The sequence below is a fragment of the Taudactylus pleione genome, unplaced genomic scaffold (assembly GCF_031769625.1).
Source record: "Taudactylus pleione unplaced genomic scaffold, aTauple2 ptg001314l, whole genome shotgun sequence".
Lineage (NCBI taxonomy): Eukaryota > Metazoa > Chordata > Amphibia > Anura > Myobatrachidae > Taudactylus > Taudactylus pleione.
The window spans coordinates 10,154,009-10,670,873 of NW_028285714.1; the positions used below are offsets into that span (position 1 = coordinate 10,154,009).

General features: G+C 42.5%; 1 protein-coding gene and 1 pseudogene across 6 annotated transcripts; one reads left to right on the forward strand and one right to left on the reverse strand.

Annotated features, from left to right (window-relative positions):
- Nucleotides 1-205,336: 205,336 nt before the first annotated feature.
- SH2D4B (SH2 domain containing 4B) lies at nt 205,337-482,534 on the reverse strand. 6 transcript variants are annotated; one of them, XM_088463101.1, is made up of 10 exons: nt 482,434-482,534; nt 480,578-480,690; nt 432,787-433,509; nt 364,977-365,136; nt 362,488-362,635; nt 312,060-312,207; nt 305,208-305,412; nt 301,974-302,101; nt 207,706-207,926; nt 205,337-205,693 (listed from the first exon to the last, which is right to left on the reverse strand). In XM_088463101.1, the coding sequence occupies exons 3-10, from the start codon at nt 432,968-432,970 to the stop codon at nt 205,601-205,603; spliced, it is 1,287 nt and encodes a 428-aa protein (XP_088319227.1). In that variant the 5' UTR covers nt 432,971-433,509; nt 480,578-480,690; nt 482,434-482,534; the 3' UTR covers nt 205,337-205,600. The 6 variants fall into 6 exon arrangements, with proteins under 6 accessions (XP_088319227.1, XP_088319228.1, XP_088319232.1 ...); XM_088463102.1 differs by lacking the exon at nt 480,578-480,690; XM_088463106.1 differs by lacking the exon at nt 432,787-433,509.
- LOC148443243 (5S ribosomal RNA) lies at nt 406,642-406,755 on the forward strand (annotated as a pseudogene).
- Nucleotides 482,535-516,865: the final 34,331 nt, after the last annotated feature.

Here is a 516,865-nt window from a genome sequence, read left to right on the forward strand (position 1 = left end):
TTTGGAGGGCAATGATCGGGGTACTTGCAATTGCATTGCACTTATACTTGTTATTGGGAAGGACCTGCAAATAGTCTACTAGAGATGGCCAGCAGTAGGGTAGGCTGGCGGTAATATCTAGACCGGTCACTAATGGACTGATGTGTTTTATTGGCACCTTCAATTGCCTTACGAGGAGAGGAGTTGTTATAGGCCCAATGGGATACACCTCACAGGGGCAGGTCTAGAATGTTATATTCTAAACATTGCAGTCTTCCTTGGTGTGCGATTATTTCCTGATGGGTGGCGGGGCTCGACTCTTTGAGCCAAGCTTTGGCGGGAAGCAGTGCTCCTAGGCGGCCTATTATAGCGTAAGAATGCCTGGGTAGCATTTGCCTTTTGATAGCGGCAAGTTGGTCATTCCCTTTGGGGGAGGATTGGGTCATCATCTTAGGGAGGGGTCGAGGCTATGCCAATTAAGGGAGAATGGTTCTACCTCAGGCCAGTTTGCGCCCGGCGGGGATCCGCCTCTTTATTTAGTCAAATGTATTTGCCGGGCTGTGGCCTTGGAGCACTACTTTTTACTGCCACCATCTTTCTAATTACAAATTGATCAATATATTTTGGCTGTGTCCTCTTTTAATTCCACATAGGTGTCCGTGTGGTTATTTCTAGTTAGTAGTTAAGTGAGTGAATTAACATAATGTAAGAATCAAACAATGGGTGACTTAATAAAATTATTGATTGTTTTTGAAAATTTAACAAAAATAATAAAAAAAACATTTAATATACAATAAATTCATTTTCTGTGGGATGGTGTGGGATTTAAAAAAAAAAAAAATCAGCATTCCCAATAGAAAGCTGCATAGGCTGATTAATATTAGAAAAATTTGATTATAGCTACTTAGAAATAATTAACCCTGTCCTATATAGTTATTTTCTGTCTCTTTTTTGGAAGATAGCCCTGTTCATTTATCCTCTTCCTACATATTTGAAATGTGGAAAATGTAATATTTATTACAATCTGTACTTTGAAATGATTTTTATAATTGCTTTCTCTTAACCTATCCGATTTAACTATTTGTATCCGCATCTGTCTTGTGAATTTCTGATCAGACAGTCCTAACACAATAGCCCTCCATTGTGAAGGTTCCCTAGAGATAAGACAGCTCATTCTAAAAGATCAAAGGCTGCCTCAATAATAAAAAAGCAAACACTGAGTCATTTAACTGGCTGTCAGTCTTGTTAGATTATTTTATGCATTGCTTGCAGCCTTGCATTACTCTGTTTTAAAATGACATGGCAACTTGTGATTAGATAGTAAATTTACTGTTTGAATAGAACGAGTCTCAAAAAAAGCCATCAACTTCGTAGATCCAATATAGAACAACATGCTTGACTGCCTGTGTGAACATCTCTGAAGACTCTTAAGGTTTCACCTTGCACACAAATGGGCTGATGCAGAGTTGAATGCAAGTCAGTTATGTGGATTAATTTTGTGTGTTTTTGCCCTGCACATTTTTATTATTATTTAATAACAGTTATTTATATAACACACACAATCATAGCAGGGGCACCAAGAAATAGGAGCTGGGTATTGATTACCTGAGCCCGGGCCCAGGCCAACTGCTGAGATGGACAAATGTGCCCCTTTAGCAGTGCTTCTAAGAAGGACAAATGTCCCTTTGTGGAGCCACACATAATATTGTCTTCTTATTTTTTGGATAAGGCATGGCTACACCTCCCATTTGGTCATGCCGCCCAGCACCCGGGCTCCATTAGGCTTTTGGAGGCTCTGTTACTGAGTGCTTTACAGATAATATTTGGCATTCACATCAGTCCCTACCACAATGGAGTTTAAAACCTATATTATCCATACCACAAGTACAGACATACATACTAGGGGGTATATTTACTAAAGTGTGTGTTTATAGAAGTGGAGATGCTGCCCATAGCAGCCAATCAGCTATTATCTTCTAGAAGGTGCTAGATAAATGATATGTAGAATCTGATTGGTTGCTATGGGCAACATCTCCAGTTCTATAAACCAGATCTTTAGTAAATATACCTCTAGGAATAATTTTTTAGTCAGAAGCCAATTAACCAACAGATGTGTCATAAATCATAAATCACTGTGGCTCTAGTCATGGCAAATAGCCCCTATCAGCACCAACTTTTTTTTCACAACTGGGAGCAACAAAACTACATTGCTGGCTTGCACTGATCACATTGATGTGCAACATTTGTATATATGTGTGCAACTGTGTTTGAATCTGTATACGTAGTACTATGATTTCCACTGCTTTTTCTCATGTCAGTTTCCATTGTGCTTCATCTGTGACTTAATACAGGTTTAAAACTAATTTTGTATGGTTAAAGTCACAGCCCAGAGTCTGTAGTACACTGAGTATTGTTTCACTGCTTCTATGATGTAAATAACTTTGTATGGACGGTCAGCCAACTGCCTGTACACATGCTGCATACCTCCCAACATGACCCTCTCCAGGAGGGACACAATGCTCTGGTCCTGGACTTACCTGGTGATTTATGATTGGTGGCAGCTCCAGGGGTGGGGCTGCAGTACAGTCCAAATTTCAAATAGGGGAGTCACACCAACTGCCAGTGAGTCCCAGCCAATGATGTTGGGCAGCGTGTGAAATGACAGTTGGTGTGGCTCTCCTATTTGAATTTTGAATTGCGCTGCAGCCCCACCTCTTACCAGGGAAGTCCAGGACCAGAGCACTGTGTCCATCCTGGAGTGGGTCATCTTGGGAGGTATGATGCTGCAGGGACCCAGTGGAGATTGACAGTTCAGCTGGGCGGACAAATTAAAATGCCCGTCTAGTTGTGATGGTAGCACTGAAAAGTCGAGAGGCCAAATGATAAGTGTATAATCAGTAGCTTACCTTATCGATCGCTCTGTCGGCACAATGGTGGGTTAGCATAAAGATCTGCCTGGTGTACCCACCTTGAGATGCAAAATTTTAAGAATATGATGGTACACTGCACGGTACCTCATGAAGCAGCTCAGTTGCGCTGGGTGTCTTACGCTGTTTGGCATATGGACGCTAGGTGTATGAGGACACATCTGTGCCAGTATATTTTTCAATTATGTGAGGAAACCAGAGTATCAGAAGGTAACCAACGCAAACACAAGGAACCTTGGTGGAAATCAAAACTAATACCTCAGTGCTGTAAAGCAGTAATGCTAACCATTACACCAACTGTGTTTTGTCTACTAGTAACTGATGCAACTGATGGCTATACAGAGTTGAGTGTATGGGAAAATACATCTGTTTTCAGAGGCATATTTTATACCAAGTACAGGGTTGGTGCACACTGATAATAATGATGTTATAAACCAAGGGTATGGGTGGGGTGGTATGGGCCTATAGATGCATGCAGCCCTGAAAAATAGCACCCAAACATGTAAGGCCTTATTCTGAGGTAGGAGTAAAGCAAAAAAGCAAGTAATTGTGTTCTTGGACAAACCATGTTGCAATGTAAGGGGTGCAAATACATTTATTTTTTTTGCATGCACCATAAATACTGGCTAATTTTGCATGTAGCCCACAAATGCTGGACAGCTTTATTTATAGATACACCACTCTGAAATACAATGCTCTCTGTTCCACCTTCATTGCAACATGGTTTTGCCAAGGTGCAAAGTTACTTGCTCTGTTTTGGTTTACTTCCCCCTTTAGAATTAGACTCTTAGTTCTGTGTGTGCAATAGAAGTGCAACAGCAGCCAGCTTGGTATAAACTCTATAATCAGCCCCATAGGGCTTAATTTAGAGCTATGAATAAATCCAGACAAGTGAAATATTTCACTTTAATGTAACTCCTGTATGTTGCACCATAAAAGTTGGGTGGAGGAAAAATAATATATGTGAACAGATCTACATTTATGAAGCAGTCACATACTAGTTGAAATCTAAATCATAATACAAAAATAAAGCTGCCCAATATGCATCTGTTACATGCACAAATACAATAGGCAGGATTTTCACTGCATGTAAAGACAAAAAAAATGTATCGACCCCCCATTGCATCATAACATGGTTTGTCCAAGTTCAAACCTGTACTCTCTGCTACATTTACTCCTAAATGTACTGTAATTTAGATTATAAGGAACGTTACAAATAAACCTCTGAAGGAGGCATTATTATTAGGGGTGAGCGGGTTTGGATTTCTGAAATCCGAACCCCCCCGAGCCCCCCCGATCCGAGTCCGATCCGAATCAGGCTCGACTTTTCCCGCCTGACTCGGATCTGAAATCGAGGCAAAACGTCATCATCTCGCCTTCCGAGTCTCGCGGGTTTTGGATCCTATATAAGGTACCCGCGTCGGCGCCATTTTCTCACTCGGCTGTGGACAGTGAAGAGGGAGGGTGGGAGTTAGGGCTGTGTAGTGTAGTGTAGTGTAGTGCTGCTGTTGTCCACTACTTCAAAGTCCATAGGGGCTGGCTGTGTTGTGCTGTGCTGCTGTTGTTAATAGGGGCTGTGTCCACTACTTCAAAGTCCATAGGGGCTGGCTGGACTGTGTTGTGCAGTCAGTTCTCCATAGTGGCTGTGTCCACTCCATAGTCCTGTGCAGTCTCCCAGTCCTAAATTGGTGCTGTAGTGTTGTCCAGGGTGTGCTCTGTCCATCAGGGGTGCTCCCGCCAAGTGCTAAAAAAATAATATATTTTCTGTGTTTGTGAATTGTGTGCGCAGAAGCCGCGCGTGCATCAACAAAGTAATGCCAAGCGTGCGCCTGTGTCATAAGTAAAGGGCCGGCTGGCTTGACCGTTAAGGGTGCTGTAACCCCCGAAAGTACACTCCAGTCCAAACCAAAAAAAAAATTATTTTCTGTGTTTGTGAATTGTGTGCGCAGTAGCCGCACGTGCATCAACAAAGTAGGGCCAAGCGTGCGCCTGTGTCATAAGTAAAGGGCCGGCTGGCTTGACCGTTAAGGGTGCTGTAACCCCCGAAAGTACACTCCAGTCCAAACCAAGAAAAAAATTATTTTCTGTGTTTGTGAATTGTGTGCGCAGTAGCCGCACGAGCATCAACAAAGTAGTGCCAAGCGTGCGCCTGTGTCATAAGTAAAGGGCCGGCTGGCTTGACCGTTAAGGGTGCTGTAACCCCCGAAAGTACACTCCAGTCCAAACCAAAAAAAAAATGATTTTCTGTGTTTGTGAATTGTGTGCGCAGTAGCAGCACGTGCATCAACAAAGTAGTGCCAAGCGTGCGCCTGTGTCATAAGTAAAGGGCCAGCTGGCTTGACCGTTAAGGGTGCTGTAACCCCCGAAAGTACACTCCAGTCCAAACCAAAAAAAAATTATTTTCTGTGTTTGTGAATTGTGTGCGCAGTAGCCGCATGTGCATCAACAAAGTAGTGCCAAGCGTGCGCCTGTGTCATAAGTAAAGGGCCGGCTGGCTTGACCGTTAAAGGGTGCTGTAACCCCCAAAGTACACTCCAGTCCAAACCAAAAAAAAAATTATTTTCTGTGTTTGTGAATTGTGTGCGCAGTAGCCACACGTGCATCAACAAAGTAGTGCCAAGCGTGCACCTGTGTCATAAGTAAAGGGCCGGCTGGCTTGACCGTTAAAGGGTGCTGTAACCCCCAAAGTACACTCCAGTCCAAACCAAAAAAAAAATTATTTTCTGTGTTTGTGAATTGTGTGCGCAGTAGCCGCACGTGCATCAACAAAGTAGTGCCAAGTGTGCGCCTGTGTCATAAGTAAAGGGCCGGCTGGCTTGACCGTTAAAGGGTGCTGTAACCCCCGAAAGTACAGTCCAGTCCAAACCAAAAAAAAAATTATTTTCTGTGTTTGTGAATTGTGTGCGCAGTAGCCGCACGTGCATCAACAAAGTAGTGCCAAGCGTGCGCCTGTGTCATAAGTAAAGGGCCGGCTGGCTTGACCGTTAAAGGGTGCTGTAACCCCCCAAAGTACACTCCAGTCCAAACCAAAAAAAAAATTATTTTCTGTGTTTGTGAATTGTGTGCGCAGTAGCCGCACGTGCATCAACAAAGTAGTGCCAAGCGTGCGCCTGTGTCATAAGTAAAGGGCCGGCTGGCTAGACCGTTAAAGGGTGCTGTAACCCCCGAAAGTACACTCAAGTCCAAACCAAAAAAAAAATTATTTTATGTGTTTGTGAATTGTGTGCGCAGTAGCCGCACGTGCATCAACAAAGTAGTGCCAAGCGTGCGCCTGTGTCATAAGTAAAGGGCCAGCTGGTATGACCGTTAAAGGGTTCTGTAACCCCCAAAGTACACTCCAAACCAAAATAATATATATTTTCTGTGCTTGTGACTTGTGTGCACTGTGGCTGCACGTGCATCAACAAAGGAGCAGCGCCAAGCGTGCGCCTGTGTCCCATAAGTAAAGAGCCGGCTGGCTCATTTCTTAAACTGTGGTGTAACCCACAAAGTGCACTACTCTCCAGCAAAAATAAAAAAATATTTTCTGTGTTTGTGTGCGCTTTAGCCGCATGTATATATATCAATATAACATAAATGGAGGACCAAACTTTCTCCGATAAAAATAAAATAGGGAAAGATCAAGAACCACTTCCTCCTAGTGCTGTTGCTGCTGCTGGGAGTTGTTCATCATCCCAGAGAGGAAGTAGGAACATCACTACTTTTACTAAACAATTGACCCTCCAACAGTCCCTAGCGATGAGGATGAAGTACGACAGCAGTCATCCTGAAGCAAAACGTATAACTGAGGCCTTGACTGCTATGTTGGTGTTAGACGTGCGTCCGGTATCCGACATTAGTGCAGTGGGATTTAGACAATTGATGGAGGTAGTGTGTCCTCGGTTCCAAATCCCGTCTAGATTCCACCTGCATCCTCAAAGCAGTAGCGACAAGCGTGCGTCTGTCTGTTAAAGGGTGGTGACACCCTCAAAGTGTGCTACACAAACAATTAAAATATTGTTCTTTTTTTTTCTGTCTTTGTGAATTGTGTGGGCTGTAGCCGCACCTGCATCCTTAAAGCAGCAGCGACAAGCGTGCGTCTGTCTGTTAAAGGGTGGTGACACCCTCACAGTGTGCTACACAAACAATTAAAATATTGTTCTTTTTTTTTCGGTCTTTGTGAAATGAGTGGGCTGTAGCCGCACCTGCATCCTTAAAGCAGCAGCGACAAGCGTGCGTCTGTCTGTTAAAGGGTGGTGTAACTCTCAAAGTGCTCCAAAAAATAAAAAACTATTTTTTTAATGTGTTTGTGACTTGTGTGCGATGTAGCCGCACTTGCATGCTCAAAGCAGCAGCGACAAGCGTGCGTCTGTCTGTTAAAGGGTGGTGACACCCTCAAAGTGTGCTACACAAACAATAAAAATATTCTTCTTCTTTTTTCTGTCTTTGTGAATTGTGTGGGCTGTAGCCGCACCTACATGCTTAAAGCAGCAGCGACAAGCGTGCGTCTGTCTGTTAAAGGGTGGTGACACCCTCAAAGTGTGCTACACAAACAATTAAAATATTGTTCTTTTTTCTGTCTTTGTGAATTGTGTGGGCTGTAGCCGCACCTGCATCCTTAAAGCAGCAGCGACAAGCGTGCGTCTGTCTGTTAAAGGGTGGTGACACCCTCACAGTGTGCTACACAAACAATTAAAATATTGTTCTTTTTTTTTCGGTCTTTGTGAAATGTGTGGGCTGTAGCCGCACCTGCATCCTTAAAGCAGCAGCGACAAGCGTGCGTCTGTCTGTTAAAGGGTGGTGTAACTCTCAAAGTGCTCCAAAAAATAAAAAACTATTTTTTTAATGTGTTTGTGACTTGTGTGCGATGTAGCCGCACTTGCATCCTCAAAGCAGCAGCGACAAGCGTGCGTCTGTCTGTTAAAGGGTGGTGACACCCTCAAAGTGTGCTACACAAACAATAAAAATATTCTTCTTCTTTTTTCTGTCTTTGTGAATTGTGTGGGCTGTAGCCGCACCTGCATCCTTAAAGCAGCAGCGACAAGCGTGCATCTGTCTGTTAAAGGGTGGTGACACCCTCAAAGTGTGCTACACAAACAATTAAAATATTGTTCTTTTTTTTTCGGTCTTTGTGAAATGTGTGGGCTGTAGCCGCACTTGCATCCTCAAAGCAGCAGCGACAAGCGTGCGTCTGTCTGTTAAAGGGTGGTGTAACCCTCAAAGTGTGCTCCACAAACAATAAAAATATTCTTTTTTTTTTTCTGTCTTTGTGAATTGTGTGGGCTGTAGCCGCACTTGAATCCTCAAAGCAGCAGCGACAAGCGTGCGTCTGTCTGTTAAAGGATTACATCGGTGACAGCATCCAAGTAGGCATGTCAGACAGTCCGTACCTGTACTGGCAGGAAAAAGAAGCAATTTGGAGGTCCCTGTACAAACTGGCTCTATTTTACCTGAGTTGCCCCCCCTCCAGTGTGTACTCCGAAAGAGTGTTTAGTGCAGCCGGGAACCTTGTCAGCGAAAGGCGTAGGAGGTTGCTTCCACAAAATGTGGAGAAGATGATGTTCATAAAATGAATTATCAACTATTCCAGGGAGACCAGCCTCCAGAACGTACAGAGGGACCTGTGGTTCCAGCAGGGACGAATTAATACTCTGTGAGGATGAGGATGTACACACTGAAGAGGGTGAGGAATCGGTGGATGAGGAGGATGAGGATGACATCTTGCCTCCGTAGAGCCAGTTTGTGCAGGGACAGATTAATTGCCAGCTTGTTTTGTGGGGGCCCAAACGAACCAATCATTTCAGCCACAGTTGTGTGGCAGACCCTGGCGCTGAAATGATTGGTTTGTTAAAGTGTGCATGTCCTGTTTATACAACATAAGGGTGGGTGGAAGGGCCCAAGGACAATTCCATCTTGCACCTCTTTTTTTTCTTTGCATTATGTACAGTTTGGGGCCTAGGTTTTCAATGCCATCCTGTCTGCCACTGCAGTTTCATTCCTAGATGGGTCACGTGTTTGTGCCGCCCACTCGTGTTGCTTAGCATAGTCATCCAGCTACCTCGGTGCAACCTTTTGGACATAAAAACACTATTGTGAGGTGTGAGGTATTCAGAATAGACTGGAAATGAGTGGAAATTAAGGTTATTGAGGTTAATAATAGCATAGGAGCAGAAAAACCTACAAATTCTGTGATTTTTTTTCAAAAAAATACAGATCCAAAACACAAAACCCAGAACCCAAAACACGGAAGGGTGGTTTTGGCAAAACCAATCCAGATCCAAAACACGAAGAAAGATCCAGATCCAAAACCAAAACACAAAACACGAAAAGTGGCCTGTGCACACCCCTAATTATTATGTGAGCTCACAGTTTTTGGGAACATATAATATCAGCATTTCACATTACATGAAACAATACACCAGGGGCATAGTGAGGGTCATTTGGCCAATATATATATTGTGACACAGTAAGGTTAGGGGGTCCCTCTCCTGGGTAGAGGACTCCTTCCTTACACACACACACAGCAGCAGGGAAGCAGCACACCAGTCTGGATGCAAGTACAAGCTGGTCGGCGCCAGTCTTTATTGTACAATGTCAGAAACAAACATAAAGAAAACATAAACATAAATCCTAGCCCTGTCGGGGCACTAACTTCACAGGTAGTTCCCTCACTACCAGAACCTGGCAGGGCCTAATGCCCTCACCAGCAACAAAAGCACAGCACAACACTCACAGTTAGGTATCCAAGTGTCTCTGAGCAAACTCCCTGTCTGCTCTCCCAGGTGAGACAATCAGCCCTAAACACACTAGGCTTATATTGGCCACCCTCAGGTGGGAACCCAATCAAGCCTGTTACCAGGCTGCGAGAACCAAAACCTGGAGTGGCCGTAGGTGGAGCCCTCCCTCTCCTCTCACCCACAACCCCCAGGTCCCAAACCGGCTTTTCAAAAAGCCGAAACTCAAGCCTGCTACACTGCAGACTTTCTCCTGGGGATTTTAAACACATAGGACAGGAATCTGGGATAAATGTCCCTGTCACAGACCACTTTACCAGTGATCCTATCACATATCCCCCCCCTTTGTTTCGACCTATGGGGCGGAACAACTGAAGCCCCCAAACAATGAACGCATGACAACGCGTCTGCTTTAAACAACAGGCCCCCTGGCCTGTGTTCCACCGAAAATGTAAAAGTTTGTAACGCCCACTTTATGGCCAACGCCTCCTTCTCCACTGTGGCACCGGGTAGGCATCGAATTTTGAAACACTGTTCAACTTTCGGAAGTCATTGCAGAAACGCACACTCCCATCTGGCTTTCGAATCAACACAATGGGACCCTTCACTATGTGATACTTCAATAACCCCTAACTCTAGCATATTTTTAATTTCTTTCGACACCAATGCTCTTGGTGCTTCTGGTAACCTATAGGGCTTTAGATTAACTTTAACCCCTGGGTCAGTGATGATGTCATGTTTAACGACCGAGGTTTTCCCAGGTACGTCAGAGAACAACACCCTATTTCTAACCAGAAACTCCTTGACCTCTCGTTGTTGAATTGCCGACAGGGTTTTTGCCACTGTCACTTCGGGAACTAAGGGCCCTGGACTTACTGGAGGGGCTCGGACGGCCGACAGTACCATTCTATCTTTCCAGGGCTTTAACAGATTTATATGGTATATCTGTTCTGGCTTTCTTTTCCCCGGCTGGTAAACTTTGTAATTGACCTGTCCCACTCTGTCTAAGATTTCAAAGGGCCCTTGCCATTTAGCCAAAAGTTTATTTTCTACAGTGGGAACCAACACTAACACTCTGTCCCCAGGAGCAAAGCTGCGTAACCGAGCATTGCGGTTGTATACCCTCTGCTGTGCCTGTTGAGCCTGTTTCAGGTGCTCTCTCACTATCGGCACCTCTATAATAGGCAATGGAACTAGTGGTCCCTTAAAACGTGGTCTGGGAGCATGATACTGACACTCAGGGCAGGATGCGCAAAAGTCAGATACCTCTTTATGAAGCCTGGGCCAGAAAAACCTCTGCATTATTCGCTCAGTGGTTTTCTCTACCCCTTGATGACCTGCCGTTATACGACCATGGGCCAGATCCAACACTGTTCTTCTGTAGGCTTTGGGAACAATTAGTTGTTCCACAACATCTTCCCCCTTCTTAGTCACCTGATATAACCAATCCTGACACATTGCCATGTGGGGATAGGACAAAGGACTATCAGGGTCTATGGGTTTACCATCAATTACTTTTACATTCTCCCTAGCTTTTACCAAAGTAGGGTCATTCAACTGCTCCACGGCAAAGACCTCTCTTCTGACCTCTAAATCAGGCAGATGATCCACTGGCCCAACAACACTTCCCACCTCAATGGGAGGCACATCAGTTGGCGGGCCACCGTCACGCTCCACATTCTCTTGTTCGCCATCCATAGTAGGAAAAGGGAATAACTCTGACTCAGAAGAAACTCCCTCTACCACTATATCGACAACCTTCTCAAGTGGACCGGGGTTGTTCACTTCTGGAACAAAACGGCTTTCCCACAATTTCCAGAAGTGAGCAAAGTCTCTCCCCAATATTGCATCGTACATCAGACCAGGCACCAAACCCACAGAAACTATAGCAGAGCCACATGGTGTCTCAATGTTCACCTCGGCAGTAACATAATATCGATTATCCACATGTATGCAGGTCACACCAACAGATTTCCCCTCACGCCGCAAGGGGTTCACCAGCTCAGCTTTTATAAGTGTCACCAAGCTACCAGAGTCTAACAGTGCCTCTACTCGGTTGCCATCTACAGTGAGTACACACATGTGCTTATCAGTCACAGCCTGCCGGTCAGCCGTACAGGCTGTCTGTGCAAAGAAAGACCCCCTGCGGTAGACATGAGCAGTATCACATTGCATAGGTTCAGTTGTAAGTGAACAATTAGCGGAAATATGGCCGAAGTCACCACACCAGAAACACTGAATCATATTAATGTCTAGTCGTTTACGGGGCAAGAACCTTCCTGGCCTGGCAGGCCTGTCTCCAGGTTCTACACCCTCAGTCTTAGGTACATCCCACCGCCCAGCACCCTTCTCCCCTGGAACAGTCTTACCAGTGTCTGTGGGAGTTCGCCGGTGCGCCATCGGGGCTTGGTGGGGCATACTCCTCAGCTCCTCAGCTGCCACGTACCTCTACACCAGCTCGACCAACTGGTCCACGGACGGGTCTGCATGGCTCACCTACTTTTGCAGAGTCGCAGGTAATGATCGCAGGTACCGGTCCATCACGACCCTTTCCACAATCTGTGGTCCCGTCAGCGTCTCGGGCTGTAGCCATTTTGAGGACAGATGGATGAGGTCATGCATCTGCGAACGTGGATGCTTGTCCATATGGAACTCCCAGCGGTGGACCCGTTGGGCACGAACAAAGGTGGTGACTCCCAAGCGAGTTAGGATCTCCTGTTTTAGTTTTTTATAGTCCTTGGCATCAGCCAGGCATAAGTCGAAATAGGCCTTTTGTGACTCCCCAGACAAAAAAGGTGCCAACAGACTTGCCCACTGCTCCTGGGGCCAACTCTCCCTTTCGGCCGTTCTTTCAAATGCGGCGAGATAGGCCCCCACATCATCGCCCGAAGTCATCTTTTGGAGGAAGTGACTGGCTCGTACGGAGTGAGTGGTGGTGGGAGGACCAGTATTAACATCTCTGGGCCAGGCGACCAGGTGCTGTACCACCTCTCTTATGGCCTGGCTGTTTTCCGCTAAGGCCTGGCGGGTTTCCTCAATGGCGACCTGTTGAAGTCTGTTAGTCTCCTGCTGAGCTCTGGTAGATTCCTGCTGAGCTGCGGTAGCTTGGAGCAAGGCCTTAATAATGTCCTCCATTTTGTCCTGGGGTGTAGGTTGGAAGCTGAACCTTGCCTCTCTGAGCATTGGCTGACGCCTCCTCTATGGGACTCCAAAGACACAGTGTTATATCCACACTCACAAATTGGGTGTCTGTCCCTTTAATTTTTAAACGGAAAGTTTTCCTCTTGCTGCAACTTCAGTGTGTGTGGTTGCCCGCATTCTCCACCATATTGTGACACAGTTAGGTTAGGAGGTCCCTCTCCTGGGTAGAGTACTCCTTCCTTACACACACACACAGCAGCAGGGAAGCAGCACACCAGTCTGGATGCAAGTACAAGCTGGTCGGTGCCAGTCTTTATTGTACAATGTCAGAAACAAACATAAAGAAAACATAAACATAAATCCTAGCCCTGTCGGGGCACTAACTTCACAGGTAGTTCCCTCACTACCAGAACCTGGCAGGGCCTAATGCCCTCACCAGCAACAAAAGCACAGCACAACACTCACAGTTAGGTATCCAAGTTTCTCTGAGCAAACTCCCTGTCTGCTCTCCCAGGTGAGACAATCAGCCCTAAACACACTAGGCTTATATTGGCCACCCTCAGGTGGGAACCCAATCAAGCCTGTTACCAGGCTGCGAGAACCAAAACCTGGAGTGGCCGTGGGTGGAGCCCTCCCTCTCCTCTCACCCACAACCCCCAGGTCCCAAACCGGCTTTTCAAAAAGCCGAAACTCAAGCCTGCTACACTGCAGACTTTCTCCTGGGGATTTTAAACACATAGGACAGGAATCTGGGATAAATGTCCCTGTCACAGACCACTTTACCAGTGATCCTATCACAATATATATATATATATATATATATATATATATTTATATATATATATATATATATATATATACAGTCAGGTCCATAAATATTGGGACATTGACAGAATTTTCAGATTTTGGCCTCTATTCACCACCACAATGGTTTTGAAGTGAAACAAACAAGATGTGCTTTAACTGCAGACTTTCAGATATAATTTGAGGGTAATTACATCCAAATCAGGTGAACGGTGTAGGAATTACAACAGTTTCAATATGTGACTCCCAGTTTTTAAGGGACCAAAAGTAATGGGACTATCAACTCAAAAGCTATTTCATGGACAGGTGTGAGCTATTCCCTCGTTATTTCATTATCAATTAAGCAGGTAAAAGGTCTGGAGTTGATTCTAGCTGTGACATTTGCATTTGGAATCAGATGCTATCAACTCTCAATATGAGATCCAAAGAGCTGTCACTATCAGTGAAGCAAGCCATCATTAGGCTGAAAAATCAAAACAAACCCATCAGAGATATAGCAAAAACATTACGTGTGGCCAAATCAACTGTTTGGAACATTCTTAAAAAGAAAGAACGCACCGGAGAGCTCAGCAACACCAAAAGACCTGGAAGACCATGGAAAACAACTGTTTTGGATGACAAAAGAATTATTACCCTGGTGATGAAAAACCCCATCACAACAGTTGGCCAAATCAAGAACACTCTCCAGGAGGTAGATGTATATGTGTCAAAGTCAACAATCAAGAGAAGACTTCACAAGAGTGAATATAGAGGGTTCACCACAAGATGCAAACCATTGGTGAGCCACAAAAACAGGAAGACCAGATTAGAGTTTGCCAAACAACATCTAAAAAAGCCATTACAGTTCTGGAACAACATCCTATGGACAGATGAGACAAAGATCAACTTGTACCAGAGTGATGGGAAGAGAAGAGAAGGAAAGGAACTGCTCATGATCCAAAACATACCACCTCATCAGTGAAGCATGGTGGTGGTAGTGTCATGGCGTGGGCATGTATGGCTGCCAATGGAACTGGTTCCCTTGTATTTATTGATGATGTGACTGCTGACAAAAGCAGCAGAATGAATTCTGAAGTGTTTCGGGCAATATTATATGCTCATATTCAGTCAAATAATTCAGAACTCATTGGATGGCGCTTCACAGTGCAGATGGACAATGACCCGAAGCATACTGCATAAGCAACCAAGGAGTTTTTTAAGGCTAAAAAGTGGAATGTTATGCAATGGCCATGTCAATCCCCTGACCTGAATCCGATTGAGCATGCATTTCACTTGATGAAGACAAAACTGAAGGGAAAATGCCCCAAGAACAAGCAGGAACTGAAGACATTTGCAGTAAAGGCCTGGCAGAGCATCACCAGGGATGAAACCCAGCGTCTGGTGATGTCTATGCATTCCAGACTTCAGGCTGTAATTGCCTGCAAATGATTTGCAACACAGTATTAAAAAGTGAAAGTTAGATTTAGGATTGTTTCGTTTGTCCCATTACTTTTGACCCCTTAAAAAGTGGGAGGCACATGTAGAAACCGTTGTCATTTCTACACCGTTCACCTGATTTGGATGAAGTTACCCTCAAATTAAATCTGAAAGTCTGCAGTTAAAGCACATCTAGTTTGTTTCATTTCAAAGTCATTGTGGTGGTGAATAGAGGCCAAAATATGAAAATTCTGTCAATGTCCCAATATTTATGGACCTGACTGTATATATGTATATACACATTCCAGTTAAGGACAGGGGGAGAAGAGAGGGAAAATCAACAGCAGGACGTGGGTCACTGTGAAACACTAAGATCAAAGATTGGCAAGAGAGACCCAGGGACGTCAATCTGAAGAAGTCAAGACTGCTATGGGTAAGACTAAGGGAGTTCAGAGAAAGTTGTCATATCCAGATGATCACTCCAAAATTAATTCAAGACTAGGGGACTTATAGTCCTAAATCCGGCCCTGAACCCATGCAAACAGTGGTTACACAAACTATTGGCTATATATACTATTTTGCTTCTCCTCGGCATGATTATTTAATGACTGATGCACTTCTTTAAAGGGTCTTAAACTGTATATTTGAATTTTACATTTGGAAGATTTAAAAGGCAAATGTAAATAAAAAAATCTTGTTATCGCACTTATAGTACGGAAAAACAAAAGAAACATACATCTGCACACATTAAACATATCTAAAAGAAAACCCCATATTAGATAATTGTAATTAGTATTCAAATTGGGGGTGCTGCCATCTAACAAGAATAATACTGAATTGTCAAAAAAATAAAAATAAAAGTTTGTCTTAACATGTGGCGCATATGACAATTTAAATTATTATAAAATATATGAATCTTTATTAGGTATGCATTAAAAAATTGGTGCGAATGACACCAATATCAGCGAAATATCAATTAAAAAAACCAAGTGATATAATGTGAGGATAGTGAAAAAGTGTTCGTGAAAAAAACTTTGTTTTTATTTTTAATAAAAAATGCCCCGCCGTGTGTCTTAATTTATTAATACCTGTTATTATAGTATGTAATAATATTAAATGAAGATATAATCACAGTATAAGTGATTCAGGAATGTCCACGTGTTGCAAGAGATATATTGCCATACCAGTATAGGGATCTCCCTGGATGAAGGGGGTACCCTTCTACCCAATGATATCACATATATTGAGTGTCACAAAAATGCCTATTTATTTGTACGTTATTTTAGTAAATTATATCTATTGATATTAATAACTCATCATTGGATTAGTACACACACATACAATTTCAAATGATTACTAGATCAGATTATATATTTCCCTATAGGGTAGCTATTATGTAATATCTGGAAGCTCTTATTCAGTTTTATATTCATTTATATATTCCCCATATTTTAATGGTATATTATGATGAATAAATCATACATATATGACATCCATTTTAATCCCCACACACAAATGCATAAGGTAATTGTTATAGATAAATTCTGATAATTTGGGGATTATCTGTATTATATTGTCTAATCATTCCCCCAAAAACGCAAATGCATGGGATGGTTATTTATAAAATAGATTTCAGTAGTATAAAAATTCCTCTGTAACTGATATAACATTAGTTACATAAATAACGATACATGTGTGCATAAATTGCAACACTGTTACTGGTTAGACAACTGGTAAATTGGCTAAACTCTCTCACACATACACGTCCTGACACAATGCAAGCTTCTGTGATTAAACCAAGGTACTAGCATATTACATGTGTTCATATTATCATTGCTTATTTTAGACAGGGAGCACACACGGCGGGCGTGCCGACGCGCATTTCGCTGAGTGCTTTTTCAAGGCACTTATATCGCACTTATAGTACCTAGACATACCTTAGTTAGTTTCAATGATGGTGAATTGGTAATTGTACCATGCACCCTTTACAGCAAACTATCCACCAGCCATGACCTCTTCATCTCTAACTCCCTCGCTATCATTTAAAATGGTCTTTCGGCCATTGACACCATCAGTCTAGCTGCCCTTTCCTATGGAGGGCTTTCTACTCCTTTATTCCATGTTCAGATAGCTGTAATGGTAGAAAAAGTCCATCTTTTTCAACACTTTCCATATCAATACCTTCTCCTCTTACAATCTCTTCATAACTTCTCTGCCAGACCCCCTGATTTTATGTTCTCAGACTTGTGAAACTGTAACAACATCCCTCCAACCAACTTTTCTGCTCTTCTTCACTTGGTGCCTCTCAAAACAAAATATCCCCTTCTCATAACAGTGGTTACTCCCTTAACTGCTTCTCTTCTACCCTCTCCACACCCCATTTTCCCAAGACTAATCTCATTAGATGAAGTCTTGATACCCATGACCCTGTAAATTTGACTCATCTTTGAATCTCTCTATCTCTCATCACCAACCTTTCTGGCCATGATACTGCAGTCACCCTCCATGACTGTGCCCTAACCTCTGCCTTAGACAATGCTGCCCTGACTGTACTGTTAGTCTTTGATACTTCTTTACACAACCTTGCATACCACACTGACTCTTCAAAGTACTGCATCCACACCACTTCCCACTCCCACTTTCAGGATTTCTCCATTGCTGCTCCCAACCTCAGACTGGCATCCCTTCTAACAGGTTTTAAATGTGCCTTTAAAACCCACCTATTCATCCAAGCAGGGGTGGATCAAGAGAAGGAAAGGCCCATTTGCAACCTCTGTATAGAACCCCCTCTCTCACAGGTGATTTCCTCAGTAGGCTCTGGTACTGTGCCAAAATATACTGCGCATTCGCCTATCTCTTGGAAAATGTCACAGGCAGCATTTCCCCAGTAATTTCTGTAGTGCACATGTGCAGATCTCTGGAAACATGGTGCTTGTGCCATGTTCCCAGTGATACCTGTGGTGCAGATGGAGACGTGTGTATTGTAAATGGGTGCAGGGTGTGCAGTTTTAGCCCCCCAGACTTTGGGTGTCATTTAGACCCGCTCACAACCACCGATGCACTCGCAAGTGGGTCGATGTAGAGGCCCTGCGCATGTGCAGCGGCCATACTGCACGTGCACAAGCCGCGGAGCGAGAGAGAAACTCTCTTACTTCGGGGCTTACTACAAAAGGGGCAGCTGTCAATGGTGATCGACAGCTCGCAGAGTTTTGTAGGCAGGGGGGTGGCTTGCCAAATGAAGGCATTCCCGACATAATGCCTGCCGTTTAATAGTGGAAATCTCGCTGAGGCTTGCGGTAGATGAGACCCTCCCACAAGGGTCTTGTCACAAGCCCCGATGGTCACGATGGTCTTGACCATCGCGACTATCAACCTGGCCGCTCACTAAAGCTGTGGGTGGTCACCCATAGCCTAGCGAACGACCAGGAGGCCGGTTCGGAAAAATGATGTGGTCGCCCTCATTCAGAGCAAGCGCTCGCAATTTGTGAGTGCCTCTGAATGAGGTCTCTAGTGTGCACTCTACACTTGTACCCATTATAAATATGTCCATGCATACAAGCCAACCACCCTTCCTCAAAAATCTCCAGCCTGCAACAAGCAACTCTGCCATATTTCTTTCATTGGGGCCTCTAAAATATTCATTAGCATGTAGGTTTGTGAATGGGACACTATCCCCTTTGTTCCTGGTTACGTAGTTATATAAATTGCAGACTCTAATTATGTATATATTGTATATAAATTGTAAAATATTTGTAACAGTTTGTACATTGTAATGTGAAGCAATTTCCTATGGCTTTTTAAGGCTCTATGGAACTCTTGTGGCTACATATAAATTAAAAATAAAATAGTAGCTCAGTTTCCAGAGCTCACCATCGGGTATACTTACAATAGTTGCTTTGTCTTCATCATAATCATTTTATCTTCTCAGAAATCTTTGTGGTCAGTCTTACTGAGGTGTGCTAGTTCTCAAATAATAAAATAGTATGGGGCATGAACTGTTTTTGAGATTATTGTGCATAGATGTTCCATCATACAGAGGGTGTCTAGGTTCAAAAAGTTGCTCTTGGTTGACCAAAAGAGTACTTCTTTCCTGAACTGGAAAACCAAGAAGGTATTCAATAGCAAGACAGCCTATTGTATTTTATATTGCTTTTTATTTCAACAAGCTATGTGTCGCAGTCTGAAAAATACATATTTATCAGTTTGCTAGCTGCTTATGAATTAACCTACCATTTTATTTGTCATTAAAATAGGAAGAAACATACAGTAATACAAATCAATTATCCAACACAAAGTCTACAGTATATAAAACACTCTCTCTCTCTCTCTCTCTCTCTCTCTCTCTCTCTCTCTCTCTCTCTCCTCTCTCTCTCTCTCTCTCTCTCTCTCTCCTCTCTATTCTCTCTCTCTCTCTCTCTCTCTCTCTCTCTCTCTCTCTCTCTCTCTCTCTCTCTCTCTCTCTCTCTCTCTCTCTCTCTCTCTCTCTCTCTCCTCTCTCTCTCTCTCTCTCTCTCTCTCTCTCTCTCTCTCTCTCTCTCTATATATATATATATATATATATATATATATATATATATAATCCACAAATGGAGGCACTCACGAGTCTGAAGTTACCAGAGTTTTAAAAGTCCTTTAAACCATGGATTAAAGGACTTTTAAATGGATTTTAGATGGATTAAAGTCTCGTGAGTGCCTCCATTTGTGGATTATTATTTAGCAAACAGCTAAATAATGCAAAACCCAACTCATGTTTCTTTATGAAGAGTGGATTCCAACTTCTATGTGAAAATCACAAAGTAATGGAAAAGTTTCAGAGACAGAGGATGGTCATAGACTTACTTCTGGAAAATACTCTTTTGAACAGACGCAGATAGAAGAACAATTACAATATAATGCATCACTTAGAGTCTGAATCAGAGGTGGATGCATCTGTATGCTAATGTGATACGTACAGAGACACCCACCAGCTGCGTCTCAAATCAGCAGCTTAGCATAATAAAGTTGCACCATCGGATGCACATCTGTCGCACCATCGGACATTTAAGCAGCCTTATGGTTGCTGAGAATGTCTGTCGAAACATGGCTACTGGTAATATTACAACTGTGAAGAAAAACACAGTCACTGGCCACGACATGCCCAAGTCTAGCTAGGCATCCCCACTGCAATTGTCTCTCTCTGCAATGCCCTGGCGGTAACCATCAAGACACTCGCGCAGTGGATGGATCAACTATGAACATCTATGGAAGCTGGCCTCCGGTAAACCATGTTCAGATTAACTTTTCATAATTATAATACCCAATACTATTTAAATTTATTTTGTATATATGTGGAACAGACGAAGCACCGACAGTTTGGTATTTATTTGTTGTAGCAGTGTGACTCTTTGTGGTGGTTGTGCAATTTGTGGGATTTTTTTAAATAGAAAAGAGTACAGTTACAACTTCATGAGAGTTTTTACAAGAGTCTCTACAAGTCACCTGCGTGTTGTAAATGACCCATAAAGATTCCATAACAAGAATACAGCTACATTATTGTAGTTGAATGACATACAAGAACCTACACCTGTGTGTAACAATCTAGATATACAAACACAGAATTTAAGTAAATGGCAGCAAAATAAATACTACTTTAGTTAAAGGTCCATATTTTTGCATGTATTTTGTTTTCATGTAAAAGCACATCAGCTATCTAAACAGTGATTATTAATGAGTCACAAAGAGAAAGTTTAATTTTCTTTAGCATAGGCTAGATTTGCATGTGACCTATGTTTTTAAATTAACAATTTAATAAGCCGAGCAGCTATGGCATTCCAACTTTCTTCTGTAATTGGTTTACCATAGAATAAATATGGCCTGTAGCAACATGCACCTCTGTAACGTAATATTGCAGAGCCTTAAATTGGTGACTTGATTATGTTCTGCAAATCTACTTTCGCTGGAATAGGGATCTTCACAAAATAAATGAGAGCTTGTAAATGTAGTTTTTTTTAGATTTTCAAATAAGAAGATCCTTAGGAAAAGAATTGGTGTAGTGAATGTACAGGCATTAAGGATTCTGTTTTACTTTACAAATTATTCTGTCTGGGTCTCAGTTAATTTGATATTACATTACAAAATGAACCCTACACACCCCATAGCATCACTACTTCAGAGTAGTTTAATTGTTTGCCAAGCTACTTTACAATGAAAAAAGAAATTTGATAGATAGATAGATAGATAGATAGATAGATAGATAGATAGATAAATAGATAGATAGACAGACACACTTATTCTCAAAGTAGTCAAATTGTATCAGCCCAAGGTGTTGCTGGGCTAGAAATGACCAGGATACCAGTATGATGAACACAGGGGATGAGCTTGTCCTTACTACAAGTTAGATCAGGGGTATTCAGCATGTGGCCCTCCAGTTGCTACACATCCCAGCATGCCCTGCTACAGTTTTGCTGGTAGGGCATGGTAAAACCGTGATAGGACATGCTGGGATGTGCAATTCCACAGCAGCGGGAATGTCACATGTTAAATACTCCTGCTTTATGTAAACTGTAGGCAGCAGGGTAAACTGAGATATTTGCACACAAGTGCATACATGCGCATATATATATATATATATATATATATTTGCTCAAGTGTTGTTTTCATCTGAAATATTAGTTAATGAATGGTAATAATTGTGCATTTCTAGGCATCTTGTACCAGTTTATAACTGGAATGTTCTCGAAAAGTATTATACTATAATATATTATTAATTTTTGGGGAAAAACACAACAATTCATATGCTCATACTGCATTATGTAGAGGGTAAATTATGCCATACTTGCCTACTCCACTGGAATGGCCAGGAGGCTCCCGAAAATCAGGTGGCACTTCCGGCTGCTTGGAAAAGCAGACAAGTTTCCCAACCGGCCCTCTACCCCCGAACTCCCTCCCTCCCCCGCAGTGTGAGGGGAGGATGATGAGATTTGCGCTGATGACCATGCCCCATGCTTCACAAGGTCGGTAATCTCAGCATTGTGTAGCAGGGGCAGGGCCACAATTGCATGGTCACACCGAGCTCCACCCCTTGATGTTGGGTAATGACCCCGGCCATGCCCCCCATGCCGCGCCACGCCCCTTCACTATGCTAGCCTCTCAGCCCCATACCGAAGGGGGCAGTTTCAATGTCGGCAACCCTGAATTATAAATGATACCTGTATATACTGTATGATGAAGTGAGCACTTTGTTTTATATACTAAATGTGTCCATGGCAAAATTCCAAGCCTTTATATGGCAAATTAAACTTTTTATATAATATAAATAATGAAACCAACAGACTTATGGTAGGAAAAAGTGTTTTGGTAACCAAAACACAGAAGATTGGAGATACCATTATTTGTTGCTCATCTTAAATTGCATTAAAATGGTGTTCAAATCTGCTTTGGTGCACACAGAATTTTACTGTGCTCAAGGCAACTGTAACCTTTGCCCTTTACCCATTCCTTCTGTAGTCTATAAAGAAGTAACCACATAAAAAAAGCATTTTAATGTAAATTTTTTTTTAAAATACTACTAATAAAAAAACAACTATAATGGTTAACATAGTGGTGCAATTGCTAGCAATGCTACCTCAGAGCGCTAGAGTCCCCACAGTAAAAAAATGTAACACATTGGTCCCCATAGGAAACACACACACACTTGATCGGTCCAGGGTGCTGCACTGCGCTCCCTTTTGGGTTTGGAGCCTTCAAGCTGGCACTATCCCAATGCACCCCGATAACCTGGCTCTGGCACCTGCACAAGGGAGTTACATATGATATCTTCAGCCAATAAAAATCATCCTGATACTTGGCTGTTGCTGTTACAATGATAGCCAACAGTGACCGCTGTGGCTTCAGCTAGCCATGGATTCAGTTCACTGCAGCTGGGCTAGCCAAGAAGAATCACCCTGCTTACTATTGGCTGCTGATGGACACCTGACCGCTAGTAAATACGGCAGCCGCGGTTTTAGCTTTGGCCAATTGCCCATATTTTCACTTCATAAAATCTTGCAAATTTTCTATTTGTTACATGATTGATTTTTTTTACTTTATCCCCAACATTACTAGATCACACATAAGAAGCCATTTCATAGCTGTAGTGCATTCTGAAGCCTAAAGCATTTCTGTGAGTACAATATCAAATGGAGGTTAGGAAAAAGGACATAATGATCCTCTGTATAGTAGAGCAGCTGAACATATTGATAAATATAATTTAAAGTAAACTGATAACTGTTGCTTTTTTAATTAATAAACAAATGTTATTTATACAACCATTAACAGTTCAGTGTTACAATCGAGATCATACAGTAGATATCACTGCATATAATATAATGAAGCCATCACTACCAGTGCTATTAAGACATGTAAACAGTATGTAAATTATTTTGTTAATCTGTGTGAACATGTTAAAAAAAAAACCCTTAAGGATCTGTTGTTGTAAATTATACAAAAAAGAGAATATAACAAAAGAGACAGAGTACATTTTATATCAAGGATAATGAAAGGGAACATTTTGCTCATCTTAACCACATATCTTTTTAGCCTTTGCCACTTTATCGAATATGAATTTCTATACACCTATTCTTCTGTACTGAACCATTTTCCGTTGATCTTTTGCCTCTTTAGTCTATAGAATGTTAAACCGATAAAAAGTGAGAGCAGCGGTAATTCACAAATGACCAAATTGATTTTCTTTTCACGAGGGACTCCAGCTTTCACGCCTCTCTCAGGCTGGAAAAAAACTGCATAATTGCAAAATAGGTTGAATCTGATGATAGGGTTGTGTGCAGAACTCCTTCAGCCCAGTCACGGTCAATGTCTGAATCGCAGGTCAATGACTGAAATACTACAGAAGGTTTTATTATAGTGTATATTATACTGATAAACACTGAAGATTTAGCTCAGACACAAGTTAATATTTTTCTTTTCTTTCTGCTCGTTATTAAATGGTGCAAGGTGAGGACATGATTTGGTCTGAACTCCTGAGATAAAGTGGACATTAGTACTTTAGGCAGAATTTACGTAGCAGAGGCTTCTGTAAGCCGCTGCTTCCCGGCAGGTAGCAGGTGAATATTTTAAACGGCACTCTGAGTCAGTGTAAAGCACGCCAGGCTTAACACTGACTCTGGGTGCTGTTTTAAATATGTACCTGCAACACGCCAGGAAGCAGCGGCTTACAGAAGCTGCTGCTTCAGAAATTCTGCACTTTGACGTCTATCTAGACCAATGTTATTAAGATATCTTACTGTAAAGCCAAGCACAAAATATTTAGGGGCTGATTCTGATCTGAATGGACACTAATGGTGAGTTTTTGCTTACAGCACAAGTGCTTATGCGAATTTAGGCATTTTTACATATGTTGATCCTAGTCAAGTGCAACTTGGTCAGATCTGTCGTTCAGTGAAATAGTGCATATCGGAGCAATAACTGGAAAGTGGCCAAGTGATAGCACAAAGCCTGCCTGATGTGAAAGTGTTGTGGGCATGTATCATAAGTTTATTTTTTATTAACAGTTTCTTATATAATGCAAGATATTCTGTTGCGCTTTACAATTGGAACAACATTAATAGAACAAAACTGGGTAATAACAGACAGACATAAAGGTAAGAGGGCCCTGCTCACAAGCTTACAATCTATAGGGAAATAGGTGATGATACCCAAGGATAGGTTCTACATATTGCAAATTGATACAGCCAGATTGCAGAGATTCTTGGTGGGCTGTATGATCCAATCACACAGGAATGTTGGCCAAAGTTCAGGAGGATATGAAAGTGAAGAAAGAGAAAATATGTGATGTAATGTGTGGACTGTAAGAAGAGATGTAATTATATAGTGAAGCTATGATGGTTATGTTGTGGTTCTGGAATCTGATAGATGTCTGAAGAGGTGAGTTTTCAGGGAACGCTTGAAGGCTTGGAGAACAGCAGAAAGTCTTAATGTGTGTGGGAGGGCATTCCACAGAGTGGGTGCAGCCTGAAAAACTTCCTGTAACCATGAATGGGAGCAAGTAATGCATATGGATGAGAGACACAGATCTTGTGCAGAGCGGAGAGGTCGTGTTGGGAGATATTTTGAGATAAGTGAAGAGATGTTTGGTTAATAGCCTTATGTAAGAGTACAATTATTTTGTATTGATAACAGTAGAAAACCGGTAACCGATGGAGGGACTGACAGACCGGAGCAGCAGACTGTGGGCCTGATTCAGCAGTGCACATTAGTGCACTGCTGATTGCAGATTCCCGATGTGCAGAATGGGTCAGCGAGGCCACATGCAAACTGGCAGCAGACTGTCAGTGATTGAGAGGTGGTGCCATTTGGGGGCGAGGAGGTGGCGACGATGCCCTCCGTTTCCCGAAACGGAGGCATGTTGCCGCCATTGTGGGGGAGGGAAGAAGCCAGAATCTCTGTCGGGTGGCTGAGATTTCCTGGCCTCTTCCTGTAAACTGCGGTGGCCGGCTGCAGGACCCCATGGGTCACTGCAGCTGGCCGATGGTATGCAGATTAACCGATGCTGCATTTTACAACACAGCTCGGTTAAGTAATGCACAGGAGGTATGATGCCTCCTGTGCATTACCATATCTGCAAGGGTCGCAATTGCAAAACTGCCTGCATGCAGCTTTGGAATTATGATCCTTACAGAATCAGACCCCATGAACTTTTGTCGAGGAAGATCAGCATCATACCTGCATTCAAAATTGAGTGTAGTGGTGAGAGCCTTTGTTTGGGAAGACTAGTAAGGAGACTATTGCAATAGTCAATGTGGGATATAATGAGTGCATGGATTACAGTTATTGCAGTGTAAGATATAGTCAAATTTTTTACATGTTTTTTAGATGTATGTAACAGGATTTTGAGACAGACTGAATGTGGGGAACAAAGGACAGCTCAGAGTCAAGGATAACACCTAGGCAGCTTGCTTGTGGGGGTTATCAGCAGTGATAGAGAGATCAGGTTAGTAACTACTATTGGCTCATGAAAATATAATTAATTCTGTTTTGGAAATATTAAGTTTGAGATGCAAGATGACATCCAAGATAAAATGGCAGAAAGACATTCAGTGACACTGGCCAATACAGGTGACAAATCTGGGCAGGATAGGTAGGTTTGAGTATCATCTGCGTACAGATGATACTGAAATCCAAAAGAGCTGTATAGTTTGCCAAGAGAGGTGGTATAAATTGAGAAAAGCAGAGGACCTAAGACTGAGCCTTGTGGTATTCCAACTGATAGAGGTAGTGAATAGGAGGCAGAATCAGAAATACAAACCATGAAAGAGTGATTCAATAGGTAGGTTGGGAACCAATAAAGGGCTGTGTCCTTAAGAGAGTGGTGAACAGTGTTCAAAGTAGCAGAGAGATCTAGAAGAATAAGAAGCGAGTAATGGCCTTTAGACTTTACAGTAACCAGATCTTTCACTACCTTAGTCAGTGCTGTCTCTATGGAGTGTTGGGAATGAAAGCCTTACTGAAGTGGGTCCGATAAGCTGTGTGAGTTAAAGTGTGTGAGGTGAGTGAAGACAAGTTGTCAGGAATCACATCACTGCACTACAGATGTCACCTTTACGCCAATGCACTGGCCTGCACAGGTCATCTATTCAGGCTAGCTCTCCGTATTCAGCTCTGCACTTCTGTAAACAGTGTACCCCATCTTCCCTGGCTGCTGTAACCCCGTTAGCGTGCCCGCCATCTCCGGGCCAGGGAGCCGCCATGACACATGCGGTCAGCTGACAGCTGATTCTCCAGTTCCTGAGCCAGCGGTGATCATGTGACTCTGAGCTCCACTCAGCGTGGTGTGTCCCTCATCCAATTGGACACATCACAATGGACACGTGATCCAGTCAGCCAACCAGCACAGACCACAGGGAGGGACAATATGTCTCACTCCTGTGCTATGTTACTAGGCTTCAGACTTCTCCTCGTTGTTATTGTAGAAGTACTTGTACCATCGGTACCATTCTGATACCAACACCATCGGTTTATCTCTGATACCAGCTCCATCGGTCCATAACCGATTACCAACTTACCAGTTCCACATTCATCAGCTATAAGTAGTACCATCAGTTTCACATTCATCAGCTCTATCCAGAACCATTGGTTTCAATATCATCAGCTGCAACTGGAAACATCAGATCATTAACATTGGCTATTGCTATTCTTTCCAAATGTTTTGTCTGTGGTTCTGGGGGCTTGCCTACTGTTCTAGATTAAGTCCTAGTGAGACCCTACCAGGGGGCCGCAACCTGCACATGAGACACAGCAAAATCCATATCCCATTGCGGGGTTCCCTTGTGAAAACTGGTGGTATGTTTAGACTCCACGCCCTTGGTTAGGGTATTAGTCAACTCCCTAATCTTATCTAGTCCTGGTCATTACCAGGCTCCAGTACCTGAGCTCATTCTTTGAGCCCTATACACATTTACACTGCTGCCTCCTCTCCATCTGCCTCAGTATCTGCACATGCACAGAAACAATATTAAGCCTGCTAATCTCCAGATCCCGAGTTCCACCACTGAGCCACCAGTATCACGGTCAGGAATACAAATCACCACAGTCCTGACACAAGTCTCTCAAGTAGCTTGGAGGGACATGGGAGCTGGAAGATGGGAAGGTAATTTGAGAGACAGTTAGTGTGATTCTGGTGGCTGGCCACACCTCTTAAGCTTGGGCACTTACCCTTGCATTTCCTGGTGGTCCCTTCAGGCCCCAGTCTGACACTGAGCAGGGGGCTGGTGCAAGTGCCAATACTAATGATGACAGCTATGTTGGCTCGTGTAAAACCAATGGGTAGCACCGGTTTCCACTTGCACATGCATGAACCTCAACATTAGTTGAACAGGTACTCGCATTAGCATGAAGTAGTAAATTTGTACTCCATGGCTGCCACTTTGCATGCAATTCAGAATCAGCTCCATAATCTCTCTGTTATATAGTACACATAGGCAAACACAGGAAATCCCCCTTCCCAGCCCACCCCATGACTACAATACAATTTTGCTAGTGCTGCATGTTCGTCTTAGTATTACAAATTAAATAATTAGCACCACCTGCGGATCTATTAACATATCATTCAGTAATGAATACACCTGTTCACCAACTAGGATATCTGGAAAACATGCATTGTTAGTGGTACACTGCTATAGACCACCAATATGGTTAATTATTAATACTATATGATAATAAAATCCAGTACATAATGACACCAATATGTACATAAATGTCAAGGGCAGTGCTAGATTCTTCTACTGCTCACCCAGACTCCTGGACATTCTCCAATGCTCAGACAGGATGGCCCTACGGCAGCATCTAATGGTTTACTGTGATTGCTGGTTCTGTATATGCTGAAATTATGACACACAATGCATTTTGTATGCTGCATATTAAAGATTATAAATGCTAATTATGCCCACTTCAAGGACTGGCCACATTCACTCTAAAATCAAGCATTTGTAAACCCCCCTTTAGATATCCTGCATTTGTCACTGGTACAGGATACAGTGTAACCCTTTGGTAAAAGAACATCTTTTGTTTATGTCAGGCACTGTATATCCAGGTCCATAGAGAACTGGCCCCGGACCCCATTACTGTGATGGCCGAATTGCGGGATGCGTGGCCATGCCCCTTACTAAAAAAAAATTGCGCTGGGGCACTGTGAATCCAAGAGGGGGGCACAATCAGTGTGATACCCCTCCCATAGGCAGAGGAGAGAAGACTGCTGCTGCTCAGGGAGACTGCTGCTATGTGTGCTGGGCTGCAGAATAGTAAGAGGGAGGGGGAGCAGCATCCGACCAGAGCCCCCGCCGGGCCCCTCCAGCGAGCTTGGGTAATTAGTACTGCCCCCCCAGTGTATATCCCCACATAACATTTACCTTTCTAGTCAAACAACAGAACTGATAATACAATACGTGACCAGCAGTGACTGTGAGGTAAATAGCTGGGGAGGCACTGGCTAGTGTCAGAGCCAGATTTACAGATACATATATGAACCATTTTGGGAAGATAAACAGAATCTGCAGGTTAGGGTGGCAAAATACCGGCAATGCGAAATAATGGCAGTTGGTATTACAGCATACTGTATGTTGCAATTTACAAATACTTAAAAAAATATATATATGATGCCTCTCTGTTCAGCATTCAGTATTGGTGGTAGCTTAAAAAAATCTTTATTACAGCAAATCTTGCACATTACATAAAATATAACACATTTTACTATAATATAGGTCAAATGATTACCTTCCCTTGAGTTTGTTTGCCATGCATTTTATACAAGTTATACTGTATGAAGTGATATGAGCATGTTACATTTATTATGTTTTTTGAAGATGGGCACATTACAAGCTTTTAGTAGAGATATCCATTTAGCATTTCTACATTAAAGCATTTGCCCAGGGCTACCAAATCAGCTATTCTAATTTTCTACAATTAAAATTTATTGGTGCTCTGCTCATAACAAAATATTTTTTTAGGCTACATTTGCAGCCATGGGTGAAACTACCATAGGTGCCAGAGGTGAAGCTGCTATGGGGCCCAGAGCTTAGGGGGACCCATCGCACCTTTTTTTCACCATTGGGTGGTACATAGTGGTCCTCACAAACTTTTGCTAAGGGGCCTTCTAGTACCTAGTTACGCCCCTGTTTGCAGCCCATATATATATATATATATATATATATATATATATATATATACGCAAACACACCTGTATGTATATATATATATATATATATATATTTATATATATACGTAGAAATATATATAATCTGTTAAACTCTCTCGCTCTCATATATATATATATATATACATACTGTATTTATACTGTTAGAATATATCTACTGGATGGTGGTTGGACTTAGTAGTATCTTAGGAGCCGTATGAAAAGAGTTGTCCCAGATAGAAATTTTAGCATTTGCAGTTCATGTAGCTATTGTTCACAAAAAAATACTTTTTATAAAGAGGACTGTTTTCAATAGTCAACTTGTTTATGAGGTTAAATAAAGCAGCACATTATAATGCTATGGAAGCAAATTGGTTAGCATAGTAGCCTTAATGCACTAGGACCATGGTTCAATTCCAAACAGCACTCTGTGAAGAGTGTTTATATTTTGCCTAGGTTTACATGAAATCCCTATGTGTGCTCCAGTTTCCTCCCACAGCCTAATTAGTTGCGGACAAAAAATAAATCTTAGTGTATGTTTGTGAGCAAGTGAATTTAGACTGTAAGCTCCAATAGGGCAGGGACTGACCTTCACTGGCAGTGAATAATTAAATATTCTCTGTACAGTGTGCCGTAATATGGTGGTGCTATATAAATAATATATTTACATATGAAGTAGATATTATATGGTGCAGTAAGAGTTTTGTAGAATTTTTTTTAGTTAATGTTTAAAATCCATATGTACAAAAAAACTAAACTTCTTTGAAATTAAAATAAATACATTAAAATAAACAGTGATATCTTGTACCATACCTCTCAAAATTGTTTGAGCAAAATGCGTGTAATATAAACAGCTAAGTTTAATGGAAATGAGAGTGCACTAATAACACAGAATACTGTATATTATTAAAAAAATAACATAAATGAATGTGACACACTTACAAAGATCTCTTCTAGAACATCCATGGCCAATGTTGAACTTTGCCGTAGTTGGTTACGCCTTCCATGTTCAGCAAGAGAATCGACGACAATCATAGATGTAGCCAATATTTCAGTGGTCAAAGGGTAGCTGTGCAGAATAAATTATTTTATACACAACAATTAGTTTTTTTAAAGTACATGTTAAGACTCTGCAGGATATAAAAAAAGTAATAAACATAATTGGTATTCACATCTACCAAAAGGAAATTCAAATAATGTTTACAAAATTATCCAGCATTAACCAAACATACACAGATATATGTATTAGATTAACAATTCTACCATTGGTTCGTTTTTTCTGGAAAATTGCTTATGAGGACTTTACATTATCATTTGAGGAAATGAAAACACACTGTACAAATAAGCCTCTTTTTATTTTTAGAGAAAACTCATTTCACTTTGAGTAATGAAAACTTGAATATTGCCATTTTTTATTTATTTATTTTCATTTTCAATATCCTCCCAAAACCTCATGCCTTAAAGTGACAAAGCAATGTTAAAAAAAAAAAAAATATCTGCATACTGTTGTCAAATCAAATGTGTGCTGTGCTCTAAATAATGTATGAAATTATTTTTTTGTTCTACAGTACCACCTGCTGGACATCTTATTAGCTATTTCTGGTAGCTTTGCAAATCTTTATAAAAGTCAGTATCTTCTCTTGTGTACAGTTCTTTCTATTTTCTAACAGACTTGGCAATGTAATCTTTTTCTTTTGGATGATTATTTTATGTTACAATAAGAGAGAAAATACCCTCTTTCTATTTACAAAGCTCTTATTGTCATACATTTATTTTTCCTGATCTTTCTATTGTATCAACATCTTGTTCACGGTTTAAAGGATTATAAATTGTACAATGCAGAATACAAAAAGGAAACAGACAATAAAAGTTAATATTTTGTTGTTAAATGCTATCTAAAAAAATTATTTAAATAAATATCTGGAATTCTGTACCATCTTACTATATGTGTATTATCAATTTAATAGCAGAATGTTGACTTTTATGAGTGACATGTTTCTATGATGACGTTGCCTGAGCAGGGCATATCATAAACCAAATTAAAGGTAATGGTCAGTAAATTTGCAGAAATAATATTGGCGTAGTATTTGGTTCCTTCATTTCGGAATTTTGTGGCAAAATGTCCACCTGCCATTTACAAAGCATCATCATTGTACTCTGGAAAATATAACAGTTGGTGAAGTCTGCAAACTGTGTTATTTGCAGCCACATATATCAGCGTGTCTTGCGGCTACCTCAATCACTGACTGATGTGCTATATCAATATTCACTTAACCTCACATTGTTTACACCAAACATGCCTAGAAGATGGTCTCGAGGACTTTGACATGTTGGAACCATTACAGGTGGCCCAGAGCGCACACTTCAAATATCTTAAACAACATATAACAAGATCAACTGATATGCTGCTTGCATTTTACATGACATATTCACCACAATATTACTCTTTGGGTCCTATGGACATGCAGTGTATGAAATGTGGTGCCCTACACTTCTTGGTAAACTGCAATTTTTCAGACTTCTGTCACAATGGAAAAGTTTTGTTGCCCAATGTGGTTGTACCACTATATTTAGCAGAACTCTATCTGACAAATACCCTCAAATTATGAAGTAATTATCTCCATACTATACTCAGTAACTAATATCCATAATATCCTCCATAACTAAGGCAGTTACTACCGGGATTCCCTAATTCTTCTTCTTCTTCTTCTCATTATTATTATTATTTATCATAATCATCAACATTTATATTCAAGGTAATGTTAATGCTACTGGCGCATTCTTGTAGAGAATAAAATAATGGGAAAAAGGGAAATAATCAAAAGAAAAAGTAAGAAATGTAGAAATAAAGGGAAGAAAAAAGAGAAAAAAAGAAAACATCTACTATATATGGTGTAAACATTTTTTAATAGATAATAAGAGTTATGGCATAACATACCTTCGTTAACTCTTTTTCTTCGAGGTCCATGGGGTCCACAGCCAATACGTTCAGGTATAAATCCCGGTCACCAAACAGTTAAACAAAACGAGCTCTCTGCTCCCAGGATGCACCGCATCCCCCCTTCATATACCCTGCCTCCGACCTCAGGTAGCCAGTTCATTACCAAGCTCAAGCAGGCGAAGACAAAAAATAGATAAGAAAGAAGAAACCCATACTCACTAGTCCAGACTCTCAAAGAGAAAGGAATTTACAGAGACCCCCAGAACTACAGGCGCCTTAGGGTGGGTGTCCTGTGGACCCCATGGACCTCGAAGAAAGAGAGTTAACAAAAGGTGTGTTATACCATAACTCTTATTTTCTTCTTCGGGGTCCATGGGGTCCACAGCCAATGAATTGGGGATATCCCAAAGCACTAACTCTATGGGCGGGAATGCTCCTGAGTCTCGGAAGAGAAAGAACAGAATCCTACGCCCGAAGGAAGCATCCTGAGAGGCAAAAGTGTTAAAAGCATAAAACTTGACAAAAGTATGGATGGAAGACCATGTGGCTGCCCTGCACAATTGTTCAGCAGAGGCACCCTGACGGCTGCCCACGAAGGCCCTACTGACCATGTAGAATGTGCCATTATGGAGTCCGGCACCCATAGGCCAGTCTGTGTATAAGCTTGTGATATTGACATGTGAATCCACCTGGCCAGCATCTGTTTATTGGCTGGCCAGCCACTCTTATGACAACCATAAAGCACAAAAAGGGAATCAGATTTCCTCCTCTTGCTAGTGCGTTTTGCATAAATTTGCAATGCACGGACAACATCTAGGGAAGCCTCTCCCACCGAGAGACTTGCATCCTGAAAAGCAGGGACCACTATCTCCTCATTTATATGGAACTTATATACCACTTTTGGAAGGTAACCCTCCCTAGTACGCAGTACTGCTCTATCTTGATGAAATACCAAGAAAGGAGCGCAGACGGAAATGCGCAGCCAGATCCGATACTCAACATGCAGATGCAATTGCAAGAAGAAACACTATCTTTGCTGTTAACCACTTGAAGTCTATTGAATTTAAGGGCTCAATCAGGGGTGCCTGTAAGACCCTGAGAACTAGTGTCAAATCCCATGGAACTACCGGGGGAACGAAGGGAGGCTGAATCCTCAACAACACCTGAAAAAACGTCCTTATATCTGGCATCAGGGAAATTTTCTGTTGGAACCAGATTGAAAGGACAGAAACCTGTACCCTCAACAAGGTCAGATGGAGCCCCTTTTCCAGTCCGTTTTGAAGAAAATCAAGCACTCTAGAAAACCGAAATCTTTTCGGGTCATATTTCCTCAGTTCACACCACTGAAAAAATGCATGCCAAATTCTATAGTAAATATGAGCCAAGGACGGTTTACGTGCCTTCAGCATCGTCTGTATCACAGACTCAGAAAACTTTTTCTTCCTCAAGACAGAGGCCTCAAGAGCCATGCTGTCAAAGATAACCGATGAAGATCCGGGTACCAGCAAGGACCCTGTACTAACAGATCCGGTCTCAACAGAAGGGGCTATGGAGTGTCCACGGAGAGAGACTGTAGATCGGTTAACCAATGACGTCTCGGTCATGCTGGAGCTATTAATATCACCGTACTGCCCTCTTGCTTGATCTTTCTGACAATTCTGGGGAGAAGAGCAAACGGCAGGAAACAGATATGCTAGCCTGCAATGCCATTTTACTGCTAGTGCATCTACAAACTCAGCCCTCGGATCCCTGGTCCAGGATCCGTACTTGGGAACCTTCTGGCTCCTTCTTGATGCCAGGTGGTCTATTTCTGGTAGACCCCATCTGTCCACCGGGTTTTGAAAAACCTGTGAATGCAGGGCCCACTTCCCTGCATTTATCTCCCAATTCAGGACTCCCAGAATGAATACAGCAGATATTGTGGGGAGGTGATGTTCTGCCCACACCAGGATCCTTGACACTTCTGTCAAGGCAGCCCAACTCCTTGTGCCTCCCTGATGATTTAGGTAGGCTACCGCGGTGCGATTGTCGGACTGTATTTGCACAGGCCTGCCCTTTAAAATTTCCTGAGCCTGAACTAAAGCTTTGAGTATTGCTCTTTGTTCCAGGATATTTATGGGTAGCTGGCTTTCCACCTCTGTCCACCTTCCCTGAATGGTGTGTGATCCTGTCATCACCCCCCAGCCCCGTAGATTGGCATCAGTCTTGAGCAATGTCCAATCTGACACCCAAAAGGGATGACCCTGTCTGAGATGCCTTGTCTGTAATCACCACGACAGGGATAATCGCACTTCTGGAGATTGATGCAGTAACTGGGACTTGATCGTGCAGTAATCCTTGTTTCAGCACGACAGGATTAACTGCTGCAGTGGTCTGGAGTGAAATTGAGCATATTCCACCATACTGAAGGTGGACACCATTGTCCCTAGCACCTGAATAGCTGACTGGACAGATATTTGTCTGTTGTGAAGCAATTTGCATAATCGCAATTGCAGAGCAAGAATCTTCTCTGGCAGATATATTCTTTGCGCCAAGGAGTCCAATCTTGCCCCTAAGTGACACATCTGTTGTACTGGAAGGGGTGATGACTTCTTCCAGTTTATAATCTAGCCGTGACTGTACAGACAGGACACCATCTGTCCCAAATGATGCTGTAACTGCTGCAGAGACTGACCTAGCAACAGGAGATCGTCCAAGGTAGGCAAAATTCTGACACCCTGGTGTCTGAGGCATGCCATCATTACTGCCATCACCTTTGGTGAACACCCGGGGAGCCGTGGATAGGCCAAATGGTAGGGCATGAAACTGAAACTGTTCTCCCCCTACTGCAAACCGTAGAAATTGTTGATGGGTCCGGGTGATTGGTATGTGGAGGTAAGCATCCTGTGTATCCAAGGACACCATATAATCCCCCTGTTCCATTGCCAACACAATCTACCATAATTTTTCCTATATGGAACCCGGGGGCTTGAATAAACTTGTTGAGCCCTTTCAAATTTAGAATGGGCCGGTATGACCCATTCGGTCTCTGAATCAGGAACAAGTTGGAGTAAAATCCCTCCCGTAATTGATTCCCTGGCACCGGAATAACAACTTTCGATGCTAGTAGACATTGGATAGCTTGTTGAAGGGCCAAGGCCCTTACCGAACCCTCCTTCGGGTTTATGCTAAAAAATCTCTGAGGAGGACGTCTCCAAAATGTCAGGGCGTACCCCCAGGAGACCACACCCCGAACCCAGGCATCCTCTGTTGTGAGATGCCAGGCTTCGGAAACCGGAGAAGTCGGCCCCCTACCCTTGGATCCCCCAGAGGGAGGCCCATCCCATCAGGCCACTGGTTTATCCTGGACTCTGGAAACTGGACACTTGCTTTGCCAGTGTTTCCTAGGTCCTGTATTTTTAGGCAGAAATCTAGCTGAGGGCTGACCTTTGGTCTTGACCTGTGGTCAAAAACCCCAAAAGGACGACCGTCTGGGTTTAGCCAAGGATGCTGAAGGCAGACCCACAGCTTTTGAGGCTGACATGGAGGCCACAATTTTGTCAAATTCTAGACCATAAAGAACTCCTCCTGTGAATGGAAGGGATTCTAGGGCCTTTTTGGACCCTGCATCTGCTTTCCAATCTTTCAACCAGAGAATCCTATGTGCCACCACGGATTCCGCTGAGACCCTGGAAGAAAGAATCCCAGCATCCAAGGCTGCTTCTCCCAGATAGGACGCCCCCTCCTTAGTAAAGAAAATCATGTCCAGCTGTTTCTTGGATGCATCTGGCAAAGATTCTGCCAGAGTTTTCACCCACTCCTCATTGGCCCTTGCAACCCAAGCCGTGGCCATAGCTGGAGTGGCTGTTCCTGATATTGAAAAACTTGATTTAAGGCAACCCTCCAGTCTTCTATCCGTGGCTTCCTTCAATGAGGCCATGGGATCAGAAGCGTCGTACGCTTTATTAGCTGTGCCACATGCGCATCAACATATGGTGGAGTCTCCCATTTATCACATTCTTCTGATGGAAAAGGATATAAAAGTGCCACTCTTTTGGAGGGGTGGTTTTTCTTATGCGGGCAGACCCATGCTTCCCACATAAGTTCTGATAAATATTCTGACTTGGGGAACTCCGCCTTAACCACTTTCTGGCATTGAAATAGGGCTGTCTTCCTTTGTGGAAGATCCCCTTCCTCAATATTTAACAACGATTTGACCGCCCTGATCAAAAAAGGGACATCAGCCACCGGGAAGTGATCTTCACCCTCTTAGGAGCTAAACTCCTGAGAGGAATCTTGTGCATGCTCCTCCTTGGAGGATGTACTGGAATACCCACACATATGGGAGGCCAAACGCCATCTAGATGTTGGCTGTTTTGGTTTGGTGGCCTGTGGTGGCCGAAAAACCCCAGATGATGACACTATACCTCTACCAGCACCAAGGTCCATCCAGGATGGAAACATAGAGGGCATAACCATAGGGGGATGCATCTGCTGAGGAAAACCCCAAACCAGGGGTGCAGGGGCAGCCAAATGCTCCGCCACCTGAGCCATAACCTGGGAAAAGGAAGCTCAGGGGGGCTCAGGTCCTGTAATAGGTAAATTTGACTGATGTGGTGACTGTCTAAAACAGTTCCCACATAGTCCATTTTGTACAAAATCCTGTGAGGATAAACCTGCTCTGCAGGCTATACAGGATATCAGAAAAAGGGCTCCTGCCACCTGACCCTCAGACTCCTTAGACATGCTAACTAGTTATGCCAAGGTTCCGAGAGCACATGTGCTGACCGTCTACACCCAACCTACACACCCGCAGCTGAGGGATGAGGTGAAAATACAGCAGTGATAGGTTAAAGGACTGACAGTTATTTCATAAAAGACAGTACTCAACAAACATCAATCACTTGCAATGCATAAACACTCTGCGAGCAATATGCAATTTGTGCTCTTGCCACTACAAATTAGCCCTAGGCTTAATAGGATAGAGCTCTGTAAAACCTGATCCAGCAGTAGGAGAGGTATACAGGGAGACTGTCCAGCCTCCAGAGCGAGCAGCGTCTGAGAGCCCCTGAAAGTGCATGCTGGCTGCTCATATAGGGGAAGCTGGGAGGAGCAACCCACAACGTTGAGAACAGTGACTGCCTAGCATGTGGATTGGGGGAGGGGCCGCCGGGGAAAGCGAACCTCCCCTATGCTGCTTGGACCTTCCCAGTAAACTGACATGGCCACCACCAAAGAAAACCCCCAGTTTGTCAGGAGCTGTGTCATCTCCCGTTGGTCTAGTGTAGGAGACAAGTTGTTCTGCCCTCCCGACTGCAGCTCACCTCTGGCCAGTCTCCACCACCAAAGGCTGGACCGCCACGTGGTCTCAGCATCAGCAGCCACCAAGACCACCTCTTACCTGTCATCCCCTTGTCCCAGATGCAGTCCAGGGCTTAGAGCCCCTGCCGAAAACACTAGCAGTGTTGCGGCACCGGAGGCGGTAGCTGTAGCAGGTGGCCGGTGCGTCTCCAGTCAGAAGCGAGGCTGCTTCCAGAACAGCTCAGACCACCTGCCCGATGGAGAGTAAAACTCATTCTTTTTAATTATTTATTTTTTTACTCATCTTTGGGACTGCTCCTGCAGTCCCACTGTCTCGGTGGTGAAACCACCAAACAGGAAATAACTGGCTACCTGAGGCCGGAGGTGGGGTATATGAAGGGGGAACCTGGTGCATCCTGGGAGCAGAGAGCTCATTTTGTTTAACTGTTTGGTGTCCGGGATTTATACCCCAATGTATTGGCTGTGGACCCCATGGACCCCGAAGAAGAAAAGGAACAATGTCCTCTGTGTGAGATTATAAATAGCAATGGACACTAAATAATCTCATATAATAACCAGGATGCAAATCATCTTGTCCCACATTTTTAAAATATTACTACAACAATAACAGCCCATAAAAGCACAACAAATTCATAAATTGATGTCTGCTGTAACCCAGCAATCTCAGACAATGGGTTAAAAAGGTCCCACCTAAATGGTGTATATATTATAGTCCAGAGACCTGCTCCTCCTGCCTAAACAGCTGAAATAAAGTTCTCAAATACAACGTAGTGTATACTCCCCAGATGAAAGCACTGGATCCAAAACACATCCACTCAGTGGGTAAAAAACACAAATGTACAATGCGTTTCTGCTGCAATAGATGGTCAAATATTCAGCCAATGTAAACATTTGTTTGGATTCTAAGCTCTGTTTGAGGCACTCACCCTCGTTCTTCCTGGTATGTATAGCACCGCTGTCCCATTTCTCAGCTTCCCTGGTCCGGTATAGAGTGATGGAGATCTGTTCTTGCCGGCGTGACTTTGCTGGCTGGAGTCTCTGCAATCCCCCTTGCTGCTAGAACGCAGCTTGGAGCGCACGACCTAGGAGGAACCTCATACTCAGCTAACTCTGTTGTTCCGGGAACTGGAAGTGGGCGGATGCGGAAACCGGAAGTGTGGTCATGCAACCTATCACATAACGGTGACCTCACCAGGTGAGTCCCTAGCATTAATAATACAGACACATTGGGGTATATTTACTAAAGTGAGAGTTTTTAGAAGTGAAGATGTTGCCCAAAGCAACCAATCAGATTCTACTTAACATTTAACTAGCACCAAATCTAGAAGATTATAGCTAGAATCTGATAGGTTGCTATGGGCAACATCTCCATTTCTAAAAACTATCACTTTAGTAAATTTACCCCATGATATCAATTTATCTAGGACTAACCTACAGTTCATCCGGAAAGTATTCATAACGCTTCAGTTTTTCCACATTTTGTTATGTTACAGCCTTATTCCAGAATGGAATACATTAATTTTTGTCCTGAAAATTCTACACACAATACCCCATAATGACAATGTGTAAAAAGTATTTTTGCGATTTTTGCAAATGTAACAAAAAAAAAAAAACTAAGAAATCACACGTACATAAGTATTCACAACCTTTGCTCAATACTATGTTGGTGCACCTTTGGCAGCAATTACAACCTCAAATATTTTTGAATGTGATGCCACAAGCTTGGCACACCTATCTTTGGGCAGTTTCGTCCATTCCTCTTTGCAGCACCTCTCAAGCTCCATCAGGTTGGATGGGAAGCGTCAGTGCACAGCCATTTTCAGATCTCTCCAGAGAAGTTCAATTGGATTCAAGTCTGGGCTCTGGCTGGACCACGCAAGGATATTCACAGAGTTGTCCTGAAGCCACTCCTTTGATATCTTGGCTGTGTGCTTAGGGTCGTTGTCTTGCTGAAAAATGAACCATCGCCCCAGTCTGAGGTAAAGAGCGCTCTGGAGCAGGTTTTCTTCCAAGATATCTCTGTACATTGCTGCATTCATCTTTCCCTCTATACTGACTATTCTCCCAGTTCCCGCCACTGAAAAACATCCCCACAGCATGATGCTGCCACCAGCATGCTTCACTGTCGGAATGGTATTGGCCTGTTGATGAGCGGTGCCTGGTTAGCTCCAAACATAATGCCTGGAATTCACACCAAAGAGTTCAATCTTTGTCTCTCATCAGACCAGAGAGTTCTTCAGGTGCATTTTGGCAAACTCCACGTGGGCTGCCATGTGTTTTTTTAGTAAGGGGTGGCTTCCGTTTGGCCACTCTAATATACAGGCCTGATTGGTGGATTGCTGCAGAGATGGTTGTCCTTCTGGAAGGTTCTCCTCTCTCCTTAGAGGAATGCTGTAGCTTAGACGGCCGGCCAACTCTAGGAAGAGTCCTTGTGGTTCCAAACTTCTTCCATTTATGGATGATGGAGGCCACTATGCTCATTGAGACTTTCAAAGCAGCAGATATTTTTCTGTACCCTTCCCAAGATTTGTGCCTCGAGACAATCCTGTTTCGGAGGTCTACAGACAATTCCTTGGACTTCATGCTTGGTTTGTTCTCTGACATGCACTGTCAAGTGTGGGACCTTATATATAGACAGGTGTATGCATTTCAAAATCATGTCCAGTCAACTGAATTTACCACAGGTGGACTCTGTAGGAACATCTCATGGAAGATCAGTGGAAACAGGATGCACCTGAGCTCAATTTTAAGATTCATGGCAAAGGCCGTGAATACTTATGTACATGTGATGTCTTAGTGGTTTTTTTTTTATTAAATTTGCAAAAATCTCAAGAAAACTTTTTACACGTTGTTATTATGGGGTATTATGTGTAGAATTTTGAGGACAAAAATACATTTATTCCATTTTGGAATAAGGCTGTAACATAACAAAATGTGGAAAAAGTGAAGCGTAGTGAATACTCTCCGGATGCACTGTATAATAGTGCACATTTCAATGTGTTGTTTTAAAATGCAAGAACTAATTAAAACACCTAAGGGCAGGTGGCAGGAGTGCTAGTTAGGCTGAAGGTTTCTCTACCTTAAAGTATACTTAATATACACAAATACAAAAGATATAGTGGGCTAGACTGCACACCGTAATTTTAAATAGGGATGTGCGCCGACCCCCGTGTTTTCGTTTTGGATCTGTATCTCCTTGAAGGTTTTGGATCTGGATTTGGTTTTGCAAAAATACCCTCAAGTGTTTTGGTTTTGAAATTCCCCCCCCAAAAAAATAGATAAAAAGTTTAAAAACAGCTAAAATAATGTAATTTATGAATTCCAAATTCGAATTCCGAACTGCAAAAAGATCAAAATCGCGACCCGGATTTACAGGGATTAGAACTGTAGTTCAGATTTACCCGGATTGACGAAATTCGGGTGGATTCGGACTTCTGGAGAACCGATCCAAACATCTCTAAGTTTAAACATAGTGAAAGGCGCTACAATGTTGAGACTTGTAGTACAACACAGAAAAAAGAAAATGCATGTACACACTATAAGCACTAAAAATACTGAATCAATGGCAACAGTCATTTTTTTTTATTTGTATGTTTTAAGTCTTGTGAATATCTTTATGCATTAATAAATGCTTTTTTAAATATTTACAAATCTGCAGTCATAATCTTTTTAATTCAAAACCTTTGAGGCAATTTAGCTGACTGCTTCATCTAGAAGTTATTATGCTGAGTAATCATCCAATATCTTTGATATCAGTTTTATTTGGCCTTCTTAGGTAAATCTGTTTCCCTGCTTTATGTTATACTGAGCAACCAATCAGTTTCTGCTTTATCAATTTATGTTTTGCCTTCTGAGATAAATTTATTTCACTGCTAAGATCATACTGTGTGATGAATATTGCATGTGTATGCTAATCTAAGCACACACAAAAGATTAGTGTATTTAAGATGTGTTCATTTGATTTAACATCGAAAATTGTTAACACACATGAAAAAGTGAGCTATAAAGGGAGTGCCCAATTTTTGACACACATCTGATTGATAGAATGAGGTTTATATCCCAGCATATCTGCAAAGAGTCCAGGTAGATGATGAAGAAATCGTTATGGCACCTGAGTTTGATTTCCTGGTAGTGCCATTACAAGCAAACACAGTCAAGTTAACTACAGAACTTGTCAGGACAAAACTACTGCAGTTCCAACAGTATGCAGTCGGGAAGCCGGCGGACGTAATCCCGACGGCCATCTTCTCGACTGCTTTATCCTGGCGAGGGTTAAATGACCGGCATCTACATCTAGACGCCTGTCACTTTATCGATGATAGGAGACCGGTGTCCGGCATCCCGATCGAAGTGATGCCCGGCACCGCTGCGGACAGCCACGGGGAGGTAAGGTTTAGATTTAGGGCTCCCGGGAGGGACTTAGGGTTAGGCATGGAGAAGGGGGGGGTTAGGTATAGGCACATGCAGGGGGAATTAGGGTTAGGCACTGGGGGGAAGGTTAGGGTTTGGCACCCCTAAAGAGGGTTAGGGTTAGGGGGGGGAGGTTACGTTAGTTAATACTTACCTTGGGACGATCGGGATTTTCAGCCATGTTGGCCAGCCGCTGTCGGGGTTTGAACTGCCGGCAGTAATTCATACCGATTCTGTTCCAACAACATGTGCCAGTTTAGTTAAATGCAGAGGATAGTGCATTACACACTAAAAGTGAGATGCCCAGAAAATTCAAATACCAATTGTGGCAGTATCACCAGAGGTGGCACTGGTGAGCAGCAGATTCTGTGTGGGGCAGGAGAGATCCACCCACACAGAGAATAAAAGGAGTGTGGAGAGAGCTCAAGTGTGGGCTGGTGAGGCAGACCAGTCAGAGAGCCCAGTGAAGCTGATCGAGCCATTGGGAGGCCAGGAGGCTGGTGTCCGAATCTTGCAGGAGGCAAGGGGGGACCACAAACTCTCAGACTGTGTTGAGAAGGCAGTGAAGCTGCAGGCTGAGGAAGCCAAGGCCTAACCTGGAGGATACAGGGAAGGCATAGAGACAGACTATGTGTGTGTAGTTGTGTCAGCCAACTAAAGACTAGGCCGGAGCCTGTATTAACCTGCAGGAAGCAGGGCTAAGCTGACTTAGGACTTTTGATTGCAGACTAGCTGCTCCCTTATAGAGAGGGATGAAGAAGTGAGTTAGTAGCCCCAAACAGGGGCTAGGTTTGTTTGTTATTTTCTGTTTCCTGCTTTCATATGCTGGCAGTAAAGCATCACCTTGTTTATTTCACCAGAAATCTGTGTGTGGACCCTCATTAAGCACCTAAACACTGTACCCATTCACCCTCTGCCGAACTAATTAACCCCAAGATATCACATAATACTATATACAAAAAATAGGTCACAAAGCATCTGAATGTAAATTAAAGAATGTAAATGTTATGCAGACTAAGAAATATGAGTGTGGTTTCAGTGTGATACCCCTTTTACACCAGAGCTAAAACCAGGGATATTGCAGGGTAACCTGGGTATCTCCTTGGTGTAAAAGGGGACATGGATGGATTCCCAGGTGGAGAACTCAGGGGAATAAATAGAGGCACCAGGGATAATGGTCTTTAGTCTAGAAAAAGTCCCAGCATTCCATGGGACGAAACACATTGACTTTATTATCCCTTGAACATCTGTGCTGAAGAGACTGTGGGAGTTTGTCTGGAAAGCACTTGAGAGCAGTCGGACATTACTATACAGCAGCCGCACTGAAACTTTATTTAACAGCCGGGACATACAGCCGCGGTGGCTCTGCAGTGCTTCTGGCCCCTTTCCACCTGTGAGGCTCACCAACGCAGCATCTGCACAATGCTGCAGACTTCCCCCACCTTTGAGACATATTCCTGCGGCATCTGCACAGGTACCAGCAGTTCCCCACCTTCAGCCGTTGAATTGAATAGAAGGACACTGAATACCTGGTCCTTGGAAATTTACTAAAGCGTGACCACGCGGTGAAACAGACTCACGGTAATCTAATACTTACTGGCTGATATATGAGTGGGGAATCCACATCTAAGTAGAGACTGCTTGCTTATGGTAATACTGGGACGCCAGTAGTTACCTAAACATTGCAATTTTTAGTGATCAGCGTGTCAGTAATGTGTTTGCTATGCCTTATTAGAACACTGGATTGACATTGGCTGCACAGTTACCACAGGATTTGCAACAAACTGTGGATTTACTTGCAAACAACTTAGTATCTTATTGAGTAGACTGTGATACTGGATATCCAATCACTTAGCATAGTATAAGGGATTTATACCTGTGATTTTTTTTATGTGAAATGGTTCTTTTATATGTGTATATTATACTATATGCCTAAAACCTTATTGGTATATATGTGAACAGATTTTAACCATTAATTTTGTGGTATATATGAAGACTGCTGCTATATATGTGTAGTTTTATTGTTTAATTAATTATTTCCCTAAAGTATAATATATTTGGAAGTTTTGAATAAAACCATTTTTTGTTTAATTGAACAAGCCTCATGTGTATTAATAGAGAGCAAACCTTGATCAATTTATTACATTTGAAAAAGAAAAAAAATTGATTACCAGTGCAGTAACTATTTAGAAGCCTTTCTCTGACCCAGCAATCCAACCCAGGTAACTTGCAGGGTTTTACACGGGAATAACCAGTGACACCCTGCAGTGTAAATGGCGTGATCCAGTTCACGATGATCTGGATCGTGCCGCATGCATGCCAATTGGCCCGGCTTCAGTGGCACTTGGAGATGATGTTATCTCCAAGCATCCACTTCAACGCTGGCACTGACTCGGGAATATCCTAGGTCAGCGCCAATTAAATTCTGGGTCTGATCTGGTTTGGAACCCTGTTCAAACCTCCTGGTCAGACCCAGAATTTAGGTATAAAAACAGTATGACAGTCATCCACAGAATAGATTGCTGGTACAGTATATTGACTCTGGAGCAAATAGGCATTTCAGCTGCAATAAAGAGTGGTTCACTACATTATCCATGTGTGATCCTATAACAATTAAAGATGAATTTGACTATGAATCGGACTCCTTATCCACTAAACCTATTTGCTATGGTGGTGGTGGTGTTAAAGTTATTAGCGAGATAATGAAACCCCTACTCCAGCAGCAAACTGAGAAATTTTCTGTCATTATTAAGGAAATGAAAACTCAATTAGCTCATACTTTCTCTTAGGTGCAAACTCATGAATGCAGATTGGGTGAGGCATTCCAATAAATAGCACACCATAAGCAGCACACCGGGTGGATTACCAAATCCTATCAGCTGCTCTAGAACAGAGTGGATGATCTTCAAAACATTAAAATACAACTTAATCTGCAACAATTTAAGATTGATGGGCTTAACGGAGTCCATTAAATCAGATGATCTATTGAACTTCATCTCTGAGACTCTGCCTACCCTGGTTCCATTTCCTTCTACTGCTGGCCCTTTGGTGACAGAGCATGCCCACCAGTTGGGTCCCACTAGAGATAATCTATACATCTTCCAGGACTTTTTGGCTGAAGTGGTCAAGGCTAGGAAAAAGATTTCTCCTGTTTGTTTATCGCTGGTGAATGCAACAGACGTTTCGCCCTCATATTTCTGGATTATCTCCTATGCTTCCTGGACAAAGGTTTCAAAGAGTTCCTTTTGGTTTAAGAAGCTAAACTCTATTTGCAGGAGGAGGCTCTGGACATGGAGATGCTTGACCCTGCTTCCGTTATGTCTTATCCAGATTTTTCTTTGCTACTCTTGGAATATTTCTGGCCCTTGCATTTATCTTCATGTATATTTTCTTTGACTTTAGTGGTTTGAATAGCCTATTATCCTCTTCTATTTACTCTACCCATGGTCTCAGAACCCTGATCTTGTGTTTTCTAGACTTTTGTTTCTCATCTCCTATATCTGTAATCTATGCACTTAAGCTATTTCATCTTTTACAATTTGATTATTCACACCTCGTAGGTGTTTGGTTGAGATATACATGTTTATACACTTTAATTAGCTTTAAATGTTTATACTAAATATATCTTTCTTAATATATCTTTCTATTTTTTGCTGTCAGGGAGCCTCCTGGGCCCTTAGGGCCTGGTGGGTCACACCATCAAAGTATGGCAACCCAACATCTTCTCCTTCAGCATTGAGGTGTACCACAAGATAGCTTTGGGAATGTTTGCCCAGGGGGTTCTTTTTATCACACTGTTTTGCATTTTTTTTTTTTCTATGTGTCCTTTCTCTGTTACAAATTGTTTGCTTCTTTTGTTTCTTCCCCTCCCTTTCCACCCCTCCAGGTTGGGTGCACTTTATGTCCTGCCCTTGTGACATGGTTTCAACATTATTACAATTGCTTTTGTATCTGAGCTGCTAATGTAAGGCATATACCTACTTTATACTATACTGTTTTTTTGTCAAACTGGTTGGTTTGCTCTCCCCTTCAGCTTTAATGATGATGGGCACAATCTAATCCTTCTCCACCCAAGATATCCTGTATGATGTCTCTAACTGTACACTTAATGTGGGAGGTATCAACTCCCCAGCTAAACATACTAAGATTCTTACGTAAATAAACCGAATGTGGACATAGTTCTACTTAAAGAAACACATCTCACAGATGCCGAACACGTACAGTTGGCTAGACTTCACTACCAAGTCTTGGCTTATTTCTCATTTAAATCTAATTCTAGGGGTATAGCCATTTTACTCAAAAAAACTACAATGCACAGGGTTCATTCCAAGAATAGTGACCTCACTGACTGTTTTACATGTCCCCATTAATTCTCAACATTTTACACTTTGCTCGTTATATGCCCCAAATTACTATGATAAATGCTTTTTGTCAAATGTTTATATGCCTTTTATATACAAATATTATCATAAGCAGGGACTTTAATGCTGAAGCCTCGATTACCGTAGATCGCAGTGGCCTGACTTTTAAATGTACAAATACCTCACAAATTGTATATATGTTACATGTGTGAACAACTACATTTGGTACATCTTTGGAGGGCAAAACATTATTTTGATCTGGACTGGAACCAGAGCTTCTACCAGAATGGGACTGGAGGAAAACAGTAACTTGATCACAGGCTGAAAGAGTGCAGCAGCTTGAATACAGACTGAAAAGGTGCAGACTGGATACTGGTAACAGAGGTATGCTGCAGAGTGGGTGAGACAACCTCATAGTTAGCAGTGAAGCGGCAGCTTGGACTGGATTGAAACCAGGGGAGGAGGAGAGCTGCACTGCGACCTTATGGCGTGAGGTGCATGGTACGAATTTGACTCTCCGTCCTGGGTAGTGCAGCGTACTTTATCCTAAATATTGTGTCCAAGCCACTTACAAAACCACTAACAATGTAACGTGGACACTACTGTGTGTTGCAATTTTTTCGCAAAGGAATTCAGATTTAAATTCATGCATGCAGGTCGTGTTACAAGGTATACAGTTAAAATAGAACACAGTTTGCAATCTGTAAATGAAACAGCATTCATAGGCTTACATTATGGCTTACAGTTTATAACTAATGTAACCCTGGTTAGGGTTACGAAGATATATATAATTCATCTGGTAATTCATATATTGCAACCAAAGGAAATATGTTATTTAAAGTTAATAAATATTATGTATTTTATTGCAGTTCATGTATATTCAATGAAATGTGTGATGTATGTGGACATTGAATTGTGCTATGTACAGTAGTGTTTGTGTACACCTTCAGAGATGGCAGCACAGGTTGCTGATGGAATGTGCCAGAAATGGCACGAGCCTACACTGAGGAAATACCCTAACATAGGCAGAGTGTGTAGGGGTTAGCGTGCTGTGGGAGAGAGTTCTAGAAGCAGCACGAGCATCAGTTGCTCATGCTGCAGGCGGGAAGGAGAGTAAGGGTCGCGTGCCTCTATAGCCAGGGGTATAAATAGAACAACCAGTGGCTCTTCCGGCCAGTCTGCTGATCCCTCCCTCCAGTGCTTGCCCTCCTGTGCTCCGGGCAGCCAGTGAACAGCAATGAGTTGCCAGGCACATGGGGCAGAGCCGGAGAGGGAGCCCAGCTGGAGCTGGGGAAGCAGGTGGGCAGCAGTACTCATCCTTCCCTACTGGTGGAGCGGAAGACGCTTACCGCTGATAAGAGGCAGTGGAGCAGCAGGGGTGGTCCCGGCGGTGGAGCAGAGCAGCAGTTACCAGAGGCATTTTCTGTGGGAGGAGCGAACTGCAAGGGCTCGTCAGTGGCTCCAGCTAGACATCTGATCAGCTGTCAGAAGGAGGTGACAGACATGCAGCACCACTACCTGTGAGGCAATGCTGGCATATAAAGTCAGCTGTACAGAGGGACCAGCTTCATGGAGGTGGTGAGAAATTTTTTAATGGAGCAGACTTACACTTAGCAGCCACATTTACTGTGTAGGTTACCCCACATTAACTAGTCTGTAGAAGGGAAGCAGCAGGCTCCTAGCTGTCTGACATCTGACAGGCTGAGATAAGGAGACTTGCCCTAAGGAGAGAGAGATGACCTGGGCTCAGCCAGTGTGAGGATAATCTATCAGTTTGGAATTCCTGAGGCAGTGTGGAGTATTCTGACAGCAGTGAGTAATTAACCCACTCTGTACCACCACACAATGTACTACCCACTCTGTACCACCACACAATGACTGGCCAGCTACTACAATAAAAGTGAAAACAGGAGGGCACATAGGTTTCTAAGGGATCTGTCTGTTGGGACAGTTATAAAATACCCCCTCAGTACAAAGTACTGTCATCAGGATACAGCTATAATTGAAGCTTGGTGGAGCATGTTCTATATTTTTTGCAGTAACAGGGGAGCTCAATTATTAATAGACACTTCCCATTATTTAAGCTAAATACATGTATACTCCCATCTTGCCTAGCTTGAACTATGACAGTGACAGGTGTTTCCTGATAATCTGTCACTTATCAGACTATTACATTTACAGCAAGAAGCTGAAGTGAAATAAATCTGCAGCTAATTTAATGAGACACTTTTCAGGAGGGGCAAATGCTAAAAAGTAACCTATTTCAGATGCAGCCAGATTGGGATTATTCTATGCTACAGTATGTCAAAGTTTACAGCCTTACACTCTGTCTTTTGCGTGGCTGAACATACAAGGTATCGTTAGCGTTCAGCTCTTAGGCTATTGATCCTTAATGAACTTTTAGCTACATAAGTGGAAACCTATATGAGAGGGATACTTTGAGTGTTCACCTTGGATACTATTCATACAGGAGATACAGCGAATTGATAACTTGGACCAAATGTATTTAAATTGTTAGGAGTGTTATATTCCAGCACAGTTGAAGGCATATTTACCACCATAAAGTATAACAGAAAAAGGACATTTTATTCTTCCAGATTCCAAGCCTAACTTAATTTATGCCGATAAACTGTGCATCTGCTTAAAACTGTACAATTTGTTATAATCCTTTAATGTACAATTTAGAAAGCCACATATATGCTTTAATTGTATTGATTTTACAATTTGCTACAATGTTCAGTTAATATTTATGTATACTTATATGTATATTAAACTGTGTATGATTTTATCTCTGAATGTAAAGGAATGATTTATTGCCATATTATAGTGTTGACACATAAAGATGTTTTAGCTATAATTATAGTGAATTTTATTCCTGGAGGAGTCTGACAGTCCTTGGGTCTAAGTGAACGAAGAACAGGTCATATATATATATATATATATATATATATATATATGTATGTGATGTTAAACTGTAATATTATGTGTCATTTCAATCTTCATACACAAATATCACATTACACTATCGGGACCTTTATTGGTGTTATAGTGTATCACATGGCTTACCCAGGCAAGCCTTATTTAATTAGCTTGGGTGGGGGCACCAGATTAATGATATGAAAGATACACCACAGTTAGTAACCTGGTGATCCTAGATATGGTAAAAGGGGGGTTACACTAAGGAAATATTACAGTATACTGATGTAGTAGTAATATTTAATATACATATGTATTTTGCAAAAAAAAAAGTCATTTCCAATTGTTACTATTACTTTAAATACTTTCATTAAGTGGAAAATACTGTATGTAATTACAGCTGGGAAATCTCCTTTGCTTTTCTAAAGTGTCAAACATGCAATTCATCTCAAAGGACTGCATGATGACAACAAAGTCTCCATTCAGATGCTGTCAAGTAGACCAGAGCATCATGAATATATAAGTAAGGGTTGTGAACATGGGCGAATCTGCAGTGTAAATAGTTTTATATGTTACCAATTGGATGAAAGTCTCAGTGGATGGAATTCTTGTTATTATAAATCCTACTAAAATCAAGAACAGAGTCTTTTGCTGTATCGATATGTGTGATATTTGGCTTTTTGCTGGGAAACATCCTTTGAAGTCTTGTTGAAAAAATAAATAAATAAATGTGATAGATTCTGTTCAGCAGGCATGGTTTGATGAAAGCCAGCTCACTGCTTGATCAAAGCTGCATTTCATGTTTAAAAAAGGAACATTTTCAGGCATCCGTTCTGTCTCTTGGCCCCTACTCAATACACTGTGAAATTAGTTCACTGTACAAGGGAAATTTGGAGCCTCATTCATTACAATAGACCTGACCTTGCTATACTAAATGACTCTCTTTAAAAAAAAAAAAAAATCAGCAAATGCTGATTCAGCAAATGCTTTCCCCCTACAAGATATGAATATTAGTATAATTAGTATTAGTACAGTTTTAATGTACAGACATTATATTATTTACTAACTTGGTATACCTGTTTGTGTGGAATCGGTATGATTTACTGCCGGACGCATGTCCAGTGGTTGGAATTCCGACAGCGGCTGCCCGACATGGGTGAAAATTCCGATCATCCCTAAGGTAAGTATTGACTAACCTAATTCCCTCCCTTAACCCTAACCCTCCCTTAGGGGTACCTAACCCTAACCTTCCCCCCAGTGTCTAAACCTAACCCCCCTTCCACGCTGCCTAAACCTAACCTCCCGGGGGGTGCCTAACCCTAAACCTAACCCTCCCCCCCGCAGCTATCCACACTCGGCGCCCCTTCGATTGGGATGCCGGGCGCCGGTCTCCCGGTGTCGGTAAAATGACAGGCGTCTAGATTTAGATGCCTGTCATTTAACCCTCGCCGGGATTAAGCAGTCGGGAAGCCGGCTGTCGGGATTAGGTCTGCCGGCTTGCCGACTGCATTCAGTTTGTGTTTATACAGCTCATACATTCTAAAATCTTTTCAGGTTAAGCCTCATGTAAAACTATTTAAGGGTAGTGCTTTGAATTACTGTTTAAGAAACTACTTTTATAGCAAAATCACATATAATACCCACAAAACTTCACATATTATCTACCACTCTCTGGTACGTGGGAATCATGTCAGGATCAGAAATAAAATGGAGATACTTTGTGTCTCCACAGTTAGAACAGTGCAAAGTGCAATAACTACTTTGTTTCTCCACAGGCTACACAAGGTCACTGGGACCCTACTGACATATCTCAACAGGCCTCCAAAAGTAACCTCTATAGAAGGTTCAGGTATCTACAAATTATAATATAAAAGCATGACAGAAAGTAAGGAGTCTATTTATGTGCATTGCTAAAGATGCATGAGACACCTTCTACCTAGGCTAGAACCCCTTCCCACCTGTCCCCTATTGGTTTTAAGCAGGGATCTGGCATTTTGACTGCACTTTAGTAAGAGGCACAATCTAGGTAAGTACTAAAAATTTTATACTGTAGTGCAGCTAGGGGTTGATTTTTGCAAAGTGGGTCCCCTCCCTGGATGGCTTTGGTTGGGCGGCTTCAGGGCATAACATTATAAACACATTTTTCCTTTCTTGCACTTTTAGCACCTCTATTGTTTGTATAACATATATGTATTATTTTCACATCTTTATTTTTCACCTTACTCTATGCAGCAGCAACTCTTACCTATCTAACTAACACCTCACTTTTCCTCATTATGGTGATGCTCTGGGGTGGCTTAGCTGGGGCTGTTTGGGGGTGTCCTGCGCTCTGGATTTCAATCCCAGTATGTTAGGAACCTACCCTCAGAGGTTACCTGGGTGCAGTGGATAGGCCCATAACCATGGCCATGATTTTGCCAAAACCTCTATTTATTACAAAATTCTATTGCAAAAATGTATTATATTATATATACTTAGTAATGTTGGAGTTGTGCATTTGTAATTCTTCTTTTTGTGTTCACAAAACAAAAATGTCAATAGAGGACAACAGTAGTACAGTATTACTATAGGTATTATTACACTTTATTGACAGTATCCACTTACTGTGCAGTATGATTCATGGACATTAGACAATGTGTGTATGAGCCGATATCGTGAGCGACAGGCCTGGCATCGATGAACGACGATGGCGGTGAGAGGGGAGGCCATGCTGCATTCGGCAGCATGGCATGGTTAATGATAACCCCAGATTGTCTGCATGTACTGCCCACTGGGGATATGGTTGATGATCTGAGGGAGTGAGAATGCACAAGTACAGAAAGAATTAGCGTGTAAGGAGGAGAGGTTGGAGATGGGTTTGTGGAGTACAGGAAAGAGAGACCCACTGTGAAAAGGAAAAAAAAAGACAATATAGTGTACAGTACTTACAAAGCCTAGAGAGGTGGCTAGGGCCGGCTGCAGCCTCCTGGGCTGGGGGGAGGGGGGGGGAGCCTTTGGGTTGGTGTTACTATGGAAAAAAAAACAGTTAATATATTTTGCCACAAAACAAAAATGTCAATAGAGGACAGCAGTAGGATTAATACAGGTATTATTACATTTTATTGACAGTAGTTACACAGCAAGACAATATTTTTAACTGTTAAATAAAATATATATATATGAAAAAAATCCCATTCCAGATCTTGAACCTGGGACGCCCACTCTGCAAGGCGCTCACCCAAACCTCTAGCCCACACACGCCATCCATACTGAGAGCTGCACCTGTCATGCATGTGATGTCACATATACAAATTATAGCAGACAATGTGTACAATGTCAATAGCGGGCTCAGCATGCGGCGGCATTGAATAGAAGCCAATGATGGTGGGGGATGGTGTTAAAGGGATTTGGGTGGCCATACACACCACACAGAGAGACAACTCTGTAATGTGTGCAATACAATGTCTAATGCATGGTGGTTTAGCATAGAATGTTGCTGGGTGGCATAACGTAGCATAGAAATGCCAGGTGGTGGGAACTTGAGGATTGAGGCCCTGATTCAGAGCCGCTCATAAGCGGCCGCTCGTTCATTCTGACTGATGTTCGCACATCTGTGCATGCGTATGGATTTTAATACGCATGTGCGAACCAGTCAGTGCGGCCAAAAATCGTTTGTTCGCTATATAGCGAAGGCCTGCTATTTTGAGTGACAGAAGGAGGCGTATGTGGGTGGTAACAGGGGAAGGTGCTTGAAAACGGGGGTGTGGAATTAGATCGCAGGCGTGCTTAAATGTCAAAACGGGCGTTTTAAGGGAGTGCATAATTAATACAGCAGCGTCATTGACCACGTCACTTGTTTTTTTTTTACTCCGAACTGCTCGCAAAAAAGCGGTTGAAAAAACCAGCCACAAGAATAGCGAACAGTTCATAAGCTGTTCGATGTACTCGATTAAGCTAATAAATAGCGGACATGACGTATGGTGCGAGCGGCAATGGGGCTCATTTTTCAAAATTACAACCGCAAGTTTTGCTCGCTCGTTCAGACTTAGAGGCGTGAACAGACCGCAATGAGCGAACAGATCATTTGAATAGCCACCCCTTGTTTGTGAAAGAATTATCGCAAATAGCGAGCAGCTCTGAATGAGGGCCTGAGTTCAGTAGGCTTTGATAAGAATGCTGAACTTAAGTTGTTTGGTCTTTATGCAATGCTGGGAGTGTGTCTCTTTGGTCAACAGAGATACCTGTATAAATGATAGAACTCACACACCACCAAGTCCTGTAGTGAAGATTAAAAAAAAAAAAAAAGTCCTTTACCAGGTTTCAAATCTGGGATGCCCACTCTGCAAGGTGCTCACCCAAACCTATAGCCCACACATGCCAGCTATATCAACAGCTGCACCTGTTGTGTACAGCACACAGTGCATCATCCTAGTGCTGATGCACTGTGTCACTCCCAACTGGCTTCACTGGGCATGTGCAGTACTATGAGACTCCATACACCACAGCATAGCAAAACTATCAGGGCGTTATGTGGCATAATGTATGGAGCACCACACACCACTTTCTTGAGCACAGAGTGCATCAGCAATACAATGGCATAAAGTAGTATAGAAATGCCAGGTGGTTTGAAGTTGTGGACAATGAATTGAGTTCGGTGGCATTCAATCGAAGTGAATGATGGTTGGGGAGCATTAGTGAATATTTATCCTGCCTCATTAAAAGCTGTACTTGCATGTGAAATATTTTTATAAAAAAGAACAGGACTCACACACTTAGTGTAATGATTTAAAACTTTATTAGACATTCTTCTACAGCTCTAACTCCATGAGTAAAATGATGTACTATAGTGTGCCGAATCACAGCTTCTGTCAGTCAATCATCAGGTGGTGATACAGAAAATGCATTGGAAATCTGACGCATGCATTGTGTAGTTTCGGAAAAGTGACACCTGGTGGACAAAAAGTTATTACACATTATTACTTTTTTCCAGTTCTATGCTACATTTCATTACAAAACTTTCTGTGTGGCGCGACTCAAGGTGTACCATGTGGCGAGAGATGCATGACGTGCTACATGGCGTATTGAGCAACAAACTAGCTGGGCCCATCTGTAAGTCAGCCTAAGTGATCAAAGCTTCTTTAATGACTAAGGGTTTCAGAGCATATATCTGTGACAGCACACCGGACACAGGCAAGCACCTACCGGGACAGGCAATGCTGGTCAGCAGCAGGGCAGCAAGTGGGAAGTCTTTGTCACCCACCATTCTGTCATCCAGCTTATACCCCGGCATTCAGCATCATAGTGCAGGTAGCCATGGATCCCCTGGGGACACTGGCTCTGACCTATGAGAATTTAAAGGGCCCAACACACCATCAGGTGGCATAACAGGAGGAACCAAAATCAAGCCCTGGGAGCACACCTGTGCCAGAGTATAGGCTTCAAACCTTACTCCAGCATTCCTGTTTGTGATTCTACTGCTCATTCTTGACCATGGCTTTATTCGTGACCTGACTTTGTCTGCTCCCTAGTACTGCACCTGGTGTTCTGGTTTGACCCTTGGCTATTCTCCATGACCTGCTTATGTCTGCTCCCTGGTACTATCTTGTTCATTTGGCTTTTACCCAGCTTATCGACTACACTGTACATCTTCATTGTTCTCTACTCCTGTTCAATGAACACCAGCACCTTTATCAGAGAACCTAGTATGAGGGCTGCAACCTGTGTGTTGGACACAGCTAGGTACAAAACAGAAAAGGAATATGCCCACGCTCGGTTTTACCCATATCATACATGGTACCAGCAGCATGGCAATATTAATGCCATAAATGTATGCAAAACAGAAAAACTTTTGCTATCGGCGCTAACAATAATATACTGCAAATTTATGTGTGTGCAGCAAATAAAACAAAGGGGATTTTGTCATGATTTGATCAAAGTATTTAAGCCTGCAGCCCAGCATCAAGGGACCCCATTTTTCTGCAGGTCCCTAACACTAGTATATATGCCCAGCACATCATTAAAAAGCAAAAGTTTTTCTGTTTTGTATACAACTAGGTACAAACCTCCTTGCGGGGGTCCCCGGTGAATACCGCCAGCACATTAGACTCCATCTTCCATGGTTACGTAAGCACGCTCCCATGTTAGATTGGGAAGAACCCCAAATTCTGTTATGGGGATCTCAATGACGTCAGAGGTGCTTACTGATAATTCGTCCTCCACATTGTATCATCCAAAGTTCGACTAGCTCCCCAGGTAAATCTCTAATAGTCCCATATCAGTCATTTAGGGATGTGTTCAGCAAGAAAGCTGCTGAGACACTGCCTCCTCATCGGGAGTGGGATTGCGCTATAGATCTGCTACCTGGCAAATTGCCAACTCATGGAAGAGTCTTCTCTCTCTCGCTTACAGAAACCCAGGCTGTCACTGAATAAGTCAAAGAGAATTTGGAATGTGGGTTTATAAAAGAATCCAAATAACCCGCAGGAGCTGGCCTTTCCTTTGCTAAAAAGAAGGATGGAGGTCTAAGACCATGTATTGATTACCAGGGCCTTAATACCATCACCATCAAAGACCAGTTACCCGCTACCCCTTATCTCAGAATTCTTTGATCGCATAAACGGGACAAAGACTTTTTCCAAGTTGGAACGTTACGGGGCTTCCAGTCTAATCAGAATCTGGGCAGGGGACGAGTCGAAGACACCCTTCAATACATGTTATGGGCAATATGAATATTTGGTCATGCCTTTTGGATTAAGTAACGCTCCAGCTGTTTTCCAAAGTATATGAATAAAATTTTCCGAGACCTGTTATACAAGTACATGGTGGTATATCTTGATGATATTCTGATATTTTCATGTGTATTTGAAGTGCTATCGTGACACCAGACTAACCAGCTTTTTTGCAAATTAGAGAAATGTTCCTTCGAACAAAAAGAGCTGGCATTCCTGGGATAATTTTGGGTTCTAGCCTCCAGATGGACCCAGAGAAGCTCTCTGCCATTGTCAATTGACCTCATCCAGTGAGGTTGAAGGCAATACTATGTTTTCTGGGCTTTTTTAACTTTTACCAGCAGTACATCAAGAACTATTTGTCTGTTGCAGCTCCCATCACCACTCTCACGAAAAAGGGTCAGGATACCAGGGTATGGCCATCAAAGGCAGAAGAAGCATATGCTTGCTTAAAGCAGTGTTTTATCTAAGTGTCCAAAAAGACAAAGAACAAAAGTGGTACTCTTTTGGCTTCTTTTCTTGAAATTTTCAGCTCCAGAGAAGAAATATGCCATCGGAGATTAGGAACTGATGGCCATCAAACTGGCTCTACAAGAATGGCATTACCTGCTTGAAGGGGCAAACTTCCCTGTGATGTTTTATAATGACCACAAGAATCTAACATACCTCAAGACAGCTCATTGCTTGAATTACCATCAGTCCCGGTGGACGCTATTTTTCACTTCAAGTTGGTGATCACCTTACTCACGGGTAGTAAAAACACCAAAGCTGATGCCTTGTCCAGGGCATTCTGTTCCAACCAGGATGAAGTTCAGGAAGATGAACCTATTCTGGATCCTAGAGGTAAAGATAAATGGAGAGCGCTGGACAGAGGTAAAACATTTATTAGCTGCCAATCATACGCTGCTGTTTGCTATATGGTGTGACTATTTCAGTAAAGGTGTCTCTCATAACAATAGGTCTTGGTTTCATCAATTTATATTGTATTTTATGATTACACTGGAAGTTTTTATATTTATGTCTTTTGCTAGTGACAAATAAATGTATTTCCTTCTGTCCAGCGCTCTCCATTTTTCTTTATCTCTGATTTCATTATTGGGACCCAGCAATCTCATTTTTCTTGGGTTGAGCAGCAAGACAGAGGTAATTCTTTTACTTGTCTTTCACTATTATATGCACATATTTATATATTTTTATGTATGTATGTATATACAGTCAGGTCCAAAAATATTGGGACATTGACAGAATTTTCAGATTTTGGCCTCTATTCACCACCACAATGGTTTTGAAATGAAACAAACAAGATGTGCTTTAACTGCAGACTTTCAGATTTAATTTGAGGGTAATTACATCCAAATCAGGTGAACGATGTAGGAATTACAACCGTTTCTATATGTGCCTCCCACTTTTTAAGGGGCCAAAAGTAATGGGACTATCAACTCAAAAGCTATTTCATGGACAGGTGTGGGCTATTCCCTCATTATTTCATTATAAATTAAGCAGGTAAAAGGTCTGGAGTTGATTCTAGGTGTGACATTTGCATTTGGAATCAGTTGCTGTCGACTCTCAATATGAGATCCAAAGAGCTGTCACTATCAGTGAAGCAAGCCATCATTAGGCTGAAAAATCAAAACAAACCCATCAGAGAGATAGCAAAAACATTAGGTGTGGCCAAATCAACTGTTTGGAACATTCTTAAAAAGAAATAACGCACCGGAGAGCTCAGCAACACCAAAAGACCTGGAAGACCATGAAAAACAACTGTGGTGGATGACAAAAGAATTATTTCTCTGCTGAAGAAAAACCCCTTCACAACAGTAGGCCAAATCAAGAACACTCTCCAGGAGGTAGATGTATATGTGTCAAAGTCAACAATGAAGAGAACAGTTCACAAGAGTGAATATAGAGGGTTCACCACAAGATGCAAACCATTGGTGAGCCACAAAAACAGGAAGACCAGATTAGAGTTTGCCAAAAGTCGAGAGGCCAAATGATAAGTGTACAATCAGTAGCTTACCTTATCGATCGCTCTGTCGGCACAATGGTGGGTTAGCATAAAGATCTGCCTGGTGTACCCACCTTAAGATGCAAAATTTTAAGAATATGATGGTACACTGCACGGTACCTCATGAAGCAGCTCAGTTGCGCTGGGTGTCTTACGCTGTTTGTCATATGGACGCTAGGTGTATGAGGACACATCTGTGCCAGTATATTTTTCAATTATGGGAGGAAACCAGAGTATCAGAAGGTAACCAACGCAAACACAAGGAACCTTGGTGGAAATCAAAACTAATACCTCAGTGCTGTAAAGCAGTAATGCTAACCATTACACCAACTGTGTTTTGTCTACTAGTAACTGATGCAACTGATGGCTATACCGAGTTGTGTATATGGGAAAATACATCTGTTTTCAGAGGCATATTTTATACCAAGTACAGGGTTGGTGCACACTGATAATAATGATGTTATAAACCAAGGGTATGGGTGGGGTGGTATGGGCCTATAGATGCATGCAGCCCTGAAAAATAGCACCCAAACATTTAAGGCCTTATTCTGAGGTAGGAGTAAAGCAAAAAAGCAAGTAATTGTGTTCTTGGACAAACCATGTTGCAATGTAAGGTGTGCAAATACATTTATTTTTTTTGCATGCACCATAAATACTGGCTAATTTTGCATGTAGCCCACAAATGCTGGACAGCTTTATTTATAGATACACCACTCTGAAATACAATGCTCTCTGCACATTTTAAATCTGTTCCACCTTCATTGCAACATGGTTTTGCCAAGGTGCAAAGTTACTTGCTCTGTTTTGGTTTACTTCCCCCTTTAGAATTAGACTCTTAGGCCCTCATTCAGAGCCGTACGCTCTGAGCAGAGCTCACGCTCTGAATGAGGGCCGCCCTCCATAATTATGGAGCGTCCTCCTGGACGCTCGTATAGCTGTGGGTCACCACCCACAGCCTATACGAGCGTGCAGTTTGATGGCCGCGATGGTCTTGACCATCGCGACCATCGCCACTGCGAGCCGGAGCCTGCGGTTGAGTTTTTCAACCGCAAGGCCCGGAGTGATTTTGGCTCTATCAGAGCCAAAATCACTCCCACTGACATCACTAGTGATGTCAGTGGGCCGGCTTCTGACGGTAGGCGTTCCCTTGGGAACGCCCCCATCAGGGAGGCACACCCCCAGCACGCCCACCAAAGGGGGCGTGCTGTCAATCAACATCGACAGCACACCCCCTTTGATCAGACACAACGAGCGAAGGAAAGTCCTTCGCTCGTCGCGTCTGGCGCATGCGCACGACGGAGCTCCCGCCGTCGTGCGCATGCACAGTGCACAACAACGACCCACTTGCGAGCGGACAGCCGCTTGCAAGTGGGTCTGAATCAGGCCCTTAGTTCCGTGTGCGCAATAGAAGTTGAACAGCAGCCAACTAGGTATAAACTCTAAAATCAGCCCCATAGGGCATAATTTAGAGCTATGAATAAATCCAGACAAGTGAAATATTTCACTTTAATGTAACTCCTGTATGTTGCACCATAAAAGTTGGGTGGAGGAAATATAATATATGTGAACAGATCTACATTTATGAAGCAGTCACATACTAGTTGAAATCTAAATCATAATACAAAAATAAAGCTGCCCAATATGCATCTGTTACATGCACAAATACAATAGGCAGGATTTTCACTGCATGCAAAGACAAAAAAAATGTATCGACCCCCCATTGCATCATAACATGGTTTGTCCAAGTTCAAACTTGCACTCTCTGCTACATTTATTCCTAAATGTAGTGCAATTTAGATTATAAGGAACGTTACAAATAAACCTCTGAAGGAGGCATTATTATGTGAGCTCACAGTTTTTGGGAACATATAATATCAGCATTTCAGATTACATGAAACAATACACCAGGGGCATAGTGAGGGTCGTTTGGCCAGGTCCATAAATATTGGGACATTGACAGAATTTTCAGATTTTGGCCTCTATTTACCACCACAATGGTTTTGAAATGAAACAAACAAGATGTGCTTTAACTGCAGACTTTCAGATATAATTTGAGGTTAATTACATCCAAATCGGGTGAACGGTGTAGGAATTACAACAGTTTCAATATGTGCCTCCCACTTTTTAAGGGGCCAAAAGTAATGGGACTATCAACTCAAAAGCTATTTCATGGACAGGTGTGGGCTATTCCCTCGTTATTTCATTATAAATTAAGCAGGTAAAAGGTCTGGAGTTGATTCTAGGTGTGACATTTGCATTTGGAATCAGTTGCTGTCGACTCTCAATATGAGATCCAAAGAGCTGTCACTATCAGTGAAGCAAGCCATCATTAGGCTGAAAAATCAAAACAAACCCATCAGAGAGATAGCAAAAACATTAGGTGTGGCCAAATCAACTGTTTGGAACATTCTTAAAAAGAAAGAACGCACCGGAGAGCTCAGCAACACCAAAAGACCTGGAAGACCATGGAAAACAACTGTGGTGGATGACAAAAGAATTATTTCTCTGCTGAAGAAAAACCCCTTCACAACAGTTGGCCAAATCAAGAATACTCTCCAGGAGGTAGATGTATATGTCTCAAAGTCAACAATGAAGAGAAGAGTTCACAAGAGTGAATATAGAGGGTTCACCACAAGATGCAAACCATTGGTGAGCCACAAAAACAGGAAGACAAGATTAGAGTTTGCCAAACAACATCTAAAAAAGCCATTACAGTTCTGGAACAACATCCTATGGACAGATGAGACAAAGATCAACTTGTACCAGAGTGATGGGAAGAGAAGAGAAGGATAGGAACTGCTCATGATCCAAAACATACCACCTCATCAGTGAAGCATGGTGGTGGTAGTGTCATGGCGTGGGCAAGTATGGCTGCCAATGGAACTGGTTCCCTTGTATTTATTGATGATGTGACTGCTGACAAAAGCAGCAGAATGAATTCTGAAGTGTTTCGGGCAATATTATATGCTCATATCCAATCAAATGCTTCAGAACTCATTGGACGGCGTTTCACAGTGCAGATGGACAATGTCCCGAAGCATACTTCAAAAGCAACCAAAGAGTTTTTTAAGGCTAAAAAGTGGAATGTTATGCAATGGCTAAGTCAATCCCTTGACCTGAATCCGATTGAGCATGCATTTCACTTGATGAAGACAAAACTGAAGGGAAAATGCCCCAAGAACAAGCAGGAACTGAAGACATTTGCAGTAGAGGCCTAGCAGAGCATCACCAGGGATGAAACCCAGCGTCTGGTGATGTCTATGCGTTCCAGACTTCAGGCTGTAATTGCCTGCAAAGGATTTGCAACAAAGTATTAAAAAGTGAATGTTAGATTTAGGATTGTTTAGTTTGTCCCATTACTTTTGGCCCCTTAAAAAGTGGGAGGCACATATAGAAACCGATGTAATTCCTACACCGTTCACCTGATTTGGATGTAATTACCCTCAAATTAAATCTGAAAGTCTGCAGTTAAATAACATCTTGTTTGTTTCATTTCAAAGCCATTGTAGTGGTGAATAGAGGCCAAAATCTGAAAATTCTGTCAATGTCCCAATATTTATGGACCTGACTGAATATATATATATATATATATATATATATATTCTGGGATAGATTGTGAGATATATATACATTTTTTAGAACTGGACACATATTCTTTAGCACTTGGTCAGATAATTGTTTCCTTCTTTTAGCTATTCTGGATCCTACCTGTTTTATAGTGGTGACCAACAAAGTCAAATTCCTCCAGGGAAGCCATTTGTAGCACCTGAACTCCAATGCAAAGTTACATCAAAGGGCACATGGTTCACGCTTCGCTGGCCATGCGGGAGTGATGAAAAACCTGGAGTTAATCCTCAGAAATTATTGGTGGTCCAGTGTCCATCAAGATGTCAAGGATTTTATGGCAGCCTGTACCATCTGTGCTCTACACAAAATCCCAAACCACTCACCCTTATGATGTCTATATCTATTATCAGAACCTGATCATCCTTGGTCACATATTTTCATATACTTTGTTACAGATTTACCGTCCTGACAAGGCTTCAATACCATATAGGTCAGAGTCGACAGATTTCCAAGGGGGCTCATTTTGTCCAGTTAAAAGGTCTACCTTCAACTCCAAAATTGGCTAAAATATTCATAAGGGAAATCTTCAGGTTGTATGGGTTTCCCAAGGATATAATCTTGGACCACGGGGTACAGTTTACATCTAAGTTCTGGAGGTCATTATGTAAATGATTTGGAGTTAAGCTGAGTTTCTCATCAGCTTATCACCCCAAAGTAATGGTCAGAGTGAGTAAACCAGGTTCTGGTTGTCAACTAAACATCTGTGATTAAAGGTGTCCACAACAAAATTTGCTCCCAGGTTCATTGGACCTTTCCAGATTCTCCAAGTGATCAACCTGGTTGCATACCATTTGAGACTCCCTGTCATGCTTAAAATACCAAATTTTTTCCATTTCTCTCCTGAAACTGCTGGTTCTTTATCTGTTTTTGACACCCTGTTATACTCCTTTGGCTACTCCGGTGAACCATCAATAGGAGTATGAGGTGGAACACATTCTGGTCTCCAGAATCTCTTGAGGTGCAGTCCATTTTTTGGTGGACTGGAAAGGATTTGGTCCTAAAGAACGCTGTTGGGTCAAAGGTTCAGATATTCACGCACCTCAACGTCTTCAGAAATTCCACCAGAAGTTCCCTGGCAAGCCATTTGTGGGGTGTTCAGTACCCTCCCCTAGAAGAAGAGGTAATGTCACAGCATGCCAGACACCGGCACACACAGAAATTCTAGAGCAATAAGAATACTGTCCCAGTAACATGCGTACAAATGAAATAAAGATTGATCCTGCACCCACATAATGAAATGTGTAAGGTGTTTAAAAAAGAGAAAATGACAAGAAAAAGTTTTCCAACACCCAGTAACAGTAGAAGTGAGTAGTGTGTAGATATATTTGTGGTCTAATGAAAAATGTGACCCCCAGGACAAAATATTATATAAAAATATTTGTAAATAAAGCATTTGTACATGTTCCAAAGGATAACCGCTCAAAGTGTGATGGTCATCCAAAGGAAGGAATGCTTGTAGGCTACAGTGAATCGCAAAAGGGTTACAGAATTCTGCATAAAAAAACAACAACCAGGTAACAATAAGCAGAAGTGTTGTTATGGATGAAAACTCAGTGTATCAATCATTTCATGAAACTATACAAGCTGAACTGCTTGAGGAAGTTCAAGAACAACCATCAGGGGAAGAGGAAAATTAAATTGAAAACACAATGGATGTTCTTGTTATTGTTGAAGAGGGAAGATCACCTTTAACTTCAGTCAGGAGATGTACTAGGTGAAGCAATAGTATATCAACAAAGTAGGTATCCAGAAACCTGGAAAGAGATGCATAAAGGAGGCAACACCATCCCTTTTCATTTATACAAGCTTTAATAGATGTACTCCTGACTTTGAAGGTAAAGTTTACAGATTTAAAGCAAGATTAACGGCAAAGGGCTATTCTCAAAAATATTGTAGGTTAAGATTATGATTCCACTTTTGCACTAGTTGTTAAACAATGTATTTTCTTTATGACATCAAAACTGCTTTTCTTACTGGTGATATAGAAGAAAAATTGAACATGACAAAGCCTGAATGATATGTCATAAAGGACAAGAATATCTTTTTTGCAAATTACAAAATTTGCTCTATGGTCTTAAGCAATCAGTAAGAGAATAGAATTGTAAAACTATTGAAGCTTTACTGGATCAAGAGTTAACAAGAAGTAAAGTTGATCCATGCTTATACTCAAAGTTTGAAAAAGATAATGCTTGCTCTTATGTGTGCCTGGTCTAACTATTGCCATAAAGAAGAATAAAATCACAAAACTAAGTGAAGTTCTAGAATCATACTTTGATACTGAAGACCTAGGAGAGGTGACATACAACTAGGAAACCACATGCAGCAAGAAGATGATCGAGGTTTTCTACTCAATCTATCTGCTAAAATTAGTAAAATTTTCAATGAAAATGCCAGACGCAAAAGTGTACACCAAAAATACGTAATATTATATCTGAAAGTAGGATATGAAAATCTCTTACCAAATAATTAACTGTACAAACAAGCAGTGGAAGCATGTTTATATGTGTCAATTACTACAAAGTCTGATATTTTAGTAGCTACAGTATTTCTCATCTCTGTAAACTTTGTCTAAGATTGGAAAGCAATTGAGTGATGCAGAACTTTAAACATGCAGAACTTGAACTTGATATTATCAGCAGAAGATAAAATTGAATTGCAAGCATATGTAGGTGCATATTGGGAAGGTAGTTACAGGGATCACAAGTCAACAAGTGGCTACTTGTTCAAACTTAGGAACAGTCCAATGTCATCGTCACGGGACTCGCAGTTTGCAGATCTGTCTCAAGACCCTTGGGAGGAGCTGATGCTGGAGTGTGGGTGAAACTAGGAGACTTGATGAGTTGTCAGCTCTGTCACAAATCACACTTCCCACTGCAGGCTCCATTAACTGCAGATCTGGGCATCTGGCTCTCGGTGCAGGGGTCTCGCTAGGGACTCCTCCTCTTTAACCGTGGTCTCTGCTTCTGCTCCCAGCTCCATTTCCCAGCACAGCACTGCAGAGGTGTGCTCTCCACTCAGCTAGCATACACAGATATCCCAGCCTGGCTGACATGTGCTGCTCCTTCTTCTTCAAAGCAGCAGACCCAGCCTGCACCGGCTCCAGGGCACCGCCACGGAAGCTTATGTCAGGTGACTGTGTATGCAATGTTGTCTACAGCCTAGCTGTAAGCTATTTCTGTGAGCTCCTGCAGATTCCTATTTTGGCTAGACCTTCCAAATTCAATTACCACCTTGCTGCACTACTGGCTCCAGTACTCCATTCCAATCCCCGTGACTCCAGTATTCCGGTTCTATACTGGTAAGTCCAGAATTCCAGTTCCATTCTAGTGACTCCAGTTTTTCTGCTCCATTCTGATGACTCCAGTATTCCAGTTCCATTCTAGTGACTCCGGTATTTCAATTCCATTCTGAAAACTCCAGTATTCCAGTTCCATTCCAGTGATTCCAGTATTCCGCTACCATTCTTGTGTTCTAGCATTCCAATCCCATTCCAGTTATCCAGCATTCCTGTCCCTGTCCAGAGCTACTCCGGGTTCCATGTGATCCAGTGTCCTGCTGGTTCTATGCTGGTTGAAGTACTGAAGCTCTCTATCCTATCCTCCTACACATGTGTGTCTCAAGCATCAATCATTTGGTTTCTATCAAGACTCCGGCTGTCCCACCAGTGCCTTCAGTCACCAGCAGCCATATCATGCCTACCAGTATCACACAAGTGCATCATACACTTTATATCTCTATCCAAGTCCATGAGCAAGTACTATTTAAGGCCTCCCAGCTTTCAGCCTCTTGCTCCAGACTCCACTCCAGCCAACAACTCCAGTCTGGTTCCAAAGACAAATCCAGACAAAACATTGTCATGGAACAGATATGGACTATAACTGATAAGCTCAGACATCTGTGGCAAACCTGAATGCGAACACACAGGGTGGAACTGTGAACTGGAGTCTGCACAAGGATACAGAACTGGAATTCCTGCTAAAAGGGTCAAGAACCATTTGCACAGAACTCAACCACAGCTCCCAACAAAGGAGCTAATGTTTGGAACCCACTAACTGAGAACTCAGACTGACATGACCGGAGAAACTCAGAGGTGCATAGTGCTGAACCTGGAGTCTAAAAACTCAGAACTCAAACCCGTGCCAGAATGAAGAAACTCAGAGAGAACAAACATAATGGTCAAATTGCCCTGGAACCCACATCATGAGTCACAGGCCTGGCACTGGAATCAGAATCCAGAACTCAGAAACTAGAAGTGGAGGCACAGCATCTCGGACTCCCTACTGCACCAGCCAGAACAGCCCCAGTGTAGAAACTCAGCCAGAGGGATGGAGAGAGAGTCCAAATATACTGATGTTATATGTCAGGTGTTTGGGCTGAAATTAATCCTATTGTTAGGATTAATTATCCACCTTTATCTAACCATGGTGCATCCCATTTTTATTCTGGTAGACAGAAGAGATGCATAAGGTATAATTGATCCCTTTGTGAGAATGCACAGACTGTTCCTATAAGTTTCCAGACATGTGGCTGTAAAAAGAAATAAGTGACTAACAAAAGATTAGTGTGCATGGGCGGCACATTTGCTGGGATTTAGTCGGCATCCTGATGCTCCTTATACCGGCTGTGGGATCCTCAAGAGTCAAAATGCATACAACTTCAAATGCTAAGTTCACTGCTGGCATTCTGACCATCAGGTTTCTGACCATCGGGTTGCCGTACCCAACCCTGATGAATCATTATTCTATAGCATGCTCATCTATACCTGAAGCTAAAAGCACAATGATCATGGACATGTGCCCTAACAATATGTATAACACATGGTACATAATAAAGAACTTTTTTAAATTTTACAGACATGATATCTGTAAACATGGTTATTGGTCATTGGACACACTTTGGGCCTAATTAAGAGGTGTTTTCAGTGTCGAGCTGTTATTTTTGGCCTGCACATAAATCTGAGTCGCACTGCACATGTGCCAAGTCACATTACTGATGGCAATCACAGTAAAGACTTGAACGCAGAGTGACTGCCGGTCAGGGAGTGTTTGTGGGAGGTATCGGGGTGGTGGTGACTCAAACTTAGGTGTGTTACAAATATTTTAAAGGCATATCTGTGCCTGCAACTGCGAATTCACACCCAGTGGTTAAGGCTCCGGTAGCAACCTTTCGACATATATTCTGAGTGACCAGAGAGTTGCTCCGAACATCACTTATGTGACCAATGTGCGACAGATGGTGCGTCTTTGTATACAAGTGGCATGCTTGAGATGCTGCTAGTGAGCATGTCAATACAAATCCCAGTGGCTGTGACTCTTGCATATTTTTGCACAATTGCTGTGTACCAGATAGCAGTCACAAGGGGATTTGCATCCATTCCTGAATCAGACCCTTAGCTATTATGGACTTATATAATGTACCATTATTACTAGCTCACTTGGATGAATGATTAATTCTAATCCAACATTCTGCTAGCCCTGCTATGAAAAAATTGGACAATATCTACACAGGATATATAGTATGTGCTCATTCGAGTTCATCACTTGCTCAGAATGCTGCTTGCCTTCCAAAAAGAACAGTAGTAGAACAAAGCTCTACAACATGTCAGATAGCCCTTCCAGCTTTCAAGCAGTTACTAGTAATACATACCTACAAAGGCCCATAGGCAGACAACAGATGAAAAAAATATAGTGGCAATTATACAACACATACAGTATGCTCAAAGGATTAGAAAAGAAGAAGAAAAGCCTACAGCGTGTTCATTTTCAGCTGGCAACTTTTGCTTTCCCCTTGCTCTCCTTGTTAAGTGATAAAAAGTGACAGGCTGCATCTTATCTCATTGGCTGGTGACTTTAAAAACAGAGATATAAAGCAAGCATAGAATAAATAATGAGGACAGAATGGTAAGGATTTGATAGTAAATGGAAACTGACTAAATTAAATTTCTTTCCGGAATATGTCTCTGTCTCTCTCTCCCTTCTTTCCTGTACAGGGGTGCGTCCTTGATGTCTTTATATGCTTATCAGATGCTGCTCACCCCATCACATCTGGCTATATAAAATAGATTCCAGTCATTTCCAGCAGTCACAGAGATGAGAGGTCAACAAGCTTGTTCAGACAATGTAATAGATCAGAAAACAGATAGTGATTTTTAATGTGCATTTTGCAACTGAATGCATTTTTTCTTTTTTTTTTACCATTTTAGAAATAATGTTTTGGATAAAACAAGAAGAATAACCATAATTTATTTCCTCTACATTTGATATCATCATTTGACTTTAAGCTTTACATATTAGAATTTCATTGAATAATGATACATTTTAAAACATAGCTTTTAATACAAAAATAATTAAAATAGTTGCTTCTTAACACCAAATGGGCATTACACATTGGCTAATTAGAACAAAAAACACATTGCATCTATCCATATATTCCATCCCTAACTGGGTTAGATTTCAACAAATAAATATCCGTTTGTATCATCCCTAACTGGGTTAGATTTCAACATATAAACAAAAATAAATTACAATAAATAACAATTACAATACAATACAATTACAATAGCCCCATTACAAATATATTTCCTGAGAAAAATGTTGATGTGTTCAATACTTATTTTACCCACTGTATATACATATATAAAAATGTTCTCCAAGTACTATTGCAGGACTTGGAGATTGTCAATCAGCCATCTGGAAAATTATTTCTCTGTATATGTTTCATCCACCCATTTGGAGAGAATTATCCCATCCGTGAAGGTGTCTTCACCATGTATGAGTGTTTAAATTTTAAATGTGTTTTGATACTCCTGTTAAGTCCACTCTAATTGACAAATCACGTAGGGTTTAAGTACTTCTTCCATTACCGCAAAGGGCCCCTGTCGTGTGAGCTCTCTCCAGAGAGGGTGAAGGCAGGAGTACTTACCATCTCCCTATACAGTGGTATTGGATGTCAACAACATTTTAAGCTGTAAGCACAGTTTTTAGAATTCTTCTGTATAAAGATTTTAATAAAATTTAGAAAATTGTATTATTGATTGGCCTTTGGCTTCTTTGGGTGATTTGGTGTGGGGAATATCTTCCAGATTTCTATTGGTCATATTTGAAGTTTACATATTGGAGTTTCTTCACAACGAAAAATAATTCAGCTGAAGTTTTGAGATAAGAAAAGAAAGACCAAAGGGTAAATTTACTAAGATGGGAGTTCAATTTAAGAAATGATGTTGCCCATAGCAACCAGATTCTACTTCTCATTTATCTAGCACCGTCTAGAAGATAATACCTGGAATCTGACTGGTTGCTATGGGCAACTTCACTTCTTAATAGAAATCCTATCTTAATAAATTTACCCCGAAGTTTTGGACATATGATAGACACAAATAAAAATATACCAGATGGCGCTAGATAAAAATTTTATGGGTAATCTAAACAGTGTTCTCCATCAGAATGTTCTCCTATAAGTAATATTTGGTTCCGGCTAACGGGATCTATTAAGAGGAGCAGCTGAGTATTTTGTAGTGCAAAATAATGCCCATTTTCTGTATATATATATATATATATATATATACACACACACAGATACACATATGTATTACTTATCTTCTTCTGGTGTCAGAGGCACTGTGGCAGAAGCAGAAGTTGGAACAAGACCCAGGTCATTGGCGCGATTTGCAGGTCTTTGAAAAGGGGGTGGAGCCAAATGCAGAGAGGGACGGGTTTAATCACAGCTGTGGCAGGCAGCTCGCCCCATTAAAATAATTTAAAAATTGCTCATCGCGGGGGAAGTGGCTGACACAGGGGCCAGTGTGTGGGGGCCCCCTATGTGTGGGGGCAACCACCCCTGCCGCCCCATCTATAATCCAGCCCTGTATACCAGAGTGCATCTCCTATGTCTCTGCAGTCTCTGCTATGGACTATCAGGTGCACCTTCATAACCAGTCTGCAGTCTCATCTAGTGTCTTCCTAGTGCACATGGTATTAGCCGGCAGTACTTGTTACACTCTATTAGTTTGCCTTCCATTATGCACTATTGACCCTGTGCTTATTATTACTCCAGTTGATAGCAGTGTGCTCTATCTCCAGTCACCCACAGCTATCAGTCCTGTACTAAGTATTTCTCCAGTTACACAAGCAGTGTGCTCCATCAGACCTGCCAACATGACCCGTTCCATTAGGTACAAAATGCTCTGCTCTTGGTCCTCCTTCTTAATTTATGATTGCAGTCACCTGTGTTGAAACGCCTTTCTCATCAATTACCTAGTTCAACACAGGTGACTGCAATCATAAATTAAGTGGGAAGTCCAGGAGAAGAGAATTTTGTACCTGATGGAAGGGGTCATGTCGGGCATTAGGTTCCATCTCCAGTCACCACTGCTTTCAGTCCAGTACCCTTCAACCACACCATTTACACCAGTGTGCTCTCTGCTTCCAGCCTCCATTATCAGCTACTGTTATCAGCTCCCATCTGCTTCTACCATCATGTGCTTTCAAGCTACCAATTGCACTCCAGTTCTAGCCAAACCTACCCTGTGGCCCTAGCCCAGAGCCCAAGACAAATCCAAAACCTGACATATGGATTCTACTAATTGTCCACACAAATCAAAGGGACATACTCTCATGTAAGCATTCCCCATACCATAGCATTGTCTCTGCCAGACTAAATAGTTATTATGAGGCAAGGATCCATGCTTTCATGCTGTTATCTACATATCATTACCTACCATTTGCATTATGTAATTTAAAACATGATTTGTCAGACCACATGACCCATTTCCAATCATATATTGTCCAATTTATGTGTTCCTGAGCAAACTGGATTTGTTTCACCCTGTCTGCAGCAGATAGCAATGGTGTATGGACAAGGGATGCGGCCGCCAGTTTCAATACCAACATCCGATAGGCGTAGAAAAATACAGATGCCGGAAAGCCAAAGGGCACCAGCCTGAATGAGGTAAGTTGGGGATGCCCTTAGTGTTAGCTGCAGGGAGAGGGTTAGCTATAGGGAGTATTGGGGGTTAGGGTTAGGTTTGGGGGGGAGGTTAGGGTTGGGTTATGGTTAGGCACCCCTAGGGAGGAGGGTTAGGCACCCCTGGGGGGGAGGTTAGGGTTAGGCACTAGGAGGGGAGATTAGGGTTAGACACCACTAAGGGAAATAAAAATAAGAATAGGTGAGCATATCCGGAACATTAAAAATGGTTTAGATACCCACACTAATATATCAATACGGGACTCTTGCACCGGGTGGGATTAACAGTGATTTCGAGGTCAAATGTTTTTTTTTAAATTAAATCTCTCATTACTATTTATTTATTATTATATATTTTAGGGTATTTTATTATGTGATTTAATTGCATTCATATGTTTTAGATCGTTTATATCATGGATTTTAACCTATGGGTTTTATATTATTAAGATAACTTGGATTGGGACTGGACTTTTAGAAAATGGCCACTGTTTTTCTCTTTGGAATCGGACTCCATCAAAATGGTCACTGCTCTGCATTACACAGGATACTCAGAAGATCTGAGTTATATGAAAAGCGGAGGAGAAGCCACTTCTGGTGTGATGTCATCAATCCCGGAGCAGGAGGATGACGCTGCAGACGGCAGCATCACTTCCGGTTCGGCAAAGCCGGAAGTAATGGCAGCGAGTGGAACAACACTTCATCCTGGATATGCCCTTGGGATCTAGGGATTTGTATTATGCCTTATGCTGTATACAGTGTTGGGGTTGGACGTGATTCTGATTGGATGATTGTTTCATTGGTTAGGGTATTTAGTGGTGTGTTTCTCCAGTGGTCCTCTACACCTTGAAAAAGATCCCTAATAGGATCGAAATGCGTTGGAGAGGACCTCTGGATCATTTGTATGGACATACCCACAGGGATAAAACAGGACCTTTCATGGCTTTGAGGGATCCCATTTACATCACCTTTGGAATTGAGATTCTGTTTTTTTGCCACCTATTTCCCATGGGTAAGGATTTTATATTGTTGTGTTTTTTATAAACATCCATCTTTTATATCCTTTTGGATATTTCAATAAATGTTCTAATTTTGGATCGCCTTTTTCATCAATAAATACTGTTCTTTGACACGTATTTGAGGAGAATATCATTTATTTGGAGAACTACAACCATTTTCATGTGCCAACATAACCAGCATGGATCTGTGAGTGTTCTGTGTGGGGGCAACCCCATCTGTATTATGGATTTGACACTATTGATATGCCTCATATGAGCACACAGCTATGAGTGGGATATATAGGGGGCAACCCCAATAACTACAGACCATTTATTACTGTTTTTAGTCATTAAACATTTTATATATAATATTGCATCTATATTGATTCCAAACTGTATTACACAATTGGATGTTGTTTTTCTCCCTTCTCTTATGTTTTCCTGAGACACTAATCCATTATATGAGAATCAGGATTCAAGATATTGCATAAAAGGGAAGTATCATTCTGCTAATTTTGTTTTTTCCTAAGCGCCATTATTCTCAATGAGTTTTATATAAGTATACCACTAAGGGAGGGTTAGGGGTGGGAGAGGGGTAGGCACTTCTGCATTTTTCCAACCACTCCCCCATCACCACCGCCAAATGCTCACAGCCTGTCACTCACTCTACGATGGATTCCTCTGTGCGTACATAGTTGCAGCACAAGTGCAGTGCGGCGTATGTGCATGCACAATGGCTAACAATCGCTCAATCTGCGCACATACAGTAGTTGCATTAGCATTCACTGCTGAATCAGGACCATAGCGTACTAGAGACGCTGGGCTGTGACATAACCCACACTCTAATTTGGCTAATACTTTTTACCAAAAAAACCGCCCAGAAATTGTCGGGTTTAGTTGAAATTATCTATTTATAACATCCAACATGAATGTATTAAAAAACAATATATATTTTTTTGAATCACATGACATTAACATTGATTTTAATATTGATAAGTGATATATCGGATTATAGATGATCAGCGACATTGCGGCTTTGCATTTCCCGGCCTCTGAGCATCTACTGTGTGGGAGTTGAAAGCTGCTTCATTTATATGTGATTAGCAGCTGCTGGAAGATTATCTTACAGCAGCCTCCCAGTGGGCGTTTCTAACTGGTCACATTGTCTGCAACCATGTCAGGGAATGCAGAGCCTGGTGTGGTCGGAAACGATTTGACCATGCCAGGCAAGTGGTTGAAGGCTTCCAGAGTTTCTAGAGACAGAATTGTGAGACCTTGCACTCAAACCCCTGTAAATATCAGTGTATACACCACTCTGACAACTGCATAAAATTATAAAGTTTACTGAACTCATATCATGCAATGAACAAATATGCAATCATACTAATAAAACATAAAATTAACTGTACTACCGGAACTCCACAAATAGATATAATATACAATAGACACAGTGACTGGATGACGATATCCACAGTTTCTATGATATGAATAGTTCCCACTCTTTCTCCATTTCCCTCTCACAAAATGTCCTGCTCCTGATTTTCTCTCTTATTTCCCTAAAACCTTAGCTTAAAGTACATGTTTTTAGTTTGTTCATGTTAACAACGTAACTCATACCAACAATGCAAGAATTTGGAAAATCAGCTACAGAGCATTATGTGGAAAGTGAAATAGGCCATGCTGGATTGTCAGCAGTCATAGAAACAGGAATGTACATTGCATTCCCTATAAGCAACAGCAATCATACTGCTAGGAATAATTTAAGGCCCAAAATAGTCAAATGTCAAAATAGTTTACAAATAAACAAAATGTAAACATTGCCCATAGAAAAACAATCTAATAATACTACAGTATATGAAATATCTCAAGGTGTCAGGCGAATCAGATTGGTGTATTTCTAAGATTGTGTTTAATTTATACTCCACTTCTATTTTAAATGTATAACATCTCTAGGGATACTTAGCACTTTACCTAGGTTCAAATTAACTCACTTTTTACATGTTCCACTGATGCAGACTACTAAACATTCCAGTTATTATTGGTACCATGTACTTGAGAGCTAATTTAATGAAATGGCTACAGCCTTAATAACATGTGCAGCATATATCTGACATTTTGCATATTTGGTTGATAGCTGTAAATGGCTGGGGACATTTATCTGTGTGATGGTTCCTACTACAGCTTGCTTTCTGTCCCAGGTAGATAGTAATTTCTTGTTTTGTACGGGTTTTAAAAAATATGCATGTCATGCATACTGTATACTGTACTACTGCCAAGGACTGTGGAATCAAATGGTTGGTAACATGGAGGTTTGCTTGTAAAATCTGTGGTTTGAAATGATTGTAGGAATTCAGGATACAATAATTAGATATAAACATGGTTACTCTTGCATTAGTTGACCAATTAGTTACACAACAGTTAAATATAATATAATAGGTAAGTTGGTATGGTAAGACAACCAATCAATAACCAAATATAAACCTGCTAAGGTAAAGCAAGCATAATAAAGGAGGTCAGACATATACTGTATATTGGATATAAAGTTAAGTAAAAGTGCTTTGTTTAGCTACACACCTAAATTAAATGGCTTCAGCTGTAAATTGTAACAAGATTCAGGTGTAATTAATGTATATCACTCTCTGACTGACATCAGAACAAGAAAAGAAAACCTTCTACAGACATTAAAATGGAAACCTTGGGTAAATTTTTAGAATTCTAGATATTATCTTCTAGAATGTTCTAGTTAAATGTTAAGTAGAATCTGATTGGTTGCTATGGGCAACATCTCCATTTCTAAAAACCTACACTTTAGAAAATATACCCAGGGACGGATTAGAAATTTAAGGTGGCCCTGGAAAAATATCTGAAAGTGGCCCAATATAGGCTAACTCACAGTAGACTTTGGGTACTCTACACCCAAAAAAGGGGGTGTGACATTGTGAGAAGGGATGTGCTAGGTGAAATGCTGTGCCCATGAGCCATTCCCCTTGTTTTTGTCACACTTGGGGCTAGCCAAGAGCTGCTGGGCCTGTCCCCAGTCTCTCTCTCCAGTGAATAGATACCCTGCATATGTGTACAGTAACTATGCATCACTTGTTCTGCTAAGCAGAGCAGTGGATGATAAGCGGCCTCCCAACATTTCCCCTACTGCAAGGGGAGCTCTGTCTCAAAAGACAAGGTTGGTCTCATCTTGCGATGTTAAGAAATCCTCCACAGGTCACTCTGCTTGTTATGACAGGTGCAATGCAAGTATGTCACTACTTGCAGGGATGGGCCTGGACCAAGTAGAGCCCAGGATTAAATGTCCCATTGGTGGTCCACATGAAAAAAAAATATATACTATTTTTTGTGTGTACAAAATGAAAATACACCTTACCTATATTATGGTGTCTCTGCAATGGGGAACCACTGAAGAAATGTATTCTCCTTGGGTAGTGTCTTCAGTTGGTAGTCACTATTCATGTAGGAGATCATATGATCCGGAAGCCGCCTGATTGCCTTGGAATAAAGCCAGCATCCTCTTCATGCAATTGAGGTTCAAGCAGATAATACAAAGTAACAAGTTTTGGGGCAGGGCAAAATGTGAGTTTATCTGATCAAACAAAAATATCAATAATATGTTTTCTAGAATTGGTGTTTTACTGAAGATTACTGTCCCCCAGCCTTTTCTTCTAATCCTACCAGTATGTCCTACTTTTGTGTCTCCAGCAATTCTCATTAGAAAAAACACCTAAGTAAGGGTGCAGAGCAGAAAGCAGATGAATAGGAATGTCAGTGGAGGGTGCTGCCCTAATGATGGGGGAGGAGGGATTAAGTGGTGGCTGCATTGTTCACAGGAATGGAGGACACTGGGCTGGATGGGGGGAGGGGGATTGATATTTGAGAGGGACTCTGGTCTAGATCAGTGGTTCTCAAACTCGGTCCTCAGATGCCTTTAAAATGGAACACAACCATATGGTGGACTTTGTCTGTAGGAATTATGGGCCCGATTCAAAGACGGATGCAGTGTCGATTACATACTCAGATCGAGCGATTGCTTGCCATCGCGCATGCGTATAAGCCACAGTGTGTATGCACAGTGATTGCATTGCGATTATGGATGCACAGAGGATTCCATCACAAAGTGAGTGACCGTCTGTCAGCATTTGAGGGTGGTGAGAAGGGTGGTCTGAAAAACAAAGATGCGCATGTCCATTTAAATGCCATTATATGGGCATGCATAAATTAGCCACTGTGAGTGCATATGCAGCACGAGTGCCCTCTGCATGAGAGGAGAGCTCATGAGTCTGCGGATGGTCAGACCTGCCACAAGGGCAAGATGGCTGCAGATGTCGTCGATGTTAACGATATTTATGCAGGTATACGTTGTCGCATGCAGTCAAGAAGACAGCTGTGGGCGTCTTTATACTCAGGTAAGCTTTGTGACTATTAGCATATTTTCACAGCTCCAGTGTACATAAAAATACAACTGTGTCCATCTCTGAATCAGACCTTATGGCCTTTCAAGGGTACTATATGCTCAGTACTTACCTGATATATGCAGCACACCACCACCTGACTGGGAGGAGGCAGAAAGAGATTACCCACAGAAGCTTCTTTAGGTATTACAAAGCCTACGCTGGCCTAGGTTCTTACACAGGCAGTTAACTATCAATGCAGTGTCTAATGGTAAGGTCATACAGATGTTCCGCCTCAACTGAACCAGCTTAATGAACCTGTATGACCGTTTTAAGGATCAGCTGTAGTCAGACACTGCACGGTCATGTGCTATATCAGGCCTGCACAAGCTTCTGTGTGCTCACATCCAACTTTTACCTACCAGCTCACCCAGGTCATTACAGCCATGAAGACCCTTTCCTATAACTACATCTGCTTCCCAGCCAGGAATCACAATGACATGGACTAGGGGTAGTTTTCTATTGTCTCACAGGTATACCAAAATCCCTGAAAGATATAGATGCACACACATTGGGCTGAGACCTGTTGTGCTCCTCTGCCACCTCTGCCTTCACGTTCAACTTGATGTCAGAGAAGCATTTGCCACTCTCTGACCTGCTCCTCTTGAAATTGCTGACAGCAGTAACAGCCTCCACTGCTGCTGTCCATAGCTGCCTCCTATGCCTGGTAGAAGTGCATGAAGCCTGCCTCTGAAAAAGGGCCCCATAATATGGCACCAATGTGTACAGTAAACCAGGGCTACATTTTCCTTATAAGAAAACTGTACACTATGGCCCTGTTTCAGAGTCGGACGCTCTGACCAGAGCGCTCGCTCTGAATCAGGGCCCTCCTCCATTAATATGGAGCATCCTCCTGGACGCTCGTATAGCTGTGGGTCACCACCCACAGCATATACGAGCGTCCAACAAGATGGTCGCGATGGTCTTGACCATCGCGACCATCGGACTTGCGAGTGAAACCCTGTGGTCGGGTTTCTCAACCACAAGCCATGGAGTGATTTTGGCTCTATCAGAGCCAAAATCACTTCCACTGACATCACTAGTGATGTGAGTAGGGCCGGCTTCAGACAGTAGGCGTTCCCATGGGAACGCCTCCGTCTGGCAGGCACGCCCCCGGCACGCCCACCAAAGGGGGCGTGCTGTCAATCAACATCGACAGCACGCCCCCTTTGGTGCGAGACCCGGAGCGATGGAAAGTCCTTCGCTCGCCTGGTCCCGTGCATGCGTACGACGGAGCTCCCTCCGTCGTGCGCATGCGCAGTGGGGACCATCGACCCACTTGCGAGCGTACTGCCGCTCGCGAGTGGGTCTGAATGACCCCCTATGTCCAGATTTGGTTTTGCCTGATCCCTCTCCTCCTCTAGTTCAGACCCCAGCTTCACCTTCTGCACTATTTCCTCTACCTTACGCTCCCTATTCTCCTCTCCACTCCCCCTCCATCTAAATGAATAATAACTTGCACAAAGAAGTCAGATAAGACAAACAAACACAGAAAAAGATAACCTACACTAAAGCTACACTCCTCACAAACACATCACAGGCACACACAATTAAACACTGACAAGAAAGAAAACAGCACAGCAGACAATCAGACAAATGTTTTACTAACACAAGTCTACACAAAATAATGACAACAAACTTTAAAAAATTGTATAAATCACCAAACCCAGTAACAGTGTCCAACCCATTCAGCTCAGTGCCAACCCTTCTAACCCCCAATCTAACTGCTCTCCCTTCCCATCCAGCCCAGTGCACATTCATATCACTGTCCTTTCATCTAGACCACAGGTTCTCAAATTCGGTCCTCAGGACCCCAAACAGTGAAAATTTTCCAGGTCTCCTCACAGAATCACAAGTGAAATAATTAGCTCCACCTGTGGATATTTTAAAATTTGTCAGTGAGTAATGAGAACACCTGTGCACCTGCTGTGTGACCTGGAAAAGTGACCTGTGTGGGGTCCCGAGCAGGGCCGTCTCTTTCATTGGGCTTTTTGGGCAGTTGCCCAAGGGCCCGAAGATTCAAGGGGCCCTCCAGCCACCCTGCAGCCCCGCCTGTTAGTAAATGTGTTTCTTTTTTTTTTTTTTTAAAGCACTGTGTATGTTGTTTCAACCACCGGGTGATGATTGATACCAACCCCCCCCTTCCCCATTGCCAGCACCCACCCCCGCCAGTGGTTGACAAGTCAAAGTACTCACAAGTCCACATGTAGACGTCACTTCATGCATCATGCGCAAGATGCAGCAGCTCCGCGCAGGCCCAGACCAGCTGCTGCTGGCTCCGCCTCCTAGTGCCACTCAGCCGCTGCCGCCGCATAGTCCGACTCTGACTGTCTCTCTGATGCCGGACTGGTGGTGAGGTCACTGAAGGCTAAAGTCTGGAGCAGGTCGAGGATCCATCCTGGGGTCTTTTCTCAGCTTCCTCTCAGGAGTCAGTACTCAGGTGACAGGTCAGGAGACTCCTCTTAATATGCATGGCATAATGGGGAGGGGTATGGGAATGCAACCTACCAGCTTACTGTGAACCTGTCATGAGTAATGACTAGGACATTTTTGATAATGTAATGTAACATACATTACATTCTAAAAAATGTCCTAATAGTCATAGTCATCATGAGCAGTCAGCCATACTTATGGGTGGGGTCCCCATGCTGGGGTGGTGTGAAATCGCCTTTCACAATACCTGTATGTTTTTTGTATATAATAAATATATATATATATATATATATCAGTGGCGGCTCCAGGTACAGGCAAGCCGGATTGTAGCCGGCGGGCGCAGGAAAAGCTCACCCTTCCTTCCATCACTAGTTGGATAATGTAAGCTCAGGGGAGGGAGCTGACAGGGGGTTTTATCTAGAGGTACAGCTTGTGTGTTTAACATTAGCGCAAGATAAAGGCATTTGGCTTTGATATCAATGTCTAGTAGTGCGGCACACTCCTTCCCCTCAGTCCCCAAACTGTTGCGGTGCCAGCATCAATAATTTATATCATGTTCCAAAAGCAGCACACAATGGACTTATGAATAATGACATCACATCACCTCTAATACAACGTTTCGGGCTTTATTGCCCTTTGTTAGGCTGCATCGCTATGTTGATGCAGCCTGACAAAGGGCAATATAGCCCGAAACGTTGTATTAGAGGTGATGTGATGTCATTATTCATAAGTCCGCTGTGTGCCGCTCTTGGAACATGATATAGATATATATTGCTGTTTTGGTTTGGATTAGTTATCATTGTCCTGAATATAGATATTAGCAGCAATGGTATGGAGTTTTTGTTTGGGTGCTAACAATTCTTTCATCCTTAACAGAAGGTGCGCTGCACTAATCCAGTGGTTCCAAAACTTTTGTGAATCACAGGGCATGATTCTATTCAACGTGAAGTGAATTGCAGCGGGAATCAGCTCCCGGAGCTATTCAATTCATTTGCACTGCTAAGCCCAACTAAGGATGCAAGCAGAAATCCAACATCCTTAAATCCTTAGCGTCGGGAAAACAGCATTGCGCCGGGAAGTTTAGTCAGAGGATGCTCGTTCTCGCACCTAAACACCCTGTTTAAGGTGCGAGAACAAGCCTTCCCCGACCTAACTTCTCGCAGAATTGAATAGCTCCGAGAGCTCATTCCCGGTGCTATTCACTTCGCGTTTAATTGAATCGTGCCCACAGTGTCCTAGAGTACTGTATAAGCATTTTTTTTACACCACCCCTAGGCCAAAAGTTTCTGAGAAACTATGAAAAAAATTAGTAAATTAAGATCAAGTAAATTGTACATATATGTAATTCTTACGTTCGGTGAGTTATGTGATGGTGGATATGGTTGTGCTTCTATTTGTCCACATATTTTATAATTGGCGGCCAGCAGCACTGGTTTAAATCATTTAATTTGGTTCTGAACCATCAACCCATGGCAACCCTGCAAGAGCCCAAAGGTACCCCAGGGTGCCAAGACACTGAGTTTGGGAACAACTGCGTGAAGCAGATAATAGCTGTCATGTTATAATTCTGATGATTTTACACAATGTTGTATTTTGTAAATGCTAAATAATAATCCAGACTACTTTGGATCTCCATAGGTTCACTTTGGTGTTGGGGTTATCTTTGTTTCACTGTGATTGAGCCCAGCCAGCTGCGTCTGTGACGAGCGAGGGAGGTGCACTTTTGTGTGGTGTTTACCTTACTTAATTGTTCATTAATTTTTTGTAACTTGACAAAAGAACATTAATAGATTTGAAACATTGATAATTATACAGGGTTGAACTACATTTATTCAAGTCATCCAGAGTGCCGCCCTTACATCTTTTAGATGATCCTGCTCAGAAGCAAACTGAGGGTTTAATCAGGAGGGCACCAAGAGGCAGTTGTTTGATTCATTGCATTGTAGTGCTGGCTCCACATACTCTATAGATATTGTGGTAGGAACACTGGTAAAGTGGTCAGTGGTAGATACATTTGTCCTAGGTTTTTGACCTATGTGTTCTAAAAAACCCCAGGAGAAAAGTCTGCAGTGAAGCAGATTAGAGTGTCGGCTATTTGAAAAGCCAGTTTGGGACCTGGGGGTGTGGATGTGAGGAGAGGGAGGGCTCCATCCACAGGCCACTCCAGGTTTTGGCCTTTTTGGCCTGTTAGCAGGCTCATTAGGGTCTGCACCTGGAACTGGCTGATATAGGCTGTGTGTGATAGTAAGCTAGTGTCTCATACCTGGGAGAGCAAGCAGACTGGCTGGCACAGAGACACTTGGTGAAAACTACCAGTAAGTCTTGTGCATATGCTTGTGTTGATGGTGGAGGTAGTAGGCCCCACTATTTCTTTAGAGAGACACCTCAAAAAATGTTCTTTCATTTTGGGGGTGAAAAAAAATGGACAAAAACATTTTAGAGAACAAAGGTTTAAACTAGAGAAAATGATTCAGGGGGTGTTCCTATGTATGCGGCAGGTGTTTTCTAGAATGCTGGTGTTGCGGCAGGTGGATTTTTGAAGAATTTAAAAAAATGACTTTAGGGACTTAAAAATATGCATGCACCCATATTCATGCACCCCAAATTTGATGGGAATAGTTATTTTTTCCCAAAAAATTATCTAAGTGCTATTCTTCACCCCTTCTTCTAAATCCGCATTTATGCACCTGCCGTGGCTATTTAAAAACCCTGACTACCTTCACCAGCCCAAATTGGGGGTACCCATAGTGATCCCCCATGTCAGATAATCTTTAGGGGGGTGCCAGGACAAGGCACCTTGACAAAAAATGACAAGGACTTTTCCGATACTTACCTTACGCCAGGTCCCATTTTCGCTGTATCCTAATTGAATACTGGGATAAGCGGGCACGCACCCGATACTTTATCCCAGTAAAAACCTCTGATGATGGCAAAAATGTCTGTATTTTAATGCTATGTGCTCTGGGTGAAGTGACCGGGACTCCAGTGCATGCATGGTCGACTGACAATGCAGGTGGGCTAAATCTTGAGGGTGTTTTTGAGGAATATGCCATAAATATTTAATGCTAAATAGTCCCCTAAAGCTGGTAGAGTAAAAAGAGCATGTTATTTTCCTTCTCTTTACAACAACTAAACTGTAGATTGAATCCAGCTGTACTGCCAGGGAAATTAAGCGTTCTTCTATGAATGGAGCACAAAAGAGGAAATGAGCTGAAGAGGAGAAGCAAAAAATTAGCAAACTTCCAAAGTTAACATCTTGGATAATCCCAGGTGCAACATCAGCTACTAGTACTGCTCCTCTAAATACAGCATTACCATCTACATCCACTTCTGCATCCAGTCATTCAGTTAAATACATACCATTACCTGCTCCTGCTGCTGGGAACACTTCACAAGAAGCAATAGCTACTAGTACTGCTTCTGTAAATAGAGCATCACCATCTACATCTACTCTTGCATCCAATCATCTAGTTCCAGACATACCATTACCTGCTCCTGGGCCATTCCACAAGAAGAAATACACAAATCTATAATAGCAATGGAGTGTACTGAGAGTGTGATTCATGTCACAGATCCTAGACTGTGGGATATTAAGAATACTAGTACAGTGGATTACTGGATTGATAGTGGGCCAACATCATGTCAGAATCATGATTGCAACCTTGCAAATTCATGCAGAGTAAAAATGAGCCAGTGGAGAGATAACTCAGATAAGGTATCTATCAAAGAATGTATTCAAACATGAACTGCAGAATGGCAAATATGTAAAACGTGAAGGGATACTCTATTCACCATCACAAGGTTGTTTGTACTGCTTTGCATGTCACCTATTGTCCAATAAAGAATTTCCATTTGCTACATCAGGATTTAAAGATTGGAAACACAGCAATCTTATTGTAGATCATGAAAATGGAGAAGAAAATCGCAAGTACTTGATCACATATTCAATTCGCAGTAAAGAAACTGGATGCATAGATTCTTTGTTAATCAAACAATATCTCTCAGAGCAGGAGTACTGGTATAAACTATTGACACATGTGGTTTCTGTCATTTGCTTTCTTGCCTAAAGAGGTTTTGCATTTCGTGGAAAGAATCAAACTATTGGGTCATCAAACAATGGAAACTATTTAGGTATTCTGGATTGTTGAGTGAATTTGACCCTTTCCTGGAACAACATATCAAAGTTTATGGAAATACTGGAAAGGGGAACCCATCATATCTATCTGCAAACTTTTGTGAGGAATGTATTGATTTAATGGGACAACATGTTCTTTCTGCCATTCTGGAAGAAATAAAAGAATCAAAGTATTATTCAATAAGTGTGGCTTCCACTCCAGACATCTCACACATTGATCAACTGACATTTACAATCCGGTACATTAGAGGATGTGAGCCAGTAGAGCGTTTCCTCAAGTTCATCCCCATCTTTTCTCATGGAGCAAAGAATCTAGCAGACACTGTTGTAGATTTCCTGAATGAAAACAAAATTCCGCTATCAAACTGCCATAGTCAATCATACGACAATGCCTCAAATATGCCTGGATGCTATACTGGATTGCAAGCCCAGTTTCGGCAACTGAATGAGTTGGCCATCTATGTCCCCTGTGCTGGGCACAGCCTGAACTTGGTGAGAGTGAAAGCGCAGAGTGTTCTCTACAGGACGTCTCCTTCTTTGACTTTGTTCAGCATTTGTATCCTTTTTCACAGCTTCTACACATCGATGGAATGTTCTGTCATCATCTTTAGGAAATGTTGTTGTGGTCAAGCATCTGTCTGTTACGAGATGGTCATCACATTTTGATGCTGCTAATGCTCTGCAGGTTTCGAAGAAATTAAAGATGCACTGGATTCTATATCAGCTGACACTAACCAAGAAGTGAACACAAGGTGAGAGGCAGAAGGATTAAGTGAGAGAATGGAGAACATGGAAACATTCTTAAAAGGTTTAACAAAACAAGTTCCTGCAGTCTAAAGATGTGAATATACTTGTTGCCATGAATCTTCTTGAGTCTATGAAAAGTTATCTTTAGGAAATTAGAGATACATTCAGGCCAGGAGTAGGTCCAGATTTGGATTATAGTGATGTGAAGAAGCGGTAACGAAAGCATAGTGTACATCTTACTAGATATGATGGATCTGGAGAAGAGATAATTATAAACAAAAGTGAAAAATTTAAGGTCGAAAAATTCCTCCCTGTCCTGGACTCTTTGAACTCTGAGCTGACAAAACGTGCAGAAGCATATTCATAGATTGTAAATCTGTTTTCCTTCTTTGGTCAATTGAAAACTATTGGTTCTGATGAGCTAAACATGTCTTTGTCATAATGTGTATGACAAAGACCTTGATTATGCTGCCCTTCTAAATTAATTCAAGTATCTCAAGCACTACATGGATCTTGATGAAAAATGTGAAATTCTCTTTGCATTGTACAGCAAACTAATTTTGGACAACTTGAAATCTGTATTTCCCAATGTTGGAATCGCACTCAGAGTGTTCATGTGCACAATGGTGACCAACTGTACAGGAGAACACTCATTTTCAAGATTGAATCTTATAAAGAATCAGCTTTGCAGTGCAATGGGGCAGCAGCGGTTGAACTGGCTTTCACTCATGTGCATGGAAAATGACATCCTGAAATCCATTGACTTCAAGCCAATTATAAAAAAATTCTCAAAAAGAAATGTTGCAAACATTTGTGTTGATTAATATTAAATAATAATTTCAAACTGTACGGTTTGCCAATTATTTAAAAAAAAAATTATATTTAAACTGATTTTGTTGAAAGTACTATTAAATCTAAAGGTTTAATTTTATTGACCATTTAAATTTTTTCCCATGAATGGGTGGGTAGGGGCCCCAGTGCATTGCTTTGCCCAGGGCCCACAAGACAGCTCTGATCATGATAATGTTTTGTCCAAAAGAATGTTGTTTAAGACTAGGGATGTGCTGGCTCGGAATAGTTCGGATTTACCTGCCAAATTCTGATTTTCCCGCCAAAATTTGGGTCTCAGAAAGAGGCAAAATGTCATCCTTCAATGATAAACATCATCATTCCTAGACAAAAATCCATGAAAGATGATGTTTGTCCATGAAAGATGCCTCTGAGGCCTGATTTTTGGCAGGAAAAATCCAAACTTGGAGGGAAAATCCAAACTTATCCAAGTCTGCACACCCCTATTTAAAACTCAAATACTTGTCAGTTGGTATGCTATTGTTTGGATGGGTTGGTTGTCAGTTTTTGGTCGGTTTGTAACTCGAAGACTTATGGAGCGTACACACGGTCAGATTTGTCAGACTTGTCAGATTTGTCAGATGAACGACTGAACGATTAAACGATTTGAACGATTTTACCAAAGTTTTGAACGATTTGAACGATTTGAACGATTGAACGATTTTTGACTGCATTAAAATGAATGGAATCGTCCAAGTCTGACTGCAAACCCATCAGATGTCAGATATCGTTATCTGACAAACGGGAACGCGCATCGTTGATCGTCCATCGTTCAGGCATGTCAGATATGAACGATTTTCCATCAGATATGAACGACTGAACGATTTTTAAATCGTTATCGTCCATATCTGAAGGAAAAATCTGATCGTGTGTATGCACCATTAGTAAATCTGTGTAAATATTGTATACTTGTTTATGTTAAATGATCAATAGTTGGTCCAATGCTTTAAAGTCAGTCATTTGGTCAGTTTTCCATCAATGTCTGAAAACGAGCGCTTAAATAAAAAAAGTAAAAAAAAAAATTCAGCAATCAGAAAAACTAAAGTTAAGTTTGGTAACAATCAATGAAGGTGGCCGAGCCTACCTAGCCCTGTCTCTCCCTACCTTATACTTTGGCAGTGTGGCTGTTGGTAAGATGTTCCCAGGCTGTTTCCATGTAGCCAGTGGTAAAGTGATTTAGCTTTGTACTGCTAATCTCCAGTACCTTGTAGGTCTTACAATCTATCATACCAAATGTGGTAATTTTACAGTCAGTTTTGATTGTAGCAAATGAGAGGATTACAAAACCAATGGAAAATTTCCCAATAAACCAAAACCAACAGTTAGTAAATTTACCCCAAAGGTTTCAGTTTGTAGAAGCCAATTATCAAAGCAATCAATACAAACACAGAGAAAACACACAATATCTATATAGAAATTATGTTTAAACCGAAAGTGTAAATAAAATTTACTGTCACGGACTGATTGTAAATTAGTACCACTGCAATAATTCTAATTATGCATTAGGATAAATGGAAGGGATTAAAATGCATTCAGCTAATCAGAAGTGACCACTGACCATCATAATAATAATCTGTTTGTATTTTGCACTAGGTTCAAGCACATACAAGTGATCTAGTACAGTATATCTGTCTTGTGATCAGTATGGAATGCATTTTGAATGAACACATGATTGACTACTACTGTAACCATACTTGCATGTTTCCTCCAACCCCCAAATCGTCTCCCTCCTTCAAGGGTTTGTAAGCACAGAATGCTTCTCTATTGCCATGGTGATGAATGAGTAAAAATGTTTGGTGTGTATACACAGTTGAAAAAAAATAAATTTTTGTGCGTGTGTGTGTAAGTGGGGGGGGGGTGACAAATTGTATTTACATCCAACTGTACATGAGCCCAACAGGCTCTACAAGGATTGGTCCTTGATTGGGATAAAACCCATGACCTTAGAACTATGAGGCAGCAATGTTATGTGTCACTGTGCTCATTCATACATGAACTCAGTAGATATTGGGCCTGATTCATTAAGGAATGCTATTGCTAAAGTATACGGGCAATTGTTGTGTACTGCGCATGTGTATGTATTGCAGTGTGTGCAGGAATTACTGCAATCACATTGCTATCACACAGACCACAGAGAGCAATTGCAGAGTGATTGACAGGAACTACGTATTTGGGGGTGGTGATGTGGTAGTGGTCGGAGAAACGCAGGAATGTTTGTCCATTTGAACGCTGTTGCATGGGCTTGAATAAATTAATGAGTGCGATTGCATACACAGCTTGAGTACTTACTGCGTGCTATGAGGTTACCAATTTCTAAGAAAGGTCAGGTCTGCTGTAACACTGCGTGTGGGACCGATGTAACAAGAGATGAGCTGGTTCAGTTTCCTGAGAACCCACCCGAACTTCAGGGCTCCGAGGCAGATCCAAGTCGACTCGGGTTTTCCTGCCTGACTCGGATCTGAAAACGAGGCAAAAATTCATCATCCTGCTGTCAGATTCTTGCATGTTTTAGATTCTATAAAGGTCCCGCAATTGCAGCCATTTTTCATTCTGGCTGTGGAGAGTGAAGAGGGAGTTGGGTCCTGTGCTGTGCTGTTGTTATTAATTGATGCTGTGCATAAGGGTTGGCTGGCTATTGTCTATAGAGGGGCTGGCTGGCTGTTGTCTATAGAGGAGCTGGCTGTTGTCATGTCCATAGGGGCTGGCTGTCATTGTCCTGTCCATAGGGGCTGGCTGTTGTCGTGTCCATAGGGGCTGGCTGTCGTTGTCCTGTCCATTGGGGCTGGCTGTAGTGCTGTGTTGCCCAGGGGGTGCTCTGTCCTTCAAGGGTGCTCTTCACTCACCCCCAGTGTGAAAAAAATTAAAAAAAATTAGTGTTAGCCACAGTCATCAGTGCAGGGGTGCTGTGCTGCTGTCTGTCAAGGGCTGTTGCCCCTAAAAATAAAGCAAACTATTTTTTGCATGCATGTCAGTCACACCTGGCTTTCACTGTCATCAGTATAGCTGCACAGGGGTGCTGTGCTGCTGTCTGTCAAGGGCTGCTGCCCCCCAAAAAATATATTTTATTTGTGTGTGGTTGTGTGTGTAGTGAGTATGGAGGTGGAGGACAGTCACATGACTGGAGAGCAAGATCAACATTCCAGTCTTGAAGCTGCCAGCAGCAGTCATGATGATGATGCAAAGCCGTCATCGTCATCTATGAAGGCCAATGTACCAGGACTAAAGTCAGGCTAAAAAAATAAACTTTTACCATGTTAAAGCAAAAAAAAATTAAAGCTAAGTCAGCTTTAGAGAAACAAAAAATTGCCAATATGCCATTCACTACACAAAATGGCAAGGAAAGGATAAGCCTTGGCCTTTATTATTGACTGATGGTTCTAGTGATGATTTAAGCACCTCTGCTTGTAGGAGAGGTACAAAAAAAATAAAAATTGTTAAGATGAGCAAGACACCGGAACCAACTGTGTGCGCTGAAAAATCACAAATCCCAGAGGAGAGTCCAAGTGTGTCTGCTGTTGCCATGTGTGAGCCTGACCTTTCTAGTAATACTGTACTTGAAGAGGATCCTCCTTCAACCATTTGTGTGCCTTCTTCTGACGTAGAAATCGAGGATGCTTCTGTGGAATTGCACGGGGAGGATGAGGAGGATATTTATATAGTTGGCGATAACAACAATGATGATGAGGATGTTGATGATGATGAGGATGTTGATTTCGAGGATGTTTGTGTAAAAACTGTAAATCAGGCAACAGTTGATGTTGCCCATGTTGGGAAAAAATCCCATTGTTGCCATGCCTGGGCAAAGGGCCAAAAAATTAACTTCTTATGTGTGGAATTATTTCCACCCAAATCTGGACAACTTTTGCCAAGCCATTTGTGACCGTTGCCAAGTAACAGTGAGTAGAGGTAAGGACCTTAACCATCTTGGAACCTCCTCCCTTTTAATTCACTTGCAGCGCATTCATCAAATCGGAAAGGGTATTGAAATTTTGGGGACAAAAAAAGTAAAACAAACAACAATCAGTCCAGTGTCACCAAGCTGCTCCCTTCTATCTGGATCCAAGCACCTGCAATATCCACCACCAACACCTGCATCATCATCAACATCCTCATTCATGATCAGAAGTAGTCCTGCATCCAATATCATAAGGACTGACTCCTCTCCTATCCATTGTTCCTCAGAAGGATCCTTGCATGTTAAGCCTGCTGCTGTTGCTATGACTCGATCTTCAACCCAAAATGGGACTAGGAAAAAGAATACTCTTAGTAGATCAAGTACAACCAAACAATTGACTATCACACAATCCATTGCATTGGCAAACAAGTATAACAGCAAACAACCAGTTGCACAGCGGATTACTGATGCCATAACAGCTATGCTGGCATTAGATGTGCATCCAGTGTCTGCCATTAATGCAGTGGGATTTACCAAGTTAATGGAGGTCCTGGGTCCCCACTACAATGTGCCTTCTATATTCCACTTCTCTAGAATAGCAATTCCCAATCTGTACAAGGACATTAAAAAAACTTATTAATGTCCTCTGAATTGCTTTTGTGACCACTATCCACTTAACTACAGATATGTGGACAAGTGGGACAGGGCAAACTAAGGATTACATGACTGTGACAGCCCACTGGGTAGGTGTATACCCTCCAACAGTGCAAACAGCAGCAGCTAAGAAACACTAGCTCATTCAGAGGCAGGCTACTCTGTGTATCAATGGATTCAGTAAGAGGCATACCACTAAGAACCTCTCAGAGAAACTCAAGGAAATCATTGCAAAATGGCTTACCCCACTTGGACTCTCCTCTGGATTTGTGATTTCGGACAATGCCAGCAATATTGTGCGAGCATTACATGTGGGTAAATTTGATCACATCCCATGTTTTGCTCACACAATTAATCTGGTGATGCAACATTTTTTTTTAAATGACAGGGGCATGCAGGAGATGCTCTCGGTGGCCCGAAAGATTTCTGGACATTTTTGACATTCAGCAACTGCATGTCGAAGATTGCAGCATCAGCAAGAACTGCTGAATTTGCCCTGCCATCAGCTGAAGCAAGAAGTAGTAACTAGGTGGAATTCTACCCTCTATATGCTTCAGCGGATGGAGGAGCAGAAAGAGGCAAACCAAGGCTAACCACGGCCTATGACAGGGAGAAGAGCAGGAATGCACCTTAGTCAAGTGCAATGGAGAATAGTTTCTGTGTTGTGCAAGGTTCTCAAACCCTTTGAACTTGCCACACGTGAAGTTAATTCGGACACTGCCAGCTTGAGTCAGGTCATTCCCCTAATCAGACTTTTTAAAAAGCAACTCGAGAAACTGAAGGAGGAGCTGAAACGGAGTGATTCTGCTAAGTGTGGGACTTGTAGATCAAGCCCTTCATTCGCTTCGACAGGATCCAAGGGTCGTCAATCTCTTGAAATCAGAGCACTATATTTTGGCGACCATACTTGATCCTAGGTTTAAGTCATACCTTGTGTCATTCTTTCTGATGGACATAAATCTGAAAAGATGCAAAGAGCTGGTGGTGAAAAAATTGTCAGCTCAACCATAACGTGACACAGCAGCATCTTCTCCTTCAGCTTCTACAGCTGCCAGGAAAAAACTACATTTTCCTAAGAGACCCACTGCTGATGGTGATGCAGATCAGTCAGCATAATCTAATGATATCTGGTTGGGTCTGAAAGAACTGCCAACAATGAGTGACATATCTACCATGACCTTGTCTGATTTGGTCACCATTCAGAGAATGGTGGATGACTAATTTAGGGATAGCATCCAAAAAGGCATGTCAGACAGTCCATTTCACTACTGGCAGGAAAAAGAGGCAATTTGGAGTCGTTTACACAAACTGGCTTTGCCGTGCCTAAGTTGCGCACTCTCCAGTGTGTACTCTGAAAGAGTTTTCAGTGCAGCCGGGAACCCTGTCAGTGATCGACATCGGAGGTTACTTCCCCAAAATGTGGAAAAGATATGTTGTTTCTCAAAATGAATTACAAATTCCATGAGGCAAACCTTTACGAGCACTTAAGTCCAAACAAGACATTAGTGTCTGACTCTGTAATGATGGATTCCAGCAGGGATGAATTCATATTGTGTGAAGAGGAGGATGCACACACTGATGGGGATGGGGATGGCGATTGTAGAGAAAAAGCGGATTTTGTATCCACATGGGCATAACTGCACATGATTGCATCAGCAGAATCCATAACATTCCCATGTAAATGTATATGTACTGTTTTGTGTAAAAGAAATGACAAACCTTTGAAGATGGACAGAAAGGTTTAACCAGAGGTTATAGGAAGATTGCTTCCCTGCCAGCCATAATTATGTCAACTTGTATATAGCCCATAAGAAGGATGTCCAGGGAAATTACCTGACAGGTGGTCAGATCCTTGATAGCCAGTCTGTAAGAGATCTATGTTCTGTGTATGGTCAGAGATCAAAGAATTGTTGGTTATTCTCACAGTCAGGCTACAGAGGTGTATGTTTAATAACTTAATCTGTGTGTACATTTATTGACCTAAGCCCACTTCTCAAGCTTTAGGAAGGTCTGAAAGGTAATTAAGAACCCCTGTCCAAATGATAGAGAAACCCCATAGTCCAGATAGAGGGACAATACACTCTAGGCTGAGAAGAGTTAACAGCCCCCAGGGGGGTGAGGGGGGAGGAGATGGGCACACATGGATAAAATACAGGCTCACTGGTAAGAGTGTGTGATTCTCTGCTTGAGGTGGTCGACAAGACACAGGGCACCTAACTTCGTCACAGGGGAAGGCCTCATCCCAAAGATTGTTCTATCCGTCATGATCTGAATGGTCTGTTTTCTCCCATTTTATTATTTTCTATGGTTTACTTGAAATTGCGATTAACTGTGTTTTTTTGACTTTTTGTAACATCCTTTGTAATTTTTGTACATAAGCTTTGAAGATATTTCTTGAATTAAACTAAACTAATTCTAGTTCTGGAACTGTGTTTTTATAACCCAGACGCCTCATGTTTGGTATGTTACCTATATTTAACTATTGATAAGTTTTGTGTACAGGTGAGAGCAGAAGCTTGCCTTCCGCTTAGCATTAAATTGGTCTTCTTCTGGTGGCAGTTAGCGGAGTTAATAACCACAAGCGCTGAGATAGTATAAGTCACGGGCGGCGATTCGCAGATTGGCGTATCTGCAGAGATCGGCCGGAGGTCCACGACAATTGGTTTGCAGTGGTGGGATGATAAAAAAGTGTTTTATTTTTATAAAAACTTAAGTGAATAAGGGAGCACTCCGAGGGAGGAACCCAATTTCACCAGACTCCAGAACTCAAAGCTTATATTAGTAAAAAATCACTTAGTGAAAGCAATTTCTGTTCCCCTACCCTGTTATTTTTATTTTGACGAACAATGGCCGCAAAGTACAAAAAGCTCAAGAAGGAAGAGCAGGTAGCGCGGTGTGTGCAGAAAGGTCTGGTCTGGATGGATCATTATAAGAAGAGATTGATCCAGGATCTAATGGACTATGATACAGAGCATCAGAATGTCAGTAAGCCAGTACTGGAAAGGAGTGCATTGGTGGGGGCTACTGCATTAGCCTTGGATGTACCCTGTACTGGGGTTTCACTTACTTCGGGAAGTAATAGCGGAAAGTTGGATTCTGATGTGGACTCTGTTCTTACCCATCCATCTGGTGGAGCTGGCCAGAGCTGAGCGCCAGGCAGAGAGAGGGAGTTCCATGGCAGAGGGGAGTTCTGCAAGACACCAAGCTGAGGGAAAGAATGCATCGGCTGGGGCTACTGCAGTAGTCTGGGATGTACCCTGTACTGGATTGTTACTTACTGTGGAAAGTAATAGAGTAACATCAGAAACAGATGTGGACTCTAATAGCAAACAGGCGAGAGATATGGAATTTATCTCAAAGCTGGATCGATATCTAGACTCTGCTCTTAAGTACGTGGAAGAGCCCGTCCTGGCTATGGTACTGCAGCTTGTGGAATGGTTCCATATTACAGAGGCTGCTAAATACAGAGCTGCCATGGACCAGGAGGTTGCAGAGCGTGACGCAGACTCCAGTTGGAGTTAGCCAAACTCAAGCACCAGTCTGTGACCGGAGACATGAATGCCAACAGACTCCATCCAGAGCATTTCCCTGTGGCGGAATTTGATGGAGAAAGCTCAGCAAATGCTAGCTGTGATTTGGGCAATCAGAGGGCCCCGTACATTACAACAGACACTCGACAGAGATCTGACCTCTCTGTTAGCTCCAGGGAGACTGCAGGATGTGTGGCAGCTAGGGAGGCTGCAAAGAGCCAATCTGTTGCATCACCAGAGGGAACCTTTACCACCATGAGTACAGAGGAACTGACTGATGAATGTCAGCTGCAAGGTCTCTCCTGCAATGACAATACCCGCAGCGGGATGATCAGGCAGCTTGTGTGGGCACAGGACGACATGTGCCATGCCTTTAGCCAGTATCAGCTGGTGATTCTGAATCCAGCTTATAATATGAGTTGTGTGGAATGGCTGGACTACCTTGAGGAATGTTTTGAATTTGCTCAGGAAGAGACAGGTTATTGGGGCCAGTTCGATACCCCATTCTGGCAAGATCAGTGTTGCCGGGTGGATGCTGAAAGGTATCGCCTACAACAACTTCTTTCTCCAGCTGAAGAAGAAATGACACAGCCTACAGGGGCGCCCCACAAGGAAAAGGTAACCCCATCAGAGTCAGTCACTGTGGAATATCATACCGAGTTATCACAGCCCAAAGCGCAGTGCGCTCTGCTGGGACAGGCTGTTAAGGCAAGCAGCCTACTACCTCAGGCTGTGCAGAAATGGCAACTGGAGGAACCCACCTGGAAGGAGCAGCGACCAGGAGGAGCTGTTCCATTGCCTTCTACTGGAACTGCGACTCCTGTTTCAGCACCAGTGACGCGGGTGGAGGGAAAACTGGTTTGGGCCATGGGCCACTGGTGTTGTGTATGTGATGATCCTGGGCACCTCAGTGCAAGTTGTCTGGTAAAGGAGAGGATGACACCCTCTCCTGCAGGGGCCTCACCAACGAAACCCGTGCACGCTGTTTTGGATGCACGAGGGTCCCAGGAGGGTGTCAGCGAGAATCTGCAATCCGTGGTAATAGGAAAGCAGGTAACTGTGGGGGCTATGTGACACAGGGACAGATTTGACTATAGTGCATCCCACATTAGTGGACCCGGAGAACTTTATTCCCGGAAAGACAATGGCCATATGCGAGGTCGGGAAAATCCACTCAGAAGTAGCCATGACCCGGGTAAACCTGGACTGGGAAGTGGGCGGCAATTTCCGGGAGTTGGGTGTTTTGCCCCATGTACCCACCAATGTGTTATTTGGGACTGACCTAAGTCGTTTGAGAGCTATCTATGAATGTGATGTACCCAATGTGATGTTGTCAGCTTTTCCCACTAACCTCATTCCTTCCCCAGTGGCAAGTGAGCCTGATAAAATAGCAATGTCTACGTGTAAGAGTGGGACAATGATGCCATGTAATGATGAACACGCTCGTGTTGATTTACAGGTACCCAAGGAAAATGCACTAGATCAGGTTAAGGTGGTTACTGCTGATTCTGTGGGGAATGATATGTCTGCTGAGGATAGTACATATTCTAATGGAATAGGGATATGTGGAGATGAGAAGCAGATAGGTGACCCCAACAAATATGTGGACTTAGGCAAGGAACCCAATACAGGGTGGAATGATGAAGAAACCTCTAATGGTGATATGTTTAGGGAGAGTACTGTCTGTCACAAGCGTGAAATTTAGGAGCTGTGTTCCCGGACTGGGCCTTGGATCTGTATTACTTGGCGCAGACACTCGCTGGAGGAGACTTGGTTTAATTAAGTTTATCCACATGAGAGGGTGCAGCGAACTGACAGGAGTTTGAGGAATGCGGCAGTAACGTGGTAGCTAGGAAGCTACGTGGAGCAGCTGGACAGCCATGGGTAGATGTGGGTAGCTGAGTGGCTACGTGGAGCAGCTGGATAGCCGTGGGTAGACGTTGGTAGCTGAATGGCTATGTGGAGCGGCTGGATAGCCGTGGGTAGACGTTGGTAGCTGAGTGGCTACGTGGAGCGGCTGGATAGCCATGGGTAGACGTTGGTAGCTGAGTGGCTACGTGGAGCGGCTGGATAGCCGTGGGTAGACGTTGGTAGCTGAGTGGCTACGTGGAGCGGCTGGATAGCCGTGGGTAGACATTGGTAGCTGAGTGGCTACGTGGAGCGGCTGGAGCGCAGTGGGAAGGCTTGCTTAGTTAAACTTAGAAACTAGTTGCACTGGCAACTTGTGTGAGCATAGGAGATCCTTTTGTAGTGGACACTGGGAGCTGACAGGCTGAGAGAGAAGGAGAAGGCTCCTCATTGATGGTAGTGGGGTCACATGGGCAATCCAAGATGGCCGCGCCCATGGACCGGAGGACAGCGCTTCCTGGAGGTAGTCAGTGGGGACCAGCGGTCAGCAGGAGCCGGCGTGGGAGCAGCACAGCAGCGGGACCCTCCAGAGGACAACAGCGGAGACTGCCTTGAGAGATGAAGAAGGAGCATACAGCGCAGGAGCCGGAAGACAGCGCGGGTCCGCGCCCGCACAGGTAAGTGACGGGGTCTGATTCTGGGGTCTCCAGGCTGGCGTGTGACACTGTCACACCTGCTACTGGGTTAGAAAGTAAAATTCTTTTTCCCCTGGTTCGAGAGTATCTGGTCTTGGAAGCAGGGCAAGACATTAGGGAGGAGAGGCATGTGCCTACTAATGTGTTGCCAGGGACAGATCTGGGGAAATCATTGAATGCTCCAGATGAATGTCCTTTTACCATGATGGGTGCTAATGCCACTTCTCCTCAGGTACCCGTGGATGCCTGTCCAGGCATGGGTAATGATACTAAGAGGAATGAAAAGGGGTCCATGTTGAGAAATGGACTATTGAAACCGTTATGCTGTACTGAACTTTCCCCTGAACTGGCAAATAATTCTGTAAATGTCTGTGGTATAGGTAATAATGTGTGTGCTAGTAAAAGTGTATCAGAGACAGGAAGTCAGAGTAAGAGCCAGGACTCAGGTGATGTGATGCTGGGGGAGGTGTCAGAAGTCACACAGCCTCCCAGGTCTTTGGAGGGAGACCTGTGTGACTTTGCAGATTCCCCCCTGACCCCCCTTCTTGCCATCAATTTGCTCACACACACAAAGGGAGATCTCTGCCCACCTCTAGAGCCCTCTATCTGCAGCCCAGCCCAGGGACAGGGAGGACTGGGTGTGAAACAGATGTTGCTGTATGTCCCATGGTATGGGATGATACAGAACCATCTTTCACCATTGAGGCAGGCATCCCTAGAAGCATGAACAGGGATTGGTTAGCAACCACAGGTATCCCAAAATTTGTGGCTGCTGACCCCCTGCAGGTAGTGTCCTTACCCACCAGAGCGGAGCGCATTAGAATGGTTACCATGGGCAATGAGGAGCCGGATGTAGAATCTACTCTTGCAGGTATGGAGATTGCTAGTCTAAAAATAGGGACAGAGGAGTCTGGTCCCCAAGACATAATGGTTAACCCTATGGTGAACAAGCCAAGTTTTCCATATGTGTCTGATGGGGCACGGATGATTCCTGGAGCATCAGGAATAGCAGGTTGGCAAATATTGCCTTGTGCTGAGATGATTCCTGAGGGCAGAGACTTGTCCAGCCCCCTGGAGCTGCTAGAACAGGGCATGAAGATAATGCCAGAGGATAATGCCTTAGATGACACTGCAAAGAAGAAGGGTATGTCAGTGTCTCAGCCTACACTTCTGAAACCCCTATCCTCTGAGCCAGCAACCCAACAGAGTGATGACCGTATTGTCAAAATTATGGTATCTGGGTGTGTTCTCTATCCTAACATAGGTCCAAGGGGAATAGACAGGGGTAATGGTTGTTCTTGGGTGCTAGGTAGGGAAGTGGTGAGCCTCAGTCCTGTGGAGACAGGACAGAGAGACAAAGGCACCAGGTTCTGGCTGGGCTACAGGAGTCTGAGTAAGCCCACAATGGTTGATGCCTACCCCATGCCCAGGATGGAGGAAATGTTAGCTCAGTCCATCCAGGCAGGGTAATGACAGCTACCATTGTACACCATGGGAGACTGTGGCATGAGGTGCCAACTGTTCCCCTGCTGATTTTAAAAAGGGGAGGTTTAGAGAAAAAGTGGATTTTGTGTCCCCATGGGCATAATTGCAAATGATTGCATCATCAGAATCCGCAACTTTCCCTTGTAAATGTATATGTACTGTTTTGTGTAAAGGAAATGACAAACCTTTGAAGATGGACAGAAAGGTTTAACCAGAGGTTATAGGAAGATTGTTTCCCTGCCAGCCATAATTATGTCAACTTGCATATAGCCCATAAGAAGGATGTCCAGGGAAATTACCTGACAGGTGGCCAGATCCTTGATAGCCAGTCTGTAAGAGATATGTGTTCTGTGTATGGTCAGATATCAAAGAATTGTTGGTTATTCTCACAGTCAGGCTACAGAGGTGTATGTTTAATAACTTTATCTGTGTGTACATTTATTGACCTAAGCCCACTTCTCAAGCTTTAGGAAGGTCTGAAAGGTAATTTAGAACCCCTGCCCAAATGATAGAGAAGCCTCATAGTCCAGCTAGAGGAACAATACACTCTGGGCTGAGAAGGGCTAACATCCCCCATGGGGGGGTGAGGGGGGAAGGAGCTGGGTACACATGGATAAAATACAGGCTCACTGTTAAGAGTGAGTGATTCTCTGCTTGAGGTTGTCGACAAGACACAGGGCACCTGACTTTGTCACAGGGGAAGGCCTCATCTCAAAGATTGTTCTATCCGTCATGATCTGAATGGTCTGTTTTCTCCCATTTTATTATTTTTTTTTGTTTACTTGAAATCGCAATTAACTGTGTTTGTGACTTTTTGTAACATCCTTATATCCTTTGTAATTTTTGTACATAAGCTTTGAAGATATTTCTTGAATTAAACTAAACTAATTCTAGTTCTGGAACTGTGTTTTTATAACCCAGACACCTCATGTTTGGCATGTTACCTATATTTAACTATTGATAAGTTGTGTGTACAGGTGAGAGCAGAAGCTTGCCTTATGCTTAAATTGGTCTTCTGCTGGTGGCAGTTAGCGGAGTTAATAACCACAAGCGCTGAGATAACTGGTATAAGTCACGGGCGGCGATTCTCAGCTTGGCGTATCTGCAGAGATCGTCCGGAGGTCTGTGACAGCGATGACGATGATGATATCTAATGTATTGTAAAGACAGTTTGTGTATGGGATCATTGCCACCAATTTCCACTGTGCATTAGCAGCTTGTTTTGTGGGGGGCCCAAACAAACCAATAATTTCAGCCACAAGTCGCAGTCCCTGTCGCTGAAGTTATCAGTTTGTTAAACTGTGAATGTCCTGTTTCATATATACAACATAAGGGTGGGTTGGAGGGCCCAAGGACAATTCCATCTTGCACCTTTTTCCTTTCCATTATGTGCTCTTTGGGGCATTGCTGCCTGACATTTTTAATGTTATGGTTTATGAGTGTCCAGAAATTGTAATGGCCACAGACAGCATCACCTGCATGCCCCTTTCATTTTTTTTATAGAAAATTCTGAACCAATTGCTACTTGTTGTGTCAACCTGATGGCACAAGTCACACAACAGTGACAGTCAGACAAGGATTCTCAGCCCTTATGGCTGCTACACGGCCCAAAGGCTGCATCCTGCTTCACGGCCCAAAGGCCACCTGTCGTCACTCCTCACCAGCCCTCAACGATGTAATGGCCGTAACTTGCCAAGAGTTCTAGGCCTCAAGGCTGTTGCAGGACTAATCATAGCTCTGTATTCCACTACTACTCAGCCTGGAGGCTGCATCAGCATTTAACTATCAACTATCAATTCTTCAGCTAGGGGCTGCACCAATTATCAATTCTTCATCCAGGGGCTGCACCACCAATTATCAATTCAGCCAGGGGCTGCATTAATTATCAATTCTTGAGCCAGGGGCTGCACCACCAATTATCAATTCAGCCAGGGGCTGCACCAATTATCAATTCTTTAGCCAGGGGCTGCACCAATTATCAATTCTTCAGCCAGTGGCTGCACCACTTATCAATTCAGCCAGGAGCTGCACCAATTATCAATTCTTCAGCCAGCCAGGGGCTGTACCAATTATCAAATCTTCAGCCAGGGGCTGCAACAATTATCAATTCTTCTGCCAGGGGCTGCACCAATTATCAAGTATCAACTCTTTTTACTTCAGACAGTGGCTGCACCAATTATCAAGTATCAAATCTTCTTACTTCAGCCAGTGGCAGTGGTGGATCCAGACTTTACTTTTACAGGGGGTTGTTTAAGAATTATCACTGACCACCCCTCTCCATTCATTACTCCTCCCACTTACAGCTCTGCCCCTCCAATTTTCAACAAGTTTTGAAAAATAAGACAAACAGAATATTCATTAACAGCAGTGCCCCTTATACAGTACCCCCAGTAGCACCCCTTATGCAGTGCCCATGTACAGTGTCCCCAGCAGTGCCATTTATACAGTACCCCCAGTAGTGCTCTTATGCAGTGCCCCTTAAACAATACCACCAGGAGCTCCCCTTTTGCAGTGTCCCTTATGCTGTGCCCCCAGTAGTGTCATTATATATGCAGTGCCCCAGTAGTGCCCCTTATACAGTATCCCCAGTAGTGTTTTTATGCAGTGCCCTGAGTAGTGCCCTTTATACAATACCCCCAGGAGCTCCCCTTATGCAGTGCCCAAAACAGTAGTGCCCCTTATGCTGTGCCCCCAGTAGTGCCCTTATACTGTACCCCTTTGCAGTACCAACAGTAATTCCCCTTATGCTGTGCCCCCTCCCCTGGGCATTTCTACTTACTTCTCTTCATGATGTCCAGACTGGCTTGCACTTGGGGTGTCTGGAAGCACACCTTCTTCTTCTTCGTTCTCCCTCCCTGAAACACATGCGGAGCCGGTGTACCGCCTGCGTGATGACGTCACCGTGACCGGCATCCAGAGCAAAACAAAGGCACAGAAAGATGCTCTGTGCCTGTGTGTGGCTCTGGATGCCAGCTGCAGTGAATGAACTGTAATTCCACTGGGGAGGAGACAGGGGATGAGGGTCTGCAAGACACTACGCTGGGCTGGCAGCCCAGCACCAGAGCAGAATCACCGGCAGCAGCGATGTATATATCTCTAGTGCTGCTGGCTTGTGCAGCTTCACTTCCTGTATGGGGACAATTGCCCTTATAGCCCCCCCTGGATCCGCCACTGGCCAGTAGCTGCACCAATTATCAATTCTTCAGCCAGGGGCTGCACCACCAATTATCAATTCTTAAGCCGAGGCTGCACCACCAATTATCCATTCTTCAGCCAGTGGCTGCACCAATTATCAATTCTTCAGCCAGCGAGGAGCTGCACCAATGATCAATTCAGCCAGGGGCTGCACCAATTATCAATTCTTCAGCCAGCCAGAGGCTGCACTGATTAACAATTCAGCCAGTGACTGCACCAATTATCAATTCTTCAGCCAGTGGCTGCACCAATTATCAAGTATTAACTCTTCTTACTTCAGCCAGTGGCTGCACCAACTATCAACTATCAATCCTCAAGGGGTACCCCAACCATCATCTTGGCACAGTCCTCAACTATATTTATCAATCAGTTTTGAGCCAGCTAGCTGGATGCAACCTTTTGGCCCTTTAACTAGATAAAAAAATCAATATTGTGAGCTGTGAGGTGGTCAAAATTGACCGGAAATGAGTGGAAATAAATGTTATTGAGGTTATAAAAACTGTAGGAACAAAAAAAAAAAAAACCGAAAAACAAAACACAGAAGTGAGGTTTTGGCAAAACCAGGGGAGATCCATATCCAAAACACGGCAGGTCAGTGCACATCTCTCGATGTAACTCAAAGTTACTGATGTTAATAGAGGTTTGCAAGGTATTACGGATAAGAGATAGCGATAGTGGGAGGCAGTAGGCGTCTCTATGCTGGCAGTGCGACGGCATTGCGATTGCAATAAGTAGCATATTTTTGCAGCAGACCTGCGTAAGATTACAGAGCAGTGATCGCAATAGCAATCCTTAATGAATCAGTCCCACTGTCTCCAAATTAACAAAAACTGTGAGCTTTAAATGGAGTGGCCCACAGTGTGCTAGCAAACTTTCATGTTAGCCCACTGTAATTATGTAACATACAGACACCCAAAAAGTACATGCTCCTGACATTTTGAAATAGAGAAGGACATAGCAAACATGCTCTATCTATTATAGCAGTACAGCATAGAACAAAATCTATCCATTACATGTTTGGTATGTACATATTTAATACTACTACTACTACTAATAATAATAATAATATAGTGAGTATATGTGATGCAGTTATAGCAATAATATTTTCTGCAGTACTGCAAAAAAAGTAATGATAGTTTGCACATTATGCCCAAAACAATGTGCATATCGGACACAACCGCTTCTCCTTACCACCCATATAGAATTATAATTTAGCCCAGACAGCTTACAACTTGCTGGAAATGTGTGTAAAATTTGGTGATTTAGCAGAGTAGTGTACACACCAACAGATATGTTAATAATCCAGACTACTAGTCCAGTGAATTTTAACCAGGTTGTATGGTTTATTGAAAAGGAAGTTTGTACATTCGTACTCACGTTTACACTGGATATCCAGAGAATGAAGCAGAGCTTGTAATTGAGCAACAGCCACCCTAAACTGTATTGCTCATACACACTGAACAAGTTGGTGCCGCGCATGCAAAGTTATAGCATTAGCGGCCATCTTCATATCCCTTGAGGAGCCATATTGTTGGAGACTGCGTAGTAGAGCACTCCACTTCTAACACGCCGTCTTGCTACAAGCTTCTCTGTATGAAACAAATGTACACATGAAGCTTTTGTGTATCAACCTGTAAAAAATTTAAGGTTAGGCTTATACAAGAACTTCAACATATCAGGTAAGTTTGGTTTGACCTTCTTGACATATAGCTTTTGAATTGCTGTTACGGTCACAAATCTTGATGCTTGTTATGTTCTTGACTTTTTAAAAGTCTCTTTTCCCTCTTCTCCATTCACACCAAATGATCTTTGAATTTGGCTATTGAATTTCTTGAGGTACACTGAATGCAATGTTTGCAAATTCCTCCTCATACCTTCTGGGTGGTTTGCCAATAATTAATCTAGCAGATGATCTTTGTTGTGGTTGAACTTCCACACTGGTAGCTTCTGGTTCAGATTTGGCTCCAGATGCTGGTATGTCCAATGACACATATTTGCTCTGCAAGTCAAGGTCAGGCTTCTCTTCAACTTGTATTGTTTCTTTAAATACAATGTCCCTTCACATGACAAGTTTTCTTATACTTGGATTCCATAAACTGTAAACCTTACATGCAATGCTTGATAACTCAAAGCGATAAAATAAAAACATTTGCTTGAAAATAAAACTTGACAGATTATTTTAAATGGGTAGGGTTTTGTTTATAGGTAAAGGGTGACTGCATTTTGGCCACTTGTCCTTGAATTGGTTCACATCACTACCTGTCTGCAAGTGGGTGGAACTACAAGCTTGAATTTAATTATGCACACCCACATAATTTTTTATGTACTATCGTACGGACACTCAAAGGAATGGTTGCAGGAATAGTTGAAATAATTTTCTATTTAGAAAATTAAACCATACATAAGATGCGATTCCTTTGTAACACAATAGAATCATGATCGAAGGTGCACACTCTAGAAAAATATAAAAAAAACAGATATAAAATCGAAAAATCGATTGTATCTGTGTGTATCTACCTTAATTTTCATTGTACAGGCAACTTCCTGTTGTCCAGAGCCCAGTAATATACCCCAAGGTACAGTACATTGGAGGACATCGTCAGCTGACAACAACCATGCTACCATTGGATGAAGGGTTAGTCAGGTGATGAAGACTGTCATGAATGTGTACATGATGGCAACCTCAATAACCAAGTCATGGAGCAGCACATGGATCTCCAAGTGTACCTAACGCATAATCCTCAGTGCATCACTCGCCATTGCACTTGACCGCACAAGAAGTGAGGGAAAGTCAGCGCTGTGGTGAGTAATGGATGATCCTAGGCTGAATATGACATACTTCCAAATGTTCATAGGTTTTTAACACTTGGCTTTATTTTTTTGCCCTGGTCTCAATTGGTGTTATGTCTTTTACAGCAACTGTTGGAGAACAGTTCTTTAAGTAAACTGCAGTGGAAACGGATTTCACCCAAAAATGTTTCTCTAGTTCTGTATCCTTCAGCATACATCTTGCTTTCTCCACAATTGGGCAGTTTGCTTGTTCACTAACAGTGTTTTGATAAGGACTATAAGCAATGGTCAACTAACGCTCTCTTCCATAATCCATATTTTAGAATTCTTCCACCTCTTTGTTAAAATATTCTCCACTTTTATCAGATGTCAGAATTTAGCACCTGCGGTTTGTTTGGTTTTATACAAGCCTTTTGTAGTCTGTGTTTTTCTTTGCTACTTCAAGATTTCTCCTTTATGAAGTATACGTGTGTCATTCATTTGAAGCCATCTATAGATGTCACAAAGTATCTGTAACCACCAGCAGGCTTTACTTCCATTGCTCCACAAACATCTGAGTGTACTATTTCAAGACAAGGTGACAGTGTTAACCCATCTGGTGACCCCACCTACAGAGGGAATGTAGCATTACTATAACTAGAGTTGTGCGTAGACACCTATGTTTTGGTAAAGTCCTCTTCAAAAGTTATGGTTTTGGCAAAAATCACTTTTCTGCTTTGGAACTCTTTAAAAATTGATTTTTTTAAAAAGCGAAAATCATGTAATTTGGATCTGTTTACATGCAGTGCAAAACCCGACATTGTGGCTTCTTAATGGTCATCCCACTGACACCTACATGCTGCAGCCATTTTAAAGTGCAGTACAAAAATTGTCTCTACTTTAGATGGTAGAACAGATCCTCCATTCCATTAGTTTAACATAATCTACCACAGAATAGGAGCACATATGTTATAAAACCCTGCATCAGGGTAGCCATAAAATCAATTTATCATACTTATAATGTGTCCTTATAGACTGAAATAATTGATTGCAGGATAGATAGTTTATACAAAGATAAGTTAAGACAAAGTGGGTAGTTGTGTTCAAATGACAAATGTAAAAATATTACAGTTAATGTGTCAATGCACCATTATGGCAATTAAATAGCAGGTTTTTACTTAAGTTAGTTAAATAAAATCACTTGGCAAAAAAATAATAATAATAGTCTTACTTAGCGAACATAGCCTGCCAACCCTTGAGCATCTGATAGTTGTGCTTTCTTGTATCTTTCTACTCTAAACCATTTACCATTGATTATTTTTGGTTCAATGCTGCAGTCTGCAGTCTAAACCAGGGCTATAATTCTAATGAACAGCTAAGCTAAGCAATTTCTAATCAATAAAGTATTATACTACTTCCTCTGGCATAAAACTGGTTAAGATTTAAAGGAATAAACAAGTTTTGTACACTCTCTTATAGACATACAGTATATGTGTTTATTCCTATGTACTCACTATAATTATTGAAACTTTAATTGTTTTTAAAGTAGACTTTTTAGAAAAATGTCAGAACTGCATAATCTGTCCCTGTTGGTTTAGGAAGGAAAAAAAAAGAAACGTAGAGCAATTTCCATAATTAGCAAAAGTGATTAATAAGGCAGTTCCATTCAGGCCATTATGTCTATAAATTAGCCTTGACAACACTGCAGTGCGCTGTGAAAAATGCGTTTGGATTTGTGTTGGGCTAAATGCACATACACATCGCTAAGTGATTCTTCTAATTTAGTCAGCATAAATGGAGACGTTGACCAGCCCGGCAATGCAATTTGCAAGAGATAATTTAACATCTTTGTTACATATTCCAGCACTCAGTTTAAATAGGTTGATGCTTTTCCATAGCTGCTCTATGATACTTGGTCATAAGAATTGTGTTTTACTATGTTATGTGGTTACGTTTTATGCATGGGTGAATTTTGAATATGAACTGGAAATGGGTCTTCATAAATATTTACCTATGCAACCTTTCTTTTACTAGCCTTTAGGACAGTGGTTCTATCATTTTGCATGGGAATATACCCTAGGTCTCTTGTAGACACCACAAGTGTTATGTAACTGGATGCACAAGAAACCACAATTTTTTACTCATCGATTTTTTCATATTTTATGTTGTAATACCACCAGTTTCCAGATATATTGTTAAGTATGCTTGCTTGGGTTTGCAACAGGGGTGGATTGGGCCACCGGGAAAGTTCCTGCTGGGCCGGTCCCATGCTCCGCACTAAAAAGGCCGGCCGGGCTGACACTGTCAGCCGGTCTGCATCGATTCATAACTTCACTCTGCAGCAGCCGGGCCACTCCTGCCCAGCTGCCACACTTCTGGGAAGCTGCCTCCCAGCTCCCAGAATTCCCCTCGCTCCTGTGTCCCCTCCCTCATCCTCCGCGGCGCTGCCTGCCTACCCCCTGTGTCTATGGTATTGGTGAAGCCTTCCGTCCATGCCCGGGCCGTCGGAGACTGCTTGTGGAATGTAGAATTGTGCGTGCTGCAGCTTTGTAATTTGAAGAAGTAGCCGGGTGTCAGTGGCACAGAGCTGCCTGTACTACACGGAGGAAGGAACGGCCGCCGGCACACGTGAGCTCTGGGGAGATTACTTTTCAAGGTAAATTCCTTCCAAACCCATTCTTCCTGCTTCCCACCACTACTTATATCCTGCCCCTGCTTCTAACTGCTACTCCAATCCTGCCCCTGCTTCCTAATACTACTCCCATTCTGCCACCCCCTACCATGCCCCTGCTTCCCACTATTACTCCCATCCTGTCCCCAGCTTATAACTACTACTCTCACCCTGCCCCCTGCTTCTAACTACAACTCCCATCCTGCCCATGCTTACCACTACTACTCTCTTCCTGCCCCCTGCTTCCCACTACTTCTCCCATTCTGCCCCCTGATTGTAACTACTACTCCCATCCTGCCACCTGCTTCCCACTACTTCTCCCGTTCTTCCCCCTGCTTCTAAATACTACTCTCATCCTGCCCCCTGCTTCTACTACTCTCATCCTGTCCCCTGCTTCTAAATACTACTCTCATCCTGCCCCCTGCTTCTAACTACTACTCCCATCCTGCCCTGCTTCCCACTACTACTCTCATCCTGCCCCCTGATTCCCACTACTTCTCCCATTCTGCCCCCTGCTTCTAACTACTAATCTCATCCTGCCCCCTGCTTCTAACTACTACTCTCATCCTGCCCCCTGCTTCTAACTACTACTCTCATCCTGCCCCTGCTTCCCACTACTTCTCCCATTCTGCCCCCTGCTTCTAACTACTAATCTCATCCTGCCCCCTGCTTCCCACTACTACTCTCATCCTGCCCCCTGCTTCCCACTACTACTCCCATCCTCCCAGCTGCTTCTCACTAGCGCTCCCATCATGACCTCTAATTCTCATTACTATTCCTACCACTTTGCCCCCTGCTTCCCACTACTATGCCTATTCTACCCCCTGCTTCCCACTAATACTCCCATCCTGCCTCCAGCTTCCCGCTATTACTACTCCCATCCTGCCCCAGTGGCAGAGTGTATGGAGCTTGTACTCCAACTGCTGACTCTGGTGGGTCAGGCGATAGGCTAATTAGTTCCAACTCTATGCAACATACCTGTAACCCGCCCTACCCCTCGGCCTCTAGATATACTGTACCCCCCAGCCCAGGGACATAAACTACCCACTCTACCACCTACCCCTCCCTCCTGCCTCCTCTGGGGACATACACTCACCACCCTGCTTCCAAGCCTCTTAGAAATAGTATCCAGGACAAACACTACCCTCTCTACCACCCCACCCCCTACTTGCCTACCCCAGGGACATACACTCACCTCCCTACTCCCCAGTCACTTAGACATAGTACTCACTGACATACACTATATAATATATACAAACTTATATGTTCATTTTTAGACTGTGGGGCCTTTTCATGATGTTAATTAACGGGATCCTGACGTTCCCCAATAATTAACATTCCGACTCACTGCTGCTGCCAGACTAATTCATTATTGCTCCGGCTCTGTGACAGCTAATGCAAAATCAGCTGTCCCAGCGAGCAGCTTCACTGCTCCTTTCATGATGGAGCAGTGACGGGACTGCGCATGCATGAACTGCAGGTCATGCATGCGCACAACAGCCCCAATGTCCAGTGGAAGGAGCCGGACAGAGGCGGAGGGATCCTAAAGGATCTCTCATTGCAACTCGGACCTCCTTCAATGATGGAGCAGGAGCAGTCACAATCTGAAGATGGCGAATGCTCCCGCAGTCAAGCTCCGAAAATAGACCCCATCACTTCAACAGACTCTGCCCCCATAAATTTCCCCAGCTGGTTTTCCATCCCAATCCGCCCCTGGTTTGCAGTTATACAGAAGTTAGTTTTTAGGGTTGTATTATTGTATGCTTTAGTAGTAGATAAGTTCTTGTGCCCCTATTGTTAAATATACTTCAATCAGGAACTACTAAACCACATGCATTCCCACACTTATCTATGGCTCACCTCTGGAAAGTATTGGTAAGTAAGGGCAGAGTGGAGCAGGATGGAGAAACATTGAAAATATTGAAGGCTGTAGATGCTTATATTCTACTATAGGAATAACTTATGTACTGTATGTGGGTCTACTGTAGACAGGGTCTTATCTATAATGTGTGCACTGCACATTGCTCACACTGCCCCCATTAACTATACTTAATTTGCATCCACTGCTGCAGAAATTACGAGGAATATGGCACCAGTACCATTTTCTCAGAAGTGCTCCACTGTGCATGTACCGGCAGGAGGGGGAAAGCAATCACGGATACTGCACATGGGCCCCCTCCTCTGAGAAAATGCCCCTGACTGTAGAATAGTGTGCTGCCATTTGTCTACTTAACTCAGATGGTCATTAATTACCATAGATAGTGGGTTACTACACTTTTTACATATGTGATTATTGTTACAATTCAGCAGGTAATCTGTACTCTTGTGTCTGTTGGCTAGTATTAGCAGCGGCACTACCAAGTCTCAGAGACATGGAGTCTAACACACTGATGGTTTTCACTAAGAGACTACCGCAAGGAAGTTTTAAATTTGTTTTCCCCAGTACGAATATTATGGCCCACCCGGTACTGGTTTCTAGCATGATAGGCTGATTAACTCTAAGAGAAGTCAGCATGCTGTGATCTTCTACAGATGGGTTCATGGATATGCCAAAAGGAAAGTCAGGAACAAGCATGAGGTCATGCATAGAGAGTTGACGGTTTTGCCACAGGGGTTAAAGAGAGAGATGTCAGCATTAAGCAAAGGATCATACACAGAAGTAGTCTTATATATGCCGCAGGGATAACAGAAGAAGAGTTAAGCTCAAGTAAAGAGTCATATACAGGAGGATAGCAATATATTATAATATATTATAATTCTAGAGCGAGTATGTATGCCCACCAGTCTGGCAGCATGTACTGTAGCAGCCAAGGTGATAATTAAATAGGAAATCCAATTCCAAATGTGCCGCCTGCCTGGTCGTAACTTCAAGACTGACTGAGAACCATGCACTCATCCCTATAGTCATCAGTGAGGAAACCCACCATGAGGAGGAAGCAGATAGAACCATGGGGAAAATGTCATTTAGGATCCCACCCAATGCTGGAAGTAATATTACACAGTGCCTTAATCATAGCCACATGCAAAGCCAATGTTCACGTAGTTCAGCATTTGTTTTGGAACTGTGCATGCTGAAATAAACAAAAAATTCCTACGGCTCATGCGTTACACAAAATGTATACACAAAGGCCCTGTTGCAATTGAGATAAACTGTATAAGAAATGTTGTGGAACGTGATGGGCATTCCTGGGTGGTGACTGGGAGGTGGCTAGAAATGCGTGCACAAATGGTTCTTTCAGTTGGTGTTATGGGAGTTTCACATGAGTGTCAATGCAAGCAGCTGTGTAAACAGATGTGCAGCTGCAGGTATAGGAGGCCATAGTCAGATGGAGAAACTGCACCTGCAATAGGGATCTTGCAAGTTTTGACGATGTAACTGGTGGTAGCAAATAAGGATGTACACATCAGTAATACAGCGTGCACAAACACTATAAGTGGGCATCTCAGTCCTTCCACAACCAGCCACACTGATGTACTGTACACAAGGGAAATAATTTGCATTGGCAATTGCATAAAGTTGCAAACTGGTGACTGCCATTAGACGCTGCTGTGAGCACTTCTGTGTCAAACTCAGGATCAGGCCTTTAATACTGGATTTCCAGATAAGACTCCACTTGGAGAAACAATAAGGCAACTCGCACTAAGCAAACACAATCAATGATGTGTCGGGCACCACTTTAGAGGCAACAGTTATGTGAGACTCGTGGTCAGGCAATCTGGTTCAGGTAGACTACCAGACACATGGGAATCAATAAGGATAAGACAAAGACAAGTCAAATATACAGTACAAGGTTTCTTTCATACACTGCTGGTCAGATTCAAAGCCACATAATAATGCGAGAGACAAGTCCAGGTAAGCGGAGTCAGTTTGGTACACATGCAATGCATAATTAGAATTCCAGAAAACAGAGACAGCTCAGGACACAGATAATTCAAAGTTTAAAGTGGAAGATAGAAGAATAGTCAAAACAGGAGCCTATGAGCCTGATTCAGATGTGGATGGTATTGCTCTGCTGCAAGGAAACGGCTGTGCAAAACCGTCCATCTAAAATGCAAATGCAACAGGACGTAGGACATAGACACATACTGTATGCATCTGTAATCCAAGAGCAGCAACTGTAGACACTACTTCGGACGACCATCACAAACATCAGTTGCAATGGTAACTGCGTTGGCCAGAGTAAGCTGAAGCTTAACCAACCTGACCAGATCCTGGCTATGTTTGTGGGCTGGTTGTGTCTCCCATATACAAATATTCCGAAATACGGAATATTTTTAGCATGACTGAGATAGTGAAACCTTTGCTTTCTTATGGTTCAATGTACACAAACTTTGTTTAAAGCACAACATTATTAAGATACAGTATAAAATAACCTTCAGACTGTGTGTATAAGGTGTATATGAAACATAAATGAATTTCATGTATGTACACAAACTTTTTTGGATGCACAAAATTTTTACAAATATTGTATAAAATGACTTGCAGGCTGTGTGTATAAGGTGTATATAAAACATAAATGTATTATGTGGTTAGACTTGGGTCCCATATCAAAGATATTTCATTATGGTATGCAAATATTCCAAAATACGGAATATTCCGTTATCCAAAATACCCCTGGTCCCAAGCATTTTGGATATGGGAGACTCAACCTGAACTATGATGCAGACCCTGGCCTTGGCACTCCCAGGAAATGAGTTTTGGTTTTGGATCTGTATCTCCTCTGGTTCTGGATCCTTTTTTGGATTATTTTCCTTGGTGTTTTGTTTTTAGGTTTTGGTTTTGGATCTGTATTTTTTCCAAAAAATGATATAAACAGCTAAAACATCTAAAAACAGCTGGCCCCAAATCTTGAGGCTTGGTGAAATTTGGATCAACTCATTGTCCTTTCCTCTTAAGTTTAAACTAACCTTTCCATAAATGTTATATTACTGTTACCCTTGTATCCAGCCCATCTGTGTCACCCCTGTCTGTCTGCCCCCTCCCCTTAGAATGTAAGCTCGCACGAGCAGGACCCTCTTTCTTCATTTGCTTCTCCATCAATTGATTATACTTTAATATACAACAGTACCCCACCCTTGGTTGCCGACACCATGCTGCTTATCTAAGTGTTATGCAGCAATGTATTATTCATGTATCTGTCCTGCATTGTTTGTACTGTTAATAACTGTTTTCTTGTGTGCTCATTTGTTTATGTTCATTGTAAGGCACTGTGGAACCCTTGTGATGCCATATAAATAAAGGATAATAATAATAATAATAATAATAATAATAATAAAACCATATAATTTGGGCCATTTTTTGTTCCTACAGTATTATTATCCTTAATATCAATAATTTTCAGGCATTTCCATGCATTTTTAACCACCTCACAGCTCACAATATTGATTTAGCTATTTTTCACCAACATAGGCCAAAGGCTGCAGCGAGCTGGCAGGCTAAAGTAAGCAACAGAGCAGCGGCACAAATGCACGGCAGTTTGAAATAATATAGGACATCTATGAAACTTTGCCACACAGCAGTGGCAGACAGGATGGCAGTTTAATAAACTATAATAATGTCAGTCGGCAATGCCCCAAATTGTGAAAAATATAAAGAAAAGAGATACTAGATGGAATTGTCCCTCTCACCGACTCTTATGTGGGATATTAAAAAGGACATGCACAGTTTAACAAACCAAGCACTTTACCCACTAGGACTTACACTTTCGTGGCTGAACTCCTTGGTTTGTTTGGGCCCCCACAAAACATTTTTTGTAAAGACTACCTTCAATTATTAAGGAGGAGGTTGATGATGAGTTTGTTGGTGGTGGAGATTGCATGTGCAGGTCCAAACTGCTGGTAGCTGATACTGGACTGCTTGTTATTAATTTACAAATTATTATAATTTGGTTAAACAAATTGCATGAACTCGCTTCAAATTACATAACAGGGAGGAGGGGCCTAGATGGTTAATGTCCCTTCCTCTGCTAACTTTGGCTTTACAAATGGAACAGATGCCTTCTAAACTGTTGTCAGAATTTAGATTAAAATAATTCCACATCCAAGAAGTGGCTGTTCTGGCTTTCTTTTTATCATGAGCAAGAACTGCTGCCACTGGTGGCTGATTTATGCAAACATCATCCTCATCATCAACATCCTCATTAGCGTCAAATAGGACACAAATTTCCCCCTCATCCCTGTTTTGCACTTCCTCCACACTATCATCTTCATTTGCTATTATTTCACCATCTAATACTAGCACAGCCGTCATGGCATCAGTGATCCGCTGTGAAACTGGTTGACAGCTGTAATACTTACTTCCTCTATCAAAGGACCAGTTAATAGTCAATTGGTTTTAAAATTACTACTTCTTGGTCCCTTTCTGGGGTGAAGATCCACCCCCAGCAGCAGCAACAGGCATAGCATTTAAGGATGCTTCTGAGGAACCACAGATTGGAGAGGAGTCATTCTTATGAAATTGGATGCAGGACTACTTCAGTTCACAAATGAGGATGTTGATGATGATGCACGTGTTGGTGGTGAAGATTGCAGGTGCTTGGATTCAGAGAGGAGTGAGAAGTTAGGTAACACTGGACTGATTGTTGTTTGGGTTTTTTGTCCCCAAAGTTTGAGAATTTGAAATACCCTTTCCAATTTGATGAATGCGCTGCAAGTGATGTATCAGGGAGGAGGTTCCTAGATGGTTAAGGTCCATACCTCTTCTCAATGTTACATGGCAACAGTTACAAATGACTTGGCAAAGGTTGTCTGGATTTGGGTGTAAATAATACCACAAATGAGAAGTGGATATTTTGGTCCTTTACCGAGGCATGGCAACAATGGGATCTTTCCAACCATGGGCAACAACTGTTGGCTGATTTACAGTTTTTACACAGACATCCTCCCCATCAACATCCTCATCATCTTTGTTGTTATCGCCAACTACGTAAATATCCTCCTCATGCTCCAGGTGCAATTCCACAGAAGCATCCTCGATTTCTATGTCAGCATGTTGACTTGTGCTGCTCATCCCCACATTTGCAGAGGGCACACAAATGGTGGAAGGAGGATCCTCTTCAAGTACAGTATTAGAAAGGTCAGGCTTACACATGGCAATCATGGACACACTTGGACTCTCCTCTGGGATTTGTGACTTTGCAGAGACAATTAAAAAAAATTTTTGTACCTCTCCTACAAGCAGAAGGGCTTAAATCATCACAACTAGAAACACCAGTCATATATAAAGGCCAAGGCCTTATCCTTTACTTGCCAATTTGTGTAGTGAATGACATATTGCCAATTTTTTTGTTTCTCTAAAGCTGAATAAGCTTTAGATTTCTTTTTCTTTAACAGGGTAAACGTTGATTTTTTTTTACATGGCCTGACTTAAATCCTGGTGCATTGGCCTTCATAGATGATGTTGATGGCCTTGCATCGTCATCATGACTGCTGCCGGCAACTTTATGACTGGTATGTGGATCCTTCTCTCCTGTCACGCGACTGTCCTCCATACTCACTGTGGTCTTACAGCAGTGCCACCAAGCAATTATAGCACAGCTAAGTTGCGGCTAACATCCACAACCACACACAGAAAAAAAAAAAATTCACACTTGGGGGGTAAAACACCCCTGAACAAGGCAGTAGCCCCTTGATAAATGACACAGGCAGCACCCTCGCTTACCTACATTACTGATAAGTGTGGCTAACAAGCACACACAGAATGCTTTTTTTTTCCATACTGGGGGTAAAGAGCACCCCTGATGGAGAGAGCACCCCCTGGACAACACAGCAGCATAGCTAGCCAGCCCCTAGGACAACATCCAGCCCCTATGGACAGGACAACAGCCAGCCCCTATATGGACAACAGCCAGCCAGCCCCTATGGAAAACAGGCAGCCAGCCCCCATAATGGGCAACAGCCAACCCCACCCCCTATGGACATTAAGCAGCCAGCCCCTGAGTGACAACAGTAGCCAGACCCTATGCACAGTGTCAGCAACAGCACAGCACAGTGATCACATTCACATCCCCCTCCCTCTTCACTCTCTACAGCCAGAAAGAAAAATGGCGCCGATCGCGGGACCTTTTATACAATTCAAAAACCACGAGAATTCGACAGCGGGATGATGATTGTTTTGCCTCATTTTGAGATCAGAGTCAGGCAGGAAAACCCGGGCTGACTCTAATCTGCCTCGTATCTCCTAAGTTCCGGTGGGTTTGGATCTCTGAAATCCAAACCCACTCATCTCTAATTTTAACCATATGAAGTTTTGGTCTGACTGTGTATCGCTGTGTATTGGAGTATGAAGTCAAGTTTCACCTACTATTTGCCATCGATTTCACTGGGTTATCACAGAAAATACCAAATTTAGCCCTAAGGTGTCTTAAGACCTTGTAGGCAGCCCACTGTTTGGGCAAAAAAAAACACATTAATTGACACAACTTGTCCCTTTCCAGACCCTGCCGCAATGGAGTAGCCTCCATTCAGAAATTGGTGCACATTCAGTATTTAAATTGTCACAAGTGCATTTTTATGGAGAATCTATAGGGAAAATTTTGCACATCATTGCAGATATTGGGTCTGATTCATCACGGATTACAACTGTAACAGCGTATGCAGATTGGATGATGATGCACATCAAGTGCTTATGCATGATTTAGCATTGCGATTGCACTGTGATCACTCAAGCAGAAAGAAAGCCATTGCAGTGTGAGTGACGGAAGGTCAGCGATTGGGGGTGGTGATCACGTTGGAGTGGACAGAGAAATGCAGGCACATCTGACCATTTTAACGCCATTGCATGGTGTGCATAAATAGAGATGTGCGCCGACCCCCGTGTTTTGGTTTTGATCTGGGTCTCCCCTGGTTTTGGATCTGGAATTTTTCTTAAAAAATAAAAAACAGCTAAAATCACATAAAATGGGCCTTTTTTTGTTCCTACAGTATTAATAACCTCAATAACATTTATTTCCACTCGTTTCCAGTCAATTTTGACCACCTCATAGCTCACAATATTGATTTTTTTTATTAGTTAAAATGGCCAAAAGATTGCATCCAGCTTGCTGGCTCAAAACTGATTGATAGAGTTGAGGACTATGTAAAGATGATGGTTTGGATACCCTTGAGGATTGAAGAATTGATAGTTGATAGTTGGTTCAGCCCCTGGCTGTAAAATTTTATAATAAATTTAAAAACAATTCATTAGTGCAGCCCCTGGCTGTAAAATTGATAATAAATTAATTAAAAAACAATTCATTGGGTGCAGTCCCTGACTGAATAATTAATAAAAAGAAATTAATTGGTGCAGCCCCTGGCTGTAAAATTGATAAATTAATTAAAAAACAATTCATTGGGTGCAGCCCCTGGCTGAATAATTAATAATAAAAATAAATTAATTGGTGCAGCCCCTGGCTGTAAAATTGATAATTTATTAATTGAAAAATAAATAATTGGTTCCTAAACCAACCTTAACATTAATTTGATATGTCAGGCAGCAATGCCCCAACCAGCACATAATGGAAAGGAAAAAGGTGCAAGATAGAATAGTCATTGTTCAAATTTATCTGCTTATGTATAGGCCCCTTTAGTCACAGTAGAAGACATGTCACTAGTAGGCCCAACCATATGTAATTTTTTGGTGAACGATCTGCATTACCAGCAGGCATGCTGTGAAGAAAATTGAGTTTTTTCTTGGCAGCTGCAGAAACTGAAGGAGTAGATGATGGCGTTTCACATGCAGCTGCAAAATTTTTAACAACAGCTCTTTGCACAGTTTTAGTTTTCAGTCCATTGGAAAAAAACTCACAAGGTAGGACTTAACCTAGGATCCAAAATGGTCACCAAAATATATGTTTCAAATTTCAATAGATTGGCAACGCATGGATCCTGGTTAAGTGAAAGAAGGGCTTGGTCCACCAGTCCAAGATACTTTGTGCACTTGCTCCATTTCACCTCCTCCTTCAGTTTTTCTGGCTGTTTTGCAAAAGTCTCATGAGGGGAATGACCTGACTCAAGCTGGCAGTGTCTGAACTAACTTCACGTGTGGCAAGTTCAAAGGGTTTGAGAACCTTGCACAACATGGAAATTATTCTCCAATGCACTTGAGTAAGCTGCATTCCCCCTCCACAGCTTATGTCATAGTCCGATGTATAGCCCTGGATGGCCATTTGCTGTTCCTCCATCGGCTGAAGCCTATAGAGGATAGAATTCCACCAAGTTACTACCTCTTGCTTCAGCTGATGGCAGGGCCAATTTAGCAGTACCTGCTGGTCATGCAATCTTCGACAAGCGGTCGCCGAATGTCTAAAATGTCTGGATATTTTGCGGGCCACCGAGAGCATCTCCTGCATGAGCATGTCAGATTTTAAAAAACGTTGCACCACCAAATTAATTGTGTGAGCAAATCATGGTAAGTGTTCGAATTGGCTCACATGTAATGCTCTCAAAATACTGTTGGCATTGTCCGAAATCACAAATCCAGAGGAGGGTCCAAGTGGGGTAAGCCATTTAGCAATGATTTCCCTGAGTTTTTCTAAGAGGTTCTCAGCAGTATGCCTCTTAGTGAAACCAGTTATACAAAGAGTAGCCTGCCTCTGTACCAGCTGTCTTTTGGTAGATGTTGCTGCTACTGTTGCAGGCAATACACCTGCCCAGTAGGCTGTCACAGTCATGTAATCCTTAGTTTGTCCTGTTCCACTTGTCCACATATCAGTGGTCAAGTGGACAGTGGGTACAACAGCATTTCTGAGGACATTAAATAAGGTGTTTTTTTATGTCCTTGTACAGACTTGGAATTGCTGTTCTAGCGAAGTGGAATCTAGAAGGGAGCTGGTAGCGAGGACACAGGATCTGAATTAACTGTTGAAAACCCACTGCAGTAATGGTGGATACTGGACAAGTAGTCTTCCTCCTGGTCCCCTTCTGGGATGAAGATCCAGTCACAGCATCATCATCAGCAACTAGTGTAGTCAACAAGGATCCTTCTGAGGAATCTCAGATAGGAGAGGAGTCAATCATGCTTTTAATACCAACATTGGATGCAGCAGGACTACTCCCAATGACTAATGAGGATGTTGATGATGCAGGTGTTTGTGTTGGAGATCGAAGGCGCTTGGATCTCACAGAGAGTGAGCAGGCAGGTGCTACAGGACTTGTTACTTTTTGAGTTTTGGAACTTGGCGCCAAACACTGAAATTTGATGAATGTGCTCCAAGTGACTCACTCTTGCTTGGCAAAGGGGACCTATGGCTTGACAACTGCTGTCCGGATCGGGGTGGAAATAATTCCACACGTGAGATGTGGATTTTTTTCTCTTTTGTCCCAGCATGACACTAATGGGCTTTGGCTTTTTCAATCCATGGGCAACAGCTGGTGCCTTACTTACACAAAGGACATCTTCATCATCAGCATCCAAATCACCAATATCTTCATCATCAACATCCTCATCATCCATAGCACCTTCAACTACCAAAATATCCTCCTCCTTCATATGCAATTCCACAGAAGCATCCTCGATGACTACGTCTGCAAGATGTTGACTGCCCTTCCCCTCATTTACAGAGGGCACACAAATGTTGGAACTTGGAAGATCCTCCAGTACACTAGTATTTAGGTCTTACTCACACATGGCAACCGCAGACACACTTGCACTCTCCTCTGGGATTTGTGATTTCGATTTCTCAGGGCACACAGTTGTTTTTTCCGAAGGGCTATCAGAATCAGCAGTCTCCCTATAGAAAGGCCATGGCCTTATCCTTTCCTTGCCACTTTGTATAGTGAATGGCATATTTCCAATTTTTTGTTTATTTTTGGTTTATCTAATGGCAAATTTCCTTTAAAGTTTTTTTTTCTTATCTTCAGTAGTAGCTTTACCATATCGATGGCGTGACTTAAGCCATGGGCCATGGGCCTTCATAGAGGGCGAGGAAGTTGATGGGCTGGCACTGCTGGCGGCATCTACAACACGTGGTTCTTGGCCCTGCTCTCCTATCATGTGACAGCCCTCCATATTTTCTGTGTTCTCAAAGCAGTTGCGTTGCCGACTTGATAGATCTTGTGCGGCTAAGCCTAACACGCACAGACACACAGACAATTATTTGAAAAAAAGACAATATGTTTTTTATTTTTTGCAGCTCCAGAACTTGGGCCCAGAGCACAGATTGATGATGACTGGAGTCTGGCAGCACTAGGTTGCATTGCCGACTTGCTAGATCTTGTGTGGTTAAGCCTAACACGCACACAGACAAATGTATATTACACAAAAAAAATTATTAAAATTTTTTGGGGGAGTCCAGAACTTGGGCCCAGATGGACGCAGCAGACAGCACAGCAGACAGCACCAGCCCAGATGGACACAGCAGACAGCACAGTGACAGCAGTAGCACCAGCCCAGATGGATCAGCAACAGCCCAAATGGACACAGCAGACAGCACAACAACACCAGCCAAGAATGGATCAGCATCAGCCCAGGACACAGCAGACAGAACAGGACACAGCAGACAGAACAGCATATCACCTCTCCCTAGCCCTACACTACCCACCCTCCCTGTTCAGTCTCCACAGCCGGAGTGAAATGGAGCCCGCCGCGTCCCTTATATATAGAGACGAAAGCTCGCGAGCCACAAGATTTTGTCTCTATGGTTTTGCCTTGATATCAGAGATTCGAGTAAGGAGGGAACATCCGAGCCGGCTTGGATCCGACTCGGATCTACAAAATTCGGGTGGTTTTGGATCTCTGAAAACCGAACCCGCTCATCCATAATAAATTAGCCACTGCAACGACATACGCATCTTGAGTGCTCACTGCGTACAATGCAGATAGCAATTTCTAATTAAGGTCAGACCTGTTGTCATTCTGCATGAGGAGATGATGTTACTCATTGTTACTGATGTACATGCTGGACTGCAAGGTATTACGTATGTGAGATAGCGGTAGTGGGTGTCTCTATGCTGGCTGTGTGACAGCTTTGTGATAGCATTCATCAGCATATTTTCGCAGCTGAGTGCGTAATAGCAGATGCGATTGCAATAGCGATCAGTAGTGAATCGGGCCCATTGTCACAAACAAATCACATTTACTGTATTGAGCCACTGTAGAGAATTGGGCTTGTATGTACAGAAAATGTTGCAGATATTGTTGCAAATGCAGCACATTTACTGTATTTAGTCGCAGTAGAGAATTGGGCTGCAATTCAAAACCTAAACAAAAATCTCCAAGCTATTTGTTACTGTAGATACAGTACACACATATTTCCTGTTATTTATGGTCTTATGTATTGCTAGAACTGACAGCAAAAGTTTTTCAGCACTGCACAGTTTATCAGAAAATAAAAAATAAATAACCATAATACTTCAGCTCAGCCAAGACTACAGTATTTTACTGTTTTTACTGTATATACATTAAATTATCACAACAGAGAAACAAAAAGCATCAAATTAAAACATACAGTAAAGTACAGTATTTTACATTTATAATTTTTGACTCATGCATCCTGCAGTTTAGGAAAAGTGGCATTTGGTGGATGATAAATACAATTACACTTTCCTGTGTCTCTATACATTATGCTGCGACTGAATACGCCACAATACAACTGAATACGCTATGATGCATTTAGGCGTGGCATAATTAGATGCGACAAGCCTGGCCCGCTACATGGAGTATGGATGATAGACATATGTCTGCACATCTGAAATAAGAAAAAGGAGCACGCACCTGATAGAGCTGTATATACAGATACATAATTGATTGTGTTCAATATAATGCAGATGTGTTTGTACCACACAAGTAAATATTCAGCCTTATCTGTCTTTATCTGGCATCCAGATTTCTTACTATGCATCCTCTCTGTAGTTCTTTCCTTTCTTAAATATCTCTCATACAGGTAAGTGTAAGAACCCACATGGTTTAGTATTTCAGACAACCTTAATTAGATATAAAATGATTATACATACTTAATAATACTATGAAGCTTAGCTCAAAAGTTTATAAAGTACCCCTGAAGAAGTCCAAAAGTGACAAAACCCAAAGTTGCTGTTCTGCTGGACACTTTTCTGAGAATCTCCTTTCCAGCATCATATTCCATATTCCATCAGAATGTGGATACAGGTTGAGTCTCCCATATCCAAAATACTTTATCACACCATTATCAAATATCTTGGGAAAGGGCCCCAAATCGAAACACAGAATGCATTCATGTGTTATATACACCTTATATACACAGCATGCAGGTGATTTTATACAATATTTTTACTAATTTTGTGGCTCAAACAAAATTTGTGTACATACATGAAATTAATTTATGTTTCATATACACCTTATACACAAAGCCTGAAGGTTAGTTTATACAATATTTTTTATAGTTTTGTGCCTTAAATAAAGTTTATCAAAAAGCAAAGGTTTCACTATATTAGTCATGCTAAAAATTATTCCGTATTTCAAAATATTTGGATATGGGAGACTCAACCTGTATTGAGTTCCAGTCTGGTGAAATTTCTAAAGACTTTTGAGCTAAGCTTTCATATACGAGGCTAATCCACTATGTTTACCTGGAAATAAATAAAAAATTGTTTTTGTTTTTTTAAACACAACATACCTTTGTCTATTTCTCCACATAATCACCCCCCTCATTTAAGCATTCATCCTATGTGTCCATGGGCTTTAGAATCCCCTTATTGTAACAGGCTGCCTGCAGTCCACTGAACCAATTGTTGACTGCAAGCCTCAACTCATCATCACTTCTAAAATATTTTCCTTCCAGGAACTCTTTCAGCTTAGTAAAAAGGTGAAAATCACTTAGAGCAATGGGTGGGTGGTCAAAAACCTACCACCCAAAATGGATGGGCAACCTGATTGATCTTCATCATGTACTGTATGTTTGTTCGTCCATTATTGAACTTTTCACACCACTTTCTCTTACCAACATAAACCTGCTTTAATTGAGGCTAAGTTTTGAGAGGTCTCACATTCTGCACATTCAAGAATCAAATAACACTCTACACAGTTGTCAAAACTGGATTATTAGCTGAGACAAGATCAGTTTAAAATTGAAGCGTGCACGACGCCATCTTGCAAATGGCAGCTAGACTCTATTTTAGAAACAAGAATCTGCAAGACGCCATTATATGACCAACATCATTTCAAGTTACAACTCAAGAGCTAAGAACAGATGGCAATGTCAATCTACCAAGGGCAACTGGAAAAACAAGCTTTCTGAGTAAAAGTAAATAGAAATAGACAATGGGTAGTTTTACATACAAATTGGGAATCCCTGGATGCAGATAAAGTAAAGTTGTGGCAATTGTAATATAATCCAGGCATTGATATACAGAATTGGATTTGTCCGAATCCTAGACAGGATGGCCCCAAATTTCACAGCTTGAGGTGATAATACATTTGCAATCCACACAAGAGACTAGGAGAACAAAATAGGTTTTTCCCTTTGAACACAGGAAAGGTGGGAGGGCCTGCTGACAGGACATGTAGAACTATCTGGCCCAGCATGCTAAAATGTTAGAGACAAATGCACTCATCTTCATACACACATTAAATATGTCTTTATATCAAACCCTGAATACTCACACTTTTCATATTCACACATAAGGTTCCATAAGCATCAAAATGTATGATTTAAGTTGGTTATTTTAGTTTAAATGCTGAGAAATAAAGGTTTTTGATAACTAAGGTATTATACATGATAAGCAAGTTGTGTTTGGTCTTGTTCTGATGCGTACGCCTTTTACAGCATTCCGGTATTATTGGTGGAGAGATCGCATCATGCAAACTCAAGTTACGGATCGCAGAACTTACAAGCAACAAAATGTTTAGCTGTTGGAATGTTACAGGAGGCGTTATTAGAAAGATTCCCCTGCTGTTAGAGGCAGGGGGAGTCTATTTGAACCAGCCTGTTAAATGTGCTGTAACATATGCTTCTCCTCTGGGAACCAATGACATCAGCAGGAAATTTCCCCTTTGTCCTGTTTTAGTCTGGGGGGGGTAAATACATGTGCCCGAATACTGGTTTTTTAGTCCATGCTGAAGGTTGTATGAACTGAGGGTCTCTAGTCTGAGGTCTATCTCTAGGTCCGGAGGCGCAGCGTATGTATACTGTACTTGGGTCTGTAATATTTCCTTTTACACCTAAATTGTGTATGTATCAATTGCGTGTAACTGACTGTACTTTTACCTGAATAATACTTGTGCGTTGGAACCACAGATTCCACTCCTGTCTTTATTTGCGGTCAGACTGCATATGCAAATTAGTGCTATTCTTAGAGGTTTATAAGAAGGATATTTAGAAGGTATAGGCAGGGGTATATAAAGGTTCTGATCCAGTTTCGTTACAGTTGGTGATTTTGTATTGTAGGGTTCATTTTAACAATGCACAATATCACCAGAAACAACCATAACAACACACTACTCACAGAGAACTTAGAAAACAAATTAGGGAGACCACCCAACCATGAATTGGGGACGGTGAATGACCTATGTGTTGGGAATGTGCAAATGGTCTTTACTTTGTGGATTACCCTCATATTATTGTTGTTGTACTTATAATCATTTTATGTATGAGTCAGACCCATCAATGACACCCAACATATCTGGCAAGTTATGCTGAGCAGGTAAGTGCTTGATTCATTAATTATATATACAGTGTTACATTTACACCCTATTCTCCCCTTACACACCACAAACTTTATTTCATTATCATACCATTTCACTTTCATTCCTCATATATAAATTTCACTCTATAATACCTTTCTTTTTCTTTATCCATCTATCCAACACAACCCAGAGTTTACCTCTAACTAAACTGCTATAAACAACCTTCCAGACCAGCAACACATCAATAAGAACTGCATCAAACATACTAATCCGCAAACCCACAATCACTCCATCCTATGTGCCTTGGTAACAGGAAGCTAAGTGTCATCTTTTGACTAGTTAAATGACCACTGTGTTTGTAGTGCAAGCCACACTCATAAAAGCTAAACATATTGGTGATTTCCACAACTGTATATCTGAGTTGGGTCTAATAAGGTGATGAAGGAGGGCAATCCTGCCATCTCTGCAATTCTGCCATGCTAGATCCTGGTCTGTGTGGCATTTCCACAAATCTGGGCCCTGTGGAATCCCCAAGCCACTGACACTCTATTTATTCCACATTAAATTGCTAGAATTAGTATTGAACCCATCAACTCCATCTAATTTATGAATACCAATGATATTAATGAGCTTTAGCCAGGTAAAGAAGAGCGAGTGTACCAATGCTGCAGTCACTGCATGTTTAATATAGTAGACAATAAAAGTAGGAAATACAGAACTACTCTTGCAGCAAACTCTTCACACTCCATTTTCAGTGGGACAAATATATTCTACAGCCAATATTGTGTGCTTCTAATGTCAATCAATCAGTTAATGATATAAGAGCCTGATGGGATCTTTGTCTTAATGTACTAGAATGAGCTGTACTCTGTAACAGGAGTGACTTCCATGAAAATCTGTAAGACAGGAGAATCCATCCCTGAGATTTCCCTGCTGAAAGAGACCCATAACATATAGTAACACTCGTGGTACTATGGGATAAACAGGTATATCAACCAACAACATGACTGGACACCACTCATATGAAAGTCGGTGTGATAGTTTTTAAACACAATTTGCTGTAATAAATGTAAAAAAGGAAATAGACTAAATAACTGACTCCTTACAAGTGGATTAATTTGTTCATGTTAATAGCATATAATTTAAAACATAGCCTTACCCTCACATAGGTGGCAAATTGTTTAGATCCTACATTCACAATCATCATAGTGGTCTAAACAATACCATATGGTCTACATTTTTCCTGGCACGCTGCCTATAATGTTTTAAAATTCGACTCCCCTGCAGGGCAATCTATTTTTTCTAAGGTACAAAAAAAAGAACTCAGCTTTGTATAGAGAAAGCTCTAACCGTCCACAATGTGTTTAACAAGGATTCCAGGTGAGACGGACACTGTGTGAAATTTGGTGAGACCTCCTGAGGTGTAAATTTCACATGGATCTGGCAGTGAAAGGATGAATAAACCCCTTTCCCCCGATATACACACTAATAGTAATAATAATAATAATAATAATAATAATAATAAAACATGATGAATGGAATGATGGTTATAAATACTTGGTTTTCTATACATGCTCTTCCCCAAAAGAAAACAATTACAATTAGACAATACAATAAAAATATATTTTAAAAATAACATTCTAGGATAGACAAGGTAATTAAAAAATTACTCCTGCAGCAAGTATCCATTAAATATATTTTTGCAAAACTCAGTTTCCTAAGGGGAAAATCAGTGTAGATCTCTCTCATGGTTAAACAATATAGACGTACAGTAGTACTTTATGTTGGAAATGGAATTCACACAAACAATCATTTGGTTTCACATAAGAAAGCCAGATCATCACCTGACATTAAATAATACAAGGCTACAGTATAGGTGATCATCCCTTTCAGCTTTTGTTCAAAATTTTATTGATGATGAATATAACAAGCAATTCAGTATTGTATTATAAACCAATGCCAGTTAAGATAAAAATACTTTATAAACATATAAATAGTAAAAAAATAATAATATACAATCTACAGTAGTTAAAACATGGCATTTAAGTTGCCACAGCACATTTTTAAAATTCAATGTACAGTACTCAATTCATAAATGACAGCTGCACTTCATATAAGCTATATGCCTTACTTACTTCCCACACAATTATTTTTCCACAAATATAAAACAGATAAAACCTGTGGGACAGTGGGAAATTGTATGGTGCTGCCAAGGAATCATCACATAAAGGATACGATTACTTAGTAAATCTACTGGAATGTCATCTCAGGTCAGCAGCTGGACCCAGTGAGTTCAATTTTCATTGCTGTTGCCAGCTCTAGTCCTCCTTTGGTAACCTTCACTACCTCATCGATGACAGCAGATTCCACAAAACTTCATCAGGGACATCTGATTCCACCAGTAACTGTAAAAGTAGTAGCCGGCAAGCACACAACTACTGCAAACTGCTGGATAACTGCAGTATTACTCATGGTGCATGAAAGCAAAAGCCTTTTCTAGTACCAAAAGAAGAATGAGGTTTAGTTGTGATAAATAGTGAAGCATATTTGGCTGACACCAGCAGACTGTTAACGGGAGGGGCTGGGCTGCACATCCTAATATTAAACATGATGATAGGTGCTACCATGCTGAGACCAGTAGTTCTACAGCAAAAAGGAGAGGGGGGGGAGGAGCAGGTGCACACTATAAGCACTAAGAAAACAAATGATCAAAATATCTATAATAGACTAATAATTAACATGGTTTTAAATGTAATGTTTCTTAGTACATGTTTGACCCCTTCTTTGGGCTAGCACTCTTCCTGCCTGCCCCTGGTGATTTTAACTGGTATGGGTCCTTGCATTGCAGTACACACATCTAATGGGCTCTATGATAGGTAAGTCCTTGATAAATTAATTAGAGTGTTAGTACTAGAGATGTTAGGGACCCACCTGTATAAGGTTCACCGTGACGTGGTTGGTGGGCAAACATCTTTGGCCAAACATGTACTAAGAAACCTTACATTTAAAACCATGTTAATTATTAGTCTATTATAGATATTTTGATCATTTGTTTTCTTAGTGCTTATAGTGTGCACCTGCTCCCCCCCCCCTCTCCTTTTTGCTGTAGAACCAGCTGACTGTTTTAAGATTTTTACAGTAACTGGTTTATGTTTTGTGCTTCCAACTTTTACTTTCTCCCCTCATTTTAACAGTGATGCACCAAGGTGCCAATAGCCAATTACAGGTTTATTAACCAGCAGCCCACCAGTAAAATCCACCACTTCAGCGGGAGGTATTTTCTCTGCCAGTCTGGGTTGCAATTAGTACAGAGCCTATTGGGCAGCCATACACAACTTCTAGGATCTGCAGCTGTTGCAGTCCCTAAAAACCGGTGGGATGAGCATGCGAGGCGCCACTGCTGCTTGTGCGCATGTGCCGGTCCCGGTGCCTGGCAGATCTGTTGCGCAGATGCCTGGACCCAGCCGGCTGGACCAGCCACTTGGTTTATACTTGTCCTGTCTTACAAAATACACCAGCAGATACATGTGTTATTCCACTACCTTATGAATCAAGTGATTGCCAACAACTTTCAGATTGAGAGTTTATTTGGTCAGGGCAATTTTTACATTTTGTTTGATGTATTTCTATGTAGTTTATGTCATGGACCCTTCATGATACAGCTCTACTTAAAATCTCAGCACTTTATAAATAAAATACATTATTTTTTAGAGATGTGCAGGCTCGGATTAGTTTGGATTTTCCCGCCAAATTGCTGGTCTTAGAAACGTCATCTTTAATGGACAAACATCATCTTTTGATGGTCAAAAATCCATGAAAGATGATGTTTATCCATGAAAGATGACGTTTTGCCTCTTTCTGAGACCCAAAATTTGTCGGGAAAAATCTGAATTTGGCAGGAAAATCCGAACTAATCCGAGCCTGCACATCTCTATTATTTTTACTAAAATAATTTGAAAACGGGTGTTTTTACAGGTATGCAATACGTAATACATCCTTGCAATGTATTCAAATATTGCATTATGATTCTGGGTGAATTTATCACACCCCATCCACATCTGATATGTGGATTGTGATAAATATGACCCTAAAACTTGTTTGTAAATCCTCCAAGTTATGTTGTGTTTCAATATGTCATGAAGTTTACCTGTTCTGGTCAATAAAGTTTAACCCACAACTTTCCTTTTTCACCTCTGTGACCTCTAAACCCTTACAATAATATCTTTTAATATCTATCTTATTGCATTTGACTGAAAAATCACTTTATATCTCTGAAAACCTGTCCCAAAAAATAAATTGATTTATGAGAAATTGCTGCAATTATTGGTACAAAATATTATATCAATAACTTTGTAAATGGCATTATCTTCAGTATAGTATTGGAAAACTACTGTACTGTATATCATATAAAAGAACAGTGCTAGTTTTACTTATAATAGAAAAACCAATTAATGGCACATTAATTAAACACAGATATGGCTGACCAAATGGTGAAGGTAAATTTTCATAATAACACAGAGGCAGTGATAGTAAACCATCTTTCTACATACCTTAAAGTCCGGACGTGCTTTCTCATTTCACATTCATAACAAACAATTACCAACTATGGGTGACCTTCTAGCACAGAGACAAGATAAGCAATGACTACATCTTCTTTGTATATTTCACATGTTTTGGGCTTAAAAAACTGTCACTCAGAATGAAATCCTATAATAAGACATTTCCTTGAGAGAGTGATGTAAAGTGCTGTGCATTTCATTTTCAAAGGCGCATATGTGGATTATTTAAAGATAGTGTGGGGATTAGCAATTGCATTCATTCGACTTTTATGTTTTCTCTTTGAGCATACATAAAAGCAGAGAACTTCTTGCTATAGCAGTAAACAAATTATTAAAACGGAAGTACTTTTAACAAATTTTGTTCTTGAAAAGTTATTCATTGGTAATTACCAGCTGCTAAGAGGACACTTGAGCAATTATACCAATTCATATCTGCTAGAGAGTTTTATGTGGAACTTGTAATAGTAAAGGGAAACTTAAATTATGTCTGATTCTACCTTATTGTGCTTTTTAACCCATACCACTGGGTTTTTTTTTGTACAGTCAATTCACAATTTTCGGTGATCTGGCATGTACAGGATCCGTATTGCGTATGAACAGATCTGTGTCTGCGGTCACAGAGCCCCCTAAGCCATAGCATGATTGACATGCTGTGGACATTTGGGGAAGGGGTGGCAACAGCAGTGTTACAGATAATGGGGGCATGTCGGCCCAGTTTTCTGGATGTGCCGAGGCCAGTGGCTACATCCTTGGATGCAGGTTCACTGGCCGGAGTAGCGTGAAATACATGGCCATTCTGAGTAACCTGGGGGTTACTCAGATGACTGACGTTCATGCAGATGATCCAATGCTGTGTTTTCAGATGCAGCAGTGAAACACAAAAGCCGGTAGTGGGTGTTTTTCTAGTACAGAAACCTCCTGCTATATTTACATACTTTCACACAGCAGCTGCATCCAAACATGCAGCTGCTGTGTGAACTGCATACAACTCTGTATCAAGCTCATTCTCTCTTAGCTGTGACAATCAGCTTATTAAACAGCAGTACACCAGCACACTTTTAAACTCAGTGCCACCTCATTTGGTGAGATATGGCTACCAAGATTTTGTATACATTGCTTGCAAGATGACAGAGGCTTCCAGGTCCATTGTCTTCTTGTGTACCCATTTCTCTGGGTTGTGCATGCTCTAGTTTCTGCCTGATTTCTTCTGCTTTATAATGTGGATTACCTGTGTATCAATGTAAAGATAATTGGAGTATAATCTGTTTTTCTAGAAAGTTGCTATCATTTGCTAAATATCTGAAAGGAATGTACTTCTTTTCAGCTACCATTTTTACTCTGGTGTATATGGAACTGTGTTTTCATGCTTTATTCCATGTGGTATTAAGACATTCTCTATTTTATGTTCTGTAAATTTACTTCCATTCTGTGAGGACAAAACCCATGAAGAGTTAATAAGGTCCTAGAACCACTTCATTAGGTTATTAAATTGCCTTTCCTCTCTCAATAAGATCAACGGTATTTGGATGCCTCTTGGTCTTCAAGTTCCAGATTATTTTCTCAGGGTATTGCAGAAAAAAATGGTGGATGGATCACAGAAAGAAGCAGGGAAACAGTAGTGGTCTATGTGGTGTAGTTAAAGATACATTGGGTGCTGGATTCAGACAGACTAGATAAAAAGCTAACAGTGATAAAGAGCAAGGACCAGTTAACAATCCAAGTTCAGAGGCTGGCAGTGGACAAGGCCAGGTAATTGTACAATTCAGGGTCAGGGGCAGCAGCAGGCAAGGGGAAGTCCAATAACAGGTCAAGGTTATGACAGGTAGTAGAGAATAGCAGAATCCTGTAAAACAGCTGAGGTCAAAGCAAGGAGAAAGTGAGATCAAGTCCAGTTTACAAGCTGAAGTTATGGCAGATGACAGAAGCAGAACCTGCTGCAATCTAAGTCAAAACAAAGAAGTGCTCAGTGGAATGCAGAATCAGCATATTGAGTCAACATAAACCACCACCACAGGTATATAAAAGTTAGAGAAACTTAAAAAGTCTTAATACCCAATAAGAGAGAGTCAGAAAGTTCAGCCCCTGAATCACATAATCAAGAACTAAGAAATATCACATGTACTGTTCTCTGCAGCAGAAGAGAAGGCAACAGACACAGAAGCAGGGATAGTAGCAGAAATACTCACTAAATGATGCCAACACCTGCTGTCTAGCAAAGGACCTGAGTAGTGCAGCACCCAATGCAAAACATAACACATTGTCACTTTGAAAATAAATTACATTTGTATGAAATTTGTTACTTGTCATTGTGATTCAGGGGTCTATTCATATATCAAAGGCCGTATGGCCTCCGATAATGAAGGATTGATCTCGCTGCGATGGATACTTAAGTATCTAACTCGCAGCAGGGGAAACGTGACACTGGAGCAATTCATCTTTGCTCCAGTGAGGGGACAACTGCTCCAAAAAGCATCTGTCCCCGTGGTTAGTATGGCAGCTACAGATGTAGCTGCGTTACTTACCAGCTCCCCGTCATCCTGGCTATGCATGTGCACAGCCATCAGGGAGGTAGTCAGGAGGCGGCAGAGGGATCCGTGGATTGTTACTGACTGTATATTAATGTGAAAAATTTTATTTTACCACATTTTATCAGGAGAATATTAATTCATGTAGTAACGTTTACTTCACCTATATATCATAACGTCAATTGGTAGAGTACACCATTTGTGTGCCCTATAAGACCCAACCTACAATTATCTTTGCTATCCTAGTGATCTAGAAAGGGATCACAGAGGTCTGTGGCAGCCTTAGAGAAACTTAACCCCCTTCCTTCCCCCCGCCATTTATTCTCCCTCTCCCCCATCTTCCCATATCATTTAAGGAGATAGCGTGGATACACCCCAAATATTAAGCAAATCTGAAAAACAGGCTGATGTTATAGGTAGGTAGCCATCAAAACAGAATCCAAGTATCAACCCAAGGTGAGGGGAAAGCAGAATCAGAGATACAATTTAAGTATTAATCCCAGGACACAGCAAAGAGGATATCATTGACAAGCCCAAGTTAAGCACACTGGTTCAGAAGAAACTATAACCAGCACAGGTGTACAAGTAAGGAAGCCTAGTAAATCCTAGAGAACCACTCAGTTGAGGCAGCCCTCCCATTTACCAGAACCACCTAACATTGAGCCTAGAGAGCTAGAGAGGCAAATACATCTGAGAGCAATGTCCATGAGAACAAGGAACAAACAACACTGGCTGATGTCATCTAGCGAACAGGACTGAAGGACAGCATGACTTATTTTACAATTTTTCTCCTCTTGTTGCTTTAGCTTTGAAGCAACCATCACACCTCATAATTGGACAAGTTGATAAAAAGAGATAATTTATCAGGATCCACTTTTGTAATTCCTGTATGCTTTCCAGGAGTCCGTGCCTCATATGAATGTAATGCTCAGATCTGTGTGTGCTTATTCTTGTTCCTTTGCAGTTTTGATACAATACAGGTGTTTATTTTACTTGGATCTGGTTACCAACTTTATTCCATTCAGGATAATACACTTGTCATGTTAGAATTTGAGGCGAGTCCTACGCACCTTACAAACAAAATACTAGGCCTGATTCAGAAGTAGACGCAGATGTGGCTGAATCTTTTACTTGCTGCCCATCTGTGACTTTATGTAAATACTGCTACAAACCCCTTCCATGGTGTACATCCATGCATATGAATGTGCAATGGCTAAGACACCCACTTTGAGCATCCATAGATGCTTTAGATGCCACCACCAGATGCACCATAAAAACTTGCACCCATCCTATGGCAGGTGCAGATTTTCTAAGTAAGGCTTTCAAAATTAATGATTGAGCGTCTTTGTATGCAAACACTTTAGAGACACATACGTGACACTCCCATAACACACATCGATGACAGACCATCTCCATGCATCTGTTTGCCACCTCCCAGTTGCTGCCCAGGAATGTTCAGAACTTTTCAAAGACATTACTGATACCGTGATTCTCACCACTGTGCCTTTGTGCATAAACACAGTGTAACGCATGCGCATTAGTTGACTTTATTTCTGTGGCTTTAAGGACCATTCTGATGTGTCTTTCCATATTGCCATATATAAGTTTGGTTCTACATTAGTTTATCTATAAGTCTGTTTTTCACAAATGGGCTGATTCAAAATTAGAAGCAAGGCAAGTAAAGGAGTAACTTTACACCTGGACAAACCATGTGAATGTAAGCAGTAGCAAATGCTGGATTTTGAAAGGGGGGTTTCCAAATCCTTGGTTACCAAAACAAAAACATCTAGCCACAAAGATAGATAGATAGATAGATACAGCTTACACAGGATTTAGAACCCCTACAGTAAAATATACCATTCAGCCCACGACGGGGTAAGCGCACACTGACTGACTGACACACACACACACACACACACAGACAGACACACCTCTATCACTAAAAAACATAAATGCAGCAGGCAAATAAATACAACCAGCATGATTTATTAAAGATCCCCCTCCCCCCATATTGCTCCTTATACGATGTCCCCAGTAGTAGTCCCTCTATGCAGTGCCATACTTGCCGACTATCTGGCTGCTCCTCCCGGGATGGAGCAGCCAGATAGGCAGGGCGGGGGACGTGGTCAACAAAAGGGGATGTGGCCTGGTGGACATATGTCATTTGCAAGCATGACGGGGGCGGGGGCACGCGATCACATCATTTTGGCCCCGTCCCCACTGCACAATGCCAATAAAACAGTCATTGTGAAGCATTGTGAGGGTGGGGCCAAAATGACTCAATTCAGCATGAATCGTGTCACTGCCCCCTTGCTGCGGGGGTTTAACAGGTATTCGCGGGGGGATTGGCGGCAGTCAGGAGGCTTGCCTGTCTTTCCGGGGGGCCAGGAGATGCACCCATTTATCGGGAGGCTCCCGGCCGAAACTGTGTAGTGCCCCTTATACAGTGTTCTCAGTTGTGCCTTTTATACAGTGCCTCAGTAGTGGTCCCCCTATGCAGGGCCCCTTATACAGAGCCCCTAGTAGTGGTCCCCCTGTGCAGTGCCCCTATACAGTGCCCCCAATCAGTGATGTGTGGTGGGTGAGGTAAATGGCTGAAGAGGCACTGGCTAGTACCAGAGCCAGATTTTCAGATACATATATGAACCCAAGGGGACATGTGGCCATTATACAAAGGTGCAACAGTTTATAGTGCTGGAAATTTGGGGTGTTTTAATCATGGATGTGCAGAAAAGGTAGACAGGGGAGGCAGTGCCTCACCTGCCATACACTTTTGACCATTAAAAATGATTAGAATAATACAAAGAAGATATTTACAATATTTTCTTAAATTTTTTCTTATTTTTATAGTCAAAACTTTTAAGTATACCTAAGTGTGACAGGAAAGGCTCTGCTAACCTACCTTACCTGACCACACATCACTGCCCCCAGTAGTGGTCTCCCTTATACAGTGCCCCAGTTGTGGTCCACCCTATACAGTGCCCCAGTAGTGGTCCCCCCTATACAGTGACCCCAGTAGTGGTCCCCCCTATACAGTGACCTGCCCTGTGCAGTGACACTTACATATATAACACAAGACACACACAATATACTTAACTAAATCCCCGCTCCTGCACCAGCCACCTTGTGCTCCTCTGTCCTTCCGCTCAGCACTATGGGAAAGATGTCATGAGGTCTCTCCCATTAACCACTGTGGGAGCTGGAAGGCAGAGCTCATGAGCGAGCTCCAGCCCGGCTCCCTCCATTGATGCAGCAGCCAATGACAGTCTGTCTGGCTCTCATTGGCTGCTAAAACAAACACACCATGGCCGGGTAGTACAATGTACTCCCCGGCGCTGGTGGCAGTGTGTTTGTTACTGTATAGTGCGAACCGCACTCACTGTAGTCAGCACTCCACTTACTGAAACCAGTGACCTGGACCCCGGTCGGCAGTGCCCCCAAATGCCACTGGTTTGATTGCACTACACCACTGACCGGTGGGCAGGGGGGGTTCAAGGTACTCAGAAACCCCCTCTGGGTGCGTGTATGGTATGGTAAATACCTATATTTTATTGAATGAAGTGGATCATTGGTACATACAGTGCCTGTGTGAAGGGCCAGCCACCATCAAGCAGAACAATAGCATACTTGGCTGACTAATAATCCTTGCAATGCAGGAGATCACACAGGTGAACCAGGGCCCCCATGACAAACCACCAACACTGGTGTCAGGAAAACCCCATAGGTCATGCTGGCACTATCAGAGGCTTGGGTTACACAGTGAGTAATGCTGTCTGGGGCCTATCTTTCTATCCCTCATGTTCCTCTCCTGATGTACTTTATGTACTTTCAGTACCTTATGGTAAGTTAATATTTGATGAATCTTCTCTCTCTTTGTGAGAAGACAGTTATTATTGCAAGTAGACCATTATTGCAGTTTACAGTACTGTAAGTCAGTCTTTGAAGGCAGAGGAGCATTAAGAGAGGTTAAGAATATAGTGTCACGATCCTGGCTACTTTTTCACCTTTTTGCCTTGAGACTTACCCCTGCCAACTGTCCTGTGGATCTGTATGTGCAATTAGCCTGGGAGATCTGCTCTAATCATGCTGGCTGCAAAACTTCTGTGTATACATTTGGACTATGCTCTACTTTCCACAGTGATTATTCACCTGGGTCCTTTCTGTCTGTGAACACTGTTAGCCTTGATTGAAATCACAGGTATAGTTCTGACTCTCAGTACTGCAGATATGATTGCTCCCTCTGCATGTTTTGCTCTCTACCACTCAGAGTGCTACTGCCAGACCACCTGATCATATCCACCAATTCCTGCCAGACCCAGGGTATATACATCCTAGTCTGATAGCATGTACAGATTGTGCTACTTCAGTTTTCCTGTGTACAAGTGTATCCCAGGCTCCTGCTGGTTCCCAGATCAGTTAATCCAGTAATCCTGCTGGCAGCTATACCTGGCACATCCGGAAATCCTGCTGGTTCCCAGACCAGCTCATCCAGTAATCCTGCTGGCAGCTATACCTGGCACATCCTGAAATCCTCCTGGATTCCAGATCCAGTCATCCAGTAATCTTGGTGGCAGCTACACCTGGCACATCCAGAAATCCTGCTGGTTCCCAGACAAGTTCATCCAGTAATCCTGCTGGCAGCTATACTTGGCACATCTGGATATCCTGCTGGTTCCCAGACTAGTTCATCCAGTAATCCTGCTAGCAGTTACACCTGGCACATCCGGAAATCCTGCAGGTTTCCAGACCAGTTCATCCAGTAATCCAGCTGGAAGCTATACCTGGCACATCCGAAAATCCTACTGGTTCCCAGACCAGTTCGTTCACTAATCCTGCTTATAGCTATTCCTGGTGCATCCGGAAATCCTGCTGGTTCTAAATCCAATTCAGCAAGCTTTTCTACTGGTTCTCAGTCCAATTCAACAAGAACACCTACTGGTACCCCGTCCAGCTCAGCAAGCCTTCCTGACGGTCCCAGTCCGGTTCCTCCGAGTATTCTACTGCTACCACTCCAACGTAACAAGTTCATGTTCCTGTAATTTATCATCAAAAGCAGTTCTCACTGCCATGCAATTCATATGCAAATAGAGCTATTTACATCATCCATGGTTCCAGTCAAACCGGTGTCTGCTGAATCCAGTTCAACACCTGAGTCAGGTAACTCTCAAACACCAACCGTGATATATAGCTTATAATACATCTAGCAGTCAAACGGAAATGATGATGGCCAAACTTCAAATCAATGGCATTATCTGTAGAACCAAAACAAAGACAATTGGATGGTATTCATTTACCAAGTGCATTGTTTCATAACTATTATGTACATCCATGGTCTTATGTGTAATGCACCTGTGGTTCATGGGATGGGAAAAGATTGGAATCAAGACAATTATTTGCATCCAAATTTAAATTTGAGTTAAATCATTGCATTTTATCAGATGTTTACTGCATGGCTTAGTTTATCATACATGTATCATAATACTGTACATAAAGTTGTACGCTAGATGGAGTTGGGCGTGCTTGTTGAAAGTAATAATATCACTATGACAGTTGATCATCAGGAAATGTCTATTTTTTTGTGCTATAAACAGATTATATAATTCTTCTCTATCTTCTTTTTAGAAAAAAATAAGAAGTGAATGTTTGGAATATTAACATTAAATGTTCAGTTTATTGCAGTAGTTGTTGCCAAAGGATTGATTTGATATTAATATTACTAAATTGCACAACATGCCACAAATACTGTACATTTAATATTTAATTTACAGCAGAATATGCTTGAGCAAAGTTCTGCTTATTGTGACTGCTTTGATTAAAATTATTTCAAATTCAAAGTTAATCTTGTTTATATAGGTAATTAGCTGGAGAACCTGGCATTGCCTGTGTTAAATCTTTAAGTTATTAAGTGATCAATGAGTTGGATGGTACTGTCAACATTTTAAAAATAATTAGTATCTTTTCCGACACACCCATGAGGAAAGTTATGCATGGCGCACTTGGCTGAGAGGTCTGACCGGGACCCCAACCACTCCATCAATCATCCCATATCAAGGCCTTTCCTCTTAAAATCAAAATCCATCCAGTGGAAGGGCCAGAACAGGCTCCCCTGGTCAAAGTTCTGGCCAGCATACATCAACAGGAGGTCCGACCGAGACCTCAACCCCCTAGTATGTCTTCTGGGATTAAATGTTACCACTCTATTTTCATTCAAATCCATCCAGAGGAAGGCTCAGAACAGGCTCCCAGGATCAAAGTTCTTCCCAGCATACACCGTCCAGGACCCTAACCCCCGGCCAGGATCCAACTGGACCATCTCACATTGGTTTCATCCAGATCGGTGCAAGGGTGTCTGTATGCATAACCGGACAGACAAACAAATAAACAGACCAATTAATTTTATATATAAGATGTATCATTTAACTCATTATTATAGATTGCTTTAAACAATGCTGGTCCATGTTATGGTGTTACTGACTAAGGGCCTGGTTTAGAGATATGCACTAATGCCACCACAGCTGCGAATTTCTACGCACCAGCTATGCGAAAACATGCAAATGTTACAGCTGCAGTTATTTGTAATGAGATGCCCATTGGCAACTTTGCAAATACAACCAACTGCATACAAAGATGCATCATCGGTTGCAGATCAGTCAATTACTGGCTTTCTGAGTAACCGTATGGTCACGCAGACTAAGCGCGGGAACTGAGACTCCAGAGACATTTTTACTGCCTATGGGATCGCAGTTACAGGCTGGGAAGTCCTGAAAAAGGTTGCAACATGCATTCTTTTGAGTCGCTGCCCCCCCTTTCCGCCCTCATATGGTCCCTGTCTGTCAATCACTTGGCAAATAAATCCTCACTGCAAGCGATAATGATAATAAAACTTGATGCAAGCACAGTGTGACTCAGAAGCATGCAAAGATCACTGATAATCACTAATCTGTGAAAACATCCCCATTGCATTTATCACTGAATCGGGCACTAAACTAACTAAAGTGAGCTGCAGCAGTATAACTATATACAGTAGAAAATTAAAAGAACCACAGTGCTAGGATTTCAGAGCCCGCAAATGGTAAAAGGAGGAGAAAAAACCTGTTAAAGTGGGGAGGTGGAGGCAGTTCCATGGGTGAGAGCAGATGGAGGTCAACGTTCTCTGCCTTGAGAATAAATGGCCCAATCAGAAATGAGAAATTTGATGTGAGGTACAGTGACAGAGTTGGTGTTAGGTGTGAATACACCATAAGTCTTCCCAACTGAGTAAACAGAGTAAAATACTGTAGGAGGGATGCAGGGGCGGGATGGGCCGGGGGGCAGGGTGCACCTGCCCCCTGGGCCGGTACAATTGTGCAGCATTAGGGCCATCCGGTCCTCTGCCGGGCTCCCTGTCTGGCCGTCTCACAACAGCCGGCAGGACAGACGCACAGCCTTCCAGGATTTGCATTGCAATGGAACGCAGACCGGAAGCTGTGGTATGCTCCGAATAGCGGGCCCTTCAGATGCCAGAAGGAGCCGCCAGGGACAGCTGCAGCGGCGGCCGGGCGGCACTAGTGGTCATGATATGGCAAGTCAATGCCAATGACCGGACTGTTGTGTACCTTCCCAGTAGTACTGTGCGCACCTCGCCGCTGCGGAGCTACTGGGTCTCGCGAGATGATATCATCATCTCGCGAGTGTATCTATCTTCTAGCCGGCTCTGGGTGACAGGCCTGGAATGAACAGGCAGAGTGGGACCGACCGGGTGATCTTTCAGTTTAGTGAAGGTTCGTCTGTTCGGTACAAGGGAAGAGCACACAGAGTGAGCAACAAAGTCATTGTTGTGATAAATTCTATATATACACACTTCCCCATAGTGTGTACATGCTGATTACCCATATACCCAAGACTGTTATATTTACAGTAAATATATATTATATATGTGTGTATGCATAACTATATATAGTGTGTTGATGTGTATATATATATATATATATATATATATATATATTTACATACAGTAAATATCTCTCTCTCTCTCTCTCTATATATATATATATATATATATATATTTCAGTGTTCTCCCCATGCTTAATTCCCCTACTGCCCAACACTTTGAAACATCACAGTGCGCTGAAATTTCATATAGAAACATCAGCGCAACTTATTGGTCATGTCAGTGGCCTCATCATAGCTCCCGGAAGGCATCAAATTGGAGGGCAGAGCAGATCCCTCCTCAAGTGGGCAAGAAAGGGCATGCGGTTGAAAGTAAACAATGAAGTGGGAAGCAGCTAGATCCCATTCCGTAGATTGACCATGACGTCATCAGCCATGTGTACAACATCATTCCCTACCATCCAAGTGGGCATAGAGGGGGAATATAGCCATGTGGCGAGCGTAGCAAGCCACTGTGCCCGAAGCATGGTGACCGAAGTGAGCTGGCAAGGGGTTAACTTTCTTTTTTTGGTGGACTGTGTGGGCAGGAAACTACACTTACGCCCTCAGTCCACGTCACTTCCAGGTACAGAATTTGAAGTGGAAATAGTCTCTACCCAATGAAGAGAGTGGATAGACAGCCCGCGTCCACTCTCTTCATTTCAGGGGACACGTGTTGCATGTTACTGAGTATGTGTGGCCAGTAAGTGGTGCATATTTCTGGCCGCTGTAAAAAAATGTATTTGTGTCCAAAAAAACATTGGGCAATACCTGGGGCATTCTTAAAAAAAGCGAGTGGGCAGTATCTGGTCAGCTCTTAAAAAATATATTTGTGTCCAAAAAGTAATTGGGCAGTGTCTGGGCCACTCTAAGGGGGAGATTTACTAAAGCTTGGAGAGAGAGAAAATTGGAGATAAATAGCACCAACCAATCAGCTCCTAACTGTAATTTTTCAAAAACATCCTGTAAAGTGACAGTTAGGAGCTGATTGGTTGGTGCTTTTTATCTCCAATTTTCTCTCTCTCCAAGCTTTATTAAATCTCCCCCTAAGAGACTTTTCTACTCTAAAATGAATTAAAACCTGTTTTAAGTAATAACATGAAGAAGAGCACACTATATAATCTAGATGGTGTATAGATCCCCTTCTGTAAATGTACATGGAAGTGACTTGGAGTGAGGGCAGAAGTGCGGTTCCATGCCCATAAAGGCCACTTGTCACGCTTCGGGCATGGTGGCTCGTTTCACTTGCTACAGGTTTATATCCCCCCTCTATGTGCACGTGGATAGTAACTGATGACGTCAGGGTACATCTACTGAAGGGGAATTATCAACTACCATATAATCTGATGCTGATGTCACTAGAGGGGCCAGATCCTACAGATTTTGATTTTGAAAAAGCTGCAGACAACTTGGCCTCTAAGAAGAGAGAAGGCTCCCACCCTGCTAAAAATGCAGCTTTTATGGGATTGTCCCACCATCCTAATAATGAATATTTTCGTCCTAGCTGTTGGGAGGTATGTAATGCTCCTAGTAGCGGGTGTTTCTCATGTTTCTCACGTGCTACACACGCCCCCAAAGAGGTGCAGCCATACCCCCAACATGTTGTGGCCAAACCTCCTCCAGGGGGGCCCCGGGAAGTTGCTGTACCAGGGTCCAAGATTTCTCTTGGCAGCCCTGGTGGTTGGACTGGTGGCTACTACATCCCCCCATCCGGAGAAGTGACCTCAGTGCACTGCACCTAGGATCCAATTTATTCACCCACACTGCATTTACCTGTTTATATATAGTGTGTATATATATATATATATATATATATATATATATATGCAATGATGGCGGCACTCAGCAGACTGGATGTTAGTGAGTATAAAAGTCCCTGGAGCGGTGCCACTGTCGGACAGCGTCGTCCAGGTGAGTCCAATGATTATGTCTTTGTTGTCATGTGATTTATGCTATATATATGTTCCTAGTTTTGGGGTGCAACATGGTATGTGACCACATTGTTTAAATAGAAATCACAGGGGCTCTGCACTCACCATAATAACTAAGTGATGGCTATGTCCATGTTATAATTCTAAGCAATAGAGTAGGGACTTGCAGTAAAGTGGGGTCCCGTGACGATGGGCTGCAAGCTTAAATGCATTGATCAATTCATGAACCAAAACCCCACTGTTTATTATGTTTATTATTATTTTTAGTTATTATGGTGAGTGCCGTGGATTAGTGCTTTTTGTTTATTATGATTAATTTTTATAATTAATCATTTTTGTGATCAAATTTTCTCATGCACCCCTATTAACTAGTTATCTAACTTGTGTCAGCTGTTTTCCTAGGTGCTTTGCAACAGTTGTGCTTGGTAACTGTCCCACATTTAAAAGCAAAGTTGCTGTGAGCTTTAAACCTTGATAGCATACCCTGAGTTTAACACTAATGTGATGGCTATGTCCATGTTATAATTCTGAGCAATAGAGTAGGGACTTGCAGTAAAGTGGGGTCCTGTGACAATGGGCTGCAAGCTTAAATGCATTGATCAATTCATGAACCAAAACGCCACTGTTTATTATGTTTATTATTATTTTTAGTTATTATGGTGAGTGCAGAGCCCCTGTGATTTCTATTTAAACAATGTGGTCACATACCATGTTGCACCCCAAAACTAGGAATGGTGAGTGCCGTGGATTAGTGCTTTTTGTATATATATATATATATTAGGGATGTGCAGGCTCGGTTCTACTCGGTTCTGTTTTTTTTTTTTTCCCGAATCTTATTGGGTTTCAGCTGTCACGAGTTTTGGATAGCCAATAAGATTCGGTAAAAAAAAACAAATGGAACAGAGTAGAACCGAGCCTGCACATCCCTAATATATATATATATATATATATATATATATATATATATAGTCCAATGCTCTTCCGATGAGAGGTGTGAGAACCCACAAGGGGTAGAACAAAACAAAGGAGGCACTCCCTGAGATAGTAGAAAAAACTTGTAATATACTTAAGACATGTGAATTTCAGTACAGATGTGTCAACGTTTCAAGGTCCGCAGACCTTTTCGTCAGGACTGTACAACTGGAATCAAACAAATTGTGACAAGTGCTTACCTTATATACAGAATGTGTATGTGCTGGAAGGTGCTGAAGGGAAAGAACGGCAGCAACGGGCGTCCCAGCTGTGAGGTCTGTGCTGGCATCCGGCGGAAGCAGGGGATTCCACAAGTGGTAGCCTGGCAACGCCGATGCACATCCAGTGACATCATCGGGGGACCCGGCTGCCGCGATGAACAGTGAAAAGAGAGAGCCGAGGGTGTTCAGTGAAATAAGACAGCCGCACAATCCGGCTGTGGATATAAGAATAAAATGTTACTGAACAGTGATGTGAAGAAAAACATGAGTGGTGTTAAAAGAATGTATAGTAAATTTAAAAAGCAGTGCATAATAAATGATTATGGAAAAACTGCTGTGAGGCAAAGTATAAGGCTGGGTAAGGAATGTCAGAGACAGGAGAAAAATTTATAAGAGATATATGTGAAAACCGTGTAAAAATACACAAAAAAGGTGAGGATGACCAAGTTACTATGGTATCTCGCAAAGAGGAAACACATTTAAATGCGAATGTACTGTAAAACAGAGTAAAGAACAGCTGCATGGCATAATCACGTTAGGGTTAGGCATCCCTAAGGAGGGTTAGGGTTAGGGGGGTTAGGTTAGGTTAGTAAATACTTACCTTTAGGATGATCGGGATTTCCTCCTTTGTCGGGCAGCGGGTGTCGGGAATTGAACATACATATCACACCCTTTATCACAATCCAAATTCGCAATGTGTCAATTAATATTTTCAAGCAAATTTACTAAAATCTTCTTGCCAGGAGATGGGCTCCGATAAGATCCTGCCCTGAGGTAGAGCTGGAAGCAGTGTGATAGCGTAACGCCATCACACTGCTTTCTGGTTCAGATCCTCAGCACACACTGTGCATGAGCGACTCTCAAGGGCCAAAAGAGAGGGATCCGAAGCACCCCTTTCCAGAAGAATAGTAGCCCATAGGCTACTATATCATAACACCATCTGGAGATGGCGTTACCCTATCGAGGCCAAGCTCCACAATGTGCTGGTAGAAAAGCCGGGGCCACTTGCTTGTGTTTGCCCCCCAGGCTAAAAGGTGCCAGCCAGCCCCTGGAGGGATGAGTGTTCCCCAACTTAGTCACCAGAGAGCCAGCAGAGAAACAACGTGAAGCCTGTAAGCGACCCAGAGACAGGGAAAGCACTGAGATGAAGAGACTTGACCATCTGCTGAAGCATCCAATGTCATGCTGCTCAGAATCTTTCAGTGCCTGGGATTTGTAGTACCAAGACCACTACAAGTGTTCCAGAGAATCTGTCTGCAGTTCCAGAAAGGGTGTTGCATCCAACCTTTTGTCTTCAGAGTGGTTAGAGTAATAGATATACAGCATCATTGCTGCAACACATGGTCTATGGGTCCCAACACAAAGGGGTAGATTTACTAAAGCCCATAGCAACTAGAGATGTGCATAGACTCCCATGTTTTGGTTTTGGCAAACCCACGCTCAAATGTTATGGTTTTGGCAAAACTACCCTATGTGTTTTGGTTCGGATATGGTTTTGGATTGCTATATAATTAATAAAAGCATCTAAAAACATGTAATTTGGACCTGTTTACATGCAATCCAAAACCAAGCTGCGGTTACTGGGACTTTGTTCTACTCAGACTCCCAAAAGACTCGATTTGACTCGAAACCGCAAAGTTCGGGTGTGTTTGGTTTTCAGGAAAACTGAATCGCACATCTCTAATAGCAACCAATCAGATTCTGTCTATCATTTTTGAGAAAATGCAATAGAAAAATGATAGCCTAAATCAAATAGGTTGCTATGGACAACACCTTCACTTCTAATTTTTAGAATCTATAGTAAATTTAAGCAACCTTAAGTGACCTCGGTTGCCAACATACAAGCCACATACATAGAGTTCCTATTAGTCAAAAATATTATACAATATTTTGCAACAAATAGGATGTGTACATATTGCGCCTACTGACATGCTACTAACAAGTAACATCATGGCCTGTGTAGATACAAAACATTGAAACATTATCTATACATTTATTTGAGATACCACATTAGCATAACATCAGCATTCTGTAACATCTGTATTTCACTAAGTAAAGGTGCACGATGCACATCCACTAGCGATTTTAATGAGCAATTGAACGATTTCGGCATCGTGATCGTTCAATTGCTCATTAATCATGCACAAATCGACCAGCGATGCGCGCTCCCGCTGGTCATTACCGACATCAATCATCGTCTGAACATGCCAATCAATCTGCCGATAACGACAGATTGGCCATGGTCAGGGATGAGGGAGGGTGTCTGCACTGAACTACAAATTGCTCAGTGGAGGCACTACAGGGGATGGGGAATGACTGTACGATTACAATGTTGTTACCCCATCGCCTAGTGGATGTGCCCCTTCTTTCTTGGCTCCTCACATCTTTTATATCAGGAAATGTTTAAATTTCTATGTGACACGTGTAAAACATATTTCCCCATGATAAAAGAATGGGTCAACCCAGCCCTAATGATAAATGAATATTAATTTTAGAGCTTTTTAAAAAGAAACGAACATTACAGAATTTTATTTTCCAATTTTATTTTTGCACTAATGAAATTAAGTAATACTTTTTAGTTGGAGAGTTTTACCTACTGCTGCTAAATCATAATTTGGGCAAACATAGGGCCTGATTCAGCAAGGAATGCAGTTGTTTATACGCACGCAATGGGCCATTTGTTGCGTACTGCGCATGCATATGCATCACAGACCATGCGCAAACCGGCCGCTGCACTCTGGACTGCGATCACAGAGGATACGCAGACCCATGGCAGAGTGACTGACAGGAAGTTTCATTTGTGGGTGGTGACAGGGGGGTTGTCGGGCGAAAGCAGGTGTGCCAGTGCGTTAGAATAGTGTTGCATGGCTGTGCATAAATTATCCACTGTGTGGTAAGCAATTCCTGCGTGAGGTCTGACCTGCCTTAACTGAGCATATGGGTCTGATGTTACCGATTATTTTGCTATGTTGCCTAAGTATACAGATGTGAGTAAGTGGAAGTGGGTGTCCTGATGTTAGGCTGCGATCGCAATGTGAATGAAAACATTTACATATCACCACTGTTATTAGCAACTGTGTTGCGTACGTATAAGCAGAATAGCGATCCTTACTGAATCTGGCCCATAGTCTAATTTTGCAGCTCAAATCTAGTGCCATGCAACAAGATCACCAATTTGGCAACACAAATTGCATGAGATCCTGCTGTTCCATGCAGGGCCGGCTCAACACAATAAGTAAGGTAAGCATCGCAGTGGGTGCTGGACTGGAGAGGCGTTCTCCCTAATTTATGGAGAGGTGTCCCGCTAGGGACATGTTTGCTGGTGCTGGGACCAAGTATCAGATTACCAGCGCTGGAGGTGCAGCGGCAGCACACAGCGGTGGCCAGCAGGCCTGCCAAGAGCCACGTCAGGCCCAGGTAAGAGGGGGCGTGAGCTAATTGCGGGAGGTGTGGCCACACCCCCTTAGGTAAAGAGAAAAAAATGAAACATTTTGCAGCGTTGCGGCGCTGGCGAGGGGGGCACTGTGAGCCCCCTCAGCCCGGCACATAACCAGTGGGGGAACGATCAGCTTGATCGCTCCCCCCCACAGGCATAGGAGACTGCTTGTGGCTGCTTCTTAGCAGCCACAAGCAGTCTCCCAGTACAGCCCAGCACACAGCAGCATGTGCTCGGCTGCTTTGATGTAAGAGGGAGGGGGGACAGTGCTGGACCCCGGCCCCCATCAGGCCCCTCCAGCAAGTCCTCTCTCATCACTGACCCCTCTCACCACAAACTCCCCCCTCACAGCAAGGACCCCCTCTCATATCACTGACCCCTCTCACCACAGACTCCCCCCCTCAGAGCACAGACCCACTCCCACATCACTTAGCCCTAACCAGACTCCCCCCTAACAGCACAGACTCCACTCACCACAGACCCCCTCTCACATCACTGACCCCTCACCACAGACTTCCCCCTCACAGAACAGACCCTGCCCGCTCACAGCACAGACACCCCTCACAGCACAAATACCTTTCCTGATATCACTTACCCCACCCCCTGCTCAGACTGACCCCTTAGCACTGGGTCAGGAGCACCTTACTCTGCTCTCACCTCCACCCAGACCGTCATGTCGGAAGGTCCCTCAAGCACAGGTCATGTGTCCTCTCGCCGGCCGTGCAGGTTTGTTCTCTCGCCGGGTCTCCAAAAAGATGGTGGTGGGTGGGCAGTGTAAGGGCAGTGCAGCGGTGGGTGGGTCAGCCTATGCTTGCAGTATCAGGCCACATGAAGGTGCGGTCACGGGGGCACAGCCACTTATTGACAGCCGGGTCCAGAATGAGGAGGAACGTGTGTAGCACAGCACTGCTACTAAAAATTGCAAAAAACAAAGCAACTGGTTTCCATGGTAAGAGCGCAGCACACAGCACCGCCATTATTTCTAATCTGGGGCAGTCCGTGAGCTAATTAGCTCGAGGACCGGCAGCCAATCAAGAGCTGCTGCTGCGGCCACTCCTGATTGGCTGTCTGTCTGCGAGCTCTAATTAGCTCACGGACAGCCCCAGATTAATAATGATGGCTGCGCTGTCTTTCCACGGAAACCAGTTTGTTCTTGCAAACAAATTTCTTCACGGCGGGCAATGGGAGGCACAGCAGGGCTCAGTGCTCGAAGGAAGTGCCGGTATATCATACCATTGTATACCGGCACACTTCGAGCACTGCTTTGCACCAAAAATACTAATCCAAAATGCCTACTACTACCACTAATTAACTGGCTTTGTATGTGGCTATGATGCGAATAAGATTCTAATTTTAGGAAAGTATGAAAATCTGAGAATTGCTACTCGTGGTGGAGCATCTATTATGCCATGCATCTCAATCCATATGGCACAAAAGGGGAAGGGGTACAAGGACACATCTGTAATATATATACATTAGGGGTGTGCACCGGCCACTTTTCGTGTTTTGTGTTTTGGTTTTGGATCTTTCTTCGTGTTTTGGATCTGGATTGGTTTTGCCAAAACCACCCTTCCGTGTTTTGGGTTCTGGGTTTTGTGTTTTGGATCTGGATTTTTTTTTAAAAAAGCATAAAACAGCTAAAATCACAGAATTTGTGGGTTTTTCTGCTCCTATGCTATTATTAACCTCAATAATCTTAATTTCCACTCATTTCCAGTCTATTCACAATAGTGTTTTTTATGTCCAAAAAGTTGCACCGAGGTAGCTGGATGACTATGCTAAGCGACACGAGTGGGCGGCACAAACACATGACCCATCTAGGAGTGACACTGCAGTGGCAGACAGGATGGCAGTTTGAAAAACTAGGTCCCAAACAGTACATAATGCATAGAAAAAAAAGAGGTGCAAGATGGAATTGTCCATGAGCCCTCATACCCACCCTTATGTTGTATAAACAGGACATGCAACAAACCAATCATTTCAGCGCCAGGGTCTGCCACATGACTGTGGCTGAAATGATTGGTTCGTTTGGGCCCCCACAAAGCAAGCTGGCAATTAATCTGTCCCTGCACAAACTGGTCTCCATGGAAGAGTTGATAATTCATTTTTATGAACATCATCTTCTCCACATTTTGTGGAAGCAACCTCCTACACCTTTCGCTGACAAGGTTCCCGGCTGCACTAAACACTCTTTCGGAGTACACACTGGAGGGGGGGCAACTCAGGTAAAATAGTGCCAGTTTGTACAGGGGCCTCCAAATTGCCTATTTTTCCTGCCAGTACAGGTATGGACAGTCTGACATCCCTACTTTGCTGTCACCAATGTAATCCTCCACCATTCTGTCAGTGGTGACAATATCATATGCAGTGACAGTAGACATGACAGAAATTGTTGCCAGGTCCTTCAGTCCGGACCAGATGTTCAAACTGGCCCTTGACTTATGACACAAGCGCACGCTTGGCGCTGCTGCTGTGTTGATGCATGTGCTGCTACTGTGCATACATTTTGCACACAAACACACACAAAAAAAATTGTTTATTTTTTGTGCAGCTCACTTTGGGGGTTACACCACCCTTTAACAGACTTATGGGACACAGGTGCATGCTTGGCGCTGCTCCTTTGTTGATGCAAGTACAGTGCACACAATTCACAAAGACAGAAAAAAAAGAAGAATTTTTTATTTTTTGTGGAGTGCACTTTGGGGGTAACACCACCCTTTAACAGACAAACACACGCTTGGCACTGCTGCTTTGAGGATGCAGGTGTGGCTACAGCCCACACAATTCACAACGACAGAAAAAAAAGATTATTTTATTTTGTTGGAGCGCACTTTGAGGGTAACACCACCCTTTAACAGACAGATGCACGCTTGTCGTTGCTGCTTTGAGGACAGTATCATATGCAGTGACAGTAGACTTGTCAGAAATTGTTGGCACGTCCTTCAGTCCGGACCAGATGTCCAAACCGGCCCTTGACTTATGACACAGGCGCACGCTTGGCGCTGCTACTGTGTTGATGCACGTGCGGCTACATTGCACACAAGTCACAAACACAGAAAAAAAATTGTTTTTTATTTTATGGAGCACTTTGGGGGTTACACCACCTTTTAACAGACTTATGGGACACAGGCGCACGCTTGGCGCTGCTCCTTTGTTGATGCACGTGCAGCTACAGTGAAGTGGAATTTGGAACCGGGGACACGCTACCTCCATCAATTGTCTAAATCCCACTGCACTAATGGCGGATACCGGACGCATGTCTAACACCAACATAGCAGTCAAGGCCTCTTTTATACGTTTTGCTTCAGGATGACTGCTGTCGTACTTCATCCTCCTCGCTAAGGATTGTTGGAGGGTCAATTTTTTTGTAAAAGTAATGGTGTTCCTACTTCCTCTCTGGGATGATGAACAACTCCCAGCAGCAGCAACAGCACTAGGAGGAAGTGGTTCTTGATCTTTCCCTATTTAATTTTATCAGAGAAAGTTTGGACCTCCATTTATGTTTTATTGATATATACGTGCGGCTAAGGCGCACACAAACACAGAAAATATTTTTTTATTTTGTTTGGAGTACACTTTTGGGGTTACAGCACCCTTTAACGGTGAAGCCAGCCGGCCCATTACCTATGATACAGGATGGCGCTACTTTGTTGATGCACGTGCGGCTACTGCGCACATAATTCACAAACACAAAAAAATATATATTTTTGGAGTGCACTTTGGGGGTTACAGCACCCTTTAATGGTCAAGCCAGCCGGTCCTTTACTTCTTTACTTATGGGACACAGGTGCACGCTTGGCGCTGTGTCCTTTGTTGATGCACGTGCAGCCACAGTGCACACAATTCACAAACACAGAAAAAAAAATTTTATTTGGTTTGGAGTGCACTTTGGGGGCACAGCACCCTTTAATGGTCAAGCCAGCTGGCCCTTTACTTATGACACAGGTGCACGAGTGGCGCTACTTTCTTGATGCACGTGCGGCTACTGCGCACACAATTCACAAACCCAAACACAATTCCCTTTACCTATGACACAGGCACACGCTTGGCACTACTTTGTTGATGCACGTGCGGCTACTGCGCACACAATTCACAAACACAAAAAAATATTTTTTAATTTTTTTTGGAGTGCACTTTGGGGGTTACAGCACCCTTTAATGGTCAAGCCAGCTGGCCCTTTACCTATGGGACACATGTGCACGCTTGGCGCTGCTCCTTTGTTGATGCATGTGCAGCCACAGTGCACACAAATCACTAACGCAGAAAATATTTTTTTATTTTGTTTGGAGTGCCCTTTGGGGGTTACAGCACCTTTTAACGGCGAAGCCAGCTGGCCCTTTACTTATGACACAGGCGCACGCTTGGCGCTGCTCCTTTTGTTGATGCACGTGTGGCTACTGTGCACACAATTCACAAACACAGAAAAAATATTTATTTTTTTTGCACTTGGGGAGAGCACCCCTGATGGACAGAGCACCCCCTGGACAACACTACAGCACCCCTTTAGGACTGGGACACTGCACAGGACTTTGGAGTGGACTCAGCCCCTATGGACAACTGACTGCACAACACAGTCCAGCCAGCCCCTATGGACTTTGGAGGAGTGGACACAGCCCCTATGGACAACAGCAACACAGCACAACACAGCCAGCCCCTATGGACTTTGGAGGAGTGGACACAGCCCCTATGGACAACCGCAAAACAGCACAACACAGCCAGCCCATATGGACTTTGGAGGAGTGGACACAGCTCCTATGGACAATAGCAGCACAGCACAGCACAGCCAGCCCCTATGGACTTTGGACGAGTGGACACAGCCCCTATGGACAACAGCAGCACAGCGCAGCACAACACTACACTACACTACACAGTCCAGCCAGCCCTAACTCCCACCCTCCCTCTTCACTGTCCACCTCCAAGTGAGAAAATGGCGCCGACGCAGGTACCTTATATAGAATCCAAAACCCGCGAGACCCGGAAGGCGGGATGATGACGTTTTGCCTCGATTTTAGATCCGAGTCAGGCAGGAAAAGTCGAGCCTGACTCGGATCGGCCTCGGATTGGGGGGGCTCGGGGGGGGTTCGGATTTCAGAAATCCATACCCACTCACCCCTAATATACATATACACAAAGAATATATCCAACACAGACACAATAGAGCAACAATATCTGAATTACAACAGTTTAAACTATGTACAGTGATTTAGCAAATATTTTTGAAGGTAAAAAGGGCCTCACAGTCATGTGGCAGAAAATGAGGACATTAGATAAAATATATAGTGGGAGCTAAGGGTCTTTATATTGTAATGTCCTATGAAGAGAGCTCATACACGTGAAATAAGTGTTACAATATTTTTAATTTACTCTCTATCAAAAAGGTTGGATAGTTTCCATTGCTGTGCAGTATAAAGTTTTAAACAGATTACTTATAGCATGGTTCCAAGGAAACTGCCTTTATTGTTGTGTAATTGTGCTCTACAACTATTGGGTCCATAAGGCTTTACCATATACGGATCTGCCAAATGTTCTCACTGAATGAACAGAGACCTAGTGGACAATTCCATTAGAAGAAGCACATGCATCTACACGTGCCCATTAACCCAGCACGGTTCAAGGAGTCCATAGCTGCAATAATGTTTTTGAGTGTGTGACATGATCCCTCATGATTGATTAGGGAAGGAAGTCTGCAGACCGGCAACAGAAAATTCAGATTTATATTACCAGAGGGGCCAGCAGAGAGAAGGGCAGTTAATTGCTTTGAATGATTCTAAACATGTTCAAGGAGTCTCAGTGGGTCCTATAATTGAGAGCATTTACTGCTTGTAGCAAAATAAAGTCACTGTGGTTTTAATATGGCAAGCCAATAGTGTATTTATATAGGAATTTAAATTCTCAGTTATGACATTAGTTAAGTGCACATTCTGCAATGCTTACACATCGTCTTATTATTTCATCCCAAGATGAGTATGATGCAATTAATTTTTTACAAACAAAACCATATGATGGATTGGTTACACTAGCATGGTCGTCTTTTTCTCTTCATTCCAAATGTAATAAAAACACAAAAAATATCTAGTACAAATAATTATTCCAGGACACTGATGCGTTTCCAACTCCAACTTAATTAGCATTTCCCATGTATATATTTTTAGGGTAAGCACCAGAGAGGAGTTTCAATGTATCTGTAATTAACACTGCAATTAACCTAGTTCCAATTACCAATGGGAAATCGTTGTGCGCATATTTATGCAATCATCTGAGATATACTGTACAGTAGTCATAGTATTGTTTACCCTTGAGTGTTTGGGCAGAACTATTATACATTTATATAGTGACATTCAGAGGCAAACCAGGATTCGACAGGGGGATCCCAACCTTGCGTTTTACAAACAAAAATAAAAAATGAAATACTGAACTAAACATTTGACAATTTCCCTCCATGCATTTTGTTTAGAAGCAGGCACTTGTAATTGCCTTCACCTCCTTCTTGCCTTTGACATTTTTAGGTCAGTTAGAGAATGTAATTTTGATTATCCTGTGTGTCGCACAGATTAACTCAGTTTTGCAGATAGCAGGACTGGACGTTTCTCTGAGTACTGTGAAATGGCTGGCTCTACACATGGGCCTCAGGGCTATCATTCATAGACAGGGACTCCAGGGACATAACTAACCTATTTCATTGCTCATTACCAGGTAATTTCTGTGCAGCATTTTCACTGTAATATTGTTTCACTTATGGACTGTTTATCCAGGATGCAATCTTAAGGTTGACATTCACAATGTTGACACCACAATGTTGAGAGTGTTGAAATGTTGACAGGTGACATGTCGACATCCTCAGAATGTCAACATGTTCACAATTTCGACATCTAAAACGTTGACAGGTGAAATTCTGATATTCTCAGAATGTTGACATTAGAGTTAGGCTGTGAGACGGGAAGATTGGGGTTAGGATTAGTGGTAGAATACTTACTGAAACAGCCGCTGTGTCAGAGGTCTGTGCCAGAACTGCTCCAAACATGACCACCAGGACCCAAAAGAGACCGCTGCCACTGGGAGCAAGTAAGTCACCGCTAGACAACTGGGGATGGTTTGTCAACATTGTATCATGTTGACATTACAGCAGTGTCCAAATGATGAATGTTGACATTAAATACCACACCTGTTTATCCATTTCCCTCTCCATCCATTATATTCCTCTTAATCGTATTAAGTGATTCATTTTATAATGACTGGTCTGTAATGTCTAGCTACAGTATGAATTAGGTCTATTGTCATGTTTTTCCTTTGATAGACAGTTTAATATTATTATTATTATTATTATTATTATTATTATTATTATATGCAATTAAGGACTTTTTTTCCACTGGTTACCAGTTTAAATGTAGCAAATTACAAACAGTACTAATGTTTATCCTTTTAAATGAATTTTCTATAATCAATGCTGCATTCATTGAAGTTCTAGTGCTATGACATCTTGAGTGTCCCAGTGATGAAATTGGTTCTGTAAAACTTGTACAACATGTTGAAAGGAGCTATTTTACTGACAATTTTACAAACCATAATAATCCCTACATATAACCAAGTTCCTTATTGTTTGTCAGGCCTTCTATTTTTATTTAAAGAAGGCTACCATTATTGTAACTTTTTTGTTCAATTTTGGCAGCTAGATCTTCTGTAGTGTGTCATGTTTAGGGTTTTCAAATTCGAGTCAGGACCCTTGTGGACTAGGCTGATGAGTCGGAGAGGAAAAGTGGTGGTTGAATCAGGAGTCTACTCATGGGCTTGAGTTATGTGGTTAATGTCTGGTGCCTTCAGAGAGGTTAGTGACACCTGGAGGTAAATTTACTAAATTTCGATTTGGTATTTGATTTTATGAATCGAGAAAATCAACTGATTTTAATTTAAATCGAACTGCAAAATCCCTTAACAAATCCCTCATTTACATAATTCTATTTTGCATTAGATTTTCAAGAAGGGATTTTGGCCCTCATTCAGACCCACTCGCAAGCGGGCGCACGTACGTTAGGCGTACGTACAAAAATATTTAAATTCAATGGCTCGCTCGTATTTTCGTTCGCATCTAAAATTCCTCCCTAAACTCTGACGACCCCTCCTCTAACTAACGAGCGTACGAAATAGCGAGCGTACATCCCCGAAATGGCTTGAAAGGAACGCACGCACAAGTATAAACAGGAAGTGGCCTTGTCAGATGTCGATTACCTGCTCCTTTATTCTGCCTACCTCCCTCAATCGTATCATGCCAATCAATGTATCAATTAGCTTAATTGTTTGTTTTTTTTCAACACAATGCAAGAAACTTTACTCTTGTCCGTGTTTGTGTTTACCCGCAGAATACGTACGGATGAAACATTCGCTTTTATTGTTCAAAAAACATGTGAACCACAATTAAACAATTGTTCTATTGCTGTGGATCCCCGCATATTTCCCTGGGTTCATTTCTTTATTTAAATTTGCTTACGCATGTCACTGCATCAAGCCTATCATAACTCTCCAGAGATTTCTGGCCCTGTCGAACACATGACTCATACACTAACCAATAAAATTGCTCCTGTTAATTTCCAAAATACATTAGCCAATCAGAAAATTTTTACACACTTTATCAAAAATGATTTTTAAGAAAAACACCATTGCCATCATGAGAGCCTCCGCATTCACCAGGCGCGAGCTGCTGGTGCTTACGGAGGTCATGGATCGCCGGATCACCAGCCAACCTCAACCCATGACCAACCGGCAGAAGCGCTCCACGTATGCGGAGGCACGGTCCCGCCTGCGGTCCTTCGGCTCACGCCGCAACATCGGGCAGCTGGAGCGCAGGTGGTCCGACCTGCAACGGCGAACGCCCCGCTTGCTGGCATGCTTTCGCATGCAGATCCTGGAAAGTAAGTGTTATGTATTGTGGTTTTAATGTTTATGTTTGTGGGGCAAACTGCGTGTGCATGTTTTCCTGTCTGTCCTATTTATTATTTGTACTCATATCTGTGTGTGCATGTTTTCCTGTCTGTCCTATTTATTATTTGTACTCATATCTGCGTGTGCATGTTTTCCTGTCTGTCCTATTTATTATTTGTACTCATATCTGCGTGTGCATGTTTTCCTGTCTGTCCTATTTATTATTTGTACTCATATCTGCGTGTGCATGTTTTCCTGTCTGTCCTATTTATTATTTGTACTCATATCTGCGTGTGCATGTTTTCCTGACTGTCCTATTTATTATTTGTACTCATATCTGCGTGTGCATGTTTTCCCTCTATTTCTGATTTATTCATTCTACTCCTATTTGGCTTATTTTTTTGTTTTTTTGTTTTTTTTAGTTTTGGTCCCCGGATTTGTCCATAAACTAACCGCAATTTCTTTGTCATATTTTAGGGGGACAGCCAAGACTCCGCCGTCACCGTCCGTCCAGACGGCGTTCCCGGCCACTATCCCCAACCCCCAGCCAACACTCCACCCCAAATCTTTCCCCTATTCCCCACTCCTCCCCATCCTTCCCAGACCCTCTCCCGGAAATGTCGGGCCTCCTTCCCCTCCGTCCCACTTCCCCCTCTCCTCCACCCACCCCTCTTCCAATTACCCCCTCCCCGGAGTCCATCATAACTCCTCCCCATTCTTTGGGGAATGACGGATCCTCCGAGGAGGATCATGGAGGCATTTCCGGAGCTCCCGTTTTGGCTCCCGGTATGTTTTTATTTTTTTTTTTTTTAAAGCACAAACTGTTTGTATGTAATCATGTGTCGTGCCTTTCTTCGTGTTTTTGTGGCTTGACTTTTGGTGATTTTGCAGTTTGCCTTTACCTCTTCCTGGTGATTTCAACATACACATATCACACCTGTGGGAATTTGTACATAGGCCTTGTATTTTTGGCAGCACCCCCTTTTTTTTTTTTTTTTTTAGGTTTAGGAGTGATTTCGTTGTGTTTTTGTTTTTTTAATGTGGATTCCCTATTGTTGTATTAACCCACACACTTTTCTCACCCACAGAGGAACAGAGGCGTCGGCAAGAGGTGGCGGATTGTGTTGGCCAGATGCGGCAACATGTAATCGGCATTCTGGTGGCCCTCGACCGGCTGTCTGGCCTCCTTCGCCAGTAGTTTTTTTATTTTTGTTAACGTTTCTAAATAAATTTATTCAGACAAATATACGTTCTGGCTCATTTATTAAATCCAAAACCAAGATAGTTTAGCATGACATAAGTAGACTGTTCCTGCAAGGATTTCCCTTTTTTAAAAGTTAGATTGTGTTTTGTCTTTGTATGTCAAACAGACACAAGAAACACATAACAGTAACAATGTCATTTCCCTTTTTGGGTGTAGTGTCAATTACATATTTCTACATTTTACAGGTTCCTAGTTGGTGCGCAAGCTGCTTAGGCCAATCTTACAAATCCCAAGGTTGGGCCAGGCTTCCTTTTGGTGTGGGTTGGGAAGCTGAAAACATATTTCAGTTTAGCTCAACTGGCGTCAGTACTGGATTACCCCTTAGTCAAATGTAACTTGTGTTAACCTGGTTACACTTGCTGTTAACGTCCCAAAAAAGGAAGACCATTTCACTCTCCAAACATTTATTCACAACATAACAGAGAAAACAAAGTGGTCACTCCCAAAAAAAGAACACAGTGATAAATTCAAATACAACACATACCAAGAAATAATTAAATAAAAACAAAAAATCAAGAACTGGTTGACGAAGGACCATGCCAACATGATTCCACAAACATGGCGTTGCAATATGGGTTCCAGAATATATGCCCAAAAGGACCAGATCCAGGTTTGGTAAGGGTAGCAGGAAGTAGTGAGCGTTGGAGTGCCAAAGATTGTGTGAACAAACAGAAGATGGTGAGAAAAAAAACACAAAATTAGATGTTCGCAAACAAACACAAACACATTAGGTATAAACACTGTAGTTTTGTTACAACTTACCTAAAAAATCTGGCCACCACATCATCGCGTATGGCCCCCCCACATACTGACCTCCGACCAACCTCGGGGGGGCCATCCTCAGGTAAGGCATCCTCTGGCTGCATTGGGACACCACTCCTTATGGCAATGTTGTGAAATATCCCACACAGGACCACAATTTTAGACACCATATCCGGCACATACATGAGCTCGCCACCAGAGCGGTGGAGGCATCTGAATCGGCCTTTTAAAAGGCCGATACAGCGCTCCACCACTTGCCTGGTGGCTGTAAGTGCGGAATTATACGCACTTTGTGGCCCTGGTGTGGGAGCCAAATAAGGAGTGAGCAGCCAGGACATGCAAGGGTATCCACTGTCTCCTGTGAAAAAAAATAGCCAACATCAGGAACACTGTGTATCAAGCTTAACATTGTTATGTACTAAAGGTCTCCACTTACCCAGAAGCCACGCATCACCAGCTTGTAGGTTGGTTAATTTCTGCCATATCCCTGATTGCCGGATGACGAAGGAGTCATGAGCACTTCCTGGTAATTTAGCATTCAGGGACAGGATCTGGAGGGAGGCATCACATACCACCATTACATTCAGGGAGTGATAGTGTTTACGGTTTCTAAATATTGCCTCCAGCCGTGCTGGAGGCTGAAGTGGTATGTGAGTACCATCCACAACCCCTATGATGTGTGGGAAGCCAGCTATTTGGTAAAAATTGGCCTTGGCCACACTAAGGGCACCCATATCCAAAGGCATTTTAATAAAATGATGGAGGTGCTTGAAAAGTGCCTCCATCACTGCCCTCAGGATCCGGGAAAAGGAGGATTGGGAGATGCCCGCCACTATTCCCACCGTTGTTTGAAACGATCCTGAGGCACAGAAATGTAACACCGCCATAAACTGCGTCAGTGGTGGTATTGCTGTTGGACTGTCAATTTGCCGCTCAAGATCACTTTCTATTAATGAGAGAGTGTCTATGATGATTTTGGGAGGTAGACGGTAGCGTCTTAAAACCTCATCATCGGGCATTCCAAAAAGGGTGACACGTGTTCGAAATATCTGGGGCCTTGCATGCCTACGATGCCTACGCCTGGGACGAGTTTGAGGTTGGTCGTCTTCCGGGAGCAGGGCCAGAACAATTCGCCCCAGATCTACCTGAAATTCAAAGTTTACAATGTAAGGCTTTTGAGCCACCCCAAAAGTAACATAAAACAACTTAGCTTTATGATACCATCCATAGCTGCTTACATGCCGGGGTATTGTCATGATACGTATAAACTGTAAAAAAGCCAAAAATGAGACATCAAAAATTTAGAGGGTGATTTTTTGTTTGTCAAATTGGTGCAAGCCAACACATAAAATAGGCGAAACACACATTTGACCATCGATGAAAACGACATTGCACACCGTATGTCAAATAGGGGTCAAATGGACCCCAAAAATGGAAAAGGGAAAAGCAAAACTGGTTTACATGATGAATAAGCCTCGAAAAATGCGTTAATTAGTTCGCAAATGCAAGTCACTACACCAACAGTCAAAAATGCGTTAATTAGTTCGCAAATGCAAGTCACTACACCAACAGTCAAAAATGCGTTAATTAGTTCGCAAATGCAAGTCACTACACCAACAGTCAAAAATGCGTTAATTAATTCGCAAATGCAAGTCACTACACCAACAGTCAAAAATGCGTTAATTAGTTCGCAAATGCAAGTCACTACACCAACAGTCAAAAATGCGTTAATTAGTTCGCAAATGCAAGAAAAAAAATGGACTTACCCAACTCGAATATATAAGATTTCCAACAAAAAGGTCTTTGGGTCCGAAAGCCAAAACAAACTAAAATAGATGAAATTAGTGTAAAAAAAAATATATAAAACCAAAAACCAGAAGTAGACACCAATTGGCCACAAATTAGACTGCACAAAACTTACCAAATCAGGAAACGATGGAAAAAAATAAACCAAAAAAATGCGAACGGAAAACCAAAACAACTGTAGCAAAACAAAAAAAAAACAAACTCCACCAAATCCTCCAACCGCAAACAACCAAATCCAACCAACTTAACCGCCAACAATCCAACAACGCAACCTCGACTCCACACACACCAAGCCATAAATAGTGTTTATTTTCCCGCACAAATTAAGGATGAATCATAGGGACGCACAATCAATGATGCGGCCGCAAACTAAGGACGCATGTATAAATACGTCACGAAATCACATTTAATTTCTGGTTGATTTCATTCTGGAAGCAGAGACATGGCTTCAGACCAGGGAAACAATGGCCAAAAATCCGGCGGTAAGGCCTTCATGCATTTTGTCTCAATGATTCTTTTAAAAAATAATATTGTGCAAGTTGTGAAGTGGCTAAATCTGCATATTTACCCAAATAGGTGAGGAGGATGACATGGAAGAGACTGCTGGCCCCAGTCAACCTGCCAAAGCTGCCAAAAAAAAAAGGCAGCCACATTTCACAAGCAAGGAGATGGAGGTTTTGATCCAGAAGTGCGTTGACATCCTGCCCCAGGCAGCCAGGAATATGAGCCAAAGCCAGAAGTGGAGAATGTGGGAGGAGGTCGCCGTTGCTGTCAATAGGGTGGGTGATTATGTCCGTCTAGCCCGGGATGTCAAACGGCGGTAAGTAAACACTTTCCCATCCTATAAACAAACCCCATTGTAAAACAAAGGATAATGGTTCCAATTTCATTCCACAGATGGGCAGACTTCAAATATTGTCTCAAGCAAAAACTTGCCGACAGGGCTAGGCATGCAAGGGGGACAGGTGGGGGTCCCACCCCTGTGTCATTGGAGTTGACAGACTTAGAAGAGCTGGCACAGGGGTGTGTGCAGGCTGTGGAGGTGTTTGGCGTGTCCAACATGGATACGGACATGCCAGACTTTGCGGCTCCTCATGTTGGCCAAGGTAAGTCTTGTGATGTCACCAACTCTGAAATGCTATTGTGCCAATATGTAGATTCTAATGTGAGTCTTTTCGCAATTTTCCTAACAGAGACAGAGGCGGATGAGTCTGCTCCAGAGGGGAGCCTTGGCCGCAGAATTTCTGCTGGCTCTGCAGGGGAGGAACCAGTACATCCGGCTGAGGACCCTGCAGAAGCCAGTCCAGGGCGTGCCCCCTCGCAGGCAGTGGGCCTCCTCACTGAACTCAATTTTAAATCGGATTTCCATACGGAGATTCTGCAGAGGATGGACGCCAGTCTGATACGGGCGGCTGAGGCCCTGGAGCAAAATGCTGCGGCCAACGTGACCATTGCTCAGGCCCTGGCGGAAAATACCAGGGCCAACATCCGCATCGCCAATGCCCTGGAGCAGCTCGTTCGCCAGCACATGGTGGAGCCGACCTCCCTTCCTGCCGGAACATCCGGATCCTCCACCTCTGGCACAACATCAGCCAATCCTCCAAATGTGCCTAGCCCTGTGCCTAGTCCAGAGGCCACAACATCTGCCTCTGGACAGGCCAGCCCGATGGCATCCCGGACCCGGTCTGGCGCCCACCCTCACCCAGCCAAACGGGCGAGAAAACGGTGACAGCAATGGCGACTTTGCCCACACTCCTTCTGTGCTTGGCTCATATTCCTTTCTGGTCAAAACTTCCCTCTCCTTTCTTGTGAAATTTTTTTAAATTTGGTATTTACGTTTATGTTACCAGTTATGGCTTTTTTTTTATTTTAACAAATATCTTTGCCACAAAAAAAAGGCCAAAAAATATTAGGCCAATTTGTTTGTGTTTAAACAATAAATTTAAAACAAAAAACTGACATTGTATTGTGACATTATTGTACAAATGGGTTACATTTAATCCTGGCCCTAAAGGCAAAAACTGACCCTCTTAAAAAAAAAGGCCTCTTTAAGGAACGTTTAAAAAATCACATAGCGATGCAAATTCCACAGTAAACCAAAAAAAAGGGGAGCTAATTAAAACATGATGACATTATTGTTACAATAGGCCATAACCAACAAATTGTGGCCAAAATAAAACACCCAAAATGTACGCTAATTGATTGTGTAATCATGACATTAGCAGCTCTGATTTCCACCTGCGTACGCTTTTGTGCTATCCCAATAAACTGCTTTCCAAACACATACCAAGCCGGTTTTCAATCCAACACTAATTACTTTACTGACCAGCCGCGATTAATCGCAGCACCATCGTTGAGTCCCGGGACGGAGGAGAAGGCCATCGCCAATGTGGTCGAGTAATCCTGACCCTAAGCTGTGCGAGCATTTTGAAGGGAAAGCGGATGTTCCAGTGACGTATGAGATGGTCCGAACACATTTGACGTTCGCATCTGCTAATGTATGTACGCCCCAAAAACGCCTCGCCACGCCTGCGTTTTTTCATCTCCACCCCCGTCAACACCCAAAAACGCCCTGTTCTGTCAATCACATTTGACATGTCACTTCCTGTACGCTATTTTAGGAACGAGAGAAAAAAAGCTCGCAATCTGCCGTACGCACATGCGCAGTGTAACACCGACGCATGCGCGGTTAGTCAACATCGGAACGCAACGAGCGTACTGTTGTTAACGTGCGGCTCTGAATGAGGGCCTTTGTTCTCAGTTTAAGAATCTCTTACAAAATTGAACTTCAAATCCTCATTAAAATCGAATGCAAACTAGAACTCAACTACCTCATTACTTCCTATTTGGCCAAAATGTATCACATGTACACTAATTAACAGGGGAAAACATTGGAAAATACTTGTGCACACTCAAATATAATATGCACATTTTATATATATTAAATATTTTAACACCTTTATGGACAACACCAAGACCAACTATACTCCTCCATCGCAGTCTACTCGACAGAATCTAACATCAACTCAGAGGAAAGCACTGCGACAACTGGGCAAGTATCAGGATATCACAATCTGCTCCGCTGATCTTGTAGCCTATAAGTCAGAAATTTATAGGCAACTTGCAGACCATACAGTCTTTCCTAAATTGGACTCGGATCCTCTTGATGTATACACCAAAGAACTATATGGAGTACTAGATTCAGCGGTTATGAACAACTATATTACCATCGAGACTAAGGAGGCATTGAAGCAAAAATCTCCTAAGATCCCGGTAGTGTACACTATTCCTAAACTACATAAGGATGCTAATTGCCCACCAGGTCCCCCCATAATAGTGACCCAGGATTCACTGTATTACAAAGTGTCACAGTATCTTGATCATTACCTACAGCCGTTAGTGACCACCAAACCTTATTTTCTGAAAGACACCACTTCCTTTATATTGAAATTGCTGCATTTGTCTCCATTACCGGATAAGTATATGATGTGTACCATCAACGTATCCAGTTTATATACCAGCATCCTCTATACTGAGGGACTGGACGCTGTACGAAGATTTATTTTTAATCATGCAGAATACACTGGCCCCAATGTGGAGTTCTTCATGCAGTTTCTTGAGCTCACCTTGATAAGGAATTATTTTTGGTTCGATGGTAATATATATGTACAAAGATCGGGCTGTGCTTATACATAATACTTCCGGTGCGTGGCGCCATGTGTTTTACAATGTGTGGAGACAACATGAGCAGGAGGACACCATGTGTCAGTGAGCTACTGCTGACTAAACTTGATGGTGAATATGTATTTTTTGATAGTAAGTACTGGCATTAGCTACAATTGATTTGTTATATTATGTATAAGCTCCTACTTCCGGTTATTACGATGGGGGTGGTGCCTAATTAATTGAGGTGGCTATTTAAGGTGATTGGAGGGTCATTGGGCTATGGAGTTCTTTAGTCAAGGTAGCTTTGTGGTGGTTCACTTGTCTTGACAAAGGTCCTTTGGGGACCGAAACATCGACCAATGTCATGTAATTCGTAAGCAATAAATTGGAGATTTTTTCTACTGATTGGTGAGTGCCCATTCTTTTGTTATTTATATATATATATATATAGCTTTATTCAGTAACTGGTATTATTGATATTACTTCTGTCTGAACTGTGGGCCTGATGCAGAGATGGACGCTCTGAAAGAGCGCTTGCTCTGAATCAGGGTGTTTTTTTTTTTTGGAGCGGCCTCCCGCCCACCCACAGCTATTGTGAGTGGCCAGGATGATGGTCGCGATGGTCAAGACCATCGCAACCATCGGGCTTGCGATGAGACCCTTGTGGTAGGGTCTCGTGGCTGCAAGCCCCGGAGAGCTTCTGGCTCTAATAGAGCTGGAAGCTCTCCCACTGACATCACTGGTGATGTCAGTGGGGCCACCCACAAACAGCAGGTGTTCGCATGGGAATGCCTCTGTTTGTAAAGCCACCCCCATGCCACGCCTCCAAAACGGTGCGAGCTGTTGATCAAAATCGACAGCCGCCCCCTTTTGGTGCGAGACCCGAAGCGACGGAGCACCAGTCGCTAGCCGGGTCTCGCGGATGTCTGAGCCGGTTCTGACGTGCGCATGCGCAGTGGCCTAACATCAACCCGCTCGCGAGCACATAGCGCTCGCGAGTGGGTCTGAATCAGGCCCTAAGTTCAAAAATGATAGACAATGGAGTTGTTCTGATCAGAGATGGCCAGCAGATACTTGATGGAATCACAATGTAATCAAAGGCATTTCTAGCCTATTTGGAATGTAAATGCTAGTTCCTTTAGGCATACAATGATAGTCCAACTTAAAAACAATGGTTCATTCAAAACACTCATCTTCACCTCACAGTATGTGTGTGTTTTTCAATTACTAGTCACAGACATGTCCACAGGACTTGTCTCCCAGCACTGACCAAACCTTGCATTTTTAAATATATATAAAGTCTTTACATACATATGTGTATCCATGTGCATTTATTATGTAAAGATTTTAACAGTGTGCAGTAACACGGCAGATGTACATAATGCTAAAATAGCACTGTACACAATAATGTTATACTGACTACGCCAGATGGCGTTGTGCAGACAACACAATCATGGCGTCTTCAGATATTTTCAAAGATCTAATCTCAGCCAATCATCCAGCTTCGACAGACCACCCTTTGATAGCAATCATCAAGCTATCACACTCTGGGCCTAATTCAGACGCGCTCGCAAGCAGGTCGATGTTGGCCCAGTGCGCATGTGCATGTGCATGATGACCCGGCTCTGTCTTGCGCATGCACGATACACGGATAGCGATGGGCAAGCCATCACTATGGGTCTTGCTACAAAGGGGGCATGCTGTCAATGGTGAGTGACAGCACGCCCCTTTGGTGGGCATGCCGGGGGCATGGCTGGCCAGACATAGGCATTCCCATGGGAATGCCTACCGCCTGGGGCCAGCCCCACTGACCTCACAAGTGATGCCAGTGTGAGTGCTTTTGGCTCTGATAGAGCCGAAAGCACTCCAGGGCTTGCGGCAATGAGACCCTACCACAAAGGGTCTCATCGCAAGCCCAATGGTCGCAATGGTCTTGACCATCGCGACCATCTTCCTGGCCACTCGATATAGCTGTGGGTGGTTACCCACAGCTATGCGAGCGGCAAGGAGGCCACTCTAAAATTAGGAAGGATGGCCCTGATTCAGAGCGAGCACTCTGTCAGAGCATCCATCTCTGAATCAGGGCCACTGTTCTTAATCTTTTGTAGTCATGCATAATAATGTAATATTCAAGGTTATAAATGGTGTGACACAAGTAGATCACTGAACCATTAAATAATGCATTTCAAGAGGGTAGAACAACCCTTATATACCATCTGCGGCTTTATAGGGATCATTGGTGGTATGTGCGATCTCATCAAACCTATAAAGGAAGTTTGGGGGGATTGAGACTACATTATCTAGGATGTTTTGAAAATAACTTTAACATTTCATTCATGCATGACCACATGATTAGATGTTTCATCATCTGATGGTACACTCTAATTCGGGGTTGTAATATAGTTCTTCCTTGACCTTGGTATCCATAATATTATTGCTTGCCACCATCATCTCTGTTTCTGTGTTTGCCCTTTTACATTTTCCACACTTCAAGACATTAGGAACACACCTGACACACCTGGCTCACAATCATTTCCTGGACCCACTCTCCTAGACTATAGAACCATTTCACTGGGTTCAACCAAGAGAACCACTCTGCTACCTTTTCCTCTACTTCAACCACTGAAGCATTATGGTTCTTCCGAAATTCCCATTTTAACAGCAGAATTTCAATAATCTTCCAGTCTATCACCTCCTTGGGGTCACTAGTGTTATTTGTGATGTATGTGCAACACTTGACAGCAAACTGGGTGGCCAAGGTTACACAGTACCCACCAGAAACAGCTGTTAAATAATTTAGCACTAGCCTATGTTGCACAAGTATACCTGAATGTGTCATCATACATCTCTGTGATATTATCTATTAATTTAGCAAGATCTTGGATGTATCTAAAATTTACAGTACCGGGAGCAATCCTGGTGAGATCTGGAGCTATTAAAATTTGGAAACCAGTTGTTTTGCTAATCAACTGTGTAGCTGCATGTATGTCACCAGGTATTATGTTTCTTTTGTCACGGTGTTCATAATGCGTATGAAGATATGGAGATAGTGTGTTTTTATGGATACCAAGCATTTCACCATGTGTAAGGGTCATAACCTCTGGAAGCACCCTTCCCAGATAACATAAACCTTCGGAACATGGAGAGAGCCACTTATACACTTTCCTTCCACATATAACATACACATCATCAGGGAGAACATAAGGAATAGAATGCATCATAATAATCATCAAACACATTTCCCTAGCAAATGATCCTATCTCAGGTTCTCCCATCTGACTAACACACGTTTCTGGTTGTATAACCCTGGTACAGTACCCTTCTGGTATCCTACCAACCATTTCTTTGGTGTCACTACGTGTATACCGATACCGGAAGTGTCTCCCACTTAATCTAATTGTGCGTAAAAGTTCAAAATTTATAGGTTCATTATCAGCTCTTAGTGAAAAGGTCATCGTCTGGTTATTCCCAGTCACCTCCCAACTTCCTGGTTTGTTGAAGTTGGTGATGTTCTAACACAAAAGTGATCTATCTTCTTGGTACTGGTGGAGTTTAAAATGAGGTGGTTTGGACATAAGAAATTTTCCATCCAGCGTCTTCCCTGTTTGCAATGCTAAAACCTCAGAGACATTTAATGGAAATGGCACTAACCCTACATTATGCTGTCCCTGAGGCACGTGAGAGCACACCCAACAGTCAGTCTTTTTTAAAACTTTGCCCACCATGGTATGATAATCCTCTAAAGGATACCCACCCCAATACTGGTTACACTTAGGCTGGCACCATTGGATGCATCTCTCATCAACTAGGGACCCACAAAACTCACAAATACAATATTTCTCAGACGATAACCCTTCACACTGTCTCAGAGTTAACAGATCTCTTAGCAATTACTGTACTGAGGGCCTAATTCAGACCCGCTCACGAGTGCTGAGTGCTCGCAAGCGGGTTGATGGTGCCCTAATGCGCATGCGCATGACGGAGGGAGCTCTGTCGTGCGCATGTGCGAGACCCGCATAGCGGCAGCCAAGCTGTCGCTATGGGTCTCGCACCAAAGGGGGTGTGCTGTTGATGGTGACTGACAGCACACCCCATTTGGTGGGCATGCCGGGGGCATTGCTGCCCAGACGGAGGCGTTCCCATGGGAACGCCTTCCGCCTGGAGCCGGCCCCTCTGACATCACTAGTGATGTCAGTGGGAGTGCTTTTGGCTTTGATAGAGCCAAAAGCACTCCTGGGCTTGCAGCAGCTAGACCCTACCGCAGGGTCTCGTCGCAAGCCCAATGGTCGCGATGGTCTTGACCATCGCGACCATCTTTTTGGCCGCTCGCATAAGCTGTGGGTGGTCACCCACAGCTATGCAAGCAGCCAGGAGGCCGCTCCATTTTTAGGTAGGAGGGCCCTGATTCAGAGCGAGCGCTCTGGTCAGAGCGTCCGGCTCTGAATCAGGCCCTGAGTTTGGTCAGATATCACCCTTGTGAATGTATGGCTTCTTCTCCCAACTCCACTCTATCAATATCACCATCGACCTCTCCCTCCATCATCTGCCCACCATTACAGAAACAGGACATCCCGAACCAAACAAGGATGATGAGAATTCTGTTAGAAAATAGGACCGCAAATCCAGCCCGCCATTTCATTGCTGGAATAGTGGACTGCAAATTTCTCTAGCTCAGGCATCTCACTGCAGTCTTTAACTCTCCCGGAACAAGCTCGCAATTGACAGGTATACGTTATCTGCCTTGACTCCGCCTTGTATCTCCACCGGTTGATTGACTTTTCTGCAGTGAGTGGAATGGACCCAGGTATCGCTCTCTGACACTTCAAAGGATGTTGTACTTGTCAGCAACACTTGATACGGACCTTCCCACTGATCTGTCAGACTACCTTAACGTAAGAAATTTTGAATCATAAATTCTCCAGGTTCAACATCATGACAGTTTGTTTCAGGCATATCAGGTGACAACAATTTTAATTTCTCCTGCTGCTGCTACAACTGTTTAATCATGCTTATGCAATATTTTACCGTAACCTCATTATTACTTTTCAAATCGTCCAGTGGACTTACAATCAAGTTCGGTTGTTTCCCACACAGTATTTCAAAGGGGGACAAATTAAGAGGAGCTCTAGGAGTGGTTCTGATGCTATGGAGGATGAGCGGTACAGCTTCTGGCCACCCCAGTCCAGTCTCTGCCATGGTCTTACTTAGTTTGTTCTTAATAGTACCATTTACCTTCTCAACCTTGGCACTGGCTTGCGGTCGGTAGGCCGTGTGAAGTCTACTATTAATACCCATGAGCTTACACATGGAAGATGTCACCTGTGAAAATGAGTACCCCTATCACTTTCTATGATTCTAGGGATACCGTATCTGCATACAAACTCCTGAACAATGTTTTTAGCAGTAAAAAAAGCAGCAGTATTAGTGGCAGCTGGATATGCCTCCACCCAATTAGAAATCACATCTGTACAAACTAATACATACTTGAGATTCCTGCAAGTTGTTAATTGTATGAAATAAATTTGTATTACCTGAAATGGTCAGTCTGTCAGAGGGATGTGGGATGGCTCAGTAGGGATTGTTTTCCCTACATTTTAACACAAGCAAGTCAAACAGGACATAGGCCCTCATTCAGAGCCGCTCGTTAGCGGCAGTACGCTCGTTCCGAGCGATGTTTGCACATCTGCGCATGCGTACGCTTTTTAGTACGCATGCGCAAACCAGTCAGTGCGGCCGAAAATCCTTTGTACGCTATATAGCGAGTGCCTGCTATTTTGAGTGACAGAATGAGGCGTATGTGGGTGGTAACAGGGGAAGGTGCTTGAAAATGGGGAGTGGAGATCCGAACGCAGGCGTGCTTAAAGGTCAAAACGGGCGTTTTATGGGTGTGTATATTTAAAACAGCAGCGTCATTGACCACGTCACTGGGTTATTTTATAGCCAGAACTGCACGCAAATTTGTGGTAGCAAACACCAACCACAAGAATAGCGAGCAGTTCATACGCTGCTCGATGTACTCGATTAATCTAATAAATAGCGGACATGACGTAGGATGCGTGCGGCCAGGGGGCGTTTTTAACAAATAAACGAGCGTATGTTTTGCTCGTTCGTTCAGACTTAGAGGTGTGAACACACTGCAATGTGCGTACGGATCATTTAAATAGCCACCCCTTGTTTTTAAACGAACGACCGCAAATAGCGTGCGGCTCTGAATGAGGGCCATAGCCCTCTTTTCAGCTTGAGAGGAGAAGCCTGGTGCACACCAATATGCCCTGACCAACTTGCACATACCTTGCTTTCCTAGGTGAGTCAAACCGTGTGCTGCCTCAGCCAAGGTTGGGTAATATGCCTTGGGTACAACAGGCCTACCTTGTCCATCTCTCCAAAGTCCAGAGGACTCTTGGACACATCCCTTTGATCTCCAGACTGCCCTTTCCTGTATGGAGTACAAATTTTGCATCTCAATTAATTTATGCTCATCAATTGCTTGGAAAACTATCATTTGATTAATTGGCATGTTCACTCAAACCTGCTGCCCATTTGGCAGCTTCGTCTGCCCTGCTATTGCCCAGTGACACTGGGTCTTCATTGCACGTGTGGGCTTTACACTTAATGACTGCTACTGCCTTTGGTTTTTGAATTGCTGTCAACAGTCCTTTTATGTGGTATGAGTGTGCGACTGGTGTGCCTGCTGCTGTCATAAAATTTCTCAGACGCCAAAGAGCTTCAAAATCATGCACTATCCCAAAAGGAGTCAGTGTAGATGTTAGCTGACTTACCTTCTGCCAGTTCACATGCTCTCCTTAATGCCACCAGCTCAGCTACTTGTGCTGAGTGAGGTGGACCAAGTGGTTCAGCTTCTACAACATCTTCATCATTTACAACAGCATAACCTGTGCATAATTCACCTGTGTCAGCTTGTCTATGACAACTCCCATCCGTGTAAAATGTCAAATCTACATTTTCTAAGGGTGTATCACGTATGTCTGGTCTTGCAGTAAAGGTCGGATTCAAATATTCCATACAATCATGTGTATCAGTACACCTGCAAAACTCACCTTCAGCAAGTGGCTCACCTCTCTCCACCCTTTGTGCCTGCCTAGGAACATATGGTAAATACGTTGCTGGGTTTAACGTACTGCACTGTTTAATGGTGATATTTGTAGGTGCTATTAGAGCTATTTCCCATTTTGTGAACCTAGCTGAGGAAACATGTCTGGTTTGGGCAGAATTCAGCAAAGCAGATACAGCATGGGGTGTATAAACAATCATATCATGGCCTAATACTACATCTTCACTCTTACTGACCAAAAGAGCAGTTGCTGCTACATTTTTTAAACACATTGGGAGTGATCTTGCCACAGTGTCCAATTGTGCACTGTAGTATGCTATGAGTCTACTAGCATCACCATGTTTTTGTGTGAGGACACCTGCTGCGCAGCCATTAGCCTCCGTACTATATAAATCAAAAGCTTTTCATAATCTGGTATTCCCAATGCAAGTGCTCTTGTCAGACTGTCCTTAAGGCTAAGAAAATCCTGCTCTGTTTCCTCTGTGTGTGTGACACGGTCAGGTTTTGAGAATTACACCAATTCCTGCAAAGGTAAGGCCACAATAGAAAAACCTGGGATCCATGATCTGCAAATGCCCAAGAAGGTACGGATTTGCTGTTGGTTCTGGCATGGCTGTAATTTGTCCCTAGCGACCTTCTGTTCTGTCTGTGAGAGATGAAGCAACAGTAGTTTAGTATCATTTAAATATGACAAACGAATCAGAACAAAACAATAAATCGTCTACATATTGGATTAGAACAGATCCATTGCCTGGTTGGAAAGATTGCAAACAGTCGTGTAAGGCCTGAGAGAAAATACTGGGGCTATCTATGAAACACTGGGGCAATCATGTCCATGTATATTGTACCCCCTTGTATGTGAAGGCAAATAAATACTGACAGTCAGGATGAAGAGGGACAGAGAAGAAGGCAGAACAGAGGTCAATAACAGTAAAATGGGTTGCAATTGGTGGGATCTGCATGAGAATGACAGCTGGATTTGGCACTACAGGGAATTGGCTCTCAACTACCTTATTAACCCCTCTAAGGTCCTGTACTAGCCTATAACACCTCCCACCACTCTTCTTCATAAGAAAGATGGGACTGTTGGCTACACTAGCGATACGGACAAAAATCCCATGCTGGAGCAATCTCTCAATTATGGGATACACCCCTAGCTCCACCTCTGGTTTTAAAGGGTACTGAGGGATTTTTGGAGCCTGTCTTCTCGCCTTTAAGTTGATCATTACAGGAGCTACATTTGCCATTAATCCAGTGTCCTGTCCATCTTTGGTCTAAAGGGAACCCAGTATTTGCGATAACATCTCCTTTACTTGTGATGGACTTTGCTCTAGGATGGTAGAGTGAAGCATTAACCTTTGCAGAGTGTCCAATATATCCCTTAGCTCATGCGCAACTCTCTCTGGGATATCTAAAAATATACCATCAGGGGTACAATAAATGATATATCCCATTTTACACAACAAATCCCTTCCCAGTAGGTTAGTATGAGCCACTACTGCCAGGAGAAAGAAATGCCTGGTATGCAACGGCCCGATAGTATCCTCTGCAGATTCGGTTAAAGGATAATGCTGCACTTTACCCATTACACCCACTGCTGGTACTGTCTTGCAGGTCATCTGTAAATTGGATGGAGATTTTAACACTGATCTGGTCGCCTCTGTGTCTAGAAGAAAAGTATGTTTAGTACCAGCTACATCAACCATCATTACAAGTTCTTCCCTAGTACTCCCAGTTAACCTGACTGGCTGTAGACTACAGGTGTGACCTGACCCCTAGAGCTGACTGTCCTGCTCCAATAAAGCATCTACCGTCACTATGTGAGCAGGCGATTGCTGAAAGTTTCCTGCATTCTGGGGATGTTTTGGAGCTCCATGGTTAGGTGGTCCCTGTTTCCTTGCTTTACAGTCCCTAATTAGGTGTCCCTTCTGGTTGCAGTTATAACACCTTCGTGGTGGGTATGGTTTGAAAGGTTGCTGTTGTGTTGGTTGGGGAGTGTGGAAAGATAATGGCTGAGGATGTGGATATAGGGGTTGTGGCTGTGTGTGGAATGTGTTCTGAGGCAAGGTATGTCGATATGTGTTTTGTTGCCGAGTGCGATATGTGTGGTATGGCTGTGTAATTTGTGACTGCACAGGATGATATGTATTGAGAACTTGTAGCTGTGTAGGTGAGTAGGTGTCTGGTGGCTGTGGATGCATTGTTTCAAGAGCTTGAATGCTAACGGCCATTAGCTTCTCACTCTGTTTTCATGCTTCCTGAGGATGTTTTTGTCATGTTCAATAGCAGTTTCCCTGAGGGTGTCTACCATAATTCCCCTCCACCCAGGATGTGAGATCTGAACCCTGGTCTTTAGATTGTCTTTAAGACCATCCATAAGTACCGTGATGACCATTTCCCTGTGGTGCGTGCTATCTTTTTATGTCCTCTATTCCAGTGTACTGGGTAATAGTCTGCAGCGCTCTGGTGAAATAATCTTTTGCAGACTCACTCTCCTTCTGCTTTATTGTAAAAATTTTACTCCAGTTAACTACCACTGGAAAATATACGGCCAATTGGGTGATTATGCAGGTTATGTTATCCTAATTACTTTTGTCAGTTAAGGGACTATCTCCATCCAATACACAAGCCATGATAAACTTTTTCACATCGGTATTGTGTGAAAGACATGCCCGTAATACCACTCGCCAATCTTTGTTGGTTGGCTCATGAGCATTACCTAAATATTTTATAAATCTCTGACACTTTGCTAACTCTTTCTAGGGTCAGGGAAATCTGTCATTATGTAATGTAGCTTTGCTCTTGTCCATGGACAATGCATTGCTACCTCCCTTGTAGGCACCACACCACCTGCGTCCGGATTCCCATTGGGAACTGTTATTGTCCAGACTGGATGCATGCCTACCACACCATTACCTTTGGCCTTGGTACTTGGGGGGTTCAGTCTATTACTGCAATGTATAATAGTATTTCCACCAGCTTCCGCTATGGCGTCTGTGGGTGGTAGCACTTCTGCTACTACTATTTGTGAGGCCACTTCCTGTACCCGCTGTGGTGGAACATTTAACATTTGAACTGCATGATAAATAGCTGACATTACAACAGGTTCATCATCTGCTTCATAAACATTTTCCTTATAATTACTCAGGAGAGGGTACAAGTTATTTGTTAGATCTTTATCATTTTTGGTATGGGCTGTATCTTCACCTTCCACTGCGTGTGGCGGTGGAGGTGTGCCTGCGCTACTAACTGTACTTTCAGCAATGCTACCTTGCCATACATACGCGCTCCCTTGTGGCGCACACATGACCCAATATAGAGTTGCATGCGAGCTCCCTTGCATCGTGAGCATGATGCTATTTTGCACCGCGCGCACACGGCTAAGCCACATGTTACCCTCATGCAGTGACAGCTTCAAGCAATCGTTATATTTTACTCTTTTCTTCAGAGATTTCACCACACAGATGCTATCTCTAACATTGTTCTATATTTCCACATCAAAACTGCCAATCTTTGGAAAAGGTTTCACACACTTCCTCGTCATCTTAACCCATACATCACAATGCGTAGTTGCAAATCCGTACTTTGTATGCATTATATGCCGTGCCGAACCTGTCGATCCTTCCAAAAGCAGCGCATCATCTAACATTTCCACTGTTTGTTTAGCACCCATCTTGGGCCAAAATTCTAAACTTTTCAATAGAGATTTAGACCGGTGGACAAATTCACAGGCTGCGTCCACTCACCTTCATCCGCTATGTACAACCAACTCGCTAATTGTTACAGTCAACCTACACAACAAGCAGCAGAATGCCGCCTATACAATATCCTGCCTTCCGGATAGGGAACACACAGTACCCCTAACAAATGGGAACACACAGTACCCCTAACCAATGGGAACACACAGTACCCCTAATCAAATCCCTTTTCGAGTACTTTCCACTGCTAGAATTTAAGAGTTCCAATAACCCTTACCCTTTTCAGTGATTTCCTAAACCACAACTCAGTTCACAATCACGGTCTGCCCCAAACGTGTGGTTCAATCGCAATGCCCAAAGAACCTAACTGATCAATGGATTTTGCGATCACATAATAAATAAAGCATTGTACTCAATGGTTTCGTGATGACAACGCAAGATGGCGTCATCAGGGGCAACACAAGATGGTGTCACCCCATATTCACCGGGCAGAGAGGAAGGGGCCTGTATTGGAGACTGCACACAGGCCCCCTCCTCTCTAGAAATGCCCCTGGTGACACCTATATATCAGACTCATGGGACATTGTTGAAGGAGATGTTAACAGAGAGGGAGATGGCAAGTGAAGAGGGGAGTCACGCTCCGGCCCTTAAAAACCACTTTCTTAACTCTCCGGTGTCTGTCCAGGCTAGCGCTGAGGTCTGCTTGCGCTGTGCATCACTCCAGGATAGCACATACATCCGCTCATGATGCACATTGCTCCCAGCTGGTGCTGAAGTCCGTATGTGCTGCTCCTGCCCTATCCACTCAGTGTTCTGTCACTGAGCATGGAGATGGCTCTCTGCAGTCCCTTTCTCACAGCATGTTTTCCCAGCATGATGGCACACAAGCAGCAAGCCAGAGTTCCCTCCTAAACCACAGTATGGGTGCAGCCATGTGGTTTACCTGACGCTCTTCCTCCACTCAGAGCGCTGCTCCCAGACCAGCTGATTGCAGCATCCAATCCCTGGGAATCTTCCCTTATAAATTCCTTTTTCTAACTGGCCTCTGTTGCCAGTACAACGTCGCTTCTTTCTGAAGTTACAGCTCTGTGCTGAGCTCCCAGGTACTCTGTATCTATACTTTTCCAGTCCATTCCTTTATCTGGTAAACAAGTCTCTTATACCATCTTGAACACCAGTCTGAATTTACTTATTCTTACAGCCACCATTGATTTCATCTGATACATCCAACCATCAGTCTCATCTGATGCTTTCATCGATTAAGTTCTTAAATTCATCAATATCGGTCCCAATTGATCAAGTTAATCAATTCATCAACATCAGTCCCAATCTGATTATGTTCATTAATTCAGTATTATATATCCAGTTACATTCTAACCTGCTGTTCAATAAAGAATTTCTACTCCTGTCCTCGCCTTTGGGCCCGTCATACACTGCCGAATCTCTACCTCCTCACATCTATACATGAGGAAGTCCTGGTTTAAACCACCTAAGTTCATTCGCACCTCTCAAATCCCCTCTTCAGCTTCCCACGCCTGTTCCAACCCAAACTAACCCTCAGGAATGACAAGGGGACCTTGGCTGGGGGGGGTTTGGTCATCCTGAAAGAGATGGCTGGCAGATAGGAGGTGACATGGGAGAGGATTGAGTGAGAGAGATTAGGGGAAGAGACATATAATTGGGTGTGATTGGCATAGAGATGGTTCTCAACACTAAAGGAATTGATAATCCCACTGAGAGATGAGGTGTAAAGAAAGAACAGAAGGGGCCCAAAGACAGGACTTTGGAGGACCCTGATGGGAAGGGAAAGTGGAGAAGAGGTGAAGGTTGGTGTTTATATGGACAAGGAAAAAATTAAATGTGAACCAGGAGAGAGATGATTAATGAATACAATGGAGTGGATGTTTTGGGAGAGGAGGAAGTAGTAAAGGCTTCAAATGCTGCTGTCATGAAGAATAAGAACAAAGAATTGTCCTTTGGATTTAACCATTTTTTGATGGTATGAACAGACCAAAAGCCAGACTGGATTGGCTCTTGAAGGAAGTATGTGGAGAGAAAGGATGGGAGTCAGTTGTACACCACCCACTCAAGGAGTTGGGATGTATAAGCAGGAGAGTTTGAATGGTACAGAGGGAAGAGGAGTCAAGAGAGCTTCTTAAGAAAAGGATGTCCTTAATTTATGAGGGGGAAGGTGACTGATCAGAGAGATACATTGACCACATTAGCATTGTGGGAGCATGGATCAGGTGGAAGAGAGCATAGAAGGTAAGAGTGGATGGGGTCAAGGGCAAGTGAATATAGGAGAAGGGGACATGAACTTTGCTCTATCGAAGGATGAGAAGATGACAATGTTGGCAATCCTGGTGGGGTGTTGGAGTAAAGGAAGGTGGAACCCGAAGGGATGAGATGTCATGGCAGAACTATATTTTGTAGGTAAAGTTGATGGCAAGGTCAAGGTCACTGATGGATGAGGAGAGGGGTAGTGAATAGAGAAGCAGCAAGGGTGGGAAGTGATGAGGGCTTTAAAGTAGGAATGTTTAGTGAGTGTAGTGGAGCTATTGAATGTGAGAATGCAATTTCCTCTAGAGGTACTCAACAGAGCAAGAGCACTTTTGAAGAAAATGGGTCAGAGTAGAATGTCAGGGTGGGGGAGAAGATGTTTGTAAATTGAAAATAACAGCATGGCATCTCAATCAAAGGCTGTAATGAGGGAATTCTCATAGGGAGAGACAGTATAGTCATGGATTAAAAAGGAGAAGAAACTGGTTAGGTCAAGGGCATCAAGACTCAAGTCCTAAGGATGTGGGTTGGAGTAGGGGGAGGGTGTTGCTGAAGGAGAGGAGGTAGTCATAGAGAGAGATGGTGGAGGTGTTAAAGTTGGAGACAACACAGAGGCAATATTACAGAGTACAGAGGTGATTATGATTTTCAAGTACAACTTTTAGTAGGAAAAACTGCGTTTTGCAGTTTTGTGGTCTTTATGAAAAAATTCACACATTTACCTTTCGTTTACTTGCAATTTCAATTTAAAAAAAACACTTGTTTGGTCATTTTGAGTATAGTATATTTGCAGTGTTCGAAAAAATAAGTAGACTAAAGTTTTTTGCTAAAAATCTGATGAATAAAACAAAGTCAATTATGGAATTGCATAAAGAATATTACTGATATTGATGTTGAAATGTGACCAGCTCAAAAAGTACTAAAAAAAGGCTCAGAAAAGGGGTAAAATACTCAGCAGCAAATGGGTTAAGATATTTTTACACCTACTGTAGCTTGCTTGAAATGCTCAAGCAGATATGGGAATGTAGGGTTATGTAGAAGGAGCATTGTTTGATCATTTACTTTCAATTGTAAGGAAGCAGAAATCTTCATATAATGTTTTCAGTTCATCTTTTCTGTTTTATGCAAGAATTCACATGTTGCTGATCAAATAATCAGCATTCACTGATGTGGACTAGAATTGCTCAACATCCTAAAAATCTGCTCTTAATGCTGACCAAAGGCTGCCTACAGTATAAGCTTTAAGAGGGTTAAACCCCAAGGCTGTACAAGGGTTGGGCCTAAATATTAATTCTCACTCTTGCATGGTGTTGTTTTTCAGTGTTACTTTTATAGTAGCTATGCTATGTAAGATCAGCCACTTCCCTCATTCTGATCTTCCCTCGCTACCCTTGTTTTATTTTCACTGGTTTTCTTGGTGGGTAAGTGCATCTGTACAGTTACAGTGGAAGTGAATTTTGTTGGTTCCAATCTCCTTCCAGTAAAGATGTTGCTAATACCACCGATAGCCATAGCAACTGTAAGAATTGATATATAATGGCATGAGATGAAGGAAGGTTGGAGACGCAGGTAACTGTCACTTATGGGTGAACAGTATCTCCTTCTCCATATTATTCCTTCCCCAATGATATTATAGTTGCATTGGGACAGGGAATAGCTGGTGCCTTATTATAAAGGCTCCCATTACCGTAACCCCTCCCAACACATATTATAATTATTAATTTGAGCACAATACATAGAATAGTTGCATTGATGTTATTTATAATAGTCGTCTTGGTCTCGCCACACTTGGGGCCTGATTCAGATCTGGACAGTACTGCAGAGCCACAAGGAAGTGGCTGTACAATACTGTCTAAAGAAAATAGACACCTCATGCATGCATCTGCAGTCCCTAGGTTGTGATGGTTGCTGATTTGGCCAGACTGCGTAAGCCAAAGAGCTTCAAAATCATGCACTATCCCAAAAGGAGTCAGTGTAGATGTTAGCTGACTTACCTTCTGCCAGTTCACATGCTCTCCTTAATGCCACCAGCTCAGCTACTTGTGCTGAGTGAGGTGGACCAAGTGGTTCAGCTTCTACAACATCTTCATCATTTACAACAGCATAACCTGTGCATAATTCACCTGTGTCAGCTTGTCTATGACAACTCCCATCCGTGTAAAATGTCAAATCTACATTTTCTAAGGGTGTATCACGTATGTCTGGTCTTGCAGTAAAGGTCGGATTCAAATATTCCATACAATCATGTGTATCAGTACACCTGCAAAACTCACCTTCAGCAAGTGGCTCACCTCTCTCCACCCTTTGTGCCTGCCTAGGAACATATGGTAAATACGTTGCTGGGTTTAACGTACTGCACTGTTTAATGGTGATATTTGTAGGTGCTATTAGAGCTATTTCCCATTTTGTGAACCTAGCTGAGGAAACATGTCTGGTTTGGGCAGAATTCAGCAAAGCAGATACAGCATGGGGTGTATAAACAATCATATCATGGCCTAATACTACATCTTCACTCTTACTGACCAAAAGAGCAGTTGCTGCTACATTTTTTAAACACATTGGGAGTGATCTTGCCACAGTGTCCAATTGTGCACTGTAGTATGCTATGAGTCTACTAGCATCACCATGTTTTTGTGTGAGGACACCTGCTGCGCAGCCATTAGCCTCCGTACTATATAAATCAAAAGCTTTTCATAATCTGGTATTCCCAATGCAAGTGCTCTTGTCAGACTGTCCTTAAGGCTAAGAAAAGCCTGCTCTGTTTCCTCTGTGTGTGTGACACGGTCAGGTTTTGAGAATTACACCAATTCCTGCAAAGGTAAGGCCACAATAGAAAAACCTGGGATCCATGATCTGCAAATGCCCAAGAAGGTACGGATTTGCTGTTGGTTCTGGCATGGCTGTAATTTGTCCCTAGCGACCTTCTGTTCTGTCTGTGAGAGATGAAGCAACAGTAGTTTAGTATCATTTAAATATGACAAACGAATCAGAACAAAACAATAAATCGTCTACATATTGGATTAGAACAGATCCATTGCCTGGTTGGAAAGATTGCAAACAGTCGTGTAAGGCCTGAGAGAAAATACTGGGGCTATCTATGAAACACTGGGGCAATCATGTCCATGTATATTGTACCCCCTTGTATGTGAAGGCAAATAAATACTGACAGTCAGGATGAAGAGGGACAGAGAAGAAGGCAGAACAGAGGTCAATAACAGTAAAATGGGTTGCAATTGGTGGGATCTGCATGAGAATGACAGCTGGATTTGGCACTACAGGGAATTGGCTCTCAACTACCTTATTAACCCCTCTAAGGTCCTGTACTAGCCTATAACACCTCCCACCACTCTTCTTCACAAGAAAGATGGGACTGTTGGCTACACTAGCGATACGGACAAAAATCCCATGCTGGAGCAATCTCTCAATTATGGGATACACCCCTAGCTCCACCTCTGGTTTTAAAGGGTACTGAGGGATTTTTGGAGCCTGTCTTCTCGCCTTTAAGTTGATCATTACAGGAGCTACATTTGCCATTAATCCAGTGTCCTGTCCATCTTTGGTCTAAAGGGAACCCAGTATTTGCGATAACATCTCCTTTACTTGTGATGGACTTTGCTCTAGGATGGTAGAGTGAAGCATTAACCTTTGCAGAGTGTCCAATATATCCCTTAGCTCATGCGCAACTCTCTCTGGGATATCTAAAAATATACCATCAGGGGTACAATAAATGATATATCCCATTTTACACAACAAATCCCTTCCCAGTAGGTTAGTATGAGCCACTACTGCCAGGAGAAAGAAATGCCTGGTATGCAACGGCCCGATAGTATCCTCTGCAGATTCGGTTAAAGGATAATGCTGCACTTTACCCATTACACCCACTGCTGGTACTGTCTTGCAGGTCATCTGTAAATTGGATGGAGATTTTAACACTGATCTGGTCGCCTCTGTGTCTAGAAGAAAAGTATGTTTAGTACCAGCTACATCAACCATCATTACAAGTTCTTCCCTAGTACTCCCAGTTAACCTGACTGGCTGTAGACTACAGGTGTGACCTGACCCCTAGAGCTGACTGTCCTGCTCCAATAAAGCATCTACCGTCACTATGTGAGCAGGCGATTGCTGAAAGTTTCCTGCATTCTGGGGATGTTTTGGAGCTCCATGGTTAGGTGGTCCCTGTTTCCTTGCTTTACAGTCCCTAATTAGGTGTCCCTTCTGGTTGCAGTTATAACACCTTCGTGGTGGGTATGGTTTGAAAGGTTGCTGTTGTGTTGGTTGGGGAGTGTGGAAAGATAATGGCTGAGGATGTGGATATAGGGGTTGTGGCTGTGTGTGGAATGTGTTCTGAGGCAAGGTATGTCGATATGTGTTTTCTTGCCGAGTGCGATATGTGTGGTATGGCTGTGTAATTTGTGACTGCACAGGATGATATGTATTGAGAACTTGTAGCTGTGTAGGTGAGTAGGTGTCTGGTGGCTGTGGATGCATTGTTTCAAGAGCTTGAATGCTAACGGCCATTAGCTTCTCACTCTGTTTTCATGCTTCCTGAGGATGTTTTTGTCATGTTCAATAGCAGTTTCCCTGAGGGTGTCTACCATAATTCCCCTCCACCCAGGATGTGAGATCTGAACCCTGGTCTTTAGATTGTCTTTAAGACCATCCATAAGTACCGTGATGACCATTTCCCTGTGGTGCGTGCTATCTTTTTATGTCCTCTATTCCAGTGTACTGGGTAATAGTCTGCAGCGCTCTGGTGAAATAATCTTTTGCAGACTCACTCTCCTTCTGCTTTATTGTAAAAATTTTACTCCAGTTAACTACCACTGGAAAATATACGGCCAATTGGGTGATTATGCAGGTTATGTTATCCTAATTACTTTTGTCAGTTAAGGGACTATCTCCATCCAATACACAAGCCATGATAAACTTTTTCACATCGGTATTGTGTGAAAGACATGCCCGTAATACCACTCGCCAATCTTTGTTGGTTGGCTCATGAGCATTACCTAAATATTTTATAAATCTCTGACACTTTGCTAACTCTTTCTAGGGTCAGGGAAATCTGTCATTATGTAATGTAGCTTTGCTCTTGTCCATGGACAATGCATTGCTACCTCCCTTGTAGGCACCACACCACCTGCGTCCGGATTCCCATTGGGAACTGTTATTGTCCAGACTGGATGCATGCCTACCACACCATTACCTTTGGCCTTGGTACTTGGGGGGTTCAGTCTATTACTGCAATGTATAATAGTATTTCCACCAGCTTCCGCTATGGCGTCTGTGGGTGGTAGCACTTCTGCTACTACTATTTGTGAGGCCACTTCCTGTACCCGCTGTGGTGGAACATTTAACATTTGAACTGCATGATAAATAGCTGACATTACAACAGGTTCATCATCTGCTTCATAAACATTTTCCTTATAATTACTCAGGAGAGGGTACAAGTTATTTGTTAGATCTTTATCATTTTTGGTATGGGCTGTATCTTCACCTTCCACTGCGTGTGGCGGTGGAGGTGTGCCTGCGCTACTAACTGTACTTTCAGCAATGCTACCTTGCCATACATACGCGCTCCCTTGTGGCGCACACATGACCCAATATAGAGTTGCATGCGAGCTCCCTTGCATCGTGAGCATGATGCTATTTTGCACCGCGCGCACACGGCTAAGCCACATGTTACCCTCATGCAGTGACAGCTTCAAGCAATCGTTATATTTTACTCTTTTCTTCAGAGATTTCACCACACAGATGCTATCTCTAACATTGTTCTATATTTCCACATCAAAACTGCCAATCTTTGGAAAAGGTTTCACACACTTCCTCGTCATCTTAACCCATACATCACAATGCGTAGTTGCAAATCCGTACTTTGTATGCATTATATGCCGTGCCGAACCTGTCGATCCTTCCAAAAGCAGCGCATCATCTAACATTTCCACTGTTTGTTTAGCACCCATCTTGGGCCAAAATTCTAAACTTTTCAATAGAGATTTAGACCGGTGGACAAATTCACAGGCTGCATCCACTCACCTTCATCCGCTATGTACAACCAACTCGCTAATTGTTACAGTCAACCTACACAACAAGCAGCAGAATGCCGCCTATACAATATCCTGCCTTCCGGATAGGGAACACACAGTACCCCTAACAAATGGGAACACACAGTACCCCTAACCAATGGGAACACACAGTACCCCTAATCAAATCCCTTTTCGAGTACTTTCCACTGCTAGAATTTAAGAGTTCCAATAACCCTTACCCTTTTCAGTGATTTCCTAAACCACAACTCAGTTCACAATCACGGTCTGCCCCAACCGTGTGGTTCAATCGCAATGCCCAAAGATCCTAACTGATCAATGGATTTTGCGATCACATAATAAATAAAGCATTGTACTCAATGGTTTCGTGATGACAACGCAAGATGGCGTCATCAGGGGCAACACAAGATGGTGTCACCCCATATTCACCGGGCAGAGAGGAAGGGGCCTGTATTGGAGACTGCACACAGGCCCCCTCCTCTCTAGAAATGCCCCTGGTGACACCTATATATCAGACTCATGGGACATTGTTGAAGGAGATGTTAACAGAGAGGGAGATGGCAAGTGAAGAGGGGAGTCACGCTCCGGCCCTTAAAAACCACTTTCTTAACTCTCCGGTGTCTGTCCAGGCTAGCGCTGAGGTCTGCTTGCGCTGTGCATCACTCCAGGATAGCACATACATCCGCTCATGATGCACATTGCTCCCAGCTGGTGCTGAAGTCCGTATGTGCTGCTCCTGCCCTATCCACTCAGTGTTCTGTCACTGAGCATGGAGATGGCTCTCTGCAGTCCCTTTCTCACAGCATGTTTTCCCAGCATGATGGCACACAAGCAGCAAGCCAGAGTTCCCTCCTAAACCACAGTATGGGTGCAGCCATGTGGTTTACCTGACGCTCTTCCTCCACTCAGAGCGCTGCTCCCAGACCAGCTGATTGCAGCATCCAATCCCTGGGAATCTTCCCTTATAAATTCCTTTTTCTAACTGGCCTCTGTTGCCAGTACAACGTCGCTTCTTTCTGAAGTTACAGCTCTGTGCTGAGCTCCCAGGTACTCTGTATCTATACTTTTCCAGTCCATTCCTTTATCTGGTAAACAAGTCTCTTATACCATCTTGAACACCAGTCTGAATTTACTTATTCTTACAGCCACCATTGATTTCATCTGATACATCCAACCATCAGTCTCATCTGATGCTTTCATCGATTAAGTTCTTAAATTCATCAATATCGGTCCCAATTGATCAAGTTAATCAATTCATCAACATCAGTCCCAATCTGATTATGTTCATTAATTCAGTATTATATATCCAGTTACATTCTAACCTGCTGTTCAATAAAGAATTTCTACTCCTGTCCTCGCCTTTGGGCCCGTCATACACTGCCGAATCTCTACCTCCTCACATCTATACATGAGGAAGTCCTGGTTTAAATCACCTAAGTTCATTCGCACCTCCCAAATCCCCTCTTCAGCTTCCCACGCCTGTTCCAACCCAAACTAACCCTCAGGAATGACAAGGGGACCTTGGCTGGGGGGGGTTTGGTCATCCTGAAAGAGATGGCTGGCAGATAGGAGGTGACATGGGAGAGGATTGAGTGAGAGAGATTAGGGGAAGAGACATATAATTGGGTGTGATTGGCATAGAGATGGTTCTTGACACTAAAGGAATTGATAATCCCACTGAGAGATGAGGTGTAAAGAAAGAACAGAAGGGGCCCAAAGACAGGACTTTGGAGGACCCTGATGGGAAGGGAAAGTGGAGAAGAGGTGAAGGTTGGTGTTTATATGGACAAGGAAAAAATTAAATGTGAACCAGGAGAGAGATGATTAATGAATACAATGGAGTGGATGTTTTGGGAGAGGAGGAAGTAGTAAAGGCTTCAAATGCTGCTGTCATGAAGAATAAGAACAAAGAATTGTCCTTTGGATTTAACCATTTTTTGATGGTATGAACAGACCAAAAGCCAGACTGGATTGGCTCTTGAAGGAAGTATGTGGAGAGAAAGGATGGGAGTCAGTTGTACACCACCCACTCAAGGAGTTGGGATGTATAAGCAGGAGAGTTTGAATGGTACAGAGGGAAGAGGAGTCAAGAGAGCTTCTTAAGAAAAGGATGTCCTTAAATTATGAGGGGGAAGGTGACTGATCAGAGAGATACATTGACCACATTAGCATTGTGGGAGCATGGATCAGGTGGAAGAGAGCATAGAAGGTAAGAGTGGATGGGGTCAAGGGCAAGTGAATATAGGAGAAGGGGACATGAACTTTGCTCTATCGAAGGATGAGAAGATGACAATGTTGGCAATCCTGGTGGGGTGTTGGAGTAAAGGAAGGTGGAACCCGAAGGGATGAGATGTCATGGCAGAACTATATTTTGTAGGTAAAGTTGATGGCAAGGTCAAGGTCACTGATGGATGAGGAGAGGGGTAGTGAATAGAGAAGCAGCAAGGGTGGGAAGTGATGAGGGCTTTAAAGTAGGAATGTTTAGTGAGTGTAGTGGAGCTATTGAATGTGAGAATGCAATTTCCTCTAGAGGTACTCAACAGAGCAAGTGCACTTTTGAAGAAAATGGGTCAGAGTAGAATGTCAGGGTGGGGGAGAAGATGTTTGTAAATTGAAAATAACAGCATGGCATCTCAATCAAAGGCTGTAATGAGGGAATTCTCATAGGGAGAGACAGTATAGTCATGGATTAAAAAGGAGAAGAAACTGGTTAGGTCAAGGGCATCAAGACTCAAGTCCTAAGGATGTGGGTTGGAGTAGGGGGAGGGTGTTGCTGAAGGAGAGGAGGTAGTCATAGAGAGAGATGGTGGAGGTGTTAAAGTTGGAGACAACACAGAGGCAATATTACAGAGTACAGAGGTGATTATGATTTTCAAGTACAACTTTTAGTAGGAAAAACTGCGTTTTGCAGTTTTGTGGTCTTTATGAAAAAATTCACACATTTACCTTTCGTTTACTTGCAATTTCAATTTAAAAAAAACACTTGTTTGGTCATTTTGAGTATAGTATATTTGCAGTGTTCGAAAAAATAAGTAGACTAAAGTTTTTTGCTAAAAATCTGATGAATAAAACAAAGTCAATTATGGAATTGCATAAAGAATATTACTGATATTGATGTTGAAATGTGACCAGCTCAAAAAGTACTAAAAAAAAGGCTCAGAAAAGGGGTAAAATACTCAGCAGCAAATGGGTTAAGATATTTTTACACCTACTGTAGCTTGCTTGAAATGCTCAAGCAGATATGGGAATGTAGGGTTATGTAGAAGGAGCATTGTTTGATCATTTACTTTCAATTGTAAGGAAGCAGAAATCTTCATATAATGTTTTCAGTTCATCTTTTCTGTTTTATGCAAGAATTCACATGTTGCTGATCAAATAATCAGCATTCACTGATGTGGACTAGAATTGCTCAACATCCTAAAAATCTGCTCTTAATGCTGACCAAAGGCTGCCTACAGTATAAGCTTTAAGAGGGTTAAACCCCAAGGCTGTACAAGGGTTGGGCCTAAATATTAATTCTCACTCTTGCATGGTGTTGTTTTTCAGTGTTACTTTTATAGTAGCTATGCTATGTAAGATCAGCCACTTCCCTCATTCTGATCTTCCCTCGCTACCCTTGTTTTATTTTCACTGGTTTTCTTGGTGGGTAAGTGCATCTGTACAGTTACAGTGGAAGTGAATTTTGTTGGTTCCAATCTCCTTCCAGTAAAGATGTTGCTAATACCACCGATAGCCATAGCAACTGTCAGAATTGATATATAATGGCATGAGATGAAGGAAGGTTGGAGACGCAGGTAACTGTCACTTATGGGTGAACAGTATCTCCTTCTCCATATTATTCCTTCCCCAATGATATTATAGTTGCATTGGGACAGGGAATAGCTGGTGCCTTATTATAAAGGCTCCCATTACCGTAACCCCTCCCAACACATATTATAATTATTAATTTGAGCACAATACATAGAATAGTTGCATTGATGTTATTTATAATAGTCGTCTTGGTCTCGCCACACTTGGGTCCTGATTCAGATCTGGACAGTACTGCAGAGCCACAAGGAAGTGGCTGTACAATACTGTCTAAAGAAAATAGACACCTCATGCATGCATCTGCAGTCCCTAGGTTGTGATGGTTGCTGATTTGGCCAGACTGCGTAAGCCAAAGCTTACTGAGCCTGGCTGGCTCCTGGCTGCTTGCGAGAATGCACGCAACACAGCGCCACCCTATTCCCACCCGCAAACAGCTACAGCATGTCAATCATGCTGTGGCTTGGGGGCACTGCATGCTAACATGCAGGACTCATTCTGCATATGAGCAGAATGGGTCCTGCACATGCACACAAACATTAGATATGTAGATAAACAATCAGATTTATGTACATTTCTATATCAGTCTATTGGTCTGTTTATAACTACTGTTATAGTGCATCCTCCCCAGACTCCTCATCCTCTATGTCATCGGAATCCCTTCCTCATCTTCCTCCATGTGCTGGCCCTGGGAAAGAACCCTCCTCTTAGCGCTGGACAGCATGTTGCTTGCTGGCTCCTTTCCCAGCTCCCAACCAGAGTGCAGAGGGGGAAGTAAGCAGGAAGCATCCTGGACTGTACCATGACATCAGTAACTGGGGGTGTTCTCACAGTGGGCTGCTAAATGATGAAGCCTCTGTCTTTGTGCCCCAGCATTCTGGCTGATGGTTTGTCACCATAAGGAGATATGTGGCCTTCATACCACTGCCAGTGACCAGTGCAAGTGGCGATTTTATATTTGTTTTCATTTCTCCATTTTAAATTAGTGGTATTATTTTTTTGTGTCTGTTACTTCGTATCTTCGGGAGTAAATTTTTTTGCGCTCTTTGTAAGTACATACAAAGTAATGACAGCTGCTAAAATTTGTGGGTGCACGAAACATCCTGATAACTCTTGGCATGTATGCGGTAAGTTCACACCAAAAAAGTCAAAGAAAGCCTATTAACATTTTGATAAAGAAGGCTTATAAAAGGTACTTTAACTGTGCCCTTGGTGACCAGGATAAAATCTGGGTACCCCATATTTCTTGCATTATCTGCACAACTAATCTGATAGAATGATTGAAAGGAGATTGTCATGTGATGCCATTTGCTGTCCCAATGGTATGGCATGAGAATAAGTACCACTGTACTGACTGTTATTCTTGTATAACTAGTATTGCTGGGCATTAGAGTAGAACTATGAACACTATCAAATATCCCTAAGTGTCTTCTGTGCTAAAACTTGTGCCTCATGGAGAAGGACTGCTTGTTCTGGTACCTTGTGTGTGTACCATTGAATGGGGACATCAAAGCAAAGAGAGTCAGAAGATACAGAAATTACAGCAGAGGATCACCCCAAAACTCAAAACAAATCACCTTACATCATAGAACGGGAAGAATTAAATTATTTGCTTTGTAATTTAAAACTGTCAAAAAACAAGCCAAACTTTTGGGTTCTAAGCTGCAATAGTGGAACCTTCTGCCTCAAGGTATGACCATTTCAAGTTTTATAACAATAAACTTTACTTTTGCCACATTTATTTGAAATGCAAAAATTCAGTATGAGTGTGTACTGATGATCACAGCTTAATGATTGAGTTTGGTGTTCAACACAAAACTAGTGAGCAGCGATTGTTTATGATTTCTAGAAGAGTAGTCTGAAGCAGTGTTACTACATAATGCAGTTGTTCCCAAACTTTATTGAACCACGGTGCCCTAGAGTATTCAGCATTGTTTTCATGGCACCCCTAATCCAAAAGTTTGTTATTGATAAATGCAGAAATGTAGTAAAGTGAAGTAAATTGTGCTTACCGGTCATCCTTAGGGGCAGTTATGTGGTGGTGGTGGACAGGTTTATACTTCTGTTTGTCCACATATTTACATTGACTATAAATAATTTGATTTGGTGCTGGACCACCAACCTTAGGCACCCCTGCAAGTGTCCCGAGGCACCCCAGGGTGCCACGACACTCAGTTTGGGAACCACTGACATAATGGGAACAATCTCCTTTCAGTACCTCTGGCCTATGCAGTGGACATGTAAGAAACTAATGAAAGTATGGCTGTGTTGTTGGAGGGAATCAAGTATAAGGATCATGGATGAAATCTTTGTTGTGACTTAAAGGTAGGTAAAAACACATTCACATGCCAGATGCAGATATTTTTTTTCAATTAGTTGAGTAGTAGCATGTAAGTAGCTATGGGATATATTATCCTGAATGCTTGAAACTTAGGCCCGTATTCAATTAGTGGCAAAAATCTGCGATCTGCTAAATGTATTCACCCATGCGCAGTTTTCGCCGGTGTCCGAAGTATCGCCCTACTCAACTCCAGGACGTTTTTGCCACCCAAAGGCAGGAGAAAAGAAGTGCAATCTCCATATTTTGGGGTCCAATTGTTTGGACTTGGTTCAGAACTCTTTGTACCCTACCCCCCCCATTGACTATATAGGCAAAAAAATTCACCCAAAAAAACCATGGTATTTTTGGGGACAAAAATGTAAAAAGTGATGGAAAATGGGCATAAAGTACTGGGACAGGTATTGTGGATGCGCATTGTGAAAGCAAGCGAAAACCTCGATTCAAAACATGTGAATGAGGTGAAATCTCAGCTTTTCGCGGATAGTTGAATCCGATCCTTAGGGGGAGAGTTAGCCAAAGCTGTTTTTTTTTTTTTTGTTTGTTTTTTTATGTGGATTTCTAACAATTGGTCTTTTGTATAATAATAATTGTGGGATAATAGTCATATAAATGAGTGTTTAAATAGTTTGAATCATTTGAGAACAGCATCAAGAATCACATAATTTGCTATATATTATTTAAAGACATTGGCTAATACAGTAGTTCCCAAACTTGTTTGAACCACTGCCACTTGGAGTATCAGCATTTTTGCCATGGCACTCCTAGGCCTAAAGTTTCTTATTAAATTAAATGAAGTAAATTGTGTTTACCTGTCACCCTTTGGTTCAGTTATGTGGTGGTTGACAGGGCTGCACTTCTTTTTGTCCATATATTTTTTGATTGGCAGTGATTAGCACTGGTTTTCTGTAAGGAACTCCGTTACCAGGTCCCGACGCAGAGCCAGCAGTGTTACTTACCTCCGGTCTCCGGTTCGTGGGCCTGGGCAGCCACCGATTATGTTCAGGGCAACACTCCAGCCGCAGGGCGCGGGTCTTCCCCTGCACGCTGACTGGCGTCCCTCGTGCAGTGTGACGTCATCCTCCAGGATTGCCGATGGAGTCTTCAGTTCATGGGTGCGACCATTTTGTTGTAGTCAGGGTCCACCTGTGATTCCTGGTTCTATAGTCAGCTACCAATCAGCAACAGGAACTGCATATAAAAACCCTCCTTGGATGCTCATTCAGTGCCTGTACAACATTTTCTCAAGTCCTAGTATTTGGCTCCTGATACCTTCAAGTCTTGGACTTTCTAAGTATCTTCACATTCTACTCCTTTGTCTAAAGACGCTACTTTGGGTACAAACCCGAAGCATCCAAAGATGCCACTCTGGGTACTAACCCAGAGCACCTAAAGATGCACACCAGCGTATCCGTCCATATCTTCGTGACACATCTCAGTGTACTTCACTCAGAGTTCGACGCACCTTTGTGTACTTAAAAGACCCACACTCATCACAAGCCAAAGTCATCACAGCCTAGCTGGATACACCTCTCTACCTTTGACTTTGGATTCCCGTCTCGTCTTGCTGGGTGGACCCCAGTGACCTGGACTCAGTATTCCTGTATTTGTCTAGTGAGGATAATCCAGTATCATCTGACTAGTGTCCAGCTTGTCATGGAGTTTATACACTAGCACCAGTCGTCCTGCTCCAAGTACGCTGTTACCTTCTATTCGCAGTTTCTCAGAACTCACGTGCTAAAGTTATTTAATTTCCTTTCATTCTGGACTATGGACTATTAGTTCTACTGGTATTCATCATACTAACCAGTTCCCTGTTTCTCAATAAAACCTCGTATTCTCTACCATCAACTTGGGTATAACCTTATTTCTCCTATGAGGAAAAGCTATCTGAAACCTCCTCAGCTTCTTGTACCACGGTCCCAACCCGCAGAGTCTGATACATCACAGGAGGCCAACTTTCCTGGAGTCGTAACATTTAGCCTATCACATTGACTATAATAATTTTTTGATACTGGACCACCAACCCGAGACACCCATGCAAGTGCCCCGAGGCACCCCAGGGTGCCACGGCACACAGTTTGGGAACCACTGGGCTAATGGCATCCAGTAGTATTTTTAAATAGAACATAAAAACAATTACATTAAACTTCATATATATGAATACAGGAATCTGTAACACAGTTTCAGTTTCAGATACTTTTAAAACATGATGGGCAACATACACACAAACACGAATATAATGATTATAATAGATGCAATGGTTTATAATGTACTTCTATTCATAACCATGCAAATAGATTTTTATATTACTTCTAAGTCAACAAAAGTATCAAACAAAATAGTTGTACATATGCTACGCAATATTTACCATTTTATAGTAAAGTATGACGGGTGTTTTATTTGAACAAGATTCATGGATTCTAGGAGACATTCTGCCTTTATGTACGTATTATTTTCTACAAACGATATTTAAAAGGAGCACTACAGAAAAAAAAATACTAATAATGTAGAAAATAAACTGAGTGGCTATTGGTCACTTATTATTATTATGACTATTATTATTATGGCGCCGCAAGGGTCCACAGTGACTAACAAAGTACATAAAAAGTAGAGCAGAACAAGAGAACAGTGACTTACTATACAAGACAATGCAGGACAAGTACAGGCAGGGCCGGCTCATGGGGCATTCGACCAGTTTGATCGAACAAAGGTGCCACCCCATAGAAGATGCAGTCCTCCCGACCATCCCGATTTCAGCGGGTAGTGTCCCTCTGTTCCACCTGCAGGTAGAAGTGTCCCGTGGGTGGTCAGAAGGTTGGTGACACAAAACGCAGCAGCTCTGGTTTGCCATCCGGCTCGACATCCATTAATTTTTACATGCAGCTCATTATTTTTAGTTTGTTTAAGTGAGGATACCCATTGATAATTCAGGAGACATGCAGTTTAAGATCAGTGATACCATGTGACCATCCAGGACATGACGCCTGTTTAATTATACCTTTGAACTTGAAACACACCTGCAGTCTATTAATCAAGCTATAAATGGACAGCAATAACAACTCATCAGAACTCCTTGACAAAGGCGGAAGCCGAAACGCGTTGGAGGACATCACACACACCAAGTCAGGCACGTGTCTCCAGCGGTTTGCCCACACCAGTGAGACCTGCTTTTCCAGCATATGACGAGGCAGCCACAAGGTTTTACATGGACCGCGTACATCCCAGACGACACCCGAAGGAAGGTAAGAGCTGGCAAGGAGAAGGAGCGGACGCCTGGCAACCACTGAGGGAGGTAAGTGTCCTGTCTATTGGAGGGGCGCAGCGGTGACTGCTTAGGCTTACCGGAGCTTTTGCTGCTATGTCCCCTCCTGTCAGACGTGTAGGCTCTCTCCGTGTCCCGTGACGCGGGTGGGCGGCTGGCTCACCCAGCCTGCACGCCTGTGCCCACATACATGTCAAGCCGACAGTCACGTCCAGGACCTAGCCCCAGGCACCAGAGTGTGTAGCCGTACTCCCTCTCTGGGAAGACACCCCCGGGGCACCTACCTGTAAATCATCAACCAGTGGGACGCCGCTGCTACGTTTTTTTGAGACTTTGGAACTAACATTCAACTATTACTGCTTGGCCCCCTTTTTGCCTCAACCCCAATCCCTCTACACCTGTGACCCACTGTAGTCACTACCCATACAGCTGATTATCATCAGTGCTTCTGACCTATGTTATGTCATTCATGATTTGTGATTTATTGTTATTTTGTTTGAGCCACAATACCACATACTCACTATCGTGACTGCATCAGTGAGGTTTTTCTGTGGTTTCATGACACTAGTGCTGGAATATTGTTCTTAATTTTTGATACAGTAAACATTGATATGTTCATAAATACTCCATTGTACTGTTGCATTGATTGACATGCACCATTGGATTTAACCCATTAGAGCAATTTTCTGTTTCAAGCACACACTGACTGCACATGGTGTAGCGCTCCGAATTTTCCTTTGTTATTTACCTTTTGGGAGATAGGACATCCCCATTTCTTCAAAGCAGCTCCCCTGTGTAATACACGCTTATCTTGAAACGCAAGGTCCTCTCTTTCTTCTAATTACCGTATTCTCCTGTCCTATTTGGTCCTTGCAGCATGGAAACAGAGGCATGTCAACAAGTACATTAAGATCAACTAGATCAGATAGTGCCTCCAATGCATTTTTCACCTTAGATAACTTTACTACCAAACCATCGATAGAGTCACTTAGTGATACATTCATTAAATTAGAGAAAACAATCAATAAAGAGACCAAAACATGGTGGGATAAATATACTCTTCAATGGTATTTACAACACGATATGGTCCCAAAAGGCCTTAGAATTAACAAAGTACCAACACACAACAAAAACGATGATACTTTTATGAACAGCTGGAACAAAATTTTACACAATTGTTCTAAGGAGTTAATTAAACTGATTATAGATAAACATGATAATACACTCAATGGATTAGACACCCAGATCCTCGATCTCTATGCAAAATTAGATCCACACAATAAAGAAGAGGATTTTGCAAGTATAGAACTCTCTTCCAATCTTAGGCTGCACAACAAAGAACAAAAAATAATAGAGACTAAGATCAGAAAAATTACATGTGACCAGCAAATCAGGACCACAGATACTCAAAAACATAAACACAAGACTACCAACAAAAGTAAGGTAGGGACATGTAATCCAAACACCAAGTCTGAATATCTACAATGTGGGTATACAAGTAGGCAAGATAAAAGCGGCATAAATACGACACCTATTTATAAAAAGATAGGTTTAACGTACCAACAGTACATGAGCCAAATACACAAACAAACAAAGATCAAGAGTAAACAATTAAGCCGCAACAGAGTTGACATTGTGGAACAGACACACAGTCCATCCAAGTTAGGTTTAGACTATAGAGCCTGCCCATTGCCATCCAGTGAGATAGATACATCATTTTCAGTGCATGACTGGGAAGAGGTTTTGAATCAGGGACAATTAGAGAGATTATCCTTTGACGGAGGGTTGATTACAACAATTAGGGGAGAACCAGTGAATACTGTCAACCCCAACCACACAGGGCACAAGGCCTGCAGCCTCAACATCACTGAAACACAGGAAGTACTGGACACCACCAAATGTACAGAACAGGACAGAATATGGGGGCAAGATTTTTTAGATTTGGAGGCAGGTCTGAGAGCCTGCACCCCAACACAATTAAATGTGCAGCGGCAGAAAAGGAAAAACATAGAACAAGACGAGGATGTAGAGGAGGTCAGTCCAAACACACCCAAAAAGATCAAACACAAACCCATGTAACTACAACTGGCACTTCAGACCATGAATCACCTACTCTTACAGATGTCACACGAACACAGGTAATTAACAATATTGATAAGGGCACAGTGATATCAGAGCTAGGCATCTTCAACCTTAGCTCTGTAACCCTAGACAAAGCACAAACATCAGTCCTACAAAAAGGGTTGAAATTTGCACCCAATAAGGGACTTAATAAGTTTGAGACATACCTGAACGTTAAAGCATTCACTAGGAAATTAACCCTAAAGAAGTACTTTATACATAACAAACAAACACATCAGGATACAGGTAACGCATCCATTTACCAACACACCAATTTCAGACCTGCATCGTATTTCAATTCCACTTACATGAAAGGGAATTTCATTACAACCTTTGAAACCTTAGTGCAACAAGATATCAGTAGACTAGGCAATTGCCATAAAAGACATAAGAACAATATTACACATAAAAAAAGATTGGCTTTGAAACTAGAAGAAAACACCAATTTGATTATCAAACCAGCTGATAAGGGGGAGGGATTGTTGTTTTGGATAAAACTAAATATATAGAGGAGTCAACGAAGATCCTGAATGACCCCCGCACATACAAAATTCTGAAATCAGACCCTACATCATCCTTCAAAAAAGAACTTCAATCCCTATTGAAGAGAGGTCTAGACAAAGGCATACTAACAAAACAAGAGTTTGAATTTCTTGACATACCTTATCCAGTGATCCCAGTATTTTACCACCTTCCTAAAGTTCACAAGGACTTTAGACACCCACCAGGCCGACCAATCATATCAGGTATTAATTCACTTACAACTAATCTGTCTCAATACATAGATTCATTTTTACAGGATATAGTTAAGATACAACCCTCATACATCAAAGATACCATGGATATATTATGCACACTGACAAACATCAGAAGGGAACAAGATTTCTGGCTCGTTACTAGTGATGTAACATCACTATACACTATAATTGATCACGATCAGGGACTACGCAGTGCCGAATACTTTTTGGTGAAAGACACGAATCTACCAAGTGATCAGATAGAATTCATCATTCAAACAATAACATTCATTTTAAATCACAATTACACTTGGTTCAGTGATACATTTTACCTACAAATGCAAGGTACCGCCATGGGAACAAGGTTCGCACCAAGCTATGCCAACCTGTTCATGAGTAAGTGGGAGGAGGACCATATTTGGCAGGGGCATGATTTTGGTGCGAATCTTGTTCTCTGGCGGAGGTATATCGATGACATTATCTTTATCTGGAAAGGATCATCAGAGAGCCTTCAGGATTTCATTTCACATATGGGCAATAATCAGAATAATCTCAAGTTTACTACACACTTTAGCCAATAAAAAGTGGAATTTTTAGATCTAGAAATTTTCATTGAAAATAACACACTTCATACGAGGAACTTTAAAAAGTTCGTAGATGTTAACAGCTACATTCTGGCAAGCAGTGGGCATCTACGGAGCTGGTTAACCAACATACCAAAAGGACAATACAAAAGGATTAGGAGAAATTGTATCAAGTTAGAGGACTATGAATCACAGGGTAAGGAACTATCTAAATTGTTCCTAGATAAGAAGTACGACCAAGGTTTGGTACAGGGATCATACCAAGAGGTAAAGTCACTGGACAGAGATACGTTATTAGAATTGAAGAAACAGGATATGGGAGACACACTGGACTGTCCTTATTTTATCACACAATACAATGAGTCAGCCAAAGACATTAGGAAGATTCTATGTAGGCATTGGAATATCCTCCTACAAGATCAAGATTTAAGAACTGTTCTAAATGATCACCCTAAAATTGTATTCACCAAAGCTCCGGATATAAAACAGAGACTTATCAAGAATCACATACCACCCAAAGCTCTGGTTCAGAGCACATTGTGCAACATAAGGACATTTGGATTCCACTATTGTGGTAGGTGCTATGCATGCAAGAGCCTAAATAAGAGGAACACCAAGGCTATCTGCACTTTCACATCAACCACTACAGGCAATTCCCATGCAATTAGGGAACACATGACATGCAACTCTAAAGGAGTCATCTATCTCCTTAGATGCAAATGTGGCCTAGAATACGTAGGCAGAACTACGAGATCATTCAGTCAGAGAGTCTATGAGCACCTACGGAATATAAAAATAGGGTATGAAAACCAGTGTGTCCAGGCATTTTAAGGAACATCACCAGTGTAATCCCTCTCAGATTGATTTTTTAGCTATAGAAAAACCCAAAACCAATTGGAGAGGAGGGAATTTTTTTAAATCTTTAAACAAAAAAGAGGCAAAGTGGATACATACACTAGGGACGTTAGAACCAGGGGGACTGAACATTGATTTCAACATCGCAAGCCTATTGAATTAGGACAGAACCCTCAATACATTTACAATTTCCCTATAGATACATTAACAACATCCATATCATAGGATGTTTTCACATAATATTACTAAGTACCCTATGTAATCTGACTCCACCCCTAGGTTTCCAGGTATTGACTAGCTTTTATTTCCCCTATAAGTGCCAGTTTTTTGTTTAGCATCATGACATACCCTTGTATGTACATATTAGGGAAATCATATAGTGATGTTACATGTTACATTAGGGAAATTAGCATCAGCAGTGATGCCATTTATGCTTAATAGCCTTGTCAGTTCATTCATTTGTTCATTTATTCTTCCCCCCCATGCTTTCCAGTCAGGAACATCATCTATATGATCATTACCAGTACACTTTATTTTTGTATGATTTTATTTCATTTATTATTATTTTTTTGCTTATTCATCTCATAATTTATTTTTCACCAGTAATAATTTCATTTTAATTTTAATATTATCAATATTATGATTATCTTTATTTTTCCATTTTCATTTAAGTTTAAATGATTCACCCATTTATTAATTTTTACACGCAGCTCATTATTTTTAGTTTGTTTAAGTGAGGATACCCATTGATAATTCAGGAGACATGCAGTTTAAGATCAGTGATACCATGTGACCATCCAGGACATGACGCCTGTTTAATTATACCTTTGAACTTGAAACACACCTGCAGTCTATTAATCAAGCTATAAATGGACAGCAGTAACAACTTATCAGAACTCCTTGACAAAGGCGGAAGCCGAAACGCATTGGAGGACATCACACACGCCAATTCAGGCACGTGTCTCCAGCGGTTTGCCCACACCAGTGAGACCTGCATTTCCAGCATATGACGAGGTAGCCACAAAGTTTTACCCGGACCGCGTACATCCCAGACGACACCCGAAGGAAGGTAAGAGCCGGCAAGGAGAAGGAGCGGCCGCCTGGCAACCACTGAGGGAGGTAAGTGTCCTGTCTATTGGAGGGGTGCAGCGGTGACTGCTTAGGCTTACCGGAGCTTTTGCTGCTATGTCCCCTCCTGTCAGACGTGTAGGCTCTCTCCGTGTCCCGTGACGCGGGTGGGCGGCTAGCTCACCCGGCCTGCACGCCCACGCCCACATACACGGCAAGCCGACAGTCACGTCCAGGACCTAGCCCCCAGGCACCAGAGTGTGTAGCCGTACTCCCTCTCAGGGAAGACACCCCCGGGCACCTACCTGTAAATCATCAACCAGCGGGATGCCGCTGCTACGTTTTTTTGAGACTTTGGAACTAACATTTAACTATTAGTGCTTGGCCCACTTTTTGCCTCATCCCCAATCCCTCTACACCTGTGACCCACCATGGTCACTACCCATACAGCTGATTATCATCAGTGCTTCTGACCTATGTTATGTCATTCATGATTTGTGTTTTATTGTTATTTTGTTTGAGCCACAATACCACATACTCACTATCGTGACTGCATCAGTGAGGTTTTTCTGTGGTTTCATGACACTAGTGCTGGAATATTGTTCTTAATTTTTGATACAGTAAACATTGATATGTTCATAAATACTCCATTGTACTGTTGCATTGATTGACATGCACCATTGGATTTAACCCATTAGAGCGATTTTCTGTTTCAAGCACACACTGACTGCACATGGTGTAGCGCTCCGAATTTTCCTTTGTTATTGGCCAGGATGATGGTCGTGACCATCAAGACCATCGCGACCATCTGGCTTGCGATGAGACCCTTGTGGTAGGGTCTCGTGGCCGCAAGCCCCAGAGAGCTTTCAGCTCAAACAGAGCCGAAAGGTCTCCCACTGACATCACTTCTGATGTCAGTGGGGCCACCCTCAGATGGTAGGCATTCTCATGGGAATGCATCTGTCTGGGCAGCCACCCCCCGGCCCGCCCACCAAAGGGGGCATGCTGTCACTCAACATTGACAGCACGCCCCCTTTGGTGCGAGACCCGGAGCGATGGATTGCCTGTCACTATCCGGTTCTCACAAATGCGCACGATGGCGCTGGCTCCGTTGTGCGCATGCGCTCTGGGCCACCTTCAACCCGGTTGCGAGCGCTCAGCACTTGCGACCGGGTCTGAATCAGGCCCTAAGTTCAAAAATGATAGACAATGGAGTTGTTCTGATCAGAGATGGCCAGCAGATACTTGATGGAATCACAATGTAATCAAAGGCCTTTCTAGCCTATTTGGAATGTAAATGCTAGTTCCTTTAGGCATTCAATGATAGACAAACTTAAAGACAACGGTTCATTCAAAACACTCGTCTGCACCTCACAGTATGTGTGTGTTTTTCAATTACTAGTCATAGACATGTCCACAGGACCTTGCATTTTTAAGTATATATAAAGTCTTTAAATACATTTGTGTATCCATGCACATTAATTATGTAAAGACTTTAACAGTGTGCAGTAATACGGCAGATGTACACAATGCTAAAATAGCGCCGTACACAATGATGTTATACTGACTACGCCAGATGGCGTCATGCAGACAACGCAATCATGGTGTCTTCAGATATTTTCAAAGATCTGATCTCAGCCAATCATCCAGCTTTGAGAATATGTACATTTATATGGATATGTATACTGTCTACATGTGTATATACATATAATTTTTTTAAAACATTTTTTTATATTGCCAGGCTATGTCAGCTGAACCCCACCATGGGGGGGCATGTCTGCACCTTTGCTATGGGGCCCTTGAAGAGCTAGTTTTGCCCCTGATACCGCAGGTAGGTGCACATCATAGCATAGCCTTGAGCAGCCATTATTCCTACAGCCAGACTTCCCCACATGATTTTGGGAAATTTTAAAGGAATCTAAATCAATTTTCAGCCAATAAAATGTAGTTTAGAAGCTCAAATCAACTGTCTCTCATTATTCTATTCATTTGGGGATTTGTTAGATTTTGAGTTGATTTACATTTTGATGTGCAAATCAAATGTTAGTAGATGAAGGGATCCTATATTCGACTATAGGAAAACATCTATGTTTTGCCTATATTCGATTTTGAGTGAAATTCCATTTTCTGTTCAATTTGACATTCGAATTTGCAATAGTAAATCTCCAATATCAAAATTGAATGGAAATCAAACCAAAATAGAATGGCAAATCTGTCAGGATCTGCAACTTCCTGCCTGAGACACTGCATTAATTACTGCCTGTCTGTGTGCAGTGTCAGGTGCATGCTGATTGATTCTCCTGTTCACAGCACAGCTGCACACTGGTCTATCATTAAGGGAGACTTGCTCTGGTTGAGCCTTGTTCCTGTTAAAATCCAGCCAGCCCTGCAATCCATGCAGGTGATAGAAGTTTTTTCGTACATCCGGTTCCAGAGTCAGTCTTGCTGTGTTTCGTGTGTGCCGTTTATTCCATCCAGGTGGCTCCACCTACATCTCATCCTCACATGGTACTTGTACTGTTTGGGCACCACAGAGTGCTTCCTACCACAAAAGTGTCTGTCACCACCCAGTGGCTTGTGTCAACACGGCGGCACTAGTCGCAGTTCAGTGTTCCAGGTGCGTACCTTCCCAGTGTCATCCCGATGGCACTGGTAGCCACTCTGCATTCTAGGTGCGCACCGTCGCACACTGTTGCCAGTGTCATCCCGGCGACACTGGTAGCTTCTCTGCGTTCCCGATGCACAACCTAGCCACTCTGCATTCCAGGGGCGCTACTCAGCACACCATCGCCAGTGTCATTCCGGCAACACTGGTAGCCACTCTGCATTCCAGGTGCGCTATTAAGCACACTATCATCAGTGTCATCTTGGCGGCACTGGAAGCAGCCCCACGTTATTGTTGCATACCTCGCCTGAGTCTCATCAGCCCAAAGGCTACAATGGTCCTGGGGGCCCAGGTCACTATCAGCCCTCAAGGCTGCTTAACACCATTAGTTCCTTTGACCACGACTATAAAGGCCACAATCAGCCCCCAAGGCTGCTCCTACAGCCCAAAGGCTGCATCACACCATTAGTCCCTTGGCCACGACTATAAAGGCCACAATCAGCCCCCAAGGCTGCTCCTACAGCCCAAAGGCTGCATCACACCATCAGTCCCTTGGCCACGACTATAAAGGCCACAACCAGCCCTCAAGGCTGCTCCTGCAGCCCACAGGCTGCATCACACCTCTTGTCCTCGGCACAACTAGTACTATACATTCCAGTCCTCAAGGATGTGATCAATTGGCTCTACATCATACCATCAATTCCCTCCAGGAATCATAACATTATCAATGGCCATAAAAATTTGTAGAGCCACGGACTGTGATCATGGAGCCAGGTCAGAACCCAGCTCAAATTCTTGCTGCCCAAATACAAGTCCTAACACAAAAGGTCCTGGAACTTTTTCTCCGGGTAGAAAAGACACGGGCAGCTCCCCCGTCAGTTTCAGCCTCAGCTTGGCTCCTTGAGCTCTAAACTGAATTTGCCGGATCATTTTTCTAGCAGTCGTAAAGATTTTCACAACTTCCGAGAAAGCTGAAAGTTGTACTTCAGGCTTTGGCCTGCTTCTTCTGGATCAGAGACTCAACGAGTCGGTATTATTATCTCGTTGCTTCAAGGTGACCCGCAGACCTGGCCCTTTGGTCTACCTCCTGCTCATAGGGCAATCCAGATGGTGGATGCTTTCTTTGCTGCTCTACGATGACCCAGACCAGGCAGCATTAGCCGAGTCCAAACTCTGATCTCTGTCACAAGATCAAGGAGCTGCTGAGGATTACTGCACGGAATACCATAGGTGGGCCAATGACTCTGGTTGGAATGATCTTGCACTTAGAAGTCAATTCCGCCTTGGTCTCTCTGATCAGGTAAAGGATATCCTTGTCCAGCATACATTTCCGGAGACATTGGATGACCTTATGCACCTGGTCATTCGCATTGATCGCCGCATCCGGGTACATGGAAGGGAGAAGGAGCTTCCTACATCTGTTCCTCAGTCTCCAGTTTGGGAAACTCCTCCAGATCCTGGAGAACCTATGCAATTGGGTGCCTATCAGCTCTCAGCCGAGGAGAAACAAACAAGACACTCCCAGGACCTCTGCTTATATTGTGGAGGGAAAGGGCATTCTGTCTTGAATTGTCCTGTCAAATCGGGAAAAGGCAAGGCCTAGGTGTCTTAGGAGAGCTACACCTAGGCCTAGCATCTGTCTCTCCCGCAAATTCAGTCCTAATCTCCAACGTTATTCAAGGAAGGGACAGTCCAGTTTCTGTTCCAGCATTCTTGGATAGCGGAGCGGCTGGAAATTTTATGGACATCTCCTTCTTCAAATCATTGGGCCTGGCACCCGAACCTCTAATATGACCTCTCTGTAGTTGGACTAAATGGAGAGGAACATTCCAGAGTTGTCGTGGTCTCTTAGACATCTCCGGTCAAGTTATCCATTGGGGCTCTACATTCCGAGGAGATCACGTTCTTGTTGCTTCACTGTCCGCTAGCTCCATTGGTGTTGGGTCTTCCATGGCTCAGAAGACATAACCCCGTCATTGATTGGCAAACTGGAGAAATTCTTCAGTGGAGTGATTCCTGTTCCTCTACCTGCATCACACTTCCTGTCCACCTGGCTGCTGCCATCCAGTCCAAATCAGTTTCCAGAATTCCGGCTCCTTACCAGGACTTAGCTGAGGTCTTTTCTAAAAAAAAGGCAGGTACCCTTCCACCTCACTGCTCCTATGACTGCGCGATTGATCTCCTTCCTGGTGCTAATCTTCCCAAAGGCAGACTCTATGCTCTATCCCTTCCTGAAAGCAAGGCTATGGAAGAATATATTCAGGACACTTTGGAGAAAGGATTTATACAACCTTCCAAATTGCCAGTCGGAGCAGGCTTCTTTTTTGTGCAGAAAAAGGATGGCTCTCTTCGACAGTGCATGGATTTTCATGGATTGAACAACATCACGGTTAAAAACTCCTATCCTGTTTGATCAACTTCAGGGGGCCTCCATCTTCTCCAAAATAGATCTCAGAGGTGCATATAATCTGGTCCGCATTAGAGAGGGTGACTAGTGGAATATGACCTTTAACACCAATTCCAGCCATTATTAATACCTGGTGATGCCGTTCAGCCTGTCCCAGCTGTCTTCCAGGACTTCATTAATGATGTGTTGAGGGAATATCTTGGGGTGTTTGCGGTTGTCTACCTCGATGATATTCTAATTTATTCCAGCTCCCTGGAGGAACACCGCAAGCACGTGAGACTGGTGCTGCTGAAACTCCTGGAGAACCATTTATATGCAAAACCAGAAAAATTTGATTTTGAAATTCAAGAGGTGTCATACCTAGGGTACATCATCTCCTCTCAAGGATTCTCAATGGATCTGAGCAAGGTTAAGGCCATCTTAGATTGGGTTAAGCCTAGCAATCTAAAAGCGCTTCAGCACTTCCTTGGCTTTGCCAATTATTACAAGCGATTTATCAAATCTTTCTCATCCATAGTTGCACCTATTGTGGAGCTCACCAACAAAGGAGCTGATGTGACCAACTGGCCAGCCAAAGCTCTTCAAGCCTTCAACTCCTTAAAGATTGCCTTTACCTCTGCTCTGGTTCTGCGGCATCCCAATACTGACTTTCCATTTATTGTCAAAGTAGATGCCTGAGAGGTTGGCGTGGGAGACGTATTGTCTCAGAAGGATCCTTTGAATGGCAAACACCATACCTGCAATTATTTCTCCTGGAAATTAACTTCAGCAGAAAGAAATTTTCACATAGGGAATCGTGAACTGTTGGCCATCAAGTGCCATTTGAGGATTGAAGACACTGGCTGGAAGGAGCCAATCATGTCATCACGGTGCTCACCGATCACAAAAATCTTTCTTACATTGAGACTGCCAAGAGGTTGAATGCCAGACAGACTTGGTGGGCATTATTTTTTACCTGTTTTAATTATGTCATCTCATTCCGGCCTGGCTCCAAGAACTTAAAGGCAGATGCGTTGTCCCACAGTTTTTAACCAGTTCAACCAATCACCATGCTGGGGGAGACCATCATCCCTACCTCCAATATCCATTTTGCTGTGACCAGAGATCTTGCGGATCTTATTTGTTCTTGCCAATCGGAAGCTCCTGCAGAAATGCCACCAGGGGTCTTATTTGTGCCAGAAAGATTTTGGAAATCGGTGCTATTGGAATTTCATTCTTCCAAGCCATCTGGGCACCCAGGCATTGCTGAAACCACCGAATTACTGACTCTTTCTGTCTGTTGGCAATCTATGGGTCAAGAAACTATGGAATTTTCATTGGCTTGTGATGTCTGTGCTTGAAACAAGTCTCCTCGCACAGCTCCATCCGGACTCCTGCTTCCTCTTTCTATGCCCTATAGACCATGGACTCATATTGCAATGGACATCATCATGGACTTACCATCTTCTTCCCACTGCTCTGTCATGTGGACAGTTGTTGGCCGTTTTAGTAAAATGGTTCACTTTGTTCCAATAACCAAACTGCCTTCTGCTAAAGTGTTGTTTTCACTATTTGTACTCCACATATTCAGACTTCATGGCTTACTGATGTATATCATTTCCGACCGAGGGACACAGTTTGTGGCACAGTTTTGGAAGAATTTCTGCTTGCCCTGGGTATCAACATCAGCCTATCTTCCAGGTACCATCCACCGTCAAACGGGCAGACAGAACGGATGAACCAGTCATTGGAGCAGTATCTCCAATTCTTCGTTTCCAAGTACCAGAACAACTGGGTGTCTCTTCTTCCCATTGCGGAATTTGCATTTAAAAATTCTTGTCACTCCTCTGAATCGGGTTTACCTTTTTTCTGCAACTCTGGTCTGCACCCTAGAGCAAACTCCTTTGAGGCAGTTTCAGCTGGTATTCCATCTCCACATTGGTGGCGAGGCTACGGTCTGTTTGGAAGAAAGTTCACCAGTGTCTGATGAAAGCATCCTGTAATGCCAAAATCTGGGTGGATAAACATCAATGACAATGCAATTTCAAAGTGGGCGATTTGGTGTGGCTGTCTTCCAAGAATACTAATATCCGTCAACGATCACAGAAGTTAGGTCCCAGATTCATTGGACCATTTAGGATTATCTCTCGTATCAATCCTGTGGCCTTCCATCTGAAGCTGCCTGCTAACCTGATGATTAACAATACGTTTCATTGCTCCTTACTCAAGCCGGTCTCATCTTCCCTCAGGTACAGCTCTAGAGGGCCAGCAAGACCTCCACCTGTACTTGTCCAAGGACATTGAGAGTTTGTGGTGGAGAAAGTTCTGGACTCCAGATTCACATGAGGAGCCCTTCAGTTCCTGGTCCATTGGAAGGGATATGGGCCAGAAGAATGCTCCTGTGTGCCTATGAGATCAATGAATGCTCCTGCTTTAGTAAGAATTTTTTTTTCAAGATTTTCCGGAAAAACCTGGAGCTAGGGGTTCCTTAACCCCTCATCAAGGGGGGGTTACTGTCTGGATCTGCAGCTTCCAGCCTGAGACACTGCATTAATTACTGCCTGTCTGTGTGCAGTGTCAGGTGCATGCTGATTGATTCTCCTGTTCACAGCACAGCTGCACACTGGTCTATCATTAAGGGAGACTTGCTCTGGTTGAGCCTTGTTCCTGTTAAAATCCAGCCAGCCCTGCAATCCATGCAGGTGATAGAAGTTTTTTCGTACTTCTGGTTCCTGTATCCTGCATGTCAGTCGAATTCCTGAGTCAGTCTTGCTGTGTTTCGTGTGTGCCATTTATTCCATCTAGGCGGCTCCACCTGCATCTCATCCTCATGTGCTGCTTGCACCATCTGGGCAGCACAGAGCACTTCCTACCCCAGAAGCATCTGTCACCATCCGGTGGCTTGTGTCAACATGGAGGCACCAGTTGCAGTTTACCGTTCCAGGTGCGCACTGTCACACACCATCGCCAGTGTCATCCCAGTGGCACTGGTAGCTACTCTGCATTCCAGGTGTGCAACCTAGCACACAGTCGCCAGTGTCATCCTGGTGGCACTGGTAGCTATTCTGCATTCCAGGTGCGCAACCTAGCACATCGTCGCCAGTGTAATCCCGGCGACACTGGTAGCCACTCTGCATTCCAGATGCGCTATTAAGCACACTATTAAGCACACTATTACCAGTGTCATCTTGGCTGCACTGGTAGCAGCCCCACATTATTGTTGCATACCTCGCCTGAGTCTCATCAGCCAAAAGGCTGCAACGGTCTTGGGGCCCCAGGTCACTATCAGCCGTCAAGGCTGCTGCAACAACCCAAAGGCTGCTTCACATCAATAGTCCCTTGGCCACGACTATAAAGGCCACTATCAGCCCCCAAGGCTGGTCCTACAACCCAAAGGCTGCTTCACACCATCAGTCCCTTGGCCACGACTATAAAGGCCATAACCAGCCCACAAGGCTGCTCCTACAGCCCACAGGCTGCATCACACCACTTGCCCTCGACACAACTAGTACTATACATTCCAGCCCTCAAGGTTGTCGGCAGTTGGCTCTACATCATACTGTCATTTCCCTCCAGGAATCATAACAAAATCGAAAAGAATCCAAAATCGATCTTTAGTAAATATACACCCTGGAAGGCTCCAAGTCTGCTCCAGGAACCAAATGAGTTGAACTCAACCCCTGAATACAGGGATAAAGAGCTATAACTAGTGTTTGAGAACTCAAGGGACAAAGCAGCGAGTAGAATGTGATTGGTTGCTAAAGGAAACATCTCCACTTCTAAAAACCCACAATTTCATAAACATACCCTTCAAAAAGGAATCTAGATCCAGTACCCAGTCCCCGGCAACCAGAGTGAATGCTGAAGCAAGGACTTATCACAAACCCTAACACTTAAAGAAAGAACCCTCAATGCAACAACAACCATTGACAGAACAGCAAAGTAATCTGAGGTGCAGTGTAGGTAAAGTCTACGTAAAATAACAATAATCAGAAGAGTTGTACTCAGAAGACTTGCTTGAAGTCAGGATCACTTTAGGCTGGAGACTTGGCAATAGAAGCAATAGGAAAGTCTATGGTATGCCCAGGAGACTTCAGACTACTGCACAGGCTGGAACCAAATGGCACAGTAACACACAGGGCTGAACTGGAACCAGAAGTTACAGTAATAAAACCGGAATGGAACCTGAGGCTTGAAGTGGACTGGGACCAGAGGTAACAGCAACAGAGCCAGAGTGGAACCAGAGGCTTGAACCGGACTAGGACTTGGGGTAACAGCAACGGAGTTGGAATGGGACCGAAGGCTTGAACTGGGCTGGGACTGGTGATAGCAATAGCAGATCCTGACTGAATCCTGAGGCTTAAACCAGTTATAGCAATAACAGAATCAGAGTGGGACCAGAAGCTTGAACCGAACTGGGGCCAGTGATAGCAATAAAAAAACTGGAATGGAACCAAAGGCTTGAACCTGGCTGGTAAGGTGCAGACTGGAGTCTGGTCACAATGTAGTACTGCAGAGTAGATGAAGCAGCAGTGACTTTGCAGGAATACAGCAGACAGCAGCACAGGTTCAGATCGAAGAAAACACACTGGTGAGTGAGCAAGCAGAGGGGTAATGAACCGCATTGTTCCGACAATGATCTAGTGGCAAATGCAGTCTTAAATAGAGCACTCTTGAAAGAGATAGGAGGAGTAGGTCATGTGAGAACAGCAGACAAATAGAGACTGGATACTAGCTCTCCCAGAGCTAGCCTGGGCCCGGTGGAGAGGGTGTGGCCTAGTTGCAGGAGACATGGCCATGCCTACCTTGGAAAAAATAAAAAACCTAATTGAACTGGGGAGGGGGTGCAGTAAGCCCCTCAGTCTGGTGCAAATCCGGTCGGGCGCAATCAGTGTGATTGCTCCCCCCCACAGGCAGAGGAGACTGCTGCTGCTGCTCAGCAGCAGAAAACAGTCTCCTAATGTAGCCCAGTACTCAGCAGTGTGTGCTAGGCTGCTAACAGATAAGAAGGAGGGGGGGTGGCGTTGTACCTGGCCCATGCCGGGCCCCTCCAACAAGCCCAGGCAATTAGTACCTGCTCCCCTCCACTTCTCAGCATCCCTGGCCCTTAGGAATGTAGTGACAGAGTGACCCACTTTGATGAAGCACCGCCGGACAGGATAAGTGTGACTAAGTCTAGGTTTTGTGACAGAGTATTGCAGACAGACACTATGGGCAGATTCAGTTACACACGAGCTGCTGCTAGGACCTTGTGCTACTAACAAATGCAATTGTCTACAGCTCATTTCTGCTTGTACATCCCACAAAGTCTCCAAAAGCCCTTGTGGGTAATAGTATGGGTCCATAAAGGTTAATCAAAACTTGGATTGTGTCAATAGTTCATATTGTTTTTCTCTAACCATCACATTACTGGAAATAATTGATAGTTATGACAGCTGTTCTCATGGCCAGAAGCCTTGGGGCTGTGTGATCACAAAAATGTATATGACTCAGAATACTGGCATATAATTGCATAAGACTTGCGATTGGAATTGCAACCGCATTATGTGCAACTCAGAAACAGGCCCTACAGTATGTCACTGAAAACCTGTCCTTCTAGAAAATGTGATATACTTCTTTCATGCTTCTCTTGGCAATATATAATATAAAGTTATTTTGTAGCATTATTTAAGGCCCCTACTGTACATCACAAAGACGACATAGCAGATGAGATATGAATTTAATTTCTCGTACCAAAACAGTTAGAGGTTAAGTTTAATTAGTACAAGTATGTTATTCTAGTGTAAACCAAATTTATTAGTGCTTGCACTTAGTTAGAGATTAGCTGTTCGCTTTTACTCTGTACTGTTCGGATCTCAAAAACAAAAAATATTGTCTATCTGGCTCTCATGTGTTTGGATAGCCAATAACATATATCCAAACTAATCCGAACTTGCGCGAATTAGGCAAAAAGGACCGAGTCAAAAACAAATAGCTCATCTCTAAAATCAGTAAGACTTTCCAGAGTTTCCAGAATCTCCTAGAGGTTACCACTTGTTTATTGTTTTAAAATAACACGTTCCTCATTATGACCAGATTATTATTATTATTATTATTATTATTATTATTATTATTATTTTAAATCTTTAACAAACTTTTATATTGCTTTTCATGTGGTAACTAAGTATTAATGTTTGCAGTAAATTAATGGAGCCATGCTAATTGCAGGAAAAAGGTTAGGTAAAATCTTAAAAACAGATTTTACTAGTATATTACTCTTAAAACATATATGTCCCAATAAGATAGATATACAGTACTTTTCTGTGAAAACAATACAAAAAATATTAAATGGGCTCAGCTGTAAAATAAAAACTTTAAAAAAAAAATCCTGTTGGACAGATCATTAAATAAGATCATTAAATGATCTGCTATAATTGTGCTTGTTGTAAATAAAGAATTACATAAAAATTGTGAAAAAAAATCAAAGTTAAAATAGTCACCAAGGATTGCTTTGAAAACGAATGTATAAGTTTCACCTTATGATTGACGTCATAATAGCCTCAGAAGCTTGGCCCTTACGCTCTTGTGTCTGCATACATCTTTGGATAACTAATGCATAAATATGAATGGAATATATTTCACTTTAGATATATATCACAGGCTTATAAAATACAGATTTACAAATTCCTATCATCATTACATTTCATACATATCATGTTGAATAATGGATACACACAACCGCAGCTAACTAAAATAAAATGGGACAAGCTAAATATGGAAATATGCTTTAATGTAGAACATTTGAACATGGTCTAAAAAGTGTTCCTCAAAACCCTACAGTGAAAAAAAGGACATATTAAAACCATAAAAAATAAACTAAGCAAGTAGATCTTCAAATCTGAAGTTATTGACACTCTCCAAGAAGTAGAAATGTCCCTTGTTGTGAAATCATTAATGGAGTAAAGATAACAACCATTTGTAATCTGTGCAGTTGTCTTATTCAAACAATATACTATAGTCAGGTTGAGTCTGTGCTTGTCCGCAGGCTTCTACAAGCAGCTCTCCTCCAGAACTTGTAATAACTTCCTCCTAGTAAAGCAGAAAAACAAATACTATTTTAAGTATTTTACAAATTCATATTATTGGGACAGATCACAGGTTTCCTCAAGCATAAGGAGTGTTATATGGTAATAGGGCATATTTATTAATCATTGGTTACTAGACCCAATCATTTTCATTTTTTTATCGCTGTCAATAATAAATTAAAGATCACCTAAATGTATTAAAACAGACACATAGGTACAAGGCCTCAGATATTAGTTTATCCCTGGGGTGTGTTAGAAATAAAGTGATCGCTAGTGCTGGGTGCATTCCGGTACATGTGCAGTCTGCTGACTACACATGTGCAAGGGGAGAGTGCCGGGGAGCGACCCATTTGTAAATTGCATTAGCTACCAGGTCCAAAGAGCTTGGGAAATCGGCATGTAAGCAGCTCCCATAGGTTTCTATGGGGTTGCTTTTGCGATCGAAAATGGGGGAATGCAGCAGATATTTCAAATATCTGCTAAGGTCCTCCATAGATACATTTGTTAAGCAGATTTATTATTTGTGTTTACTCCCTTAAAACGGATGTTTTCAGGAGAATCCAACAAATATTGATTCATAAAGGGCGGAAGGTACTGATGCCGGTCATTCTATCAATTATCGGGTACATTTCGGCAATAATAACGCTGGTATGTACTTAGAAATGTGCAAAGGACAGCTCTCCCGGTAAGAGCTATCCTTTGTTACAGAGGAACTTCTGGGTTTATGACCCAGAAGTCCTGCTGGTGTCCTTCTGCACATACTCAGAAGGATACGCACAACTAGAGAGGTGCTGGGAGGGATCCGGTTGGATCCCTCTCAGGGCAGATTTGCAGATAGAAGTCCATAGGCTTCTATTGGGTAACGCCATCTAAAGATAGCGGTACCCAATGGGTACAATATCTGAAATGTATCGCATTCTGGAGCTTGGTGCATATGGAAATGCAGGCAAAACTCTGAAAACGGGGGTTTTCAGAATTTTGCCCACATTTCACCCTTTAGTACGTCCTGCCCAAATGCTGCAGGCCCCAAAATGTTGGTTTTTCATGTAATCTCTACTTAAAATACATCTAGACTGACAAATGCTATAGAATAACGGATCAACCAAAATCACTTCCTGTATAAAAAAGAGACACAAGGGCTATTTCCACTTATATCCACATCCTGCTATTAAATCACCAAGCACTGAAGAAATCTGAATGATGTATGTGAAAGACCAGAACAATTCAAGTGACAAACCATTCAAAATGGTCAAGTCTGTTCATTCTACTGTAACATTACTATACCTTCCCCAGTATTAGAATTGTCCAATCCACACTTTGCATATTTGCAAAGCAATTCAGTCTGTCTTCTTATTTGTTTAGTTAAATTAACACTGCTCTCCTAACATGGTAAAATGAAAAGGCATGATGGATAACAACTTCAGTTACTTCATGTATATTATTTAGCACAGTAATGCTTAGCATTTGATATAAATTAATATGAAATAGCAATTAATAACCTAGCATTAAGTAACACAAGTTTTATTTATGCAATCAATCTCACTAGATTTATTCATAGAGACTACAAATACTGTACTGTACTGTACTGTACATTTTAGAGCAAAGAAGAGAGGTTGAAACTGCTTAATCTACTGCGTTTAAACAGAGCGAATTGAAACTACCCATGCAAAGCACATTAAACAGTCTTCAAAAAAATGGCCCCACCAACTCAAGTCATATAGTGCCTCAGTGCAGCAGTGACAAGAGAGGTCAATAGCTGGAGATGCAGACATGTATAAAAAACATAGTTTTTATATCAAAACTCTGGAGCATGACAAGGAGTATGATAGGGGGGGGGGGGAGTATGACAGGGGAGGCTCTGCCTCCCCTGCCTATCCTGACTGCACATCCCCGCAGTGCAGTACACAGCAATGGACCAGTAGGTCAAGTGTGCCATGCTGCTTGATTCAATAAACCTTTCTCAATATGAAACTTTATTTATTCAGCATATTTCTATAATACTATTTAAAGAATTACCTTGTGGAAATCAATTAAATCAGTAAGAGTTGCATGTCTGTTTGGGTCAACACCCAGAAAGCTGTAGTAATCTCCTGATGCATCCACTAGGAAATGTTTGAACCCAGTTTGATGTCGGTAAGATAGGGCATAACCCCAAATTTTCTCACTGACGCGCACAAGGAAGGATCCTTCAGGCATGTTCATCAGTAGCTTTTCTGCAGACTCACGGCTTATGATTCCTGTTAAGATAAAAAAGCAATATGTACACAGTCTTACAGATGTGGGCCAGATACTTTGGTGAACAGATGGAATTGTACATAAAACAGCAAAACATATATTGAAAATAAACTAAAATTAGTAAAGACTGTATGGCATGGCGAGTAAAAATGTTGCTAAGTGCTATGATAGAAAAGTAAATTTTTGTATACACAATTACGCAATAAATATTTTCTCATGTCCCCCTAAAACAAGTTACAAGCAAAACACATTTATACCAAATATACTGCAGTTCCATGCATACTAGGCTGAGGAAGCTATTTATGACTTACAGTACAAAGGAGGCACAGAAACACGATACAAAGAAATCTTCAGGATCGATGCGCTCACATGGTTGATTGATGTGCTCACAGTCCAGGGGTTGCTGGGAATACAGAGGTTGTCCACACAGCCTACGAATCCAGCAACAATTTGTTTCACCTTATCAGCTGCATAGTAGGATTACTAATTTACCAGTAGCTGGGTGGTAAGAGCACTGCAGTTTGTTTGGAGCGGAACTGGCACATATGGGCAGGGAATCGGTATGAAATACCGATGGACGGGATGCCGGCTGTCAGTATACTAATAGTGGCATCCTGGGGGTTAAAATCCCGACAGGGGAACGGTAAGTAATGTTCCCCTGTCCTACTTACCCCCTAACCCTCCTTTCCTGCACCCTTATACTAACCCTCGCTACCCTGCACCCTAACCCTCCTAGTAAGTGCCTTAACCTAACTCTCTCCCCCCTAGTGATGCCTGAACCTAACCCCCCCTGCCCGGAGCCTAACCCTAACCTCCCCCCTCCCACAGCCTAATGCTAAATCCCCCTGGGGTGAATTTATCCTAAGTCCCTCTCCCAGCGGCTGATTCTTTCCTTTCCCTGGTGTTCTTACTATTGGGATGCCATCTGCCAGGATCCCAACGTTGTCAACCTGAGTCATGTCGAGATTTCAGTGCCAGTGTTGTCTCGGCAATTGGGATTCCGATGCTGAGGTTCTGGCAGAAGTCATGAAGGCATCCCGCTTGTCGGGATCCTAACCACATCCCATAGGCTGTGTGAACGCAATAGCGGCTCCAGGCACGGGCAAGCCGGTCCGTCGCCCGGAGCGCTACTGTTTCCGGAGGGCGCAGGAAACTCCCACCTCCCACCCAGTGCTATAGGGAATATTTAAGCTCAGGGGGGAGGGAGCGGAGGAGGGAAGGGGCGTCAACACAGAACAGCCTAGCGCCGGCCCTGTGTTAACTGTATAATTAGTGTGACCATAATTACAATATACCACAGGGACGGGATATGGATTGATATATTAATTGGACAAGGAATTACTTACTATTACTTACTAATTGTACATACTACTATTTATTATTAACTGGAGTCATAAATAACAAGCTACGAATTGGATTTATTAACTAAACTACAATAAACATGGATTCTGCCTATAACTGATATACATTTGACCAAAGATTTAAATAAATTGAAATAAATTTTTATCCATTATTATATGTGTGGTATTATTGACTATGTGGCCTATTCATCATTACTTAATATTTACTAAAGCAGGTGAAAATTAACATTGTCACCTGCAATTGTAAAAATTAAGTTATCGAGCCAATCATCAAGAAGATAAAGCAAGAGATATCACCGATATCTCCTACTTACCTTCCTCTGGCAGAATGGCCCGCTGTCCCCATACACTAGTTTGGGGACAGAATTCATGAAGCTCTGAAAATACAATATTTTCGGAGCTTGATTGCGGGAGCATTCGCCATCTTCAGATGGTGAGTGCTCCTGCTACCCGCTTCTTCCCTATTAGAAGAAGTTACGGGTTGGGAAAAGTGATCCCTTTGGATCACTCTACCCCTGTCCAGCTCCTTCCACTGGACGTTGGGGCTCTTGTGTTCATGTGTGAATGAAGCCGCTTGCGATGATAGCTGATTTTCGCATCGGCTGTCTCCGCACCAGAGCAATGATGAATTGCTCTGGCGCTCGCGGCGAGTTAGAATATTAATTATTGGGGTAATTAAAATCATGAGTAGACCCCCAAATGTTTTAGAATTGTGATATGGCCATACTGTATGTATGTTTTTTTATTTTTGTTTGTGTTTAATAAATTATTTAACTGGTTGAAGAGCACTGCCTTAGTAAATTCTGTTTACAATCTTTTTTCTTGTTCATCTTAACTGCCACCTCACCAAAGTGAACGTACAATAATGTGATAGGGAAAGGAAGAACCTTTACCATGCAGTTTTATAAAAGACTGGAGATTTTTTGGGTGCGGATGAAGAGGAGAACACACTACTCAAATAATTTTGTAATTCCTTTACAAAACACTGCCCATTTTTATATGCACCAGCAACACAACAGGTCACCCTTGTGACAATTGCTTTGGGGTGCAGGTGATCGGGGGATATCACCACACACAGTAGCTACCACTGGAAAACGCACTATGCAATTTTAAAAAACTCTGGCAATTTATTTTATGTACAAGCAACAGAACAGGTCTTCTTTGCAAGAATTGTACTGGGCTGCAGATAATGGGGGGATACCGCCACACACAGTAGCAGCTAATGGAAAAAGCAATGCAATTTAAAAAAAAATAATTTACAAAATACTGGCAACAGAACAGGTCTCATTTGTGACAGTTTTTTGGGGTGCAGATGATGGCGGGATACCAACGCACACAGAACAGTAATATACGCTGTGTCACTCATCTCAACACACACTTCTTGAAATACTCAATATTATTATATTTAATTACAAAAGGCTGCAGGGTTTTTCAGACAACAGGAAACAATTTCTTTTGCAAGCTTTATTTATATAATAGGGAAAAAAGGCTTCTTGAGGTGTAGCTCAAACACAGCAGAGTATTTTTGGACAAATAATCTTGAACCAACACTGTCTCTGCCCTCTACACAAGTAATAAACAATATACTGCAGTAATCATTTCCTTGGGGGGTATTTATTAAAGCTGGGAGAGAGATAAAATTGTAAGAGCTAAAGTACTAACCAATCAGCTTCCAATTGACATTTTGCAAGCTGTGTTTAAAAATTGATAGGTGCTGATTGCTTGGTAATTTATTTTTTACAATTTTCTCTCTCTCCCAGCTTTGATAAATACCGCTTCTTGAGAGAAAACAAAGTGCAGATTCATTTTAACAAATAAACCAGAGCAGCACACACAGTAACCTGTTTGTTTGCAGTGTGTGAGTCTGCAGTGTGTGTGATAAATAGACACACATACTCTGACAATGATGCCTGCAGTCACCCTTCCAACACATCTATCTACTTAAAACAACTAGGGTATAGCTCTTTCTGCCCCAATGTAATTCTAATGGTGTTCTAGACTTTATACATAACAATCCCCACAGTCCACACGCTCTCCCGCCACTTTCCTGTGTGAAATGGCACCTGATCACGAGTAAGGGACTTTTATATGCAATCCAAAACATGCAAGATCCAACTCTGGGAAAATTACATTGTGCCTTGTTCTGGGATCTGAACTTGCCAAGAAGATCTGACCCGTAACTCGGATTCATTCGGGAACCCAATGGCGTGAATTCAATTGGGTGCGGGAAAAGTAAAAATCCTGTACCTGTGTGGTTTTTCCTGCAGGTGCGGGACTTTTTCTATTCAATTAGGTGCGGATTTTTACCATTTTTGAGTGCCGGGAGCTTTTTATTCTCGCACCTCCAGAGCAAGTGTGATTTTTTTTTTCTAAAATCATTAATTTTAGGAAAAATAAGCAGGACTTGCTCTGATACCCTGGTGGCACCCCCCCCTGAGGACTAATTAAGCACTTGGAAGTTTCCAATTAGGTTAATTAGTCCATAATTACTTACCTTCTGCAGAGCTGTCTTCCGCATCCAGCGTCGAAAGCCGGGTCATCTGCAGCAGGGTGAGTATGTCAGTGTGTGTGAGTGTTTGTTAGTGTTTGTAAGTGTGTATGAGTGAGTGTGTGTGTGCATGAGGGTGTGTGTGTGACCCCCGATGTATGTGTACCCCCCCCAAGTTCAGTGTGCCACCCCAGAATGGGCGCTGGGAGAACTACATCTCCCAGCAGCCATTGCCCCTCCCACCAGCCCCTGGAGTCTCCCAGCAGCCCCCTCTCCATTGAGAAGATAGAGGGGAGGCCATTGGGAGCCACAGAGACTCCCGGGCAGGTAAGTGCAGATTTTTTTTTTCTTTACGCGGCGTGGGGCTTTCAGAGCTGAAAACACTGCAACCATTTTTTAAAAATTGGATACGACTGGTATCAGTAGCGTGCATACCCACAGTAATCCAAAATTGGGCGAGGGAGGCACAAGGTTTTTTCCTCGCTAAACCTCGCGCCCAATTGAATATGCCCCAATGTGCGGATGTGTTCAGTTTTTGTGAAAACCGAACTGCTCATCTCTAAAACAAAATATAAATAATTTCCCTGTTTCTCACCATATTATTCCCTAAAACCTATATTAAGATACATATTGAATATTTTTTGTCAGACTCTATAGACGGTAAAGGTGGCAGCGGTGTGTGATGGAGGTTAGTCCACATGGTAGATTAATTAACCAGGTCTTAGGTTATTTTACCAGGCAGAACATGTTTACAGGTTTAATGCAGCAGTCATGTTTAACAGGAACACAGTGCTGTATATAATGTATACACCAGATCCAGTGAGGAATGTACAGGGAAGCGCAGGTGGTGTGCAACTGGTAGGAGCACACACCTGTGTCTGTACCATACTTACCGGCTTTTAGCTCCCGGGCTTTCATGGTGGGGGGGCGTGTTGTGGCAAAAGGGTGTGTGACATGGCAATGATTCATCATTTGGGCGGAGCATGGGATGTGACAGTGCGATTGCGTCATCGTGGCCCCGCCCCTCCTCACAATGCCGTGATCTTCGGCATTATGAAGCAGGGGGCGGGACGATGATGACACAACTCAGCGGGAATTACGTCACCGCCCCACCTCCCCCCCCCGCTGCCGGGGTTTATACTGTATTCACAGGGGGGTGGCGGACGGGTGTCTGGGGACCAGAGATGAAAGTGGAGTATGCTTGCTGGCTCTGAACATATTTAGTGGTATAGCAGTGGTGGTGCAGTGGAGCTATTAGGTGTCACAGGCCTTTGTAACTCAGGGCCTGATTCAGACCCGGTCGCAAGCACTGTTCGCTCGCAACCAGGTTGACAGTGGGGCAGTGCGCATGACGGAGCCGGCTCCGTCGTGTGCATGTGTGAGACCCGGATAGCGACAGGCACTCCGTCGCTCCGGGTCTCGCAACAAAGGGGGCGAGCTGTCGATGTTGAGTGACAGCTCGCCCCCTTTGGTGGGCGGGCTTTGGGAGTGGCTGCCCAAACTGAGGCGTTCCCATGAGAACGCCTCCATTTGGGGGCGGGCCCACTGACATCACGAGTGATGACAGTGGGAGAGATTTCGGCTCTGTTAGAGCCGAAATCTCTCTGGGGCTTGCGGCAACAAGACCCTACCACAAGGGTCTCGTCGCAAGACTGATGGTCTTGACCATCGCGACCATCTTCCTGGCTGCTCGCTATAGCTATGGGTGGTCACCCACAGCTATGCGAGCAGCCAGGAGGCTGTTCTAAAAGAAAAAAAAGACCGGCCCTGATTCAGAGCGAGCGCTCTGTCAGAGCATCCGGCTCTGAATCAGGGCCTCAGTCTCCACAGAGATATCGCTGGAGACTCTCAGGGGCACCTTCTTCTAGCATGGAGGAAGGAGCTGAAATTGTGCAGAGACAACATGCATGCACAGTAGCACACAAGATTATAGGTTGCGCTTCCGGCAGTCCTGAGTACTAGTGACTAGGTGGAGAGACAACGCAGGGCGCTCTCTCCTAGCAATAATAAATATAAAATTAGAAATTTAAAATACATTTGTGGTAAAACCAAAGTTGCATAAAACCCTGAAATGATTGGAGTTAAGATAATCTGTGCTTTTAGCCGTTAATAGAATAGTAAACAAAAAATTATTATTTTTAATTTCCTGGGCTTTTCTCAAAATTATTTATACTCAAGTCTATAATCATGAGTCAGCTGAATGTGTATTGGTAAAGCAACAGCCAAGTACAGATTATTTTTCAAATTGTTAAAAAATAAAATTTGATTCTAGAGTTCTGGTATTTGGCTGCTTAGCAGAAGGTGGTAGCAAGGGAAATCATGTACGGGCCGGATTACATAGCTCTATGAGGAAATGCACAGTAAATGTTAACAGCATATAAGACAAAATATAACTGCAGACACCTTGGGAAAGACACACGAGCACCAGTAGTGTGATCCTGAGAAGGTGCATTAATCTCCCCTAAAGCAGAAAAATGGCACAATGAGCATGTCAGTTACAGTCAGAATGTTACATGACATGTACATTGAGCATGAGGTACTGTACATTATATGTTTGTTCCTCAGTGCAGTGATTCCAAAACTTTGCATACCCCTTTGCTTCATATATATTAATTTATAGCATACCTAACTATTGAGGACAGATGGGCATTTACCCCCTCACTGGCATCTCTTGCAGATATAATATACAATTTAGACCTATTTCTCTTGTATATTCAGACACGACTGCTACACCTACCATTTCTCCTGGGATATCTGCTGAGACTTGTAGTTCCTTATGAGCTCAATAATTAAAACAATATTAATATCATCTGAATGGGATTAGAGAATTGCTTATGCTGTACCATAAACTACAGTAACTGATTCACCACCTTCTATTTCACCCACCCGAATTTCTCTTCGCTGGTTCCACGACACCGCTTTTCACATACCTGTCCTTAGCTCAGACATGATGTCACACACATCTCCCAACATGAAGGGGTACATTTACCAAAGGTCGATTTTAATTGATTTAAAATTGATGAAACTCGATCAACAATGTTGTGTTTCCGGGGCTATATCACATATTTACAAACAGACAAATTTTGATTTGATCTTTTAAGTATTAGTAGATATGTGATTTAGCTCCAGAAACACAACATTGATTTTGATTGATTTTTTTCATATACTCCCCAGTCTCTAACCCTTTTCCTATTGCTGCCCTCACCACACATAAATATAAGGACCAAGATTTGCATACATTTAGCTGAACTGAATCAGAGCCAACTCAAGGGCCGTTTGAGCTGAGGAGTCACATGAGGGCACCACATCATAGGGGGTGCATTGCAGCTGCCTGAACTGATGACTAGAGCCAAACACCAGGTGCCGGCAGAACTAGGGTTACCAGTGTCAGGAAATCATTGGCCATCTCTCTCCACTGTCCCACCTGCTCTCCTCAGTCTGTGCAGCCTACTCTCCTCTATCCCCTTGCCTGGCCTCTCAGCATAGTTACGCTACCTGCCTACCTAGAATTACAATGTAACTCCAGAACAGGCCCTGCTTTTTCCATTCCTCTTCAGCAGAGCCATGAGTCATGACATGGCTGGCAACACATGCTGTGCTACTCCTCAGTTCTTTCCGAACTCTGCCTGCCGGGGAGGCAACCAGCAAGAAATCAAGGAGTGCAGCACTATAAATGGTTAACAAGAAGACAGACTTTATAGCTGGGGTAAGCCTCTAATGCTGAAGAACAGAAAAGGGATTGTTGAGATTATTCATTAATAATGTTGTGCAGGACTCATTAATACAAATATTTCTGAGTGTGTTATTGGATTACAGTGACTGTGTAATTAAATTTACAGCAGTGTGTGGGTCATTGATATTTGCAGCTTTCTATTTTATTGTATTTATGCTGTATATGCAACATAAGAGACTGTTTATAACTGAATTTATAAACTGGACTTTCTGGTATATTTATTAAACAAAGTATGTGGAAAATCCCCAATTGCAATAGGTAATATCTATTCATGTATGCATGGACTGATGAATGTGGTATAGAATTTCTTATTGCCACAAATAGCAGCCAAAAGAAATTCTAGTTATCAGATCTATGTTATTTTATTGTGTTACATATTTTAATTGTGTCTAGATTTACAGTACATGATTGACTTTGTTATGGACTGCACTTAGAAGGTTAATGTAAAAGGTGCCTATTATAATAGACTGCACTAGTGCTGTTGATTAAACAAAATAAATAATAAAATTATTAATTATGCATCTAGATGGATGAGGGAGGGGGGCACTCCAAAGATTCTCGCACAGGGCTCTAGTAGACCTAGTACAGGCCCTGTCCTGACTTATTTTGAACGGTACTGCAGGTGAAAATGCAGATACACAATCTAAGCACAAAAGAGATGTTGCCTAGAGCAATCAATCAGATTCCACTTAACATTTATCTAGATCTTTCTAGAAAATAATAGCTAGAATCTGATTGGATGCTATGGGCAACATATTCACTTCTAAAAACCCACACTTTAGTAAATGTAGCCCTCAGAATACATTTTTGATAATCAGTATTCTTAGTGCTTAGAGTGTGCATCTATATTTTCCCCCTTTTTTCTGCATTAGAGCTATAGGTCTCAGCATGGTAGCACCTCTTCTTAATAATGTTTAAATTAGGATGTGCAGCCCAGCCCACCCTTTTTTCTTATTTTGAACTGTGTAATAGAAAGGAACTAATGATGACATATCAGCTTCCCTCTGTGTACGCAGGCCCACTGACAGGGAATACAATGGGGACACTTTTACCAGACCCTGAAATTCTGAGGAGCCCCAACCCCTCAGGAATCTCGGATGCCCAGTTCATGCATCCCATTGCATCTGTCGCTGCTGTATTTAGCAGGGCATAGGCAGACTGGCAGCCTGGTGGCACAACTGGATCAGAGAGGAGCCATGCCTTAGCCACCAGGGAAGAGGAATAGCAGGCAAGTGTTGGCTGAGCTGGAGAGACAGAGGTTGAGTGGTGGTTGGGGGGGTTGGAGATCAAGTGGCAGGGGGGTTGGAGCTGAAGACACAGGGCTGGGGAGAGATAGGGGATGTGGCTGTGACACACATAGGGGCTGGGCGAGACTGGGGCTGGGGTGAGGCTGAGAGACACAGGGTGAGGAGAAGTGGCTGACAGACATGGGGGGTTGGAATGATGCTGAGAAAGAGGTGATGATGTGTGGATGGCTGGAGATAGAGAGAGAGAGAGAGAGAGAGAGAGAGAGAGAGAGAGATGAGGCTGGAGAGTTATAAGGGATGGTGTTGGAGCAACATAGGCAAGCATGAGGGGGGATAAGGCTGAGAGATACAGTTGGGGACAAAGCTGGTGAGACTTGGGAATGAGCCAATGGCTGACTTGCATGTACCTACAGGGAGGAGTTATGGCGACAAAAAATGAGTGCGTCGGGCACCAAGATTTCTTTTGCCGTTCCTGTGTGTATGTCAGAGTTTCCATCATTCAATGCTGCCAATAGAGCAGAGGAAAAGGAGGTCTGTCAAAGAAAGACCACCAGGAGGGTAGGTGCACTTCAGCAATATGCTGCACTGTCCCTAGCTTGAAAAAAAAGAGTTGGTACTTTTGCCGTATCTCTCTAGCACCTGAGACATCCCCTTCTCTCTTAGTGCCCACTTTGGGAATTACTGCCTCAGTGAAAGAAAATGTGTTAAAAGGTAATGCTCATATAAAGACTTGATTTAGTTTTTTTGCAAATGGATAAAATCTAAAATATATAGCAAAAGATCATGACATTATGTGATCATTACAATTTTGAGGCATTTTGTGTCAGACCACACATTTTTGTATGTATTTTACAATTTTTAAATGCAGACATCTTTAGATTTTGATTGGCTGAACAAATCATTCTAAAATGAAAACTAATAAGAAAATCTGGGCCTGATTCAAAGCCGCTCGTAAGCGGCCGCTCGTTCGCTCCGAGCGATGTTCGCACATCTGCGCATGCGTATGGGTAATAATGCGCATGCGCCAACCAGTCAGTGCGGTCGGAAATCGTGTGTTCGCAAAATAGCGAGTGCCTGCTAATTTGAGTGACAGGATGAGGCGTTTGTGGGTGGTAACAGGGGAAGGTGCTTGAAAACGGGGAGGGGAGATCCGAACACAGGCGTGCCAAACGGTCAAAACGGGCGTTTTAAGGATGTGCATAATTAACAAAGCAGTGTCATCGGCCACGTCACTTGGTTGTTTCTTCTGATTGCAGTAGGAAAATCCAACCACAAGCACTGCGAGCAGTTCAGACGCCTTTCGATGTACTCGATTAATCTAATAAATGGCGGAGATGACGTAGGATGCGAGCGGCCAGGGGGCGTCTTTACAAAATAGCGAGCGCATGTTTTGTTCGCTCACTCAGACATAGAGGCGTCAACAGACCGCAAAGAGCGAGCGCTCAATTTAAATAGCCGGCCCCTTTTTCTGAACGAGCGAGCGCAAATAGCGTCCGGCTCTGAATCAGGCCCTCCGTTCACTTGGCTCTAAATCTATGTACTGCAGTAATTAAGTACATTACTATACACATATTCCATATTTAATTTGTAGGCTGCTTTTCAGTAAACCCCCTGATTCTGGAATACTATTCCTATGCCTTTTTCAGCTGTTTTTATGATAATCCCCTCATTTGTTTTCATAAGACATCGCAATGCTCGTTTCACTAGTAGAGCTACAGTAGGCTTTTCCTTATCTTGTCAGACTTGGCAACATTTATATTAGTTTTTATATATGGTTTTAGTACTTTGTAAAGTGCTAATATATTCCATTTGTATTATTGACTGATTTACAGTCTTTATTTTTCTTTTAGCAATGTGTTAGAGCTGCGTTTTTTTTTTAGTTTACTGCTAGTCTGACACAATTCTTTTCACAAGTGGTATTACAGGTTGGATGAGACAATCATGAGCCACGATTTGTATCTGGTGACTATATGAAAACATAAATAAGCTTCTTATTTAGTTCACACCCATCTTGCTTTATTCCATATATTGTTTCAGTTAAAACTACCATCTTCAAGACTGCATTGAAGATGTTTAAGAGGAAGCACAGAGCTGCTGTTACGAGTCAGTCTTCACTCTTAATAGCAGCACCTGTGCTATTACCAGCAACGGCTGCAGATGAGATCAGAGGAGAATGAAATATAGTACCATCCATTTGTTTCCCACTGAGATAAGCACTTTTTTAATTCTATGTAAGCAGCTATTTGGCATTTTGGCAATATTAACAAAATAATTTAAGGGATGATTCAGAGCTGAATGTATGCCGTTTGTGGAGCATAGTTTGCATGCTTTTGCATTGAGAAACTGTGTACAGGTGATGCAGAGACAGGCATTTCTTTCATATATACAGTTATGACTGATGAGGCAGTGGTGGTAATGAGGTGAGGTCATGGGTGGTAATGAGGTGAGGTCACGGGTGGTAATGAGGTGCTGTGACTGGATGATCTCACTTTACCAGACGATTACAGATTATTTTTGATCCCACTGGAACTTAAAATATTACCAACAGTAACTGCCTGTTACTGACTCCGCCCACTGTGCAGTGGGTGTGTAATTTCGCTGCCACCTCCAAGCTCCTTCACTGGCACTTGGAACTGCTTACTTCCACCCAGGCTCCTACACTGGCACCTGGAACCACTTCTCCCAGGCTCTTACATCTGCACCTGGGCTTACTCCTGGATATGTGTGTGTATGCGGCTGCAACACTTCCTGGATAGTGTCGGCTAACTTCCACTGGTCCCTCACCATGAACCAGTCTCTTCAGGGTACCTGGCAGATGGCTGTAGCTTGGAGACAATGGGCTTAATCCAGAACAGCCAGAGAAAAGAATAGCATTTTGTGCTATTCTTTTGGTCACATCAAACATGCATCTTAAAAAAAGTAGATGTTTATTGGGATTCAGTATGATTGACCGCCGGCAGCATGGCTGGCAGTTCAAATCCCGACAGCGGCATCCAAGCAGCAGTGAAAATCCCAATCATCCCAAGGTAAGTATGCTAACCTAATTCCCTCCCCAACCCTAACCTCCCCCCCAAGTGCTGAACACTAATCCGCCCTCTAAGTGCCTAACCTGCACACCCCTTCCCTGCCACCTAAACTCAAGTCCCCCAGGGGGATGCCTAACTCTAACCTCCCCCCGGGGGGGCCTAATCCTAACCCTCTCTTCCCCTAGCCTAACCCTAAACTCCCGGGGGGGTGCCTAACCCTAAGTCCCCTCCGGGAACCCTATTCCTAACCCTCCCCCCCACGGCTGTCCGTGTCCGGCGCCCGGTTTACTTTCGATTGGTAAGCCGGCTGTCAGGCTCCAAGCGTAGGTAAAATTACCGGAGTCAGGATTTCGACTCCTGTCATTTAACCCCTTGTCGGGATTAGACAGTCGGGAAGCCGACAGTCGGGATTCCGTCCGTCAGCTTCCCGACTTCTTCCCGTTTGTTTCTCAGTCTTTAGAAAGACAATTATTCCACAGCATACCAGTAACCTTCTAAAGCAGGCCTCTCTGAGAGTCAGAGGATTTACCCATTTCAGGCTCACCTTCTCTGTTTTTATCCCATTCTTACACACAGTACCACAGGAGGTAAAAACTTGCCCTGGGTCCCTTAACCAATCAAACTATCTCACAAAATATTAATAAATTTATCTTACATTTCAAATGAGCTAACCAAATTTCTTCCTTTTTAACATATCTACCACACAAAACCAGTTGGCTTTCCTAAAACCCAAACTGATTTAGCATACATTACATTCTTAAAATGTAAAGACAGGTTGAGTCTCCCATATCCAAATATTCCGAAATATGGAATATTCTGAAATACGGATTTATTTTGGCATGACTGAGATAATGAAACATTTGATTTTTGATGGTTCAATGTACAAAAACTTTGTCTAAGGCACAAATTATTAAAAATATTGTATAAAATTACCTTCAGGCTGTGTGTATAAGATAAGGTGTATATGAAACATAAATTAATTTCATTTCTGTACACAAACTTTGTTTGAGCCACAAAATGATTGAATATATTGTATAAAATTACCTGTAGGCTGTGTGTATAATGTGTATTTAACACATAAATGCATTCTATGTGTATATTTGGGTCCTATTCCCAAGATATTTAATTATCATATGCAACTATTCCAAAATACGGAATATTCCATTATCCAAAATAGCCCTGGTCCCAAGCATTTTGGATATGGGAGACTCAACCTGTATAACATTTTACAGGAACTAGTAAATTGCATTAATCCTTTCAAATATCTACGCATCAAACACCTTTCGTTCTTAGGATGTTCCACAATAAAGAAATTCTTAAAAACAAACAAATTGTTTTTAGTCCTAACCTGCTGGACATTTTACATAGAGACAGCAAACTCCTTAATATGCATTTCAAAGAAAAGGCTTGTTCAGTAACCACCAAACCCCTCTACTAGGCTAGGGCAATTACCATATCACTTTCTATGTCAAGACGGAAATTCCTTATACAATAATATACTCTTGAAACACATTTCTATAAGTGCATAGACTGTACATATAAAAATGGTATTTCCACAACTGCTCATGATACATTAAATATAACATGGAGTGGAGAGTGTCATGGCCCCTACAGGAGAACCCAGAATCAGACCCCACTACTTACCTGTCCTGGTGCTGTCAGGTGTTCTCCACGGTGCATCGTGGGTCTGTGGGCATCTGGTCTCCATGACTGCTGTGGACGCTCCATCTCCTGGGTCTGTGGTTGCTGCTGCTTAACTCCTGCCACACTGGCTCCTGTATGCTGCATCCTCTGGTGATCCTGGGATCTCACGTGATTAACTCATTGCCATTCAGTGTTCAATGCACAGGCATTTATTATCATTATTATTATTATTATTACATTTTATTTATAGGACACCACAAGTGGTCCGCAATGCCGTACATACAGTAAAGGGTACACAGAACATAACATTACAATACAGTAACCAAAATATAAACAGAACACAAGTAACAATTAGCAGCACAATTCTCCATACACAGTACAGCTCTGAAGGTGAAGGCTTTCATACAAGTGCTAGAGAAGACGGCTGTGAGACAGTGGGAAGGAGGAACCTGCTCCTAGGAGCTTACAATCTATGGGATCTTCTGGGAGTTCACCTGTTACCTGAACTACCAATGGGAAGGTAGTTCCTGGTTTCCTCTCAGCTTCAGCCAATCAGCAGCATTTGGTACCTATAAAAGGACTTCCTTGGTGGTCAGCAGATTGCCACTGCGATATTCTTCACATATTCGAGTGTGAGTCCTCGTGAGCATGTGCTCTTCAGTGTCCCCACACTGATTCTTCTGTACCTGCTACAAATATCAGTACCCAGACAAATTTACCGATGCCAGCAAAGATCTCTCCGGTACCAGTCCAGAGTTCAGCCTCACCGGTATCAACCTGGAGTTCAGCTTCAACGGTACCAGTCTGGAGTTTGGTTTAAACTTCAGCAGTGCTAACTAGGACTCCTCTGGTCCCTGTCCAGTGACCTGTTCTAGCTCCATCTGCGCCAGCTTGAAGACCCCCTACATCTACTACCTTCATTTAGCTCATGCCTTACTGCCTGTCCATGGCAATTGTAGGCTTCTTTTCCTGAGTACTTTCTGCTGCTCCAACTATATCGCCTAAAGTAAATGCGCAAAAACGACATCAAGCCTTCTAGTTTCCAGCATATCACTGGCTCATCCCCTCTAGTCCCTGATTCCAGTCCGGGAACACTAACAAGCCAATCGCTGAAAGTGAGACTTGAAGCCAGACTGAAATGGGTCAAGGATGGAGTGGTAGGAATGAAAGTCGGCAAGGCAGTGGTATATACAATATGCTAAAAGAATTTCGAGGTGAATGGGAAGAGGGAGATGGGCTGGAAGTTGGAGAGAGTGTTAGGTTTAAGGGTGTTTTTTTATGAATGGGGTGACAAGGGCATGCTTGAATGCAGAGGGGACAGAGCATGATTAAAGGGAGAGACTGGAGAGATGGACAAGATGGGAACAAGCAACAGAAAAGAGGTATCAGAAAAGGCAGGAAGGGATCGGGTTGGGGGGCGGCTGGATTAGGGCTATGACTTAATATTCAGATACAGGAGAGAAAGATGTCAGAGTTGGTGAGATGCATGGGGAGGCATGGTTTAGGAAAGGAGGGGGTAAGGTGCTGAGGGTTTGGTAGAATGGAGTGTAATTATGTATGGAATCAATATTAGATGTGAAGTGTGTGGCAAAGTTAAGGGCAGATAGAGAGGATATGAGGCGAGGAGTAGGGAAGCTTAGGAGGGAGTAGAAATTGGTAAAGAGACAAAAGGGGTCTGAGGACTGAGAGGAGATAATATTCTTAAAATATGACTCTTTAGAAAGAGGGCAGTACTGTAGGTTGAGAGCATACATTTGAAAGGGATGAAGTCTGCATAGGAGCTCGATTTCCTTCACGGTTGCTCAGCAGTTGCAAGCACTTTTGTAGGTATCTAATGCATTTGGAGTGCTAGGCTTGAGTTGTGGATCTGGTGAGGGTAAGTAGTGATCGCTGGAGCCACAGAGTTAAGAGCAGAAGTAAGGGAGACATTGCAAAGGAAAATGGATTTTTCAGGGCAGGAGGAGAGATATAATGGGGGAGAGAAGTTAGTCGGGCAGGAAAATTAAGGATACATTGTCAATAGCCTCAAGGTTATGCTTAGTGATGGTAGCCTTGGAAAGCAGAGGTGGAAAATGAGTGAGGGATCACTTAATATAGAGAAGGTGATGGTCAAAGGGAGAATGGTGAATTGGTGTAATCAGAGATATCACAGCAATGATTGAAGAGCATCTCAAGCAAGAGTTTACTCATATGGGAGGGTGATGATGCCCATTGAGAGAGGCCAAGTGATAATGTGAGGTTAAGGAGTTTAGAGGCAAAGAATTCTCTGGGGACATCAATAGGGAAATTGAAGTCACCTATTATGAGGGCAAGAAGATCTGAAGATAGGAAGCAAAGTTGTCAAGGAATTTAGTGGGAGGGCTAGTTGGAAGATAAATGACAGCTACTTGAAGGGGAACAGGTTAGAAAAGGTGAATATCATGAACCACGAATGTAGAGAATGAGAGAATGCTTATGAGGGAATGAGTTGGTAGGAGTAACCAGAGGATATAATAACCCCAACACCACCACTATGGAAATCCCCAGCTAGGAGGTCTGAGAGAATGTGAGGCCCCCAGAGGATAGAGTCACAGTAGAAGTGGTATCAGTGGGGGAAATCCAGGTTATGATGAGGGCTAGGAGATTCAAGGAGATTGAGATAGCTATGGCAAATTTATGGGTGCAGATATCAAATTCTAAAATAGACAATGTTAGAAGTAAAATAATTTGAGGCTAAGCTAAAGAGCAATGGTAATTTAGGCTGGACTTTCAAGAATATAAAGGCAAATTGACATTAGTAAAGAATACAAATATATAGTCAGATGTTTTGAAAAGCAAACATCCAGCACATTTGGTTGCAAGCAAAGGGGTAAGTTCTTGCAGTTTCCAAGCAGAGAGTTCAGTGCAGAGTGCCCAGGTTTTTCAAGCAGCAGGTGTTTTGGAGAGTGAGCCAAGTCAAAATTTTTGCTTCAAAGTAGTCCTTTTGAAGTAGAGATTGCTGATAGAATGTTCTCATTTGTTTTAATAGCTAACAATCTAAATACACTTTGAAAATAGGCACTTAGATAATATGCAGCCTTATCAGCCAGTAGCCTGTTTAGAGTGAACTTAAGAAAAGTGAGGCATGTTTGCTTATTAATAGCACCCCCCCCCACTACAAGTCTAGCAATAAAAAACAAACAAGCACAGTATAAACTTCCCTTCATCCAGTTAATTGGATCCTCAAAGGGGTTTATTCATCATTCATTATGGGCCCACTACACATGCTGAAATGTTACTTTCAGCATGTTTTTAGTAAGGGAGTCATTCATTATTAGGGGCCCTATAGTATTCATCAAACATTTAGGAGTTTGCCTGCTGGAACCAATGGCATCTTCAGATGGTGCTGGTTACTGTAACCCAGCTGCTCCCAATGGGAAGGAGTTCCAGGGTTGCGAAAAAGGATCGGATTCCTCTGCCATATCTGCAATGTGCGGCCAGCATTCCTATGCATGCGTCAACTCAGGTCACACATGCGCAGTCGATCAGATTGTCAATGGTATCACTGCTACTTTGGTAGCAGTGTTTGTGATCTTTTCTGAGCAGCTGTCCCTGCACTGGAGCAATATTGAATTGCTTCCGGTAGTTAAGTATCCACAACCACTAATCATGATGAGTTGGATACTTAATTAATGGGGACTCCAAAGTGATCTACTGTAACTACAACAAAAAGATCTCAAGGACTGGTATGCTTGTTTAAGGCCAGGTGAGAAACTGATATGTAGTGGAACTAGTGCAAATTGTACAAAAATTGGTTTAAATCCATGGAAATCATTTACCTCCAGTTCCTCAAGAAAATATAGTAATTTGACCATAAGGGTTTCTCTTGGACAGAAGTTGTTCTCTTTCAGAAATTAACAAGAACATTTCCAACCTGGGAGATAAGATAAGTGACTAAAATAAATCTTTGATAAATATGAAAAAAAAGCAAGCAAGGATACTGTATTTACATGATCACTGCTGGGGCTCCTTCTCCTGAGAGGGTTAAGGCATATGGATTTAGATTAGGTTGAGGTTGAGAGTTTCTTCATTAAATTGACAGATTTGTTTCAGGGAAGAGAAATCTTAATGTTAGTTTACACTTCATAAACCTCACATTAAATATTAAACAAAATGTTATTTAAAATGTGATTTGTTCTCATAACCTAAACTAGGACTCATGTCTGATATAAAAGTGCCAGGAGTGGGTGGGAGGGACTGGCACAGATTACATAGGCCTGAGCCACCGTGGGGGCACGGGAGTGCAGGGGAGACACAGCCACACCCACCTGGGCAATCTGGTAACCACTCCCTCTTTAGTGGTCACACCTCCTAGCACCCAACCTGCTTGAGATGTCTGCAGCACAACTGATATGCAAGCATGGAAGTGTGTGTGTGCAATGTAGACATTGAACTGAAATTCCAGACAAAAAATGGCCTTCTAAGGACCAGTTTCCTGAACATGTGCAATAACACTTGATAGGAACAATCAAACAGGAAATAACATTGGGATACATAGGGACTATAATGCATTAAAGCTGAGGTGTTCAGTTTTGCTGACAACCGAACACACCCGAACATTGGGGTCCCGAGTCGAATAGCGTCCCAGCTCGGATCACTTTCCCAGTAGAACCAAGACCTGACTCCGGTGTTCTTGCAAGTTCGGAACTGGGATCTAATAACCTTGATCACGCGTATTTTGGATTGCATTTAAGTCCCTCCCTCGTAATTTCAGGTCATCTGAGGTGGCCAAAATTGACAGAAAATTAAAGTGAATATTACTGATGTTAGTAATACTATAGGAACAAAAACAAGTCCAAGCTACATGATTTTAGCTGTTTTTATCAACTCTTAAACACAACCAAAACCGAACCAAAACACTTGAGGTTGGTTTTACCAAAACCAAAACACGATGATGATTTTTAACCAATACATGGGGCTCTGTGCACATCCTTATAATGCATACAATCTACAATAAAAGCATTCCGTTACTGAAAGATTTAAATAAGACAGTGTAAGCACTCCTTGTGTTGCCTCCTAGCATCACTTCTACCAATTTCATTAAATGCTACAGTAGCAGAAAGTACTTTAGACTGAATATATAATACACAAAGCAGTAAACACTAAATCACTGCGGCAGACTGGCCATATTTCTAATGTCAAGGCCAGTCCTGTTACACCACATTTCCTTAAACGTGAAGAACAGCGAAGAAAAACACTAGCAGTTTGACAGGCAAGAACCAGTTTGATCTATAGTTTCTTTAACCAAGTGTCAGGGAATAATGTTTTAAAGCACATATGCCAGTTTTCAGAAATAGTGATTTTCTTTTTTAAGCACTTTGTGGCTCTGGTTATTGCAGGGTGGAATATATTACTGCATCATAAAATATATTAATGCTACTATGAAGCAGAATAAATTATACATGCAAAATTCAAATCAGATTCACCAATTTATATATGACAATAACCCAAATGGACATAATCTGCTGTATGTAATAATTCCATTCTCTCTGTGTCAAATAGAGATCTAAAGTTCTGTAGCAAAATAGAAAACATTTTTTTGCTGTCAACAATACAATTTTATTACTTGAATGATCACCATAACTATACAGTAAAAGGTATTCACAAATACATATGTAAAAGATCATCTATAATCATTTCATTTAAAGTCTTTGACCAAGTTTTACTAGTTACTATTCCTTTTTGTGATGTTCTTTGGTTGAAAAGCAGCATCTTAACTCATAACATTGTGGTCAAGCTGATATGTTAACAGATCTGAAGCCTGTTTAAAGAACTAATATAATCTAGAGAGCTGTATCAAATGTTCTAAAGAGGAAAAGTGGAGATGTTTCCCATAGCAATCAATCAGCTTCTAGCTATCATGTACAGGGGCGAACTGGGACTGGGACATCTGCCCCCGCCCGGTAGAAATTTAGCGATTCAGGGCCACCCGTACCCGCACTCTGGCAGGCTGTGGGGGCCACTGGCAGGCAGAGGATGGTCCCTGGCCCGGCTGCTCTGTAGCCAAGGAACCGCTTCACAATCGGAGCAGCCAGGTAGCTCCACCACCCTTAGCTACTCTGTCTCAGCAGTCACGTCAGGGCGGCTGCGCGGAAGTGTGCGCCACTGCAGGAGGCCGGGAGCAAGCCACCGCCAAGCAAGAAGAGCCGGCTTGTAAAGCAGCTGCAGGTATGTTGACCAAGTATGTCCACCACAGGAAGATCTTTCATTTCTTTTTCTGGAGCAACACTATTAAGAGTTCAAGGAATTCCTGGGCAAAGAAGCTTTATGGGTAGATAGTTGTATAAAATCAAACCTATAATGGAAATTGGAAAGTGACCAAAATTTTTTCTGATTAGCCATTTCTGTGCTCTGATAATGCAGGGCCAGGCACTGCAGATACTAGGTCACTGGCATTGAATAGACGCTGGATATATGTAAGAGGAATGAGTCTTGAAGGTAATCCCCATGTTGGCATACACAGTCGCTATATCCAAGTCCACGATCTGAGTACAGGATTTTTCTTTCAGAATAGTAAGATTGTGACATGTAAGTTCTAGCAATGTTATCAAGATTTAAGTCATACACCATAAAATGGACTGTTTGAGACTTGGGGCTCTATGTACTACAAACTGCATTGGTAATGCAGATTGTAGTGTGATATTACCGACTGAATTTGCATTGCGAATTCAGGCAATATCACAGGGATTTGCGAGAAAGCTCTGTCCCTGCGAATCCCTTCCGCACACTAGTCATGGTATTTTCGCAAAAAAATACCGTGACCAGTGCCCCGCACATGCGCCGACCGACCGTCACTGCTACACCCCCCGGTGCTAAGCTCCGCCCCCATCGTTAAGCCTCGCTCCCTCGATCGCTGACCCCCCCGCAACCCCCCCTCCCTTAATTACGCTTACCTGCATGATCTGGGCTCAGGTGATGTCCTCCATGTCCTCTGGTCAGGTGATATCCCATACTACCCTGGGACCCGATCACCTGATGACCGGGCCATAGTGCAGCATGGGAGACCAGCTGACCGGAGGGAGGACATCAACCGGAGCCCCGACCACAGGTCTCTGGAGTCAGGTAAGTACATTTTTTTTTCACTTTTTTTTTAATTTTTTTACACTGTATCAGCGTGTGGTCTGTTTAGACCACACAGCTGATTACTGGGGCCAACTCTCAGCTCTGCTTTCCAGGTGGTGTTATTATCACAGGGCTTTCCCTGGTATTTTTTACAATTTATTTTTAGTAACTCTGGGCCTGATTCAGACCCGCTCGCGAGCGCTGAGTGCTCGCAAGCGGGTCGATGTTGGCCCAGTGTGCATGCGCACGACGGAGGCGGCTCCGTCGTGCGCATGCGCAAGTCCCGGATAGCGACGGGCAAGCCGTCGCTCCAGGTCTCGCTACAAAGCGGGCATGCTGTCGATGGTGAGTGACAGCATGACCCCTTTGGTGGGCGTGCCGGGGGCGTGGCTGCCCAGACAGAGGCATTCCCATGGGATGCCTACCGTCTTGGGCCGGCCCCACTGACATCACAAGTGATTTCAGCGGGAGTGCTCTCGGCGCTGATAGAGCCAAAAGCACTCCCGGGCTTGCGGCAACAAGACCCTACCACAAGGGTCTCGTCTCAAGCCCGATGGTTGCAATGGTCTTGACCATCGCGACCATCTTCCTGGCCGCTCGCTATAGCTGTGGGACGGCCCTGATTCAGAGCGGGCGCTCTGTCAGAGCGTCCGGCTCTGAATCAGGGCCTCTGGTCGGATCACATTTACAATTATGGGAAATGCGATCTGCTTACTAAAAATAAGTGATACTTAGGGGTTGGAGTAGAATTTTACGAATTCTACTCCAATTTCCCTATAGTAACTGTAGGTGAAACTAAAATAATGTGAAATGGGTGTGAAAACATCCTTTTTCACTTTATTTTAGTAAAAATAATGTTAATAAATAGAGCCCATTACACTGTACAACAAATTAATACTTTTAATTTGTTTCCTTTCTAAAATTAGTCATACATTACTAATTTGAGATCAGGAAAAACTAAAATGATTTCAGAATGAGCTACACTACTTGCACTATACTGTATGTACATTAGTAATATAGTCATAGTGAAAAGCTATTTTAAAATAATCTGATATTTTCTTGATAGAAAAAAAATAACAGTTGTTTTAATTCAATCAATCACAAAACGAAACAAACATACATCATACGAAACAAACATACGGCATACGAAACAAACATACAGCATACGAAAGTACTAACTAATATAGTGGCCTATTCATGGGGGTGCTTTCTCTTTGCTTGTCGCTTGAACTCCTCTTCTGGGGCATCTCTTGTCACTGTCCAACAGTAGTGAGTCACCTACCCTGATATCTTTGTTCCATTGCTGAAATGTCTTGGTGGAATTGCTCACTATGCTTGTCGCTCAGTGCACCACAGTTAGCCTGTGTGGGTAATCCCATGAATCACATATATTTGAATAGGGGAGGGGACAAATAACTGATTCATTTAATTGGGTCATTAGGCCCCGCCCTCTCGCAGAACGCAGATTGCTGGTAAGATTCTCTCCATTCTGCCCAGTTCACTAGGAATACCCCTACATCGTCATAAATGGGCTACATCTTGGAACTCAGAGCTAACTGAGAGTTTTAAATGTCATATTCATTCTTTGCATGCTGAAATCAATTAGAAGTAACTATTTTCCAATCAGAAACATTTTCATTGTTGTGCAGTGTTATCTGAAACATCCACTTCATTAGAACTAATTAAGGGCATTTCCTAAATTGATACATGAAGTAAAATATCCTTCCATGCTAGATATGAGCTACTTTTCTGTATCACAGCTGAAGATGCTCTGAGCTCCCACAAGAAAATACTGAATGTTTCAGGTAAAGGGTACAATGATATAACTCCAGACTTAGGGCCTGATTCAGAGTTGGGAATAGAGTGATATGTCTCTCTCAACTGTAAACCTGAACAAACCATATTGCAATGCAAGGGGTGTAAATGCATACATTTTTTTACATGTAGGGTAAATACTGGCTGCTTTTGCATGTAGCCCACAAATACTGCACAGCTTTATTATTACTCTACAATTTAGATGTCAATTTGGAAACACTCCACCCAAATCTAAATCTCTCTGCACATTTTAAATCTGCCACACCTGCAGTGCAGCCTGGTTTCACCAAGATGATCAGTTGAGAGAGATATCTCTCTCTATTCCCAACTCTGATTCAGGCCCTCAGACATCCTCCCCTGAATGATGAATTGGTTTAGCATTAACTTAGGGTTAGGCACCCCCCCGGGAGGTTAGAGCGAGGCTAGGGGGAGGGTGGGTTAGGCTTAGGCACCCCCCTGGTGGACTTAGGTTTAGGCGGCGGGGAAGGGGGCATTAGGTTTATGCGCTTAGAGGGGGGATTAGTTTTAGGCACTAGAGGGGAAAGTTAGGGTTAGGGGGTAGATTAGGTTAGTCAATACTTACCTGTGGACGATTGGGATTTCTTCCTCTGTCGGCCACGCACTGTCGGGGTTTGAACCGCCAGCAAGGGGTCCAGCAGTAATTCATACCGATTCCCAAAAACTCATATGGACTCCACGTCTTTGTTGCAGACTGGTTTTCTCTTTAACAGGCAGAGGAATGAGTCTCAAATCAGTCTGGTGCGCAACTCATTACGTTTATACTGTAAATATGCACAAGCCTGGCCAGATTCCTCTTCCAGCTGAAGAATAGCTGTTGTCTATTCCGGGAGCCTATCAATATAACAGTCCATCAAGTCACAACATATCTGGATGGGTAAAATGGATGTTGGTGGTGCAGGACGCTGTCAGCAGTCTGACAAGCTGCCACAGACAGAAGCGGCTACGAGCCAAGGGTGATGCTTATACAGGCCAAGTGTTAGGATTTGTTTTTCTTCTCTCTCTGTGTTTTTTCATATAGACAGATTTTAGCTAGGTTAAAATTATAACATTAACTGGTAGAGTAATAAGGCCAGGCCATTCTTAGAAAGTAGGCCCATCCAATCTAGCACTTGTTTGAATGGTGCCTTTCCTGTATATAGCTTTGAGAATTTTGAATGCTGGCAAATATAATTTACAATATTCAAAAGTGTGGGTGTGATACACACTGAAGGGACTGGGGGAGGGAGGTTGCTGTGCGGTGGTTAATGAAAAATAGAGAGTGCTCTAAAGGGAGGGTACTGTGAGAGGTGGACATTTCAGGGGAGGGGAGATGAGGTGCTGTGGTTATTGTACTGTATATTGCTTCCTTTTATTTTATATCAGTCACTAGAATAGTATATGTTTGTCAGACAGGGCTGGCAGTTGATGTATTTTTTTATAGTTCTTACATAATTATTCATATATTTAATTACACATTTAAACTGCATCCCCATTAGATAAACCACACCTGGGGTGAGATGCATTAAATGGAAAATGCGATATAAAACCTGGGGTTTTACCGCACTTTCCATATGCACTAATGCGTGGCCGCTGGGGCTCTGATGCGGTTACCCTATAGCAGTGGTGGGCTGGGCCGGGGGGGCAGGGTGCCATGTGCCCCCGGGCTGCAGCGTCATGCGGGCCACGGACAGTCTGTGTCACTGTGACACAGACTGCACCGCGTGTGTAGCGCTGACCGGACGGAGTTCGGTCAGCGCTACACAGCACAAACACACAGCCACCTGAGCCAGCAGCTGTGTGTTTGCTTTAGCAGCTGATGAGAGTCAGACAGACTCTCATCGGCTGCTGCTCCCACTGCCAGAGCTGGACATCTTCCGGCTCCAGCAGTGGGTAATGGGAGTGACGTGTCACTCCCATGACGCGTCACTCCCATAATGCAAAGCGGCGGACGGAGAAGCTGATCTCGGCGGCGGGACCAGGAGCAGGAGCGGGTGTCAGGTAAGTGTTTTTTTTTTTATATATTATGTGTGTCTACTGCGGGGGGTCTGGCACTATAAGGAGGAGACCACTACTGGGGGCACTACAAAGGGGGGGACTACTACTACTGGGGGCGCTACAAGGGGGGGACTACTACTACTGGGGGCACTACAAGGGGGGGACTACTACTACTGGGGGCACTACAAGGGGGGGACTACTACTACTGGTGGCACTACAAGGGGGGGACTACTACTACTGGGGGCACTACAAGGGGGGTACTACTACTGGGGGGGACTACTACTAGGGGTACTACAAGGGGACTACTACTAGGGGAATTGCATAGGGGGAGGGGACTACTTCTAGGGGCACTACATAGGGGGGAGGAGACTACCACTGGGGGCACTGCATTGAGGGACCACTGCTGGGGCTCTATATAAAGGGCAATAGTGGGGGTACTGCATAGGGGGAAGACTACAACTGGGGCCACTATTTAAGGGGCACCCTTGTCTCTTAGCCTGAACTGCTCGCATGATTGCGGTAGGAAAATGCTACCACAAGCACTGCGAGCAGTTCATACGCCTTTCGATGTACTCGATTAATCTAATAAAAAGTGGAGATGACGTAGGATGCGAGCGGCCAGGGGGCGTTTTTTCAAAACTAGCGAGTGCATATTTCGTTCGCTCGTTTAGACAAAGAGGCATCAACAGACCGCAAAGAGCGAGCGCTCAATTTAAATAGCCGGGCCCTTTTTCTGAACGAGCGAGCGCAAATAGCGTCCGGCTCTGAATCAGGCCCCAAGAGTCCTGGTTTTAGTGATATCCATGCTTTAGCACAGATGGTTAAAGCAAAATAACTGAGGTACTAATTAAATCACCTGTGCTCAAGTATGGCTATCCTTAAAATATGGACTGTTAGTGTGCCTTGAAGACCGTGGTTTGGAACCCCTGCTATAGATGAACTTCTGTAACTGGTGATAGAAAATTTGTATATGAGACTAGACCCCCATCTTTTCAAGAAGAGACTATAAGGTAAATTTACTTATGTAGCACTTTTGATAGCCGCTAAGTCTTTGCCGGTTTGGCCATTGGATATAAAGGGACAATCTTATTAAATGCACTAATAGGTTTGACTTTGCATCATTCTTAATATTATTGCCCCTTTAAATCCAGTGGAGGCTGAAGTCACGGTGGCTTTCAAGAGCGCTGCATAGTAAATTTATCAGATGTGCTGAATTAAGTGTTTTTTGTTGAGCCAAAACAAAACCGCTCGTCTCTAATAGGAACATCTGCACTAACTAAGGGCCTGATTCATTACGGTTTGCAAATACGATTGTAATAGCGATTATGCAAGCAGTTTCACTGCGATAGTATGCTAATCCATTGCGATCGCTATGCCACTGCAGCACAACATAAGGCATACTTGCTTACTTTCCCAGGACTGTCGGGAGCCTCACAAAAATCGGGTTCAGCTCCCGACACCCCGCAAGAGGAGGCAAGTCTCCCGCATCATCCGCCGCACCACGCAACCGCATGTAGAAGTGGGCAGTTCGGGTGGCTATGACGCCATTCGCGCTAAATCGCCTCATCGTAACCCTGCCCCCTGATTTTTAATGCCGGTAATATCAGCATTATAAAGCGGGGGACGGGGCAGTGATGACGCGAACACGCGGACACCCCCCCGCTCTGCCCATTACAGCCGCCCGCACCCTCCCTGCTGGACCGACCTGGCTACCCTCCCGGAAGGGGCTGCCAGAAAGTCGTCATGTATGACATAAGAACGCCCACTTTACCTTACACACATCTGTAATCCTTAACAAGACTGCAAAATCATCGGTAACATTGAGTACCATCACAGCCTCATGCACATTTGCACAAGCTCTGACCTTACTCAGGAATTGCTAACCTTGTGGCACGCTATGAGTACTCAGGCTGCGTAAGCATCGCAGTGGATAATTTATGAACATCCATGCAACGGCTTTGAAGCGCACTGGCATGCTTGCATTCTGCCGACCACTCCCTGTGACCACCCACAAATGGCATTTCCTGTCAATCACTCTGCGATGGGTCTGTGTAGTCACTGTGATCACAGTGACTACACAGTCACTGCGCAGTATGCAACAATCGGTTGATTGTGTGAATAATTGCAGTTGCAATCCGTAATGAATCAGGCCCTAAGCTGGATAGAACCATCAAAGAGGATTTTACACATGTTTGGGCCATTTGTTTATAACACTGACAATTGAAATTCAGCAGTTCAGTCCACAAAACAAGAATATTAGACAAAAAAAGTCAATGTAATATACAATTCTCCTAATCAATTTGGTTATTTCCTGGTTCAAACTTTGCTTATACTATAGTACATACTGTAGGTTCCTGATGAGTTAGCTAGGTCTATCTCCTAAAAAAAAAAATCATATTTTTACTGTGACATAACTTACATGATTGACAAATGTTCACTATTAAAGTTTTTTTACTTTTTCTGTTTATGTCAAAAACTTTTGTGAGACTGTAGCCTGTTAATTCTCTTGGAACCAGTGGCATCACCGAAGCACATCACGTTAGTCATTCTGTATCACTTGATTGCAGTAAAATGATTGATTGGATTGGCATGAATGTGCTTCAGTGATATTTGATTTCCAGCAGATTTGGGCAAAAATTAAAAAATTTGGCCACAGAATATACACATTTGTTACCGGAATGGGACCTAAAGTATTCTCAGTCCCAACCACAGGACTGTCATTGTCCCAGTACTATTTTAAAATTATAAACTTCCCAATACGTATATTCCTAATAGAAAAGGAAAGGTGGGACTGAAAAATGATATTGCAGGAACTGTATTTCTCAAAATGACCAGTTCTGTGCTCAAAATGTCACCACAAATTTGCTCATCTCTAGTACATTGGATTTTTAGGACTATGGGCCTGATTCAGAGTTGTACGCACTAGCTCCAGCCGCTGCATCTTTTTACGCAGTGTCTGTGCTACAATATGCAAAATCTGCAGGAGGTACAGTATCATTTGTGAATAGACGCCTCCTTCCAGCTTCTGTGATCCGCTGCAGCATTGGATCACTTGCGTGACCATTGGACCAGGGGCGGAACTAGCGATGGTGCAGCCGGTGCCTTGCACCGGGGCCCGCTGTAGTGCAGGGGACCATTGCCGCCTGCATTCGACAGCGCCGCTGCCTGCCAACTTGGTCCCCATTCATTAAATGGTTGGAGCCGAAGCGGGCCCGCTTTGGCCACTCTGGCTTCAACAAGACAGACACCCGCCGCGGCCCGGCCCCTTGTTATGACACAGCGCATGTGACGTCATGACGTCACTAGCCCTGTGTCATAACAAGGGGCCCGGCTGCTGGAAGGGATCGAGAGGAGCCGAAGAGGAAGAAGCATATAAGGTAAGTGGTGGTGGTTTGGGGGGGGGGGAGAACGAGGCTGACACACACGCTGGGGGTGATAGGGGTTGAGATACATGCTGGGGGGGAAGAGGCTGACACGCTGGGGGGGAAGAGGCTGATACCCTCTGGGGGGAAGAGGCTGACACACGTTGGGGGGAAGAGGCTGACACGCTGGGGGGGGAAGAGGCTGACACATGCTGAGGGGGGAGAGGCTGACACACGCTAGGGGGGAAAGATGCTGACACGCTGGGGCTGGGACACGCTGGGGGGAAGAGGCTGACACACTGGGGGGGAAGAGGCTGATACACGCTGGGGGAAGAGGCTGATACACGCTGTGGGGGAAGAGGCTGATACACGCTGGGGGGGGAGGCTGACACACGCTAGGGGGGAAAGATGCTGACACGCTGGGGCTGGGACACGCTGGGGGGAAGAACTAGGCAGAGACACGCTGGGGATGGAGGGAAAATGAGATGCTGGGGCTGGGACACACTGGGGCTGGGGGGGGGAATGAGGCTGACACTTTGGTGCTGGGGGAGAAGAGATTGACACACATGCTGGGGCTGGGGGGGAAAGAGGCTGACACACTGGTGCTGGGACACACTCTGGGGGGAAGAATGAGGCAGACACACGCTGGGGATGGAGTGAGAATTAGGCTGACAGGCTGGGGGAGAGAATGAGGCTGACACACTGGGACTGGACAGACTGGATTTACTGAGTGGGGGACAGTGAGGGGTGTGGAAAAAACAAGACTGAGCAGCAGGACAGACACTGGATGTTATTACTGGTGTGGAGTGAGGGGTGGTGAAAACATTTTGTGGTGCGGGGTGCCCAAAGCATATTCTTGCACCTGGGCCCACCACTCTCTAGTTCCGCCACTGCGTTAGACATCTAAGGTACTCAGGATGGCCGGTGTAATCACACTGCAGAGGCAAGGAAATCTGCATCCAAATACGCAGACCCTGGCTTCAGCACACCTTGAAAACAGGGCTGACACGCCACCATTTTAAAAAATGCAGGCCGACGCTGTCCCCTTTCTGCCTCCAAATGACCGCAGCATGTATCATGCTGCAACAGAGGCGGCACTGCAACCGTCATCGCAGACACTGTTCTGCACATGTGCAGTACAGATCCTGAGCATGCGCAGATTGCAGAACATCAGAATTTTATATAAGCCATCGGGTTTGCGCACAACGCTAAATCAGGCCTTATGTTTTTGATTTATGAAGTAGATAAAAAAAATCACTCTTCTCTCAATTTAAGAAAAGGTTAACACTGAATAAATTTGAGATATCTCAGGTAGTGACATTTTTGCGCCCCTTCGCCCATCACCACAGACCTCTACTTGAACGATGTCCCTAGTAAATTAAAAAAACAGATAAATACTGAGCTGTGTTGCCTCTAGCTAATGCCATCTCAGCATAGAGTTAGCCATACCGGGCAGAGAACCAAGCATGCACGTATCACTATAACCCTTCACTGGCAGCCTCCACTTAGGAGAAGGGTTTTTGCCATGGCTTCTGTGAAATGTTAAACTACAGAGCAACTGCATTCAGGAACACTGTAATATGCAGCTCTACATACAGAGTCCAAGGAGCCACTGATGATAAATACAGCCTAAAACGATTTTTCTTCTGAATATAGAGAAAGAATCAAGCATATTGCAGTGCAGAGGACACCATGGGCAATATTTTAGTGGATAACTTCTATACCATGTTGCCCTTTCACTACAATACACCCTGCTTCTATTGTAGGATGCAGCTACATGATAACAATTAAAAAAATAAGTTGCTACATACAGTATAAACACTGCAGTTCAAAGCGCTAATTTGACATTTTGACATTGGTAAAATGATTATGTTGCAATTAATATATTGCACTAGGCAGAACAATATTTTCATTCATTCACTAATCCTCTGCCTCATTACACAGCTCTACTAAGTGTAAGAAGAGTCATTAACCTAACACATCAGTGGTCTCTGGTCTATGTTCTGCAATGCAGAAAACCAGAGAAATCAACTACTTAATTTGTAACATTGTCTTATTAAGCCTCATGATTAGCTGTCAAAGTTCGTATTCTAATTAACTTGAATTTTTTTGTAAAATAGGAGGGCACTAGACTGTTCTTTGAAAAAATATAGTGAAACAAAACCATATTACTATGCATAGTTACCTTTTATTGTATGCATAACCTAGTGTTGACAGGTCATTGATAACTAGAAACATACTTTACAGACTTAAGGCCTGAGTCAGCACACATCGCAACACAATCGCACCTGCATAATTGCACGCAATTAATTAGCAAAAATATGCTAATGCCTGCCACCACTTAGCCAGTGTAGACATCCACTACTGCCTTCCCACATCTGTAATACCTCGCAGTCCTGCGTATACATCGGTAACATCAGAGAACATTGGCCCATCACACGCACAATTACAGCAGCTCTGACCTGTCTCAGAATTTATGGGAAAGATTTCTGGACTGCACAACCTGACTATATAAATAATGAGAGGTGCTACCAGATGAGAGTAATTGCAGGCACAGAAACAGACAAATCTCAGGTGCACAACTCCAAATTATTAATAAAATATATAAATGCAATAAAATTTTGCAATCAGTAGAGGTTTTTAGCATAATCATGGTCAAGGTTATGGGCCTACCCACCATATCCAGGTAACCTCTTTCGGGTAGGTCCCTAACATACTAGGGTTCAAATCCAGAGCGCAGGACCCCCCAAAACTGGCCCAGCCAAGCCGCCCCAGGGCACCACCATAGTAAGAAAAGTGCAGTGTAAAGAGATAGTTAGGAGCAGCTGCTGCTGAATATAAAGAATGAAAATAAAAAAGTGAAATACATATATATTAAACACACAGTGAAGGGTTAAAATGTGTTATAAAGGAAAATGTGTTACAATGCAGTGCCCCGAGACAGCTCAACCAACACAATCCAGGGGGACCCACGCCCCAAAAATGAACCAAAGTTGCACTACAGTATATAACTTGTAGGACTTACCTATAATTGTGCCTAATACAGTGTGCATATACATTACCATACTCCATGCTTTTAAACCAATAAGGAAGGGTGCTAATCCAGAATGAGGGTGTCTCCTTTCCCTCAAAAGTGCAATAAAGCACATTAAATGGAGTATTTGGGAAAGATTTCTGGACTGCACAAACTGACTATATATATAATGGGAGGTGCTACCTGATGAGACTAATTGCAGGCACAGAAACAGACAAATCTCAGGTGCACAACTCCAAATTATTAATAATATATATAAATGCAATAAAATTTTGCAATCAATAGAGGTTTTTAGCATAATCATGGCCAAGGTTATGGGCCTACCCACCATATCCAGGTAACCTCTTTCGGGTAGGTCCCAAACATACTAGGGTTCAAATCCAGAGTGCAGGACCCCCCAAAACTGGACCAGCCAAGCTGCCCCCAAGGCACCACCATAGTAAGAAAAGTGCAGTATAAAGAGATAGTTAGGAGCAGCAGAGGTTACCTGGATATGGTGGGTAGGCCCATAACCTTGGCCATAATTATGCTAAAAACCTCTATTGATTGCAACATTTTATTGCATTTATATATATTAATAATAATTTGTTGTTGTGCACCTGAGATTTGTCTGTTTCTGTGCCTGTCTCAGAATTTGCAAGTCTCGTTGCAAGCAGTGAGCACTCAGGCTGCATAGGCAATCGCAGTGGCTAATTTATGCATGCCCATGTAACAGCATTCAAACGGACAGGCTTGTCTGCGTTTCTGTAACCACTCCCCGATCACAACACCCAAATTCTCATAGCCTTTCACTTACTCTGTGATGGATTCCACAATGCATCTGTAATCACAGTGCGATCACCATGCACACGCAGTACGCAATAATCGGCTGATCTGCGTATGCTGTTGCAATTGCGATCCATGCTTAGTCAGGCCCTTAGGAGTCTAGTTACTAAGTAGTGTTAGGAGACAGAGTGAAAAGTAATAAGAAAGTGATAAGGTGCCAGCCAATCAGCTCCCAACTGTCATTTTTCAAACACAGCCTATGAGATGACAGTTGGGAGCTGATTGGCTGGCACCTTATCACTTTCTTATTACTTTTCACTCTGTCTCCTAACACTGCTTAGTAACTAGACCCCTTAGTACTTTAGTACTATAATAACCTACTGTATAAATAAAATACTACAGTATATTAAGAAATTGTTATCATAGTATCAAAAATATTAATGGGCTCAGTTGAAGCAGGATAAATAGTAGTGGCATGATTGTTTTCTTTGCCTCTGATCTAAGGGGTCAAACTGTGATCAGCCAAAACTCTGTAGGAAACTGCAGTTTTCTTTGGAAAAACAGCTATTGCAGCACTTTGAGCTATTTTCTGAACCTAACCTATTTACTCATGCTTACTGCTGTTGCCATAGAACTATCTAAATGCTGATATATGAGACGTACTGAAAACATTAAAGTACTGGTCTCCCTAAGCTGCACATGAGGACCCACTAGCTACAAGCAGCGCCTTAGCTAAATTTAGACTTGTTTAAGATCTTGAGGATTATTTTGAGTTCTTAGCATATAGTAGATAAAATTATGTTTCATGACACTTTCACTGGGAGCTATCCAGCTCAGCTGAACCCACATTCACATGGAGTAGACTGTTTTAAGATTGGGGTCCCGGTTACTTGTCCCAGTTTTCCTGCTCCCTGAGTGGGTAATCAGATTTCACATTGGTGAGTCCATGCATTTTAGGAGCCTATGGAGTGCTTCCATTCCTGGTTCTGCACAGTCCCAGGCTACTGTCTCTATGGCCTTGATTTGTACAACAACAACAACTGTCCTGCCAAGGCCCTCAGCAGCTGTTGGGCATTCGGCCTCTGGGGCTGTGTCCGTTCCTAGTAATCTAATTTTTTCTCCTGTCACTGCGGTACAGTACCTTGCGTACCTTGCCAGGGCTCTGCCCCCTATTATTGGCTGGGCAATCAGCTGCCCTTGCTTCTGGCTCCCCAAGTTGCCAAATAGCCACTTCTCCATGCCCAGCAGCTACAGGCACAGTTGACCCTATTCACTGCTACTGTAGTTACAGGGACTGGGGAACATGGGGTAACTAATTACCTTAATTAATCCTTTTTATTCGGTGGCCAACTATCCTTGCTGTGATAATCTTTTTTTTTTGTCCAGGCCTTGTTTGCAACATCTGGGTGTAAATTTTGATGTACAGTAAGTGTCCATTTTTTTTCTGAAATTTTCAGTTGATTTTGCATATTGGAGCTTTACATAGGGCAAATCCAATAGAAAATTGCAAAAAAAAAACTTTAGACAGCAAATAGACCACTGGACCAAACATCAATTACAGTAAGTTAAATAGACAGTAAAAGAAATCCCAGATTTACTAACCATTGGGTTTGTAAACCTGATAGAACCCACAGAAACTTTGCACCACAATAGTCAGAAAAATAGACTTGCCAGTAGCAGGCCCTTCATGTCTGGGGATGCTGGCACTTGTGGTTCCCATTTCCCCCTAGATTATATGATCTATGCCAACTCATTGATATGTTAGTAGATTTGGGTCCAACTGTAAAGTAGGCCAATGTTTCTGTAGGGCTTCCCTCAGTTCCTTCCACTCCCTACAAACATTTCCAGCAAATCTAGGCCCTCATTCAGAGCCGTATGCTCTGAGCAGAGCGCACGCTCTGAATGAGGGCCGGGCTCCATTTTCATGGAGCGTCCTCCTGGACGCTCGTATAGCTGTGGGTCACCACCCACAGGCTATACGAGCGTGCTTTGTGATGGCCGCGATGGTCAAGACCATCGCGACCATCGAAATTGCGAGCCGGAGCCTGCGGTTGAGGTTTTCAACCGCAAGCTCCGGAGTGATTTTGGCTCTATCAGAGCCAAAATCACTCCCACTGACATCACTAGTGATGTCAGTGGGCCGGCTTCTGACGGGAGGCGTTCCCGTGGGAACGCCCCCGTCAGGGAGGCACGCCCCCGGCACGCCCACCAAAGGGGGCGTGCTGTCAATCAACATTGACAGCACGCCCCCTTTGATCGGACACAACGAGCGAAGGACTTTCCTTCGCTCGTCGCGTCTGGCGCATGCGCACGACGGAGCTCCCTCCGTCGTGCGCATGCTCAGTGCATAACATCGACCCACTTGCAAGCGGACAGCCGCTCGCGAGTGGGTCTGAATCAGGCCCCTAGTTTTTTAGATTGTTTATTTGTTTTTGACTGGCTGGTAAAGATGAGGGATTATCTTTTGACCTGTACTGCATTGTATTGTGCACCTACTGTATCCCCTATCCATTAATCTGACAGCCAGCTTTTCACTTTTACTTTTATAAAACTCTGCATCTCAGCAAAAAATTCCCCTTTAGGGATGTTTTCAATGGTGGTTGGGAAATGTGAGCTTGTGTGGTATCAAACTATTTGTAGCTGTCTTTTTCCAGTAAAGTTTGGTACCTATCATGCCATCTTTAGATTTACATATGTCCAAGTCCAAGAAATGTATCTGGCTGTCATAGATTGTGTGGGTCAGTTTGATGTTCAACTTGTTGGTATTCAGTATTTTAATAAATTCAAGGAGGAGTGATTGTTCGCCTTCCCATATGATTACAAAATCAATATATCATAACCATCTCATAATGGTGTATTTTTTGTTCATTTTGATAAAATCTTCTCACTCCCACTGCCCTAAAAAGAGGTTAGCATATGTGAGGGCACATGCCACCCCCAATGCTGTCACTCTAGTTTGGAGGTAGAAGTGGTCATTGAGAGTGAAGTAATTTCTACTGAGAATAATTCCAAAAGATCAGCCAAAAAATCGTGAAAGTTGCTTCTCCCTGTCATGTTTAGGAAATATTTGGTGGCCTCAATTCCCTTCTGATGATTAATGCTTGTGCAGAGGGATTCCACATCCAAGGTTACAAGAAGGTGATTATCTTAATTTTTTTAAGACATCATATGCATCTTTCAGGTATGAAGGTACTCTAATCTGATAATGTGATGTCTTAAATGCAGGTTCAGAAAGGTACAGGCTCGCTCTAGCAGTATACAGAAGACAATAGGTGTCCATGGTAGTTCCGATGTATGTTTGTGATTTTTGGGCAGTAAGTAGAAGGTAGGTATTATTGGGTGTAGAGTTCTGAGGTAGTCTTGTTCTTGTTTTAAGATGGTATTACAGGCTAGTGCTTCACCAATTATTCTGGCATACACAATGTTGCAATTATCTGTGGGATTGAACAGGAGTCTTTTGTAGCATTCCTCATTGTTTAATTGTCCCAGGACTTCTTTTGTGTACATTTCCACAACCAAAAAAAATATTTTCTCTCCCTTATCCAATTGTTTTATAATTACCTCTAATTTCTTGTATCTCTCTTAATGCTTTTCTTCCTTTTTAATTGAGATTGCCACCATGAAATTTATTTTTCTTGGCTATCAAATGTATTTTTTCAAACCGACCTTGATACTATTTCCAAAAAGATATGACCTTCTGGACAAATACTCTCTTATGGGAAGAATTCTGACTTTTTCTTAACAATTGGTCTCTTCAGCGGGGTAGTCAAGTGTTTTGGATCATTGGTGGATTTCATCTCTAATTCTTCCAAAGCCAGTAAAGTTTCTTGTTTCGCTGCCAAAAAATTATAGGATTCATCTATTGTTCTTTCTTAATTGGGTATATTAATGTTTTCTTTTGGAAAGAACTTCATTAATTGTAGTTTCCTACCAAAAAGTTTGAGGTCCTTGTCCCAGGTAAATCGATTGAATGCTGCCATTGGGGAAAAGGATAAACCTCTGCTCAGTACTGTTTGATGTACTTCAGATAAAATTTTGTATGAGAAATTTATTATTTTGAGGTTTTGCCCTTCTGGTTAAACTGTCACTATCTCCTGTTTATGATTAAGAAAGAAACCTTTGTCCAATATGTTTTTGCCACAAGCTTTTGCTTTGGTCACATTAGACTTTAGAAGTGGATAAAAACCATTTATAGGTCAAACTTTTAAAACATTCCCTTTGATATTGTACTCCTTGGAAATTAAATAAATCCAATATTTGTCACAAAACATTTTATACCACTCTCCAACTCTTTTGATAATTTTTTCCTATATACTATCATATTTTTTAACATTGGGCCTGATTCAGAGCCGGACGCTCTGACCAGAGCGCTCGCTCTGAATCAGGGCCCACCTCCATAAATATGGAGCGTCCTCCTAGACGCTCGTATAGCTGTGGGTCACCACCCAGAGTATATACGAGCGTGCAGGATGATGGTCGCGATGGTCTTGACCATCGCGACCATCGCCACTGCGAGCAGAAGCCTGCGGTTGAGTTTTTCAACCGCAGGGCCAGGAGTGATTTTGGCTCTATCAGAGCCAAAATCACTCCCACTGACATCACTAATGATGTCAGTGGGGCCGGCTCCCTTGGGAACGCCTCTGTCTGGCAGGCACGCCCCCGGCACGCCCACCAAAGGGGGCATGCTGTCAATCAACATCGACAGCACGCCCCCTTTGATCAGACACTACGAGCGAAGGAAAGTCCTTCGCTCGTCGCGTCTCGCGCATGCGCACGACGGAGCTCCCTCCATCGTGCGCATGCGCAGTGCAGACCATCGACCCACTTGCGAGCGGACAGCTGCTCGCGAGTGGCTCTGAATCAGGCCCTTTATTTCTTTATAAGAGTGTGCCAAAAAAGAGAGTCTAATTTTATTTCTTGAAAAATAAAGCAGAGAATAAATCAGATTACCAGCAGCAAACTAGAGCCACAGGTAGAAGATTGCCAAGCAAGTGGCAGCCCACAAGACTGCCCCTCACTGTCCCACCTGCCCCTCAGTCTCTCTCCTCTCCTCTCCTCCCTCTGGGGTAGAATTACTATAGTTCAAAAAAGGATAAGTGGCGGTATTGTCCATAACAACCAATCATTTTTCTAGAATGCAATAGAAAAATAATAGCTTTAATCTGATTGGTTCTATGGACAACACTTTTATTTTTTAATTAACCAGTAAAACATTATACAGTGCTTAGACAAGTAAGTGCTCATTCATGGGTAAAATCACAATTGAATTTGTGCACAGATATAACATGTACAAATATACTAATGTATCTAATTTCCCAAGGTTCTAAACTTAATCCGACTAAACTCCAAAATCAAGATATGAGTCAATAATAAAAACTTAGGGCCTGATTCAGACCCACTCGCGAGCGGCTGTCCGCTCGCAAGTGGGTCGATGTTATGCACTGAGCATGCGCACGACGGAGGGAGCTCCGTCGTGCGCATGCGTCAGACGCGACGAGCGAAGGAAAGTCCTTTGCTCGTTGTGTCCGATCAAAGGGGGCGTGCTGTCAATGTTGATTGACAGCACGCCCCCCTTTGGAGGGCGTGCCGGGGGCGTGCCTCCCTGACGGGGGCGTTCCCACGGGAACGCCTCCCGTCAGAAGCCGGCCCACTGACATCACTAGTGATGTCAGTGGGAGTGATTTTGGCTCTGATAGAGCCAAAATCACTCCGGAGCTTGCGGTTGAAAACCTCAACCGCAGGCTCCGGCTCGCAATTTCGATGGTCGTGATGGTCTCGACCATCGCGGCCATCACAAAGCACGCTCGTATAGCCTGTGGGTGGTGACCCACAGCTATACGAGCGTCCAGGAGGACGCTCCATGAAAATGGAGCCCGGCCCTCATTCAGAGCGTGCGCTCTGCTCAGAGCGTACGGCTCTGAATGAGGGCCTTAATCAGGTAATATTTAATTTAAGAAATTGATAATAATAGTAACTTAATGTTAAAATAAGCAATGTATAAATAGGTTTAATTGTCTTGTGATTTGTATTCTCATTACACAACTGGGTTTATATAATAGACAAGTATAAACACACAGGGTCACATTAGGGTAGAAAGTGAGAAGGTGAGGGAAAAGGATTATAAAAAATCTATATATATATATATATATATAAGGAAAATAATATATATATATATATATATATATATATAAACACATATATATATATATATATATATATATATATATATATTTGAAATCAGGTTAAAAAAAGAGCTTGTTAAAAAAATATGAAATGTGATTGTTACTGTAGGTGTGATGGTCCAGGGGTCTGCATAGCGGTTCTCAGGACAGCAGTGTGGGTCATCAAAAAAGCAGCCTGTGAATACACGGAACCTTCACCGTTTTTCCAATAAAGTGTATGTGCAAAAATAAGAGTATATCACAATGGCTCTGATATGAGTTGTATATATAGGTCCAGAAAAACACCAGTCACCACATACTGTACATAGTGAGATCTTACACTTCAAATCAAGCATCTGTTATCTGGTCCGTTGTTTATGATGTATGTTCAAACTTCAATCGAGCACAAACATTCAACTTAGTATTCAAGAGGTCTTGGAAAGTATCTTTAACCATTTGATGTGGTATTTGACACTTAAAAAATATAAGCAGAAACAATATATATAGAAGAGCTCAGTCCTTAAAAGACATATGGGTCCGCACTAGTATTGAGGAACAAAAAAGAGTGAGTGTGAGAAGCCAAGGTTTCCACAGGTGTGGGTTGTGTCTTATGTGTAGAATGACCAAGGGGAACAGTAAAATTAAGGAGGTTAAGGTGAATGGGCTAACCTATCGAAATCGAGAATTTATTACATGCAACACAAAAAAAGTGATATACAGTATGTCCTGGAGTGTAAATGTGGTCTAGTAAATATTGGTAAGACCACGAGAAGATTAAAAATTCACCTTGCGGAGCATATATATATATAATATTCGGAAAGGGTTGAAGACCCAAACCGCATCTGCTCATTTTAAGTCTAGACATCAATGTAAGGAAAGTAACATCAAATCATTTTGGGCAATTCAACAAATTAGTCCAACTTGGAAAAATAGATGGTATTTTATCCAGAAATGAGATGAACTGGATTTATAAATTAAAATCACTTGTCCCCAATGGGTTAAATGGGGATTTTTAATTAAAATGTTTTCTATAAAAATTCCCCTTCTTTTAGGTTAAAGTTTATCTCAGGTGTTTTTAGATTTTATTATGATTCGAACAATATATCCTGAATAAATGTCTCTATATTTAATATATCTTTGTTGCTAAAATTAACAAAAGTCTATATTAAATGTTTTTTATTGCTGCGAAAATAAATTTTTTGCTCTATATTTTAAATATTATTTTATTTGTTTTATCTTTTGGGTGACAATTTATGGATTTTATGGGCTATTGAGTGAATATGCCCATGTTTCCTGCATTGAGAAACATTGTGGAATGCATGAGAATGCACTTGACCCGCATTTGGAATGCTAACAGGAAATAGAGCGGCCATCTTACATCCGGGGAATCCACAGAACGTCACTTTCCGTGTAAGAGAAGCATGTCATCGGGAGGTGACTGCATTCAGGATTCATATAGGGAGGGGACGGGCTCTTTTGTCACTATGCCTCTGAGGAAGGTTCCTAGCAGACTGAAATGCAGTAGGCATGGTAAGGGGCACCGAGATGGGGGAGGGGAGCGGGTACTAATTGCCCGAGCTTCCTGGAGGGACCTGTCGGGGGCCTGGGTCTGGCGCCGCCACCCCTCCCTCTTTCATTACATCAGCCCAACACACACTGCTGTGTGCTGGGCTGCATTGACAGACAGCTCGCGGCAGCTAAGTAGCAGCCGCAGCAGTCTCCTATACCTGTGGGGGAAGTGATCACACTGATCACACCCCCCACTGGCTTTGCATCCCCCTCCCCAGCACACAGGGTAGGGGGTGCTAAGAGGATGTGGCCACGTCTCCCATGGTTAGGCCACGCACCTATCACCTGGGTCCGGCATCGCTCTTAGCGATCCTGGGCATTCTGACAAAGAATCCCAGGGGACGCTGCTGAAAGGAAGACCCATACTCTTTGTTTATGTGGACTCTGGTTGCTGATACCCAGAACACGTTACCCCTTACCATTAGTGAGAACAGGTGAAGTGGGAAAGCCCAGCAGGGATCCTTGAAGAGAGGATAACCATGGTTTAGTGGTGATATGCCTGCTTTTCATATATAAAATGTGAGTTTAATGTGTAAATAAATTCTTATACCTTTCCTTTTGAGATTACAATTTTTTTATCTGCTTATATTTTTTAAGTGTAAAATACCACATCAAATGGTTAAAGATAATTTCTTGAATAATAAGCTGAATGTTTGTGCTGGATTGAATATACATCATAAACAACGGACCAGAGAAAAGATACTTGATTTGAAGTGTAAGATCTCACTATATATGTGGTAACTGGACCTATAATGTATATGCAACTCATATCAGCGACATTGTGATATACTCTTTTTGTGCACTTTAAGTTATTGTTATTATGAATTTCTTAAATTAAATATTAAGAACATTTGGGAAATTAGATACATTAGTATATTTGTATATATACAGATTCAATTGTGTTTTTGCCCGTGATTGAGCGCTTACTGGTCTAAGCACTATATAGTGTTTTCCTGTTTAATTAACTAGTTGATAAGGGTAGTGGTAACTTCACCAGTTAGCTACTCCCATTTTTTCACTAATCTGCTGACTGAGTGCACCCATCCTTTAACTTTTCATTTTTAGAGGCTTTAGTAAATCCATCCGTCTGTCTTTTAGTTTCAAAAGGTCTTCTTCATTCAATTGCCACATTGTCAATGACCAAACTGTCATCTGGTGGGAGCTCGTGGAATCTATACAACATGCGCAACTGTGGTGAGGATGGGGGTGCAGATTATGTGAGGTTTTATTTTTTTACTTGTATATAAGCTAAGTGGTAGGAAGTATTGTGCACATTTAGTCTGATGATTTTTATCACCACTTGGTTTTACATAGATTAATTCCATTTTTACAATTTAAAATTTTTTTATGCCTACAGAAATATGTCCTACATTGTGCTACCCATGTTTGATATGATACCTACAGTTTTACTGATTTAATTTGATACCTTATACAGTATGTGTAGTGTTATTTTTTAATTTAGTGTTATAGGGACTACAATTGAAGGTGTTTGGAGTGGACAGCATGCTCCTTACAAATATTAAAATACATTACAAGGGATAACCCAACAAAGGACAATTATTTGTTCTATATTTAGGGGGTATCCAGTTAAAGCTGAAACTAACAGTTCAGTATATATTTGTTATTCTAAGAAAATATCTGGATATGCTTTCAAAAGTTGTGCCCAGAAACAATCTCTCTAAATTGACATTGAAATTATGGCACAAAGTATAAGGATCTCTCCAATCCAAGCATTAAGAGCAATTTTGATGGACATCTGTCTTTTTACAACTTCTCTAAATATAACTATGTAGCATGGAGGCCCATGACTGAACTATAAGATGTAAATGTTTGAAACAATATAAATTACTTAAGTCACTTGCACACTGTCCCTCAAGAACTGCTGTCAGAGACAATGCTGTGTTCAGCTGTGCAATGCTCTGCAGATTGTGCTGTCTTTGTGTTGTTCAGCAGCTTACTGAATTTGGCTGAGTGATGCTCTGCAGGCTGCTTTGTGTTGAGCTAATTAATGTTCTGTGGATTTTGCTGTGGTTTGCACAAAGTAGTTTAATAAAATAGACATGGTGCAAGAAACTGAATGTAAAATGTATTACAGTTAGAATCATGTAAAACAAAAGAGGATTAGAGGGAGTGTTGATTCATAAGAGGCCACTGTGAGAAGTCTATGCATGTTACAAAGATATAAAGATGATCTCCTGCTTTATTAACCGTAGTAGTCTGTCATGCCCTGTCCAATGGTAGAACTATTAGAGACTGAGAGCAGTATGCTCCAATGCATTCTCCTCTCTCTACTATACCTGCTGGGTACTAGGAGCCAGAGTCAGAGGGAGGTGAGACCTCCGACCTGATGACATCAGCGCGAGACTACTGCTCATTTGCGGCTGGCACCATCTGTACTGTGCAGAAAGTCTCAGTATATAACTCTTGAGGTGAGACACCTAAATATCGCTGTTAACCCCTACAATACTGATACTGTGCTTACCACTAATACTGCTGTGTTACCACTGTTACCCTGATGTTATCAATAAACCCAGGATCCTGGTTAAGGACTCTCTGTGTGGCCTAACAGTCACTTTCACATTCTGCCTGACACTATTTGTGGCCACCCCCCCAAAAGGTTTTATCAATAGACAATGGACCCTGGCACCCCAAAAGTGAAGTAAACAGGAAGTTCCTGTATTTCAATCAGTATATACAGAAAGATGCACAGTGCAGCTGCAAACATGACCTTCACCAAACTGAGAGGTTCAGAGAACTACATCATGAGATGCAGCTGAAGTGGGAGAAGCTGTGGAAATTCACAAATAATCTGTGTAACAATCCAAATCCTAATGAAATGGATAGGGCCATGGGGATCATAGTCCTAGCTATGGAGCTACCCATGTAATCCATAATTAATGGGGAAGTGTCAACATTTGACATGTGAATAGACCTGCAGGCAGCGAATGCAGAAAAGGGTCTAATAAGGAGAATAAACCTGAGACATACATGAATGAGTACATTGACAAGATGTTATCCTTATCTCAGCAATTGACATCTGTAGGAGCGCAGGTGCACATAAAGCCCCTGAATACAGACAGAGATGCACAACAAAAGAAACTTGACAGCTTAAAATGTAACAAACAGTTGAAGAAAGGAATGCTGGTACATGGACTCGGATAGCCACAAGGCATTTCAATTGCAATCAAGAATGATTTACATCATTGAGCTCACGTGATTGTGTAACAATCAGAGGGAGTGGAGATAAAGGGCCTGATTCAGACCCACTCGCAAACGCTTGAGCGCTCGCGAGCAAGTCGATGGTGTGCTCTGCGCATGCGCAGCGGCGCGCACTGTGCATGCGCAAGCCCCGGAGTGAAAGAGAAAATCCCTTGCTCCAGGGCTCACTACAAAAGGGGCGGCTGTCGACATTGATCGACAGCTCGCCCCATTTTGTAGGCATGGCCGGGGGGTGGCTTCACAAATGGAGGCATTCCCAAGTGAACGCCTGCCATTTGTGGGCGGTACCACTGACATCACCAGTGATGTCAGTGAGAGAGCTTCTGGCTCTATTAGAGCCAGAAGCTCTTTGAGACTTGTGGCCACAAGACCCTACCACAAGTGTCTCATTGCAAGCCCGATGGTCGCGATGGTCTTGACCATCGCGACCATCATCCTGGCCACTCGCTATAGCTGTGGGTGGTCACCCACAGCTTTGCGAGCGGCCAGGAGGCCGCACAAAAAAAAACGACCAGGTTCAGAGCGAGCGCTCTTTCAGAGCGTCCATCTCTGAATCAGGGCCAAAGTCCTTACAGCTTAAAGGCTTCAAGTTCAGAGATGTCAAGTGTGTTGTGTAAAATAAAAGAGTGTCTGTGGGCCTGATTCAGAGTTGTACACTAATACCAACACATCTGCAAATTTTTATGTAACTGCTGTGTACAAATTCAAAGTTTGCAGGTGATGGAATTTGTATTGTGGCGACCACCTGTGGCTTTGCAAATCTAAGTGACTGCTTACAAAGATCTGTAGATTATTGGACTTCTCAGTAACCCTATGGTAGCGCAGAATGGCCATGTTTACTGAGGTGCCAAGCCATGTTTACTGTTTAAGGGATTGCAGATGCAGTTTGTGACATGTCCCCAAAATGGTCACAACATGCCTGCATTTTTGCCAATTCTCCTCCGTTACCTTCTCCAAATGCCCCCGACAGTCTGTCAATCACTTTGCAAATGTATACTCACTACGAGCGACATCGGTAATGTACTTTGATGCTGTGCATTGCGACTTAGATGCATGTGGAGATTACCAATAATTTCTCAACTGCATAAATATTGGTATAGTATACAACTCAGAATCAGGCCCAGTCATAACAACAGCAACCTGGTGCCAGCAACTATATGTCCTAGACCAGGAGTGGACAATATGCCCTCCAGATGTTGTTGAACTACACATCTCAGCATGCTTTGTTGGCCAAATAGCAAAACTGTGGCTGGGCATGATGGTACTGTATGCGTAGTTCTACAAAACCTGGGGGGCTGCTTATTGCCCACCCCTGTCCTAGGCAGAGAGAAGTGTTGTCAGATGATACAAGTCAGTCTATGGAACTGTAGCAGGCAACCTGGGGGACATGATCAAATTAAAAACCTTCTTGATGGAATGGTGATGGGAAAAGCGTTGAGTGATACTGAGAGACAGGCATGTGAGAGTTGTATAATGGATAAGCAGACTCACTGCTCCTTCCTAAAGTCAGCAACAAGAGCAGAGGCACTATTAGCATAGAAGTATACAGATGTGTATGGCCTGATGGAAATAGAATTGATAAGTGGATCCCAATCTTTGCTAATGTTCTTTGATGATTTCATGAAAATTACACACATTTACTTTATCAAACCTAAGAGTGAAGCAGTGAACAACATAGCAGACTACAAACGTCTGGTGGATACTCAAACTTTTAATTAAAATGAAAAATCTTGAGATCTGACAATGACAGGGAGTACAAAAAACAATAATTTAACAGTCTTTCTAAAAGACCCACAGTTGCTGTAAAAGGCAGAACACAGCTTGAGGTCTGGAAGCAAGCTAAATGTCAATAATCTCAGAGTGTTTGAATGCAAATGTTATGCTCACATTCCAAAAGAGAAGAAACTCAATCCCACATCAGTGGAGTGTATCTTGCATGGATACTGTCAAGAGAGTAAGGGGTGCAGACTACAGGACATTACAAATAAAAATATACAAGAGGCAAAATCAAGCAATGACTGGAAAAAATGGAAGCCAGCAATAGACAAGGAAATTGTATTATTCCATGACAAGAATACAAGGACTCTTGCACTCTTGTAATCTGAGTCACTACAAGACAATCAAGAACAAATGAGTCCTCTGTAAGAAGTTAAATGTAGACAGAACTGTTATCAGTTACATAGCTCATCTTGTCGCTAAAGGATATGTATGCAGAAACCTGGGATTGACTAGAGTGGAGTCTTCTCGCCACTACATTTAGTCATAGCAACTTTTGCCATGTATGATTCATTGCTGTACCAGTTAGATTTTGATTCAGCTTTCCTGAATGTAGATTTAGAAGAAGAGATTTATATAGAACATCCTAAACATTATAATGATAACATGTTCCAATAAGAAAAAGTCTGTTTACTAAAAAATTTTAAATTAGAATTTTCAAAGCTTGAAAATTCTAAGCTGAAATCCTTCTGAGATGCAGACTGGGAAAGCAGGAAGCAACACACTGTTGCCCTATCCATCATTGAGGTGGAGTATATGGCACTTACACAGTCAGCCAAGAAAGCCATTTTCCTAATGGAGACTTTATGTGATTCATGTCTTCTGGAACAGGATGAAATCATAAACAAAGAGTGCAATGTATGGCCTAACTTTAAGCTATCAGACATCACTTTATTCTAGAGTTAGTGAAAAGTTAGTATGTAAGTGTCACCTTTCTGGCAAGTGAAGATAACTTTGCTGATATGATGACAAAAGGGAGTAACATCACACGTTCTAAGTGTGAGTTCCTAAAAGCATGTGGACTGGAATACATTTGATATGTGTTCATATGTTTAATAGTATTTAACCTAAATTATTTGGTTACAGGATAGACTTTGTCAAATGATTATTGAGTAAAGTGTGATATATGTTTTTATGAAACAGGAGACAGCCAAGAGCCAGGGGAGTGTTTTGAGAGTCTGTCAGTACCAGCAATCTAAAGGCCCCCATATATCTGTTATGGATTGGGGCAATTCCCCATTTTGCAGTTGATTAGAGGGGAAAAATTGGCAATGTATGAGGTACACCAATCACCGCTTCCGGCCAAATAGTGATCGGAATCTGTAAATCAGGTTGTACAACATGTTGGATTTCACCAACCAAATGGGGCTGTAAATTGCTAGTGTATGGTAACAATCAGCTGATTTGCAGACTGTTAAGGCCCCCATACATGGTGCGAAATAGCAGCCGATCTGACGGTTTGGTATGATATTGCTGGTATATTGTACCATGTGTGGGCACGATATTGGCCAGTATGCGCTCCCATGAGATCGTACATCGCACCTTCAGATCTTACTGCATGTTCACTTGAACTGGGGAAGCGATATACGATCCCATGCAGCGCAATGAGGATGGGGAGAGGGGGTGTCGGCATATCAAGAGGTTGGGCACCAGATTGCTCCATGTGTGGGGACCGCCTCATATGTCAGACATAGGATCGCAAGCCGCATCGCAAGGTGCATATCACACAGTGTGTGGGAGCCTTTACTAGTAAGTACCTTTCAAGATTGGCAGATCTGTCTTTCTTGAAAATTATCTGCATATCACTGAAACATATCTATAATGTATGGGTAAAGATTGGTTAATTGAGATATCTTTAAATCTGGTGAAAAAAAAAACTGAATTTGTGAATCTTTTTTTGGGGATTGTTGATGTATGGACCCCTTAAGACATCACTGGCCTGTCTCCAACACTCAGCAGATTAGTAATTGCTGGACTTCTCAATTAAAATCCTTAACAGAAACCAACTGGGTTTAGTCCCAGACTAGAGGTGAGATCTCTCAAGTATTATCAATGACCTTTAGCACTAATAACTCATAACAAAAAGTATTGTGGTCACTCATATCAGCTTAATGACAGCTTAATGACATAGCACAGGTGCTTGTAAAGGACGGGGTATATACTGAACCACAGAAAAAAACTCTAATAACGCATGCATTTCCATCAGCCATGATATAAACCTGCTCAGTGAATTTCTACCATTAATAAAATAAATAAAATTAATAAAAATATGTTTGCATAGATGCTTCTGACTCAGAATTATACTTTCCAGTATAGTTTTCTTGAACTCTGGTGATTGGACTCCTTGACAGCAGCACATCCATACCCACATTCCATTGGTGATGTTTTCAGACAGAGTCCTCATATCAGCTAAATACTCTTCTGCTTTTACAGTGGTAAACAACTACACTAAGTCATGACCTGGGTCCTCACTGAGTAATAGGACCCAGAGTAAGTGGAAGGTGTGACCTCTGACCTGATGACATCACTGCTACTGCTCAATGTGCAGCTGGCACAATCTTTACTGTGTAGAGTGACACAGTATTGTGCAGATGCACAGTACTTAGCTCCTCAGGTGAGACACCTAATTACCGCTATTATCCCCTGCAATACTTCTACTCAATTTACTGCTGATTAAGCTGTGTTACCACTGTGACCCATTTGATATAAAAAAAAACAGCATCCTGGTTAAGAACTCTCTATGTGGCCTTACAGTCACTTTCATATTCCACTTGACACCTACTGTATTGTGATCATCACAACAGGTTATATCAATAAGCACTGAAATTCTCATCTACTTCAAAACTTGATTTCAGGTGTATTCTCTATGTACGTGGATTAGATTGTGTCATCTCCAATTAAATATAACTATTTATTGAATGTCAAAAGGTGTTTCTAATGGCAACTTTTTTGTAGATATTTAATTGAATATTGATTTTCCCATGATGCTGTATTAAGGGATTATATATGTGGAATAAGTACTTCTTTATATAAATTCAAATGGAGCCATTTTTGAATTTTAATTAAGGGTTTATAGTTTGATGAGATTGAACTTTAAGAAAATAATAGATTTTTATATTGTCTTTAGAAGAGTGCTCATATTATGTACATATTTGTATAATATTGTACTTCAATTGCTCCAAAGTTTAAAAGCTTTTTATAAATTACAGCACACAAAAGATGGTAGTTTTCTTGGTCCATTTTTCATGGCTGCATGTATGCTCTAAGGCAAAATCTTCTATTGGAAGCTGAGACTGGTTCATTTAGACATAAGAATTTTGATATATGTGCCTGTTACACTGCCAGTTTATTATGTGTCTTGACATGTGCTAAAAACATTAATTTGTGCAATTAGCAAGCAATTAGCCTCAGCAGGGTATATCCTTTTGACATGTGGGAGTTGCCTGCATTAGTGATTTAACCAAACATTTCATATACGTTGAAAAGATTTTCCAAAGGATCCCACTTCTAACACCACATGTCATTCTTTATTCCACTAATCTTCTCTTTTATTCATATAATCAATTTAGCAAAGAAACAAATTAACAATCCCAATAATAATAGTTACTATACATCCCCCAACTCTTTCTCTATGCAAAGCCAGCTTGTCCAGCTTTAGTCACTATGCCTACAGCAATTAAACCTTCATTTACAAACCCTACCCCCACTGTTCTCTTTGCTAATATGTCCTACCTGCAAGTCTCACATGTATTGCTAACATCAATCTTACTGATGCTCTGGACTTTTTATGCACCACACCCATTATCTGTCTCTCACAAACAGCCTTCTGTAACCTGACTTTCTCTCTTTTATTTGTAACTTAAGCCTTTAAGATTTGTTATTATAATATACATTCCCATTTGGACTAAGGAATATCTTGTAGTGATGATGTAGTCAAAAGGTCAACAATGACAATGTCAACTCTACACTGTTGACAGTTATGATGTAGACATTGTTAAAATGTCAACAGGCAATGTGTTGACATTTTTGAGGGAGATTTACAGTTAAGCTGCAGGGGAGAGGTTAGAGTATGCACTAGAGGGTGGGTTGGTAATGTGTAGACATTCACAAGGGAGAGATAGGGTTAGGCTGCAGGGGAGAGTTAATGTTAGTCAAGAGAGAGAAGGATAGGGTTGGGGATAGGGATACAATAGAGGAGAAGCACTAACCCAAATGATGGAGATTCAAAAGTATAACTTAGAACTTACAGTCATATGACCGCCAAAACCTGCAAGACACCGCTGCAGCCATTGGAATCATTGAAAGTCACCACTGATTACTGAGGGATGACATGTTGACATTCTAACGTGTTTATATTTCATCACTATCTGCATGATGAATGCTGACATGGTCAACGTTGACAATATGATAATTTCAACATAATGAATGTTGACATTATGACTGTTGACATATCATACCCAACTCATCTAGGGCTGGTGCTGGGTTTTCCTGTGCCTCCCTGGTGCTGTTCATGTGCAAAGCAGATGCCACTGCACATGTGCCCTACAAGCAAATCTTCATGATGGCACAGATGTCCACACGGGAAACAGTAGGGAAGACGATGGATGGAATGCCGACCACCAGCTTCCCGACTGTACAATCCTGGCAAGGGTTAAATGACAGGAATCGAAATCCTGACCCCTGTGTTTTCCCTACAACGGGAGACCGACACCCGGCTTACTGATCGAAGGTAAGCCAGGCAACGGGCGTGGACAGCCGCAGGGGGGGGAGGGAGGGTTAGACTTAGTGTTCCTGGGGGGGGACTTAGGGTTAGGCACTCCCCCAGGAGGTTAGGTTTAGGCTAGGGGAAGGGGGGGTTAGGGTTAGGCACCCCCCCGGGGGACTTAGGTTTAGGCGGCAGGGAAGGGGGGGGTTAGGTTTAGGCACTTAGAGGGGTGATTAGGGTTAGGCACCCCTAAAGGAGGGTTAGGGTTAGGGATTAAAATTAGGTTAGGAAATACTTAGTTAGGACAATCAGGATTTTCATCCTTGTCAGGCTGCCGCTTTCGGGATTTTGAATCCATCCACACTCTACTCGCTCAGTGCAGAGGACCTATAAAATGGAACAGTGCCCATGCTATTTTTCAGCACAGGTAGTGTAGTTCTCAGTTGCCATGCTTACTGGACTTAATAGTGATCTGTACTTTTTCTTACAATATATAAAGAACTGTAGAGATATGAGAGGATTACATAACCAGTCAAATACAAAAGAACAATCTTTGAATTATCCTTCATTACATACAAAGCTTAATCCTTTCTGATCTCTGTGTCTTTTGTCAGCTATTGAAAAAAAAATTAGATTCCATAGAGAATGCCCATTAGCTATTACCATGTGCAGATAACATGCTGTATTGCATGTCTTATTGCAATTCTTGACTTAGAGTGACCTGAGCTTAACCTACAACTTCCACCCTTATTATTGATTATGGTCCCTGCTGCAGTAAACATGGCTTTATAATGAGTCAAATCTCCAAACAAATAGCTGTGCAGTCATAGTCTGAAGCTCAGCAGGTTTGCTATTTCCCAGATGAATAAACAGTGGGGGTTTTAATGGAATGCTCACTTTCTCTATATGAATATATGCTTTCCACTAAGACCACAAACACATCAATTTTGCATGCACCAATTACCTCATACTATTTAAAATCTTAATGGCAAAATGTAGGACAGGTTTATCTCTAAATTATAAACTCATTTTGGTAGTTTAATTTCAACTAGATTATTTAGATGCCTTAAACATAACATCTTTTTTGAAAATTTTAGACAACAAAGTGAAATGTGCTTCATTACATAATTTAAACTACAATAAAAAAATGCAAAATAAACATTTATACAGATTGGTTTGTAAAGGTCCATCTATAAAACTGATGGCAACACTGATTTATAGTTTCCAACATGTTAACTTCATTCCAGGAACACTATGCTGCTAAGAAAGCTTACAGTATCTAAGCATGTCACACACTATTTTGTATAGAAAGAACTGCAAATCATGATATTTACTTATTTGGCTTATAATGTAGTGTAGAAAAGCTTCATGTAATTAAATATAAACATATTAAGTCAAGAGAATATGAAACAATTCAACATACAGAATAAAATACATTTTACTGTGCAGATGATAATAATAACAACAACCTCTGAAATACTACAATTAATAATAATAATAATAATAATAATAATAATAATAATAATAATAATAATAAATATATATATATATATATATATATATATATATATAGCACATTAGCAACACAAGACACGAGACAATCCAACAATCCCGAAGTGCATCAGCACGTAAAGGTTATGTCAGAAAAATATTCAAGAGCCAGCACATACGTATCCAAAATATTTATATCCAAAATGTATCCATAAAAAGTTATATTTCAAATCAAGTATTACTTTAAATGCATTGCATGTTGAATGACAAAGCGCAAAAATAAGCAGCATACATAGTGGTAAGTGATCCAGTAAATATTCATCACAGGGAAAGTGCAATGCCAGAAGCCATGGCTTCCTGACAGACCACTCTAGCCTGTCATAAACTGATGCTAAATGTGGCTTTTAATTGGGTTTCCATGCTTTTGTTCTCCAACATTTGATGTAATTAGACAAGGCTATGATTGTTAGAAACTGGTATAACTGTAGATACAGCACATTTAAAATGTACTTGCATGTGCACCCTTACTTTACTTTAGTTTCATGTTCATGTCTTCTGGCATAAGGGCCAATTCAATATACATTGAACTGTAAATTCCACATCGCTTTACTGTGAATGCACAGTAAAACAATGCAGAATGTTACACTTCAGAGTTAAATTTGAAAGATGAAATACAGTAAGGCCCATTGCATCTGTTGGAAATGCATACTCTAGTGACTACCAGCCGATATGATTATACAGTAGTCTTCTCTGCTACTGATCATTCCATTAACTATCCAATACACAGGGCCATAACTAGAGCTCTGTGGAGCGCTGTCGCTGCACAGAGTGCAGGACCCTGTGGGCAGCACCATTGCTGGAATGGTACCCTGCAGCCAGAATCGATGCTGGGGTGGCACCTGAAGTGTCCTCTGGATGCTCCAGACATGGACAAAGCAGCATATACAGCCCCCCACCCCCTTCCAGGTGTTGGAGGCCCCACCTCCTTCAGCATGACCTCATATGCACAAACCTTTGGTCAATATATCAGCAAGGTTCTCCTAACTTATTACATTGTTTATCATAAATCAATTTACCATCTACCAATTCTCTTATAATATGGTGTATTAAGCAGTGTGGTGAGAGGGGTTGTCTCTCACCTGAATTACCCAAACAAATGGAAAATAGTGAAATCCTGCATCCGCAGAGAATGAGGGATGTTTACTCCTTTATCAGGATGCACCACATTCGTCAGGTATAAGGAAGATACAGCTACAGTAGTAAGGTGGTCAGAATGCCACAATCCAGTAACTAAACCAGATTTACAGACGTCTGTTCCAGGAAACTTAGGAAGACTGAATTGCGTCAGCCATAGCAAAGAGAAAAGTGTGCTTCCCCAAGCTAGGAAAAGTGAAAGGGATGGAATGTGGTGAGAGGTGTTGTCACTCACCTGAATTGCCCACATTCTGGTAGGATCAGCTCCTTCCAAGGGAGATGAAAGCAAAGCCTGTGCAGGTTGCAGCAGCAAGGGAGATTTTGAACCCAGGGTTTTAAAGGTTGCACAGATCTAGATGCAAGTCATTACTGGAGAACAGGAAGAGTTTAAAACTCTCTTACACCCAGTGCTCTTACATCCAGAAAGCGGCCAGTTAGTAGTCTAAAGTTCTGTAGTACCAGGGACTGATGATTTTGGCTATGCTGGTAGAGCATGGCAGGCTGTGGCTGCCAGCCATTATAGCAGACGAACCATTAAGCAATGGGAATGATGGGATGTTTACTTTCACCTGTTTATTTATTTTATGTGCCTGTATGTCCAGGCCTAAGCCTGTGTATGTTAAAGCGCAGTATCTGCTACTGTCAAAGACACTGCTTTACCAAATACCTTTCATCAAAAACCATTAATCCAACACAAACCAACCTGAGATGAGTTCCTACACACAGAACTTAAACCTCCATCAAAATTGTACCCCTATCATGCAACAGGCAACCATATAACAACATTCACGACCATGTTAGAAAAAGATCTTGAGAAACTATGTGACAACACACTAAAACACAAATACAAGAATATAACAAAGGAGGAACAAAGAGCTCTAGAAGAGTTGAGAAATAATACAAACATAGTTATCAAACCAGCGGATAATGGGGGGGGCATCATTATCCTTGACAAAACCAGCTACATTAGGGAGGCACATATAATCCTACAGGATACCACAACATACAAATCACTGCAATGTGACCCCACAAAAAAATACCAACACAAATTATGGTCACTACTAAAAGAAGGACTAGAGAAAGGGATACTCACTCAGATTGAACACAAGTTTCTAGACATAGCACACCCCATCATCCCAGTTTTCTATCACCTTCCAAAGGTGCGTAAAGACCATAGAAATCCACCCGGCTGGCCCATTATATCAGGCATTAACTCACTAACCTCAAATCTCTCCAAGCATCTGGACACTTACTTACAACCATATGTAAAAGAACAAAAGTCTTACCTACAGGACACCACGAGCAAGCTTAACAGACTCACCACACTTGACTGGGACAAGGATCTTTGGCTTTCAACTAGTGAAGTCACATCGCTCTACTCAGAAATTCAACATACCCAAGGGATAGACAGCACCAAACATTACCTTGAACTCGACCCCAAGATGTCCACCACACAAAGCGAATTTATACTTAACAGCATTTCCTTCATTTTATCACACAACTACTTATGGTTTGAGGACCAATTCTACTTACAAAGAACAGGCACAGCTATGGGGACGAGGTTTGCGACAAGTTAGGCCAACCACTTTATGAGTTATTGGGAGGATAATTACATCTGGTCCAACAATGACTTCAGCGCAAACCTCGTCCTCTGGACCTGGTATATAGATGATATCTTCTTCATTTGGAGGTGTAATGAACAATCACTCAAAATCTTCATCGATTACATCAATGACAATAACCAGAACCTACATTTCACGACTAAGTACAGTAAGACAAATATTGAATTCCTTGATTTAAACAATTTCATAGATCATAACCACATTCATGCCAATACATGCTGGAAGCAAGTAGACATCAACCAGCAGCCACCACCCAAGCTGGTTAAATGGTATACCCACAGGACAGTTCAAGAGAGTGAGACGAAATTGCTCCAGACTCAATGATTATGAAGTACAGGGCCAATTACTAAAATCACAGCTAATAGCAAAAAGTATAACACCGATAAAGTAGAGTCAGCCTTCCTAGCAGTAAAGGAAGGAGACAGAGGACCATTATTGGAATACAACAAATAAACCTCTGATACAAATGAGAACAATGACATCTATTTTGTGACCCAGTATAGCAACCAAGCACAATGCATAAAGCAGATAGTTAACAAGCACTGGCCCATTCTCCTAGGAAGTTGCAGTTTAAGTAAGGCCCTACCTCACAGGTCCAAAGTAGTGTTCTGGAAAACACCAGAGATAAGATCTAAAATTACCAAGAATCATATACCACCTATCGATTCTACACAACACACTGACAAATATGTGGTGTCAGAACCAAGGAGGAGGGACAGGAGGTTTCTTCCATTGCAGGACATGCAAAGCCTGCATCTCAACAAAAAAAAGAAATACCAAACCCAAAACAACAGTACACTGCACAGGAAACAATACAATCTGGAAAATTAAAGACAACAAGACATGCAACAGCAAAGGGGTCATCTATTTGTTACAATGCCCCTGTAACAAACAATATATTAGTAGGACCATTTGCTCACTGAAAGTAAGGGTTAACGAACACTTAAACAGCATCAGGAAAGGATGCAAGGAACACCCCCTCTCAATACATTTCAAAATGTTTCATCAATCAGACCAGACGTACCTAGACTTCACTGCCCTCAAGTTAGTTAAATGCAACTGGCGGGGGGTGACTACATTAAACAAATCAATAAAGAGGAACTATGAGCCATGATTAACATGGGCACTCTTTCCCCAAGGGGGCTTGACCTAGACAATGATATCAGATCCATTGTGTGCAACTAAGTGAGCCACTATGTATCACCATCACTACTTCAGAACTGTATGCCCTCCACCAACATCCCATTGGCCATTTAGAGCAACACTTGGGCCCCTAGCAACATACCCCTAGGGACAGTAACACCATAATATCCACTAGTTCTGAGTCATCACTCAGACATGCATTCAGCAATTTTTCTCATCTCAGATTATCACACATTCCCCAAGTAAGTGCACCTATACCGCACACCAGCATCACATACAAGAATGTCATTCTTACACCCTGATTCTCCCTCTCCCCTCCCTCCTCTTTTATTTTATTTTTCTCTTTATTATTATATATCATCCTATATGTACTGTGCATACACACCTACCAATAATCATGCTGAACCATAGCATATAGCACAGACAGACTCCGGGGACCCGTGGATACTAGCCGGACCACGCAGGCATGATCACCTAACCATTAACTATCCTATGAATCCATCTGAATGATTTGCTACAACTGACTTAACTGTTTCAAATTATGCTAACCCTTCAACATGGAAAAGGTTTTTTGATCGACGTCCCACTGAGCCAATGAGAGAAGCTACATGACAGCCCACCTATCATGCTCAAGCCCACAACCACCAATCAGCTGAGAGGAGTGTCCCAGATAAACTAGTTCTAAGAAATCCCCCAGCAACACACATCCCATACTGCATTGCCTAGAAGAAGACCCCACGTGGGTTGAAACACGTTGGCGCCATCATACACACACGTATCATGGGAACTCTGGAGACCATCACCGAGACCGTGAACATGGGAAACATCACAGAAGCTGACTACAGAGTTGAAGAATCCAGGACAGCCACAAGCCGGCAAGGTGCAAGAGTGGATGCCTGTCAAGTCCAGAGGAGGTGAGTCTCATTTAGGAAGGGGAAAATGGCAACTGGTTCTACGAGCCACAACCGTTTATCCCCCTCTTACACACTTAGCACCTTTTGACAGGGTGCGCCGGAGACTGCCAGGTAGCCTGGGCACTCACCGGCGCGTCCTTCAGATAGAGAGACTGTATTTAGAGCAGTACCTCATAGTGCACTCCAGTGCCACTCCGTACTCCTTACCCCCAGAAACACATACCGGGCAATCACTTCAGACAACACCTCTGCAGCACCATTAATTACCTAAGTGCAGGATGCCGCACCATCAGTTAACACTGTTATATCTTGGATACACACCCATTTCCATTTGAAGGGTCTTCAGACCTCACCTACTGGAACTTTTACGTTGAGTCATACACAAGACTTTATCCTCTTGCAGCCATCTTCTAATTATAATTTTATTAGTATATTAGTATTTTATTAGTATCATTTTACCCTTTCTTTCCCTTACTACACTCAATTTATTTCTTTGATTGTATACCCCTGGCCATAACCTATTTGATCATATTGTTATTTCATATTGTTACCCATGCTTACTTGCATGATAATAATTAGTAAAGTTTTGTTTATATTTTTTAAGATTGTTTACTCAATTAGTCCCATTTGAACATATGTACAAGTCATCGTAATTAGCACTCTTGCTATTTTATTTGACATCTACTAGGAGCAACTAACAACTACTGTGCCTATCATTCTGCACTACAACTTTGCACATACCAATGTGGTTATAGAGCACATTTATTAATTCACTCTATCACTTTACCAAATACCTGCCTGACATGAGTCCTTATTTCTACACCCCTGTTACATTTGGTGGCCCGTACAGGAACCTGCACTGCTGTGTCGCAGCACAAATGCCAGATGAAGCATGGCAAAGCATCTGACAAGGCATACGCGAGTATGGTTGATGAACCAGAAAAAAACGCAGTTATATTAAGGAGCTATGCACTGTAAGAAAAAGCTTTGTCTGTGCACTTAAAAAAAAGGTCCTTTCCTTTTTTTAACTAAGGCGCTTAAAGACATGCCAAATGCTGCTAGTATGTTCTCCAGCTAGTGTTTGCATGCTGTGTAATTAAATTCACCTGCTGCCTGAGCAGAGCAAGGCATACATACTGAGTTTCAATTAACCACTGCATTGCTGGGAAAAAAGAGACCAAAAAAAAGGTGGCAGTGTTTTATTTTTCTGTGTTAAACTACATAGGCCTCCAGAAGTAACAATGGAGGAAGTATTTTGTACTATAGCAACTTTGTTGGCCTCTCATCAAAAAAGGAGGAACAAATGTTACAGCTGGTGACCCAATCAATGGGCATCACAGCTGCTGGGCATCTAAAGAAAATTTCACCTCAGATTACCCAGAGGCAAATTTACTGATATATGAGAGGGTGGCACAGCACTTAAAGTGGCCAGCGGATACTTTTGCTGATAGACTTGCCCCCTATCTCACTGGTGAGGTTTAGAAAGCCTACTGCTGATTTGTCTTCTGCTGATACAGAGAAATACGACCTAGTCAAAAGTGTCATTCTGGCCCGGTCACGAATCATTCCTGCTGGGAAAGCACAGCGCTTCCACGAATGGGTCCTATTACCGATTCGAAAGCAGGTTGCTGAACTCGCCAGACAGGGGCAGAGTTGGCTACAGCCAGAGGTCTATACTTCCGGCTCAGATTGCAATGACGGTAGTTATCGATCAGTGCATAAGGACTCTAGGTCAGAGTAGGCAATGCTGGGTCATACACACCGATCCTCAGAATCTAGGGGAATTAATTATAGTGTTGGAGCAGTACGAGACTGCAGGAAAAGAAACAAGGTAATGAGTGTCCCACTAAGTTTGCACCACACTGGCTTGTGACCCTGTCTGCCTCCCTTATTCATGAAAACACCACTGGAGACTCCATGGTCATCTGCTATGAATGCAGAGAGCCAGGTCATATAAGGTCATATCGGGATGCCGGCTGTCAAAAGAACAACAGCGGCATCCCGATGCTCAGAATCTCAACAGGGGCTAACTAAGTATCCTAACCCTCCCTCCCCCTTAGTGCCTAACTCTATTCCCCCACGGTGGTGCCAACCTTAACCCTCCCTGTCTGCAGCCCACCCCTAACCTCCCCCCTCCCACAACCTAACCCGCCCATGGTGCCTAAACCTAACCCTCCCCCACATCTAACAGCTAACCCAGCCTGCTATACTTACGATCGGGTGTTGGGATTCTGGCATCAGCATCTGAACTGATTTGGGGATTCCGGCACTGGTGCTCTGGCCGCGGGTCAGGGATTATGGAGCCGGGATTTCAACCACCGGCATCCCTATTATAGGTTAATTGACTACATCATGTTCATTTGGTGTGGTGGCAGTTAAGTTTAACTACTGTAGCCTTAGTTCTGGTGTAAATCAGTCATGAATGACCATTCCTGTGCTAGTGCTGTCAGTCATGGTACTTCAACATCATCTACTTTTAAAGAAGGTTAAGGGGTAAGAAGAAGGTTTAAGAAGCATCAGCTGATTGGATAAGAGCAGTCTGACCCTTAGCTAATCATGGGTAGAGTGCAGGAACCCACATGGGGGACCTGTCATTCTCTGGGAAAGCGCTTTAAGAACTTTAAGAACAGTATGTATCATGAAGCTTCTGTGTCCATTTGGGATTGTGTTCTCAATTTTTTCATTTTCTGAAAACCTCAAAATCTACCTGAAGAAGGGAACCGACCTCTACAGGGAGAAGGTAAGTAAGTTGAATGAGTGAGTGTATAATAAAGGACTAAATCATACAGTGTGGGCGTACTGTTTTTTTATATTTTCTTACCAGTAGGTGTACAGGTGCCAGCGACCTTCTGGCACTTGTAGTTCTACAAGTGCAATAGGGAAGGTTTTCTGGGACCTATAGTCCAACTGTAATTAATATTATTTATATCATTAACCCAGTACCCCTGCACTCACCACCACCAAGGGTTCAGAGAAGAGCCTTAGAATTTCAGCCGATGGCTGGTTAATCTTTGGGAGGGGGGAGGTCCCATTTTTGGGGTGCCTACTTTCTGAGGATTGCCAGACCTGGACTGACAAGTTTGGGGTTGGCAAATGCTTTGGCAGGGAGACTCCATACTGCATATCCCCTTGCTATTGCATTACCACACCAGCTGGTTCAGCCCGGTACTGGTTATAGAAAAATAAGGGGAACCCCACATCAGTTTCCCTCATGATATTCCTGTACCAAATCAGGCTCAGAGGTCCAGGGCTATTTATGCTTTTGAAGGGGGGACTCCACACCAATTTTGTATTGTTTTAACCCTTTCTTTACACTACACACAGAAGCACTGCACAGCTCACACTGACCTGAGCAGTGATTCGGTAGAATGCGCAGCTCACAGGCACTTCTATTAATTGAATCTATTCTGCTCCTTCTATTGTGTTTTTAACATGATTATTAGTAAATGTGTGAGTTGTATATCTGTCCATGGAAAGGACTCATGTGTTGGTTCTATTGACATCTATTTGCACATTTCACAATCTACTTCAGTGCGGAATCATGTTTTAGCACTTGTGTTTGCCTTAGTAAATTTCCAAGTTTAAAAAAACAGGGAAAACTTGCACAGAAATTAAATCTCGGTCAGACAGGAATCATCATAAATATATACGCTATTGGCTAAAGAACAAACTGTGTGTTCACAAGCTTCACAGATTCCTGAGGAGAATCAAAGGGTGTCAACGAGTGCCATATGTGAGTCTGATATTTCTGATTCTGACATCAATCCTACAGAAATGGAAGTGAGAAAGTGAGCAGTAGTAAAAATGCTGCTGATGTTGACGGTTTAAACATAGAAATTGAGGATGCAACTTTGGAAACGCAGCAGCATGTTGGACAAGAACGAGTAGATAAAATTCAGTAGGATGATGTTGTTTGTGTCAAAGTAAGTCAGCTGCCAGTGGCAGTAGTTCTTGCTAATCATAAGGAGCAGCACATTGTCATTCAAGGGCAAAATACTAAAATATCCACTCTTCCATGTGGAATTATATTATTTTACTCAAATCCTGACAACATTTGTGATGGAATCTGTAGCATTTGTGAGGATAAAGCAAGTAAAGGTAGGTATGTTAAACATCTAGGCACCTCATCCCTGTCTTGTCATTTGCAGTGAGTTCATTCAAATTATGTATTCCTAAGAAGAATTATTGAATTCAAGGGCTGCTGCTGCCGGTGGTGAATCTTCATCATAGAAGGGAACCAAGAAGAAGACTAGTATTGTCTATGAAACAATAATTTACAGGATTAACCAAGGATGACAGTTCCAATTATGTTGCACAGCTGATCACTGAAGCCATGATGGCTATGCTAGAATTAGATCTGCATCCAATATCCACCATCAATGCATCAGGTTTCTGAGAATTAGTTGAGGTCATGTGTCAATGCCACCAAATTTCATCTCAAACCATAATAGCAATTCCTCACATGTTCCAGGATGTTAAACAAAAAGCTATTCTTTTAAAATTCTTTAGAAAATGCCATTGTATTGACTATCCACTTAATTACAGATATGTGGACCTGGTCAAACTAAAGATTACTTGACTGTGACAGCCCACTGAGTTGGTATATCACCTTCAACAGCAGCAATATCTAACCCACAATGCCAGTTCATTCACAAACAGGGTACTCTCTGTATCTCTGGCTTCACTAAAAAGCAGTCAGGAGTCAATTCTGTTGGGAAAAACTCCATGTAAAATCAAAATGGCTTACCCCACTAAGACTCCTTTCAGGGTTTGTCATTTCCAATATCACAAACCACATTGTATGAGCATTACAACTGGGTGAATTTTAACAAGTACCATGTTTTGTGCACACAAACAGTATGCAGTTAAAATTTAGACAGTCAAAGCTTAGACATTCAAAAGATCAACAGGGTCAAAAGGTTGATAGTCAAAAAGTCAACATGGTCAAAAAAAGCGACAATTAAAATACAGATATAGTCACAATGTTGACCAACTTTCCTCCAACCATCCAATTAGTTTGTTGGTTGGAAAGAAAGTGGATGAAAGCTGTTGTTTAGACAAGTTGTTTAAATTAAAACAGAATTAACCAACTTGTCTGACTGACCTTCTCCTTGTTTTCTGGTGTTTTAGACAGAATAAAATGTTGGCAGTCAAAATACAGACAGGTCATAATGTTGACATCTATATAATTATGTCAGCATATAGCATAGATACCTTTACATCAATCATCTATAAAACAATTGAACAAACTGATTTAATAACTCAGGTTCTATACAAGGATAGCTTGTTTAATTTTTAACCTAAATTCAAAAAGCAGAAATAATTTTACCTGAATAAGAGCCATGTGGAAAATTGTATGCCCACATTAATCTCCATAAATCTCCATAAATAAATATCTAATTTTTTTTCAAACAAGACTGCCCTGCGATGTATGATCAGTTAGTTACATGATTTCTCCCAAACTACTAATCACAGCGATTCCCAATTCAGACCAGACCAGCATACAGAATTCAGGTATATTTCTATGATTTTGCAAACCCCTAGCTATGGTAGAAATATTTTTTGTCAAAAACAGATCAAATATGGTGATGCCTTTGATCACTGCTTATTCTCTGTCACAAGAGAGATTCATTTGAGTTTGATCAAACATTTTAATATCATTATCCTATATAAGCACCAAATTATTATGCAGCTCTTCAGTGAGTGGATGATTATGCATGTAAAACCCATATATATGACATGAAACAAAAGTAAAAGATGGCCTACATCAAAATAAACTTGCAATCTAAGAGTGTTCTATATACATGATACACAGAGTCTATTTTAATTAGCCTCAGTAGCCCAGCAGCTTCAGAAGGCTGTTTCTGCTTGCACCCCATGGGGGTGCAAGCAGAATCAGCTTAACATGATTAGAAGTTTGTGTTTAACATAATCTGACCCATAATATAGTCATCTAACAATTACAGCTGATGGAACAGTAATATATTGTAGCTACTGTAATACAGAAGCATTATCAGTTACCAAAATAAAACAGTTATTGGTGACTGCCATTTCTGTGCAGCTATCAATGGCACTGTATGGTTGGAATGTGGAGAGACAATGCAAGGTGGAGACGTGATAGTTGAACTGTTAAAATGTCAGCGAGTCAGCTACTGGCAACTATTACAAGCCCTGTACTTTTATTTTAACTGAACTTCCATTTCTGGTTTAGGAGTGCTACTATAAAAACTTTTAAAACCATCCAATAAAAAATCTCTATTATTTTTTCAGTTTATTGCTCATCAAAACAGATGAGTGATGTTTATAGCTAATTTTATTAAATTTAAAGATATCCCCATTGACAGAGATTGGGGACTTTGTACAGCATATTAGCATGTTAGAATATTATTAGGAAGAATATTACTACTACTCACTTTAACGATTAAAGTCCTTGAACATTTGCTGTGCCTGCTTCATAATTTCCCTTAACAAAGGAAATATTTCCTGTTAAGTGCATATTAAAAAATTAATAAAGTTAATAATTTTACACTTTTATTTATAAACAAAAAAAACACAATATGTTGTTAGCTTATTTGGATATGGTAATTCAAGCCGTACTCAATAGAAAGTTGGTCTGACAACCTTCCTGTTCTGACTCATTTCTGGCAGTGCCTATTTCCTTTTGCCAGTTGGCTATGAGTTTCGAGAGATTTGTTTCTTACTGGCATGTGAAATAGAACATGACTCATAGGAAACATCCTAGTGTAACACAAAAAACACTGTGCCCATTCAAAGATAAGAATTGATGCCAACCAAGAATGTGTGACATGAAAACTCATAGGAGCTTAGTTATTCAAAATAACAGATTCGAAACTGATTAACGCAAAGATGGATGGCCTGCTCAGCATTACAAACATGTTATGACTAACAATATATAGAACAGTAGTTCACAGATTGTTCTTATCTTATTAACAATATACAGTATTTAAAAAAAAACTCAGCATAATGTGCCTTTAAGAAGTAGCACTAATGTAGTTAATATAACTTTGTTTTTCAAATCTGAAGATCCAAACTAAATCTTAAATAGTGAATACAGTATTGATTGTTAATTGATGTAAGGCAAACAAGTTCATATAGCACATACAGTACAGTAAATGTTCTGCTACACACAAAGCGATGTGCTCACAATCCCACTATTTATACGATTTCCCCCTGAACTCTCCCTGGGAGCTCCCCGACAGTTGTGGGCACGATTTGGTCTGAAAAAGATGCCAATTTGACACATGATCTATCGTGCCTTCTAAACTATCCAGTGCATCGTGACTTGAGATTGTCAGATCTGCCCTACAGCACGGCAGATCTGAAGATGCGATGTGCGACCTGCGGGGATGCTCATCACATCGTTATCATGAGTGGGGACTCACGATTTGGGCATATTTAACATGATCTGTCATTCTGATGCATTGGAATCAGCCAGATCGGATAAAATATTGTCATGTGTGTAGGCACCTTGACTGTATTTTTAAATACATTAAACAGGGTGTAATGATTTACACCACATTCTGTGATTTGCACAGTTATTACTATCCACAGATGTTATTGCCATCAGATATTTTCAGTACTCTCACAAAATTGATCATTATTTGCAGGGTGACACAGGACCTGACTCAGAGATGGAAGACAATGGCCACGCTGCTGCGTCTTTGTATGCAGCAGCCGTGCGAAAATATGTCAATGTTGAAGCCGCCAGGACTTGTATTGAGATGTTCCCTTGCAGTATCTTGGATCCTCTGCTTGTTTATAAAGACGCAATCATTTGTCACACATTTGTCAATCAACGAACTTCTGAGTAAGCCTATGGTAACTCAGAATGGCAGTTGGTACTAACACGCTGAAGCCTTCGCCAGTGTTTACGTGATTTCAGTCACAGGCTGAGACACGCCCCTAATCAGTTTGCCAACAACTGCTCACTGTGCTACCATTGCGGCACATGTGCAGTGTGACATACGCATGTGCGTAGAAAAATCTCAGCCTAAATTTCACTAAAATAAATAAATAGTTTTGGTTCTTAATCCTTTATTATATATTGAAGGGTTGCTTAAATTGATGTAAATCAGTAGGGAGTTCATACAATACAGAGAGACTAAAAAAGCAGTGTGTGTGAATATGGAGAAGGGTCAGTGAGGAACTAAGGAGATGGATTTCAGGATTCTGGGACCATTCTTGCAGTTACTATGCCATGATTTACAGCTGTGTTTTCCAAACTTGACTTTCAGAGAAGTTTAATTTAGCCAATTCGTCTGAATAATGTCTTTAAACCATTTTCCATTGTTTGAAAGCTAATGGTCACTTGTCAATTGCCCCCATACATGATCAGATTTCCATTCCAACCAAGTAACTAGTTGGAGGGTAGTAAAGATAATCTTTAGTTGTATATTTTACAGTAGAAATAATTAGCACCACCTGTGGCTCTTTTAAAATATGTTAGGGGGAGGGGGCCTGGACTGCCCACCCTAGTTACTTGTAATGGGATGTGCTACCTAGCTGAGACTTAGTACTACAACATAGAAAAAAGGAGAGCAGGTGCACCATACAACCATTTAATAATTATGCATCATATATGAAATTTTTGTTAGCATAAATTTATTGAGCTTACCCACAAACGTCAAGGAAACTTCATCGGGTGAGTCCCTAACATTGTAAGGTTCATATCTTAAAATATGTCAGCCAGTAATGAATACAGCTGTGCACCATCTAGGAGATCTGGAAAACAATTGTTCGGGTTACCTGAGAATTGAGTTTGGAAAACACTGACTTTAATCATTCTGACTGAGCCTGACACTCCCTTCCAGATTATTCTGTTCAGTCTGCCTGGAATGTAATGTTCTGGTATTCCCTGTCCCAGGTTCTGAAATGTTCCTGCATCAGTGTTAGATTCTCTGGTCTCATGCTTGACTGTTTTGGACTTGGAATGAAAGAGGATTGTCACTGGTTGTCAGATTTTTGGTGGGATATGCATGTGCTTTGGTCTGATATCATTCCCAGGCGAACTTGGGAGGGTACTTCTACAATCCCTCAATTAGATGAGGCTCGTTGGAAGGTCAATTTAGTTATAGGCTGTTTTGTTCTTGGTTGCAGTGGCTCAGTTGTGTGTCATCCACTGTTGTGCTATGTTACTGCTCACTTGTATTGGCGTGATATAATGCAAGTTTCTGATGAGGACATTGGCCTTTTTTGGAGCAGATTTTTCAGGTTGTTGACTCTGTTTTTGTTGGTAGGGGTGGGGTAAGTTTTTTGGGGGGTTGTTGTGTTGTTTTGGAGTTTGTTAACGTGGTTTGGGGCAGCAGTTTGCAACAAACCTAGCTGTGGAGGTATAACACACCAAGTGGTTACCAATAGCTATTTTGCATATTTGTTGGGGTGCACGTAGGTGTTTTACTGTATATCTTAATTTGTATTACATTTGGAGATGTATGCTGATAGGGGGTTTAGTAGTTTATGGGGCGGTTTTCAATCTATTTAAATTATTAAAGAATATCATAACAAAAGTGCTACTTTCAAACATGACATGCTACAAATTGCAATCCCTATTTGAGCTTCAATTATCTTGCCTGTCATCATAAAATCCCTTCCATTCATCAATGGGTTGTCTTACTGAACATCTGTCCCAGCTCTCTAGGAGAGTGCTTGAACAACCTAAAGCTGGGTACACACTGGCAGATATACTGGCCGATCAATTGATCGGCCAATATATCGGGTGCCCGTTGGCCAGTGTTTACCAGCGATGTGTAAATGAATGATGTAGTTTACAGACAAATCGCATTGGCTGTGACAGATATATCTGTCCATCGGCAAGTGTGTACGGGTGATCAGCCGATCGCCCGTACACATGCAGCGGTTCAATGTATATGAGCGACCATCATCTGCAGATATATCTGCAAGTCACTCGATCTGTAGATGTATCTGTGCAGAGTGTACCCATCTTAAAACTAGGGGTGTGCACCGGGTTTTTGTGTTTTGATTTTGGATCTGAATCTTTCTTCGTATTTTTGGATCTGGATTGGTTTTGCCAAAACCACCCTTCCGTGTTTTGGGTTCTGGGTTTTGTGTTTTGGATCTGTATTTTTTTGGAAAAAAGCATAAAAACAGCTAAAGTCATAGAATTTGTGGGGTTTTCTGCTCCTATGCTATTATTAACCTCAATAACATTAATTTCCACTAATTTCCAGTCTATTCTGAACACCTCACACCTCACAATAGTGTTTTTATGTCCAAAAGGTTGCACCGAGGTAGCTGGATAACTATGCTAAGCGACACGAGTGGGCGGGACAAACACGTGGCCCATCTAGGAGTGACACTGCAGTGGCAGACAGGATGGCAGTTTGAAAAACTAGGCCCCAAACAAGACATAATGCAAAGAAAAAAAAGAGGCGCAAGATGGAATTGTCCTTGGGCCCACCCACCCACTCTTATGTTGTATACACAGGACATGCACACTTTAACAAACCAATCATTTCAGCGCCAGGGTCTGCCACACGACTGTGGCTGAAATGATTCTTTCGTTTGGGCCCCCACAAAACAAGCTGGCAATTAATCTGTCCAAGCACAAACTGGCGCTACGGAGGCAAGATGTCGTCCTCATCCTCCTCATCCACCGATTCTTCACCCTCTTCAGTGTTGTGTACATCCTCACAGAGTATTAATTCGTCCCCGCTGGAATCCACCACCACAGGTCCCTCTGTATGTTCTGGAGGCTGGTCTCCCTGGAAGAGTTGATAATTCATTTTTATGAACATCATCTTCTCCACATTTTGTGGAAGCAACCTCCTACGCCTTTCGCTGACAAGGTTCCCGGCTGCACAAAACACTCTTTCGGAGTACACACTGGAGGGGGTTCAACTCAGGTAAAATTGAGCCAGTTTGTACAGGGGCCTACAAATTGCCTTTTCTTCCTGCCAGTACAGGTACGGACTGTCTGACATCCCTAGTTGGATGCTGTCACCGATGTAATCCTCCACCATTCTGTCAGTGGTGACTTTATCATATGCAGTGGCAGTAGACATGTCAGAAATTGTTGGCACGTCCTTCAGTCCGGACCAGATGTCCAAACCGGCCCTTGACTTATGACACAGGCGCACACTTGGTGCTGCTACTGTGTTGATGCACATGCGGCTACAGCGCACACAAGTCACAACCACAGAAACATTTTTTTTGGAGCACTTTGGGGTTACACCACCTTTCAACAGATGAGCCAGCTGGCCTTGATTTATGACACAGGCGCACGCTTGGCACTGCTACTTAGTTGATGCACATGCGGCTACAGCGCACACAATTCACAACACAGAAAAGAAGAATTTAGTATTTTTGTAGGAGGGCACTTTGGGGGTTACACCACCCTTTAACAGACTTATGGGACACAGGCCCATGCTTGGCGCTGCTCCTTTGTTGATGCACGTGCGGCTACTGTGCATACATTTCGCACACAAACGCAGAGAAAAAAGAAGAATTGTTTATATTTTTGTGGAGCGCACTTTGGGGGTTACACCACCCTTTAACAGACAGGCACACGCTTGGCGCTGCTGCTTTGTGGATGCAGGTGCAGCTAGAGTGCACATAATTCACAAAGACAGAAAAAAAGAAGAATTTTTTCTTTTTTGTGGAGCGCACTTTGGGGTTACACCACCCTTTAACAGACAGATGCACGCTTGGTGCTGCTGCTTTGAGGATGCACGTACAGTGCACACAATTCACAAATACAGAAAAATATATATATTTTTTGGAGTGCACTTTGGGGGTTACAGCACCCTTTAATGGACGAGCCAACTGGCCCTTTACTTATGACACAGGCGCACGCTTGACGCTACTTTGTTGATGCACGTGGGGCTAAAGCGCACACAATTCACAAACACAAAAAAAAAAGAATAATTTTTTTTGGAGTGCACTTTGCGGGTTACAGCACCCTTTAACGGACAAGCCAGTCGGCCCTTTACTTATGACACAGGCGCACGCTTGGCACTGCTCCTTTGTTGATGCACGTGCAACCACAGTGCACACAATTCACAAGCACAGAAAAAAATTTTTTATTTTGTTTGGAGTGCACTTTGGGAGTTACAGCACCCTTTAACGGTCATGCCAGCCAGCCCTTTACTTATGACACAGGCACACGTTTGGCGTTACTTTGTTGATGTACGTGCGGCTACTGCGCACACAATTCACAAAAAAAAATATATTTTTGGAGTGCACTTTGGGGGTTACAGCACCCTTTAATGGACAAGCCAGCCGGCCCTTGATTTATGACACAGGCGCATGCTTGGTGCTTTGTTGATGCACGTGCAACTACTGCACACACAATTCACAAACACAGAAAAAAATATATTTTTTTTGGAGTGCACTTTGGGGGAGCACCGCTGATGGACAGATAACCCCCTGGACAACACTACAGCACCCCTCTAGGACTACAGCCTTTATGGGACACTGCACAAAACAGTCCAGCCAGCCCCTATAGATTTTGGAGTGGACACAGCCCCTATGGACAACTGACTGCACAACACAGCCCACCCAGCCCATATGACAGTAGTACAACACAGGCCCAGCCAGCCCCTATGGACAACAGCAGCACAACACAGCGCAGTCAGCCCCTATGGACTGAGTGGACACAGCCCCTATGGACAACAGCAGCACAACACACCCCAACCAGCCCTAGCTCCCACCCTCCCTCTTCACTGTCCACAGCCGGAGTGAGAAATGGCGCCAACGTGGGGACCTATTGAATTGAAAACCCGTGAGATCCGGAAGGCAGGATGATGATGTTTTGCCTCAATTTCAGATCCGAGTCAGGCGGGAAAAGTCGAGCCTGAGTCGGATACGACTCGGATAAGGGGGAGCTCGGGGGGGTTCAGATTTCAGAATTCCGAACCCGCTCATCCCTACTTAAAACACAAGAGAATGTTTTTATTTGGCTGATAAGTGGGCTTACCAAACAAACTCATTTTGCACTGTGAGCTCTTCTGGAGTGTTTTCTTGTTTGTTTGTAATATTATGTACAGACCAAGAAAAGTTGAAGGCTGCATTTATTGATATTACTAGAATATCATTTTTATTGCCACCTATTGGTCTATACTATTTTTTGTAAAGTAAGAAGCCAATATTAGTATACATCATATGTACAGGATCAATATTATAATTAATAACTGGGTATATTATATATATTAAACCAATATAGGGCACATTTTATTTTTAAACAATACAGGTGCACTGTAGTTCATTTTCTTGTTTCCACAAGACATGGATAACAAGTGATGTAGATCCCGAATGTTTGTTTTTGTGCTCCCCTAGAAATCTGTGACCAGTGCTCAGTAGCATGTCCTGTTAGTGAATGTGAGGGAGTGGGGAATTTTTAACATTAATACTGATGGTTTCCATAAACCACATGTGATTTTGCAACTGCTGAACATTGCCAGGGCTTTGAGTTTTCACTCCAAATCTCTGTTTAAGAAATGTATAATAAGCAAAGAAAGTACAAATATAAATGTCAAATGCTGAAACATAATTATGTTAGTTACATACTGCAAGTCACATTAGAGAAAGAGAAGATTCTAGGGGAGAATAAAATTATCTGAACAGGTGCTACCTTTAGGAAATGCTTAACCAGCAGCTGGATGAATATATTTGAGGATTTAGGACTATTGTTCAGCTAATCGCCTATTAATGTCATTTTAAATGCTTAGCTCATCTCTAGTGTCTTATTTCCCAGTGAGAACCTAGATAATTGGTTATCTAAAGGAATAACAACAAATACAGTATAGTAAAATAACACAATAGCAATAGAGCATATATTTTATTACAAAGGCACAGGTCTCCACTTTGCTATATGTTTATTACTATACGTAGTAAAGATAACATCATGTCAAGTAAAACAAAGATCATTATCTGTAACGAGCCTTACGCTACTTATTTTACCTATATTCCACCTATTGGGACTGAATATGTAAGCAACTTAAATTCATGACAGGATTAACAAACAGCATCTGCAACAAGTAGAAAGTTAGAATATTTTCTCTTTTTATAAAGCATTAGAATAATTTAATAATCATATAATCAACTCACAAAGAACAGTTTTATTTATAAATAGACACATTTAGGTACGACTGTATTACATTACACATCTAAAATAACTAGAGATGAGTGGCTCCAGTTCCCTAAGAACCGGTCCCACCTGAACTTCGCGATCCAAGCCAGGATCCGAGTCCAGCTCGAGTTTTCTCGCCAGACTTAGATCCCAAAATGAGACAAAATGTCATCCTCCAGCTGTCGGATTCTCCCTGGTTTTGGAATCTATAAAGGAGAGTGTAGTGAATGGACGTCCAGGGGTGCTGTGTCCATCCAGGGGTGCTGTGTCCATCCAGGGCTACTTTGTCAGTCTAGGGGTGCTCTGTCTGTCAATAAAGGGGCTGCTATGTTGGTCTAGGGGTGCTCTGTCCGTCCAAGGGTGCCCAGTGCAATAAAAAATAAAAACTAATAATATAATTTACTTTTTTTTTGTGCTTTGTACTATATTATTTAATTTTTTTTTACTGTGATGCTGCTGGTCAGACTGCAGTGTAATATTCATACACGTATTGTGACACTAAGTGGAAACGGAGTGTAATATACAAAAAGAAAAAATTGTGACACTTAGTGGAAATGCAGTTTAATATTCATACATGTCTAGTGAATTGTGACACTAAGTGGAAACGCAGGGTAATATACATAAAAAAAATATTGTGAAACTGTAAGTGGAAACGCACTGCAATATTCATACATGTATTGTGACACTAAGCAGAAACGCAGTATAATATTTAAAATTGGTACAAATTGACATGTGTGCTGTACCCCACTTTGTTCATGTTTGCTGATATGGAGAACAATCAGTTGAGAGGAGAGCAGGATCCACATACTAGTGCTGGAGCTGCTGCCAGTGCCACCAGTCACGATTATACTAGTCAGTGTACGTCATCTACTAAAGCCGATGTCCACAGTCAGGGCATCTAAAATGAAAGAAGCACTTTACAGTGGTAAAGAAAAAAACATTAAAGGGAAAGTTAGCTGCAGAAAGACATAACATTGGCAATATGCCTTTCACCAGATGAAGTGGAAAGGACCTTGGCCTTTATTTATGACTGGTGGTTCTGCCTCTTATGATAATGTAAGCACACATGAACATGCTGACATAGAAATTGAGAATGCTTCTGTGGAAGTGCACCAGGATGAGCAGGATATTTGTGTGGATGACGCTAATAAGGATGTTGATGATGAGGATGTTATTGATGAGGATGATGTTTGTGTAATTCAGGCACCAATGGAAGAAACAGTTGTTGCCCATGATAAGGAAAAGCCCATTGTCATGCCTGGGCACAAGACAAAAAAAATCCACTTCTTATGTGTGAAATTATTTCTACCCAAATCCAGACAACAATTGTCAAGCCATCTATACCCTTTGTAAAGCCAGAGTAAGTAGAGGTAGGGACCATAACCATCTAGGAACCTTCTCCCTGTTACATCATCTACAGCGCATCCATCAAAAAAGTTTTTGCAAAATTCAGCTAAAAAAGTAACAACAAGCAGTCCAACGTCAGATAGCTCCCTTATCTCTTCTAGATCCAAGCACCTGCCATCTTCACCAACAACATCTTCATCAACAATATCCTCAATCATGAAGTGATTGATTTGTTTGGGCCCTCACAAAACAAGCTACGAATGGGCAGCTGACATTGCTGGCAATGATGTCTATGTGCATAAACTGGCTTTACAGAGGAAACATTTTGTCACCATCATCATCCGATTCCTCACCCTCATCAGTGTGTACATCATCTTTACATAATGTTAATTTGTCCCAATGGAATCCACCATTATAGGTGCCTCTGTCATTTTTAGATGTAATTGGCGTGGAATTTGTAGTTCATTTTGATGGACATCATCTTTTCCACATTTTGAGGAAGTAGCCATCTACACCAATCACTGACAAGGTTCCCGGCTGTGCTGAAAACTCTTTCGGAGTACTCACTGGAGGGTGGGCAGCTCAAGTAAAGCAAAGCCAATTTGTGCAAGGACCTACAAATTACCTTTTTTGTGCCAGTAGTCAAACGGACAGTCTGACATGTCTATTATTAAAAAATGTAAAATAGTCCTCAACCATTCTTTGAATGGTGACTGCATCAGTTGGAGTCACGGTAGAGGATCCAGCCAGATGTCAAAACTTAGTTGTGTTGACTCATCTACATCACCAGTGGGTATTTTGGGAAAGTTTAGTTTTTTCTCGGCAGATGCACTTGGTGGAGAAACTGCTGGAGAAGCCATCGTTGCATCACGTACCACTTGAGCTGACAATTTCCTTACCAACAGTTCTTTACATCTCTCCAGATCTGGGTCCAGTGGAAAGAAAGACACGATATATGATTTAAACCTAGGATCCAGCACAGTTGCCAAAATGTATTGATCCAATTGTAAGATCCCTTGGATCCTGGTGAAGCAAATAAAGGACTTGATCTACAAGTCCGACATACTTAGTGAAATCGCTTTGTTTTAGCTCTTCCTTCAGTTTCTCAAGCTGCTTTTCCAACAGTCTAATTAGGGGAATTACCAGATTTAAGCTGGCAGTGTCTGAACTTACTTCACAGGTGACTACTTTGAAGGGATTCAGTACTTTGCACAACACAGAAAGTGTCTTCCACTGAGCTTGAGTAAGGTACACTCACTCTCCTTTTTCTATGTCATAGTTCGTTCGGTAGCTTTGGATGGATTTTTGCTGTTCCTCCATCCTCTGTAGCATATAAAGGGTGGAGTTCTACCTTGTAACTACCTCTTGCTTCAGCTGGTTTCAGGGCTAATTCAGTAGTTCTTGCAGGTGCTGCAATCTTCTACATGCGCCTGCTGAATAACGAAAATGTCCAGAATTTTTTTTGGCCACAGTAAGCATCTCTTGCATGGCCCTGTCATTTAAAAAAAAAAAATTGCACAACCAAGTTGATTGTGTGAGCAAATCCTGAGGAGAGTCCAAGCAGGCTAAGCCATTTTGCAATGACTTCCCTGAGTTTTTCTAAAAGGTTGTCAGCATAACCGCTGAATGAGCTGCTGTTTCTTAGATGCTGCTGCTGCTATTGGTGTCACTGAAGGTGATACACCCACCCAGTGGGCTGTTACAGTCATGTTATCTTGAGTTTGCTCTGTTCTGCTTGTCAAAATATCTGTGGTTAAGTAAACAGTGGGTACAATGGCATTATGTAGGATACTAATTAATTTTTTAACATCCCTGTAAAGGCTGTGAATTGCTTTTCAAGTGAAGTGGAATCTAGATGGGATTTGGTAGTGGGGACACAGGATCTCAATTAACTGTCTAAAAATCACTGCATTATTGGTGGATATTGGACACACATCTAATACCAGCATAAATGTTATAGCATCAGTGATCCACTGTGCAACTGGGTGACTGCTGTCATACTTGCTTCCCCTTGCAAAGGATTGTTTAACAGTCAAATGTTTTTTAAAGTACTACAAGTAGTCTTCCTGGCTCCCTTCTGGGATGAAGATCCACTCCCAACAGCAGCAGGCATAGTGCTCAAGGATTCTTCTGGGGCAAGGACTGATGTGAAAGATTTAAATATTTTTTGTAAATGCCTTTTTTCCCCTCCCCCCTCTTAAATTTGTTTTGGAATCAAAAAATTAAATTACATTTTCTATTAATCAAACCTTCCTTTCCCTGCCTTCAACTACATACATACTCCAACTCCCTCAGGCCTCCTGAATAAAAAAACCATTTGTTTCCTGTTGTGCCATGTTGGAAATTGAACTGCCACAACTGCTGCAATCTTTGACATGCAGTTGCTGAAAATGTCCTGAAATGTGTATAGCCACAGACAATATGTCCTGCATGCCCCTTTAATTTAAAAAATCTCCTCAACCACAAAGTTGATTTTGTGGACATATTGTTTACCCATGCCCTCCCCTCCTCCCTCATAAATTTGCTTCAGTATAAAAAATGTAATTAAGTTTACTACCAATCAACCTTTCCAGTCCCTGCCTTCAACTTCATACATACAAACAGACAAAGGAATGCTGCAATCTGCACAAGTATTGTGTAGGCAATTTTATTCCTCAGGAAACCCCTGATATTTAATTAACCACTTGCCTGGCATAGTCATATCAGATACAACCATACCAGACTGGGCTTTCCCTGACATGGTCATGTCTGATATGACCAGTCAGAAACGTCCAGTGGGCGGCTTGCTGGAAGTTAACTTGCAGCAGCCGCCCATCTCAGAGGCACCCCCCGGTCCCTCTGCTCCCTTAGGTCCTACCCCTGTGCCCGATCACTGCTGGAAGCAGTGCTCGGGTAGCCCCATGCCGACGACCCCCCTTACCCGGCGGCTGTAGAGGAGACGGAGCAGTCGCTGGGCACATCACACTAACAGCCAGTGGTGCTCCAGGACAGACCAGCCACTGGGAAAATCCTCCCCTCCGCCCAACCCCACCACTGGCTCAAGGTAAGATTTTCTCCCCCCGGCACTGTAGAGATCGCGGCAGCCCGGTGGCTGAACAGACAGCGCAGCTGCTGGGCAAATCCTCCCCCATATGCCACCCACACTGTTTGAGCCTCTCCCCGGCATCACACCCACACCCGGCAGCTGCAGAGGGAAAGGAGCAGCCGCCGGGCAAATCCTCCTCTCCAGCCGCCATATAGATAGCGGCAGCTCGGCGGCTGATGAGGCAGCACATATGCCAGCCAAATCCTCCCCCTTTGGAACCCGCACCCGGCGGCTGGAAAGGGAATGGAGCAGCTGCCCAGCAATTACACAAGGCTGTCCTCCTCCTTTCCCTCCTCCCCCTCGTCCACCAGCAGCTGCTCTAGCTGCTGGATATGAGTCCCGCCGGGAAGCAAGCATGGTGCTGTCCCTCCCACTTACCCTCCCACCAATATATCGGTGGCTTCGGTCTAAAACAAGTGATGATTTTTATCGATGGTTGCCACATCGATAGATAATCATCAATTGTTTGAAACAGCAGTCATCAGTGTTTCCTTAACATAAGTTGGGGCTGCCATCGATGGTGCAGCTGTCAATAACCATCACTACAGTATACCATAAATTTTGCTATTTTTATGGTATACTGTGTTTAAAAAAAATAAATTAAAAAAAGCTCATAAAATCGTGTTGGATAAGTTTTAAAAGATGTTCTTGACTTAATTCAGTCATAAAAAAACCCGACAATTTTGGAGCAGTTTTTGGAAACAAAATTCGTCAGTTATGTGGTTAAATAGCTACACAAATTATACTATATCATTTGTAGCAAGTGCTGTCATAGTCAACAGTTATAGAAACTTTTATTTGGATAAGTTAGAAAGGGTCATCTCTTGTTGATGCACAAATTAAAATGTAACTTATTATTATTATTGTTAAAATTAGAGATGTGCGCCGATCCCCGTGTTTTGGTTTTGGATCTCCCCAGGTTTTGGATCTGAATCTGGTTTTGGATATTTTTCCTTGGTGTTTAGTTTTTAGGTTTTGGATCTGTATTTTTTCCAAAAAATTATATAAAAACAGCTAAAGCCACATAATTTGGGCCTGTTTTTGTTCCTACAGTATTATTAACCTTAATACGAGGGTTGTCCAAAAAGTAATGCCTAAATGCTCATAACTCTGAAATAATATGCATCATTTATTTGAAACTTTGTCAGTTTGTAGTTTAATATGTCTGCTAGCTATATATTTATTTTTGTTTAGGTAGTCCAAGAAATCCCATGGAATTCAAGATGAAACAAAGAGCTGTCATTGAATTTCTGGAAAAAGAAGGCTGCAGTGCTAGAGAAATCCACAGTAGACTGAAAAAAAGTGTATAGTGAGTGTACAATTGACTATAGCAATGTCAGAAGGTGGATGAAGCATTTTCAATCAGTAGAATCGTCCGTGTGTGACAAACCTCATGGTGGCAGACCATCAACTGCAGTGACAGCAGAGAACCAACACAATGTCGATGCCATGATTCAGAAAGACCATCATGTGACCATCAGAGATATCAGTGATGAACTTGAATGTAACCATGGCACTGTAGAAGCACTAATCAATGATTTGGGATATTGTAAAGTGTGTGTTAAATGGGTTCCAAAGCAATTAACCAGGGATCATAAGGCCCAGAGGGTGGAAACATGCAATGACCTTTTGACCAACTTTGAAGCCAACCCTGAGAAGTTTTGGAAAATGTCATTACAGGAGATGAGACCTGGGTATTCCTTTATGACCCAGAAACAAAGGCCCAATCAAAACAATGGAAACACCCAATTTCACCTAGGCCAAAAAAGTTTAAAACAGCGATCCGTAAACAAAGTCATGGCCGAGGTGTTATTCTCATCGATTACTTGGAACCAAACCAATCAATCAACAGTGATCAATACATTATTACACTTTAGTGTATTTTTTTCTCATTTTTCTTCTGTGTGCGTACGACTTCACGTGTGTGAATTTTGTAACCGCACCTTGGCTACACTATTGGTGCTTGTGACACTGCTTCAAGACTGCAGAAATATGGAGGGCTGTCACATGACAGGAGAGCAAGGCCAAGAACCATATGTTGTAGCTGCCGCCAGCAGTGCAAGGCCATCAACTTCCTCATCCTCTTTGAAGGCCCATGTCCCAGGGCTTAAGTCATGCCATCGAAATGGTAAAGCTACTTTTACTGAAGTTAAGAAAAAAAATTGATAGGAAAATTTGCCTTTAGATAAAAAAAAATTGACAATATGCCATTCACTACACGAAGTGGCAAGAAAAGGATAAGGCCTTGGCCTTTCTTTATGAAGACTGCTGGTTCTGATTCTGATAGCCCTTAGGAAAAAACAACTGTGTGGCCTGAGAAATTGAAATCACAAATCCCCGAGGACAGTGCAAGTGTGTCCACGGTTGCCATGTGTGAGCCATACCTAAATACTAGTGTACTAGAGGATCCTCCAAGTTCCAACATTTGTGTGCCCTCTGTAAATGTGGGAAAGGGCAGGCAACATCTTGCAGACATAGTCAGTGAGGATGCTTCTGTATCCTGCACATGGAGGAGGAGGATATTTTGGTAGTTGAAGGTGCTAAGGATGATGAGGATGTTGATGATTAAGATGTTGGTGATGAGGATGTTAATGCCGAGGATGTCCTTTGTGTAAGTAAGGCAACAGCTGTTGCCCATGGATTGATTTTTTTGTCTCATGCCGGGACAAAAGACTAAAAAATCCACTTCTCACATGTGGAATTATTTCCACCCCAATCCGGACAACAGTTGTCAAACCATATGTAACCATTGCAAAGCAAGAGCGAGAAGACGGAGGGACCTAAACCACCTAGGAACCTCCTCCTTGTTACGTCACTTGGGGCGCATTCATCAAATATCAAAGTGTTTGTCGCCAAGTTCCAAAACTCAAAACCTAACAAGTCCAGTGTCACCTACCTGCTCCCTCTCTGTGAGATCCAAGCGCCTTCGATCTCCAACACCAACACCTGCATCATCACCTACATCCTCATGCGTGATCGGAAGTAATTTAAAAAACAAATGACTATTAAACAGTAATTTGATAGAGGAAGTAAGTATAACAGCTGTCACCCAGTTTCACAGCGGATCACTGACGCCATGACGTCTGTGCTAGTATTAGATGGTGAAATAATAAAAAATGAGGATTAGTGTGGAGGAAGTACAAAAGAAGGATGAGGGGGAAATTTGTGCCCTATCTGACGCTAATGTGGATGTTGATGATAAGGATGTGGTTTACGTAAATCAGCCATCAGTGGCAGCAGTTCTTGCTAATGATAAAAAGAAAGCCAGAAAAGCAACGTCTTGGGTCTGGAATTATTTTAATCTAATATCAGACAATAGTTGTGAAGGCATCTGTTCCATTTATAAAGCCAAAGTTAGCAGAGGAAGGGACTTTAACCATCTAGGCACCTCCACCCTGTTAAGTCATTTGCAGCAAGTTCATGCAAATTATAATTTGTAAATTAATAACAAGCAGTCCAGTGTCAGCTACCAGCAGTTTGGACCAGCACATGCAATCTCCACCACCAACACCCTCATCATCAACCTCCTCCTTAATAATTGAAGGCAGTCCTTCCAAAAAATGTTTTGTGGGGCCCAAACAAACCAAGGAGTTCAGCCACGAAAGTGTCATTCCTAGTCGCTAAAGTGCTTGGTTTGTTAAACTGTGCATATCCTTCTTAATATCCCACATAAGATTGGGTGGGAGGGACAATTCCATCTTGCACCTCTTTCCTTTACATTTGGCACAATTTGGGGCATTGCCGACTGACATTATTAAACTGCCAACCTGTCTGCCACTGCTGTGTGGCAATGTTTCATAGATGTCTGATATTTTTTTAAACTTCCGTGCGTTTGTGCCGCTGCTCTGCTGCTTACGTTAGCCAGCCAGCTCGCTGCAGCCTTTGGCCTATATTGGTGAAAAATAGTGAAATCAATATTGTGAGCTGTGAGGTGGTTAAAAATGCCTAGAAATGCCTGAAAATCATTGTTATTAAGGTTAATAATACTGTAGGAGCAAAAACAGGCCCAAATTATGTGGTTTTAGCTGTTTTTATGATTTTTAAGAAAAAATCCAGATCCAAAACCAAAACATGAAAACAAAACACGGAGGAAAAAAATCCAAAACCAGATTCAGATCCAAAACCAGGGGAGATCCAGATCCAAAACCAAAACACGGGGGTCGGCGCACATCTTATTATCCTTTATTTGTATAAATCTCTACCACGTACACACATATGGGTATTTTTTGTTTGTTTGCCAAATAATCTTCCAGTATTTCTGTGTCCTGGGCGAAAAAAGTGAGCACACAATGGAATCCTTGTAACCATGGGAAAAACATATAAATTTCAGTCAGAGAACAACTGCATACTTTTGCTCTGAACAAAGTTAGAACATAGCACATATGTAAGTGCAGAGCCGGCCCTAACCAATTTGATGCCCTAGGCAAAATTTAGGCTGGTGCCCCCTTGCACGGCCACGAGGTCCATCTTTGATCCAGCACCCCTCTCCCAGCAGTGCAGATCACAGCAGCAGCCAGCAACACATTCGCCCACAGCAATCCTCAGCCAACGCAGCACCCCTCATCCAGCAGCACAGATCACAGCAGCAGAACCCATCTCCCCTCACACCGGCCAGCACACAGCACCTCTCAAAGCAGTTAGCTCAACACCCCTCACTGATGCTGACCTGACTTGCACTGGGTACACACTTAGCGATGTGTACCCAGCACTGATGTCGCATGTGGCGGAACCCAGTGAGGTGCCAGCATTGGCAAGTGGATACACTCTTGTCGATGCTGGCAGCAACAGCGGGAGCCATGCTGCAGTTGGCAGCATGGCCCCTGCTGGCGATATCGCCTGTCGGACATGGATGCAGGTCTGATGGGCGAGTTGCTGACAACGAGCGGGAGCGTACATCGTCAGTGACATATAGTCTAGTGTGTACCCAGCATAAGTCAAAAACTGGCTCTTGAGAGCTGCCATGCTACCTGTGAAGCTGATTGCTGAAGCACATATGAGAATGCAGCTGCCGTGCATCAGCCCCTGCAGTTGTTTCTAGGTTCCTAGTCCTTCCTGTGCTTGGTGGCTGGCAAATACATTGCCCCCACACAGAAAAAAATCATATACATTGCCCCCACACAGAAAAATTCATATACATTGCCCCCACATAGAAAAAATTCATATACATTGCCCCCACACAGAAAAAATTCATATACATTGCCCCCACACAGAAAAATTCATATACATTGCCCCCACACAGGAAAAAAATCACTGCCCCACAGACAAAAATATTCAACTCCCCCATCTCCCTGAACACAGGGCATTGCAGTTATGGTACTGTTGGGACTAGAGATATTTACCGAGGAGCAGGCAATGCAGGACAGGCAGGCTGACAGGTGTCTCGGGGCTGGTTTGGCTGTGCTGCGCTGGCAGAGTCTCCCTTCCCTGTTAGGTTTTCTTTAGTCGCGCCGAGGATGGTTAAAAAAAAATCAAATACCCGGCGGCAACTGCAGGAGGAGAGGCTGTACACAGAGAGGTGGTGCCGGAGGAGAGATGAACAGAGGTGAGTGGAGCGGCCGGACCGCCTCCTTCTCCCTCTTCATTACAGCAGTCGGACTCATTATTAGTACCTGTCTAGTGCGGCAGGCTGCGAGCCCTTCAGAGCGGTGTGCGCTGGTGCCATGCACCAGCTGTACTGCCGCTAGCTCCCCCGGACCATTTTAGTTGTTGTCCGCTGCAGGGTAGCCAGAGCCACCATCCAGATGCCCCAAACCTCCCCCGCCAGCCATAGGCATGGAATGCCCCTAGGCATTTCAGATGCCCCTAGGCATTTGCCTATGTTGTCTATGCCTAGGGCCGGCTCTGTGTAAGTGTTAAACAATCGTGACCTGCATCAGTGTTTGTTATTCTTTACTGTATGTGTGTTGGTAAAAATACTGCTAGGGTAAATTGTGCACCTACTGTACTGACTAATTCTCCAAAAAGCCCACTTTGGGTCATATTCAATTAGCGGCAAAAAAAGCCATTTTTGGTGAAAAAGTTTGGCTGATGACGTCATTTCGCCAGTGGAAACTTATCCCCTGTTTGCATTGTAACCGGCGAAAAAGATTTGCCTATGAATAGCAGTCGAAAAAAAGTGCAGAATTGGGGTTTTGGGGTGCAAACTTCGGAAAAAAACCCTGCACCCTTGGGACAGTCCCCCAAAGGATCAGAAATTGTATCTTTCTGTATCAGAAAAAGTTTAAAAATACTTTTGATCACCCCAAAAAGTACTTTCATTTTGGGGGCAAAAAAGTTCATAGTTAAACTTAAAAACTAGTGCCATAGATTCCAGGGGGGTCCCTAAGTATGCCCCAGGTGTTTTAAGTTTGCAGGTGGTTGCGGCAGGTGGATTTTTTATGATTTTTAAAACTTCACTTTAGCAACTTTAAAATATGCTTGCACCCATTTTCATGTACCCCAAATTTGCTGGGAGTAGTTATTTTCACCAAAAAAAAACTGCAAAATGCTATTCTTCACCACTTATGCTAGGACGCTATTTAGCAGCTATTGAGATCAATTAAGTATCCCAAATACCCTCAGCAGTCCTATTAGGGGGTATCTATAGTGATTCCCAATGTCAGTGCATCTTTTGGGGGGGGTGTCAGGCTGATTTCCCAAAATCTTACAGTACTTTTCACCTGTTTGCGTTTCGCTGGGTCCCGTTTTCGCAGAATTCTAATTGAATACGGGGATAAGCAGGGACGAGTGCGACACTTTTTCACATTCAAAACCAGCGATGTCGGCAAAAAGTGCAGCATGCGAAAAGTACGGGACTTTTTGCGGCTAATTGAATATGGCCCTTTGTGTTATGAGTGATCCCCCAGTGATATTAATTTTGCTTTCTGTTTTTTTTTTTTTGTAATAATAAATACAACAAAAGTATTTTTTTAAAGAAGACAACAAAGATAAATCATAAATGAATATAGTCAACAAAAAAAATGATTAACAGCTAATGATGTTGAGTGACTAATTAGAAACGTCAGAGACCTGCTCGGTGTTATTACAGCAGGGCTGCCAGGTTTCCAGTGCAAACAAGTTCTTCTTCTAAGTTATGACTGACAAAAGGGATCTGTCTTTGTTTGAATGCATCTAAAATGAGCACTCTACATGACAGCTATTGTCAGTTAGACAAAAGCCATAGCATATGACGTATTATGAAGAATTAAAAAGGAGGCTGTTTCCGCATTGGTAATTAGCCCATTTGCATGAATTATTCAGGTCAATGTGATCTCCAGTTACAAAGCCATGATGCCACGGGCGCCTGGCATTTTTGTTCTCCTCTCTGTAGACCAGTTCGCATTACCACACTTCGATATTCCACTCTCCTCAGCATGGAGATAAGTTTCTAAAACATTTAATTTGTTTGCTAATAAACTTCTCCTCACAGTCACTTCCAAGGCGGCAGGTAATGGGAAAATAGTCTTGTTGCTAATAAAAGCTGATGAACTGTAGCAATTACTAAGAGCTACAGTGCCTGAAGTTACATCCTGCAGCAAGCCTTTTCTTATTCACAAACCATTCATTTATTGGCAGGACCTGTTCATTTAATCAGCTGCAAAATGGCAAATGACACCGTGTAATGTGAATCACACGTAATGCATTATATCAATTTTCTCATGATATATATTACACTTTTATTCTAATAATTTGTTATCTCTCTTTTAAAAAGGGGCAGCAAACTAATGACTCCTTAGTCAGCATGAGATTGCAATTGTCTTGAACTGAAAATATTAACATTTTCAAAATAAAAATGTACCAATTCATAGAATGATGGTTTGCAAACATTTCTACTTTATTAAATGTTTTCTGTGTTTTGGTTGAAAAATAACATTTAAACGAAACAGATTATCTGTAGCACTAAAGGTTAATTGGTTTGCACAGTGCAGCAATGTTGTTTCAATAAAAATAAATGTCAAAAATAATCTTTGCTGTCTGTCAAGTTAAACTTATAAGAAAATAAGCACAAGTTGCTGCTTTTTCAACTTACTAGATGTACAGATGTCTTCACACATCGTTGTGCCAAACTGCCCCTCTCGGCACGCCAGGTATCATGCTACTCTGCTAGCGCTGGGCATCGTTTTTGCTTCTTTCATGCTCAAACTGCATCAGGACGCATCAGGAGACTGGACTGATTCATTTAATATGTGACACTTGTGAATCTGTATACAAAGTGCTATGATGCAGCAGCTTATTTCCACGCTAAGTTCCATAGTTTTTTCCATTTACAGATTGAGGGCCTGATTTAGAGATGGACGCTACTGCGATTTCATACGCAGCAGCAAAAATATGCAAATGTTAGCAAAGATCGCCCGAGCATAAGGACGCCCACTGCTGCCTTCTTGATGACGCATACCTGCGGAAATATCTATAACATCGCCGCAACATCGGCAGCCATCTTGGCCTTGCAGCAGGTCTGACATGCAGCAGCCTTGGGAGCTCTTCAGACACGCAGAGCTGCATATGCACTCGCAGAGACTAATTTATGCACACCCATGTAATGGCGTTTACTCGGACAGGCACGTCTGCGTTTTCCTGACCACTCCCTGTTACTACCCCCAAAAGCTGACAACCTGTCAGTCACTTTGTGATGGATCCTCTGTGCGTCCACATTCGCAATGCGATTGCTGCGCACGTGCAGTGTGGCTTGTATGCATGCGTGATGGCAAACAGTTGCTCAATCTGCATGAAAATGGCATTAGCATCCATCAGTGAATCAGGCCCTGAGTCGCACACAGATATACAAGCATCGCATATCACATTAATAAGTACAGTCTCCTGTGCATCCTAGTTGCACCACATTGCAACTGAGAAACATTTTCATCAAAAAAGACACCCAATACTAGCAGTGTTATACGGGAAATGGCATCTCACTCGCACCAGGAATCTGGCGCCGTGTGACATACTGAGGCTAGATGTGTAAGGACACATCTGTATGCTGGCCTAAATCTCTAGCTCTAGCTCAGAAACAACGTATTTGCATTATTCCAGTATAAAGCAGAATAAAGGTTAATAAGGTAATTACAATAATTATCCTAACTTAAATAAACAGAAGAATACAGTATGAGTTTTGTTTCTTTAATCTGCAAGGAGCTTCCTTTTATTCTTATTTTGGCTGGGGACTAGATAAGGTTTTTGAATCAGTTTATGAACTAAGGTTTAGCTAGAAAAAGAAATGTATGTCTATGTTATATTTCATTGTAAAATCATTTTGAAGGGTATTCCCACCTTACATTTCATTTTAAAGCTAAGTTTGAAAACAAAGTATGTATTCATAGAAAGACTTACTCTAATGCCAGGAGTCCATGCTCCCAGTAATCGCTATATGGATGTATATTCATAAGAATTTATTTTCCAAGGTTTATTTTTAAGAAGCTAGAGGTTAACATTGAGTCTTTTTACACTATGGCCTGCAGTGCAGGTCTATGCCTGGAGCTACTTTGTAGTCAGGTGGATAGGATTAGTATTCATTTCATCTATTGTTTCTTCCTGATGGCCTTCTGCTGTACTGAAGTGACCTTTAGTTAAGTTCCACAGTATTATATTCCTACAGAAAACATCAATGCAACTTCTTAAAATGAGCGTTTGTCTCCTTAACTTTTAATTTTAATGAATACTATATAGAAGTTTCTTTAAGCTCTGACATAGTTTTCATCCCTTTACGTTCTGAGTGCATGACAGGGAAAGCCATACTACTTTATGAAGTGGTACCAAGAGTGACGTGGTAATGTCCCCATGACAATGTGGCTGCACACCCTACAGCTGCATACAGCTGTCTACCAAGGGTAACTTAACAGCATAACGAAGCCTCCCTTTATACCGGGCTCACTTCACAGTGGCTTTTTCACGCATATACTGTAGGTGAAGTGTTTCTTTTTTATTGAAATTATTTACTTTTTTTGTGTTGTTTAGTAATTTTTTTCTTTGTTTGTTCTGTATACTGTATACCTCATAGACCAAGACCTGATCTAAAATTCAGGCTTTTAATGTATGCTAAGATTTGGTCAAGTCATTTGGCTTTTTTTTCTTTACACACTAACCCAGCTATCCTGTCTCATTAACTCATGTGTGAAAGGGTTTGAAATAATAAAGCACAATGATAACATAGTTACCAATGACCAACAAAAAACCCCCCAGATCAATAGTAGTATAAGCAATATTTCCATATGTGTAGTCATACAGTAGGTGAAGGTTTCTGTATAGTCACCATTCTCTAAAACTTTGCTTCCAGTTATGGTATAAGTAACAGACCTTTCTGATCGCAGCACTGAACTTCATTCTTCCGGCATTATATATATTGTATACATTCCATTCCAGCAATTATATTAAAGTTCATTCAAAGAGGATTTATTTTTAAATCTATTGCATAGAACAGAAGTACAAAGCAACACTACTGTTAATAGTATTATGAGCCATAATTCTAAGTGCAATTGACATCTTATATTGTTTTCCGGCTGCTGCCAACATAATGTAAAAAGATAACCAGAATGATTGAAAATGCCCATAAAGAGCACAATGCTTGTTCTCTATTAAAACAGCCATTAAATACTTATGGGCCAGAATGCAAAGCCATTGGGAATTTGTTTACATTTTCTTGCAGCATCTTTCCAGGGGAAACATAATTCATGGTTTGCAACATTCTGCAGTGTTAGATATTTGGCAGGTTTTTACTCTAGTGAAACGTGCAGTAAAAGTTTAATATATACAAATCACATGGATTAAAGAAAAAAAACTGTAGAAAGAAATGAAACGTTTGTATTGGACTCAGAGACAATTACTCAACTTCTTATTTCTACCACTTTGGATGAATGCAAATAACATTTTGATTTGTTTGTTAAAACCTCCATTATTCTATCGATGCATTAATCAGCACTCTATTTGCTGAGACGGCCAAGCATTATGTGAGATGCTTGTCATTATTGTACTAAACCTCTCTTTTTGCATTTTTATCTTCTTGAAATATATATATATATATATATATACATATATACACACACACACAGCGGGTAAAATAAGTAACATTTTTCTCAGTTACTATATTCGCAGTGGGGCTATTGTAATGAAATTTTCCCCAAATGCCAGCAACAACCAGTGCAATCCACACATACACAGAAATCAAACCATAGATGTCAATAAATTAAGTTATGTGTAATAATGTGAAATGACACAGGGAAATAGTATTGAACACATGAAGAAAGGGAGGTGCAAAAAGCATTGGAAAGCCAAGACACCAGCTGAAATCTATCAGTAATTAGAGAGCAATCTTGCCCCTGGTCAGTGCAAATTAATATAAACTTGTTCAGTCCCAACTGATGGCCTATAAAAAAGGTGTCTCTCTCAAGACCTTTGCAACCATATTATTGCAAAACATAGTGATGGCATTGGTTACAGAAGGATTTCTAAACTTCTGAATGTTCCAGTGAGCACTGTTGGGGCCATAATCCAGAAGTGGAAAGAAAGGGCAGACTAGATGGACCAAGTGGTTCTTATCTGCTGTCAAATTCTATGTATCTATGTAACAAAATTTCACCATAAACCGGCCACGACCAGGCGCTCCTCGCAAGATTTCTGACAGAGGAGTGAAAAGAATAATCAGAAGAGTTGACCAAGAGCCAAATACCACTTGTGGAGAGCTTCAGAAAGACCTGGAATTAGTAGGTACAATTGTTTAAAATTAAATATTAAGTAATGCACTCAACCGCCATGGCCTGTATGCATGCTCACCACTCAATACTCCATTGCTGGAGAAAAACAATGTTGAAGCTCGTTTAAAGTTTGCTGCACAACATTTGAACAAGCCTGTGAAATACTGGGAGAATATGGTCTTTTCAGATGAGACCAAAATTAAACTCTTTGGATGCCATAATACACACCATGTTTGGAGGAGAAATGGCACTGCACATCACCCCAAAAACACCATATCAACAGTGAAGTTTGGAGGTGGGAACATCATGGTGTGGGGCTGTCTTTCAACATACGGTCCTGGCATACTTCATGTAATTGAAGTAAGGATGAATGGATAAATGTACCGAGACATTCTTGATAAAAATCTGCTGCCATCTATCAGGATGCTGAAGATGAAACAGCCCCACCCTGACTGATGCATTGTTCACACACCCCCGGCGTCCTCCTTGTCGGCGTGGAGCTCTGGTGGGTTCACCCGACCGCGGCTTGTGAGTGGGCTTACAGTGCGGTGTGGAGACCTTGGAGACCAGCGGTGAGACGGAGATAGCACCGGTGTGGTGTAGTATATCATGTGGTATCCAGCCCACAGAGCTTTATAATCCGGTACAAGTACACTTATCTCGGTACCTGGAGATGTATGCTTTTACTCTAGGTGTCAATTAAACTGATTCATGCACGACAGAGCGCCCCCTTTTCTTCTTTATATTCTCTCTCTCTCCCATATTATATATATATATATATATATATATATATAGTAAGTAATGGCTGAGTACTTGGGTCTGTGTTACTTAAATTCTGTAATCTAATTTGGTTTTTCTTTTTGGTTTGATGTCACAAGTTTTGTATACCTTAAAAATTAGCCTATAAAAAGTTGCAGGCTACTTGGGCTTGAGATTTTATCAACAAATTGATTTACTGTACATTAAATCTCTGGGCTCTACTAGGTCAGTGATGCAAACCTCCCAACATTGAGGCTCAGTGATTTCAGACAGGGGTGTGGCCACACCGCCTTGTACACGCCTACTGCTGAAAAACACTATGCTGCCCTGCATCCTCATCTGTTCCCTCTAACCATCCAACCACTGCCAAGACTCCATTAAATCAGAAGTATCATGATGGAATCGCAATAGTTGCAGATAACGTCTTAAAGCTTTCATACTCTAATAGGTTATTTCTTAGTCAAAACTAAAAAGGTATATCACAGAATTTCATTGGTTCAAGACTACAATGTTCAATCTATACATCCACTTGGACTCTAGACTTACCAGACTTAAGTATGTCATCTTTATGTCTTGGCTCTTTTTGAATATAAAGTCCTTTATCTGAGTATCTGTGGTAGCTCGTTGATTGCTCTATGCGAGTTTTTTCTTTTGCTTGTTATTCATGTGTATGAGCATCCTGGTTCTGAATGGTCTTGCAGTTACAGTACAGAATTTTTTTTTATGAAACTAAAATATAGTCTATTACCAATGAAGAAAAAAATATCATAAATTAACTTCAATTGAAATTGTGTAATGTGCAATTGTAGACATTCTTGGGTTGACTGTGAGTAGCATGCAAAGTGGCTGTAGTTGCGGGCTTTGCGGAAGCCTGATTTACTGCCATTAGCTAATGAAAGAATCCGTTCAGGGTAATGCCATGGTCTGGGTGTCTGCAAACCCACTGATTTTACACCAGCTGCTGCAAGTGTCATCACTTGCATCTGCACTAGAATGAGCCCCATGCTAGGTGCAAGAGATCCCTCAGAAAGAGGCTTCCCTTCCCCGTAAGCACAGCGTTTTAGCTACATGCCCACAACTCTCCCATGACACTCCAACAAGTAAGGAGGATTCCGTGCAACCATTGCTAAACCTAGTTGGAGAAAAACACCCAATGTCACAGAAAGACCGGTCTGGTCAGCGGCGGCTCATTACTTGTCTTGCCGGGGGGTCTGCACATCATAGGCTGCAATCAAGTCAGCCCTCTCCTCCCTGCCATCCTTGACAGCTGATATCACCGGGAGGCGGGGCTTAAGTCCAGTGGCCACAAGGGGTGGAGCCTAATAAGGGGGCCCCTACAACCCAGATAGGGCTATCGTAATAGCAGGGGAGTGACTTCCCATGTCTGGACTGGCAGTCCCAGGGGGAGAAAACACCTCTCCCTAAGACTGCCTGTCTGGCTGTGATCAGCAGGGAGTTCTCTCAATGAGAAGTCACTGCCACTACTAGGCAGTCCCTGCGGGTGGTAGATTTTACTAGGGGGGCTGCAGTCCCACAGATCCTAGGTAAAATATGCCACTGGGTCTGCCTAAATTCTGTCTGAAGGACATATGCAAGATGAGCAAATTTGCACCTGTGAGTTCGCTCTGAGCAAAAACTCTGCATTTACCTCCATGCAGAGTGATCTTCCTGACTCACAATCAGCCCTTCTGTGTCAATCTGGCACAGATCAGTCATTGTACTGTAAGAAGTGGATTAAAACAACAACAAATTTACTATACATAAACTGAATATCACAGCACAATTTTTTGTGTGTGATTCCATATCCATTACTGAGTTTTTCTCTGATATCACACGGCCAAACAAGGAGTAAAAACAACTTGGTATCTTAGCACCAAGAGTTGTAGTTAATACGTCTTTTTTATTTTTACTTTATGCTATACCACCTAATGACACTTATACAATCTACTGTACACCTAATGTGACTACATTTATTTCAAGCATCCTTGATAGAGTATTTGCTAAATTAAATCATTCACCCTCTCAGGTCTTAAATACAATGTTATAAAACATTAATTTTTATTTTTAATAAATTATTTGGTGAAAAATAGACTAATACTAGGCATACACCATCAGATTAAATTATCTGTCAGAACGACAGACCAATTATCTGATATGCTGACGACATACAATATCATTGCATTCGCTGTCAGATTATGGCAACTATATTGGATGCTTTCAGCCTGTTGAAATCAAAGCACCAATTATTGGGTCCTCCTGACATCCTGGGCTATTTTGTATGTCCGACAGACCGATATTTACTGCTCAGTCGCAGCAATACACTTTTAAATTATCTCGATAAGCTGATTATCAGCAGTTTGGCCAGATAATTGTACAGTGTCTGCTTAATGTAATCTTGTGCAGTCTGTAGGTAGGTTAACTGCAGGTTGAGAAGTCTTCTAACAAAAGACTTCAAAGTAGACACACGTGAAAGTTTTATGGTAGGATCTACATAAGTCCATATAACTAATGCTTGGGCTTCCAAGACTAGGGGAAAGTGTGACAAGGGAAAAGTGTAAACTTATTTGAAAAGGGTAAGCTGATGAAGGTAACTAATATATTTAGGATTTTACAATTAAAAAAAAGTTTGTAAATCCAGCAAAGACAAAATGTTGAGTCAGCAAGTACATTATCTGATGAGCAGTTTGTTTATGTTTTGTATCTTTTTCTGCCAGTGGGATATATACTGTGCTGTATATTTTGTGGACTGTTGTGCTGTGAAATCTGTTACTTAGAGGATACCGCTTTAGGACAGCACTTTATTTCAGGTGCAGAGTATACATGACAACAACACCCTGATGATGTTTCCCTGTTAGTTCACAAAGGAACTTAGTGTCATCTTGGGGATGCTGTAATTGGCCTCTGTAGGACTGGCTTCTCACACCTCACCATGTTTCCTACATCCTGTACTGGGAAACTGACCTGCCCTTGACATCGTGTATAGTGACATGTAATAGCAGCAGGATATAAAGTATTAACTGGTAGGGGTGGCTAGGATGTCAAACACGGTACTAGTCATACATGATTATTGATAAAGTGTTGATTGAATAGATATACTGTATTTGACAAAAAAATTAAGTTGAATAAAAAAACAACTTTCTTCACACACAAGTGTACAGGTTTGCTAGTGTCAAAATTCACAGGTGCACACAGTTCAAGTTCTATAATTGTCTGAAATAACCCATAGTAGGTAACACAGTAATTTCATGGAGAACAGTAGTAATTAATCACTGTACTGTACATAATCAATCTGCATTTACTAAAAAAGGATAACAATAATCACATGAATTTGTTAAATATTGCTTATACAGATTGCAACTATGCAACGTAACCTGAATGGTTGGCTGATAAACTAGCCCAGTGTTTTCAAAAATTAGTCCTTAAGGTATCCTAACAGTCCATGTTTTAAAGCTATCCATGCTTTACAACAAGTGACAATTAGTAAAACAGCAGCGCGAGAGTGGTACTAACTACCCAGTATTATTGGATAGGCCCGGCAGGGGCCTGGGTCTACTATCCCCTCCCTTACCTGCCATTGGCAATGACACCAACTTCTCTCCCCAGCACAGCACACACGGCTGTGTGCTGGGCTGCCTTGGGTCCAGGGTGGCTTCTTCCGCTGAGCAACAGCAGTCTGCTTTGCATGCATGATGTGTGGGGGGATAGCCATTGCATAGATTGCCCCCCAGCCCCCCTGTTTAAGCCCCTGACTGAGGGATGCACAGCTCCCCTTGTGCAGTGAAGCGCATATTGATTTTTCATGGGTTTTTTTAAGGAGGCATGGCCATGTCTACATGGTGATGCCACACCTTCTACAGTACCTGGGCCCGTCACCACTTTCTATGGCCCTGGTGCTCAACTATGGATATCCTTAAAACTTGGACTGTTAGGGTGCTTTGAGGACCAAGCTTAGGAACCTCTGAACTAGCCAATAGTTTTCAAGAATTATAAAATCATTAAAAAAAACTAAACCGTACTCAAACCCCTAAAAAAGAGACAGCATGTTTTATATCCTTTCATAAAGCCATCCTAGAAATGCCAGAGAAGATTCATGAGCACTGCAACATATTCAAATGAACAATAATAATTTATATATAGAAAATAACCTGCGTTTGCTCTGGTAACTAGGTTTCACTAGCTGCTGACATCATAACTTGGAACATGCCTTCCACTTTAAAATGAACAATGATGAATTTGCAGTAATTACCTGTGGACAACTATAACCACGACACTACACAACAGCAGAGTTATACCATTTTCTATTTGTGCAAAGCAATTAAAACAATGCAAGTTTTTCTGTTTTTGAATGGGGAGGTCAGTTCAAAAGCGCACTCTGTTGCAGTCACTAAATCTAGTGGTTAAATACTGCTTAAACATTACAGTGAAAATTGGATCTGTGACGCTGCTACGGAAGGCAAAATGCAGATGGAAACATAGAAACAGCCCTAAACTGACAAACTATTGATCAAAAAAAGTCTTATTTGCTCAAATAAAACAGCAGCTGGTTGTGTAGTGATTGAATCTTCAACATTGCGGACCAGGCTTCCAAAAGCTGGAAAAACTGCAAGAAGACTGATAAAAAACCAAGGGGTCTATTTACTAAGCCTTGGATGGAGATAAAGTGAACAGAGATAAAGTACAAGGCAATCAGCTCCTAACTGCCACGCCACCTGTGTTTGAAAAATGACAGGAACTGGTTGGTTGGTACTACTGTGGGCACTGCATAAGGGGCACTATCACTACTGGGTGCACTGCATAAGGAGCATTACCACTGTGGACACTGCATAAGGGGCACTACCACTACTGTGGGCGCTGCATAAGGGGCACTACTGCTGTGGGCATTGTATAAGGGGTACTGCTACTGTGGGCACTGTGTATAAGGGGCACAAATGTGGGCATTGTGAAAAATACTACGTGGTGTCATGTGAATCAGGGATGAATCAAGATTGTGCCACTGTGTGGCGTAATTTGACCGGGAATACTATTGTGTGACCACAGCCCTTTTTAAGACCACGTCCCTTCTCTGGCGCACCCTGTCCCTTTTCTTTAAAAAATGCCAAAAGGGGGGGGGGGGTGAGTTCCACTACCTCTCTAGGACCACTTTAAGCACTGATTATATGCATTATTTTAAAAACAAAAAGAAAACGTTATCACAAAGCACCCCTTTATTTGGTTTCTCTGGGCAATCTCTCACCAATTACAAAGAAGCATCTCTTAAAATTACATTTTAAGTAAAATATTGTTAATCAGTAGGTATGTAAACATTTCAATGTGATGTCCATTTTCCCCACAGACCTTCATGTGACTGACTATTGAATAAATTAGCAGTTTATAGCTATTAATATGTTGTCTCACTATTGTCAGTTATATATAGTACAGTATGTTTGTTTTTATTCAATCCAAACAGTCTATGCTCTAAATTTGCTAAACATCAGTTTATCCGGTGGTGTGTAATGAAAGTAGTCAACTGCGAATCGTCTATGCCCAATGGTTTACAAACGCCAATCCGATAACAGTCCGCTCCTGTGATGAGTAAAAAATAAAGTGATAGCTAATGATATCTTTCTGGGTTTGGACCTGCGTACACACCATAATATTTATGTGCCAATACTTATTCGCTAATTTTCCTCAAATATGTTTTCTGCATAAAGAAAGTTAACACTGACACAACTATCGACAAGGTCATTGAAATTATGAGACAGCGGGGAAAATACAGTAATATAACTAAACACCACTGCTTTCTTCATATACTGTAATTAAAGGGCAAAGTTTAGGAATATAATGGAAACAAGCAGTCATATCTTTACTCATCACGTTTTTCTCATGACCTGTATTAGCATATACTGCTGCATGTTACACGATGAGGCTGAGCAGTGCCACAAACTAGCAGGAAGGAGAGAGCAATTCTAGGTTTTGCCTTTAGAAAAATTGCTGCTTTAAATCTACAGTACCTGCAAAAATCACTGAAAATCATTACTTTGGTACCCCCATGGTGTCTCTTACCATAGCAGCTTTTGTACATTTTACTGCCTGGTAACAAGATCTATTAAGTTTAGATTTCCCTGATCATAAATCTGTTACATGACATCAAATCTGCTTCATAAAAAGTAATTTTAGTTCTCACATTGAACCTGTTTAGAAGTTAACAAACTTCCCAAAATATTATCGGTGTCCAGAGCAATCAAATTGTCAAAACGTAAAGATTGGATACATTTAGACACTTCTATTTCTGTATCAGTTATCCCACTTTGGGGCTGATTTTGAGATGGGTACAATGCCATTGTTCACATAGGTTGGCTATTTTGTGACTGCTCATGCAACTAAAAAGTTGCACAGTGCTTGCGTCCCACGGCTTTTGGGCACATAATTGCAGGATCGTTTGAGCTGCGTGGACAGGGAGGTGTCTATGCAGATGCACACAAATATTTAGTCTTCGGGTAGTGCCATCAAGAGTGGTGATGGGACTTTGTACTGGAGGGTGGGGCCAAATTGGGGAGGCATGCCCACATCCCCTACCAAAAAATATGTATGGCGCTGCACGCTGCCGCCGGGGGATGCTCAGCCAATGGCAGTTACAGGAAAGGGGCAATAATTGCTCCACCTCACACATGAGAGTGGATTGACTGCTGCTGTTGCTCAGTGGCATCAGCCTTTCTGGATCCTCCGCCGCCCAGCACACAGCAGCATGTGCTGAGCTGGGGAGAGGGCTGTTGCTGCTGGTTGCAGTGGTCTCTCTTTTTGCCCACTGTGCCGCTACCTGTTACGGGGGGGGGGGGGTTACTTAATAAGCTCTCTCAGTGCCTCTGCTTATGGGCGTGTTATAGGAGTGATGTAGGAGTGGTTTTGGACTTAATCACTTGCCTTGTAGGCTATAGTCTGACTGAGATTCTGCACCAAGCATGAGAAGCACCTCCCGAACATGCTTTTAATGGTTGTGGCTGTAGCCGCTGAAAGTGTGCATCCGAGCCCTTCCACATTCAGAACAACTCCTGTATACCAGAGGGAGGGCTGATATTAGCCTTAGCATAAAGTCGCCTACTCCATTAAAGTAAAAGACGCTAACAAAGTTGGAACATCTTTTCCACTCAGAATCAGCCTCTTTACGGAAAGTAACAAGTGCTTATTTCTATACTAAGATGGTTGCATTGTTTGTGAATGCAGAAATCCTCCTCTAAACCTGTTTCTACTCAGAGGACAGCAGAATGTTTCTCTCTAAAGGGTCTATTAACTAAGCTTTGTTAGGAGATAAAGCAAACGGAGGTAAGGTACCAGCCAATCAGCTCCTAACTGCCATGTCACAGGCTGTGTTTGAAAAATGACAGGAGCTGATTGACTGGTACCTTACCTCCTAACAAAGCTTAGTAAATAGACCCCTTAGAGGTATATTTACCATAGTGCGGGTTTTTAGAAATGGAAGTGTTGCCCATAGCAACCAATCACATTACTTCTTTTATCTTCTAGAGGTGCTAGATAAATGTTAAAATAGAAGCTGATTGGTTGCTATGGGCAACATCTCCACTTGTAAAAACCCACATTTTAGTAAATATACCCCTAAGTATTAAATGACTTTATGACTGATACTATTTTTTCTGTTTGGGATATTGTCTATTTGCCTTGCACTGTTGGAACAAGACACCGAGGCAGAGGCAGCCAACATTTCACAGGCAAGGGCCACAATTTTAGAAACCATGTAGAAGAATATTACCGTGGAACCATGTAGCAATCTGTTTGCTATTTTTTTTCATGCCAGCACGCTGAGGGATCTGCTCTTCTTTAAACCAACGGATAATAACATCTCTTGATATTGGTCGGGCTGGTCGTTCCCAAACGTTTCTAAGGAAGCGAATAATGAATAAATCTATGTAATTTTATTTTTGACAATTCTATAATAACAAACGTAACAATATCTTGTTCTTCACAACAAAGGCTTCAGTTTCAGCCACACATCTGACCACTCAAGTGAGAACTTATTTAATCTTAGATGATGAAGTGATGCTCCTGTGAAATGGCACAGACTGTTTTTCTATACATGATTTAACAGTGTCAATCACAGACTATCTGAGGGGAAATTTTAGATGTAAAGTATAATGGAACATGCAGAGTGAAACACACATTAAAACATTAACTTTAATCTCTGAACCATTGGGGACCTTAAATTTGCTCCTAACTTGTTAACTCTGTGAACTGACTGTTTTCAATAATTATATATATTTGACAGGAATAATCTCATTTGCACTATCATGTTCCTTTATTTCTACCAAATTCAAATAGAGCTAATCCTTAAAGGGGAAAGACCCACAAAAATTCTACTCACAAGCATACTAATTAAATGAGGTACTCCCCCTTAACACCCACTATGCTGTTTGGTAAAAGAAAAAGAATGCAGCTTTCAGAGCAATGGAACCATTCACAGGAGTTAGTGATTATAGCACCTAAATGAACAGAAGTTCTGATCATCCAATCAGGTTCTGCATGGAGTACACAACTTGCTTGATGATTCAATGCCATGGTTGGCACCAAATATTTAACTAACTACATATATATACTGTACATAATACATCATGATCAATACAGTGGACGTAGAACTTGCATTATGTGTCACAAAAAGACACGATAGTATAACAGACAATCTCAGAGAGAACAAACAAACAATTTCATCAAATTATAATACAAAGGAAAACTCGGAGACCAACATGGCATGTGCATTTATAACATTGACAGGTACAAAGCATTATATCTTGCTTTATTTGACATCTATTTGTGCTTATAACAACTTGCAAAAGGATTTTTATTTCTTTAGTGAGGAGCTTTGTTCTCAGCTAATCTTCAATAACAGAAACATTGTGGGCTTACAATACCTTTCAGCATTTCAACTGGGGACAGAAGGAGCATTAAGACATGTTATACTGTATATGCCAACATGATTTCTCTTGTGTTCACAAATGTATTCACTTTGGCAAATGTTGGGATATAAAATTACATAAAATTACTCTTAATCTATACAATAAATAAAAATCTGCAGGGTGAATACTATTCAAAAATGTAGAAACATTGGCACTTTTGGAAGCCAATAGAGGAGATTATATTTTATACCATAACGGTAAAAACTCCAAAAGGGGTGAATATGTTTTTACAATTTTCTTTTCTTTATGGATTAATGCTGTAATTCTGATCAGCACAGCAATATGCAATGTCACATTAAAAGGCTAAAATTCAAAGCTTTTTAAGTACAAATAAAATCAGAAAATAATTGATTCCAGTATGTAAACATTAGCCACATGTGCTAAATTACATTTTAATTAGCCCTATTGCCATCATTTGTCTCCATTGGTCATTAAATATATTGATTGGAATCCACCTGGGTGAATGAAAGTGTTTCAATTGATTTTAAAATAAATACAACAGTCTGTGAGAGGTTCCACAGATAGTATGTTTCCAAATAACAGCTTCATCATGAAGATCAAATAAACTTCAAATCATTTGGAATTAATATTATGTTAAACAGGGGCTTAAGATCATAACAGGAGTCTGTAGGTAAGATACTTGTTGGAGCCCCCTCCCCTCAACTCACATTCACCGCTTATACCTCAGTCCCAGCAGCACTCACACACATTCCCCCTAAACCACATTCACTACCAGTACCCCAGCAGCACCTATACACCCACTATCCCCTCCTGTATTCACTGTCAAAACTACAGCAGCACCCAGACACACTCTCCCCACCCCATTGTATTCAATCAATACTAACACCTTAGCAGCACCCAGAAACACTCTCCTCCATGCATTCACTGCCAACACTAAAGCCACACCCAGACACACTTTCACACCCCCCTGAATTCACCCCCAACACCTTAGCAGCACCCAGACATACACTCTCCCCACTCTACGCATTCACTACTAACACCTTAGCAGCACCCACACACATACTCTCCCCTTCTGCATTCACTGCCAACATCCCAGCAGTAGCACACAGAAACACATTCCTTCCTCAAGTAATGACCAATACCCCAGCACACAAACACTACCTGTTGGTGATCAGTGTGTTGCTATTTGCTGCTCCCACAGCAACAGCAGAGGAAGCCGGTCCAGAATGTGTTAGGGGGAAGAATCATCAAAGGAGGGAGGGACCATACACTCCAGCCTCTGCCCTGACCCTTTTATGTACATTGGTGTAATTTCCTTACTGGAGATCATTCCTAGAGACCGGTGGGGCCCTATGAGAGGGATAACTGCGGTATATGCCCCCTTGGATCCCTACCTCTTCCTGCTTTGGTGCACATGAAGCAGACCTGTAGCAATGGAGGAGGCCAGTGTGTGACCACCTCCATTGTATCCAGTATTTCTGCCCCTGATGTCAATCAATAACATTGCAAGATACAATGCATATATTTATATATTTTAGGTTCCACAATGTTTTCACAATATACAGTCATTTTGCTATCCACTACAATATTTTTACTGATTTTGACTCCCCCACGCTGGTCAGTTATTCCGTGAATAATGTAAAACAACAATGTATTATATACTATTTGTCAATGCCGATATGCGCACAGTTGGCCGATGTTGGAAGTACTGTGCATGCATCCGAGTCACACTGCGCATGTTGCCTGATGGTTGTCGCATGGAGATGCAGGAAGAATTTGGATGCAAGACCTGTGCATTTTAATGGGTGTTCGTGGGAGGTAATGGGGGTGGTTAAAGATATATTAGTGCTGGCACAGGACATTATGATCAGAAGGAGAAATTACACCTGCCATAGGGCTTCGATGGTGCGACCGAGATGGATTAGCGCCGCGGCAAGTGTCATCTACATAAGCTCAAAATCAGTCACAGCATTAGCATAAAGATGCAGGTGTGGCAAAAAAAAGTGTCACCTCTAAATCAGTACAACATAATACATTAAAGTTAAATTAAAACAAATTCTGCATACAGAACTTACTCCACTGGCACTTGGAGTTTGACTGGAGAAAGACTGTTCTCTTGACTAGATTCTTGCCCATTGCTTATGCTGGTGTTTTGGAATAGGTTACTCAGCCCAGCCACCTTTCCTTTCTGGATAGCCCGTAGAGACTGACGATGATATTCAGCCCGCGCTCTGCGAGCTTTGTGCTTGCGTTCTTCATCTGCTGCCTTCGACTTCCGCACTGTAAAGTTATAGAAAGTTAAGAAATAATTAAGACCAATTCTTTCAAACTAATGTAATACTATAACGATGAGTATAAACAAATTGATTGGTTGAGCAAGCATAGTCAGTCTGCTATCAGCAATGAAATATGTATCACTACATCCTATGTTATCAATATGTATGTGTTTATGAAAGCATGTTGTTGGTATGCATTATGGACAAAATGTATCTATTATGGAACAAAATATATCTAGTCTAAACAGGGACTTAACTAGACATTTTTGGGTCCCATAGCAACATTTTCAAAGGGCCCCCAATGCTTCTAGAGAGACACACCATAGTAATGTCATATTTGTGTACTGTAGTATGCCCACCAGCCCCCGTTTATAATAAGCTCCACAGTAGTGACCCAGTATACAATGTTCTATCCTGATTAGCAGCATGCCTATATTCAAAAAGGGTGGTTGCAACATATGCAGAGGTCTTACATTGGTTGGCAGGGACACAGCATTGTTTCTGTGCCACCTACCCTCAATGCTGGGCATAATGTTTAAATGGTAAAAGTGCAAAGTCTCTAGGCCCCCTAAGCGTCTAGGCCCCATAGCACCCCATTGCACATATTCTATTAAAGTTAGGTCTCTGATTCCAAACATATATTCTTAAATATTTCATAATATTACTGTCCATATAATGTAGTGTTTATTCTAGCACCCTGCACCTGTTAAAACCTGTGCAGTTCCTCTCTCCTGCCTCAGGTGTCACCGCTCTGGTGATTCTAGCACACAAACTACTGTATTTCGGCAGTTTGTTGAATCAGCTGCATGTGCTAGAAGTACCGGAGCAGAGAGTGACACCCCAGGCAGGATAGAGGACTGCATAGGATGTGACAGGTGCAGGGTGATAGAATGAAGACTATAAAGTGTAATATCATCCATACTCTAAAATGGTTCCATAGCTAAAAGTGCCTATATTTATTATTTCTTAATGACTTAAGAATCATACCTATAAGAAAACCTAAACTATATTTCCTGCATTTGGCAAATACTATAATCTTGCAAACCGCAATCCCAATTTTTTCCACGTGGACTGTGGTCCATACGAATTTACCAGGTTAGGCCACAATAATTAAATGCAATCTTCGGGGCTAGAATATCAGCAGAGAGTGAACTTTGGATCATGTTCCAACAGCCCGATGGCTGTGCATGTTATCTGTTACTGCAATAAGTAATAAAGAAAATTTCAAAGGGACAAAGTCATGTCAGCATAGCAATCAATCTACATTAAGTGCCATCCCAGCATGGCTTCAATGGGGAATTGCCAGTCATCTGTTAATAGTTTTGATAACAATATTAATAAATTACGCAAACATGGGGGCAATAATTTTTCCAAAGAATGTTTGAAATAATTTTTTAGTAAACCATCTCACAGATATTAATAAACTACTGTTCTATTAACCAAAAATTAAGAAACCAGATAGTCTAATGTAGTCATGGTTGGTATTACCAGTAGGCTTAGCTGTGCCTAACCCACCGGGTGCCTAAGGCACCAGGGTTTGTGTATGCCTAAAACATGGAATTTGTGACATACAGTCAGTCATTCACTACCTTTATATTCATTGCAGTGCCCGCTCAGTGAGCACCAACTGCTGACATGGCGGGCAACAGCCTGTATCTTCTCATCTGTTCAGAAGCAATAGGGGAGCTAGGGTAATGGCAATGGGGTAGATCAATCCTGCAGTTAAATTAAAAAACCTTATAAACTACAGTAACAATTATATATGTGGGTAATTGGTATGGGAATTGTAGATGCCTTTATAAACCCTGTTCATATTAGTGAGAGTATCATGACATAAAAGATGCAGATGCCATAGTACGTACCTTATTTTAACACAACTGACACACGTGACAAAGTCTGATCTTCACAAAAAACACTGTGGAAATTGAATAGAGTCCGAATTTATGTACGACTATGGACTCACATCAGTTCGCAGCTAGTTTGACGTGAGTCTGTACTTAGGTCAGAGGGAGCGAGTATGTCAAATATGCGAGTCCATGCAAGTTTTTTTGTGTGAAAACTCACAACTTGCAAGTTTCATTAAGAAGCCTGCACAGATCAGTGAGATCTGTGAAGGCTTCTGTGAGTAAAAATGGAATTAAAGTGTTTAAATGACGTGTCCCCCCCAAAAAAGCACAACCAGCACCGAGCTGTGTGAGCCAATCCTGGTTGTGAAAACATGGGTGAAAAAAAGACATAGGGTTCCCCAGTATTTTCATCTACTAGCAACAGTCTCTGTGAGCCGGTCCTTGTTGTAGAAATGCAGGCGACAAAATGAGTAAGGATCCCTGTATTATTCACAACCAGCAACGAGCACTAACTAGCTGGGGTTTAATACCGCAGCTGGGGACATGCTTCACAGGGTTCCACAGCAAGTGTATTCAGCATCCCACACTAGTCAGCCCAGGCCATAAATCCTAGGGGTGGTGGGGACCCCCCAAAAAAGGTCTCTCCCCCCCTCTCCAGGGTACCCCAGGGCAGTGCTGAAACAGGTCTAGTATTTTGCTATTTTTTTTACAAGTTTTGTGCGAGTTGTATGATTGAAATAGGAAAATATCTGGATATGACCTTGTCCGGGTAGAAAACGCTTGATGTATGTTTCATGCAAATTTACACCTTCTCGCACTCTATTACATCCAGAGAAATAAAACGTGCATGTTTTTTGCTGCAAACTCGCACCTTTTTCAAGCTCAGACTCTATTACATTTCCCCCTGTATGTTTGTTAAATGCCAGGAAGTACTTGGGCCCCTCATGAAGCCCGAGCTTATCTGGGAAGTGTAATCAAGGATGTCAACACATGTCATGTTGTGTTGATATAGTGTTCTAGGTCCCTATAATTTGCATAATAAATGCATCATGACTATGATCAGTGGTAATGCCATGTTGGGTAGGTGTAAACTCATTTGTTTAAACAGAGCACTCCACACAGCAATGTATCCCTGGATATAATGTATAAATGTTAGCAATAATTTCTCAAAGGGAGAACAAAACCCCCCAAAATGTGTCTATTTTTCATTTTGTTTTATTTTTGAAGGACCGAATGCTATAATTGTTGCTGCAGCGCTGTTTATATTATTGAAGACTGACCAAATAAAACTTTGAACACCAATTAGCAAATGGCTTCTCCAGAGATAGGTAATTTACGGTTTAATTTCAATGTTAGAGTTGGGTCTGGTTTGGATGCTCTGGGCTATGACAATGCTTGGAAAGACAACTGCACACCCAGCATGGTGCTAATTACAGGGTATTTTGTAGAAAGAATTAAAGTAAAAGATTTGTTTTCAAGTAGCCTTGAAGTTAAATATTATGATTAGGAGATCTAGCAAATTAGTCCAAATTAACATTGCTATATATTAGGAAAATATTTTCATAAGAAATTGCAAAATCAATAAAACATGTACTGCACAGATGAGCTTCCAAGCAACTGCTTAAGATGTAACTTTTGTTGAGTTACATTTATTTATTATTGTGTAGAACACTTGTGGTACTTAGCATTGCAGATTGTAACAAATTTACTTGAGAGTAAAAAATATCGCTAATAAATAAGATAGGTAAATAGAAGCTGCACATGAGATTTTTTAAACAGAGCACAACTTTTGTTTGTCCACTGGTACAGTCTGCAGATGAAACCTGTTACAAGTCAGTAATTTACCCATTGTAATGCTGGCCATACACTAGTGCGATTTTGGGCCGATCGCCCGATTTTAGATGCGTTGTACGATGAATCGTGTGGAAATGGTGTAGTATTAGGTATAATATGATCCAATGCGTGCACCTGCCACTCTTAAAACATATCGTATGATCAGATGTGCAGCCCACAGTATCTATCGTAATCGTAAGCAGATCAAGCCATGTATTTATGCATGCGTTGCATCGTGCGTCTGGCCGGCGTCATTTGAGTGACATTTTGAAGAAGTGTGTGTCCGTTCAATTACCATCCCTCCTAAACTGCAGATCGATTGTATCGTGAGATCGTATGTACATCATGTGTCAATCGTGCGGTCTGGACTGCCAGGCAGCTGCCGGGGAGTTCAAGGGAAATCGTAAGATGAATCTCACCTTATGCTGGTCGTACTAGTGTATGGCCAGCATTAGGGCTCAGATAGATCAGGGGTAGGGAAAATATGTTACTGTAGCTGCTGTAGACCTACAAATCCCAGCATTCCTTAACAGTAAAATTGTGGCAGAGTATGTTGTGATTGCCTACCCCTGAGCTACTGTAGCTAGTTGACTGCATCTTTTTACATATGATGGACCATATGGAGTTTGCAATGCTGACACTAGACCAGAGGTTCCCAAACGCGGTCCTCAAGGCTCCCCAACAGTTCAGGTTTTAGAGATATCCATGGTTGAGCACAGGTAGTTAAATCAAATTCACTAAGGTACTAATTAAGTCACCTGTGCTCAAACATGGATATCTCTAAAACATGAACTGTTGGGGAGCTTTGAGGTTCGCGATTGGTAACCTCTGCACTAGACAATTGTCAATTATGCAACAATAATGGCCTCTAACTTACCAGTATTTAAAAGTTTTGATGTATGTTATGTGGATTTAGTGATGCTTGCTTTAGTGATGTTTTTGCAACCACTGAAGCACCGACCAATGCGTCCTACTGCAGCTGCAGTATGGGAGGCTAATATCACTGTACAGGAGTTTCATGAGAATTCAGAACTACAAAGTCTCCAATAGCTAATAAACAGGCCATCTGTGTATCTAGGTGGCCACTACTTTCATTCTGCCCAGGGCCGGTTCTCCCGTTACGCATTGTACGGCATCTGCGCCATGTAGTGAAGGCCGCCTCAGCTGCGTACCATGCAGGCCGCAGGCAGACTGTGTCTCTGTGACACAGCTGCACCGCATGTGTAGCGCTGACCGGACGGAGTCTTGTCAGCGCTACACAGCACAAACACACAGCCGCTGGCTCCGGCAGTTATGTGATTGCTTTAGCAGCTGATGAGAGTCAGAAAGACTCTCATCGGCTGCTGCTCCCATTGCCAGAGCTGGACATCTACCAGCTCCCACAGTGGGTAATGGGAGTGACATCATGACTTCACTCCCATAATGGAAAGCGGCGGATGGAGGAGCTGATATACGCAGCGGGACCAGGAGCAGGAGCGGGTTTTGGTAAGTGGGTTTTTTTTACGTCTCTACTGGGGGGGATTACTACTGGGGGCACTACAAGGGGGGACTACTACTGGGGGCACCACAAGGGGGGGACTACTACTGGGGGCACTACAAGGGGGGGACTACTACTGGGGGCACCACAAGGGGGGGGACTACTACTGGGAGCACTACAGGGGGGATTACTACTGGGGGTACTACAAGGGGGGGAATACTACTAGGTGCCCTACAAGGGGGGGATTACAAGGGGGGATTACTACTGGGGGCACTACAAGGGGTGGATTACTACTTGGGGCACTACAAGGGGGGATTACTACTGGGGGCACCACAAGGGGGGGACTACTAATGGGGGCACCACAAGGAGGGGACTACTACTGGGGGCACCACAAGGAGGGGACTACTACTGGGGGCACCACAAGGAGGGGACTACTACTGGGGGCACTACAAGGGGGGGATACTACTGTGGGCACTACAAGGGGGGATACTACTGGGGGCACTACAAGAGGGGGTGGAATACTACTGGGTGCACTACAAGGGGGGGATTACTACTGGGGCACTACAAGGAGGGATTACTACTGGGGGCACTACAAGGGAGGGGGGTAATACTACTGGGTGCACTACAAGGGAGGGTTTGCTACTGGGTGCAATACAAGGGGGGATTACTACTGTGGGCACTACAAGGGAGGATTACTACTGGGGGCACTGCATGGGGGGGGGAGTACTGCTGGGGCACTATATAAGGGGCTTACTACTGGGGGCACAAGGGGCACTGCACAGGGGGTCCACTACCGGGGGCACTGTAAAAGGGGCACTACATAGGGGGTACCACTACTGGGGGCACTATATAAGGGGAATACTACTGGGGGCACAAGGGGCACTGCACAGGGGTACCACTACCGGTGGCACTGTAAAAGGGGCACTGCATAGGGGGGCGCCAAAAAATATACTCGCTTACCAAAAAATTTGGTCTAGGGCCGGCCCTGATGCTGCCCTGGTGACCAGGGGCTTATAACTATACTCTGAGGATTTATTTAGCAATAATGAGCATGTTGAAAATAGGTTACTTTTCGATTGCACTTCAAACACTGACTTTAATGAGCTACTTGTCAGTACAGAGATAGGAAGTGAAAAAGATACCTGAAAGAGTAGCAAATTAAATGTAACAAACTTACAGTGGCGTCCAAATCACAGCAGCAGTTTCTTACATGAGGCACAAAATAGTATCCCAATCATTATTTATGAGGAATAAGTGAATGAAAGCTTGTAACAATTTAATTAGCTGAATAGCATTTTATTGCATTGAGGATACACATTACACAAGCGCACACATTATGAAAGTTTTCTTTTATTTCTACATTATGAAAAAATGTTGCATGAAGGGCTTGCATGGGAAAAGAATGGCATATTCCCTAATAGTAATACATTCTACTTACCTGGTAAACAGATGGACTACATGGAAGACATGCCCACTTTTGTCATCTGTACTTACATTGCTCTTGCCACTCCTCCTCCTCGTTTTCATTACGTTGACTTTGCTGCTGAGCTATCTTAAGACTTAAGTATAACTCCTTCGCACGCAACTCTTCCCGCTGACGAATTTGTTCCTCGCCTTTTCTTCTCTCCTCATCTTCTCTTTTCTATGCATAATAAAAAACAAATATTAGATAAAAACAGCTAATTAAATTAATATGTTGCATTATTAATTTTATTACATAAACATGTTAATACATTAGCAGCACACCCAGGGGTGCCACAACATTTTTAATTTGGGAGGCCAATATATAATTTCATTTTGGCACCCCTAAATTGCTGAATGTCGCCCCCTGATGGGGTAGCTGGAGTAACTCGCCACACCACCTACCTGATGACAGAGATCAATAAGCCTGAGGGGTCTTTTGTTATTGCTAATGTGGCCTCTGTATGCGGACATCACTGTTCTCTCCCTGCCTCATCACTCACAGACACAACACTATCACGCAGCTACGGGAACACATGCAGCCAAAAGCGTGTCCCTGTATAGACAGTTTATCCAACCAGTACCAGGAGAGGAGTAGAATGGTTACCCACGTGCTGCCGGGAGTTTCGGTTTGCCGTAGACTTAGGAGCTTATCGCTACACTGAATCTCACTCTAGGCGGTAAATTTACTAAAGTGAGAATTTTTAGAAGTGTGTTTTAGAAGAGATGTTGCCCATAGCAACCATTCAGATTCTACTTAACATTAACTAGCACCTTCTAGAAGATAATAGCTAGAATCTGATTGGTTGCTTTGGGCAACATCTCTTCTAAAAACTCTCAATTTAGTAAATGTACCCCAAGGAATACAGAGACCATCACACAATGTGAGTTCGCCATGAGAACAGCTTGCAGGACCCTACTCACACCTAATAGGAAAGAGCCCAGTATATTCACCCAGCTATTCTCTTTACTATATACCGTATACAAATCACTGCAAATACTCTGTAGGTATAAAACAAGAAAAAAAAAATTCAAGGATGAAAAATATATATACATATCAAATGCCGCAAACCCGTCTGGCCACCCTATGAACACGCATATATAGTGACTATAACGTCAGACTCATCCCAAACAGACATAAGGGGTGAGGAATTCAATTCAGTGCAATGTAGAATAGTCGCAGGATGGAGCTCCCGCAGCTATTCTATACAACGCTCTGTTTATGCAGCTAAAGGATTTCCTCTCACACTCCCCTGGGGATGCGAGGAGAAATCCGACAAAAGTGATGGGCGCGTAGCTGTTTGCTGGCTTAGCGCGGCGCTAACAACCGCACGCCCAGCACGTTAGAAGGAGAATGCTGGTTACCGCGTCTTAACACCCAGGTTAAGTCGCGAGAACTGACATTCTCCCAACAAGACACACAGCTCATTAAATTGAATAGCTGTGGGAGCTCCCTCCCGCAGGTATTCATCATCGCGCCAAATTGAATTCCCCCCAAGGACTCTTAATCCCTCCAATCCAGCAATTCATGGAGCAACTAATAATGCAATAGGTTTAGCACAATAGGTGGAGTACACATTGCATCCATCACACATGCAAATTATTATCAGGCACCACTACATACCAGTGCGGTCAGGTGAGGCAGAGCCTTTCCTGTCATACTTAGCTACACTCCAGAGTTTTTCTATAAAAATAATAAGCAAAATGTAAAGAAAATATTATTCTTCTAATCAGTTTTATAGTCAAATCTCTGGAGTAAAATTGTATGGCAGGTGAGGCACTGCCTCCCCATCTACCTTTTCCACACATCCCTGATCAAAAGTCACCAAATTTCCAGCACTATATACTGCTTCACCTCTGTATAATACCCACATGAACCCTCAGATTCATATATGTATCTGTAAATCTGGCTCTGATACTAGCCAGTGCCTCCCCAGTCATTTATCTCACCACACGTCACTACTACACACACTATGCTGGGCTGGTTACACCCAGATGAGGAAGACAGATTAAATAAAGCTGGCCACACATCTAAAGATTATCATTCCAACCAGCCAACTAGTTGATTGGCTGGAATGAAAATCTAGTAAGGTATGAAAGTAAATGACAATCAGCAATTTGCTCCCAAACGCCGGAAAATGGGCAAAAAATTTTATTTGAACGAATTGTTTAGATCAAACATTTAACAAACTTTTCTAACGACCATTTTCATCTGTTTTCTGGCATTTAGGAGCAAATTGCTGATCATCATTTACTCCCATCCGTTACCAGATTTTCATTGCAACCAATCAACTAGTTGGATGGTTGGACAGAAAATCTTTAGATGTGTGGCCAGCTTTATGCTGGGCATACACTGTGCAATTATCTGTCAGATATCTGTCCAATCTGGCTGGTTGGAATGAAAATCTGGTAATGTATGGGAGCAAATGACAATAGAAATTTGCTCCCAAACACTGTAAAACGGACCAGATTTTCCTTCCCACCAGACAGATTTGACAGATATCTGACAGATAATTGTAGAGAGTATGCCCAGCATTAGCATTCACCTTATAATGCCCAAAAACCAACAACAACAAAAAAGTTCTAATACTATAGGAGGTGTCAGTAGTATGTATTGTGAGTTGACAAATATGGTAAAAATTAATAAAATATGCAAACTCAGGGCCTGATTCAGAGGTGCTCGCAAAAAGCAAGCGCTCGCTCTGAATCAGGGCAGGCGCTGGTATATTTAGTTGCGGCCTCCTGGCCGCTCGCATAGCTGTGGGTGACCACCCACAGCTATTGCGAGTGGCCAGGATGATGGTCGCGATGGTCAAGACCATCGCGACCATCGGGCTTGCGACGAGAACCTTATGGTAGAGTCTCGTGGCCGCAAGTCCCACAGAGCTTCTGTCTGTAATAGAGCCAGAAGCTCTCTCACTGACATCACTGGTGATGTCAGTGGGGCCGCCCACAAACGCCAGGCGTTCGCTTGAGAAGCCACCCCCTGGCCACGCCTACAAAACGGGGCGAGCTGTCGATCGACATCGACAGCCACCCCTTTTGTTGTGAGCTACGGAGTGAGTGCTTTTTGCGCTCACTCCGGGGCTCGCGCAAGCCACGTGTGCGCAATGGGCCACCATTGACCCACTTGCGAGCGGGTCTGAATCAGGCCCTGAGTTTCCCTAAACTTTATCCTCTAATAAATCAGAAATGTTACATACAGGTCTATATGTGTGCCAAACAACGTAATTACCTCACCCCAGCAGGAACTGGCTGCTGATGATTTCCTCCATGGGTCAGAGCAGCATGTGATAAGCTCCACCAATCAGAGCTTAGCACATGCCTCTCTGACTTTTTGTGGTGTCTCATGGGACTTTCCTCCCAGTAATGCACTGCACTTATGCAGTGCACTCAGGGCCTTATTCCTTAAGAATCGCAGATGCGATCGCGTACGCAGATGGCTGTTTGTGTTGTACTGTGCATGAGTACGTATCGCAGTGCGTGTGCGCGAATGCCTAACTGCGATCGTGCTGCGATCACAGAGACCATGCAGAGCAATTGCAAAGTGATTCACATGCAGTGAGCATTTGGGGGTGGTGACGAGGGTGTGGTCGGAGAAATACAGCCATTGCGTTTGAACAGCTTTACAGGGGCGTGCATAAATTTGCCATTACGATGGCATACGCAGTTTGAGTACTCACTGCGTGCAATGAAGTTAGCAATTTCTATGTAAGGTCAGGGCTGCTGTAATTCTGTGTGATGGACTGATGGTACTCGATGTTACCGATGTTTGTGAAGGTTTGCAAAGTATTACGGATGTGCGAGAGGGGAAGCCGGCGTCTGAATATTGGCCGTACTAATAAATAATCAAAGCAGTGTTTCCATGTCCTGCCCAATCCTAATCAAACAGTGCCGTTTCATTATTACAGGTAAGCTGGGCTCCTTATGGGGCTTGCCAGCATTATTTAAAAACTGCAAGACTAAATCCAACCCCCAATGGATTTAGGTAATCTCTAAAAGGTTAGAAAAAATTGTAGGGAAGCGTTTACTTTAATATTTCTATTCAAGGTGTTTACTGGTCCACTACAAGTCACAGTGGACTCTGACTGGCATGCTGGTGGGTGTAGATCTATAAGCGGCATCATACCCAAGCAGTTTATGGCAGCCAGGGCTTGCTGGGACCAGTAGTACCATTAGAAACAAAGCTGATTTATCTAATTTAACCATATTTTATCCTAACACCCATCAACAGGAGCTGTATAAAATTTTGACAGTTATATGTTGGACTATGGACTTCCTCAATAAAGTGTCACAAGCCCAGCCTCTTGTAACCGGGTGCTGTTAGCGGCTTTATTTTTTAGAGGAATCTCAGGTTATTCTTTCAGTAATAATGCTATAACCTGCCTATGCAATTAGCACTGGGACTGTCATCAGGTTTGAGGGAGTGACATATATATTTTTTAAATATATATTTAACATTAAAACTACAATTATCATCATCACCTTGATGAGGACTAGAATCTGTTCTGCATGATGATAGTTTGCTTTAAAAGTTTCTACATGTCAAACACAATTAACATACAGTACTTTAGTATGCTGTATACTCAGTATACACATGCAATTGCATCATTGTTTTGTATACATTTTACATCTCTGCTTGAAGTATTGAACATTTAACCATTCCAGATAACAAATTTCTTATATGTACTAAAGTTAACTCTACAGTACTGTATAACAATTTATGAAATAATCTAATGAAGTCAGGGGTGAAATAGAGAGCGATAAACTACCAGCCACTCAGCTCCTAAAAATGACAGTTAAGAGCTGATTGGTTGGTACCTTATCTCTCTCCACTTTATCTCTCACCAAAGCTTATTACATCTAGTCTAAAAGGGTTGGGTATGTAATGCCGACAGCCGGGATCCCAGCGGTCAATATCCCGATGCAGGAGTCCTGAAAGGATTAACATACCGGCACTTTTTGGTTAGTATGCTAACCCTCTCCCTAACCTAACCCTAACCCTCCCTTTTTGGTGTCTAACCCTAACCTCTCCCCTTAGTGTCTGAACCTAACCTCACATCCCCCCAGTGCCTAACCCTCCCCTTAGTGCCTAACCCTAAACCTAACCATCCCTAACCCCCTGATACTTACTTTCGGCATGCCGGCGGTCGGCATTCTGGAGCAGAGATCCCGATTGCTGTTGGTATTCCCGCGCACCGGGATATAAACTGTCGGCATGCCGCATGGAGGCATGCTGACTACATCCCAGTCCAAAATATATTACCTATTTTAAATTAAAGAAAAAACAGATGGCGGTTTTATACTCATAAAGCAAACTTTTTTTTTATTTCAGCACAAAGTATATATTTAGATTCTTGTATATTAACTACACGTATGATAGCTCATTTAAGGATGAGTCTAAGGCTAGAAACACATCCTAGATTACTGTATGATGTAGTTGTCTGACCCAAATGGCTAAGACCACAACTGATGTTAGAGTCACTAGATCTGATGTAGACCAAATTTTCACTAAATATATTTCAGAAACCAGGTCAGAAGAAGAGAATAGTGATTTGTGAGAGGACAATGTAGGGTAAAGTAACCAATCACAATGCAAGTTACATAATATGTAACCAATCATAATGCAAGTTACAGCAGCAGGGGCCAAAATCCAAAGAACTTGAAGTAGTTTTGTGTGATGATCCAGGGTTTGCAGAGGAGGTCAGCCTAGCCAGAGCCCTGAATACATCACCCTGGCCGAACAATATACTGCACCCAGACTGGTTAATATTTTGGAATAGTGTCAGTGGACAAATGAACTGGATATCGGGGGGAGGAGGGACAGGGAAGGGAGGATTTATACAATACCATGATGTTGGTCAGAAATATATTTTAAAGAAAAAATGTTGGCTGCTTCCATAAGTGTGCGTCCTGGTGCATAATTATGAAATAAGGTTAAATATTAAGTATATAGTGCATTATAGTATAATATATTTTTATTTTTAGCACTGAGAAAAATATCAAGTGATTGAATTCTGGGCAATGTGCTGGACATCACTGCATTGGCTGCAGAGCACATATTCATTTTATACACTAAGCAATTGTCACCATTTTCCTGTACACCCTTATAAGGTGAGAGTTAAAATTAAAATAGATATTATTCATGGAGTGTTTTGGCTTAACTATTCCAGAGGCAATCTGTAATACATCACACAGAAATACATTCCTTCCTAAATTTACAAGATGTGGCAAAGGAAATTCACCATGTAACTTGGTTTCCAATGGTTCAATATGTTTCCATATAGCCTTGCATGCTGCCATATTGCTGAGGAACAAACATCTTGTAGTCTACGCTGTAAATTAACTTTGTCCCTTGTGCTCTACTGTTGCATCCAAATCCTAGTGAAATGATTGGTTGCACTGGTCAATATTAAGTGAGTCTCTCAAATACTGTAAAATGGTTTTGCACTGATGTATCTGTCTAGTCTGCCCAGAACACATTAATGTGCACCCTTAGGGATTTATATATCAAGCAGTGAAAAAGTGTGGAGAAATGGATCAGTGGAGAAGTTGCCCATAGCAACCAATCAGCTTTGAAGTAGTATTTATCAAGTACAGTCTATTAAAATAATATGTAGAAGCTGATTGGTTGCTATGGGCAAATTCTCCACTGGTCCACTTCACCACACTTTTCACTGCTTGATACAGAGACTTGGGGGTCTATTTACTAAGCAGTGTTAGGAGACAGAGTGAAAAGTGATAAGAAAGTTATAAGGTGCCAGCCAATCAGCTCCCAACTGTCATTTTTCAAACCTGAGATCACTCTGTCTCCTAACACTGCTTAGTAAATAGACCCCCTTGGTCTCGGGGGACAATATTCTCCAGTCAGCACATCATTTTATAGCAGGGAGAGTTATCTTTTATATAATAGTGTAAGAGAGCTAAGTATATCTGTACAGTTTGCTGATATAAACTTTAGCAAAGTATTATTGACTGCAGTTAGAGCTGCCATGCGCAATACTGTATGATTGGTTTCACATGTATCCTGGTTTCACGGGTACAGTCCCCTGACTTTCCTGCCTTCTTGCATATGGCACATTCAACCAGACTTCCTGGCAGTTGGGAGGACATTTTCCTGCTGTACACAGTGAAGGTAAGTGACTCCAGTACATGCTACAATAATATGGTGCTTAAGGAAGAGGAGATGGTAGTCTAGCAGTATTTCCACGCCCACTATTATAAGACCATTTCCCAAATGTTCTTCAGCCATGACCCATTTCCTGGTTTACATGTTACTAATGTTGGGAGGTATAGTTTTATCAGTAGAAAACACACTGCTTCATTAGCTGGTTTCTACTGCTGATTTGGCTAAAATACTGTATGTTTAATTTTCCCTGCTGGCTTTCTTTTTTTAAATCGCAGCATATAAAAACTTGTAACATACAAAATAAAATGGCATATTAAAACCCGTAGAAACCAAATTATTTGAAATGTATTTAACTGTAAAAAGTGAAAATCAAAATAGCTTTAATAATGTTAGACTACACCCATTATGCGAAGTGCATCAAAAGATATAACATATAGGTATGGGACTTTGACAGTGGCGGCAGATCCATCAGCTGCCTGCACCTCTTGCTACAACAGGTTGATTATCTGTTATAATCTCTTAGCTGTGTACAGTAATAGTATTTCCACAATTAATATTTTATTAGGTTTCAATCTACATTAACCAAATGTCTGCCATGTGAACCAAAATGTCAGACTGTCCAAATATTGATCAACTTATTATTATATTCATCAATAGTAATAGCTTTTTACTAGTACCAGATTATTAATGGGGTTGACGGTACTGAAGCCCCAGTCAGGGCAGTAAAGAGGGATGTGCGAGTGGTGCCACCACACAGAGAGCAGGGCTGTGTGCAAGGCCTGGATAGGGACCCTGCAGCCCATGTTGTTGCGGGAGTGCCACCCAGAGTGTCCTTTGAATGCTCTGGGCATGCACCCTGCTGTCTCTATGTCACAAGCAGCCGCCGCATCTTGTTGGACGGAGATGCTCCCAACAGTTCTCTTAAGCCGGTTGCTGGGAGACACACTGTCAACCTATGAAAAAACCTCTCTGGGCTTACGTCATCTCTGCTGGGACTGGATTGGTTGTTCTTCCTGTTTTCTTTCCTGCTGAGGCATTACTGTGTCATCTCGGCGGCACAAGTCGCACTCCAGCGTCCTCTGCCGCTTGTGCCATCCCAGCGACACAGGGCATCATCCAGCGTCCAGCCGCTTGTGTCGGCTCGGCGGCACAAGCCAAACTCTAGCATCCTCTGCTGCTTGTGTCATCCCGGCGGCACATGTTGCACTCCTGCGTCTTTTACTGACACAAATCTGCGTCATGCTACACAGCCCAGTGGCTGCATCATCTGCCAGCCCTCAAGGCTGCTACACGGCTAAGTGGCCGCATCTCCTACCAGCCCAACAGCTGCATCTAGTCAAGTTTCACCAGCCCTCAAGGCTGCTACATGGCTCAGTGGCCACATCTTCTACCAGCCCCAAGGGCTGCTACACGACCCAACAGCCACATCTTCTATCTGCCTTAGGAGCTGCTATCAACCCAACGGCTGCACCAAGCCAAGCACCGCCAGTTCTCAAGACTGCTGCTTGGTCTATACTGACTCTAGCCTTTCTTACCAGCCTCTAGGCTGTTGTTGGACTTCATCTTTAAGGGGTACCCCCAACATTATCTTTGCACAATCCTCAGCTCTATTGCTATACGGTGGAGATTTCACCAAGACTATTAACACTCTACTATCACTCAGAGTGTCCTGAGGACACTCTGGGCAGAGCTGCACTTCCCAGTGCTGGTGGCCGCACCCCCGCTATGTGAAATCAAGACATCATGTTCTTAGAGACACAGGGCACCCTGGAGCCTTGTTACGGCACTGGTCTCAGGCCTTTATATAGAATTTGCTCTTTTGCCAGTGCTGTTGTAACTTGCCTGCAAATAATCACTAGGAAAATGGCGACGGACATTTTACCCTGTAACCTGTGCAGAAAAGATGTCCCCGGGAAAATATGGTGGGCGCAATTTTCCTGGCAACCCACACATGCGCAGTAGATTCTGCCATGATGCCAGAACCTACAGCGCTCAGTGCGCTGACAGAGAGGAGGGGACCCAAACTGAAGCTGCACACAGGCCCCCTCTTCTCTTAAAACGCCCCTGATCATGGCGGTCAGGATCCTGATGCCAGCATCCCAATAGGGTTAGGATACCGACACCTGTCAGTTGGCATCCTAACCCTTCCCCTTTCCCTACCTCTAACCCTCCCTTCCTTGTGCCTAAACCTAACCTCCCCCCACACCCTAAATCTAACCCTCCCCCTTAGTGCCTAACCATAACCCTCCCCCAGTGCCTAACCCAAACCCAAATGCTAACCTTCTCCCTAACCCCGCCACTTACTTTCTGGATGCCAGGGGCTGGGATGCTGGCGTCGGGAGTCTAACAGGTGTCGAGATTCTGGCGCTGGCATTCTTAGTGCCAGAATTCCCATGGTCAGTATTGTGACCGCATCCCGTTAATTTCTGTGGTGCAGTAGAAGTCTCTGTACTCTGCAGTATTTTGAAGAACAATGCATTGAGGTCCACCATGGCTCAACAGCATTTAAATGGATTTTCCCTTTTATATATTGAAAATAAAATACAGTGCCATGGAATGTGATATGGAAAGGACAATAGAAAAAATTGCCAATAGAGAAGCTTGAAAAGTGAACATCTAACAATATTTTTCATGTTAATTGCTTTCAGTTTGAAGTTGAGTAAAAATTTTTTGTAACATAACTCACTGATTCCTATTAAAAGTTTACATGACGTTTTAGAGATTAAAGGTACATTTTATATACTGTAAAAAGTCTTTCCTCTCTTTTTGTGCTGTAAAGCCTGAAATCAAGAGAAATGATGTCAGATCTTTTTCTACCATTAACGTGATCTTGCAGCCAAGGAAAAAGTAGTGAAATAAACCTACAGTACAGTACCGATAACTTTCGAAACGCTTATGCAACCAGTGTACTGTATTCATTGAAGATTTTTGTATTTGTATAAGACATTGGGTTTGATTCTGAGATTTACACAATACCGATATTGACACAGATCGAGCAATTGTTTGCCACCCATGTGCATGTTTGAATGCCACATTGCACATAAACAGCGATTGTATCGCGATCACGCTCGCACAGAGGCTTCACTTGCAGAGTGAATGACAGGTAGTCAGCATTTGGGGGAGTTAACGGAGGTGGCTAGGAAAACACAGGCGTGTCGGGACCATTTAAACTACGTTTCATGAGCCTGCATAAATTAGCCATTGTGATCTCCATCGCAGCATGAGAGCTCTCTGCACAAGCTGTGTGGCTGCCCATTCTGCATACAGTAGATGTTAATGATGTTTATGCTCTTTTATGTTGTTGGACGGATAGGAGAAGCTTGGAAGCTTTGGAAGGCATTAGCATATTTTAGCAACTGCGATCTGTAAGAGATTGCGATTGCATTAAATCTCAGAATCAGGCATATTGATCGTCCCGTTACTCATGATTTTCCATCAGAGTACCTACTTGTAGTGCTGTTGCTTTTTGTAACTATGAGATAATTAATTGATTTGATGTAGTATTATTATCATTACATTGCTGAAGTTTACCTGTTGAGACTATTAATGCAGGAATCAAAATAAGACAGATGACAGGTGCACAACTCCAAATGACTAATTACTAATTATATATAAATACATTATCCAATAAAATTTTGCAATAAACCTCTATTTATTTATTGCAAAATTTTATTGCATAATGTATTTATATATAATTAGTAATTTGGAGATCTGCACTTGTGATTTGGCTTTTTTTAAGCCTCAGCTTATGCAGGTTGGTCGGCTTGCGAGGCCAGAAAACTGCATCCGTGGGGGCAGATCTTGGTTTTGCTACTCCCGGAAAATGGGGGCAACATGCCCCCGTTTCCGGGAACGCCGGCCAGCATTGCACTAGCGTGCAATGCTGAATCAGCCCCAGAGTTACCAAATACACACGTAGCACCTAGCCTCAACACAATCTAGCAGATGAAATTATTATGTGATCCACTATAGCTGACATATAGAAAAATATAATAAAAGTGATTTTTCTTACCTAAGTATGTCAAAAGCATTAACCAGATATGCACACAGATAAGTGGTAATTGAATAAAAAATGGAATTACTATTTGCTCTCTATAACTGCATATGCTTATATGAAAGGAACAATCAAGAAGCACCTGAATGGTGAACAAGGGCCTGTGTAACCACTAGGTGAACCAAGGTGAACCATTAATGTATCAAGACTTAAGGAATGAGTAAAACATTGAACGAGTGATGTCACACATTCTGTATTTGTATTTTGCATATGGTACCTTTGCCCTTATGTGTGATGCTGGTGCAGTGAGAAATAGGAAATAAGAATGACTATCAACAGGAAGCAGTCAGGAAGCCGACGGATGGAATCTCAACCGCCGGCTTCCCGACTGTTAGGGGGAGGGTTAGGTTTAGTGCTCTCGGGGGCGGACTTAGGGTTAGGCACCCCCTGGGAGGTTAGGGTTAGGCTAGGGTAAGGGGAGGGTTAGGGTTAGGTACCCCCGGGGGGAGTTTAGGGTTAGGCACTCCTCCGGGTGACTAAGGTTTAGGCGGCGGGGAAGGGGGGGTTAGGTTTAGGCACTTAGAGGGGGGATTAGGGTTAGGCACTTGGGGGGGAGGTTAGGGTTAGGCACCCCTAAGGGAGGGTTAGGGTTAGGGGTTACTTACCTTGGACGATCGGGATTTTCACCCCTGCTGGGCAGCCGTTGTCGGCAGGGGTAAATCATACCAAACCCCTATCAACTATAGTATGAGAAACAGGTGTCTATTGAAAGTAAACAGCAGAAATTTTACAATGTTGACACAAACTGATAGTATAAGTTGATACTGCAGAACAAGTGAGAATGTCAAGAGTTGCAAGTAAGTACCATTCCTTTAAACCACCTGCTGTAATTCAAGCATTCCTTAGTTGTGCAATTTAGCAGTGGTTAAACATGTCTCTGGTGATCATTTAAATCCAGTGCAAAAAAGATTATGATCTATGTCAGATGCAAAAGTCATTGTCTCACAGTTGTCATAGAAACAGTCTGTTTAAGGAAATTGTTACCCACTGTTTAATCTACCTCCAGGAGACAGGAATATCAATGTACTGTAGACAAACTTTGCTCCAAGCTTTGGTAATTTGTTTATAAACAGATGGGAGGACAAAAACATCTGGTCTGTACTTAACTTCAGGGTAAACCTTGTCCTCTGGACCAGATATATAGACATGTTCTCTAAGATTCACTAAAATAATTCCCCACTTACATAAATACCAATAACAACAGCCTAATCTAACTACAACTACCATGTAGTTGTGTAGACTTCCTAGAGCTGCAATCCTTTATAGAATACAACACCCTTCAGGATCATTCCATGGTAACTCACGCAGTGGCGTCACAAGGGGGGTGCTGGCAGTTTCCGGGTGTCACCCGCCGAGGGGTGACACCAAGGTGCAGGCTCCCCCTCAGGGACAGGAGCAGGGTGCTGCACTGTATTATTAAGTGCAGCACTCTGCTCCTGTCACAGTGAGGGAGCCGGCACTCCCCACCACCCCAGTGATGAATGATACCCACGGCACGGGCTGAGATTTGGGTCGCAAGGTCATGCCCTCTGTTAGTGAGGCCACGCCCCTGTCAGTGAAGTCACACCCCTTTTCAGCAGCGCACGCATAGCATCCCTCCCCACACCGGGTGTCACAGCGGGGAGGGACGCCATTGAACTCACGTTACAAAGTGACATAGCAAACAATTAGCAATTCCTGTATACAATTTTTAAACCATGACCTGTCTTATTATTTTCTCAGTAAATAAAATTAATTTCACATAAATTCCATTTGCTGCTGATAGCCATGCATATACTTGCTATGTCACTGTGTAACATGAGTTACCATGGAATGACCCTTCAAACCAGAACCTGTGCACAGGTTATCCTTACTTTGTAATACAATAACTAGCAGAGAAAATGTCTGTTATCAGTAATCGTTTACCAACCAACTGACTCTTTAAAGTGAATTAATTAATATATTTTTGATTGTCCCCAGATGATATGATAAAGTCCCTTAGTGGTTACTTTTATGAGGTTGCTTTTATTGCCAATGTATATAAAATTTGTGTCAGCTCAATTACATGGTGACATTTTTGTAAGTACACCAATTTAGTGCACTGAATATAAATAAAAAACCTATCAGGCAAAATGAGATAGTGTTTATAGTGTTATAATACACCTGTGGTAAGAGAAGGTATATAATCTGCGGTGAAAGATACCCTCACCTTTGGCATTTTATAAAGTCAGAATGTTCCAAAGAATTAAAAAATTCAAAGCTTCCAAGTGCTTAGCATTACTCTGATTGCTGATCCAATTACTGAATTAAAGGCTTCTGTTACGAGAGCTCTGGTTCCAACTGTGATACAATCAAAACACTCTGGTGAAATATAGTAAGAAGCAGGAAGCTGCTATTAACTTCCATTACCTTTATATTATCACCTCTCTCATTTACTGACCTGTCTGAAGCCACAGATTGGTAAATGCAACAATGTATTTAGTAACTCAGCCAGGAATAGTAAATGTATATGAATGTATGTATGTAGGTTTATTTCTGTCAGTGTATTTGTGGAACTATCTACAGTATGTTTGTGCATGTGTGGGGATACGTTGAATATGTCGACGGACGGGATCCCGGGCGTCGATATACCAACGATGGAATGTCATGATTTCACTCAATCGGGGTTCCGGCATCAGGATTTGAACCAGTGGTGTTAGTGGTGTATTATAAGTAATGATACTTAGCATACTAGTGTGAAAGTAAAGGATATCAGAAATCACTGCGTAGTTTGTGACCTGTATAAAAAGCACTCGATTTGAAGAGAGATAAGACTGAACTCACGTTACAAAGTGACATAGCAAACAATTAGCAATTCCTGTATACAGTTTTTAAACCATGACCTGTCTTATTAATTTCACATAAATTCCTTTTGCTGCTGATAGCCATGCATATACTTGCTATGTTACTGTGTAACATGAGTTACCATGGAATGACCCTTCAAATGACCCTGCAGCACAAGCACAATACAATACAGACAGTGATATATCTATCGTGGGTGCAGGGTGTAAATGTTATCCGGTTATCCTACAGGGTGTATAGCCAGAAAGGAAGTGGATATTGCTCCTCTGTGAGGATCTGGCTGCCCCCCCCTCTAGTTTTTCCCCTCATCTTCTCCTCCTCATATTCTCACTCACCCACAAGGATGTACTGACTATTGGTGCAGCTGGTATGGGACCCACAGTTGAAGGGGCCTGTCTTCCTGGTCTGTCACTTTTCTTTGTGAGTTTTGTGCCATTGGGTAGTACCTGGGGCCCTTACATATGTTAATATGGGGCCCACAAATGTCTAGTTAGTTACATTCCTGCTCACTCCCCTCATCACCTTCTGATTTCTTCATGTCTACCAAATGCCCCACCTCAGCACACATGGGACTAGTGTCTACTGCCAACATGTGCAATGTCGGTGCATGAGGAAGGATTCGTCAGCTTTCCCTACATCAATCATCTGCAGGACAGCCTAGCAGCTAAGTGTAGTAGGAGGTAGTAACTACTATGAAGGTTATATTGTGGTGTTACTAATGTAATGGTGAGGCTGGTGAAAGCTACAGTATAAAATTAATGTAGGATGTACAAGAATAATGTAGTGGGAATATAATAATGTAATGGGGCTATATAATGTGAGGGTTATACATATAATATAGCAGCAGGTGGGGCTATTAATTTAATATGAGACATATTTTATTAAGTATGAGAGCTATTAATGTAAATTGGGGTTGGTGAGAGCTTTCAATATATTGCAGGAGCTAATAATGTAATGTTGGGTTTATGTATGAAATAAGGAAGCTAATAATTAAATTACAGGGCTAGTGGGGAGGGAAGGGTGAGGCCTATCTACTAAAAGGGGTGTCATTTATTTAAGGTCAGGACCGGTTGTGGCTCCAGAGGAGGGGCTGCAGCACAATCCAAAATTGAATTAGGGGAACCACACCAACTGCCATTTCAAATGCTTCCAAACATAGATGGCTGGGACTCACTGGCAGATGGTGTGGCTCCCCTATTTGAATTTTGGACTGCGCTGCAGCCCCACCCCTGGAGCCACCACTGGTCAGGACTATTTGGAAGGAGTAATGCCTAGAGTGTTCACTTATTGGTCTGCATTCTGAGAGATGAGGTATACCTATTTGTTTTCCAAACAATACTCCAACATTTCAGGATTTGGTCAAGTAGTTACAGAGTTTAAAAGCTGCTAAATAGGTACACTTTGTCTTGTCACTGTAATCATAAAAGAGCCTTATGCACACTTTATTTTCTAGACACTGGTCTCTGGAGAAATTTGTAAAAGGTAAAGTTATCTGCTAAGTGGCCTCACTATTTTGGTGATCTTCTCCAGTAGAATAACCTATCCCATGAAAGCAAACAATGGACACTGAATTTACAGATCTGAGTAAGTAGACATATACGTTAATATTATGTTGGGATGTAGTTATTATCCCGGCTGTCGGGATGCCGGTGCTCAGAATCCCGCCTCCGGCATCCCGACAGAAAATATTGGGGTTAGGGGGAAGATTAGGTTTAGGGTTAGATACTAGGGGAGGGTTAGGGTTATGCTCTGGGGGAAGGAGTTTTTTCTAGGGTGCGAGGAAGAGAGTATACTTATCACCTTCTGTCGGGATTGAGACCCTGTCGGGTTGCCGGCATCGGGATTCTGACCGCCGGGATCCCGAGCACCGGCATCCCATACCCAACCCTATTGTGTCTTATGTTACAGCATATTACTTCTTTACATACAGGGCCTTATTCAGCTACAGATGGAATTGCATGAGATGAGAGGAAGACGCCAGGAAATCTCCACCATCCAACGGAGATCCTGGCTTCTTCCCTCCCCCTCAATGGCGGTGACATGCCCACAAACGGCAGCAGACTGTCAATCACTGACAATGGGAAAAATGGAAAGCAGCACTGATAACATAAATAAATTTAATAAATTAACAATAATAAATACATAAATATAAAAACCAGAACCTCTGTACTGAGAATTCAATGAATACAACATATGGCCATAATATAAAATACACTGAAATTGAAAGACATATAGCAAAACCCTGTAGGCACTAAAAGGATCACCATGGCATTATGCCTGCACCATGATTCCACATATAATGCAGGCAGCACAGTCCAATGGAGGGATAAATATATTACCAGTCTTTGGTCACGATTGAAAGTTCTGATGATTGATGGAGGTCCTCATGAATAGTAGGAACCAGCACTTGCAGATGGAGTCTCGTGATGACCAGGTGCTGGATAATGGTAAATCCCAAAGTCCAAAAGGTGCTCCCAAAGGTGGAAAGGTGCTGCGGTCCGCAATTGTAAGTGCCAATTCACAGGGTTGTGTCACCAACGCATTTCGCTACAGGGTTTTGCTATATGTCTTTCAATTTCAGTGTATTTTATATTATGGCCATATGTTGTATTCATTGAATTCTCAGTACTGAGGTTCTGGTTTTTATATTTATGTATTTATTATTGATCATTTATTAAATTTATTTATGGTATCAGCGCTGCTTTCCATTTTTCCCATTGTTTCCAGGAGGCTGACTACCCCCTCCTCAGCAGCTGCTTGGATCAGCCACACATGACAGCGCCCTTCACTATATATTTATAGTTTCTGTCAATCACTGACAGTCTGCTGCCACTCTCTGTGCGGGATTGCTGACCCGTTCTGCACATGCGTAAAGCGGGCCATTTAATTCATATGTAATAACACCTCAGTGGGTGAACTACAGTAGTGGATAATATACTTAGAACCCTAGTAGTAAATTTATATCTTAGTCTTTTAGGGAATGTCTAAGTGTATACATCAATTATCTCTGTCCTCACACTAGGGGTTCAGTTTATGTACTTAATTTTAATAATTTAAAACTCCATCTAATCAATGTTGTATTTCAGGGGCTAAATTGCACATCTACTAACACTTTAAAATCGATACCAATAAATTGTTTGTCAGTAAATGTGTGATTTAGCCTCTGAAACACAACATTGATATTAATTTAGATCGATTTTTAGTCTTCACAATTGCCATACCTTATGCATCTAAGGCCTTTATAATGTTGTGTTGTTGTTTTTTTACAATTTGCAAGTTTCTTCCTTCTGTAGTCTTGTATAACTAACTGGCTTCATGTAATTAATTCTAAGAAACGTAAATACATTAAAAACATCACATTAAATTGTAATACTTTTGTTACTTTTGGCAGTCTGATCGGAGAAGCAGTTTTTCCCTCTCCTCCTCTCATGAGATTTTTAATCCTATAGATAGCTGTAAGCTTGAGTCAGCTGAGACTTCCATAATACTGGTCTAATTTTCATGGTTCATCTCACAACTAATATATAATTATGTGTTAAAGACCACTGCTGCCCTCCGTGGATAATACAGAAGATTAGTGGATGATTTTTGCAGAGAAGTGGGCTATATTTTATAAATCAATAATATTTACATAGTTGCCAAACTGTGATTATGACAGATACTGCTATGCTTCTGGAAATTTACAACCATGTTTATAATGTACATGACATTAATAGCAGGCATAGATCACTAAATCACGGTACCTGACTTGTTCGCTAAGCATCATCACAATATAATCCTATTACATTTTTAATGCTCTCCTAGTTGAGTTTAGCATGTACCAGTAGTTTATAAAATTAGCACATAGACACAAAAATTGCTCTCAACAAACAGAGAAAAAAAACAGGGACTGGTTGCCTTTAGAATACTGTAAGTAGATAGTATATTTTATTAAGTTAGTTAATAACCTTTCATGTGTGTTTCAAAGAAAGTCAATGGACAAATTGGCATTTATGAGTTGAGCAAATATTTGGTCGGGAAGCATAGGTGCGTGCCAAATAGTCAGTATTTACAAAGCAAAAGCATTCAAATTAATCAAAAGGTATTTGATGGAAGTTATTATTTCAGTAAAGTCTAATACACACTTAACGATCTGCTCCATGAGCGATATCGTTAAGTGTTTCCCCTGCACTGCCGGACTCAGGGCCTGATTCAGAGCCGGACGCTCTGACCAGAGCGCTCGCCCTGAATCAGGGCCCTCCTACCTAAAAATGGAGCGGCCTCCTGGCCGCTCGCATAGCTGTGGGTGACCACCCACAGCTTACGCGAGCGTCCAAAAAGATGGTCGCGATGGTCATGACCATCGCGACCATCGGGCTTGCGACGAGACCCTGCGGTAGGGTCTCGCTGCCGCAAGCCCAGGAGTGCTTTTGGCTTTATCAGAGCCAAAAGCACTCCCACTGACATCACTAGTAATGTCAGTGGGGCCGGACCCAGATGGTAGGCGTTCCCATGGGAACGCCTCCGTCTGGGCAGCAACACCCCCGGCACGCCCACCAAAGGGGGCGTGCTGTCACTCACCATCGAGACCCATAGCGACAGCTTGGCTGTCGCTATGCGGGTCTCGCGCATGCGCACGACGGAGCTCCCTCCATCGTGCGCATGCGCATTAGGGCACCATTGACCCACTTGCGAGTGCTCAGCACTCGCGAGTGGGTCTGAATTAGGCCCTCAATGTCATTAACGACACTGAGCATACACACTCAACGGTATAGTTAAAGATATCGTTCAGTGACGGCACCCTCCCTCATCCCCGTACTTGCAGAACCTGATGATATTGACAGGTTACGGGCGATGAAAGACATCATTAATGATCCACCGGAGCGCGCATTGTTAGCGATATCTTGCATACACACTGGACGATATTGAACACTTTGAATGATAATAATATCATTATCGTTCAATTTATCTTCTAGTGTGTACGTGGTTTAAGAGTAATAAACTTAGAAAATATCATGATTAAGAAAACAAACATGAATTTGGTTATGCTTTGAATTATTCAAGGTTCTGCAAAATATGCACAGTTGCGACTATATTAATACAATGTACTGTACCTCTCAATTTACCTGATAAGTGAATTACCAGTAGTGTGTTGATGGAATACAACAATGTACAGTACACTGATGATACTGCAGGACTGGCCCATTATAAACTTTGGATGAAATTACTCATCTTCATTGTACCTATCTAAAGGAACCATGTAACAATAACAACATTCATTAAAGATATAATAGAGAGTGAATGAGGGAATTAGACTGCAGATATAAAAAGTGTAATGTAAAGACACAGAAAGAAGTGGTTAGGGAATCAGGTAGAGACTATAAAAATGCTGATTATAAGGATTTAATCATTGTCAAAGCATTAGGGATCATGAGAGACAGCTATGATTGGTCCCATTACCTACCAGGGGTTGGTGAACCTGCAGCCTACTCACCTACTGAATACTCTGGGCTTAAATTAGAGTTGTATGCAAGTCAGCTGCAGATGCAGCCATATTGCATGCCCACATATAAATGTGGATGTAGTTGGGTAGTAGCACTGACTCTATCTATCCATTTGTGGAAGTAGCTGACATCATTATTAGTGTGCATTAGATAGACCTAACCTAATCTTTGGTGCAAGGATTGGGTAACTTCACCTGATAAATAGCCAGCAATTCCATGTACATGCCCACAACACGTCCTGGGAACACTCTTCCTATAGACGAATGCACAGTTGCTGCCCAATACGCCCACTACCTGAACCGCAACTGGATATGCGGCTGAGATATGCAAGACTCTGAATCACTGCACAAAGCTGTGTATGTTCGACTACACAGTATCTGCAGTGAAAAAAATCACAAGATCCATTAGCAAAAGGGTCTTGCATGTAACTCAGTCCCTCTATCACATCCAGCTGGGAACAAAACAACATGTACAGAACAGGATGTACAGAACATACTCCAAGGCTGCAGATAGTCAAAAACGTTAGGGCATAATTGCTCCTGAATAGAGAAAATGGCTCTGTTAAAATGTAATGAACAATACTGCTTTCCGTCACTTCCAAGTTGGTGTAATTTTCTATTAATTTTGCATGACTTGAAAGCCTTGCAATGTAATGCAAAATAAGGAATACCTTCCTATATTCTCAGTATCCAAAAGTGCCAGCTCTGATAATCATTCTATCTTGCAAAATTGAATACTGTGCTTACATACATGTGCCAGCTGTAAGGAATGCCCTAATCTGACTATAGCTTCTACTTGCTCATTCCAAAGCAATTTCTTAAAAATAGGTGCACTATTAGCATACGTACATGTAACCTGCCACTTCGAAAGGATTCTAAATGTGTGCAAGATGTATTAAGCCTGTGTAATCGGAATATAATGTGCATTTACTGATAGCTTTAAAGTGTACCTAATATATTTTACTATACTGTGTACGGAATGTAGTTATGACCGCCGATCCCCTACAAAGGATTTAAGATAGGTGTCGAAATACCAACGTCTATCTTAATTCCGTCGCCGGAATCCAGGAGGATGCCAGCCCGCCCTTATTGTTAGCCGCGGGGGGTAGAGTTAGGTTTAGGTAAATTAGCTGGGTTAGTGTTAGGTTTTGGGGAGGAGGTTAGGTTTAGGCACCCCTAGGGGGGAGGGTTAGGGTCAGGCACCACTGGGATGGGGTTAGGCACTAAGGGAGGAGGGCTAGGTTTAGGCATGAAGGGGGAAAACTTAAGTTTAGGCACTAACAGGGGAGTGTTAGGGTTAGGGTGCGGGCTGGGGAGAGTTAGGGTTAGTTTAGAAAAAGGGAGGGTTAGAGGGAGAAGGGGGAGAGTAAGTATATTTACCTGACCCTTGTCTGAATATACCAACTATCGGGATGTCACTGTCATTATTGTGACAGGAGGCATCCCGACAGCCGGCATTACATACCCATGCCACTGTATACAGATATGGTTTGTGATATCTGCATAAATCAAGTACTTTATGTATGTGTGTATCTAGATAGTATCAATTTCATATGTATATGGTGAGCCTGATTAAGGTTTATAAAGCTACCTTATGCATCATTTAGTAATATATGTATATTGTGTATATGTGTATAAAAGGTACAGTGCCATATTACCCACTAGCAACCAAGTCCTCTGTTAGGGCAAAGACACCCACTCCATTTATTTATTGCCCACCAATACTGGTGTCCTCTTTTATTCACTTCTTAAGGCACACATCCACTTTTCTATGAGTGATTGAACGATAACGATATCGTTAAATCGCTCATGAATTGGCCACATTAATGTCGGAAATGACCAGCAAGGCGCGCTCCTGCTGGTCGTTTCCATCGGCCGAACATGCTGAACAACCTGACGATAATATCAGGTTGAGCGTGTTCAGGGATGATTGATGTGCCTACACTGAATGACTGCTCGTTCAGTGTAGACACAGCACAGACTGTCAAACGACTGCACGATTACAATGTCGTAATTTTGCAGTTGTTTTTTGGTCTGCTAGTGGATATGTGCCATTAGACATTTAAAGCAGCAGCCTCCTCTTCAATTTCCTATGTTACGCCCTTTGCTGCCTCAAACAGATCTTGACAGCAGTCCAAAACTGAAATGGGTATAGTATTTTATTATTGTGGAGGAAGATCATGGTTCAAGCATATAGTTCAGTGCTTTATATTTCAGATAAATTGAGTTCTATTATAAGCTTGTGAGGTAGTGCAGATATACTTATTACAATACAGTGTCAGAATAATCACAAGAACTGCCAGAGATATTTGTGGGGGGCAATTAATATAGAGCATAGTACTGTTAATTATGAGGTTAATGCTGGCAAGTGGCAGAACTCCCAGAGGTAATGGACACTAGGATCCAGCTGTTAGGTGGCATAAGGGGCAGTGATCACTGGAGTAGTGCAGGCAGTGGTTATAGATGGATCTATATATGTGGAGTCTGGGGAGATGCTGTTGCTTGCTGGTGGCTGCCTGGTAAACCAGTGACAGATGAGCCATGGCGCGAAGAGGACTAGCATCAGCCAGATGACATAGAATGTGTCTGTAGGCTGAAGGTGGAAGCTGGCAGGAGAAACACTGTGGGTCTGGAGATACACTGGGGGGCAGGAAACAGAAGGTAGCTGGCCGGACATACACTAGCAGGGCTGGAGAGACAGAAGGGGCTAGCTGGACACTTCAAGGCTGGTGACAGTGTTGACAAGTAGTTGAATGTTTAAACGCTACATGCTGTCTTTTAACTGAGTGTCATTTTGCATGACTCATCAGCCTCAATAACATCACATGTCTGAGTTGCCAGACTTAAATGACAGGCTGATTAGACTACAGGTGCAAAATGTATTTACTTGGCTCTGTAAAATGATCTGCATGTGCCCAAGCCTGACACTGTGGCCTTCATTCAGAGGCGGCCGTACGGTCTACGACCGCACGGCCGCCTCGATGTTTGTCAAGTGCGCATCCGCATGAGGGAGCCGGCTCCTTCGTGCGCATGTGTGAGACCCACTACAACTGACAGCGCCGGTCGTAGCGGGTCTCTTTCCAAAGGGGGCGAGCTGTCGATGTTGATTGACAGCTTGCCCCGTTTGGAAGGCGGGCCGGGGGGGTGGCAGCCCAAATGGAGGCGTTCCCCCAGTTTTAATGGCCAGCCCCTGTCACCACCCACAAATGGCTTCTTCTGTCACTCACTTTGCTGGGCTATCTATGCGTGGCTTGCGAACGCTACCCGATCTCTCGCACTGGTTCACACGTAAGCACTGCAATGCCTATGCATGCGAACAATGTGAAAATTGGCTGCCTACGAGCGAACACTTCCTAGCGAGTAAGTCTGAATCAGGTCCTTAGCCCAATAGAGATTGATACCTTATTATATTGACTGCAGATTATCTTCTATCATCTCTACCCTGTTATCTTCAATAAAAACTACTCTGGTTTGGAATCAACATGTGGACTAACCTTCTTGCTCACATCTGCTCTGCACCTATGAACTTGTAGGCATCTGACAATAGGTTATGGGCCAGGCACTGCACCTGTGAAGGACATGTTCAAGGGGATTACAACTTCCTGTTGAAGGTGAAAATGCATACTCCAAGCGCAAGTATGAGCTTTATAAGTTTGAAAGTGTCTGAGAATTACTCTACTTGGAAATTTGCTACAGAAATGCAGTTAAAGCATGACAAGGTGTGGATGGTCACGACTGATCCAGGAGACAACCAAAATCCTAATGACGTGGATAGAGCCAGGCGTGTCTGACAATTTGAATGCCGTTTCATGGGGATGCATAAATTAGCCATTGCATTTGCATTCTCAGCATACAGGGAGAGCTGCAGTGTCTGCAGTTGGTCAGACCTGCCACAAAGGCAAGATGGCTGCTCCATGTGGGTCGATGTTACCATTATTTACACACATAAGCAACATCGTACGCAGATGAGACGGCATCAGTGAGCATATCTAGGCTCGGGTGATCTTTGCAACCATTAGCATATTTTCGCAGCTGCGTTTTGTACGAAATTGCAGCTGCAATTGCATTAATGTCCATCTCTGCATAAGGCCCTTTGTACATATTTACAAAGAAGATTAAAGTGCACTTCATATCTATGTACGCTTTCTACATATGTATAAGTATTCTATCGATGAGGATGATACTAATCTATGTTACAATCAAGAGATAGAAATATTTCCTGATTATAATTACAGTGTATAGTTGTCAATATGCAACAATTGCTATGTCGCAGAACCTGACCCCAGAATTTGAGTTTCTGGTAGTGACACTGGAGTCAAATACCACAGCTTTAACTACTGATATCAGAATGGCAAAGCTTCTACAATTCCAGAAGCGACTAGAGAGACACTGGGGGGCTAGTGTCAGAAGGAGAGTGACTGGAGAGCACTGGGGTTGGACTGGAGATAGAACATGGCTGACTAGAAAGACAATTGAGAGGTGGCTCAAGACAGAAGGGGCTGGCTGGAGAGACATCGGGCGGGGCTTGAGTGACAGAAGGGGGCTGGCTGGAGAGAAACTTAGGGGTATATTTACTAAATTGCAAGTTTTTAGAAGTGGAGATGTTGCCCATAGCAACCAATCAGATTCTACTTAACATTTAACTAGCACTTTCTAGAATATAATAGCTAGAATCTGATTGGTTGCTATGGGCAACATCTCCACTTCTAAAAACTTGCACATTAGTAAATATACCCCATTGGGTGCATACACACTGGGCGATTTTTAAGAACGATATGAACGATAACGATATAATTGAACAATATATTGATCGTTCGGTGTGTATGAACTTAATGACGAACGATGCGTGCTCCCGTGGGTCGCTAATGATAACCCCAGTTGTACATGCAGCTCAATCTGGGGATATCATTAATGATGCCATGCTGCCGAATGCAACATGGCCCCACCCCAACCCCGCCGTTGTTATGCACTTGTGCAGTGTTATGCAGTGTGTATGCACTTGCTGATGCCGGCAACCCCGCTGGGTCCATTGCTGATGAGGTCACTCCATACACACATTGTCCAGTGTGTACGGGGCTTAAGTCTATAAGCCAGATCTTGCATATTTTGGATTGCATTTAAGTCTCTACCTCTTGATTTCAAGTGCTGTGAGGTGGTCAAAATTTACTGGAAATGACTGTTACATGATTTTAACTGTTTTTGATAATATTTTAAAAAAATTCAAAACCAAAATGCAATAATGACTTAGGGCCTGATTCAAACCCGCTCGCGAGCGCTATGCGCTTGCAAGCGGGTCGATGGTGGCCCAGTGCGCATGCGCACGACGGAGTCAGCTCCGTTGTGCGCATGCGCGAGACCCGGATAGCGATGGGCAAACCGTCACTCCGGGTCTCGTACCAAAGGGGGCGTGCTGTTGATGTTGATTGACAGCATGCCCCCTTTGGTGGGCGGGCCGGGGGCGTGGCTGCCCAGACGGAGGTGTTCCCATGAGAACGCCTACCGTCTGGGGCCGGCCCCACTGACATCACAAGTGATGTCAGTGGGGCCGAAAGCACTCTAGGGCTTGCGGCAATGAGACCCTACCACAAGGGTCTCGTCGCAAGCCCGCTGGTCACCCACAGATATGCGAGTGGCCAGGAGGCCGCTCTAAAAACACAGAAGGCCGGCCCTGATTCAGAGCGAGCACTCTGTCAGAGCATCCGGCTCTGAATCAGGCCCTTAGTACCAAAACCTAAACATGGGTTCTGCTCACATCTCTAGTCTATGTATGTCTAATGGTATGAGTGTTATAACTAGGGATGTGCGCCGATACCCTTGTTTTGGTTTTGGTTTTAGGTTTGGATCTGTATCTCCTTTAAGTGTTTGGATCAGGATTTGGTTTTGCAAACCACCCTCAAGTGTTTTGGTTTTGGATCTGGATTTTTAAATAAAACATAGATAAAAAGCTTTAAAAACAGCTAAAATCATGTAATTTATGCAATCCAAAACCCAAAATTCGGATTTAAAATCCAAATTCCGAACCGCAAAAAGATCAGAACCGCGACTCGGATTTACTCGGATTCACGAAATTCGGATGAATTCTGATTTCTGGAAAACCAAACCGCACATCTCTAGTTATAACAGTATATAGGAGAGGCACTACAGGATGAGGTGTACAGTATAAACATTTTTAAGATGTGAACTCTGTATGTGATTTATTAATATTTATGTACATTTGTGTGTATATTAATGTAAACATGTATCTTTTTAGCATACCTCACTACTGTTCCTTATACAGCACAGTCCTGAGAGATTGCGAGAAGGCTTTGTTATAAAGTAGTCAAAATTAATAGTAGTCAATAAGTAGTCATGTACGTTGCTAGAACAGATAAGTATCTGCTTGTCAGACAGCACTGGAGCCCGGTGGATACTTACCTGTCTTGACCTTTCAGTTGCCACCTCTTCTGGATGAATTGCTTGGCTCTCCTCTTGGGCAGCATCCCACTTTTCCTGCACTTTAAGCTTGCAGACATATGAAAACTGACATTATATGATGCACCAAATTCAAATTGCTGAACATACTGTATATAAGCCAGCCTCTGGCACTAGGAAGGTGCAGACAATTAGGCTTCTCTCCTAGGGTAGGCTGCATCAACCTTAAAATTGCTGTCAAACCTCTGAAAACTGGTATTTTCGGAAGTTTGCAGAAAGCCCCCTTGTCTCATTTCTGTGCTATCTCATTCTTGACTATGGGCCTCAGAGATTTATGTTCATCATCGGTTGAATGTACATCTCCAATAGTTAGGTGTCTGCGCATGCACAGAACGAGTCCTGCGATAATGCTCCCAAAGCCCCCCAAGTTGCAGCATGATTGATATGCTGAGGCGTTGGGGGGGGGGGGGGGGGGGCGAGCTGGGATGTGGCTGATAACCATTCCCAGAAACAGGGGGGTGTTGCCCCCATTTTCTGGGAGGGATAGGGCCAGAGTCTGCATCGGCGCATGCAGATTCCTGGCCTCTGAAGTGACCAGCACCCAGTCAAACTGCGGGAAGCTTCAGCTCCCGCAGCCTGACCAAAGGAACAACCATTGGTTGCTAAGATTGCGATGGTGCTCTCAAATGCAACCAGGAGGTGTCTGACACCTCCTTCTCCATTTACATTAAGATGAACAGAATTGCAAAGCTGCTTGTGTGCGGTTTTGTAATTCCGTCCATCTCTGAATCGGGCCCTATGGCTTTTCACCTGACTATTTTTTCATATATTCCCATTGGCTGTGTGATGACTGCTCAGTTTATCAGACTCTGCTTGCCAACTACTCTCCCGTACATGCTAGCAACCAACTCGGTGGGCCTTGGAATGCATTCCAGGCACAGCAAAGCTGAAAGATTTTTGTGTGGTCCCTCCTGAATACCACCAATAAACAGTATTACACTCGGTGTTCCTGTTATTGCTTACACCAGTGGATTCCAAACTGTGCACCGTGGCACCCTGGGGTGCCTTGGAACACTTGCAGGGGTGCCTCAGGTTGGTGGTCCAGCATCAAATCAAATTATTTATGGTCAATGTAATGTAATTATATGGACAAACAGAAGTGCAAAACTGTCCAACACCACATAACTGAACCTAAGGATGACAGATAAGCACAATTTACTTCAATTTACTACTTTTTTTTACTGAATTTCTCAATAACAAACTTTTGGCTTAGGGGTGCCATTAAACAATACTGAAACTCTAGGGTGCCGTGGCTCAAAATAGTTTGGAAACCACTGGGTTACACAATAATTTTAGTGGGTAGTACAAATCCACAAATCTGAATATAAAATGTGACACTGCTCTTATTTTGTCTTGTTATGGCCTGAGTAATAGATTGTGGGATGCAACAGTGTGCAGTATTAGAAGCATTAATACAATAGTTGCATTCCTGTAGTCCACATTTCCCACCCCTTACAATTGTCTCAATATTGGCAGGACAGTCTGACTTGAAGGGAATGTCCTGCAATGAGCACATTTGTCCCAATTTGTGAGTGGGTTCTTCGGCATGCAGCGATGACAGGTGCCTCCAGTGTGTACAGAAAAAAAATGATGCCGCCATCAGACAGATTCAAGATCTGCAATAGGTGGGAGGTATGTTATAGCCACACCCTACTGTATGTATATGTAACAATAATAGATTATGTTTAAAAATACTGTAATATTTCAAAGGTTATGTATTACTCATGCTGTGTCTTAGCATGTGAGAGTCACACTGAAGGAAATAATTAAGAGCAACCACAGTATAGCTTAGTGGATGCAGAAAATAAATTGTCATGTCTCAAAATGGACAACCCCCAAGGATCCCAAACAGTATGGAGAAGATAGAAGAGGATATTCATGGAGCATACCGGATATATGTACAAAACTTGTATACCACCTATATTTTCCTAATACGGGTCCTGTGACAGAATTTTCCAATGGGAACCTATCAAACATTTTGTGGCAATGAGAACTTGGTTAATGAGTTTCCAAGTGAGGATGTTAGGGATAGGCCATGGCTGAAGAGATAAAAGGTGAGATTGGAGGGGAGACACACCTGGGTAACAGTGAGAATGAGGCCGCGAACCTTATGCCAAATTGGATATCTTGGAACAAGACCACCAAAATGGTGCTCTGATTCTGAGCCACATTCAATCCACACGCAATGCTGGTGTTAACGTAGTTGAGTGATTTTTTGCAACTGCATATGCAAGAAAATGTCTTAAAAGTACAGAGTGTACGCACAAAGGAGTTGTTGAGATCGGGACAGATGGTATCAGAAATGTTGTGGAAACGTGATGGGCATTCCTGGGCAATTAATGTAAAATAATCTTTTTTGTGGGCATGCTATGGGATTGTCGTAGGAGTGTTAATGCAAGTGGCTGCATTCACAGATGCAGGAATAGGGGGCCATGGTCAGATAGAGAAACTGCACCTGGTACAATTTTTGATGTTGCAGCCAATGGTATTAACAATTGGTATTACAATGTGAACGGACGATTAAAGTGGGCATCTCAGTCCTTGCACCTTCAGTTGCAACAATGCACACAAGGGAAGGAGTTTGTATCAGAAAAGTAATATGCAGAGCATGCGGTTACTGCTATATAATGCAAAGCGGAATGTGCTGGGGCAGTAGTTCTCCAGATGAGTTGGTGCACCAGGGTATAGTAAATCTGGCCAGAGCGTAAGTGATGTTGATTAAGTATAAAATGCAGTAGTTTGTAAAGGTGGATATCAGTCCATGGTCTGCTTAACCAGTTCTTGTATTCTTATATACATCAAGTAGAATAACAGGTAGCATATGACACATGGAGGTATCACTAATGTAATAGTGGTTAGCACAATATATGGTTTGTTGCAGCCTGGAGCTCAATGTAATGCTGGGTGTTATAGTGCGCTGGGTGTTATAGTGCTCCGGGTGTTATGGTACTGGCACTGGCGGAAAGTAGTACTGGTTGTTTTATGTATAATGGTGGTGGAACAGTATACATGATGGCATACAGCAGGGCACTGCAAGCTCTTAGATGGTTAGAGTCTCCTGGTGAGACCTGTCCACATGGATGCTGGGGAGTAAAGATGCACAGAGATGCCGTGCATGTGCAGTAGTGCATGTCAGAGGTCAGACATCTCTAAGCTGAGTCCCGGCAGGTCCTAGCGACCGCTGGCTCTGTCCTACCCCCTATATGGTGCACTCCTACCAACAGATGTTCTTTTAGAGTTGGCAAGTATGGCTGCTGCATGTGTAATCTGGTGAGAACCAATAGTTTTCAGTCAGTGCTGATACTCCTAATTCATCCTCTCTCTGGTACTGCTAAGTCATTGTATATATTGTTTAAGTGGAGCATACTGGTAAAATAGGAAGAGATTAATATTTATTGTAAAGCAATAGGTAAATGCCAGTACGTTATGGACATCTCATCTGTTTTTCTCATACAGACTTTTATATGCTTCTTTTTATTTCATCCTCCTACTGTCTGCAGATTTAGCATATATCGGCTTGAAGCTCTCCTGCATTTTATGGTTATACTTTAAAATAATGGAAGCCACATTAATGAATAGGTAAATTATAACAGTTTTCTGGGGAAAATGCTACTTTAGCAGCACATTAGTTCAACATGATTAACATGGTTATAATGAAGAGTAAATGAGATTGTAATGATGTGAAGGAGCAAGGAGTCACTGTGAACGAAAAGGAGAGGGTGGGTTGGCAGTTATACAAGAACAGTTCATGTGAGCAGTAGAATGCGGACTGCACTGTTAAAGGAATAAAAGGAGATAATATGAGAGGTAGTAATGTGCTCCCGAATTAATGATTTCTGCTCATTTAACCCTTTAAAAGACAAGCTATATGTTGACATGGTTAACCTCGACACTGCTGGAGAGAAACAATTTAAAGCAACAATTCACAAGTGCAACTATAATGCAATTAAGGATTTTTGGAAAGAAGTGTCAATAATGTACCTAATTATATATAGAGTTTATAAAGGTTGATTTATATGGGGCCATACAATGCATGCAATATCTTACAATGAATGACAAACAAACTTGGAGTAACAACTTTTGATGTTAAAATGCAATAGAGTAGTGTAATACAGCTCCTACTTTAGGTTAGGGTTGTGAGAAGAACTGGGAGTTCCGTAGAACAAACAGCTGCATGGAGCAGGCACAAGACTGGGTCACTAGAGGATGCAGAAGGTAAGTAAAATGGATTTTGCAATGCAGCTTTAATATTTAGTATGCTGTACAAAACATTCACAGAAAAAACATAGGAAATACTGTGCATAACAATTTCTTTGCTCACCATATGATGTGCAATGGCCAAATAGCCCCATCCCCACAGTATGCAGCACAACACTGACATATGCAGGTTAATAGTAATATACACAGCAGAATTAATATGCAACATATTCTACAAAGTAGGATTTACAGTAATATGGCAAGTAATAATCTCTAAAAGATGTAATATTTCAAGCAAAATGCCAAGTAAAATGAATGGATGCTCAGCAATATATTTACTCACATTTCATGTGAAGTGCTAAATATGCTCAACAAGATAGCCAGCAATATGCCAGTGATACATAGTGATGTCCCCAGCAAGGCACCAATAATGTAGCTATAAGCAACTTGCGACCAAATTAAGTACTGTACTATCATCTTTGGTACGACCAGATACTGGCCCAAAGTATTCATAGGGGGCTTATGACCAACTGCCCAAACCACAAATGTATATAGCCCCTAAATAACCTAGGTGATGATGTAGATAAAGGACATAAACATGCCCATTACCACACTAGGATTCCAGAAATAATATTACGAGGCCCATTTATTTATTAAGTATCCAACTCACTGTGAGTTGTGGTGGTGGATACTTAATTACCAGAGAATTTCAGAATTGCTCCATTGCGGAGACAGCATTTGTCCCAGCGATCAGTAACACTGCTGCTGAAGTAGCAGTGTTACTTACCATGGTGTCAGCCGACTGAACACGTGTGACTTGAGTTCAAGCAGTGATGAGGTGGCAGATCTTCTCAAGCCTGGACCTTCTTCCAATAGGAGGGAACAAGAATGAGGGAACCAACACCATCTGAAGAAGCCATTGTTTTCCACAGGCAACTCCTAAAACTTTCAGTTTTTGGATTGTGCTGAACACTAGGTGGACCCTAATAATGAATGGGCACATTATCTAAAACATACAGAAACTAATGTGTAACGGGATGATTAGTGGCACTGAAGAGGCCCATACTGTAGATATTATAAAAATTGTGTCTGGTAAAATTCAACTGATATCTGTTAAACACAAATGTCCATTTGTGGACTAAAATACAACGCCTGGTGATATCAGTCTTTAGATTGGTATTGTTAACCTTTAAAAGACAATTAGCTTAGCTAATGTCTATTAAAGGAATAGCTGACAAACCAAAAATAGATCTGATTGTAGATATGCACCTTTTGTTATTACACAGAGATCAATGATCCCTAATATAAACTCATTTAGATTGCCTCTTAATCAATTGTTTCTGACATATTGTGATAAATAGTATGTCTTCATTGAATATTAATGCTGAATATGTGCATTTGTGGGATTGAAATGGTTAAAGGCACTTTATAATTTATGTGACGGTCACATCCCCAACGGAAGCCAAATGATTAACTATATCTATTAATTCAATACACTTCTTAAAGCACTCTTCCAATTCACTGACGTCACCCCTTTGTACAGTAAGTACAAGGCACAAATAAAATTATTTGGGGCTAAAACAGAAAAATACAAGTACAATACAAGAAACACTACCCATGATGACAACCAAAAGATATTTTCTGGTTCTTCCGAGTTGAAAAATACACAGTAGTATTAAACTCTCTGCCCGAGTTAATATTCTCTTTCTTTCTGACATGTGGCCAAGGCATGCACTCCATTTTGAAGATACAGTAGGACATATTTTCAGCTTAGTTTTATGACTAGCTTTGGCTTTAGCAGACACATTTAAAGAGATAATCCATTTTTTCAGCATTTTCACAAACAAAAAGGTTTTTTTTACATTACTCAAAATGTAAAAAGAGGCATTTGGTGGAAAAATCTGAGATTTCTCCAGCAACACCTAACATTTGGCTACTTAACTGGTATGCTTTTTGTCTCTTGCCAAAAAAACATATCATCAACTGAAGATGGCATTATGTCTACCTAAAGTTCCACTACAGCTCTAGCTACTCTGGGCCTGATTCAGAGTTGGGAATAGAGGGAGAGATAGCACTTAACTGTGTACTTGGACAAACCATGTTGCAATGCAAGGGGTGTAAATACATATTTTTTTTTTACATGTGGGGTAAATAGTGGCTGCTTTTGCATGTAGCCCACAAATACTGCACATCTTTATTAATACTCTACAATCTAGATGTCAGTTTGGACACCTCCCTCCCAAATCTAAATCTCTCTGCACATTTTAAATCTGCACCACCTGCTGTGCAGCATGGTTTCACCAAGATGATCAGTTGAGAGAGATATCTCTCTCTGTTTCCAACTCTGATTCAGGCCCTCTGTCTTTAGATAAAGCATTGCCGTATAGTCTTGCGCATAAGTAGTTTAAAAAAAATATATTGTGGCTGTCTATTAGACCTGTGCAGGCACAATCTGGTGGGTCACATAGAACTATGCTACGCTAATGCTATTGTGGTTCATCATTTCGCTGTGATATGGATATGAGATCAAGGATATTTTGATCATGTTCCCTGTAAGCAGTGTATCCTGGGTATATGACTTAACTGAACCATAAATATTGCCCTAGTTAATTTTGTACCCCATAGTAGTGCCCTAGTTCACAATATACCACACAGTGCCACCAGTTCATATTATGCCACATTATATTCCCACCATGATACTGCAAGTACCACACAGTGCCTCCAGTTCACATTATGCTACACAGCAGGCAAGGATCAACCAGCTACTATCTGTAAGGGATACTTCCTAACGCAGGTGGAGATCTTCTTAATTTAGGCACATTGCCTATTTCTGGCACAGTCCAAATCTCAGAACTCAATCCCCCCCCCCCCAGCTTCACAAAAGCTGTAAGCAAGGAGCATCCTACTCTCTGACAGTGCTGGGCTTACTGATTAGCTCAGCTGTCTCTGTGAGCAAGAAACAAGAGTGTGGGAGATGGATCATATAATGTGGAGCTTTACTGAGATGAAGAGGGAGAGGGAGAGATCTCCACTGACAAGTCCCACTTTTAAGTCCTCATTAATTGCAGGCAATTTCAGGATCTTTGTAGACAATTATATGAGGTGGCTTTGGGCCCCATAGCAATGGCCCACAGTGCACCCACTCTAGCTACGCCCATACACAAAGACACCACTATGATTGAGAAAGATGGTATCAGAAATGTAGTGGAAAAGTGAAGGACATTCCTGGGTGGTGACTGGGAGATGGCTTAAAGTTAAAATGAACACAAAAAAGGTCAGTTCAGTAAGTGTTAAGGGAGTTTCGTAGGTGTGTCAATGCCAGCAGTTGCGTTCATAGACGCACAACTGCTGGCATAGGAGGCCATAATCAGACAGAGAAACTGGGCTTGCCATAGGGCTGGTACAAGTTTCAATGGTGCAACAGATGGTGGCGTCTAAGGATGCACCAATCAGTGTTACTGCATGTGTACAAACGAGAAAAGTAAAGGAGTTTGCATTGGCATTTGGATAAAGTTGCAGATGCGCGAAAACCGATAGATACAGCAGTGTGCTCTTCTGCATGTGACTCAGAATCAGACCCTGTGACTTATAAAACACTTTGTTTAACAGTCTACCATCTCATGCCTGATATTCCAGATTTAAACAAGGTCAATAATGCCATTCCAGCAGGCAGCGCAATGTCATGACATCACTCACGTTGTGCAGGCACAAAAAAAAATATTTATTGTGCCAGGCGCCGGGCTCCGTCTTTGTGTTGCTGAATACTGACTAGCAGAGCCATAACTGTACATTTTAATGCCCTGGCCAAGGTAAACCACTGGTTACCCCAACCCACCCAAAGTCAGAGTAAATATGGTTTCAAATGTAAATGCCTCTCAGTGATGAAACTAGCACTACTCAGGTGGATCCAACACCATCATATACATTTTATTGTAGTTTATTTCAGGGAACTCCTATTATACCATATATACTGTAACATAATACCATATTGTAGTTCATACTTCTATTATCCAAGGAGGATTGCTGCATGCATCGGCTGTGTCTGGGTTTCTAAGTAAACACATGAAAGCATCATTCTGAAACCCATGCATCTATGAAGGCTGGTCTAAAAGTACAGTCAGCAACGGCAATTTGGCACTCTGACCCCGACACATGTTATAGATCAGAGAGGTCAGGGCTTGCAGTGGTGGATTGTACTTAGGGGCTGCAGGGTTGCAGACCTCCCAGTAAAATCCACCACTCCCAGTGAGTGTTCCCTGGCACTAGCAGTTACTTCCTATTATAAGCACTACCTGCTAATCACAGTCCCTTGGGACTGCCAGGGCCAACCTCGATTATCATAGAGAGAGAGCTTCCTATATGAAGCCATTTCTCTGCCTTGCTGTGAATCCTACCCAGCATCAAGGGACTGCAGCCAATGCAGTCCCTAGAAACTGGTGCTTCTACACATGTGCTAGATGCTGGCCCTGCCAGATGCAATGCATCTGACAGGAGCCGCCAGGCTGCTAACCTGACTACTACACAGGCAGCCTGCCAGAAATAGCAAGGTGAGAGCTGCCTATGGTCGGAAGCATGGAACAGGGTGGTGGGCATGTCCCATGGAACAGCTGGTTTTCTCTTAATCAGCAGGGTGCCTTTCCAGAAGCTTATTACAGGTGCCAGGATTCAGTTACCATGCCTTCCCCTTGCACCCTGGGCAGCAGTACCAAGAACACAACTCTAGTTATGGCCCTGCTGCAGTGGCACAGGAAAGGAGAAAATCTCCCCTGGGCCCCTTGGGATCTCAGGGCCTGGTACAAGTGTCTACCTTGTACTCCTCCTGTCTACTGGGCCAAAGGAACTCATGTTTAAACTACTTTATTTCCATGTTTACTTATCTTAAATTGACTTAGGTGACTATCATGCATTCGAACTTGAATAGGACAGCTGGTTTAATTTTTCTCATTAGTCCTCTGCAGGTTCACCATTCTGTCTGTTTTTATTAGAGCGGGTTCGGATTCCTGTAATACAAACACATCCAAACTTAGGGGTTATGAGTGGAATCGAGCCCCTGCTTGGGTCTTCACGCCACTTCGGATCCCAAAATGTGGTAAAATGTCATTGTCAATTAACAATTAAAAAAAAAAAAATCCAGATCCAAAACACAACAATGAATTAGAACGAAAACCAAAAACACAGGGGTCTGCACACATCTTTAGCATACACACTGGCTGCCTGTACAGAAAAGAAGCCATCCTCCTGTTAACCTATAACACATTCAGTGGTTGATGTCCTTACTTTTCATTAAGCATTTCCATACTTGATTTCTCTGTTCTTCCATTGATTAACACTACCAATGCTCCTCCTTTATAACCTTGTATGTAAGATTTGTCTATTGAACTCCCATTCACAGGCCGTCATCAGGGTGGGACTGCTGGGACTGAAGTCCTGGGCCCGGACACTCGGGGGGCCCGCCAGTCCACTCACTTCTACCCCCTGCCGCAGCCCAAGTAAGTCCTCCCGCTCCTCCCCTTACACAGCCTCGGCCGGACATTCCGGGGGCCCGCCTGCCGCTAACCCCTGCCAGTGCACAATGGCAGCAGCCGGACACTCTGGAGGCCCTGCCCGCTCCTAGTACTGCCACCACCCGCCAACGCTGTACATCAGTCACCATTATGAACTGTGTCACAGCAGGAACTGATGCTGCGCCGCCGAGCTCCACTGTCTTGCTCAGCGGCAATTCCTGCTGTGACATAGTTCCTTCTACCCGAAGGAATGCTGGGAGCCCAACGCTGACCTTTTGACATCATGTCGCGCTCCCTGCAGAAGAGAGGAGCCGCCGGCTGCGTGAGAGAACCGGACCAGCTGACAGAGGATCAAGCAAAAGGTAAGCGAAGGAATAGGCTGGAAAGACAAGGGGATGGAAAGGGAGCAGAAGGCTGGAAAGACAAGGGGATGGAAAGGGAGCAGAAGGCTGGAAAGACAAGGGGGTGGAAAGGGGGCAGAAGGCTGGAAAGACACGGGGATGGAAAGGAGGCAGAAGGCTGGAAAGACAAGGGGATGGAAAGGGGGCAGAAAGCTGGAAAGACACAGGGATGGAAATGGGGCAGAAGCTGGAAAGACAAGGGGATGGAAAGGGGGCAGAAGGCTGGAAAGACAAGGGGGTGGAAAGGGGGCAGAAGGCTGGAAAGACACGGGGATGGAAAGGGGGCAGAAGGCTGGAAAGACAAGGAGGTGGAAAGGGGCAGAAGGCTGGAAAAATGGGGGGGGAATGGGGGCATGTGGCTTGAAAGACAGGGTGGAAAGTGGCAAGGATCTGGAGATGACACGGCAGATAGGCTGGAATGGCATAGGGATCTGGAGGGGAGACGGGACAGGAAGCTGGAATGTTGCAGGGATCTGGAAGTGACACAGGAAGCAGGAGGCTGGAGATGACATGGGGAATTTAGCTGGAAAGACATGGGCATAGATGCAGGAGGCTGGAGTGACACATGGGCAGGAGGCCGGAGGGGACACAAGTGGTGAGTCTGGTTGAACCTTTGTTGTATGTTAATGATTTTAGTTATATTTCTACACAAACAGGCATTTTTCGTGATAATGGGATTTCCTACATGAATGAATAGTGAATACCAAGTGAAGACACAGTCTGCCCAGGGAGGATCATATTTCTTCAGAGGTTCCCCATTGCAGAGAACCACCATATAGGTAAGGTCAGGTGTATTTTTATATCATATGCACATGCTGTGCCTGTGCCAAATATATTAGAATTGCACATGGTACATGTGCCAGGATTTTGGAATTGCAGAGAGAGTCCAATGAGCTGCAAAACAAAAGATGTGGAAAAGCAATTCCACAGATGACATCTTTTGTGTTGCAGATCATTGCGCTGTTCTCTCTCTGCAATTCCAAAACCCCAGCACATGTACCATGTGCAATTCTATTTGGCAGAGGTACTATGCAAATAATCCAGTCACAGTGATCCCCCTTCTCATCCTGTCCAGTGCCCTTCCATCCAGCCCAGTGTCCCCCCACCATCTCACTGACCCCCATCCCAGTGTCTACCCCCTTCCCATCCCAACCAGCCCGCTGTCTCCATCTAACTGCTCCTCAGCAAGAACCCCAGCCAGTCCAGTCACATTCAGCCCAGTGTGCCCCTTCTCCTGCCTAGTGTTCTCCTCTTCCACCACCATCATCTCACTGACCTCTTTCCATCCAGCCCAGTGCCCCCCTATATATCACCCACTGCCTCTCCCCATTATTCTCTACATGGCATCACCCATTGCCACTCCTTTTCTCCCTCTACCTGGCACCCACTGCCTCTCCTTTTCTCCCTCTACCTGGCATCACCCATTGCCTCTCTCTGTCACCCACTGCCTGTCACCGTATCCCCAGCATCACCCACTACCTCTCCCTGACACTATCCCTGGCGTCACCCTCTGCCTCTCCCCTGCATCACTATCTCCCCATCACCCTCTCTCTCCTGTCACCCTCTGCCTACTACAAGGCGTCACGCTCTCGTCACTTTGTGCCTCTCCCTGTAACCCTATCCCTGGCATCACCCACTGTCTCTCCCTGTCACCCTCGCTCTGCCATCACCCACTGGCTCTCGCTATCACCCTCTCCCCATCACCCTCTGCTTCTCCCTATCACCCACTGCCTCTTCTCGTCACCCTCTCCTGTCACCCACTACCTCTCCATCTCCACTATCTCTACCAGTTACCTATCTCTCCCCATCATCCTGTGGGGGGGGGGAGCCCTGCCTATATTGGTATCATTATTTCTGATGGCACCCCTGCCCATTCATGCTCCATCAGACTTCCCCTAATCTTCCAACATTTAAGTACTCCCTAAAGAACATTTTTTTAGATAGTGTTTGCTCATTGTATACTGTACCACATTTTTCCTCACTACAGACACATGGCTCATGCTCTTTAAAGTAATAATTAAATAGTAGAGGATTATTTCTATGCACTCCTGTCATATTCATAACTAACCTAGGATCATTGACCATCCTGTACTGGATAACTGATAATGAAGTATTATTTTATTATTACCTCAAAATTTTGAGTCTTGCAAATAATGTTATCATTTCTTTTGTATGTCTTCCCTTTTTGTCTAATAAGTTTGTCTCTATTTATAAAAAGCCTAAGGCATGGTGTTGCTGTACTTAAAAGCTTAATGACAAAAACAATTGTAAATAAAATGCTGAACAGATTTAACTACAGTACTGTATGTATAAAAAGCGATAAAACTAGAAATAAAAAAAGTGTTGGCAGAAGTGGGTGAAGCCACGGGCAACAGCTAGTCTTCTTTAATAGCAAGTGATTCCTAAGAAAGCTCTCCCTGCTTCTTATTTAGGGGTCATGGTCAAGTTTGTATTGCCTCAATTTTATTAAGTTGGGACTTCATCAAACCTCAACATATGGTGTATTCAAAATACTTCCCCTCTTCCATCCCTAATCAACAGGTTTTTGGGTTGGCTGTCAATCCTGCTTGTACCCTGGGTAAGTGGGACTGCCATTCAGAACTATAGATAATTACAACATCGAGCTACAGTAAGCAGCAGCAGCATATTGCCTATAGGACCTTAGGATTTTATCCATTATCCTTACTTATTATTTTCATATTTAATAAAATTTGGAGGTATTTGAAATCCCGACAGACAGGATGCAGGTGCTCACAACGCCAACACCGGAATCCAGACACCAATCAGGATCCCAGCAGCGGCATCCCAAAGGTAAGTACTGGGGTTAGGAGGAGGGTTAGTCACTAGGGGGAGGGTCAGGGTTAAGCACTGGGGGGGAGGGTTATGGTTAGGCACTAGGGGAAAAGGGTTAGGTTTTGGCACTAGGATGGGAGGTTAGGTTTATAGTTCGGGGAGGGTAGGTTATGGTTAGGGTTAGGATTTTGAGTCCTATGGGAGAAAACTGCTATAAAAATAAAATTAGTAGTAGTAAGATTAGGATACTTACCGATAGGTATCGTTATCCTAACCCTTTCAGGATGCCGGTATTGGGATTCTGACTGCCGGGATCCCAAGCTCCGGCATCCCGTACCCAACCCATAAATACATAGTGGGTTTACTTGCACTGTCATTTTCTCACTAACCCATGTAAATTATCTGGTAGAACAGGTTTAAAGGTGTTACTGTTCAATTGCTCATTCAGTTGCTTTTTAGAGCAATTTTTGGTAGGAGCATCATGTCTGTATCATCGGTCAGTATTATGAGCTACAGTAGTATCACGAAAATGGAAATAATATGGAAAATGCTGTTGTGTGCATTTGTAAAGAGGTAGAGTGTTAGCGGAAAGTAATCCTTCATATATTAATGCACAGCTCCTACATGTTTATTGCTTAGGGAGTGGGCAGTGATGTAAATAAGTTGTAATAAGTGTTTGGAGTTTTTTAAAGAAATTTTCTAAAGTAACATGACTCCTTTCAGAAATGCAATTTTGATTTTAAGGGAACATAATAAACAGTGGTTGGGGGCAATTACTAAATTTTATGTATGTGTTCCACCAGGGCCGTAGCTAGGGTAGTGCGGCCGATGCCATCGCACATGACACCACAGGTCAGGGGGCACTATTTGGGCCTGTCAAATTTCTGTTTATTATCATTCTTGCTTGTAGCTTCCTCTTATTTCATCCCCAGCATCTCCTGGCCTCTTCTATCTCGTCCTTGGCCCTTCCCCATGAATCCATGGCACTTTGAGTGCATTATGTCACTTTGAAAAATGAGGGGGGCGCCAATGCTCTTTCTGGCACAGGGCACCAAAAAGTCTAGTTACGGTTCTGTGTTCCACAGCAAAATATAGCAATATTTTACAATGGGAAGTTAGAATTGAGGAATGGACGGACCAAAAATTCTATAATAACCATAGTATAGCATATAACCTGATATGCAATAGCTAGCAAAGTAATCATATGCCGTTCATGACAAACTAAAAATAAAAAAGTTACTTTATAAGTGACCTATGTTGTTTATGTTCAAAAACTGATTTAAAAATCTATCATTGGGAGTTATATTAAAGTACCAACTATATAGGCTTATGTTATAGTCTGCAACATGCAGGCATGGGCATAGCTCCAGCGAGTCTGCCCATCTTTTTAAAGAGGCAATCATTTAAAAAGTATATTTAGGTTAGTTTTGCCTTTTAAATGGTTGCTGCTTTACAAATATGGGCATCTTGCAGGCTATTACATAAGCCCCATAGTGTACAGTTAACATGCCAATATTTTCCATTTTGTGTTACTATTAAGAATGTAATACAGGGATGTTTATTACACCAGGCAAGCATGCTATTGGTCAAGTATAATAGCCTACAGAAATAATGTTGAATGATGAAAACTGATGCTGTGGGTTGGGTATGATATGTCAATAGTCATGATCTTGTAGATGATGACAGTGATGAAATGTCATCATGTTAGAATGTTGACCTATCATCCCTGGTGGCCCAATGGTGACATAACTTGCTCACATCGGCTGCAGCGGCTCCTGGTCGGACCTCTGATCCTCTGTTTCTCGGGTGAGCATTTCTCCCCTAACCCTAACACTCCCTCAACTGACTAACCTTAACCCCCTCTCCCACAGCCTAACTCTAACCTCCCCCCGCAGCCTAAACATAATGTTGATGTTCTGACAATGTCAATATTTCATCTGTCGACATTGTCATTGTCAATATTTGGACTACATCCCGATGCTACCACATTCTATGGCCACATGAGATGCTATTCCCATGAGACAATAATAATAATTTTATATAGCGCTTTTCTCCTAAAGGACTCAAAGTGCTTTACATTTACAGTACAAAATAAGCTTAAACAAGGGACATTAGTGAAATGCTTGGATGAAGAGCTAAGTCTTGAGTCTATTTTTGAAGGATTCTAGAGTGTAGGCCTCTTGAACTGTGTGGGGAAGTGAGTTCCATAATGTTGGAGCCACAAAACTGAAAGCTCAACCTCCAGACGAATTCCGGGAGATTCTGGGTACTGATAATAGTCCTTCATCAACGGATCGCAGTAAATCGAGTGGGACAGTAAGGAATCAGAAGCTGCTTCAGGAACCGTGGGCCATGGTCATGTAAGGCTTTGTAAGTTAGAAAGCCAATCTTGAAAACAATTCGCCATCTGACAGGCAGCCAGTGAAGGGAGTAGAGAATTGGTGTTATGTGGCTGGAATGGGACTGGTTGGTTAATAGCCGGGCAGCTGCATTTTGTACCATCTGCAAATGGTGCAATTCTTTTGCTGGGAGACTGAGGTAGAGAGCATTGCGGTAGTCTAGGTGTGATGATATAAATGCATGTATGACTTTAGGCAGATCTTCTGAGGGAATTAAGTGCTTGATTCTGGCTATGTTCCTCAGATGAAAGAATGAGGATTTGATTGTGGCTGATACCTGATGTTTAAGTGTCAAGCCACTATCCAGGACAACACCATGATTCCACACATGTTCAGTGTTTTGTAATTCTGAACCACCAAGCGTAAGTCCTGTTGGTTAGCTATGCTGTAGCCCTGTCCTGTGACCTCTGTTTTATAAGGGTTCAGTCGCAGCCAACTGGCACCCATCCACTCTTGAGCTCAGCTAGGCCGACATTTAGGGTTGTTATGGGGTTCTTTGTACCTGGAGCAAAGGACAGGTACAGTTGTGTATCATTGGCATAGCAGTGGTAGACCAGGCCATGAAGTCTGATTATTTCACCCATTGGTAGCATGTATACTGCAAAAAGCATGGGAGATAGTATAGAACCCTGTGGGACACCGCATGGAAGTGGAACTGATGATGAAGAGTTACTCCAGAAGAAACTCTCTGTGACCTGCCAATCAGAAATTATCATCATGATTTGCAAGGTAACACATTTCTTTCCTGTACTGGTTAGTGCGGAAATAAAGCTTACTTAAAAGAGGGACATCTAGTAAAAAGAGTAAAACTGTGTTTATGCATTTGATCACTGTTTCAGACAAATCAATTAGTTTTTACTAGCTTTATTTAGGACCATCCTCACTATAATACTTATTTAGACCACTTAAATAAAATTGAAAGATAGAAAAGAATTTGCAAGAAAAAAGTGATGCCTGGAACAAGCGTCATTCTCTATCTTCTTCTTCTTGATCCATACACCTGAGTTTCAGTTAAGTTAAATAGCCTTCTCAGTGTGGCAGGTTATGTGTGACTTGATCCTAGCTAAAAGCATATTTAAATTCCTCTACCACATATATGTTTATTATTGATCTCATTAGGAAGCTATTTAGGTTATATGCTCAATTAGCACTATGCCGCCTATTATTTCACCCATTTGGTCTTTCCCCAATGGACAAAGCAGAGCAGCCACTGGACACGTTGGCACATAGCACAGCTCAGCACACAGATTGTAGGTCAGTGTGAAATGGTGCCCGAGTTATCATGGGAGGGACTTAAATAGAATCCATACCTACGAGAATCCGATGCTGGGATGATGACGTTTTGCTTTGAAGTTCAGGTAGGCATGGTTATCACAAAACCGAGCATGCACATCTCTAATATAAATACTTTAGAGACTTTACAAAGAAGGACAATTAAAGTGGTGCATGGCTTACATCAGGAAACATACCAGGAAAGACTAAAAGATCTTAATATCAGTGACATGCGGTGAGGTAAATGGCTGGGGAGGCACTGGCTAGTATCAGAGCCAGATTTACACATACATATAAGAATTTGAGGGTTCATGTGGGCATTATACAAAGGCACAGCAGTATATAGTGCTGAAAATTTGGTGTATTTGATCAGGGATGTGCAGAAAAGATAGACAGGGGAGGCAGTGCCTCACCTGCCATATACTTTTTACTCCAGAGTTTTAACTATAAAAATGATTAGAATAATACAAATAAGATATTTATAATATTTTATTTTCTTATAATTTTTATAGTCAAAACTCTGGAGTATACCTAATTATGACAGGAAAGACTTTGCCTCACCTCACCACACATCACTGCTTAATATGTATAGTTTGGAGCAGAGAAGGGAAAGGGTGGACATGATAGAAACTCAAATATAGAGGGAAACATTCTTCAAAGGAAGAGGAGAATTATAACACAAGGACATGCACTAAAACTGGGAGGTAGATTCAAAGGAAATTTGAGGATAAAATACTTCACAAAAAGAGTATAAGTGGAATAGCCTCTCTTCAGATGTGGTAAAGGCTAAGTCATTAGAGCAATTTTTAAACATGCTTGGGATAGACATAAGAATATTCTTACAAAGAACTAAGGATAAAATAGGGTTGAGGTTACCAAAAAGGTACAAAAAAAGGGCCAGTCTAATGTAGATAGGCCAAATGGTTCTTTTCTGCTGTCAATTGTATGTTTCTATATATTGCATTGCCTATCGGGCTCAAGCCCTGGAAAGTTGTTCTTTCTGGAGCTTGATGCATATGGGCACATTGCAGCCCCATAGAATTCTATGGGGACTGTTGAGGTTTGACCGCATTTTTGTGCTTAATACATCTCGTCCATAGTATTTTATTTTACTGTTTTTTTATAATAAACGTTTCAGTAAGGAGGGTTTTAAATATGAACTAACACTAGCTGTATTTCATTAATTTATCTCAATCAGTATACCTCATTCATGAACTTAGTTTGCTTCTTTGAATAAGATGTCAACAATTAAGCTTAAGTGGTAATTCAGTACCACCATGTTACCATCATTAGAAGTAGTAATGGTAATCTAAAAGATCAACGTAGTAATTCTTTGATAAATACCATTATTTGTTCTATATTAACACTGGAGCTGTGTTTTTTTATTCATGAGGAAGACTAAATTAATCAAGAAACAAAACTTAGGGAGGCTCCTGCGTGAGAGAGAGCACAAACTCTAGTGGGAAAATGTTAGACTGAGACAAAGGGTGGCTAAGGAGATTGTTGACAAGTTACGGCCCTCTGACCTGCCCATTGAAGTAGCGAGCTGGTGTATGGTGGAAAAGATCTGACTGAAGGCAGGGGAGTCAAGAAATCTGAACAGACCCAAAGGGTTGAGACCAAGTCAAGCTGAGATCAGAACCAGAAGCCTTGAGGCAAAGTACCAGATGAGGAAGCATAGACAATGCCAGGAACAAACTGGAGGCAAAAAGTACCATAAACAACAAGGAGAAGCTACAGCAGCACCTGGAATGAGATCCACATTAGCACCTCACAGTCTGGCAATGAATAATGCATAGAATGGGGTTTAAACAGTTCAATTAAAAATTGCCAACCTTAATATCAGCATACATCACTACAAGTCAAAAGAGAACCTGTGCTCCCACTGCTAGGAAGCAGAGTGTGCAGGGTGGTGGTGAAGATGAAGCAACAGTCACTGTGTCTGGTGCATGGACTGTGGACCCTGGCACTAGAGATAACAGGGTGTATTTTTTGATTGTTAACACTGTAACATGTACATGTAGGTGGTATGGAAGACCCAATGGTAATCCCCTTTACTGTAAAGGTGATTTGAGCAACAAAAGTGATACAAGGTCTGATGACTAGAACATTGTTTGCATAATTATCAAGTCACAATTAATAATAATAATAATAATAATAATAATAATAATAACAACAATAACAGCAGCTCATAACAGATTAGGACATTGGGAGGTACTTTGTTCTATATGAGGATTAAAATGAGAATGTGGATACTTGAAAATGGCTTCCTTTTGGCAATAATCAATATATAATAGCAATCGTATACACATCATGCTGCCTACAAGTAAACAAATACATAAAGGTTCAACAAATCCCTTTTTTTCATTTATTTATACAGATCAATATAGTGTTTTCTCGTGTGACCTAATTTTGTTATAGTTTTGTAACTAAAAGCCTTCAGTAAAGATGCCGACTGGTGAATGTACAGAGCTTAAATCAAATTGATCCTGAATGCAATGCCCATAAAACTGGGTTTTGGACTGAAACATAAACAACCCTTTTTTATGAGACAATGACAGGAGAAAAATTTGTTTCTCCAGGCTTCACATACGTGCAAGTTGGAAAAGTAGTATTGATGTTGGGGTTAATATTGGCATAGAGGAAAATTGACCATGCTTCACTTTGAGAATTGCAAATCTAATTGATCTGCTGCAGCAAGCTTTCAATTTCTGAGCAACTGTACAAGACGGGACGTGCAGGAGCTGCTAAAGCAGGGCTGGGCAGACTGCAGTTTGGCTCAGAACAAAACAACTCGGCAAATCACTTAATTATGAAAAACCATAATGTAAGCAATGAAGTTCGAATGGTAAGTGCACCTTTACTTGAGCAGATAAGGAGGAACAGGCATGGTTATGGTAAATAAATGTCTTGCTAATACAATACATCAATTATCATCACTGTCTCATTTTACTCATGTAATATTGTTTCTGACATATGTTGTGGTTTCTTTTCTTTTTTATGCCTCATTAAATCCTTTGTTTTTCTTTTCCTTGTTCTGCTGGAAGACAAATGTATTATTATTCATAAAAAGGACATGCATGGAGGCAACCTGAATTATTCATGTAAATGTATATTATTATCATATGGTTTAGTATTACTATTTTTAGTTTAAGTTTTCCGAAAATTCTAATTTCAGGCTAATGAATAGCTTGGTAAACCACGGATGTTAAGAAAGCACCAGTGACGCTCATACTTGCCTATTCGTCCGGAATGTCCCAAAGACATTTGAATTTTTACAGGAGAATAGATCAGCTTCCAGTTGCTGCCCATTTAACTGTTAAGTGGAACGTCTGGGGCTAGATGACTTGTGTTGAATCACGTCATCAACCACTGTGTCACAATGCCCCGATTCACCACATTGCATACCAGCCAACCACCAGCGCCTACCCTCCCAGACAAGAGACCCTGCATATCACATGGACTGGCGGCTTTTTAGAAGTGGAGATGTGATTGGTTGCTATGAGCAACATCTCCAGTTCTAAAAAACACCACTTTAGTAAATATATTCCTTGGTGTGTAACTAGGACTTTTCCATGTGTTGTTCAAAATGAGTACTTTTTTTTAATAAAACCAGTGGGTTACAAGCATTAGGGTGTGGGTCTTGCTGGTTTTCCATTTGCAACTTTATGCAATAGCCGCAACAGGTCCTTCCCTGGCGAACAACCATGCACCGTAATGTGCAAGGACTAAGTCAACCACTTTGAGCATCTTTAGATACTCAAATACCACTTTAGTGCATTTTTAGATGCCACCATCGGTCATACAATCAAAGCTTACACAAACTCCATGCAAGGTGCAACTTGTTCCTCAGAGTATGGAGTGTGAACAAAAAAGCGCCTGAGTTTGCAACCACTTCAACAAAACGCCTGTGACACTCCCATAACACACTATAGATACCTCCCATTCGCAACTCAGGAATACCCAATACATTTTCAAGACATTTCTGAGCTGGTGTGCATCAATCACAACTGATACTCTGTGTGCATGGACAGTGGAGGCATGCGCCGTGTGATTTAGATGCATGCGCAGAAGAAAAAAATTGCTCAACTTAGTTCGACATCAACGTGCGTCTGACTCAATGAGGTGTATGTGTTGTACGGATTACAACTGTTCTAAATATAAGTGACTATAACTATTTCACATAGCAAATAATGCATTTAAGATGTTCAGCAATCACAGCAGAAAATTGGATAGCAGAAAATAGGCCCCAATACAGTACATTTATGGTGATTATTCTTAAACAAGTAAACTGCAATGATCATTGATGTGTTTTTAAAGTAATAAAATAATACAGAGTGCAGCCATGACTCCTTAATGACTCCAAGGCAAAATACCTAACTAGAGTAATTAGCAAGTTACTCTTTGGCTAAACCTCAGTGTGAAATTAGAGTGTTTTGCAATAGTGGCAGAAAGAGAGGCGTTAGGAAAGACAAAAAGTAGGGACAGAGTGGGAGATTTCGAGAAGAGGGGCCATGGTGTGCAATATCTGGCTCTATGCTTCTAACTTGTTTCTTTTGGCATCAAAAAAGAGTGTATTACATAACAGAGTACACTCCTATAGCTCGTGCAATATCTTCTCTGTATAGACCATCACCACATGCAAACCAGTTGTGTTAACTTATGTGCTGGTTCTCTGTAATGATACAAAGAATAGTGAATACAATTCTAAGGAAATGTAATTGCAAATTGCAATCAGAGCCATAGCAGTAATGTTACGGGGAAGGCCGCTGCATAGATCAGGAAGCTGAGTTTCAGCAGCTCTACAGGCTGCAGTGTCTCCTTCCAGGCATCTTACAAACCAAAACAAGTGCCATGGGACAGAGATGAAGCAGTCCTCTCGGCCTTGCACCATTCGCACACACATGGTGTGTAAGATCCCTCTCCTATGAGGCATAAAGCAGTTTACAGAATTTGGTAAAAAGGGGTTAGAACTGCGCTCCCCATTGACATTAATTAGTTAGCCTTTTAGGGGTATTCAATATGGAGCGAAAACGCAGTTTCTGCGAGGTTTTCGCTCGGATGACGTAATTTTTGCCGGTTTTACTTTTACACCGTATTCAATTTGAAAACTTTTCACCGGTGCGAAAAGTATATTGCATTCGACCCTGCGTAAAAGTATCACCAAGAAAAATACCTCAGTGGACCCCAAAAAAAGCACTTTCATTTTGGGGTTTTGAAAAAAAAATGGGGGGAACAAAGTTAAAAACTAGCGAACTACAATCTAGAGGGATCCCCGAGTATGCCCCAGGTGTTTTTTTCATTGCAGGTGTTTGCAGCAGGTGGATTTTTCACGTTTTTTAAAATTCCAATTTAACAACTTTTAAATATGCTCACCCACATTTTCAAGTACCCCAAATTTGCTGGGACTGCTTATTTTCTGCAAAAAAAAGTTCAAAATACTATTCTTCACCACCTTCCTAAATCCCCAAAATAGCAGCTATTGAGCCCGTTTAAAGACCCCAAAAACCTTCAGCAGGGCTAATCGGGGGTATCCACAGTGATCCCCCATGTCAGAGCATCTTTTTAGGGGTGTTAGGGTCATTTCCCCAAAAAATCAGCGAAGTTTTTGCTGATTTCACTTTCGCAGGGTGCCGTTTTCGACGATTTCATATTGAATACGGGTATAATCGGGGGCACGCCCAATACTTTTTCGCCAGCAAAAGCTCCGATGTGTGGCGAAAACTTCGACCCGCATAGACGGCGAAGTTTTCGTTTCATATTGAATACCCCTGTATGTGTGAAATCTCCTGCATCAGACTGTTGTAACATAGCCGGGATACAAAACATTATGCAGAATCTGTCTTGATAAATAGACTCCTTAATCTCCTCTAGGAGTGAAAGAATTTTGAGATCAAATTGTCAAAGACAGTTATTATAACTACTAAAGTGAAACAAATAGTTTTCATTTGGGTGATAGTGAAGTTATTTGCATAAGTCTGGTAAAGTAAAAGCTCTTTAATGGACTTGACATTTTTTTTTTTAACTACAATTTCAAGACTTTAAATATGGTCCACTCATCATTTTAGGGGGGAGATTTGTGGAGTGTTAAATATTTTAGCACGGTTAAAGCACGCTTGTGAAGTGTTCTGCATATAATTCAAGCCTTTGAATCGTTAATGAAGGCACATTGCTCTGGGAATTGTTTCCAGAGCATTACAGATTTTAGCAGCTACAAAATGTAAAATATAAAGAACTATTGAAATGATTTACAAAATAAGACCATATCTAACAATAACCAGAAAAGAAAAACACATCAATTATTGCCAAACAAAAAAGTTTAAATTTAAAAAGTTTACAGTGTTCAGTTTCATATATGGCATGAGTGGCTGTATATTACTTTTAGAGATTCACAAGCAAAACTGAATTATCAAAAATGTATTTTATTTAAAATATTATGTAAGAAAAAAAGATACTGGTGTATTTATACAGATGTGTCCTCGTACAACTAGCCTCAATATGCCATCAGGGGTAAAATGTCCGGCGCAACTTAACCGCTGCCAGAGGCATATAATTCCGTCTTTTTCTTTAAATTTTGCATCTTATTCGCATTGCAAACACCATGAAATACCAAAGTGTATTAGAGGCCCTGGGCTACAACTTTAAACGCACAGCAATTAGATTTAAACAGGTACAAAGCGAGATGTGTGTTTTTCAAATTGTCACAGACCAATTGCAATTAGAGGCAAACCACTATTTTAAACATTCTTCAATGTATACCCTTTAAACAAAAGATTCTACTTACAGTTACTCTTATTATTAGAGAATATTTGCACATACAGTCTGTTAATAGAGATACAAATCATACAAGACATTAAACTATAGTATCTTAAATGTGTAACTTTTTTATTCAAGACTTGCAGAAATAATTACTGCAATATGTTGACATCTACAGTAGAATTTTAATTAAGAATGTAGGTTCCCCTCTGTTCACTGTGAAAAACTATATGCAGTAAGCAAATTAGTTCTCATTTTAGAGAGTGTTAAATCCAGAATTCTAGATATATCACAGCAGGTCACAGTGTGGAGCATCGATTGGTCGGTGGGGCTGATTCAGCATGGATTGCTATTGCGATCGCAGTTGCGATTACGCACTCAGATCTGCTGCAAAAATAGGCTGTTTGCAACCACTCAGCCAGCATAGAGATGTCCACTACCGCTTTCTCACATCTTTAAGACCTTATAGTCCTGCGTATACATCTGTTACATGGGACCCTCATGCAGAATTACAGCAGGTCTGCCCTGTCTCAGAAATTGCAAGTCTCGTCGCACGCAGTATACCGTCGCAGTGGCTAATTTATGCACTCCCATGCAACAGCGTTCAAATGGACAGGCACTCCTGCATTTCTCCAACCACTCTCCCGTCACAACCCCAAACACTGACATCTCGTCACTCAATCTGCAATGGCTTTTTATCTGCGTGTGTGATCGCAGTGCGATTGCAATGCTAACCTGCACATGTGCACTGCAAGGCGTAAGCATGCACAGTACACTCCATTGGGCGATCTGCGTATGCTGTTGCAATTGCGATCCATGCTGAATCAGACCCAATGTCATTTAAATGTGTTTACCATAGGTCAAGGGACAGCTCATATACAATGTGTTACTACTGTCATTTATACTGCCTTTCCAAAGAGCAAATGGTGCAGTCGTCCTACTGTACACAGCATTCAATGTAAATATATTCAACTATGGAGCTTTGGCATTTAGCAAATAATGGTATAAATAGAAGATTGTAAAGACATAATTGCGTATTTCAACTAAGTAGGAATATTCTTTCTCTTGCAAAAATTATGCAGGATTTAAAAAATCTATTCTTCCTTTTGTTCTATTAAAGCAGATTTGTGAGAATATTACAATAATACATTGCATGTGACATTACACAATAAATATTTTGTACCTTTAATTCTTCCTGGAACTTATTTTCTAAAAGTTTTGCAGCTTTCCGATCTTCAATTTCTACCTTCCATTTTTCAGCCACTATCCTGGCTTTTTCTTTGGCCATAGCATCTCGAAACTTTTTCTCGATTTCTGCTTCTTTCTGTTTCCTTTGTCAAATTACAGTATATAAATTATATAAACAATAAGGCCAAGAGTATTTTGCAGCTTTATTATTTCATGTAGCAATGCTACAGTTTAATGAAATGCATTGATAGCGTGCATCAATATCACATAAATGGAGGACAAAAATTTGTCCGATAAAAATAAAATAGGGAAAGATCAAGAACCACTTCCTCCTAGTGCTGAAGCTGCTGCCACTAGTCATGACATAGACGATGAAATGCCATCAACGTTGTGTGCCAAGGCCGATGCCCAATGTCATAGTAGAGGACATATAAAATCCCAAATGCAAAGTTCATCCAAATGACCTTACAAAATAAATTTAAATCATCTGAGAAGAAATGTAAACTTGCCAATATGCCATTTACGACACGGAGTGGCAAGGAACGGCTAAGGTCCTCCCATATGTTCATGGCTAGTGGTTCAGCTTCACATGACGATGGAAGCCCTCCTCCCGCTACAGAAATCAAATGAGTTAAGCTGGCAAAAGCACAGCAAAGAACTGTGCTTTTGAATTCTAAGAAGATATCACAAATCCCCAAGGAGAGTCCAAGTGTGGCGACGGTTGCGATGCCTGACCTTCCCAGCACTGGATGGGAAGAGGTGGCTCCTTCCACCATTTGCACGCCCTCTGCAAGTGCTGGAAGGAGCACCCACAGCCCACTTGCTGATATTCAAATTGTCACTGTTGAAGTACAACAGGATGAGGATATTGGTGTAACTGGCGCTGGATTTTGATGGTGAGGTGGTTTGTTTAAATCAGGCACCGGGGGAGACAGTTAGACAGTTGTTGTCCGTGGGATGAAAAAGCCCATCACGGTCATGCCTGGGCAGAAGACCAAACATTCCACCTCTTTGGTCTGGAAATATTTCTATCCAAATCCGGACAACAACTGTCTTGCCATATGTACCATATGTAGAGGTGGAATAAGAAGGGGTAGGGACATTAACCACCTAGGAACATCTTCCCTTATACTTCACCTGCAGCACATTCATAAAAAGTTACTGTCAAGTTCAGAAACTGTGGCTTAGACCGTAAGCAGTCCAGGGACACCTAAATCCCTTTGTCCTGTTGTATCCAAGCGTCTGCAAACCACGCCGTCAACTCCCTCCTCGTCAATTTCCTCCTCAGTCAGGATCGGAAGTAGTCATGCAGGCCATGTCACTGGCATAACTGACTCTCCTATCCGGGATTCCTCAGGAGGATCCTGCATTGCTACGCCTACTGCTGCCGCTGCTGCTGGGAGTCGTTCATCATCCCAGAGAGGAAGTAGGAACACCACTACTTCTTTTACTAAGCAATTGACCCTCAGGAGGATGAAGTACGACAGCAGTCATCCTGAAGCAAAGCAGATAACTGGGCATTGACAGCTATGTTGGTGTTAGACGTGCGTCCGGTATCCGCCATTAGTGCAGTGGGATTTAGACAATTGATGGAGGTAGTGTGTCCCCGGTATCAAATCCCATCTAGATTCCACCCACTTCACTAGGCAGGCGATACCGAGAATGTACAGAGACATCAGAAAAAGTGTCCTCTGTGTCCTAAAAACTGCATTTGTACCCAATGTCCACTTAACCACGGACATGTGAACAAGTGACACAGGACAGACTAAGGACTATATGACTGTGACAGCCCACTGGGTAGATGTATCGCCTTATTTTTTTTTTTCTTTGCATTATGTACAGTTTGGGGCCTAGTTTTTCAAACTGCCATCCTATCTGCCACTGCAGTGCCACTCCTATGTGGGCCATGTGTTTGTGCCGCCCACTTGTGTCTCTTAGCATAGTCATCCAGCTACCTCGGTGCAACCTTTTTTCCTAAACACAATATTGTGAGGTGTAAGGTGTTCAGAATACACTGGAAATGAGTTGAAATTAATGTTATTGAGGTTATTAATAGCGTAGGAACAAACAAAAAAAAATTCTGTGATTCTAGCGGTTTTTACGCTTTTTTCCAGAAAAATCCAGATCAAAAACACAAAACCCAGAACCCAAAACACAGACGGGTGGTTTTGGCAAAACCAATCCAGATCCAAAACACGAAGAAAGATCCAGATCCAAAACATGAAGAAAGATCCAGATCCAAAACACGAAAAGTGGCCGGGTGAACACCCCTAACACATTTAGGAGCTCATATTACTCCCCGCTATATATATATATATATATATATATATATATATCTCACAGCTCCACACCGTCAATCATGGCTGAAAAGGAACCTTGATGCACGCCACCATACTAATGTATACAAATGCGGAAGAGATGTACAGTATTTGCATGTCAATTATTGGGCTATATTTATAGGAAATACAGTAAGTGATAACTCACCATTGTTCCTCCGCCTCCTTCTGAGCTTGCTGTCTGGCACTCTCTGCCATGAGCTCCTCAGAAATTTGCTCATATGGCTTATCTCCCTGGGCTTCTCCCATGATCCAGACCCATAATTCTCCATCAGCACCCTGTAGCCACTGTATGTGTTTTGAGTTATCTGGGAAAAGTACAATCAAATATAAATACATAAATTCACAAAGGCAAAAAACAATAAAAAAAACCTTTAGATTTAGAAAAGGTAAATATTCCAAGACAAATTGGGAATATGTTGCTACATGAACCTATAAATGTTCATATAGGAGTTAAAATGAATGTTTAAAAAGATAATTTCACACTGTAAATAAAAGTTGCTAAAAGTGTGCTAGGCTATCTGACTCTTATTATTACAAATTAGAAGAAACTATGGCCCTCATTCAGAGCCGTACGCTCTGAGCAGAGCGCACGCTCTGAATGAGGGCCGGGCTCCATTTTCATGGAGCGTCCTCCTGGACGCTCGTATAGCTGTGGGTCACCACCCACAGGCTATACGAGCGCGCATTGTGATGGCCGCGATGGTCGAGACCATCGCGACCATCGAAATTGCGAGCCGTAGCCTGCGGTTGAGGTTTTCAACCGCAAGCTCCGGAGTGATTTTGGCTCTATCAGAGCCAAAATCACTCCCACTGACATCACTAGTGATGTCAGTGGGCCGGCTTCTGACGGGAGGCGTTCCCGTGGGAACGCCCCCGTCAGGGAGGCACGCCCACCAAAGGGGGCGTGCTGTCAATCAACATTGACAGCACACCCCCTTTGATCGGACACAACGAGCGAAGGACTTTGCTTCGCTCGTCGCGTCTGGCGCATGCGCACGACGGAGCTCCCTCCGTCATGCGCATGCTCTGTCCATAACATCGACCCACTTGCGAGCGGACAGCCGCTCGCGAGTGGGTCTGAATCAGGCCCTATGTTCTGTGTTCTATGTTCAAATATGGGAATTAGCATTAAAGTAGAATATGCTCTACAGTTACAGTATATCTATCTACTGTATCTATCTTTCTATGTATAATGTTATAGATATCTGCTCTCAAGTCATAAATATAGGACATACACTGGAGTGCTACTCAAGGTAAAAAGGACAATCCTAAATGTAGTGGGTAAAGGGACTGATACACTACCATATGCAACTGCATATGCAATAGCGATTACGCACGTAGTTCAACTGCAATAGTATGCTAATCCATTGTGCTCGCAATGCCCTCGCAGCATAACATAACGATACCCACCTTACCTATCACACATCCGTAATGTTAAGCAAGACTGCAAAACCATCAGTACAAAAGAGTACCATCACAGCCTTACGCACACTTGCACAAGCTCTGACCTTACTCAGAAATTGCTAACAACCACGTATGTTATGAGACCTCTGGCTGTGTAGGCCATAGCAGTGGATAATTTATGCACGCCCCTGCAATGGTGTTGAAATGCACTGGCACGCCTTCGTTCCCCTGACACCACCCACAAACTGCACTTCTGTCAATCACTCTGCGATGGGTCTGCGTAGTCACTGCAATTGCTGTCCAGATTGCAATAGCTAGTTTGCGCACTGTGTTGTATGCTCACGCACAGAATGCAACAATCAGCTGACACCTCCAATTGGGCAGCTCTACGCAGCTACTGGTATAAAAATAAAAGCCTGATGGGAGAGCCGCTGCACAGCCACAGCAGGTCCTCCCACAAGCCATTGTGGAGCCTGTCAGTCACCACTGATGGCTCCGCCTCCATCCGGCTCCTCTGTGCCCGGGCCAGACTCCACACGTCCAGGACAGCAGCAGTGCACAGTGCCGTGGCCAAGAGAAGCAGCGCTGCAGTGGGCAGCCAACAAGAGCAGCTGCAGGTAAGAGTCTGGTGCGGCGGGGGCGGCGGCAGCTGAGGGGGGATAGGCATGGGGGTGTGTGGTTTAGGATCAGGCAAACACTAGGGGAGGGGGGAATGAGTGTAACTGACACACGGGCCTGGCTGAGACCCACAGGTGCTGAGGGGAATGAGGCTGCACACATTGGGGCTGGGGAACACAGGAGCTAGGACACAGGCCTGGGGGCTGGGCACACAGGTGCTGGGGGGAATGAGGCTGCGCACATTGGGGCTAGGGCACACAGGAGCTGGGACACAGGCCTGGGGCACACAGGTGCTGGAGGAATGAGGCTAACATACATTTGGGAGCTGGGGAATGGGTTTGAGACACACACTGGGGCTGGGGACATGGCGCTGACACACAGTGGGGCTGGGGGACATGGTGCTGATACACACTGGGGCTGGGGGACATGGCGCTAACAAACACTAGGGCCGAGACACATACTGGGGCTGGGGGACATGGAGGCTGACACACACTGGGGCTGGGGGACATGGTGCTGACACACCTAGGGCTGTGGGTAATAATGCTGACACACACTGGGGCTGGGGGACATTGTGCTGACACACACTAGGGCCGAGACACACACTGGGGCTGGGGGACATGGAGGCTGACACACACTGGGGCTGGGGGACATGGTGCTGACACACACTGGGGCTGGGGGACATGGCGCTGACACACACTGGGGCTGTGGGGAATAAGGCTGACACACATTGAGGCTGTGGGAAATAAGGCTGACACACACTGGGGCTGAGACACACACTGTGGATGGGGAATGGAGGTGAAACACACACTGGGGCTGGGAGGAATGAGGCTGACACACACGGGCTGAGACACAGGCTGGGGTGGGGGAATGAGAGACACACTGGGTCTGAGATAATGTGGTTGAGAGACACACTGGATCTTGGGAATGAGGCTGAGACACAATGGGACTGAGGGAATGAGGCTGAAAGTTACAGGTGGGCTTTGCTATGGAGAGATGGAGGGGGTCCTGGAAAGAGACATGGAGGCCCGGAGATGGAGATTCACAGGGAGCCTGGAGAACCAAAAATGGCCTGGAGAACCACAGGGGGGCCTGAGGATAGAGAGACGTAAAGGGGTCTGGAGTAACACGGGGGCCTGGAAAGACACAGAAATTGTTTGATCAGGGAAATTCATATTTTGCCCTGCACAAAAACTGCTGTTACTCAACATTATCTGGTTATGATGATGACCTTGGTTAAATTTCTACGTAAAAAGCCATCTTCCAGACAGTGTTATCTTGAATAGTGAATACCGGCAGAAGATGCTGCCCAGTGAGGCTCAAATTCTTCAGATGCTCCCCATTGCAGAGAACCCGCCATATAGGTAAGAAAAAAAACTCACTGGCTTGTACCTAGTGCAGAGGGATGGATGGTGTATCAATCACCAAGATTTTATGTTGCTGACCCTTCTCCCATCAGTGGCTTACAAAAGCCCCTCCGGGCCCCAAGAGTAGGGAGTATCCAGCCCTCCTCCACAGACCCTGCCCCCACAACAGACCTGCCCCCATAAGGGCTGCCTCCAGAAATTTCCCGGGCTGGTTTTCCATCCCAATCTGCCCCTGGTGGTCACTCACAGCTATGCGAGCGGCCAGTAGGCCGAACAAAAAAAAAATGGCCCTGATTCAGAGCGTGCGCTCGTTCAGAGCGTCCGTCTCTGAATCAGGCCCTTTGAACACACAATAGAAAACCTACTTTACCAAAATCTTGATGAAAATCTTAGGTATAGATCAGGCAGAATCTGTAGTTAAAGAAACACTGGAACAGATTTGACTTTCAACAGTGAATTTAAATATCCTGGTTCAAATACAGCTAGGTTAATGAAAGATCTGTAATGATAGCTCACACATTTTCCACCTAGTCCATAACCATGTTATACACTTCACTACAAGAAACTTTGCATCTAAAAGCTGAAGTAAAATTACACATATAATGTTCAATTATACATATGATTTGATGAGCTCAATTGAAACATTATCACTTGCTGTTGTAATTTAAACACATACGGTGCATACACACACAACGATTTTTTCAACTATTATCAATAACGATATAGTTTATCATTCAATCGTTGAAAAAATCCTTCACTTTGTGATTTAAAATGATGAACGATTATCGTTCATGCGCGTTCACGTTTGTAGTTCAGTCAGACTGACCAACTCAACGACTTTCAGTAAGGGAATATGCAAAAATCGTTTGTAGTTCATATAAATCGTTCATTACATTTATTAAATGAACGATTTTAGTAAACGATTTTCGTTAATATTTAACTTGAAAAAATTAGCGAAAATAATTTACTAAAATAGTTCATTTACTAAATTGTTGTGTGTGTATGCACCTTTAGCCATCTTTAACCAATGGTGTTACAAACTCATTAATAGCCATGAATATTTTTTTTACTGGTTTAACTTTCCATATATGACAACTCCTACATACCGGAGATCAACCATGCATCTAATAGTTCTATTTAATTACTTTATGGAAAATTATAGCTCACTGAAATTAATATACTACGTTTTTCCTTTAAGAAGTTAATAAAGGACACACTGAAGTGAAGCATTAACCTTGAATGTAACCTTAGTGACAAAAGGAGCAGCACTACATCATCCATGTACTGTGTCATGAAGTAGAAGGGGCCTATTTGTCATAATCACAGCTATATTTCCCACTAGTGGATGTAAACATTTTATTGCAGATCCTAAGAGTTAGGGTCAGTAATCACATCTGAGATGTCAATTTATAACTAATTGTTTATGAATGCACCAGTAATTGTATTGATCTTCAAAGGACCTCAGAATAAAATTCTGAGGTCCCACAGAAAGTGGATCAAGAAATAGCATTTTTTGACGTTTTCAATTACTATGAGGTTTTATCACTAGGGCAAGGCTTCCTGGGGGCGAAAAAATCAAGAAGTCTTAACAAAAAGTGAAGGGACTTCTGAAAGTGTAATTCTCATGGCATTAAAAGTAGTCAGTTTATCAACGGTTTTGTTTTAAGAGCATAGCATGGATATCTGCTAATGTAGCACATTAGAGATGGGCAAATGTAGTTTCATGGTGGAGCAGGGATAATTCGGTAATACAGTGTGAGAATTTTTCTTTGTCATTTCATAGAATGCCATTCTGCACTGTAATTCCCATTTGGCTGAAACTTCTATATGTATATAGTTATGTAGTTATAAAATGATGTCATCATGTTGGAATATAATCTTTGATATGAACTCTGACTCCTCCCAAAATATCTGCAATGTTATTTTCTCTACAATCTTCTGTTATGTCCCATACTTACTCATCACCTACTGTACCACCTCATATTGAAAACCAATAACATCAAAACATTGACAATCAACAATTAATAAAAGTATAGAAGTAAAAAGGCAAACAGGAATGCACAGGACAAATACAAGAAGAAAAAATACTCTGTCGAAGAGAAAAGGTGAGGATGTCCCAAAAAAGTACAAAACAAAAGATTAGAAGAAAAGAAATTAATGCTTAGAATAATATATATATATAATAAAGGCAAATGTTAATAAAAGTCCTGACTCGGGTCTTCTCGCAATTCGGATCTCTGATTTAAAAACTGGATCTTGCATTCATGTGCTGTGAGGTGGTCAAAAATGAATGGAAATTAATGTTATTTATGTTATGTTAACACTAGAGTGTATGAACAAAAACAGGTTCAAGTTACATCATAGGTACTCAAACTAGGTCCCCAGGACCCCAAACGGTGCTTGTTTTCCAGGTCTCCACACAAATTCACAAGTGAAATAATTATCCCCACCTTTGGCTCTTTTAAAATGTGTCAGTGAGTAATTTTTTAATAAATCTAAAGCCACATCTGGACCAAAACAGGGTGGTTTTGGCATAACCAAAACATGGGAGTCCGTGCACATCTCTACTTGTTGACCACTGTGAGAATTGCTTTGTTCACAAATTTGTAATAATTAATTATGCAATATTTGAATATCATTTTTGACTATTTCATCACCTTGTTCTGTTATCCTTTATTAATTGAACATAAAAGTGTGTGATAAAATGCAGTACCCAAACATGGCTGTTAAGGAAGTAATCAGCAGAAGTTTAAGCAATAACACTCACAGAGATGCAGCTGCTTAGCTTGTATTTTCAGCAGTTGTAGCAGAAAAACATTGAGTCTTGATGAGATTGCTGACAGAAGTCCAATCAGACTGATTGAGGGTTAAACACTGATGTAGAGTCTGGGCTTGTAGGTTTGATTTAACTGCTCTTTTGACGCTGCAATGAATGATGTGTGATTAGCCAGTTTGTAGGGGGAGGTGGAGTTAAGTATCAGTGTTTATAAGTGCCTTCTGCTCAGAAACTCAGGCCTCTTTGTTGCTGATGTTTGAACAGGGAAATACTGTGTGTGCCTGATTCAGAGCCGAAACGCTCTGACCAGACCGCTCATTCTGGATCAGGGCCCTCCTCCATGAAAATGGAGCGTCCTCCTGGACGCTCGCATAGCTGTGGGTTACCACCCACAGCTTATGCGAGCGTCCATGATGATGGTCGCGATGGTCAAGACCATCCCGACCATCGGTCTTGCGATGGAGACCCTGCGGTAGGGTCTCACTGCCGCAAGCCCTGGAGTGATTTTGGCTCTATCAGAGCCAAAATCACTCCCACTGACATCACTAGTGATGTCAGTGGGGCCGGCTTCAGACGGTAGGCGTTCCCATGGAAACACCTTCGGCTGGCAGCCACGCCCCTGCGGCACGCCCACCAAAGGGTGGTGCTGTCAATCAACATCGACAGCACGCCCCCTTTGTTGCGAGACCCGGAGTGACGGAGAGCCCGTCGCTATCCGGGTCTCGCGCATGCGCACGACGGAGCTCCCTCCATTGTGCGCTTGCGCAGTGGGGCAACATTGACCCGCTTGCGAGCATCCTGCGCTCGCGAGCGGGTCTGAATGACCCCCTGTGTTCAGTACTCACTGTTCTACTGTGTCTCTACATACATGATTGTGCATTTCTCCTCTCTTTTTCCATCTCACTCCTCCTCATTCTCTTTCTTTGTTTCAATTTATGCCTTTCCATCTTTCTTGCTTCCTTCCTCTCCTTTTCCTTCTATTGTGTGTGTGTGTGTTTGCCTTGAACTGTGCCCCCAAGCCCCCCATCCCCTTAAACCAGTATGGTTATACAGTTTGTCTGCAAGCCCTGTCTGCAAGATGTTCCCTAATCCCACTTTGTAGATGGCGGTGCTCTGGCCATACAGGCCTATTCCCCCAATGTGCAGGCCTGGGCGCACTCTCCCTAGTCACGCAGGTTGAGCACTGCTGCCATGGTTGACCTAGCTGGTAGCTCTTCTACCTCCCCCTGCCCACTGCCACTCACCTCATGGCTCCAGATGATTATGTTATGGCCGGGAACCCCATTGTGTGACTCAGTGGCCTGCCTGGAGCTTTGTCCCCTCTGTTGGGCATTATTTTTGTTCCTCCGCTGGTGCCTGTTCAGGGGGTTTGTCTTGCCCCGGCTGCCAATGTTCCAGTGTTGGCTGGACCCTTGCAGGTGTTTGCTTCTCCTAATGGTCTTGCAGCCCCTTTGAACCAGGTGCTCTGGGGGCCAATGCTGTTTCAGCTCCAACCCCTTTGGATCCCCAGGATTAACCTGTAACAGCCAGGAGCCCTGGAACCCATATGCACAGAGTATGGGAGTATCTATACCCACAGTGAACCCTGTTGTGAAAGTTGAATGAGGCCCTCATCCTCGGTCAGTTTCCATCACTGTTGCTCTAATTCTGGCCACCTTGCCCCTTAATTTTGCCATCTGCTTTACCACTGCTTGCAGTTTCTAGGGTTGCTGCAAGTTCCCCCTTTCTATTTTCACAGTTTCATCCCATTCTGGCCCGTCTGGTGTTCCTGCTGACTTGCTTGGCTTGGACGATGTATTTGGCGCTGTTATGAAGGCCCAGACAGGGGATTTTGATTCTGGTTTGCACTTCTTTTTCCTCTTCCTTGGTGCTGTCTGATAGTACTACTTCACCACCCGATTGCCTCTCACACACCTGTAGTATGTGTATATTTTGCCATACTTGGACTGGTACAAGGTCTGCTTGAAGTTCCTCCTCATTCTGTGTCAGAACTTCCTCTTCCTGTTCCTGCAGCCCTTTCCTAAACAAGCCCATGGCAGATGCTTCAGAAATTACAATGAGCCAGGGTGATGTTTTGCATTGGGTAATACTACTATGCTTCAATATATTCATAGGGATAGTTTTAGTGAGGGTCCTTCAGTCAATATGTTCACAGTTACTGCTAAGATTAAGAAGGCCTTTAGGCAGTGCTGGAGAAAGGGGGTGTGGGTGAAGATACATATCAATGCTATAATTGTCTTTAAGGCATGCTAACTCAAGGGAGAATGACCATCTAATTCACAACTTTTTTCATGGTCTGGTGTAGAGGGTTTTTGATTACCTCTTCTGCCATAAATATGATGGCCCTCATGTGTTAGATATTGGATTGTAAGGACATGAAGGTATGGCTGAGCCCCCCTCCTTTTGGTGTTCTACTGTACCTGAAATGTTTACCTACTGCATTGCTGCATGATGGGTTTAAGGATGGCTTCCATTTGCCCATTTCGGTACTCATCCACGCACTCCAACCCCATAACCTTATGTCTACTTTTCACCTGACATATGTTAAAGAAGCAGGTTATGAAAGAGGTGCACCTGGGCCTTTCCTGGAGCCTCCCCTCCTGGACTTGCTCCTGTCTCTGGTGGAAGTAATTCCCCAAGATGTGTCAGAGCAAATTCCACCTGATACAGCATCTTTCTTATCCAGTTGGGTTCTTGATCAATGATGCCACCTATGGCGATCTTTGAAAGATTCAGCTTTGTCTTTGGTTGTGGCTCTCGGTCTGTGCACCCATATGGCTATGGCTATGATCAATGTTGAATCACGCTTCCATCTCCTCCGACTTCACTGTGACTCCTTTCACTTTATGGGCTTCTAGTTGGATGATGGGTTCTCTGTGTATAAGTGCATGCCTATGGCCTGTTCTGCTTCTTGTGAATGCTTCAAATGCTTTAGGATGTTTATCATTGGTGTGTAGTGGTGGGTAAAGCATGGTAGCTAACTACCTTGATGACATTCTTTTTGCTGGGCCAGGAGCAATTCCTTGCTGCGTTTTGCTTATTTTATCTGCTCAGGCCTTGTTCGCCTTTTTTGGTGTCCCAGTTGCTATGGATAAGACTAAAGGTTTCTTACCTGGGTAAAGAGATTAATATGGTTATGTGCTATTTCTGGCTCCCCCTGGACAATGTTGCATACTTTTATTTGGCTATAGCTAGTGCAATGGGTAAAATTGACCCTTCATCAACCACAATTCTTCTGGGCCTGCTGAATTTTGTCTGTAGGGTCATCCCTATGGGAAGAATTTTCAGCCGAAAACTTAAATGTGGGACTGTCGGCATATGGCATCCTCATCATTTTATCCAGCTGTCTGCTGACATTAAAGGGTACATTTACTAAAGTGAGAGTTTTTTTAAGTGAGTTTTAAAACAGATGTTGCCAATAGCAACCAAACAGATTCTACTGAACATTTAACTAACACCTTCTAGAAAATAATAGCTAGAATCTGATTGGTTGCCCTGGGCAACATCTCTTTTAAAACTCACTTCTAAAAACTCTCAATTTGGTAAATTTACCCCTAAGTGTGATCTACTGTTCTGGGTTCAGTTTTTGGAGCACTTTAATGGCTCAAAACTTTGGGTGTCTTCGCTGATCTCTAGTTTGCAATTGCACCTGTTCACTGATGTGGCAGGTGCATCAGGTTTTGGGGCCTAATGGGAGGGAGTGTGGTGTGCCACTCCTTGGCTCCCAGACACAATTGTTAAGGGACTGACCAAAAATCTGCTGCTTTTGGAATTATTACTGATCATGAAGGAGTTATTGGGTGAACCTTTTCGCAATTTGAGTATTGTGTTCGGATTTGATTATTGGGTGTGGTCCATTCGATTAACTGACAGTGGTCATCCTCTCTACCCGCTGTTCAACTCCTTTGCCAGGTTATACTGCATTGTCTCTTCTTTAACATGGTTTTCAAGCCAGACATGTACCAGGAATCACCAATTCTGTTTGGATAGTTTGCAAGGCCTTGCTCAACAGACTGTACCACTGATTGACTCTAATCCTTATTATGTCTGGCAGGTTATCAGGCCAGATTGGAAACATCTGCCCAGTGGCCATTGCTCCCAGCACACAGAAGAACTACTGAGCGGCTTGGATCAGCTGGAATAATTACGTTGCTTCTTGTGGTTCTGGAGGCGACAGTGGTCAGTATTCCATGTGGTCTTTCATTTTGAATAATTATTTATGGGGTTGTTCTTGGGCGTGGTAGCCAGGTGTTTGTTGGTTATTTCTTATTTAACCCAACTCTTTGGGCAGCCAGGATTTCCTACTGATGAAGGCTATCAAGAATTGGGCGAGGGTGCGACAGATTCCCCTATTTTACTGCACTTTATATATGTGCTGTCCAATGTTGCTTCCTCTTGTTCCTTTTTAGATTTGCATTTGCACTGACATTTCATGGCTCTTTTAGGTTGTGAGAACATGTGGCATCCTCCAAGTCTGTGGGTTCTGCATTGCCTTTCTGGGATGTGATGTTGGGTTCTGCCATTTTTTATGTAAATTGTAGTGCTCAAATACTAATCAGCTTGGGCGTGGTTGCAGAGTTTCTTTTCAGGCTTGTAACAACGCTCAGATTTGCTTGGTGTTTTTGCTCACAGTTTATTCGGCTGAGTGTCCTCCAGTATGGGGCTCATTGCTAGTGCATTGAGATGTGTCTTTGCTTTCAGTTTGGTTGCATTTTCAGGGATTCTGTATTTTGTTTTCTCCTTCTGAGCACAGCACCCACTTGGTTTGTATTTGCACTGCTACTTCTTCAGCTGTGGTGGACTTGTCAGTTCAGAACATTCAGACTATAGGCTGCTGGAAGTCGGATTGCTATAAGCAGAAATGGTTCCTACTTGATAATAATGAGAGACCTCTTAATGTATATGCAGAAGTTAAAGCTGCATCTGCTTTTGGATATGGAGAGAAGCTGTCCTTGGTGAGGAAATCCTCATAAGCTGATAAGAGTGCAGAAAGGAAGATTAGGTATATATGTACCTGACTGTGAACAAGCCCGCTGGTGAAATGATCATTGGTCATCTAGGACACTTGTGCGCATACCAGGGTCCCCCAGATGAGAAGCAGATGGCCGAAATTCTGACCGCCGACTTCCCAACTGTCTAATCCCAGTAAGTGTCTAATGACAGTCATCGAAATCCCAATGCCTGTCATTAGACCTAGGCCGGGAGCCCGACACCCGGCTTTCCGATTGAAGGTAAGCCAGGCCCCCGGGCGCGGACAGCCTAGTGCTGATGCGCTGTGTCTCTGTCCCGGCCGGCTCCACTGAGCATGCGCGGGATCTCGCAAGTATCGCAAGATCCTCGCGTGGAGCCCTGGAGCCGGTAGCCACCGCAGCAGGGACAGCGCTGTCCCTGCTGTGGGGATAGGCTAACGCCAGGCTGTAGCTGTCGATAACGACAGCTACAGCCGGCCGAACGGTCAGACGATCTGACCGTTCATACATAGCCCAGATAGCAGCGCCAATAATGACAGGGGCGCATAGCACCCCTGTCATTTACCGCCCAGACCCCGATCATACATCGGGGAGAAGCGGTATCAGCGCACATAACGTGTGCTGATACCGTTTCTGGGTTTCATACATCTACCCCAATGTCAGATCATTCACAAGCAGGCTACTCTCTGTATCACTGGCTTCACTAAGAAGCATAGCGGGTAAGACTTTCCTCGGGATTTGTAATTTCAGATAACGCAAGTACAGATGTATCCTCATGCACTATTGCTGCTTCATGCCAAATAGACACTCTTAGCACCAGGTCATGTGCGAGTCTCCTAGTGTGACATTTTTTTTCTGAAAATGAGTCTTAGTTGCAATGTGATCAGTCTAGGATGCACCAGGAGACTGATGAATATTTGATATGCAACACTTGTATATGTGTGTGTGACTGAGGTTGAATCTGTATACAATTTTCTTCCACACCATTTTCTGTTGTGCATCATATACAGACTCAGTTGCACACAGATATGCAATTGCATATCAAATTAAACAGTGCAGTTTCGTTGTGCATTCTAGTCATATAACATTGTGATTAAAACACAATTTGATTTGAAAAATAAACTAGCAGAGTCGCACGGGACCTGGGGGCTCACTCGCACCAGGAATCTTACACCACATTTCCATACTCTGTTTTATGCAAACTACTGAAACAATTTCAAATTGTAACATGTGAAGCGAGTTCAGACACTGCCTCCCTGAGTCAGGTCCTACTCCTATAATTAATCTATTGGAAAAACAGCTAGAAAAGCTGTGCTTTTTACTAAGGAGTGGCTTCCGTCTGGGCACTCTACCATACAGGCCTGATTGGTGGATTGCTGCAGAGATGGTTGTCCTTCTGGAAGGTTCTCCTCTCTCCACAGAGGAATGCTGTAGCTCTGACAGAGTGTCCATCGGGTTCTTGGTCACCTCCCTGACTAGGGCCCTTCTCCCACGATTGCTCAGCTTAGACGGCTGGCCAATTCTAGGAAGAGTCCTGGCGGTTCCGAACTTCTTTCATTTACGGATGATGGAGGCCACAGTGCTCATTGGGATGATAAAAGCAGCAGATGTTTTTCTGTACCCTTCCCCAGATTTGTGCCTTGAGACAATCCTGTCTCAGAGGTCTACATACAATTCCTTGGACTTCATACTCGGTTTGTGCTCTGACATGCACTGTCAAGTGTGGGACCTTATATAGACAGGTGTATGCCTTTCAAAATCATGTCCAAACAACTAAATTTACCACAGGTAGACTCCCAATTGAGCTGTAGGAACATCTCAAGGATGATCAGTGAAAACAGGATGCACCTGAGCTCAATTTTGAGCTTCATGGCAAAGGCTATGAATACTTATGTACATGTGATTTCTTTGATTTGTTTTTTTGTATTAAATTTGCAAAAATCTCAAAAATACTTTTTACACCTTGTCATTACGGGGTATTGTGTATAGAATTTTGAGGCCAAAAATGAATTTATTCCATTTTGGAATAAGGCTGTAACATAACAAAATGTGGAAAAAGTGAAGAACTGAGAATACTATACATATATGAATACTTTTGCAGCAAAAAAAAAAGATTTGGGATAAATCCAATTGCTACTCGTTGTGGAGCGTCTTAGCCATGCTGGCATCTCGTGACAAATGAAGCAAAAAAGGAAAGGTGTATGAGGACACATCTGTGTGTGTGTATATATATATATATATATATATATATATAGTGACAAGAATCACATAGACCGGGTAAAATCCATCAGCAGATTTTCTTGCTCACCACAGATGGGTACACAGGATATAACAGTTTCACAGGCAAGTTGTCATACTGTCTTCCAATACAGCAATATTTCTTCAGTGGTAACAGGTCCAGAAAACCTAACACTAATCACCCCCAGGCATATAAGCTGGGCTCAGTTTTCATAGTGCCTCTGCAGTTCTCAAAACAGCTTCCCACAGGTGTCTGTAATCAGCTGCCTTTCCAGGCATTGATTGAGGCAACACCAGAACTGGACTTAACACAATCCTAATGCCTTTGCTATGCCAAACCTGGGAGATCTGGATATTCCACATTTACTTACTTCATGTGGAATTATGCTGACCCTGTCACACTCCCTCCTTAGCTTCAACCACCCTGGTGAAGCTAAAACACTTTCAGGCAAGCTCTCAGGCAACCATTTTCCACAGTTCGCAATCCTCACCCTATTCCTCCTTCTCATCTAGCTTCAACATAGGATTGTTTGGAGGATCAGTCCCAACATACCTTGTGGAAAGGGCATCAACATTGAGGTATTGTTTCCCTGTACGATGCTGCAGCTCAAACTTAAATGGCTGCAAAGACAAAAACCAGCGGGTTACACGAGCATTCACTTCTTTGTACGTGTGCATCCACTGTAAAGGTGCATGATTTGTAACAAACAAAAACTCCCGCCCCAACAAATAATATTTTAACAAGTCTACTGCCCACTTAATTGCCAAGCACTCTTGCTGCACAGTTGAATACTTGCGCTCCCTGGGCAGCAATTTCTGGATAAGGTAGAGGATGGGTTTCTCTTCCCCTTCTACTACTTGGGAAATGACTGCCCCCAATCCCATACCTGAGGTATCTGTCTGCAATATAAACTGCTTTTTAAAGTTAGGAGCCTGTAGAACAGGTTCTGCACACAAGGTGTGCCTTAAATCCTGCCATGCAGTTTCTATTGCTCTAAACCATAGGATCTTGTCTGGGGACTGTTTTTTATGACTCTCGGTTAATGGTGCTGCCCTAGTGGTGAAATCACGAATGAATCTGCGGTAGTAACCCACAAGGCCAAGGAATGTTCTGAGCTGGGATTTATATTTGGGTTTAGGCCATGTGAGGACCGCCTCCACCTTACAGGGCTGAAGTTTTACCTGCCCTCTGCCTACAATATATCCCAAATATTTTGCCTCCACTTTTCCAATGGCACACTTCTCAGGATTAGCAGTAAACCCATGTGCCCGTAAAGATTTCAACACTGCTTCTACTCTTGGTAGGTGTGACTCCCAGTCGGGGCTAAAGATAACTAGGTCATCTAGATATGCAGCTGCATATTCCTTGTGAGGTCGCAGCAACCTGTTCATAGCCCTCTGGAAAGTTGCCCGTGCCCTTTGCTGACCAAACGGCAGCATTTTATACTGAAACAAACCTTTTGGGGTAGAGAAGGCTGTTTTGGCCTTAGCAGCCTCAGTTAAAGGAATCTGCCAATACCCTTTTGTCAAATCTAGGGTGGTGAGATACTATCTGTTTGCTAAATTCTCCACCAGCTCATCCACCCGGGGCATCGGATAGGAATCAAACTGTGACATTTTATTTAATTTGTGAAAATCATTGCAGAATCTTAAAGCACCTGAAGGCTTAGGCATTAAAACTATGGGATTATTTCATTTGCTATTTGATTACTCTATGACCCCTAGGCGCAGCATTTTCTCTACTTCTTGTTTAACTGCTGCCCACTTTGCCTCGGGTATACGATATGGCCTCTGTTTTATTACCACCCCGAGAGGAATAATTATACCATGCTGGATAATTTGTTTTTTTTCCCGGAATGGCCGAGAACACATCTTGGTGCCGTGCTACTAAACTCGCTGCCTCCTATTTCTGGTGGGGATTAAGGGTAACTTCAATGGGTACCTGACATTTTGGGGTTTTCTTGGCAACCAAAGAGGGCTGACCAGTGCTCTCTTTCCATGGTTTTAACAGGTTTACATGGTAGATTTGCACTTCTTTCCTTCTACCCTCCTGTCCAACCTTATAATTAACAGGTCCCACTGCCTCTATAACTTCATAAGGGCCTTGCCACTGTGCATACATTTTGCTTTCAGTGTTGGGTACCAGAACCAGCACCTTGTCTCCCGGTTTAAAAACCAATTAACCGCGGTCACATCATATAAATGTTTTTGCCGCTGTTGTACCCTATCCATTTGATTGTTCACGAGTGGCGCAATTTGCCTTAAACGGCCTTAGAATTGGGTCACAAACTGAACGATATTAGGCTCTTGGCATGACTGTTGTTCCCGCCCTTCTTTCAACAGATCTAAAATCCCTCTAGGTTGTCTCCCATAGAGGAGTTCAAAGGGACTAAGGGGCTGATTCAGACCCGCTCGCAAGCACTATACGCTCGGAAGTGGGTTGATGTTTACCCGCCTCCGACGTGCGTGAGACCTGGCCAGCGATGGACGCTCTGTCGCTACGGGTCTTGCACCAAAACGGCGTGGCTGTCGATTTTGATTGACAGCTTTCCCCCATTTTGGAGGCGGGCAGGGGGGGTGGCTGGACAAATGGAGGCGTTCCCGTTGGAACACCTTCCATTTGTAGGCGGCCCTACAGACATCCCTAGTGATGTCAGTAGGTGGACTTCCTGCTCTATTAGAGCAGGAAGTCCACTGGGGCTTGCGATGGACAAGACCCTACCACAAGGGTCTCATTGCAAGCCCGATGGTTGCGATGGTCACAACCATCACCTGGCCACTTGCAAAATCTGTGGGTGGTCACCCACAGCTTAGTGAGTGGCCAGGAGGCCGGCACAATAAAAATGCCCTGCCTTGATTCAGAGCGCTTTGAAAGAGCGTCCGGCTCTGAATCAGGGCCACAATCCCTTAGAGGATTGGGGCACCTCTCACATTGCAAACATTAAATAGGGTAGGAGTAAGTCCCAATCTGGCTTGTCCTGAGACACCGCCCTTTTTATCATTGTTTAAGGGTCTGGTTAACGCATTCAACAAGCCCATCTATTTGCGGGTGGTAAACTGAGGTAGTAATCCTATCCACCTTTAATAGTTGGCACATATCTTTCATTAGTTTAGAGACAAAAGGGGTACCTTGGTCTGTTAAAACCGCCTTTGTTATTCCCAAGCGGATATATAGCATCAACAATTCCCGGGCAATAGTGCTAGATTTCATGTTACATAGCAGGATGACCTCCGGGTACCTTGTGGCATAATCTACCACCGCGAATATGTATTGATGTCCACGAGCAGATTATTCCCCCGCCCCTATCAGATTCATACCAATTCTCTCAAAAGGTACAGAAATGACAGGGAGGGGAACCAAGGGTGCCCTAAACCCTGGCCACTGGACATTCCTGACAATACCTTTCTACTGCTGCATGAATGCTGCGGCAGAAGAATCTTAATTGAATTAGGGATGTGCAGGCTCGGATAGGTTCGAATTTGCACGCCGAGTTCGGATTTTTCCCTCCAAAAATCAGGTCTCAGAAAGAGGCAAAACGTCATCTTTCATGGACAAACAAAAATTTCCATGGACTTTTGTCAAGGAATGATGATGTTTGTCCATGAAAGATGACGTTTTGCCTCTTTCTAAGACCCGATTTTTGGAGGGAAAAATCCGAACTCTGCGTGCAAATTCGAACCTATCCGAGCCTGCACATCCCTAAATTGGGAGCCAACAATTGGTCTGCTCTCTTACCCTGCATATAAGCTACATGATATAACAAATCATTTTTCAATGCAAAGTATGGTACACCGTCTGCTGGTAAAACTGTGATTACTCCACCATTTATCTCTACAACATTTTCAAATGCATTTATCAAGTTTCCATAAATCTGTTGATCCTGGCCAAAGTCCTGCAAGGACACTTCCGTGCCAATGGGAACCCACTGTGTCTTGGTCTCACTCCCCTCCGGTTGCTCACCAGCCAAGGAGGGCGATACAGCCACTAAACTTTGGGAAACAGCAGAGCTTGGCTCCTGGGACAACTCTGATGTGGACCTTCTGCTGTCATCATGCCACGTAACCACCTCTAATAACAACGGAAAGAAATGACCTAGGATCAATGGGTAGGGTGGCCTGGCAGCTACTGCGGCTATCACCTTCAGAGATTGCCCTTTGATCACTATTGGGAAGTGCACTTAGGGGCATTCTCCTATATCCCCATGTACACATATAACCTTTACTGGGGGTAGCACCTGATCAGCCCCAGGTGGAACCAGGTTGGCAGAGTTGATGTTTAATTTGCTGCCAGTATGCACTAAGACCCAGACCCCCCGGCCTTCCACTTGCACCATCAAATGAAACAAGGTGGTTTGTGCTGGTGAGTGCTTCCAGCAGCCATGCTGACCATTGGTCGAGTTGTTTTTCCCACACTACAGTCCATCGGCTTGCCCTGCTTTGGGCAGTTTCACAGGCAAGATGTCAAACAAAGTCTTCCAATACAGCAATATTTCTTCAGTGGACTCGCAGGTCCAGGAACCCTAACAGTAGTCACCCCCAGGCCTATAAGCTGGGCAACTATTTCACTGTTTTCCCTGTGTCTCTGCAGTTCTTAAAACTACTTCCCAGCTACCTTTCCAGGCACTGATTGAGGCAACACCTGAACTGGACATAACACAATCCTAATGCCTTTACTCTGCCAAACATGGGAGATCTGGATATTCCACATTTACTTCATGTGGAATTATGCTGACCCTGTCACTATATATATTATATATATATATATATATATACACAGTATATACACACACATTACTGTGCAAAAGTTTTAGGCGGGTGTTGAAAAAAATGCTGCAAAGTAAGATTGCTTTCAAAAACAGAAGTGTTGATAGTTTTTTTTATCAAATAAAAAAATGCAAACTGAATGAACAGAAGAGAAATCTAAATCAAATCAATATTTGGTGTGACCACCCTTTGCCTTCAAACCAGCATCTAGGTACACTTGCACACCGATTTGAAGGAACTCGGCAGGCAGGTTGTTTGGCACAGAACTGGCAAGTATACACATTTACTGTTTGGAGAAGTCTGGCCAGAAGCGGGTTTCATGGAAGAATTGTGGCTTAAAAGCCATATCTCTGACATGGAAACAAGGCCAAGCGACTCAACTATGCACAAAAACATAGGAACTGGGATGCTGAAAAATGGCAGCAGGTTCTCTGGACTGATGAGTCAAAATTTTAAGTATTTGGCTGTAACAGGAGGCAGGTTGTTTGCCGAAGGGCTGGAGAGCGGTACAATAATGGGTGTATGCAGATGGAGATTTGGGGCCTGATTCAGACCCACTCGCGAGCGGCTGTCCACTCGCAAGTGGGTCGATGGTCTGCACTGAGCATGCGCACGACGGAGGGAGCTCCGTCGTGCGCATGCGCCAGACGCGACGAGCGAAGCAAAGTCCTTCGCTCGTTGTGTCCGATCAAAGGGGGTGTGCTGTCAATGTTGATTGACAGCACGCCCCCTTTGGTGGGCGTGCCGGGGGCGTGCCTCCCTGATGGGGGCGTTCCCACGGGAACGCCTCCCGTCAGAAGCCGGCCCACTGACATCACTAGTGATGTCAGTGGGAGTGATTTTGGCTCTGATAGAGCCAAAATCACTCCGGAGCTTGCGGTTGAAAACCTCAACCGCAGGCTCCGGCTCGCAATTTCGATGGTCACGATGGTCACGACCATCGCGGCCATCAAAATGCACGCTCGTATAGCCTGTGGGTGGTGACCCACAGCTATACGAGCGTCCAGGAGGACGCTCCATGAAAATGGAGCCCGGCCCTCATTCAGAGCGTGCGCTCTGCTCAGAGCGTACGGCTCTGAATGAGGGCCTTGGTCAGGATTAATGGTGTCCTCACTTTTGAGAAATACAAGCAGGTACTTATCCACCATGCAATTATTATTATAATTTATTTTTATGGTGCTACAAGTGTTCCGCAGTGCCTTACAAAGTGCATAAACAAATAGGTTGACCAGTGACTTACAGTACAATACAATACAGGATGAGGAAAAGGATAATATACATTGCTACATTAGCGACCATAACACCCAGAAAAGCAACCAAGTGTTAGGTGCCCTAGTGGGGAGTAAGAAATAGATAAAAGTAAAGTAAAGTGAAGCACAAGAGGGTAGAGTGCACTGCTTGTAAGAGCTTATATTCTAAAGGGGAAGGGCAGATGAACAGGTGTGACACAGATGGGGTAGATATGAAGGGAGGAGCATGTAGCAGCAAGTTAAGATGAGAGATGGAAGGCTTTGATGAAGTAGTGGGTCTTGAGAGCCCATTTGAAGGATTGTAGAGATTTGGAGAGTCTGATGGGAAGAGGGAGAGAGTTCCAAAGGTGGGGAGCAGCGCGGGCAAAATCTTGGAGGCAGGAGTGGGAGGAAGTAATCAATTGGCATGAGAGGCAGCATGCATTTGTTGACTGAAGAGGGTGGACAGGAGAGTGAAGGGAGATGAGGTCAGAGATGTAAATAGGAGAGGAATGGGTGAGTGCTTTGTAAGTGAGTGTGAGAACCTTGATTTGGGTTCTGAAAGGGAAGTTGCGCCAGTGGAGGGCTTGTAGGAGAGAGGAGGCATATGCAGAGTGATTGGAGAGGAAGATGAGCCGAGCAGTAGCATTGAGGACAGATTGGAGAGGAGAGAGATGGGAGTTGGGGAAGCTAGATAGGAGGAGGTTACAGTAGTCCAATCTGGATATGACCAGTGAGTGTATGGCACGCAATGTCACCATTATGGATCTCAGTCGAGGGTACTGGCAGATCCCATTGTCACCTGAGGCCCGCGAGGGTTCTGCCTTTATCACCCCATTTGGGCAGTACAAATTTTTAGTCATGCCCTTTGGGATGAAAAATGCCCAGCCTTATTCCAGCACCTGGTTAATGACCTGCTGGAGGGCTGGGCGGGAGGGGCACGCGGTCGCTTACTTGGATGACATTGCAGTATTCAGTCAGACCTGGGAGGAACATTTGATCCATTTAGATGATGTGTTAAAGCAGATCACTGGGGCCGGATTGACCATTAAACCGGAGAAGTGCCAGATGGGCATGCATGAGGTACAGTACCTAGGGCACAGAGTAGGGGGCAGTAACCTCCGTACAGAGCCAGGGAAGGTGGAAGCTATTCCTGCATGGCCTACCCCCTGAACCAATAAACAGGTCATGTCTTTTTTGGGAACTGCAGGGTACTATCACAAGTTTGTACCCCAGTACAGAACAATTACGAAGCCCCTGACAGATCTCACAAAAAGAAACTTCCCCAGTTGGTACACTGGACTGAGGCTTATGAATGGGCTTTCTGTACTCTAAAGTCAGCCCTGTCTGAAGCCCCGGTGCTGCAAACACCTGATTTTGATGAAGGTTCATAGTGCAGACGGACGCCTCTAACTTTGGGCTGGGGGCCGTGCTTAGTCAGATTGATGACCAAGGGGGGGGGGTACTCCCCATATGTTTCTAAGCCAGAAGCTGCTCCCTTGCAAGGTAGCATATGCAACCATTGAGAAGGAGTATCTTGCAATAGTCTGGGCCCTCCAGAAATTACAGTCCTATCTGTATGGATACGATTTCACTGTAACCACAGACCATAACCCATTAAGTTGGTTACACAGAGTCTCCGGTAACAACGGAAAGTTACTCCGATGGAGTGTATTACTTCAGCAGTATAACTTCACCATTCAGCACCAAAGGGGCTCACAACATGGGAACTGCAACAGTCTGTCTCGACAGGGGGACGACAGCAGCCCATAACACCACCAGAATTGTGCCTGTTAGACGCCACTACTCTAGTGGCTATCTAATGGGGAGGTGTAGCGGGGAAGCCCATTTCGTATTGGAATGGGAATATTAACAAATTATGCTGTTTACATTGTATGTAATATCTATCTATTTTCTTTAGGAAAAATGTATTTTAAATTGTATGGCAGATAGCTGAGAGGTAACTGACTGGGTAGTGTTTACTTATTGCCCTAGGCTCAGTGTACAAGTTGTTATTGTCTGTGGATTTTTCACTTGGAACACTGATCAAAGACTGGGGTCTGTTTATAACACCACAGGGGGTAAGGCTTACAGGTCAAGGAGACATACAGGCCCACGAAGGGTCGAATTCTCTTGCTAGCCAGTTGTAAAACTTGTTCAAATATGTTGACACAAGCCTAGTTTCCAAAACTTCAAATAGGATGGAGCAAGTAATTAACCAAGTCACCTATACAATTATGTCTGATCTTGGAGGGGTTAACACTATCCCAAGGGGCTAGTAACCAGAGCAGCCTGTGAAAGGGCATAAAAATGTATGTTTGATATGAAACAGCGTGCATTACTCGTGAGGAGGCCAAGACAAGCCGGGGTGCCATCATATCTATAGGAAGAGACCTCACTTCCGCCATCATTTGACCCTGTCCAGGTGATCCAAATGGTGATTCTTCTGTTGTTTGTTATTTTCTTGAAATTGTGAGTAACTGGTGTGACCTTTTAAAATTATTATCATCTTTGTAATTATTTTTGTAACATAAACTTTGAAGATATTCTTGGAATTAAATACTTAAAATTCTAGTGCTGGTTCTGTGTTCTTAGACCAAAGGCCTCGTATGGCCCATGTTACCTATTTTCCTAAGTGTTCATGATTGTGTGTGCAGGTAGGAGCAAAGGCTTACCTTGTGTTTTAGCACTAAAGGTCCTGGTGGCAGTGACCGTGTTTGAGTAACCACAAGTGTTGAGGTAACCAGTAAAGTCACGTGAAGCGATTCTCAAATAGACGTATCTGAAGGGTCAGCCCGAAGGAACCATCAGGGAACCATCAGGGAAGTGTCTGATTGGCTCCAAATTTATTCTGCAACAGGACAACGACCCCAAACATACAGCCAATATCATTAAGAACTATCTTCAGAGTAAAGAAGAACAAGGAGTCCTGTAAGTGATAATATGGCCCCCACAGAGCCCTGATCTCAACATCATCAAGTCTGTCTAGGATTAAATGAAGAGACAGGAGGACTTGATCAAGCCTACATCCACAGAAGATCTGTGTTTAGTTCTCAAAGATGTCTGGAACAACCTCCCTGCCGAGTTCCTTCAAAAACTGTGTGCAAGTGTACCTAGAAGAATTGATGCTGTTTTGAAGGCAAAGGGTGGTCACACCAAATATTGATTTGATTTAGATTCCTCTTCTAATAAAAATAAACTATTAACAATTCTATTCTTGAAAGCATTCTTACTTTGCAGCATTATTTCCACTCCTGCCTAAAACTTTTGCACAGTACTGTGTGTATATATATATATTGTGATAGGATCACTGGTAAAGTGGTCTGTGGCAGGGACATTTATCCCAGATTCATGTCCTATGTGTTTAAAATCCCCAGGAGAAAGTCTGCAGTGTAGCAGGCTTGAGTTTCGGCTTTTTGAAAAGCCGGTTTGGGACCTGGGGGTTGTGGGTGAGAGGAGAGGGAGGGCTCCACCCACGGCCACTCCAGGTTTTGGTTCTCGCAGCCTGGTAACAGGCTTGATTGGGTTCCCACCTGAGAGTGGCCAATATAAGCCTAGTGTGTTGAGGGCTGATTGTCTCACCTGGGAGAGCAGACAGGGAGTTTGCTCAGAGACACTTGGAAAACCTATCTGTGAGTACTGTGCTGTGCTTTGTTGCTGGTGAGGGCATTAGGCCCTGCCAGGTTCTGGTAGTGAGGGAACTACCTGGGAAGTTAGTGCCCCGACAGGGCTAGGATTTACGTTTATGTTTTCTTTGTGTTATTTCTGACATTGTACAATAAAGACTGGCGCCGACCAGCTTGTACTTGCATCTAGACTGGTGTGCTGCTTCCCTGCTGCTGTGTGTGTGTGTAAGGAAGGAGTCCTCTACCCAGGAGAGGGACCCCCTAACCTAACTGTGTCACAATATGGTGGAGAATGCGGGCAACCACACACACTAAAGTTGCAGCAAGAGGAAAACTTTCCATTTAAAAATTAAAGGGACAGACACCCAATTTGTGAGTGTGGAAATAACACTGTGTCCTTGGAGTCCCATAGAGGAGGCGTCAGCCAATAATCAGAGAGGCAAGGTTCAGCTTCCAACCTACACCCCAGGACAAAATGGAGGACATTGTTAAGGCCTTGCTCCAAGCCACAGCAGCTCAGCAGGAGACAAACAAACTTCAGCAGGAATCTACCAGAGCTCAGCAGGAGATGAACAAACTTCAGCAGGAAGCTACCTGGGCTCAGCAGGAATCCACCAGGGTGCAACTGTTGGCCTTGGAGACAGCCCAGAGGCAACAACAGGTCGCCATCGAGGAAACCCGCCAGGCCTTAGCGGAAAACAGCCAGGCCATAAAAGAGGTGGTACAGCACCTGGTCGCCCAGCCCAGAGATGTTAATACTGGTCCTCCCACCACCACTCACTCCGTACGAGCCAGTCACTTCCTCCAAAAGATGACTTCAGGCGATGATGTGGAGGCCTATCTCGCCGCATTTGAAAGAATGGCCGAAAGGGAGAGTTGGCCCCTGGAGCAGTGGGCAAGTCTGGTGGCACCTTTTTTGTCTGGGGAGCCACAAAAAGCATATTTCGACTTATGCCTGGCTGATGCCAAGGACTATAAAAAACTAAAACAGGAGATCCTAACTCGCTTGGGAGTCACCACCTTTGTTCGTGCCCAACGGGTCCACCGCTGGGAGTTCCATATGGACAAGCCTCCACATTCACAGATGCATGACCTCGTCCATCTGTCCTCAAATTGGCTACAGCCCGAGACGCTGATGGGACCACAGATCGTGGGAAGGGTCGTGATGGACCGGTACCTGCGATCATTACCTGTGACTCTGCGCAAGTGGGTGAGCCATGCAGACCCTAAGTCCGCGGACCAGTTGGTCGAGCTGGTGGAGAGGTACGTGGCGGCTGAGGAGCTGATGAGTATGCCCCACCGAGCCCCGATGGCGCACCGGCGAACTCCCACAGACACTGGTAAGACTGTTCCAGGGGAGAAGGGTGCTGGGCGGTGGGATGTACCTAAGACTGAGGGTGTAGAACCTGGAGACAGGCCTGCCAGGCCAGGAAGGTTCTTGCCCCATAAACGACTAGACATTAATATGATTCAGTGTTTCCGGTGTGGTGACTTTGGCCATATTTCCGCTAATTGTTCACTTACAACTGAATCTATGCAATGTGATACTGCTCATGTCTACCGCAGGGGGTCTTTCTTTGCACAGACAGCCTGTATGGCTGACCGGCAGGCTGAGACTGATAAGCACATGTGTGTACTCACTGTAGATGGCAACCGAGTAGAGGCACTGTTAGACTCTGGTAGCTTGGTGACACTTATGAAAGCTGAGCTGGTGAACCCCTTGAGGCATAAGGGGAAAACTGTTGATGTGACCTGCATACATGGGGATAATCAATATTATGTTACTGCCGAGGTGAACATCGAGACACCATGTGGCTCTGCTATAGTTTCTGTGGGTTTGGTGCCTGGTCTGATGTACGATGCAATATTGGGGAGAGACTTTGCTCACTTCTGGAAATTGTGGGAAAGCCGTTTTGTTCCAGAAGTGAACAACCCCGGTCCACTTGAGAAGGTTGTCGATATAGTGGAGGAGGGAGTTTCTTCTGAGTCAGAGTTATTCCCTTTTCCTACTATGGTTGGCGAACTAGAGAATGCGGAGCGTGACGGTGGCCCACCAACTGATGTGCCTCCCATTGAGGTGGGAAGTGTTGTTGGGCCAGTGGATCATCTGCCTGATTTAGAGGTCAGAAGAGAGGTCTTTGCCGGGGAGCAGTTGAATGACCCTACTTTGGTAAAAGCCAGGGAGAATGTAAAAGTAGTTGATGGTAAACCCATAGACCCAGATAGTCCTTTGTCCTATCCCCACATGGCAATGTGTCAGAATTTATCCTGCCCTGAGTGTCAGTATCATGCTCCCAGACCACGTTTTAAGGGTCCACTAGTTCCATTGCCTATTGTAGAGGTGCCAATAGTGAGAGAGCACCAGAAACAGGCTCAACAGGCACAGCAGAGGGTATACAACCGCAATGCTCGGTTACGCAGCTTTGCTCCTGGGGACAGAGTGTTAGTGTTGGTTCCCACTGTGAAAAATAAACTTTTGGCTAAATGACAAGGACCCTTTGAAATCTTAGAAAGAGTGGGACAGGTCAATTACAAAGTTTACCAGCCGGGGAAAAGAAAGCCGGAACAGATATACCATATAAATCTGTTAAAGCCTTGGAAAGATAGAACGGTACTGTTGGCCATCCGAGCCCCTCCAGTAAATCCAGGGCCCTTAGTTCCCGAAGTGACAGTGGCAAAAACCCTTTCGGCAATTCAACAACGAGAGGTCAAGGAGTTTCTGGTCAGAAATAGGGTGCTGTTCTCTGACGTACCTGGGAAAACCTTGGTCGTTAAACATGACATCATCACTGACCCAGGGGTTAAAGTTAATCTAAAGCCCTATAGGTTACCAGAAGCACCAAGAGCATCGGTGTCGAAAGAAATTAAAAATATGCTAGAGTTAGGGGTTATTGAATTATCACATAGTGAATGGTCAATTCCCATTGTGTTGATTCCAAAGCCCGACGGGAGTGTGCGTTTCTGCAATGACTTCCAAAAGTTGAACAGTGTTTCAAAATTCGATGCCTACCCGGTGCCACAGTGGAGGAGGCGTTGGCCATAAAGTGGGTGTTACAAACTTTAAAATTTTCGGTGGAACACAGGCCAGGGGGCCTGTTGTTTAAAGCAGACGCGTTGTCACGCGTTCATTGTTTGGGGGCTTCAAAGGGGGGGGATATGTGATAGGATCACTGGTAAAGTGGTCTGTGGCAGGGACATTTATCCCAGATTCCTGTCCTATGTGTTTAAAATCCCCAGGAGAAAGTCTGCAGTGTAGCAGGCTTGAGTTTCGGCTTTTTGAAAAGCCGGTTTGGGACCTGGGGGTTGTGGGTGAGAGGAGAGGGAGGGCTCCACCCACGGCCACTCCAGGTTTTGGTTCTCGCAGCCTGGTAACAGGCTTGATTGGGTTCCCACCTGAGAGTGGCCAATATAAGCCTAGTGTGTTGAGGGCTGATTGTCTCACCTGGGAGAGCAGACAGGGAGTTTGCTCAGAGACACTTGGAAAACCTATCTGTGAGTACTGTGCTGTGCTTTGTTGCTGGCGAGGGCATTAGGCCCTGCCAGGTTCTGGTAGTGAGGGAACTACCTGTGAAGTCAGTGCCCCGACAGGGCTAGGATTTACGTTTATGTTTTCTTTGTGTTATTTCTGACATTGTACAATAAAGACTGGCGCCGACCAGCTTGTACTTGCATCTAGACTGGTGTGCTGCTTCCCTGCTGCTGTGTGTGTGTGTAAGGAAGGAGTCCTCTACCCAGGAGAGGGACCCCCTAACCTAACTGTGTCACAATATATATATATATATATATATATATATATATATATATTCTTGTGGATTAGGTGCCAGTGTCAAGCTGAATTGTTAAAAGAGAAATACCAATTTCAGTATAAGTTGCGGATAGGCCCAATATCAATAAGTGGGTGTCAGCTCCCTGTCAACAATAGGTAGTATTGGTGATGTACTACTTTGTAAAAAAGTAAAGGGGGAAGGTGACTGTGAGTGACAGTTCCGCTTGGTAAGTGTAAAATTGCCATACTGTGCAAATAATTGCATGTAAAGTTCTAATTAATTAAAGTGCATAGCTGTGCTGAATACAATCTCATGTAAATGAATACAATTATTAAATAAATACCAAAGTATAAAGTGCTTAGTTAATTAAAGTGCATAGCTGTGCTAAGTATAAGACCCATGTAAATAAATAAATGTATCAGGATGATGCCAATATATAGTTAAAAAAATATACACTTTATTCCAGAGATTTAAAACAAAAAAATAATAAAAACAGAGTAAACAATGGGGATGCTCAAATAATTCTCAGAGTATTCAATACAATTTAAAAAACAAAGTGAAAGCTTATCTGAATCAAGGTTCAACGGAATACAGTTTTTCCTAGGACAAGAGATAGGTGTTCCAATGCGTTTCGTCTGGGGACTTTTGCACAGTACTGTGTGTGTGTGTGTGTATATATATATATATATATATATATATATATATATATACACACAGTATATTCAAAATTGTCAATAACATTAATCAAGAGAAATATGGCACCTCTGATGAAACAGCCCTCCCTATTGGCCGAGAAACGTGTCAGGTGTTGTTTCCAGGATCTTGGACCAAGAGAGCACCCGATTGGTCATGCACTGCTTGCCGGCTGGCTCTGTTTGCATTGCTGCGATGAGCGCACGGACGGAGGTGCTGCTGTGTTTTTCCAGCTGCCGGGACCTCGTGTACGGGGGCACAGTTTATCCCTCCATTGCCGGGAATCTACACTGCCAAGACCACAGTGTACAGTTCGGCTCTCCCCTCCAGGTGGGTGAGAGCAAACACACTGCCACAGTCTGTGGGAAGTAGGACGGTTGTCAACCACATCTGACCCTGACTGGGACGCTGGCAGACAGCTCTGCAATATACAGGTGATCTAACAGTCCCCATGCAAAAGTTTACTGTTGTCTGAATACTACTAACACAGGTTTCCTGGCATTTTCTGGTATATCAAACTTGAGATGCTATCACCCATTAATCAGCTGGAGTCGAATTACACATGTAGGCTTTCTGCAAAATACATAATAACAACACCTACTAACGCTTCTGGCTGGATGTGGAGTGCATGAGATGCTTTTCAGCTAACCCCATGCTCATTATACTAACTGTCATTTATATGTTGTCATTTACAATATTACTTGACCATTCTGGACTACCTAAGGTGCTTCCTAAATGAATATACAGTAGGAACTGATATAATAGGTCCTGGATTCATTAGTTTTATACTGATTTTTATAATTGTATTACAAGTTCCTAAATGTATGTTTTTGGGTAGTGATTATTAAACCTTATAATTGGTCTTCATAAAAAATAGGGACAGTGTCAAGGACAAAAACTTCCAGTCTCAAATCTTCAAGAATGTTGCTATAATTTAGGAAATACTGCCAAGTATAGGTAATTATCTCACAGTACATTTGATAAGTTACCTACAATAAGCCAATTAAAGCTGCATTGCATTGTATTAGAATTTGGAGATGACATAATGTTACTTGAAGTGTAAAAGCCTAGCAGGATTAAACAACAGCAATTGTCTGGCATTTCTTCTTCAATGCTGTATCTGAAATATTTTAATAAATTACAGAACCAACATGAAACAGATGCATTTCAATCATGGTTTTTTTGTGTTTATTTTCTTAGTGGGAGCGCCTCTACTTGCCAGGCTCTGTGGAGTGAATCTAGAATTTACAGAGGAAGCTGAAGAAAATGAAGACATTCCCTTGATAATAAAGTGACCTCTAGCAAGTAAAGTAGCTGGAATTTCAGCAATCACCACAAGACATTGATTAGAAAAGCTTCTATGTACTGTATATGCATATTTGTCACAAGCCTGAGATGAAGTAAAAATCCACAGCTCCATCTACCAGCATTATATATTATATCATAACAAATACTATGTATACTGTAGAACAGAGGGCCTGATTCAGAGGTAGGCTTTAATGCTGCCATAACTGCATCATTTTACACAGTGCAACTGCGCCTTTATACAAATGCGGCAGCTGATAGGATTCATCCAAAGACACCCACCAGCTGCATCGCTAATGTATCACTTTGTGCAAGTTGCACCATCGGACATTAGAGTAGCCCTATGGTTGCTCAGAATGTCCATGAGAACATGGCCACTGGTACCTACAGTACGCAACTGCAAAAAAAGACGCAATCGCTGACTGCGACATACCTGTATCTAGCAGAGTACCCAGAACCCCCCCCCCCCTCACCAACCAATATTTTTTAGAGGCGGAGACAGCCTTGTCTCAGTCTCTGCACCATCCGCGGGCCATCTAAGATCGGAGCTGCCTGGCTGCTGTCTGTTCAGCTGTCAGCACTTCCACGTCATGTAGCTTTCATACCAACTGACGCGGAAGCGCTGACAGCTGAACCGGAAGATTGGACTTATATCCCAGCTGTGGTGGGTGTGCATGATCATAGCAGCCAATGATTAACTGCTATAGTCAGTGCAGTTATGCCCTGGAAGCAAGACTAGACAGTGCCGAAGGGATAACTGCGTCTGCGATCCCAGGCCGCAGTGCCCCGGGCAATAACCCTGCCAGCTCTGCCCATGTGATGCTCCTGGATAACACAGTATTAACTGAGTCAGATACAAAACATCTCTTTGTATCATGATAGCACCAACATTTCAGCAACAACTAAAACAATTAAGGCCCGTATTCAATTTGAGGCGAAAAGTTTGGATCCGCGATACTTTTTCGCTGATGCCGTAATTTTCGCCTGTTTTGCTTTTACCCCGTATTCAATTTGAAAGACTTTTCGCCTAGGTGGAAAGACAATGCAATGTACTAGGTGAAAAAGTTTTGCCTGTGAATAGCAGGTGGAAAAAAGTTCAGAATTGGGGTTTTGGGGTGCAACATTGCGGGAACCCCCCTCCAGCCTTCAGACAGTCCCCCAAAGGTAAACTGTGTCAAAAAATAAAAAGAAAAACACTGAAGGACACCCCAAAAAATGACTTAGAAAAAGGGGGCAAAAAAAAAAAAAGTTGGGGTACAAAGTTAAAAACTAGCGAACTTGACTCTGGGGGGGTCCCCAAGTATGCCCCAAGTGGTTTTTTCATTGCAGGTGCTTGCGGCAGGTGGATTTTTCACGATTTTTCCAACTTCACTTTAGCAACTTTTAATTATGCTGACCCCCATTTTCAAGTACCCCAAATTTGCTGGGATAAGTTATTTTCTGGAAAATATACGCCAGAATACTATTCTGCACCACGTATAGAAAAACGCTATTTAGCAGCTATTAAGCCTGTTTAAAAACACCAAATATCTTCAGCAAGCCAAATCGGGATGTACCATAATGAACCCCCATAGTGAACCCCCATGTCAGAGCATCTTTTGGGGGGTGTCAGGCTGATTTCCCCATTTCTGACAGTACTTTTTCGCCTGTTCAAGTTTCACCGGGTCCCGTTTTCACGCACTTTCAAATTGAATACGGGGATAAGCGGGAACGCACGCGATACTTTTCCGCCTGCAAAACAGGCGAAGTAGGCAAAAAGTCTGGGCCGCAAAAAAGTATTGCGTGAATATGGCTCTAAGTCTCAACAGGTCATTCATTTAGTGTTATTATATTTCCCTGAGCTAGTCATCTCCTCAGTCCTAAGCACATGTTTAAACTGTCTTTTGGGTAAATCTAGACATGGATCAGAGTAGACTCTACTGTACCTTAAACTCATGTCACAATAGCTCAATTTCTATCTTAAATCATGCTTCATTAAACTTTAATATCATGAAGTTAAATTATATGTTATGTAAACCCATCATCCCTAGATTAATTTAATTTTTTGTTATCCCTCTTTTGGATTCAATGAACACAGGCAATGTAATAAATGCAATTTTAGTGAATAAAGAAAATAAACAAGCCATAACTCCTAGTGTAATAAAACCTATATTATACTAGTCTGCTCTAGCATGGACCACAAGGTCAATAAGATGATATAGGGCAGAGGTCGCTAATAAATCTATACAACATTATTATTTCATGTGACAGTTCAATAATGCATTGAGAAGCAAACACCCCATAAAAACAGCTAGATAACTTTAACCTCAATATTTTTCTAAATCCATGGTTTAAAAACTTTTGTTTATTGTTTTTTTTAACATACGATTTATTTTAATTATTTCACTAAGACACATTACACACATATACTAATTTAAAGGGAACATTACAATTCAATAAATGTATCAGGCACTTAATATTCCTTTAAACAAATGCTTTTGTGCTAAATATATAGATGAGGCTTAGATAACCTAGGCTTTTCAGCTCTTAAGGCATTACATGTACCAGTAGGTTGTGTCACCAACTAGTTGGCAGTATATACTGCATTATGTCTCAACAATAGCTGGAGAGATCCTGTTGTTGCCATACTCTGCTCTAGAAAGGTACAGGGCTTCTTCTACAGACCCCCAAAACTTTACATTCTGATCACATATATAAAATATGAGCTGCGAAACTGTGCCAAGTGTGAGCATCCTTAAGATATGTGAAAGCTTAAAGTATTGTGCAAGAATGTGTCTGAATGTGTCCAAAATCCGCTTTGTCACAAAAGCAGAACTTCATCATTCTTACCCTGTCCAACGGTGCTTCATCAGGGTTAGTCAATCTGTCCCAGAGCATTGTTAATTCATTCCATGTTGGCTCTGATCAGGTGAGCACTAGTATCTAGTCTCTACCAGTCTCCTGTGCTCACATGACTGCCTCATCCTATCCCTGACAAGATGCCCTATTTAAGCCTGCATCTGGAACTTGCACCTTGTCAGAACAATGTGGTTCTTCACTTTCCAGTGATCACACTTACTAGTAAGTGCTACCTCTGATCCACTTCCTGAACCTGCGCTGCTGACTATTGGATTCTTGCAAGCTGCTGCATCTGAGTCTGCTCCAGCCACTCTGCAGCATTTTACTGTATCCTGCTTCCAGCCTGCACCTTACCAGCCTGTGTTCAAGCACCAGCCCCAGTCCGGCTCAAGTCTGTGGTTCCACTCTGGATAGCTGCTGTCCTCTCTAGTCCCAATCCAGTTCAAGCAAGTGGTTCCACCCTGGCTGCCTGCTATTCTCTCTGGTTCAAGTCTATGGTTCCACTCCAACTAAACTGCTGTTACCTCCGGTCCCATTCTGGTTCAAGACTCTAATTCTATTCCAGCTCAACAGCTATTACCACCGGTCCCAGTATAGTTTGAGTCACCGGTTCCAATCCAATTCAAGTAAGGTCCAAGCCTCTAACTTATCCCTACTTCAATTCTGCATAGCAGTCTGAAGTCTCCTGTGTGTCCTATACATTTTTCCTAGTGATTCCAGTGCCAAGTGTACTGCGTACAGTGATTCTGACTACAAGCAAGTCCTCTGAGTACAACTCTTCTGCTCATTGCGGGTTTAAGTGGACTATACATTCACTGTACTTCAGATGACCTTTCTACTCTGCAATTACATTGCTTACTCTCAAAATCGCAGTTCCTGACCTACTCTAAGTACTCACTATGCCATCGGTGGTTGTTGCCCTGAGGGTCCTCTCTTAGAGTGTTATGGTTCGTGCTGAGTTACTGATCTTGGGACTTGGTGCTGAATGGAGGACTACTGGCGGTGCAGATGCATATATGTTTTTTCTCATGCATTACTGGAGACTGAAAAAGATTGTACTACTAAACCCCTCCCAGCTTGATCACTGGACATGACCATAATTAAACTAAATTGCATTTTTTTTAACACTCTGCTCCATAACACATGGAATAAGAAAAGAACCTTGCATTTGTATTCAGTACAGCAAATTACTTTTAATGTATAATTTATTAACCTAAAATTAGGGACACGACCAAAATCTGCAAATGACAAATATTTTTACAAAGAGTAGCTGACCCTAATTTTAATAAAAATAGTAGTGGATTTTTATAACTATAGTAATTTATATTTGAATTATCATTGTTTAAAAAAATGAATACTAGGCATAAACATGAAATATTACTAGAATTTACAATTTTTTTCATAGAAAATATGTATGTGTATACTATAATGTAAACTGTATTAGGTTACAGTATGTGACAGCCTTTATCTTTTTCCCAATAAATGGGCAGTAAATATAGGTGTTATATTGTGTTTATTTTCATTATGTTTCCTGCATAACTTTATACGTTGTTCAGTATGACCTTGGATTATCCATTTTGGTGTGAAATGATTTCTATTCCTCATTAGTGAAAACCCTGTACAAGTAGTAATATGTTATCTACATGTCAGAATAAAAGTGAGGCCTCTGAGTATTCATTTTTCTTGAACCATTTTGTTTACATCTGCATATCTTCTGGTAATTAAAGAAAAGGTTCTTTATTAATCTACAACCTACAGCAGTTAAGTGTTGGTATCAGCAGACTATACGGCAGCCTCATTTATCATACTTTCCCAAAATCATGCCATTGCTGACAAAAGCCATTTGTGGTCTATCTGCTTCCAATATATATATTTTATGTCAACTATTTTACGCTATATTAGATGACTATCCCAATGTTATTACTTACCGAACCACCAATCATTTAATTTATGGCCAAATAAATCAGTAGTGGGTAAACTTCAATTTTTGTGTGATTACAAGTACCCAAATGCCATGCAAGACTACACAGTAAGTTCATGGGTGCCAAATCCTGGCATTAGAAATGAAGTCTGAGCAAGCATGGTTTGCAAATGATACTGAAAGAATACATAATAATTACATCAAATGAATGCAGGAAAATAAAAGACCCATGATTACTCAGGGAGGATTGTCCAACCTAGTGGTCCAGTGTGTGCCGTCAAACGATGAATGTTTAAGCTATAAGCAGCTACAATTGTTATGCCCAGAGTTGCAGAGACGTTGGGAGGGCCAAGGGACTTGGAGTGCATGGCCACTGATTGTGGGCTATGCCCTCTCATTGTGTACATAACTATGGTGCTTTACAGCAGCACGCACAGGGCGGCATTATCAAGGCAGCACTAGGTGACATGGTTTAGTATCCCCTGAGCTCACAGGCCCCTATATAGGGCAAAGCTGAGCCAATCTTTTTTCACTCACCCCCACTCATTGTTATTGGCCTTATTCTGAGTTACATGCAATCCACACTGAGTGATTATTTATAACTGCGCATGTATGAAAAAATCGGAAAACACCCATGGCTCATGCGTTACACAAAGTATATGCACAAAGGTGCTGTTGCGATCAGCTGCTGGCTGGCAGGATGAAGCGATTTAGCACAACAAGGGAACCAGCCAGCAGCGAATACATCAAAAAGGTAGACAGTGACAGGGATAGTCAGTTAGACCTACCTGTGGCCACACTTTCTATGCCTTTGCAACTGGTTAAATTTGGAACCCAGAGAGTGGTTTCACAGACTCTACTGTTGCAGCAGAGGCTCAAACATTAGAGGGCATGTTACAAGTGGAGTACCTCAGGGATCTGTTCTTGACCCAGTGCTTTTTAATATCTTTATTTGTGACATTGTAAATGGTATTGAAGGGAAACTATGCCTTTTTGCAAATGACACAAAGGTATACAACAGGGTAGACACACCAAGAGGGGTAAAACAAATGATTGATGATCTAGGTACACTAGAGGAATGGTCAAGAATGTGGCAACTGCAGTTTAATGCCAAAGAATGCAAGATCATGCATTTGGGTCTCAAAAATCCAAAAGCTAAATATAGTATTAATGGCACTATACTGAAATCTACTGAAGAGGAAAGGGATCTAGGAGTCACTATTTCAGGTGGCTTAAAGGCAAGCAAACATTGTAACAAAGCAATGAGGAAGGCAAGTCAGAAACTTGGTTAGTTAGTCAGCCAGTTAGCGCGGTGCAACCTTTTGGCCTAAACTGAATGAAAACAACACTGAGAGCTGTGAGGTGGTCAGAATTGAACAGAAATGACTGGAAATGAATGATATTGAGGTTAATAATATTGTAGGAACAAAAACAGGCCTCACAAATTATGTGATTTCAGTTGTATATATCAGTTTAAAAAAAATACAGATCCAATGCCAGAACACATGAGGACAAGTTTGGCAAATCCAAAACCGAACGACAAATTAGAACCAAAACAAGGGGGATCGGTGCACATCTCTACTAATAACAAATCAGTCATTAGTGATGGAAGGGCGGGAAATTTTCTTCAGATAAATAGACCCAAAGCTTGCAATCAAGGCTATAAAGAAACTTCCTAAAACCCACACTCGTGATGCTTAATAGGTAAAACCAGTGCATGTGATTGTTAATAAAGCCACCCTGCCAGCCTTCTGGTTTTAGCCAAGCCAGGCTCATCCAAGCCTTTTGTTATTCAAATAAATTATTTAATAATTAAAATACCATCCCCAAAAAGGGCGATATAGAATAAAATGTAATAATATAGCATTTTTGAAGGTGGCCCTACTGGTCGAAGTAAAATGACAGCCATAAAATGTTTTTGTTATGCTAGCACTTGTATTACTACAAGTGCCGGAATACCCCTTGCAGCCACTTCCTGGCATCCAAGACCCATTTGGACTTGTAATGACACATAAAAATGAAGGATGAAGTGAAGGATCATATTCCACATTTGCCCAGCCTATCCTGGAATGCATTGGTAGTGCACTTGTTAGGTAACATGCAAGGACAACTGTTCACCCTTACCAATGTCCATCATCTCTATTCCTGCTTATTTTCAAAAATTATTTAAAATACTAAAAAATTACAATCCCAGTTGTGAAAATAAAAACTGAATTATTCATTATAAAAGCTAGTGTCCATTAGGAAGTCATAGTTAATACTCAAAAAAATTGCTCTTAGTAGACACTAGTGGATAATAGTTTGGTAGACACACCAGGTAGTTAGACTTAACCAGGAACTAGTGTTTATTGTAGTGGTCAGTGATAGTACAGCCATACTCAAAGTTCTGTGTATGGATAGGGTACGTGATGCCGGCACTCAGAATCCCGGTAGTCAAAATCCAGACACCGGCATCCTGACAGGGTTAGGATACCGACAGTATCCTAACTCTCCCCTTATCCCTACCCCTAACCCTTCCTACCCTGTGCCTAAACCTAATATGCCACTAGTGCCAAAACCTAACCTCCCCCTCCCCACACCTTAAACTAGTGCCTAACCCTCCTCCTAATGCTTAACCCAAACCCTCCCCCTAACCCCAGTACTTCCCATCGGGGTGCCAGTGCCGGGATTCTGACAGGTGTCAGGATTCTGGCGCTGGCATTCTAAGTGCCAGCATCCCCACGGTTGGTATAGTGACCAGATGCCCTGTGTACAGAAAGTGGTAATGGAGTGGAGCATACAATGGATGTAGTGGAAAAACATACAATGGACCAGTCGATTAAGTATGTAGGTAAGATCACAGGACAAAATGAAGTTAAGTGCATGGTGTGAGGATACCGGGTGATCTGAGTATCCCGGGGTTAAGGCATCACACAGTGGAGCAGGTTATAATAAAGGCAAGATGAACTTTATTCATGGAGTCACAGAAATCCAGCAAACAGTAAGTAGGGTTATATCAATACAGTCCACTCACAGTTCAGCAAAGTATTTTCCAGCTGCAATATATCTCCTGAATACCTGGTCAGCAATGACAGCTATAGCAGGGCACACAGAGCTGATATATATCTAAAGACACTGAGAGGGGACAACACCCCAACATCCAGAGTCACACTGTACTCACACACTTCCCCACAATTCCCCCTGCTGCACCACCTTACTTCCCTCTCTCTCTCATTGGTGGGCCCTGGTGTCAGTCTTTCCAGAGAGGAAGGAGGAGGGCTTTTTAACAGAGGCACTCCCTTGCTGTCTGCTGCTAGCAAACTTCCTGTATGAGACTTCTGCAGACTGAGGGTTCAAGTTAAGAAGACAGAACTGGGTCATGGGGTTAAATATTTTCAACTTGCAGACAAGTCCTAGAATCCCCTTTTCCTTGCCTCCTCACACATGGTCCCAGCAAAGTTGAGTAGTGCACGCATGTATACCACTGCAAAGCTCAAAACACAGTAACAAGATGGAGCAGTGCATGCACAAACTAGTCTATCGTGGCCATCTTGTTTAGGTACAAATACAACATGGAGGAAGAGCAGTAGCGCACTCCATATACCAACAGTTTTACTTGCCCAAAGTGACTTCAGAAGTGGACATAGTTTGTCAGAAATAAGGCAAAACAAAAAGATTACTTAATACTTTAATTAGTATTGACAATACAGAGTTAAATCTGTCCAACAGCTGATGACAATACATGCCAGATCCTATTAAAAACCAGCATTACCAGCCCTACATTCTGAGGGGATATTGTGTTAAAATATTTTGTAACAGCCCACAGGTGTTGCACACTTATCTATCCAATGTTGTAATATATAATTTACAAAGTGCTTTGATGTATTAAAATAGACTATCTTAAACGATTAAAGGCAATTTTGGAATTCTTACTTATCCGATGCCTGAGAGAATCCTCATTTCCTGAGAAAACTATCATGTCTAAAACAAAAAGAAAGACTAATTAATAGCTTTCAGTAACTTGTCTTCTGCATGCCGAACAACGTAATTGTTCAGAAAGGTTCCACATATTCACTAGTCTCCATGTCTTCTTCTGTTTTCCACCTACAGTACTGATAACTATTGCTCTAGGGCATGACTCTTTGAACTGACTTCTGAGTACAAGCATAAAATATTCATCCTTTGTTCCCACTGCCATGGTTATTTTACAGCAGTGCCTGTACATTTTTCCCTGAACGCCATTGTAAACTGGAAAGAAGATAGTTCTGTGGTGGTGAAAATGTTGATTGCACTTTGATTTTTTTATTGTATTTATGGACAAAGCCAGAAACCTATTCAGAGCATGAGATACCAAATATAACAACAGAAGAAAGCTTGTACTGACTAGGCTATAATTATAAGAGGTGACTGAAGCCCAAACCAGATGTCATGTAAGGTCTACTCTATATAGAACATAACTGTTTGAAATAGAGACTGCTGCTAAAGATTATAAAGGAAACTGACAGCTTATGAAATTAATTTAGAGAACATTACACATAATGTAATAATCAATCTGTCATTGTTTAACCTCTACTTGTCTATAACCATAGCAATTAACCCTATAAAGGTGTATATTACAAATACATGTGTGTTATATATTATGTATAGAATTTGTGTGTATGTTATCTACTGAATGTTCATCCAACCAAGACCTGTCATGTGCTGTAAAACTCCTGCGAATACTGTTGCATTAAAACGTATTCTTCTACACAGATGGTGTAGGCAGCACAGACGGTGTAATGGTTAGCGTTACTGCCGCACAGCACTGAGGTCATGGGTCCAATTCCCGCCACGTCCCTAACTGTGTGGAGTTTGTATATTCTCCCTGTGCTTGCGGGGGTTTCATCTGGGTACTCCAGCTTCCTCCCACACTAATTGGCTCACAACGTGTGTGTGTGTGTGTGTGTGTGGGAATCGGTATGATTTACCGCAGGACCCCTGGCAGGCGGTTCAAATCCCAACAGCGGCAACCCGACAAGGATGAAAATCCCGGTATTCACTAACCTAATTCTACTCCCTAACTCTCCCTTATGGGTGCCTAACCCTAATCTTCCCCCCCAGTGCCTAACCCTAACCTTGGGGCACAAAGCATTCATACTGACTGCACCTCTGGGGTAGAGGCAAATTTTGAGATAGCCTTTATACTTTTATTTATTTGGTAGTCTTTTATAGCCTTGTATAGGTCTTCAAGGAAAGCAATACTGAGTGAGAGATTTCTGAGCTGTACTGCCCCCCCCACACATCAGCAATCAAGTACAGTGATTATATATATATATATATATATATATATATATATGCACTTGAATTCTATATGTGCAAGAAAGCAAGAGTTCTTATTGTAAGTGGGTCTCATTCAGCATTGCTGCAATGCTGAATGCAGATTCCTGATTATCGGGAATCTGCACGTGAGCAGGACCCGTTCTGTGCATGTGCAGAATTGGTCCTGTGTTACTGCACTCAGAGTGGCCGCAGACTGTCAGAGATTGACAGTCTGCTGCTATTTTTGGGTGGGGAGGGGACAGCAACGACCTTCATTTTCCAAAACGGAGGAGTGTCACCGTTATTGGTGAGGGAGGGAAAGAGGCCAGGATCTCCGTTGGCAGACAGAGATTTCCTGGCCTCTTTTGGACAACCTGCATGACCTCATGGTCGCTCAGCATGAAGAAATACCTCTCTGTTAAAGACCATGGTATTTTGGAGAACACTTGTGTGCGTCTTTATTAATGTTCCTTTTTTTATTTCCTATTTTGAAAATAGTTACATTTTATTCTTCTGATATTGCATATCTACTAAGTCCTGGCAACTTCATTGATATGACTCTCAGCCTAGACAATTAGGGACCAGACAAGATCAATTTATACACAGTATATATATATTTTTTAAATATTGAAGAATTGTATAATGCCAGGATATCAATGGTTCTTTTTCCACACACTCTTTTCTTACCAGTGATCAAAGAATAAATGCCGAATACTAGTTGTTAGGGTCAATGAGGCATAGAAACGATAAACAGAATAAGCTTTATTATTTCTGAAATGCTAGAACAAAATGAAATTGAGTTCCAATGCTTTCAAATGTTTGAGTGGAAATCACCTTTAAATTTTGATTACATTTGTCTAAATGTAATGTCTTAAAACTCTAGGAAGAATGAAAAAAAAAAATCTGTATTTTAAAACTATCACTTCCAAGCAAATATAAATTTAAAACAGCAACTTGTAAGATCTTTCTCGTGGAAAACATTAAGGGTGTCTGATTAGATTTGTGCTAATTTGCAGCCTGGATGTACACCTAAAATGCAGCAGGACACCCCCTCACCTTCACTTCCTAGTAATTTGTGGCAAAGGGTGATCTGCCTCTCCCCTCAGGAAACTCTATTTTTAAAAAAATAAGTGGTAAGTAACCAAAAAGGAAGAGGCTTGTAGTTCAACAGCTGAAGGGCCACCGAATGTAATGTCTACATACAGTAAGTTTAGCCTAGTCAAACAAGCTCTGAATTAGTGTGATCATGTAATTTGCAAATGACAATAATAAATGTGTATCTTCGCGGGATGTAGTTTGGAAGCCGACGGTCTAAATGCCGGCCGCCGGCTTCCAGACTTTCTAATCCCGGCGTGGTACTAATGACAGGCGTCAAAAACTCACCGCCTTCATTAACCGGATGCTGGAAGACCGACGCCCCGCATACCGAGTGAAGTTAAGCCGGGCGCCGGGCGCAGACAGCCGCTGGGGGGGAGGGTTAGGTTTAGGGTTCCCGGAGGGGACTTAGGGTTAGGCACCCCCCGGGAGGGTTAGGCTTAGGCTAGGGAGGGGGGTTAGGGTTAGGCACCCCCGGGGGGAGGTTAGAGTTAGGCACACCCCGGGGGAGTGGGTTTAGGCAGCAGGGAAGGGGTTGTTAGGTTTAGGCACTTAGAAGGGTGATTAGGGTTAGGCACTTGGGTAGGAGGTTAGGGTTAGGCACCCCTAAGGGAGGGTTAGGGGGTAGAATTAGGTTAGCGATACTTACCTTAGGGACAATCAGGATTTCCAACCTTGCCGGGCTGCCGCTGTTGGGATTTGAACCGTCGGCCATGCGTCCGGCGGTAATACCTACTACACGCTATCTTCGCAATATAAAATGCCAGTGTATATTCACTCCAAACTTGGTTATAGCTCCGATGACAGTGGTCTTATTAATGAGCATCTCGTTAATTCTAAAATCAGAAAAAATGTGATACAAATACAAGTGCTAATATAATTTTTACAATATATCTACAGCCCTGCTTGACACCTGTTCCTGCAACAGTGGTAATAGGAACATGTTATATAATAATATGTCTTCTAGTGAGATTGCATCAGAGTAAATGGAAGATGATGTAATTCCATGGTTACTAGTTGCATTATGTCTCTATAATTCACCGGAGAATAAAACAAGTGAGCTCACAGCAGTCCTTGGCTCCTTGCACTCAATGAAACAGGAATACTCTTGAAAATGAAAATACAAAAACTATATGCACAATATAAATTGATGGGATTTGGTTCTCTCGAGCAGTGCTGTAGCCATGGCTCCCTACACATGATTAAACCTGACAACTATTCAGTAGTAAATGGTCTTAGAATGACAAGAAGCATATGCAATAACATTAAATCACAATTTACTGAGGTGGCCATATTGGAAAAAAAGCAATAAAAAAACAGCAATAAAGGATACAAATATAAAATAAGAGTATAGGTACCCGCAGCCTGCTTTGACTTGGAAAAATACACTAGCAACAAACAAATCATCTTTCAGGTAGAGGCCTTTGTAACAGGTTAGAGTAAAGCTATTAAATTAATTTTGTATAACACATTTGCTGACATTTGTCATGTTTAAAAAGTTGAATAGAAGGGTGTACATCAGTCTGAAACAATGGAACTGGCAGGATTGAAAAGTAATAACATAGCATTATGAGTCCGCACTAGTGGAACAGTAACATATAAATAATTGCTAAACCAACATAATAAGATCAAATATTGTTGGTGGAGCACCAAAAGTTTTGTAAAGTAAAACTGAGAATACTGGTTTTCAAAGAAACGAGGAAAAAAAAAATCAAAAATTTGGGGCACATTTGGTTTAACCATTAGATGTAAATATGAAAGATAAATAAAACCTAAAACTTTTATTATGTCATTCTATAATATAACACCATAATGTGGTGTCCACAAATATAACTTTAAAAAGTATTAAATTAATATGTGTTAGAAATACTTTATTGGTGCGAAATGCAAATATTCGCAATTATAATATATATATTTTTTTTCTTGCCTACGGCCACACCACCCTAAACACACCCGATCTCATCTGATCTCGGAAGCTAAGCAGGGCCTGGTTAGTACTTGGATGAGAGACCACCTGGGAATACCAGGTGCTGTAGACTTACTGTACTCGCCCTGCCTTATTGCCTAAGGTGGTTTCTTCTTTTCATTTGAAGTAACCTATTGTGGTCTCAGTCTTGCAAGAGGATCTTCCATCCTCACGTTACATGGATGTGGTGCGTGCCTTATGTATCCATGTAGACTGAACTGCTTCATTGCACAAGTCCGATTCCTTGTTTGTTCTGTATGAAGTGACTAAATGAAGGTGGCCTGCTTCTAAACAGGTTCTGGCACATTGGATACGACTGACTAATCGTCAGGCTTATTTAACGGCATCTCTGTCCCCTCCGACTTCCATTTTGGCGCATTCTACGCACTCTGTTGGGCCATCTTGTGAAGCTGCCCAAGGAGTTTCTGTTTGTCAGCACTGCCGAGTGACTACTTGGTCAGGGACTCATACGTTTGTTCGATTCTACCAGTTCGACACTTTTGCAGCTTCTGATGCTCAGTTTGGCTGTTCAGTTTTGCAGGTGTTGCAGCGCTCTCCCTCCAATCTGGGTGGCTTTGGGACGTCCCCACAGTCTTGACTCCGGTGTCCCCTGTGGATGAAGGAGAAAACAGGATTTTGGTACTCACCATTAAATCTGTTTCTCTGATTCCACAGGGGACATTGGTGGCGTGACTGCTATGTTCTTGCAGTTTGTTACTGTTCTTAATTTATATTTTGTTTGTCCTAATTTTCCTCTTTCTCTAGAGGTTCTTCCTCTCCATCTCCTCTCGGCTCTTTTCTATAAATGAAGAGGTTAGGGGCATAGAGGGGAAGGTGCCAGTCACACTTCTAAATTCTTAAAGTGCCGGCTCCACTCTGCACCCGTCTATAACCCACAGTCCTGACTCCAGTGTCCACTGTGTAATCAGAGAAACAGATTTAACGGTGAGTACCAAAATCCTGTTTTCCAGGTAAGATAGCAATCATTTAAGGGATATATAGCTGACTCAGAGTTCCATTCATAAATCAAAGGTCACAATATAACAACTTGATAATTTACATTAACACTTCTCAAATACATAAAAGGGAAGCTTATTTTGTTATGATCAGCAACATTATTTAATTGTAGTCAGTATGTAGTAAATCTCCTTAATTAGTTAACCAATAATAGCAAATATTAATGATGGGTGAATATTAAATAAAACAGTGTCACAGACATTATTTTGTAGAGGACTATTTGGCCATGTCTCTATAGTACCATTGCCGAGGTCACTTTCTATTACCCTGGTTCTGATACATAATACATTACATGTGTAAAGGAAATGATTGTGCTTCAGAGTTGTTCATCTGTGTTAAATAGCATTTAGAACATAGAATCCACTGTTCAGAGTGTATATAGCAGCAGTTATCATCCTAATATCTGATTTCTTCTGAACATATAAATTACTCTCAGGTACTGTAGATCATTAACAGCTGATATTTAAACAAACTCTTAAATGCTGAGAGCAACTATCCCCTGTTAGCAGTGGCGTAACTAGGGCAGGGCGAGCAGGGTGCGTGCCCTGGGCGCCGTGGGACCGGTGGCGCGGGGGGGTGCCGCCGGCCACGGTCCGGCCTGCCCTAGTTAGCCACCAGTGTAGCGCCGACCACAGTGAGCGCGGTCAGTGCTACACATTTACACAGGACCGGCGCTAGGCTTCCAGCGCCGGTCCTGTCCTGCACACCTGAGCCCGTTCCCTCCCCCATAGCGCTTGCCCAATAGCGCCAGGAGGCGGGCTCAGGCTGTGCATAACACACGCATCGCTGCCAGGCTGGCGGCGATGCGTGTGTTAAACAGCAGCCAATGAGAGTCAGATAGACTCTCATTGACTGCTGCAGCACCCACTGCAAGAGCCGGACTTCCGTCCAGCTCCTGCAGTGGGTAATGGGACAGACGTCATGACATCATGACGTCTCTCCCATTATGCTGAGCGTGCCAGCTCGGGAGGACTGGCGGGCGGTGGCGGGAGCAGTGTCGCAGTCCGGAGCAGCAGCGTGGATTCAGGTAAGTATGTTTTTATATATTTAAAAAAAAAACCTGTCAGCACTACTGGGGGCACAACGGGGGAGGGGGGTGGCTACTACTGGGGGGACCTCTACTGGGGTGGGGGCACAATGGGGGTCTGGCTACTACTGGGGGCACCATTATTGGGAGGACCTCTACTGGGGGGGCTATTACTGGGGGCACCATTATTGGGAGGGGGAACCTCAACTGTGGACCACTACTTGGGCGGGGACTACTACTGGGGGCATTATAAAAGGGGCCTACTACTAGGGGCACTGCACTGGGGGGACCACAACTGGGGGCAATAACAGGAAGGACCACTACAGGGACCACTGGATAGGGGGGGTCACTACTGGAGGCCTGCATCAGGGGGACCACTACTGGGGGCACTGCATGGGAGGGGGGAGACTACTGCTGGGGGCACTATATAAGGGGCTTACTGCTAGGGGCACTGCGGGGACCACTACAGGGGGCACTAGATAGGGGGGGATCACTACTGGGTGCCTGCATAAGGGGGACCACTACTGGGAAAACTGCATGGGGGGGACTACTGCTGGGGGCACTATATAAAAGGGCACTGCATAAGGGGATACCGCTACTGGATGGACTGCATTGTGGGTACTGCTACTGGTGGCACTGCATAAGGGGGAACACTACATAGGGCACTGCATTTGGGGGGACCACTACTGGGGGCACTGAGTAAGGGGAACTAATTGGGGGCTGTATAAGGGGGACCACTACTGGGGATAATGTATAAGGAGTACTACTGGGGTTAAGGTGCATATGGATAGGAATGTTCAGCGTGAAAATAAAGGGGTGTGTCATGTTGACACGCCCCATTTTTAAGTGACCACACCCATTTTTTTCCGACCGCGCCTTCGGCTCGCGCACATATCGGGATGTTAGGGGGGGGGCTCCCTTTTCAAATTTGCCCTGGGCTCCAAATACCCTAGTTATGCCACTGCCTGTTAATTCAGGTTTTTCAAACAGGTGTCCTTGTTTAGTGCATCTGACACTTGATATGAAAAAGGCTACTGACCGCATGCTAAAGATTTGCTATTAAAACCGCAAAGGACAGCTCTTTCGATAAGAGCAGTTATTTGCGGCGTGGCGACTTCCCGGGATTATGCCCCAGGAGTCCTTCTGCACATGCACAGCCATCAGCCTTTCGGGTAAGTCTCCAATAAGAAGCCAATAAGCTTAGATAGAGAGAGGATGCTGCTGCTGTCTGTACTAAGGGCCTGATTCAGTGCGAATTGCAAGTGCAATTACGGACGCACATCGAGTGATTGATTGCAATCACACATGCGTATCGCATGTTGTGCAGTGGTCGCACTGAGATTACGGATGCACAGCGTTTGGGAGTGGTGACGGGGCAGTGGTCGGAGAAACGCAGGTGTGCCTGTCCGTTTGAGCGCACTTTCCTGGGCGTGCATAAATTAGCTACTGCGATTGCATATGCCCTCTGCATGCAAGGAGACTTGCAGTGCCTGCGGCTGGTCAGATCTGCTGTAAATGCTGATTAAGTGGTCGATTTGCGGTGATGGTACTGATGTTTACACAGAAGAGCAAGATTGGATGGATATGAGAAAGCAGCTGTGGGCATCTTTTTGCCGGATGAGCTTTGGAGAGCATTGGCATATTTTAGCAGCTTCATTCCATATGGATTCGCAGCTGCAATCTGTACTGAATCAGTCCCTAAATCGAGTGTTGCTTGTTGCACTGTGGGCCTGATTCACAGGCGCTCGCAAAAAGCGAGTGCTCTGAATCAGGGCGCCCGCTTTTTTAAAAAAATCCGGCCTCCTGGCTGCTCGCTAAGCTGTGGGTGACCACCCACAACTTTTGCAAGTGGCCAGGTGATGGTCGCGATGGTCGTGATCATAGGGCTTGCGATGAGACCCTTGTGGTAGGGTCTCATTCCCGCAAGCCCCAGTGAGCTTTCTGCTCTAATAGAGCAGGAAGCTCACTACTGACATCACGAGTGTTGTCAGTAGGGCCTCCCTCAAACGGCAGGCGTTCCTTCGGGAACGCCTCCATTTGGCCAGCCACCCCCCCTCCCCGCCTACAAAACGGGGCGAGCTGTTGATCAACATCGACAACCGCCCCGTTTGTAGCGAGCCCTGGAGCGAGTGAATTTCTCACTTGCTCCAGGGCTTGCTCACCGCGCGTGCGCAGTGCCCCACATCGACCCGCTTGCGTGCACATAGCACTTACGAGCGGGTCTGATTCAGGCCCTGTGTGCATTGCAGGGAGAGACTCAGACATTTTCAGATGAAAGGATGTCTGAGAAAGAAACAGAAATAACTGAGTGTAGTAGACACGGGCATATTTATCATTATTTTTTTACTAAAATATGTAGAAAATGGGTGTTTTCACACCCTTTTCACATTATTTTAGTTTCATCTAAATGTATTACAGTACAATTGTAGGAAAATTAGCAAAATTCTCCTCCAAGCCCTAATTATCAAATTTTTAGAAGGCAGATCTCATTTCCTATAATTTTAATGGAAAATCCGATCTGCTCAGATTTATTATTTCATTTTGAATTGTAAAAGAAAATAATATAGGAAAGCCTTGTTATAATAACACCACCTGGAGATGACGTTATAGTGCTTTCCCCCGTTTTACCAACTCCTACTCTGCTCTGACAGGCAGAGCAGACCTGGGAGCCAGGACCTGTGATCAGCCTGGTGTGTCTAAATAGACCACAAGCTTGATTACAGTAAAAAAAAAAAATTAAAAGAAAAACAAACATCAGATGCTGGGGTCACAGAGCAGGAGCTCACCGGATCACTGAGCAGGTAAGTGTAAGCTTAGTGGTGGAAAGGGGGGGCAGTCGAAGGTTGGTTCAGCAGGCAGCGCATGCACATTCACACTCTCAGGGTATTTTTGCTAAAAATAAGCTGAGAAGTACAGGGGAGAGATTTGCAGGGATATATCCTGTGAATATATCCTTGCATGCGATATATGATACATACTGTACTTGCAATGTGTTCAAATATTGCATTGCTATTTTGGGTGAATTTATCACATCCCATCCAATTCTGAGATACACATTGTGATAAATTAGCCCCTTGGTCTGTAGTACATGAGGAAAGAAGACTAGGAGACTCTGGGTCTGCAATGCTGATCTGAAACCAGTGGAAACAGACTGCAAATGTACTTCATTCTGAGGGTGATTCAGCAAGGAGTGCAATTGCAAAGCTGCACCCAGACAGCTTTGCAATTCCATCCTTGCTATTATGCAAATCCAGAAGGGAGGTGTATGACAACCCCTGCTGCATTTGCGATCCTAGCACTGCGATGGAGGTCGTAGACTAGGATCACATTCGTGACCATTGGTGGTCTATTGTCACAATGGTGGATGGCACCGAGCTTACTCAGGCTGGTTGGCTTGCGAGGCCAGGACACTAGGTCAGTCGACGCAGTCCCTGGCCTTGCCACTCCCGGAAAAGGGGGGAAACAACCCCGTTTTCAGGAACGCCGGACAATCCCGCACCACCCCTTAAATGCCTCTGTCTGTCAATCAGGCAGAGGCACAGAAGGGACTGCATGCGACTACGCAGGACTCATTCTGCACACTTGCAGAATAGGTCCTGTGCACGCACAGACTAATCCTGATTCTGTGATCTGCAGATCACTTGCGTGCATTGCTGAATCAGCCCCTCTGTGTGGTTAACATCCAAATATATAAAATAACTGCAGCTGTCGAGGTCAGAATTCTTGTTCATTTTAACTTTACTCTACAAAAATGTGATCAAGTTATACAACCATATATAATTATGGCTGTGGGCATTTTTTGCTGTGTGCATAGTTGTCTATTCTAGTACTGAGTTGGATAATATTGAAAAGATAAAAATAAGAGATTAGTGAAAAGCTAAACTGCCTCTGCTGTGTTTAATCAGAAAGGATAGTATCACCACGCAGTGATAATGATAGGCATGCCTGGCTCAGCCGCTAAACTGAGTTTTACGGGTGTTAAATACGGCAATGCATTTATTTACAGATTAATTCATCAGACAAAACATGATCAGAATAATTCTATGAGCTTTAAGTTATCTTTAATATAACAAAGGATAAGTGGATGAAACCAGAAATTGTGCTGCTATTCAGTAAAATGAAGACTCAATATGCCTTAATAAGCACTGTCCTGTTTAATTCCAAGACCTTGACAGTTGTTGGGTATATTAAAAATATCCACACTCACCAAGGCCCATGGTTAAAATGGTGAAAAGTCCAGAAAATATCTGGAGTAAATTTAAGTAACATTATACCTGATGGTTTACGTACAACTTTGATGTTTGCCGATCTGCGCACTGTGCAGATCTGTGTCTGTGAATATGGTCTCAGTGCTCCCTAACCCGTTTGGGGGCGGGAAAGGGGTGGCAATGGCCAGCATCCCAGAATATGGCGGCGTGTTGGCCCATTTTCTAGTCGTGCTGAGGCTAGTGGCTGGGTCCTTGGAAGTAGCTTCACTGGCCATGGCAGCATAAAATATATGGCCAATCTGAGTAACCGATAGTCACGACATTGATCTATTGATTGCATCCTGCTACTTTTAGGTATTATAGCACAGCCAAGAATAGAAGTCGGTAGGTGCGCTCTAGTATTCTGTGCCAAGAGTTACAAATGGGAGCAGCTTACTGCCTAGGTAACCACTTAACCTATAAATGATATATAGCAAAAAATGAAACATAAAGATGTTCATGCAGTAAGCGCTCAAACCTGCAAAGTCTAATGATCTAGCTAGGTGCATGTGCATATGGTAGGCAAAAAAAAAAGAAAACAATCACAAAAAAAAAAAAAACCCTCTGGCTAAATGTCACGGACATTTCTAATATCCCCTATGCCCCATTGGTACTCATTTGCACCTATTGTGTGGTATCTCTTTGCTACCACAAAGTTCATTTTCTGTCTTATGCATTTTTTGTGTATGCTTATTTGTTACTAGTATACCCACTTTATTTATGGGATTAAAACATAATTGATTTATGCTTACCTGCTTGCTTGCTACATGTTATAGTTTGTATACTGTGGCATTCAATTTAGACTATACTCCTGCTTACGAGTTGTTAGCCAGAGGGTTTTTTTTTTTTTGTGATTGTTTTCTTTTTTTTTGCCTACCATATGCACATGCACCTAGCTAGATCATTAGACTTTGCAGGTTTGAGCGCTTACTGCATGAACATCTTTATGTTTGATTTTTTATTATAGCACAGCCGCTCAGTACAAAGGCTCAGCAGCTCTGGTGCAGCGTACATCTCTGGCTAAGGAGCAGCATTGTCCCTTCATTACACTTTGACAGGACAGACGACATTAATAATGCCTGTTTGGCACCATTGTAATTAGTACTCAGTACAAATAGATGGGCTGTTGTGACTTTGCAATGAAAAGACGCATTAATAAGTAGAGATGTGCGGGTCCGGATTTCTGAAATCCGAACACACTTGAATTTAGGGGTTAAGAGTAGAGTCGAGTCAAGGTTCGGATTCATTTTTTGTGACCCGGTTCCAACGGAGTCCTGGTTCAGATCTGTGCCGGTTCAGAACTCGGATTTAGAAACCGAACTCAGCTTTTGGATTCGGACATTTTAGCTGTTGTTATGGATTTTTAGCCGAATCCAAAATCAAAACACTTGACGGTGGTTTTTCAAAACCAAAATACATAGATGAAGCCAGATCCAAAACCAAAACACGGGGGTCCGCACACATCTCTATTAATAAGACTAATGGTTGGAAGGTTATTGACGAACACACACCTGATGTGCACTGAAAACACATTGGTTTTTCACTGCTTCACCTAACAAATCCAGAGCACACATCAAGGTGAACCTTTACCCTCTCAAAAGACACCATTGCAACCTAGAAATGTGCTTGGGAGTATGGTAAGGTGTACAAGTATCCTCTGATATCTTAAACAAATGTGTAAACATTAGAGATGTGCGGTTCAGTTCTCCAGAAATCCAAATCAACACAAATTTCATGAATTTGAACAGATCAGAGATGCCATTCTAATCTCCTGAGGAGATCCAGATAAATCCAAGTCGAGGTTCTGATCTAACAGTGGTTCGGAATTCGGATTTGAATCCGAATTGTGTTTTAAATTACATGATCTGGCAGTCACGCAGCATGCAAGTCAAGTCTGACCAGCCGCAAACACTGCAGCTCTCCTGACATGCACAGAGCTCTCAAGCTGTGAAGGAGATCACGATGGCTAATTTATGCACACCCATGAAACGGCGTTTAAGTGGTCCAACGCGTCAGCAGTTTTCTAACCACCCACCTGTTACTGCCACAAAACACTGACTGCCTGCCGACAAGTGGTTTCTAATTTCGAGCATATTTGCACGCCAATTGTTGCCCGTGTGCAGTGTGGCTTTTGTTTTGTGCTAACGGAATTGCGGACAACCACTCAATCTGCGTAAATATCAGTTTTGCAAAAATCTCCGACTCATGCCCTCACTGTCCACACAGGGAGCTGTCACACCATGTAAGAAAATAGCATATTTTAAAGTGTTTTCATCATTGCATATGTGTATCCCTCTACATCACCAGTTCAGTATGCAGCATTCTTTATTGTGTAAAATGGGTGTGTTCTGCTATGTAAAATCACTTTTCAAATACTGCTGCATCCATTTAAGGGTTCTGCACTGTGTGAGACCATTTGCTCATAGTCATCACTTTAGACTTTACACTTACACCGGGGTCAGAGCACACGCAATTCGGACCCATCCCAGAGGCTGCATTTCAGACTTTCCAGCAGCCATTTTAGTTGAACTTTGCAAATACACTCCCACACCAAACCCGTACTGTATTTTAGCTGTGACTGCAGCCCACTGCAAGACTATGCATATCCACTTTCCTCAACTGCACACCCATTACAGCCCTTTACTTAGTCCTTTAGATTGTGAACCCTTATAAGCCCAACAATGCAGGATGTAAATGTATGATGTAAGCATAGAACATAAATTAATAGTCAGAGGCTAAACAACTGGTATATCATAGGTCACATAAAGGGTGTCATTTATTACTTGAATGTTGGCCACATCTAGAACAAATTCACTATTTGATTCACAAATCTCCTACAATTTTTGGATTCTATTAATTGCTTCCTGTATTTGCAGTATTGCTATTATTTGGTAAAAATGTGGCTTTTACAAAATCTTTTATTTATTAGATAAATCATGTAATTAGAAACATTTTAAAAAATATTCAGCAGAATATATGCTTTATTCTCATTTTGACTCCAAAATTTTCCACATTTAACTGGCGGAACTTGGCCTTTAATCTCCCCAGTCTTATCCCAACCACACCACAGAGCACATTAGCAAGAATTCATCAATGTCAACCTTGTTCTTTTCTTAAACTATAAATTCTGCTAAATGTAAATTTAAAACACAACACAAAAGGAGAGCCAAAAATGGAAATACTGCAAAATATGTTCTGCCATTAAATTTTTACAGTTATGCTCCTTCGTTGACATTAAAAGTAGACATGAGCGGGGGTCCTGTTCCAAGAGAACCGGACCCACCCGAACTCCGGGGATCCGAGGCGCCCCTCGGATCTCTCCTCCTTTGCCGGATGCCTAATCGAGGCAAAACCTGGCGATCCTCTGTTGGATCTCGAGGTTTTGCCTCGAACAGCCATTTTTAAAAATTCCTTTGCGTTCAATGGGCAAAGCTCTAATTGGCTGACAGAGCCGTCTATCACGGCTCCCAGCCAATCAGCATTAAGCTTATTGAATGCAGGGAAAAAAGAAGATGGCGCTGGTTCCCGCTGCCGGCAACACACCTGTTGCTGGCACCCCTCACTGCCGGCACCCCCCGCTGCCGACACACCAGCTGTCGGCACCCCCACTGCTGACACCACTGGCAGCCCTGCTGCTGACACCACTGGCTCCTCCATGTTGCCAACACCACCAGCACCCTGCATTGAGAACATCCCTGCACTGCCAACAGAGTCAGCAAACCTGCACTGAGGACAGCACTGGCACCCCTGCTCTGCCATCACCGCTGGTACCCTGCACTGACGACACTGCCAGCACTCCCACACTGCCCTTCCATGTACTGAGGACACTGTCAGCAACCCCCGCACTGCCGACATGGCCAGCAAACCTGCACTGAAGATGCCACTGGCACCTCCGCTATGCTGACACTGCCGGTGCCCTGCACTGAGGACACTGCCAGCACCGCCATTCCATGTAATGAGAACACCACCAGCAACCCCCACACTGCCGGCACAGCAAGCAAACCTGCACTAAAGACACCGCTGGCACCCCCGCACTGCCAACACCACTGATACCTTTCACTGAGGACACTGCCAGCAACGCAGCACTGCCATCCCATGTACTGAGGACCTCATCAGCAACCCCCACACTGCCAACACAGCCAGCAAACTTGCACTAAAGACAATGTCACTGCTGACATTGCCGGTACCCTTCACTGAGGACACTCCCAGCACCGCAGCACTGCCATTCCATGTACTGAGGACACTGTCAGCAACCCCTCTCTGCTGACACTGTTGTCACAGTAAGTGCACTATATGTGTATCCAACCCACACTGTATAACACACTGTATCCATGTTGGAAATTGGAAGCTGAACTGCCACATATTAGTGCCGCCCACTGTGTTGCTTAGTTTAGTCAGCCATCTAGCTGGATGCAACCTTTTGGCCTTAACTAGATGAAAAAAAATATATTATGAGGTGGGCAAAATTGATTGGAAATTACTGGAAATAAAAGTTATTGAGGTTAATAATATTGTAGGAACAAAAACAGGCCCATTTTATGTGATTTTAGCTGTTTTTATGATATTTTAAGAAAAAATCCAGATCCAAAACCAAAACCGAAAAACAAAAACACCAAGGAAAAAAATCCAAAACCAGATTCAGATCCAAAACCAAGGGAGATCCAGATCCAAAACCAAAACACGACGGTCGGCGCACATCTCTAATTAAAAGACATAACATATTTGTTTTCGAATTGGGACTCCAAACATTTTTTATGTTAATATTTTTCATATAAAAAGTTGTGTAAGGGAACATTTCAGAAGATATTGATATTTGCTCATTCAATAAGAAAATATCAGCAGGATTGCTGCCTCCTAGAACATACAACATACAGTATACTGTACATCAACTGATTTACAGTGCAGCAAATTGAGTACAATTAGCGGAAACCGTTTTAATTGAAGGCTGTAGTTTCTGATCGGAACTAAACAAATAATACTGTAAAGCTAAAACTTGATCAACTGTCTAATTGTAAAGAAATACAAATAGAACACTGAGGCCCTGATTCAGAGCCAGACGCTATATGCGCGCGCTCGCTCGTTCAGAAAAAAAGGGGTGGCTATTCAAATTAACCGTTCGCTCTTTGCGGTCTGTTGATGCCTCTATGTCTGAACGAGCGAACAAAACTTGCGGTCCTAATTTTGATAAAAACGCCCCCTGGCCGCTCGCATCATACATCATGTCCGCTATTTATTAGATTAATCCAGTACATCAAAAGGCGAATGAACTGCTCGCTATTCTTGTGGTTGGTTTTTCCTACCGCAATCTTGCGAGCAGTTCTGACTATAAAATAACAAAGTGACATGGTCGATGACGCTGCTGTATTAATTATGCACACCCTTAAAACGCCCGATTTGACCTTTAGGCATGCCTGCGTTCGGATCTCCACTCCCCGTTTTCAAGCACCTTCCCCTGTTACCACCCACATACGCCTCATTCTGTCACTGAAAATAGCAGGCATTCGCTATTTAGCGAGTACACAATTTTTGGCCGCACTGACTGGTTCGCGCATGTATATTACAATCCGTACGCATGCGCAGTTGTGCAAACATCGCTCGGAAAGAACGAGCGGCCGCTTACGAGCTGCTCTGTATGAGACCCTAAAGTCTAAAGGGGAGATGTACTTTATCAAGCCTTGGAGAGAGATAAAGTGAAGTACTGTAGTTGCCAAAGGCAAGCAATCAGCATCTAATTGTCATTTCAAAGATTGTGATAGATAAATGGCAGTTAGAAGTGGATTGGTTGCTTAATGGTGCATACACATTATCATATTTTTCTTCAGATCTGAACGATTAAAAAATCGTTCAATCGTTCATATCTGAAGGAAAATATGATATATCTGACATATCTGTCAGATCTGTCAGATGAACGATTTGAACAATGCGCGTTCCCGATGGTCAGATAACGATATCTGACATCTGATGTGTTTGCAGTCAGACTTGGACAATTCCATTCATTTTAATGCAGTCAAAAAACGTTCAAACGTTCAAATCATTCAAATCTTTGGTTAAATCGTTCAAATCGTTCAATCGTTCATCTGACAGATCTGACAAATCTGACCGTGTGTATGCTCCATTAGACAAGTGGTTCTCAAACTCGGTCCTCAGGTCACGTTTTGCAGGTCACCCAGCAGGTGCTCAGGTGTATTCATTACTCACTGACACATTTAAAAGATCCACAGGTGGTGGTAATTATTTCACCTGTGATTCTGTGAGGAGACCTGGAAAACATGCACTTTTTGGGGTCCTGAGGACAGAGTTTGAGAACCTGTGCTTTAGACAATGTCTCAACTTTACTCTCCAAAGCTTGATACATCTCCCCCTAAGACTCACTGCCCTTCAAAACACAGCTCTGTCTAGCAACAACTTTGAAAAAAGCCTAAATGGAGTGAGATCTCTTCCAAAACAAAATCCCTGAGCTACTGTACAGGCAATTTTTCTGACTTTCACAAATCTGCAACAAATAAAAGTAAATCCTTTTGCTGTCACATAATGAAAATTCTCAGCAGTTATATTGATCGGAGAGAGACCTAGTAGACACAAATGGGCTGATTCAAAGTTGCATGCAATTTCGCCGCATCAGCATGTATGGAAATAAATATAAATCTTTAACTGTATTCAAAGTTGGCCACATATAAGTGGCTATCATCCATATCAGCACTCACTTGCACCAGCCTTATCCTTAGTACAAGATATTACACTGAAGTCAGACAGATCCCTGGAAAGACTTACCTCTGAATACTTGTAGGTCATGATTCAGCCTACATGCTCACATCAAGTCCAGAGAACACTTAACAATGTGCAAAAAAACTTAACCACCCAGTTACATGTATTTGGCTGCAGCTGGAGATGAGGTGGAGAAGCGTACTACCCTGAATTACCCAGAGTTGTTCAAAGTTACAGATTCAGGGTTTAATGTATGCACAGTTGATAGGGATCCTGAGATCTGTCCACAAAGTGGATTTGCATTCAACTCAGAATCAGGGTTAAGACTTGATGAGCGATAAAGAGAACAAAGATAAAGTGAGAGATTTATCAAAGCTTGGAGAGAGGAGCTGATTGGTTGGTACTTTATCTCTCTCCACTTTACAGGCTGCATTTGAAAAATGACAGAAAGTGACAGTTAGGAGTTGATTGTTTGGTACTTTGGGGTCTATTTACTAGACATTGGATGGAGATAAGTACAGACCAACCAGCTCCTGTCATTTTTCAAACACAGCATTTGACATGGCATTTAGGAGGCTGATTGGCTGGTACTTAATCTCAGTTCACTTTATCTCTTCCAAAGGCTTAGTACATATACCCCTTAGTCTTATATACTAATTTTACCAACTTCCCTACCTTCTTTTTCACAACAATAACACTTGTACTGTTTATATACTGTACATGAACTTTAATTAGCGGCTTTGAAAAAACAATATTTAGTAAAAAAATATACCTCAAGGAATGGAAAAGGAAGAGAGGTATAAAAGTGGAGAATTAAGAAGAAAGATGTTGTAATAATAATATGTAACCTATTAGAAATGTAGAAAACAATTACAAATGACTCTGGGTAACAGTTTACAGAGGGTTGCCAAGTCTTAAAGCTGCATACACACACAACGATTTTTTTAATGATTATCGTTAAATGATATCGTTTAACGATAATTTATGGCAAAAATCATTCACTTTCTGAGTCAAACGATGAACGATTATTGTTCATGCGCGTTCACGTTTGTAGTTTGTCGTTTGTAGTTTGTCGTTCAGTCAGACTTGTCAACTCAACGATTTTCATTAAGGGAATATGCAAAAATCGTTTGTAGTTCATAAAAATCGTTCATGACATTTAGTAAATGAACAACTTTAGTAAACGATTTTAGTAAATTTTTTCAAGGGAAAAAATCGTTTACTCAAATCGTTCATTAAAAAAATCGTATGTGTATGCAGCTTTAGAAATCTACTCTGTGTATCTGGAATTATGCTTGATAACTTTTAATCTACCATTTGCCTGTTCATATGCGTTTTAACCTAAGCAAAGGCTATAGTTATTGTTCTATTAGTTTCCAGAAAATAAATTAGATTTTTTTTTTTCAGAGAAATATATTAATATTATGAAAAGGTTGATAGTTAATGATTGCCATGGATTTTTTTTCCAAGATTAAGATTTATTTTTATTTAATCAAATCAAACATAGGGCCTGATTCAGAACCGCTCGCGAGCGCTGAGCGCTCGCAAGCGGGTCTATCTTGCCCTAGTGCGCATGCGCACGACGGAGGGAGCTCCGTCATGCGCATGCGCGAGACCCGAATAGCGACGGCCAAGCCGTCGCTATGGGTCTCGCACCAAAGTGGGCGTGCTGCCAATGGTGAGTGACAGCACGCCCCCTTTGGTGGGCGTGCCGGTGGTGTGGCTGCCCAGACGGAGGCGTTCCCATGGGAACGCCTACCATCTGGGTTCCGCCCCACTGACATTACTAGTGATGTCAGTGGGAGTGCTTGTGGCTCTGACAGAGCCAAAAGCACTCCTGGGCTTGCGGCAGCGAGACCCTACTGCAGGGTCTCATCGCAAGCCCAATGGTCGCGATGGTCTTGACCATCGCGACCATCTTTTTGGCAGCTTGCATAAGCTGTGGGTGGTCACCCACAGCTATGCGAGCGGCCAGGAGGCCGCTCCAATAATAGGTAGGTCGGCTCTGATTCAGAGCGAGCGCTCTTGTCAAAGTGTCCGGCTCTGAATCAGGCCCAGAGTACAGTAATACACAATAGAAGCAAAACCATAAGCCTAGATCAGACCAAGTAACCATACAATAAAATAGGCCAAATATACTATAAACTGATGGTTCATTGCCAGGGCACTACTTATATCACAGCTAGGCAAATCCATTTTCCTATTTCTTTAGCACAAGTCAAGCCAACCTATGGCGCTCCAACTGTTGAAAAACTACATGTCCCAGCATGCATTGCCACAGTTTTGCTGTTAGTGAATGCTAAAACTGTGGTAGGGAATATTGGGACTTGTAGTTTCACAACAGCTGGAGAGCCACAGGTTGGCCAGGCCTGCTTTAGCAGTAATACTACTATTACTACTACTACTAGCAGCAGTACAACAACTTTGTGCTGTTGGAGTTCACTGCATCTTGCACAATCTAGCTGTCTATATATGTATCTTCTTAGTTGCATCCTTGTCACACACAGCTTACGAATACAGGAGGACATGTCACGGTCTCCCACTTCAGCCACAGTCACCATCCTCATGACCTGGGTTTACTATACTGTGAACATTTTCATAAATCATATGATACACAAGGATAAGCAGGAGATGGTCTCACCTTAATCATACATACCATACATAATGAATCAAATGGGGATGGACCATGCTTTAAAAGTGTGGTGAGGAAGGAGGGGGATCAGTCTATGTGGTGATGGAAAGGATTAAGGGGGGGTTGAGGTGGAGGGTGTGTAGGTGCTGCAGCATATAGTAGGGGTACCTGGTCCTACAATGCAATGACAGCCACATACAGTGCACAGTAACTCCTTGATAAAGGCCTACAGGCTGAAACACGTTGGAGTACATTGCATCAATGTACAGTTTTATCTTCTACACCAAATACCTACTCTCCTGGCTGTGGTTTGACACTGCATACAGATCCAGAAGTTCTCATTTTCATACCTCCTAGTGGGACCGCACGGGATCATGAAGTCACCACTTGCCTCAAAGTGTGCTGTTGCTGCTATGGCTCCCTACAGGCTTGTAAGTTGAGCCCGCCCAAACTGAGGGATACCCGGCTCAGTACACAGACCCCACTGGATCATGGGACTAAAGTCATCTACCCAGGCACAGCACACTACAGCACCACCTGCTACACCGACCAGACTGATAGGCAGCAACAACTCAGTTGGGAAGTGGGTAGACCCTTTCAGAGGGGTCCTTATCATGTGGTCCTAACTACCAGCACGTTCTCCTGCTGAACCTATGGTCTACAGACTTAGGAACTGGGAATAGTCTTTAAATGGTTATTAGGTGCACCTCCAGTAAGCAGTGTCCTGCACTGGTGTATGAAGGATGCTTACCAACCGGTAAGTGGAGAGGGTCCATGTCTGTAAGCATTGCTCTCACTGTGCAGGTGGAACAGGCAGTCTGCTCACAGTTTAGGTGCCTCCACGAGCCCGTGGAGTCTGCACAGAGTGTCAGACTGTCATTAATCGACACTCTGCTGCCATTTGTGGGCAGGGAGGGGGCAGCGATGGCCTTCTTTTCCCGAAACAGAGGTGTGTTGCCACCGTTGGGGGGGAGGGAAGACACAAGGATCTCCGTCGGCTGACAGAGATTTCCTGGCCTCTTCCTCTTATCTGCGGCGGCTGGCTTGCGTGACCCCATGGGTCACCTTAGCCTGATGATGTTCCCGCAGTCTGGTTGCAACTTAGCAATTGCAATCCTTGCTGAATCAGGCCCTTGTCACAGAAGAAACATCACTACCTGGTATAAAAACAAACTAAAAGTAAACTGCTATCAGAAAGTGAATGTGAGGTCAAAATGCCCCTTAATGTTTAGGTATGTAATGTACGATGACTGTTACACATACAGTAAATGCAATCTTTAATACTATTCAGATTCAAATAATGCAAACTAGAATACAGTCTAGAATTACCCTAATCCATTTGTGACCACAGTAGGCTTGTTTGGAAGGACACACTGAATGTAGCATAATTTAAATAAAACATTAGCATCTAAAGGGCTAATCTGATTTAGACATGTTATTCTTGCAAATCTTGGTCTGAGTACATGTCCTGTGGCACGTCTGTAGCCAATTTTCCAATCATGTCATTGCAAGCTTAGACTCGCTATTGAAAACAATGATATTGTGAACCATTGATTTGATTGCTACATTTTCATTCTCAGAATTGAAGCTCATCAACGCTATTAAAAGCAAAACCTCATTGTGGAGCAAATTGTAAAGTAAGGTGGGGTGATTTTAAACTGCAGTTTGGCTGTCAAGATAATGGGTAAGTTAAAGTAAAGATTCACCTAACAAAATGTGTGAAGAATTCAATCAGAAAGTAATACAAAGAAGTGCCAAGAGGACTGTAAAAGAACGGAAAAGATTGTTTTTCTCACATTCCAAGCACTTAATTGGTGATTTTTGTCTTTTGAAATAAATTGTAACTCAATACAATTAAATTTAATAGCTTATTGTTTTTTTTATTAAGCGTGTTTTCTTCTGGACCTCCATGGTAATTAAAAAATACCTTTTCTTAATGGAATTATTTGTTTGTGTGCTTTTCATTGACATGCGCTAACATTAATGTGATGCAGTCTGCAGAAAATGATGCTGTCCATGGTACTGATTATTATTCACATATTGAAAAAGGCAAGGGACAATGCAGTCTATTCAGTCATTCACAGCTATTTCAAAATATCAAAACCCCTGTGCGCTCAAAGCTCATTAACAAGTGCCGCAAATTCCTTATTGACTAAAATAAAAACACATAAACGCATAATTAATCATACAAAGTTTCCATGAATGCAACTGTCACTCAAAATCTTTGCATATTAAAGCCAATAAAGAAAAGTTGAACATTATTCAAAGAGAAAATTAGTGGAAGAGACAGATGACATTAGAAATGCATTCATATAATGTTAGATGCAAATTATTTTTAGTAATACAGATAAATTAAATAGCTCTCACTTGTCAGGGCAGTATCATAGTACACAAAGTTCTGTTATTCAATTATGTAAATAAACCCCAAGAAAATAACTTCTTTTTTTTATTATTATAAATGCAGTAGATAAATTGGAAACTTATCACAAGAAGAAAAAAGAACTAGAGCAAAGAAAGATTTACATATCTTTGCTTATTTGTTAATTATGTCCTCCAAAATACCACAATATATGTGCAATCTACATAAGTGCATGTGCGCAAATGATTACATTTTACAATCAAGTACTGTTCTGACCTAAAAATGCTAATTACAATTTATTCTTGAAAAGTATACAGATTCTGATGTATGTACAATCTAGACTGTAAATTCAGATGGCTCCATGAAAAAAAATATGCATCTGTAGTTATAATTAATATAACACATCATGGAGTTGGTTGATTCATTTTTGGGGTTAGAAATTACTTTTTTTTCTCACTTGTGAGGCCAATTTGGCAACTGTCACAATGTGAGTTTTTCTTTAATCTTCCTCTGGATCGACACATGTAGTATTTATAATATATTAAACTTATGTGTTTTATTGGTCATATTGACAACAGTGGGTACTGTAAGTGTTGCAGCATGAAAGTCTACTACTCTTTGGTATCTGAGAAGTCTATATATCCTGTGTCCATTTTTGCATTTCTTTACTCTCAATTTATTAATGAAATATGATACGCCTCATCTCCATAGGATAATTGGTATTCTATCTGAATTAAAATTGGTAATCATTGGTCACTACCATAGGCACCAGAACAGGGTGATAATGGGTCAGCCCACCCCCCTCATATATTTTAGAGGCACCAGAGGAGCGGTGGCCATGGTCAACCATGGGTGGTGCATTATATAATAGGTTGCACAGTCCCTGCATTGAACGGTGGAGTAGGAGGTGTAATGTGCGGCCTTTAAGTTAAAAGACCACACATTACACCTCTTCCTCTGTGCAGTGCATGGGCCGTGCAGCCTATTGATACAATTGACAGCCCCTGCTTTCTGCTCCACTATGGTGCTTAATCCTCCCTAGTGGTCCCGCCCTCCCCTTCCTCCATGGTGCCAGCCTCCTACTCCCACGTGCTACCAACCAGCCTCCACCCAGAAACAAGTAAGTTGGAGAGGGGAAGGGGGGATGCGGAGGGGGTGGACAAAATTAAATAACATCTTGCCCCCCCCAAAAAAAACATGAATTGTTCTGACGCCCCTGGTCATTACTATATTTTCTATTTACAAATTATATACTGTGCTTGTAAAACCAAACTGGCCATAATACCAACTGATTTTAGAAATTAAAGATTCATAGAATATACAGATATTCACCAATGAACTATTAACTTGAACAATCAACTATTTAGTTACCAGCACCGATACATTACTTTTAGGGCTTGTTTGTAATTATTTGGTGAATATTTGCTTGTTGTGTGCTACAATTCATGATCCAAAGGAAAACTTTAAATAAAAAATAGCATATGAAAAACACTCCAAATATGCATTTAGAATGTATGAATAGAATAGAGTAAACATGCCTTAATCACATTTAATTGCTTCTATTAAAAAAAAAAATCAGGTCTTTAGATGAATACAGTTTTAGATGGCAAAAAGTGGCATTAAGGAAAATGGAACTTGATAATATTACAATTGAAGCCATATTAAAAGTAGCGTATAACATACTGCTTTATACAGGACCTCTTTGAGCACTACAAATAGTAATATCTAATTATCAGGTTAAAGTGTATTGTTTGAAATGGTTGGGTATAAAATGCAGATGGCCGGAAAGCCGTCTGACTAAATCCTGATGCCGCAAGCCCAAATGCTGAAGATCCCGACTGGGGCTGGTAAGTACCCTAACCCTCCCCTCTCCCTCCCTACTCCTCCCTTAGTGGTGCCTAACCTAACCTCCCCCGGGGGTGCCTAAACCTAACCCCCCCTTCCCACACCCTAAACCTAACCCTCCAGGGGAGGTGCCTAACCCTAAATCCCCTCGGGGGTCCCTAAATCTAATCCTCCCCCCAAGCGGTTCAGCGCTAACACTGCCCGGCTTACCTTTGTTCAGGAAACCGTCTGTCTAGATTCCGGCATTGAGATTTTGATGCCTGTCTTTAGTCCTCGTGTCAGTATTTAGACACCGGGATTTAGTCAGACGGCTTCCTGGGTGTCGGCATTTTGACTTTAGCCCATTTGAAAGAATTCCACATGCATCTTGTATATTATATTAAAAAATAATTAAGACAAATCTGTGCAAATTACATTTACAAATGTGTACCATGTAGTAATACATCTTAAACTGGCAGCATCAGCTGTATGTTACATTTTTAGAGGAGGTTGTTTTATGACATGCAACCATAATTCTCAAAACTCACAGCCATTTGCTGTGCATTTCTATAGCATTTCATCACCATATACCACCATGTGTCTGAGGTCTTATCCATGCAGCATATAAAAGAACGGACCATTTTATTTTGCATACTGTATACAGTAGGTGCTCTATTAATATTATACTAGAGATGTGCACCAGACCATCTTTGGATTCGGATTCGGCTCTGATTCATCGGCCGGATTTGTATTTGCCAAAAAGCAGTGACCGGTTTTGGATTTGGATTTTTTACAAAAAATTTACAAAAAAAGCTAAAATCACATAATTTGAGCTTTTTTGTCCCTATAGTATTATTAACCTCAATAACATTAATTTCCAGTCATTCACAGTCAATTTAGACCACCTCACAGATCAGCAGAGTAACAGTACTTACACAGTATATACAGTGGACTACGGCCCAAGGAGTCACAGTGCTTGAATACACAGAGGGCTATGACCCAAGGAGTCGCATGGTTTGTATACACAAAGGGCTATGGCCCAAGGAGTCACAGTGCTTGTATACAGTATACACAGAGGGCTACGACCCAAGGAGTCACAGTGCTTGTATATAGTCGACAGTGGGATACAGCACAAAAATAAATATTTTTTAAAACTTAAAAAAAAAAATTAACTCTTTTTTTCCACCGAACCAAATGGGCATGAGTACAGCACAGCATACATCAGCATGCCTTGTACACACAGCCACTTGTGAGTATGGACACAACCAATTTAATCAGCAGAGTAGCGCAGAATACATCAATGTGCCCCCCTATACACAGTCACTTACCAGCACAGCCACTTGTGCGAGTCTGGAAGGGACACAGGCTACTACAGCCAATTTAATCAACAGAGTAGCGCAGTATACATCAGCGTGCAGTGTGTGCCCTACAGTCACTTTACCAGCACAGCCACTCTGGACACTTTAACATATGCAGAGAGACATTGCAGAGCAGTGTGCAGCATGCGTGTGAACAGTGAAATGGTGCAGAGTCCAGGTTATATAGAAACGAACTCTCGTGAGAATCCGAGGTTGGGAGGATGACGTTAAGCCACAAATTGGGATCATAGTCAGGAGGGAGCACCTGGTGTTCGGTGTTCCAGAGAATCCGAACCGCTCATCTCTACATTATACGCCATTTAACTTGCACACAGGTTTTAAGTAATATAATTTAGTCTTGTTTACACTAGAGTAGAATACATTTTACAGCTTAATAATTAATTGTTTTTTATTTGAGGAGAATACCTATCAATGACTACAAAGTATCACATGTACAATTAAAAAATATGATCTTATACAGTATGTTGCAGTTCACTGCTCACCTATCTGTAAATGTCACATCTATAATAAGAGCAGGATAAAATTAACTGTGTGTCTTCAAATGTATTGTTTTTTCAGTACAGCCCAAACATGTCAAGCATGAAAACACCATAGGTTCTATTACTGTTCTGTCTGATTCCTCAGTAAGCCAGTAACAAAACATTATTATCTCTGGAGCTCCTTCAGACCCGCACGCTAGATGCGTTCGCTCGCACCTAGCGTATGCAAATCCAGTGCACACCCAGCAAGGCAGGCGATCATACAGCAAGGCATTTGAACACTGACTATGTCTTGGCGTGCGATCACTATGTGTATGCAGACGTCCACCAGCCATTCATAAGACGCCCACTTGCGCATGTCATCTCCTGGAAGTGCATCAAACCATTGGTACATCGAGCACCATCGGATGCGATCGCAGCGCTTCAGGTTGACTATACCCTGCTGCAAGCACTGCGATCACTTCAGTGTGAAATTCAACTAGGTGACGTGTACAATGACACTGCCTGTTAATTATGCACCCCTCTGAAACACTCAGGCATGCCTGCCCTGCCCTTGCTACCACCCACAAATGGGCTCTCCTGTCACTCATTCAGATGGGTTGTCTATGCTGGGCGAGTGAACGCTTCTTGATCTTTCACAGTGATTCGTGCATGCGCATTGCGATGCACATGCATGCGCAGATTGAAAATATCAGCCAGCTTTGAGCGTTCGCATCCTAGCGAGCGGGTCTGTATCAGCTCCTCTGTACCATATAATATTTTGTCTTATCAATAGAGGACATTTATTACATGTCAGCCATTATTTTACTCAGATTTGATTTTAGACCCACCTGTGTTTATATGCAGGATTATATTCGATTTGTAGCATTATTACTAATTTTCTAAATATATGGGGCTATTTCTGAGTCAGGAGCAAAGCAAAAAAAATAAAGTACAGTAACTTTGCAGGACAAACCATGTTGCCATGCAACAGGTGCAAATATATATATATATATATATATATATATGTATATATATATATTTTTTTTTACATTGCAACTGTCATCTCACAGGCTGCGTTGTTTGAAAAATGACAGTTGGGAGCTGATTGGCTGGCACCTTATCACTTCCTTATCACTTTTCACTCTGTCTCCTAACACAGCATAGTAAATAGACCCCTAGATCTGAAAAACACCAAATATGTTCTTCTCCACTTACAGTATGGAACCTTCTTATATAGACAACACAGCAGCCTCAAAGAGAAGTATCTTTCTTCTTAATAGAAAAGACAATGAAAAAGAATGTAGACGGCACTGATGTTGCTATAAATCAAACAACTTGAGCTTGGCATTAAACATTAAGAGTATTATACTTTACTCAAACTATATGCATTAGGTCATTAAATACATATAAAGTATTATATAATAAAGTAGAGTTAAAAAACAACAGGACACAAAATTGTATGTAAAAAAAAAGTAGAAAAATATACTAGAGATAAAAGATATATAGTAGAATGGTTGGTTGCACTAGACATCTGTGAAGATGGGCATTCAGATCTGTACATTAAACCATTGCAAATTATTAAGCCTCTGGATTTTTTTCATTTTATTTATTTATTTTTATGATCATCATCATGACCCCTTCTCCTCTATATGAAATTCAAGAAACTGGTCTCTAAGTTCCCCCTAAAAAATGAAAACTAAAAAAGGTAAAATGAGTCAAGTTATTGAGTGATAGAAATAAATGAGTTGCAAAATTAGAAAGTTAAAATGTATACCTAAGGTTCCAAATCTGGATGGGAGACCTGACTCTTTTGAGTCAAATATTCTATAGAAAATATCTATCTGGTTTCCTAGTTTTTATAATATGAATATTATTCAAAAATTAGTGCCATTTGAATGATATCTTTCCAGAATACTAATCTCTCTTGTTCTCTTTTCATATATGAAATTTTAAAGTGTTTTTGTTTTGTTTTTTTATTTTTTTATTAGTTTTTTTCTGACTACGGTACAGTAAAATTAGAAAAGTTGTTTAGCTGTAAGTGTAAGGGAACTGTGAATATGTAAACTAAACATATAGTCTCAGGGTCCAAATCTGGATGGGAGACTTGATATATAGTATAATTTTGGGATTATTATTAATATTTTTTCTATTTAAAATTATCAAGTTAGTTGTATTTTGCAAATTCTTGTTTCTTACAAGTAGAAATACTGCCCCTCTCTATTCTTCTCTCATTGGTAAATGTATCAATCTACATGGTTAAATATCAAAATAGGAGTTAAGCTCTTTATACATATATCATACAGTATATTTGACACTATAAACGTATATAATTTAATATGCATATAAATACATTTATTTCTATATGAAATAAATGAACATTGTTAATGCTGACTTTTTAGAGATTCTACAAGACTTAAGTTTTTACATGTATGAAAAGGGATTTTATTTGTACAACTTGAGCCTTGTTTTAAATTAGTTTACTTGCTGTAATTGGATGTTTAATGACAATACTAATCAGATGTTGTGAGGGTATTTAAAGTACTCTAAGAATTTCATCCTTTTGATGAAACAGGGACACCAGATAAACATGTCAAGGCATTAGGTCCTAAGTTTGTTCACACCAGCAGTATTCCATAAGAACCATACAAATCTCTGATATACAGTGTATCCTTTAGCAAAGTTGAATATTAGCTGAACACTGAGCTGTTATCTAGAAAGGCCTGTCTGCTGACACAGGACTCCTCAATTCAGGCTTCAGTGACTGGCAACCTTTTAAGGTGTACAAGTGGAGGCAACTACTGTTGCAATCCCCATACACAAGTCCATCTGCTTTGTGACTAAGCTAGTGCTGTGGACACAGATTTATGGACACTTCCTTAAAGCAGCCAGTGAAATTGGGTAAATCTTCTCAATCTGCACACCCACTCTATGAATGCCAATGAGCTTCAACCACCTATTTCCTTTGGAACTATAAAATATACCAAATTTTCAGAGGCAAATTATTGGTTCCGTTGTACATCTGATTTATCTGTTTTCATGTTGCTGATCAAGAACCGCCACTCTACACTACTCTGACATCACTAGATTTTTTTTATGTACATACAATTTTGTGTATCCTGTTTTTTTTTTTTTTTTTAATCTGTTTCATTATATTATATATTTTATATGTATTTAATGAACTCATGTGTCTGTTTTATGAATAAAGTATAATACTTAGATTTGACATGACCCCCTCAACTTTATATCTCTGTGAAGGATGGTTTTACCAAGGTGCAAAGTTACTATCTGTTTTTGCTTTGCTCCTAACTCAGAATTGGCCCCTATTTGTGTACATGTTTTAGATTTTGTTTAAAGTAGACCAAACTTCAATAATACTGTACAGTTATATTAATATTCCCTGTAAAGATTAAAGACCCCATTTAACTACTGTCATTATTACCAGCAGCATATATTGTTTAGTATCGCAGTGATACTAACAAAAATATTGTTGGTATTTAACATTACTTACCCCTCCAGCATGGTCCAGCAACATCCCCCTCCTCTGCTCTGTTGATAGCAGCCTATAGCTGCCAGTGACAGGCTTTTGTGTTATGCGCGATGGCCAGTCTGCACATACGCCTAACATTTTCATCTGGTGGGGACTCGGCTAAAGCCGAAAAGGCTGTTGCTGGGTCCCCAATGCCAACAATGGGGACCGTTTCATTATCACCATCTATGGATGGTGGAAGCGGTACAGTGACAAACAGTGGTAAGCTAAGCTTACTGCTGTTTGTTAAATACTGACAGTTGTACATAACTCCTTTAGGGAGTAATAAAGTAGTTATGTCTCATTGTTCAATGGTGCTCTGAGATTGTACAAATGCCAAATTTCGCTGACTGCAACCTACCAAAATGTTCTTTGACATTTTGAAGTAGAAATGGGTGGTTTGCTCTAATTTTGTTATATATAATAAAGATACATAATACATTGCTGCTAACAAAGACAGCTTATTTATTAAAGTCAGCAAAAAACATGGCAGAATCCAATAAAACACTTTTAAATGACATGCTAATTCTAGAGTTATTATTACATTCAAGTAGTGGAGGGATGACAGTAAGACTCACTACAATATAATTTTGTCTGGCTTAGTTCCATTTTAAAGACTAAAATAATTAGAATATAGTAGTTTATTTATTTTTTGAACAGTCCCTTAATGTTTCTATACCTTGTTTCTACACAAGACCCAATTAAACTTGCTTTTTAAAAAAAATATATAATCTATAAAGCTCTGTATACTATTACTACATTGTGATTAACCACACACTGGGATTCCAGGTTTAATTGCACAATTTAGCTAAACATACTCCATGCTGTGTTAGTGCTTGGCGGATTACATACTGTAAAATGTAACAATTTGAGTTCTTTTGGTATTGTACTGTATCACTGTTTAGTCTGAATCTCAATGGCACTTACTGTGTTGGAACTTGGCTTTGATTTTCATCTTGGATTGCTCCTTGTCCAGATTCCTGTCCCACTCAGTCCAGCGCCTGATCTGCTCTTCCCTCATCTTGTAGAAGAGAATTTGTTTCTGCTCCTCATTGAGTTCAGCCAGAAGGTCAGGATCAATGTACATGTCCTTTAGAATCTGTTGCAACATGATGACTGGGAATCCTCTTTATAATGACACAAAGATGAACTTATTCTCATCAAACTTCAGTCATTGCCTCTCTTTCTTTAGCATACTTTGTTAGGGAAGTATATCTCGGGAATGAACATTAAGCTAGAAATTAAATGAGTTCTAAGTACACAATAAATGTGTAAGACTATAAGTCAATAAGCTTTAGTAGTGCCTAAGAATAATCGCTGCTGACCAGACATACCATAGACGAGACAGGAAAACAAATGTAAAGAGACAGCAGTGTAACACAGCAAGTATCACACTCCTTGCTATGGTTGATTTGTTTCTGGCTTTGAAGCAATGTGTGCTCAGGATAACAATGTTTTGAGTGATGTCATGGTTAAAAGTAACAGCTACACCAGCAATATCCATGTCACGGCTGTTCGTCCTTTGGGAACTGATCTCTAGTGACAGACAGGAAGGCTTGGTTTTGTTCTGAGTGCCATCCGATTACAGCACAGGGCAGCAGGGGATGAGATTTCACTCTTTATTGATTAACCATTCAGCTGCTGTGAAACCTGTAACACAAATATTTAATTTTCCTACAGAACAGTATACTTTAAGTAGTGATCTATAAGTACAACTGTATACAATTAGTGCAATTACTATTGTGCACTTAAGTACACAGTTTTTAGGAAGTTGAATGTTAATTGGTTAAAAGCTCAGGAGTTCATGTATTCAAAATACGGTGGAGAAAATACTTGACTATAAAAACTCAACATTGGTAAGGTTAAAGATGGAATTATTAGAAGATACAAAAAAAATAGATTATAATTTGAAACAGTTTTTTGTTGTGAAATGAGTATAATCATTGCCATATTTGTATATACATACACACCACACACATTTGCACAGTATGATCTACTTAAAATAATATGATGGGCTCACTTACCAATGGTGAAGCACAAGATTCCCATTAGTGGAAATGTGAACCTTGATTTGCACACTGGGACATAGATGTTGGCTACAGCATTAGGGTTCACTGAGCAAGTTATTACCACTTGGAAAAGTGGGGTAGAGGTTAGCCTGTAATTTAATTTAATGTAGAAATATTATTAAAAAACATATCAGGAATGGGACATTCTGTGTTATATGGATGGGACATTGTAAAATGACTTTGCACAAGCCCTAAGCTGGGCGAGAGCGGGTCTTGTCCTATACTTTAGATGGACCTGAAATGCCCCCTCACGCTCCTGCTTATGTTAAGCCATTGATTAGGGTAAAATGAGCAGTTTGTTAGGCTATTGAAAAAAAAAAAAAAAGTCAAATTCTAATGTGGCCCTCAGATAGTATATCCAGTGTTTCTAATAAGCTTCATATCTTTTTGTATACTGAAATGCATATTAATTTAACAGTAATTTATTTTTTTAGCACTTTATAACCATTCAGAAGGATTTTTCCTCCATTTACCAACCCTTGCTGTATAAAAGATAGTTTATACCTAGGCAACCTCTAAGTTATTTGTCAAACATTTTACCTTGCATTCAGCAAAGCCCACAATGAGAAATGAAAGGTGGTGCTTAATGGAATTGCCCTTGGGCCCTGCCTCCCACCCCTATGTTATATATTAAAAAGTACATGCATTATTTAACAAACTAAGCACTCAGCAACATGGACTGCTACTATTGTGAATGAAGTGATTGGCTTGTTTGGGCCCCCTCAAAAGAAGAAATTTTTCTGGTTTGTTCATACCAAGTTACCAATGGGCTTTGTTAATCATCCTTAAAGTTCAAGAGGTCATCATCCTCATAAACAGTGTTGTTAATAGCATCATCATCATCAGATAATATTAGCTCATCCCCACTGGAATCCACCATTACAGTCTGTTATAATTGGTGGCAAATGTTTTCCTAAAAGAATTAAAATTTTGATGAACAACAGTTTTTCCACATTTTGGGAAGTAGCCTCCTATCATGATCACTCACAAGGTTACCAGCTGTGCTAAACACTCTCTTTGATTACACACTGAAGGATGGGCAGCTTAAGAACACCATAGGTAGTTGGCATAAGGGGTCCAAATTGCCATTTTTTCCACACCAGCATTTAAAGGGACTTTTTTAGATGCTAATTTGTACATTATTTAATTTTTACGGGGCAGTTATGGGAAGTGAGGCCAAAAATCTCTTATCCTTCAGGCTCACCAGTTTCATATAGGCGACAAATAGAAGTGGTACCAAACAAATGGCCCTGTGCTTGGAAGAACAGATCTGTAAACTCTCGCTCAATGACTGACATCCCCAGAGCCCCTACACTCAATATGAAGAAAACCACAGGCCCTCTGGTAATCCCAATCAGGTCCGTCCTTTGTAATGCCAGATCTATAAGAAATAAGACTGCTTCAATTGCTGACCTTATTGAATCTTCAGATCTTGCCTGTATTTCAGAGACCTGGCTAGACGAAAATGCAGCACCTATCTTGGAAGCTGCAGTTCCAACAAATTATTCTGTCACAACCCAAGACTTAACCGCAAGGGAGGGAGAGTCGCCATCTGCTTTAAAAAAGCACTTAAACTTAGGGTCCACCAAATGGAAATTACTCACTCATATGAGTGCATTGCTGCGTGGAGTTCTACAGAATTTGGATTCAGAGTACTTCTCATTTACCGCCCCCCTGGATAAGGAAAGATATTTCTACAAGAATTGGCAGATATTGTTGCTGGAATAGTTCTGGAGCATCAAACATGGCTCATCCTTGGGGATTTCAATGCATGGGTTTATGAAGAGCTCTCACACCTTGGCCAAGACCGCCTGTGCACAATGAATGCTCTGGGCCTCACACAAGTCATTTCTTCTGCTACACATATAAGTGGTCACACTCTTGATCTTGTCTTCCAGATTGGATTAGAAGTCTCTGACCTAAATATAAACCACAGCAAGTGATCAGACCACCACTCAATTCACTTCTCAGTGGCAACACCTCAAAATAAAACTTTACCCATGGAGTTGACAAGGTATCATTAGAGGAGGGGCATGACCCTCCAGGCTCTGGCTGCAAACCTGGATCTTTCTGTGGTAATGGGGGCCTGTAAAGATCCTTGTTCCCTAGTCCATTACTATAACAGGGATGTAATAGCTGCAATGGATATTATCACCCCTGTGCGTATACGACCCCGCATACCACACCGTCAAGCCCCTTGGTTTGACAATAGTGTTAGTGAACTCAAGAAAAGGGGTCGTAAACTTCAAATACGATGAAGGAAGATGAACCTGGTTGAGGATAAGTTAACACTAATCAAGCATATTGGAGAATATCAATCAACAATCACCCATAAGAAAACAGAGTTCTCTTCAAATGAGATCAAGGCAGCAAACAATAGGCCAGCTCAGCTTTTATGCACAGTGGAAATGCTTTGCAAACTGGCATGCATGCAGCTTGATGAAACCCTTTCCCAGTCAAGATGCAATGAGTTTGCAAAATTCTTTGCAGATAAAGTATCCTCCATCCGGGCTGGAATCCCCACAGTGCCAACAAAGTAGTGCCAAACTACCAAGCCTGCCAAAGTAAGCCTTGCTAAAATTATTAGAATTCTGTGACCCACCACCTGTAATCTGGACCCTGCCTCAACCAAGCTTCTCTTAAGATGTATGGACATGATTGGCCCTGTAATTGCAAAAATAGTTCAATGCTCTTTGCAAACAGGCATTTTTTCGGAGCCATTAAAGGAAGCAATTGTTTGAACACTTCTCAAAAAACCTAATTTACCCTGACTGTAGGACCAACAATAGACCAATATCAAACCTCCCTTTTCTAGGAAAGGTCATTGAGAAAGGGGTGGCAATGCAACTGGAAACCCACCTGTCTACCCATGATATGTATGCTCCATTCCAGTCAGGATTAAGGAGAATACATAGCACTGAAACAGCCCTGGTATGTGTGCTTAATGATCTTCTGATTGCAAGAGACAATGTTGTTTATTCAATTTTAATCCTTCTGAATCTCTCTGCAGCATTTAATACCATGGATGATGGGATTCTAATTGAGCGCCTGAAAAATTTCTTTGGACTGGCTGCCAAAGTCCTTAGTTGGTTCAAATAAATTCTGAATGGCAGGTCACAGAGAGTTTCTTCTGGAGTAAACTCTTCATCACCAGTGCCACTTCTATGTGGTGGCCCACAGGGTTCTAAACTATCTACCATGCTTTTTGCAGTATACATTCTACCATTGGATGAAATAATCAGACATCATGGCCTGGTCTACCACTGCTATGCAGATGATACACAACTGTACCTGTCCTTTGCTCCAGGTACAAAGGATCCCATAACAACCCTAAATGGCTGCCTAGCTGAGCTTTAGGAGTGGATGAGTGTCAGTTGGCTGTGACTGAACCCTGATAAAACAGAGGTCCTTATGATATGTCAAAGGACAGGGCTACAGCATAGCCAACCAACAGAACTTACACTTAGGGGTTCAGAATTACAAAACACTGAACATGTGCAGAATCTTGGTGTAGCCTGGATAGTGGCTTGACACTTAAACATCAGTTATCAGCCACAATCAAATCCTCATTCTTTCATCTGAGGAACATAGCCAGAATCAAGCATTAATTCCCTCAGAAGATCTACATAATGTCATACATGCATTTATATCATCATACCTAGACTACTGCAGGGCCCTCTACCTCGGTCTCCCAGCAAAAGAATTGCACCACTTGCAGATGGTACAAAATGCAGCTGCCAAGCTATTAACCAACCAGTCCCAATCCAGCCACATAACACCCAATCTCAACTCCCTTCACTGGCTGCATGTCAGATGGTGAATTGTTTTCAATATTGGCTTACTAACTTTCAAAGCCCTACATGACCAGAGCCTAAAGTACCTAAAGCAACTTCTGTTTCCTTACTGTCCCACTCGATTACTGTGATCCATTGACGAAGGACTATTAACAGTACCTAGAATCTCCCAGAATTCGTCTGGGGGGTCGAGCGCTCAGCTTTGTGGCTCTGACCTTATTGAACTCACTTCCATGCACAGTTTGAGAGGCCTCCACTCTAGAATCCTTCAAAAATAGACTCAAAACTCACCTATTCACCCAATCATTTCACTAATGTCCCTTGTTAAGCTTGTTTTGTGTTTTGTACTGCAAAGGCAAATGTAAAGCACTTTGAGTCCTTTAGGAGAAATGCACTATATAAATAAAATTTTTATTATTAATTATTATTACATTATCATTAAAGTAATCTTAAGGTGCCTACACACTTACCAATCTGCAAACGATCCGACACCCTTGAAACTCCACCCCGGCAGCTCTGCACATGATTTGGTCCATCATCTAACGATCTATCGTGCATCTCTTTCTTTTTCCAGTGCATTGTGTCCCAGATTGCCAGATCTGCCCTACAGCATGGCAGATCTGACAATGCAATGTGCAACCAGCGGGGATGCGCATCGCATCGTGATCGTGAGTGGGGACTCACAATTTGGGCATTTTTTACACAATCTGTCATTCTGACGCGTCGGAATAGGCCAGATTGTTTAAAAAAAATTGGTAAGCGTGTAGGCACCTTTACACCATTCTATTGATGCTTACTTTATCAGAAGGAATCACTGGAGATGTATCAATATATGTGAGCAATTCTTTTAAGGCTGACCAGACGTCATAATGTTGTTTCATTTTGGTGCACAGGGTTGACTCATTAGCATCATCTATGGGTCACTTGGAAAAGGTCAGTTTTTTGCTGGCAGCAGCATTTACAGTTGAAACTGAAGCAGCAGACATAGGGCCTGATTCAGACTTTGGAATAGAGAGAGATATCTCTCTCAACTGATCGTCTTAGTGAAACCATGCTGCACTGCAGGTGGGGTAGATTTAAAATGTGATGAGAGATTTATATTTGGGAGGAGTGTTTCCAAACTGACATCTAAATTGTAGAGTAATATTAAAGCTGTGCAGTATTTGTGGGCTACATGCAAAAGCAGCCAGCATTTACCCCACATGTAAAAAAAATATGTATTTACACCCCTTGCATCGCAACATGGTTTGTTCAGGTTCACAGTTGAGAGAAATATCTCACTGTATTCCGTACTCTGAATCAGGCCCATTGTCAAGTCATGTGCCACTTAAGCTGACAACTTGCTTGCAATGAGCTCTTTACATCTCTTAAGATCTGTGTCAGTTGGAAAGAAAGACATTACATAAGACTTAAACCTAGGATCAAGTATGGTAGCCAAAATGTCGTCATATTGGAAGATGTTGCAAATCATTGAGTCCTGGCTAAGGAAATAAAGAACTTGATCTACAAGTCAAACATACTTATTGGAAGCGCTTAGTTTCATCTCCTCCAGCTTCTCTAGCTGTGTCATGAACTGGGGTCTTATCATCTCTTACAAGATCAGGTATTCATTCATTTCTGCCTTCAAGACATCTCAGGAATGCCTCCCTGTGATTAAGCACCTGTGTGCTCACCTGGTAAGCCAGACCATTGGTTATTCAACACTCCCTATATAACCCAGTCTCTAGAAGTTACCCATTTTCTGAACAAGTGTTCCTTCCCAGGATAGTTCAAGGCTTTAGGTTCATTCCCTGCGACCTGATATCGTGACCTCTGTGACATACATTGATACTTTGTGAATCCATTGCTGTTTAACATCTCAGCCTGCAGTGCCACTCTGTGTTGCTGTTTCCTGCATGCTGCTGTGTTCAATACTTGTCAGCACTACAGCTTTCACACTGCATACAGAGTTGCCTTCCCTTTGTGCTAACCGGCATGTGCATCCATGGTTATCATACATCTATTGCTAGTACATCTTTGTGGACTCTGCTCTACATCAGTGCTGCTAGGACAGTACATGCAAGTACCTTGCTGTATTACTCTGTACTCTGTGGTTATTGAAGTCATTTGGTTATACTATTGTGCTTATCCTATATTGGTTTCCCTGTGCTGTGTGCTATTGTCTTGGGCTGGTTCAGAGAAGGGTGCTGGTTCCAGGGCTAGAGTTCAGTGTGTAGTATATGGTCTGTACACTGAGGTATTCAGTAAGCTGTATTACTTATCCTGAGTCTCAGTTTCTGAGTTCCTCACTGGGTTCCAGTTCATGGTCTTGCATCAGAGCAGAACCAAAGTTACAGCTTCTTCAAGTTGTACTCTGACTACATAAGACTCTGATTCATGGCCTGTGTTCCAAGTTCCAATCTACCAGTATTATATTGTTCTAAGTCCTGAAGTTCACCTCGTCTCTGAAGTGTATCTCTGGTCTTGCTGGCCTTCACAGGTCACTAGACAAGGGGTCACCCAGTGGATCTGGTTTGTCACTCCAGATCCATGCATATCACAAGTCTGTGGCTCCTACATCATCACTGGTGTGCCTATACTCTTGTTTAGACCCATGAGCCAAAGTATTATCAAGCCTCCACATTTCCTATGCACATCCATCATACCTAGGTGTCCTGAGCCAGATCTACAGAATATCAAAACCATGACAAGTTGCTTTTCCAGTAGTTTAATTCAGTGTATGACCTTACTCATGCTGGTAGTGTCTGAAATCACTTCATGGTGACAAATTCAAATGGTTTCAGTAGCTTGCATAATTGAGAATGTATTATCCACTGTGCTGCAGAAAGGTGGCAACTTGTCCCCCCCCTCTCCAATGTCATGGTTTGATGTGTATGCTTGGATGGTGTGTTGCTGTTCCTCCAATTGCTAAAACATATAAAGGGTGGAATTCCACCTGGTTACTACCTATTGCTTCAATTGGTGGCATGGCAAATAATACTGTTCTTGCAGCTGCTGCAATCTTCCACATGCAGTTGCTGAATGACAAAAATGCCCAGAATTTTAAAGGGCCACACTCAGCTTGTCCTCCATGCACCTGTAATTTTTGAAAGAAATTCTGAACCATCAATTATATTGTGTGCATAAAACATGGTACGTGATCAAAATTGACCCAGTTGTAATATTTGTACAATGTTACTTGTGCTATCACATCCCTGAATTCTTCCCACAGATTGACACGGATATGGCTCTTATTGAAGCCAGTGATACAGAGAGTGGCCATCATATGAATGAGCTGGCATTGTGTTTTAGATACTGCTGCTGAAGGTGATACACTCACCCAGTGTGCTGTCACAGTCATGTAATCTTTAGTTTTACCAGAACCGTTCATCCACATATCTGTAGTTCAGTGGATCGTCGGTACAATTTCATTTTCTAGGCAAAGAAGTAATTTTTTAATGTCCTGATACAGGTGAGGAATTTCTGAGAATCAAGATGGAATTTGGTAGTATGGACATATTATCTCAACTAATCATTTAAAACCAGATGCATTGATGGTGGATATTGGACACAAATCTATTGCTAACAGAGCCATCATATACACAATTATTCCCCTCATCCTGTTGCACTCCTGAATTAGCATCCTCAATTTTTATGTCCAAACCATTATCATCATTACATTTACTACTACTCATTCTTACATTTGCAGAGAGTTCAGAAATTGTGTAAGGAGATTTCTCTAGGATTACAGTGACAAAAATGTCAGACTCACACATATCAATCGTGGCCACCCATAAATTCTCCTCAGTAATCTGTGAAGTCTGAACACAATTTGTTCTTCAGCCTTAGTGTTCTTTTTGTGAACTGATTGGCCTGTTTTAGAAGTGGTACATCTATACTCAGAACAAGAAGGTAGTACATGCAAGGTTATAGGAAATACTTGACTGTTTTTGGCCCTGGCTTTTACAATAGGCATTGTAGTGCATGAAAGAGCATTAGCAGGACCATCATTTACAAAGAAAGGTCTTAGTCTGAGCCTTTCCTTGCCACGGTGTGTGGTGTATGGCATTTTGGCAATTTACATTTTTTTAGCAGTAACTGTTCCCTTCATGGGGTGAGGTGATGTTGTCTTTAAGATTGTGAAATACTATTTAGATTTGAGGTACCCTTTCTTACTCCTTCTTTCCCCTTAACCTCTTTTAAAATTATATGTTGAGGTACTTTGACTGTCAGCACTAGTACTGTGTTGCTCTTGTTCATGATTATTTTTATTTTTGCACTACGACTGGAGGAAAGCTAGCTAATGTATTTTCATTTCACTGCCCCCACACCAAGTGAACGTACAATGAGATAGGAAAATTAAAGTCTGTAACTTTTACCATGCAGTTTTATAAAAAAAAAACCTTCAAATTTATTTTTTTACAGCAGTAAAAAATGTTTCTGCTTTAATTATTTTTATTTGGGGAACAGCTACACAACAACACCTAGACTAAATACAGTAATACATGCTACCTTTCCTATATACACACTCTTGAAATATTTTTTAAATGTAATTATAACAGACTGCAGCTTAAAAAAAAGGAAAAGAGGTCTTCTTTAGGGTGTGGCAAACAATCTTGAAATTACACTGTCTATTGTCTCTACCCTCATACAATACAATATAAACTATATATATGCAGTGTAGATAGAATAACATTGTGAAATGACAAGTGCAAAAAGTTCACTTTAACAAACATATACGTACAACTGTCTATTTGCAGCACTGGATTACAGGTGCTATTACAGTATGTCTGAAAAACAAACATAAAGTAGCCTGTTGCAGTTTGCAGTGCACTGGATTACAGTTGCTAGCTAGTGTGTCTGACAAACACAGTGACAAGGATGCCTGCAGTCACCCTTCCCTCTTACTCTATCTACCTAATAAAACTTTCTATAAACTTATGGCCTCTTCTGAAAAACAACTACAGCCCATTCTCTCTCCATACAATCTCTTGTGTGAATTGCACTTGATCACCTGGGAGGGACTCTTATATGCAGTCCAAAACACACAAAATCAGAGAATTTCAGGGGAAATTTTTTTTTCCGCTCGTTTTGAGAATTCAACTTGGCATGAAGACTAAAGCCGATGTTTTTGAATTTATGCAAAACTGAACTGCTCTTCTCTAACAAAATGTTAATTGAATGTTGTATTAAGTAATGGTCATGCTGCAAGGGATACTTAAGTATCCAACTCGCAGCAGGGGAAACTTGACACTGGAGCAATTCATCATTGCTCTGGTGCAGGGACAGATGCCTCGACAAAGCAGCTATCCCCACAGTTAGTAGTGCAGCTAAAGAAGTAGCTGTGTTACTTACCTCCTCCCCATTGGCACGGCTACGCACACATGACCCAAGGTCATGCATGCACAAAGGGATCCGCTGGGATTACTCTTTGCATCCCCGGAACTCCTTCCCATAGGAAATAGCGGGAATCAGAGAACAAGCTCCATATGAAGATGGCGCTTGTTCTCGCAAAGCAAACTCCGAAAACTTTCAGTGTGCTGAATATCAGGTTGTCCATTTGGGACCCCTGATGATGACTAGCCCTGTAATCATAATATGTGGAAACTGGCGTTTCCGCATGTTTACCAGAGCCATTTATCGATGATGAATAACGCCCCTCAGTGTACTAAACCATAGGATGCATAATGTCAATAGAGACTACGATAACAGACAATTTACCAAAAACTTCAAAAAGCTTAGCAAGATTCACTTGAAGAATGGCTTTTTAAAATAAATTCTTATTGCCGCAAGGAGTAATGCTAAGTATCGGGGAACTTTCACAAGATTAATAAATTGGACCCCTGATAAGAGAAACTTTCAAAGTTAATCTGAAAAAATTTTATATTTGCAATGCTAAAAATTTGTTTGTTTCATACAGAATTATGTCTTCGATGTTTACAGCCCTTGCCTAGCCACTCTACACAGTAGAATGAACTGCATATAAACATACCAGCCATAATTATTCTGAGAAATGCAATTTACCAGACAATGTGGAACAGTATTCTGCAGAACGGTGCAGCAAATATGGAACTCATTTGTTTCATATTTGTTCTGCCGTGAAACTGGTTCAGTCATCTCTACAAATGAGCATTGTAAGGATCATGTAAAAGATCAAGAACATAACAGAAAAATACATTCTCCATTTGTGGTCCTTCAGTGCTACAATGCTCATGTGCATAAAAGAGAAAACCTTATGGTTGAGCAATCCTTACAGTTGGCTCCGTCAGTACAAGGTTCATTAAATAAAAGTGTGCCAAGCAAGAAATACGGCTCATAAAAATGCTTAAGAAAAAAAATGTGTGTTAATGAAAATTAGTATTCTATTGCAAACAAATTTTTCTTTTGTTTCTTTTGTAGAGTTCCTTTGTGCATTTTGTGTGTTTGTTTGTTTGTTTGCTTGTTTTCTAGGACATTCTTTGACTAATTAAGCAGTCAGTTTTAGAATAAATTGGTCCCTGGGATTGAAGTGTGTATTTGACCCCCATGTAAAAAAATAATATGAAATAACTTAATTTCCATTATATCACAAACACTAATTAACTTGTAATAACATTAATATCATGATTACTAGGGGTGAGCGGGTTCGGATTTCTGAAATCCGAACCCCCCCGAGCCCCCCCGATCCGAGTCCGATCCGAGTCAGGCTCGACTTTTCCCGCCTGACTCGGATCTGAAATCGAGGCAAAACGTCATCATCCCACCTTCCGAGTCTCGCGGGTTTTGGATCCTATATAAGGTACCCGCGTCGGCGCCATTTTCTCACTCGGCTGTGGACAGTGAAGAGGGAGGGTGGGAGTTAGGGCTGTGTAGTGTAGTGTAGTGTAGTGCTGCTGTTGTCCACTACTTCAAAGTCCATAGGGGCTGGCTGTGTTGTGCTGTGCTGCTGTTGTTAATAGGGGCTGTGTCCACTACTTCAAAGTCCATAGGGGCTGGCTGGACTGTGTTGTGCAGTCAGTTCTCCATAGGGGCTGTGTCCACTCCAAAGTCCTGTGCAGTGTCCCAGTCCTAAAGGGGTGCTGTAGTGTTGTCCAGGGGGTGCTCTGTCCATCAGGGGTGCTCCCCCCAAGTGCTAAAAAATAATATATTTTCTGTGTTTGTGAATTGTGTGCGCAGTAGCCGCACGTGCATCAACAAAGTAGTGCCAAGCGTGCGCCTGTGTCATAAGTAAAGGGCCAGCTGGCTTGACCGTTAAAGGGTGCTGTAACCCCCAAAGTACACTCCAGTCCAAACCAAAAAAAAATTATTTTCTGTGTTCGTGAATTGTGTGCGCAGTAGCCGCACGTGCATCAACAAAGTAGTGCCAAGCGTGCGCCTGTGTCATAAGTAAAGGGCCGGCTGGCTTGACCGTTAAAGGGTGCTGTAACCCCCGAAAGTACACTCCAGTCCAAACCAAAAAAAAAATTATTTTCTGTGTTTGTGAATTGTGTGCGCAGTAGCCGCACGTGCATCAACAAAGTAGTGCCAAGCGTGCGCCTGTGTCATAAGTAAAGGGCCGACTGGCTTGACCGTTAAGGGTGCTGTAACCCCCGAAAGTACACTCCAGTCCAAACCCAAAAAAAAATTATTTTCTGTGTTTGTGAATTGTGTGCGCAGTAGCCGCACGTGCATCAACAAAGTAGTGCCAAGCGTGCGCCTGTGTCATAAGTAAAGGGCCGGCTGGCTTGACCGTTAAGGGTGCTGTAACCCCCGAAAGTACACTCCAGTCCAAACCAAAAAAAAAATTATTTTCTGTGTTTGTGAATTGTGTGCGCAGTAGCCGCACGTGCATCAACAAAGTAGTGCCAAGCGTGCGCCTGTGTCATAAGTAAAGGGCCGGCTGGCTTGACCGTTAAAGGGTGCTGTAACCCCCGAAAGTACACTCCAGTCCAAACCAAAAAAAAAATTATTTTCTGTGTTTAGCCGCACGTATATATCAAATCGATATAACATAAATGGAGGACCAAACTTTGTCCGATAAAAATAAAATAGAGAAAGATCAAGAACCACTTCCTCCTAGTGCTGAAGCTGCTGCCACTAGTCATGACATAGACGATAACATGCCATCAACGTCGTCTGCCAAGGCCGATGCCCAATGTCATAGTAGAGGGCACATACAATCCCAAATGGCAAAGTTCAGGAAAATGACCTTGAAAAAGACATTTAAATCAGCTGAAGAGAAACGTAAACTTGCCAATATGCCATTTACGACATGGAGTGGCAAGGAACGGCTAAGGTCGATCCCTAGTATGTTCATGACTAGTGGTTCAGCTTCACATGACGATGGAAGCCCTCCTCCCACTAAAAAAATCAAAAGAGTTAAGCTGGCAAAAGCAAAGCGAAGAACTGTGCTTTCTAAGAAGATATCACAAATCCCCAAGGAGAGTCAAAGTGTGGTGGTGGTTGCGATGCCTGACCTTCCCAGCACTGGACGGGAAGAGGTGGCTCTTTCCACCATTTGCACGCCCCCTGCAAGTGCTGAAAGGAGCACCCACAATCCACTTGCTGATATGCAAATTAAAGATGTCACTGTTGAAGTACAACAGGATGAGGATACTGGTGTAGCTGGCGCTGAGGAGGAAGTTGGCGAGGAGGATTCTGATGGTGATGTGGTTTGTTTAAATCAGGCTCCGGGGGAGACAGTTGTTGTCCGTGGGATGAAAAAGCCCATCACGGTCATGCCTGGGCAGAAGACCAAACATTCCACCTCTTTGGTCTGGCAATATTTCTATCCAAATCTGGACAACAACTGTCTTGCCATATGTACCATATGTAAAGGTGAAATAAGTAGGGGTAGGGACGTCAACCACCTAGGAACATCCTCCCTTATACGGCACCTGCAGCACGTTCATAAAAAGTTACTGTCAAGTTCAGAAACTTTGGCTAAGACCGTAAGCAGTCCAGGGACACCTAAATCCCGTTGTCCTGTTGTATCCAAGCGCCTGCAAACCACACCGTCAACTCCCTCCTCGTCAATTTCCTCCTTAGTCAGGATCGGAAGTAGTCCTGCAGGCCATGTCACTGGCATGACTGACTCTCCTATCCGGGATTCCTCTGGAGAATCCTGCATTGCTACGCCTACTGCTGCCACTGCTGCTGTTGCTGCTGCTGGGAGTCATTCATCATCCCAGAGAGGAAGTAGGAACACCACTACTTTTACTAAACAATTGACCCTCCAACAGTCCTTAGCGAGGAGGATGAAGTACGACAGCAGTCATCCTGAAGCAAAACGTATAACTGAGGCCTTGACTGCTATGTTGGTGTTAGACGTGCGTCCGGTATCCGCCATTAGTGCAGTGGGATTTAGACAATTGATGGAGGTAGTGTGTCCCCGGTCCCCGGTTCCAAATCCCGTCTAGATTCCACTTCACTAGGCAGGCGATACCGAGACTGTACAGAAACGTCAGAAAAAGTGTCCTCAGTGTCCTGAAAAATGCCGTTGTACACAATGTCCACTTAACCACGGACATGTGGACAAGTGGAACAGGGCAGACTAAGGACTATATGACTGTGACAGCCCACTGGGTAGATGTATCACCTTACGCAGCAACAGCAGCAGCGTCACCAGTAGCAGCATCTCAGAAACCCCAGCTCGTTACAAGGCAGGCTACGCTGTGTATCACCGGTTTCAGTAAGAGGCACAACCTCTTAGAGAAACTGAGGGAAATCATCGCCCAGTGGCTTACCCCACTTAGACTCTCCTGGGGATTTGTGATATCTGACAACGCCACCAATATTGTGCGGGCATTACATCTGGGCAAATTCCAGCACGTCCCATGTTTTGCTCACACAATAAACTTGGTGGTGCAGAATTTTCTGAAAAGCGACAGGGGCGTGCAGGAGACGCTTTGGGTGGCCCGAAAAATTTCTGGGCACTTTCGCCATTCAGCGACTGCGTGCCGAAGACTGGAGCGCCAGCAAACACTCTTGAATCTGCCCCGCCATCACCTGAAGCAAGAGGTTGTGACGCGGTGGAACTCAACCCTCTAAATGCTTCAGAGGATGGAGGAGCAGCAAAAGGCCATACAAGCCTATACATCCACCTATGACATAGGCAAAGGAGGGGGTAGGCACCTGACTCAAGCGCAGTGGAGAATGATTTCCGTGTTGTGCAAGGTTCTCCAGCCCTTCGAACTTGCCACACGTGAAGTCAGTTCAGACACAGCCAGCTTGAGTCAGGTCATTCCCCTCATCAGGCTTTTGCAGAAGCAGCTGGAGAAAGTGAAGGAGGAGCTAAGACGGAGCGATTCCGCTCGGCATGTGGGACTTGTGGATGAAGCCCTTCATTCGCTTTGCCAGGATTCCAGGGTGGTCAATCTGTTGAAATCAGACCACTACATTTTGGCCACCGTGCTTGATCCTAGGTTTAAAGCCTATGTGGTGTCTCTCTTTCCGGCCGACACAAGCCTGCAGAGGTGCAAAGACCTGCTGGTGAACACACGGTCAGCTGAAGCGGAACGTGACACGTCAACGGCTCCTTCTTCATTTTCTCCCGCAACTGGGGCTGCCAGGAAAAAACTTAGGTATCCTAAGCAACCCGCTGGCGGTGATGCAGGGCAGGCAGGACCAAGTTTGGACATCTGGTCCGGACTGAAGGACCTGGCAACAATTTCTGACATGTCTACTGTCACTGCATATGATACTGTCACCATTGACAGAATGGTGGAGGATTACATCGGTGACAGCATCCAAGTAGGCATGTCAGACAGTCCATACCTGTACTGGCAGGAAAAAGAGGCAATTTGGAGGCCCCTGTACAAACTGGCTCTATTTTACCTGAGTTGCCCCCCCTCCAGTGTGTACTCTGAAAGAGTGTTTAGTGCAGCCGGGAACCTTGTCAGCGAAAGGCGTAGGAGGTTGCTTCCACAGAATGTGGAGAAGATGATGTTCATCAAAATGAATTATCAGCTCTTCCAGGGAGACCAGCCTCCAGAAGGTACAGAGGGACCTGTGGTGGTGGATTCAAGTGGGGATGAGTTAATACTTTGTGAGGATGAGGATGTACACACTGAAGAGGGTGAGGAATCGGTGGATGAGGAGGATGAGGATGACATCTTGCCTCCGTACAGCCAGTTTGTGCAGGGACACATTAATTGCCAGCTTGTTTTGTGGGGGCCCAAACGAACCAATCATTTCAGCCACAGTTGTGTGGCAGACCCTGGCGCTGAAATGATTGATTTGTTAAAGTGTGCATGTCCTGTTTATACAACATAAGGGTGGGTGGGAGGGCCCAAGGACAATTCCATCTTGCACTTCTTTTTTTTCTTTGCATTATGTACAGTTTGGGGCCTAGTTTTTCTAACTGCCATCCTGCCTGCCACTGCAGTGTCACTCCTAGATGGGTCACGTGTTTGTGCCGCCCACTCGTGTCGCTTAGCATAGTCATCCAGCTACCTCGGTGCAACCTTTTGGACATAAAAACACTATTGTGAGGTGTGAGGTGTGAGGTGTTCAGAATAGACTGGAAATGAGTGGAAATTAAGGTTATTGAGGTTAATAATAGCATAGGAGCAGAAAAACCTACAAATTCTGTGATTTTAGCTGTTTTTATGCTTTTTTTAAAAAAAATACAGATCCAAAACACAAAACCCAGAACCCAAAACACGGAAGGGTGGTTTTGGCAAAACCAATCCAGATCCAAAACACGAAGAAAGATCCAGATCCAAAACCAAAACACAAAACACGAAAAGTGGCCGGTGCACACCCCTAATGATTACCCAGTTTTAATATTCCACCGTTGCTGCACGCAACATAAATTTACAGCATCTGCTGGACAGTTAAACACAGCACATAGTGCAGTCTGAGGTGGAGGTGGCTGCATATGCATTACAAACAATAAGCTCTAAAAAGCTGCACCAAAAATAGCATATTTATGACGAGATGCTGAAGTGTAGACATCGCAAGACGCATCTAGCTCTGCAGCAGTAGCATATGTGCCAGGTTTTCATCAGCCACACATATACCCAGACACCCCAAACTGAAACACACAAATAGCTAGTAAACAATTGTTTTAACAGCATTCATATTAAGTTTGATTGAAGACTGAAATAAAAAAAAATCACTATAATACAGCATACATCATATTACTTACTGCTAACAAATGAACATAACAATTGTTTCTATGAAGACAAAATCATATAAATGTATCAATGAAAAAAGCACATAGCTTCAGAAGTGAATTTGCAACTAGCCTATCAGAAGCAGTTAGATAGCGCTGGCGATTGCTATTGTCAGTGTGTATTGGCACTAGGCCTCAGGTGCCCACGACCGACACTACAGACGTATATGAACCTCCATGCAGATCTGCCATTATTCTGTCTACAGTATTTGAGCTGCATTCGTAAATCCATTTGTTCACCTGTACCGACTTTGCAAGTGTAAGGAGAAGCAATGTAACGGTGGAACCAGATAAGGCACTTTGAATACAAAAAGTTAATCAAGCCTCACAAACAAATACAGTATCCCAGTTAAAAATAAAATTTATTGTAGAAGTATCAACGTATATAACATCATTTAGCTTTAGATTTGACAGTCAGGTGTAAATGTGTACATGCTTGTTTATACCAGAAGCCTCATTCTCCATTCAGGAGCTGGAATCTCAAGATAAAGGTGTGGGAACACCACTGCAGATCAGTCTCCTCACAAGACTGAGGGCCTGATTCAGAGACGGATGCTCTGACAGAGCGCTTGCTCTGAATCAGGGCCGGCCTTCTGTGTTTTTAGAGCAGCCTCCTGGCCACTCACATAGCTGTGGGTGACCACCCACAGCTATAGCGAGCGGCCAGGAAGATGGTCGCGATGGTCAAGATCATCGCGACCATCGGGCTTGCGACGAGACCCTTGTGGTAGGGTCTCGTTGCCGCAAGCCCTAGAGTGCTTTCGGCTCTACCAGAGCCAAAAGCACTCCCACTGACATCACTTGTGATGTCAGTGGGGCCGGCCCCAGACGGTAGGCGTTCCCATGGGAACGCCTCAGTCTGGGCAGCCACGCCCCCAGCCCGCCCACCAAAGGGGGCGTGCTGTCACTCAACATCGACAGCACACCCCCTTTGGTACGAGACCAGGAGCAACGGTTTGCCCGTCGCTATCCGGGTCTCACGCATGTGCACGACGGAGCCAGCTCCGTCGTGCGCATGCGCATTGGGCCACTATTGACCCGCTTGCGAGCGCATAGCACTCACGAGCGGGTCTGAATCAGGCCCTGAGTCTTAATTCTTATACCATCCTGCTATTGGGCTCCCGAAACAACTTACAAATAAGGCTATAAACAGGTTTTCTGGTTAATATTGATAAGAAAACCTGAACATTGTAGCACATGCGTAGATATGGCAAGGCAACGCTCTGGGGATATATGACGTGTCTAGTTTACACATTCCTTGTACCATCTAATGCCTGAAAGCACTGATATAAAACCTGGCTTTCAGCAGCCACTTTTGCTCTCCCATGAATTTTCAGAAAAAAAAAATACTATAGAGGTAATTGAAAACTTACGACCAAATGTCACTGGCAAAGCCAGATGCAAAATGTGACAAATAGTCCAGAGAACACTTTTGAAAATCCTACTTCTCTCCAAATACATGCTGTTAATATATAGGTTAATATCGCCACTGTATATGACCAACATGCAATTCTATAGCATTTTTATTACTTGCCCTTGCTAAATATTGAATTACACAGAATACAAATATAATTACATAATGACCAACAGTATCCAGAGTAGAGATGAGCAGGTTTGGTTTCCTAAAAACCGAACCCACCCGAATTTTGCATATCCAAATACTTACAAGCCTGGTCTTGGGTTTTCCCACTAAACTGAAAATCCAAAACTAGGCAAAATGTCATCTTCTCGGTGTCGGATCTTGCGTGTTTGCATTTGATAACAGTCCCTCTTTCATGATTGTGGGCACCGTTTCACACAGGAAAGGGCTGTAACGAAGCACTGCTGTGGCAGACTGTGAAGGGCTGTGGGATGCAGCACTCTGAGGCATTGCATTCAGTGCAGGCACCGGGTTAAAAAACTAAAATCAAATAGTCAAAAGATAACGTTTATTAAGTGTCTATATGACACCCAGGCCCTGCGACATGGGAGGTCTAAGAGGACACCTGTACCAGGCCCCGAGATTCAGAGGTGCCCTGAGGTCCACAGGAGCACAAAATAAGCCTTAGGACTCACTGTTCCAGTCATTGCAGTGCATCTGCCGCTGGGAACCATACCCACCACTGCGCATCTTCCATGTTCTAGCCTGGCCCGGCTGTAGATGTTGTAGATGTGACCCACAGGCGGCGCCGGCATCATTGGTCATGTCGCAGGTGCCGCACATCCTGTACAGCTGCCCGCAACTCACTGAAGGAGGAGCTGACTCAGCAGGCTGCAGTGGTGAGGGGATTGGGGCTAAAGAAGGTGATTGAGGAAGTTTCATGGAGCTGAGGAAGGTGTTGGGTGCGGAGGATGGTGATGGGTGCTGAGGAAGGTGATTGGGGCTGAAGAAGGTAATGGGGCTGAGGAAGGTGATAGGGGCTGAGGAAAGTGATGGGAGCTGAGGAAGGTAATGGGGGTTGAGGATGGTGATGAGGCAGAGGAAGGTAATGGGGCAGAGGAAGGTAATGGGGGCTGAGGATGGAGATCGGGCAGAGGAAGGTCATGGGGGCTATGGATGGTGATGAGGCTGAGGATGGTGATGGAGGCTGGGGCTGGTGATGGTGGTTGAGGATGGTGATGGGGCTGTGGATGGTGATGGGGCTGAGAAAGGCAATGGGGGCTGAGGATGGTGATGAGGGCTGTGGGTTGAAAAAGCTGGTGTTACTGAGGATGGTGATGAGAGTCTAAGGGCTTACAAAGGTGATGGGGCTGAGGAAGGTGGTGGGGCTGTGGATTATGATGGAGGCTTAGGAAGTTTGATGGGGGCTGTGGATGGTGATGGGGCGGAGGATGGTGAAGGTGGCTGAGGAAGGTGATGGAGGTGGAGGAAGTTGATGGGGCTGATGATGGTGATGAGAGCCTGAGGGCTGAGAAAATTGATTAGGGGCTGAGGACTGAGGATGGCTGGCTACAGACACTAACCTACCCCTGAGTCATCCACATCACTGTCAACAAGAAGACCTTGGAAGAGATGTCAGACACAAACTACAGCCTGCATTATCAGTGACAGAGACAGTGTGGTAAGTCATAATGTATTTTTACTTTATTTAAAGGCTTGCATATTTTTCAATTAACATTATCATGCATCACATATCACACATGCAAGGGAGGGATGTGTGGGTGGTGGGCTCGGGGTGGTGGTGAGGAGGTTGGGGGCCCAGAGACATCAGTGTACCAGGCCCCAAGATTTCTGTTGCCGGCCCTGATGCCACCATTACTATAAGTGCAGTGAGTCACAGCATTGTGTAAAAAAAAAGAAAAAAAAGTGTGTGTTGTTCAGACAGGTATTGTGTAAAATAATAACGTTCAATAGGTGCCGTGCTACCATTAATATAAGCGCTGTGAGTAGCAGTGTGAACTTGTGTCATTTGTTAGAAAAAGAAAACTTTTTTGTTCTAAAACTTGTGTGTTCAGGCAGTGCACTGTGTTAAACAATAACATTCAGTAAGTGCAGTGCCTCCATTACTAGAAGAGTTGATATGGATCACGATCGTCAATAGAAGAGCAGGAGTAGCAACCAAGTACTAGTGCTGCAGCCAGACAAGATGTTACTAGTACTTTAACATCTACTATAGCCAATGCTCAAGGGCATGGAGGCATTAAGACAGGGCACCTTAAATCAAAATAATATTTCACAATGTTAAAGTAAAAAAACACACCTAGTAATAAAGGTGAAAGTTTACTGCCGAAAAACATAAAATTGCCAACATGCCATACACTAGACCAGAGGTTTCCAAATGCAGTCCTCAAGGCTCCCCAACAGTTCAGGTTTTAGAGATATCCATGGTTAAGCACAGGTGGTTGTATCAAATTGACTTTGGTACTAATTAAATTACCTGTGCTCAACCATGGATATCTCTAAAACCTGAACTGTTGGGGAGCCTTGAGGACCGTGACTGGGAACCTCTGCACTAGACATAGTGACAAGAAAAGGCTCAGACCATGGCTTTCGTTTGTGATTGGTGGTCCTGCTAGTTCTACTATTGTTTCATGCACTAGAAGAATTCCTATTTCAGGAGCCAAATGCAGTAAGGCATCATCCTCTATAACCTCATATTATGATGATAATGCAACTCCTTCTTGCTCCAAGTCTAGTAGAGGTTTCACCTTTAAAAAAAACATCAGAAAAAGAACACTACTAAGGATGGTTAACAAACTGTCTGTTCACAAATACTGGAGGAGAGGCTAGAGTTCTCCACATTAGCTATGTGGGAGTCTGACATTTTACTTATAGAAAAGCCTCCTACCAGCATTTCTGCACCCTTTGCAAATGTGGGGATGAGCATAAGTATAAACTGTGACATAATAGAAAGTAAGAATGCAAGTGTGGAAGTGCAACAGTAGGATGACTGGAATATTTGTCTACTATCTGCTGTAAGTCCGCCACCAGTGGCAGTAGTTCTTGCTCATGATAAAAAGAAAGCCAAAGTCATGTTAAGGGGCACCAAGGAGGGGTGGGTAATAATTAACTGGGCCTAAGCTTGTTGGAGGGGCCCAGCAGGGGCCCAGGTCTGACACCATCCCCCCTTCTCTCTCAGCAGGCCAGCACACATTGCTGTGTGTAGGGCTGCAGTGGGAGTCTCATCTGCTTGATGAGTGATCAAACTGATTTTGGCCCTCCATGGATTTGAGCCAGGCTGATTCATAGCCAGCAGGTTCATAGGGCCCCACTCCCCAGCAGAAAATGTTTTTTTTTTCTTTTCTCTCAAAGGGGGCGTGGCCATGCCTCCTTCTTCAGGGCCGAGTCTCTACGACCCTGGTCATGCGTGGGCATAAGACCAGAAAACCAACATCTTGGGTGTGGAATTATTTTTAACCAAATCCTGACAACATTTGTGAAGGCATCTGTACCATTTGTGAGGCCAAAGTTAGTAGAGCTAGGGATGATAACTATCTAGGCACCTCCTTCCTATTATGTCATTTGCAGCGAGTTTATGCAACTTATTTAACAAAATTATAATAATTTTGAAAAAATTAACAAGCTGCCCAGTATTAGCTTTTAGTAGTTTGGACCAGCACATGCAATCGCCACAGCCAACACCCTCATCATCAACCTTCTCATTAATGATCGTAGGTAGTCCTTCCAAAAAATTATTTTGTGGTGGTAAAACAAACCAAGCTCTTCAGCCACAAAGTTGGCAGTCACTGTCCCTGAAGGGTTTGGTTTGTTAAACTGTGCATGTCTTTTTAATATCCAACATAAGGGTGGGTCTAAGGACAATTCCTTAATGCACCACTTTTCTTTTCATAATGGGCTGTATTTTTGGGGGGCATTGGCAATGGTCTTTTTTGCATAAATATTTTTATTGGTTATTGCTGTAATACATTACTATACATTTTTAAAAAGAAAATAATAATAATACAATGTTAATAGCTACGGATTCCTGAAAATGGTTGGAAAACACATCACAAATATTATGAGGCTGACCTGCTGGCCATACTACCATCTCTCCTTCCTTATACATTTTCTTTGTCAATCAAACAATTAAAATACTGTAACTAATGAATCCTTCCTTTCTTTACCTGCCTTCCATTTTCCTGTACTGCCCTCAGGCCACTGATCTAGTTCTTGAATAATTAAAACAATCTTGGTTTCTATGGGGTCATCTATTAAACATTGCCATGGTGGCAATAGATGCACTTTAGTCTTTTAAACTGACGTGTGTTTGTGCCGCTGCTCTGTTTCTTAGATTAGCCAGTCAACCTTAGGACAATATTTGTGAACTCAAGGTAGTCAAAATGGACAGGAAATTACTGCAAATTGATGTTATTGAGGGCAATAATAATGTAGGAACAATAACAGGCCCAAATTACATGATTTTAGTAGTTTTTATATTTAAAAAATAATAAAAAATACAGATCCAGAACCAAAACAGGGGGGCCCATGCACATCTCTTATCCAGAGCATGATAATGAGGTGATGGGGTGGTAGTTTTGGTCCTCAAAGGTGAAGCCACCACATACAGGTGACCAGATAGACATGCAGTATTTCCATTCCGCTGGTCCATTCTCACTGTAGGCTCACTTGGCAGTTCTGTGAGTGATCTCAATCATTTTCTTGCAAAACCTACTTTATATTCAGGCTGGATTTGGGAGCCTGAAGGGTTGTTATAGGCAGCTTCTCAGGTAGTGGCAGGCAACAGCAGGTTCTGTAGCTTCATCTTGTTATATTAGTGAGACTGTCAGTTCCTATAGTATTTTCAATATTATTTTAATTTAGTTGCCCTGGGGCCACCACAAACCTTATTTCAACTCTAATAGATATACATAAAATTGAACATCACAGTTCCTATCATTGCATATATAAATAGAAAGTCGTTTAACAATGTAAGAGCACAAAGGACAAGAAAACAAACACATCATCCTCCTTGTATATAAATAAATGTGAATTTCAATCTATAACCCAAAACTTCTCACCATTCATCTCTCATACAGTCTAATGTGAATTCATATTGGATGCAAACAATTAAAATAATAGCAAATTATTGTTGGATCATGTCCATATTCTTAAACTGCTCCACCCACTTTTATAAATGGATGAATGCATAAATCAGCCTGCACAATGCTAATCAATAATACCAAAGGCAGCAGTAACCACACTGCCTGTGGAATGAGCCAATACAGGTTGAGTCTCCCATATCCAAATATTCCAAAATACGAAATATTCCAAAATACAGAATTTTTTTTGGCATGACTGAGATAATGAAACCTTTGATTTCTGATGGTTCAACGTACACAAACTTTGTCTAAGGCACAAATTATTAAAAATATTGTATAAAATTACCTTCAGGCTGTGTGTATAAGGTGTATATGAAACATAAATTAATTTCATTTCTGTACACAAACTTTGTTTGAGCCACAAACTTATTGAAAATATTGTATAAAATTACCTGCAGGCTGTGTGTATAAGGTGTATATAACGGGATGCTTCCCGACTGCATTATCCTGGCGAGAGTTACATGACAGGCGTCTAAATCTAGACACCTGTCATTTTTCCGATGCCGGCAGACCGATCCCCGATCGAAGGGATGCCAGGCGCCGCGAGCGGACAGCACGGGGGGGTTATGTTTAGGGCTCCCGGGGGGGGACTTAAGGTTAGGCACCCCCCTGGGAGGGTTAGGGATAGGCTAGGGGGGGGTATGGTTAGGCACCCCCGGGGGGAGTTTAGGGTTAGGCACCCCCCCTTAGGTTTAGGCAGCGAGGAAGGGGGGGTTAGGGTTAGGCACAGGGGGGAGGTTAGGGTTAGGCACCCCTAAGGAGGGTTAGGGGGTTAGGATAGGTTAGTAGATACTTACCTAAGGACGATCGGGTTTTCCAGCGCTGTCGGGCTTCCGCTGCCGGGATCTCTGCTTTTGTATGCCTGTCGCTGCCGGGATTCGAACTCCCGGCCATGCAGCCGCCGGGATTTCATACCGCTTCCGTATATAACACATAAATGCATTCTATGTGTATATTTGGGTCCTATTCCCTAGATATTTCATTATGGTATGCAATTATTCCACAATACGGAATATTCCGTTATCCAAAATACCCCTGGGTCCCAAGCATTTTGGATATGGGAGAGTCAACCTGTACATACTGTATGCACAACTGCTATCACTGTCACTGTTCTCTTCAGGATAGAATAAATAGCTGGACAAAAGTGAGAATGAAAAATAAGCAAAATAATTAAGTTAGAACTTCGTTTTGGACCACTGCTTCTGTCACAATTGTGGCTTAATGACAAAATACAATATTAATTAAAATGGTATTAGCAGCATTGTGTCTTCCTGGAATTAATTATGAAATATAAAAAGCTGTTAAATTCTCTTATCTAATTTTCTTTATTCTCTGTAGCACAGAGAAAAACTAAAATGTGTACTTATTAAAAAGTACATGTATTATTTTAAAAAGCAGAACAAAGTGTTTTACACATTGAAAAAACTCACATTTCTGCAAAGTACCAGTTATTTTTCATAAAAAGAGAGTGTAATAAGTAATTAGTAATACCATTAATTCTAATTATAGTATTACAAGTCCACTTGTAGATGTCTGACCTAGATTACATAATTTGGCCTCACATTTTTAGTTAAAAATAAATAGGATCAACAAAAGGCAAGTATGACCCACAATGCTACAGAAAATATTGGGGGCCAACAAATTATTATTATTATTATTATTATGATCTGTCTTTCTATGGTTAGTGCTCTGGTGAAGAGGTCCTGGAGACGTTCAGGACGCTAGCCGGGAGCACCTTTCCATTACTCTGCTGGTTAATCGGTTGTTGTGGTACGCACACTCTGCTTGTTTTTACTTGCCAATAAATTTTATCTTGTTAATGCACGATGTGGCACCCCTGCATTTTTCTGTTTTGTTTTTAGATACATCCACACTGGATTTGGGAAATTATGGGGAAGACGCCGGGCTACAATATTACGGGACATTCTGTTACTATATATTGGCTAAACAGACTTTCTCCTGTTGTGCAAGTGGAATTCAGACAGGTGTATTTGGGTTATTCGTTTGGAGGGTAAAATCAGGTTTGGAAGGCACCCAAGCAACATTATTATTGGCTTACAGCTGCCCAGAGTGCCGAATACAGCGCGCCTCTATATATACAGTATATATATGAGATTTACTATTACAGAGAGACTACACCCTTTTAATAATTTAATAAAGTATAATATATTAATAAGGTATTTTAGAGAAATTAATAAAGGTTATTATTTTATTTTTTGGATCCCTAGTAGATATATAGTTGGGACATACTGTACAATGATCAGTTTCTGAGTGCCCTTTATAGAATTGCTTTCTCTTTTTGCAATTCTGTTTAATTCTAAGTGCACTTTAATTTACACGAATATCGATATACTAACTATAAGGAAGATCAAATAATATTATTGAAGCCTGCGCAGGTTTAATTTTTACTTTTTGCATTTCTCTAAAAAAATATTTGAGAGAAATTAATAAAGGTTAATTTTTAATTAATTATTTCACCTGCAGACACGGCAAACTGGATACGTTCAATATGGCAGTGGACAGGATCCCGGCGCCCGGCATAATGCCAACGTTGATATCCTTTAGGGGATCATGAGACCGACATTGGCATCCCAGCCCCCACCATCCCGAAGGTAAGAAAACGGTTAAGTATGATACTTGGGGTTTGGGATGGGGGGTTAGGTTTAGACACCCCTGGGGAGGGTTAGGGTTAGGCTACAGGGAGGAGAGGTTAGAGTTAGGCACCATCGGGGATAGGTTAGGCATTTATGCACCATCAGGGGGGTTAGGTTTAGGGTGCGGGAAGGGGGTTTTAGTGTTAGGCTCCCCACAGGGAGGTTAGGCACCACCAAGGGAAGGTTAGTGGGGGAGAGTTAGGGTACTTATCACACCTGTCGGGATTTCACTCCATCCGGCTTCAGTATTTTTCACCGGCATATCATACCCAGCCCCGAAAAACAGCCCCTCTTAGCGAGCCAGGTCCCATGCAACTCTTTTAGTGCTGGGCATTCACCCATTCAATTAAGCCACATTTTTTTACATCCGAAAACTTTGTTATTCTCATGAAAACACATAGGATCTGCAAAAAGTGACAGACTTACTATATGAATTTTCACTGCCACGGTGATTTACCGTGGCTAATTGGATACCGGCCAAAGTCACAATGCATCTGTGAAGCTTTATACGAAGTGCTACGATGCAGCGGCTGCAGCTTTTTTCCATGCCAAGTTCCATTGTGCTTCCTTTACAGACTCAGGGATCTATTTATTAAGCCTTGGATGGAGATAAGTGAATGGAGATAAAGTCCCAACCAATCAGCTCCTAACTGTAATTTTTTAAACACAGGGCCTGATTCAGAGCCCCTCGTTTACTCTGAGCGAAGTTCGCACATCTGCGCATGCGTATGGGTCATAATGCGCATGCGTCAACCAGTCATTGCGGTCGGAAATCGAGCGCTCACAAAATAGCGAGTGCCTGCTAAGTTGAGTGACAGGATGAGGCGTTTGTGGGTGGTAACAGGGGAAGGTGCTTGAAAACGGGGAGTGGTGATCCGAACGCAGGCGTGCCAAACGGTCAAAATGGGCGTTTTAAGGGTGTGCATAATTAACAAAGCAGCGTCATCGACCACGTCACTTGGTTGTTTCTTAGCCTGAACTGTTCGCATGATTGCGGTAGGATAAACCTACCACAAGCACTGCGAGCAGTTCAGATGCATTTCGATGTACTTGATTAATCAAATAAATAGCGGAGATGACGTAGCATGCGAGCGGCCAGGGGGCGTCTTTACAAAATAGCAAGCGCAGGTTTCATTCGCTCGCTCAGACATAGAGCGCCCCCTGGCCGCTCGCATGCTATGGCAAAGAGCGAGCGCTCAATTTAAATAGCCAGCCCCTTTTTCTGAACGAGCGAGCGCAAATAGCGTCCGGCTCTGAATCAGGCCCACAGTCTGTGACATGGCAGTTAGGAGTTGATTGGTTTGTACTTTATCTCCGTTCAATTTATCTCCATCCAAGTCTTAGTAAATAGACCCCTCAGTCGCACACAGATATGCATGTGTCATAGCATCCTAGTATATTGCATTGCAACAGACTCATTTTCAAGCGAATAAGATATTTGGCGCTAGCAGAGTCGCACGGGACCTGGTGGCTCACTCGCGCCTTGTATCACATGCCACATGGCATATTCAGGCTAGATGTATGAGAACACATCTGTACCAGTTTATTTTTGGAATGTGGGAGGAAACCAGAGTAACCGGGGGAAACCAACTCACGCAAATATACACATAAAACACAGTTAGGGGCAGGCTGTGGTGGTAACTGAACCCAGGACTGCAGTGCTGTGAGGCAGTAATGCTAACCAATACACCATCCATGTTGCCTATTATGCAAAATGCCAACAGCAATAGATGAATACTTTATTTCAAAATACATTCCAAACTTCAGCTTAACTGAGATGTGTAGATTGTCAAGGTGATGTTGAACATTGCATTTAATAATTCATTTCTGAAGACATACTTTTTATTACAGTTGCAATTTAATCCCCACAGTTGTCATTTTAAATCAAAGATATATTTCAATATAACCTAAGTAAGTAACAAGTTGGTAAGGTGTGGACATTATCATTTATTTCTGCTACTACTTATTTACTAACCCTTATTTAATATAACATAACATAACAATACAACCCTTTATAGGGCATGTTTAATCTTTACATCAGTCTCTTCCCCAGTGGAACTTACATTCTAAATACTTTACCACACAAATGCACTAACATTAACCCACTGCTATAATAAGTGACCTGAGGCTAACTTAGAGAAGTCCTTTACAATTTAGAGAAAGCAGAGCCAAGAACACAGGAGTCAGTGGAGAGATAATTCAGTATCGTATCAGACATTGCACATTAATCTTATGTTTTGGAGGGAGCCATCATTGCGGGTTATAGTGCTGTCAGTCAGCATTTGATACTCCTTACAAGCAGGCAGATGCATGTATGCTGACAGGTGGTGGAATCAGTAAGAAGGCTTTGGCTGGAGTTACTCATACCTTCCAGTAACAAAGCCAAGGAAGCTATACTTAATGTTATCAGGATAGCATGCTCTTATATCAGAGGCTTAAAAGTTCATGCCCTTTTGAAGTGAGTTTTAACATTTGGATATCTTCCTTAATGCTATTTATAAACACATTTTTAAGTGATGTACATATCTAAAAATTCACAATAAAACTACAAAAAGACTAGTGCAAAAAGAAACAAAACACAAAAGCAAAGGAAAAAAGGCATTTGCAGGTGGCAAAACTGACCTTACAAGTCTTTAGTCTGCAGCTTTAAAAATGGAATAGCAAATCTAGGGCCAGATGTTGTCAACAAGATCTAAGCAAGCTAGTCAGTACCAGAGGTGGATTTAGACCTCACGGGGCCCTAAGCAACACACCGATTTGGGGCTCCCTTCCTCAAACAATCCATAACACTACCTCACTGACAGAAGCACATCCCTGCCTCAATGATAGAAGTGCATCACTGCCTCACTGACAGCAGCACATCACCGCCTCACTGACAGCAGCACATCCCCACCTCACTGACAGCAGCACATCCACGCCTCACTGACAGCAGCACATCCACGCCTCACTGACAGCAGCACATCCACGCCTCACTGACAGCAGCACATCCACACCTCACTGACAGCAGCACATCACCGCCTCACTAACAGCAGCACATTACCGCCTCACTGACAGCAGCACATCACCACCTCACTGACAACAGCACATCACTGACAGCAGTACATCACCACCTCACTGACAGCAGCACATCACCACCTCACTGACAGCAGCACATCCCCGCCTCACTGACAGCAGCACATCACCGACAGCAGTACATCACCACCTCACTGACAGAAGCACATCCCCGCCTCACTGACAGCAGCACATCACTAACAGCAGCACATCACCGCCTCACTAACATTACCGCCTCACTGACAGCAGCACATCACCACCTCACTGACAACAGCACATCACTGACAGCAGTACATCACCACCTCACTGACAGCAGCACATCACCACCTCACTGACAGCAGCACATCCCCGCCTCACTGACAGCAGCACATCACCGACAGCAGTACATCACCACCTCACTTACAGAAGCACATCCCCGCCTCACTGACAGCAGCACATCACTAACAGCAGCACATCACCGCCTCACTGACAGCAGCACATCACTAACAGCAGCACATCACCGCCTTACTGACAGCAGCACGTCACCACCTCACTGATGGCAGAACATCACTAACAGCAGCACATCACCGCCTTACTGACAGCAGTACATCACCGCCTGCAAGAAATATACATTTCTGACAGAAAATAATTATTTTTTATCACTTGCACAGTTAAATGTTTATTCACTAAAATAATTCAAATGAAACAGCCTATTCTGAACTAATTTTTTCTCCTACTTATTTTGTCACAACAGGGGCCATTTTATAAGATGGATGGTGTGTGGTTGCACTGATATACATTTGACATGGCATGCATTTATCAGCGCAACAGTACACTGAGAGTGGTATATCTATTTTATATATATGTATCATCCTGTAATAAATATGTATATGTATCCATCTGTGTATACACACACATGTGTTTCTGAAAGTAGTATGTAGATGCAGAGCTGTAACTAGGGTGGTGTGACCATGGCACAGGGCACCGCAGGGCAGGGGGCGCGGTTTGGGCTGTCAATTTTCTGTTTATTATAATTTTCACTTGTGACTTCCTCTTCTTTTATACCCAGGATCTCCTAGAGATAGGGGAGTTATCGCTTCCCTGGCCATTTCCACATGAGACCATGGCCCTATTTCGGGTGCACATCTAATGTCCCTATTTGAAAAATAGGGGGGGCACCAATGCTCTTTCTGGCACAGGGCACCATATAGTCTAGTCACGGCTATGTGTGGATACATTTATTTATTTAAATTATGTGGTCACATCCCTCAGGCACCACAGATTTTTTGAGTGCCATGGTTTAAAGCCATTTGTTTATCTATCTATACACATACTCCTTTCATAAAATATGAATCAAATTATTCATGAAATATTCCATGTAAAGCACTTCAATATTCTACAGGATATAGAGGAAGGTACAGATGGAACTGCAGAACAAGAGTTGCTAAGGCAATAGATAGTTTCATATCAGATGAAATAGGATTGCTGTGCTGGGTTTCAGTCAGCAACAATGCCAGAAAAACTTGGTTTCTCTGCTCAGTTTGCTCTATCTCGGGGGTATATTTACTAAAGTGCGGGTTTTTAGAAGTGGAGATGTTGCCCATAGCAACCAATCAGATTCTACTTATCATTTATCTAGCACCTTCTAGAAGATAATAGTTAGAATCTGATTGGTTGCTATGGGCAACATCTCCACTTCTAAAAACCTGCACTTTATTAAATATATCCATACTTCTCAGTCTCTATACATGTAAGCTTGTGCCTTGTGATTGTATTCACTGCCCACATCTTAGCCAAACTAGGACATGGGAGTGAGGCATTAGCTCTTTGGCACTGGGCTACACCTGTCATGGAGAACTCAGTAATAAATATAACAGTTGCTATATTACAGTAGCTTGCCTTGTGACTGAAGCCCCTCATGACCACCCTAAATGTCGCTATTTAACGTTATGAGTTGCACAAGAAATAATTGCTTTCCAGACTTTGATTGTGGCTCCAAAACACAAAAAGATATTATTCACCAAAAAGCATATAGTTACACGCTGTGATCTAAATACAATTAGCGCAAACAAATTATACAATCACTAGGTACAGTCGAATACATATGCATGCGCTCTGGATCCAGATTTCCGGCATCAAAGGTGCATCTCCGTCAATAGAAAGAAAATGATGACTAACTATCAGATTGAGTGCTTTGCTTATGTACCCTTACAGAGATAGGCAATACAATAGAACAAGTTGGCATGATCCCATTGATTCTTCTTCCTGGTTCTTCTGTTATGATGCAGTTCATAGGTCAGTTTGTATTGTAATATTTCAGCCTCCAACAGCTCTTTGTGTCCGTTTTCCCACCAAAGAACAAGTCTAAACTGGCTAATAAACACTACATTACAGGGTACATTTCAATGCCTATCTCTCTATGATCCATAATTCACAGAAGCATGTTGCGATTTCCTTGCTGATGGAACCGGAAGTCTGCAAATAAACAGTGGTTCAGAATAGCAGCAAACATGGTCTGCTTATCATGTACTAAACCTTAGATCTTAAATACAGTCAATTCATAACATAATTAATAATTAATATAACCTTGAATATTAACCTTAATGCTAGGGAACCTTTCTATGTAAGTGTGCAATGTGTAAGTGTAGGGATATTAAGAAAATACGCTAGTTAGCGCTGTGCGTCTACGTGTTTGTGGAGTACACCGTGGTACGTGTTTTGCAGGGTGGTTCATATTGTATGTTTTAGTATATGTATGTATTTATAAAATGAGGACTTTTAATAGTGTTCTATTGCGTAGGAGTCGCACAATGCTAAATAATAACATCGCCGTATGTACTGATATTGTGTAAGATTTGCTATAATGGCGTTGGGCGGCCATTTACAAAATGGCGCCTTGTTGCCATTCGCAAAATGGCGTCGTGCAGATTTTGATTTGAACAAATTCTGTCTCAGCCAATCATCTGGCTTCGACAGTCCACCCTTTGATAGCAAACACTACGCTATCACACTCTGGTCTTAAATTTAATTTAGGCTTACACTATGACATATTATTTAATGTTATATTATGGGATGGCACAAGGTGGTTCTTAAACCATCAATAATGTGTCTTCTGGGAGGGACATAAAACTACCCTTATATGCACACCACAGATCTTGGGAGATCATGGGAAAGATGTGGAGATGCACCTAACCTATAAAGGAAGTCTTGAAGGGGATATGGACTTACATTATTTAAGATGTTTTAAAATAACATTTAATAACACATTTCATGCATGGCTAAATTTATACATCATCTGATGGTACATTCTAGTTCAGGGTTGTAATGCAGTTCTTCATTTACCTTGATATCCATACTGTTACTACTGACCACCATCATAATTTCATTCCTTCGTTTTACCTTATCCTTACATTTTCCACATTTTAGCACAGTAGGAACACACCTGACACATATGCCAATTACTATGATGACAACCAATATGAGGATCAGGAGTTTACCTATGCTAGCATCTATTTCCTGGACCCACTTTCCTAGACTGAAGAACCATTTCACTGGGTTCAACCAAGAAACCCATTCTTCTACCTTCTCCTCTACTTCAGCCACTGAAGCATTATGGTTCTTCTGAAATTCCCATTTTAAATGCAGAATTGTGTCCATCTTCCGGTCTATCACCTCCTTGGGTTCACTAGTATCGTTTGTGATGTATGTGCAACACTTTACACCAAATTGGGTGGCCAAAGTTACACAATACCCTCCAGTGACAGCTGTTAAATAATTTAACACTATGTTGCACAAGTTCTTTCTTGTAAGCTTGCAACTCCCTGCCTGTATACCTAAATGTGTTATCATACATCTCGGTGATATTATCTATTAATTTAGCAAGATCTGAAATGTAGAGTACCCCGAGCGATCCTGATGGGATATAATGCTACCAAAACTTGAAAGCCAGTTGTTTCACTAATTAACTGTGTGGCTTTATGTACATCACCAGGTATCACGTTTCTCTTGTCACGGTGTTCATACTGTGTGTGAAGATATGGTGATGGTGTGTTTTTATGAATACCAAGCATTATACCATGTGTAAGGTTCATAACTTCTGGAACTACTCTTCCCAGGTAACACAAACCTTCTGAACTCGGAGAGAGCCACTTATATGCTTTTCTACCACATATAAAATATACATCATTGGGGAGAACATAAGGGATTGTAAACATCATTATCATCAAACACATTTCCCTAGCCAGTGATCCTATTTCAGGTTCTCACATTTGACTCATACAAGTTTCTGGTTGTAATACCTTGGCACAGTACCCTTCTGGTACTCTACCAACCATTTCCATGGTGGAACATAGTGTATATTTATACCGGAAGTGTCTTCCACCTGTTCTAATTGTGCGTAAAAGTTCAAAATTTATAAGTTCACTATCAGCTCTTAGTGAGAAGGTCATCATCTGGTTATTCCTCATCACCTCCCAACTTCCTGGTTTAATGAAGTTGGTGAGGTTCATAAATAAAAGTGATCTATCTACTTGGTACTGGTGGAGTTTAAAATGAGGTAGTTTAGACTTAAGAAATTTTCCATCCAGTGCATCACCTCTTTGCAATTCTAAAACCTCAGAGACATTTAATGGAAAAGGCACTAACCCTACATTATGCTGTCCTTGAGGCATGTGAGAGCACACCCAACAGTCAGTATGGTTTAAAACTTTGCCCACCATGGTATGATAATCCTCTAAAGGATACCCAACCCAATACGGGTTATACTTAGGTTGACACTGCTGGCTACATCTCTCATCGACTAGGGATCCACATAACTCTCACATACAATAATCCTCAGATGATAGACCTTCACACTGTCTCTGAGTTTCCAAAATCACAGATCTCTTAACAATTACTGTGCTGGGTTTGGTCAGATACCGCCCTTGTGACTGTATTGCTCCTTCTCCCAACTCCACTCCATCGATATCACCGTCAACTCCACTCTCTGTCCTCTGTCCTCCATCATAGAAACCAGAGATCCCGAAACAACCCAGGATGATGAAACTTCTGGGTAAAAACACAAAGATAACCACAGCAGGCCACTCCATTGCTGAAAACAATGATCTACAAATTTCTTTAGCTCAGGTATCTCACTGTAACCTTTAACCGTCCCGGAACAGACTCACAATTGACAGGTCTACGTTATCTGCCTCGACTCCACCTTGTCTCTCTACCGGTTGGTTGACCTTCTTACAGTGAGTGGAATGGACCCAGGTATCTCTCTCTGCCACTCTCAAGGAAGTTGTACTTGTCAGCAACACCTGATATGGACCTTCCCACCAATCTGTCAAACGACTTGAATCCAAGAAATTTCTGACCATAACAAATTCTCCAGGTTCAACTTCATGACAGTTTGTTTCAGGCATATCATGTGACAACAATTTCAGTTTCTGCTGTTGATGCTTTTACTGTTTACTCATTGTTATAAGATACCTTACAGCAACCTCGTTGTCACTTTACAAATCTTCCTGCAAACTTATAATAAAATGAGGTTGTCTACCAAACAGTATTTCAAAGGGGGACAGATTGAGAGGGGGTCTAGGAGTTGTACTGAAACTATGAAGGACAAGTGGTAGTGCTTCTGGCCACCCCAGTCCAGTTTCTGCCATGATCTTACTTAATTTATTTTAAATAGTGCCGTTCATCCTCTCCACCTTGGCACTGGCTTGCGGTCGGTAGGGGGTGTGAAGTCTACTATTAATACCCATCAACTTACACATGTTTTGGAAGACATCACCTGTGAAATAAGGCCCTCATTCAGAGCCGCTCATAAGCGGCCGCTCGTTCATTATGAGCGATGTTCGCTCATCTACACATGCGTACGGATTGTAATACGCATGCGCGAACCAGTCAGTGCAGCCGAAAATCGTTTGTTCGCTAAATAGCGAATGCCTGCTATTTTGAGTGACAGGTGGAGGCGTATGTGGGTGGTAACAGGGGAAGGTGCTTGAAAACGGGGAGTGGAATTCAGAACGCAGGCGTGCTTAAAGGTCAAAACGGGCGTTTTGAGGGTGTGCATAATTAATACAGCAGCGTCTTTGACCACGTCACTTGGTTGTTCTATAATCAGAACTGCTCGCAAGATAGCGGTAGGAAAAACCAACCACAAGAATAGCGAGTAGTTCATACGCTGGTCGATGTACTCGATTAATCTAATAAATAGCGGACATGACGTATGATGCAAGCGGCCAGGGGGCGTATTTTTCAAAATTACGACCACAAGTTTTGTTCACTCGTTCAGAGGCATGAACAGACCGCAAAGAGCGAACGGTTCATTTGAATAGCCACCCCTTTTTTCTGAACAAACGACCGCAAATAGCGTCCAGCTCTGAATCAGACCCTAAGTACCCCTATCACTCTCAATAATTCTAGGGATACCGTATCTGCATACAAAGCTCCTGAACTATTTTCTTTGCAGTAAACGCAGCAGTATTAGTGGCAGCTGGGTATGCCTCAACCCAATTAGAAAACACATCAATGCACACTAATACATACTAGAGATTGCTGCAGGGTGGTAATTGGATGAAATCAATTTGTATTACCTGAAAAGGTCCATCGGTCAAAGGAATGTGGGATGGCTCGGTAGGGATTGTTTTCCCAATGTTTTTCCTCAAGCAGGTCAGTCAGGACATTGCTCTCTTTTCCGCTTAGGAATAAAAACCCAGTGCACACCAGTATGCTCTCACCAACTTGCACATACCTTGCTTTCCCAGGTGAGTCAGACCATGCGCTGCCTCAGCCAGGCTCGGGTAGTACGCCTTGGGAGCCACTGACTTACCTTGTCCATCTCTCCAGAGTCCAGAGGAGTCTTGCCCACATCCATTGGACCTCCAGACTGCCCTTTCCTGAATGGAACACAAATTTTGCATATCAATCATTTGAAACATCATTTGGTTAATTGGGAAGTTCACTTTTAACCCTGCTGCCCATTTGGCAGCTTCGTCTGCCCTGTTATTGCCCAGTGACACCGGATCGTCCTCACATGTATGGGCTTCACACTTAATTACGGCCACTTCCTTAGGCAATTGGATCGCTGCCAGTAGTCCTTTTATATGTCTGGAAAGTGCAACTGGTGTGCCTGCTGCTGTCATAAAATTTCTCAGATGTCATAGAGCACCAAAATCATGTACTACCCCAAAGGCATACCTAGACTCAGTGTAGATATTAGCAGAATTGGGCCGAGTGAGGTGAACCTAGAGGTTCGGCTTCTATGATGTCTTTGTCATTTACAACAGCATAACCTGTACATAACTCTCCAGTGTCAGTCTGTCTATGACAACTCCCATTTGTGTAAAATGTCACATCTACATTTTTCTAAAGGTGTATCCCGTATGTCAGGTCTTGCAGTAATGGTCTGATTCAGATATTCCATACAATCATGTGCATCAACATACCTGCAGAACTCACCTTCCGCCAGAGACTCACCTCTCTCCACCCTTTGTGCATCCTGAGGCACCTATGGTAAATACGTTGCTGGGTTCAACGTACTGCAACATTTAATGGTGATGTTTTCAAGTGCTATTAGGGCTTGTTCCCAATTGGTGAACCTAGCTGAGGAGACATGTCTGGTTTGGGAAGAGTTTAGCAAAGCAGATACAGCATGGGGTGTATAGACAATCATATCATGGCTTAATACTACATCATCACTCTTACTGACCAACAGAGTAGTAGTTGCTACACTTCTTAAACACATTGGGAGTGATCTTGCCACAGTGTCCATTTGTGCACTGTAGTATGCTACAGGCCTACTGGCATCACCATGTTTTTGTGTGAGGACACCTGCTGCACAACCATTAGCTTCCGTACAGTACAAATCAAAAGGTTTTTCATAATCAGGTTTTCCCAATGCAGGTGCTCTTGTCAGACTATCCTTAAGGTTAAGGAAAGCCTGCTCTGTTTCCTCTGTGTGTACAACACGATCGGGCTTTGAAGAAGAGACTAAGGCCCTCATTCAGAGCCGGACGCTCTGAGCAGAGCGCACGCTCTGAATGAGGGCCGTCCTCCATAATTATGGAGCATCCTCCTGGACGCTCGTATAGCTGTGGGTCACCATCCACAGCCTATGCGAGCATGCAGGTTGATGGCCGCGATGGTCATCGCCACTGCGAGCCGGGAGCCTGTGGTTGAGTTTCTCAACCGCAAGGCCCGGAGTGATTTTGGCTCTATCAGAGCCAAAATCACTCCCACTGACATCACTAGTGATGTCAGTGGGCCGGCTTCTGACGGTAGGCGTTCCCTTGGGAACGCCCCCGTCTTGGAGGCACGCCCCCGGCACGCCCACCAAAGGGGGCATGCTGTCAATCAACATCGACAGCACGCCCCCTTTGATCAGACACAACGAGCGAAGTTAAGTCCTTCGCTCGTCGCATCTCGCGCATGCGCACGATGGAGCTCCCTCCATCGTGCGCATGCGCAGTGCACACCATCGACCCACTTGCGAGCGGATAGCCGCTCACGAGTGGGTCTGAATCAGGCCCTAAGTCCTGTAATGGTAAATCCAAAATAGAAAAACCTGGGATCCACATTCTGCAGTATCCACACATTTCCAAGAAGGTATGGATTTGCTGTTGGTTCTGCAGCAGTGTCATGGTCTGTATAGCCTGGATCCTGTCAGTGGTCAGATGTTGTAACCACTGTGTTAGGCATTGTCCCAAGTATTTAACCCTGGACTGGCATGGCTGTAGTTTGTCCTTAGCAACCTTGTGTCCTGTTTGCAAGAGATGAAGCAACATTAGTTTAGTATCATTTAAACATGACATAAATGAATCAGAACACAACAAGTCATCTGCATATTATATTAGTACAGATTCATTGGCAGGTTGACAAGATTGTAAACAGTCATGTAAGGCTTGGGAGAAGATACTGGGGCTGTCTATGAAGCCCTGGGGCAATCGTGTCCATGTGTATTGTACACCCCTATATGTAAATGCAAATAGGTACTGACAGTCAGGGTGAAGAGGGACAGAGAAGAAAGCAGAACAGAGGTCAATTACAGTAAAATGGGTTGCTTTTGGTGGGATCTGCATGAGAATAACAGCTGGATTTGGCACTAAAGGGAATTGGCTTTCTACTACCTTATTAACCCCTCTAAGTTCCTGTACTAGCCTATAACCCCTCCCACCACTCTTCTTCACAGGAAAGATGGGACTGTTAGCTACACTTGTTGTACGGACTAAAATTCCCTGTTGTAATAACGGCTCAATTATGGGATAAACCCCTATCTCTACCTCCTGTTTTAATGGGTACTGGGGAATTTTAGGAGCTTACCTTCTGCTTTTTAGATTTACCATTATGGGAGCTACATTTGCCATCAATCCAGTGTCCTGTCCATCTTTGGTCCAGAGGGACCCCGGTATCTGAGATAACATTTGTTCTACTTAAGATTAATTTTTATCTGAAACAGTAGAGTGAAACATTAACCTTTGGGGAGTGTCTAGTATATCCCTCACCTCGTGCGCAACTCTCTCTGGGATATCCAGAAATATGCCATCAGGGGTACAATAAATGACACATCCCATTTTACCTAACAAATCCCTTCCCAGTAGGTTAGGAAGGGCAGCTGATTGGTATGCAATGGACCAATAGTAACCTCTGCAGATTTGGTTAAAGAATAATGTTGCACTTTACCCGTTACACACATTGCTGGTACTGTTTCGCTGCTCACCTGTAAATTAGATGGAGATTTTATCAGTGATCTGGTCACCCCTGTATCTACAAGAAAAGAATGTTTAGTACCAGCTACATCAATTAACATTACAGGTTCTTCTCTAACATCACCAGTTAACCTGACTGACTGTAGACTACAGGTGTGACCTGACTCCTAGAGCTGACTATCTTCTTCCAGCAAAGCATTCACTGCTGCGACATGAGCAGGTGATGGCTGTAATTGTCCTGTCTGTTGTGGGTGCCCCTTTTGTGGGTATGTCGGTGTTCCCTGGTTTGGCATTTCCCATTTCCTAGCCTTACAGAACTTACTTATGTGGCCCTCCTGGTTACATCTATAACACCTTCATAGTTGTAAAAGGTTGTTGTTGTGTGGATTGGGGAATGAGGAAAGACTGTGGTTGTGTATAGGGATAGGGGTTTGGAGGTTGGGTGGGATGGGTATATTGTGGCTGAGTATGGTAAGAGTGCTGCAGTATTATTTGCATTCCTTCCAGAGCTTGGATACTAACAACCATTAGTTTCTTGCTCTGCATTTCTCTATTCCTAAATATGTTTTTATCATGTTCAATTGTAGATTCCCTGAGTGTGTCTACTGTAACTCCTCTCCACCCAGGAATGAGGTTTGAACCCTGGCTTTTAGGGTGTCCTTAAGACCATCCATAAGCACTGTGATTGTCATTTCCCTGTGATGGGTGTTGTCTTTTATATCCTCTATACCTGTGTATTGGGTAATAGTCTGCAGTGCTCTGGTAAAATAATCTGCAGACACTCTCTTTCTGCTTAATCTTGAAGATTTTACTCCAGTTAACAATTAATGGGAAAAATACAGCCAATTGGCTGACAATGTGGGTTATATTGTCCTGATTACCTGTATTGGTTATGGGACTATCTCCATCCAATACACAAGCCATGATAAACTTTTTCATGTGTGGAAGACATGCCCGTAATACCACTCGCCAATCTTTATTGGTTGGCTCATGAGCGTTACCTAAATCCTTTACAAATCTCTGGCACTTTGCTAGTTCTTGCCTGGGTTCGGGGAAATCTGTCATTATAGAACGTAGTTCTGCTCTTGTCCATAGACAATGCATCGCTACATTCCTTGTGGCCACTACACCATGCGCGTCCGGATTCCCATTGGGAACAGTTATTGTCCGGATGGGATGGATGCCTGCCATAATGCTACCTTTGGCCTGATTACCTAGTTGAGGGTTCAGCCTACTGCTACTATGTATGGTATTAGTAATCTCCGCTACTGTTAAAGCGGGTGTTAATACTTCCTGTACTGCTGGGGCTATCTCCATTTCTGGTACTAGCGGGGCAGCTACCTGTACTTGCTGTGGTGGTACATTTAACATTTGTGCAACATGGGAAAGAACGGACATCACAATAGGTTCATCATCTGCATCATAAACATGTTCTTTACAGTTACTTAGAAGAGGGTACAAATTACTTGTTACATTTTTATGAGTTTTTAGATCAACTGTACCTTCACCCGCATCTGTATAGGGTGGTGGTGGTGCGAGTGAACTACTGACACTACCTTCTGCAATGCTACCTTGCTGTGAGTGCTATTTCGCGGTGCGTACGCAACGCTATTTGTGTGCACGCTCCCTTGCATCGTGCACGAGACACTAGTTTGCATCACGTGCACACCGCTAAGCCCCATATCCCCCTCGTGCTGCCACGACTTCAAGCAATTGTTAAACTTTACCCTTTTCTTCAGAGACTTCACTAAACATATACTGTCTCTGAGATTGTTCAGAACCTCCGCATCAAAGCTACCAATCTTAGGAAAAGGTGTTTTACATTTCTTGGTCATTTTGACCAATATGTCGCAATACGCTGTAGTGTATGCACCATACTTTTTAAACATAACATACCTGGCCAATCCTAATTGCCCTTCCATCTGCAGCACATCATTGACCATTACTAGAGATTGCCTCGCACCCATCTGGGAAAATGCTTAGCAATTTCTAGAGAATTTCGATTGGTGAACGATTTTCAAAGAGCTACGTTCACTCCCTCCCTCCCGTTATACACAGCAAACCCGCCTAGCTTTACAGTCGGCTTGCACAACGAGGAGCAGACTAACCACCTATTGTAAATTTTTCTACTTGTAGCCATATTAAACCAAGCTTCAGCCGCTCGCTCCTTCCCGCTATACCCCACTTCACCGCTACGTTATGATCCGTGTGTATACATGAGGAGTAAAGTATCTGCCTAGCAAATTATTTTACTTGTGGTGAATTTAACTCCAAGCTTCACCACTAGCTTCCTACTTTGAGTTTACCCCCACTGGTAGCATGTAGAAGTTCCAATAACCCCTAACCATGCCAGCAGTTTCACTCCCGCGACACCCACTTCACAATCATCATTTATATAAACATGCGGTCCGATCGCATTGCCCAAAGAACCTAACTGATCAATGGACTTTGCGATTAATGGATGCCAGACCAAGAAACCCCTTAGTTTCTCGATAACCTAAACCACAATGTACCTGCTTTGTACACTGGCCCAGTAGTTTTTACTGCCCCGTCGGGCACCTACCGAGTTTACACTGAGGATTAACAGACAGTAACCTACACTTACACTTAGGCTTAACAGACAATAGCCTCCACCTTGCAATCACACACCTTTTCTGCACAGAAAATAAAAACCTTTATCCCTTAATATGGCAGTAAAATTTAGAGGTTTTAACAAGCAATCACACTATGCATACAATGACCGTTGAACACGTGGCAGCAATACAGGAAATATGCGTACGCTATTGTGCGACTTCCCCTTTTAACACTAACCTTTATCAATGAAGGAAAACAAACTTTTTTCTTCCTTGTCCATGGATTCTAAGGAGGGGCTCTAGACTGCACACCCTAATAGAAATGAAAGGTGCTATCATGCTGAGATTTCAAAGTGGCATATACAAAAAACAGAGTTGCAGATGCACTATGCGATCATTACTGTATACATATAAATTTATAATATAGAATTTCAGAGGTAGTTTGCATATCAATGGCCACTGATACGGGCCTGCCCACCAGCGTCAAGGTCACCTCATTGAGCAGGTCCCTAACACTCTGGGGTTCACATCTGGGACGCAGAGCACCCCAAAAGTCAGCTCAGCCAAAGACCTCCCCAGGGCATCACTCGAAAAAAAGGGTGACTTCACAATTACTTTACACACCTGATACTTTAACACTTCACTGTCACCCTTTTTTTCGAGTGATGCCCTGGGGAGGTCTTTGGCTGAGCTGACTTTTTGGGTGCTCTGCATCCCAGATGTGAACCCCAGAGTGTTAGGTACCTGCTCAATGAGGTGACCTTGACGGTGGTGGGCAGGCCCGTATCAGTGGCCATTGATATGCAAACTACCTCTTAAATTCTATATTATAAATTTATATGTATACAGTAATGATCACATAGTGCATCTGCAACTTTGTTTTTAGTATTGTCCATGGATTCTAAAAGGCACTCCTTGAACTCACACAATAACGGATAGCGGTCTCTCAGCATTAAGTTGTAGCAGGTTTTCGAAGGCACAATGCGTTCTTTCCTGCGTATGACGCCTCCACCCTTTGCTGAGAGATTGATAAACATGTGTTACTGTGTAAATTGGCAGCGTGATCTCACTCTACGAGCCCCCTACTATGAATACCTAATGATCTATACACCCTAAATGTCGCTATTTAGTGTTATTAGTCGCACAAGAAATAATTACTTTCCAGACTTTGATTGTGGTTGCAAAATATAAAAAGATATTATTCACCAAAAAGCATATAGTTACATGCTGTGATCTAAATTCAAGTAGTGCAAACAAATTATACAATCACTAGGTACAGTCGAATACATACGCATGCGCTCTGGATCCAGATTTCCGGCATCAAAGGTGAAGCCTCCGTCAATAGAAAGAAAATGATGACTAACTATCAGATTCAGAGTGCTTTGCTTATGTACCCTTACAGAGATAAGCAATGCAATAGAGCAAGTTGGCATAATCCCATTGGTTCTTCTCCCTGGTTCTTCTGTTACGATGCAGTTCATAGGTCAGTTTGTATTGTAATAGTTCAGCCTCCAACAGCTCTTTGTGTCCATTTTCCCACCGAAGAACAAGTATAAACTGGCTAATAAACACTATATTACAGAGTACATTTCAATGCCTATCTCTCTATGATCCATAATTCACAGAAGCATGTTGCGATTTCCTTGCTGATGGAACCGGAAGTCTGCAAATAAACTGTGGTTCAGAATAGCAGAAAACACGGTCTGCTTATCATGTACTAAACCTTAGATCTTAAATACAGTGAATTCATAACATAATTAATAATGAATATAACCTTGAATATTAACCTTAATGCTAGGGAACCTTTCTATGTAAGTGCACAATGTGTAAGTGTAGGGATATTAAGAAAAGATGCTAGTTAGCGCTGTGCATCTACGTGTTTGTGGTAAGTGTTTTGCAGGATTGTTCATATAATATGTTTTAGTAAATGTATGTATTTATAAAATGAGGACTTTTAATAGTGTTCTATTGCATAGTAGTCGCACGATGCTAAATAATAACATCGCCGTATGTACTCATTGTGTGAGATTCGCTAAAATGGCATTGGGCGGCCATTCGCAAAATGGCGTCTTGTTGCCATTCGCAAAATGGCATTGTGCAGATTTTGATTTGAACAGATTCTGTCTCAGCCAATCATCCTGCTTCGACAAAAGGCAGGACTGGCAGGCAGTAACCTCACCTTTTATTCCGCAGTGTGCGGGTGCACCTCTCTGTCTTCCTGTCTGTGTTATCGGCTCCTCACTCCCCCTCTCTCACGTGCACACAGTGCAGGAGAGGAGGAGACACTACAGTAGACAGAGAGTGGGCTATCGAATTGATGCATGGGGGTGGGGCTAAGATCCGTTCTATCCAGCCTGCTGGAGCCTGGCAGCAAGAAAATGTCCTCTGCCCTGCTCACTTATACATCCTTGTCAGCGACCCCAAGCATACGCCTGCATTGCCTAGCGGTAAATTCACCTCTGGTCAGTACAATTGAAATCCATAGATATGTACTCTACTACACTGAACTGTAAAAACATGTAGAAAAAAAATACTTAACATCTATGAACTACAAGCATTTAAGAAACAATTGTGGCAAGATCAGGGTAAGGGTGCTGTCTCCTGAGGTAAACAGTTGCACTTGTCAGGCAAGTAGTAGTCCACCAGTCCTGGGCCTTAGTACAAGTATCCAAAACTAATTAATCTTAGCAGCTCAAAAGTTAACAAAACATAAAAGTAAATTCTGACCTGTCCACTCTTACTAAACAAAATGAATCCCTCTCTGAGTGAAAGGCCCCAACACCCTTCTCACAAAACAGAACTCTAGCACAGCACTTACATTCAGTAATCACAGTGTCTCTCAACAGGCCTCCAACGTGTTCCATGGGCAGTGAGAGACTAACTAAAGAGACTGACACACCCCTTTCCAGCATCTCACAGGTGGTCTGGCAATCAATGCTCATAATCAGCTTCTGTCTAGCAGACAAACTAAAAACCTAGGGCAAATACATCTCCACTTGACAACCTTTCCAGTATTTTTGTCACACAATGTTTTTGCACACACTTCAAATGTATATTTGTTATACACTATGCCTTGTTTTTAGATATAGTAAATGTTGACTTACTGTGTCATATATTAAGAATCCCCAGAATGTATCTAGGGAGGTCCCTGAATTTTTCAATAGCAAATAAAAAGCAGCCACCATAGACTTCTATGGGGTCTACTAAAATGTGAATTTACCAAAGCTCCAAAATGCAAAGCATTCCTTAACTTGGACCTGGTAGCTAACACCATCTTGAGATGACTTCAGCCATTGTAGCCTATGAGCTACTATCAGCACAATTTACTTACTGATACTTTCCCCGCAATGGCAGCTTGACCATGTATGCACAGTAATATGGCTAGCCCACCAAACCAGTAAAGTTCGCATTACTGATCACTTTACTTCGAACACATTGCAGGGACGAGCTCCTATTGGAAACCCTGTCCCTGCATGTGAGTAATGGTATAGTCTTCTAATACTGAATTTTGTTATTGTTGGCATAAGATAACTAATCAGGAATAAAAATTGATAATAAATATGCCCTTTATTTTTAAACTACCCTTTACTGAATCCACTGTGACCCTTGTGGCAGACACAGTTGAAGAGAGGAGGGGGCCCATATGCCATCTCCATGTGCGCCACCCCTCTCTTGATGGTGCATGCACAGAGTAGACTCAGGCACTGTGCCAGTGTATACTGCATGTGTGCAGATCTCTGGGATAGTGGCACCAGTTCCATTTTCACAGTGATTTCTCTACTGGCCATGTGCAGAAATCTGGGAGAAAGGCACCATTTTCCTGGTGTTTTCTGCACCCTCCAATGGAGAGGTAAGTATAGACCATGGGTGCGGGTGCAGGTGGGGACCCCCTTGGACCCAAGGGCATGTGTGGATTGCACACCCTACACCTATTACAGATACATCCATGCCTTGAGGGTATATCTATATGGGCTGGTCTACCCTAGTACCATACCCCCAGAGAAACCACCTAGCCTACAGAACACAGCATCTACTGTAATTTACAGTATGATGTGCACTTAATAGACACTGGAGAAGCCTCAGCTGACTAGAAGTGCACCTATGCAGTCAAGTGTTTAGAGTGGTGGAAAAATCCAAAATGGTGTACTGAATTAGCAAAAGTGAAACATTATGTAAAAGTCCAAATTCTAATACTAAAGGACTACCTCCTTCCAAAAAATAAAACAATTAAAATGTATTTCTAAAATACTACTTGGTTTGATTTAACTTATGTTTTCAGTTAATTAATAGGGTGATGGGACATCAGGACTGTTAAACTTTGTGTATTCCAAGATTTGTTTTATATTTGGCAATGAACACTTAAGAATGCATTTCTCCTACAAAATGCTACTGTAAAGCTTAAAATATTTCCACCTATATGTATTGGACCACACATAATCTCAGGCATCTCAGACATCATGATTCTCAGGCATAAAATTTTTGTGGACGGGCCATTGTGGTCTATCCCATAGCACAACAAGGAACATTGTTAAAAAAAGGTCCCTCCATCTTAAAAAAAATAGGGATCTGTATGATTCTCCACGTATTCATCTCCATCAGCTCCTATATATGACTGCTAACAGGAATATGTGAATATAAAGCACACATTAATAAGCTGGCTGCCCAATAAGACAACTACCTAAAGCCTGCAAATAATGCAAATATTTTTACTGTCCTGACTGACTGATTCATTGTGGCTACAGCACAGTTCAATATTCAAAAACCAACTGTCACCCCAAGTGCTGCCAAAACATCACTGGCAGTTGGTGTGGCTCCCCTAATTGAATATTGAGGAAAGAGAATGTTTTACTGCAGAGGTGAGGGAGGGGAATGTGTTACTACACAGTTGAGGTTGGGGAATGTGTTACTACACAGGTGAGAGAGGGGAATGTCAAATGTGTTATTATGGGGCCAGTGAGGGGAATGTGTTACAACAGTGGTGAGCGGGGGTAATGTGTTACTCCAGAGGTGAGGGAGGGGAATAAGATACTACAAGTGTGAGGGAGGGATTGCATTTCTACACAGGTAAGGGAGGGGAATGTTGATTGCATTACATCATGGGCATGGAAGTGAAATGTGTTACTACAGAGGTGAGCAAGGATAATGAGGGAGTGGAGTGTGTTAGTTCACAGGTGAGGGAGGGTAATATCATACTATAGCAGTGATACATTCCTATAGAGGTGAAGGATTAATGTGTTACTGGAGTGGTAAGATGCAAATAGAAACAGTAAATATCTAAGGTCTATCTAGGTAAAACAAGGTACATTTAGCTAGTGTGCTTATATACAGGGAAAGAATTTGTTAGATTGATTACTACACAGCAAATTTCTAATGTTGCAGGTACTGCTTTCCCATGCCTTTGTGCTGCATTTGAGGGACATTGGACCTCATTCAGAGGCGGTCACTGGGGAGCGATCGGTAGCACCCAAAGTGATCGAGAATATGCAAATTGAGTGCTCAGTCGCAACGCACATCGTAAGCGCAGAAACACCCACAACAATGAAAGCACACCTCCTATCTCTACGGCCTAATTCAGAGTCGGTCGCAGGCGGCAACCTAAGTCAGCATGATTAACACCTCTTACACTGTTAATTGCCTACAAACATCGGTTGAGGCAGAAACCATAGCCTGCACTCGCAATGCTAAAGGTAGACCCTGGGCTACCTTTAGCACTACGAGCAGTAGCATCATTATTGCAACGAGATGACATGTGTGATGACTCGCTCAGTAATATATGCACACCCTTAAAATGCCCTTTTTAAGGTCAACCACTCCTGTGTCTGCACCACCACACCCCCGTTCACAAGCACCTTCCCCTGTAACCACCCACAAACGGCACGAAATGTCAATCTCAGTTACAACCTCGTAGTTACTAACGAGCAAGAGGATTGCGGTCGGAAAAGACAGGCTTGCGCATGCGCACTGCCATGTACATGCATGCGCAGTTGAAAAAAACATCGCTGACTAAAACCAATCGCTCCGTGCGACCGCCTCTGAATGAGGTCCATAGTGCTTGCCAACTGCTAGCCATCAGGAGCTGAAATTATGATTATAGCTCAAGCTAGAGATTATTACAGCATTGGACATTCTCTATATTTTAATAGGTCACTCAATATTACAAAGGTGTTGCTCTCTTACAATTGAACCCAAATTAAGACACAAGTGACTGTTGGCTAATATAGAAATTATCAGATTTAGAGCCGAGATTACTCAAGAGTTTGAAGATTGACTACCATTGTGGATCTATTTCCAGCGACTGAGATAACCAAGAGTTGTGTTTCCAGTTACAGCCAGGACCCTCTGAACAGCAGCACTCCCAAACGTTGTGGTGCAATTCAGCTGCCACCTGATGACATTTTGGATAACCAAGTTACATAGGAGAAAAAAGAAAGGGTTTATCTGTTTTTATGATGCACAAAAGTCTATTCTATTTATATAAAGAGTTAAAGATCTTTATTAGGTATACATTAAAAGATGTTCCTATGGAACAATGTTCAGCGAAATAAAGGTTAAAAATTAAATAGTGATTGTGTAATGAATTACTGTGAAAAAGTGTAATAAAATCAAAGTGAATCCTCACCGTGTGTCTTTCTTATTTATTTTGTCTTTTATTATAAGGTGAAATACACTCGTACAATATTAGAACCAATTTGTTCTTTTATAGAGCTCTGAATTTAGTGACCCAGAAGAATTGTAAGAAAGGGGGATAGCAATGAGGAGGATTGGTTTTCCTCCAGTTCATATATAGCATATATTATTGATGAAGATACTGTTATAATAGTTGACTAGGTGAAGGGGGCACCCTCCTATCTGATAATATCGCTTATGTATCTATTATTTCTAATCAATGGTTATTCTCATGAACATTTGAGATATTATTATTAGTTATATAGAGCCAAAGTTCACCCTTTTGTTATTTTTTAGACACTATTGATCTGTATTTTTTCTTGTATCTATGAATCATTACATCCATAAGTTATCCCAAAATGTGTTTAATAATCACCATCAGATTAGTACATGTTCACCTTTGGTTGATACTTATACACATAAAGTTGATCTGTGATGTGATTTATCAACCAGGTGCCAGATTGAGGAAACAGGATTCAGTGTTACATAATTAATATATTTTATTCATGCACAGCCTCTCCTCTCTATTCCTTAATAATATATTATTTTGGCTTTAATCTCCGAAATTGTCAAGCTATACAAATAAATGGAACTGTTAGCCTCATATAGTTATGGGCAGTTTGTGTACACTCTCTCCCAATAATTCCATAATAATATATATCTTTATAGCTGCTGTTTGCAGGATCTTCAACACACACACATATTATATATATATATATATATATATATATATATATATATATATATATATATATATTAGGTAGTTAGCCCCAGATGGTAATGGATGGTACCTAAATCCTATTATTTCAACATGTTTCAGTCTGACTGCAATTGGAATGTTACACGTACACGTGCATATTTTGAAACAATGTTGCCAGCCACGGCTGGTTCAGTGCACTACAAAACACGAGATCTCTCACACTGCAGCATCCTGTCTCAAAACAGGTCCTACAGTGTGGTTAAATGATTTCACTTTTTAGGTTGAATTACAACATCATATTCATTTCAAACATGAAGCACACACGGCGTGCGTGCGAAGCGTGTTTTGCTGTGTGCTTTTTCAAGGCAAGCACATTGTATCCACTGCCCCAAACTATATGCAGATTCAGGTCGTGCCTCCCGGTCACGTGACGACCGAGGCCAATCAGGTGTTTACAATCTCAAGGAGGAATTATTAAAATATTGAATGCCTCATTTTAAGTAGAGAATAAATATCTTATATGTCTGTAAACTCCAAGCGCTCCACATATGTTTCCTATTGTATATTTTTTAAATTAATAAGCAAAAAGATACATCTACACTTTTGGATATTATCTGAAGCCAGGTGTAAGCTAATATGGACAACATTACTCAATTCTATTAAGAGAAGACTTATTTATGGAATTACTGAGAGACAGAGATGCCCAGTTAAAATTGTTGGAATACACCCCCTACCTTCGATCCATATCATTGTAATACATACCTTGGTTACACTGATGCAGATGTGTAGTCATGAATGACTGCAACCTAATTGCCTGGAAGGAGAACATTCTCCGTCTGTGATCCCAGAGACTGCGCATCTCACTGGATGAGACACGGAGCTCACAATGAGATTGTAAACAAACACCTGATTGGCCCTCAGTCATTCACATGACCAGGAGACATGACCTGATTGGTCTGCATATATGAATATAGATTTGGGCAGTGGATACAATTGGCTTGCCTTGAAAAATCACGCGTCGGAACGCCCGCCATGTGTGCTTCATGATTGAAATTAAAATGAGATTGTAATTCAACCTAATACGTTAAATAATTTGTTTCAAAATACTCACATGTACCATTTGCAGTCAGACTGAAACATGTTGAAACAAAATAATCTAGGTGCCATCCATAATCATCTGAGGCCAACTACCTAATTTATATATATATATATATATATATATATATATATTGAAGATCCTGCAGACAACAGTTGTAAGGATATATGTATTATTAAGGAATTATTGGGAGAGAGTGTATACAAACTACCCATAACTATTTGAGGCTAACGATTCCATATACGTGTATATATTGAGAATTTTTGAAATTAAAGCCAAAATAATATATTATTCAGGAATGGAGAGTAGAGGCTAAAATATACTAATTATGTAACACTGAATCATTTTTCCTCAATCTGGCATCTAGTTGATAAATCACATCACAGACCAACTTTAAGTATATAAATAATATCATGGTGATCATGCAATAATCTGACGGTGATTATTACTTATCAATAGTGTCTAAAAAATAACAAAAGGGTGAATTTGGGCACTATATAGCTAATAATATTGTCTCATATGTTCATGAGAATAATCATTGATTAGAAATAATAGATATATATGTGATATCTGATAGGAGGGTGCCCCCTTCATCTAGACAAATATCACAACAGTATCTTTATAAAAAATATATGCTATAACGATACTGACTTTTAACCTCTGTACAATCCTGCCTATACCTTCTAAACCTTTATATGCTCCTGCCTATAACTTCTAAGTTGACTCTAATTGCGTACGCAGTCATACAGTAAAATAAAAACCTTCAGACATTGAAATGTGTTTCCAATGCACAAAGTATAAAATTCAACATAAAAACAGTCGGTTACATGCTGTGATCTAAAGACAATTTAGCGCAAAGAAATTATACAGACCCAAGGTACAGTCATACATACGCACGCGCCCTGGAACCAGTTACCGGCATAAGCAAGAAACCTCCGTCAACAGCATCAGCAAGAAGACTCCAGATTGAAGTCTGTACGTACATTTATACCATTGCAGGGATTGGGAATACAATAGATAAGTTTGGCGTGATTCCATTGGTTTTTCTTAAAGTTGTCTTGGTTACAGGATCGTTTATTGGACAATTTCAAATGGATACAAACGGTCTCCAACCTCCCTTTGTATGCTTTTCCCCGCCGCATGCAAATCTAGTCTGCTAACATCACAAAGTACATTTTAGTGTTTTAACTTTCTACAGTCCAGAAGTTGAGAATGCATGTTGCGATCTTCTCACCGATGACACCGGAAAGCTGTAGAGACAGAGTAGATCAGTACCACACCAAATACAGTTTGCTTATCATGTACTAAACCTTAGTTGCAGAAAACAGTAATTTCTTTACACGCTGGCATTGTGAATGAATCATGTAATAATAACCCTTTGCGCTACGGAACTATTGCTTTAAGTGTATGTATGCAAGGGGAGAACGACACTAAATAGCGTTGTGCGTCTGGGGGTCTGTGGGGTACTTAGCGAGCAGCACTAAGCTGGAAAGGTATCTCTGAGTGTATGGGACTAAGGGCCTGATTCAGACCCACTCGCAAGCGGTTGTCCGCTCGCAAGTGGGTCGATGGTGTGCACTGCGCATGCGCACGACGGAGGGAGCTCCACCGCAACTCAACCGCAGGCTCCGGCTCACAGTGGCGATGGTCGCGATGGTCAAGACCATCGTGGCCATCAACCTGCACGCTCGTATAGGCTGTGGGTGGTGACCCACAGCTATACGAGCGTCCAGGAGGACGCTCCATAATTATGGAGGACGGCCCTCATTCAGAGCGTGCGCTCTGCTCAGAGCGTACGGCTCTGAATGAGGGCCTTTGTCTCTTCCTCAAAGCCTGACCGTGTCATACACACAGAGGAAACAGAGCAGGCTTTCCTTAATCTTAAGGATAGTCTGACAAAAGCACCTGCATTGGGAATACCTGACTATGAAAAACCTTTTGATTTGTATTGTATGGAAGCCGATGGTTGTACAGCAGGAGTCCTCACACAAAAACGTCCGGCTCTGAATGAGGGCCTAAGTCGGTATTGGTTGTGTGGGGATCGTTAAAAAGCTGAACGTGCTAATAATTAGCTATTTTGCATTGTGCACTGTTTAACATCGTGTGTATGTGTTAATGTGAATGCATTGAAAACACCACTAATTTGCTACTATTTTGCACTGTTCATAATTTAAGTTCGTGGTGATCTTAATGTGTTGGAAAGTCATTTTTATGTATGTTAAACACTGTCGGTATGTGTTTGGGGAAGATTGTTAAAAAGATGGCCGTGCTATTTATTAGCAATTTAGTGTTGTGTTTTGTGTACTATGTGGTTTTGACAAAATGGTGCTGTGTGACCTATTTCTAAGATGGAGTCTTGTCGCCATTCGCAAGATTGTGTCACTCCGATCTAATTTTAAAACTGATTCTGTCTCAGCCAATTATCCAGCTTTGACAGTTCACCCATTGATAGCAACCAACATGCTATCATACACTGGTCTTAAAATTAATTTTTAGGCTTACATTTTGACATATTATTTAATGTTATATTATGAGATGGCACAAGGTGGTTCTTAATCCATCAATAATGTGTCTCTAGGAGGGGACATAAAACTACCATTATATGCACACCACGGATCTTGGAAGATCATGGGAGAGATGTGGGGATGCACCAATCCTATAAAGGAAGTCTTGAGGGGGATTAGGAACTTACATTATTTGAAGTGTTTTTAAATAAGATTTTAATAATACATTTTGTGCATGTCTAAATATAATATATTATAATATTATATTATATATATATATTATAATATATATAAATAATGGTATTTCCTAGTTGAGGGTTGTAATGCAGCTCTATATTTACCTCAGTATTCATATTCTCATTACTGACCACCATCATAATTTTGTTCTTCCGGTTTACCTTATTTTTACATCTTCCACACTTTAATACAGTAGTAACACACCTGACACATATGCCAATTATTATGATGACAACCAGTATGAGGATCAGGAGTTTACCTATGCTTGCGATCATTTTCTGGACCCTCTCCTAGACCTGAGAACCATTTCACTGGGTTCAACCATGAAACCCATTCCTCTACTTTCTCCTCTACTTCAGCCACTGAAGCATTATGGTTCTTCCGAAATTCCCATTTTAGCTGCAGAATTTCATCCATCTTCCGGTCTACCTCCTCCTTGGGGTCGCTGGTATCATTCGTGACATAAGTGCAAAACTTAACTCCAAATTGGGTGGCCAAAGTTATGCAGTACCCCCCAGTGACAGCTGTTGATTAATTTAATACTAGTCTGTGTTGCACCAGTTCTTTCTTGTACGCTTGTAATTCCCTACCTGTATACCTGAAGGTGTCATCATACATCTCTGTGATATTATCTATCAATTTTGCAAGATTTTGGATATATCTAAAATTTAGTGTACCCCGAGCGATCCTGGTGGGATCCAGTGCTACTAAAACTTGAAAGCCAGTTGTCAAACTAATTAACTGAGTGGCTTTATGCACATCACCAGGTATCATATTTATTTTGCCTCTGTGTTGATACTGCGTATGAAGATATGGTGATGGTGTGTTTTTATGAATACCAAGCATTTCATCATGTGTGAGGGTCATAACTTCTGGGACTACTCTTCCTAGGTAACACAAACCTTCGGAACTCGGGGAGAGCCACTGATATGCTTTCCTTCCACATATAAAATATACATCATCAGGGAGAACATAAGGAATGGTATGCATCATTATCATTAAACACATTTCCCTTGCAAATAATCCTATATCAGGTTCTTCCATCTCATACATGCAAGTTTCTGGTTGTATTATCTTAGCACAATATCCGTCTGGTACCTTACCAATCATTTCTTTGGTGGAACTGATTGTATACCGATACCTAAAGTGTCTCCCATTAGATCTAATTGAGCGTAACAGATCATAATTCATAGGCTCATTATCAGCTCTCAGTGAGATGGTCATCGTCTGGTTATTCCCCGTCACTTCCCAACTCCCTGGTTTATTGGGGTTGGTGGCGTTTAAACACAAAAGTGATCTATCTACTTGGAATTGATGGAGTTTGAAATGAGGCAGTTCGGATGATAAGGAATTTTCCATCCAACAATTTCCCTTTTTGTAATTTTAAAATTTCCATAATATTCAGCGGAAATGGCACCAACCCTACATTATGCTGTCCCTGTGGCACGTGTCAGCACACCCAACAATCAGTCTGATTTATAACTTTGCCTACCATGCTATGATAATCCTCTAAAGAATACCCACCCCAGTAAAGGTTATATTTAGGCTGGCACTGTTGAATAAATTTTTCATCAACTAGGGAAACACAAAGCTCAAAAATACAGGAATCCTCAGATGATAAACCTCCACACCATCCCCGAGTATCCGGAATAGCAGATCTCTTAACAATTACAGTACTAAGATTGGTCAGACACTCCCCTGATTGGCATAGCACTCCTCCTCTTGACTCCACTCCATCCGCACTGCCATCAGCTCCCATCTCCTCTATCGGTCCCCCGTCACAGAAACCAGATATCCCTGAGCAAACCAGGATGATGGAAACTCTGGAAGAGAATATGAAAATGAACACAGCAGACCAGTCCATCTCCGCAACAAGGACCTGCAAATTTCCTTTAGCTCAGGTATCTCACTATAACCTTTTAATCCTCCCAAAACAAGCTCACGATCGACATGTCCACGTTATCAGCCTTGTCTCCACCTTGTTTCTCCACTGGTTGGTTGACATTTTTGCAGTGAGTGGAATGGACCCAGGTATCTCTTTCGGCCACCTTCAAAGATGTGATACTCGTCAGCAACACCTGATATGGACCCTCCCAACAATCAGTAAAACAACCTGAACGTAAGAAATTTCTGATCATAACATATTCTCCGGGTTAAACATCATGACAGTTAGTTTCAGGCATATCATGTGACAACAATTTCAGTTTCTGCTGTTGCTGTTTTAACTGTTTACTTATTGATATAAGATACCTTACAGTTACCTCGTTGTTACCCTTCAAGTCTTCCTGTGGACTTATAATCAAATGAGGTTGTCTACCAAACAGTATTTCAAAGGGGGACAGATTTAGAGGGGGTCTAGGAGTAGTCCTTATGCTATGTAGGACCAAAGGCAATGCTTCTGGCCATCCTATTCCAGTTTCTGCCATGATTTTACTTAACTTATTTTTAATAGTCCCGTTCATCCTCTCTACCTTGGCGCTGGCTTGCGGTCGGTAGGGGGTGTGAAGTCGGCTATTAATACCCATCAGTTTACACATATTTTGAAAAACATCACCTGTGAAATGAGTACCCCTATCACTCTCGATAATTTTAGGGATACCGTACCTGCATACAAACTCGTGTAAAATTTTCTTGGCAGTAAACGCAGCAGTATTAGTTGCCACTGGGTATGCCTCAACCCAGTTGGAAAACATGTCAGTGCACACTAATACATACTTAAGATTCCTGCAAGGTGGTAATTGGATGAAATCAATTTGTATTACCTGGAAAGGTCCATCAGTTGGTGGAATGTGGGATGGTTCGGTAGGGATCATTTTCCCAATGTTTTTCCTCAAGCAGGTTAGACAGGACATTGCTCTCTTTTCCGCTTGAGAAGAAAACCCAGGTGCGCACCAGTATGTTCTCACCAATTTGCACATACCCTGCTGTCCCAAGTGAGTCAGACCATGCGCTGCTTCAGCTAGGCTGGGGTAGGTTGCCTTGGGAGCTACTGGCTTACTTTGTCCGTCTCTCCAGAGTCCAGAGAACTCTTGCCCACATGCTTTGGACTTCCAGACTGACTTTTCCTGTATTGAACACAAAGTTTGCATCTCAATTAATTTCAGCATATCAATTGTTTGAAAAGACATAATTTGTTCCGTTGGTATATTCATTTTTAACCCTGCTGCCCATTTTGCAGCTTCGTCTACTCTGTTGTTGCCCAGTGACACTGGATCATCCTCACATGTATGGGCTTTACACTTAATAACTGCCACCATTTTGGGCAGTTGAATTGCTTTTAGTAATTGTTTTATGTGTCTGGAATGTGCAACTGGTGTGCCTGCTGCTGTCATAAAATTTCTCAGATGCCATAGAGCTCCAAAATAGTGTACCACTCCGAACACATATCTAGAGTCAGTGCAAATGTTAGCAGATTTGCCTGCTGCCAATTCACATGCTCTTTATAGTGCTACTAACTCCGCGACCTGAGATGAGTGAGGAGGACCAAGGGGTTCAGCTTCTATGATGTCTGTGTCATTTACAACAGCATAACCTGTACATAATTCACCTGTGTCTGTTTGTCTATGACAACTCCCGTCCGTGTAAAATGTCACATCCACATTCTCTAAAGGTGTGTCACGTATGTCAGGTCTTGCAGTAAAGGTTTGGTTTAGATATTCCATACAATCATGTGCATCACTATGTCCACTGAACTCACTTCCCGCCAGCAACTCGTCTCCTTCCACCCTTTGTACATCACGTTGTACATATGGTAAATACGTTGCTGGGTTAAGGGTATTGCATCATTTAACAGTGATGTTTTCAGGTGCTATTAGAGCTAGTTCCCATTTGGTAAACCTAGCTGAAGAAACGTGTGTGGTTTGGGCAGGGTTCAGCAGAGCAGATACAGCATGGGGAGTATGGACAATCATATCATGGCCCAATACTATGTCCTCACTTTTACTCACCAATAGACCCATTGCTGCTACACTTCTTAAACACGTTGGGAGTGATCTTGCCACAGTGTCCAATTGGGCACTGTAGTATGCTACGGGCCTACTTTCATCACCATGTTTTTGTGTGAGGACTCCTGCTGTACAACCATCGGCTTCCATACAATACAAATCAAAAGGTTTTTCATAGTCAGGTATTCCCAATGCAGGTGCTTTTGTCAGACTATCCTTAAGATTAAGGAAAGCCTGCTCTGTTTCCTCTGTGTGTATGACACGGTCAGGCTTTGAGGAAGAGACAAAGGCCCTCATTCAGAGCCGTAAGCTCTGAGCAGAGCGCACGCTCTGAATGAGGGCCACCCTCCATAATTATGGAGCGTCCTCCTGGATGCTCGTATAGCTGTGGGTCACCACCCACAGCCTATACGAGCGTGCAGTTTGATGGCCGCAATGGTCTTGACCATTGCGACCATCGAAACTGCGAGCCGGAGCCTGTGGTTGAGGTTTTCAACCGCAAGGCCCGGAGTGATTTTGGCTCTATCAGAGCCAAAATCACTCCCACTGACATCACTAGTGATGTCAGTGGGCCGGCTTCTGATGGGAGGCGTTCCCTTGGGAACGCCCCCGGCACGCCTACCAAAGGGGGTGTGCTGTCAATCAACATCGACAGCACGCCCCCTTTGATCAGACACAACGAGCGAAGGAAAGTCCTTCGCTTGTCGCATCTGGCGCATGCGCACAACGGAGCTCCCTCCGTCGTGCGCATGCTCAGTGCAGACCATCGACCCACTTGCGAGCGGACAGCCGCTCGTGACTGGGTCTGAATCAGGCCCAAAGTCCTGTAATGGCATGCCAAAATAGAAAAACCTGGGATCCACATTCGGCAGTATCCACACATTCCCAAGAAGGTACGAATTTGCTGTTGGTTATGCGGCAGTGTTATGTTCTGTATGGCCTGGATTCGATCAGTAGTTAGATGTTGTAACCCCTGGGTTAGGCAGTGTCCCAAGTATTTTACTCTGGATTGGCACAACTATAGTTTGTCCTTAGCAACTTTGGGCCTGATTCAGACCCACTCGCGAGCGGCTGTCCGCTCGCAAGTGGGTCGATGTTATGGACTGAGCATGCGCATGATGGAGGGAGCTCCGTCGTGCGCATGCGCCAGACGCGACGAGCGAAGGAAAGTCCTTCGCTCATTGTGTCCGATCAAAGGGGGCGTGCTGTCAATGTTGATTGACAGCACGCCCCCTTTGGTGGGCGTGCCGGGGGCGTGCCTCCCTGACGGGGGCGTTCCCACGGGAACGCCTCCCGTCAAAAGCCGGCCCACTGACATCACTAGTGATGTCAGTGGGAGTGATTTTGGCTCTGATAGAGCCAAAATCACTCCGGAGCTTGCGGTTGAAAACCTCAACCGCAGGCTCCGGCTCGCAATTTCGATGGTCGCGATAGGCACGACCATCGCGGCCATCAAACTGCACGCTCGTATAGGCTGTGGGTGGTGACCCACAGCTATACGAGCGTCCAGGAGGACGCTCCAGAATTATGGAGGGCGGCCCTCATTCAGAGCGTGCGCTCTGCTCAGAGCGTACGGCTCTGAATGAGGGCCTTTGTGTCCTGTTTGCGAGAGATGAAGCAACAAAAGTTTAGGCCCTCATTCAGAGCCACTCGCTAGCGGCAGTACGCTCGTTCCGAGTGATGTTCGCACATCTGCGCATGCGTACGGTTTTTAGTACACATGAGCGAACCAGTCAGTGCGGCCGAAAAACATTTGTACGCAATATAGCGAGTGCCTGCTATTTTGAGTGACAGAATGAGGCGTATGTGGGTGGTAACAGGGGAAGGTGCTTGAAAATGGGGAGTGGAGATCCATTTGCAGGCGTGCTTAAAGGTCAAAACGGGCGTTTTATGGGTGTGCATAATTAATATAGCAGCGTCAATGACCACGTCACTTGGTTTTTTTTAACTCTGAACTGCTCGCAAAATAGCGGTTGATAAAACCAACCACAAGAATAGCGAGCAGTTCATATCCTGTTCGATGTACTTGATCAATCTAATAAATAGCGGACATGACGTATGGTGTGAGCGGCCAGGGGGCATTTTTAAGAAATAAAAGAGCGTATGTTTTGCTCGCTTGTTCAGACTTAGAGGTGTGAACAGACTGCAATGTGCGAACGGATCATTTGCATAGCCACCCCTTGTTTTTGAACGAACGAACACAAATAGCGAACGGCTCTGAATGAGGGCCTTGGTATCATTTAAACATGACATAAATGAATCAGAACATAGCAATAAATCGTCTACATATTGTATTAGAACAGATCCATTGGCAGGTTGAAAAGATTGTAAACAGTCGTGTAAGGCCTGGGAAAAGATACTAGGGCTGTCTTTTAAACCCTGGGGCAATCGTGTCCATGTATATTGTACACCCCTGAATGTGAAAGCGAATAAGTTCTGACAGTCAGGATGAAGAGGCACAGAAAAGAAAGCAGAACATAGGTCAATGACAGTGAAATGGGTTGCATTTGGTGGTATTTGCATGAGAATGACAGCTGGATTTGGCACTACGAGAAATTGGCTCTCTACCACCTTACTAACACCTATAAGGTCTTGCACCAGCCTATAACCCCTCCCACCACTCTTCTTTACAGGAAATATGGGACTGTTGGCTACACTGGCTGTATGAACTAAAATTCCCTGTCGCAGCAATCGCTCAATTATGGGATATACCCCTAATTCTACCTCCTGTTTTAATGGGTACTGGGGAATTTTTGGAGCTTGCCTACCGCCTTTTAAATTTACCATTACGGGGCTTAAGTTTGCCATTAATCCAGTGTCCTGTCCATCCTTGGTCCAAAGTGAATCTGGAATTTGGGATAATATTTGATCTACCCGAGATGGATTTTTGCTTTAACTGGTAGAGTGATACATTATCCTTTGGGGAGTGTCCAACATATCCCTCACCTCGTGTGCAACTCTCTCTGGGATATCTAAAAATACACCATCAGGGGTACAATATATGACACATCCCATCTTACATAACAAATCCCTTCCCAGTAGGTTAGTAGGAGCTGCTGCTGCCAGGAGAAAAGATTGCCTGGTATGCAACGGCCCAATAGTGACCTCTGTGGATTTTGTTAAAGGATAATGTTGCACTTTACCCATTACGCCCATTGTTGGTACTATCTCGTTGGTTACCTGTAAATTAACGGGAGATTTTATCACTGACCTGGTCGCCCCTGTGTCTACAAGAAAAGGATATTGTGTACCAGCTATATCAACCATCATTACCGATTCTTCTCTAGTACTTCCCATTAACCTGACTATCTGTAGACTACAGGTATGACCTGACCCCTAGCGTTAGCTCCCACTCTCCAATAAAGCATTAACGGCCACAATTGGAGCTGGTGCCTGTTGGATATTGGCTGGTGTCTGTGTATATTGTTTATGGGGATATCCAGGTACTCCCTGGTTAGGGGGTCCTACCCTCTTTACCGTACAGTTCTTACTTACATGTCCTGGCTGGCTGCAATTAAAACACTTTTGTGGGTGAAGTGGATGAAAGGATTGTTGTGTGGGTTGAGCAGGAGAGAAAGGTGGTGGGTATGGGCAAGGATATTGAGGGAAAGGATATTGTGGGGGATATGGGGTTTGTGGATAGTATGGGACCTGTGGCTGTGTGTGATAAGTGGGGTAGGGCTGCGTTTGTGTTGGTGTGGGGTTAGTGAGGACGTGTACCTGTTCAGGTGTGGGTGCAGGTGTGGGTGCAGGCTGTGATGTTACCGTCATTCCTTCTAGAGCTTGAATACTGACAGCCATTAGTTTCTCACTGTGGGTCTCTCTCTTTTTAGAGATGTTTTTGTCATGTTCAATTGCAGAGTCTATGAGGGTGTCTATTGTGACTCCCCTCCAGCCAGGCTGTGAGGTCTGAACCCGGGTCTTTAGGTTCTCTTTAAGACCATCCATGAGTACAGTGACAATCATTCCCCTGTGGTGAGTGCTATCTTTAATATCTTCTAACCCAGTGTACTGGGTGATAGCCTGCAGAGCCCGGTCACAATAATCTTCTGCAGATTCACTCTCATTTTGTTTTATGGTGAAGATTTTGTTTCAGTTAACTACTACTGGAAAATAATACCTAATTGAGTTACAATGCGGGAAATGTTATCTTGATTAATTCGGTCTGATAAGGGAACGTCTTCGTCCAATACACAATCCGTGATAAATTTAGTCATGTCGATATTGCATGGAAGACAGGCCCTTAACACTACTCGCCAATCTTTGTTAGTTGGCTCATGGGAACTACCCAAATTTCTCAAAAATCTTTGACATTTGGATAATTCCTTTTTTGGATCGGGGAAATCATTCATTATGGAATTTAGCTCCGCTCTTGTCCAAGGACAATGCTTTACTACTTCCCTTGTGGGCACAACTCCGTTACATCTGCTTTCACATTTGGAACAGTTATTGTCCGGATGGGATGCAGACCGGCCGCACTGCTACTTTTGACCTTATTACCTGGCTGGGGGTTTAGTCTGTTACTGCAACGTATAGGGTTAACAAATTCCTCTACAGGTGCAGTGGATGTTAACACTTCCTGTACTATCACTGATGAAGATGGCGGCGCCACTTGTGATTGTCGTGGTGGAGCATCTAACATGTGTATAGCATGGGAAATGGCAGACATAACAATAGGCTCATCATCCACATCATAAAAATTTTCCTTATGGTTACTCAAGAGAGGGTACAAATTACTTGTTACATTTTTATGGGTTTTTTCAATAACTGTACCTGCACCTCCATCCACATAAGGTGGCGGTGGTGCGCGTAAACCACTGGAAATACCTTCCACAATGCTACTTTGCTGCACGTGCGCGCTATTTTGCGGCTCGTATGCATTGCAATTTAGCGCTGCGGGTGTACTTTCTGGTAATGCATTTGCAACAGCAGTTGGCGTCGCTTGCACACCTTTAAGCCACGCATCCCCTTCATGCAGCCACAATTTTAAACATTATGTTTTACCTTTTTCACTCGAGAACGCATCAGGCTGATGTGATCACGGACATTGTTCAATACATCTTTATCAAAACTACCAATTCTGGGAAACAGCCTAACACTATTCATCGTTATCTTAAACCATACGTCACAATACTTATTGCATAAGCACCATACTTAGTATGCATAATACGACGGGCTGATCCATGCGGCGCTTCCATTAGCAGCACATCATTGTCTAACATCTCTATTGTTTGCGTGGCTCCCATCTTGGGACAACTCCTACGTTTTTCAATAAAGATTTAAACTGGTGAAAGCCAGTCAAGATACTTTCACTTACCTGCGGATACCTTGGAAAAAGGGTGTATAGACGAACCATATGGAAGACCTCTAGATGCCTCCACTCACCTATGGAAGAAAGGCCACTTCCACGCAGCAATCCCGTTTTGACTACGTTTCAACCGCTAGGGGGCAGCAAAGTACCCTTTGTTTTCCAGTTGATTTCGTCCACCCTCTCACCAGTTCACAATCACAGTTTAGCCAAAACTATGTGGTTCAATTATAGTGCTCAAATAAGCCTAACAAATTATCACACACTGATTACTGAATACTATAATCACACTGGGAGCCGAACCCTAACAAAAATAACAACCCATACACCTGCCTTGTGTAAAGTAAACGGTAAGCTGCTACCTAGTCACTAGGCCGTTCGTTACGCCTAGCACTTAAGGGTCCTACGATGCCCTTAACATTTAGGTCCCGTGTTACACCCTAAACAAATACTCAGAGTTACACACTTTTTACCTGCGCAGAAAAACACCCGTTAACACAGTTAATGACAACAATTGATAATGTAATCTAAAACACGTGGCAGCAAGACCGGAAATACGTATACGCTATTGTGTGACTAGTCGCATACACAATAATGCGACTACTACACAACCGTATGACTCGATACCCTTAACTGCATATGCAAAAATGCATCTCTGCTGCGTACGCAAAAATGCAACCCAGCCGTAATACTGCGGCACCCCTTTTAGCATGCAATTCTTTCAACAAAGGAAAACAAACTTTTTCCTTTCCTGTCCCTGGATTCTAGTCAGCGTACCTTAACTCACACGATAACGGATAGCGATCTCTCAGCATCAAGTGGTTGCAGGTAAACCCTGCGTGTGGCCACTCCACCCTTTGATGAGAGATTGATAACCGTATATTTACCGTGTAAATTGGTATCGTGACTTTACACAATGAGCCCCCAACTAACGATACTGACTTTTAACCTCTGTACAATCCTGCCTATACCTTCTAAACCTTTATATGCTCCTGCCTATACCTTCTAAGTTGACGCTATTTGCGTATGCAGTCATACAGTAAAATAAAAACCTTCAGACATTGAAATGTGTTTCCAACGCACAAAGTACAATATTCAACATAAAAACAGTCAGTTACATGCTGTGATCTAATGACAATTTAGTGCAAAGAAATTATAAAGACCCTAGGTACAGTTATACATACGCACGCGCCCTGGAACCAGTTACCGGCATTAGCAAGAAACCTCCGTCAAGAGCATCAGCAAGAAGACTCCAGATTGAAGTCTGTACGCACATTTATACCATTGCAGGGATTGGGAATACAATAGATAAGTTTGGCGTGATTCCATTGGTTCTTCTTAAAGTTGTCTTGGTTACAGGATCATTTATTGGACAATTTCAAATGGTTACAAGGTCTCCAACCTCCCTTTGTATCCTTTTTCCCGCCGCATACAAATCTAGTCTGCTAACATCACAAAGTACATTTTAGTGTTTTAACTTTCTACAGTCCAGAAGTTGAGAATGTATGTTGCGGTCTTCTCACCGATGACACCGGAAAGCTGTAGAGACAGAGTAGATCAGTACAATACCAAATACAGTTTGCTTATCATGTACTAAACCTTAGTTGCAGAAAACAGTCATTTCTTAACATGCTGGCATTGTGAATGAATCATGTAATAATAACCCTTTTGCGCTACGGAACTATTGCTTTAAGTGTATGTATGCAAGGGAGAACGACACTAAATAGCGTTGTGCGTCTGGGGGTCTGTGGGGTACTTAGCGAGCAGCACTAAGCTGGAAAGGTATCTCTGAGTGTATGGGACTAAGTCGATATTGGTTGTGTAGGGATTGTTAAAAAGCTGAACGTGCTAATAATTAGCTATTTTGCGTTGTGCACTGTTTAGCATCGCGTGTATGTGTTAATGTGAATGCAGGGAAAACACCACTAATTTGCTACTATTTTGCACTGTTCATTATTTAAGTTCGTGGTGATCTTAATGTGTTGGAAAGTCATTTTTATGTATGTTAAACACTGTCGGTATATGTTTGGGGAAGATTGTTAAAAAGATGGCCGTGCTATTTATTAGCAATTTAGCGTTGTGTTTTGTGTACTATGTGGTTTTGACAAAATGGCTCTGTGTGACCTATTTCTAAGATGGAGTCTTGTCACCATTCGCAAGATGGCGTTGCTCCGATCTAATTTTAAAACTGATTATGTCTCAGCCAATTATCCAGCTTCGACAGCTATATGTGAACTGGAGGAAAACCAATCCTCCTTAGCCCTATCACCTTTTCTTACAATTCTTCTGTGCCACTAAATTCAGAACTCTATAAAAGAACAAATTGGTTCTAATATTGTACGAGTGTATCTCACCTTATAATAAAAGACAAAATAAATAATGAAGACACACGTTGAGGATTCACCTTGATTTTATTACACTTTTTCACAGTAATTCATTACACAATCACTATATATTTCATTTTTAACCTTTATTTCGCTGAACGTTATTCCATAGGAACATATATTAATGTATACCTAATAAAGATCTAACTTTTTATATAAACAGAACAGACTTTTGTGCACCATAAAAAAGATAAACCCTTTCTTTTTTCTCTTATGTAACTTGATAATCATTAATCATGTTTGTCAGTTGGCAGCACCCCAAATTTGAATATAATTCTGAAACAATAATTATGGGGTCCTTATATAATTGTGCTGATGTACTTATTCCTTTGTTTTTTTCTGGCATTTTTGATAAGCAAGAGATGCGTTTAAACCCTTGAGAAACTCTCTGTGCATAGAGGGGCAAGCTCTATGGAAAGTTTTAAAAAAAAGTTCCTGATGTACATTTTTGCTGTCAAGGTCTTACAAGATGTCTTGTGTATACATAATACATAATGGGTAGAGAGTGAGAATGAAAATGTTTAATTCATTACCTCAAACCAGATCTACTGTTATCATGGTTAGTGGGTTCTCTCAAGAACACATAATAGTAATAAAAGGCATTTTTAGAAATGGTAGACTGCAAAAGTACTGTAATCTAATGGATTGTGACATTGATTGGCCATACAACCAAGGTGACATTGTTGTGCCAACAAAAATACCACCAGAACAGTTACACACGTGCAGCAATTTCGGCACTACTATACTAGGAGCTTGGTGCTAATTGGTACACATAACTAAGTGCCAGTTATTGCGTCAATATAGACAGTGGTGTGCAGCACTCACACAGTGTTGGCATGCCTTAGAAATTAGTAGTGGGGTTTGAAGGGCTCTATATGAAATCATCACTGAGCAACAAATCTCAGCCCAGACAGAGGTCTTATTGAATTACACACTGACAGCACTGTGCGATGCTCACACAGTGATGACATGCCTTACAAATGAGTAATGGGGTTTGAGCAGCAGTGTATGAAACCATTACTAAACTACAAGTCTCATCCCAGAAAGAGGTGTCTTTGTATTGCAAACTGACTGTGCATCTTCTGCAGCAAACCTACACTACTGTGCCACTAGAAGCTTGATGCCAATCAGTACACATAACTAAATTGCAACTTGTACTGCATGTGAGACAACAGTATATATCAAAGATCAGTGTGTGCGACTTGCTTTATACTGTTTTAAATGGTGAATATGATTGTAAGGGGACACAGAGGGCCTGATTCAGAGCCGGACGCTATTTGCGCTCGCTCGTTCAGAAAAAGGGGCCGGATATTTAAATAGAGCGCTCGCTCTTTGCGGTCTGTTGATGCCTCTATGTCTGAACAAGCGAACGAAACATGCGCTCGCTATTTTGTAAAAAACACCCCCTGGCCGCTCGCATCCTATGTCATCTCCGCTATTTATTAGATTAATCAAGTACATTGAAAGGCGTTTGAACTGCTTGCAGTGCTTGTGGTTGGATTTTCCTACCGCAATCATGCGAGCAGTTCAGGCTAAAAGAGAACCAAGTGACGTGGTCGATGACGCTGCTTTGTTAACTATGCACACACTTAAAACGCCCATTTTGACCGTTTGGCACACCTGCGTTCGGATCTCCACTCCCCGTTTTCAAGCACCTTCCCCTGTTACCACCCACAAACGTCTCATTCTGTCACTCAAATTAGCAGGCATTCGCTATTTTGTGAGCACACGATTTCCAACCACAATGAATGGTTCGCGCATGCATTTTACAACCCATATGCATGCGCAGTTGTGCGAACATTGCTCGGAGCGAACGAGCGGCCGCTTACGAGCGGCTTTGAATCAGGCCCAGAGTTTTTTTTAGTTAATCATTTAGTGCTAACTGCAAATGCTGTAAGGAAACACACCAAAGAAAAATAATGTTTGTTTTTTATTATACAATAGTATTCTTTAAAGATGATAATGGTGGTGGTTGAGGTGTGGGCTACTGTAATATTTGGAGTGGGCGTCATTATGAAATTACAAACTTGGTGTGCCCTCTAGCATGAATAAAGCATGGATCTTTTATTACATAATAAAGGACATGTTTTTTTAGCCATTTAAGCAGTCAGCTCAAGGTCTGTCCCTGCAATTACAGTACTTGTCCCATGAAAAGGAGAGGAATCCATAGTGACCATTGGGAGCAATGTACAAGTCTTCCAGGGAAATAGGGAGGGGGAAGCTTCTTTAGACAATGTAGACTGCTCAGATGAACTTGCTTAAATCCACTTTGCACAAATGCTCTTTAAGTGTGCCCTGCACTTTACCTTCCGCAGTGGGCCTGATTCAGGGATGTATGCAATGCCGACATTTATGCAGATCGAGCGATTGTTTGCCACTGTGCATGTGTGTAAGCCACACTGTTCACATACAGCAATTGTTTTGCCATAATTTAATTTGCAAAGTGAGTGCAGAGCACCACAAATATCCCCGCTTACTGGGTGAAGGTGAGAGGTTGTCACCATAATGGCGCAGGGAACTAACCTCCCTACTCACTATATGATGAAAGCTTAGTAAGCCATGCTATCCTGGAACTCCATTAAGGATCAAAGAGAGATAGAGATTTTTGTCATTAGACCTAAGTGATATCAGAGAATATGCCATACTTTACTTGTAGACCAAAGGTGCGGATTGTCCTTCAAATCTTGTGACAATTCTTGTTCATGTAAATAAATATGAGAAGTAGGTAATACTAAAAGGTAAGATTCTAGTGAAGCACAGGTTCAGTCTCCCATATCCAAAATGCTTGGGACCAGGGGTATTTTGGATACTGGAATATTCCGTATTTTGGAAATATTTGCATACCATAATATCTTGGAAAGAAGGACCCAAATCTAAACACAAAATGTATTTATGTTACATATACACCTTATATACACACAGCCTGTAGATAATTATTTTATACAATATTTTCAATAATTTTATGGCTCAAACAAAGTTTGTGCACATACATGAAATTTATGTTTCAACTTATACACACATCCTCAAGGTAAGTTTATACAATAATTTTAAGAATTTTCTGCCTTAAAAAAGTTTGTGTACATTGAACCATAAGGAAGCAAAGGTGTCAATATCTAAGTCATGCTAAAATAATTCCGTATGTCGTAATATTCTGTATTTCAGAATATTTGGATATGTAGGACATGTATTGGCATGTACTGTGCATCCTGCATATGAAGTTGAATCACTAAATAATGCAGCTGGGCTGCAATTTTATATTTTGGATGTCAGGAAAATGAATGCCGCCTTTCGAAAATGTTTTTGGACACTAACAATACTGGGTCTCCTACCATTCCAAATAAAAGTACAAAAGTGGGTGTTAAGCAATTTAGTGTCTGTTTAGGTAAGTAGTATGGGCAAAACATAAATATAGCATAAAAATTACCATCTTAATTAAATTGGCAAAACTGATATATATAAGAGTTAGGGGGCTCCAGCCTATAAGCCCAGCTATAATTTATTTGATTTCATGAGTTAGATTTAGCCTATATAGTTTGTTTTTTCTTGGGAAGGGTAATGTCCAAATACGTCAGAGAGGAGGCAGCCTAGGGAAACAGAGTGTCTGGAACCTAAAATCATTATTACCAACATGAATTCTATACATGAGTGAACGGGTTATCTCCTCCACAAAGTTAGTAGACATACAGTAGGCCCCCATTTAGTAACGAGTTTTATCACCAAAACGAGTAATAAATTTCACTGTGTATGATAATTGGTGCTCCAGCCAATTAGCTTCCAGCTGTCATTTTTCTAACAGTTGACAGTTGGGAGCTGATTGGCTGGAGCACCATTTATCATACACAGTGAAATTTATCACTCGATTTGGTGATGAAACTTGTTACTAAATGAGGCCCTTATTTCTTATGCTGCCCTGAACATTTTGATGATCATTGGCCACAGGTACCTCAGGTACCTCCAGTGCGGTAACTAGAAGTCTCTGTGCAGGCCACTCCCACTCTGATGACATCATACGGAGGGACATGGCCACAATCACCGGAACTTACCAGAGCTTTAAGGGCAGAGGTAGGCATGCCTGAAGCGTCCGTGCACAACATTAGTTACAGCCCTGGGTTCTTCTATTATTACCACCCATTAAAAAATGAACATGGGCATGCAGAAGGAAATAATTTAATGAAATTGGCACTTACCATTGTCAAAGGCACCTAACATGCACCTATTGTTCCAGGAATGCTTATTTTTTTAAGTTCTTACCTTGCTATAATTGAACATATTGTAGTTTTCTTTTATATAAAATTGCTGCGAAATGTCCATCCAAGAAGTACTAATTAATAAAGCAGGCCAAAAATCAAGCATGAGTATGTCTTAATTATTTGCGTTTATTAAGCAAAGAAAAAAACCCACTAAAGTCATTTCAAGTATGCACAGATTTGCTATTTTCAATAGAGATCCTCCATTTAGGTGGTAGTAACCATTGAACTAAATTAACACAGCCAAACTTAGTTGGGGGCATTACATATGTGTCCAGCCCATTGGGTTGACAGGACATCAAAATTACATCAAAGCAGCCTTATATCAGGTCACATTCTTCAAGGTGAACAATATGTCTGGTCCACTCTTTCTTACTTAGTTTACATTTTTGCTCCATATTTTATTATTCATACATTTATCTTGCAGCAGCGTTTATGCAGGTCAGTCACCACCTAACTTCCAATTAGATTAAACTGTCATCCCCAAATAAATCTAGCCTCACTGTACAATAAAAACCTAGAGACCTTTAGATTTGAAGCTCTCTTCCAAAAGTGCATTACCCAATTGCATTTTACTTTTTATACAATAATGTCTGTAGAATCTTGGCATCACTCTCCTTTGCTAACAAATCATTATCATGAGGTGTAAATAGAAAAGAAATAGCTTAAAGCATGTGTATTTTCAGAGAAATTACTAGCATGGTACAGTATATAGGCAGTACTGATATATATATTGATTTATATAATTTAAATGTATGAAATTCCAGATGGATAGGTATCACATTACTACAGGCGGTCTAAATTATAGTGTGCAAGTGCTTGAAGAACACTGGTGCACAGATTGTTTTTACGCATAGATGTTTATTAAAGTTTTTGTTTTTTTACAAAATAACCACAATACAAAAGTTCCAGTACAGTACAACAGCATAAACTACATCATAATAAGGCTAAATAACTAGAAAATAATAATCCTTATACACACAAACACACACACAGTGACATAGAGGTACTGTGCTGTGTTTAGTATAGATACATGGGCAGTGTGCTGGAATAGAATTGTCACTCACAGGAACAAAATGAGATATCGTTGGCCTCAGAATGATCAGTTTCCATTAGCAATAAGGATTATGATCCATCAGTCCCTAATAGCCCTATACTATTCTATCAATCACATGTGAACATTATCTAATATGAGCTTTGGTATATATGGTATCTAAAAACATTGAGTAAAAGTACCAATGATTTCCATTAAGTAAACTTTGTTATGAAATACCATATATTGACACCTTAAAAAAAAAAGTAGAAAAAATTAAGGCAACTCTGTGCAACTCTAAACATGGTTCTCAATGACTAAAACCTACTAACAGCTGAGGTGTGTTCTGTGTGTGAGTCACCTGATATTTAACCAAAAATAGAAACAGAAAAATAAAGTTGCATTAAATAAGACAGTTTTTTTACTGGAAGACTAGCGATCCGGCCTCGCACGGGAGCAATTTTGAATTTATGGCTATAGTCTTTTCTAACAGAGGGCTTTTTTTAACCTTTTTTCCTCCTAACATCAACACAAATAGATTTTGGGGTCTATTTATCAAGTAGTGAAAAGCATGGAGAAGTGGGCCAGTGGAGAAGTTGCCCAAAGCAACCAATCAGCTCCTACCTAGTATTTCATAGACTGTACTTGATAAATGCTACTTAAAAACTGATTGGTTGCTATGGGCAAAATCTCCCCTGGTTCACTTCTCCACACTTTTCACTAATTGATAGATAGACCCCCTAGTCTTTGACATGACACACAATAGGGCCACGTAAAGTTGTCCATGAGAAAAACAGTCTCCACTTAGGGCAACTCCAACCACATTAAGTGTCTGTCCCTGTGCTTTATGTATTGTCATATCAAAGCAGACTCTTACCGGGTATTGGACTCATATGAAATGAAAGAATTGTTTTTCACATAATTGAAATAGGTAAAAAAAAAGGGAAAAACTTAAATTTTACATCAGTAAACAGGGCTAACATAAATTTTTCTGGAGAAACCAGATAATACGTATAAATCTTTACATGGTATAAAATAAAGTCCATCATTGTGATATATCTTTAACGGTTTAGGCAGCGTAAGTCAAGAAAGTGCTCGAACGTCCATTTTTTAATTGACTTGCTTCACTAAAATCGTCTGCTCGGCTACCCTTTGTTATACATTAATTTTTCATATTCCTAAACCTTCCTTGACAAATACTCTATAGCAGGGGTTCCCAACCATGGTCCTCAAGGCACACTAACAGTCCAGGTTTTAGGGAAAACCATACTTGAGCACAGGTGACTTAATTAGTACCTCAGTTATATCTGTGCTCAACCATGGATATCACTAAACCAGGACTGCTATTATGCCTTGTGGACCGAGGATGGGAATCACTGCTCTATAGAATAGTGATAAATGCATCAAAATCCATCCAGTGGTTCTCAAGATTAGCCCTAACAAACAAACAAACAAGACATCTACCAGGGTCTTAATTTAATACTATGTATAGATGCAGCAACCTGTATGGTTTGCATCCCAGCAATGCAAAAAACTCACAACTCATGCATTGTGGGAAGAGACAGCCCCAAGGGTGCCTTTAACATAATTAATGGTATCCAAATAGCCATCAACTAAAACAAACCACCCAGTAGGGAGGGAATACTGCCCCCATACAGACTTATGGTTATAGTGAGCAAACCCAGACAAACTGCACCCGGTCTGATAATCTACCAATCTTTCCCACCAAAGTTCTGATTACACCACCACCATAAAAAAATGTAATATAGCTAACCTAAACACCTAAAATATCCCCAAACAAATGAACAGCATTGTAACAAATATAAAATTTAATCCTACAAAGATGAGAAATAAAAAGAAGGGCCTTTCCATTTTTTCAGCTGACACTTCACCTCAGGTTTCTGTAGGGGGCTGTGCGATCATTTCTGATGATTGTCTTTCTACAGGGGTGATTAATTTCAGGTTGCTACATTTATACATAGTATAAAATAAAGGCCCTGGTTGACGTCTGTCAGAACAGTGTATATTCCTGCTCCAAAGGCCACTGCAGAGACCAGAAAAACCGCCAGGATCCCAAGAGAGACAGAAACAGCAAAATGACTGTAGCGGCATAAGAGTAGCATTAGGAAGGACATACCTGAGAGACTGACATAAACTGGCTGGCCAGAAATGACCCTTGGTCCATTTTGAGAGGCGGTGGTAGAGGATAGACTTTTAGGTATCTCAGGAACAGGCGCAGAGCTGGGAGCACACTGCAATAGCCGAGCACCATTTCACCCAAAAAGGATATTACTGTCATAAATGCAGGAACATCCCTTAATTGTGCACTACTGGGGGCACAAAAAGCATGTGCACCCAGCAGCACCAAAGTACCAGCAGCCTGTGACACCCTACATCACCTTCTTCCTCTGACCCAGGCTATCATCACATAAGAAATGAATGGAACAACAGCACAAACACTGGTGTCAGCAAAATTGGCAGGAAAATTGCTGCATGCACCACAGAGTAAAACATTGTGCACTGTTGCCAGAGCATAGCTGCAGGAGAATGAGGAGAAGCAGAAGGAAAAAAAGAATGAAAGACTAATAAGTAAAAGGGAAAGAAATAGAAAGGCAGAGGATAGAGCAAAGACATGGCATAAACACAGATGCAAAAAAGTACACTGCAATGACATATCTCTCTTATTAAATACATGTCGAAGCTGAATAATTGGCTGAGACAAGTTCAGTTTAAAATTTAATCGCGGCGATGCCATCTTGCGAATGGCCGCAAGACTCCATTTTAGAAATGGGATCGCAAGACACCATTTTTGTGGTCAGCGTCAATTCAAGTTATAACTCAGGAGCTAAGAACAGATGGCAATGTTTTTGTTAACCTACCAAGGGCAACTGGAAAAACAAGCTTTCTGAGTAAAAGTAAATAAGAAGAGACAATGGGTATTTTTACATACAAATTGGGAATCCCTGGATGCAGATAAAGTATAGTTGTGGCAATTGTAATATAATATCTACACAATTGGATTTGTCTGAATCCTAGACAGAATGGCCCCAAATTCCACAGCTTGAGGTGGTAATACATTTGCATTTCACACAAGAGTCTGTGAGAACAAAAGAGGTTTTGTTTTCCTTTCAACACACAACTGGTGGGGGCCTGCTGACAGAGGGCATGTAGAACTACAACCCTCAGCCATCCACACTGCTGGATGTTCACTTCGTGTAAGAGAAATTATGCACTGAAATCTCACCCAGTAATAACTAGCGTCCTTATATCAAGCCCCGAATACTCACACACTACATTTTCGCACACAAGGTTCCATTAGCATCAAATTGTATGATTCAAGTTGGTTAAGTTAGTTTAAATGCTAAGAAATAGAGGTTTTTGATATCTAAGGTATTATACATGATAAGCAAGGTGTGTTTGGTTTCATTCTGATGCATACGCATTTTACAGAATCCCGGTGTTATCGGTGGAGAGATCGCATCATGCAAACTCAAGTTACGGATTGCAGAACTTACAAGCAACAAAATGTTTAGTTGATGGAATGTTACAGGAGGCGTTACCAGAAAGACTCCGGCTGTTAGAGGCAGGGAAAGTCTATTTGAAACAACCTGTTAAATGTATTGTTACATATGCTTCTCCTCTGGGAACCAATGAGATCAGCAGGAAGTTCCCCCTTTGTCCTGTTTCAGTCTGGGGGGAATAAATACATGTGTCCGAACACTGGTTTGCCAGCTCATGCTGAATTTTGGGTGAACTGAGGATATCTAGTCAGAAGTTTATCTCTGGGTCCTGAGGCGCAGCGTATGTATAACCGTACTTGGGTATGTATTATTTCCTTTTACGCCTAACTTGTATATGTATAGATTGCATGTAACTGACTGTAGTATTACCTGAATAATACTTGTGCGTTTAAACTGTGTACGCAATTAGCCTTCTGTTTAGAGGTTTTAGGCAGGGTTTTGACTTAGAGGTTCTAGGCAGGTGAATCTTAGAGGTTTATAGGAAGGAATATATTAAAAGGTTTATTGACAAATTCAACAGTGGGGGCTCATCCGGGATATCACACTATCTGATACACGATAACACTCGGTCAGTCCTCACTCAGCAAAAGGGTGGAGGCGCCTTTTGGGAGACGCATTAGTCTTTCATTACCACAGTGTTGCTGAGAGCGTACTGCCGGTTATTGTGTAGAGGAAGCGCTGATTAGAATCCAGGGACAACAGAGGAAAAAAAAGTTTGTTTTTCCTCTGTTGATAGAACCTTGTATTTAGAGGGGTGCTGCAGTATTTGCGTACGCAGCTAAAATGCATTTTTGCATACGCAGTTAAAAAAAAAAAGTAATTATACGCTTGTGTGGTAGTCGCATAATTGTGTATGCGGACGATCGCACAATAGCGTATACGCACTTCCGGTTCTGCTGCCAAGTGTTTGAACAAAGCCATTGAGGTTTACATTTTTTTCTATCTACCAATATCTGGGTTAAACGTTTATTTTCTGCGCAGAGAAAAAAGTGTATAACAGTGTGTATTGTTGGTAGGGGTAATTTATTCCCTAAAGTTAAGGGTACCGTATGATCCTTAAGGGCTAGGTGCAAGGGTTAGCCTAGTCGCTCGGTAAGCAGCTTTACCGTTCTAAACACAGTAGCAGGTGTACATGTTGTCTTTGTTGTATAGAGGTGCGTGAGAGTGGCCGACATACAAACTCTCATAGGTTTGGAAGTTACCTTACTAAAGCTTATCCGGGTCTGGAAGTTGCCTGTTTCAAAACTTATCTAGGTGTGGAAGTGGCCTTACGAAATCTTATCCAGGTGTGTGGACGACGCCAACTTAAATCGTTCGCAGGTAAGTGAAAGTATCTTGATTGTCTTTCACCAGTTTAAATTTTTATTGAAAAGCGTAGGAGTTGTCTCAAAATGGGAGCCACGCAAACGGTAGAAATGTTAAGCAATGATGTGCTGCTAATGGAGGCTCCGATTGGATCAGCCCGTCGTATTATGCATACTAAGTACGGTACTTATGCAATAAGGTATTGTGATATATGGTTTAATATGACGAGAAAGAGTGTTAGACCGTTTCCCTCAATTGGTAGTTTTGCCAAAAATGTGTTAGATAATGTCCAGGATCACATCAGTATGGTGCGATCCCGAGAGAAAAAGATTAAGTATTTTGAATGTTTAAAAATATGGCAGCATGAAGGGGATGCTTGGCTTAAAAATGTGCAAACGACGCAAACTAGCGTTGCGAACGCATTGCCAGAAAATACATCCGCGACGCTGAGTTGCAATACGGGCGAGCTGCAAATTGGTGCGCACGGGCTGCAAAGTAGCGTCGTGGAGAGTATTGCCAGCAGTTCACGCTCACCTCCCCCACCTTATGTGGATGGAGGTGCAAGTACGGTTACCAAAAATACCAATAAAAATTTAACAAGTAATTTGTACCCCCTCTTAAGTAACCATAAAGAAAATGTTTATGATGTAGAAGATGAGCCTATTGTAATGTCTGCTATTTCCCATGCTGTACAAATGATAGATGCTGCATCACCACAATCACGGGTTGTGCCGCCATCTCCATCGGTAACAGCAAGGGAAGTGTTAATACACTCGGCACCCATTGAGGAAGTTGTTAATACCATACGTAGCAGCAGCAGATTAAACCCCCAGCCAGGTAACCAGGTCAGAGGTAGCAACGCTGCCAGTCTGCATCCCATTCGGACAATAACTGTTCCGAATGGAAATGCAGATGAAAACGGTGTAGTGCCCACGAGGGAAGTAATGATGCATTGTCCATGGACAAGAGCAGAACTGAATTCCATCATAAATGATTTCCCCAATCCCAAAAAGGAACTAGCCAAATGTCAAAGATTTTTGAGAAATTTGGGTAGTTCTCATGAGCCCACTAATAAAGATTGGCGTGTGGTGTTAAGGGCCTGCCTGCCACACAATACCGACGTGACAAAATTTATCACGGACTGTGTATTGGATGGTGACGTTCCCTTAACAGACCAAGTAAACCAAGGTAACATTTCCCGCATTGTGACTCAATTGGGTGTATATTTTCCAGTAGTAGTTAACTGGAACAAAATCTTCACAATCAAACAAAAAGAGAGTGAAACTGCAGAAGAATATTGCGACCGGGCTCTGCAGGCTATCACCCAGTACACTGGGATAGAAGAGATTAAAGATAGCATTCACCACAGGGGAATGATAGTCACGATATTAATGGATGGGTTAAAAGAGAATTTAAAAACTCGGGTTCAGACCTCACAGCCTGGCTGGCGGGGACTTACAATAGATAACCTCATAGAGTCTGCCATAGAACATGACAAAAACATCTCAAAAAAGAGGGAGACCCAGAGCGAAAATTAATGGCTGTCAGTATACAAGCTCTGGAGAGAATGACGTTAACATCACAGCCAACAGACACGCTTGCACTTGCACACACACTCATGCCAGAACAAGTTGCTCTCACTAACCCCACTCAACAACAAACACAACTCTATCCCACTAACCCGATGCAACCACAGGTCCCAGGATATCCACCCACTTCTTTTCCCCCACAATACCCTTACCCTCCCTATCCTTACCCATAACCACCACCTTTGCCCTCTGCTCAAACTTCACAACAACACATGCTTTCACCTGAATCACGGACATGTTTTAATTGCAAACAAACAGGACACTTAAGTAGAAACTGCACAGTAAAAAGAGTATGGACCCCACACCAAGGGAAACCTGGATATCCCCATAAGGGATATGCACAGAGATCAGCAAATATTCAGCAAGCACCAGCTCCAATTGTAGCCTTAAATGCTTTATTGGAGAATGGTAGCCAACGCTAGGGGTCAGGTAATACCTGTAGTCTACAGATAGTCAGGTTACCGGGAAGTACTAGGGAAGAACCGGTCTTGATGGTTGATGTAGCTGGTACTGAATATCCTTTTCTTGTAGACACAGGGGCGACCAAGTCAGTGATGAAATCTCCCGTTAATTTACAGGTGACCAACGAGACAATACCAACAATGGGTGTGACAGGTAAAGTGGAACGTTATCCTTTAACCAGACCCGCAGAAGTTAGTATTGGGCCGTTGCATACCAGGCATTCTTTTCTTCTGGCTGCCGCAGCTCCTACTAACCTGCTGGGCAGAGACTTGTTATGTAAAATGGGATGTGTCATATATTGCACCCCTGATGGTGTATATTTAGATATCCCACAGAGAATGGTATACGAGGTGCGGGATATGTTAGACACCCCACAAAGGATAATGTACCACTCTACAGTTTTAAAAGAAAATCCATCACAAGTAGATGAAATGTTGTCCCAAATTCCAGATTCCCTTTGGACAAAAGATGGACAGGACACTGGATTAATGGCAGACGTAAGCCCGGTAATGATACACTTAAAAAGCGGTAGGCAAGCTCCAAAAATTCCCCAGTACCCACTAAAACAGGAAGTAGAACTAGGGGTGTTTCCAATAATCAAGCGATTATTGCAACAGGGAATTTTAGTTCATACAGCTAGTGTAGCCAACAGTCCCATCTTTCCAGTAAAGAAGAGTGGTGGGAGGGGTTATAGGCTGGTGCAAGACCTTAGAGGTGTTAATAAGGTAGTAGAGAGCCAATTCCCTGTAGTGCCGAATCCAGCTGTCATCCTGATGCAGATCCCACCAAATGCAACCCATTTCACTGTCATTGACCTCTGTTCTGCTTTCCTCTCTGTGCCTCTCCACCCTGACTGTCAGTACCTATTCGCATTTACATACAGAGGTGTGCAATATACATGGACACGATTGCCCCAAGGTTTCATAGACAGCCCCAGTATTTTCTCCCAGGCATTGCATGACTGTTTACAAGCTTTTCAACCTGCCAATGGATCAGTTCTAATTCAATATGTGGACGATTTATTGCTATGTTCTGACTCATTTATGTCATGTGTGAATGATACTAAACTTTTGTTACTTCATCTCTCGCAAACAGGACACAAAGTGGCTAAGGACAAGTTACAGCCGTGCCAGCCCAGAGTAAAATATTTGGGATATTGCCTAACCCAGGGGTTACGACATCTCACAAATGATAGAATCCAAGCCATACAAAACATGACACTGCCACAGAATCAACAGCAAACTTGTACCTTCTTGGGAATGTGTGGGTATTGCCGAATGTGGATCCCAGGTTTTTCTATTTTGGCCTTGCCTTTACAGGAACTAGTCTCTTCCTCAAAGCCCGATCGCGTCACACACACTGAGGAATCAGAACAGGCTTTTCTTAATCTTAAGGATAGCCTGACGAAAGCTCCTGCATTGGGAATACCCGATTATGAAAAACCTTTTGATTTATATTGTACGGAAGCCGATGGTTGTGCTGCAGGTGTCCTTACACAAAAACATGGTGATGCCAGTAGGCCCGTAGCATACTACAGTGCCCAATTGGACACGGTAGCAATATCACTCCCCTCCTGTGTGAGAAGTGTAGCAGCTACCGCTTTATTGGTGAGTAAAAGTGAGGACGTAGTATTGGGCCATGATATGATTGTCTACACTCCCCATGCTGTATCTGCTCTGTTGAACTCAGCTCAAACCAGACACGTCTCCTCGGTTAGGTTCACCAAATGGGAACTAGCCCTAATCGCTCCTGCAAATATTACAGTTAAACATTGCAGTACGCTGAATCCAGCAACATACCTGCCATATGTACAACATGATGTACAAAGGGTGGAAGGAGAGGAGTTGCTGGCGGGAGGTGAGTTCAGCAGACATGATGACACCCACGATTGTATGACATATCTGAATCAGACCTTTACTGCTAGACCTGACATACATGACACACCTTTAGAGAATGTGGATGTGACTTTCTATATGGATGGGAGTTGTCATAGACAAACAGACACAGGTGAATTATGTACAGGTTATGCTGTTGTAAATGACACAGACATCATGGAAGCTAAACCTCTCGGTCCTCCTCACTCAGCCCAGGTGGCAGAGTTAGTAGCACTGACTAGAGCATGTGAACTGGCAGCAGACAAATCTGCTAACATTTACACTGACTCGAGGTACGCGTTCGGGGTGGTGCACGATTTTGGGGCTCTATGGCGTCTGAGAAATTTTATGACAGCAGCAGGCACACCAGTTGCACACTCCTGACACATAAAACATCTCTTAGAAGCAATCCAACTGCCCAAAGCAGTGGCAGTAATTAAATGCAAAGCCCACACATGTGAGGATGACCCAGTGTCACTGGGCAACAACAGAGCTGATGAAGCTGCAAAATGGGCAGCGGGGTTAAAAATCCCTTCTCCAATTGAAACAATTATGTCATTCCAAACCATTGATATGCTGAAATTAATTGAGATGCAAAATTTGTGTTCAATTCAGGAAAAATCCATATGGAAGTCCAAGGGGTGTGGGCAAGAGTCCTCCGGGCTCTGGAGGGACGGACATGGTAAGCCAGTAGCCCCCAAGGCATATTACCACAGCCTGGCTGAAGCAGCACACGGTCTGACTCATCTGGGTAAACAGGGCATGTGCAAGTTGGTGAGGGCATACTGGTGCGCACCAGGGTTTTCTTCACAAGCAGAGAAGATAGCAATGTCCTGTCTGACCTGCTTGAGAAAGAACATAGGGAAAGCGATCCCTACCGAACCGTCCCACATTCCACCGACTGATGGACCTTTCCAGGTGATACAAATTGATTTCATCCAATTACCACCCTGCAGGAACCTTAAGTATGTATTAGTGTGCACAGACGTATTCTCTAACTGGGTTGAGGCCTACCCAGCAGCCACTAATACTGCTGCATTTACTGCCAAGAAAATAGTTCAGGAATTTGTATGCAGGTACGGTATCCCTAGAATCATCGAAAGTGATAGGGGTACCCATTTCACAGGTGATGTTTTCCAAAATATGTGTAAGCTGATGGGTATTAATAGCCGACTTCACACCCCCTACTGACTGCAAGCCAGTGCCAAGGTAGAGAGGATGAACGGGACTATTAAAAATAAGCTAAGTAAAATCATGGCAGAGACTGGACTAGGATGGCCAGAAGCTTTACCTTTGGTCCTACATAGTATAAGGACCACTCCTAGATTTCCTCTGAATCTGTCCCCATTTGAAATATTGTTTGGTAGACAACCTCATTTGATTATAAGTCCACAGGAAGATCTAAAGGGTAACAACGAGGTAACTGTGAAGTATCTTATATTAATGAGTAAGCAGTTAAAGCAACAGCAGCAGAAACTGAAATTGTTGTCCCATGATATGCCTGAAATGAACTGCCATGATGTTGAACCAGGAGAATATGTAATGATCCGAAATTTCTTACGTTCAGGTTGTTTGACTGATCGGTGGGAAGGTACTACATCTTTGAAGGTGGCCGAGAGAGATACCTGGGTCCATTCCACTCACTGTAAAAAGGTAAATCAACCGGTGGAGAAACAGGTCTTAGACAAAGCTGATAGTGTGGATCTGTCACTCGCGAACTTGTTCAGGGAGGATTGAAAAGGTTGTAGTGAGATACCTGAACTGAGAGAAATTTGCAGGTCTTGATGTGACAATGGACGGGCCTGCTGTGTTCATTTTCATATTCTCTTTTAGAGTGTTCACCATCCTGGTCAGTTCGGGAATACCCAGTGTCTGTGATGGGGGACCTATTGAGGAAACAGGAGCTGATGAAAGGAGGAGTGCAATGCCAATCAGGGGAGTGTCTGACCAATCTTAGTACTGTTATTGTTAAGAGAGCTGTCATTCCGGATACTCAGGGAAGGTGTGAAGGGTTATCGTCTGAAGATTCCTGTATTTGTGAGTTTTGTGGGTCCCTAGTTGATGAGAACTGTATTCAACGGTGCCAACCTAAATATAACCCATACTGGGGAGGGTATCCTTTAGAGGATTATCACAGCATGGTAGGCAAAGTGTTAAATCAAACCGATTGCTGGGTGTGTTCACATGTGCCACAGGGACAGCATAACGTAGGGTTGGTGCCATTTCCGCTGAATATCACGGAAATTTTAGAATTACAAAAGGGGAAAACATTGGATGGAAAATTCCTCTCATCCAAACCGCCTCATTTCAAACTCTATCAATTTCAAGTAGATAAATCACTTTTGTGTTTAAACATAACCAACCCCAATAAACCCGGAGGTTGGGAAGTGACGGGGAATAATCAGACGATGACCTTCTCACAAAGAGCTGATAATGAGTCCATAAACTATGATCTGCTACGCTCAATTAAATCAAGTGGGAAATATTTTAGGTACCGGTATACATTGAGTTCCACCAAAGAAATGGTTGGTAAAGTACCAGATGGTTAATGTGCTAAAATAATACAACCAGAAACTTGCATATACCAGATGGAAGAGCCTGAGATAGGATTGTTTGCAAGAGAAATGTGTTTAATGATAATGATGCATACCATTCTTTATATTCTCCCTGATAATGTATATTTTATATGTGGAAGAATAGCGTATAAATGGCTCTCCCCGAGTTCCGAAGGTTTGTGTTATCTGGGAAGAGTTGTCCCAGAAGTTATGACCCTCACACATGTTGAAATGTTGGGAATACATAAAAACACACCGTCACCATATCTTCACACACAATATGAACACAGAGGCAAGAGAAATATGATACCTGGTGATATGCATAAAGCCACTCAGTTAATCAGTGAGACAACTGGCATCCAAGTTTTAGTCGCCCTGGATCCCACCAGAATTGCTAGGGGTACATTAAATTTTAGATATATCCAGGAACTTGCTAAATTAATAGATAATATCACCGAGATGTACGATGACACATTCAGGTACACAAGGAGAGAATTGCAAGCGTACAAGAAAGAACTAATGCAACACAGGCTAGTGTTGAATTATTTAACTGCTGTTACTGGAGGGTATTGCGTAACGTTAGCCACCCAATGTGGAGTAAAGTGTTGCACTTATGTCACCAATGATACCAGCGACCCTAAGGAGGTGATAGACCAGAAGATGGATGAGATTCTGCAGCTAAAGTGGGAATTTCGTAAGAACCATAATGCATCAGTGGCTGAAGCAGGGGAAAAGATAGAAGGATGGGTGTCACGGCTGAACCCAATGAAATGGTTCTCGGGTCTAGGAGAGTGGGTCCAGGAAGTGGTCGCCAGCATAGGCAAATTCTTGATCCTTATACTGATTGTCATCATAGTAATTGGCATATGCGTCCGGTGTGTTCCTATTGTGTTGAAGTGTGGAAAATGTGAAAACAGAGTGAAACAAAGGGATGAAACTATGATGGTGGTCAGAAATGATAATATGTATACCGAGGTAGATACAGAACTGCACTACAACCCTGAGCTAGGAAGTACCATCATTTAAATGTATAATATTTAGACATGCATAGAAGATATTATTGAAATGTTATTTATAGAACACCCAGACAATGTAAAGTCTCAAATTCCCCTTCAAAACTACTGTTATAAGACTGGTGCATCCCCACATCTGTCACATGATCTCCCAAGATCCGCGGTGTGCGTATAATAGTAGTTTTATGCCCCCACCTAGAGACACATTGTTGATGGATTAAGAACCACCTTGTGCCATCCCATGATAACACTAAATAATATGTTAATGTAAGCCCAAAATAAATTTTTATAGCAGATTGTGATAGCATGTTGTTTGTCGAAGCTGAGACAAGTTCAGTTTAAAATTTAATCGCGGCGACGCCATCTTGCGAATGGCCGCAAGACTCCATTTTCGAAATGGGATCGCAAGACACCATTTTTGTGGTCAGCGTCAATTCAAGTTATAACTCAGGAGCTAAGAACAGATGGCAATGTTTTTGTTAACCTACCAAGGGCAACTGGGAAAACAAGCTTTATGAGTAAAAGTAAATAAGAAGAGACAATGGGTATTTTTACATACAAATTGGGAATCCCTGGATGCAGATAAAGTATAGTTGTGGCAATTGTAATATAATATCTACACAATTGGATTTGTCTGAATCCTAGACAGAATGGCCCCAAATTCCACAGCTTGAGGTGGTAATACATTTGCATTTCACATAAGAGTCTGTGAGAACAAAAGAAGTTTTGTTTTCCTTTCAACACACAACAGGTGGGGGCCTGCTGACAGAGGGCATGTAGAACTACAACCCTCAGCCATCCACACTGCTGGATGTTCACTTCGTGTATGAGAAATTATGCACTGAAATCTCACCCAGTAATAACTAGCGTCCTTATATCAAACCCCGAATACTCACACACTACATTTTCGCACACAAGGTTCCATTAGCATCAAATTGTATGATTCAAGTTGGTTAAGTTAGTTTAAATGCTAAGAAATAGAGGTTTTTGATATCTAAGGTATTATACATGATAAGCAAGGTGTGTTTGGTTTCGTTCTAATGCGTACGCTTTTTACAGAATCCCGGTGTTATCGGTGGAGAGATCGCATCATGCAAACTCAAGTTACGGATCGCAGAACTTACAAGCAACAAAATGTTTCGTTGATGGAATGTTACAGGAGGCGTTACCAGAAAGACTCCGGCTGTTAGAGGCAGGGAAAGTCTATTTGAAACAACCTGTTAAATGTGTTGTTACATATGCTTCTCCTCTGGGAACCAGTGAGATCAGCAGGAAGTTCCCCCTTTGTCCTGTTTCAGTCTGGGGGGGAATAAATACATGTGTCCGAAAACTTATTTGCCAGTTAATGCTAAATTTTGGGTGAACTGAGGATATCTAGTCAGAAGTCTATCTCTGGGTCCAGAGGCGCAGCATATGTATAACCGTACATGGGTCTGTATTATTTCCTTTTATGCCTAACTTGTGTATGTATAGATTGCGTGTAACTGACTGTACTTTTACCTGAATAATCCTTGTGCGTTGGAAACACAGATTCCACTCCTGTCTTTATTTGCGGTTAAACTGCGTACGCAATTAGCGTTCTGTTTAGAGGTTTTAGGCAGGGTTTTGTCTTAGAGGTTCTAGGCAGGTGAATCTTAGAGGTTCATATAAAGGAATATATTAAAAGGTTTACTGACGAATTCAACATACACTACCCCAAAAACACATCCCTCCCATCTAACAGACTAACAACAGTCACATGATCTCGATCTCCATACAACACACCCCCTAACCTCCAGGCTTACTCGGCCTACTGCAGCAACAGTGTAAGGAATTGTGTTATTCTGTCCCTGGCTAGCAATGTGCACAAGCATAGTTTAAAACTGAACATGGGGCCTGATTCAGAGCCGCTCATAAGCGGCCGCTCGTTCGCTCCGAGCGATGTTTGCCCAACTGCACATGCGTACGGATCATTATACGCATGCGCGAACCAGTCAGTGCGGTCGAAATTCATGTGCTCGCAAAATAGCGAATGCCTGATAATTTGAGTGACAGGAGAAGGCATATGTGGGTGGTAACGGGGGAAGGTGCTTGAAAACGGGGAGTGGAGATCTGAACACAGGCGTGCTTATTAGTCAAAATG

Coding starts and splice junctions, on each gene's coding strand:
- SH2D4B (XM_088463102.1), bottom strand. CDS start 432,970: ATGTTGCAACAGATTCTAAAGGACATGTACATTGATCCTGACCTTCTG. Junction 312,208..362,487: donor AGTTCCAGGAAGAATTAAAG/GTACAAAATATT, acceptor TATTATGCATAG/AAAAGAGAAGATGAGGAGAG. Junction 205,694..207,705: donor ATTTAATTGATTTCCACAAG/GTAATTCTTTAA, acceptor CTGCTTTACTAG/GAGGAAGTTATTACAAGTTC.